Source organism: Rutidosis leptorrhynchoides, chromosome 1, assembly GCF_046630445.1.
Source record: "Rutidosis leptorrhynchoides isolate AG116_Rl617_1_P2 chromosome 1, CSIRO_AGI_Rlap_v1, whole genome shotgun sequence".
NCBI classification, from domain to species: Eukaryota; Viridiplantae; Streptophyta; class Magnoliopsida; order Asterales; family Asteraceae; genus Rutidosis; species Rutidosis leptorrhynchoides.
In genome coordinates, this window is record NC_092333.1 from 503,158,864 (window position 1) to 503,735,579 (window position 576,716).

General features: G+C 33.2%; 4 protein-coding genes and 1 non-coding gene across 7 annotated transcripts; 3 read left to right on the plus strand and 2 right to left on the minus strand.

Moving 5' to 3' along the window:
• Positions 1-143,396: 143,396 nt before the first annotated feature.
• On the plus strand, positions 143,397-440,481 carry LOC139875996 (small ribosomal subunit protein eS24z-like). Of its 3 annotated transcripts, none has more exons than XM_071863300.1 (6): positions 143,397-143,517; positions 144,303-144,382; positions 144,464-144,505; positions 144,614-144,784; positions 144,981-145,067; positions 440,056-440,481. In XM_071863300.1, the coding sequence occupies exons 2-6, from the start codon at positions 144,308-144,310 to the stop codon at positions 440,089-440,091; spliced, it is 411 nt and encodes a 136-aa protein (XP_071719401.1). In that variant the 5' UTR covers positions 143,397-143,517; positions 144,303-144,307; the 3' UTR covers positions 440,092-440,481. The 3 variants fall into 3 exon arrangements, with proteins under 3 accessions (XP_071719401.1, XP_071719396.1, XP_071719405.1); XM_071863295.1 differs by lacking the exon at positions 440,056-440,481 and adding an exon at positions 145,175-145,458; XM_071863304.1 differs by lacking the exons at positions 143,397-143,517; positions 144,303-144,382; positions 144,464-144,505; positions 144,614-144,784; positions 144,981-145,067 and adding exons at positions 438,365-438,502; positions 439,169-439,248; positions 439,329-439,370; positions 439,483-439,653; positions 439,867-439,953.
• A 1,421-nt stretch (positions 440,482-441,902) lies between these two features.
• Positions 441,903-443,595, plus strand: LOC139875984 (small ribosomal subunit protein eS24z-like). The gene is made up of 6 exons (XM_071863284.1): positions 441,903-442,014; positions 442,540-442,619; positions 442,699-442,740; positions 442,843-443,013; positions 443,191-443,277; positions 443,387-443,595. Exons 2-6 carry the CDS (start codon positions 442,545-442,547, stop codon positions 443,420-443,422), a joined length of 411 nt encoding a protein of 136 aa, XP_071719385.1. The 5' UTR covers positions 441,903-442,014; positions 442,540-442,544; the 3' UTR covers positions 443,423-443,595.
• A 1,414-nt stretch (positions 443,596-445,009) lies between these two features.
• On the minus strand, positions 445,010-445,870 carry LOC139875989 (late embryogenesis abundant protein D-34-like). Its single transcript, XM_071863288.1, has 2 exons — positions 445,547-445,870; positions 445,010-445,459 (listed from the first exon to the last, which is right to left on the minus strand). Exons 1-2 carry the CDS (start codon positions 445,868-445,870, stop codon positions 445,010-445,012), a joined length of 774 nt encoding a protein of 257 aa, XP_071719389.1.
• A 534-nt stretch (positions 445,871-446,404) lies between these two features.
• LOC139841235 (uncharacterized mitochondrial protein AtMg00810-like) lies at positions 446,405-447,340 on the minus strand. The gene has a single exon (XM_071831464.1). It carries the CDS (start codon positions 447,338-447,340, stop codon positions 446,405-446,407), a length of 936 nt encoding a protein of 311 aa, XP_071687565.1.
• A 102,950-nt stretch (positions 447,341-550,290) lies between these two features.
• LOC139887037 (small nucleolar RNA R71) lies at positions 550,291-550,397 on the plus strand. Its single transcript, XR_011772889.1, has one exon. It is a non-coding gene; the product is annotated as a small nucleolar RNA R71 (small nucleolar RNA).
• Positions 550,398-576,716: the final 26,319 nt, after the last annotated feature.

The following is a 576,716-nucleotide window of genomic DNA, read 5'->3' on the forward strand; positions in this document are numbered from 1 at the left end:
CATTCTTCCAACCACCGATGTTTGAAAAGAAGAAGTGCTCATATAAGGAGTTTCTTAATTGTCAACTGATAAGGCTAAAAAGGAACATATATTTCATAGCAAAATCCCCCAAGAAAGACAAGATTTTAGTTGCAATTGTTCCATTTTCAAGTAATATTCGTTTATTTTAAATAAGTGCGAAGACAAAAGGCGAAAACGACGAATTGAAGACACAAAGGTCCAAAAAGCTCAAAAGTACAAGATACAATCAAAAAGGTTCAAATTATTGATGAGGAACGTCTAAAAATGACAAGAGTACAAGTTACAAAACGCAAAGTACAAAATATAAAATTGTACGCAAGGACGTTCGAAAATCCGGAACCGGGACCAGAGTCAACTCTCAACGCTCGACGCAACGGTGTAAAAATTACGAGTCAACTATGCACACGAATAAAATATAATATTTAAATAATTCATAATAAGAATAATATTAAATAATAAAAAGTTGTTAATTGAGCATAGTTCAGGGGTCATAAGTGAAAATTCAATTTCTAAATTCGCCTATAAAAGGCTTTGTAATCGTAATGTAAAAACACACCTTTTTCTATCTTTTTCTTATTTATCAATATCAATTATCAATATCTATATTCTATATCTCTATCATAATGTTAACTTAATAAGATATAACAATAATCTTAATTTTAATTTTAAATTATGATAATAATAAGATTTATGATAGAGATCGTTTGAGTGTGTAAGTCGAAATTCTGTCCGTGTAACGCTACGCTATTTTTAATCATTGTAAGTTATGTTCAACCTTTTTACATTAATGTATCGTAACTAAGTTATTATTATGCTTATTTGAGCCGAAGTAATCGTGATGTTGGGCTAAAATATTAAGAAGGGGTTATTGAACTTTGGACCATAATTAAGGTTTGGGCAAAAGACCGACACTTGTGGAAATTGAACTATTGACTATTAATAGATGGGGGGTATTGTCTAATTGAGTGACAACTCATTGGAGTCTGTCGAACCTATCTTCAAATTAATTAACCTAATAATTAATAATGATTATGGTTGTCCTATTTAGTGATGTTCATATGGAATCTGTTATAATCATTTAATTAATCAATTGGGTTGGGTAATTGATTATTCATTCTGATCAAGTGGATGAATTAATATTCATAAACTAATTAAAACAGGGGTGGATTACATACAGTGATAACTGGTGTAATTGTTGACAGAAGTGATAACTGTGTCACAGTTTAAATCCTTAATCAGTTGGAATATTTGACTTCGGGTATAAGGGTAATTTGACGAGGATACTCGCACTTTATTTTTATGACCGATGGACTATTATGGACAAAAACCAGATAGACGTATCAAATAAACCAGGACAAAGGACAATTAACCCATGGTAATAAATTAAAATCAACACGTCAAACATCATGATTACGGAAGTTTAAATAAGCATAATTCTTTTATTATATTTCTCATCGTATCTTTATTTACTGTCATTTTATTACTCGCAATTTTATTTACTGTCATTTTATTTATTGTCATTATTTTACGCACTTTAATTATCGTCATTTATCTTTACGCTTAAAATATAGAATCGACAAACCGGTCATTAAACGGTAAAACCCCCCTTTTATAATAATATTACTACTTATATAATTATATATATTTTGTATAAATATAGTTAAAAATATAGTAAGTATCACCAGCTCCCTGTAGAACGAACCGGACTTACTAAAAACTACACTACTCTACGATTAGGTACACTGCCTATAGTGTTGTAGCAAGGTTTAGGTATATCCCATCCGTAAATTAATAAAACTTGTGTCATATTTTGTAGTATTTTGTATTAAAAATAATACTATTTCGTACCCTCACGCTACATCATCAAGTTTTTGGCGCCGCTGCCGGGGAGCGCTAAAACGCTATATTTTTAATTATAATAATATTGAAATAAAATATAATAATATAATAATATTGAAATAGAATATAATAATATAATAATATTTTAGAATATATTTTGAATCGTAAAAGTTTTAAAAAGTCGTATTTATTAAATACTTCAGGGGTATATTATGTAAATTGTAATTAATAATTTCTATCATGTCGCTTTCATGTGAATAGTAAATTAATTAATTTCTTTTCATTTACTATTCATAAATAGTAAATGAATTAAAAAAAAAGTTTTGAAAAAAAATAATAATTATAAAAAAAGTATTAATTTGTAAAAAAAAATCATTTTTAAAAAAAAAAAAAAAAAAAATTGTAAAAAAAAAACGTTTTTTTTAGAAAAAAAAATTCGTTTTTAAAAAAAAAAAAAACGTAAAAAAAAAACAAAAATTATTAAAAAAAAATATATATTTTTTAAGATTTTGTCTATAAAAAAAAAAAATTTTTTTTTTTAGTTTTATTACCTTTAGATTTTTAGACTATAGTCGCAACATTTAGTATTAAGTTTAGTTTTGCCATAGTTATTTTTACTTCTAGAATTTTTAGGCTTTGCCGTAAAATCCCTTAAGTGCTTATTCCTTAGATTAAGTTTTAGGTGCTTTAGAATTTTACGACGCCGTATTTCGCACTACTTTCTTATTTTTATTTTTCGACGCCTATTTTTCGACCTTTTTATTTTTCGACCTTTTTCGACGCGCAATCTTTTTCTTTCTTATTTCTCGCCATTCTAGTTTTTAGGACTTAGATTTTTTTCTACTTCTTCTCTAAATTTCTTAAAATTACGAAAATTTATTTTAAGTGGTTAAATTGATAGACATCAAAATTTTCTGGTTCGTAGTAATAGTTGGATTTGTACGTGGACCGGGTTATTGGAGCCAAACAGTACTCAATTATATTGAGACCAAACGAATCCTGCCCCTCTGCTGCATCTTTTGGCTATTCGAAACGTGGGCAAAATCAGAAAAGTCTATTGATTGGACAACTTATATAAGTTTTTCTTATTTTTATAACTAATAGGATATTCTGTGAATGCACCGAGCAAAACGTTCACCACCTTTCATACGTTCACCACCTGTAACTCGATCAAGACATCTAGCAAATATTGTCGCCGTTGATTTTTCTTTAGAATCGTCATCTAGTCGAACAAGAACTCCAACTCAAATTTCCGATAATCCATCTTTTGAACCCGACTTCACAATTAAGAACCCGGAGCATATTCAAGGACAATTCCAAGATCCTGAACCACTAATTATTCCTCCTGAGCCACAAACCATTAAATCAGAATCCTCTAGTGATTCGTATTCAACAAATTCAATTATGGAAGTAACGGAACCTCTAAGTATGGAAGATCGAATGAGAGCCACACGCACGGGCCAAGGTCACGCCATTATTAAGCCAGAAGTTAATGCGCCAGATTATGAAATCAAAGGACAAATTCTACACATGGTAACTAACCAATGCCAATTCAGTGGTGCACCGAATGAAGATCCTAACGAACACCTTCGTACGTTTAAAAGAATTTGTACACTATTCAAAATCCGAGAAGTGGAAGATGAGCAGATCTATCTCATGTTGTTTCCCTGGACTTTAAAGGGAGAAGCCAAAGATTGGTTAGAATCGTTACCTGAAGGGGCGATTGACACATGGGATGTTTTAGTTGAAAAATTTCTTAAACAATTCTTTCCGGCATCCAAAGCCGTGAGACTTCAAGGAGAAATTGTTACGTTCGCGCAAAAGCCAAATGAAACTCTATATGAGGCGTGGACAAGATTTGGAAAGTTGTTGAGAGGATGTCCTCAACACGGTTTAGACACTTATCAAATAGTACAAATATTCTACCAAGGTGTCAACGTTGCTACACGAAAAGACATCGACATAACAGCTGGTGGTTCCATTATGAAGAAAACCGCAACTGAAGCTTACAAAATTATTGATAACACAGCCTCCCACTCTCATGAGTGGCATCAAGAAAAAGATATTTTTCGTTCATCTAAAGCGGCTAGAGCCGATTCTAGCCATGACTTTGATTCCGTTTCCGCAAAAATAGATGCTTTCGAAAGACGAATGGAAAAGATGAATAAAGATATTCACGCAATACGAATCAGTTGTGAGCAATGCGGTGGACCACACTTAATGAAAGACTGTCACATTGAACAAACGATGGAACAACGTGAGAATGTTGTCTACATGAACCAAAGGCTGGAAAATAGTTATCAGAATAATTATCAACCGCCAAGGCCAAACTTCAATCGAAATCAAAACATTCTTTACAATCCAAAAGGACCCGACAATAACTCGTATAACCAACAAGGTCCGAATAACCAACCAACTCAAAACAACACTTTCAATCAACAAAGACCTGGCTTGTATAAACCACCACAACAAACCGACGAGAAGAAGTCAAATCTGGAAGAAGTGGTATTTAAGCTAGTTGAATCTCAAACACAATTTATTGAAACTCAAACCCAAACGAATGAGAGGTTTGAGCAGTCATTTAGAACTCAACAAGCTTCCATTTTGAATCTAGAAAAACAAGTAGGTACTCTTGTTAGATTAATGAGTGAAAGGGAACAAGGAAAGCTACCGAGTAATAATGAAGTAAATCCTCGGAATGAAAATGTTAACATGATATCAACAAATTCTGAAAAACCAATACCAGAAGATGGGAAAGTTTTAGATGTAAGTAACAATGAAGAAGTTACACCACCACCACCACCCGAGTATGTAAAGCCAGTGGTGGCACCATACAGACCACCCATCCCGTTTCCAAGAAAAGGAGTTGAGTATGAGCAAGTAATAGGTAATAAAGTTTGTGATACCTCTGGAAAGAAGAAGAAGAAGAATAAAAAAGTGCAAGAAACAAAAACAGTAGAAGTAAACCCGGTGAAGACAGTTCCACCAAATCCTCCACCTAGGGTAGGTGATCCGGGTGAATTTATTGTTCCTTGTCTACTTAGTGACTGTGTCATGTATGATGCACTAGCAGATTTAGGTTCAAGTGTGAGTGTTATGCCTCTTTCATTATATAAGAGATTAGGTGTAGGTGAGTTAACTCCAACGGATATGAGTGTTCGACTCCTTGATCAAACCATTAAGCACCCAGTTGGAATTGCTGACAACCTACCCGTTCAAGTAGGTAATTTAACCTTTCTAGTCGAATTCATTGTCATTGACATAGAAGAGGACTCAAACGTTCCTCTAATTTTAGGTCGACCATTCTTAGCGTCCACCGGGGCGTTATTTGATGTAAGAAAGGGTAGAATGACACTTAGTAATGATGAGAAATCGATCACCTTTATGATTCGAAAGTCTAAATATCCACAAACCAAAACCGTTGAACCGACAAAAACGATTGGTAAGAACCATGTTGTTTTACCAACTCCAATGGTAATGCTTAACAATAATAGAACGCCTAAGTGTGGGGAAAATGAAGTAACACCTAATGATGACTTGATAATAAAGAACCCCATAGTTGATACGAAATTAAATAACCCCGTTATTAACAGTTCAATGAAGAAACTTTTTAAACGGGTTATTGATGCTAAAAGTAAGGGAAACTTTAGGTTATATAACCGGTTAGTATCCAATCTGTCGCCTAAAGAAAAGGCGAAGCTAGTTGAATTTGTGGATATTACGGAAAAAGCTGGTCACTGGCTTAAAGCAAAAGTCACAGATATGCAAGTTGATTATGGTCCAAGAGAAATTGACGATGAAGTTAATCACAATTTCGACACCACATCTACCTAACTGTGAGGAGATTCAAATATTCTAAAAAGAAAATGCTGTTTGGAGTTAGTTGTTCTGTTCTCGTGTAGTTCCGAGAATGGAATTCGATTGGTCTTTTCCGCTAGCAGACACTAAAGAACTAGTTTTCTCCCCCCATTCTGATTTTTTTTTGTTTTTTAGGTTTTATATGAAATTAATATGTTTTCTTTTTAAGTTTTGTGTGAATTTAAAAACAAAAATTTACTTTATTTCATTAAGTTGAAAAAAAATGATTTCTAAAATTCTTCGTGAGTTGAAGACTAGGCCGTTGAGCCGAAATTACTTTACCCGAGGGCGGGGTGAAAAATTTTTTCATCATTATTTTTAATTTTATTGATTTAAAGTATGCCAAAAAAAAATATATTTGATTTTATAAATTTTTGAACGTGGGGTAATATACCCAACTTTAAAAATATGTATATATGTTCGTATTTTATCATGTAAACAACAGGGTAAAACAACGCACTTTCAAAGACTAACATTAAGTTCAGCAAAAGGTACTGATTTTGACGACAAGATGCAAAACAACAAATGTGATATAATAAATGAAGGAATGAACGATGAGGCGCGCCATCTATCATTCGACGAGCTTTGTAATTACAAACTGGGTATTTTTAATCACTTTTCTACACTAATCACCCTCATGAATTAATAATTATAGTCTGATTTCATGCAAATGAGGGCATTGCATGATCTCAAGTGTGGGGAAGGGTTATAAATTCTCTCGGGTTTATACTTGGCTTATTTTCTAAATATTATGAAAATTTTAAAATTTTTTAACTAAATGAATTCAAAATCATGTTTATACATATTTATGAAAGATAAAACTAGGTGTTAATGCCGAAATTATCGTTACCTCGGAAAGGACATAAATTGAGAAACAACCTAAAATGCTTGAATTCATTTAAAATGGAATAAAGGAGAATAAAAAGGCAAAGAAAGAAACTAAGTGTGGGGAGAATGTACCAAGTTATTCAATTAAAAATTATCTATCACATATCTTTGTACAAGATTATTGCAGGTACTTTTGTTTTGGATGAGACTAATCAGTTTTACCCGGTTTACTGTAATATATTTGAAAGAAAGATGGATCTACACGATGAATCAATTCCATCATTAAAAGGAAGTAAAGTCTTCCGAAAAAGACACGCGCTTCTTGATTTAGGTCAAGAAGTTGTCGTCCAGACCAGCTGTAGGTTGACGAAAAATCTAGAAAAGTCATCTCTAAAATCAGCAGGAAATCCACGGACCTCAGCATCAAACAGGGTCGCCAAGTGGTCAGATTTATCCTAACCATGAGAAGGATTTATCTCGTACAATGGGGAGGCACCGTGCAAATTAGCTTGATAAGACTAATGAATCAGATCCCCAGAAAGGATAATCTCCTTAAAGATTAAAAATCAGCTTTTAAGACTGATATTACTCAATTCTTGAGATTGACCTTAAAGATTGAGAATTCAAACTCATGGAATTCAATGATATCTAAACTCGAGCTTGAACTAGAAAATATTTTGATCAAAAATACAAACCGATTTGTTTTCTGAAAACCCATTTTCAATGCGTTCATTACCATTGAACGTAAAATCCTAGGAATTCACCTGGAATTCATTAGGTCACCTGAACCAAATCGGGTGTCAACCGTAAGAACGGTGGTTGCATAGCATGGTCGGAGACAGGACCTTGTGCCAGACCGAAAAATCATAGGATGATCTTTACTATCGCTCCTACCAAGGATAGTTCTAGCATCCGACACGTTAAAAGACCATAATCATCTGCATGTCACGGGACATTGCCTTAACAGTTTCTTGTTCATCGCTTTCCTTTACAACCGGACGGTAGTTTACCGAAAGATAATATACGGAACAAGTAAACTGGATGTGTACTTTCCGATACCGGGATAGCAGTGGATTACACGAACCTAAAAGTTTTAGCCAAAATATTGATCCACAAATATATTTTGCAACACCGATGATGGATCAAATCAGAAAACTTGTCTAGGGTAAAATCTAGCTTGAATTTTCAAAAGATCAAATGTTTTCATAAAGATCCAATTTCCTTAAAGGATCTAAATTTTTATAGTTATGTGGGACTGTAAACCGCCTTTCAAATGTGCACATATTCTAAATTTTTAAAATTGGATCTTTACTAAAATTGGGTAATTACTAGAATTTAACCCCTTCCCACACTTAAGATCTTGCAATGCCCTCATTTGCAAGAAATCAGAAACAATTTAAATTATTGAGGGTTATTAGCGTAGAAAAATGATTAAATTTTACCAAAGTTTCAAACATATTGTCGTTTGATTGTTGAATGATAAATGGTGCACGTCATTTGTTCATTCCGTCTTGTTGTTATTTCACATATATTTTGCATCTTGTCGTCAAAATTACTTGCTTTTGCTGAACTTAATGCCAGTCTTTGAAAACGCGTTGTTTTATCCTGTTTTGTGCATAACATAAAATACATGCAATACAAATATAATCATACATGCAATTTGAAATGGAACTTTGGCATCTCACTTTCAAATTATAAGAAAAATATTAGTACACAATAATAATAGAAATATCAAACATTACATAAATGTAACTAAAATGTTAAGTGTTTAAAATAATAAAAATATAAATTACCAACTTATCTCTACTGATCAGGAGGTGGGTTAGGAGGATAATTAGGATAGGGATCCCAATTCATGTTCAGATCAGGGTTCCATGGCTGTTGATAGGTGAAGTGGTATGCTGCGTCATAATCATATATGTCATAGGGTGGTCTCATTTCTGGCTGGTGTGCAGGATAGAATGCGGGTCGGGTCGGATAATAAATCTCATTAGGCTGCAGCCGGCTTATGATTTGGCGCTGATGATAATCCCATCGGTGATGCTCTCGTTGCCGGGAATGCTCGTAATCATTCCGGCGTTGCCACGCCTCGTACTGCATATGCCTATCATCGTTCGTCATGTATTCTTCCTCCATACGAACGCCTAAATCAAGAGCAGTCTCCCGAACAACTCCTATAATGTTGTTCGCCTCTTCCATTTCGTCATCCGAACCTCTTTCTACCTGTCGCTGAGGTCCCTCGTATCGATATACCCGACCACGTCTCATCAATAATACCCTTGCACCGTGATAAAGGTTTGAACTTATAGTTTCACCTTCGTCCTCTATTTCGTTCATTGGACCCCCTTGGTGCTTATCCACACCTAAATACTCTCCAATGAGAGTAATGAAAATACCACCACCTATAATACTCCCTGATTTCATCCCCGAAACTACATTAGCGAGATAATAACCAACACAATAGGGAATGTTAACGAAACTCCTCGGGTCTCTAATACACTTGAGGTAGAACAAATCGTTTACGGTCAATTTCTCCTTATTCTTACCCCTTTGTGTAATTGTGTTTGCTAAGAATCTATGAATCACCCGGAGTTCAGCTCTATCTATATCTAAGTATGTATGATTTCCACTGGCGTGAAATTCATTAAAGTGGGACATACGCCTCCAGACGACGTTAATATCAAATTCCCTATCTATCCTTTCTCCTTGGGCAATCAGGCTATTACAGTCGGGGCTCAAAAGTTCAGCAGGGGTGTAAATCTGTAAGGCCCTGGCTAAATCTATCATGGACATTCTGTACATGCGTCCACCTAACAGAAATCTAATAAAGCTTCTATCATCTATCCTCCTAACATCACTGTTTAACTTAATAGTACTAAGTAATTCTATACACCATTCCCTATATATGGTTCTACGAATGGAAAATAGGCGCATCCAATCGTTAAACTGAGAATTACCATACCTTTGCACCAATAATTCCCGAATCGGTTCGGCAAGGTCAACTGTTTCCAAAGGTACCCAGTCAATTGCCCTTGGCATTTCAACAACCTTAAAGTAGAGAATGTGCATGTTCTTTTGATAATCTGGATACTCTATCCAACATCGATCAAATCTCAGATTTGGGTGTAACTGATCTTCATTAATGTCTAAGCTCAGAATCATTTGATGTGGAGCGAATTGACGAAACTGATTCATGAATAATTGATCTTGATCGTGATATGGAATATGTTGATCCTCATGTTGTTCTTCTTCTTGTTGCATATGTTGTTCTTGTTCATAAAACATTTCCGGTTCGGGCTCTGGTTGTCTGGACGATGATGCACCGTCCGTATCTGTATTTCTCTGCAAAACACATTAAACACAAAATTTGTGCATCCAAATATGCATTAGTGTTAGCAAAATAATAACTTGAAACAATTATGATGACATGTTCAATTCATAACACATTTTATACACATTTTCTTAACAATAACAATTCTACACTTTTACATACGAAAATGTGTACAATGTTTTATCACATTTAAACTCTTAAACATGTCAACAATAATCATTATAGCAATTAAACACTTGTTACATGGCATTCAAATCAAACTAGTGCTCATTTTCATATTTTTGTCAAGTCTACACTTTGTCAAATAAGCATATACGAAAAATGTACATCAAGTTCATAAGCATTTATCTCAAATAACATGCCAAAATAATCACTACTAGCAATGAAACAAGTTTCAAATGGCCTTTATATCAAATTATCCAAGTTCATGAATTTTTAGACTTAAAAAGTCCACTTTAATTCTCAAAAACATGTTTAGGCTCAAAGTTTGGATCAATTAACTACCTAAACATGTTACACTACTTAATTTAGCAACAATTCATGACAAAAATCGGCCATAACTTGTTTATATCAAAAAGCCCCAAATTGCTCAAGAACACAAACCCTAGATTCCTAAAAATTTGAAGTTTTTAGCTTCAATTCATGTTAAATAGCTTCAATCTAGGATATACATGCATAATATAACAACAATTTAGCTCTAATTACACCTAAAATTAACAAAATCAAAATATAAAATTTCTAGCTCAAGAACACAAAAAATTCGAATTTAAAGAGATTAGGGGTGAAATCTTTACCATGTTCCTGAAGGGGTTGAGACTACTGAATCTAGGCATGATTGTTGTGAAGTTTTGCAAGAAATTTGGTGAGAAATGATGAAATTTTGAGAGAGATTGAGAGAGTTTTCGTGTTTGTGTATGTGTGTTGTGAGAAAACATAAGTCGACTGGAAATTTTGTACCAGGCCTGTTTTCAGTGGCCATGCGAGTCGCATGGTATAACCCTTTCCCTCATGCGAGTCGCATGGGGGAAGATTCCAGGATTTTTTTTTTTTTTTTTTTTAAACCTTAAACTTTTAAAACATAAATTAAATAAAATTTTAAAAATTTTGTTTCCTTTAGGACGAGGTCGTTTCGGGACGATGCCCTAGTCCGTCCCTCGACAAAATTTTAAAATTTTGTCATTTTCAAGCGATTGTTTTAAAAGCTTAGATTTTTGGATTTTTTAATTTTAATTTCTTTTTTTTTTTTTTTTGGTATACTTTAAATCAATAAGCTTAAAAATAATGATAATAAAAATTCTCGTCCCGCCATCGGGTAAAGCAATTTCGGTTCAAAGACCTAGTCTTCAACTTACGACGAATTTTAAAAATCATATTTTTAACTTAATGAGATAGAGTAAATTTTTTTTTTAAATTCACACAATTTAAATATAAAATTCAAAATTAATATTAAAAAAAATCACACCAAACTTAAAATTTGAAATGCATAAAATTAAAAATTCATATTTTAAAAATTCACACCAGACTTAATTTAAAAATTCATATTATAAATTCACACCAAACTTATATTAAAAATTCATATTATAAATTCACACCAAACTTATATTAATTTTTCAAATATTTACAATTTTAAATATATTATTTTTACAAAGTTTACAATATTAATTTAACATTTATATTAATTTTAAAAACATGGTAAAAATAAAATTAAAAATCTTTTTGGCTTTTTATCCCACTTTAATCAATCAAATATTATCAAAAATATGCGCCCCTCTTTTCGGTAAAGTAATTTCGGTTCCAAGACCTAATTTGACTCATGACGAATTTTTGAAATATTTTGGGTTGATTGATTAAAGATATTTATACCTTAAGAATAAACGTTAAATTTCGCAGTGATGTAATAAATTTTTGAATGATATCAATAATTTCGGTCGCCAAACCTAATTTTATTCAATACCAATTTAATACTTTTTAGCGAACAAATTAGCGTTTATTATCAAAAGGTTAAAAATAAAAAAAAAAATAAAAACTGTACAGACATACCTGTGAAATAGATTTCTTAGTTATATGATCTATTCCATTCATAAGATAGTCGGTTTAATTGGTTTTCCATGGCTACATAGGCGTAACCTCGAGCATTCAGTGTCTTTTCTTCTAAACATATGAACGGTCCGTCTCTGCATAAAGTAACAAATTCGGTATTTGAATAGGTTTGATTATTTGAACATTTACCTCCATGTGACCATTTTCCGCATTTGTGACATCTTTCTAGGTGTCGTGCTCTTCTTTTTGCTGCGGATTTTGATTTTCCTTTACCAAATTGTAACTTATTATCTTCGCATCTGGATTCTTTTCTAACTCCGTCCATTCTTTCTCTGATTACTGATACTATTTCACTCGGGAGTATATCATTATTTCTTTTAGTGATTAAAGCGTGTAGCATTAGACCATGGTTTAGTTCACAGGCAGTCTTCATTTTGTAAAAACCTAAAAAAAATAAAAATTCAGAATGGGGGGAGAAGACTAGTTCTTTAGGGTCTGCTAGGGAAAGACCATTCGGGTTCCATTTTCAAGAACTACACGAAAACAAAAAATCTAACTCTAACAGAAATACATATTATCCTTTAAAGACTTGATTCTCCCCACACTTAGTTAGCTGTGGTGTCGAAATTGTGATTAACTTCGTTGTCGACTTCCATCGGACCATGTATGTAATGTTTAACTCTGTGACCATTAACTTTAAATTCCATCCCATTTGAATTTATTAATTCTATCATTCCGTATGGGAAAACTCTTTTGACTATGAATGGTCCAGACCATCTTGATTTCAATTTTCCAGGAAATAGCTTGAATCGTAAACTAATATACAATACTTGATGTTATGCGAGGTGTATATAAAATAGTTTATATTTTACCAGGAAAAACTATTAAATACGATACAATTTTACACAAGATATTTATTTATTTATAGAATGGATATACTTAAACCTTGCTACAACACTTATAGGCAGTGTACCTAATCGTAAAGTAGTGTAGTTTTTAGTAAGTCCGGTTCGTTCCACAGGGAAATCTTTAAACAAAGCTCAACGCTATATTAATTTACTTTTATAAAAATATAAACATATATATAAGTAATATTATTATTATAAAGGGGGTTTTTACCGTTTAATGACCGGTTTGTCGATTTTAAAACTTTAGTCGCAGTTAAAACCAAATGTAAAATATTAAAAATAAATACAAGACTTAAATTAAAGCGTAAAGTAAATAACAATAATGAAATTGCGAATAATAAAAGTGCGATAAAATAAACTTGCGATAATTAAAGAGTACGATAATTAAAAGTGCGATAAAATAAATTAACAATAAAAATGCGATAATTAGAAGTGCAATTAAATATAAAATAAAGGAAATTAAATATGAAATAAAAGAATTATGCTTATTTAAACTTCCGTAATCATGATGTTTGACGTGTTGATTTTAGTTTTATGCCCATGGGTTAATTGTCCTTTGTCCTGGATTATTTAATCTGTCCGTCTGGTTTTTGTCCATAACAGTCCATCAGTCATAAATATAAAGTGCGAGTGTCCTCGTCAAATTATTCTTATACCCGAAGTTAAATATTCCAACTAATTGGGGATTCGAATTGTAACAAGGTTTTAATACTTTGTTTAATGAATACACCAGGTTATTGACTGCGTGTAAACCAAGGTTTTACTACTTTGTTAACAATTACACCAATTACCCTTGAATGTAATTTCACCCCTGTTTTAATTATTCTAGTGGCTATTAATCCATTCCCGTGTCCGGTTAAATGAACGATTATTCGTACATATAAATACCCCGCCCATCGTGTCCGATTGAGTGTATATGGTAATTTATAGGGACGCCCAATTGTAAATCTTTATATTAACATTAACAAGCTTTCATTTAGTTAAACAAATATAAAGCCCATTAATAGCCCATAGTCTAATTTCCACAAGTGTCGTTCTTTTGTCCAAACCCCAATTATGGTACAAAGCCCAATTACCCAATTTTAGTAATTAGCCCAACATCATGATTACTTCGTTTTAAATAAGCATAATAATAACTTAGCTACAAGACATTAATATAAAAAGGTTGAACATAACTTACAATGATTAAAAATAGCGTAGCGTTACACAGACAGAATTTTGACTTACACCCTTACAACATTCGCTAACATACCCTTATTATTAGAATTAAAATTAAAATTAAAATATAAATTATATATATATATATATATATATATATATATATATATATAAATTTTACGTATGATAAGAGAAGAAAAAGATATATTTTTTTGTGTGTTTAAAACTCGGCAGAAAACTGGCTTTATATAGGACCTGACCAGCATTTTCACTCCATGCGACTCGCATGGATTTTGTGCCTCTGGCCATGCGAGTCGCATGGCCACCCTGGATCCAGCCAAATTGCTTTGTTTTCTTCTTGCCGACGTAATATAATAATAATATATAATATATAATTATATATAATTATATATATATTATATTATATTCTTGTGCATAGTAGACTAGATATTTTTGGTCCGTTGCGTCGGGCGTTTCTTCTAGGCTCAGGTCCCGGTTCCGGATTTTCGGACGTCTTCGCGTATTATTTTAAATCGCGTACTTTGCGTCTTGTAACTTGTACTCTTGTTATTTTGAGACGTTCCTCATCAATAATTTGAACCTTTTTGATTGAATCTTGTACTTTTTAGCTTTTTGGACCTTTCCGTCTTCAATTTGTCGAATCTGCCTTTTATCTTCACTTTTTAATATTTAAACGAATAGTGCTTGTAAATCGAACAATATCAACTAAAATCTTGTCTTTCTTGGGAAATAATGCTGTAAAATATGTGTTCATTTTTAGCCTTATCAATATTCCCACACTTAAGCGTTGCTTGTCCTCAAGCAATATAGTCTTGAATCACTTCTTTATTCTTCACACTTTGTACATAAGTGACTTCAATACAGCGGTATAAACAATGATAGTAACGATGTGGTTTAAAGGTGGGTGTGTCTTTTATAGTTGCCTCGGGTTTAGGTCAACGACACTTGCAATCAAATAGCCGATTTACTTTCGGTTTCCAAAGCAAAGTGCACATTTGAAAGGTGGTTTACAGTCCCACATGACTATAAAAATTTAGATCCTTAAGGAAATTGGATCTTTATAAAAACATTTGATCTTTTGAAAATTCAAGCTAGATTTTACCCTAGATAAGTTTTCTGATTTAATCCACCATCGGTGTTGCAAAATATATTTGTGGATCAATAATTTGGCTAAAACTTTTAGGTTCGTGTAATCCACTGCTATCCCGGTATCGGAAAGCACACATCCACTTTACTTGTTCCGTATATTACCTTTCGGTAAACTACCGTCCGGTTGTAAAGGAAAGCAATGAACAAGAAACTGTTAAGGCAATGTCCTATGACATGCAGATGATTATGGTCTTATTAAACGTGTCGGATGCTAGAACTATCCTTGGTAGGAGCGATAGTAAAGATCATCCTATGATTTTTCGGTCTGGCACAAGGTCCTGTCTCCGACCATGCTATGCAACCACCCTTCTTACGGTTGACACCCGATTTAGTTCAGGTGACCTAATGAATTCCAGGTGAATTCCTAGGATTTTACGTTCAATGGTAATGAACGCATTGAAAATGGATTTTCAGAAAACAAATCGTTTTGTAGTTTTGATCAAAATATTTTCTCGTTCAAGCTCGAGTTTAGATATCATTGAATTCCATGAGTTTGATTTCTCAATCTTTAAGGTCAATCTCAAGGATTGAGTAATATCAGGCTTAAAAGCTGATTTTTAATCTTTAAGGAGATTATCCTTTCTGGGGATCTGATTCATTAGTCTTATCCAGCTAATTTGCACGGTGCCTCCCCATTGTACGAGATAAATCCTTCTCATGGTTAGGATAAATCTGACCACTTGGCGACCCTGTTTAATGCTGAGGTCCGTGGATTTCCTGCTGATTTTAGTGATGACTTTTCTAGATTTTTCGTCAACCTACAGCTGGTCTGGACGACAACTTCATGACCTAAATCAAGAAGCGCGTGTCTTTTTCGGAAGACTTTACTTCCTTTTAATGATGGAATTGATTCATCGTGTAGATCCATCTCTTCTTTTCTTTTATCGGGTAAAACAGTTTAGTTTAGTCCAAAGCAAAAGTATTTTCAGTTATTTGTTACAGATATATGTGACATATGTTTAAAATAACTTGGTAAATTTTCCCACACTTGGCTTTTATTTTCCTTTTTATCGTCCTCTATTCCATTTTAAATGAATTTTAACATTTTAGTTTGTTTCTCAATTTATGTCCTTTCCGAGGTAACAATAATTTCGGTGTTAAAACCTAGTTTTATCATTCATAAATATGTATAAACATGATTTGAATTCATTTAATTGAAAATTTTGAAAAATTTTACTAGAATTGGGTAGTTAGTATATAAGACTAGGGCTGTTCCTTGTTATCGGAGAGCACTAGATTCTAACACAACTACTGCGTTACTAGCATTTTTAATGGTAACCAAGTGTTTAAATCAAAAAAAAAATTTTTTTTTTTTTAAAAATCCGAAAGAATTTAACCCCTTCCCACACTTAAGATCTTGCAATGCCCTCATTTGCAAGAAATCAGAAACAATTTAAATTATTGAGGGTTATTAGCGTAGAAAAATGATTAAATTTTACCAAAGTTTCAAACATATTGTCGTTTGATTGTTGAATGATAAATGGTGCACGTCATTTGTTCATTCCGTCTTGTTGTTATTTCACATATATTTTGCATCCGAAATTTGGTGTTCTTGAGCTATTTTTTTCCCAATTTGATTTTGATGCTTTTTAGTGTAATTAGACTTAAATTATTTATGTATTATGCATGTATAACCTAGATTGATGCTGTTTAACATGATTAGAAGCCTTAAACTTCAAATTTTGAGTAATCTAGGGTTTGTGTTCTTGAGCAATTTGGGGCTTTTTGATATAAACAGGTTATGGCCGATTTTTGTCATGAATTGTTGCTAAATTGAGTAGTGTAACATGTCTAGGTAGTTAAATGATCCAAACTTTGAGCCTAAACATGATTTTGAGAATTAAAGTGGACTTTTTCAAGTCTAAAATTCATGAACTTGATTTTTGAAAGATAATGCCATTTGAGACTTGTTTAATTGCTAGTAATGATTATTTTGACATGTTATTTGAGTTGAATGCTTATGAACTTGGCGAAAATTTTCGTATATGCTTATTTGAAAAAGTGTAGATTTGATAAAAATGTGAAAATAAGCTTAAGTTTGATATAAATTGATAATGTCATTGTAATTATTTTGATTTATGATTTTGTTGACACTAATGCATATTTAGATGCACAAAAATTGTGTTTGATGTGTTTTGCAGAATGAAAGGGGTGAATCTTCATCCCAAGCCCGCAATGCTCCTGCTGAGAATTTGGAACAACAGGAGGTGGATAACTACTACAAGCAGGATGTACCTCATCCAGTCATGACCTTTTCCGATATGCACTTGGAAGAGTTGCACCCGAACCTGAGATTTGACAGACTTTGGATAGATTATCCAAAATATCAAAGGGGTTTGCATACTCTTCATTCTAAGGTTGTTGAGGTACCGAGGGTCATAGAATGGGGACCCTTAGAAGCTGTAGAATTGGCCGGGCCAATTAGGGAATTACTTGTACAGAGGTATGGTAATTCTTCTTTTAATGACTGGATATGTTTATTCACCATACGTAGACCTGTATATAAAGTATGGTGTGAAGAATTGTTATGTAGTATAGAGTTGAATGATCGGGTAGCTAGTTTAACCGATCGTTCTTTTATTAGATTTTTGTTAGGCGGTTCGATGCGCCACATGTCTTTACTGGACATGGCTCAGGCTTTACGTATATATACGCCTGAGGAGTTAGCGTCTGCCGATTGTAGAGGATTGATACTAAACGGTAGAAAGATAGATGAGAATTTTGATACACACGGTGTGTGGAGTCAAATGACAAGCCATCACCGTTTCAAAGGGGGAAATTACTCTTATTTGGATATAGATAGAGCCGAATTAAGAGTGATACATAGGTTTTTAGCTAATTCGATTACACAAAGGGGTAAAAACAAAGAAAAGGTAAATGAACAAGATTTGTTTTACCATATGTGTATTCGAGACCCACAAAGCGCTGTAAGTATACCATATTGTGTGGGTTATTATTTATCAGCTATGGTTCGGGGGATGCGACCACATAGCATAATAGGAGGTGGTATTTTTATTACTTTGATTGGTGAATATCTCGGTGTGGATATAAGTCGGGGGGGATTATTACTAGAAGAGCCGGAACCCCGCGATACTATAGGTTTAAATGTATACCATGGTGCGAAAGTTTTGAAGAGGCGAAATAACGTCGCAGTACGATACCATGGTAGACATCCACAGGTGGAGAGAAACCAGCAGCAAGGTAATGTAGGAGGGGGGAATGAGATGCAAGAAATGCATAGGTTTATAGCTTCTCAGGAATACGAAAATGCTAGACAGAGAGCATTTGAAGATTGGCAAGTTCATCAGAACCAGATCATAGCTCATTGCCAACATATAGGTAGAAACTATATTCCTACACCGAAACCCATCTTCCCTCCTTGGTCTATAGAGATGCAGCCACCATATCCTATGTATGACCCTGCCGAAGCATTCTATAGCACTTATGGTTATGCCTGGAACCCCTATTGGTACCAATATCATCCTTAGTTTACTTATTATTATTTTTTTTATTTTGTAATTTGTAATTATTGATACATTTAATATTTTTGTTAATATTGTAATCATTTTTATAATTATCTAACTTTTATTCTTAGATTTTAATAATTTTTGAATGTGGGGTAATATACCAAACTTCAAAAATATGTATATATGTTTGCAGTTTATCTTATGTACACAACAGGGTAAAACAACGTATTTTCAAAGACTGGCATTAAGTTCAGCAAAAGCAACTAATTTTGACGACAAGATGCAAAATATATGTGAAATAACAACAAGACGGAATGAACAAATGATGTGCACCATTTATCATTCAGCAAACAAACGCCAATATATTTGGAAACTTTGGTAAAAATTTAATCATTTTCACACAAATCACCCTCAATAATTTAAATTGTTACTGATTTCTTGCAAATGAGGGCATTGCAAGATCTTAAGTGTGGGAAGGGGTTAAATTCTTTCGGATTTTAAAATTTTTTACTTTATACACTTGGTTACCATTAAAAATACTAGTAAAGCAGTAGTTGTATTAGAATCTAGTGCTCTCTGATAATAAAGAACAACCCTAGTCTTATATACTGACTACCCAATTCTAGTAAAATTTTTCAAAATTTTCAATTAAATGAATTCAAAATCATGTTTATACATATTTATGAACGATAAAACTAGGTTTTAACACCGAAATTATTGTTACCTCGGAAAGGACATAAATTAAGAAACAAACTAAAATGTTAAAATTCATTTAAAATGGAATAGAGGACGATAAAAAGGAAAATAAAAGCCAAGTGTGGGAAAATTTACCAAGTTATCTTAAACATATGTCACATATATCTGTAACAAATAACTGAAAATACTTTTGCTTTGGACTAAACTAAACTGTTTTACCCGATGAAAGAAAAGAAGAGATGGATCTACACGATGAATCAATTCCATCATTAAAAGGAAGTAAAGTCTTCCGAAAAAGACACGCGCTTCTTGATTTAGGTCCTGAAGTTGTCGTCCAGACCAGCTGTAGGTTGACGAAAAATCTAGAAAAGTCATCACTAAAATCAGCAGGAAATCCACGGACCTCAGCATTAAACAGGGTCGCCAAGTGGTCAGATTTATCCTAACCATGAGAAGGATTTATCTCGTACAATGGGGGGGCACCATGCAAATTAGCTGGATAAGACTAATGAATCAGATCCCCAGAAAGGATAATCTCCTTAAAGATTAAAAAATCAGCTTTTAAGACTGATATTACTCAATCCTAGAGATTGACCTTAAAGATTGAGAATTACAAACTCATGGAATTCGATGATATCTAAACTCGAGCTTAAACGAGAAAATATTTTGATCAAAATTATAAACCGATTTGTTTTTTGAAAACCCTATTTTCAATGCGTTCATTACCATTGAACGTAAAATCCTAGGAATTCACCTGGAATTCATTAGGTCACCTGAACTAAATCGGGTGTCAACCGTAAGAACGGTGATTGCATAGTGGTCAAAGACAGGACCTTGTGCCATACCGAAAAATTATAAGGGTGAGCTTTACTATTGCTCCTACCAAGGATAGTAATTGCGTCCGACACGTTATAGACCATAATCAAAAGCATGTCACGGGACATTGCCTTAACAGTTGCTTGTTCAACGCTTTCCTTTCAACCGGACGGTAGTTTACCGAAAGGTAATATACGGGACAAGTAAACTGGACGTGTTGCTTTCCAAATACAAGGTTAGCAAGTGGGTGACACAAAACAGCAAGTTTTGAGCTAAAATTTTCAAATCTGAAACCCACCAAACCCACAAAAATATTTTGCAAACACCGGTAAAGGGTTATTCCGGAAAACTTATCTAGGGTAAAAACTAGATTTAATTTTCAAAAGATCAAATGTTTTCATAAAGATCCAATTTCCTTAATGGATCTAAATTTTTATAGTCATGTGGGACTGTAAACCATATCGTTACTACCATTGTTTATACTGCCGTATAGAAATCACTGATGTACAAAGTGTGAAGAATAAAGAAGTGATTCTAGTATTTCAAGACGATATTGCTTGAGGACAAGCAACGCTCAAGTGTGGGAATATTTGATAATGCTAAAAACGAACATATATTTCATAGCATTATTCCTCAAGAAAGACAAGCTTTTAGTTGCAATTGTTCTATTTACAAGAGATATTCGTTTAAATAATAAAAGGTGAAGACAAAAGACAGATTCGACGAATTGAAGACGCAAACGACCAAAAAGCTCAAAAGTACAAAAGACAATCAAAAAGGTTCCAATTATTGATAAGAAACGTCTCGAAATTACAAGAGTACAAGATTCAAAACGCAAAGTACAAAATATAAAATTGTACGCAAGGACGTTCGAAAATCCGGAACCGGGACCAGAGTCAACTCTTAACGCTCGACGCAACGGACTAAAAATTACAAGTTAACTATGTATATAAATATAATATAATATATAATTAATTATATTAATTATATATATATTATATTTATAAATAAAAAACTGTCGGCAGAGAAAAACTCCAAGGACTGAGCTGTAAAAGTAACCTCCGCGACTCGCGGAGTTTGAAGAGCATTTTGCCGCGAGTCGCGGAGCCCCAAATTTGAAAACTGCCTATAAAGACAACCGAATTCTGATCAAAAACCATCATCTTTTTCTTCCTCATTCATACGTAAAATTTATATTTATATTTATAATTTATATTTTAATTTTAATTATAATTCTAATAATAAGGGTATGTTAGCGAATATTGTAAGGGTGTAAGTCGAAATTCTGTCCGTGTAACGCTACGCTATTTTTAATCATTGTAAGTTATGTTCAACCTTTTTACATTAATGTCTCGTAGCTAAGTTATTATTATGCTTATTTAAAACAAAGTAATCATGATGTTGGGCTAATTACTAAAATTGGGTAATTGGGCTTTGTACCATAATTGGGGTTTGGACAAAAGAACGACACTTGTGGAAATTAGACTATGGGCTATTAATGGGCTTTATATTTGTTTAACTAAATGATAGTTTGTTAATGTTAATATAAAGATTTACAATTGGGCGTCCCTATAAATTACCATATACACTCGATCGGACACGATGGGCGGGGTATTTATATGTACGAATAATCGTTCATTTAACCGGACACGGGAATGGATTAATAGCCACTAGAATAATTAAAACAGGGGTGAAATTACATTCAAGGGTAATTGGTGTAATTGTTAACAAAGTAGTAAAACCTTGGTTTACACGCAGTCGATAACCTGGTGTATTCATTAAACAAAGTATTAAAACCTTGTTACAATTCGAATCCCCAATTAGTTGGAATATTTAACTTCGGGTATAAGAATAATTTGATGAGGACACTCGCACTTTATATTTATGACTGATGGACTGTTATGGACAAAAACCAGACGGACATATTAAATAATCCAGGACAAAGGACAATTAACCCATGGGCATAAAACTAAAATCAACACGTCAAACATCATGATTACGGAAGTTTAAATAAGCATAATTCTTTTATTTCATATTTAATTTCCTTTATTTTATATTTAATTGCACTTCTAATTATCGCACTTTTATTTATTGTTATTTAATCGCACTTTTAATTATCGTACTTTTTAATTATCGCAAGTTTATTTTATCGCACTTTTATTATTCGCAATTTCATTATCGTTATTTACTTTACGCTTTAATTTAAGTCTTGTATTTATTTTATATTTTACATTAGGTTTTAACTGCGACTAAAGTCTTAAAATCGACAAACCGGTCATTAAACGGTAAAAACCCCCCTTTATAATAATAATATTACTTATATATATGTTTGTATTTTTATAAAAGTAAACTAATATAGCGTTGAGCTTTGTTTAAAGATTTCCCTGTGGAACGAACCGGACTTACTAAAAACTACACTACTGTACGATTAGGTACACTGCCTATAAGTGTTGTAGCAAGGTTTAAGTATATCCATTCTATAAATAAATAAATATCTTGTGTAAAATTGTATCGTATTTAATAGTGTTTTCTGCTAATCTTGTCTTACGTATGATAACACCAAATTGTAATCTACCATTTGAACTAATGTGCGATGCAAGTGATTTTGCAATGGGAGCCGTTTTAGGACAAAGGATTGAAAAACGATTTCAACCTATATATTATGCTAGTAAGACATTACAAGGAGCACAAACGAACTATACAACTACTGAAAAAGAACTCCTTGCTATTGTCTTTGCTTTTGACAAATTTCGATCATATCTCGTTCTAGCAAAAACGGTGGTCTATACCGACCATTCTGCTCTTAGATACCTATTTTCAAAACAAGATGCTAAACCAAGATTAATCCGTTGGATCTTACTCTTACAAGAGTTTGATATTGAAATCCGAGATAAAAGAGGAGCAGAAAATCTCGCCGCTGATCATCTTTCTCGTCTTGAAAATCCCGAATTAGAAGTTCTAAATGAATCAGCCATACAAGACAACTTTCCTGATGAATATCTATTGAAGATAGATTATAAAGAAATCCCATGGTTTGCAGACTATGCAAACTACTTAGTTTGTGGATTCCTTGAAAAAGGATTATCGTACCAAAGACGAAAGAAATTCTTCAGTGATATAAAACACTATTTTTGGGAAGATCCACATTTGTTTAAAAGTTGTCCCGATGGAATAATACGCCGATGTGTATTTGGAGATGAAGCTAGTAAAATTTTAAACCATTGTCACACAGGACCAACAGGAGGGCATTATGGGCCTCAACTAACAGCAAGAAAAGTTTATGAAGCTGGATTCTATTGGCCTACAATTTACAAAGACGCACACCTTCTTTGCAAAATCCTGTGATGCATGTCAAAGGGCCGGAAAAATAAGTCAACGTGATGAAATGCCACAAAATGTCATCCAAGTATGTGAAGTATTTGACATTTGGGGTATTGACTTTATGGGTCCATTTCCAAAATCTAATAATAATCTATATATACTCGTAGCCATTGATTATGTATCTAAATGGGCGGAAGCACAAGCTCTCCCAACTAACGATGCACGAGTTGTAGTCAACTTTTTAAAACGTCTTTTTGCAAGGTTTGGAACACCGAAAGCTTTAATAAGTGATCGGGGTACTCATTTCTGTAATAATCAACTTGAGAAAGTTCTTAAAAGATATGGAGTAACTCATAAAATCTCCACCGCATATCATCCACAAACAAGTGGACAAGTTGAAAATACCAACCGAGCTTTAAAACGTATTCTAGAGAAAACCGTAGGATCAAATCCGAAGGAATGGTCCATTAAATTGGAGGATGCACTCTGGGCTTTTAGAACAGCCTATAAAACTCCAATTGGAACCACACCTTTTAGACTTGTTTATGGAAAAGCATGTCATCTTCCAGTAGAAATTGAACACAAAGCATTTTGGGCTTTGAAAACATGTAATCTTGATTTACATGAAGCCGGACGTCTACGATTAAGTCAACTAAATGAATTAGAAGAATTAAGACATGAAGCATACGATAATTCGTTAATCTATAAAGAAAGAACGAAGAAATGGCATGATAAAAGAATCAGAAGTTCAAAAGAATTTAAAGAAGGAGACAGAGTTCTTCTTTTCAATTCACGATTCAAGCTATTTCCTGGAAAATTGAAATCAAGATGGTCTGGACCATTCATAGTCAAAAGAGTTTTCCCATACGGAATGATAGAATTAATAAATTCAAATGGGATGGAATTTAAAGTTAAATGGTCACATAGTTAAACATTACATACATGGTCCGATGGAAGTCGACAACGAAGTTAATCACAATTTCGACACCACAGCTAACTAAGTGTGGGGAGAATCAAGTCTTTAAAGGATAATATGTATTTCTGTTAGAGTTAGATTGTCTGTTTTCGTGTAGTTCTCGAAAATGGAACCCGAATGGTCTTTCCCTAGCAGACCCTAAAGAACTAGTCTTCTCCCCCCATTCTGAATTTTTATTTTTTTTAGGTTTTTACAAAATGAAGACTGCCTGTGAACTAAACCATGGTCTAATGCTACACGCTTTAATCACTAAAAGAAATAATGATATACTCCCGAGTGAAATAGTATCAGTAATCAGAGAAAGAATGGACGGAGTTAGAAAAGAATCCAGATGCGAAGATAATAAGTTACAATTTGGTAAAGGAAAATCAAAATCCGCAGCAAAAAGAAGAGCACGACACCTAGAAAGATGTCACAAATGCGGAAAATGGTCACATGGAGGTAAATGTTCAAATAATCAAACCTATTCAAATACCGAATTTGTTACTTTATGCAGAGACGGACCGTTCATATGTTTAGAAGAAAAGACACTGAATGCTCGAGGTTACGCCTATGTAGCCATGGAAAACCAATTAAACCGACTATCTTATGAATGGAATAGATCATATAACTAAGAAATCTATTTCACAGGTATGTCTGTACAGTTTTTATTTTTATTTTTATTTTTAACCTTTTGATAATAAACGCTAATTTGTTCGCTAAAAAGTATTTAATTGGTATTGAATAAAATTAGGTTTGGCGACCGAAATTATTGATATCATTCAAAAATTTATTACATCACTGCGAAATTTAACGTTTATTCTTAAGGTATAAATATCTTTAATCAATCAACCCAAAATATTTCAAAAATTCGTCATGAGTCAAATTAGGTCTTGGAACCGAAATTACTTTACCGAAAAGAGGGGCGCATATTTTTGATAATATTTGATTGATTAAAGTGGGATAAAAAGCCAAAAAGATTTTTAATTTTATTTTTACCATGTTTTTAAAATTAATATAAATCTTAAATTAATATTGTAAACTTTGTAAAAACAATATATTTAAAATTGTAAATATTTGAAAAATTAATATAAGTTTGGTGTGAATTTATAATATGAATTTTTAATATAAGTTTGGTGTGAATTTATAATATGAATTTTTAAATTAAGTCTGGTGTGAATTTTTAAAATATGAATTTTTGATTTTATGCATTTCAAATTTTAAGTTTGGTGTGATTTTTTTTAATATTAATTTTGAATTTTATATTTAAATTGTGTGAATTTAAAAACAAAAATTTACTCTATCTCATTAAGTTAAAAATATGATTTTTAAAATTCGTCGTAAGTTGAAGACTAGGTCTTTGAACCAAAATTGCTTTACCCGATGGCGGGACGAGAATTTTTATTATCATTATTTTTAAGCTTATTGATTTAAAGTATGCCAAAAAAAAAAAAAAAAAAAAATTAAAAAATCCAAAAATCTAAGCTTTTAAAACAATCGCTTGAAAATGACAAAATTTTAAAATTTTGTCGAGGGACGGACTAGGGCATCGTCCCGAAACGACCTCGTCCTAAAGGAAACAAAATTTTTAAAATTTTATTTAATTTATGTTTTAAAAGTTTAAGGTTTAAAAAAAAAAAAAAAAAAAAAAAATCCTGGAATCTACCCCCATGCGACTCGCATGAGGGAAAGGGTTATACCATGCGACTCTTATGGCCACTGAAAACAGGCCTGGTACAAAATTTCCAGTCGACTTATGTTTTCTCACAACACACATACACAAACACGAAAACTCTCTCAATCTCTCTCAAAATTTCATCATTTCTCACCAAATTTCTTGCAAAACTTCACAACAATCATGCCTAGATTCAGTAGTCTCAACCCCTTCAGGAACATGGTAAAGATTTCACCCCTAATCTCTTTAAATTCGAATTTTTTGTGTTCTTGAGCTAGAAATTTTATATTTTGATTTTGTTAATTTTAGGTGTAATTAGAGCTAAATTGTTGTTATATTATGCATGTATATCCTAGATTGAAGCTATTTAACATGAATTGAAGCTAAAAACTTCAAATTTTTAGGAATCTAGGGTTTGTGTTCTTGAGCAATTTGGGGCTTTTTGATATAAACAAGTTATGGCCGATTTTTGTCATGAATTGTTGCTAAATTAAGTAGTGTAACATGTTTTTGAGAATTAAAGTGGACTTTTTAAGCCTAAAAATTCATGAACTTGGATAATTTGATATAAAGGCCATTTGAAACTTGTTTCATTGCTAGTAGTGATTATTTTGGCATGTTATTTGAGATAAATGCTTATGAACTTGATGTACATTTTTCGTATATGCTTATTTGACAAAGTGTAGACTTGACAAAAATATGAAAATGAGCACTAGTTTGATTTGAATGCCATGTAACAAGTGTTTAATTGCTATAATGATTATTGTTGACATGTTTAAGAGTTTAAATGTGATAAAACATTGTACACATTTTCGTATGTAAAAGTGTAGAATTGTTATTGTTAAGAAAATGTGTATAAAATGTGTTATGAATTGAACATGTCATCATAATTGTTTCAAGTTATTATTTTGCTAACACTAATGCATATTTGGATGCACAAATTTTGTGTTTAATGTGTTTTGCAGAGAAATACAGATACGGACGGTGCATCATCGTCCAGACAACCAGAGCCCGAACCGGAAATGTTTTATGAACAAGAACAACATATGCAACAAGAAGAAGAACAACATGAGGATCAACATATTCCATATCACGATCAAGATCAATTATTCATGAATCAGTTTCGTCAATTCGCTCCACATCAAATGATTCTGAGCTTAGACATTAATGAAGATCAGTTACACCCAAATCTGAGATTTGATCGATGTTGGATAGAGTATCCAGATTATCAAAAGAACATGCACATTCTCTACTTTAAGGTTGTTGAAATGCCAAGGGCAATTGACTGGGTACCTTTGGAAACAGTTGACCTTGCCGAACCGATTCGGGAATTATTGGTGCAAAGGTATGGTAATTCTCAGTTTAACGATTGGATGCGCCTATTTTCCATTCGTAGAACCATATATAGGGAATGGTGTATAGAATTACTTAGTACTATTAAGTTAAACAGTGATGTTAGGAGGATAGATGATAGAAGCTTTATTAGATTTCTGTTAGGTGGACGCATGTACAGAATGTCCATGATAGATTTAGCCAGGGCCTTACAGATTTACACCCCTGCTGAACTTTTGAGCCCCGACTGTAATAGCCTGATTGCCCACGGAGAAAGGATAGATAGGGAATTTGATATTAACGCCGTCTGGAGGCGTATGTCCCACTTTAATGAATTTCACGCCAGTGGAAATCATACATACTTAGATATAGATAGAGATGAACTCCGGGTGATTCATAGATTCTTAGCAAACAAAATTACACAAAGGGGTAAGAATAAGGAGAAATTGACCGTAAACGATTTGTTCTACCTCAAGTGTATTAGAGACCCGAGGAGTTTCGTTAACATTCCCTATTGTGTTGGTTATTATCTCGCTAATGTAGTTTCGGGGATGAAATCAGGGAGTATTATAGGTGGTGGTATTTTCATTACTCTCATTGAAGAGTATTTAGGTGTGGATAAGCACCAAGGGGGTCCAATGAACGAAATAGAGGACGAAGGTGAAACTATAAGTTCAAACCTTTATCACGGTGCAAGGGTATTATTGATGAGACGTGGTCGGGTATATCGATACGAGGGACCTCAGCGACAGGTAGAAAGAGGTTCGGATGACGAAATGGAAGAGGCGAACAACATTATAGGAGTTGTTCGGGAGACTGCTCTTGATTTAGGCGTTCGTATGGAGGAAGAATACATGACGAACGATGATAGGCATATGCAGTACGAGGCGTGGCAACGCCGGAATGATTACGAGCATTCCCGGCAACGAGAGCATCACCGATGGGATTATCATCAGCGCCAAATCATAAGCCGGCTGCAGCCTAATGAGATTTATTATCCGACCCGACCCGCATTCTATCCTGCACACCAGCCAGAAATGAGACCACCCTATGACATATATGATTATGACGCAGCATACCACTTCACCTATCAACAGCCATGGAACCCTGATCCGAACATGAATTGGGATCCCTATCCTAATTATCCTCCTAACCCACCTCCTGATCAGTAGAGATAAGTTGGTAATTTATATTTTTATTATTTTAAACACTTAACATTTTAATTACATTTATGCAATGTTTGATATTTCTATTATTATTGTGTACTAATATTTTTCTTATAATTTGAAAGTGGGATGCCAAAGTTCCATTTCAAATTGCATGTATGATTATATTTGTATTGCATGTATTTTATGTTATGCACAAAACAGGATAAAACAACGCGTTTTCAAAGACTGGCATTAAGTTCAGCAAAAGCAAGTAATTTTGACGACAAGATGCAAAATATATGTGAAATAACAACAAGACGGAATGAACAAATGACGTGCACCATTTATCATTCAACAATCAAACGACAATATGTTTGAAACTTTGGTAAAATTTAATCATTTTTCTACGCTAATAACCCTCAATAATTTAAATTGTTTCTGATTTCTTGCAAATGAGGGCATTGCAAGATCTTAAGTGTGGGAAGGGGTTAAATTCTTTCGGATTTTTTAAATTTTTTTTTTTTTTTTTTTTTGATTTAAACACTTGGTTACCATTAAAAATGCTAGTAACGCAGTAGTTGTGTTAGAATCTAGTGCTCTCCGATAACAAGGAACAACCCTAGTCTTATATACTAACTACCCAATTCTAGTAAAATTTTTCAAAATTTTCAATTAAATGAATTCAAATCATGTTTATACATATTTATGAACGATAAAACTAGGTTTTAACACCGAAATTATTGTTACCTCGGAAAGGACATAAATTGAGAAACAAACTAAAATGTTAAAATTCATTTAAAATGGAATAGAGGACGATAAAAAGGAAAATAAAAGCCAAGTGTGGGAAAATTTACCAAGTTATTTTAAACATATGTCACATATATCTGTAACAAATAACTGAAAATACTTTTGCTTTGGACTAAACTAAACTGTTTTACCCGATAAAAGAAAAGAAGAGATGGATCTACACGATGAATCAATTCCATCATTAAAAGGAAGTAAAGTCTTCCGAAAAAGACACGCGCTTCTTGATTTAGGTCATGAAGTTGTCGTCCAGACCCGCTGTAGGTTGACGAAAAATCTAGAAAAGTCATCACTAAAATCAGCAGGAAATCCACGGACCTCAGCATTAAACAGGGTCGCCAAGTGGTCAGATTTATCCTAACCATGAGAAGGATTTATCTCGTACAATGGGGAGGCACCGTGCAAATTAGCTGGATAAGACTAATGAATCAGATCCCCAGAAAGGATAATCTCCTTAAAGATTAAAAATCAGCTTTTAAGCCTGATATTACTCAATCCTTGAGATTGACCTTAAAGATTGAGAATTCAAACTCATGGAATTCAATGATATCTAAACTCGAGCTTGAACGAGAAAATATTTTGATCAAAACTACAAAACGATTTGTTTTCTGAAAATCCATTTTCAATGCGTTCATTACCATTGAACGTAAAATCCTAGGAATTCACCTGGAATTCATTAGGTCACCTGAACTAAATCGGGTGTCAACCGTAAGAACGGTGGTTGCATAGCATGGTCGGAGACAGGACCTTGTGCCAGACCGAAAAATCATAGGATGATCTTTACTATCGCTCCTACCAAGGATAGTTCTAGCATCCGACACGTTTAATAAGACCATAATCATCTGCATGTCATAGGACATTGCCTTAACAGTTTCTTGTTCATCGCTTTCCTTTACAACCGGACGGTAGTTTACCGAAAGGTAATATACGGAACAAGTAAAGTGGATGTGTGCTTTCCGATACCGGGATAGCAGTGGATTACACGAACCTAAAAGTTTTAGCCAAACTATTGATCCACAAATATATTTTGCAACACCGATGGTGGATTAAATCAGAAAACTTATCTAGGGTAAAATCTAGCTTGAATTTTCAAAAGATCAAATGTTTTTATAAAGATCCAATTTCCTTAAGGATCTAAATTTTTATAGTCATGTGGGACTGTAAACCACCTTTCAAATGTGCACTTTGCTTTGGAAACCGAAAGTAAATCGGCTATTTGATTGCAAGTGTCGTTGACCTAAACCCGAGGCAACTATAAAAGACACACCCACCTTTAAACCACATCGTTACTATCATTGTTTATACCGCTGTATTGAAGTCACTTATGTACAAAGTGTGAAGAATAAAGAAGTGATTCAAGACTATATTGCTTGAGGACAAGCAACGCTTAAGTGTGGGAATATTGATAAGGCTAAAAATGAACACATATTTTACAGCATTATTTCCCAAGAAAGACAAGATTTTAGTTGATATTGTTCGATTTACAAGCACTATTCGTTTAAATATTAAAAAGTGAAGATAAAAGGCAGATTCGACAAATTGAAGACGGAAAGGTCCAAAAAGCTAAAAAGTACAAGATTCAATCAAAAAGGTTCAAATTATTGATGAGGAACGTCTCAAAATAACAAGAGTACAAGTTACAAGACGCAAAGTACGCGATTTAAAATAATACGCGAAGACGTCCGAAAATCCGGAACCGGGACCTGAGCCTAGAAGAAACGCCCGACGCAACGGACCAAAAATATCTAGTCTACTATTCACAAGAATATAATATAATATATATATAATTATATATAATTATATATTATATATTATTATTATATTACGTCGGCAAGAAGAAAACAAAGCAATTTGGCTGGATCCAGGGTGGCCATGCGACTCGCATGGCCAGAGGCACAAAATCCATGCGAGTCGCATGGAGTGAAAATGCTGGTCAGGTCCTATATAAAGCCAGTTTTCTGCCGAGTTTTAAACACACACAAAAATATATCTTTTTCTTCTCTTATCATACGTAAAATTTATATATATATATATAATTTATATTTTAATTTTAATTTTAATTCTAATAATAAGGGTATGTTAGCGAATGTTGTAAGGGTGTAAGTCGAAATTCTGTCCATGTAACGCTACGCTATTTTTAATCATTGTAAGTTATGTTCAACCTTTTTATATTAATGTCTTGTAGCTAAGTTATTATTATGCTTATTTAAAACGAAGTAATCATGATGTTGGGCTAATTACTAAAATTGAGTAATTGGGCTTTGTACCATAATTGGGGTTTGGACAAAAGAACGACACTTGTGGAAATTAGACTATGGGCTATTAATGGGCTTTATATTTGTTTAACTAAATGAAAGCTTGTTAATGTTAATATAAAGATTTACAATTGGGCGTCCCTATAAATTACCATATACACTCAATCGGACACGATGGGCGGGGTATTTATATGTACGAATAATCGTTCATTTAACCGGACACGGGAATGGATTAATAGCCACTAGAATAATTAAAACAGGGGTGAAATTACATTCAAGGGTAATTGGTGTAATTGTTAACAAAGTAGTAAAACCTTGGTTTACACGCAGTCGATAACCTGGTGTATTCATTAAACAAAGTATTAAAACCTTGTTACAATTCAAATCCCCAATTAGTTGGAATATTTAACTTCGGGTATAAGAATAATTTGACGAGGACACTCGCACTTTATATTTATGACTGATGGACTGTTATGGACAAAAACCAGACGGACAGATTAAATAATCCAGGACAAAGGACAATTAACCCATGGGCATAAAACTAAAATCAACACGTCAAACATCATGATTACGGAAGTTTAAATAAGCATAATTCTTTTATTTCATATTTAATTTCCTTTATTTTATATTTAATTGCACTTCTAATTATCGCATTTTTATTGTTAATTTATTTTATCGCACTTTTAATTATCGTACTCTTTAATTATCGCAAGTTTATTTTATCGCACTTTTATTATTCGCAATTTCATTATTGTTATTTACTTTACGCTTTAATTTAAGTCTTGTATTTATTTTTAATATTTTACATTTGGTTTTAACTGCGACTAAAGTTTTAAAATCGACAAACCGGTCATTAAACGGTAAAAACCCCCTTTATAATAATAATATTACTTATATATATGTTTATATTTTTATAAAAGTAAATTAATATAGCGTTGAGCTTTGTTTAAAGATTTCCCTGTGGAACGAACCGGACTTACTAAAAACTACACTACTTTACGATTAGGTACACTGCCTATAAGTGTTGTAGCAAGGTTTAAGTATATCCATTCTATAAATAAATAAATATCTTGTGTAAAATTGTATCGTATTTAATAGTTTTTCCTAGTAAAATATAAACTATTTTATATACACCTCGCATAACATCAAATTGGAATCTACCGTTTTAAGTTTTGGATAAGGCTAAAAAGAAACATATATTTCATAGCAAAATCCCCCAAGAAAGACAAGATTTTAGTTGCAATTGTTCCATTTTCAAGTGATATTCGTTTATATTAAATAAGTGCGAAGACAAAAGGCGAAAACGACGAATTAAAGACACAAAGGTCCAAAAAGCTCAAATATACAAGATACAAATAAAAAGGTTCAAATTATTGATGAAGAACGTCTAAAAATGACAAGAGTACAAGTTGCGGAACGCAAAGTACACGATATAAAATAGTACGAAAGGACGTCCGAAAATCCGGAACCGGGACCCGAGCCAAGAAGAAACGCCCGACGCAATGGACCAAAAATATCTAGTCTACTATGCACATAAATATAATATAATATATAAATAATTATTAAAATTATTTATATTTTATATATATTTAATAAATATGTCGACGAAAAAGAAGACAAAAGATATGTGAACTGTCCAGCGTGGCCATGCGAGTCGCATGGCAAATAGGCATAAACCCATGCGAGTCGCATGGCAGTAAAAATCTGGCCAAATGCCTATAAAAAGGCAGTTTATGCACGAACTCAAACACATCTTTTTCTTTTCCTTCTCTGTAAACATATAACATAAATAAATAATTATAATTTTAATTATAATTTTAATAATTATGATTTAGTTTAGTATTGTAACAAATAATTTACGGGTTTTAAGTCAAGACTCTGCCCGTGTAATACTACGATATTAATACCCACTGTAAGTTATGTCTTTCCTTTTTAATTTAATGTCTCGTAGCTAAGTTATTATTATGCTTATTTAAAACGAAGTAATCATGATGTTGGGCTAATTACTAAAATTGGGTAATTGGGCTTTGTACCATAATTAAGGTTTGGGCAAAAGACCGACACTTGTGGAAATTGGACTATTGACTATTAATAGATGGGGGGTATTGTCTAATTGAGTGACAACTCATTGGAGTCTGTCGAACCTATCTTCAAATTAATTATCCTAATAATTAATAATGATTATGGTTGTCCTATTTAGTGACGTTCATATGGAATCTATTATAATCATTTAATTAATTATTCGGGTTGGGTAATTGATTATTCAAACTGATCAAGTGGGTAAATTAATATTCATATCTAATCAAAACAGGGGTAGATTACATACAGTGATAACTGGTGTAATTGTTGACAGAAGTGATAACTGCGTCACAGTTTAAATCCTTAATTAGTTGGAATATTTGACTTCGGGTATAAGGGTAATTTGACGAGGACACTCGCACTTTATATTTATGACCGATGGACTATTATGGACAAAAACCAGATAGACGTATCAAATAAACCAGGACAAAGGACAATTAACCCATGGTAATAAATTAAAATCAACACGTCAAACATCATGATTACGGAAGTTTAAATAAGTATAATTCTTTTATTGTATTTCTCATCGTATCTTTATTTACTGTCATTTTATTACTCGCAATTTTATTTACTGTCATTTTATTTATTGTCATTATTTTACGCACTTTAATTATCGTCATTTATCTTTGCGCTTAAAATATAGAATCGACAAACCGGTCATTAAACGGTAAAACCCCCCTTTTATAATAATATTACTACTTATATAATTATATATATTTTGTATAAATATAGTTGTTAAAAATATAGTAAGTATCACCAGCTCCCTGTGGAATGAACCGGACTTACTAAAAACTACACTACTCTACGATTAGGTACACTGCCTATAGTGTTGTAGCAAGGTTTAGGTATATCCCATCCGTAAATTAATAAAACTTGTGTCATATTTTGTAGTATTTCGCACTATAAATAATACTATTTTGTATACACCCCCTACGACATCAAGTTTTTGGCGCCGCTGCTGGGGAGCACTAAAACGCTATATTTTTAATTTATATTTGCAAAAAAAAAAAAAAAAAAAAAAAACGTAAAAAAAAAAAAAAAAAAAATTATAAAAAAATATATTTTTAAGATTTTGTCTATAAAAAAAAATTTTTTTTTTTAGTTTTATTACCTTTAGATTTTTAGACTATATTCGCAACTTTTAGTATTAAGTTTAGTTTTGCCATAGTTATTTTTACTTCTAGAATTTTTAGTTTTGCCGTAAAATCCCTTAAGTGCTTTTTCTTTAGACTAAGATTTAGGTGCCTTAAAATTTTGCGACGCCATTTTTCGTGCTATTTTCTTATTTCGTATTTTTCGACGCCTTTTACCTATGTATCAATTACAATTCCAATTAGTGATCTCCATTTGTAGCTTTAATTTTAAGATAGTGATCGTTATAAGGTTGGATTAACCGCGTGTTTACAAACCACTCTTCGTCTTTTTCATTTTTCGACACTTTTCGACGCGCAATCTTTTTCTCTCTTATTTCTCGCAATTCTAGTTTTTAGGACTTAGAATTTTTTCTACTTCTTCTCTAAATTTCTTAAAATTACGAAAATTTATTTTAAGTGGTTAAATTGATAGACATCAAAATTTTCTGGTTCGTAGTAATAGTTGGATTTGTACGTGGACCGGGTTATTGGAGCCAAACAGTCCTCAATTATATTGAGACCAAACGAATCCTGCCCCTCTGCTGCATCTTTTGGCTATTCGAAACGTGGGCAAAATCAGAAAAGTCTATTAATTGGATAACTTATTATAATTTTTCTTTCCTTTTTAAAAACTAATAGGATATTCAGTGAATGCATCGAGCAAAACGTTCACCACCTTTCATACGTTCACCACCTGTAACTCGATCAAGACATCTAGCAAATATTGTCGCCGTTGATTTTTCTTTAGAATCGTCATCCAGTCGAACAAGAACTCCAACTCAAATTTCCGATAATCCATCTTTTGAACCCGACTTCACAATTAAGAACTCGGAGCATATTCAAGGACAATTCCATGATCCTGAACCACTAATTATTCCTCCTGAACCACAAACCGTTAAATCAGAGTCCTCTAGTGATTCGTATTCAACAAATTCAATTATGGAAGTAACGGAACCTCTAAGTATGGAAGATCGAATGAGAGCCACACGCACGGGCCAAGGTCACGCCATTATTAAGCCAGAAGTTAATGCGCCAGATTATGAAATCAAAGGACAAATTCTACACATGGTAACTAACCAATGCCAATTCAGTGGTGCACCGAATGAAGATCCTAACGAACACCTTCGTACGTTTAAAAGAATTTGTACACTATTCAAAATCCGAGAAGTGGAAGATGAGCAGATCTATCTCATGTTGTTTCCCTGGACTTTAAAGGGAGAAGCCAAAGATTGGTTAGAATCGTTACCTGAAGGGGCGATTGACACATGGGATGTTTTAGTTGAAAAATTTCTTAAACAATTCTTTCCGGCATCTAAAGCCGTGAGACTTCAAGGAGAAATTGTTACGTTCGCGCAAAAGCCAAATGAAACATTATATGAGGCGTGGACAAGATTCGGAAGGATGTTGAGAGGATGTCCTCAACACGGTTTAGACACTTACCAAATAGTACAAATATTCTACCAAGGTGTCAACGTTGCTACACGAAAAGACATCGACATAACAGCTGGTGGTTCCATCATGAAGAAAACCGCAACTGAAGCTTACAAAATTATTGATAATACAGCCTCCCACTCGCATGAGTGGCACCAAGAAAAAGATATTTTTCGTTCATCTAAAGTGGCTAGAGCCGATTCTAGCCATGACTTTGATTCTGTTTCCGCAAAAATAGATGCTTTCGAAAGACGAATGGAAAAGATGAATAAAGATATTCACGCAATACGAATCAGTTGTGAGCAATGCGGTGGACCACACTTATTGAAAGATTGTCACATTGAACCAACGATGGAACAACGAGAGAATGTTTCCTATATGAACCAAAGGCCGGGAAATAATTATCAAAATAATTATCAACCGCCAAGGCTAAACTTAAATCGAAATCAAAACATTCTTTACAATCCAAAAGGACCCGAAAATAACTGGTATAACCAACAAGGTCCGAATAACCAACCGACTCAAAACAACACTTTCAATCAACAAAGACCTAGCTTGTATAAACCACCACAACAACCCGAAGAGAAAAAGCCAAATCTAGAAGAAATGATGGCAAAGCTGATTGAATCTCAAACACAATTCATTACATCTCAAACCCAAACGAACGAGAGATTTGATCAGTCATTAAGAACTCAACAAGCTTCCATTTTGAATCTAGAAAAACACGTAGGTACTCTTGCTAGCATGATGAGTGAGAGGGAACAAGGAAAGCTACCGAGTAATACTGAAGTAAATCCTCGGAATGAGAATGTTAATATGGTTTCAACTAATTCTGAAAAACCAGAACCAGAAGATGGGAAGGTTTTAGATGAGAGTAACAATGAAGAAGTTACACCACCACCACCCGAGTATGTAAAGCCAATGGTGGAACCATACAAACCACCCATCCCGTTTCCAAGAAAAGGAGTTGAGTATGAGCAAGTGATAGGTAATAAAGATTGTGATACCTCTGGAAAGAAGAAGAAGAAAAAGAATAAGAAAGTGCAAGAAACAAAAGCCGTAAATATAAACCCGGTGAAGACAGTTCCACCAAAACCTCCACCTAGGGTAGGTGATCCGGGTGAATTTATTGTTCCTTGTCTACTTAGTGATTGTGTCATGTATGATGCACTAGCAGATTTAGGTGCAAGTGTAAGTGTTATGCCTCTTTCCTTATATAAGAGATTAGGTGTAGGTAAGTTAAGTCCAACGGATATGAGTGTTCGACTCTTTGATCAAACCATTAAGCACCCAGTTGGAATTGCTGACAACCTACCCATTCAAGTAGGTAATTTAACCTTTCTAGTCGAATTCATTGTCATTGACATAGAAGAGGACCCAAACATTCCTCTAATTTTAGGTCGACCATTCTTTGCGTCCACCGGGGCGTTATTTGATGTAGGAAATGGAAGAATGACACTTAGTAGTGGTAACAAATCGATCACCTTTATGATTCGAAAGTCTAAATCTCCACCAACCAAAACCATTGAACCAGCAAAAACGATTGGTAACAACCATGTTGTTTTACCAACTCCAACGGTAGTGCTTAATAATAATGAAACGCCTAAGTGTGGGGAAAATGAAGTAACACCTAATGATGACATGATAACAAAGAACCCCGTTGTTGATACGAAATTAAATGATCTCGTTATTAATAGTTCAATGAAGAAACTTATTAAACGGATTCGCGATGCTAGAACCAAGGGGAACTTTAAGTTATGTAACCGGTTAGTATCCAATCTATCACCTAAAGAAAAGGAGAAACTAGTTGAAATTGTGGATATTACACAGGAATCCGACCAATGGCTTAAAGAAAAAGTCACGGATATGCAAGTTGATTATGGACCAAGAGAAATTAACGATGAAGTTAATCACAATTTTGACACCACGGCTACCTAAGTGTGGGGAGATTCAAATGTTCTAAAAAGAAAATGCTATCTAGAGTTAGTTGTTCTGTTCTCGTGTAGTTCCGAGAATGGAACCCGATTGGTCTTTTCCGCTAGCAGACACTAAAGAACTAGTTTCCTCCCTCCATTCTGAATTTTTTTTTTTATTTTGTAGGTTTTATATAAAAATTAATATGCTTTTTAAATTTAAGTTTTGTGTGATTTTAAAAACAAAATTTACTTTATTTCATTAAGTTAAAAAAAAAATTGATTTCTAAAATTCGTCGTGAGTTGAAGACTAGGTCATAGAGCCGAAATTGCTTTACCCGAGAGCGGGGCGAAAAATTTTGTTATCATTATTTTTAATTTTATTGATCTAAAGTATGCCAAAAAAATATATTATATTTTATAAATTTTTGAACGTGGGGAAATATACCCAACTTCAAAAATATGTATATATGTTTGTAGTTTATATCATGAACACAACAGGGTAAAACAACGCACTTTCAAAGACTGTCATTAAAGTTCAGCAAAAGGTACCAATTTTGACGACAAGACGCAAAATAACAAATGTTATATAACAAATGGAGGAATGAACGATGAGGCGCCATCAATCATTCGACGAGCTTTGTAATTACAAACTCGGTATTTTTAATCACTTTTCTACACTAATCACCCTCATGAATTTATAATTATAGTCTGATTTCATGCAAATGAGGGCATTGCATGATCTCAAGTGTGGGGAAGGGTTATAAATTCTCTCGGGTTTATACTTAGTTTAATTGCCAAATTTCATGAAAATTTGAAAAATTTTCAACTAAAATACTAGTAACGCAGTAGTTGTATTAGAATCTAGTGCTCTCTGATAACAAGGAACAGCCCTAGTCTTATATACTGACTACCCACTTCTAGTAAAATTTTTCAAAATTTTCAATTAAATGAAGTCAAAATCATGTTTATACATATTTATGAACGATGAAAACTAGGTGTTAATACCGAAATTATCGTTACCTCGAGGACATAAATTGAGAAACAACCCAAAACGCTTGAATTCATTTAAAAAGGAATAAAGAAGAATAAAAAGGCAAAGAAATAAACTAAGTGTGGGGAGAATGTACCAAGTTATTCAATTAAAAACTATCTATCACATGTTTCTGTAAAGTTATTGCAGGTGCTTTTGTTTTGGACTTAATTAACAGTTTTACCCGGTTTATTGTAATATATTTGAAAGAAAAGATGGATCTACACGATGAATCAATTCCATCATTAAAAGGAAGTAAAGTCTTCCGAAAAAGACACGCGCTTCTTGATTTAGGTCATGAAGTTGTTGTCCAGACCAGCTGTAGGTTGACGAAAAATCTAGAAAAGTCATCTCTAAAATCAGCAGGAAATCCACGGACCTCAGCATCAAACAGGGTCGCCATGTGGTCAGATTTATCCTAACCATGAGAAGGATTTATCTCGTACAATGGGGGGGCACCGTGCAAATTAGCTTGATAAGACTAATGAATCAGATCCCCAGAAAGGATAATCTCCTTAAAGATTAAAAATCAGCATTTAAGCCTGGTATTACTCAATCCTTGATATTGACCTTAAAGATTGAGAATTCAAACTCATGGAATTCAATGATATCTAAACTCGAGCTTGAACGAGAAAATATTTTGATCAAAAATACAAACCGATTTGTTTTCTAAAAACCCATTTTCAATGCGTTCATCACCATTGAACGTAAAATCCTAGGAATTCACCTGGAATTCATTAGGTCACCTGAACCAAATCGGGTGTCAACCGTAAGAACGGTGGTTGCATAGCATGGTCGGAGACAGGACCTTGTGCCAGACCGAAAAATCATAGGATGATCTTTACTATTGCTCCTACCAAGGATAGTACTAGCATCCGACACGTCAAAAGACCATAATCATCTGCATGTCATGGGACATTGCCTTAACAGTTTCTTGTTCATCGCTTTCCTTTACAACCGGACGGTAGTTTGCCGAAAGGTAATATACGGAACAAGTAAATTGGATGTGTGCTTTCCGATACAGGGATAGCAGTGGATTACACGAACCTAAATGTTTTTAGCCAAAATATTGATCCACAAATATATTTTGCAACACCGATGGTGGGTCAAATCAGAAAACTTGTCTAGGGTAAAATCTAGCTTGAATTTTTAAAAGATCAAATGTTTTCATAAAGATCCAATTTCCTAAAGGATCTACATTTTTATAGTCATGTGGGACTGTAAACCGCCTTTTAAATGTGCACTTTGCTTTGGAAACCGAAAGTAAATCGGCTATTTGATTGCAAGTGTCGTTGACCTAAACCCAAGGCAACTGTGGATGACACACCCACCTTTAACCATGGTTCTATTGTTAATATCATTGTTTATACCGCTCTATCAAAATCACTGATGTACAAAGTGTGAAGAATAAAGAAGTGATTTGTGTGATGTATTATATTATTTCAAGACTGTATTGCTTGAGGACAAGCAACGCTCAAGTGTGGGGATATTGATAAGGCTAAAAAGGAACATATATTTCATAGCAAAATCCCCCAAGAAAGACAAGATTTTAGTTGCAATTGTTCCATTTTCAAGTGATATTCGTTTATATTAAATAAGTGCGAAGACAAAAGGCAAAAACGATGAATTAAAGACACAAAGGTCCAAAAAGCTCAAATATACAAGATACAAATAAAAAGGTTCAAATTATTGATGAAGAACGTCTAAAAATGACAAGAGTACAAGTTGCGGAACGCAAAGTACACGATATAAAATAGTACGAAAGGACGTCCGAAAATCCGGAACCGGGACCCGAGCCAAGAAGAAACGCCCGACGCAATGGACCAAAAATATCTAGTCTACTATGCACATAAATATAATATAATATATAAATAATTATTAAAATTATTTATATTTTATATATATTTAATAAATATGTCAACGAACAAGAAGACAAAAGATATGTGAGCTGTCCAGCGTGGCCATGCGAGTCGCATGGCAAATAGGCATAAACCCATGCGAGTCGCATGGCAGTAAAAATCTGGCCAAATGCCTATAAAAAGGCAGTTTATGCACGAACTCAAACACATCTTTTTCTTTTCCTTCTCTGTAAACATATAACATAAATAAATAATTATAATTTTAATTATAATTTTAATAATTATGATTTAGTTTAGTATTGTAACAAATGATTTACGGGTTTTAAGTCAAGACTCTGCCCGTGTAATACTACGATATTAATACCCACTGTAAGTTATGTCTTTCCTTTTTAATTTAATGTCTCGTAGCTAAGTTATTATTATGCTTATTTAAAACGAAGTAATCATGATGTTGGGCTAATTACTAAAATTGGGTAATTGGGCTTTGTACCATATTAAGGTTTGGGCAAAAGACCGACACTTGTGGAAATTGGACTATTGACTATTAATAGATGGGGGGGTATTGTCTAATTGAGTGACAACTCATTGGAGTCTGTCGAACCTATCTTCAAATTAATTATCCTAATATTTAATAATGATTATGGTTGTCCTATTTAGTGACGTTCATATGGAATCTATTATAATCATTTAATTAATTATTCAGGTTGGGTAATTGATTATTCAAACTGATCAAGTGGGTAAATTAATATTCATATCTAATCAAAACAGGGGTAGATTACATACAGTGATAACTGGTGTAATTGTTGACAGAAGTGATAACTGCGTCATAGTTTAAATCCTTAATTAGTTGGAATATTTGACTTCGGGTATAAGGGTAATTTGACGAGGACACTCGCACTTTATATTTATGACCGATGGACTATTATGGACAAAAACCAGATAGACGTATCAAATAAACCAGGACAAAGGACAATTAACCCATGGTAATAAATTAAAATCAACACGTCAAACATCATGATTACGGAAGTTTAAATAAGTATAATTCTTTTATTGTATTTCTCATCGTATCTTTATTTACTGTCATTTTATTACTCGCAATTTTATTTACTGTCATTTTATTTATTGTCATTATTTTACGCACTTTAATTATCGTCATTTATCTTTGCGCTTAAAATATAGAATCGACAAACCGGTCATTAAACGGTAAAACCCCCCTTTTATAATAATATTACTACTTATATAATTATATATATTTTGTATAAATATAGTTGTTAAAAATATAGTAAGTATCACCAGCTCCCTGTGGAACGAACCGGACTTACTAAAAACTACACTACTCTACGATTAGGTACACTGCCTATAGTGTTGTAGCAAGGTTTAGGTATATCCCATCCGTAAATTAATAAAACTTGTGTCATATTTTGTAGTATTTCGCACTATAAATAATACTATTTTGTATACACCCCCTACGACATTTAAGTATATAAAATAGTTATTAATTTTAGCAGAAAACACTATTAAATACGATACAATTTTACACAAGATATTTATTTATTTATAGAATGGATATACTTAAACCTTGCTACAACACTTATAGGCAGTGTACCTAATCGTACAGTAGTGTAGTTTTTAGTAAGTCCGGTTCGTTCCACAGGGAAATCTTTAAACAAAGCTCAACGCTATATTAGTTTACTTTTATAAAAATACAAACATATATATAAGTAATATTATTATTATAAAGGGGGTTTTTACCGTTTAATGACCGGTTTGTCGATTTTAAGACTTTAGTCGCAGTTAAAACCTAATGTAAAATATAAAATAAATACAAGACTTAAATTAAAGCGTAAAGTAAATAACGATAATGAAATTGCGAATAATAAAAGTGCGATAAAATAAACTTGCGATAATTAAAAAGTACGATAATTAAAAGTGCGATTAAATAACAATAAATAAAAGTGCGATAATTAGAAGTGCAATTAAATATAAAATAAAGGAAATTAAATATGAAATAAAAGAATTATGCTTATTTAAACTTCCGTAATCATGATGTTTGACGTGTTGATTTTAGTTTTATGCCCATGGGTTAATTGTCCTTTGTCCTGGATTATTTAATATGTCCGCCTGGTTTTTGTCCATAACAGTCCATCAGTCATAAATATAAAGTGCGAGTGTCCTCATCAAATTATTCTTATACCCGAAGTTAAATATTCCAACTAATTGGGGATTCGAATTGTAACAAGGTTTTAATACTTTGTTTAATGAATACACCAGGTTATCGACTGCGTGTAAACCAAGGTTTTACTACTTTGTTAACAATTACACCAATTACCCTTGAATGTAATTTCACCCCTGTTTTAATTATTCTAGTGGCTATTAATCCATTCCCGTGTCCGGTTAAATGAACGATTATTCGTACATATAAATACCCCGCCCATCGTGTCCGATCGAGTGTATATGGTAATTTATAGGGACGCCCAATTGTAAATCTTTATATTAACATTAACAAACTATCATTTAGTTAAACAAATATAAAGCCCATTAATAGCCCATAGTCTAATTTCCACAAGTGTCGTTCTTTTGTCCAAACCCCAATTATGGTACAAAGCCCAATTACCCAATTTTAGTAATTAGCCCAACATCATGATTACTTTGTTTTAAATAAGCATAATAATAACTTAGCTACGAGACATTAATGTAAAAAGGTTGAACATAACTTACAATGATTAAAAATAGCGTAGCGTTACACGGACAGAATTTCGACTTACACCCTTACAATATTCGCTAACATACCCTTATTATTAGAATTATAATTAAAATTAAAATATAAATTATAAATATAAATATAAATTTTACGTATGAATGAGGAAGAAAAAGATGATGGTTTTTGATCAGAATTCGGTTGGCTTTATAGGCAGTTTTCAAATTTGGGGCTCCGCGACTCGCGGCAAAATGCTCTTCAAAACTCCGCGAGTCGCGGAGGTTACTTTTACAGCTCAGTCCTTGGAGTTTTTCTCTGCCGACGGTTTTTTATTTATAAATATAATATATATATAATTAATATAATTAATTATATATTATATTATATTTATATACATAGTTAACTTGTAATTTTTAGTCCGTTGCGTCGAGCGTTAAGAGTTGACTCTGGTCCCGGTTCCGGATTTTCGAACGTCCTTGCGTACAATTTTATATTTTGTACTTTGCGTTTTGAATCTTGTACTCTTGTAATTTCGAGACGTTTCTTATCAATAATTGGAACCTTTTTGATTGTCTTTTGTACTTTTGAGCTTTTTGGTCGTTTGCGTCTTCAATTCGTCGAATCTGTCTTTTGTCTTCACCTTTTATTATTTAAACGAATAGCTCTTGTAAATAGAACAATTGCAACTAAAAGCTTGTCTTTCTTGAGGAATAATGCTATGAAATATATGTTCGTTTTTAGCATTATCAAATATTCCCACACTTGAGCGTTGCTTGTCCTCAAGCAATATAGTCTTGAAATACTAGAATCACTTCTTTATTCTTCACACTTTGTACATCAGTGATTTCTATACGGCGGTATAAACAATGGTAGTAACGATATGGTTTACAGTCCCACATGACTATAAAAATTTAGATCCATTAAGGAAATTGGATCTTTATGAAAACATTTGATCTTTTGAAAATTAAATCTAGTTTTTACCCTAGATAAGTTTTCCGGAATAACCCTTTACCGGTGTTTGCAAAATATTTTTGTGGATTTGGTGGGTTTCAGATTTGAAAATTTTAGCTCAAAACTTGCGGTTTTGTGTCACCCACTTGCTAACCTTGTATTTGGAAAGCAACACGTCCAGTTTACTTGTCCCGTATATTACCTTTCGGTAAACTACCGTCCGGTTGAAAGGAAAGCGTTGAACAAGCAACTGTTAAGGCAATGTCCCGTGACATGCTTTTGATTATGGTCTATAACGTGTCGGACGCAATTACTATCCTTGGTAGGAGCAATAGTAAAGCTCACCCTTATAATTTTTCGGTATGGCACAAGGTCCTGTCTTTGACCACTATGCAACCACCGTTCTTACGGTTGACACCCGATTTAGTTCAGGTGACCTAATGAATTCCAGGTGAATTCCTAGGATTTTACGTTCAATGGTAATGAACGCATTGAAAATAGGGTTTTCAGAAAACAAATCGGTTTATAATTTTGATCAAAATACTTTCTCGTTTAAGCTCGAGTTTAGATATCATCGAATTCCATGAGTTTGTAATTCTCAATCTTTAAGGTCAATCTCTAGGATTGAGTAATATCAGTCTTAAAAGCTGATTTTTTAATCTTTAAGGAGATTATCCTTTCTGGGGATCTGATTCATTAGTCTTATCCAGCTAATTTGCATGGTGCCCCCCCATTGTACGAGATAAATCCTTCTCATGGTTAGGATAAATCTGACCACTTGGCGACCCTGTTTAATGCTGAGGTCCGTGGATTTCCTGCTGATTTTAGTGATGACTTTTCTAGATTTTTCGTCAACCTACAGCTGGTCTGGACGACAACTTCAGGACCTAAATCAAGAAGCGCGTGTCTTTTTCGGAAGACTTTACTTCCTTTTAATGATGGAATTGATTCATCGTGTAGATCCATCTCTTCTTTTCTTTCATCGGGTAAAACAGTTTAGTTTAGTCCAAAGCAAAAGTATTTTCAGTTATTTGTTACAGATATATGTGACATATGTTTAAGATAACTTGGTAAATTTTCCCACACTTGGCTTTTATTTTCCTTTTTATCGTCCTCTATTCCATTTTAAATGAATTTTAACATTTTAGTTTATTTCTTAATTTATGTCCTTTCCGAGGTAACAATAATTTCGGTGTTAAAACCTAGTTTTATCGTTCATAAATATGTATAAACATGATTTTGAATTCATTTAATTGAAAATTTTGAAAAAATTTACTAGAATTGGGTAGTCAGTATATAAGACTAGGGCTGTTCTTTATTATCAGAGAGCACTAGATTCTAATACAACTACTGCTTTACTAGTATTTTTAATGGTAACCAAGTGTATAAAGTAAAAAATTTTAAAATCCGAAAGAATTTAACCCCTTCCCACACTTAAGATCTTGCAATGCCCTCATTTGCAAGAAATCAGTAACAATTTAAATTATTGAGGGTGATTTGTGTGAAAATGATTAAATTTTTACCAAAGTTTCCAAATATATTGGCGTTTGTTTGCTGAATGATAAATGGTGCACATCATTTGTTCATTCCGTCTTGTTGTTATTTCACATATATTTTGCATCTTGTCGTCAAAATTAGTTGCTTTTGCTGAACTTAATGCCAGTCTTTGAAAATGCGTTGTTTTACCCTGTTGTGTACATAAGATAAACTGTAAACATATATACATATTTTTGAAGTTTGGTATATTACCCCACATTCAAAAATTATTAAAATCTAAGAATAAAAGTTAGATAATTATAAAAATGATTACAATATTAACAAAAATATTAAATGTATCAATAATTACAAATTACAAAATAAAAAAAATAATAATAAGTAAACTAAGGATGATATTGGTACCAATAGGGGTTCCAGGCATAACCATAAGTGCTATAGAATGCTTCGGCAGGGTCATACATAGGATATGGTGGCTGCATCTCTATAGACCAAGGAGGGAAGATGGGTTTCGGTGTAGGAATATAGTTTCTACCTATATGTTGGCAATGAGCTATGATCTGGTTCTGATGAACTTGCCAATTTTCAAATGCTCTCTGTCTAGCATTTTCGTATTCCTGAGAAGCTATAAACCTATGCATTTCTTGCATCTCATTCCTCCCTCCTACATTACCTTGCTGCTGGTTTCTCTCCACCTGTGGATGTCTACCATGGTATCGTACTGCGACGTTATTTCGCCTCTTCAAAACTTTCGCACCATGGTATACATTTAAACCTATAGTATCGCGGGGTTCCGGCTCTTCTAGTAATAATCCCCCCCGACTTATATCCACACCGAGATATTCACCAATCAAAGTAATAAAAATACCACCTCCTATTATGCTATGTGGTCGCATCCCCCGAACCATAGCTGATAAATAATAACCCACACAATATGGTATACTTACAGCGCTTTGTGGGTCTCGAATACACACATGGTAAAACAAATCTTGTTCATTTACCTTTTCTTTGTTTTTACCCCTTTGTGTAATCGAATTAGCTAAAAACCTATGTATCACTCTTAATTCGGCTCTATCTATATCCAAATAAGAGTAATTTCCCCCTTTGAAACGGTGATGGCTTGTCATTTGACTCCACACACCGTGTGTATCAAAATTCTCATCTATCTTTCTACCGTTTAGTATCAATCCTCTACAATCGGCAGACGCTAACTCCTCAGGCGTATATATACGTAAAGCCTGAGCCATGTCCAGTAAAGATATGTGGCGCATCGAACCGCCTAACAAAAATCTAATAAAAGAACGATCGGTTAAACTAGCTACTCGATCATTCAACTCTATACTACATAACAATTCTTCACACCATACTTTATATACAGGTCTACGTATGGTGAATAAACATATCCAGTCATTAAAAGAAGAATTACCATACCTCTGTACAAGTAATTCCCTAATTGGCCCGGCCAATTCTACAGCTTCTAAGGGTCCCCATTCTATGACCCTCGGTACCTCAACAACCTTAGAATGAAGAGTATGCAAACCCCTTTGATATTTTGGATAATCTATCCAAAGTCTGTCAAATCTTAGGTTCGGGTGCAACTCTTCCAAGTACATATCGGAAAAGGTCATGACTGGATGAGGTACATCCTGCTTGTAGTAGTTATCCACCTCCTGTTGTTCCAAATTCTCAGCAGGAGCATTGCGGGCTTGGGATGAAGATTCACCCCTTTCATTCTGCAAAACACATCAAACACAATTTTTGTGCATCCAAATATGCATTAGTGTCAACAAAATCATCAATCAAAATAATTACAATGACATTATCAATTTATATCAAACTTAAGCTTATTTTCACATTTTTATCAAATCTACACTTTTTCAAATAAGCATATACGAAAATTTTCGCCAAGTTCATAAGCATTCAACTCAAATAACATGTCAAAATAATCATTACTAGCAATTAAACAAGTCTCAAATGGCATTATCTTTCAAAAATCAAGTTCATGAATTTTAGACTTGAAAAAGTCCACTTTAATTCTCAAAATCATGTTTAGGCTCAAAGTTTGGATCATTTAACTACCTAGACATGTTACACTACTCAATTTAGCAACAATTCATGACAAAAATCGGCCATAACCTGTTTATATCAAAAAGCCCCAAATTGCTCAAGAACACAAACCCTAGATTACTCAAAATTTGAAGTTTAAGGCTTCTAATCATGTTAAACAGCATCAATCTAGGTTATACAAGCATAATACATAAACAATTTAAGTCTAATTACACTAAAAAGCATCAAAATCAAATTGGGAAAAAAATAGCTCAAGAACACCAAATTTCGGATTAAATGGTGTTTAGGTGTAGAAATTTACCGTTTTTCTTGAGTAATTCTTAGATAGCATTCTTCTCAACATGATTTTAGCAAAAAATTTGGTGATTAACGGTTAAAAATTGGGATTTTTGGGGGTGTTTTTCGGGTTTTTCGGGTGCAGAATTCGCTGTGTTTTTGTTGTTTTGGGGTTGGGACTGATCTGTTCTGCAGTTATATTTTTTTTCCGGTTTTTAGTCTCTCCGCGACTCGCGGAGATTTCCCTTTCAAACTCCGCGAGTCGCGGAGTTTGCTCTTTTTTTTTTTTTTTTTTTTTTTTATAATCTTTAACTTATAAAACAATTAAGTATCTAATTTTAAAATTTTGTTTCCCTTGTTATTTAGGACGAGGTCGTTTCGGATCGATGTCCTAGTCCGTCCTTCGACAAAATTTTAAAATTTGTCTTTTAGTAGCGATTGTTTTAAAAGCTAAGATTTTTGGGTTTTTTCAATATTTTTGGCATACTCTAATTCAATAAGATTAAAAATAATGATAATAAAAGTTCTCGTCCCTCCCTCGGGTAAAGCAATTTCGGTTCAAAGACCTAGTCTTCAACTTACGACGAATTTTAAAAATCATATTCTTAACTTAATGAGATAAAGTAAATTTTTGTTTTTAAATTCACACAACTTAAATATAAAATTCAAAATTAATATTAAAAATTCACACCAAACTTAAAATTTGAAATGCATAAAATTAAAAATTTATATTTTAAAAATTAAAAGTTCACACCAAACTTAATTTAAAAATTTATAAATTCATATCAAACTTATATTAATTTTTCAAATATTTACAATTTTAAATATATTGTTTTTACAGAGTTTACAATATTAATTTAAGATTTAAATATTAAGATTAAAAACATGGTAAAAATAAAATTAAAAATCTTTTTGTCTTTTTATCCCACTTTAATCAATCAAATATTATCAAAAATATGCGCCCCTCTTTTTGGTAAAGTAATTTCGGTTCCAAGACCTAATTTAACTCATGACGAATTTTTGAAATATTTTGGGTTGATTGATTAAAGATATTTATACTTTAAGAATAAACGTTAAATTTCGCAGTGATGTAATAAATTTTTGAATGATATCAATAATTTCGGTCGCCAAACCTAATTTTATTCAATACCAATTTAATACTTTTTAGCGAACAAATTAGCGTTTATTATCAAAAGGTTAAAAATAAAAATAAAAATAAAAACTGTACAGACATACCTGTGAAATAGATTTCTTAGTTATATGATCTATCCCATTCATAAGATAGTCGGTTTAATTAGTTTTCCATAGCTAAATAGGCGTAACCTCGAGCATTCAGTGTCTTTTCTTCTAAACATATGAACGGTCCGTCTCTGCATAAAGTAACAAATTCGGTATTTGAATAGGTTTGATTATTTGAACATTTACCTCCATGTGACCATTTTCCGCATTTGTGACATCGTTCTAGGTGTCGTGCTCTTCTTTTCGCTGCGGATTTTGATTTTCCTTTACCAAATTGTAACTTATTATCTTCGCATCTGGATTCTTTTCTAACTCCGTCCATTCTTTCTCTGATTACTGATACTATTTCACTCGGTAGTATGTCATTATTACGTTTAGTGATCAAAGCGTGTAGCATTAGACCATGGTTTAGTTCACAGGCAGTCTTCATTTCGTAAAAACCTAAAAAAAATAAAAATTCAGAATGGGGGGAGAAGACTAGTTCTTTAGGGTCTGCTAGGGAAAGACCATTCGGGTTCCATTTTCGAGAACTACACGAAAACAGACAATCTAACTCTAACAGAAATACATATTATCCTTTAAAGACTTGATTCTCCCCACACTTAGTTAGCTGTGGTGTCGAAATTGTGATTAACTTCGTTGTCGACTTCCATCGGACCATGTATGTAATGTTTAACTCTGTGACCATTAACTTTAAATTCAATCCCATTTGAATTTATTAATTCTATCGTTCCGTATGGGAAAACTCTTTTGACTATGAATGGTCCAGACCATCTTGATTTCAATTTTCCAGGAAATAGCTTGAATCGTGAATTGAAAAGAAGAACTCTGTCTCCTTCTTTAAATTCTTTTGAACTTTTGATTCTTTTATCATGCCATTTCTTCGTTCTTTCTTTATAGATTAACGAATTTTCGTATGCTTCATGTCTTAATTCTTCTAATTCATTTAGTTGACTTAATCGTAGACGTCCGGCTTCATGTAAATCAAGATTACATGTCTTCAAAGCCCAAAATGCTTTGTGTTCAATTTCTACTGGAAGATGACATGCTTTTCCATAAACAAGTCTAAAAGGTGTGGTTTCAATTGGAGTTTTGTAGGCTGTTCTAAAAGCCCAGAGTGCATCCTCCAATTTAATGGACCATTCCTTCGGATTTGATCCTACGGTTTTCTCTAGAATACGTTTTAAAGCTCGGTTGGTATTTTCAACTTGTCCACTTGTTTGTGGGTGATATGCGGTGGAGATTTTATGAGTTACTCCATATCTTTTAAGAACTTTCTCAAGTTGATTATTACAGAAATGAGTACCCCGATCACTTATTAAAGCTTTCGGTGTTCCAAACCTTGCAAAAAGACGTTTTAAAAAGTTGACTACAACTCGTGCATCGTTAGTTGGGAGAGCTTGTGCTTCCGCCCATTTAGATACATAATCAATGGCTACGAGTATATATAGATTATTATGAGATTTTGGAAATGGACCCATAAAGTCAATACCCCAAATGTCAAATACTTCACATACTTGGATGACATTTTGTGGCATTTCATCACGTTGACTTATTTTTTCGGCCCTTTGACATGCATCACAGGATTTGCAAAGAAGGTGTGCGTCTTTGTAAATTGTAGGCCAATAGAATCCAGCTTCATAAACTTTTCTTGCTGTTAGTTGAGGCCCATAATGCCCTCCTGTTGGTCCTGTGTGACAATGGTTTAATATTTTACTAGCTTCATCTCCAAATACACATCGGCGTATTATTCCATCGGGACAACTTTTAAACAGATGTGGATCTTCCCAGAAATAGTGTTTTATATCACTGAAGAATTTCTTTCGTCTTTGGTACGATAATCCTTTTTCAAGGAATCCACAAACTAAGTAGTTTGCATAGTCTGCAAACCATGGGATTTCTTTATAATCTATCTTCAATAGATATTCATCAGGAAAGTTGTCTTGTATGGCCGATTCATTTAGAACTTCTAATTCGGGATTTTCAAGACGAGAAAGATGATCAGCGGCGAGATTTTTTGCTCCTTTTTTATCTCGGATTTCAATATCAAACTCTTGTAAGAGTAAGATCCAACGGATTAATCTTGGTTTAGCATCTTGTTTTGAAAATAGGTATCTAAGAGCAGAATGGTCGGTATAGACCACCGTTTTTGCTAGAACGAGATATGATCGAAATTTGTCAAAAGCAAAGACAATAGCAAGGAGTTCTTTTTCAGTAGTTGTATAGTTCGTTTGTGCTCCTTGTAATGTCTTACTAGCATAATATATAGGTTGAAATCGTTTTTCAATCCTTTGTCCTAAAACGGCTCCCATTGCAAAATCACTTGCATCGCACATTAGTTCAAATGGTAGATTCCAATTTGGTGTTATCATGATTGGTGCATTAGTGAGTTTCTCTTTAAGAATATTAAAAGATTTGATACACTCATCTGAAAAGATGAATGGCGCATCCTTTTCTAGGAGTTTATTCATAGGAGTGGCAATTTTAGAAAAATCTTTTATGAAACGTCGGTAAAAACCGGCATGCCCTAGAAAACTCCTAACTCCTCTAACATTTGTGGGATGTGGAAGTTTAGCAATTACATCTACTTTAGCTCTATCCACTTCAATTCCTTTTTTTGAAATTTTATGTCCAAGAACGATGCCTTCTTTAACCATGAAATGGCATTTCTCCTAATTAAGTACTAGATTTGATTTTTCGCATCTAATTAGCATTCGTTCCAGATTAACTAGACATGATTTAAATGTATTACCGAAGACTGAAAAGTCATCCATGAATACTTCCATGCATTCTTCTATCATGTCGTGAAAAATCGCCATCATACACCTTTGAAAGGTTGCAGGGGCGTTACAAAGTCCAAATGGCATGCGTTTGTAAGCAAAAGTACCATAAGGGCACGTGAATGTGGTTTTCTCTTGATCTTCGGGTGCTATTGGAATTTGAAAATATCCGGAAAATCCATCTAGAAAACAATAGTAACTATTTCCTGCTAATCTTTCCAACATTTGATCTATGAAAGGTAAGGGAAAGTGATCTTTTCTGGTGGCGTCATTTAATTTTCTATAATCAATACATACACGCCATCCTGTTACAGTCCTAGTAGGAATAAGCTCATTTTTCTCATTTGTAATGACAGTCATGCCACCCTTCTTAGGTACGCATTGAACTGGGCTTACCCATGGACTATCAGAAATTGGATATATCAAACCTGCATCTAGCAGTTTAATAATCTCTTTCTTAACTACATCTTGCATATTAGGATTTAGTCTTCGTTGGCGTTGCACATACGTTTTATGACCTTCTTCCATAAGAATTTTATGTGTGCAATACGAAGGACTTATTCCTTTAATATCATGAATCTTCCATGCAATGGCTGGTTTATGAGCTTTCAACACAGAAATGAGTTGTGATTTCTCATTTTCAGTAAGAGAAGACGATATTATTACAGGTAATTCAGATTCACCATGTAAATAAGCGTATTCCAAATGGTTTGGAAGTGGCTTTAACTCTAATTTCGGAGGTTCTTCTATCGATGATTTATATCGATATCTGTCTTCTTCTTTTAGCATTTGAATTTCTTCTGTTGTTGGTTCATATCCATTAGCTATAAGTGTAGCTAACATTTCAGCTTCATCAATTGGTTCATTACCTTCTCCTAAAGAACATTCTCCTGTTCCTTGTAATTCTGGAAATTCTTCTAATAATTCTGCATGTGCATCTATAGTTTGAATATAATAACATGTATCATCTGCAGATTGTGGCTGTTGCATTGCTCTATCAACTGAAAAGGTAACACTCTCATCCTCTATACTTAGGGTCAGTTTCTTACCGAACACGTCTATCATTGCTTTAGCCGTGTTTAAGAATGGTCTTCCTAATATGAGAGGAACTTGAGAATCTTCTTCCATGTCCAAAACAACAAAATCTACTGGAAATACTAAAGTACCAACTTTAACTAGCATGTTCTCCATTATCCCTCTAGGATATTTTATTGATCTATCGGCTAGTTGTATGCTTATTCTGGTTGGTTTTAATTCTCCAAGGTCTAGTTTAGCGTATAGTGAATACGGCATTAGATTTATACTAGCACCTAAGTCTGCCAATGCTTCTATTGAACTAAGACTACCCAGAAAACATGGAATTGTGAAACTTCCTGGATCAGATAGTTTTTCTGGTATCTTATTCAACAGCACTGCTGAACAATTAGCATTCATAGTAACAGCCGAGAGTTCTTCCATTTTCTTTCTATTTGAGATTAGATCTTTCAAGAATTTAGCATATCTAGGCATTCCTGAAATCACATCAATGAAAGGAAGATTTACATTTATCTGTTTAAACATATCCAAAAATTTGGATTGCTCGGCTTCAAGTTTTTCTTTCTTCATTTTACTCGGGTAAGGAAGTGGTGGTTGGTATGGTTTAACATAAGGTTTATCCTTAACTGTGTTATTTTCATTAACCTTTTCAACTACCGGTTCTTTTTCCTTATCTTGATCAGGTTGTGGTTCTTGTGGAGTAGGAATAGTTTCATCAGAAGTTACAGCTATTTCAGGTGGTTTAAGTGTTGTACCACTTCTTGTGGTAATAGCTTTAGCTGTTTCATTCCGGGGGTTAGCATTTGTATCGCTTGGTAAACTTCCCGGTTTTCTTTCACCTATTAACCTTGCTAGGTTACTTACTTCTTGTTCCAGATTTTGAATAGAAGCTTGTTGATTTCTAAATGCTTGAGCATTTTGTTCATTAGTTTGTTTTTGAGATGTGAAAAACTGTGTTTGAGTTTCAACTAGCTTCGTCATCATATCTTCTAAATTCGGCTTTTTATCATCGGTTTGTTGTGGTGGTTTGTTTTGAAAATTCGGTCTTTGCTGATTGTAAGTATTATTGGATACTTGTTGATTGCTAGGACCTTGTTGGTTGTTGTATGGAATATTTCGGTTATAATTCTGGTTTTGATTGTAAATTGGTCTTGGCGGTTGATAATTATTCTGATAATTATTTCCAGGCCTTTGGTTTATGTATGAAATATTCTCTCTTTGTTCCATTGTTAATTCAATACTGAGACAATCTTTTGTCAAATGTGGTCCTCCACACTGCTCACAACTAATTCGTATTGAGTGAATATCTTTAGTCATCTTTTCCATTCGTCTCTCCACAGCATCTATCTTTGCGGAAATGGAATCTAAGTCATGGCTAGAATCGGCTCTAGCTGCTTTAGATGATCTAATGATATCTTTTTCTTGGTGCCACTCATGTGAGTGGGAAGCAGTATTATCAATAATTTTGTAAGCATCAGTTTCGGTTTTCTTCATAATAGAACCACCAGCTGCTATATCTATGTCTTTCCTTGTAGTGATGTCGCATCCTTGGTAGAATATTTGTACTATTTGACAGGTGTCTAAACCATGTTGCGGACATCCTCTTAACAACTTTCCATATCTTGTCCACACCTCATATAGAGTTTCATTTGGTTTCTGTGTGAACGTAACAATTTCTGCTTGAAGTCTTACGGCTTTAGATGCAGGAAAGAATTGTTTAAGAAATTTGTCAATTAAAACGTCCCATGTATCGATCGCCCCTTCAGGTAACGATTCCAACCAATCTTTGGCTTCTCCCTTTAAAGTCCAGGGAAATAACATGAGATATATCTGTTCATCCTCCACTTCTCGGATTTTAAATAGTGTGCAGATCCTATTAAAGGTACGTAGATGTTCATTTAGATCTTCCTTCGGCGCACCACTAAATTGGCATTGATTAGTCACCATGTGTAGAATTTGTCCTTTGATTTCATAATCTGGCGCATTAATGTCTGGATGAGTAATTGCGTGACCTTGGCCAGTGCGTTTAGCTCTCATTCGGTCTTCCATACTTAAAGGTTCCAGATTCTCCATAATTGAATTTGTTGAATCGGTATCACTAGATGATTCTGATTTAATGGTTCGTTCCTCAACAATCTCTGTTTGAATGATTGGTGGTTCCGGAGGAAAGTTTAATGGTTCAGGATCTACGAACCGTTCCTGAATATTCTCCGGATTCTCAATTGTGAGGTTGGGTTCAAAAAATGGATTATCGGAAATTTGAACTGAAGTACTTGGTCGACTGGATGACGATTCTAAAGAAAAATCAACGGCGGTTATATTTGCTAAATGTCTTGATCTAGTTACAGGTGGTGAACGTACAAAAGGTGGTGAACGTCTTGCTCGGTGCATTCACTGAATATCCTATTAGTTTTAAAAAGGAAAGAAAAATTATAATAAGTTATCCAATTAATAGACTTTTCTGATTTTGCCCACGTTTCGAATAGCCAAAAGATGCAGCAGAGGGGCAGGATTCGTTTGGTCTCAATATAATTGAGGACTGTTTGGCTCCAATAACCCGGTCCACGTACAAATCCAACTATTACTATGAACCAAAAAATTTTGATGTCTATTAATTTAACCACTTAAAATAAATTTTCGTAATTTTAAGAAATTTAGATAAGAAGTAGAAAAAATTCGAAGTCCTAAAAACTAGAATAGCGAGAAATAAGAGAGAAAAAGAGTTCGTCGAAAAAAAGTTGAAAAAGAAAAAAAAAATGGTTGAAAAATAAAAGGTGACGAAAAAATAAAAGAAACTTATAAAAACTTAAAAATACTTGACTAACCTAACCTTATTACTACAACTAACTTAAAATTATAATCGCAAATTGAAATTACTAATTGGAATGACAATTGGTACATAGTAAAAGGTGTCTAAAAATATTAAAGCTTAAAGGAAAAACTAAATCCCAAATGGAAATAACTTAAAAAGAAACTAAAACTTAAAAAGGCGTCGCAAAATTCTAAAGCACCTAAATCTTAGTCTAAAGAAAAAGCACTAAAGGAATTCTACGGCAAAGCCTAAAAATCTAGGAGTAAAAATAACTATAGCAAAAACTAAGTTTAAAATTAAATATGAGCTAAAAATACAAAAGTTATGCTACAACGATTAAAAAGGGAAAAAATATAAAAATATACAAAAAGTTGTAAAAAGTACAATTTTTATAAAAATATTATTTTTATATTATTTTTTTAATAAAACTACTAATTTTACAATTTAATAAAACTAATTAATACTAAATACATAAATTAAATAAAAAGTAAAAATAAAAATACAACTAATAATAATAATAATACATAATTAGGGTTTAATAATAATTAATTAATTAATACCCGTAATTAATGCTAAATTAGGGCTTTTTGTCGCCTGTCAGAAAGGCTCCGCGAGTCGCGGCATTTATTGCATCAAACCCCGCGAGTCGCGGGGTTTCAGAATTCAGCTGACAGGTTTGAATTTTTACGCGTTTTTCTTTATTTATTTTTTTTTTATTTTCTGTTTTCTGTTTTTAAATAAATAAAAGATTTTAAAATAAAACTTATATTTTTATAAACTAAAATAAAAATAAAGAAACTTATAAAACTTAAATACTTAACAAAATCTTAAAAATACTTATATTTTTGTTTTTCTTTTTATATTTTTGAATATTTAAAACGTATTTTTACAAAAACGAATTTTAATAAAAGTAACTAAAAATCTCTTTTTTTTTATATTAGCGTTGCGCTTCCGGCTTTTAAGATAGTCCCCGGCAGCGGCGCCAAAAATACTTGATGTTATGCGAGGTGTATATAAAATAGTTATTAATTTTAGCAGAAAACACTATTAAATACGATACAATTTTACACAAGATATTTATTTATTTATAGAATGGATATACTTAAACCTTGCTACAACACTTATAGGCAGTGTACCTAATCGTACAGTAGTGTAGTTTTTAGTAAGTCCGGTTCGTTCCACAGGGAAATCTTTAAACAAAGCTCAACGCTATATTAGTTTACTTTTATAAAAATACAAACATATATATAAGTAATATTATTATTATAAAGGGGGGTTTTTACCGTTTAATGACCGGTTTGTCGATTTTAAGACTTTAGTCGCAGTTAAAACCTAATGTAAAATATAAAATAAATACAAGACTTAAATTAAAGCGTAAAGTAAATAACGATAATGAAATTGCGAATAATAAAAGTGCGATAAAATAAACTTGCGATAATTAAAAAGTACGATAATTAAAAGTGCGATTAAATAACAATAAATAAAAGTGCGATAATTAGAAGTGCAATTAAATATAAAATAAAGGAAATTAAATATGAAATAAAAGAATTATGCTTATTTAAACTTCCGTAATCATGATGTTTGACGTGTTGATTTTAGTTTTATGCCCATGGGTTAATTGTCCTTTGTCCTGGATTATTTAATATGTCCGTCTGGTTTTTGTCCATAACAGTCCATCAGTCATAAATATAAAGTGCGAGTGTCCTCATCAAATTATTCTTATACCCGAAGTTAAATATTCCAACTAATTGGGGATTCGAATTGTAACAAGGTTTTAATACTTTGTTTAATGAATACACCAGGTTATCGACTGCGTGTAAACCAAGGTTTTACTACTTTGTTAACAATTACACCAATTACCCTTGAATGTAATTTCACCCCTGTTTTAATTATTCTAGTGGCTATTAATCCATTCCCGTGTCCGGTTAAATGAACGATTATTCGTACATATAAATACCCCGCCCATCGTGTCCGATCGAGTGTATATGGTAATTTATAGGGACGCCCAATTGTAAATCTTTATATTAACATTAACAAACTATCATTTAGTTAAACAAATATAAAGCCCATTAATAGCCCATAGTCTAATTTCCACAAGTGTCGTTCTTTTGTCCAAACCCCAATTATGGTACAAAGCCCAATTACCCAATTTTAGTAATTAGCCCAACATCATGATTACTTTGTTTTAAATAAGCATAATAATAACTTAGCTACGAGACATTAATGTAAAAAGGTTGAACATAACTTACAATGATTAAAAATAGCATAGCGTTACACGGACAGAATTTCGACTTACACCCTTACAATATTCGCTAACATACCCTTATTATTAGAATTATAATTAAAATTAAAATATAAATTATAAATATAAATATAAATTTTACGTATGAATGAGGAAGAAAAAGATGATGGTTTTTGATCAGAATTCGGTTGGCTTTATAGGCAGTTTTCAAATTTGGGGCTCCGCGACTCGCGGCAAAATGCTCTTCAAACTCCGCGAGTCGCGGAGGTTACTTTTACAGCTCAGTCCTTGGAGTTTTTCTCTGCCGACGGTTTTTTATTTATAAATATAATATATATATAATTAATATAATTAATTATATATTATATTATATTTATATACATAGTTAACTTGTAATTTTTAGTCCGTTGCGTCGAGCGTTAAGAGTTGACTCTGGTCCCGGTTCCGGATTTTCGAACGTCCTTGCGTACAATTTTATATTTTGTACTTTGCGTTTTGAATCTTGTACTCTTGTAATTTCGAGACGTTTCTTATCAATAATTGGAACCTTTTTGATTGTCTTTTGTACTTTTGAGCTTTTTGGTCGTTTGCGTCTTCAATTCGTCGAATCTGTCTTTTGTCTTCACCTTTTATTATTTAAACGAATATCTCTTGTAAATAGAACAATTGCAACTAAAAGCTTGTCTTTCTTGAGGAATAATGCTATAAAATATATGTTCGTTTTTAGCATTATCAAAAGGGTTATAAATTCTCTCGGGTTTATACTTGGCTTATTTTCTAAATATTATGAAAATTTTAAAATTTTTTAACTAAATGAATTCAAAATCATGTTTATACATATTTATGAACGATAAAACTAGGTGTTAATGCCGAAATTATCGTTACCTCGGAAAGGACATAAATTGAGAAACAACCTAAAATGCTTGAATTCATTTAAAATGGAATAAAGGAGAATAAAAAGGCAAAGAAATAAACTAAGTGTGGGGAGAATGTACCAAGTTATTCAATTAAAAATTATCTATCACATATCTTTGTACAAGATTATTGCAGGTACTTTTGTTTTGGATGATACTAATCAGTTTTACCCGGTTTACTGTAATATATTTGAAAGAAAGATGGATCTACACGATGAATCAATTCTATCATTAAAAGGAAGTAAAGTCTTCCGAAAAAGACACGCGCTTCTTGATTTAGGTCAAGAAGTTGTCGTCCAGACCAGCTGTAGGTTGACGAAAAATCTAGAAAAGTCATCTCTAAAATCAGCAGGAAATCCACGGACCTCAGCATCAAACAGGGTCGCCAAGTGGTCAGATTTATCCTAACCATGAGAAGGATTTATCTCGTACAATGGGGAGGCACCGTGCAAATTAGCTTGATAAGACTAATGAATCAGATCCCCAGAAAGGATAATCTCCTTAAAGATTAAAAATCAGCTTTTAAGACTGATATTACTCAATCCTAGAGATTGACCTTAAAGATTGAGAATTCAAACTCATGGAATTCAATGATATCTAAACTCGAGCTTGAACGAGAAAATATTTTGATCAAAAATACAAACCGATTTGTTTTCTGAAAACCCATTTTCAATGCGTTCATTACCATTGAACGTAAAATCCTAGGAATTCACCTGGAATTCATTAGGTCACCTGAACCAAATCGGGTGTCAACCGTAAGAACGGTGGTTGCATAGCATGGTCGGAGACAGGACCTTGTGCCAGACCAAAAAATCATAGGATGATCTTTACTATCGCTCCTACCAAGGATAGTTCTAGCATCCGACACGTTAAAAGACCATAATCATCTGCATGTCACGGGACATTGCCTTAACAGTTTCTTGTTCATCGCTTTCCTTTACAACCGGACGGTAGTTTACCGAAAGATAATATACGGAACAAGTAAACTGGATGTGTACTTTCCGATACCGGGATAGCAGTGGATTACACGAACCTAAAAGTTTTAGCCAAAATATTGATCCACAAATATATTTTGCAACACCGATGATGGATCAAATCAGAAAACTTGTCTAGGGTAAAATCTAGCTTGAATTTTCAAAAGATCAAATGTTTTCATAAAGATCCAATTTCCTTAAAGGATCTAAATTTTTATAGTCATGTGGGACTGTAAACCGCCTTTCAAATGTGCACTTTGCTTTGGAAACCGAAAGTAAATCGGCTATTTGATTGCAAGTGTCGTTGTCCTAAACCCAAGGCAACTGTGGATGACACACCCACCTTTAACCATATCGTTACTATCATTGTTTATACCGCTCTATCAAAATCACTGATGTACAAAGTGTGAAGAATAAAGAAGTAATTCGTGTGATGTATTATATTATTTCAAGACTGTATTGCTTGAGGACAAGCAACGCTCAAGTGTGGGGATATTGATAAGGCTAAAAAGGAACATATATTTCATAGCAAAATCCCCCAAGAAAGACAAGATTTTAGTTGCAATTGTTCCATTTTCAAGTAATATTCGTTTATTTTAAATAAGTGCGAAGACAAAAGGCGAAAACGATGAATTGAAGACACAAAGGTCCAAAAAGCTCAAAAGTACAAGATACAATCAAAAAGGTTCAAATTATTGATGAGGAACGTCTAAAAATGACAAGAGTACAAGTTACAAAACGCAAAGTACAAAATATAAAATTGTACGCAAGGACGTTCGAAAATCCGGAACCGGGACCAGAGTCAACTCTCAACGCTCGACGCAACGGTGTAAAAATTACGAGTCAACTATGCACAAGAATAAAATATAATATTTAAATAATTCATAATAAGAATAATATTAAATAATAAAAAGTTGTTAATTGAGCATACTTCAGGGGTCATAAGTGAAAATTCAATTTCTAAATTCGCCTATAAAAGGCTTTGTAATCGTAATGTAAAAACACACCTTTTTCTATCTTTTTCTTATTTATCAATATCAATTATCAATATCTATATTCTATATCTCTATCATAATGTTAACTTAATAAGATATAACAATAATCTTAGTTTTAATTTTAAATTATGATAATAATAAGATTTATGATAGAGATCGTTTGAGTGTGTAAGTCGAAATTCTGTCCGTGTAACGCTACGCTATTTTTAATCATTGTAAGTTATGTTCAACCTTTTTACATTAATGTATCGTAACTAAGTTATTATTATGCTTATTTGAGCCGAAGTAATCGTGATGTTGGGCTAAAATATTAAGAAGGGGTTATTGAACTTTGGACCATAATTAAGGTTTGGGCAAAAGACCGACACTTGTGGAAATTGAACTATTGACTATTAATAGATGGGGGGTATTGTCTAATTGAGTGACAACTCATTGGAGTCTGTCGAACCTATCTTCAAATTAATTAACCTAATAATTAATAATGATTATGGTTGTCCTATTTAGTGATGTTCATATGGAATCTGTTATAATCATTTAATTAATCAATTGGGTTGGGTAATTGATTATTCATTCTGATCAAGTGGATGAATTAATATTCATAAACTAATTAAAACAGGGGTGGATTACATACAGTGATAACTGGTGTAATTGTTGACAGAAGTGATAACTGCGTCACAGTTTAAATCCTTAATCAGTTGGAATATTTGACTTCGGGTATAAGGGTAATTTGACGAGGATACTCGCACTTTATTTTTATGACCGATGGACTATTATGGACAAAAACCAGATAGACGTATCAAATAAACCAGGACAAAGGACAATTAACCCATGGTAATAAATTAAAATCAACACGTCAAACATCATGATTACGGAAGTTTAAATAAGCATAATTCTTTTATTATATTTCTCATCGTATCTTTATTTACTGTCATTTTATTACTCGCAATTTTATTTACTGTCATTTTATTTATTGTCATTATTTTATGCACTTTAATTATCGTCATTTATCTTTACGCTTAAAATATAGAATCGACAAACCGGTCATTAAACGGTAAAACCCCCCTTTTATAATAATATTACTACTTATATAATTATATATATTTTGTATAAATATAGTTAAAAATATAGTAAGTATCACCAGCTCCCTGTGGAACGAACCGGACTTACTAAAAACTACACTACTCTACGATTAGGTACACTGCCTATAGTGTTGTAGCAAGGTTTAGGTATATCCCATCCGTAAATTAATAAAACTTGTGTCATATTTTGTAGTATTTTGTATTAAAAATAATACTATTTCGTACCCTCACGCTACATCATCATCAACCTTCAGAGTATACTGGTAAAACCGACCCGACTGAGACTCTAAATTGGCTCAGGGAAGTGGAAAGAGCATTAGATGCTTGTCAGTGTGAGCTAGAGTTGAGAGTGTTATATGCTAGTCGATTGGTCAAGGGACGAGCTATGGAGTGGTGGGACTCCATCACTGGTCATTTATCAAAGGAACAACTAAGTCAAGTGTCATGGGAGCAATTTCATGCCAAGGTTCGCGAGCAGTATTGTTCAGAATATGATTTGGAGAAATTGAAAACCGAGTTCTTGGGGATGAGAATGACTGATGATATGACGATTGATGATGTTATTTTGGACTTTACCTCTAAGTTAAGGTTTTGCCAACAGTGGGTACCGTATGAGAAAGATAAAATTTAGCATTTTATTAGAATTATTAAGCCGGAGTATCGGTCAATGGTTAGATTTGCTTCTTCTTTATTGCAAGCTTTTGAGATGGCCAAAGCGACAGAGGGTGATGTTAAAGCCGCAAGGAGTGCGGGAGTGGGGAGTGGTTCTTATGGGAAGAGGTCGGAAGGTCAATCTAGTTATCAGTCCAGTCCAAAATCAAGAAAGTCAACCGGGTCCAGTACGAGAGAAGTTTCGAGTACGAGTGGGTCGGGTTTTGTATAGAAAGAGTGGTGTAACTCGTGCAGATCTTACCATAGTGGACAGTGTTCTCCCAGTACGAAAAGGTGTCTAAGGTGTGGTATAGTGGGACATGATGTTCAACAATGTTCTTTCGGAAGCAATGTATGTTGGAATTGTCATAAAGAAGGTCATAGGTCAGCACAGTGTCCGGCAGCGGGTAGAGGTGGTTCCGGGGTAGGGTTCGGGGTACAATCGGCGTCTGTTGGTGGATCTACCACATCAGTAGGATAGAAAAGAAAAGGTGCTCCTACGGCTATAGCTAGAGCTTATCAGATGGTAGCAGATACTGATGTTGTATCAGAAGACTTAAATACTGGTATGTTCAGACTAACCTTGTTATTGCTTTTGATTTCAGGAATGTGTGTTTAGTATGTTATGTAGATGATATAATCTGTTTAGTGATAGGTGCTTTGAGGTAGTGTTAGCTGTAGTGATAGAGATGACTTGAATTTAGGTTTCTCGGATTTTCTTAACTGAAATGGAGACATGATCTATGATAATGTATTACGTCTGGCCAACGTTTGTACATTTTGGTAGATCATGCGGAAGTTTCAGTAAGTTAAAAAGAGAAGTAGGATAGTTGACTGCTTAAATTGTTGTTAATATGTGTTGCTTGATGAATAGTTGATGAGATTTTATTACCGTGACTTTTGACTTTGACCAGATTCCGAGGACGGAATCTCTTTAAGGAGGGTAGATTTGTAACACCCGATAATTGGGCCTAGATGAAACGATCATTTTGCCCTTGTGTGCGTTTATATTGTTATTTTATTAGTTGAATGTTTATAGTCATTTGACTATTTGGTTGAGACCAGTTCGTGACAAGGGTCACAGAACATGTTTGTTTATTTAATTTAGACTTCGTTTGGGTTACCAAATGATGTACGAAAGATATCAGATAACTGATAAATACCCGTGTGTTGCACAGTGTGGGAATTAACCTCACTTAAAAGACTAGTGGTGTGTTCTTTCTTCCATTTTCTAGACTTTTCCTCTCAACACACCGTACCTTCATCTTCATCTAATCAAAACCCTAATTCTTAATCTTTGATCTAGACCTCAAATTATTCATATCTTCTTGTTCTCTGTGATTTTGTGATCAATTTAAGGTAAGCATCTCTTTGATTCATGTCTTGATTCTTGCTTAAATTGGGTTTTTGTGTTCTTGAGTAAAAGTGTGATTTTCATGCTTGATTCTTCATCTTAAGTGTTTGTTGTGCTTAATTGATGCTAGAAATATGTTCTATATAGTTTATATGATATTTTGGGAGTGGTTTTGGTGTTAGATCTTGCAAAAATTGAGTTTTTGGGACAAAATGGCAAAAATCAGCGAGTTGAAATGTTCTAACAGCTCCCACACTTCTGGCAGGTCAACTGTACATGTGACCACACATTTGAGGCTCAACCACGTGGTTGAGGACTCACTCGCATGAGTGAGGTCTCGTCCGCGCGAGTGACCACTGGTCAGTTTTTGGTAAAATTGAAAAGGCTGTAACTTTCCAACCGTAACTCCGTTTTTGATGAATAAACTATCGTTGGACTCATCTTGAAGTTTACTTTACAATGATAAGGTTTTAAAAAGCTAGATCAAACTTTATTTTGGTCAGAATAAGGGATTTTGTTGTGTATGTCTTGTTTTGTACTCGTTTAGGGTCGTTATTGATTGAGTTTATGTTGTAGACTTATAATATGATGAATATATGATAATATGACCTAGTTTATAGTATTTATCAATTATATTATTGATTAGAACACTATACTGACTTTGTTTATGATGTTTCTAGGTGATCAGGAGAAGTGAAGACTCAGAAATATAAGACCTCTGAGTTCTTCTTGTGCTGGTTTTTGGTGAGTGGGTTAATCTAGCCGTTAAGGCATATAGTGACATGACCTAGACCGTTGACCTAGTTGCTATGCTTCGAACCTTTGTTGTTGTGTGATGTGGACTATGACCTCGCGCGTTTATTGGACCGACCTTGCTTCTGATCAGGTCGGGAGAGATCAACCTTGCTTCTGATCAGGTTGGGCTCATTGATGTTGTATGATTAATATAAGTCAGAATCACACGTTCGTCGCGTGTGGAAGATTATACTAGTGATACAGAGTTATGAGTTTTTGGTAGACTCTAGACTGATCAACTGGGGTCGTTGGCCCGGCCAGGCCGCCGAGTCTCTCAATGAGTTGCTTCGAATTACCCAGCTTTTTGCTTCTGATTGACCATTGCTTGTAGTCATCACGGTTGCTTTGGATTGACCGTTACTGTAGATGATTTTGTTGGACTTTGGATTTAGTTGATTGTTGGTTATTGTATGATATTGTATTTGTATTGCTATGTTTCTGCATGATTCTAGTGGATATGTGATTAACTGTCTGATTAACTTGATGATGCATGTTCTAGTGATTGTACCTGTGTGATTTAGCTGTTAGATTAGTCCATTCACTTAGCTTTGTGCTAACCCCTCCACCTTTCCCCTTGCAGGTTATAGGTCTTTTGCTTTTGTGGACATGGGAGAAGATGGGCGTGTTGGGTTGTGTTCGACAAGTCTAGAACTCTGATGTTGTTTATATGAAATCGGATATTAACGTAACACCGGCTTTTGATAAAAATGTACTTATGTATGAAGTATAATAATTATGTTTATGTTTGTACGTAAGGGCACGTTTTGTAAGTATGACTTCCGCTGTGTTATTTAAAAAAAAATACGGTGTTTCATATATCAACACCCGTATTTTCAATATCGTGACAATAACTCGGGAACCTCTAAACCACCAGGTTTTTCTAAACCAATGTGGAAAACGACGGCTCGTATTAGAGGAACATCATATATCCCTTGAAAATTAGGAAAAAGAACCAAGTCCGAAGAAGAAGAAACCAGTGATTCAGATTAGAGGGGTGTGAGCATGTTGTGTAATAAATGTATTGTAATGTGCTTGTACTTTTATGTTCTATGTAAAAATTGCTTGTATTGTTTGTTATTACGAATCTAATCCTTGTCTATTTTACAGTATAAAAACAAAATGGACGTTAAGGGTAGACAACCGAATATTTTAGAAGACCTACCAGAGGATATGATTGAGGAAATCTTGTCTAGAGTCGGTCAGAATTCATCAGCACATTTAGTTATGGCGAAATTAACTTGTCAAACATTTGAAAGACTTTCCAGAAATGCCTTAGTTTATAAAAGGCTTTCCTTTGATAGGTGGGGTATATCACATTGGGGAGACTTTAAGTTACGCCATGTTTTCTTTAAAGCATTAAATGCGGGGAACCCAAATGCAATTTTACGCTACGAGTTAAGAACCTATTTTGACTCAACATATCCCAACATAGGATTTTGTGAATTAGAAAGAGTTTCTAACATGCAACATAAAGAAGCATGTTATGCTTACGAGTTAGTGATGTTCGCTTCTTACCAAAGTGAGAAAAAGAACATCGGATTGCAGCTTTTAAATAAAACTTTCCCACAAGTGACGGATTCAGTAGTTGGGGTGAGAAACAAGGTTTTTAGATTATTACGGGGCTGTTGGACATTACGAAACCCTCTTCCTTTTGACGGCATTACAACATGCTGCCTAGCCAATGGTCATAACGGTTATTTTCCACAAGACCAAGGATGGGAAGTCGTCTTAGTAAAACCAGAGTGCATGACTTGTTTCTGGACTTATGAATTACGTGTCTTTATTTCCTTTGCTGAACCACTTGCGTATTAACTAGATTTATCTTCAAAACTGTCATGTATCATAGTGTACTATATTTCATGCTATATGTAATATAGCGAAGTTGTAAGTTTGAAGAATATTTGTATGTGATATATTATTATAATCAGTTTTTCATATGGAATTGTAGTAGTTGAATTGTATATTAGCTACTAAGTATGAACTTAACGGGTAGGTAGTACCCGAATTTAAACTTATAAAACGCTAATATGAAGAAAAAGCTTTTATAAATGAGTTCATATTATGCTACGAGATACTATTGACTACTCTTAATATTCTGTATGATTAACTTGTTTCATTTGACTATTTTGAAGGAAATGGCACCGACTACTCGACACACCTTGAATATGAGCGAAGAGGAATTTCGTGCCTTTCTTGCTTCAAACATAGCCGCAGTACAGGCCGCGCTACATACCAACAATAACTCTGAATCTAGCAATACAGCTAACGGCGCAAGAAATCGTGTAGGATGCTCCTACAAGGAATTCACTGCCTGCAAACCTTCAGAATATTATGGGACCGAAGGACCAATCGGATTGAAACGGTGGACCGAGAAAGTTGAATCGGTGTTTGCCATAAGTAAGTGTGCTGAAGGAGACAAAGTGAAGTACGCTACGCATACCTTTACAGGTATTGCATTAACATGGTGGAATACCTATCTAGAGCAAGTGGGACAAGATGCTGCTTACGCGCTACTGTAGTTAGCATTCAAGCACTTGATGAACGAGAAGTACCGTCCCAGAACCGAGGTTAATAAGCTCAAGTCAGAACTTAGAGGGTTACGAACACATGAATTCGATATTACTTCGTACGAAAGATGATTCACAGAATTGTGCCTATTGTGTCCGAGAGCGTTCAAAGATGAGGAAGAGAAGATCGACGCGTTTGTGAAAGGGTTACCGGAGAGAATCCAAGAAGATATAAGTTCACACGAGCCTGCCTCCATACAAAAGGCATGTAGAATGGCTCACAAACTAGTGAACCAGATTGAGGGAAGAATTAAAGAACAGGCGGCCAAAGAGGCTAACGTGAAGCTAGTCAAAAGAAAGTGGGAGGAAAACGGTGATAAGAGTCACTAATACAACAACTATCCCAACAATCGCATCATCAATCACAAATACAACAAATGGCACAACAACAACAACAACAACAACAACAACAATAACTACAACAATCATCCCAACAACAATAACAACCGCAACAACAACAACAATCAGAAGCAGCTATGCCAAAGGTGTGAAAAGTATCACTCGGGGTTCTGTACCAAATTTTGCAACAAGTGTAAAAGAAAAGGTTGCTATGCTGTTCTAGCACACGTCGAAAAAATACAAACTGAAGAAAAGAGCATCAATGGTGTTCCCGTCGTAAAAGAATTTCCCGATGTATTTTCGAAAGAATTACCGGGACTACCTCCACATCGATCTGTTGAATTTCAAATAGATCTTGTACCAGGAGCTGCACCAATAGCTCGTGCTCCTTACAGACTCGCACCCAGTGAGATGAAAGAACTGCAAAGCCAACTGCAAGAACTATTAGAACGTGGTTTCATTCGACCAAGCACATCACCATGGGGAGCTCCTGTTTTGTTTGTCAAGAAGAAGGATGGTACATTTAGGTTGTGTATTGACTACAGAGAGTTGAATAAACTTACCATCAAAAACTGTTATCCACTGCCGAGAATTGACGACTTATTTGATCAACTACAAGGCTCGTCGGTTTATTCGAAAATCGATTTACGTTCTGGATATCATCAAATGCGAGTAAAGGAGGATGATATTCCAAAAACTGCTTTTAGGACGCGTTATGGTCATTACGAGTTTATGGTTATGCCGTTTGGATTGACTAACACACCAGCTGTGTTCATGGACCTTATGAACCAAGTGTGTGGGCCATATCTTTACAAGTTTGTCATTGTTTTCATCGATGACATAATTATTTACTTAAAGAATGATCAAGAGCACGAAGAACATTTGAGAAAAGTGCTAGAAGTATTGAGGAAAGAAAAACTGTATGCTAAGTTTTCAAAGTGTGCATTTTGGTTGCAAGAAGTTCAATTCCTCGGTCACATAGTGAACAAAGAAGGTATTCAGGTGGACTCGGCAAAGATCGAAATCGTTGAAAAGTGGGAAACCCCAAAAACTCCGAAGCATATACGTCAATTTTTAGGATTGGCTGGTTACTACAGAAGATTCATCCAAGATTTCTCCAAAATAGCAAAACCCTTGACTGCATTAACGCATAAAGGGAAGAAATTTGAATAGAAGGATGAACAAGAGAAGGCGTTTCAGTTATTGAAGAAAAAGCTAACTACGACACCTATATTGTCATTGCCTGAAGGGAATGATGATTTTGTGATTTATTGTGACGCATCAAAGCAAAGTCTCAGTTGTGTATTAATGCAACGAACGAAGGTGATTGCTTATGCGTCTAGACAATTGAAGATTCACGAGCAAAATTATACGACTCACGATTTAGAATTGGGTGCTGTTGTTTTGCATTAAAGACTTGGAGGCATTATTTATATGGGGTCAAAAGTATTATATATACCGACCACAAAATTCTCCAACATATATTTAATCAGAAGCAACTGAATATGAGACAACGCAGGTGGATTGAACTGTTGAATGATTATGATTTTGAGATTCGATACCACCCGCGGAAGGCGAATGTGGTAGCTGACGCTTTGAGTAGAAAGGACAGAGAACCTATACGGGTAAAAGTTATGAATATAATTATTCGTACTAACCTTACTACTCAAATAAAGGAGGCGCAACAGGGGGTTGTAAAAGAAGGAAAGTTGAAGAATGAGATACCCAAAGGATCAGAGAAACATCTTAATATTCGGGAAGACGGAACCCGATATAGGGCTGATAGAATTTGGGTACCAAGGTTTGGAGATGTGAGAGAAATGGTACTTAAGGAAGCAAATAAAACCAGATATTCAATACATCCTGGAGCGGGGAAGATGTATAAAGATCTCAAGAAACACTTTTGGTGGCCGGGTATGAAAGACGATATTGCTAAATATGTAGGAGAATGTTTGATGTGTTCTAAGGTCAAAGCTGAACATCAGAAACCATCAGGTCTACTACAACAACCTGAAATCCCGAGATGGAAATGTGAAAACATTACCATGGATTTCATTACTAAATTGTCAAGGACTATAAGTGGTTATGATACTATTTGGGTAATAGTTGATCGTCTCACCAAGTCAGCACACTTCCTGCCAATGAGAGAAGATGACAAAATGGAGAAGTTGGCGCGATTGTATTTGAAGGAGGTTGTCTCCAGACATGGAATACCCGTCTCTATTATCTCTGATAGGGATGGTAGATTTGTTTCAAGGTTCTGGCAGACGTTGCAACAAGCATTGGGGACTCGTCTAGACATGAGTACTGCCTATCATCCACAAACTGATGGGCAGAGCAAAAGGATGATACAAACGCTTGAAGACATGCTACGAGCATGTGTTATTGATTTCGGAAACAGTTGGGATCGACACCTACCATTAGCAGAATTTTCCTACAACAACAGTTATCATTCTAGTATTGAGATGGCGCCATTTGAGGCACTTTATGGTACAAAGTGCAGGTCTCCAATTTGTTGGAATGAAGTGGGGGATAGACAGATTACGGGTCCGGAGATAATACAAGAAACTACCGAGAAAATCATCCAAATTCAACAACGATTGAAAACCGCCCAGAGTCGACAAAAGAGCTACGCGGACAGTAAAAGAAAAGATATAGAGTTTGAAATTGGAGAAATGGTCATGCTTAAGGTTTCACCTTGGAAAGGCGTTGTTCGATTTGGTAAACGGGGAAAACTAAATCCAAGGTACATTGGACCATTCAAGATTATAGATCGTGTCGGACCAGTAGCTTACCAACTAGAGCTACCTCAACAACTCGCGGCTGTACATAACACTTTCCATATCTCGAATTTGAAGAAATGTTTTGCTAAAGAAGATCTCACTATTCTGTTGAACGAAATCCAAATCAATGAAAAACTTCAGTTCATTGAAGAACCCGTCGAAATAATGGATCGTGAGGTTAAGAGACTTAAGCAAAACAAGATACCGATTGTTAAGGTTCGTGGAATGCTCGTAGAAGACCCGAGTTCACCTGGGAGCATGAAGATCAGATGAAGAAGAAATACCCGCATCTATTTCCAGAAGATTCGTCAACACCTTCAACAGCTTAAAATTTCGGGACGAAATTTATTTAACGGGTAGGTACTGTAGTGACCCGAACTTTTCCATGTTTATATATATTAATTGAGATTGATATTTACATGACTAAATGTTTCCAACGTGTTAAGCAATCAAACTTGTTAAGACTTGATTAAATGAAATAAGTTTCATATAGACAATTGATCACCCAAGTTGACCGGCGATTCACGAACGTTACAAATTTGTAAAAAACTACATGTTGTGGTATATATAGACATATATATATGGTTGACATGAGATTATGATGAGTAAGTATCTCACTAAGTATATTAACAATGTGTGATATACATAAGAAATGAGATTACTAAGTTAAGAAACTCGAAATGATATATATAACGATTATCGTTATGATAACGTCTACTAAATACATATGTATCATATTAAGATATTGATACACTATATTTAACATGATAAAATGATATTTAAATATATCATTAAGTGTGTTAATAATGAACTACATATGTAAAAACAAGACTACTAACTCAAGAATTACGAAACGAGACTTATATGTAACGATTATCATTGTAACGATATTTTAATGTATATATCATATTAAGAGATATTCATACATCATAATATCATGATAATATAATAATTTAACATCTCATTTGATATAATAAACATTGGGTTAACAACATTAATTGAGATCGTTAACTTAAAGGTTTCAAAACAACACTTACATGTAACGACTAACGAAGACTTAACGACTCCATTAGAATGTATATACATGTTGTTTTTTGATATGTATTCTTACACTTTTGAAAGACTTCAAGACACATATCAAAGTACTTCTACTTAACAAAAATGCTTACAATTACATCCTCGTTCAGTTTCATCAACAATTCTACTCGTATGCACCCGTATTCGTACTCGTACAATACACAGCTTTTAGATGTATGTACTATTGGTATATACACTCCAATTATCAGTTCTTAGCAGCCCATGTGAGTCACCTAACACATGTGGGAACCATCATTTGGAAACTAGCATGAAATATCTCATAAAATTACAAAAATATTAGTAATCATTCATGACTTATTTACATGAAAATAAAATTATATATCCTTTATATCTAATCCATATACCAACGACCAAAAACACCTATAAACACTTTAATTCTTCAATTTTATTCATCTAATTGATCTCTCTCAAGTTCCATCGTCAAGTTCTAAGTGTTCTTCATAAATTTCATAAGTACAGTTTCATAAAAATCAAGAATACTTCCAAGTTTGCAAGTCTACTTCCAAGCTTTCTAATCCATTTCAAGTAATCATCTAAGATCAAGGAACCTTTGTTATTTACAGTAGGTTATCTTTCTAATTCAAGGTAATATTCATATTCAAACTTTGATTCAATTTCTACAACTATAACAATCTTATTTCGAGTGAAAATCTTACTTGAACTGTTTTCGTGTCATGATTCAGCTTCAAGAACTTTCAAGCCATTCAAGGATCCTTTGAAGCTAGATCCATTTTTATCATTTCCAGTAGTTTTATCCAGAAAACTTGAGGTAGTAATGATGTTCATAACATCATTCGATTCATACATATAAAGCTATCTTATTCGAAGGTTTAAACTTGTAATCACTAGAACATAGTTTAGTTAATTCTAAACTTGTTCGCAAACAAAAGTTAATCCTTATAACTTGACTTTTAAAATCAACTAAACACATGTTCTATATCTATATGATATGCTAACTTAATGATTTAAAACCTGGAAACACGATGAACACCATAAAATCAGATATACGCCGTCATTGTGAAACCGGGGGCTGTTTTGGTTTGGATAATTAAAAACTATGATAAACTTTGATTTAAAATTTGTTCTTATGGGAAAATGATTTTTCATATGAACATGAAACTATATCCAAAAATCAAGGTTAAACTCAAAGTAGAAGTATGTTTTCTAAAATGGTCATCTAGACGTCGTTCTTTCGACTGAAATGACTACCTTTACAAAAACGACTTGTAACTTATATTTCTGACTATAAACCTATACTTTTTCTGTTTAGATTCATAAAATAGAGTTCAATATGAAACCATAGCAATTTGATTCACTCAAAACGGATTTAAAATGAAGAAGTTATGGGTAAAACAAGATTGGATATTTTTGATCTTTTTAGCTACGGGAAATGTTTAACAAATCTATACAAATCATATCCTAGCTAACTTATATTGTATTATACATGTATTCTAATATATTATGTAATCTTGGGATACCATAGACACGTATGCAAATGTTTTGACATATCATATCGACCCATGTATATATATATTATTTGGAACAACCATAGACACTCTATATGCAGTAATGTTGGAGTTAGCTATACAGGGTTGAGGTTGATTCAAAAAATATATATACTTTGAGTTGTGATCTAGCCTAAGACGTGTATACACTGGGTCGTGGATTGATTCAAGATAATATATATCAATTTATTTCTGTACATCTAACTGTGGACAATTAGTTGTAGGTTATTAACGAGGACAGCTGACTTAATACACTCAAATCTTTAAAACATAATAAAAATGGTTGTAATTATATTTTGATCATACTTTGATATATATGTACATATTTGTATAGGTTCGTGAATCGATCCGTGGCCAAGTCTTATTTCCGAGGAAGGAAATATCTGTGAAAGTGAGTTATAGTCCCACTTTTAAAATCTAATATTTTTGGGATGAGAATACATGCAGGTTTTATAAATGATTTACAAAATAGACACAAGTACGTGAAACTACATTCTATGGTTGAATTATCGAAATCGAATATGCCCCTTTTTATTAAGTCTGGTAATCTAAGAATTAGGGAACAGACACCCTAATTGACGTGAATCCTAAAGATAGATCTATTGGGCCTAACAAACCCCATCCAAAGTACCGAATGCTTTAGTACTTCGAAATTTATATCATATCCGAAGGGTGTCCCGGAATGATGGGGATATTCTTATATATGCATGATGTTATGCGAGGCATATATGAAATAGCTTATATTTTACTAGGAAATACTATTAAATATGATACAATTTTACACAAGATATTTATTTATTTATAGAATGGATATACCTAAACCTTGCTACAACACTTATAGGCAGTGTACCTAATCGTACAGTAGTGTAGTTTTTAGTAAGTCCGGTTCGTTCCACAGGGAAATCTTTAAACAAAGCTTAACGCTATATTAGTTTAAATTATAAAAATACAAATATATATAAGTAATATTATTATTATTATAAAAGGGGGTTTTTACCGTTTAATGACCGGTTTGTCGATTTTAAAACTTTAGTCGCAGTTAAAACCTAATGTAAAATATTAAATAAATAAAAGACTTAATTTAAAGCGTAAAGTAAATAACGATAATGAAATTGCGATAAATAAAAGTGCGATAAAATAAAATTACGATAATTAAAGAGTACGAAAATTAAAAGTGCAATTAAATACAATGACAATAAATTAAAAGTGCAATTAAATACAATGACAATAAATAAAAGTGCAATAATTAGAAGTGCAATTAAATATGAAAATAAAGGAATTATGCTTATTTAAACTTCCATAATCATGATGTTTGACGTGTTGATTTTAGTTTATTCCCATGGGTTAATTGTCCTTTGTCCTGGATTATTTAATATGTCCGTCTAGTTTTTGTCCATAACAGTCCATCAGTCATAAATATAAAGTGCGAGTGTCCTCGTCAAATTATCCTTATACCCGAAGTCAAATATTCCAACTAATTGGGGACTTAAACTGTAACAAGGTTTTAATACTTTGTTTAATAATTACACCAGGATATCGACTGCGTGTAACCCAAGGTTTTAATACTTTGTTATCAATTATGCCAAGTGTCCTTATACATAATTTCACCCCAGTTTTAATAATTCCATAGACTATTAATCCATTCCCGTGTCCGATTAAATGAACGATTATTCGTACATATAAATATCCCACCCATCGTGTCCGATCGAGTGTATATGGTTATTTATAGGGACGTCCAATTGTAAATCTTTATATTAAAATTAACAAACTATCATTTAGTTAAACAAATATAAAGTCCATTAATAGCCCATAGTCTAATTTCCACAAGTGTCGTTCTTTTGTCCAAACCCCAATTATGGTATAAAGCCCAATTACCCAAATTTAAATATTTTTAGTTCAACATCATGATTACTTCGGCTTAAATAAGCATAATAATAATTTAGCTACGAGACATTAATGTAAAAAGGTTGAACATAACTTACAATGATTAAAAATAGCGTAGTGTTACACGGACAGAACTTCGACTTCAAAACCCGTAAAATAACTTTTACATAACCCAAACTAATCTAATATAAAACTACCATATACTATATAATATATATATATATATATATATATATATATATATATATATATATATATATATATATATATATATATATATATATATATATATATATATATTATATATATTTATTATATATTACAGAGGGATATTGATATATATATATTTTTTTCTGGCCAAAACTCGTTGCCTTTTATAGATGTGGTCTGATCCTGAGGCTCATACGATCACATGAGTTCTCAGTGTTAATCTCATGCGATCGCATGGCCAGCCTAGCCATGCCCAATTGCTTTGTTTGCTAGCTTGTCGACGTTATATTTAATTAAATATAGAATAAATAAATAATTTATATAATTATTTAAATATTATATTATATTCTTGTGCATAGTAGACTCATAATTTTTGGTCCGTTGCGTCGGGCGTTGATAGTTGGCTCAGGTCCCGGTTCTGGATTTTCGAACGTCCTTTCGTATAATTTAATATCTTGTACTTTGCGTTCCGAAACTTGTACTCTTGTCATTTTTAGACTTTTCTTATCAATAATTTGAACCACTTGGATGATATCTTGTACATTTGAGCTTTTTGGACGTTTGCTTCTTCAAATCTTCGTTTTCGCCTTTTGTCTTTGCACTTATTTATTTAAACGAATATTACTTGAAAATAGAACAGTTGCAACTGAAAACTTTACATATTGGAAGGATATTGATACTAAATATATGTTTATTTGGAGCACTATCAAATATCCCCACACTTGAACGTTGCTTGTCCTCAAGCAATACAGAACTTGTAATAATACATCACACGAATCACTTCTTTATTCTTCACACTTTGTACATCAGTGATTTCTATACGGCGGTATGAACAATGGTAGTAACGATGTGGTTTTCAATCCCACATGACTATAAAAATTTAGATCCTTAAGGAAATTGGATCTTTATGAAAACATTTGATCTTTTGAAAATTCATTCTAGCTTTTACCCAAGATAAGTTTTCCAGAATAACCCTTCACCGATGTTTGCAAATTGTTTTTGTGGGTTTGGTGGGTTTCAGATTTGAAAATTTTAGCTCAAAACTTGCGGTTTTGTGTCACCCACTTGCTAACCTTGTATTAGGAAAGCAACACGTCCAGTATACTTGCTCCGTATATTACCTTTCGGTAAACTACCATCCGATTGTAAAGGAAAGTGTTGAACAAGCAACTGTTAAGGCGATGTCTAATGACATGCTTTTAATTATGGTCTATAACGTGTCAGATGCAATTACTATCCTTGGTAGGAGCAATAGTAAAGCTCACCCTATAGTTTTTCGGTCTGGCACAAGGTCCTGTCTTTGACCATGCTATGCAACCACCGTTCTTACGGTTGACACCCGATTTGGTTCAGGTGACCTAATGAATTCTAGATGAATTCCTAGGATTTTACGTTCAATGGTAATGAACGCATTAAAAATGGGTTTTCAGAAAACAAATCGGTTTTAATTTGATCAAAATATTTTCTTGTTCAAGCTCGAGTTTAGATATCATTGAATTCCATGAGTTTGTAATTCTCAATTTTTAAAGTCCATCTCAAGGATTGAGTAATATCAGGCTTAAATGCTGATTTTTAATCTTTAAGGAGATTATCCTTTCTGGAGGTCTGATTCATTAGTCTTATCAAGCTAATTTGCACGGCGCCCTCCCCATTTTACGAGACAGATCCTCTCATGGTTAGGATAAGTCTGACCACTTGGCGACCCTGTTTGATGCTGAGGTCCGTGGATTTCCTGCTGATTTTAGAGATGACTTTTCTAGATTTTTCGTCAACCTACAGCTGGTCTGGACGACAACTTCTTGACCTAAATCAAGAAGCGCGTGTCTTTTTCGAAAGACTTTACTTCCTTTTAATGATGGAATTGATTCATCGTGTAGATCCATCTTTTCTTTCAAATATATTACAGTAAATCGGGTAAAACTGATTAAAATCGTCCAAAACAAAAGTACCTGCAATAACTTTACAGAAACATGTGATAGATAGTTTTTAATCGAATAACTTGGTACATTCTCCCCACACTTAGTTTCTTTCTTTGCCTTTTTATTCTCCTTTATTCCATTTTAAATGAATTCAATCGTTTTAGGGTGTTTCTCAATTTATGTCCTTTCCGAGGTAACGATAATTTCGGTATTTTCACCTAGTTTTATCGTTCATAAATATGTATAAACATGATTTTGAATTCATTTAGTTGAAATTTTTAAAATTTTCATAAAATTTAGAAAATAAGCCAAGTATAAACCCGAAAGAATTTATAACCCTTCCCCACACTTGAGATCATGCAATGCCCTCATTTGCATGAAATCAGACTATAATTATAAATTCACGAGGGTGATTAGTGTAGAAAAGTGATTAAAAATACCGAGTTTGCAATTACTAAGGTCGTCGAATGATAGATGGCGCGCCTCATCGTTCATTCCTTTTTGTTTTATCACACATGTTTTTCTTAAAAAACGGTTGCTTTTTTGAACTGTTTGCTAATCTTTAAAAATGCGTCTTTTACCCTAATTTATTATGCATGTTTATTAACGAGTTATGCACTAACCCGAACCCCGAATTTAATGTTAAGTGGGGTTAGACTTCCCCATACTTAGCTGACGACATGTGAAGTCGGTAGAATAAGTTCCACGAATTAAAATAGTGAGCCAGTTATTTACATCTCGGGTGGTATAAAATATATCAATGGGTTTAAAGTTTAGACCCACCCAATCGTCACTACTTAATTCTTTTTTAAGTGTAGCTTTTAGTAAATGGATATGTCTCTTTTCTGGTTCTTGGTCAAATGGATCGATATACACCGACATACATATTTCTATAGGGTGGATAATTCCTAACATTTCCTTCCGTTTATTCTCGGGATCAAAGTTTTCACCTCTATTACCCAATTGGGTGAAATTCAAGGTGTCAATATCTATTACAGCTTGTAGTTCATCTTTGGTAGATGACTCGTCTATTGAGAATATTGGGTTGGAAGGTTGTGGAATGGTGAATTTCGGGATCAAAGCAAATTCTTCTTCATTAATCGGTCCCACCACTTTGGTCTCGGGGGTAAAATTTTCAACGTTATCGTTTTTCCAAGAGTACCAATTTGTTACCCTTACTTCTTCTTCTTCATCCATTGATGGATCGTTGATTTCGTCAGTAGAGGCTAATGTGTCGATATGTTGTGAAATTGGTAAAGCTGAATAAAAAGTATCATCGGGATAACTGGTGATTTCGGAGCTCTCGAATTCATCAAAATTCGATGATATGAGATTTTCTTGCACAATACTCCTCAGATCAACAGGTGTGTAATCTGATAGAGTTTCAGCTTGCCGATTTACAAACTCTCTCATTTGTTCATTTTGAGCATCGAGTTCTTCGAGTTTGATTTTCATATTGTCTAAAAGATTTTCAGACACATAATTTTTCTCGCCTTCTGGTTGTTGAGTTTGGATATATTCTTGGGAATAATCCCAATTTGAATTGTATTCTTCATAATCGTTCCATTCAGGTTCCGTGAGTGCATAATTTTCCATAGGAATGTAATAATAACATTCCCATGTTGAGTGATAATCTCCACAGATTTCACAACCAGTTATTGTTTCGTCATTCGTGATCCAAGATTGACCGAACGAATTCTCATCAACATCCGTTTGAGAGTATTGATTAAATTGATTTCGGATGTCATAAAGAGTTTCCAAAATATTCTCGAGATTTTCCATAATGCACTTATTACCAAATTTTAGCTACAATGTGGTGCATTTACTTAATTATCCTATTAGTTATAAAAATAAAAATTATATAAGTTATCAAATTAATAAACTTTTCTGCTTTTGCCCACGTTTTGAATAGCCAATAGATGCAGCAGGGAGCCAGAACCCTTTAAATCGGAAGCTCACAACTCAGCCACTAACAAATCCAACTATTACTACGAAGTAGAAAATTTGGATGTCTATCAATTTAACCGCTTAAAATAATTTTTCGTTTTTAAAATTTTAGAGAAGAAATAGAAAATTCTATGTCCTAAAAACTAGATCGTCGAGAAATAAGAAAGAAAAAGAGCGCGTCGAAAAAGGTCGAAAAATAAAAATGTCGAAAAATAATAGGCGTCGAAAAATAAAAATAAGAAACTAGCGCGTCGAAACTTAAAAAGGAACTAAAAACTAAGAATTAAAAGTTGCGTCTAAAAATATTAAAGCTTAAAAGAAAAACTATATCTCAAATGGCAATAACTTAAGAAGGTACCAAAATATAAAAACGGCATCGCAAAATTCTAAAGCACCAAAATCTTAGTCTAAAGAAAAAGCACTTAAGGGATTTTACGGAAAAGCCTAAAAATCTAGAAATAAAAATAACTACGGCAAAAACTATATCTTAAAACTAAATACGAGCGAAAAATACAAAAATTACGCTAAAACAAATAAAAAGGTACAAAATATAAAAATAATCTTAAAGTTGTAAAAAGTACAATTTTTATAAAAATACTATTTTTATATTATTTATTTTATAAAAGTGTTAAATTTATAATTTAATAAAACTAAATAAACTAAATATACAAATTAAATAAAAACTAAATTAACTAATTAAATAAATAAAACCTATTTAGGGTTTAAATAATAATAATAATAATAAACTCCGTAATTAATGTTGTTTTAGGGTTTCCTGTGGCGTGTCAGAGACACTCATGCGATCGCATGAGAATTTGCCTTCGGGCTCATGCGATCGCATGAGTTAGGGTTACGAGCCCTACAACACTTATAGGCAGTGTACCTAATCGTACAGTAGTGTAGTTTTTAGTAAGTCCGGTTTGTTCCACAGGGAAATCTTTAAACAAAGCTTAACGCTATATTAGTTTAAATTATAAAAATACAAATATATATATAAGTAATATTATTATTATAAAAGGGGGTTTTTACCGTTTAATAACCGGTTTGTTGATTTTAAAACTTTAGTCGCAGTTAAAACCTAATGTAAAATATTAAATAAATAAAAGACTTAATTTAAAGCGTAAAGTAAATAACGATAATGAAATTGCGATAAATAAAAGTGCGATAAAATAAAATTACGATAATTAAAGAGTACGAAAATTAAAAGTGCAATTAAATACAATGATAATAGATTAAAAGTGCAATTAAATAAAATGACGATAAATAAAAGTGCAATAATTAGAAGTGCAATTAAATATGAAAATAAAGGAATTATGCTTATTTAAACTTCCATAATCATGATGTTTGAAGTGTTGATTTTAGTTTATTCCCATGGGTTAATTGTCCTTTGTCCTGGATTATTTAATATGTCCGTCTGGTTTTTGTCCATAACAGTCCATCAGTCATAAATATAAAGTGCGAGTGTCCTCGTCAAATTATCCTTATACCCGAAGTCAAATATTCCAACTAATTGGGGACTTAAATTGTAACAAGGTTTTAATACTTTGTTTAATAATTACACCAGGATATCGACTGCGTATAACCCAAGGTTTTAATACTTTGTTATCAATTATGCCAAGTGTCCTTGTACATAATTTCACCCCTGTTTTAATAATTCCATAGACTATTAATCCATTCCCGTGTCCGGTTAAATGAACGATTATTCGTACATATAAATATCCCGCCCATCGTGTCCGATCGAGTGTATATGGTTATTTATAGGGACGTCCAATTGTAAATCTTTATATTAAAATTAACAAACTATCATTTAGTTAAACAAATATAAAGCCCATTAATAGCCCATAGTCTAATTTCCACAAGTGTCGTTCTTTTGTCCAAACCCCAATTATGGTATAAAGCCCAATTACCCAAATTTAAATATTTTTAGTCCAACATCATGATTACTTCAGCTTAAATAAGCATAATAATAATTTAGCTACAAGACATTAATATAAAAAGGTTGAATATAACTTACAATGATTAAAAATAGCGTAGTGTTACATGGACAGAACTTCGACTTCAAAACCCGTAAAATAACTTTTACATAACCCAAACTAATCTAATATAAAACTACCCTATACTATATATATATATATATATATATATATATATATATATATATTATATTACAGAGGGATATTGATATATATATATATATATTTTTCTGGCCAAAACTCGTTGCCTTTTATAGATGTGGTCTGATCCTGAGGCTCATACGATTGCATGAGTTCTCAGTGTTAATCTCATGTGATCGCATGGCCAGCCTGGCCATGCCCAATTGCTTTGTTTGCTAGCTTGTCGACGTTATATTTAATTAAATATATAATAAATAAATAATTTATATAATTATTTAAATATTATATTATATTCTTGTGCATAGTAGACTCATAATTTTTGGTCCGTTGCGTCGGGCGTTGATAGTTGGCTCAGGTCCCGGTTCCGGATTTTCGAACGTCCTTTCGTATAATTTAATATCTTGTACTTTGCGTTCTGAAACTTGTACTCTTGTCATTTTTAGACGTTTCTTATCAATAATTTGAACTACTTGGATGATATCTTGTACATTTGAGCTTTTTGGATGTTTGTTTCTTCAAATCTTCGTTTTCACCTTTTGTCTTTGCACTTATTTATTTTAACGAATATTACTTGAAAATAGAACAGTTGCAACTGAAAACTTTACATATTGGAAGGATATTGATACTAAATATATGTTTATTTGGAGCACTATCAATGTATCTTGTTAATGTCGGTTACAGGTATTCACCATATGAATGATTTTTATCTCTATGTATGGGATGTGTATTGAAATATGAAATCTTGTGGTCTATTGTTATGATTTGATATATATAGGTTAAACTTATAACTCACCAACATTTTTGTTGACGTTTTAAGCATGTTTATTCTCAGGTGATTATTAAGAGCTTCCGCTGTTGCATACTAAAATAAGGACAAGATTTGGAGTCCATGCTTGTATGATATTATGTAAAAACTGCATTCAAGAAACTTATTTTTGATGTAAAATATTCTTATTGTAAACCATTATGTAATGGTCGTGTGTAAACGGTATATTTTAGATTATCATTAGTTGATAATCTACGTAATATTTTTTAAACCTTTGTAGATAAAATAAAGGTTATGGTTGTTTTAAAAATGAATGCAGTCTTTGAAAAACGTCTCATATAGAGGTCAAAACCTCGCAACGAAATCAATTAATATGGAACGTTTATAATCAATATGAACGGGACATTTCATATGAGTCACCTCAGAGATCATCACAAGGAGGTTCAAAACCACAAGCTCAGAGGAAGCCATCCGATTTCATGAAGGATGCAAGGGCTGCTGTTACCTCACCTAAACCTGCAACAACAACACCTCAGGTCACGTCAGATGAATATAAGACTCCGCAAAATATGTTGATGTCTTTGGTCACGAAAATAACCAATCTAGAGAATCAAGCTACTGAGGAGAAGAAGATCAGTAATGCTAAGATTAATTCGTTGGTGGAAGAGAACAAGAGGTTATCTGATAGACTGGACTGTCAGAAGGAAAGAACAGATAAATTGAAGAAGAAGTTTTCGGTGATTAAGAGTGAGAATAGGGAGAATATGAAGAAGTTGAATGAAAGAATCGAACAGCTTACCACGGGTAAAACCAAGTTGATAACGGAGAAAGGAGAAGAGTATTCTTCTGATTTGGGAGAAGGTGATGAAAGAGATGAAGAAGAAGATGCTGAAACTGGAGGACCCTCTTTTGAGATACCGTTAGTGATACCTATTCGAAGCTTTAATGAATACGGTGAGGTCTTTACTGCTGAATATTATATGAATTATTCAAATGTTTTTAATGATGCAGAAAAGGAGGACGTTCCACCAAGTGATTTTCCATTGGAACAGCTTGCTTCTCTGGCATATGACAGTGAAAATGATACAGAGAATGCAGAGTCAGTTGAAGCTGAATGCAAGGCTCCACAAGAAGAGCTAGCTGATGAAATCCCTCCCGAATCAATCCAAAATATCAACTTAAGCGATTTCGATAATTTGTTTGCTGATGAGAAGAGTGAGGATTCTGTTGGTAAGGAAAGTGTTAAAGAGGATGTGATTATTGAATCCGAGGATGAATTTGTAACAGAATCTGATGATGAAGAAGACCAAAAAGAAGAAGTTGAGATTGTTATGCCTTCGCTTGCACCATACTCAAATCCGTCACTCGATACTTTAAGTGACTTCTTCAATTTGAGTAGTGATGTGAAAAGAAAGAACTTAGAAGATTTGGAAAAGGCGAGGAAGGTATACAAAGAACAAGTGAAAGATGTTGATGTTTTAATTGAAATAAACAAGAAGATCTGTCATGAGAAACTGCTCGTGGAGAAAAGAAGAAAAGAAACTGAGTTGAAAAAGAAGAGACTCCGAGCCGAACAAACCAAGGCCGAGGGATGGAATGAAATTATTAAGTCTCAGGCCCGTGACAATGTGGTATGCACCAGCCAAACAGATAATCCTCAACCCCTTAAATGATCTATTGAATGTCCCATTCATAGCTGTGAAGCTGAATTGGTAGAGCAACGTTGAATATTTCTTGGGGACATCCAACACCAACTTTCTCTGATGATTATCAATTATGATAGGGGATACCCTCAACCGACTGTTGAGTTCCTCAACAACTATCATTTCATACAGTTTCGGAGATAATTAGGTGATTACCTTCAAACGCTACAGATCGTCCATGACTTCTGAATCTTAGATGATCATTATTCTTATTATGATTGTCTAATGCCAGGAATTCATAAGTCACATCTATCAGTACATCACACAATAGATAGACATAAACGTTCAAATCAGTCATTACTAATCAAATATATCAATTCTCAGTACAGTAAATTCTTCATCTCCAATATATCAATCAAAACAAGCTCATTTTCGGATTTTTCAATTTTTTAAGATTATCTGGTGAGGCATTTTTCACTTTTTAGGTATTTTCTGCTGATAACATATACTCCCCCTAAAATGCTGAAATACAAAATCTTTTTATGTTTTAGCATTTTAACCAAACAGAAAATATCTACAAACTAGCATGCAATCATGAAAGAAATTATGTAAAGAAATGCAGACAGGAAGCAAAAATATGCAATACAGATAATTAACAACCAAAAATCTACATGTCATGTATCCTACATGCAAAGTCTAAAAGCTTGACTAACCCTCACACACAACATCTGTAATTACTTTGTCTCTATCAATAATGCCATTCATCTCTAGTAGGAGTAAGAACCTAGGTTTATCAAAAGCCTTAGTGAATAGGTCAGCCCTTTGGTCCTTAGTACCTATTCTCTTAACCTCAATAATCTTTTTCTCATGGCAATCCCTAAGTAAATGATATTTAACACCTATGTGTTTAGTCTTAGAATGTTGCACAGGATTCTTAGTAATTGCTATAGCAGCAGTATTATCAATATAAAGAGGAGAGAAAGAGATTCTTAGCCCGTAATCGCGAAGTTGTTGTTGGATCTAAAAAACTTGCGAACAACAACTAGCAGCAGCTATATATTCAGCTTCATACATGGAAAGAGCAAATGCAGTTTGTTTCTTGCATTGCCAGGTCACCAGCCTTTCACCTAGAAATTGACATCCTCCTGATGTAGACTTGTTGTTGATTTTGCAACCAGCATAATCTGAATCGCTATAAGCTACAAGATCAAACTTCTCATCGTTCGAATACCAGATGCCGAGATTTGACGAATGCAACAGATAACGTAGAATTCTTTTGGCAGCTGTAAGATGAACTGTATTCGGATTAACTTGACAACGAGCACACAGACATGTTGCGAACATAATATCCGGCCTAGACGCAGTGAGATACATGAGCGATCCGATGATTGCTCGATAGTATGTAGGGTCAACAGGCTCCCCTTCACAATCTAACGAAATACCATGATTAACAGCTAGCGAAGTTGACACAGGACGTTCTTGAGTTATACCGAAACATTCGAGTATATCATTTACATACTTTGCTTGATGAAGAAAAATACCATTACTAGTCTGTTCAACTTGTAAACCAAGAAAGTAGTGTAAGATACCCAATTTACTCATTTCGAACTCATCCTTCATCACTTGTTCGAACTCATCAACGAGTTCCTGCTTAGTAGCACCGAAGATAATATCGTCAACATAAATCTGGACTAAAATAATGTCATCATCTTGAACTTTTGTGAACAGAGTACAGTCTACCGTGCCCATTTGATATCCTTTTTCAATTAGATAACTCGATAACCGTCCGTACCAAGCTCTAGGAGCTTGATGTAAACCATAAAGGGCTCGACGTAATCGGTAAACTTTGTCAGGATGAAGATGATCTTCAAAACCCAGAGGTTGACTGACATATACTCTTTCATTTAGCTTGCCATAAAGAAATGCACTCTTAACATCCATTTGATAAACTTTAAACTTCATAAAAGACGCGAAAGTCAAGAAATGCGAATCGCTTCCAATCTGGCAACAGGAGCAAAAACTTCATCGTAATCAAATTCAGGATCTTGCTGATAACCTTTAGCAACTAATCTTGCTTTATTATGGGTAACATTGCCATCTTCATCGAATTTGCACTTCCAAAACCATTTGAGGTCGATTACTTTCGCACCATGCGGCTTAGTAACTAACTTCCAAATATCTAGATGATGGAATTGCTGAATCTCTTCTTGCATAGCCATCACCCAATCAACATGCTTTAAAGCTTCTTTTGTTGTCTTTGGCTCTATTCTAGAAATATGACATGTGTACTCGTAATATGCAGCAGCGGCTGTCATATAAAAATCAACTTGACCATCAAACTGAACTTGTCTTCTTATTCTAACACATCATTCTGATCTCCAATAATGTTCTCTCTAGGATGAGCTGCTGTATTTCTGGGAACTGGGTGTGCGGGAACATGTATTTCTCGATGTAGATTCGTGGTATCTCCATCTTCAGGATTATCAGAATTTTCACTCAAAATATCAGATCCGCAGGTATCGTACACTCGATCAACATCTTTATCTGAATCTTGTGCTGGTTCAACGACAGTAGGTAATGGAGTTGAAGTAGGGGCAGACACTTCTGGTTCATTTTGCAAATCAAACAGCATTTGTAACTCTACTTCACTCTCTGTTGGATCTGGAGCAAGATTAAATGAATCTATCAGCTCATCGTAGTTAAAAATCCAAGGATGACTCTTCGGAACACTTTTCATATGATTCCTCTGGACATCAACTTCAGACCATTCTTCAACACATCTCGTCTCATTGTTGAAAACTCGCTTGTTAGGAGAACTGTAACCGAGAAATACTCCAGTAACCACTTTTGAATCAAACTTACTTCCTGGTTTTCTTTTCAAAATGGTGCACGGCGCACCAAATGGTTCTAGATGCTTCAATGATGGTTTTCTCCCATGTAATAACTCATAGCAAGTCTTGAATAATCATCAGTTACCACCAGACAATACTTACTTCCATCAACGCTTTCAAAACGGATTGGACCAAAAAGATCCATGTGCAATAACTCAAGTGGAGCAGAGATTGGATTATACTTCACCAACTTGTGTGCTTTGTTGCTCTGCTTACCCTTTTTACAAGGAACACATGTGCCTGGAATCTGAAATGAACGAAGATCAACACCTTCTACAAGATTGTTGTGAACCAGATGGTTCATCTTCCTAAAACTTAAATGACCCATGCGTTTGTGCCATGTAATAGAATCTTGTTCAGTCGCTTTAGAAACAAAAGCTTAATGATGTTCAGCAGTTAAAGTAGCGACATTCATATCTAGTATGTATAAATCAGCTTGTCTAGGAGCCTTCATCAAAATCATTTCTGGAGGAATCACAAACTCTAATTTCAAAATGTAGCTGAATTCGTCATCAAATGCTACTTTGAAGGATTTTTCACAGATTTGTGAAACCGACAACAAATTTTTTGCAAGCTCTTGACAGTAGTTTAATTTGTTGAAACTAACTTTATCATTCTTCAATAAACCTTGAGCTGAAATGTGACCTCCTTTATCTCCAGCAAATGCAACATAACCTCCCTTAATTGGGTGTACATCCGAGAGAAGAGATATATGTCCAGTCATATGTCTCGAAGTGCCGTTATCCACTATCCAGGTGTTGTTTGCAGGTAGCCTGGTTCCCTGCATATCACATTAAAAGAATCAATTGATAATGGGAACCCATACCCGGACGGTAGTAGGTTGTCCATTAACACCCATAGCTTGAACTTCCATCCATTTCCCATTTGAGTCAGGTGGAACCTCATCGTCTGAAACCATAACTTAGACAGTTTAGAAGAAGCAACATTGCTCTTCTGGTTTTTCACATTTTTCTCATCTTCAGAGCGATTCACTCGTGGTCTGGTACGGGAAAAGTATTTCCTACGACTAGCTTTTTGCGAAGGTGATCGTGCCTTAGATTCATAGGATTTACCTCAATCACTTGATTCGGCAACTCTTGCCTCGGTATCCTTCTTAGTAACCTTAATCTTCACAGGGGAAATTGACCTGTTGAAGTTCTTTCTCTCATAGTCTCCATAGACAACATTTGTCGTATGTCTTCTAGTACGAACTTCATCACGAACAGGTGAACCTGTTCTGTGAGCATGATGTGATCGGTGATCATCATATGTGAGGTCAATCTTATGTCTTGGTGTTCTATACCTTGTAGGACAGTTAGCAGCAATGTGTCCAAACACACCACAACTAAAGCATTGTCGAACTTCTCTATATCCTCTAGATTTATATTGATTATTAGAGTTAGAGGAAGAGGGATCTTGTGTTTTTGCAAACACAGGAGAATCGTTTGATCTCTTTCTAGGAACAGGTTTAGATACAGGTTTAGGTGTAACTGGTGGAACCACTATATTAGCAAACTTTGGATTTTTCATAATCCGAATTGGCTCATCAGGTGTTATCACCTTCCTTTTCTCCGACTTATCTCCTAGACCAGTTTTCTTATCTTCCTCATGGTCTAACGATCCTTCAGTGGTATCATCAGAAGGTGCATTCTTAGTTGAGCTACAATTTTTGTTCTTCTCAACATAGTCCTCATAACTAGGTGGAATACAGTCTTTTGGTCGTCCATTAACAACATTTGCATTAACAAATTTGTTCTGAAACGGTGGAGCTACGGCCTTTAATCCAATACCCTTTCCCTTGGTGTCATTTAATTCCACCATTAATGCATTCCATTGTGACGCACTTGCCCAACATTTCATCTTAATTGACATAGCTTCTAAATCAGCTTTAACACATTCATTTTCTTTCTTCAATTCGTTTATTATGTCAACACGTTTAACTAAAGCTTGATTTATATCAAAGTTATAACATTTAAGATCGTGAAGTTGTTTTTTATAAACTTTGATTTGCTCTTTCAACTCATTTTCAACCTTAGTGGTCACATGGTCAGCATGCCATTTTTCTTTCATCTCCGCATATGCCTTAGTTAAATTATCTATTGTTACCTTAGATTCAGCACATTTAACACATTCAATAATAGTAGATGGATCAGAAGATACCTGTTGAGCATTATTTGATGAGGAAGTCTCAGCCATAAATGCAAAGAAATCTGTCTTCTTCCCATTATCGAGCTCATCTTCTGATTCTGACGAGTCTGTAAGAAACTCTGAAGTATCAGCATCTTTACCCAAATGAATCTCTTCAAGTCTATCCCAGATATCCTTAGCTCTTATCAAACCGGAAACCTTTTCAAGATCACTAGCTGATAAGCACATCTTCAATAAGTCTACTGCTTGCTTGTTCAATGCTTCAAAATCAGTTTGATCTACCCCAGTATGAGCAGCTTCATCTTCAATCTCTAAGTCTGACTTCTTGTCTGAATCATCAATTTCTGAATTCACACTCTCGATATCTGAACCTTCACCCAAAATAACTAACATCTCCAATCCAACAGCAATCATTCTACCCCATTCGTCTAATTCCATATCAGCATCAACCAATGTTTCTTCACTATGATCTGCTTCTAGACTGTCTTCAAACACTGAGGTATTACCATACTTATCCTTCCAACTATTGAAGTAGTAGTCCTCTGATGATGTCGGTGAAACACTTCCAGATTCAGGTGTACGAGGAACCGAATCACGTGCCTTTTTGAATTTGCTCTCAACTTGCTTATGAACCTTCTCTCTTCGAATGGTTCTTGACAATTCTTCAGCTCTTTCAGCACGAGCAGTCAGCTTCTCAATTATGTTTTGACTAGTGACATAGTCTTCTTCTACTTCGGTGATCTTTGCCATGTTGGCTTTAGGTTGCTGGTCAGCCACATTTAACTTCATAGACCAATTATCATCGTCTCCATGAATAACAACCAAAGCTTTGTTCGGACTTTTAGCTGCATCAGCTTCATTTACTTTATCAGTAATGTAGATCTCACGTTTAGTTGAATGACTCTGAGAAGTATAATTCTGATTCTTGAACGGATTACGATTACCCTGCTTCTTTTGTTTTGTACACTGCCTTGAAAAATGACCTAATTCTCCACAGTTGAAGCAAGTAACAGTATTCATATCAAAATCTAGTTTTGTATCCTTGGTCAGACTGATCAGTTTCCCAGTTTGCTCTTCATAATCTCTAGCACGTCTCACAAGATTTGCCATACCCCACATAATATCCATCTTCTCGGCTTCGTTCTTATCAAGTTGATGATAATCTTTAGTTGTTAGATGAATATTACCTATGCGACCATCAAGATAACTATCATAAGAATTAACAAGGCTTGACAGCAAAGCTATATCTTCACTAATCTTTTCTTTCCCAGCTTTCCTCATGTTTTCGATCTTAAGTGCAGAAAGGACATCTGATGCAGTCGGTGTAGATGACTCAGTAGTATTCGAAGTAGGCTGTGATTGATTGTTGAGTGAACATGGTGAAACTGTTGGTGGATACGAAGTTTGTTGAATAGGTGCACTGCTAGCATTCAAACCATACATATTCTGATTGTTCGTAGCAAAAGCTATTTAAAATGGTGCATGAGCCGACTTAGGCGGTGTGTAACCATTAGGACAGTACATTTTGGTGTCTTGAACTTGTTTAGACCTCTTGACTTTGTTTAACAACTCTAGTTCTTCTTCCTGAAGTCTTGCGATAAACGAGTTCACTGTAGCAGTAGCTAATTCTCCACTAGTATTCATAGTTAATACAAAACCATTCCATTCTAATGGTAATGCTCCAGCTAGACATGTCACTTTGTCTTTCTCTTCAATAGTTACATCATGCTTATGTATTTCAGCTAGCAAATGACGAAATCTTTCAACCAATTCTGTAATAGACTCTCCAACTTCCCAGTGAAAACGATCAAACTTAGCTTTCAACTCTAAACCTTTTCTAGTTCTGTAAGATGAATTTCCTTTATTGAAAGTACGAAGTGCTTCCCATATCTTGAATGAATTATCATGACATAGAAATTGATGGAAAATCGGACCATCAAGAGCACTCGTCAAATTACAGTACATCTTTTTCTCCAAGTTATACTCCTCACGTTCTTCAGAAGGCATGTTGTGTAATGTATACAACTCATTCGTAACTGGTGAACGTGGACATTGAAATTCGGTTTCAATGTACTTCCAAAGCTTCGTGTCTTGACCATCAGACCAAATCTTAAACCTCGACTTCCAAATAGAATAATTATCCATATTCAGTAACCTCGGACATTTCGTACCACTTCCTGATTCACTCTCAGCAAGGAGTAATCGTTGAGTCATATTTGTAATGCTCTGAACTAATGGTGCGGCCAACGCGTAATCATTTGAATTAAACATCTTGAAAACTTTACCAAAGGGTAAACCGTGCGGTTCAGGTTATCAATTGTACGTGTGATAGTATCAACCGTACGTGTGAAAGTATCAACCGTACGTGTCACAGACTCAAGCGTACGTGTTACTACTTAACCAATAAAACCGAACACTAAGTAACAACCGTGCGCATGACAATCACCCGTGTGATTACTCGTACTTGTCACAATTAACCATTTGATCACTCGTGTGATCAGACTGTAGTCACTTAACCTCAAAAGGTTATGCTAACCCGTGCGTGTGAGTTCACGAGTGATGATCAATCATGTGGTCAACCGTGCGTGTGATCAAAAATTTTGACCCACTCGTGTGAGCTGCTGTTCAGCTCAAATCACCCAAAAACCCTAAAATTGATGTTAAACCTCAATTTCTTCGTCCAAAAGCTGGATTAGCACTAAACAAACATAAACACACTCTCTAATTACAATTACACACGTAAAAATGATTCCTTTTTAATTAAAATCACTTTTATCTCAAAAACCCAAATAATAAACCCTATTAATTGTAGTGACCCGAACTTTTTCATGTTTATATATATTAATTGAGATTGATATTTACATGATTAAATGTTTCCAACATGTTAAGCAATCAAATTTGTTAAGACTTGATTAATTGAAATATGTTTCATATAGACAATTGACCACCCAAGTTAACCGGTGATTCACGAACGTTAAAACTTGTAAAAACTATATGATGACATATATATGGATATATATATATATATAGTTAACATGATACTATTATAAGTAAACATATCATTAAGTATATTAACAATGAACTACATATGTAAAAACAAGACTACTAACTTAATGATTTTTAAACGAGACATATATGTAACGATTATCGTTGTAAAGACATTTAATGTATATATATCATATTAAGAGATATTCATACATGATAATATCATGATAATATAATAATTTAAAATCTCATTTGATATTATAAACATTGGGTTAACAACATTTAACAAGATCGTTAACCTAAAGGTTTCAAAACAACACTTACATGTAACGACTAACGATGACTTAACGACTCAGTTAAAATGTATATACATGTAGTGTTTTAATATGTATTTATACACTTTTGAAAGACTTCAATACACTTATCAAAATACTTCTACTTAACAAAAATGCTTACAATTACATCCTCGTTCAGTTTCATCAACAATTCTACTCGTATGCACCCGTATTCGTACTCGTACAATACACAGCTTTTAGATGTATGTACTATTGGTATATACACTCCAATGATCAGCTCTTAGCAGCCCATGTGAGTCACCTAACACATGTGGGAACCATCATTTGGCAACTAGCATGAAATATCTCATAAAATTACAAAAATATGAGTAATCATTCATGACTTATTTACATGAAAACAAAATTACATATCCTTTATATCTAATCCATACACCAACGACCAAAAACACCTACAAACACTTTCATTCTTCAATTTTCTTCATCTAATTGATCTCTCTCAAGTTCTATCTTCAAGTTCTAAGTGTTCTTCATATATTCTACAAGTTCTAGTTACATAAAATCAAGAATACTTTCAAGTTTGCTAGCTCACTTCCAATCTTGTAAGGTGATCATCCAACCTCAAGAAATCTTTGTTTCTTACAGTAGTTTATCATTCTAATACAAGGTAATAATCATATTCAAACTTTGGTTCAATTTCTATAACTATAACAATCTTATTTCAAGTGATGATCTTACTTGAACTTGTTTTCGTGTCATGATTCTGCTTCAAGAACTTCGAGCCATCCAAGGATCTGTTGAAGCTAGATCCATTTTTTTCTTTTCCAGTAAGTTTATCCAAGGAACTTAAGGTAGTAATGATGTTCATAACATCATTCGATTCATACATATAAAGCTATCTTATTCGAAGGTTTAAACTTGTAATCACTAGAACATAGTTTAGTTAATTCTAAACTTGTTCGCAAACAAAAGTTAATCCTTCTAACTTGACTTTTAAAATCAACTAAACACATGTTCTATATCTATATGATATGCTAACTTAATGATTTAAAACCTGGAGACACGAAAAACACCGTAAAATCGGATTTACGTCGTCGTAGTAACACCGCGGGCTGTTTTGGGTTAGTTAATTAAAAACTATGATAAACTTTGATTTAAAAGTTGTTATTCTGAGAAAATGATTTTTATTATGAACATGAAACTATATCCAAAAATTATGGTTAAACTCAAAGTGGAAGTATGTTTTCTAAAATGGTCATCTAGACGTCGTTCTTTCGACTGAAATGACTACCTTTACAAAAACGACTTGTAACTTATTTTTCCGACTATAAACCTATACATTTTCTATTTAGATTCATAAAATAGAGTTCAATATGAAACCATAGCAATTTGATTCACTCAAAACGGATTTAAAATGAAGGAGTTATGGGTAAAACAAGATTGGATAATTTTTCTCATTTTAGCTACGTGAAAATTGGTAACAAATCTATTCCAACCATAACTTAATCAACTTGTATTGTATATTATGTAATCTTGAGATACCATAGACACGTATGCAATGTTTCAACCTATCATGTCGATACATCTATATATATTTCGGAACAACCATAGACACTCTATATGTGAATGTTGGAGTTAGCTATACAGGGTTGAGGTTGATTCCAAAATATATATAGTTTGAGTTGTGATCAATACTGAGATACGTATACACTGGGTCGTGGATTGATTCAAGATAATATTTATCGATTTATTTCTGTACATCTAACTGTGGACAACTGGTTGTAGGTTACTAACGAGGACAGCTGACTTAATAAACTTAAAACATCAAAATATATTAAAAGTGTTGTAAATATATTTTGAACATACTTTGATATATATGTATATATTGTTATAGGTTCGTGAATCAACAGTGGCCAAGTCTTACTTCTCGACGAAATAAAAATCTGTGAAAGTGAGTTATAGTCCCACTTTTAAAATCTAATATTTTGGGATGAGAATACATGCAGGTTTTATAAATGATTTACAAAATAGACACAAGTCCGTGAAACTACATTCTATGGTTGAATTATCGAAATCGAATATGCCCCTTTTTATTAAGTCTGGTAATCTAAGAATTAGGGAACAGACACCCTAATTGACGCGAATCCTAAAGATAGATCTATCGGGCCCAACAAGCCCCATCCAAAGTACCGGATGCTTTAGTACTTCGAAATTTATATCATATCCGAAGGGTGTCCCGGAATGATGGGGATATTCTTATATATGCATCTTGTTAATGTCGGTTACCAGGTGTTCACCATATGAATAATTTTTATCTCTATGTATGGGATGTGTATTGAAATATGAAATCTTGTGGTCTATTATTATGATTTGATATATATAGGTTAAACCTATAACTCACCAACATTTTTGTTGACGTTTTAAGCATGTTTATTCTCAGGTGATTATTAAGAGCTTCCGCTGTCGCATACTTAAATAAGGACGAGATTTGGAGTCCATGCTTGTATGATATTGTGTAAAAACTGCATTCAAGAAACTTATTTTGTTGTAACATATTTGTATTGTAAACCATTATGTAATGGTCGTGTGTAAACAGGATATTTTAGATTATCATTATTTGATAATCTACGTAAAGCTTTTTAAAACCTTTATCTATGAAATAAAGGTTATGGTTTGTTTTAAAAATGAATGCAGTCTTTGAAAAACGTCTCATATAGAGGTCAAAACCTCGCAACGAAATTAATTAATATGGAACGTTTTTAATCAATAAGAACGGGACATTTCAGTTGGTATCAGAGCGTTGGTCTTAGAGAACCAGAATTTTGCATTAGTGTGTCTTATAGAGTTTGTTAGGATGCATTAGTGAGTCTGGACTTCGACCGTGTTTACTTGAAAAATGATTGCTTAACAAATTTTGTTGGAAACTATATATTTTTAACATGTGAATATTATGTGATATATTAATCTCTTAACGCGTTTGATATTATGTGATAGATGTCTACCTCTAGAACAAGTCCCATTGACTCACCTAATAATAATGAAGAGTCAAATGTAAATTGGAATGATTCGTGGAATGATTCACAAGTTCCCGAAGAGGAACCGGAAGAAGAGTCGGAACCGGAAGAAGAATCGGAACCGGATGAAGAAATAGAACCGGTGGGGGAAATAATAAAATGGTTAAGTAAAAGAAAATCCTCAACCAACCGACCAAGGTTAATTATGGTCAATGGTGTTTCCGCCAAGGAAGCAAAATATTGGGAGGATTACCAATTCTCCGATGAATCGGATTCCGACGAGAATTCCGATGATGTTATAGAAATTACCCCAACTGAATTTAAAAAGGCAAAAGAAAATAATAAGGGAAAGGGCATAAAAATAAAGAAATCTAATTCCAACCCCGATGAACTTTATATGTATCGTCAACCCCCGAAGTCCTTAAGTTGTAATAATGACCCGGGAACCTCTAAACCACCAGGTTTTTCTAAACCAATGTGGATAACGACGGCTCGTATTAGGGGAACATCATATATCCCTAGAAACTTGGCAAAACGAACCAAAACCGAAGAAGAAGAAACAAGCGAGTCGGAATAAGATAGTTGTATTCGTGTGGTGTAATATATGTAATATAGTGTGCTTATGCTTTATGATATATGTAAAAATTGCTTGTATTAATAAGTATTTTTTTTTATGAATCTAACTCTTGTCTATTTTACAGTATAAAAACACAAAATGGATAGACAACCCAATATTTTAAGAGACCTACCCGGAGACATGATTGATGAAATCTTGTCTAGAGTCGGTCAGAATTCTTCGGCACAACTATTTAAGGCGAGATCAGTTTGTAAGACATTCGAAGAACGTTCCAAGAATGGCTTGGTTTATAAAAGGCTTTCGTTCGAAAGATGGGGGATATCACATTGGGAAATCCATAAGTTACGATGTGTTTACTTTGACGCATATATTGCGGGGAACCCAAATGCTATTTTACGCAATGGGTTAAGAAATTATTTTGACTCAATATATCCGAATATTGGACTTCGTGATTTAGAAAAAGCGGCTAACATGCAACATAAAGAAGCATGTTATGCTTACGGATTAGTAATGTTCGCTTCTCACCAAAGTGAGAACAAGAACATCGGCCTACAACTATTAAACAAAACGTTCCCACAAGTGACGGAGTCGGTAATTGGGGTAAGAAATGAGGTTTTTAGATTGTTACGAGACTGTTGGACATTACGTAACCCTCGTCCCTTTGACGACGTTACAACACGCTGTCTTATCAACGGCCATAACGGTTATGTTCCACAAGACCAAGGATGGAAAGTAATCCTAGTAAAACCAGAATGCATGACTTGTTTCTGGACGTATGAATTACGTGTCTTTATTGCCTTTGCTGAACGACTTGTGTACTAGCTAGAATTATCTTCACAACCATCTTGTATCAAATTTATTGTGTGCTATATTTCATGCTATATGTAAAATAAGCGGTATTGTAAGTTTGTAAAATATTGTGTAAAAGTTTGAACGTGAAATATTATTATAATCAGTTTTTCATATAGAATTGTAGTAGTTGAATTGTATATTAGCTACTAAGTATGAACTTAACGGGTAGGTACTACCCGAATTTAAACTTATAAAACGCTAATATGAAGAAAAAGCTTTTATAAATGAGTTCATATTATGCTACGAAATACTATTAACTACTCTTAATATTCTGTATGATTAACTTGTTCCATTTGACTATTTTGAAGGAAATGGCACCGACTACTCGACACACCGTGAATATGAATGAAGAGGAATTCCGTACTTTTCTAGCTTCAAACATAGCCGCAGTACAGGCTGCACTACATACCAACAATAACCTTGGATCTAGCAGTACAGGAAATCGTGTAGGATGCACCTACAAAGAATTCACTGCCTGCAAACCTTTGGAATTCGATGGAACCGAAGGACCGATCGGATTGAAACGGTGGACCGAGAAGGTCGAATCGGTGTTTGCCATAAGTAAGTGTACTGAAGAGGACAAAGTGAAGTATGCTACGCATACCTTCACAGGTTCTGCGTTAACATGGTGGAATACCTATCTAGAGCAAGTGGGACAAGACGATGCGTACGCACTACCGTGGTCAGTATTCAAGCACTTGATGAACGAGAAGTACCGTCCCAGAACTGAGGTCAATAAGCTCAAGACAGAACTTAGAGGGTTACGAACCCAAGGATTTGATATTACCACGTACGAAAGACGATTCACAGAATTGTGCCTATTGTGTCCGGGAGCATTCGAAGATGAGGAAGAGAAGATCGACGCGTTTGTGAAAGGATTACCGGAAAGAATCCAAGAAGATATAAGTTCACACGAGCCCGCCTCCATACAACGGGCATGTAGAATGGCTCACAAACTAGTGAACCAGATTGAAGAAAGAATTAAAGAACAGACTGCTGAAGAGGCCAATGTGAAGCAAGTCAAAAGAAAGTGGGAGGAAAACGGTGATAAGAATCACCAATACAACAACAACAGCAATTACAACAATAATCGCAACAATTATCCCAACAATCGCAACATCAATCGCAACTACAACAAACGGCCCAACAACAACAACAACAACAACAATAACAACAACAACAACAGCAACTACAACAATCATCCCAACAACAATAATAACCGCAACAACAACAACAACAACAATCAGAAGCAGCTATGCCAAAGGTGTGAAAAGTATCACTCGGGGTTCTGCACCAAATTTTGCAACAAGTGTAAAAGAAATGGTCATAGCGCGGCGAAGTGTGAGGTCTACGGACCAGGGGTTAATAGAACGAAAGGAACAAATGGTGTCGGAACGAGTAATGGCGGAGCAAGTAGTGTCGGAGCAAGTTATGCCAATGTAGTTTGTTATAAATGTGGAAAACCGGGCCACATTATTAGAAATTTCCCGAACCAGGAGAACACGAATGGACAAGGCTGCGGAAGAGTTTTCAATATTAATGCGGCAGAGGCACAGGAAGACCCGGAGCTTGTTACGGGTACGTTTCTTATTGACAATAAATCTGCTTACGTTTTATTTGATTCGGGTGCGGATAGAAGCTATATGAGTAGAGATTTTTGTGCTAAATTAAGTTGTCCATTGACGCCTTTGGATAGTAAATTTTTACTCGAATTAGCAAATGGTAAATTAATTTCAGCAGATAATATATGTCGGAATCGAGAAATTAAACTGGTTAGCGAAACATTTAAGATTGATTTGATACCAGTAGAGTTAAGGAGTTTTGATGTGATAATCGGTATGGACTGGTTGAAAGAAGTGAAAGCAGAGATCGTTTGTTACAAAAATGCAATTCGCATTATACGAGAAAAAGGAAAACCCTTAATGGTGTACGGAGAAAAGGGCAACACGAAGCTACATCTTATTAGTAATTTGAAGGCACAAAAACTAATAAGAAAAGGTTGCTATGCTGTTCTAGCACACGTCGAGAAAGTACAAACTGAAGAAAAGAGCATCAATGATGTTCCCATTGCAAAAGAATTTCCCGATGTATTTCCGAAAGAATTACCGGAATTACCCCCACATCGATCCGTTGAATTTCAAATAGATCTTGTACCAGGAGCTGCACCAATAGCTCGTGCTCCTTACAGACTCGCACCCAGCGAGATGAAAGAACTGCAAAGCCAATTACAAGAACTTTTAGAGCGTGGTTTCATTCGACCAAACACATCACCGTGGGGAGCTCCTGTTTTGTTTGTCAAGAAGAAAGATGGTACATTCAGGTTGTGTATCGACTACCGAGAGTTGAACAAACTTACCATCAAGAACCGCTACCCACTACCGAGAATCGACGACTTATTTGATCAACTGCAAGGCTCGTCTGTTTATTCAAAGATTGACTTACGTTCCGGGTATCATCAAATGCGGGTGAAAGAAGATGATATTCCAAAGACTGCTTTCAGAACACGTTACGGTCATTATGAGTTTATGGTCATGCCGTTTGGTTTAACTAATGCACCAGCTGTGTTCATGGACCTTATGAACCGAGTGTGTGGACCATACCTTGACAAGTTTGTCATTGTTTTCATTGATGACATACTTATTTACTCAAAGAATGACCAAGAACACGGTGAACATTTGAGAAAGGTGTTAGAAGTATTGAGGAAGGAAGAATTGTACGCTAAGTTTTCAAAGTGTGCATTTTGGTTGGAAGAAGTTCAATTCCTCGGTCACATAGTGAACAAAGAAGGTATTAAGGTGGATCCGGCAAAGATAGAAACTGTTGAAAAGTGGGAAACCCCGAAAACTCCGAAATACATACGCCAGTTTTTAGGACTAGCTGGTTACTACAGAAGGTTCATCCAAGACTTTTCCAGAATAGCAAAACCCTTGACTGCATTAACGCATAAAGGGAAGAAATTTGAATGGAATGATGAACAAGAGAAAGCGTTTCAGTTATTGAAGAAAAAGCTAACTACGGCACCTATATTGTCATTGCCTGAAGGGAATGATGATTTTGTGATTTATTGTGACGCATCAAAGCAAGGTCTCGGTTGTGTATTAATGCAACGAACGAAGGTGATTGCTTATGCGTCTAGACAATTGAAGATTCACGAACAAAATTATACGACGCATGATTTGGAATTAGGCGCGGTTGTTTTTGCATTAAAGACTTGGAGGCACTACTTATATGGGGTCAAAAGTATTATATATACCAACCACAAAAGTCTTCAACACATATTTAATCAAAAACAACTGAATATGAGGCAGCGTAGGTGGATTGAATTGTTGAATGATTACGACTTTGAGATTCGTTACCACCCGGGAAAGGCAAATGTGGTAGCCGATGCCTTGAGTAGGAAGGACAGAGAACCCATTCGAGTAAAATCTATGAATATAATGATTCATAATAACCTTACTACTCAAATAAAGGAGGCGCAACAAGGAGTTTTAAAAGAAGGAAATTTAAAGGATGAAATACCCAAAGGATCAGAGCAGCATCTTAATATTCGGGAAGACGGAATCCGGTATAGGGCTGAAAGGATTTGGGTACCAAAATTTGGAGATATGAGAGAAATGGTACTTAGAGAAGCTCATAAAACCAGATACTCAATACATCCTGGAACGGGGAAGATGTACAAGGATCTCAAGAAACATTTTTGGTGGCCGGGTATGAAAGCTGATGTTGCTAAATACGTAGGAGAATGTTTGACGTGTTCTAAGGTCAAAGCTGAGCATCAGAAACCATCAGGTCTACTTCAACAACCCGAAATCCCAGAATGGAAATGGGAAAACATTACCATGGATTTCATCACTAAATTGCCAAGGACTGCAAGTGGTTTTGATACTATTTGGGTAATAGTTGATCGTCTCACCAAATCAGCACACTTCCTGCCAATAAGAGAAGATGACAAGACGGAGAAGTTAGCACGACTGTATTTGAAGGAAGTCGTCTCCAGACATGGAATACCAATCTCTATTATCTCTGATAGGGATGGTAGATTTATTTCAAGATTCTGGCAGACATTACAGCAAGCATTAGGAACTCGTCTAGACATGAGTATTGACTATCATCCTCAAACTGATGGGCAGAGCGAAAGGACGATACAAACGCTTGAAGACATGCTACGAGCATGTGTTATTGATTTCGGAAACAGTTAGGATCGACATCTACCGTTAGAAGAATTTTCCTACAACAACAGCTACCATTCAAGCATTGAGATGGCGCCGTTTGAAGCACTTTATGGTAGAAAGTGCAGGTCTCCGATTTGTTGGAGTGAAGTGGGGGATAGACAGATTACGGGTCCGAAGATTATGCAAGAAACTACCCAGAAGATCATCCAAATTCAACAACGGTTGAAAACCGCCCAAAGTCGACAAAAGAGCTACGCTGACATTAAAAGAAAATATATAGAATTTGAAATTGGAGAGATGATCATGCTTAAAGTTGCACCTTGGAAAGGCGTTGTTCGATTTGGTAAACGAGGGAAATTAAATCCAAGGTATATTGGACCATTCAAGATTATTGATCGTGTCGGACCAGTAGCTTACCGACTTGAGTTACCTCAACAACTCGCGGCTGTACATAACACTTTCCACGTCTCGAATTTGAAGAAATGTTTTGCTAAAGAAGATCTCACTATTCCGTTAGATGAAATCCAAATCAACGAAAAACTCCAATTCATCGAAGAACCCGTCGAAATAATGGATCGTGAGGTTAAAAGACTTAAGCAAAACAAGATACCAATTGTTAAGGTTCGATGGAATGCTCGTAGAGGACCCGAGTTCACCTGGAAGCGTGAAGATCAGATGAAGAAGAAATACCCGCATCTATTTCTAGAAGATTCGTCAACACCTTCAATAGCTTAAAATTTCGGGACGAAATTTATTTAACGGGTAGGTACTGTAGTGACCCGAACTTTTCCATGTTTATATATATTAATTGAGATTGATATTTACATGATTAAATGTTTCCAACATGTTAAGCAATCAAATTTGTTAAGACTTGATTAATTGAAATATGTTTCATATAGACAATTGACCACCCAAGTTAACTGATGATTCACGAACGTTAAAACTTGTAAAAACTATATGATGACATATATATGGATATATATATATATATATATATATATATATATATATATATATATATATATATATATATATATATATATATATATATATATATATATATATATATATATATATATATATCCATATATATATATATATATATATATATAGTTAACATGATACTATGATAAGTAAACATATCATTAAGTATATTAACAATGAACTACATATGTAAAAACAAGACTACTAACTTAATGATTTTTAAACGAGACATATATGTAACGATTATCGTTGTAAAGACATTTAATGTATATATATCATATTAAGAGATATTCATACATGATAATATCATGATAATATAATAATTTAAAATCTCATTTGATATTATAAACATTGGGTTAACAACATTTAACAAGATCGTTAACCTAAAGGTTTCAAAACAACACTTACATGTAACGACTAACGATGACTTAACGACTCAGTTAAAATGTATATACATGTAGTGTTTTAATATGTATTTATACACTTTTGAAAGACTTCAATACACTTATCAAAATACATCTACTTAACAAAAATGCTTACAATTACATCCTCGTTCAGTTTCATCAACAATTCTACTCGTATGCACCCGTATTCGTACTCGTACAATACACAGCTTTTAGATGTATGTACTATTGGTATATACACTCCAATGATCAGCTCTTAGCAGCCCATGTGAGTCACCTAACACATGTGGGAATCATCATTTGGCAATTAGCATGAAATATCTCATAAAATTACAAAAATATGAGTAATCATTCATGACTTATTTACATGAAAACAAAATTACATATCCTTTATATCTTATCCATACACCAACGACCAAAAACACCTACAAACACTTTCATTCTTCAATTTTCTTCATCTAATTGATCTCTCTCAAGTTCTATCTTCAAGTTCTAAGTGTTCTTCATATATTCTACAAGTTCTAGTTACATAAAATCAAGAATACTTTCAAGTTTGCTAGCTCACTTCCAATCTTGTAAGGTGATCATCCAACCTCAAGAAATCTTTGTTTCTTACAGTAGGTTATCATTCTAATACAAGGTAATAATCATATTCAAACTTTGGTTCAATTTCTATAACTATAACAATCTTATTTCAAGTGATGATCTTACTTGAACTTGTTTTCGTGTCATGATTCTGCTTCAAGAACTTCGAGCCATCCAAGGATCCGTTGAAGCTAGATCCATTTTTCACTTTTCCAGTAGGTTTATCCAAGGAACTTAAGGTATAATGATGTTCATAACATCATTCGATTCATACATATAAAGCTATCTTATTCGAAGGTTTAAACTTGTAATCACTAGAACATAGTTTAGTTAATTCTAAACTTGTTCGCAAACAAAAGTTAATCCTTCTAACTTGACTTTTAAAATCAACTAAACACATGTTCTATATCTATATGATATGCTAACTTAGTGATTTAAAACCTGGAGACACGAAAAACACCGTAAAACCGGATTTACGCCGTCGTAGTAACACCGCGGGCTGTTTTGGGTTAGTTAATTAAAAACTATGATAAACTTTGATTTAAAAGTTGTTATTCTGAGAAAATGATTTTTATTATGAACATCAAACTATATCCAAAAATTATGGTTAAACTCAAAGTGGAAGTATGTTTTCTAAAATGGTCATCTAGACGTCGTTCTTTCGACTGAAATGACTACCTTTACAAAAATGACTTGTAACTTATTTTTCCGACTATAAACCTATACTTTTTCTATTTAGATTCATAAAATAGAGTTCAATATGAAACCATAGCAATTTGATTCACTCAAAACGGATTTAAAATGAAGGAGTTATGGGTAAAACAAGATTGGATAATTTTTCTCATTTTAGCTACGTGAAAATTGGTAACAAATCTATTCCAACCATAACTTAATCAACTTGTATTGTATATTATGTAATCTTGAGATACCATAGACACGTATACAATGTTTCGACCTATCATGTCGACACATCTATATATATTTCGGAACAACCATAGACACTCTATATGTGAATGTTGGAGTTAGCTATACAGGGTTGAGGTTGATTCCAAAATATATATAGTTTGAGTTGTGATCAATACTGAGATACGTATACACTGGGTCGTGGATTGATTCAAGATAATATTTATCGATTTATTTCTGTACATCTAACTGTGGACAACTAGTTGTAGGTTACTAACGAGGACAGCTGACTTAATAAACTTAAAACATCAAAATATATTAAAAGTGTTGTAAATATATTTTGAACATACTTTGATATATATGTATATATTGTTATAGGTTCGTGAATCAACAGTGGCCAAGTCTTACTTCTCGACGAAGTAAAAATCTGTGAAAGTGAGTTATAGTCCCACTTTTAAAATCTAATATTTTGGGATGAGAATACATGCAGGTTTTATAAATGATTTACAAAATAGACACAAGTACGTGAAACTACATTCTATGGTTGAATTATCGAAATCGAATATGCCCCTTTTTATTAAGTCTGGTAATCTAAGAATTAGGGAACAGACACCCTATTTGACGAGAATCCTAAAGATAGATCTATCGGACCCAACAAGCCCCATCCAAAGTACCGGATGCTTTAGTACTTCGAAATTTATATCATATCCGAAGGGTGTCCCGGAATGATGGGGATATTCTTATATATGCATCTTGTTAATGTCGGTTACCAGGTGTTCACCATATGAATGACTTTTATCTCTATGTATGGGATGTGTATTGAAATATGAAATCTTGTGGTCTATTATTATGATTTGATATATATAGGTTAAACCTATAACTCACCAACATTTTGGTTGACGTTTTAAGCATGTTTATTCTCAGGTGATTATTAAGAGCTTCCGCTGTCGCATACTTAAATAAGGACGAGATTTGGAGTCCATGCTTGTATGATATTGTGTAAAAACTGCATTCAAGAAACTTATTTTGTTGTAACATATTTGTATTGTAAACCATTATGTAATGGTCGTGTGTAAACAGGATATTTTAGATTATCATTATTTGATAATCTACGCAAAGCTTTTTAAAACCTTTATCTATGAAATAAAGGTTATGGTTTGTTTTAAAAATGAATGCAGTCTTTGAAAAATGTCTCATATAGAGGTCAAAACTTCGCAACGAAATCAATTAATATGGAACGTTTTTAATCAATAAGAACGGGACATTTCATTAATCACCGAAAATCACTTGATGATGTTGAAATCACAACCAACGCTCTGATACCAATGATGAAACATGACTAGAAACTTCGAGATCAATAGGTTTAATTCACACAAAGGCGGAATTAGTGAATCAAACCAATCAAAGTGAATATGGGTAGCTTTTTGGGATTAAATTAGTCAAACCACAACAAGGATTGTGATTAGATTAATGCCTAGAGCTATTATTCACTACCAGGAGTGATTTAGGTTGAGAGAGAATCGGATCAGGTGAACCAGATCAAAGTGATTGTGTGTGAGAGAGGCTTAACCTAAAATGAAGAACATAAGACTTTATATACCCCTGCTGTTGACTCACCCGTACGAGTCATCCATCACACGTACGAGTTGGCTTCATCAGCCGTACGGGTGATCACTCACTCGTGTCTTCTCACTCGGGTTATAATTATGACTTAGCTCAGCATCAACCGTGCGTATGAGCCTGTCAGCCGTACGAGTGATGCTTCACTCATACGTCTGACTAAGTCTAACATAGTCAAACATCCATATCGCGTTCCTGCAGTACCTATTAACCACATACAAACACAGATAGGATAATAACGAGCGATCATGGTATCACATAAACTGAAGTACTAATCACAAACATAGGCAAGATGTCTAGGGACTTACAGAACATGCATCAACAAGGATGAATGGGATCATCACAGAAACCACTCGTGTGTTGCCGTATGGATTGCACCTCAATAAAGTGTTTGAATATCTGGGTGTCAAAAGTGATGACTTTCGTCAACCCATTCATGTCATATTCAGAGGACCAAAAACTTCAAAAGTAACCACACATAAATTAAAAAGAACAACCGATGAAGCAGGAACCAGTGGAGAAGAAACCATGATTCCTGATAATGAAGATGAAGAGGCTGATGAACAAGTTCTAGAGTTAAGGATGATGGAAAAGATGGATAAAATCTACCAGAAACAAATCCAAAGCCTCAAAAAGGAATCAAAGATGTGAAGATGATGAAGCAGGTGATGTGGAAGATTACATGCAGGACAAGTGATACGGAGGATGACAACTCGAGTACGTCGACCTAGAAATCTTTAAAATAACTTGAGTATTTTGTGGAATGTGTAAAACTATTATGCTGTGACTCTATAGTTGAATGTAGACATGATGCTTTTGAATATTGTAATGTCTTAATCTGTTTGAAACAGCTTGGCCAAAGAAAAATAAGATGTCAACAACTTAAAAATGTGTTGCAGACAAAATGCGGTCGCAATCATGGCTAACCATAGTCTTGATCGCAGATTGACTGCAATCAATTTAAGCTCCATTAAATACATACCAATAGGAAACCAATATCACTATTTTACAAACAATATCCAAATGCAATCAAATTTAATTTCAACTTCAAATTTCTTGAACAAAACAATTACTCAAAATGGATAGAAAGCCTTTACTCAAGACTTCTTAAATTGAGAGATCTCAAAGAACATCTTGCATCTCAAAGCAATGAGCTCTTCAAAACCCTTTCTCTTTTCAAACTCCAAGCATCACTCAAACCTCAAAATGTCAAAAGTTCTCAACCAACTCCCATGTGATGAAAAGAAGAACCCTCGAGATGACTCAAGACACATCCAAGAAGAACATGAAGTGTTCTATGATTATCCTACTCTTCAAAGAGAGTTCGACAAAATTGGATGGGAATCGTTTCTCTCACTCAAAACCTACACATTTCCTTCGCTTGTCAAGCAATTATACTCAAAGTTTGAATTTACCTCTGACCGAAAGGTAAAATTCACTCTGCTTGATCAAGACCATGTGATGATACTTAAGAGATTCGGCTACATCCTTAGAGTGCCAACAAAAGGAGCTGAAGTAAAACTATGTATTTTCTATCAAAAAGGTGTTTTTGACAGCGACATTCGACCAGAGTATGGGACATACATAACGATCATAAGTCACAACATCTTCTTCAGAAAAGAAGGTGATGATCAAGTTTCCATGACTGAACTTGGACTCATGTGGTGCCTAACCAAGTCCATACCAGTAAATCTTGCCTACATAATGGCTACAAGGATGCAGGACCTTAAACAAGATCTCATGCAACCTTTTCCCTACGGTCGTTGTTTGACACTCTTGTTCAAACATCTCAACGTGTTGACTTCTACATCGTATTCTGAGAATAAGTGTATCATCACTCAAGCATGACTCCATTGAGTGTGGTTTACAAGCATCTTCGGCTATGTGACTTATTGTATTATCCATGCATATTTTCATGTATGCATATCTATGTTTCGTGTTTGCTATGAATAAAATGTGTGCTTGTTATGTTTTAATAAATATTTTCCATCGTGCACAATTTAAGGGGGAACTTTGCTCTAAGGTCGAGCATAGTTCTAGGGGGAGCTAACCTTTTTGCTTCGATAAAAGAGGGAGAAATAGGGATACAAGTGATTGTTAACACTTGCGTATTTATAGAAAAATGTCCCTCATCACTTGTATGTTTGTCATCATCAAAAAGGGGGAGAATGTTGGTTGAATGTTGGTTAATGGACTAACCGACAAAGTTAAGTATGATGCTTAACCAAAGAATATGTTTTGATGATGATACGTACACATACATAAGTGATGATCGATATCTTAAAATAAAACACGCAAGGTCACTAATCCATACTTGATCTTGCAAATGACCAATTCAAACAAAACTTAAAGAATGAAAATAAAGATCAGCAAAGTACACGGTCAAAGTACGATCAACCACATACCCAGCCGTAGAAGCCAGGTTGAATTGCAACCCAGTTTTGTGAAAACAAGTTGCACGGTCGCCACCACGGTCAACCGCAGTGCGACCGCAGATTTCTCTGTCACCATTTTTGACCAAATTTAGTTTGACTAATTCCCGACATCTATAATTCACGAAACCTTTTTCAACACGCTTAGAATAGATGTCATTTCCATACTCAATTGAGTCTTGGTCATAGAAACACTAATCTTGGTTAATTACGATTAATTACATCTTAATGACAAATTAACCATGATTAGGCATAACACATAAGTGTTAATCAATAACTTGTGATCTTAAAATCTGTCTAGATATCCTTAGGATGATCACCAAGTACCAACACACTTAAGCTAATATCACTAGAATATTAATTACAAGTAAAGATGACTTAGTGACTAATTAAGGTTAAATGAAGAACAATGCTTTCAAGAGTAACTAGTAAAGACTTGTAATCCTAAAATACACTAAGATACATTTAGGATGGTCACCAAGTCCCAACTAGAGATTGCTCTTCCCTTGTGTATGTGTTGGACATTAATGTGTGCTTACACATTAATCATGCAATATGTTATATTGCAAGTAAGCTTGCTAAAAGCTTAAACTATGGTGTTGTGCAAATATTTATGTGATTGATTTTAGAATAACTATCTCTAGCTATGTGTGAGTATTACATTCTACTTGCTAATATGTTTAATACTCATCAATTTGCCAACTTGATTAATATACTTGCTCTGTGTTTACTAGTTAGAATCCTAGGATTCAAGTAACTAGTCTACTCCAATGAATTAAGTATAAAATGGTTCACAAAGGAATAATGGTCAATTATCTATTTGGTCTTGTCTAAGTAACACATTGTGTTTACTTGTTTAAATATGACTTAACATTGATGTCTTTACATACTTAATGCTTATTTTAGAAAGACATCATTCAATTAATCTCTACTTAATCTTAAAATGAACATGACTTATGATTAATTGAAACTAGAAAGTTAATGACATGTTGACTAGTCTTTAGGATTGAACCAAATGCATTAATGTGGCTAACCAAGTCTTGACCAAACTGAGATTACCCAAAATATCAATCAAGACACTTCTCCAAGAATGTTGGGTTTACCACTTTTGGAGTTGTTGGTTAAGATTCCAATCATAATATTCAAAGGTTAATCACTTTGTTTTGATGATGACACACAAGAGATAAGTGATTAATCATATGTAGGACGACATGGGTTCATAAGCCTAAACTATCTCTAGCAAAAGACCAATACATAAGTAATTATCTTGGTAAAAATGTTACGCGGCTGCACTACGGTCAAATGTGACACTGACCGTGTATGTCCTGTACCAACGAATTCAAGTTTTTCTAAAACTATCAACCTACGGCTAACCTCACGGACGACCGTAGCTCGACCGCAGTTTTCTCTGTTACCAAAATCATTCACTTTAAGTTAGACCACTTTGAGGAATCTATAATTTGCAAAACCTTTTTAAACATACTTATAATAGTTGCTTCTTTTGATCTCAAAATAGTTTTGAACCAAAAGATGTTAATTTTTACTAATCACACCTAATGACATCTTAATGACATTTTAAGCTTGATTTAGACTAAAACACTTGAGTGTTTTATCTCTTTATCCTAATACATAGTGTCATTTAAAACATACTAATAATGGTCATTAAAGTCCCAATTAAAGAGTTGCTCTCCCATTAGTTCTATGTATCATTATTTGTTTGAGAATGCAATTAGTTCAAGTCTAGTCAAATTGTAACAAGAATCATTATGTTCAAACTAGACTCAAACTAGTTCATTTGAGTTGTAACAATGTTCCAAAGAGCAATATACCTCCATTAGCAAGATGACAAGCAATTAAGAAAGGTTGATGAAGTGTTTGGAAGATAATGGTTTGTCAAGAGACAAAATTCTGCAATTGCCTCTTTAAGTAATCAATGACAAATGGTCAAAGCTTGAAGACTTTCTTCTTTTATGGACATGTCAGCCTCCATGCTTATGTCCAAAACAAAAGGGGTAATAGGGATGATTTCAGAGATAATTGGCCTTTAGTTGCAGCTATTCAATAAGGGAAAATGATAGTTTTCAAAGAACAAAAATGGCTATATGAATCAGATGCCAGAGGTACAGGTCGAACCACGGTCGACCGTGCAGTGAGCCGTGTAGCTTCCAGGTAGATTTCTCTTTCCTATAAAAGCCAAGCCTTGAAGTCTTTGAAGACTCACCTCTTGCACTCATATTTTTCACATACTTACTGATATCATTCTTATAATTAATTTGTAATCTTTTAAAATGATTCTATCAAGAGTACTTGTAAGTTTAAGTTGTAAGTTTACTTGTAAACTATCTTAAAGGGATCTAGAAGGTAGTTGTGTTTTTCACTAGGATAGTGCATTAGGAGCTTGTGGTAAGAGCTATAGGTGTTTGTGAAGTCTTCAAAGGGATGTAAGAGTTCACAAGTTGCGGCTTATCGAAGTACTAGTGTTGTATCCGGACACTCCACCGAGTTTGGAGTAGCATAGTGAAGAAAAATCTCAATTCGTAGAATTGAGGAGTGGATTAAGGAAGATTAGTTAACATCTTCCCGAACCACTATAAATCGTTGTGTTTGTTCTCTCTTCCCTTATCTTTTGATTATAATTTTATATATATTCATATTGTTAGTATTATTAGAGAACAAATATTTCAAGTCACACTATATCAAGTTCAAGTTCAACAAAACGTAAAGAAATTTTTGAAAAATCGACTAAGTAACTATTCACTCCCCTCTAGTTACTTACAATTGGTATCAGAGCGGTTGCTCTAAACATTTTGTCAAAAATTACTAATCTAAAATTAAGGCTAATTTTTACAAATCCAAGAGTTTAAGATCATGGAACAAAAATTTGAGAACTTGAACTATAGTGAGGGATGCTCCATGCAAAGACCTCCATTTCTTGAGAGTGAAGGATTTTGTTATTGGAAGCATCGATTTGAAATGTATGTCCGCTCCAAAGACATAGACTATTGGAACATAATTACTAAAGGTGATTATGTTCCTTTTAAGCTTAGTGATGATAAAAAATCTAAAATCTTTATACCCGAGGAAGAGTGGACCAAGGAACATAAAATAGAAGTAGGCAAAAACTATGAAGCAAAAATGACCATTTTTAATGCTTTGCCTAGGAAAGAATACGAGAGGGTTTTTATGATGGGTAGTGCTAAAGAAATTTGGGATAGTATCATGGTTACTCATCATGGAAACTCACAAGTCATAGAAAATAAAGTAGAATTGCTTATAACAAAATATGAACAATTTGCTATTGAAGATTATGAGAAAATAGATAGTGCTTATACTAGATTTAACAATATTTGTTCAAGTTTGAAAGCTCTAGGTACAATCTATACGGATAAGCAATATGTTCAAAAGTTCTTGAGAGCTCTACCATCAAGATGGAGACCAAAAGTGACGGCTATTGACGAATCAAAGAATGCGGAAAAGTTAACTCTAGATGAACTCATTGAAAATCTCAAAGTACATGAGGTCATACTAGACAAAGATGATGAAGTAGAAAAGGCCAAGAGAGAAAAGAACAAGTCAATCGCTCTAAAGGAAGATTCATGATGAATATGACATCGATGATGACGATGACGATATTCTAAATGACGATGAACAACTTGCATTCATTGTTCGATCATTCAAGAAATTTTATCGAAGGCCGGGAAACCATGTTCATCCTCCAATGGAACAAAAGAAAATGTCATTCGATCCCAAGAAAAAGTTTGTACGAAAATGCTTCGGGTGCGGTGATCCAAACCACTTGATAAGTGAATGTCCTAAGAGAAAGAATGAAAAGGCGTTTCTTGGATGTGCATGGGATGATGAAGAAAATGACACACAAGAAGAAGGAAAGGAATCGTGTCTCATGGCCATTGATATTCCAAGTAATGACGAAAAGACATCGCAAGTCGGAAAAACCGACGATGGGGTACTTTCAAATTCTTTTGATTTTAGTTTTGACAACTTTACTAAATTATGTGTCTTGAGTAGTAAAGTAAGTAATAAAAATACAAGTCTAAAGGAAGAAAATAGCATGCTTAGGTTAGAAATCTTACAACTTAAAGAAAGAATATCTAACTCACAAGAATGTCTTACATGTGATGACTTAAAACATGAAAATCTTATTTTAAACAAAACTAACAAACTACTTGAAAACGAAATTAAGTTTTCAAAATTTAATGGAAGTAGTAAAGTGTTAGAAAACATTTTAAGTATTCAAAAACCAACAAGTAACAAACAAGGGCTAAGATATAAGGAAAGTACTTTTGAGGTAAATACATCCAAACATAAGCCGATGATATTTGTTAAACCCAAATTAGTGGAAATACCAAAACCTAAGGCTTCCATAAATAATCAAGTTAAAACAAGTAGAAAAGAAGTTAAGACACTTGTGAAAAATCCTTCAAGAAGAATAATCAATCAAAACTTTGGAAGAAGAAAGGTCGAAACTAAAAGGAACAAGAATGTTAATATTGTGAAAAGATGGGTTAAAGTAGGAATCTTTAGTGCTAATCATCCCAGACCCAACAAACACTGGGTACCAAAATTATTGATTGATTAAATATAGGTTTGTCTCAATGGTGTTGTACAAAGTGAAGAATGGATAATTGATAGTGGATGTACAACACACATGACGGGCAACAAAGAGTTCTTCACAAAGTATACGAAGCACAATGGAGGTGAAGTAATCTTTGGTGGCGATGTAAAAGAAAAAATCGTCGGTAAAGGTAACATTACTAATCAAAAGATTACACTTGATAATGTGTTACACATTAAAAATCTAAGTTTTAACTTGCTAAGTGTAGGAAGAATATGTGATAAAGGATATAACATGACATTTACCAAAACTTCCTCACACATAATAAAAGATGGTAAAAATGTCATAAATGGAATTAGAAAGAAAGGTCTTTATACATGCAAATTAGATGATTTCAAATATGTAGATATTTGTCTCACATCTATACATGATACTACTACCTTGTGGCATAGGATACTAGGGCATGCTAATATGAAACTAATTCATAACATATTCTCAAAAGACATAGTTAGAGACTTGCTTAAATTGAAATATGAAAGTCACTTTTGTGATGCATGCAAAGTAGGAAAACAAGTTCATGCATGTCATAAGCCTAAGAACTTTATTTCTACTAAAAGATGTCTAGAACTCTTACACATGGATTTATTTGTGCCATCGGCCATTCAAAGTTATGGAGAAAATTTTTATACTTTAGTAATAGTAGATGATTTCTCAAGATATACATGGACACTATTTCTAAAGCATAAGAATAAAGCGTGTGAAAGATTTATAATTTTTGCAACTAAGATACAAAATTTGCTTGGTTGTACTATAGTAACAATAAGAACGGATCATTGTAGAGAATTTGATAATGATGCTCAATTTGGAGCCTTTTGTGATCTAAATGGTATCTCCCATAATTTCTCGGCTCTTCGCACACCTCAATCTAATGGGGTTGTTGAAAGAAAAAACCGAACTCTTCAAGAAATGAGTCGAACAATGCTAAATGAACAATCTATACCTCAAAAGTTTTAGAGTGAAGCCGTTGCCACCTCCACTTACATTCAAAATAGAGTCTTAATTAGACCGTCAATGGATAAAACACCCTATGAAGTCTTAAATGGTAGAATACCAACCGTAAGTCATCTTAGAGTATTCGGGTGCAAATGTTTTATCTTAAACAAAAAGGAATATCTTACAAAGTTTGAACCTAAAGCTTATGAAGGAGTGTTCTTAGGATATTCGTTAGAAAGTAAGGCATATAGGGTTCTAAACAAATACACTAATGTCATAGAAAAATCCCTAGATGTCACATTTGATGAAACTCCTCCACCACCTAAGACTAAACCTTTAGAGGATGATGATGTGATAGAACAAGATGCTATATAAATAATGCCAACTCAAATCGAGTCCAATGACATAAATGAGGAAGGATCTCATTTAAAACCAAGTAAGGATAACTTAGTATCCTCAATTGATCTTAAACATGTTAAGGATCATCTCATAGATCAAGTCATAGGAGACATCAATACTAGAACCACTAGGTCACAAGCATTCAACCTAATTGCCAACTATGCTTTTATCTTCCAAATAGAACCCAAAAATATTAAGGAAGCCCTATTAGATGAAAGTTGGGTAGAAGCTATGCAAGAGGAATTAAATCAATTCTAAAGGAGTGATTTATGGGATTTGGTTCCTTTACCTAGTGAGAGCAATATCATAGGTACAAAATGGGTCTATAGAAACAAACAAGATGAAGATGGCAATGTAGTTAGAAATAAAGCTAGACTAGTTGCACAAGGATATAGCCAACAAGAGGGAATTGATTATGATGAAACATTTGCTCCCGTCGCTAGGCTAGAGTCAATAAGAATACTTCTTGCATATGCATGTGCCAATAACTTCAAACTCTATCAAATGGATGTCAAAAGTGCTTTTTTAAATGGTGTCATAAATGAAGAAGTTTATGTATCACAACCTCCGGGGTTTGAAGATTTCGAAAAGCCTTATCATGTTTTTAAACTTAAAAAGGCTCTCTATGGACTTAAACAAGCCCCTAGAGCATGGTATGAAAGACTTAGAACCTTCTTGATAAATAATGGGTATGAAATGGGAAAAATTGATAATACACTCTTAATCAAAAGGCATGAAAAGGATTTAGTCATAGTTCAAATATATGTTGATGATATTATATTTGGATCTACTAACAAATCTCTTAGCAATGAGTTTTCTAAGTTAATGCATGATGAGTTTGAAATGAGCATGATGGGCGAACTCAAGTTCTTTCTCGGACTACAAATCAAGCAACTAGAAGATGGAACATTCATCAATCAACAAAAGTACAATCATGAAATGATCAAAAAATTTGGAATGGAGAACTCAAAACCAATGGCAACTCCGATGGCAACAAATGTAAAACTCACTTTGGAAGGGGAAGGAGAACCGTTCGATAGTACAAAGTATATGGGAATGATTGGATCCCTTTTATACTTAACGGCAATTCGGCCCGATATCATGTTTAGTGTGTGCTTGTGTGCAAGATTTCAAGAAAATCCAAAGACATCACACGTTGAGGCCGTCAAAAGAATCTTTAGATACTTAAAAGGGACAATGCATCTTGGGTTATGGTAACCAAAGTTCACCGGAGTTGATATTATGTGCTTTGTGGATTTCGATCAAGGAGGATCAATGATTGATAGAAAAAGCACAAGTGGAGTATGCGCATTCGTGGGTCTTTGCTTAACATCATGGTTCTCAAAGAAGCAAACGTCTGTTGCATTGTCTACCACCGAAGCCGAATATGTGGCTATGGGAAGAGCATGCGCGCAAGTGTTATGGATGAAGCAAACCTTCCTTGATTACGGTATCATCTCATCTGAAATACCCATATGTTGTGATAACAAAAGTGCTATAGACTTATCGAATAATAAAATATTACACTCTAGGACTAAACACATAGACATTAGGCACCATTTCCTTCGTGACCACGTCCAAAAAGAATCTGCAAAAAACATAGCTGACATATTCACTAAGCCCCTTAAAAAGGAAACCTTTAACTTGCTTAGGAATGGGTTGGGAATGATGGAACATAATCCGTAAAATCCTATCCTGATCACGCACGGTCGAATCACGGTCGACCGTGTTGAGAGCCGCCTGATGTCTGACGAACTTCTTTGTCTTTTATGTAACTCCTTTAATATCCAAACAACTTTTTCACCAACCACATCTCTTCTTTAAACCCCAACCACTAGATTTTCAGATTTACTTTTGTCCTACCTTAAAGTACTTTTCAAAAAGTGGTCCATATTCTTTCAATTCTCTTTAAGGTAAGCATCCAAAATCTTACTTTCAATTTTACTAAATTGATTATATTTTAGTCTTTTCAAAACTAATAGGAACACTTGTTTCTTGCATGATTTTCTTAAAATATATGAGTAAAATTGTTTTAGAAGGCCTTTCTTATCAAATGAGTCATAATAGTGATTTCTTGCATAAAAAACTCATATATGTTTTAAATATTTGAACTCACTCATGCACACACATATATGTTTGAACAAATCATTATGATACTTGTAAATCTCATGACTAGTATCTACTCTTGGCAAACATAAAGAAAAACGATGAAACTTGTCTAAATTTTCAAAAGAAAAATAGTACAATTTAATTTCAAATTCATAGTTTTCAAAATGAGTCTAGATAAGGACTAATCTACACATGTTTAGCATATAGTTTTTCAAACTTATAAAATTGATTATTTTACTAAAATTGTGACTTTTCTAGGAAATGACCAACACGAGAAATCAACGTATTACGAACAATAGGCAACACATGGAGACTAGAACACTTCATGAGGATCGTGTTGTTCATCATAACGAATTTCCCGAACTATCTCAACTTTTCACCAATAACAATTGCTTCTCGTTCCTTGGGCTTGACAAAACCATTTATCCAACGTTAATTAGGGAATTCTACGCTAATCTTGATGTTTCAAATCCCGACCAAGTTGCATTTCGACTTTTCGATACACCTTACACTTGGTCTTTTGAACAATTCGCGTCCGTTATGGCCATTCCTTCCAATGGACGTTCCTTCTATACTCCTTCAACCGATCTAAGATCACTTAACCCTACATTTCCGTTGCAACCCATCTTAGATCTCATCACCACTCCGGGAGTGCAACGAAACTTCAACCAACGGCTTCGCATTCGAGATGACGAAATCCGTCATGATCTTCAACTCATTCTAAATATCATTCGGAACAATGTCTATTGTCAGGAACCTACCGCTACTCACATTTCCGAAACCGAAGTTATTGTCATGTGGTCTCTTCTTACTCATGAACCCATAAATCTAGCTTATCTCACTACTCAAAGAATTTGTGATGACCCAAAAATTTCCGATCAAATTTAAACTTTAATCTTTATATGTTTCCGACACGATAAGCAAAATCTGTAATGGTGAGTCTCGAAAGTTTTGAAATCTATATTCATGTAATCAAATTACCATTTGACTATGCTCAACGATTCACGAACAGTAATGGGTAGATAGATATGGTATAATAAATGGTAATATATTTTATTTAATTACAAGATGAATATATAATTGTTATATTAACATTATTATCATTATCATTATTGTTAATATTAATACGTGTATTTTCAATATTAAACAATTATAAAAATAAAGTATATATGTATCTATAACATTGTGATGTATGAGTGATGATATTATTGATACTATTATTATCATTAATAATACCAATATTATTATAACCAATAAGATTATTATTATTATTATTATTTATGTTATTAATAACATTACTAGTAATTAAAATTATCATTATTGTTAGTATTAATATTAATATATTATTATTTATCCTTTATTATTATTAAATTTTGTTAATATTATTATTAATATTATTATTAGTATTATTAATATTAATAGTATTAATATTAATATGATTACACTAGATAATTAAATAAAAATAGGAATTAGATATATATATATATAAATACAGAAATATAATCAATATATATATATACAATTATATAAATACATACATATACATATATAAAATACAGAGATACAATTAAATATATATGGATGCTGTATATACGTACATAAATACATATAATTAGGTAATCTATTTCCAATCCTTGTTGAACTATGCTGTAAAGCGATTTTTGGCTACCAACTGGTTCCACGAATTTAATTAAGTGATGTTAACAAACAAATTCGTACAAATCAACTTCAAAGCATTGGAACCAGTCCAAATTCTGTTATCAATCCACTTCTCCTTTTTATTTTTTTTTTATTATTCTTGTACCTGCTAAAATAAAATGTGTCGACATCCTCACATTATATAGTAAACGATTCTCAATTTCAGTTGATTAACTCTTTATTCTTCACCATCCTCACCAAACATTATCACCTACGATCACCATAGTAAGCCACCACCTTGACGTCACCATTTACTTTTGTATTTCTGTTTTTGGCCAAAACTCAAAACCACGCAAAACATCCAAGTACCTTTTGGTTATTGCCCTTTATATGATTAACAATCCAACACCCTATTTTTTCCGATTACTATGCAACACCACCAGGAAAATCCAAACTCACCACCATGAACTCACTTGCTCATTCTTCTTGAACCCAAACTCACTTTCACGAGCTTCACTGGCCACCAAGCAAACGTATATGTACAACTTATTGTTACCACTATTTTAGGTAACAAACTAACTTTGATCTCTATCTAAAATTCATGATATATGGGATAATTGCACAAAGTCAAAAGATCTCCAAATGATAAATATGATATACTTTATATACATATATTCGTTAATAGAAACCCATTTGCTAGTTTACGGTCCAAGATAAACAACCCGACACTTGTGATTATTACGGCTAATGTGTTGATCATAATCTCAACCTTACAACTGTGCACCATCATCATCAGCCACTTTCACCATAACCAAAACTCGCCAACTTCACCTTCACCATAACCCCCGTCGACACCGGGTATCACCATCTCTTAACCGCCACCATGGTACCACCATAACCACCATTGACGTTCATTGCTACTCGCTACTGCTATGTTTTATTTGGCCTATAATAAACACGAAACCCACTCATGCTTGCTAATGTTGACAACCAAAACCACCACAACTAAAACAACCAAAAACACACCACCTTTGTGAACCCAAAACACCCTAATCACCACTCCATCATACGTATTATTTTCTGGTTCTTTCAGATTCACTGAACACAAACCCAACTACTACTTACGTGTCGGTTTCTATTTTGTTTCTCAAGACCACCACCGTAAATCTTCAACCTTGCTACTCCTGCTATCGTATTTAAACATTATTAAACCACCTTCATCATAGACGTTCACCATCAAACCCACTGCTATTATTCTATTTCATTCGAAGAGCTGCAACTTCAGTATTTCTGTTTCCATTCAAGTGACCCAAACACCACCACCTTTACTCCTTCATTCTCTCGCTCACTTATAACTTCTGTTTACGGTCACTACAACAAGACTACTGCTGTACCTACTATGATTAAACTATATTCTTTTCGAGCAAAATATCACGATGATATGGATAGTATGGGTTCAATTTAGGGAATTGTCAACATAGATATATATAGGGACTTTATATACACATGATATAAAAAAAAAAATTATCCAAGTGGAGGGTGATGAGACTTTATGGCAGACCAAGGGAATATTGAAATGATATCTAATTACACTGGTATATACGTAAAGCATAGGATAAAGGGGTGGCGGCTCTATTTCGGTTTCTACCTAAATCAGAACCGTATCATTATAAATTTTTTCTCTAGCGGGCCATTTAAATTTTATTGGGGTTGTGACATGTTGTATGGGCTGCCGTGTTTTTTTTAGTATGTTGGGCCGAACCCCTTTTGTATGGTTGGGCTGAAAAGAGGATAATAGAAATGGAAAAAGAAAATGGGTTATAAGAATTAGTTCGGGTATAAAGAACAGAAATGAAATCATAGAACAATGGTTAGGGGTATTGTTGCTCAAACAAGAGGTCGCAGGTTCTATCCTAGTGCCTGGTGACTTTTTTTTTCATTTTTATTTTTGAAAATAAGAGGAAGGAATTAGGAAACAGAAGTGTTACATATTATGGGTATTAAGCATAAACGAAACAAATGGAGCATCGGGTAAAGGAGTTTTTGGGTTAGCGGACGTCGCGGGTTCAAACCCGGACTTGAGCATTTTCTTTTTAGGGCTACTTCATTGAGGTAGTTTACATATTACACATTATTATTATTATTATTATTATTATTATTATTATTATTATTATTATTATTATTATTATTATTATTATTATTATTATTATTATTTGAATTATGATTATTATCATTTTATTATTACTATTATCATTATTATTATAACAATTATTATTATTATAAAATAAAACAACTTTTTATTTATTATTATCAATTATACTTTATCATATAATTATTAGTTACATAAAACTATATTTAACATAACTATCTTAATAATTTTCATAATAAATATTAATTATTTATTCAAGGTACATAAAATAAATATAATTAATTAAATTATTAATGAAACACAGGTTTTAAATAACAATTAAATTACTAATAATATATACTTGTTCGATTACCATTATATGTGTTAATATATATATATATATATATATATATATATATATATATATATATATATATATATATATATATATATATATATATATATATATATATATATATATATATAAATGATATAGGTTCGTGAATCAAAGGCCAACCCTACACTTGTTAAATGACGTTATATGTATTTTTACTACAAAATACAGTATGGTGAGTTTCATTTGATTCCCTTTTACTCTTTACATTTTTAGGGCTGAGAATACATGCAAATGTTTTATTAACTGTTTTACAATAATTATATGTGTGAGTTTCATTTGCCCTTTTTACTCATTACATTTTTGGGCTGAGAATACATGCAAATGCTTTATTAACTGTTTTACAATATTTATATGTGTGAGTTTCATTTGAATCCCTTTTACTCTTTACATTTTTGGGACTGAGAATACATGCAAATGCTTTATTAACTGTTTTACAATACTTATATGCGTGAGTTTCATTATTCCCTTTTTAAATGCTTTTGCAATATATATTTTTGGGACTGAGAATACATGCGCTGTTTTTATAAATGTTTTACGAAATAGACACAAGTAATCGAAATTACGTTCTATGGTTGAATTATCGAAATCGAATATGCCCCTTTTTATTAAGTCTGGTAATCTAAGAATTAGGGAACAGACACCCTAATTGACGCGAACTCTAAAGATAGATCTATCGGGCCCAACAAGCCCCATCCAAAGTACCGAATGCTTTAGTACTTCGAAATTTATATCATGTCCGAAGGAGGATCCCGGAATGATGGGGATATTCTTATATGTATATTGTGAATGTCGGTTACCAGGTGTTCAATCCATATGAATGATTATTTTGTCTCTATGTATGGGACGTATGTTTATGAGAAATGGAAATATGAAATCTTGTGGTCTATTAAAAGTTATGAAATGATTATTTATGATAAACTAATGAACTCACCAACCTTTTGGTTGACACTTGAAAGCATGTTTATTCTCAGGTACGAAAGAAATCTTCCGCTGTGCATTTGCTCATCTTAGAGATATTACTTGGAGTCATTAATGACATATTTCAAAAGACGTTGCATTCGAGTCATTGAGTACATTAAGATTATTATTAAGTCCATTAAAGTAATATATAATACGAAGTGGTATGCATGTTGTCAACTTTCGATGAAATGAAAGATTGTCTTTTCAAAAACGAATGCAATATTTGTAAAATGTATCATATAGAGGTCCAGTACCTCGCGATGTAATCAACTGTTGTGAATCGTTTATAATCGATATGGACTTCGTCCGAATCAATTAGGACGGGTCCTTTCAGAATTGGTTACCTTCGAGAACTAGGAACACGCGCACTTCCGTATTCAAACAATCTTAATCGACTTTTCTGATTTGTTGATGCCATCAATGCCTCTCATATCCTTCAACCTGTGTCAACAATTCCTCTTACCTATTGGGTAGCTCATCCGGTAATTATTCTTTCTTCCGACAATGAAAGCTCAACAATCTCCGATGCGTTTAGCACCAACGGCATTTATCCTTAAGAACAATTAATGTTGGTTAAGAATAATTTTAAGGGCGGGTAGATACAACACTTGTCCTAAGATTGAAATTTGTTAGGTATTAATTATTGTAATGCACTTGCTACGCTTATTATGTTTGTTACTCTTTATGTTTAATATTGGTTCGAGGGGGAGCCATTCTATTGATAAACAGGAACAATTGATAAGTGTGTACAATTTAAGGGGGAGCATTACTCTAGGGCGCGCTTAGTTCCAAGTGGAACTAACCTTTTTGCTTCGACAAAAGGGGGAGAATGTAACAACCCGCCTTTTTCCGTTTACTTTCTGTTTAATTATTTTAAAGGCTGTTATTTAATTATAACATCTCTCGTTTACTCTACGTATTTAAGGTAATTCGTTTGGTTAATTCACGCACCCGCTTTTAAACTCGAGGGACTAAAGTCGCCAAAGGGTCAAACTAGTGACTAGGTCAACTAGTCAAACCCTCTCCTCCTCCACTCATTCTTTCACCTCCACTTTAATACTTCCATCTTTTTGCTCTCAACTCCTAATTCAAAGATTCATCATCCATTTTCGATCTAGCAAGTGTCCTTTAAAGCAAATTACATATTTGGAATCCTTGCATCTTCCTCTTCAATTCCATACCAACTTCATCTCTTTTGGGTAACTTTCTAAAAACTTTAGATTCCTTGTTCTTGATGTTTTTGAATTATAAACGTGTTAATTAGTGTCTATGGCTCAAGTTTAACATGAATATGTGAATTATTTGCTCGATCTTGTTATTTTGAGTAACTAGCATCAACTTGAAAATGTGTGTGTTTAATCTTGAGTTTTGGTTGATTAAATATTTTTGTTATGTTAAAGTTCATATATTAAATGTGTTACTAGCATCATTAGCTTCAATTTGATGTGTACGTTGACTTGGAAAACTTCATGAACATAATTGTTAAATTTATGATTTTGAGTTAGGGTTTGATAGGAGTAGAATGAACTTTTGATGCATTGAATGCCATGAGGTGTTATTGGTGAGTATTTAGTTGTATTGTATGCGTAATTACCTACGAAACGGCGTATTATATGTGTGTATTTAATTCCCGAATCATCAATATGCATTTATGAACTTGAAGCATTTATGATGAACATTAAATGAACATTTAACTTGGATTTGATTATTGTAAATGATGTTTTTGGTTAATGAAATGTGTTTAGTTGTGTTCCTCATTAAATTAACTTTCCAACGATATAAGATACGTGTTTTGAATGTTTACGGTTCGTTATTTGTGAATTGGTGAAATTAAATTCGAGACTTGAACATTTGGAAACAGCCAGGAACCAGCTCACGCCAAATGGCACAGCGCGGCCACCATTTGGCGCGGCGCGGCAATTGCCGCGTTTGGGGGCTGTTCAACTTTCCTTTTCACATTAAATTCTAACTATGCTACGCATCTCCGATTAACATGTAACTTATTCTAACATGCTCACATATGATAAATTAGCTCAGAAAAATTGTCCAAGACCCGACCCGAATGTGTTGACTTTTTCATTAACTTTGACTTGACCAAAGTTGACTTTTATCCAAACTTAACCAATACTTTGTTTAATCGTTATAACCTCTCTCTTGTACTTGTATCTTGCATGAAACTTGATAACGTGATTCACATGCTATATAATCGAGTCGTAACGAGCCATAGGACTAATTGAACAACTTTGACCGACTTCATACTTTACCGATATTGATACGACCTATTGTTTAGGGCAAGAATATCATACGTTCTTGCACACGTTTACTTTGTGAAGTACCTATAGACTCGTGCACTCGAGGTGAGATCATAGTCCCATTCTTTTCAACAACTTTTATTCTTTAAATCATGGGATGAGAAACATATACGTTTTATACTTTTATACTTTGAACACAAGTACAGAAACAAACATTCCACATGCGAGTTAGAACAAAAAGCCTCAATTCAATTATCATTAGTTACACTTGTAGGGTGTAAACGTGAATTTATGTTGTGTGGATCCATACGGGCTTGACGCGCCCTCATTCGGACGGTTCGCTATCTTTAGCGGATGAAATATATTTTCAGGTATAGTGTAGGTTCTAACACTATGATAACAGGGTTCGTAAAACAGTTAAGTCTTGATAATTGGGTGCTCGCGAACGTACAACAACTTTGGAATGCAAACAATTTGGATAATCAACTTTATGTTATATCTTGTGGTTCAATACAATATACTTACTAAACCTATGATTTCACCAACGTTTTTCGTTGACAGTTTCTATATGTTTTCACAGGTCCTTGAACGCTAAGTGATTCATGCTTCCGTACACTAGTTTGATACTTGCTTGGATGTCGAGTATACATGCATGCATGGAGCGTGTTTTGACTTTACTTTAAACTGTGTCGCATAGGTTTCATTTGTACTTTAAACGTTGTAATGTAACTAGTTGTTAAACTACTTTGTAAACTTTAAAACATCTTTACATTTGAAATGAATGGACATATTTTGGTCAAACTTGGTTTTAAAGACTTATGACCACGTTACGGGACCTAAGTTGAAGGCGCCGTCAATGACGATTTTGTCGGGTCATCACATGTGGTATCAGAGCGTTGGTTGTAGGGATTTAGAGTTTATTGGTGTCAACCCCAAGTCATAGGGTACATTAGTGAGTCTAGACTACAACTGCATATAGACTTGAAGTAGGACTTACTTGACTACTTGTGCATTTATACTTTAACTCTTCTAATCGTATCTAACTCCTATTTCATCTTAATCTCACATTGTTTAATTTGATTGACACGCCGTCTTGACCTTATGAGGTAATATCGAATGCACATATGAATTAGGGGAATATAATTGCCGGGATTATATTACGGTGACTCATATGGACGTTCCGACATTATAACATAAAGAATTGAGGGCAGGTCAAGGGAAATTTTCTCTCTATCTTTATTCCATATCACGATTAGTATTATTGAGAATACTAATCAACGATATTCTTGTGTCTTGAAGGAACTCGCCGAGGTCAACGCAATACTCCTCCCGAAACTCCCGAACAAGCTCTTCAACGAATGATAGCCACCGCCGTAGATGCGGCCATGGCCGGTCACTCCTCCAACAACAATAACAACAACCACAATAACAACAATAACAACCATGGAGCCGGTAATTCAAATGAGGGATGCTCCTACAAGAACTTCATGGGGTGCAAACCTCACACTTTCGATGGAACCGGGGGACCGGTTGCTCTCACCCGATGGTTTGAGCAAACGGAAGCCATTTTTAGCATAAGCGGTTGCCGGGACCAAGACAAGGTCAAGTATTCCACTCACACTTTCGCCGGTATCGCTCTCACTTGGTGGAACACGTTTGTGCAATCGGTGGGTACCGATGAAGCCCACGCTTTTTCTTGGGCCGATTTAAGGGAAAAGATGATCACCGAATACTTCCCACTTGAAGAGACTCGAAGGCTCGAAAATGAGCTAAGAAGTTTAAAAGCGGTCTGAAATGACCTCAAAGCTTATAATCAATGGTTTGCCGAGCTAGCCTTAATGTGTCCGGCCCTCGTGACTCCTGAGTCCCTAAGGGTTGAACTCTACATGGATGGCCTCCCTAAGAGCATTAAACACGGGGTAATGTCATCCAAACCCGCTAACCTACAAGAAGCTTTAAAGATGGCCCGCCAATTAATAGAAATGGTGGATGAAATTGAAATACCGGTACCAAAGGCCGAGGATAAATCGGGTGGCAACAAAAGAAAGTGGGAAGCCCCTCAATCAAGAAACTACAACAACAACTTCACCAAGAAGCCCTTCACTTCCGACGGCAAGAAAGGTTATGCCAGAAATCAACCATTTTGCAACAAGTGCCACAAACATCATTATGGTTAATGTGGCAAGCCATTTTGCAACAAGTGTCAAAGAAGTGGCCATGTGGCCAATGAGTGTAGAAATACCGCCCCCGTCACTAAAAAGGGGCCCAATTCACCAAAAACGGGTGTTTGTTATGAATGTGGCCAACCGGGTCATTATAAGAACGCATGCCCAAAGAAGAAAGCTAACCCCAATGCACACGGCTGAGCTTACAACATTAATACCAAGGAGGCCCGAGATGACAATGAACAAGTCACGGGTACATTTCTTTTCAACAACTCTTATGTTTCTTGCTTATTCGATTCAGGTGCCGATAAGAGCTTTGTATCCAAGACCATGACTCATTGTTTTTGCACTCTACCACTCCCACTAGATACTACTTATACCATTAAAGTGGCCAACGGGAAATTATTGAGTGCTGACAAATTTTATCGGGGGTGTACGTTAAACCTATTAGGTAAAGAGTTTGAAATTGACTTGATACCTATAGAACTAGGGAGCTTCGATGTAATAATTGGTATGGATTGGTTAGCCAAAATGAAATCTCACATCCTTTGTGATCTTAAAGCAATTCAAATTCCTATCGAGAATGGTGAACCCTTGATTTTCTATGGCGATAAGAGTTGCACCGGACTCAATCTCGTCTCGTGCCTTAAAGTTGAAAAATTACTTCGTAAAGGTTATTTCGCGATCCTAGCCCACATTAAGAAAGTCGAGACCGATGAGAAGCATATCAATGATGTGCCAATGGTTAGTGGCTTTTCTGATGTATTTCCTGACGAATTGTCGGGTCTCCCACCTCATCGACCGATTGAATTCGAAATCGATCTTATTCCGGGAGCCGCACCCGTAGCACGTGCTCCGTATAGACTTGCTCCATCTGAAATGCAAGAATTACAAAGTCAAGTCCAAGAACTACTTGACCGTGGTTTTATTCGACCTAGCCATTCACCATGGGGTGCTCCAATTTTATTTGTAAAGAAGAAAGATGGATCCCTACGAATGTGCATCAATTATCGTGAACTAAATAAATTGACGGTTAAGAGCCGGTATCCTCTTCCACACATCGATGACCTCTTTGATCAACTACAAGGGTCTTGTGTATATTCAAAAATCGATCTCCGCTCGGGTTATCATCAACTAAGGGTTAAGGGGGAAGATGTCTCCAAAACCGCTTTTCGGACTCGTTATGGTAGTTATGAGTTTCTTGTAATGCCATTCAGATTAACTAATGCACCGGCGGTGTTCATGGACCTTATCAACCGCGTGTGCAAACCGTATCTTGACAAATTCGTTATTGTAGCGACCCGACAAAATCGCCATTAACGGTGCCGTCTACTTAGGTCCCGTTACGTGGTCATAAGTCTTTAAAATGACGTTTGACCAAAATATGTCGCATTCATTTCAAATGTAAAGATGTTTCAAGTTTACAAAAGTAGTTCAACGACTAGTTACATTACAACGTTTAATGTACAAATGAAATCTATGCGACACGATTTAAAAGTAAGTCAAAAGATACTCCATGTATGCATATATACTCGACATCCAAGCAAATATCAAAAATAGTGAGCGGAAGCATGTAACAGCTATTGTTCAAGGACCTGAGAAAAACATAGAAATCTGTCAAAGAAAACGTTGGTGAAATCATAGGTTTAAGTAAGTAAGTGAGTAAGTACAAATGAACCACAGGATTTATAACGTTGAAATAATAGTAAACCATTCTAAAATTTGTTATCACGAGCACCCAATTATCAAGGCTTAACTTTCCACGAACCCCATACACATAGTGTTAGAAACTACACTGTTTTTCGAAAATATATTTCATCCAGATAACGGTAGCGAACCGTCCGAATGAGGGTTTGTCAAACCCATATGGCCATACAACATAAGTTCTCGCTTACATCCAGCAAGTGTAACTAATGATAATCGAATTGAGGATTTTTGTTCTAACTCGTACGTAGAATGTTTGTTTTCGTACTTGTGTTCACTTTGTAAAACGAAACGTTTATGTTTTCTCATCCCAAATGTAAGTCTAAAAGAGTAAAAGTTGGACTATGATCTCACCTTGAGTGCACAAAGGTAAAAGTACTTCACAAGTAAATGTGTGCAAGAACGGATGCTTGTCTTGACCTAAACAAGTAGGTTGTATTAATAACGGTAAACATGGTCGGTCAAAGTTGTTCAATTAGTCCTATGGCTCGTTACGACTCGATTATATAGCATGTGAATCAAATTGTCAAGTTTCATGCAAGAATCAAGTATAGAAGAAAATTAGAACGGTTTAAACAAGTATTGGTTAAGTTTGACAAAAGTCAACTTTGGTCAAGTCAAAGTCAATGAAAAAGTCAACACGTTCGGGTCGGGTCCCGAACTAATTTTCTAAGCTAATTAATCATATATAAGCATGTTAGAACAAGTTACATGTCAATCGGAGGTGCGTAGCATAGTTAGAATTTTTGGTGTAAAAGTAAAGTTGATCAGTCCCTGGCCACGCCTAATGTCGCGCCGCGACCAAGGAGCGCCGCGCCGCGGCAATCAACGTGAACTGGTGCCTAGTCAGTTTCAATTGTCCAAGTCTCAACCAAACTTCAATTAAGCACAAATCGCAAACCGTAAACACTTAAAATGCATATCATACATCGTTGAAAAGGTAATTTAACGAGGAATGCAACTAAACACATTTTATCAACCAAAATCATCATTTACAAAAATCAATTCCAAGTTAAAAGTTCATTAAATGTTCACCATAAATGCTTTCAAGTTCATAAATGCATATTGATGATTCGGGAATTAAATGCACACATATCATACGCCGTTTCGTAGGCAATTACGCATACAATACAACTAGACACTCACAAATAACATTGCAAGGCATTCAATACATCAAAAGTTCATTTTACTTCTATCAAACCCTAACTCAAAATCATAAACTTAACAATTATGTTTATGAAGCTTTTCCATGCCAACCTACACACCAAATTGAAGCTAGTGATGCTTGTAACACATTTAATACATGCACTTTTAACATCTAATAACATTTAAGCAACCAAATCACAAGATCAAACACACCAAACTTCAAGTTCATGCTAGTTACTTAAAATGACAAGGTCGAGCATATAAATCATATATTCATGTTAGACTTGAGCCATAGACACTAATTAACACTTTTATAAGTTAAAAACATCAAGAACAAAGAATTTAGTATTTTTAGAAGGTTACCCAAACGAGATGAAGTTGGTATGGAATCGAAGAGGAAGTTGCAAGGATTCCAAATATGTAATTTGTTTTGAAGAACGCTTGCTATATCGGATTTAGATGATGAATTTATGTTGAGTGAGTTGAGAGAAAATGGAAGTATCAAAGATGAAAAAGGGAGGTGAATTAGTGAGTGGAGGTGAAAGGTTTGACTAGTTGACCTAGTCAAATCTTTGGTCTCTTGGCAAGTTTAGTCCCTCAAGTTTAAAAGCAGGTGCGCGAATTACCTAAACGAAATATTTTAAAACGCGTATTAACGGAAGATGTTATAACTATATAACGGACTTTAAAAATAAATAGACGGAAAGTAAATGAAAAAGGCAGGATGTTACAGTTGTTGTATTCATAGACGATATCTTAATCTACTCAAAAAGCGAAGAGGAACATGAACAACACCTCCGACTCGTGCTTGAACTCTTGAGACAAGAACGACTCTATGCCAAATTCTCCAAGTGCGAATTTTGGTTAAAGGAAGTTCAATTTCTTGGTCATATTGTAAGCGATCAAGGTATTAAAGTCGATCCTGTAAAAATCGAAGCCATTAGTAAATGGAAACCCCCACTACTCCTACTCACATTCGTCAATTCTTAGGCCTCGCCGGGTATTATCGTAGATTCATCGAAGATTTCTCGTTGGTTCCTCGTCCTCTAACCGCGTTAACTCACAAGGGAAAGAAATTCGTATGGGCAACCGAACAAGAGTCCACATTTCAAATCTTGAATAAAAAGTTAACCACCACTCCTATCTTATCGCTTCCCGAAGGCAATGATGATTTTGTTCTATATTGCGATGCCTCAAAACATGGTTTTGGGTGTGTGTTGATGCAACAAAAGAAGGTTATTGCTTATGCCTCCCGACAATTAAAAATCCACGAACGAAACTACACGACACATGATCTCGAACTTGGAGCCGTTTTGTTTGCACTCAAAATTTGGAGACACTATCTTTATGGAACCAAAAGTACCATCTTCACTGACCACAAAAGCCTCCAACCCATCTTCGATCAAAAACAAGTAAACATGAGACAACGGCGGTGGATTAAAACTTTGAACGATTACGATTGTGAGCTTCTTTATCATCTCGGGAAGGCAAATGTAGTAGCCAATGCCTTGAGCCGAAAAGAAAGAATGGTGCCTCTTCGTGCCCGAGCCCTAAACATCACCATCCACACCAATCTCAATAGCCAAATCCGGGTAGCCCAAGATGAGGCTCTCAAAGATGAAAATATTTCACACGAACACTTGAACGTTCTCGTCTCTCGATTCGAAGTTATGGAGACCAGACTCCGATATTTCACCGGAAGAATTTGGGTGCCTAGTTATGGGGACTTACGAAGCCTTATTCTAGACGAAGCCCGTAAGTCAAGGTACTCGATTCATCCCGGTGCCGGTAAAATGTACCACGATCTCAAAGAACAATATTGGTGGCCGAACATTAAAAGGGACGTCGCTACTTATGTTGGAAAGTGCCTAACTTGCTCCAAAGTCAAAGCCGAACTTCAAAGGCCGTCCGGGTAACTTCAACAACCCGAAATCTCGCAATGGAAGTGGGAAAGAATAAAGATGGACTTTATCACAAAACTACCTAAAACGGCGAGCGGTTATGATACCATTTGGGTTATTATTGACCGTCTCACCAAATCCGCCCACTTCCTAGCCATGAAAGAAACCGACAAAATGGAAAAACTTGCACAACTTTACATAAAAGAGATTGTATCCCGTCACGGTGTACCCTTATCGATTATTTCTGACCGAGATGCCCGTTTCGCTTCTAGATTTTGGGGTGCCTTGCAAGAAGCCTTGGGAACGCGTTTGGACATGAGTACCGCATACCATCCACAAACCGACGGGCAAAGTGAACGCACGATTCAAACTTTGGAAGATATGTTACGAGTTTGTGTTATCGATTTCAGAAAAGCTTGGGAAAGGCATTTGCCTCTAGCTGAATTCTCTTACAACAATAGTTATCACGCGAGTATTAACGCCGCACCTTTCGAAGCATTATATGGCCGCAAATGTTGTTCTCCTATTTGTTGGGCCGAAGTAGGTGACAAGCAAATCACTGGACCCGAACTCATTCATAAAACAACCGAGAAGATCGTTCAAATCCGAGATAGGCTCAGGACAGCCCGTAGTCGTCAAAAGAGCTATGCCGACATTAGACGAAAAGATCTCAAGTTCCAAGTGGGTGATCGTGTAATATTAAAAGTCGCACCTTAGAAATGTGTAATCTGTTTCGGGAAACGTGGAAAGCTAAATCCGCAGTATATTGGTCCTTTTGAAATCTTGGAGCGTATTGGACCCGTTGCTTATCGGTTAGATCTTCCGACTCAATTGAGCTCCGTTCATCCTACTTTCCATGTATCAAACTTGAAGAAGTGCCTTCCTGAACCCGAACTTGTCATCCCTCTCGAGGAGCTTACCATCGATGACAAACTACATTTCGTGGAAGAACCGGTTGAAATTGTGGACCACTCCGTCAAGACGCTAAAACAAAGCAAAATCCCGATTGTCAAAGTTCATTGGAATGCCAAAAGGGGACCCGAGTTTACTTGGGAAAGACAAGATCAAATGCAAAGAAAGTATCCTCACTTATTCGTTGAGTTGGCAACGCAAGATCCCAAGGAGGAAGCAACGCCACTACATCTACCTAAATTTCGGGACGAAATTTTTTTTAAGGAGTGGGTAATGTAACAACCCGCCTTATTCCGTTTACTTTCTATTTAATTATTTTAAAGGCCATTATTTAATTATAACATCTCTCGTTTACTCTACGTATTTAAGGTAATTCGTTTGGTTAATTCACGCAACCGCTTTTAAACTCGAGGGACTAAAGTTGCCAAAGGGTCAAACTAGTGACTAGGTCAACTAGTCAAACCTCTCCTCCTTCACTCATTCATTCACCTCCACTTTAATACTTCCATCTTTTTGCTCTCAACTCCTAAATCAAAGATTCATCATCCATTTTCGATCTAGCAAGTGTCCTTCAAAACAAAGTACATATTTGGAATCCTTGCATCTTCCTCTTCAATTCCATACCAACTTCATCTCTTTTGGGTAAATTTCTAAAAACTCTAGATTCCTTGTTCTTGATGTTTTTGAATTATAAAAGTGTTAATTAGTGTCTATTGCTCAAGTCTAACATGAATATGTGAATTATTTGCTCGATCTTGTTATTTTGAGTAACTAGCATCAACTTGAAAATGGGTGTGTTTAATCTTGAGTTTTGGTTTATTAAATGTTGTTGTTACGTTAAAGTTCATGTATTAAATGTGTTACTAGCATCATTAGCTTCAATTTGATGTGTAGGTTGACTTGGAAAACTTCATGAACATAATTGTTAAATTTATGATTTTGAGTTAGGGTTTGATAGGAGTAGAATGAACTTTTGATTCATTGAATGCCATGAGGTGTTATTGGTGAGTATTTAGTTGTATTGTATGCGTAATTACCTACGAAATAGCGTATTATATGTGTGCATTTAATTCCCGAATCATCAATATGCATTTATGAACTTGAAGCATTTATGATGAACATTAAATGAACATTCAACTTGGATTTGATTATTGTAAATGATGTTTTTGGTTAATGAAATGTGTTTAGTTGTGTTCCTCGTTAAATTACCTTTCCAACAATATAAGATACGTGTTTTGAATGTTTACGGTTCGTTATTTGTGAATTGGTGAAATTAAATTCGAGACTTGAACATTTAGAAACAACCAGGAACCAGCTCACGCCAAATGGCGCGGCGCAGCCACCAATTGGCGCGGCGCGGCAATTGCCGCATTTGGGGGCTGTTCAACTTTCCTTTTTCACATTAAATTCTACCTATGCTACGCACCTCCGATTAACATGTAACTTGTTCTAACATGCTCACATATGATAAATTAGCTCAAAAAACTTGTTCGAGACCTGACCCGAACGTGTTGACTTTTTCGTTGACTTTTGACTTGACCAAAGTTGACTTTTATCCAAACTTAACCAATACTTTGTTTAATCGTTATAACCTCTCTCTTGTACTTATATCTTGCATGAAACTTGATAACGTGATTCACATGCTATATAATCTAGTCGTAACGAGCCATAGGACTAATTGAACAACTTTGACCGACTTCATACTTTACCGATATTGATACGACCTATTGTTTAGGTCAAGACTATCATACGTTCTTGCACACGTTTACTTTGTGAAGTACCTATATACTCGTGTACTCGAGGTGAGATCATAGTCCCATTCTTTTCAACAACTTTTATTCTTTAAATCATGGGATGAGAAACATATACGTTTTATACTTTTATGCTTTGAACACAAGTACAGAAACAAACATTCCACATGCGAGTTAGAACAAAAAGCCTCAATTCAATTATCATTAGTTACACTTGTAGGGTGTAAACGTGAACTTATGTTGTGTGGATCCATACGGGCTTGACGCGCCCTCATTCGGACGGTTCGCTACCGTTAGCGGATGAAATATATTTTCGGGTATAGTGTAGGTTCTAACACTATGATAACGGGGTTCGTAAAACAGTTAAGTCTTGATATTTATGTGCTCGCGAACGTACAACAACTTTGGAATGCAAACGATTTGGATAATCAACTTTATGTTAAATCTTGTGGTTCAATACAATATACTTACTAAACCTATGATTTCACCAACATTTTTCGTTGACAGTTTCTATATGTTTTCTCAGGTCCTTGAACGCTAAGTGATTCATGCTTCCGCACACTATTTTGATACTTGCTTGGATGTCGAGTATACATGTATGCATGGAGCGTCTTTTGACTTTACTTTATACTGTGTCACATAGGTTTCATTTGTACTTTAAATGTTGTAATGTAACTAGTTGTTAAACTACTTTGTAAACTTTAAAACATCTTTACATTTGAAATGAATGCGACATATTTTGGTCAAACTTGGTTTTAAAGACTTATGACCACGTTACAGGACCTAAGTTGATGGAGCCGTCAATGACGATTTTGTCGGGTCGTCAAAGAGAAAGTGTATGGTAAGTGATGTTAACACTTATGTCGGCTTACATAGTTAACACTTACTCATATGTTTGTCATCATCAAAAAAGGGGAGAATGTTGGTTAAGATTCCAATCATAATATTCAAACGTTAATCACTTTATTTTGATGATGACACACAAGAGATAAGTGATTAATCATATGTAGGATGACATGGGTTCATAAGCCTAAACTATCTCTAGCAAAAGACCAATACATAAGTAATTATCTTGGTAAAAATGTTACGCGGCTGCACTACGGTCGACCGTGACACTGGCCGTGTATGTCCTGTACCAACGAATTCAAGTTTTTCTAAAACTATCAATCTACGGCTAACCTCACGGACGACCGTAGCTCGACCGCAGTTTTCTCTGTTACCAAAATCATCCACTTTAAGTTAGACCACTTTGAGGCATCTATAATTTGCAAAACCTTTTTAAACATACTTATAATAGTTGCTCTTTTTGATCTCAAAAGAGTTTTGAACCAAAAGATGTTAATTTTTACTAATCACACCTAATGACATCTTAATGACATTTTAAGCTTGATTTAGACTAAAACACTTGAGTGTTTTATCTCTTTATCCTAATACACAGTGTCATTTAAAACATACTAATAATGGTCATTAAAGTCCCAATTAAAGAGTTGCTCACCCATTAGTTCTATGTATCATTATTTGTTTGAGAATGCAATTAGTTCAAGTCTAGTCAAATTGTAACAAGAATCATTATGTTCAAACTAGACTCAAACTAGTTTATTTGAGTTGTAACAATGTTCCAAAGAGCAATATACATCCATTAGCAAGATGACAAGCAATTGAGAAATGTTGATGAAGTGTTTGGAAGATAATGGTTTGTCAAGAGAAAAAATTCTGCAATTGCCTCTTTAAGTAATCAATGACAAATGGTCAAAGCTTGAAGACTTTCTTCTTTTATGGACATGTCAACCTCCATGCTTATGTCCAAAACAAAAGGGGTAATAGGGATGATTTCAGAGATAATTGGCCTTTAGTTGCAGCTATTCAATAAGGGAAAATGACAGTTTTGAAAGGACAAAAACGGCCATATGAATCAGATGTTAGAGGTACACGGTCGAACCACAGTCGACCGTGCAGTGAGCCGTGTAGCTTCCAGGTAGATTTCTCTTTCCTATAAAAGCAAATCCTTGAAGCATTTGAAGACTCACCTCTTGCGCTCATATTTTTCACATACTTACTGATATCATTCTTATAATTAAATTGTAATCTTTTAGAGTGATTCTAGCAAGAGTACTTGTAAGCTTAAGTTGTAAGTTTACTTGTAAACTATCTTCTTAAAGGGATCTAGAAGGTAGTTGTATTTTTCACTAGGATAGTGCATTAGGAGCTTGTGGTAAGAGTTATAGGTGTTTGTGAAGTCTTCAAAGAGACGTAAGAGTTCTCAAGTTACATCTTATCGAAGTACTAGTGTTGTATCCGGACACTCCACCGAGTTTGGAGTATCATAGTGAAGAAAAATCTCAATTCGTAGAATTGAGGAGTGGATTAAGGAAGATTAGTTAACATCTTCCCGTACCACTATAAATCGTTGTGTTTGTTCTCTCTTCCCTTATCTTTTGATTATAATTTTATATATATATTCATATTGTTAGTATTATTAGAGAACAAACATTTCAAGTCACACTATATCAAGTTCAAGTTCAACAAAACGTAAAGAAATTTTTGAAAAATTGACTAAGTAACTATTCACCCCCCTCTAGTTACTTACAGGAGTGTTATGTCATTTTCACTCAATAAGACCAAATCCCACACATTTAATGCATATAGTACTTGTATAGGATGTTGGGTTTCTTTTGTAGGTGCTAGATGGAGTAAAGGTTCCAAAATGTGATGTTCAAATCTGAGTCAAACAGTTATACAACGGATACATAATTTGGACTGAAGCACGCACGGTCGAACTACGGCCGACCGTGTTGGCAACCGTATGACAACGGCTATTTTTTGAATCTCACTATAAAAGGCAAGCACTGAATAGCATTTGAAGCTGACCCTCTTGCATATTTCAAAGGCTTATTTCCAGAGATCACAAGTGCTTTAATTACTACTCAAATGTGATCAAGCAAGAGAAGATTCTATGATCTTATAGATATAGAATTTGGTTGTTGTAAACTTACTAATCAAAATCATTTATCTTGTGAGTTTACTTGATGTGATGTATGTCCTAGTATTGTCTTAGGATCATCATTGCAAAGTGTATAAGTCTTGTAACTTCAATTAGTAGAAGCATAGGCTAGCTTAGTGATCTACTTCCTTAAAGGGACTTAGGAAGTTGATTAATCTTATTTGGAGATTAATACTTGTCCAAGGTGAAGACAAGTTGATCTAGGTTGGAGTTGATCTTTCAAAGGGATAGAAAGATTAGGTTTGTTGTCTACCAAAGAAGTTGAAGACTTGTAAATCGGATCTCCACAGGGTTTGGAGAAAAGTGCTTAGTGAAGCAAGAAATCCCGATTAGTGTAATCGGGGAGTGGATTAAGGTAGATTAGTTAACATGCACCTAAACCATTATAAATCCTTGTGTTTATGTTCTTTACATTACTTTGATTATCATTTTGAACATATACACCACACACATCAAGTTTGAGTTGAATTGGTTGATCATAGTTAATCAAATTTGGTGATCAATCGAAAAAGTGTTAAAAACGTATCAAGTAACTATTCATCCCCCTCTAGTTACTTACAAAGTCCTTTAGATCAAGAACAATAAGCACCCAGTGATTGGCATCTTCCAACAGTGTTGGGAATAGGACCTACCATTTACAATTAAAGATATAAGTGTAAAGTATATATATATATATATATATATATATATATATATATATATATATATATATATAAAGTAAATGTATATGTTTATGTATATGTAAATTGTATACGTATATGTATAAAGTTTACTAACCTTCTGACACTTCGACCAATGTGGGAAAGGGAGTCTCGTACCGTAGGCATAACATGTGATATCGGGATTGGTGTAATCTGGGTCAACTTTTATACCCAACTTAAAAACCCGCATCCACTTAATCATGTCCGCCGGCATGATCACACATCTTTGACGATTCATTAGCGGCTGAAAATCCATATCATCTCAACGGTAGCTCCACCACAACAACAAAGATGCCCAACCATTAATATTATGCAATTAACAAATAGTTAGTCAATATTATTATACACATTTAAATTTACGATATTAAGAATAAGTTTATAAAAACTTACAAAGTTATCTAGCCATCCGCGTTCAAATTTACTTGTCAGTGATGAATATAAATTCGTTGTATAGGCCCCGAACAAACACTGAAAGGCACTCGACATTTGGATCCATCATCTTTTCCGGTGTCGTAGGGTCTTCCAGATTCCTTTCATCCGCATATATGGTGGGAGGCCCGGGATAGATTAATCCAGATTCATGAATTAAATCGTCAACGATTTCTAGAATAAAAGTATCAACAACTACCGGAACCCTCAATCTCCTATTCCACTGTTGTTTTATCGGCATTTCTTTTTCTGGTATGTCAAGCTTTTTACCACCCTTTTTCATCATCTGTGACGGTGTAACGTAAGGAGACATCCTAGCCCTTGCAACCCCACGGTCCCCTTTCTTTTCCTCTGAATTACCGGTGAAGCAACCTTCACACTAGTGTATGGAGACATACTTACCTTCCTCTGAATTACCGGTGATTGAAAATCTTTCTTAGTTGTTTGAACTTCTATATCTGACACCTATCCACCAATGAAATCACCATCATTCTGTCAAAAAAATAAAATACAGTTTAAGTAACAGAGTATCCTGCATGTAGTCGACCTTCATTCTAGTCGTCTAGAGTGTAATTTGACTATAGTCGACCCCAAAAGTGGTCGATTATAGTGTATTATTGCAACAGTCGACCCATTGTATGGTCGACTAATCCACTTACAAACTGCACAAATTTATATCACCATCACCATACAGTTTATACTTATAACTTATAAACTAGAGGAATTATAAAATAAGAAATTACATGCACTTGTTGGTGTTGTTGTTATTGTTGAAGCTTATGTACCATACCATAGATATTTAAAATACTTGTCCGATGCTTGGTTCTAGAATGATGTAAACCCTCCACTACCTTTAGTGTTTCACGTGTAACATGGATGTCTGCCTCAATCCGATTGTTTATCACCTTCTTCTCCTTGGCATGTTTCTTTTCCTGATCATCTAATCTCTTTGACAGTTTCTCTATCATATTCGTCAACTCCTTCTTCGACTTATCATCAATTGTCTTTGGACCATCACTTTTCTTCATCGAGACTTTAGCATCGGGGTTCTTGAAATAATTCAAACTAGCCACTCACTCTGAGTTGCATCAACTCAACATACTCATTCCAGCCCATGATTTTCTTCTTCCGTTTCCAATGGATTCCACGAGGGATGCCATCACTAACTGGCTTGAAAGCGTATGCTTCTATTCGGTGTTTGTATGCCTCCCATATCCACATCTTCAAATAAATGAAGATTTCGGTTAAACGTGAAACATGTTATTTGATTAACATTTATAAGTACAGATTAATATCTTAAATGCCCAAGTGAAGCCGCTCAAATAGTATGTCGTCACCCCCTTCTGGTTTTTGTCTGCTGCATGTCTTTATAAGGTACCAACACGCGATGCAAGTGATTATAAAGTTTGGTCCATATGAACAAACCCCACGGATACTTGTTCATAAACTCAAAGTCCTCTAATAAAAGAAGTATATCATTGTTTACACCATCCCGCAACTGCTTGCCAAGGAAGCATAAGTTAATTATCAACTCAATCGCGACTAGGACCTTATCCTTGTCATTTTCTTTCAACTCATCTTTAAAAAAACCGTCGTGAAATTCTGAAAGATAGTGGGGACCACTATGTCGTTTACTAAAACACGAGATGAAACCGATAGATCAAAATCAGACCTCTCTTGACCTATCCAATCTACAAATGATGTAACCGAACCAAACCGCATCCCGGTAACCAAGCAAAACTCACGTCGACCGCACCTAATGACATGATCTCGAGTAGCTCAAAACCATAGCTCTTCTGGCTCCTCACATATTTCGCGTCCGTTGATTGTAAATTTTTTTGGACGGTCAATCTGATTCATTAATAAGCAATGTATGTATCCTGGATCATTGTCATCACACTTTATATCTAACCAATGACCAAAACACGTTTCTCTGAAAATCTTTGTCTGAGCCGGAGTGAGTTTGTTTTTAATTTCACGAATAAGAGACATCTTGCTTCGGATAGTGACCTTCGCCTCGAACCAAACCTGTAAACAAACAATGTATATGTCATTATGCGATTAACACAAGATTCGAGTATACATATGCATATAGAATCTATACATATACATATATGTTGATATACCTACATATAGAGAATATACATACATATGCAGTTACATATAGATACATATACATATACATATACATTTAACTATACATACATATAGATAAAAAAAAATACATATAAGTAACAGAATATCCTGCATATAGTTGACCTTGATTCTGGTCGACTATAGTTTAATTCTACTATAGTCGACCCCAAAAGTGGTCGACTATAGTGTATTATTGTGACAGTCGACCCCTTGTATGGTCGAATACCCCACTATCATTCTGCACTAATTTATTCCACCATCACCATACAGTTTATACTTAAAACTTATACACCATAGGAATTATAAAATACATATGTATGGATACATATACATATACATTTAACTATACATACATATAAATACATATACATATACATTTAAATATACAACATCATATATATACATATACATATACACACAGTTACATCCATACACACAGATACATATACATTTACATATACATACATATACATATATACACATATACATACAGTTACATATACACAAATATACAGTAGACGATCGAATTAGGGTTTACCTCCACATCTGTCATCTTTGGCAGTAGACGATCGAATTGGGGTTTATCTTTGAATTAGGTTTTATCTTTGAAATCGATATGTGATAAGAAGAAGCTAATGATCGAATTGAGTGTATCTGCAATAAATCAGGGTTCATGGTTCGTATCTAGGGCTTGTGGGACGAAAATTTGTAATTTGAAATGTGAAACTTGCTATTTCAGTGCTTAATATGTATACTCGACCAACATTAATGTCGCCCGTGTAATTTTCGGTCGAATACAGTGGTCGACCTACCTAACATGGTAGTCGACCAACACCTCTATAAACTATGGGCGACCACATTGAAAAATGTAGAGGTCGACCATACAATATGATAGTCGACCGCAATGCTAGTCGACCTAATGGTGTAAAAAGACAATTTAAAAAAAATGTATTTTAGACGAAAACTTAAAAAGAAAAAAGTGTATTTTGGCGAATTTCTCTTAATTTAACCACAAATTGAAAGCTAAAGTAATATATTAAAAAAAAAAAATGAGGAATTCTAGGTTTACAAATAAAAATTTATAAAAGAAGTTACAAAGTGACATATTTGTATTATATAGGTTAATTTTATTTTATTCAGCTCTCCAATCTCTCTCTCTTTTTTATCTATTGGTAACACGTCATTTTTTAAGAAACTGTTTGTAAAACTTTTGTAAGCATAGTATTTCTCGAAAAAAATATTGGTGGTTTCTTTATTCAATATTATCATTATGTATAAGTCAAACTATCATAAAAAGGACCGTTATCTCTATACCAAACTATCATAAAGTACGAATTTCTTGTTTAAAACCCAAATTACTTGCATTTGTGATTGTGTTGAAGAAGGAACATATATTGTTTCTTGTAACATCACTAAGTGACATACCAACTACTAATATTATTTGGTCAATTGACAGTTAGTGTATTGAAGGTGTTATCATTTACATTTTGACACTGACTTGATACCAAAATATTAGCCTTCTTACATACTCCGTATTACTTTCACAATAAATAATCATGAATTATCAAGGAACGAGTTAAAGCTTTAAATGGGTTGGCTTCAATCTCTCTTATACCCCTTCAAGACCCTATGGAATCGAATTCAGTTCACTCATACTCGCCATAGAAAACGTACGTATTTGATCATTTCTTGAAGTCCAAAATCTACACGAGGTATGATGATGTTACATTTTTGAATTAATTTTGTTTTTTTTTTTTTTTTTTTTTTTGTAGGTAAAGGATTGTATATGTTGTATGAGGACGTGAAGTGTTGCTCGTGTGAAGATGTGCAAATGTTATGGTCAATGTTGGTTGGACCGGATTTTGCGATCTAAAATAGTTGTATTTATTATATACGAGTATGATAGGAATGTCTATGACGAACCAATCAACTTTACTTGTAAACACTGGGTGCATTTGTGTCGATCTTTTGTGAGTGTATGCGCATGATAGAGACTCATTGCGTTACTTGTATATATTTGTTTCGTAAGATATATATATCTAAAAAAGAGTGTATTTGTATGTAATTACAATAATTAAATAGTTCTTGTATATTTACTTTATACAAGTTTCTATTCTATAAGATGTAATGATTTACCATAGAAGCTTGACTTGAGCGGTACGAGGTGAGATACAACTTGGGTAGTGTTAACACATGTTCGATTCTCACTCCAAACAATGTATATCCATTCTTTGATGGTATTGGAAACATCAAAGCGATTTGAGAAGACCTTCGGGGTTTTTCGCAACCTTCGATGGTACTACCAACATCGTCGCGAATTGAGTTTTTTCCTAAGCATGTGTGGGTGACAAACATGGGCGGACCTATGTAGGGGCAGAGGGGTCGCCCGCCCCCAGTGAAATTGCAATTTTAGTGCAAATATTTTTGGTTTTCTGATTTTGCCCCCGGTGAAATTTTTTTATGCCCCAAATCATTCATATTTTGTCCCAAAATCTTCGTATTTTGTCTAAAAAATTTCAAATTTTGCTCAAAAAACTCTATATTTTGCCCCAAAGCCTCCATGTTTTGACAAAAAAAATCCCTACATTTTAAAAAAAAAAATTCGCTCCCGGTGAAAAAAATTCCGAGTCTGCCACCGTGATAAATAAAAACATTCGACGTGATCGCCGTTTAAAAAAAAAGATAGTGATGTCTATTTTCCACTATACTATTGATCTAATTATAATTTCTATTTCTATATATTTATATAAAATAGAGTTTAAAAAAACATGAAATGTCATTATCACCTTAATTGTAGCTAATTGTGACAAGTGAAAAATTCACATATCTCTTCCATAATTATCGAAAAATTAAGGAGCTAAATAATATTTATTAATTTAAAATTATTACTTAAATGGAATTAATTAATAATACCGTATATTTTTTCGGCGAAAATAAGAATATATATATATATATATATATATATATATATATATATATATATATATATATATATATATATATATATATATATAGAACCATAAACAAAATCGAGAAATCATTCATTAAAATAACAACCGTATATAAATTGAATAGAGTTTAAGCTTTAATTCATTCCTTTTATAAAGCTTAAAAAAATCAAAAATGCTTGGAAAAATCAAAATCAACTTCATCCTTTTTAACAAACGAATGTACCCCATTTATCTAATTGTTGTCAACACATATCCTTCTTATCTAATTATTGTTTAACAAAATAGGTGATATATGTATATGTTCAGCACTCATCCTTCTTATCTAATTGTTTTTACGTTGTATCTTGTATAGAGGTGATTTTAAGACGTCATTTAAGATAGTAACGCTACAATAAATAAGGTAATTCATAGTGATATTAACCAAAATGCAAAATATGTTTCTTTTTTTCTTTGAATTTCTAAGGGCACATAATGTGCATATTATGGTCCTGTACGCCTAAAATGTGGTATTTGAAAACATGCTTACACTCTTTTATTATAAGTGGAGTTTTATAGTGTCTAAAATCACAAAAAAAAAATACTGTTTGGGATCATAGTAGACGATAACTGAAGGAATATATATAACAATAGCAAAAAAAATGTCAATTTTAACCCATTACCATTTCAAAGACTAACTGATATGACATATTGAAAATAGAATATTTATCCAAATTATGTATACTTCAAACTATTGGTTCAATATATGCCCAACTTTAAACGCTATCACAAACATAATCTAAAAATGAACATCAAATGTCGTAAAAGAACTGACTCATTTGAAACGGTTTTTGAGTAGCCGTGCAACGCACGGGCTCAAAACCTAGTAGTTGTCTACTATTGATCTAATTATTATAATTTAGTTGTCTAAAATTGATCTATGGTCTTAGGCTATAAATAATTTTTTGAGGTCTATTTTATACTCTGTTTAATTTGAATTTTTAATTTTTTTAACTGTAACATTAACCAAATAAATCACGTGCTTTGTTATTATGACTACAAATGGGCCAGCCCACTAAATTCTGTAAACATAACAAATTGCCCAACCCACTAATAAAAAAGTTAAAAGACATATTGATATCTCTCTATGTGCAAATTTGATTTTAGGGTTTCTAACTAACTACCGACTACGAAAGCAGCAATAGCCGTCGTCAGTTGGAGTAACTGATCTCAGGTATTCGTGAACTCCATTTCATTTTGATTCTAATTGCAAAAATTTGTTCTTAAATCAACGCCTATTGATTCACTTTGGGGCGAATTGTTTGTTATCACCCCAAATAGCTGAAAATTTAATGATTTCGACGAAATTAAATCTAAACATTTTTGCTAACTTATCAAATTAGATTTGAGAAGTTTACTAGGTATATGTTAATTCGTTGAATATTATTATCAATATAGTTTAGTTAATTTGTATCCATCAGATCATACACTTTTTGATTCATTTGCTAGTCTTTTGTAATCGTATTATTGAGTTTAGTTTAAATATCAGTAGCTATAGCTGTATGATTTATATTATTATAACTGCTTATATTTGTTCTTATAGGCTGCTAAATATCTTGTAGAATTTGAGTGTAGTTTAAATATCAGTAGCTATAGGTAAGCTATTTAATTAAATTAAACTATTTAAGTTTCTCTTACATCATTTTTAAGTGATATGTTATAGTTGTTTTTTGCATTTTGTGATGTAGCTTTATAGCTAATTTTAATTGTTATTATTATAATAATTGCTTATTGCTTATGCGTATATTTGTTCTTATAGGCTGCTAAATGTTATATCCCAATAAGTTAGTCGTAGTTATATCCTGTAGGAATAATGTTTAGTTTCCAAAAGTCTTAACTGTTTAAGTGTTTATTTTTATATGCTTATCAAGAAGTCACTAGAGCAATGTCTGTGTGTTTTTTTGACATGATTATTAATGAATGATTGATTTTCTCATGTATCGTTTTGTCATTGTGTAGAAAAAATGGCGGACACTAAGGCAGTGACGATTCGTACCAGGAAGTTTATGACAAACAGGCTTCTATCTAGGAAACAATTTGTGAGTTGTGTGTAAATGTTGTTGCATTTATCTCTAATGTTATGAGTCGGTTTATTGTGCTTACTTTTTTTGTTGATGTAGGTTATTGATGTGCTTCATCCAGGCAGGGCGAATGTCTCTAAGGTACAGATCTTCTTGTTATCTTTTTTAAGCTATCTATGTATGTGTCTTTTTTTTTGTATGTGTTTCTGCAAGTTAAAGGCTGATTTGAGTGTTTATATTATGTTAAAGGCCGAATTGAAGGAAAAGTTGGCCAAGATGTATGAGGTGAAAGATCCAAATGCCATATTTGTGTTCAAGTTCAGGACTCATTTTGGTGGTGGCAAATCAACTGGTTTTGGTTTGATATATGATTCTGTTGAGAATGCGAAAAAGTTTGAGCCAAAATATAGACTTGTCAGGGTAAAATTCTCTACACATATTTCGTATTAGTATTTGTTTTTACTAAAAGGTTTACTTTTTTCGAATACCTATTCCTTCTATTTTATATGTGACTTTTGAGATAAACGATTCGAGGAATATAATATTCTTATTTGGTTATATCTATGGCATATACTTTTTGTGTTTATATTTCTAACATTCTTATCACATTTTGTAGAATGGACTTGATACTAAGGTTGAGAAGTCAAGGAAGCAATTGAAGGAAAGAAAGAACAGAGCAAAGAAGATTCGGGGTGTAAAAAAGGTCAGTACTTAACATTATACTCCTACTTTATATTGAAGTCATTATTTTATTGAAAGATTGTTTTTTGTGTGAATGGATCATATAAACGATAAATATTGATTTTGCAGACCAAGGCTTGGGATGCTGCCAAGAAGAAGAAGTGATCCATGAAACTGAATGTGCTTATTTGCTTACGTCGAGTATTTTGTTATCTTGGTGCAATGTATTTTTGATTGCTAATTATAAACGTTTGTTTTGGGTAGTTGTTTCTTTCGAGAGAATGGTAATTTAGATAAATGAGAATTTGACTTTTATGTTCCTGTGTGCTTGATGTGTATTGCCCTTTTAATTTGCAAACTGGGATATATTTTTATTGCCTTCAGTTCTTTGTGACTGATACGTTTCTTTTTCATATTGGTTTTAACTGCGTAGATGAACGAACCTGTATTGTTTCTTGTAGTATCACTGATAATTACTAATAATAGATTTTTTTTTAATGACAACTCTCAATAAGAAAATTTATGCAAAACGTAGTTATACAACTTGTCACTTAAGACTTAAGAGCAGTTATTTTTCAATAGTGTAGTTATTTTCAATCTATAAGACCATACCCAATGGGGGTCGTGCTAGGTCGCTCTCAAACCCGCCCTCAGAGAGGTCCGATAGCATTGTACCGCTTGCGATCGCCCTTAATTGCCCAAGTGCATTTCTATGAACAAATTTCTTATCCACGCATAACTCAGAATGAAACTTATCTCCATTTTCAATATTCAAACGACTTTATAGTCTGGCTTTTTTCTTTATATTTTTTTCCCAACTCTTCAATATATACACTCCTATACCCTTTTAATTTATATCATATTTATTTTATCAGTATCACTCTATAAATCTCAACTTTACATAAACCATATACAAAACACAAACCACATCCAACTTCTCAACTCAAAATCAAAACACACACTTCACTCACTCACAAATGTTGACCCTTCCGCCGATCATTGTCTCATTTGACGTGTATTACGGAAGTGAATTCCGTAATGAAAATAAAGTTTACGATTATACGCGTGCTTCGAAAGCTTTTTTCAAAGAAATTGACGTTCGCGACTTTGGTTTACAGGAGTTGTTAGCATTTTGAAATAAAATGTACCGTTCGAACACACGGACAAGTATTATGAAGATGACTATGTTTCGGAATTTTCCGCTACGTACCTTCGCACCGACGAACAATGGTACGGTTATAAAATAAATCGTCGATCTGCGTTCAAATCGAATCTCTCTTTATTTAGTTTTGAAAGATGAAGAAAGTTTGGGTTGGCGTTACGTCGACGAAAATGCCGAAAATGGAGAATAACGAGAAGATTTACCCGCTAGGCTTTTTTATGATATTGATAGGCCGTTATTATATGTATTCTGACTAATATAACACCCGCTTTTATGGCCTAGAATTTATTAGTATCTCTAAATTATTTTATTATTATATAATTTGAATATGATATTTAAGTAATGGTTAATTGCTAAAAAAAATTAATAAATAATTAGATGAGTAGTATGTATATGTATCATCAATATGTACATATATCAAAAGTTAGATGAATCATATTTCTTGTTAGCTAAGATTCAATATGATTTTGACATATGCCAAGTCTATCATCTAGATTGCATGACTAAGCTACCAAAATGACAAGTGTCATACTTGCTTGTTAAGAGTTAGTGTCATCTCGACACATATTAATTCTAGTATGTAGACTAATGACAAGCACCTCACAAAATTTACTATAAATAGTATGGAGTCCTTAGTAGAAAACTCACACTAACATTCTACTTGCTCCCAATAATCTGTGACAACTCGGAAATTTCCGACCAAATTTAAACTTCATCTTTATATTATTCCGACATGATAAGCAGAGTTTATTAAGTTAAATCTCAAGAATTTTAAACTATGTTCATACATTCATTTAACCTCGAACAAATTCTGACGATTCACGAACCATTAATTAATTGGATATGAATATGTATATATAGGTATATGCATGTATTATAACTTGAGAATATTAACAAAGTATTAAACATATAATACTTTACATGAACGTATTTGTTTCAATATGTTTATCGATGAAATTAGAAGATAATATCAAATGATTGATTTATCAGATACATTGTTTGATTGCGAGTCTCTGTTGAGAGCTCCACTTTGATTTAAGAAACATTTCCTTTTTAACGGTATTCGGAATAAATGGTGAAGTCATTTACAAGTAAGAACAAATGTGTCAATTGACGTGGGTTAGACAAAAGTTAGTGGAGAACTAGTTTTCATAATGTTCGACTGATCTATTTTTCAAATATATGAAAATGGTTTCAAAAACTGAGTTATTGTAATCTATTATAAAGGTAAATTGATTATATAGAATTAGAAGAAATCAATTAAAGCTTTATATTATAAATTTATATATATAGTGTTTCAAAAACATAAACGTGTTACGACATAATATTTCTATTACTTAAACGATTTTAAATGAACTTTGAAATATAATTAGTTTTGAAAAACTAAACGTTATATTATTAAATAGATATTTCAATTATATGTTAAGATGTACAAAAATTATATTTTTAAACAAGAATATATATATATATATATATATATATATATATATATATATATATATATATATATACTTTACAATGCGTTAATGGATAATATAAAACGTCTCGATATTATTAAACGTATTTTGATAAACAACGAGACAATGATCTATAGAAGCAAATGACCAAAACACTCAAAATGCATAAGTTACATTTCGTGTAATATGGTTTACTAATGATTTAAGTATATATTTTGATAAGGGTACGAGTCACTAAACGTAAAGTGCTAGTTTTCTAAGCGTACGAAATAACGTTCGAGAAACTGGAACTGAGACTTAAGTCGAGTCACAACGTACGAGTCTTTGGGACTAAGATTACAATTTAACTACGCACGTAAATATAATATAATATATAACTAATTATATAAATTAAAAATAGTATATATATATAATATTATAAAACGGTAGCCGCCCATGTTTTAAATGGAAGTGAGCTGGAAAGAGCAGCCATGCGATCGCATGGCCTTTGCTCCCCTAACCCATGCGATCACATGGTGTGGGTAGGTGGGATACATCTCTTTAAATATCGAATTCTGGTTCAGTATAGTTCATAATTCACTCATCTCTCTATATTACTCGTATCTAATTATTATTATTATTATTATTATTATTATTATTATTATTATTATTATTATTATTATTATTATTATTATTATTATTATTATTATTATTATTATTATTATTATTCTTAGAAGTATTAAGTATTGTTATTATTAGTATTTATACATAAAATACTACGACGAGGTTATGAGCGAACGATTTCAAAACGGGTTTTATGAGCGAGATAGAGCTAAGGAAATTATGGGATATAGCTATGGAGGTGATGGGTAATGTTCGTAGGGTTTGCTCGTGAGGTCAACCTAGTGTTTATCGTCTCCGTTGCGTCTACGTACTTTCTGCAATATTGAATCTCAATATTGATACGTGAGCACTCATAACTTAACTTTTATATATTATTAGTGTATCCCTGACTAGTGCTCGAGTAAATAGGATTATGCATGCTTGTACGTTTGATATTATCGTTAGATAGTTTATGTTGAATCCTGAATTAGATACATATGCTACTAAGATAGGGTATATGATATGCATGTCGTTGGAAAGCTAGCGAAAAATTAAGAACTTTTCATTTAAAACTCGAATGGTTTCGATGAACAGATTAGAAGTTATAGTCAACTGAATTTTTGTATTATTGTTGAAATGATTATTATTACTATCGTCGTTATTATCGTTGTTATTATTATTATTATTATCTAATAATTATTAGTATTATTATTAATATTATCATTATTAATATATGTATTATTATTTAAAAATTGTTATTATTATTATTAATGTTACTATCATTAAAAATTATTATTAATATTATCATCATTATTATTATAATTACTAGTATTATTATTATTATAATACTTATTAGTATCATTATTTTTAAAACTAATATTAGTATTATCTAATTATTATGATTGCGATTATTATCATTATTATGAATGCGATATAAAAGAGTACAAAAAGCTATTAAACGAATCAATTAGGAAATAATGGGTATAGGTATCATGTTAAAATAATAACATTGTTAGTTATTAACTTAGATAAAAATATCATTTTCATTATTTTAATCATTATTATTAATATTAAAATTTTTATTAATATTAAAACTATCATTTTTACTAAAGTTATTATTAATAGAAATATCATTGTTATTATAAAATATCATTATCATTTTAATATTATTATTAATAAAAATTATCAATTTATCATAATTAATATCATTTTTAGTAAATATAAATACTGTTATTTTTATTAGTAGAATAATAATTATTATTATTACAAAATAATACAACTTTTAATTATTATTGTTAATATCAATATTATTTTATAAATATGTAATACAAAGATATTTTACTACATGTAATATAATTACATTAACAATACCTATCATTATATTTTTATGATAATAAATGAACTTTATAAATTTTGTTACTTAAGATATATAAAAGTATATTTTTATCAGATATATATTTTAATATAAAATTTTTTATGACTTTTATTATTTACTCTAATAAAATCTGTTAAATATATTAAATATATAAAACGACTATATTTAAGTTATAATCATGTATAGGTTTTGGAAGTCATTTTGGTCAAGTTAATTTTTGTTGACTTTTGCATATTAGTCTCGAGCATTAGGATCGTGGTACACTATGACTTGACCTAAATTGTTAGACAAATTTTGACCAACATATAAATATATATAACTAATATAGGTTCGTGAATCCGAGGCCAACCTTGCACTTGTTCAATGCCATCATATGTTTAATTACTATGAAATACAATATTGTGAGTTCATTTGATTCCCTTTTACTCTTTACATTTTTGGGACTGAGAATACATGCGCTGTTTTTATAACTGTTTTTATTAAATGCTTTGGAGATATATTTTTGAAATGAGAATACATGAACTGTTTTTATAAATGATTGACGAAATAGACACAAATTTCAAAACTACATTCTATGATAGAATTATTTGGATTCAGAGGTTCGATTTCTATAAAGATTGTATTATCGACCATCGGTGAGATGATTTTGCATTGCACGACGCATTAGCTACCGAAATGGTTCGATTTAGTAGTTAGTAACGGTGAGATGATTTTGCATTGCACTACGCATTAGCTACCGTTTTAGCTACCCTCGGTGAGATGATTTTGCATTGCACGACGCATTAGCTACCTTTGTAAAATTATTTGGCTCAATTTAGTAGTTAGTAACGGTGAGATGATTTTGCATTGCACTACGCATTAGCTACCGTTTTAACTACCCTCGGTGAGATGATTTTGCATTGCACGACGCATTAGCTACCGTTGTAAAATTATTTACGGTGAGATGATTTTGCATTGCACGACGCATTAGCTACCGTTATTGAAATTATATTGTGTTAACTACCACAATGAGATGATTTTGCATTGCACGACGCATTAGCTACCGTTGGTGAGTTGTTTTGAAAGGTTTCAATGTTTTTCATATGAATGATTTTATAGCAGGAATAGACCTGCACAGATTGTTTTCTAAATATGAGTATCTTGTGGTCTATTATATAAATGGGAAATGATTGATTTTGATAAACTAATGAACTCACCAACCTTTTGGTTGACACTTTATAGCATGTTTATTCTCAGGTATTAAAGAAATCTTCCGCTGTGCATTAGCTCATTTTAAGGATATTACTTGGAGTCATTCATGGCATATTTCGAAAGACGTTGCTTTCGAGTCGTTGAGTTTATCAAGACTATTATTAAGTCAATTATAGTTGGATGCGTTATGAAATGGTATGCATGTCGTCAACTTTCGATGTAAAGAAAGTTTATCTTTTAAAAACGAATGCAATGTTTGTAAAATGTATCATATAGAGGTCAAATACCTCGCGATGTATATCAACTTGTCGGTTTAATTTCATTATTAAGTAATACAAAGACTTAGTCAAATGTATTGAGGACGTTACTCCTGATAGGCCTACCCCCAATAATTAAGCATGCATTCAACGAGCAATTAAAAATATCACTGTAGGGACTTAGTCGGACATAGCCGGGTATAGCATAGTTTAGTAGTTTGGTACTTGTGTCTAAGTTGTAAAATGTAAAAACAGCATGTGTCTCACCCCAATAAAAGTAATTAAGTTTGCTAGCAATAAAGAGTGGGGCTATGAATTCACCTTAGTAAGTTGAGAGAGAGATTTATTCCTCGGAATAGAAAGTTGGATGAGTGAGCAGAAAAGTCAACCTATTGACATTTAAGAGTAGTAAGTGTTTTTGCCCAAGTTAATTAGATATTTAAGTATGATAGTGTTGTAAGTATAGTTCGTTTTACTAAGTTTCATTTCCTAGTAAGTTTCTATTTTTAGAAAGTTTACACTTTTAGTAGATTTCTTATCTTAGTAAGTTTCTATAACTAGAAAGTTTCTACTTTAAGAGTGTTTTCCATTTTAGGATACTTGCCGTATTAGATAAGCTTCCAATCACCCCTTTCCCTTCGAATGGCCATTTCAGTTCTAGGGGCTTGAGCTATAGGATCCTTTAAATCGGAAATCCAAACCCTTCCGCCTAGAGTTTCGTAGAAACCATTCGTCAAGAAAGTTTGAAGATCTATACATCTCTAATACATATCCCAAAATGTTTTTATGTGTTATAATATAAGTAGTAGGTTATAGGTGTTATTAATAGTAATAGTGTATACATGTTAATTAAAAGTATAAGTAGTATTAGGGTTTCATTAATTAGGGTTAGTAAATTAAAGTAGTATTTTAATGATTAGGGTTTAGGGTTTTGAGGATCTAAATAATATGAATGTTAAGATCATGCACGAATATGATTATGAATATAAACATGAATTGAAAGAAAGATTTAAAAGTTTTAAGATTTTGGATCATACCTTGTTAATGATGATGAAGATTAACAAGAAACAAGAAGAAAACTTGGTGATGAAGATCAAATAACCCAAACAATGAAGAACACGCTTGAAAATCTTGATAAACACGAAGAACAAGCTTGAAGATCCGAATACCACAAGAGAGGGAGAGGGAGAGATTGTTTTTGAGAGAGGATTTTGGTGTGATTTGTGAATGAGACTAGGAGTCTAGGGGTGTTTATATAGTGCAAGTATTAGAGTGTTAGTCAACATAAGGATGTTCTAATTAATGATTTTATTTTATTTTATAATTTTTAGTCAACAATAGGTGGTACTAGTTATATATATATATATATATATATATATATATATATATATATATATATATATATATATATATATATATATATATATATATAATATTTTATATATATATATATTTTTATTTTATTTTTTTAGTCAACATAAGGATGTAATTGTTTAAGATTCTTTAGTCTCATTATTATTATTATTATTATTATTATTATTATTATTATTATTATTATTATTATTATTATTATTATTATTATTATTATTATTATTATTATTATTATTATTATTGTTATTATTTTTACATTTACTACATGATAAATATTATTTTCTTTTTACTAATTAATGACTTGTATATATATTTTTTTATTTAGTTCTCAATTGTTTATATATATATATATATATATATATATATATATATATATATATATATATATATATATATATATATATATATATATATATATATAAAATATTTTATATATATTTTATTTTATTTTTTTAGTCAACATAAGGATGTAATTGTTTAAGATTCTTTAGTCTCATTATTATTATTATTATTATTATTATTATTATTATTATTATTATTATTATTATTATTATTATTATTATTTTTACATTTACTACATGATAAATATTATTTTCTTTTTACTAATTCATGACTTGTATATATTTTTTTTATTTAGTTCCCAATTGTTTTATTATTTATATAAATGTCACTTTTTATTTATTACTTATAGGTTATTAGTTATAATATTACATAAATGCATAAATTTTAATTAGCAGTGAGTGTCGACTAACAGTTTATTATTTTCATCTTTTATTAACTTGTCAATTATTGCACAAAGTTAATTAATATGTTTTATAACTCTTAACACTTAACAATTGTTGATTAAAGTTTAAGCATTAAGTTTTAATTATATTGTTTGGGCATTTAATATTGGAAAAATATAGAATGGAAAATGAGGGTCGTTATAGTACCTCTCCGTTATTAGAAACTTCGTCCCGAAGTTTTAAGTAGATTTCTCGTTTGCATCAGCAGTTGAGAAGAGATGGGGGTATTTTCGTATTGTTTAGTCTTCGCGTTCCCATGTATGTTAGGGGCTTCTACGCGAATCCCAACGGACTTTAACAATAGAGTTTGATTTTTACGTTCCCGGGTACGGTCGGGGCCAATGAGTGTTAACAATAAGTATATTATTTTGTTTACATGTTTGATCTCATGATCCTTAACCTTAATAGGTCGTTTACAAGTGCATTAAATGCGGAGAATTTTCCAAGGAATAACAAGAGTGTTGTTTGACTAGTTTTTCTTTAAAAGGAAAGATGATGCTATAACAGCATGAAATGTATTATTGAGCTCGTTAAGATCTTGAGTGTTTATGCCGCAATAGTAGGGCAGATAAAATAGAGTAGAGTACGTAATGATTTCAGTTACGTAGTTTGATGTATGGCTGGTGTTTGTTAGAGATAGTACCAGCTTCAAGTTTTGAAAGGTAACCATAATACCTTTAGTTTTCAAGAGATGTCTAATAGACAAATGAGATGTTAGTTGAGAGTTCGTTGATCTCAGGATAATACGAGCGATTAAATTTAAGACATCGTTCAGTATACATGAGAACTTGTCTTTAGAAATAGTTTCAGAATGTAGCTTTAAGATTTATGATTTCAGTTTCATGTCGAATCATAGATTAAAACTTGACTAGAATAACATCTAGTTGCAAACCAAAAAGGAAGAAATGTTTAGAGTATCTTCATAAATGTCTAAGGTAACTCCTTCAGAGTAAGAAAAGTGTTTTCGCACAAATGGTGAGTCGGTCTATTATTTACTTATGAGTTTAAATGTGGATGAGAATAAATGTGAATCATTGATTATAAGGTATTGTTTCTACCATGAAGGAACCTTTGCTTCCTTGTTCAAAAGATCGTAGTATTGATGTTTACGAGAGCGTCGTGGTTTGGCCGTGAAATACCGGAAGTAGAAACTTCTTAACGAATAACATAGTAAGGAAGAGATGATGTACGTAAAGAGGTAAGTCTCGTTCTTGCACGGAGAATGGGAATAAAGGTCATCCAAACATATTGGAGAGCAATACGAAAGTTTTAATAATAAACCAAAGTAATTTTTGAAAAGTTGCGACATTTGTTATAACAATATAAACGAAGCGGAGCTATTGGTAAAACTTGAGTTATGTACAACACGTACTATTTTATTTGAAAACATTTGAACAATACGAAAAAAAAGAGTTGTTTAAAAGAATGTTTAATTTAATGAAACAAAGGTAAATTGCTAAAAATGCGAAAGTGTTTATATAATTAGTGAAAGTAATTTTAGAGGAGGTGACGAAATGATGGTCATAGTACAACTATGGTTACGTAAAATTTTGTAAAGTAATTTCGATTTAATCAAAGTAGAAATTTGTATAAGTGAAAGTATAATTTGATATGTACTAGTCAAAGTACGTAAAGTTAAGTTTAAGGTTTTATAAATCACATAAGTGAAAAATCATTTTTTATAAATTTCAAGATAGTTTGAAAATAAAGACTCGTGTAAGAAATCTTTGGAAAACAGGATACTTGTATTTAAGAGTTTATTTGTTTGAGAAAAATTGATTGAAGATTTTAAAATTCCGGAGGATAATTGTGTAATAATTGTTTCAAGGTAGTGAAAACTAATGGATCGACTTTTATCAGGGCATGAGTCCTTGGACTCGAAATGTTAACATTAAAGTTAGAAGGATGATAATGTGATTATAATCAAATGAGTAAATCCTTCGGATTTAGAGTTATGTATGAAAGAACTTCAAATAAGATTTGCAACTTTGAATCGTTCGAATGATAGTGAGAGTTCAAGAACTCGGCATGAATAATCTGGCAGTCGCATAGACAAGTATAAATAAATGCTAAAGCAGTGGCTTTCAACTACGTAATGATTATCGGAATTCAGCCTTAATTGGTCTGAGAGGAGGATACGTTAAAGTATGATGGAATCATTTCAATTGTTACAGCAGTTTTTCAGAGGAGTTTAGCTCAAGCCACAACTTAAGATAGTGTATTTCACCTCTGGTTTTCGAGTTGACAATGATCGATTATTGTTTGAGTATGGCACCATTACTTGCATGGTGCCAAGTAGTCTATTATAAGTATATGTATGAGTACAGAAATTTCTTGACTATGATAGTTAAAACGATACATGTATGGAGGTTCCATTCTTCAGAAGATTATGCATATGAGATATTTATCATCTCGACATAGATAATGTAATGGTGTTTGTAATATCGACGTTGGAGGGTTCAAATGACATAGGTTTTTGAAAGTCATATGAGAATTTACACCGAGAGTGTAATAACAAGTGATGATTATGTATCAATGATCAGGAGATATCCATTTAGGATGAATGAATTTCAATATTCGATTGTCTACAACTTTTTATGGTACATGAAAGTTTGTTAAATGAGTATGAGATAGATATATAGTTTGATTAGAATGAGTTCTTCGTATCTACTAAATATCAAGATGATCATTTTTCACTTTTCATGCCCTTGCATTTGGGTTTTTGAACAGATAGCTTGAGAGTTTTTCTTTGATTCACTTTCTATTCCATACGTCATGATATTGGAATATCTCTATGAATTACCGGAATATAATCACGTTGGCCACCGTCATTATATTTCACTAATTCATATTTCCTTTCCAAGATCACTCCATAAGGTCAGGATATGTGATCAATGATGACTTCTAATATAGTGTGTTAAGGACAGCAGTAATCTTAGCGGGATCGACAACATGTCGGTTTTAAGCCAAAACTTGCACTTTGGAAAAGTTTGCGTAGAGTTGTTCTTTCTCTCAAGAATGAGTTTGTAAATGTTGCTCACGTCCTTTCTCACTCTTGGAGCAGTTCGAAATGCCATCCGTGAAAATAGTTACTAACTTATGGTTGGCTAGTTTTAAGTTGCAGTCTTTATAGACTTGGTTAACCTTCATATCTTTGATAGTTATGGAAGTTGTGGAAGACGTAGTCAGATGAGGAAATTATAAAACATCGTGGTAAGATTTGGTGTAGTTGGACGAACCATGATTCTTCACTACATAAGGGTGTATAGAAGTTTGATAAATCCGATAGGATAAAGATGAATATGATATAAATGAAACACTTTATATTATTAAGAATGAGGCATTAAATAAGCCTTTTTAATACACGATTCGGATATAGAAATGGTTTAAGTCATAGCCTTTACATAGATGAGAAATTGGAATAGGATAAACTAGGAAATATTAGGATTGAAGTAGTCTTCATATTTCTTCTTCTCGTCCTCAACCTTCTTCATAAACTTCTCAACTTTCTCATTCTTCGCCTTTTGTTTCTCATGCAGGAACTCGAGGCGGTTTTCCTCCATCTTCAATCTAAAGTTAACATCTTCTCTTAGGTAGGCAAGAGATTTCTTCCCCCATCGGGCATTTCTATTACCTTCATACTTCACCAACTTTATCTCCTTCTTTAGCTCAACATTTTCCTCCATGAGCTTCCTGATCGCTAGGTCTTTTTCCTTCATTTGAACATCGATCCTTACAATATGAAGAATTAGGCCATCGGTAGTTTTTCGCAGATTCATGATCTCGTACTTGGCATCAACTTCTTCGTAGGAAGGAGATCGGGATCTTTTCTTTGACGGGCCATCTTCTTTAAAATCAGCAGAGCGTTTCCCTTTACTTTCCATTCTTGGAGTCGGGTAGTATTCGGGAGAATTAGGTAAAGTATCCGGACTATAGTTTGGTGAGGGAGGACCACCAAAGCCATAAGGTGGACTTTGGACTGGTCTTGCAGTTGAAGGATATTCATCATCTTCTTCGATAGCAGGTTTGAAGTGAGTCATTACTTCAGATGGTTTGAAAAGAATTGTCTTGTCATTTTTATTAACGCTTGACATCCCATCATTAGGAAAGAGACTTTGATTAGCATTTTAAGCCAAGATTATCAAGGCAAGGTTGTTAAGATTATAAGGCAATCCTAAGTGCTTTAAAGTCTAAGGCAGGAAAGGTTATAGTTTTCTAGATTGCTAAGGCACCCTAGCTAGCAAGTAAGGCACACATAAAGATGCAATCCTGGTTCTCTATAACAGCTTAGTTTGCTATGATACCACTCTGTAACGTCCTCCAGATAGGGTCTAGAAGAAACATCACTAATATCAAATAAACCAACATATTATAATATACGAGAACAATACTACATGATAAAATCAAACTTTATTGAGAGTACGCAGCGGAAAATGAAATGTTGTTACAAGAATTGAAATTACAATAAAGTAAATGTTTCAAATGCAAGAATAGTAAATGCGATATCTCTTGTTCCTAAGTCCAAGTAGCATCACATAAGCAGTAAGTAAGTAAGCTTGAATCAATCAGCACCTGAGACAAACATGCTAAAGTGTCAACCACAAAAAGGTTGAGTGAAATCATAGGTTTAATAAAAGTAGTTATCGTTGTTTTTAGATCACAAGATTTAGTTTATAAAGTTGATCTCCCGCAGGATCAAAAAGTTATGCCAATGCGTGATATTTAGACTAAACGTTCAAGTTTGTCCCAAAGACAAGTTGTAGTTTATACTTATCAGTTTAATTTCATTATTAAGTAATACAAAGACTTAGTCAAATGTATTGGGGACGTTACTCCCGATAGACCTACCCCCAATAATTAAGCATGCATTCAACGAGCAATTAAAAATATCACTGTAGGGACTTAGTCGGACATAGCCGGGTATAGTATAGTTTAGTAGTTTGGTACTTGTGTCTAAGTTGTAAAATGTAAAAACAGCATGTGTCTCATCTCAATAAAAGTAAGTAAGTTTGCTAGCAATAAGGAGTGGGTCTATGAATTCACCTTAATAAGTAGAGAGAGAGAGATTTATTCCTCAGAATAGAAAGTTGGATGAGTGAGCAGAAAAGTCAACCTATTGACCTTTAAGAGTAGTAAGTGTTTTTGCCCAAGTTAAGTAGATATTTAAGTATGATAGTGTTGTAAGTATAGTTCGTTTTACTAAGTTTCCTTTCCTAGTAAGTTTCTATTTTTAGAAAGTTTCCACTTTTAGTAGATTTCTTATCTTAGGAAGTTTCTATAACTTATAAGTTTCTACTTTAAGAGTAATTTCCATTTTAGGATACTTGCCGTATTAGACAAGCTTCCAATCACCCTTTTCCCTTCGAATGGCCATTTCAGGTCTAGGGGCTTGAGTTATAGGATCCTTTAAATCAGAAATCCAAACCCTTCCGCCTAGAGTTTCGTAGAAACCATTCGTCAAGAAAGTTCGAAGATATATACATATCTAATACATAACCCAAAATGTTTTTATGTGTTATAATATAAGTAGTAGGTTATAAGTGTTAGTAATAGTAATAGTGTATACATGTTAATTAATAGTATAAGTAGTATTAGGGTTTCATTAATTAGGATTAGTTAATTAAAGTAGTATTTTAATGATTAGGGTTTAGGGTTTTGAGGATCTAAATAATATGAATGTTAAGATCATGCACGAATATGATTATGAATATAAACATGAATTGAAAGAAAGATTTAAAAGTTTTAAGATTTTGGATCATACCTTGTTAATGATGATGAAGATTAACAAGAAACAAGAAGAAAACTTGGTGATGAAGATCAAATAACCCAAATAATGAAGAACACGCTTGAAAATCTTGATGAACACGAAGAACAAGCTTGAAGATCCGAATACCACAAGAGAGGGAGAGGGAGAGATTGTTTTTGAGAGAGGATTTTGGTGTGATTTGTGAATGAGAAACTAGGAGTCTAGGGGTGTTTATATAGTGCAAGTATTAGAGTGTTAGTCAACATAAGGATGTTCTAATTAATGATTTTATTTTATTTTATAATTTTTAGTCAACAATAGGTGGTACTAGTTATATATATATATATATATATATATATATATATATATATATATATATATATATATATATATATATATATATATATTATTTTATTTTTTTAGTCAACATAAGGATGTAATTGTTTAAGATTCTTTAGTCTCATTATTATTATTATTATTATTATTATTATTATTATTATTATTATTATTATTATTATTATTATTATTGTTATTCTTATTATTATTATTATTATTATTATTATTATTATTATTATTATTATTATTATTATTATTATTATTATTATTATTATTATTATTATTATTATTATTATTCTTATTCTTATTCTTATTCTTATTATTCTTATTATTATTATTATTATTATTATTATTATTATTATTATTATTATTATTATTATTATTATTATTATTATTATTATTATTATTATTATTTTTATATTTACTACATGATAAGTATTATTTTCTTTTTACTAATTCATGACTTGTATATATATATTTTTTATTTAGTTCCCAATTGTTTTATTATTTATATAAATGTCACTTTTTATTTATTACTTATAGGTTATTAGTTATAATATTACATAAATGCATAAATTTTAATTAGCAGTGAGTGTCGACTAACAGTTTATTATTTTCATCTTTTGTTAACTTGTCAATTATTGCACAAAGTTAATTAATATGTTTTATAACTCTTAACACTTAACAATTGTTGATTAAAGTTTAATCATTAAGTTTTAATTATATTGTTTGGGCATTTAATATTGGAAAAATATAGAATGGAAAAATGAGGGTCGTTATATCACATCATAAAGGAAACTGTTTTAGTTTCTAAACATCTGAAACCTCTGAGTGTAAAGTATGAATGTTTTTAAAGTAATGTTGGGAACTGAAGCATGAGTTAGTAAAATATAATGACACTTGATCAACGTGATTATATTAAAGTAAGTCATGCTGAGTTTCTAAATGGAACGTGATGATTCATTGACCACATCGTCATCATGTGCCATGTTACATAACTCTTACATTCTACAAACACATTAAGAACATATCTTCTTGATAGTTCTATTTTTCCAGATATTCTAGTAATTTGACAAGTTAAGACCGTGTCATTACAATTTCCTTCTTAGAACATTAGTTATGTTCATTTCGAAATTCATATCCACGTATTCTGGACCATTATTCGCTTGATTTAAAGTCGGGAAGATAAAACAAAAGCAAGAAGCTTCAAAATATCAATGAGAGTATAAATCACAGTAAATTGGAGAGAGTATTAATTGTGGATGTCAATGATTATGGAAAGAGAGAAGCAGAGACATCGAAATATAAGGGAAGATATAAAACTCAACAACCACCCAGAAGTTATAAACCGTATATATCGATGCATATAGCAATATAAAGACAAGGGAGGACTAAAAACACTATAAAACCAAGAGTATAGTAGAAGTGAATAGATTCTTCCATTGGAAGATGAAAAAGAAGAATGGTAGATATAAAAGTTAGGAGTATATCAAGAATTAGAACTGGATGAAGCATATTGACGAATGCTTTAAAGTATGAATTAAAGGATAAAGAATAGAAGGTGTGAATTGTAAGGAAACGAAGGGGGTGGATTTATAGTAAAATATCCGACATAGCAATCAAAACAGATGATCGCATTTAAAATGGGTCCTAATTTCCTTGATTATCGATGAATCAAATCTTATTACGAAGATTTTCTCCAAATCCCTTGAACTCTGGAAATCAATCTTGTCTATGTCAAAAGATATGACGAACCTACACTTACTCATTTCACTCTTTTGTGATAACTCCACTCGTACGCTTCACTTAAGCAAATTGTTTTATCCATATTACTCGCTGGTGATAAAACTCCAATTTTCAGCTCGTATGCGTCATGAAAACATATTTATTGTCAGCCATGACCATTCCAATCAAATTTCGGGACAAAATTTCTTTAACGGGTAGGTACTGTGACAACCCGGAAATTTCCGACCAAATTTAAACTTCATCTTTATATTATTCAGACACGATAAGAAAAGTTTGTTAAGTTAAATCTCAAGAATTTTAAACTATGTTCATACATTCATTTAACCTCGGCCAAATTCTGACGATTCACGAACCATTAATTAATTGGATATGAATATGTATATATAGGTATATGCATGTATTATAACTTGAGAATATTAACAAAGTATTAAACGTATAATACTTTACATGAACGTATTTGTTTCAATATGTTTATCAATGGAATTAGACGATAATATTAAATGATTGATTTATCAGATACATTATATGATTGCGAGTCTCTGTTGAGAGATCCACTTTGATTTAAGAAACCTTTCCTTTTTAACGGTATTCGGAATAAATGGTAAAGTCATTTACAAGTAAGAACAAATGTGTCAATTGACGTGGGTTAGACAAAAGTTAGTGGAGAACTGGTTTTCATAATGTTCGACTGATCTATTTTCAAATATATGAAAATGATTTCAAAAACTGAGTTATTGTAATATATTATAAAGGTAAATTGATTATATAGAATTAGAAGAAATCAATTAAAGCTTTATATTATAAATTTATATATATAGTGTTTCAAAAACGTAAACGTGTTACGACATAATATTTCTATTACTTAAACGATTTTAAAATGAACTTTGAAATATAATTAGTTTTGAAAAACTAAACGTTATATTATTAAATAGATATTTCAATTATATATAAAGATGTACAAAAATTATATTTTTAAACAAGAATATATATATATATATATATATATATATATATATATATACACTTTACAATGCGTTAATGGATAATATAAAACGTCTCGATATTATTAAACGTATTTTGATAAACAACGAGACAATGATTTATAGAAGCAAATGACAAAAACACTCAAAATGCATAAGTTACATTTCGTGTAATATGGTTTACTAATGATTTAAGTATATATTTTGATAAGGGTACGAGTCACTAAACATAAAGTGCTAGTTTTCTAAGCGTACGAAATAGCGTTCGAGAAACTGGAACTGAGACTTAAGTCGAGTCACAACGTAAGAGCAGCCATGCGATCGCATGGCCTTTGCTCCCCTAACCCATGCGATCGCATGGTGTGGGTAGGTGGGATACATCTCTTTAAATATCGAATTCTGGTTCAGTGTAGTTCATAATTCACTCATCTCTCTATATTACTCGTATCTAATTATTATTATTATTATTATTATTATTATTATTATTATTATTATTATTATTATTATTATTATTATTATTATTATTATTATTATTAGAAATATTAAGTATTGTTATTATTAGTATTTATACATAAAATACTACGACGAGGTTATGAGCGAATGATTTCAAAATGGGTTTTATGAGCGAGATAGAGCTAAGGAAATTATGGGTTATAGCTATGGAGGTGATGGGTAATGTTCATAGGGTTTACTCATGAGGTCAACCTAGTGTTTATCGTCTCCGTTGCGTCTATGTACTTCCTGCAATATTGAATCTCAATATTGATACGTGAGAACTCATAACTTAACTTTTATATATTATTAGTGTATCCCTGACTAGTGCTCGAGTATATAGGATTATGCATGCTTGTACGTTTGATATTATCGTTAGATAGTTTATGTTGAATCCTGAATTAGATACATATGCTACTGAGATAGGGTATATGATATGCATGTCGTTGGAAAGCTAGTGAAAAATTAAGAACTTTTCATTTAGAAATCGAATGGTTTCGATGAACAGATTAGAAGTTATATTCAACTGAATTTTTGTATTATTGTTGAAATGATTATTATTACTATCGTCGTTATTATCGCCGTTATTATTATTATTATCTAATAATTATTAGTATTATTATTAATATTATCATTATTAATATATGTATCATTATTTAAAAATCATTATTATTATTATTATTATTATTATTATTATTATTATTAATGTTACTATCATCAAAAATTATTATTAATATTATCATCGTTATTATTATTATTACTAGTATTATTATTATAATACTTATTAGTATCATTATTTTTAAAACTAATATTAGTATTATCTAATTATTATGATTGTGATTATTATCATTATTATGAATGCGATATAAAAGAGTACTAAAAGCTATTAAACGAATCAATTAGGAAATAATGGGTATAGGTATCATGATAAAATAAAAACATTGTAAGTTATTAACTTAGATAAAAATATCATTTTGATTATTTTTATCATTATTATTAATATTAAAAGTTTTATTAATATTAAAACTATCATTTTTACTAAAGTTATTATTAATAGAAATATCATTGTTATTATAAAATATCATTATCATTTTAATATTATTATTAATAAAAATTATCATTTTATCATAATTAATATCATTTTTAGTAAATATAAATACTGTTATTTTTATTAGTAGAATAATAATAATTATTATTACAAAATAATACAACTTTTAATTATTATTGTTAATATCAATATTATTTTATAAATATGTAATACAAAGATATTTTACTACATGTAATATAATTACATTAACAATACCTATCATTATATTTTTATGATAATAAATGAACTTTATAAATTTTATTACTTAAGATATATAAAAGTATATTTTTATCAGATATATATTTTAATATAAATTTTTTATGACTTTTATTATTTACTCTAATAAAATCTGTTAAATATATTAAATATATAAAACGACTATATTTAAGTTATAATCATGTATAGGTTTTGGAAGTCATTTTGGTCAAGTTGACTTTTGTTGACTTTTGCATATTAGTCTCGAGCATTAGAATCGTGGTACACTATGACTTGACCTAAATTGTTAGACAAATTTTAACCAACATATAAATATATATAATTAATATAGGTTCGTGAATCCGAGGCCAACCTTGCACTTGTTCAATGCCATCATATGCTTAATTACTATGAAATACAATATTGTGAGTTCATTTGATTCCCTTTTACTCTTTACATTTTTGGGACTGAGAATACATGCGCTGTTTTTAAAACTGTTTTTATTAAATGATTTTGAGATATATTTTTGAACTGAGAATACATGAACTGTTTTTATAAATGATTGACGAAATAGATACAAATATTCAAAACTACAATCTATGATAGAATTATTTGGATTCAGAGGTTCGATTTCTATAAAGATTGTATTATCGACCATCGGTGAGATGATTTTGCATTGCACGACGCATTAGCTACCGAAATGGTTCGATTTAGTAGTTAGTAATGGTGAGATGATTTTGCATTGCACTACGCATTAGCTACCGTTTTAGCTACCCTCAGTGAGATGATTTTGCATTGCACGACGCATTAGCTACCGTTGTAAAATTATTTGGTTCAATTTAGTAGTTAGTAACGGTGAGATGATTTTGCATTGCACTACGCATTAGCTACCGTTTTAACTACCCTCGGTGAGATGATTTTGCATTGCAAGACGCATTAGCTACCGTTGTAAAATTATTTACGATGAGATGATTTTGCATTGCGCGACGCATTAGCTACCGTTATTGAAATTATATTGTATTAACTATGACGGTGAGATGATTTTGCATTGCACGACGCATTAGCTACCGTTGGTGAGTTGTTTTGAAAGGTTCTGGTGTTCTTCATATGAATGATTTTATAGCAGGAATACACCTGCACAGATTGTTTTCTAAATATGAGTATCTTGTGATCTATTATATAAATGGGAAATGATTGATTTTGATAAACTAATGAACTCACCAACCTTTTGGTTGACACTTTAAAGCATGTTTATTCTCTGGTATTAAAGAAATCTTCCACTGTGCATTAGCTCATTTTAAGGATATTACTTGGAGTCATTCATGGCATATTTCGAAAGACGTTGCATTCGAGTCATTGAGTTTATCAAGACTATTATTAAGTGAATTATAGTTGGATGTGTTATGATATGGTATGCATGCCGTCAACTTTCGATGTAAAGAAAGTTTATCTTTTAAAAACGAATGCAATGTTTGTAAAATGTATCATATAGAGGTCAAATACCTTGCGATGTAATCAACTATTGTGAATCGTTTATAATGTATATGAACGGGTCCTTTCATAATCTACTATCAAGTTGACTTTCATCCAACCTCTTTTTGTAATTATTATTATTATTATTATTATGCATTTCTTATTTATCTATATTTATTATTAATATTTACTTTTAGTATTCTTTATTAATATATGACATGTGATATGAGATATGATAATAAACTTGTAAATAATTATAATATGACTATCTACATGTTAATACACGTCGAATAAATTACATCATTGTTATAACTATAACTATGATCATAATACTATACAAGGGTTAAAATAATGTTTAGGCACTATTTAATAATTTGTATGAGCTAAACATGTTAAAATAATTTTGGTTGATTCTTTTAGATACTTAGGATCAATGCTACACAAATCGGGAAGGATAGATGAGAATGTGTCTTACCATATATGGGTAGGATGGTTGAAGTGGAGAGCTGCGAAAGGGGTTTTGTGCGACAAGAAGATACCCCTTAAATTGAAGGGAAAATTCTTCAAGGTAGTGATTAGACCGTCCATGTTGTACGGATCGGAGTGTTGGCCAATGATGAAGGCCCAAGAGAGGAGGATGGAAGTGGCAGAAATGTGGATGCTTAGGTGGATGTGTGGTAAGACAATGTTAGACATGATACCTAATGGGATTTTTAGGGAGAACTTAAAAGTTGAGAATATCGTCAACAAGATGAGAGAAGGACGACTTAGATGGTTTGGTCATGTAAAAGGCGGCCACCCACAGCACCCATCAGGAGAGTGGAAGCTCTCACGGTTGGTGGCGTAAGGAGAAGAGGTAGACCTACACGTAGGTTGGAGGATAGACTGAAGCTTGACATGAAGGAGCTTTTATTGACTAAGGACATGACTTCTGATAGAATTTTGTGGAGGAGTAGAATTAGGATTGATGACTAGGTTGTATATATTTTTTATTTTGTATTCTTATTTATTTATTTTTTAGTTTTATATATTTCTATCGTATGCCTTTTTTGCCTACTTGCTTTTTTGCTTCATATATGTTTGTATTACCATTTTTTTTTTCACATACTATACTTATACTTATTGTAGCATATCTTAACATATTTTGTGCATTACATTATACTTATTTACATGCCTTAGTGCACTATACCGGTACATGTTTTGCATTACATTATATCGCATTAAATTACACGTATTTACATGTTACATGTCTTTATGCTTACATAGTATACTTACATGTTTTATACTGCATATTATACCTACATGCTTCACACCTACATGTTTACATACACATATTATACATACATGGTTGTTATACTTGCATATTTGACACTTACATATTTCACCTATATGTTCTATTACTTTACTTTGTTACATGCTATATTTATCTTTACATTTTCCATGGTAAGGTTTCTATTTTATATACTGTACTTGCATTTAGTTACTTCACTTAACGGATTTCATGGTTCTTATGGCCAGAGGTCCTTAAGAAGCAGCCTCTCTGCCCTCTAGTATAAGGAGGGACGACTTCTTCTACCCGCGGACCGATAGGTACCCGTAGGTGGAGGAATGACTTCCCTTTTACTCTAGGGTAGAGGAAAGACTGTCTACATCTAACCTCCCTCATACTCCACTTTAGTGGAATTGGGTATTGTTGTTGTTGTTGTTGTTGTTATTGTTTCATTAGTGCTATATGTTTAATTGATGTCATTATTTATTGGGATTCTGGCTAACTTGGAAGTATCTTATTTCCAGGTGACAAAGGGAAGGAGAAGACTCAGTAATATAAGATCTCTGAGTTCTGGCTTTGAGATATCAGGTGAGTGGGACTATCCTTACGGATGTTGTTAATTAGTAACATGCGTAGTTACTAGTCATCGCCATGAACCACGGGATTAGACCGATTACCATAAGTGATTATATTACTGTTATATACTATAACAACCCTCACATTTCCATACTTGAATTGACTAATTTGACTATAGGGTTGTTATCCATACGTAATATATAATTAAATTCGACGTTGATTAAATATTTATTTTTAGTCGACAAGTTTTGTTAACTAAAGTTTATATATATTATGTAAAATAACTTTAGTTAATATTAATGTTAATGAGTACTATATATATATAACTATATGTAACATAATTATTAATTAAATGATAAGTTATTTTAATTAGTATTTATATTTATATTTATATTTGTAGCTAATTAAAAAAAAGTAAGATTTTTTTAATACAATTTAAGCCCAAGAAATTTGACTAATACTTTTCTTGATTTTTTTCAAAAACAATCTTATCAAAAACATTTTCCACATTTTTTTTTTCATTTTTGTCAAAATTGGCATCCTTGAAATTTTTATTTTATTATTTTTTTTTCCTTTTTCACCTACCATTTTTACCTATAAATACCAACCTAAAACTCATATATTTTTCACACAACCCCTAAATCTTTCTCTCCAAATTTTGAAGAAATTTGAGGTACTTTCTTTTCCTTCTTTTTATTTCATTTTTTTCTTTCAGTTTACATAAAATAATATATAAATCGGATTAAATAGTTATAAATTATTAAAATTAGTAAAAATAATTTTTACAGATTCTATTAATCACATATAAGTTATTAAAGTCGAAATATTAATTTATATGTTGTGCTATATATTTATTTTTTATTTTTGTTTCGGTTAGTATATATATACTATAAATCAATAAAAATTAGTATATGTACTTAAAAACTAGAAAAACTATTTTCATAACTTTAAATTAATATAAAAAGAATATTAGAATTGAAATCAAAATTTATTTACTATTTTATATATATTTTCTATATTTTAATCAAAACCGCTATACACATATAGATAAAATAGATATAAATGATATAAAATATTAAGATCAGTAAGAATTGTATAAAAATTAGTTGGAACTGTTAAGGAACACGTGAAAATGATTTTTAGAATTTTTGGAATATCATTTATAATTAATTACGAATTACTTATTAATTAAACACAAAAACTATGTAAAATTCGTAATAAAATATTAAACTGAACCAAAAATATTTATAAATTTTTTTCTGAAATTATTACACTAGTATAAGTATGTTAAAATTATAAAAATAATTACTTGGGTCAAATTGGTAATTATTATATAATTAAACTCTATTATTATGTAATTTGAAGGTAAATTAAGAATAAATATAAAATAATAAAAAATATTTTTTTAATATTTTTTCTACAGGTTATCAAACTCATAGAAACTTATAAAAATTATAAAAATAATTGTTTGGATTTATTTAGTAATTATGTAGAATTAAAGTTATTTTGTGAATAAAATAAGGGTAAAAACAAAAATAAATACAAAAATATAATAAAAACGTTTTCTTAAAATTTTCTACTAATCTATATGATTAACTAAGACTATAAAAATTATGTATATAATTTTTAGATATTTAATTAATTATTTAGACATTTTTGGATAATGTTCGATTAATAAAACACTATTATTTTTGAAGTAATTTAGGTATTTATTTAAAGGTAATTATATTTAATATATATAAGACATACTAAGGTATAATAACTAAATATTAAATAATATTTAGGTTATGTTATCATTATTAAGTACCTTAATAATTCGTTGTGTGTATACACCTATAACACGAAGGTTATAATTAAAGATAGCGTACAAAGACTACAAACATCACCGTTACTTGTGGCCTAAGGTGATCCTTGTTACCATTATGGGACGCTTATGGATCTCGAATGCCAAGACTTAGATTCTAGTCAAGAGATCCTGGGCCGCTCGGTAACAATAGATCATTCGAGTGACTTGCATGTTAGCAATGAAGTTTGGGCGAGATTGTACAACGTCTTTGTTGAGGATTATGACCCAAACATTCTTAAACTAGAAGCTTACTATAAGTGGAAGCTTTCCATAAATAGTAGGTTTCCAAAAATAGAAACTTTTGAGAAATAGGAACTTTTCTCTCGAAAACCGTCACTGTTAATATAGTTGCTATATTAATAAACAAACTTTATGTCTGTTAGACATTAACTAATCAAAGATTATATCTCTAGATTAAGATCTCCGATCACTTACTCCGTTCATTCTTCTTTGTGTGGAATAACTTAGTTGCTACTAAGGTGAACTTCATAGCCCCACTTTTTACTGTTTCATAACTGTTTTTATAACTTTTGGGGTGAGACACATGCTTGCTTTATAACTGTTTTACGCTTAGACACAAGTACTAAATTGTTAACTATGCTGCCATGCTTTGATTCATGATAAATCCCTACCGTAATATCGTCAATTGCTACGTTTAAATGCAAACTTAATTATTGTGAGTAGGCCTACTGAGAGTAATGTCTCTAACCATTCAATCGTTGGTCTTTGGTTACATAATAATGATTTCACGACACTGACAGTACAGGGTGTCATAGGGTAAACTTGTTTAGTAACGATATTACAAACTGCAGCAACACTTTTAGATTGATATATCTATATTGATCAACTTTAAACTAAATCTTGTGGTCTAAAACTTTGGATATTATTTATAAACCTGTGAATTTCACTCAACCTTTTTGGTTGACACATTAAGCATGTTTTGTCTCAAGTGATGATTGAGCTAGCTGTTTGCAACTTTGTGATGATAGATTTGATGCTTGCATGGAGTCCACATCACATATTATATTTTAGTTCATGAACATTTATTTTACATTTCAATAATAATGTAAACATTTATTACTGCTTCCGCTGTTTTATTAACAAAGGTTTTATTTAAAAAGTCTCATATAGAGTTTTTCTCGTTTATACAACTGTGTTATGATATGATTGGTCACAATTACCCCTGGTCCATTTTGGGGGTGTGACAGATTGGTATCAGAGTAGGTTTGTTATAGAGAATTAGGATTGCATTTTATGTGTGTCTTATGTGCTAGTTAGGGTACCTTAGCAATCTTTAGGACTATAACCTTTCATGCCTTAGTATTAAGTGCTTTTCCCTTATATCTTACCTCGTGCTTTTATGTCATCCTTAGAATCATTCTAGTTCTCTTTCCTTCTTTCTTTTAGGATGTCTAACCATAATCCGATCATCATCTCTGACTCCGAAACTGAAGGATCAGTCAAACGTAATCCGATCATCATCTCTGATTCTGAAACTGAAAGATCAGGCAACTCACCAATTTACGCACCTGCTACTCAACTTGCATCACCAGTTTATGTTCCTACTACACCGCCTGCATCACCAGTCTATATTCCCGCTACTCCACCATATTCACCACCTACTGGAGAATCCCAAATTGATGCTGACTATGATGGGGATGATGATGAAGAAGAAATCATGGAGGAAATTATTGAAGAAGAAGAATCTGAACCCGAGAAGGAGTCTGAGCCCACTGTTATCTTAGCTCCCTCTCAGAAGAGGAAGGAACCTGAGACACCTATTGTTGAAACCCCTAGTCCCTCCAAGAGACTTAAACACAACTAACTTAGTTATATAAAAAAAAAAAAAATCAAGTGTTTTTCATATAAAGGCTTTGCCTACTCATCATTTTCCGTGTAATAAGGATAATTTATCCATTCGTTATTAATAAAAGTCAAGTGTTTGTTTTTTAAAAATCTTGTCTTATCTCACCATATCTATATGTGTGTGTTGTGTGATTATTATGAATCATAATTGCAAACTTATATTTATAGCACCATAACTCTTCAATTAATACTTTATTTATGTATTGAAGAAAATGACTAGTGGTGCACAAACAAACGACAACAACACTACTCCCAACATCACTCTCTCTGCCGAGCAATTTCAGATACTTTTAGCTGCCGCCCAGGACAACCACAGCAATGGCAACAACGGTCAACAGAATCTCCCCAAAACGTGTTCATACAAGGATTTCTCAAACTGCAAACCTCCAAGCTATAAAGGAACTGAGGGACCGGTTGAACTAACCCGGTGGTTCGAAAAACTTGATTCTATTTTCAGGATGTACAATTGTGCCGATGTTGATCACGTTAAGTTTGCTACAGGATAATTATCTGGCAGTGCACTGACTTGGTGGACTGCATACTCTCAAACTGTGGAACTTGATGCTACAAATGCCATCCCATGGACTGACCTAAAAAGAATGATGATGGACAAGTATTGTTCGAGAAATCAGGTCGAAAAAATGGAAAGTGAGTTCTGGGAACTCAAGGTGAAGGGTACTGACATTGAGGCTTATACCAATTGTTTCTTAGAGTTGGCTACATTGTGCCCCGACATGGTACCTACGGAATACAAGAAGATTGAACGTTATGTTGAAGGTCTGCCTGATGAGATTCAGGGTAATGTGATAGCTGCTGGTAAGGAGACCGTCGATGGTGTGATATTGATGGCTCAAAATTTGGTAATGGCAAAAAGAAGGAAGCTCGCCACTAATAAGCAAACCAAAGTAAAAGCTGCTGATAATAAAAGGAAGTTTGAGCCTGCTCAGAGTTCGGGTCAGGGTTCAAACAAAAGGGTTAGTGATGCTACAAAAAGTGGTTATATTGGAACAAAGCCGTTATGTAATTGCTGTGATAAGCATCATCATGGGAGGTGCACTGTTGAGTGCAGTAGGTGTAAGAAGATTGGCCATTTAGCCAAGAACTGTAAGGTTGTACTGCCTGCAACCAACACTCCAGCTGCAAAGACTAATCCAACCGTGCCTACTTGTTACGGTTGTGGGGAATTTGGGCATTTCAGAAACCAGTGCCCTAAGAACAAGACTGCAACAGCGGGTAATGCTAAGGGTAGAGCATTTGTCATGACTACCGAAGAGGCCCGTGAAGAAGATGAAGTTATAACGGGTACGTGTAGTGACTCGAACTTTTCCATGTTTATATATATTAATTGAGATTGATATTTACATGATTAAATGTTTCCAACATGTTAAGCAATCAAACTTGTTAAGACTTGATTAATTGAAATATGTTTCATATAGACAATTGACCACCCAAGTTGACCGGCGATTCACGAACGTTAAAACTTGTAAAAATGACATGACGATATATATATGGATATAAATATGGTTAACATAAGATTATGATAAGTAAGTATCTCCATAAGTATATTAACAATGAGTTATATACATATAAACAAGACTACTAACTTAAGGATTTCGAAACGAGACATATATGTAACGATTATCGTTGTAACGACATTTATGAAGGTTTTTTGTATGCCCGAGAGACATATTAAATTAATGTGGCTAATATGTTTTGATCCAAGTCGGGTCATACCCAATAACAAGCTTACCGACACCTTATTCGTATTTGATCTTAACGATTGGATCATTGATTAAATACGCGACACTTGAATTTTAAGGAAAAGGTTTCTTAAATAATATTACTTGATATGTTTATATATAAGTTATGGAACAACTTATATAACAAGGATTTAATTATTTATAGGTTAAATAATTGATTAAGTTATGATACATTTTATAAAATTGGTTTTATAAAATATACATAACAAATAATATATATACAAGTTTATAAAATGTATTTTATGAAATCAAGTTTTATAAAAACTGATTTTATAAAATCAGTTTTTTTTATAAAAGTATATTATATTATGGCAATGTGAGTGGCATGGGAGTTAGAATAAACATGCATTTGTTTAATACTTGCTACCCATGCTTAACTAAGACCAAGGGGACTTAGTATTCTACACACACATGCATTCAAACATATCAAAAGAGCTAGAAAACTGCACAAAATTCTGTTGGAGCTGAGCTGAAAACCGTGGCCTTTTATTGCCAAAAGGGAAGTCTTAATTTGGTTTTTACAAGCTCATTTCTAGTGTCATTTAAATCCTAACTAATTACAAAGGTGTTGGGGTTATTGCTTGTGGGTATTTCAAGCTTGAGGCTTCAAGTAAGAAGCTTGTTCATCATCATCTTCTTCATCATCTTGTAGTAACCCTCAACTAGCTTGAGGAGGTAAAACTCTAAACCCACTTTGGTTTGTAAGTATATTTCATGACATGATCTATTATTGGGATTTAATTTTAATTGGTTAAAGTAAACAAGTTTCAAATCGGGTTACATGCTTCCGCTTTAATATAAATCTTAATATGATTTTAGTGTTTATGAACTTGTTAAATCCCAACAATGGTATCTAGAGCCAAAGTCTTGTTAATATGCTTCTTATTTTTGGCTAGTAAACTCATTTATTTTACAATCTACCAACATGCATGAAAGTAGAATGTAAAAATCATGAGTTTTGGTGGGTTTGTTGGTTTGGCCGAATTTTTGGACCCCAAAAGTGGGTTTGGGACTTCAAGTTTGACCAAGATTTGATGTTATGTTATTGTTCACAATCGAGCCTAGACCGTGTGGTTGAATGTTTGAATGATTTGGTTATTATTCATGGTTGTAATATTCATTCATTTGGTTTGTATTAATTTGTAATAATTTTGTAATTTTGGTGTGTAATAAGTTGTAAGTAATCTTGTAATTTTTCATGTAATTTATTCTATTTGTTTGTAAAAATAGAATAGGTTGTTATTTCATTTTCTAGAAAAATTGTATTAGGATATAATTTTGTAAAAAGAAAATGAAGATTCAAGATGAAGATTACAAGATGGAGCTTTGAAGATTACAAGATTAAGTGGGAGATTTTATTTAAAAATCTCTTGCTTTCTTTTGTTAACCCTTACCGGTGACATTTGTTTTTTGGCTAAACAAATGCCCACCAAAATGGCTCCCGATTGTGAACATATTTTGTTATGCATGTTTGTGTATGTTTGTATGATTGGTTGCTACAAGATTATCACATGTTAACAACGTGCTTAATACATTATAAATGGTTATAATAAAACATAACATAACGACACTAATAATTGGTTATTAGACCTAAATAAAATGGTTTATTTAAAAAGTATTAAATTGGTTCATGACTAGTAATTGGTTTTACTAAAAAGGACATGAAAATGGGTTTTTCAAAATTTACTACACACCAAATGCATGTTGGTGTATAGCATTTTGTTTTCTAAAACTAGAATGTAGAAAACTTAAATCCCTTTAACTAAAACAAGGTAAACAAGTTAAACGCCATCCTTTTGTGAAAACACTTAGACATATTAAGAAACTCTTGACGGGATAAAGGTAACCTAACCGTCATGAGCGGACTAATATGAATAAGGTAAATTTTGCACACTAGTGGGATAAAGGTCACCTAACCACTTGTTTGTTAAATTTACATGTCTACACAAGTAGAACGACTTGATTTGGGAATCATGAACTTAGGGTCACCGAAGCATGAGGAACAAATAGGCGTTGATGGGATTAATATGCCATGCAAAAGGATTGCATGATCCCATAACTTAGAAGTTGCAAAAGGATTGCAATTGTCATTATGACTACCTAGCTAAATCAAATGACGGGATAAAGGTCACCTAACCGAAATTTGATTTACCGTTGGATTCTAATATTTAATAAAACAAATTAAAAGGGTATTGTTTATTGAATTTAAAATCGATACTTAAAAGGACTTTATTGAATTTTGTAGATGGCCGCTAATAACAACAACAACATGCAAAACGCACCACTTAACATGAACAACCTATCATTAAGGTCTCTCTTAGAGAAAAACAAACTCAACTATACAAACTTTATGGATTGGTTCCGCAATCTTCGGATTGTCCTCAAACAAGAGGATAAAGCGTATGTACTTGAGGACCCCATTCCTGATCAACCGGATGAGAATGATGTGGAGGCAATGGCCTCTTATGATAAGTATTGCCACGACTCCCTTCAAGTCTCATGCCTAATGCTTGGGACTATGATTCCCGAACTCCAAAAGGATTTCGAGCATCATAGTGCATACGACATGATAACGCAATTGAAGGAGATGTTCCTTCAACAAGCGCGTGTCGAGCGTTTCGAGACCGTTCGGGCGCGACATGCTTGTCGTATGGACGATACCCAATCGGTTTCATCTTATGTGCTTAAGATGAAGAGCTTTATTGATCGTGCTAACCGCCTTAACCTAAACATATCAAATGAGTTAGCCACCGATCTTATCCTTAACTCCCTATCAAAAGGGTTTGATCAATTTGTAATTAATTACAATATGAATGGGATGGATAAGAGCATAGGTGAGCTTCACGGTATGCTTAGAACGGCGGAAACTAGCATGGGTACAAGGACTTTACCCGTGTTAGCAATCGATCAAGGTGGGTCCGAAGGTAACACCTCTAAGCCAAAGGTGGCTAAGAGAAAAGGACCCGCCTATCAAGGCAAAGGGAAGGGGAAGATGGTTACTCCAACCATCAACAAGGCTAAGAAGCAAAAGGTAGCCGAGAAGGCAAACCCCAAAGAAGACCCATGTTTCGGTTGCGGTGAGATGGGTCATTGGAAACGAAACTGTCCGGTCTATCTTAAGGAGTTGAAGGACAAGAGGGATGCGGGGCAAACCTCAGGTAATATATATATGGTATATATTGAGCTTAATATTACTTCTTCTAATACATGGGTATTAGACACGGGATGTGGAACTCATATTTGCAATTCTTTGCAGGGGTTCAAAAGAAGTGATCATAAGGCGGGAACATCAAGTCTCTATATGGGCAATGGTGCAAAGGTGCATGTTAAAGCTCAAGGAGATTTTGTTTTGAAGCTTCCAAGCGGATTGGATGTGATGACCCGAAAAATTTCGACTAATTTAAACCAATTCTCTTTATGATTTAATATTATGTAAATATACATATATGTATATATATATATATATATATATATATATATATATATATATATATATATATATATATATATATTATAAGATGTACAAGTAAAAACGAAGTAAAACATTAATTGCTACAGTAAAAATGACTTTGCTACAGTAAAACACTATTTGCTACAGTGAAACCGTATTTTGCTACAGTGCTACAGTGAAAACGACTTTGCTACAGTGATTTGCTACAGTAAACACTATTTGCTACAGTAAAACACTATTTGCTACAGTAAACACTATTTGCTACAGTAAAATACTATTTGATGTCGACGAACTAGCAAACAAAAACAGAAAAGGCGGCCATGCGATCGCATGGCAAAAACACTGAAAACTCATGCGATCGCATGAGCTACAGTAAATCGAAAAGTAATATAAATACGCAGTTTGTTCGACGAACTCTATCACATTAATCTCAATATTTATATTTATATTATAATTATAATTTTAAATTTAAGTTTAATAATAATAAGGTATATACGAGGGTGTTTTTAATTCGGGTTTCAAACCGCTTTAAGCTAAGGAAATATTAGGTATTATTCGGGGTATTGTTCTTGAATCCAAGGCCAACCATACAGTCGTCTACCATCATTACGTCTACGCAATTTGCCTACAATATTGAATCGCAATATTGAACTGTGAGTTATAGATCCCTTTTTAAATACTTTAAATATTTTTGGGCTGAGAATACATGCAATTTATTTTAAACGCGATAAGACACAAGTACATACTAAATTCTACACTGAGTTAAACCGGAAATCCCTTAGCTTTGGTAACTAGTAGCTGCCAGTACATAGGATATGGACTGGTGGGCGCGAATAATTGTATATGGATCCATAGGGCTTGACATCCCCGTCCGAGCTAGAGCGCTAGCCTTTTAACGGACGTATGTTATTTGAGTTTAAGACACGTTGGTTTGCGTGTATTAAAACGAATGGGGTAATTATCACTATAGCGTTAAGTTTAGTTACCAGGGTGCTCTGTTACGTAGAATCTATTGATAAACTTTTGATGAAATCTTGTGGTCTATCTTTATATATGTTTATGACTCGAGCAATTAAACAAATAACTCACCAACATTCGTGTTGACTTTTTAGCATGTTTCATTCTCAGGTCCTTAGAATGCTTCCGCTGTGATGTGCTTGTTGCCTGCATGGAGTCTCTCATGCTTTGTACAAAGTTTATTGCATTCAAAATAAAACTGCGTTGTGTAATAAATAATTGGACTGTGATGTCAACCTGTAAATTAAAGACTTATGTATTTCGGGGTTTTGCTTATACCTAAGCACTCGCCCACATGTTTATAACTTTCTATGTTTAGAAAGTCACTTATTTTAATGAATGCAATATTTTATCAAAACGTATCATATAGAGGTCAAAACCTCACTGTGGAATCAATGATTAACGTGCCGCGTCAATAGCGATTTTGACGGGTCGTTACAGTTGGTATCCGAGCTTGAGGTCATAGGGAACCAGAAATTACATTAGTGTGTTTAACTGGTAATTGTTAGGATGCATTAGTGAGTCTGGACTATGACCATATCTGTTTTTACTGATTTTTGCTTATTATTTGGTCAAAAACATTATATGTGATATATTTATATGCTAACGTAATTGTTGTTTCAATTATGTGATAGATGACTTCCTCCAATCCTATCATTTTGTACGACTCGGAATCGGACACTGAATCTATTCTATCCACAACTGAAAAGGGCGTTCCAATACCTATTAAAGAAGAAATTGTGTTAGCCGGGGAATCTCAACTCCCGGTAAACCCAGAGGAGGTTCCAGCTCCACCCAGCTTTAGTTTTCCGGAGCCACAGTATCGTTGGCATGGACCCATGATCCCTGGAGTAAACGAGGATCGCCCATTTCTAAACAAATATGGACATTGGTCCAGATATACCGCCGACGGGCGGGTTGTGCCGATTACGCCTGGCAGATTTCGGTTCATGACCACCGGTACATATTCTTGCAGTTCGTCATCATATTCTCCTACACATGACTCAGACAGTTCGTCATCAGACGAGATCAGTAAGGAGGAGGATTTCGCTAATGAAATAAAAGAGATCACTAAGGAGAAATTCCAACTTGCTATAGATAATAAAAACAACCACAATAATAAAATGTCCTTAATTATTAAAAAAGAACAGGACCATTCGATCCGTAACCACCCTTATTGTATTAAACCCACTGAGGCAACGGGTACCTCAAAACCCCACCAAAAATAAAATACACTGCCAGAATGTCTGTCGGACCATGTGCACACAAACAATTGGCAGAGAGAACCAAATGGGAAGAAGTTTCTGATAGTTCTGAATGAACGACCTCGCAACCATAAATCTTCCATGCGCTATTTTATTGCTTATGTGTGCTACTCTATCTTGTTATGTAGAATAATCATATGTAAAATATCGGTATTGTATGGTATTGTATTATTTTGGTTTATTAATAATAAATGCATGGAATGATTATTTGTATTATTAATACTTATTATTATTATTACATAATAACGTAGTAACTCGCTATAATTTTTCATAGTGGAATATTATTAGGATTTTAGTAGTTAATTCCTAGTACTAGCTATTATGTATAAACTTAACGGGTAGGTAATACCCTAGAAATAATTATAAAATGCTAATAAGAAGAAAATGCTTTTATAATAATCGGTTCATATTATTAATATGCTACGATTAACTATTGACAACTCATTTTACCTATAATATTCTATATGATTAAATTATATCTGCTGTGTTTATTGAAGAAACATGTCTCAAATGTCGGATGCTGAGTTTGAGCAACTAGTCGAGAAACGTGTGAATGAAAGAATTGCTGCAGCTGAGGCAGCAAAAGCAACAGCCGAAGCAGCAGCCAAAGCAGCAGCCGTAAACACAAACTCACGAAACGGATGCTCATACAAAACTTTTCAAGGATGCAAACCACAGACGTTTAGTGGAACTGAGGGACCAGTCGGTCTAACCCGATGGTTTGAAAAGATGGAGTCCGTTTTCAAAATCAGTAATTGTGCGAACGAAGACAAGTCAAAGTATGCTTCGTGCACGTTGCAAGATGGTGCACTTACTTGGTGGAACAATTATGCTAAAGCAGAAGGAATAGATACGGCATATGATATCTCTTGGGAAGAACTGAAAAAGATGCTAATCGAGGAGTACTGTCCTCGAAACGAGATCAGAAAAATGGAATCTGAGTTACGTAATCTGAAGGTTATCGGCGCGAATCTCAATAACTATGAAAAGCATTTCATGGAACTAGCCTTGTTGTGTCCCGAATTGGTGCCAAATGAGAAACGAAAGATAGAAATGTATATTGACGGTTTATCGATCAATATCAAAGGAAATGTTACATCGTCCAAACCGAATACGATGCAGGAAGCCATGACAATGGCACACCAACTCATGGACCAGATCACAGAGAGTTCGATTAAGGCACCAATTACCGAAGTCAAGACAACTGAAGGAAAGAGGAAATGGGAAGACTATAAGGGCAAAAGTACTCACCTGAAGAAACAAGAAACTTTTAAAGGTAAACAAGATGGGGCAACTGCAAGTCCTAACTATAAGGGACCTCATCCGTTCTGCAAAAGGTGTTACACACATCATGCAGGATATTGCCAAGTGGTCTGTGATAAGTGCAACAAGAAAGGACATGTGGCGAAAGATTGTTATGCCACCGTTTCTGAAGTAAAGACAAAATTGACCGATGTCAAGAAATGTTATGGATGCGGGAAGTCTGGTTACTTTATAAATCAATGCCCTGATAAGGAGAAGAACAAAGAACCCGCACGTGGGAGGGCATTTAATGTTAGTGCCAGTAAAGCACGTGAGGATCCTAATCTTGTCACGGGTACGTTTACCGTTAATAATCAACTAGCTTCTATTATGTTTGATACGGGTGCTGATAGAAGTTATATGTGTAAAGACTTTAGTTTTAAACTAAAATGTGCATCATTACCTCTAGACGATAAATATACTATTGAATTAGCTAATGGTAAACTGATAAAAGCCGATAAAATTTGCCATGGTTGCTAAATGAATCTCGCTGGTGAAACCTTCAAAATCGATTTGATACCTGTAGAACTAGGAAGTTTTGACGTAATCGTTGGCATGGACTGGATGTCCAAAACAAGAGCGGAAGTTGTTTGCGCTGAGAAAGCAATCCGCATCCCTCGTAAGGATGAAACGTCATTAATGATTTATGGGGAGAAGAGCAACTCAAAACTGAACTTTATCAGCTGCATGAAGGCCCAGAAACTTATAAGAAAAGGTTGTTATGCTATTCTGGCACACGTAAAGAAGATCGATACTGAAGAAAGAAGCATTGATGACATGCCGGTTGTAAGAGAATATCCCGGAGTATTTCCAAAAGAATTACCGGGGCTACCTCCACTCAGATGTGTAGAATTCCAGATTGATCTCATACCAGGAGCTGCACCTGTAGCCCGATCTCCATATAGACTTGCACCTTCAGAAATGCAAGAATTACAAGACCAGTTGCAAGAATTATCGGACCGTGGATTTATTCGTCCTAGTTTTTCACCTTGGGGTGCTCCTATTCTGTTCGTCAAGAAGAAGGATGGATCTATGAGAATGTGCATAGATTACCGAGAATTAAATAAATTAACGATCAAGAATCGGTACCCATTACCGAGGATTGATGATTTGTTTGATCAATTGCAAGGATCAAGTGTTTATTCTAAGATTGATCTACGCTCCGGATATCATCAGCTGAGAGTGAAGGAAGAAGATGTTCCTAAAACAGCGTTCAGAACCCGTTACGGTCACTATGAATTTTTAGTCATGCCTTTTGGATTGACTAATGCTCCAGCAGTATTCATGGATCTAATGAATCCCATCTGTAGGCCGTATTTAGACAAATTTGTCATTGTTTTTATCGACGACATATTGATTTACTCGAAGAACAAGGAAGAACATGAGCAACACTTAAGACTGGTACTAGAGATACTCAAGAAAGAAGAATTGTACGCAAAATTTTCGAAGTGTGATTTCTGGTTACAAGAAGTACAATTTTTGGGCCATGTTGTCAGTAAACATGGAATTAAAGTTGACCCCGCCAAGATCGAAGCCATTAGTAAATGGGAAACCCCGAAGACTCCAACACAAATCCGCCAATTTTTAGGTCTTGCTGGTTACTACCGAAGATTCATTCAAGATTTCTCTAGAATCGCCAAACCCTTAACTGCATTGACTCAAAAGGGAAAGAAGTATGATTGGTCCACGGAACAGGAATCCTCATTCCAGTTATTAAAGAAGAAGTTAACGTCTGCACCCATTTTGTCATTACCAGAAGGAAATGATGATTTCGTGATCTATTGTGACGCTTCGCGCCAAGGTTTAGGATGTGTATTAATGCAACGCACAAAAGTTATCGCATATGCCTCACGACAACTAAAAATTCATGAAAAGAACTATACGACACACGATTTGGAACTTGGAGCTGTAGTTTTTGCACTCAAAATATGGAGACACTATCTATATGGCACCAAGTGTACAGTGTACACCGACCATAAGAGTCTTCAGCATATTTTTGATCAAAAACAACTCAATATGAGACAACGTCGCTGGGTAGAGTTGTTAAACGATTACGATTGTGAAATCCGTTACCACCCCGGAAAGGCTAATGTTGTAGCTGATGCCCTAAGTCGAAAAGAAAGAGTAAAACCTCTTAGGGTCCGAGCTTTGAATATTACAATTCGTACTGATCTCACAAAGCAAATTCAAGCAGCACAGTTAGAGGCTTTAAAAGAAGAAAACGAAAAAGGCGAAATAAGCAAAGGGTTAGAAAAACAACTTGAAGAAAAAGCCGATGGAACCCTGTATTTTGCTGGTAGGATATGGGTACCAAAACATGGTAACCTAAGGCAACTAGTACTGGATGAAGCACACAAAACGAGGTACTCAATTCACCCAGGAAACGGAAAAATGTACCACGATCTCAAGAAGTTTTATTGGTGGCCTAATATGAAAACAGAAATTGCTACTTATGTAAGCAAATGTTTAACGTGTGCAAAGGTCAAAGCTGAGCACCAAAAGCCGTCAGGATTACTGCAACAACCAGAAATTCCGTAGTGGAAATGGGAAAGAATAACCATGGATTTCATTACGAAATTGCCAAGGACTGCAAGTAGTCATGATACTATTTGGGTGATAGTTGATCGTCTAACTAAATCAGCTCACTTTCTACCAATAAAGGAGACAGACAGTATGGAGAAATTAGCACGCCTATATTTGAAGGAAGTAGTTTCCAAGCATGGTGTACCCATCTCTATCATATCTGATCGTGACACCCGATTCACATCACGTTTCTGGCAGTCATTACAAAAAGCATTGGGAACTCGATTAGATATGAGCACCGCTTATCACCCACAGACAGATGGTCAAAGTGAAAGAACAATACAAACATTGGAAGACATGTTACGGGCATGCGTGATTGACTTTGGAACCAGTTGGGATCGACACTTACCGTTGGCAGAATTTTCATACAATAACAGCTATCATACGAGCATCAACGCATCGCCATTTGAAGCACTTTACGGTAGAAAGTGCAGATCTCCTATCTGTTGGAGTGAAGTAGGAGAAAGACAACTTACTGGACCAGAAATTATTCACGAAACCACCGAAAAGATCATTCAAATACAACAGCGATTGAAAACGGCCATGAGTCGCCAAAAGAGTTATGCTGATGTAAGAAGAAAACCGCTAGAATTTCAAGTGGGCGACAAAGTCATGTTGAAAGTGTCACCCTGGAAAGGCGTTGTACGATTCGGTAAACGAGGAAAGCTAAGTCCTAGGTACGTAGGACCCTTTGAAATCACCGAAAGAATTGGAGCAGTTGCTTATCGATTAAGGCTACCACAAGAACTTAGTAGTGTTCACGACACATTTCACGTGTCAAATTTGAAGAAATGTTTAGCTGAAGAGGATGTCGTAATTCCTCTTGACGAAATACGAATCAATGATAAACTCCATTTTATCGAAGAACCTGTTGAAATCATGGACAGTGAGGTCAAACAATTAAAACAAAGCAAAATACCGATAGTTAGGGTTCGTTGGAACGCAAGACGAGGACCCGAGTTTACTTGGGAACGTGAAGATCAAATGAAGCAAAAGTATCCACATTTGTTCACTGATATCGCTCATGAAACAGGTACTACTCAAAATTTCGGGACGAAATTTTCTTTAACGGGGAGGTACTGTGATGACCCGAAAAATTTCGACTAATTTAAACCAATTCTCTTTATGATTTAATATTATGTAAATATACATATATGTATGTATATATATATATATATATATATATATATTATAAGATGTACAAGTAAAAACGAAGTAAAACATTAATTGCTACAGTAAAAATGACTTTGCTACAGTAAAACACTATTTGCTACAGTGAAACCGTATTTTGCTACAGTGCTACAGTGAAAACGACTTGCTACAGTAAACACTATTTGCTACAGTAAAACACTATTTGCTACAGTAAAACACTATTTGCTACAGTAAACACTATTTGCTACAGTAAAATACTATTTGATGTCGACGAACTAGCAAACAAAAACAGAAAAGGCGGCCATGCGATCGCATGGCAAAAACACTGAAAACTCATGCGATCGCATGAGCTACAGTAAATCGAAAAGTAATATAAATACGCAGTTTGTTCGACGAACTCTATCACATTAATCTCAATATTTATATTTATATTATAATTATAATTTTAAATTTAAGTTTAATAATAATAAGGTATATACGAGGGTGTTTTTAATTCGGGTTTCAAACCGCTTTAAGCTAAGGAAATATTAGGTATTATTCGGGGTATTGTTCTTGAATCCAAGGCCAACCATACAGTCATCTACCATCATTACGTCTACGCAATTTGCCTACAATATTGAATCGCAATATTGAACTGTGAGTTATAGATCCCTTTTTAAATACTTTAAATATTTTTGGGCTGAGAATACATGCAATTTATTTTAAACGCGATAAGACACAAGTACATACTAAATTCTACACTGAGTTAAACCGGAAATCCCTTAGCTTTGGTAACTAGTAGCTGCCAGTACATAGGATATGGACTGGTGGGCGCGAATAATTGTATATGGATCCATAGGGCTTGACATCCCCGTCCGAGCTAGAGCGCTAGCCTTTTAACGGACGTATGTTATTTGAGTTTAAGACACGTTGGTTTGCGTGTATTAAAACGAATGGGGTAATTATCACTATAGCGTTAAGTTTAGTTACCAGGGTGCTCTGTTACGTAGAATCTATTGATAAACTTTTGATGAAATCTTGTGGTCTATCTTTATATATGTTTATGACTCGAGCAATTAAACAAATAACTCACCAACATTCGTGTTGACTTTTTAGCATGTTTCATTCTCAGGTCCTTAGAATGCTTCCGCTGTGATGTGCTTGTTGCCTGCATGGAGTCTCTCATGCTTTGTACAAAGTTTATTGCATTCAAAATAAAACTGCGTTGTGTAATAAATAATTGGACTGTGATGTCAACCTGTAAATTAAAGACTTATGTATTTCGGGGTTTTGCTTATACCTAAGCACTCGCCCACATGTTTATAACTTTCTATGTTTAGAAAGTCACTTATTTTAATGAATGCAATATTTTATCAAAACGTATCATATAGAGGTCAAAACCTCACTGTGGAATCAATGATTAACGTGCCGCGTCAATAGCGATTTTGATGGGTCGTTACATTGGAACTTATTTTAGAAAATGTTTTGTATGCTCCGGATTTGTGTAGAAACATTATTTCTATTTCTCGCTTAAAACAATGTGGTTACATTGTTAATTTTATTGATGATGATATTCATGTTTCTAAAGATAATGTATTCTATTTCAAGGCTTCGCCTTCAAATGGAATTTATGAATTGGTTCATGATGACGCATCATCGAGCTCTATATACCATACTAGCACCAAGAAACTCAAAAGGGATTTGAGTGATTCCTATTTATGGCATTGTCGCCTTGGTCACATAAACAAGAACCGAATGCATACACTTCAAAAGAATGGACTTTTGAAATCAAATGAGATGGACTCGTTTGATGTATGTGAATCTTGTTTACAAGGCAAGATGAATAAAGCACCTTTCAAAGGGACCTATGAAAGGGCTAAGGACTTATTGGGATTAATACATTCGGATGTATGTGGACCCTTTAAGCCCATAGCTAGGAATGGTGAAAGATACTTCGTTACTTTCATTGATGACTTCAGTCGTTTTGGATATGTCTACTTGTAAAGACATAAGGACGAAACTTTTGAAGCATTCAAAGAATATCAAAGCGAAGTACAAAATCAACTCAATAAGACAATCAAGGTACTTCGTACCGATAGAGGAGGTGAATACCTAAGCGATGCTTTCCAAGATCATCTTAGAAGTTGTGGGATTATCTCGCAACTTACTCCACCCGGGACACCACAACTTAATGGTGTGTCCGAAAGGAGGAACCGAACCCTAATGGATATGGTTCGATCTATGATGGCTAGAAGTTCGTTACCTCTATCATTTTGGGGTTATTGTCTATGCTCTGCGGCTCGTATTTTAAATATGGCCCCAACCAAGAAAGTGGAACGAACACCTCATGAGATGTGGTTTGGAAAACCTCCATCTCTATCATACTTAAAGGTTTGGGGATGTGAAGCTTATCCTAAGTGTTACGTCCCTAATAAGTTGAATGCTCGATCCACAAAGTGTATCTTCATAGGATATCCCAAGGATGATATGGGATACTATTTCTATGATCCAACCGAGCAAAATGTATTTGTTGCTCGAAAGGCTGAATTCCTTGAAACTAAGTTCCTAATGGAAGAAAATAGTGAAAGGAAGATAGATCTTGAAGAGGTTCAAGATCAAGTAGATGATACACAATTGGTTGACACTAGCACTCAACATGAAAATGTTGAGAATGATCAAATGGATGATCAAAATACACGAGACGTTCGCAGATCTGGTAGGATTAGTAATCCTCCTGAGAGATATGGGTTTCTCATGGATGGTTGCTATGTGGTTGATTTGGATGGACCAACAAACTACCAAGATGCTTTATCAAGGACTGATAAAGATAAATGGCAGGAAGCCATGAACGCTGAGATGCAATCCATGTATGACAACCAAGTTTGGGAACTTGTTGCACAACCTGCAGGCTCGAGGCTAGTTGATTGTAAATGGCTTTTCAAAATGAAAACCGACATACATGGGAACTTGGATACATATAAAGCTAGACTTGTAGCAAAAGGTTTCACTCAAACTCAAGGGGTTGACTATGATGAAACTTTTTCGCCTGTGGCAATGCTAAAGTCTATTAGGATATTACTTGCCATTGCTGCTCATTATGATTATGAAATATGGCAAATGGATGTCAAGACCGCTTTCCTAAATGGACATCTTGAGGAAGATATCTATATGGTTCAGCCTGAAGGTTTTGTTGATCCGAAATATCCTAAAAAGGTATGCAAGTTAAAGAAGTCAATCTACGGATTGAAACAAGCATCTAGAATGTGGAATCATCGTTTTAATGAGGAGGCCAAGAAGTTTGGCTTCATTAAAAATGGTGATGAAGCTTGTGTATACAAGAAAGCTAGTGGGAGCACTATCATGTTCCTTGTACTATATGTGGATGATATATTGTTATTTGGAGATGATATTCCGGCAATGCAAGGAGTTAAAACTTGGCTAAGTGAATGTTTCTCCATTAAGGATCTTGGAGAAGCACAATACGTTTTGGGGATTGGGATCTACAGGAATAGATCCAAGAAACTGATAGGTTTGAATCAAAGTGCATACATTGAAAAAATCTTGAAAAGGTTCAAGATGGAGAACTCTAAGAAAGGTTTGGTACCTATTCAAAGAGGAACGCTCCTTAGTTCATCTCAGTGCCCCACCACGAAAGATGAACAGGAGAGAATGAAGAAAGTCCCATATGCATCTGCTATTGGGTCAATCATGTATGCAATGATATGCATGAGACCGGATGTGTCATGCGCTCTAAGCCTGACAAGTAGATACCAGAATAACCCAGGCAACAGTCATTGGATTGTCAAAAGTATATTGAAATACCTTAGGAGAACTAAGGATATGTTTCTAATATATGGGTCTGGTGAGGAGGAACTCGCTGTAAAAGGTTACGTGGACGTGAGTTTCCAAACTGATCGAGATGATTCTCGATCACAGTCCGGTTATGTCTTCACATTAAATGGTGGTGCGGTCTCTTGGAAGAGTTCAAAACAGGATGTTGTTGCATTATCCACTACAGAGTCTGAGTACATTGCCGCCTCATTGGCAGCTCAGGAAGCTGCATGGATGAAGAAATTCATCGACGACTTAGGAGTAGTCCCTTCCATTCAGGACCCTCTTGAGATCTTTTGTGACAACGAGGGTGCGATTGCTCAAATCAAAGAACCTCGTGCTCATCAAAAGACCCATCACATTGAGCGGAGATTCAACTACATAAGGGATGAAGTTGAAAAGGGAAAGATATGTATTCACAAAGTTCACACAGATCTTAATATAGCGGATCCTCTCACGAAGCTCTTACATGGATCAAAACATGCCGGACATGTTTGTGCATTAGGGCTTCGATATTCTAGTGATTGGTCATGATCTGTTTTAAGTATTGTAAAGGAACGAAATTGTTCAAACTCATTAATATAATTATGGTATTAATTTATTTTGAGTTATGTTCCTATTTTGCATATTTTATCCATGAATAAGTAATTATTCTAAATTCCGTAGTCGATCACATTTGTGGGAGCAAATGTGAGGTTTAGACTATTATGAACTTGGATTGGTATACATTCACGGGATGAATGTGGGGCAAGGTTGCAACCAAGGTTCATAGATATTTGTTGGATACAAATATTGGAAGACCCGCTCTCAAGATTTACTAAATGGAGCCTTTGTGGTTGATCACATGTAGTCTTGAGTAAAGGCGAATATCATTGTATCCTCTGACCTGAGATACATATTGGGTTCAGATATTTACCAAGTATTGTGCCTTGATTTGTTCCTTCGCTATTCTGAAATATGGTAGTTCATAAGGAAGAGCTCAGGTATAATACAAGGTATATATTTAGGACGTGTGTAGTCAAGATGGAATTTGTCCCTCTTATTCGTTGAGAGTCAGATGTCTAAGGCCTGATAAAGTTAAATCTAGAAGAGAGTGATCACTCTGTGTCTCTTGGATTTAACATGACATCTAGGACGAAAGGATATAATGAAAAGATTCACCTATTCATATTCGAGATGGGAACTCGAAAGGGATGATGTTATTGAATGGCACAAAGTCATAACATATTGGGGGTGATGGACGGTCGTTAGGTGGTATCCGTCACTTGCATTAATTTCTTATGTTTCTCGTGCAAGTGGGAGATTGAAGGTTTTTCGTATGCCCGAGAGACATATTAAATTAATGTGGCTAATATGTTTTGATCCAAGTCGGGTCATACCCAATAACAAGCTTACCGACACCTTATTCGTATTTGATCTTAACGATTGGATCATTGATTAAATACGCGACACTTGAATTTTAAGGAAAAGGTTTCTTAAATAATATTACTTGATATGTTTATATATAAGTTATGGAACAACTTATATAACAAGGATTTAATTATTTATAGGTTAAATAATTGATTAAGTTATGATACATTTTATAAAATTGGTTTTATAAAATATACATAACAAATAATATATATACAAGTTTATAAAATGTATTTTATGAAATCAAGTTTTATAAAAACTGATTTTATAAAATCAGTTTTTTTTTATAAAAGTATATTATATTATGGCAATGTGAGTGGCATGGGAGTTAGAATAAGCATGCATTTGTTTAATACTTGCTACCCATGCTTAACTAAGACCAAGGGGACTTAGTATTCTACACACACATGCATTCAAACATATCAAAAGAGCTAGAAAACTACACAAAATTCTGTTGGAGCTGAGCTGAAAACCGTGGCCTTTTATTGCCAAAAGGGAAGTCTTAATTTGGTTTTTACAAGCTCATTTCTAGTGTCATTTAAATCCTAACTAATTACAAAGGTGTTGGGGTTATTGCTTGTGGGTATTTCAAGCTTGAGGCTTCAAGTAAGAAGCTTGTTCATCATCATCTTCTTCATCATCTTGTAGTAACCCTCAACTAGCTTGAGGAGGTAAAACTCTAAACCCACTTTGGTTTGTAAGTATATTTCATGACATGATCTATTATTGGGATTTAATTTTAATTGGTTAAAGTAAACAAGTTTCAAATCGGGTTACATGCTTCCGCTTTAATATAAATCTTAATATGATTTTAGTGTTTATGAACTTGTTAAATCCCAAGAATTTAAATGTATATATATCATATTAAGATATATTAATATATCATAATATCATGATAATATAATAATTTAACATCTCATTAGATATAATAAACAATGGGTTAACAACATTAATTGAGATCGTTAACTTAAAGGTTTCAAAACAACACTTACATGTAACGACTAACGATGACTTAACGACTCAGTTAAAATGTATATACATGTAGTGTATTTAGATGTATTAAAATACTTTTGGAAGACTTCAAGACATATATCAAAACACTCATACTTAACGAAAATGGTTACAGTTACTTTCCCATTCTTTTCTTTCATCGAGAATTCTAGTCGTATTCTTACCCGTATTATACACAGCTTCAAAACGTACTTACTATGGGTATATACCAATAGGAACTAGCATGGGATTCCACTCTTGACTATGTCATGTATGACTAATCAATTTTAACTTCTACCATGAGCTAGTCAACTAACTAGAACTCCTTTTAACCCCACTCACCATTCACCAATTACCACTCATCATTCACTCCATTTCACTTCCAATTCTCTTTCTAATTCTCTCTCAACACACACACACACACACACACACACTATTATGAACGTATTTTTCCAGTAGTTAATCATCATCTTCATCAAAAATCACTTCAAGAATCAAGCTATAATCATCATAGGAAGAACACTTCAAGAACACTTCAAAAATCCCTTCAAGTTTACTAATTTACTTCCAAGCTTTCTAATCCATTCCAAGTAATCATCTAAGATCAAGAAACCTTTGTTATATACAGTAGGTTATCTTTCTTATTCAAGGTAATATTCATATTCAAACTTTGATTCAATTTCTATAACTATAAACTATCTTAATTCGAGTAAAAATCTTACTTGAACTTGTTTTTGTGTCATGATCCTACTTCAAGAACTTTCAAGCCATCCAAGATCCTTTGAAGCTAGATCATTTCTTGTCACTTCCAGTAGGTTTACCTACTAAACTTTAGGTAGTAATGATGTTCATAACATCATTCGATTCATATATATAAAACTATCTTATTCGAAGGTTTAAACTCGTAATCACTAGAACATAGTTTAGTTAATTCTAAACTTGTTCGCAAACAAAAGTTAATCCTTCTAACTTGACTTTTAAAATTAACTAAACACATGTTCTATATCTATATGATATGCTAACTTAATGATTTAAAACCCGGAAACACGAAAAACACCGTAAAACCGGATTTACGCCGTCGTAGTAACACCGCGGGCTGTTTTGGGTTAGTTAATTAAAAACTATGATAAACTTTGATTTAAAAGTTGTTATTCTGAGAAAATGAATTTTATTATGAACATGAAACTATATCCAAAAATTATGGTTAAACTCAAAGTGGAAGTATGTTTTCTAAAATGGTCATCTAGACGTCGTTCTTTCGACTGAAATGACTACCTTTACAAAAACGACTTGTAACTTATTTTTCCGACTATAAACCTATACTTTTTATGTTTAGATTCATAAAATAGAGTTCAATATGAAATCATAGCAATTTGATTCACTCAAAACGGATTTAAAATGAAGAAGTTATGGGTAAAACAAGATTGGATAATTTTTCTCATTTTAGCTACGTGAAAATTGGTAACAAATCTATTCCAACCATAACTTAATCAACTTGTATTGTATATTATGTAATCTTGAGATACCATAGACACGTATACAATGTTTCGATCTATCATGTCGACACATCTATATATATTTCGGAACAACCATAGACACTCTATATGTGAATGTTGGAGTTAGCTATACAGGGTTGAGGTTGATTCCAAAATATGTATAGTTTGAGTTGTGATCAATACCGAGATACGTATACACTGGGTCGTGGATTGATTCAAGATAATATTTTTCGATTTATTTTTGTATATCTAACTGTGGACAACTAGTTGTAGGTTACTAACGAGGACAGCTGACTTAATAAACTTAAAACATCAAAATATATTAAAAGTGTTGTAAATATATTTTGAACATACTTTGATATATATGTATATATTGTTATAGGTTCGTGAATCAACCAGTGGCCAAGTCTTACTTCCCGACGAAGTAAAAATCTGTGAAAGTGAGTTATAGTTCCACTTTTAAAATCTAATATTTTTGGGATGAGAATACATGCAGGTTTTATAAATGATTTACAAAATAGACACAAGTACGTGAAACTACATTCTATGGTTGAATTATCGAAATCGAATATGCCCTTTTTTATTAAGTCTGGTAATCTAAGAATTAGGGAACAGACACCCTAATTGACGCGAATCCTAAAGATAGATCTATTGGGCCTAACAAACCCCATCCAAAGTACCGGATGCTTTAGTACTTCGAAATTTATATCATATCCGAAGGGTGTCCCGGAATGATGGGGATATTCTTATATATGCATCTTGTTAATGTTGGTTACCAGGTGTTCACCATATGAATGATTTTTATCTCTATGTATGGGATGTGTATTGAAATATGAAATCTTGTGGTCTATTGTTACGATTTGATATATATAGGTTAAACCTATAACTCACCAACATTTTTGTTGACGTTTAAAGCATGTTTATTCTCAGGTGAATATTAAGAGCTTCCCCTGTTGCATACTAAAATAAGGACAAGATTTGGAGTCCATGTTTGTATGATATTGTGTAAAAACTGCATTCAAGAAACTGATTTCGATGTAACATATTTTTATTGTAAACCATTATGTAATGGTCGTGTGTAAACAGGATATTTTAGATTATCATTATTTGATAATCTACGTAAAGGTTTTTAAACCTTTATTTATGAAATAAAGGTTATGGTTTGTTTTAAAATGAATGCAGTCTTTGAAAAACGTCTCATATAGAGGTCAAAACCTCGCAACGAAATCAATTAATATGGAACGTTTTTAATCAATAAGAACGGGACATTTCAGTACGTTCCTTGTTAACAATTGCTATGCTACTGTTTTATTCAATTCCGGTGCTAATAGAAGTTATGTGTCTACTAAATTTTGTTCCTTATTCACTGAAAAACCACAAGCCTTAGAAATCAAGCGCCTTGTAGAAGTAACAAACGGTAAGGTTATGAAAGTAGACAACATTTATAAAAATTGTGATCTGATTCTAGTCGACAAAAACTTTAAGATCAACTTACTGCCAGTCGAATTAGGAAGCTTTGATGTAGTCGTAGGGATGGATTGGCTAACCCCGTTGAGAGCTGCAATCATGTGTTATGATAAAACCATTAATATTCCTCTTGAGAATGGTGAAACCCTAATCATACAAGGAGAAAAGAGTGGTTCTAAACTTAATATCATCTCTTGTATAAAAACCCGTAAATACCTGATGAAGGGGTATCAAGCCATCTTAGCTAATGTTAAGAAAGTCGAACTGGAAGAGAAACGAATTGAAGATGTTACAGTGGTTAGAGAATTTCCTGATGTTTTTCCTGAAGAACTCCCTGGTCTCCCACCTCAAAGACAAGTCAAATTTCAAATCGATCTAACTCCAGGTGCTGCACCTATTACAAAGGCACCATATCGACTAGCTCCATCCGAAATGAAAGAATTATCCATCCAACTACAAGAACTCTTAGGGAAAGGATTCATTCGTCCTAGCTCATCTCCATGGGGAGCACCTGTTCTTTTTGTTAAGAAGAAAGATGGCACGTTGAGAATGTGTATTGATTACCGAGAACTCAACAAGTTAACTATCAAGAACCGTTATCCACTTCTGCGTATTGATGACCTATTTGACCAACTGCAAGGGTCAAGTATCTATTCGAAGATTGATCTTAGGTCAGGGTATCATCAGTTGAGAGTCAAGGAAACTGATGTTCCCAAGACTGCCTTCTAAACTCGTTACGGACATTACAAATTTCTTGTTATGCCTTTTGGTTTAACAAACGCACCTGCTGTATTCATGGATCTTATGAACCGTGTATGCAAACCTTATCTTGACAAATTCGTGATTGTTTTCATCGATGATATCTTAATCTATTCCAAGAACGAGCAAGAGCATGAGCGACATTTACGTTTGATCTTAGAGTTGCTAAAGAATGAACAACTGTATGCCAAGTTCTCCAAGTGTGAATTCTAGTTACGAACAGTTCAATTTCTCGGACATGTGGTTAATAGTGAAGGAATACATGTCGATCCAGCAAAAATCACTGCTATTCAGAACTGGGAAGTGCCTAAGAATGCGAAGCATATTCACCAATTTTTGGGACTTGCTGGTTATTACCGAAGTTCTATCAAAGGATTTTCTATCTGGTGAAACCTCTTACTAAGTCTACTCACAAAGGGAAGAAGTTTGAATGGTCTGAAGAACAAGAATCTGCGATTAAAATTTTAAAGGAGAAATTGACCACAACCCCGATTCTATCTTTACCTGAAGGAAACGAGGATTTCACAGTTTATTGTGATGCCTCGAATCAAGGTTTCGGTTGTGTATTGATGCAACATCAAAAAGTTATTGCATACCCTTCTAGACAACTTAAGAAACATGAGAAGAATTATACCACACATGACCTGGAGTTAGGAGCTGTGGTATTTGCTTTGAAGATATGGAGACATTACCTTTACGGAATTAAATTCACGGTGTTTACCGATCATAAAAGTCTTCAACATATCTTCGATCAGAAACAACTAAACATGAGGCAACGGTGATGGGTTGAACTACTAAACGACTATGATTGTGAGCTTAAGTACCATCCCGGTAAGGGAAATGTTGTTGCCAATGCTCTTAGTCGAAAGGAACGTAATAAACTTATTCGAGTCCGAGCTTTGAACATGGTTATTCAGACTAATCTTACAACTCGAATCCGCGAAGCACAACTTGAAGCATTGAAAGAAGAAAATGTCCAACTCGAGGGACTAAAAGGTCTTGAAAAGCAACTTGAACTCAAGGGAAACGGAACACTGTATTTTAATAACCGAATCTGGGTCCCAACCTTTGGAAATCTTCGAGAACTAGTCTTGGATGAAGCACATAAGACTAGGTATTCTATTCACCCAGGCTCTAGTAAAATGTATCATGATGTGAAAGAGTTTTATTGGTGGCCTAATCTGAAATCTGATATTGCTGAATATGTGAGCAAGTGTCTTACTTGTTTGAAAGTTAAGGCCAGGCATCAAAAGCCGTCCGATTTACTTCAACAGCCAGATATTCCATAGTGGAAGTGAGAATGTATCACTATGGACTTTATTACTAAATTGCCCAAGACTTCTAGTGGCAATGATACTATTTGGGTCATAGTGGATCGATTTACTAAATTTGCACACTTTTTACCGATCAAGGAAATCGATAAGATGGAGAAATTGTCACAACTTTACATCAAAGAGATTGTCTCACGACATGGAGTCCCTATTTCTATCATTTCTGATCGCGATAGTCGATTCACTTCTAGATTCTGAAAAACTTTACAATCTGCTCTTGGAACTCAACTCGACATGAGTACCGCGTATCATCCGAAAAATGATGGCTAAACTGAACGAACCATTCAAACATTTGAAGATATGCTTCGTGCTTATGTTATTGACTTCGGCATAGGTTGGGACAGACATCTGCCCTTGACTGAATTCTCTTACAACAACAGTTACCACTCAAGTATTAAGGTTGCACCTCTTGAAGCCTTATACGAACGGAAATATAGATCACCCCTATGTTGGGATGAACTATAGGACAGACAGTTAACTGGTCCTGAAATCATACATGAAACTACCGAAAAGATCGTACAGATTAAGAAACGATTGGAAACTTCTCGTAGCAGATAGAAGAGCTACGCTGATAAACGTCGAAAGGATTTGGAATTCCAAGTTGGTGATAAAAGTCATGTTGAAAGTATCCCCTTGGAAAGGCGTCATTCGTTTAGGTAAACGAAGCAAACTAAGTCCGCATTTTGTTGGACCTTTCAAGATTACTGAGAGAATTGGTCCCGTGGCGTATCGATTAGAACTACCTGCTGAGCTTAGTAGTGTACACGACGTATTTCACATTTCGAACCTGAAAAAGTGTCTTGCTGATGACACACTTGTTATTCCTTTGGATGATCTCCGCATTGATGATAAAATGCACTTCATCGAAGAACCTATAGAAGTTATGGATCATGAGATTAAACGCTTGAAACAAAGCAACATTTCCATTGTAAAGATCCGTTGGAATTCACGACGTGGCCCCGAGTATACCTGAGAACGTGAAGACCAAATGAAACGAAAATATCCCCACCTCTTCTCAACCGCCGATGCATCCGAGAAGTCTACTTGAAACTTCGGGATGAAGTTTTCTTTAACGGGGAGGTACTATAACAACCCTCACATTTCCATACTTAAATTGACTAATTTGCCTATAGGGTTGTTATCCATACGTAATATATAATTAAATTCGACGTTGATTAAATATTTATTTTTAGTCGACACGTTTTGTTAACTAAAGTTTATATATATTATGTAAAATAACTTTAGTTAATATTAATGTTAATGAGTACTATATATATAACTATATGTAAAATAATTATTAATTAAATGATAAGTTATTTTAATTAGTATTTATATTTATATTTGTAGCTAATAAAAAAAAGTAAGATTTTTTTAATACAATTCAAGCCCATGAAATTTGACTAATACTTTTCTTGATTTTTTTTCAAAAATAATCTTATCAAAAACATTTTCCACATTTTTTTCAATTTTGTCAAAATTGGCATCCTTGAATTTTTTTTATTTTTTTTTCACCAACCATTTTTACCTATAAATACCAACCTAAAACTCATATATTTTTCACACAACCCCTAAATCTTTCTCTCCAAATTTTGAAGAAATTTAAGGTACTTTCTTTTCCTTCTTTTTATTTCATTTTTTCTTTCGGTTTACATAAAATAATGTATAAATCAGATTAAATAGTTATAGATCATTAAAATTAGTAAAAATACTTTTTACAGATTCTATTAATCACATATAAGTTATTAAAGTCGAAATATTAATTTATATGTTGTGCTATATATTTATTTTTTATTTTTGTTTCGGTTAGTATATATATACTATAAATCAATAAAAATTAGTATATGTACTTAACAACTGGAAAAAATATTTTCATAACTTTAAATTAACATAAAAAGAATATTAGAATTGAAATCAAAATTTATTTACTATTTTATATATATTTTCTATATTTTAATCAAAATCGCTATATATATAGATAAAATAGATATAAATGATATAAAATAATAAGATCAGTAAGGATTGTATAAAAATTAGTTGAAACTGTTAAGGAACATGTGAAAATGATTTTTAAAATTTTTGGAATATTATTTATATTTAATTACGAATTACTTATTAATTAAAGACAAAATTATGTAAAATTTGTAATAAAATATTAAACTGGACCAAAAATATTTATAAATTTTTTTCCTGAGATTATTACACTAGTATAAGACTTCGAAAATTATAAAAATAATTACTTGGGTCGAATTGGTAATTATTATATAATTAAACTCTATTATGTAATTCAAAGGTAAATTAAGAATAAATATAAAATAATAAAAAAATATTTTTTTAATATTTTTTCTACAGGTTATCAGACTGATAGAAACTTATAAAAATTATAAAAATAATTTTTTGGGTTTATTTAGTAATTATGTAGAATTAAACTTATTTTGTGAATAAAATAAGGGTAAAAACAAAAATAAATACAAAAATATAATAAAAACATTTTCTTAAATTTTTCTACTAATCTATATGATTAACTAAGACTATAAAAATTATTTATATAATTTTTAGATATTTAATTAATTATTTAGACATTTTTGGATAATGTTCGATTAATAAAACACAATTATTTTTGAAGTAATTTAGGTATTTATTTAAAGGTAATTATATTTAATATATATAAGATATACTAAGGTATAATAACTAAATATTAAATAATATTTAGGTTATGTTATCATTATTAAGTACATTAATAATTCGTTGTGTGTATACACCTATAACGCGAAGGTTATAATTAAAGATAGCGTACAAAGACTACAAACATCACCACTACTTGTGGCCTAGGGTGATCCTTGTTACCATTATGGGACGCTTATGAATCTCGAATGCCAAGACTTAGATTTTGGTCAAGAGATCCTGGGCCGCTCGGTAACAATAGATCATTCGAGTGACTTGCATATTAGCAATGAAGTTTGGGCGAGATTGTACAATGTCTTTGTTGAGGATTATAACCCGAACATTCTTAAACTAGAAGCTTACTATAAGTGGAAGCTTTCCATAAATAGTAGGTTTCCAAAAATAGAAACTTTTGAGAAATAGAAACTTTTCTCGAAAACCGTCACTGTTAATATAGTTGCTATATTAATAAACAAACTTTATGTCTGTTAGACATTAGCTAATCAAAGATTATATCTCTAGGTTAAGATCTCCGATCACTTACTCCATTCATTCTTCTTTGCGTGGAATAACTTACTTGCTACTAAGTTGAACTTCATAGCCCCACTTTTTACTGTTTCATAACTGTTTTTATAACTTTTGGGGTGAGATACATGCTTGCTTTATAACTGTTTTACGCTTAGACATAAGTACTAAATTGTTAACTATGCTTCCATGCTTTGATTCATGATAAATCCCTACCGTAATATCATCAATTGCTACGTTTAAATGCAAACTTAATTATTGTGAGTAGGCCTATTGAGAGTAACGACTCTAACTATTCAACCGTTGGTCTTTGGTTACATAATAATGATTCCACGACACTGACAGTACAAGATGTCATAGGGTAAACTTGTTTAGTAGCGATATTACAAACTGCAGCAACACTTTTAGATTGATATATCTATATTGATGAACTTTAAACTAAATCTTGTGGTCTAAAACTTTGGATATTATTTATAAACCTGTGAATTTCACTCAACCTTTTTGGTTGACACTTTAAGCATGTTTTGTCTCAGGTGATGATTGAGCTAGCTGTTTGCAACTTTGTGATGATAGATTTGATGCTTGCATGAAGACCACATCGCATATTATATTTTAGTTCATAAATATTTATTTTACATTTTAATAATAATGTAAACATTTATTACTGCTTCCGCTATTTTATTAACAAAGGTTTTATTTTAAGAGTCGTTCTCGTTTATACAACTGTGTTATGATATTATTGGTCACAATTACCCCTGGTCCATTTTTGGGGTGTGACATATACTCTGTGAATATGGTTAAGTGGTTATATGTGCACAAGTGATCACCTTTGACCGGGTAGGTGGAAGAGGTCAACCTTGACCGGGTAGGTTGGGTTCGGTTGCTACTATCTATGTAGTATAGTTCAAATGATGCGTTCGTTGCGTCAAGAGGACTATGCGAGAGAGTCAGTAGCAGGGACTATCGGTAAGTCCTAGCCCGATCAGCTAGTAGTTGAGGACCCCGTACAGGTCACCGGTCCTCTTGAGATACGTGATGTATGTGTTTAGATTAATGCTGGGCTTGAGACTATTTAGTGATATCTGTCTGGATATCTCATTCACTTAGCTTCGTGCTAATCCCCCACATCTTCTCCCCTGTAGGTTTGGTGCTTTTATGCTCAGGACAGGAGAAGTCGTTTGTGGGCTAGTGATGTTTGACACGCTTACACTCTGATGTTTTGTAATAAAAATAATATTGTTGTATGTTTTAAGTAACACTGGAATAAACGTATGTTGTATAATATTAATACGTTTTGTAATAAAATATGTAGGTTTGCTTTTCGCTATGTTTAAAAAAAAAGTACGGTGTTACAAGTTGGTATCAGAGCTTAAGTTTGGCAGCATGTACATTTTAATGAATGTCATGTTCCCAAATCTAGACTTAAGTTGTGTCAAACATACAAGTGGGGGAAGGGCTTAGTGAATGAGCTAAATATGCTTGTTAATATTGTGGTAGTTGATAGGCACTAACGAATTATTAACTAAGCTTTTGTGAGATGTTGTGATCAGACATATATGGCTGACTAAAATGCCCTTGAGAATGCCCCTACGACTCCCAGAATATTCAGAGCACCATCTACGGAACATGATACCAGGGAAGATCAACATGAATACATTTATCAGTTGCAAAGTGAGTTACAAGATTTGAGGGAAGAACAACGACAGTCACAATCAGTTCAAACTAATGTTGCTCCAACGATATGCATTCTGTCTGCACCTCTAGGTTTCCCAACACCGCAGTACATGTCTGCATCCTTGGGAAATGTGCCACCATAAACACAACCACAAGTTCAAACGCAACCATCATTCCAGTTTCAACCACAGTTCAATTACCCGAACCAAACCCCTGTGATGTACCCGAGTCAATTTCCGATGTTTCAACAACCACGATTCGAGCCTCAGAAAAAGTGTAGCTTCAAGAAGTTTATGGATTGTAAACCACCGGAGTATTCAGGAAGTGTTAATCCTACCGTGACTTTAAATTGGTTGAGAGAAGTTGACCGCGCATTAGATGCATGTCAGTGTGAGCTTATAACGATCCGTTCCTAATCCATTCGGACAACGTCCATATCGATTACAAACGAATTATAATAGTTGATAACATCGCGAGGTATTTGACCTCTATATGATACATTTTACAAACGTTGCATTTATTCTTAAAAAGACAATCTACCATTACATCAAAATTGACATGTTCGTCTAACATTTCCCAAAATTCAAATAACTAAATTTTAGCTCTTAATGATCTTCAATGACTCGAATGCAACGTTCTTGTATCATGACTTAAATGGTCCCAACTAGTATCCTTTATATGAGCTAATGCACAGCGGAAGACTTAATTCGTACCTGAGAATAAACATGCTTAAAAGTGTCAACCAAAAGGTTGGTGAGTTCATAAGTTTATCGCAACAACAGTTATCAAAAGTTTCAATAGACCACAAGATTTCATAGTTATAAATATCTGTACACTCGCAAGTGTATAAAAGCATTCTAAGTGGTTGAGCACTTGGTAACCATACTTAACATTTAATCACGTCGCATATTCCCTTTAATATATATAATCTTACTACACTGTACCAAAGTGTAGTCGCTTTAACGAAGTACTGTGCAACCGTTGAATACTGGTCGTCCAGTCCGGTTGGGGTTGTCAGGCCCGATAGATCTATCAACAGGATTCGCGTTTACAATACAGCTGTAAATATTAGTTACCAAGCTACAGGGAAGTATGCAAGTGGTACAACTCAACGTAGAATGTATTTTAAGTACTTGTGTCTATTTCGTAAACATTTATAAAAGCATCGCATGTATTCTCAGTCCCAAAAATATATATTGCAAAAGCAATTAAAAAGGGAGCAAATGAAACTCACCAATTGTATTTTGTAGTAAAAATACATATAACATCATTGATAACTTATAAGGTTGGCCTTCGATTCACGAACCTAATTAATTATATAATTTTATATCGATTAATATCTAAATAACGATTAAAGTCAATTTCTAGTGTACCAATCCTAATGCTCGAGACTAATTTGTAAAAGTTAACAGAAATTCATTTGACTCAAAATGGACTCCAAAAATTTATACCTGAATAAATATAGTCATTTTATATTTTAAATATTTAACAAAATTTATTTATAGTAAATAACAATACTTGTTAATAAATAATATTTTATATACAAAAATATATCAAATTGATGAATTAATATTTTATAATAATAATATTTCCTTAAAATGATAATTTTATTAATAAATTGATAATTTTCATAATAATAATTTAATAACAATAACAAAAATGATAAATTTATAATTTTGTTGATTATAATAGTTAAAGTAATATTTTGACAATTTTTGACAAAATTATTAATTGTTTTTAAAATAATATTTTTAATAAAGATAATAATTAATAGTTTTAATAATAATAATAATTAAAATAATAATTTTACATTTGTTGTAAAAATATTAGTTACTAAAAATTTTAATAACCTCGATGGTAGTGTTTATAATAATAACAACAATTTTAACAACGACGTAACATAAAAATATTCATTTTTAATAATTTGTACGAAAGTTCAATTGGCTATAACTTCAAATCTGTCCGTCGAATTCATTCGACATCTAAATGAAAAGTTTATAGTTTTTCGCCACCTTTCCAAAAACATATTATTCATATACCTTATTTCAATCACAAGAGTAACTAATTCAGATTCTATCCTAAAAATATATTTTAACAAAAAAAAATTGATATAAAAATATACACGATCCTAATTTCTCGAGCACTAGTCAAGGATACACTAAAAGTAAATAAAAGTTAAGTTTAGAGTGCTCACGTATCAATATTGAGATTCAATATTGCAGGATATTATTTAGACACAACGGAGATGATAAACACTAGTTTGTCTCACGAGCAAAACCCCCGATCCATACCCATAACTTCCACAGCTATGACCCATAATCTTCTTAATATTATCCCACTCATGAAATTAGTTTTGGAACACTTGGGCGGAACCCCATCATAGGATTTTTGTATAAATTTTAGAAATAACACTGATAATTTCCCTCAAAAATAATACTAATACTAGTAATATGAATATTGATACTAATAATCTTAGTAATCTTGATTAGTAATAATAATAATATTTTTAATTTATTTATTTATGTGAGTATACGGAGTAATAAATATATGTGTGTGTGTTGGTGTTTGATGAAAAATGAAAAAAAAAATGAAACGTACAAGCCTTTTTAAAGAAATTTTCGTACCTACCCACTTTATTTTGGCAAAACATTACACGATTCGTGTAGATGGGTACACGATTCGTGTAAGGTATAGTCACAAAAGTTGTAGATTTTTGAGTTACGGTCGTTTGGACACCAAGATCACCCTTTTTCGAGTCCGAATGAATTAGTTATGATTTTTCTCGTGCAAGTGCGCAGGTTTAGTGATTTCCAAAGTTTTAACTTAAAATCATGTGATGAAATGTTGTAGTCTTTTGGTGCTTATTAAAAATCTTTATTTTATTAAAATGACTCGTTAATAATTTGACAAAGACAGTTTCAGATATTTATAAAATTTATATTATCTTTTACACTTGTCGATAATTATAGTAATCTTATATCGAAACCTGATATTACATATCTAATATCTTGTTAACGTTATCAGTTAATAAATATATATCATACATACACATAATGTTCGTGAATCGTCAGGCTTGGTCAAAGGTAACTAATCATTCCAATATAGATTTCAGACTTTCTAAACTCAACATTAGGGTTTTTGCTTATCGTGTCGGAAACATATAGAGATTAGAGTTTAAATTTGGTCGGAAATTTCCGGGTCGTTACAGTACCCACCCGTTAAAGAAATTTCGTCCCGAAATTTGTTAGAGGTCGTTATGGATAACAATAGGAATGCTTTCATGACGAATATGTAGTGATAACAAAGTTTTATCATTATTAGATATAGATAAAACATTTCGATTATGTGAAGCGTACTAGCGAAGCTAAAAGGGAGTGAAATGAGTAAATATAGAATTGTTGTAACCGATGACATGATTATGATTGATTTCCGGAATTTAAGGGTTTCGAGAAAAATCTTATGTAATAAGATTTGGCTTTGCGGCGATCAGGATCTTCTTTGATTTAACGCAGCAATCTGTTTTGATTTCTTTGTCGAACATCTCACTATAAATTTACCTCCTTCTTTTCCTTACTGCCCACACCTTCTATTCTTTCTCTTTAGTTTCTACTTTAAGACATTCACTAAAAATGCTCCATCCCATTCTAATCCTTGTTATATTTCTAACTTTCATATCTTTCATTCTTCTTTTTCATCTATCACCAGAAGAATCTATTTTCTTTTATCCTTTCCTTGAAATTATAATGTCTTTAATTCTCCCGTGCCTTTACGTTGCCATACGTATTGATATGCACGGTTTGTAGTTTCAAGGTTGTGGTTAGGTTTTATATCTTCCCGTCCTCGAACCAAGCGAATAATGATCCGAATTTCGTAGGTATGAGATTCAGAATGAACATAGATATTGCTCTTAGAAAGAAATGGTAATGGTATGATTTTGATTAGTAAAAATTACCAGAATATTTTGGGAAATTAGAACTATCAGGGTGATACGTTCTAATATGTTTGAAGATTGTATAGAATGTAAGAGCCGCGTAACATGGCACATGAGGATGGTACTGTGAATCATCACATTTCGTTAAAAACTTATCATAACTTAATGTAATATAATGAAGTTGATCAAGTTTCATTATATTATACTAATTTATGCATCAGTTCTCAACACTGCTTCAGAACATTCTTATTTTAACCTGAAGGTTTCAGAATTTAGAAACTAACACAGTTTCTTTTACGTTGTAACGTAGATATTACGGAGGAATGAATGATTTCAAATAAGGATAGCTTCGAAAACATCTTCAGAAATATTGAGGATATTTATAATGAATGATATGATAATGTTTTAGAATTTCTAATGTCGAAGGATGATGATGAAGATTGACCCGTAAGGGTTTAGATTCGGAAGCAAGGTGTTTGCTATGGAATTGTCATGATTCTTTTATGTACAAGTTTTGTCCTTGTAATTTGTTCAGAGTCTCCTTCACGATTTGCTCAATCCGGTTTTCAGTACCAAATTTTCTATCGAGCATTCCTAACACTTCCTCTTTTTATCATCAAGTTTTGGTCATTATGACTGTCTTACAACATGTTGCTTCGTCGGTATTTCAAGAACTACTTCATAGTTCAAGACGTTCTTCAGAAACTTCACATTCGGGGTATGAAGTTCTTAGAGATAATATCATAAGTATAGATGAAGAAATTCTGCAAGATTTTCAAAATACGACTTGCGGATTCCGTCCTAGGAATGTCAAGCTGCTGGTACATCTGCTGATAACGTTGTGAATTATAAAAGATTCTTCGGTGGTAACGGCGAAAGAACAAGGTATAGATTTCGAGATTATAGTAGGAGTAGTCTTACTGAGAAGCCGAAGTGGAGCTGTGACAGAATTAGCTTCTTGAAAAGGAATTGTAGGGTTGTTTTGCTAATGAATGACGGAGGATTCAACACAGTATGTGTTAAACTTATGAATTTGGTTTCGAGAGTTTTTCGGCGTATAAATCTTTGCTTCGGTAGACGAGGCGCGGCGGTTTCGACTTCTCGATCGAAATGTTTTCAAGAATCATGAAAGGATTTGAATACGAATTGTAATCGTCAAGATACGAATGAGGTTTGAGATAAAATCAAGTGGCAAACTTGAAGAATTGTTTAGTTTCATATGTTATATTCTATATTTTAATTCATTTTACTTGTCCATAGTTAGCAGTCTGTTAGTTCGATTGTCCAATAATACAATAGTTAAATAATATATATATATTATAATATTCGAATTAAATAATACATATCGTGACCCGTGTACCGGTCTCGGTATTGATCACAACTCAAACTATATATATAGATGGGTCGATATGATAAATCGAAACCTTGTATACGTGTCCCGTTATATAAAGTGCGTAAAATAAATAAATGTATATCATGACCCATGCACCGGTGTTGTCTCAGAATTAATCCGACGTGTTGCGTACATGTGTCCCGACAGTAGTACAGTGCGGAAATTAAAATTGCGGGAATGTAAATTGCGGAAATGTAAATTGCGAGAATGTAAATTGCGAGAATATAAATTGCGATAAATTAAATGTTAATCAGTTAGCTGGGAACAGTTAGCCGGAACAGTTAGCGTGAAATCCTTAATAGATTTTCAATTAGTTAAATCGTGTGTTTCTAACAATTTTAATATATCCAATGTTTTCTTCATTATGCCACTTGTTGGATTCTGATAAGTCAAAATCCGAATATGAAATGAGAATGGTTATTCTGGGATGAGCGGATACGAATACCGGTGGTTGCGAGTAAAATAATAGATGACCGTTGAATCAGATTCAAAGAATGTACAGTGTACTTATTAATGTGAATTCTAAATATTCCTCGGGTGCTACCCACCCGTTAAAATATTTTCATCATTAACAGTTTGTACGAAAGAAATTTTTAATTACAATCTTTATGAAAATATACTTGCATATATATTTTCATCGGATGTAATTATGGATTTAATGAGTAAAGAAAATATTATACTCATTTGATTTACTGTTGGCACTTGATTTCATGATCTCTGAACATTAGAGATTACGTAGTTGTCATGTTAAACGGAAGTAAATGAGGTAGGACGTAAGGCGAAGGTAATCGATGTCGAACGAAAATTTAGTAGATGGAACGATACGTAGAACGGTGACTATACTCATGGTATAGTTTATGACGTTGAGGTTTATGACGCGACTGTGGCTGCTGCTGGTGTTTGTAACCGTCACACCATATTTTCCATTGCTGTCACACAAACGCGAAGTTTATTAACTTATACTTGTACACCGGATTGATTGGCGATTGAAGCGAGCGGATGTATAAAATTCGGAATATGAGATGGTATATAATTATGATGAGATATCCGTAAAAAGGAGAAAAGAAATGGTTTCTCGAACAGGTTCGTCGGTAAGTGTTTCAGGTTTATCGCCAAAAGAGTAATTTAGTGGATGGAAAGGTTCTTCAATGTGAAATGATTTCCGGATGTCGTATGATATTCTAACTATATAGAATATCTATATATATTACCAAAGATTTCGTAGTCTTCAAAGAAATTTACGGCGTGTATCAGGCAAATCTAGGATGCGCTAAGATATGAATTTCGTCTATACACTATCGATGCACTAAATGCAGTAAGACGTGTCTAGGCTTAAGAATGCTAAGCAGGCAATTCCCTAAAGATGATAAGCAGATGATTTCCGACTAATGTGATAAGCAAAACTTTTTGACAAGCAGACACGGTCAAAGTCCAGTCTCACTAATGTATCCTAACAACCACCAGTTAGACACACTAATGGGTGACCTGGTTCGCTAAGACCAACGCTCTGATACCACCTATAACGATCCGTTCCTAATCCATTCGGACAACGTCCATATCGATTACAAACGAATTATAATAGTTGATAACATCGCGAGGTATTTGACCTCTATATGATACATTTTACAAACGTTGCATTTATTCTTAAAAAGACAATCTACCATTACATCAAAATTGACATGTTCGTCTAACATTTCCCAAAATTCAAATAACTAAATTTTAGCTCTTAATGATCTTCAATGACTCGAATGCAACGTTCTTGTATCATGACTTAAATGGTCCCAACTAGTATCCTTTATATGAGCTAATGCACAGCGGAAGACTTAATTCGTACCTGAGAATAAACATGCTTAAAAGTGTCAACCAAAAGGTTGGTGAGTTCATAAGTTTATCGCAACAACAGTTATCAAAAGTTTCAATAGACCACAAGATTTCATAGTTATAAATATCTGTACACTCGCAAGTGTATAAAAGCATTCTAAGTGGTTGAGCACTTGGTAACCATACTTAACATTTAATCACGTCGCATATTCCCTTTAATATATATAATCTTACTACACTGTACCAAAGTGTAGTCGCTTTAACGAAGTACTGTGCAACCGTTGAATACTGGTCGTCCAGTCCGGTTGGGGTTGTCAGGCCCGATAGATCTATCAACAGGATTCGCGTTTACAATACAGCTGTAAATATTAGTTACCAAGCTACAGGGAAGTATGCAAGTGGTACAACTCAACGTAGAATGTATTTTAAGTACTTGTGTCTATTTCGTAAACATTTATAAAAGCATCGCATGTATTCTCAGTCCCAAAAATATATATTGCAAAAGCAATTAAAAAGGGAGCAAATGAAACTCACCAATTGTATTTTGTAGTAAAAATACATATAACATCATTGATAACTTATAAGGTTGGCCTTCGATTCACGAACCTAATTAATTATATAATTTTATATCGATTAATATCTAAATAACGATTAAAGTCAATTTCTAGTGTACCAATCCTAATGCTCGAGACTAATTTGTAAAAGTTAACAGAAATTCATTTGACTCAAAATGGACTCCAAAAATTTATACCTGAATAAATATAGTCATTTTATATTTTAAATATTTAACAAAATTTATTTATAGTAAATAACAATACTTGTTAATAAATAATATTTTATATACAAAAATATATCAAATTGATGAATTAATATTTTATAATAATAATATTTCCTTAAAATGATAATTTTATTAATAAATTGATAATTTTCATAATAATAATTTAATATCAATAACAAAAATGATAAATTTATAATTTTGTTGATTATAATAGTTAAAGTAATATTTTGACAATTTTTGACAAAATTATTAATTGTTTTTAAAATAATATTTTTAATAAAGATAATAATTAATAGTTTTAATAATAATAATAATTAAAATAATAATTTTACATTTGTTGTAAAAATATTAGTTACTAAAAATTTTAATAACCTCGATGGTAGTGTTTATAATAATAACAACAATTTTAACAACGACGTAACATAAAAATATTCATTTTTAATAATTTGTACGAAAGTTCAATTGGCTATAACTTCAAATCTGTCCGTCGAATTCATTCGACATCTAAATGAAAAGTTTATAGTTTTTCGCCACCTTTCCAAAAACATATTATTCATATACCTTATTTCAATCACAAGAGTAACTAATTCAGATTCTATCCTAAAAATATATTTTAACAAAAAAAAATTGATATAAAAATATACACGATCCTAATTTCTCGAGCACTAGTCAAGGATACACTAAAAGTAAATAAAAGTTAAGTTTAGAGTGCTCACGTATCAATATTGAGATTCAATATTGCAGGATATTATTTAGACACAACGGAGATGATAAACACTAGTTTGTCTCACGAGCAAAACCCCCGATCCATACCCATAACTTCCACAGCTATGACCCATAATCTTCTTAATATTATCCCACTCATGAAATTAGTTTTGGAACACTTGGGCGGAACCCCATCATAGGATTTTTGTATAAATATTTAGAAATAACACTGATAATTTCCCTCAAAAATAATACTAATACTAGTAATATGAATATTGATACTAATAATCTTAGTAATCTTGATTAGTAATAATAATAATATTTTTAATTTATTTATTTATGTGAGTATACGGAGTAATAAATATATGTGTGTGTGTTGGTGTTTGATGAAAAATGAAAAAAAAAAATGAAACGTACAAGCCTTTTTAAAGAAATTTTCGTACCTACCCACTTTATTTTGGCAAAACATTACACGATTCGTGTAGATGGGTACACGATTCGTGTAAGGTATAGTCACAAAAGTTGTAGATTTTTGAGTTACGGTCGTTTGGACACCAAGATCACCCTTTTTCGAGTCCGAATGAATTAGTTATGATTTTTCTCGTGCAAGTGCGCAGGTTTAGTGATTTCCAAAGTTTTAACTTAAAATCATGTGATGAAATGTTGTAGTCTTTTGGTGCTTATTAAAAATCTTTATTTTATTAAAATGACTCGTTAATAATTTGACAAAGACAGTTTCAGATATTTATAAAATTTATATTATCTTTTACACTTGTCGATAATTATAGTAATCTTATATCGAAACCTGATATTACATATCTAATATCTTGTTAACGTTATCAGTTAATAAATATATATCATACATACACATAATGTTCGTGAATCGTCAGGCTTGGTCAAAGGTAACTAATCATTCCAATATAGATTTCAGACTTTCTAAACTCAACATTAGGGTTTTTGCTTATCGTGTCGGAAACATATAGAGATTAGAGTTTAAATTTGGTCGGAAATTTCCGGGTCGTTACAGAGCTGAAACTGAGAGTTCTCTATGCGAGTCGATTGTTTAAAGACCGGGCGATGGTATGGTGAGATTCCATTACTACCCACATACCCAAGGAGCAGATAAGTCAGATCAACTGGGAACATATTTACAACAAGGTTTGTGAGCAGTATTATACATCTTTTGAACTTGGGAGAATTAGGAAGGAATTTATGGATTTAGAGATGACTGATCAAATGAGTGTGGATAACATTATCGAGCAATTTAATGATAAACTCAGGTTCGTACATCAGTAGGTCCCTGATGAATAATCTCAGATCCAACATTTTGTGGATATTCTGCAACCAGAGTACAGAACGATGGCCAGATCGGCAACAACGTTATCTCAGGCCTTTGTGATGGCCAAAACCGCTGAAAGTGATGTGAAGGCTGGGGTTAGTCGACGAAGGGAGAAATTGAATCAACAGAAACAACCAGCAACAAGCCAGTCTAGCTTTAGATCAAAGAAGATGACTGGGTACAATCAGAAAGGGAAATCCACTAGAAGTGGATATGTGTCTAATCAGAAAAATTGGTGTGGTGAGTGCAGATCTTCACATACCAGGCAATGTTCAATACTGACAAAATGATGTCTCCGTTGTGGAGTAATAGGGCATGATGCCAAAACTTGTTCGTTCAGAAACAATGTGTGTTGGAACTGTCATAAAGAAGGTCACCGATCTGCACAGTGACCTTCTGCAAGAAGATCATATTCTGGGGCAGGGTCAGGGGTAAGGGAAGTGTCGGCCGGAGGATCATATGCTTCCACAGTGGGACAAAAAAGAAAGAATCCGCCAGTTCCTGAGGGTCGAGCCTTTGAAATGTCAGTAGATGCTGCTACTGCTACTGACGATGTAATCATGGGTATGTTCTTAATAAACTTTATACCAGCTCGTGTGCTATTTGATTCTGGAGCGAACCGCTCCTTCATGTCTGTTACATTATGTGATAAGTTGAAATTACCTGTTGAATCGATTTCTACTCCTTTAAGAGTAGAAGTGGCTGATGGTAAGACGGTTCCAGTCACAACATCAGTGTCTGAAGCTACCATTGACATAGATGGTTGTCTCTTTCCTATGACTTGTTTGGTGATGGCTATAGCTAGTTTTGATGTAGTATTAGGCATGGATTGGTTAAGTTACAATAGGGCTAGTATTAAGTGCCATAAGAAGATAATATCTTTTCCTTTAACCGATGGGACACGTGTTGTGGCCCGTGGGGAACGCGATGGGTTTAGTTATCCCTTAATTTCGATAATGAAAGCTAAGAAAGCTCTAGCCAAAGGGTGCAAATCTTTTCTGGCCTATGTCATTGACGCAAAGAAAGATAAGAAAACGGTGTCCGATATTCCAGTAGTTTCCGAATATCCGGAAGTGTTTCCAGATGAACTACCAGGGTTACCTCCAATTAGAGAAGTCGAGTATAAAATTGATCTAGTGTCGGGAGCCACTCCTGTTGCTAAAAATCCATATAGATTAGCTCCTTCTGAAATTTGTGAGATAATGTCTCAAATCTAGGAGTTGTTGGATCGAGGTTTCATTCATCCAAGTTCTTCTCCATGGGGTGCACCAGTGTTATTTGTGAAAAAGAAAGATGGAACACTCCGAATGTGTATTGATTATAGAGAACTGAATAAGAGGACTGTGAAAAATAAATATCCTCTTCCCAGAAACGATGATTTATTTGATCAACTCCAGGGAGCTTCGTTCTTTTCTAAAATCGACCAGCGCTCAGGGTATCATCAAGTTCGTGTTGCTGAATCCGATATCCCTAAGACAGCTTTTCGTACGCGTTACGGTTACTATGAATTTTTGATTATGCCGTTTGAGTTAACGAATGTGCCGGCAATTTTCATGAATTTAATGAATCGAGTATGTCGACCATTCCTTGATAAGTTTGTGATCGTGTTTATCGATGATATCTTAATCTACTCTAAGACAGAAGTCGATCACGCATCACATTTGCGTCAAGTATTGGATTTGCTGAAACGTGAAAAGCTCTATGCGAAATTTTCAAAATGTGAATTTTGGTTGAGAGAAGTGCAATTTTTGGGTCATATTATCTGCAAAGATGGTATTAAAGTAAATCCAGCAAAGATTGAAGCTGTAATGAACTGGAAATCCCCTAAGACTCCTACCGAGATTAAGAGTTTTTGGGATTGGCTGGTTATTATCGTCGTTTTATAAAGGATTTTTCTAAAACCGCTGGTCCTTTGACAAAACTGACGAGGAAAGATGTGGCATTTTGGTGGAACAGTGAACAAGAGGCAGCTTTTCAAACCTTGAAACAGTTAGTGTGTCAGGCTCCTGTGTTGACTTTACCTGAGGGGTCTGAGGATTTTATCGTGTGTTATGATGCTTTGTTTGCAGGGTTGGGTTGTGTGTTAATGCAACGAGATCGGGTGATTGCTTATGCTTCCCGACAGTTGAAAACACATGAAAAGAACTATCCTGCACATGTCATACCCCGTCCAAAATCTTCATGAACGAATACAATAACATCTGGTACCATTGCGATGAACGGACCTCTATATGCCATGAATGACTCCTAGTAATGTCTCTTAAATGAGCAAATGCACAGCGGAAGATTTCTTTCATACCTGAGAATAAACATGCTTTAAAGTGTCAACCAAAAGGTTGGTGAGTTCATTAGTTTATCATAATCCGTCAATTCCATATTTTTAATAGACCACAAGATTTAATTCCATTTCTCATAAACATCATCTCGTATCAGGCATTTCGCACGGCATAGAGATAAAAGTCATAACGTCCAACTAATTCAATAATAATCCACAGAACTTCTGTCTGTATAATAATTCATTCGAGAAATGTTTTGCTTGTGTCTATCTCGTCAAACATTTATAAAAGCATTTCATGCATTCGCAGTTCAAAAATATATTTCAAAAGCATTTAATAAAGCAGTTGTAAAAATAGCACATGTATTCTCAGTCCCAAAAATATAAAGAGTAAAAGGGAGCAAATGAACTCACAATACGATATTTTGTAGTAAAAATATGCATACGATGGAACTGAACAATGCAAGGTAGACCTCGGATTCACGAACCTATATCATTTATATATATATTAACACATATATTTGTAATCGAACAATATATTTATTATTAGTGATATATTTGTTATTTTAATGATGTATGAGTTCCATTAATAACTTAATTATATTTATTTTATATATCTTACTTATTATAAAAATAATAATAGAGTTAGGTTATATATGTTAGATATATTTTTATGTAACTAATATTTATTTGGTTAAAATAATACTGATAAATGAAAAGTCGTAATATCTTTATAATGATATCAATAGTTATAATAATAATAATAATAATAATAATAATAATAATAATAATAATAATAATAATAATAATAATAATAATAATAATAATAATAATAATAATAATACTTATTAAAAGAATAATGATAATAATATTAATGATTCTATTAATGATACTAATAATAATTTTAATAGTAAAGGTAGTCTTATTAAAAATGATAATTTTAAAAATCATAATTTATTTTAATACATTTAATAATAGGAATGATAATAATAATAGTAATAATAATAATGACTATATTAATAATAATAATAATAATAATAATAGTGATAATAATAGGACTACCTTAAGAGAAAAGCTTCCTAAAACATATAAAACTGCCTCAACCCGGGCTCGAACTTAAGACCTCTCGTTTACACACTACACCTCTAAACCATCCAAGCTAAACTATTTGTCTTGAATATAATCAAACTTATATTTACTTAACTCGTTAGGAATCTGCTTCATATTCTTTTTCTTCATCAACTAATTCGATCCATATATGTTTCGTCCCATCAGACTTAATCACTTCACAGCCCTACTAGGGAGTCTAGTCCTCGGCCCAACGCGTCAATTCACATATGGCCTAACAGTATAACTCTTGGCCCAATTTTGAAAGTGATTCAAGTAGGAAAAAAAAACAAAAAGGGAAACCGGTGGCCAGGCTCGAACCCCCACCCATTCGCAAACACAACACCCTTCTTAACCATACCTCCGTTTCTATTCATCTGTTTAATATCATTCCCATATTTATTTATTCCGTATTTGTTTCTGTTTCTTCTTCTTCTTCTCCAAATACACTCGTCAACCAAAATCATTATCATAATCATTATCTCAACTAATCTCCTTCTTGTCTCATACCACCTTAGAAATATTTATACTACCTTAAAATCCCCGCCTCATCTTGTTTTGGTTCGTGACCATCCAAAATTTATAAAACCAATTCTCTTTTTTTTTTATAGCTTATAAATATGTTTTGAGTGGAGGTTAGTGGACTACTAGTAACTATAGAATATATGTAAACTCCACTTGTATCAACTTTTTGTTTAACTTCAACATACTACACGATCATCTTGCATCTTCATTAACTTTATACTTCACTTTGGCATCATTTAATTGCTTTATTAATTCAAGTGGCTTGGAAACTGTCGGACATAAATAAAAAGAGATAAGCATGCACTAGTAATAGCAATATGATGTGTGATCTTTAACTTATGGCTATTCACATATATATAAGAACCGAGAAAAAAAATAGCATTAAAAGGTGGTGGTGAGTTGCGAGTTTTCGAACAAACAGGAAACATAAAATAACTGGTAAGTTCGCGAGTAACATTCTTTTATTGATGGTTTCAGGGTGGTTTCAAGGTTGAAAAAAAAACGAGCAGAATAATGACAGGAAGTAGCAGTAAATCATGGGATCCGAGGATTGGTTTTTGGGTTTTGAACTCGACAGAAACAGGTGAAATAAAAAGGCGATAGTAGTAATAATACATGAGAGAGATGATGGTTCAATTAGAGAGAAATATAGAGAAAGAGAGAGGTGACTCACGGTGGTTGATGGTTTACAAGGTGGCGAGGATGGCTCATGGTGAAAATTGTAGTCGTGAGGTGGTTTCGGTTCATCAAGAAGAAAATAAAAAGGTATGTATATATATCTATTATGTATGTGTGTGTATATATATATCTTTCTAGAGAAAAAGCTTGAGAGTGAGAGTGAATTGGTGGCGAATGTGTTGATGAATTTTTTTCTCTTCGTTTATAATTGCAAGTAATATATCTAGGGATATAAACAAAGGTAGATAGTGATAGATATGGACGGCTAACAGAAAGTGGATTCATCATGGAGATGGTTGATTGATTTGTAGCAAATGAAGACGTCGATAGAAATATTCGATCTGGAAGAAGTTGAAGAGAAATAATAAAAGCAGATTGGATTTGTACAATTGATATTGATATCTAACAAACTGGAGACAGAAACAAATTTGGTTACAGTGTCGATGGGGATAGGAAACTGAATCGTACTCCTTTTTGTTTTCATTGTGAGTTGATATCGATTGTTATTTTGTGATATTGTCGACAGATTTATCAATCAGGAGCAGAAGAAGAAGTTAAAGAAAAATGGAAAGGGATGGGGACTAGAAACAGATTCTTGTTATTTTGTGTGAATTGAGATCAACTGATGTACGTTTGCAGACAGGAAGAATCACTCATGAAAATTAAAAGAAATTTGGAGAACGACGTTAAACAGATTCGTACAACTTGAAGACTTTCAACAATTTTAGACAAGAATCATCAATAATAAAGTTGATGTTGAGTCCCAACAGATTTTGTATATATCTGTAATATATTATATCTCTGTATTTATTTTTTTGTATTTATATTATATATCTGTATATATATTTCTTATAATTAATCTTAACAATTAATAAATATATTAATAATACTTATACTCTTAATATTATAAAGAATGATAATAAAAATTAAAAAAAAAGATAGTTTTTAGTAATTATGTTATTAAATGTTAATTTTATTACTAATAATAATCATAATGATAATTAAGATCATAATGTTATTACTAATTAATAACATTAGTAATAATAATAATATAATCAATTAAATGTATTATATTTCATATCTATTATGTAATATATAGAAAATAATAAAATTAATAATATTGATTTTAATATTAATATTACTATTGATAATAATAATGAAAGTAATGATAATCATATTTAAAATTGTATATTACAATTTATTACTATTTACCAATTATATAATATATTAAATTTTTAATATTTATTACATATATATATTACAACATATAATATTACAAATTATAAATTCCAATTACCATGTATATATATATATACACACACACATATCTATTTACAATTAATTGTTCGTGAATCGTCGGGAACAGTCGAAGGTCAAGTGTATACATGAACACAGTTCAAAGTTTTTGAGACTTCACTATTATAGTCTTTGTTTATCGTGTCGGAATCATATAAATATCAAGTTTAAATTTGGTCAGAAATTTTCGGGTCGTCACAGCACATGACCTAGAATTGGCTGTAGTTGTGTTTGCGTTGAAACTATGGAGACACCATCTCTTTGGTACGCATTTGATAATGCTAAAAACGAACACATATTTCATAGCATTATCCTTCAAGAAAGACAAGCTTTTAGTTGCAATTGTTCTATTTACAAGTGATATTCGTTTAAATAATAAAAGGTGAAGACAAAAGACAGATTCGACGATTTGAAGATGCAAATGACCAAAACGCTAAAAAGGTCAAAGTACAATCCAAGTGGTTCAATTTATTGATAAGAAACGTCTCAAAATTACAAGAGTACAAGCCGCAAAACGCAAAGTACAAAATATTAAATCGTACGAAAGGACGTTCGAAAATCTGGAACCGGGACATGAACCAACTATCAACGCGCGATGTAACGGAGCTGAAAGTACAAGTCAACTATGCACAAGAATATAATATAATATATATATAATTATTTAAAATTATATATATTATATTATATATTATATTTAAACGAGCAGCCCACGTTTTTATTGCTTGGTGACCAGTGAATGGCGGCCATGCGATCGCATGGCCAACATGAAGAAATCTCATGCGATCGCATGAGCCCAGGAGTCAGGCCACATCTATAAATTGATGCGTTTTTCGGACGAAATAAACACACCTTTTTCTAATCTCTTACTCTCTCAATATATTTATATTCATATTATAATTTTAATATTAAAGTTTAATAATAATAAGGTTATGTTAGCGAATGTTTTAAGTTTGTAAGTCGAAACTCTGTCCGTGTAACGCTACGCTATTAATAATCATTGTAAGTTATGTTCAACCTTTTTAAATTAAAGTCTCGTAGCTAAATTATTATTATGCTTATTTAAGCCGAAGTAATCGTGATGTTGGGCTAAATATTAAAGACGGGGTTATTGGGCTTTATACCATAATTGGGGTTTGGACAAAAGACCGACACTTGTGGAAATTGGACTATGGGCTATTAATGGGCTTTATATTTGTTTAATTGAATGATAGTTCGTTAATTTAATATAGAGATTTAAAATTTGACGTATCTATAAATAACCATATACACTCGATCGGACACGATGGGCGGGATATTTATAAATACTAATAATCATTCATTTAACCGGACACGAGAATGGATTAATAGTCAATGGACTCATTAAAATAGGGGTGGATTACGTACAAGGACACTTGGCGTAATTGTTAACAAAGTATTAAAACCTTGGGTTACACGCAGTCGATATCCTGGTGTAATGATTAAACAAAGTATTAAGACCTTGTTACAGTTGAAGTCCCCAATTAGTTGGAATATTTGACTTCGGATATAAGGATAATTTGACGAGGACACTCGCACTTTATATTAATGATTGATGGACTGTTATGGAAAAAAACCAGATGGACATATCGAATAATCCAGGACAAAGGACAATTAACCCATGGTAATAAATTAAAATCAACACGTCAAACATCATGATTACGGAAGTTTAAATAAGCATAATTCCTTTATTTCATATTTCATCGTACTTTTATTTACTGTCATTTTATTTATTGCACTTTTAATTATCGCACTTTTATTTATCGTCATTTACTTTACGCTTTAAATTAAGTCATTTGTATATTTAATATTTTACATTAGGTTTTAATTGCGACTTAAGACATAAAATTGACAAACCGGTCATTAAACGGTAAAAACCCCCTTTTTATAATAATAATAATAATACTACTTATATATATATATATATATATATATATATATATATATATATATATATATATATATATATATATATATATATATACATATATATATATATACAAATATAGTTTAAAAATATAGCGTTAAACTTGGCTAGCTCCCTGCGGAACGAACCGAACTTACTAAAAATTACACTACTTTACGATTAGGTACACTGCCTATAAGTGTTGTAGCAAGGATTAGGTATATCCAATCTATAAATAAATAAATAACTTGTGTAAAATTGTATCGTATTTAATAGTATTTCGCAATAAAAATATAACTATTTCGTATACACCTCGCATAACATCAAGTATTTTTGGCGCCGCTGCCGGGGAACTCAACAACGCCGAAAGCGAAATGCTATAAAAAATATATTTAGTTTTTAATCTATTTTTGTAAAAATATAAGAAGTTTTAAACATAAAAATTCAAAAATATAAAAAAAAATATATTTCTATCTATTTAAGTGTTTAAATAAAAAGAAAATATATTTTTTATATAAAATATAAAAGTATTTTTTTTAGTTCTTAAAAATATAAAGTTTATAAATATAACTTATAATAATAAGAAAATCAAAGTAAAAAAAATCAAAGTAAAAAAAATCAAAGTAAAAAGTAAATATATATATATATATACACACACATAAAACTGTAAACGGGCCGTACTGTAGCAGCCAAAGATCTGAGCTGGATCCAGAAGCCATGCGATCGCATGGCGCGTATGCATAAAACTCATACGACCGCATGAGGGTTGCTGACAGGACTGATACCTGGTACGTACGGATTAGGGTTAATAATTATTATTATTAATTAATTACCTAATTAGGGTTTTATATAATAATAATTAGTTTTAGTTTTATTTAATTTGTATTTTTAAGTTATAATTAGTTTTATTAAATATATAAACTTAATACTATTATAAAATAATAATATAAAAATAATATTTTTATAAAAATAAGTAATTTTATCAGTTTTGTATCTTTTTATTATTTAGTACGTAATTGTATATTTATCGTTCGTAACTAGTTTTAAACTTAGTTTTTACTGTAGTTTATTTTTTATTTCTAGAATTCTAAGATTTGCCGTAAAATCGCTTAAGTACTTTTTCTTTAGACTAAGATTTAGGTGCTTTAAAATATTACGACGTCACTTATCGCTTTAATATTTTATAAATTTTAGTGCTTTTTAAGTTATTGCCGTTTTGGATATAGAATTCCTTTTAAGCTTTAATACATTTAGATGCAACTTTTAATATTTAGTTTTTAGACTTTTGAGTTTCGACGTTTTACTTTCTTATTATTATTTTTCTACCTTTTATTTTTCTACCTTTTATTTTTCGACGCACTCTTTTTCTTTCTTATTTCTCGACGCTCTAGTTTTTAGGACATAGATTTTTTTTTCAAAATTTCGACGAAAAATTATTTTAAGCGGTTAAATTGATAGACATCCAAAATTTTCTGGTTCGTAGTAATAGTTGGATTTGTTAGTGGCGAGTTGTGGGCTTTCGATTTAAAGGGTCCTGGTTACCTGCTGCATCTATTGGCTATTCGAAACGTGGGCAAAATTAGAAAAGTCTATTAATTTGATAGCTTATATAATTTTTATCTTTTATAACTAATAGGACATTCAGTGAATGCACTGAGCAAAACGTTCACCGCCTATCATACGTTCACCGCCTGTAACTCGATCAAGACATCTAGCCAACATTGTCGCCGTTGATTTTCTTTAGAATCGGCATCTAGTTGACCAAGTACTCCAATTCAAATTTCCGATAATTCATTTTTTGAACCCGACCTCTCAATTGAGAATCCGGAGGATATTCAGGGACAATTCAGAGATCCCGAACCACTAATCATTCCTCATGAACCACAAATCACTCATCCAGAGATTGTCGAGGAAGAAACCATTAAATCAGAATCCTCTAGTGATTCAGATTCAATAATTTCAATCATGGAGAATCTGGAACCTCTAAGTATGGAAGATCGAATGAGGGCTAAACGCACTGGCCAAGGTCTTGCAATTACTCAACCAGACATTAATGCGCCAGATTATGAAATCAAAGGACAAATCCTACACATGGTAACTAATCAATGCCAATTTAGTGGTGTGCCGAAGGAAGATCCAAACGAACATCTTCGAACTTTTAATAGGATCTGTAATCTATTCAAAATTATAGAAGTTGAGGATGAACAGATCTATCTCATGTTATTTCCGTGGACTTTAAAGGGAGAAGCTAAAGATTGGTTAGAATCGTTACCTGAAGGGGCTATTGATACATGAGATGTTTTAGTTGAAAAATTTCTTAAACAATTCTTTCCGGCATCTAAAGCCGTGAGACTTCAAGGAGAAATTGTTACGTTCACACAAAAGCCAAATGAAACTCTATATGAGGCGTGGACAAGATTTGGAAAGTTGTTGAGAAGATGTCCTCAACATGGTTTAGACACTTATCAAATAGTACAAATATTCTACCAAGGATGCGATATCACTACAAGAAAATACATCGACATAGCAGCTGGTGGTTCCATTATGAAGAAAACCGCAACTGAACCTTACAAAATTATTGATAACACTGCTTCCCACTCACATGAGTGGCATCAAGAAAAAGACATCGTTAGATCATCTAAAGCGGCTAGAGCCTATTCTAGCCATGACTTTGATTCCATTTCTGCAAAGATAGATGCTTTCGAGAGACGAATGGAAAAGATGACTAAAGATATTCACGCAATACGAATTAGTTGTGAACAGTGTGGAGGACCACATTTGACAAAAGATTGTCTCAGTATTGAACAAACAATGGAACAAAGAGAGAATGTTTCATACATGAACCAAAGGCCTGGAAATAATTATCAGAATAATTATCAACCGCCAAGACTAAACTACAATCAGAATTATAACCAAAATGTTCCATACAACAACCAATAAGGTCCTAGCAATCAACAAGTATCCAATAATACTTACAATCAGCAAAGACCTATTTTTCCAAATAAACCACCACAAACCGATGATAAAAAGCCAAATTTAGAAGACATGATGTCGAAGCTAGTTGAATCTCAAACTCAGTTTTTCACACCTCAGAAACAAACCAATGAACAAAATGCTCAAGCATTTAGAAATTAACAAGCTTCAATCCAAAATCTGGAACAAGAAGTAAGTAACCTAGCCAGGTTGATAGGTGAAAGAAAATCGGGAAGTCTACCTAGTGATACAAATGCTAACCCCCGAAATGAAACAGCTAAAGTCATTACCACGATAAGTGGTATTACACTTAAAACACCTGAAATACCTGAAATTTCTAATGACTCTATTCCTACTCCACAAGAACCACAATCTGAGCAAGAAAAGGAAAAAGAACCGGTAGTTGAAAAGGTTAATGAAGATAACACAATTAAAGCTAAACCTTATGTTAAACCATACCAACCACCACTTCCTTACCCGAGTAAAATGAGAAAAGAAAGACTTGAAGCCGAGCAATCCAAATTCTTGGATATGTTTAAACAAATAAATGTCAATCTTCCTTTCATTGATGTGATTTCAGGAATGCCAAGATATGCTAAATTCCTGAAAGATCTAATCACAAATAGAAAGAAAATGGAAGAACTTTCGGCTGTTACTATGAATGCTAATTGTTCTGCAGTGCTATTGAATAAGCTACCAGAAAAACTCTCAGATCCAAGAAGTTTCACAATTCCATATTTTCTGGGTAGTCTAAGTTCAATAGAAGCATTGGCAGACTTAGGTGCTAGCATAAATTTAATGCCGTATTCACTATACGCTAAACTAGACCTCGGAGTATTGAAACCAACATGAATAAGCATACAACTAGCCGATCGATCAGTAAAATATCCTAGAGGGATAATGGAGAACATATTAGTTAAAGTTGGTACTTTAGTATTTTCAGTAGATTTTGTTATTCTGGACATGGAAGAAGATTCTCGAGTTCCTCTCATATTAGGAAGACCATTCTTAAACACGGCTAAAGCAATAATAGATGTGTTCAGTAAGAAACTGACCCTAAGTATAGAGGACGAGAGTGTTACCTTTTCTATTGATAGAGCCATGCAACAACCACAATCTGCAGATGATACATGTTATTATATTCAAACTATAGATTCACATACAGAATTGTTAGACGAATTTCCAGAATTACAAGGAACATGAGAATGTTCTTTAGGAGAAGGAACTGAACCAATTGATGAAGCTGAAATGTTAGCCGCACTCATGGATAATGAATACGAACCAACAACAGAAGAACTTCAAATGCTAAAAGAAGAAGACAGATATCGATACAAATCATCGATAGAAGAACCACCAATATTAGAATTAAAGCCACTTCCAAACCATTTGGAATACGCTTATTTACATGGTGAATCTGAATTACCTGTAATAATATCATCTTCTCTTACGGAAAATGTGACGACCCTGTCCTTATCCTCCTGGACAAAGTCTTCAACATTTGGTTCCATTGCGATGATCGACTCCAAGTAATGTTTTTAGTATGAGCTAATGCACAGCGGAAGACTTAATTCGTACCTGAGAATAAACATGCTTTAAAATGTCAACATAAAGTTGGTGAGATATATAGGTTTTGTTGCTAGCAGCGTTATAACTATGGACCACAAGATTTCATATACATACATAATACACTCGCAAGTGTATGTAAAAGTAGTTGAGCACTTGGTAACCATACTTAACATTTAAATCATCGCAGCATATTCTTAAATAATCGCTACACCGTACCAAGTGTAGTATACAGAAACGAAGTACTGTGCAACCGTTGAAAACTGGTCGTCCAGCCCGGTTGGAGTTGTCAGGCCCGATAGATCTATCAACAGGATTCGCGTTTACGTTCCTCATGTAAATATTAGCTACCAAGTATAAAGAAATATGCCATGGTACAACTCAACATAGAATTTATTTTTGATCACTTGTGTCCATAACGTAAATCATAAAAATGCATATATTCTCATCCCAAAATGTTTAGAGTTTAAAAGGGACTATATACTCACCATACTGTATTTTGTAGTAAAAATACATATAACATCATTGATCAAGTGTAAGGTTGGCCTTGGATTCATGAACCTATATCATTTATATATATTAACACATATAGTTAACATGTAATAATAATCAAACTAGTTTATATATTATTTATCTAGTTTAATATATATTTGTTATTTCAAAAGTTATATATTTATTTCATATAGTTATACACATGGTTGTAGTAATACATATATATCTATATACTTATATTGTTAAATTAAGATTTTATATAAATATTTATGTGAAAATTGTTATTATGTTTGTAGTAATATTATTACTGTAATAATAATAATATTAATGATAATAAAAATAATGTAAGTAAGGTTATATATAAAAATCATGTTAATGAAAATAATAATAATGATAGTAATAATTTTAATAAAAATGAAAATTTTAATGTTAATGATAATAACAATATTAATAAAAGTAATATTAATAATAATGATAATACTAATTAAAATGATAATAATTTTAATAATAATACTAATACTATCATTTAATAATAATAATAATTATATGTTAATATTGAAATTAATGATTTTAGTAACCTTAATAATAATACTAATAATAATAATAATAATAATAATAATAATAATAATAATAATAATAGTAATAATAATAATAATAATAATAATAATAATAATAATAATAAAATTTAAAAAAATGCATACCCTTTTGATAGCTTTTTCTAAAAGAAATGACTTGAACGGAACTCGAACCCACGACCTCTCATTCTCCTAACATTCAATCAGACCGCTCCTCTATCTTATTCTTTCTTGATTATATTTACGGGTTAATTCATATTAACCATTTTCATTTCAGTTTGAAACTATCATCATCATACCTATCTAGTTTCATATCCTGGTTCAATTTCATTTCGGTCCAATATTTTATTCTCAGCCCCTTCCAATAATTTGACCCAAGTTTACTTAAATAAAGCAGGAGCTATAGCAGTAGCTGTGATTCGATCCAAGAAAGAAGAGAATAGATCCAAACATCACCAACACGTTACTATCATTATCGTTAATCATCATCATCTTTTATTAATCAATTCTATTACTATAATCTTTAATCATAACAGATTCATAAACGGCATCAAATAATGTAAAAAAAATTTGAGTGGGTGAAGTGGGGTTATATGCTTAGTAGATGTCGGCCATGGTCTTATAAGTTGTCCCACCATTTTTTTCATCAAGTAGTAAAAAGAACGTAATATAATGCCAAATAAAATTCATTACGTGGCCCTCCAAAAACTAATTTGGTTTCCTATTACCGTTTCATCATCATTATTTTCATTACTAGAAACAGAAATTAGTTCGTAGTAACAGTAAATGGGTTGCACAAACTGCATTGGGTTTCGATAATGGTGGCGGTTTGGGTTGTGGTGATTGTTGAAGAAGGATAAACAGGGAAGTGATGGTAAGATGATGGTGTTCTTTGGTTTTAAATAGGAAAACAGAAGCAAAGTAGCGATGGTTGAAACCGGACAGAAGTAGTAGCAATGAGTATTGATGGTTACATGGTTGTGATAAGGTGGTGAGAGCTCGTGTGGGTGGCGGTTTGCAAAGTGATGATGGTGGTGGGTGGTTTCGATCAAAAAGAGAAAACAGATGGAAGATATAAGCGTAGTATTGTTTTGTTTATGGATTTGGTGGTTATGGTTGTCTAACATGGTGGGTGAGGGTTTTGGTGATACATAATAGTAGTAGAAATTTATAGTGGTTCATGGTTGCGTTTATTAAGCAAGTATAAGAGTAGATGTTCGTATCAATATTCATCGAAGAGGATCGAGCAGGTGGTTTTGCAAGTGGGTGTTGGAGTATTTAGTTTAGTTGTGGTTCCCAAATAGAACGTAAACACAAATTGAACTAGCTTGTAGGGTGATGGTTTTGTGTTGGTGATGAGCGGGTTTAGGGTGATTTTGAGATGATCTTGGTTAGTTAAAACCCGAAGCCAAAACAGTAGCATGGCAGGATGCAAAGAGTATTCGGGTTTGGTGAGAATCATCGAAGGTTGTGGTGATCATAAAAGTGATGGTGATCATAGAAACATAAGGGAAAAATAGTAATTAGGAAATTTATAAATGGGTGTCGTGGTTTTTAGTTCTTGCATAAGTATATATATATATATTTAATATGTTTATGTTTTAATATATTAATAGGACATGTACATTAATATGGGTTGGTAATTCCTTAATTCAAACGTGTATAAATAATTAAATAATAAACTCAACAGCTACTTCTTTAAAATTATGTGCCGACACCTCAATTTGGTAGTGTATCGTGTTCCATTGATAATTAGTGGCGGATAAAAGTTCTTGAAAAAAAATCCCAAATTTTTAGAGTAATTATATTTATTTATTTTAATCATTAATGTAAATAAAATCGGTCATTTAACTGTTTTCAACTAATAAGTATATATTATATATACAAATCAATATACACATAAATGTTCGTGAATCGTCAGGCATGGTCAAAGGGTAACTGATTATCCAAATTTCAAACTTTCTAGACTCAACATTACAGATTTTTGCTTATCGTGTCGGGAACATATATAGATTAAGGTTTAAATTTAGTCGGAAATTTCCGGGTCGTTACAGAAAATGAAAAATCTCAACTCATTTCTGTGCTAAAAGCTCATAAACCAGCTATTGCATGGAAGATTCATGACATTAAAGGTATAAGTCATTCGTATTGCACACATAAAATCCTTATGGAAGAAGGTTATAAAACGTATGTGCAATGCCAACGAAGACTAAATCCTAATATGCAAGATGTTGTTAAGAAAGAAATTATTAAACTGCTAGATGCAGGTTTAATTTATCCAATCTCTGATAGTCCATGTGTAAGCCCATTTCAATGCGTACCTAAGAAGGGTGGCATGACTGTCATCACAAACAAACAAAAATGAGCTTATTCCTACTAGGACTGTAACGGGATGGCATGTTTGTATTGATTATAGAAAATTAAATGACGCCACCAGAAAAGATTACTTTCCCTTACCTTTCATTGATCAAATGTTGGAAAAGTTAGCCGAAAACAGTTACTGTTGTTTTCTTGACGGTTTCTCCGGATACTTTCAAATTCCAATCGCACCCGAGGACCAAGAGAAAACCACATTCACGTGCCCTTATGGTAATTTTGCTTACAAACGCATACCATTTGGACTTTGCAACGCCCCTGCAACCTTTCAAAGGTGCATGATGGTGATTTTTCATGACATGATAGAAGAATGCATGGAAGTTTTCATGGATGACTTTTCCGTCTTCGGTAATACTTTTGAATCATGTCTAGTTAATCTTGAACGAATGCTTATTAGATGCGAGCAATCAAATCTAGTTCTTAATTGGGAGAAATGCCATTTCATGGTTAAAGAAGGCATCGTTCTTGGTCATAAAATTTCAAAGGAAGGAATTGAAGTGGATAGAGCTAAAGTAGATGTAATTGCTAAACTTCCACATCCCACCAATGTTAGAGGAGTTAGGAGTTTTCTAGGGCATGCCAGTTTTTACCGACGTTTCATAAAAGATTTTTCTAAAATTGCCACTCCTATGAATAAACTCCTAGAAAAGGATGCTCCATTCATCTTTTCGGATGAATGCATCAAATTTTTTAATATTCTTAAAGAAAAACTCACTAATGCGCCGATCATGATAACTCCAAATTAGAATCTACCATTTGAATTTATGTGCGATGCAAGTGATTTTGCAATGGGAGCCGTTTTAGGACAAAGGATTGAAAAACGATTTCAACCTATCTATTACGCTAGTAAGACGTTACAAGGAGCACACACGAATTACATAACTACTGAAAAAGAACTCATTGCTATTGTCTTTGCTTTTGACAAATTTCGTTCATATCTCGTTCTAGCAAAAACGGTGGTCTATACTGACCATTCTGCTCTTAGATACCTATTTTCGAAACAAGATGCCAAACCACGATTAATCCGTTGGATCTTACTCTAAAAGAGTTCGATATTGAGATCCGAGATAAAAAGGGAGCAGAAAATCTCGTCGCTGATCATCTTTCTCATCTTGAAAATCCCGAATTAGAAGTTCTAAATGAATCGGCTATACAAGACAACTTTCCTGATGAATATCTATTGAAAATAGATTATAGTGAAATTCCATGGTTTGCAGACTATGCAAACTATTTAGTATGTGGATTCCTTGAAAAAAGATTGTCGTACCAAAAACGAAAGAAATTCTTTAGTGATATAAAACACTATTTTTTGGAAGATCCACATTTTTTTAAAAGTTGTCCCGATGGAATAATACGCCGATGCGTATTCGGGGATGAAGCTAGTCAAATCTTAAATCATTGTCACACAGGACCAACAGGAGGGCATTATGGGCCTCAACTCACAGCAAGAAAAGTTTACGACGCTGGATTCTATTGGCCGACAATTTTCAAAGACGCACACCTTCTTTGTAAATCCTGTGATGCTTATCAAAGGGCCGGAAAAATAAGTCAACGCGATGAAATGCCACAAAATGTCATTCAAGTATGTGAAGTATTTGAAGTTTGGGGTATTGACTTTATGGGTCCATTTCCAAAATCTCGTAATAATCTCTATATTATTGTTGCCATTGATTATGTATCTAAATGGGCGGAAGGACAAGCTCTCCCAACTAACGATGCACGAGTTGTAGTCAACTTCTTAAAACATCTTTTTGCTAGGTTTGGAACACCGAAAGCTTTAATAAGTGATCGGGGTACTCATTTCTGTAATAATCAACTTGATAAAGGTCTCAAAAGATATGGAGTAACTTGTAAAATCTCAAACGCTTATCATCCACAAACAAGTGGACAAGTTAAAAATACCAACCGAGCATTAAAACGTATTCTAGAGAAAATAGTAGGATCAAATCCGAAGGAATGGTCCATGAAATTGGAGGATGCACTCTGAGCTTTTAGAACAGCCTACAAAACTCCAATTTGAACCACACCTTTTAAACTTGTTTATGGAAAATCATGTCACCTTCCAGTAGAAATTGAGCATAAAGCATTTTGGGCTTTGAAGACATGTAATCTTGATTTGCATGAAGCCAGACGTCTACGATTAAGTCATTTAAACGAATTAGAAGAGTTAAGACATGAAGCATATGAAAATTCGTTAATCTATAAGGAAAGAATAAAGAAATGGCATGATAAAAGAATCAGAAGTTCAAAAGAATTTAAGGAAGGAGACAGAGTTCTTCTTTTCAATTCACGATTCAAGTTATTTCCTGGAAAATTGAAATCAAGATGGTCTGGACCATTTATAGTCAAAAGAGTTTTCCCGTACGGAATAGTAGAATTAATAAATTCAAATGGGGTTGAATTTAAAGTTAATGATCACAGAGTTAAACATTACATAGATAATCCAATGGAAGTTGAAAATGAAGTTAATCACAATTTCGACACCACAGCTAACTAAGTGTGGGAAGATTCGAATCTTTTAAGGGTAATATGTATTTCTGTTAGAGTTAGATATTCTGTTTTCGTGTAATTTCCAAGAATGGAATCCGAATGGTCTTTCCCTAGCAGACCCTAAAGAACTAGTCTTCTCCCCCCATTCTGAATATTTATTTCTTTTAGGTTTTACGAGATGAAGAATTCCTTTGATTTGAACCATGGTCTACTACTACACGCTATGATTACTAAACGTAATAATAACACTTTCTCGAGTAAACTGGTATCATTCATAAGAGGCAAAATGGACGAAGTGAGGAAAGAACTCAGGAAGAATCATCATAAGACACATTTTGGTAAAGGAAAATCAAAATCCGCAACAAAAAGAAGAGCACGACACCTTGAAAGATGTCATAAATGCGGAAAATGGTCACACGAAGGTAAATGTTCAAACAATCAAACATATTCAAATACCGAATTTGTTACTCTATGCAGAGAAGGACCGTTCATATGTTTAGAAGAAAAGTTATTGAAGAATCGAGGTTTCGCTTATGTAGCTATGGAAAACCAAATCACACGACTCTCCTATGAGTCGACTAAAGAAGGTCTCTAAGAATTCTATCTCACAGGTAAGTATGTACAGTTTTTATTTGTTTTTATTTATTGCTTTTAACCTTTTGATAATAAACGTTGAATCGTTCGCTATAAAGTATTAAATTGATATTCAATAAAATTAGGTATGCGAAACAGAAATTATTGATATCATATAAAAATTTATTACATCACTGCGAAATTTACCGTTTATTCTTAAGGTATAAATATCTTTAATCAATCAATCCAAAATATTTCAAAAATTCGTCAGGAGTAAAACTAGGTAATATAGCCGAAATTACTTTACCCAAAAGAGGGGCGTATATTTTTGATAATATTTGATTGATTAAAGTGGGATAAAAGACCAAAAAGATTTTTAATTTTTATTTTTACCTTGTTTTTAAAATTAATATATAAATATTAAATTATTATTGTAAATTTTTAAAACTATTATATAATTATAATATTTTAAATGAAAGTTTGTAAAATTAATGTATATAAATATTAATAATATTTATATGAAATTTTATGCATTTTAAATTTAAGTTTGGTGTGAATTTAAATACAAAAATGTACTTTACTTCATCAAGTTAAAAATTGATTTATAAAATTCGTCGTGAGTTAAAGACTAGGTCGATGAACCAAAATTGCTATACCCAAGGGCGGGACGAGAAATCTTGTTATCATTGTTTTAATTTTATTGATTTAAAGTATGCCAAAAACATTAAAAAAAAACCCAAAAATCTTTGCTTTTAAAACAGCGCTTTAAAATGACAAATTTTAAAATTTTGTCGAGAGACGAACTAAGTCGACGTACCGAAACGCCTCATTCTTAAAAGAAACAAAATTTTAATTAATTTAATTTTTGTTTTATTAGTCAAAGGTTTTTAAAAAAAAAAAAATAGGACCCATGCGATCGCATGGGGTTTACCCTTGTGAGCCATGCGATCGCATGGCACTGGATATCTGGACAGATTGTTAAGTTCCAGCGAGCTGTTCTGTCTCCCACACAAAACACACACATATACACGAGCAAAACCACAAAAACACCCCTAAAATCTTCACTTTTCAATCAAAATTCACCAAATTTCTTGCAATAATCTGCTATAGTCATGCCTATATTCAGATAGGGAGGCAGGAAGGTAAAGATTTCACCCCTAAAACTCTTTAAATTCGAATTTTAGTGTTCTTGAGCTAATTTTTACCTAATTTGATTTTGTTAATTTCTAGTGTAATTAGAGTTAAATTGTTAGTATGTTATGCATGTATAACCTAGATTGATGCTATTTGTCATGATTTGAAGCCTTAAACTTCAAAAATTTTTGAAATCTAGGATTTGTATTCTTGAGCAATTTGGGGCTTTTTGATATCAATAGGTTATGGCCGATTTCTGTCATGAATTATTGCTAAATTAAGTAGTGTAACATATTTAGGTAGCTAAATGATCCAAACATTGATCCTAAACATGATTTTTGAGAATTAAAGTAGAATTTTTAAGTATAAAATTCATGAACTTGATTAATTTGATATAAATATCACTTGAAACTTGTTTAATTGCTAGTAATGATTATTTTGACATGTTATTTGAGATAAAAGCTTATGAACTTTGTAAACATTTTCATATATGATTATTTGAAAATGTGTAGAATTGATAAAAATATGAAAATGAGTATAAGTTTAATATGGATTAAACATGTTATTGTAATTGTTTTTATTTGTATTTTGCTAACACTAATGCATATTTGGATGCAAAAATTTTGTGTTTAATGTGTTTTGCAGAGAAATACAAATACAAACGGTGCATCATCGTCTAGGCAACCTGATCCGGAACCACAGCCAGAGATGCAATATCACGAACCGGAACAACAACCTGAACAACAACATTATGATCAACACGTGTCATACTATGAACCAGAACCACAATTTTTTATTACCTACATAGTATTTCCCGTTCACCATATAATAGAACACCCAACAATTCATGTAGAACAGTTGCATCCCAATTTAAGATTTGATAGAAGTTGGAGAGATTATCCGACGTACCAAAGTAACAAATTTAAGCTTTGGACCAAAAATGTAGAAGTACCAAGGGTAATAGATTGGGAGCCTTTGGAAAGGGTCCACCTAGCTAACCCAGTTAGGCAGCATCTAATCCAAAGGTATGACAGCTCTTCTTTTTCTGATTGGGAACTTTTATTTACCACTCGTAGGCATGTATATAAAGAGTGGTGTGTTGAGCTAATGTGTACTATAGCTTTTAATAAGGATGTAGATAGGTTAGACGATAAGAGTTTTCTTAGATTTTTACTTGGCCGTAGGATGTACAGGATGTCCATGCTGGACATGACCAGGGCTTTACAGATTTACACTCCTGCTGAATTACTATCACCTGATTGTACAAATTTGATTTATCATGGTGAGAGGGTGGATAGAAATTTTGACGCTAACGCCATCTGGAGGCGTATGTCTAATTTTAATGTGTTTACGCGGGGAGGAAGACACTCCTATTTAGATATTAATAAAGCCGAGTTTCGTATAATACACAGATTCTTAGCAAACTCGATTACACAAAGAGGTAACAACAAGGAGAAAATGACCCTACACAATTTATTTTACCTTAAGTGCATTCGAGACACAAGAGGCTTTGTTAATATCCCCTACTGTGTTGGTTTTTATCTGACCAAAATGGTGGAAGGTATACAGGACGGGGGAATAATAGGAGGAGGTATTTTTTTTACTCTCATTGGAGAGTATTTAGGTGTAGATAGGGAAAAAGGGGGTCCAATGATGGTGGTTAGGGAACAGGACGAGACTTTAGGTTTGCAAATCTATCAAGGTGAAAATGTATTGACTAGGAGACGCAATCAGGTAATACCATATCAGGGCCGCCATCCACATGTAGAGAGGGGTTCGGATAAGGAGATGGAGAAAGCGGATGACATTAGGGATGTCATTAGGGATAGTGCTACTGACGTTTTCCAGCGTATAGATGAGGTAGAAATGACTAACGAGGCTAGGCATTGTCGGTATGAGCAGTGGCAAGCCGCGAATGAGTATGAGACTTCCAGGCGATGCCAACACGATAGCTGGCAAGTTCATCAGCACCAAATCATGAGCCAGCTATCATATCAGGTACCAAATAACTACATTCCGACTCGGCCTGCTTACTATCCACCACATCAGCCTGACATGCAACCATCTTATGACCTGTACGACCCCAATCAAGCCTACTAGGACACCTATCACCAACCATGGAGCCCGAATGACGATATGAATTGGAATCCCTATCCAAATCAAGAGTGTTCCATTGGTGATTTCTTATCTTTTATTATTTTTATCTATTTATGTTAAACACTTATGTAATACCCCGTCAGAATCCACTAACGGAATATTAATTCCTGGTCCCACAATTTAGCAGTCACGCCCTCTATATGAGACGTTTCCAAAAAGTATTCGTATTAATCATGAAAACAAGTCATTTATTTAAGAAAATGTAACTGGAAACATTTGACATCAATGACTAAAGTATATGAACCCAAAACATCAGAGAAAACTGTTTAAATGCGAATATTTGTTCTTGAAATAAAAATAGAAATCATGCTGGACGCCGTCCAGTTCTAGCAGCAAACAGCACATAACTTCAAATAAAGCGGAAGCACTAGCTCTATGTACCTGAAACATGCAAAACGTCAATGGAAAACGTTGAGTGAATCTACAGGTTTATTAAATCATTTCGTAAGTTAGGCCACAAGATTTTCTTGGAAAACATCATAGGAAAAGTATACATTATCATGAGCACTTGATTATAAAAATTTAACCTTTGCGTAGGCTGAGCCCATGTCTTTCGTTTACCCTATACTGGCGATATACCGGTCAAGTGTACGTGTAACAACTACATAAGCACATGTTTAACGTTGCGGTGAGGTTTGTCAAACCTAACGGTACCGTCCCTATAAGTCGAGCTTACAAAGTAACTAATATAATCAAGCTAAGGGATTTTTGATCTGAACTCATATGTATATTCTTTAGTAAGTTACTTGTGCCAAACACGTAAAACATTTGTAAAAAGCATGCATCTCATCCCTGTAAAAACATAGTAGGGACTGTAGACTCACCTTAGCAAAAGCACTCGTAAAGATCTTAGCAAACTGTACTGTAGTCGAACACTCTCGACTGAACAACGCAACCTAAATAAGTAAATCATCTTAAGTATACACTAATAGGTCAAACTTAGTCAACCCATATTGTACGTAAAGTCCTAGTGCTCAGACTGACCCAACAAACATGTAAAAGTCAACTAATCCAAGCAAGTCAACGAAAGTCAACCAAAGTCAAACCAAAAGTCAACTCGGTAAAATAGGTCAACTAAAGTCAAACATCTCAGTAAGTCATTCAAACATAGTCAACGAATCATACTTAAGTCATATAACATGTTATCGCTCGTAATTTAGTAAACCGCATTTTCCACATCTTAAAGTAAACCTTCGAACTGCTTTAGCCAATTCGTACAGATTTGCAAAATATTACAGACTCATCAGTTTTTGACCATTAATCGAACATATCATTGGACGAGCATTTATCGCATGGCAAATCACGTTCTCGTAAGTTTGCATACAAATGAAACATGTCAAGGAACATCTAAAGTAACATATTCCAGAAGCTCAAAGTCTAAAACAATACCTAGTTCATTCTAGCAATTTTTATGTAAACTTAAAAACAGATTCAGCATACTTTACGAACCAAAACTTCGTTTAATCATATCGGAAGCATTACATAACCTTTTAATGCAAATCTTTAGTCTAAATTGCATAAATTTTCACAAAGAATACAGTAGCACAACTTTAATAAGCTAAAACACAAAGCATGCAACTCAGAAAATTCGGATTTCATGCAAAACCCTAACGTAAACTTCGATTACGCATATCTTGAGCATACGATAACGAAATCACGCAAAATCGGAGTCTAAAATTAATAACTTTTCGATATCTTTCTAATTAAACATATTACAAAGTCAGATCTCATATCAATTTAATCAGATAATCAATAAACAAATTCGTTTTTCAATCATACAACGTTAATTTCGCAATCAATCAACAATTAGCAATACTAGACACCATTAATTGAGCACTAGACTCTAATACACCATGTAATTGATCAAAAAACTGAATTAATGAAATTAGAGTTTACAATTATACCTTTCTAGCACAATCAATGCATAATACTAGATGTAGAACGATGTAACGAACAACTTTGATGCACAAAACTTTATCTAATTTTGAAGTTTGATGATGGTGGTGGTGGTATGGATGTCGACGGCCAAAGGGACAAGGGGAAAGCCAAAAAGTCAACTAGCACAAATAAGGGGAATGAGGGTTTCTAGTTACTTGCTAAATATATATAGTTAGGGCCTTTTAATTAATAAGCTAATGACCCAAATAACCAAACTAGTCCACTAAGGGGTTCCATGGGGGGTTTCGGCCGAATGGCCCACTAGGGGTGTTCCTGGGCTCATTTTGCTTACTTACTTGTATGCGCGTGGTTCGTTTCGAGTGCCGTTAACCGTACCGGTCTCCGGAACGTTAACTAGTCGTTGAAACGCAATCACCGAGTTTAATTCATTAAATAAATAATAAATTAAAAATAATTTTCTTAAAGTCAATAATTATCGAAAATAATTATTGTGTCGTTTTTCTGAGTTCCGTAAACTGAAAAGTCTTCTAGACGATAAACTTAATCGTAACGTTTTCTAGTTCTTTCGCTATCCGAAATAAATCGCAAATTAATATAACATATTAATTCAAACATTTCTCTATTAAGTATGTATTTAATTTAATTAAACACACAAGTCTAAGTAACCACCGTTAAATACTTAACGGACAACTAACGACAGTAAACGGAAAAAGTCGGGTTGTTACATTACCCACCTGTTATAAAAAATTTCGTCCCGAAATTTTAGTCGTCATCCGCCGTAGTCGTCTCCTCGGGAAATAGTTACGGATACTTAAGTCTCATCTGGTCTTCACGCTCCCACGTGAATTCTGGTCCTCTTCGGGCATTCCATCTAACCTTAACCAATGGAATTCTGCTTTGCTTTAGTTGCTTAATCTCGCGATCCATAATCTCAGCAGGTTCTACAATGAAATTAAGCTTAGGATCTACTTGCACTTCATGTAATGTAATCACTAAACTTTCATCTGATAAGCATCTCTTCAAATTGGAAACATGAAAAGTATCGTGAACCTCGCTAAGTTCCTGCGGTAGTTTCAATCTATACGCTACCGGTCCAATTCGTTCGGTAATTTCAAACGGTCCAATATACCTCGGACTTAACTTTCCTCTTTTTCTAAAGCGCACTACACCCTTCCAGTGTGACACTTTAAGCATAACCTTGTCTCCAACCTAAAAATCCAAATCTTTCCTTTTAAGATCTGCATAGCTCTTTTGACGATCTCGTACTATTTTTATTCTTTCTCGAATCTGCACGATTTTCTCAGTCGTTTCATGTACAATATTCGGATCAGTTAACTGACTATCTCCTAACTCAGTCCAACATAAAGGCAGTCTACACTTTCTGCCATACAGTGCTTAAAAAGGCGCTGCCTTTCTACTCGCATGATAACTATTGTTATAGGAAAACTCTACTAACGGCAGATGTCTATCCCATCCAATTTCGAAGTCAATCACAAAAGCTCTTAACATGTCCTCTAGTGTTTGAATCGTTCTCTTACTTTGCCCATCAGTGTGAGGATGGTAGGCAGTACTCATGTCTAAACGAGTTCCCATGGCTTCTTGCAAAGCTTGCCAAAATCTGGACGTAAATCTACTGTCTCTGTCAGAAATAATGGATAGCGGCACTCCATGTCATGAAGCTACTTCCTTTATGTAAATCTGTGCCAACCTCTCCATCTTATCCGTTTCCTTAATTGGTAGAAAATGAGCAGACTTTGTAAGACGATCCACGATAACCCATATCGTGTCATAACCTCCTAGCATTTTAGGCAACTTAGTGATAAAGTCTATCATAATATTCTCCCACTTCCATTGGGGAATCTCTGGTTGTGTCAGTAGTCCTGACGGCTTCTGATGCTCTGCCTTAACTTTAGCACAAGTCAAGCACTTACCAACATAAGTAGCGATTTCAGCTTTCATATTAGGCCACCAATACAGTGCCTTAAGATCTTGGTACATCTTGTCGGATCCAGGATGAATAGAATACCTGGTCTTGTGTGCCTCTTCTAGCACTAGTTCCCTTAATCCTCCAAATTTCGGTACCCATATTTTGTCGATAAAATACCGGGTTCCATCATCTCGAGTAACAAACTTCTTATCAATTCCTCGAAGTGATTTGGTAGCAACATTCTCTTCTTTCATCGCTTCTAGCTGTGCGTCACGTATCTGGGAAGTAAGGTTCCTTCGAATAGTCAAGTTCAATGCTCTAACTCGAATAGGCTTAATTCTCTCCTTCCTACTCAAAGCATCTGCCACTACATTAGCCTTACCAGGATGATAGCTAATGTCGCAGTCGTAATCGTTTAACAACTCAATCCAACATCTCTGTCTCATATTAAGCTGTTTCTGATCGAAAATATGTTGCAAACTCTTGTGATCCGTGAATACAGTGAACTTCGTACCATACAAATAGTGTCTCCACATCTTCAATGCAGAAACTACAGCACCAAGTTCTAGATCATGAGTCGTATAATTCAATTCGTGTATCTTCAATTGTCGGGATGCATATGCAATCACTTTCGTACGTTGCATTAACACACAACCATAACCTTGCCATGAAGCATCGCAGTAAACTACGAAATCCTCGGTTCCTTCGGGTAAAGAAAAAATCGGCGCAGTCGTTAACTTCTCCTTTAACAACTGAAATGCAGTCTCATGCAATTCTGTCCACTCATACTTCTTACCCTTGTGAGTCAAAGCTGTTAACGGTCGGGCAATAGTAGAAAATCCCTCAATGAATCTCCTATAGTAACCAGCAAGACCTAAAAATTGTCGTATCTGAGTTGGCGACTTAGGAGTCTCCCATTTCTTCACTGTCTCTTTCTTTGCAGGATCAACTTGAATACCATTGACACCTACAATATGACCCAAGAATTGCACTTCTCGCAACCAAAAGTCACATTTTGAAAACTTCACGTATAACTGCTCCTTCCTGAGCATCTCTAATAACAAACGGAGATATTGTTCATGTTCTTTCTCACTTTTAGAATATACCAATATATCATCGATAAATACTATAACAAACTTGTCTAGATATGGCTTACACACACAGTTTATGAGATCCATGAACACAGCCGGTGCGTTCGTCAATCCAAACGGCATTACTGTAAATTCATGATGACCATAGCGTGTCCTAAATGTTGTCTTCGATATATCTGATTCCTTCACTCTCATTTGATGATAACATGACCTTAGATCGATCTTAGAATAACATGCTGATCCTTGAAATTGATCAAACAAGTCATCAATCCTCGGCAACGGATATCTATTCTTGATAGTCAACTTATTCAACTCTCTATAATCAATACAAAGTCTCATAGATCTATCCTTCTTCTTCACAAATAGTACTGGAGCTTCTCACGGTGATGAGCTCGGTCGAATGAATCCTTTATCTAAAAGCTCTTGCAGTTGACTAGAGAATTCTTGTAATTCGGGTGGTGCAAGTCTATACGGCGCACGCGCTACTGGTGCCGCTCCGGGAACCAAATCAATCTGGAACTCTACATCTCTAGGCGGAGGTAATCCGGGTAACTCATCTGGAAAAACATTGGGAAATTCTCTAACAATGGCCACATCTTCGAGTTTCTTGCCTTCAGATTCAGTTTTACTCACATGAACTAACATAGCAAGACAACCCTTCCTCATGTGTTTTTGCACTTTCAAACAATTAATAAAATGTAACGGTGTATTGCTTCACTCTCCATACACCATTAAACATTCACCTTCAACAACAGGAATACGAATCACTTTCTGATGACAGACAATGTCGGCTCTATTCTCGACTAACCAATCCATTCCAACCACAAGGTCGAAACTTCCTAGCTTAATAGGTATCACATCTATCTTAAATGACATTCCAGCCAAAGTCAAAGTACAATCACGGTATACCTTATCCGCACTCATTAGATTACCATTCCCTAGTTCTATCGAATATGAATTTTCTAATGACGATACAGCATTTTTAAGATTATGGCAAAAATCTCTAGACACAAAGCTTCTATCAGCTCCGGAATCGAAAAGTACATAAACATGTTGATTATCGAGAAGAAATGTACCCGTGACTAGCTTAGGATCATCACGAGCTTCACTGGAGTTAATGTTGAAAGCCCTTCCTCTTGTAGGTTCATTAGTCTTACTAGCAGTTGGGCAATCCTTTCGGAAATGACCTTCTTTTCTGCACCCATAACACATATTCGTACCAGTCTTACACTCGGCAGCCAAATGTCCATTCCTCTTACACTTATCACACTTTTTCAAACAATCCCCCGGATGATGCCTATTACACTTAGCACACAATAGGAACTTTCCCTTATAACCAGAATTAGCATTTGAGATTGCAGCATTACTCTTAGCAGTATCTTGTTTCTTAAAGGGCCGCTGATTGTAATTCTTCCCTGAGTTATTGTTATTATTCCATTTCCTCTTGTTATCATGAGTTTTAGTCTCATTTGAGGTAGGAGTCTTTCCTTGCTGTTCGGCCTGATCGATTAACTCACTAGCCATCTCAACAGCTTCTTGTATAGTTCTCAACTTTAAAGTAGTTACACCACTTTGAATCTTCTCGGTTAAATCGTTCGCATAAAGAGTGATCTTACGGCGTTCAGGAGTAACCATATGTGGACACATAAGAGCAAGTTCAAAGAATCTCTTATTGTAACTAGTCAAATCAGTACCCACTAGTTTAAGTTTTTGGAGTTCTCGCTCCATCTTAACAGTTTCGGAGTAGGGACAATACTCTGCGATCATTCGTCGTTTCAAATCCTCCCATGAGGTCTCAAATGCTTGATCCATACCTACTGAGTTTGCATAGGTATTCCACCATGTCAACGCACCATCAGATAGCTTACTAGACGCAAATTTCGTTTTATCTATCTCTCTACAACCACTGATACAGAAAACTGACTCAAGCTTCTCAAACCAACGAGTCAAACCAACTGGACCTTCGGTGCCATTAAACGAGTGTAGCTCACAACTCAAGAAAGTCTTGTACGTACAACCTACTTGTCCATTGTTTTGAGCATTAGTCGTATCTTGATTTCGCTGATTTGTAGCGTTCACATTGTTACTATTAGTTCCGTTTCGGAGTTCTGCCACAGCTTCGGTTATTCCTTCAGAAATCCACCGACAAACATCAGATTGGGAAACTGGCTTGGGCGGCATTATCTTTCTGGTCAAGATAACACATTCGGTTAGTGTCAATGAAATCGACATATAAAATATACTAGCAACGGAAGTAACTAATATTAAATCGTAGTGATTCTAGTAGCACTAGTGATATATAATAGCGATACATAACGTTTAGTAGTAGCAGTAGTAAGAACAATGTACACTAGTAACATTATCACTAACACAAATTGCCGTTAGTAAACCAACACTTAAAGAAATAAACTTCTTGTTCCAAAATTCATGCATAACCAGTAAAAGTAACATATTCCTCATGTCATAAGTAAAACCACATAAGCAAAGCCACAACTAATAATGTATGTGTGAACATCATATAATAAACAGTAATAATCAAATAATGTTTGATTGCGTGGAACAATCTAGTCGAGCAATCTCTATTTGCATTTCTGGAGTTCCTTCAACAAGTACTCGACCATTTTCTCCAAATTTTCAACTCGCACGGTGAGATCATTTGGGTTGTTGTCATTAGTAGCAGCAGTTGAGGTACTAGGCTTAGGAGTAGACGTAGAAGCATCATAGGGATGAAAACAGTGACACATCTCAAGTGACTGATTATCATAACAAAAACTCTTATAAAATGGGTTATTACGCTGAGCAGGTCCTTTCGGTATCCTACGGTGGCCTCTCGGTCCATAGGGGTTAACATAATCGGGTTTAACAAAAGGTGTTTGGGGTAAATCGGGTACATCAGGTTCGGATTCGGATTCGGGTTCCGATTCTTCTCCGAAATCCTCTGCAGGTTCCTTCCTTTAGGCTCATTCTCATGCTCGGTCTCCATCTCGGGTTCCGATTCGGTATCATCCACAAACTCGAGTATCATGTTTCCTTGCGCTTGCACGGTTTCCTCGGATTTCGTGTCAGAGTCGGTAAGAATGATAGGATTAGAAGAAGTCATCTAGCACTCAAAGAAAACACAAAGTTAGTCACTTAGTAATCATATCATATTAGATACCAAGTAATCATAGCAATTTCATCTATTAGGGTTCATGCAACTTAACGGGTCTACGATTACAGTCTAGACGCACTAGTTGTCCTAACGTTCGACTCTCTAATGCAGCCTAGTCCTAGGTAATCGATCTGCTCTGATACCAAATGTAATACCCCGTCAGAATCCACTAACGGAATATTAACTCCTGGTCTCACAGTTTAACGGTCACGCCCTCTATATGAGACGTTTCTAAAAAGTATTCGCATTAATCATGAAAACAAGTCATTTATTTAAGAAAATGTAACTGGAAACATTTGACATCAATGACTAAAGTATATGAACCCAAAACATCAGAGAAAATTGTTTAAATGCGAATATTTGTTCTTGAAATAAAAATAGAAATCATGCTGGACGCCGTCCAGTTCTAGCAGCAAACAGCACATAACTTCAAATAAAGCGAAAGCACTAGCTCTATGTACCTGAGATGAAACATGCAAAATGTCAACGAAAAACATTGAGTGAATCTACAGGTTTAGTAAATCATTTCGTAAGTTAGGCCACAAGATTTTCTTAGAAAACATCATAGGAAAAGTATACATTATCATGAGCACTTGATTATAAAACTTTAACCTTTGCGTAGGCCGAGCCCACGTCTTTCGTTTACCCTATACTGGTGATACACCGATCAAGTGTATGTGTAACAACTACATAAGCACCTGTTTAACGTTGCGGTGAGGTTTGTCAAACCTAACGGTACCGTCCCTATAAGTCGAGCTTACAAAGTAACTAATATAATCAAGCTAAGGGATTTTTGATCTGAACTCATATGTATATTCTTTAGTAAGTTACTTGTGCCAAACACGTAAAACATTTGTAAAAAATATGCATCTCATCCCTGTAAAAACATAGTAGGGACTGTAGACTCACCTTAGCAAAGGCACTCGTAAAGATCTTAGCAAACTGTACTGTAGTCGAACACTCTCGACTGAACAACGCAACCTAAATAAGTAAATTATCTTAAGTATACACTAATAGGTCAAACTTAGTCAACCCATAGTGTACGTAAAGTCCTAGTGCTCAGACTGACCCAACAAACATGTAAAAGTCAACTAATCCAAGCAAGTCAACCAAAGTCAAACCAAAAGTCAACTTGGTCAAATAGGTCAACTAAAGTCAAACATCTCAGTAAGTCATGCAAACATAGTCAACGAATCATACTTAAGTCATATAACATGTTATCGCTCGTAATTTAGTAAACCGCATTTTTCACATCTTAAAGTAAACCTTCGAAAATCATACGTCGTAAAGAAATACACTCATAGCGCATAGCACATAATTCATAAAATTATGATCAACTCCAGATCTTAACTAGACTTAAAATCGATTCCAAAAATTCCAACCAGTTCCTCATATGATAAATAAAAATCCAATATCAGAAAGGCTCAATTTCAGGTTCATTACAGAAAATTCTGCTCGCGCGTCAGTTTTTAAACATTTTTCATAAAATATAGAAAATAGATTTTAATGAACAGCCAACTGGTGTCATCTCAAGACATCTCAAAATTTAAGTGATAAAATAATCAGAAGCATTTCTTTAGTTAATTTGTAAAGATTTGCAAAACATTACAGACTCATCAGTTTCTAACCATTAATCGAACATATCATTTGAATGAGCATTTATCTCATGGCAAATCACGTTCTCGCAAGTTCACATACAAATGAAACATGTCAAGGAACATCTAAAGTAACATATTCCAGAATTTAAAAGTCTAAAACAATACCTAGTTCATTCTAGAAATTTTTATGTAAACTTAAAAACAGATTCAGCATACTTTACGAACCAAAACTTCGTTTAATCATATCGGAAGCATTACATAACCTTTTAACGCAAATATTTAGTCTAAATTGCATAAATTTTCACAAAGAATACAGTAGCACAACTTTCATAAGCTAAAACACAAAGATGCAACTCAGAAAATTCGGATTTCATGCAAAACCCTAACGTAAACTTCGATTACTCATATCTTGAGCATACGATAATGAAATCACGCAAAATCGGAATCTAAAATTAATAACTTTTTGATATCTTTCTAATTAAACATATTACAAAGTCAGATCTCATATCAATTTAATCAGATCATCAATAAACAAATTCGTTTTTCAATCATACAACGTTAATTTCGCAATTAATCAACAATTAGCAATACTAGACACCATTAATTGAGCACTAGACTCTAATACACCATGTAATTGATCAAAAAACTGAATTAATGAAATTAGGGTTTACAATTATACCTTTCTAGCACAATCAATGCACAATACTAGATGTAGAACGATGTAACGAGCAACTTTGATGCACAAAACTTTATCTAATTTTGAAGTTTGATGATGGTGGTGGTGGTATGGATGTAGACGGCCAAAGGGACATGGGGAAAGCCAAAAAGTCGACTAGCACAAATAAGGGGAATGAGGGTTTCTAGTTACTTGCTAAATATATATAGTTAGGGCCTTTTAATTAATAAGCTAATGACCCAAATAACCAAACTAGTCCACTAAGGGGTTCCATGGGGGGGTTTCAGCCGAATGGCCCACTAGGGGTGTTCCTGGGCTCGTTTTGCTTACTTACTTGTACGCACGTGGTTCGTTTCGAGTGTCGTTAACCGTACCGGTCTCCGGAACGTTAACTAGTCGTTGAAATGCAATCATCGAGTTTAATTCATTAAATAAATAATAAATTAAAAGTAATTTTCTTAAAGTCAATAATTATCGAAAATAATTATTGTGTCGTTTTTCTGAGTTCCGTAAACTGAAAAGTCTTCTAGACGATAAATTTAATCGTAACGTTTTCTAGTTCTTTCGCTATCCAAAATAAATCGTAAATTAATATAACATATTAATTCAAACATTTCTCTATTAAGTATGTATTTAATTTAATTAAACACACAAGTCTAAGTAACCACCGTTAAATACTTAACGGACAACTAACGACAGTAAACGGAAAAAGTCGGGTTGTTACAACTTAACATTTTGATACTTTTATGTAATGTTTAATATTTTTATTATTGTATACTAATATTTCATTTTTATAATTTGAAAGTGGGATATTAAGTCCCATTTCAAATTACCATGCATGTTTATATTTGTATTGTATGTATTTTATCTCATGTACACAACAGGGTAAAACAGCGCATTCTCAAAGACTGGCATTAAGTTCAGCAAAAGCAACTAATTTTGACAACAAGTTGCAAAATAAATGTGAAATAACAACTGCAGGAATGAAAAAACGATGTGCACCATTTATCATTCAAACAAACAACAATATGTTTGGAAACTTTTGTGATGACCCGGAAATTTTTGACCAAATTTAAACTTAATCTTTAACGTTTCCGACACGATAAGCAAAGTCTGTAAAGTTGAATCTCAAAATTTTTGAACTATTCAATTACCTTTCGATTGTTCTCAACGATTCGCGAACAATTATAGGTAAATAGATACATATATATACCATAACTTGAAAACGTAACAAAGTGTTGAGTATATGATATTGTGCATTAAACTTATTGGTTTGATTATCTGATAGATATATTTAGATACAGAGTTAAAAGATTATGCCAAACGATTGAATTAAAAGATAATTATTGAGTCCCTTAAGGATTATGATATTATTACGGGTCTCTGTTGTAAGGTCCACGTTGATTTGGGAAATCATTCATTCTTAACGGTATTCGGAATAAATGGTAAAGTGTTTGTTTAAATAACGTAATTTGGACACATACAATAATAAGGAATATCAACTGTTGGAATTAGATATATGAATAACTTGCGATATGTATTTTAAAACGTGTTTATTAATATCGAAAATATATATTTAACAATACGATAAAATATAATATTAACTTGGTCATAAAAACGAATTGTTATTATATATATATATATATATATATATATATATATATATATATATATATATATATATATATATATATATATATATTAACAAATAGCGAGACGATGATTTATAGAAGTAAATGATCAAAATACTCGAAAGTTTAAGATATACTTTGAGTGGTATATTTAGGGATAATTTAAGGCTATATTTTGACAAAGGTACGTGACACGAAATGTAAAATACAAGATTTCTCAGCGTACGAAAGGACATTTGAAAAACCGGAACAGGGACATAAGTCGAGTGATGATGTATGACTTATCGGAACAAAAATTACAAATCAACTATGCATGTGAATTTAATATAATATATAATTAATTATATAAATTAAATATATTATATATATTATATAAAATTATGTCGACAAACAAAAAGTTAAAAGTTTGTGAGCTGGATCAGAGGGCCATGCGATCGCATGGCCTTGAAGCACAAATCTCATGCGATCGCATGAGGTGCTTTTTCAGAAATGGTACTATAAATTCAATTGTTTTGCTCGAACATCACACACACTTACACAGATATAGATATATACTCCGTAATATTTATATTATTTATATTATTTATATTATTATTATTATTATTATTATTATTATTATTATTATTATTATTATAATTATTATAATTATTATTATTAAAGATTAATATTAATATTAATCTTATAATTATCAGTAGTATTAATATTATTTTTATTAGTATTATACATAAAATACTATGACGAGGTCATGTTCAAACGATTTCAAAAATGATTTTCGAGTGAATTAAAGCTAAGGAAATTATGGGTTATTGCCAAGGAGGTTATGTGTAATGTTCGGGGGTATAATTGTGAATCAAACTTAGTGTTTATCATCTCCGTTACATCTACGTACTTTTCTACAATATTGAATCTCAATATTAATACGTAAGCATTTATATTTTATATTTTATAAATTAATAGTGTATACATACTAGTGCTCGAGTGTATATATTTATACATGCTTGTATGCTAAATTTCGTCGTTAAACAGTTTATAATAAATCACTAATTAAATACATATATTACGGGTAAAAGGTATATGATATACATGTTTTCAGAAAGCTGGCGAAAAATTAATAACTTTTCATTTAGATATCGAATAGTTTCGAGGAACGAATCAAAAGATATGGTCAACTGAATTATAATTGACATTAATTGGAATTGCTTTTTGAATATACAATTAATACTTAAACAACTTATTTACGAGATAGATAAAATGGATTTTTGAATATTACCAACCGAGTAAATGAATCCTTATATAAGGTACGTCTCGTTTGTTGAACTATTGTCAAAATTGACTTTTTGAAACAACTTTGAATAACTTTTGTATGTCAATTTCGAGCATTAGGATTGTGATACACTATGACCTGACCTAGCTTGATAGACATTTATTGACCAACATATGTTCTCTAGATTGAGATCTATGGTTATTTGATATACCGAGTTTCGGTCACATTACGATGAACAACTTTATGTGCTGCTAAGGTGAGTTTCATTTGCTCCCTTTTTAATTGTTTTTGCAATCTATATTTTTGGGCTGAGAATACATGCACATTATTTTAAACGCAATGGATACAAGTACATACTAAATTCTACACCGAGTTTGAACCGAAAATCCCTTAGCTTTGGTAACTAGTAACTGCCAGTTATAAGAACTGGTAGGCGCGAGTAGTTATATATGGATCCATAGGGCTTGATATCCCCGTCCGAGCTAGAGCACTAGCCTTTTAACGGACGTATGCTATTTGAGAAGCATACACGTTGGTTTGCGTGTATTATTAAGATGATTATACAAAGGGTACAAATTATATATACGTTAAGTTTAGTTACCAGGGTGCTCAATTTCGTAGAATATTTTGATAAACGTTTCTGGATGAAACAACTGAAATCTTGTGATCCATCTTTATATACAGATTATGAGAAACATACAAACTATGAACTCACCAACTTTTGTGTTGACACTTGTTAGCATGTTTATTCTCAGGTTCCCTAGAAGTCTTCCGCTGTTTACTTATATGATAGACAAGCTATGTGCATGGAGTCTTATATGGCATATTTTTTAAGAAAACGTTGCATTCACCAATTCATCATCATGTACCTTATTTTGACTGCATTGTCAACGGAAGTACTATTGTAAACTATTATATACGGTGATTGTCTATATGTAGAAATCATCAGATGTCAAAAACCTTTAATTTAAATATTCATTTATGGTGTGCCTTTTCAAAAAAAATGCAATGTTTACAAAACGTATCATATAGAGGTCAAATACCTCGCAATGAAATCAATGAATGACGTGTTCGTCCATATGGATTTGGAGCGATCGTCACAGTTGGTATCAGAGCGTTGGTCCTAGCGAACCAGGTCTTGCATGAGTGTGTCTAACTGATAGTTGTTAAGATGCATTAGTAAGTCTGGACTTCGACTGTGTCTGCATGTCAAAAGTTTTGCTTATCATTTCTTATCGGAAATTACCTATCTATCATCTTAAGTCTAAACGCGTCTTATTGCATTGATTGCATAGATAGTGTATAGACCAAATTTCATATCTTAGCATATCTATTACTGTCAACTTTACCTGACAGCTTTCGAAATTTTTTTTTTAATTTGCGGGATCCCTTGTACTATATATTGGTATTCTATGTAATTAGAATATCATCCGATACCCAAAAATCATTTCATACCAAAAATCCTTTATCTAATCGTGTAAGATGAATCCCGTATCTAGTTCAAATTCCTTAAACTCCAACAGCTATTCCGATATGGATATTCACCTGAATTCCGAAGACAGTGTAACCGAAATGGATCAACCAATTAGCCATCATCTATTCTGGATGAATTGGGGATAGGTTCGTAGTCTACTTAATTATTGGAGACAAGAAGAAGGTGATCCATTCCATCCACCACATTGCCCTCTTGGCGAAGAACCTGAAGCACTTACCGGCGAACCTGTTCGTAATATCATTTTCTCTCTCATCTCCAGAATATCTCGTCATGATCATATACTCTCTCAAATTCTGGATCTTATTCATCCGCTCGTCCGAACTGCCAATCATCCCGGTGTAGTAGAAGAAGTTAACGAGCTTCGTGCTCGGGTAGTGGCTTTGGAGAATATGGTGCAATGGTTACAAACACCAGCAGCATCACCGGCATCAACAGTACCACCGACAACAACACCAACAATACCATTACCACTACCAACAACATCCGCATCGCAAACCTCAATTTTACAATCTGTTCCACGAGCATCAATGTCATACGCACCGTAGTTACCAAGAAATACCAGCAACAATAACCGATGAAGTATTAACTCATTTCCCCTGAAGAAATTTTATGTATATTTAATATATATGAATTTTTAAATCAAAATAAATATTTTCCTACTAAGCTATTACGTGTGAATCTTAACTGGTAGGTACTACTCGGTTAGTTCATATTACTAATATGCAATGATGTACATCCTTCCTTAACAACTTAACCATTGTTAACTACAATCTCCGTTTCAACTCCATGAATTCCATTTCATAATAAACCAAGTGTATTAATCAATTACATAATTGATTTTACATTTTCAATTTCAATATACTCGAAACTTTTCAGAAAACATCATCTGTGCCTTGTAAGCTTCACAAAAATTCAACGAACACCAACATCCTTCACCGAGGAATATCAATAAGAATAAATAATGAAGTATCGATTACATTAGCGAAATACTCCGCAAAGATTATGTAATCTTTAATGTTTTAGAGATTAATCATTTCTATGTCAAGCCGAAAATTAAATGAGCTTAATATGATATTAACTCATTAAATCTGTGTTACATCTGAAGAAAATATACATACATATATTTTCATAAAGACGGTAATAAAAATTCTTTTGTACAAAGTATTAATTGTGAAATCTTTAACGGGTAGGTAATACCCGGAAAATATATAAGTTCGCAATTAATATGTTACACTGTACATTCTTCAATTTTGATTCAAAAATTATTAACTATGCTCACAGCGATATACATGTGACAACCCGGAAATTTCCAACCAAATTTAAACTTTAATCTTTATATGTTTTCGACACGATAAGCAATATTTGTTAAGTTAAATTGCAAGAATTTTAAACTATGTTCATACATTCATTCAACCTCGACCATGTTCCAACGATTCACGAACCATTAAACGAATATGATTATATATGTATATGTGTATATATATTATAACTTGAAACGTAAACAAAATATTAGATTAAATACTTTATATGATTGTATCTGTTTCAAAATATTTATCAATGGAATTAGAAGATAAGATCAAATGATTGAATTATCAGATATATTGAATTATGATTACAAGTCTCTGTTAAAAGGCCCACGTTGATTTGAGAAATCTTTCCGTTTTAACAATATTCGGAAAATGATAAAGTGATTTATAAATAAGAACAAATTGTCAATCATTGAGAACTAGACAAAGGATAGTGGAAGATTGAATCTCATAAAGACTCGTTTGATCTATTTAGTTTCAAACGTACAAAAACGTTTTCAGTTTAAAAAGAACTTTATTATTAAAACGTATATAACTTTTATAAATATCTAGAACCACTTTTGACAACTCATTACTTAACTAGTATGATAAAGATAACGATATTTATATTTTATTTTATTAAATATATATAACGATTTAAATTAATATTATATATATTTATACGCGTATTATACGTACATAGTTTTATACTTTTACTATACTTAAACTTTACATTTACTTTATTTTTACTTTACTTTAACTTTAATAATTCACTTTAATAATTCATACTTTAATAATTTACTTTAATAATTCATACTTTAATAATTCACTTTAATAATTCATACTTTAATAATTCACTTTAATAATTCATACTTTAATAATTCACTTTAATAATTCATACTTTAATAATTCACTTTAATAATTCAAAAATCTATTATAAATAGAATTCAATAGGTTTCATTATTTCATAGAAACTTGAAAATATTTTTCTCTAAACTCTCTCAATCGATTTACATATATATATTTACTCCGTATTATTTCAAGATATTATTAGTATACATAAAATATTACGACGGAGTGCTGTTCGAGTGATTTCGAAATTATTTTTCGAGTAGGATAGGATTAAGGAAATTATGGGTTATAGCTATGGAGGTGATTGAGTATGGTTCATGGGTATGCTCGTGAGGTCAATATAGTGTTTATCATTTCCGTTGCATCTACGTACCTTTCCTGCAATATTGAATCTCAATATTGATACGTGAGTACTCATAATTTAACTTTTACATACTATTAGTGTATCCCTGACTAGTGCTCGAGTATTTAGGATTATGCATGCTTGTACTTTTGATATTACCCTTAGACAGGTTAGGTTGGATCTTGAATTAGTTACACTTGCGGTTAAGATAAGGTATAAGATATGCATGTCCTTGGAAAGCTAGCGAAAAATTAAGAACTTTTCCTTTAGATATCGAATGGTTTCGATGAACGGATTAGAAGTTATAATCAATTGAATTTTCGATATTTTATTAAAAATGATTATTATTATCGTCGTTTTTATCGTCGTTCTAGTTTTATCTTATTATTATCATTATTATTATCTTTATCAATAAAAGGGATTTATCATTAAAAATTGTTATTTTTTTTTATTATTACTATCGTTATTATCGTTAAAGTTATAATTAGTATTATTATTATTATTATCCAATTATTATTATTATTATTATTATTATTATTATTATTATCATTATTAATATATATATCATTATTTAAAAATGGATATTGTCATTGTTATTATTATTATTACTATATTATCATTAAGATAATTATTATTATTATCGTTAAAAATGTTATAGTAACTATCATTAATAATATTAGTGTAATTAAAACAAATATTTGTAACACCTAATTATTTTGATTACTATTATTATCATTATTATGAACACGATATAAAAGACGATTAAAAGCTATTAAACGAAACGATTAGGAAATAATGAGTAAGAGTATCATGATGAAATTAAAATATTATAAGATATTGATTTAGATAAAATTATCGTTCTTATTATTTTTATCATTACTATTATTATTAAAAATATCATTAGTATTAAAACTATCATTTTAACAAAAATTATCATTTTAATAGAAATGCCATTGTTACTATAAAATATCATTATTATTATTATTATTATTTTAAATAGAATTATTATTTTAAAGATAATATTAAAAATTATTATAAATATTAAAGTTATCATAATTAGAATTATCGTTTTATCATAATGTCATCTTAGTAATTATAAATATTGATATTTTTATAATAATTATTATTATTACAAAATAATACAACTTTTACTTACTATCATTATAGATATTATTTTATCAAATAAATATGTGATACAAACATATTTTACTACGTGTAATAACTTACTTTAATAATACCTATCATATTATCTTTATGATATTAAATGAACCCTATAAATTTTATTACTTAATATATATAAAAGTATATTATATTATATAAATTTAATATAAAATTTTATTTATTAATAAATAAATTATATTATTTACTCTAATAAATCTTTTAAAAATATTTAAAAATATAAAACGACGATATTTAAACTATATATTAATCATGTATAGATTTTTGGAAATTATTTTGAGTCAAATTTACTTTTGTTGACTTTTGCATATTAGTCTCGAGCATTAGGATTGTGGTACACTATGACTTGGCCTAATTTGTTAGACAAATATTGACCAACACATAATTATATATAATTAATTTAGGTTCGTGAATCCGAGGCCAACCTTGCACTTGTTCAATGACGTTATATGTATTTTTACTACGAAATACAGTATGGTGAGTTTCATTTGCCTTTTTACCCTTTATATTTTTGGGACTGAGAATACATGCGCTTTTATAAATGTTTGACGAAATAGACACAAGTAATTGAAACTACATTCTATGGTTGAAGTATCAAAATTGAATATGCCCCTTTTTATTAAAGTCTGGTAATCTAAGAATTAGGGAACAGACACCCTAATTGACGCGAATCCTAAAGATAGATCTATTGGGCCTAACAAACCCCATCCAAAGTACCGGATGCTTTAGTACTTCGAAATTTATATCATGTCCGAAGGAGGATCCCAGAATGATAGGGGATATTCTTATATGTATCTAGTTAATGTCGGTTACCAGGTGTTCACCATATGAATGATTATTTTTGTCTCTATGCATGGGACGTATATTTATGAGAACTGGAAATGAAATTCTTGTGGTCTATTAAAATGATGAAAATAAATGATTATGATAAACTAATGAACTCACCAACCTTTTGGTTGACACTTTAAAGCATGTTTATTCTCAGGTGTTAAAGAAATCTTCCGCTGTGCATTTGCTCATTTTAAAGATATTACTTGGAGTCTTTCATAGCATATTTCGAAGAACGTTGCATTCGAGTCATTGAGTTCATCAAAGATTATTATTAAATCAATTTATAGTTGGATAGTGGATATTATGAAATGGTATGCATGCCTGTCAATTTTCGATGTAAAGAAAGATTGTCTTTTAAAAACGAATGCAATGTTTGTAAAATGTATCATATAAAGGTCAAATACCTCGTAATGTAATCAACTATTGTGAATCGTTTATAATGTATGTGAACGGGTCCTTTCATTTGGTATCAGAGCGGTGGTCTTAGCGAACCAGGTCTGCATTAATGTGTCTAACTGATAAGTCGATAGGATGCATTAGTGAGTCTGGACTTCGACCGTGTCTGCATGTCAAAAGTTTTGCTTATCATTTTGTGTCAAAAATTAACTACTTATCATCCTCAGGAAATTACCTGCTTATCATTTTTAGTCTAAGACACGTCTTGCTGCATTGATTGCATGAATAGTGTATAGACAAAAATTCATATCTTAGCATATCTGCTAAATCATATCTTATCGTATCTGTTACTTTAAACTTTGCCTGACATATCCCGCAAAGTCCTCCGTAATCTACGAAATCTTTTGATCTATATATATATATATATATTCTATGTAATTAGAATACCATCCGTTAGCCAAAATCATTTCATATCGAAAAAAAAAAATCCTTTATCCAATCGTACGAAATGGAATTCGTCATCAGTTCAAGTCACTCAGATTCCGAAATGGAATCCCATTCAAGCTCCGAAAGCAGTTTGACCGGAATAGATCAACCAATCAGTCATCACCTATTTTGGATGAATTGGGGATGGGTTCGTAGCCTCCTCAATCATTAGAGACAAGAAGAAGGTGATCCCTTCCATCCACCACATTGCCCTCTTAATGAAGAACCTAAAGCACTTACCGGCGAACCTGTCTGAAATACCATGTTCTCGCTCATTTCCAGAGTATCTCGTCACGATTATATATTACATCAAATTTTAGATTTTATTTATCCGCTCGTCCGAACCTACAATCACCCCGGTGTAATAGAAGAAGTCAACGAGCTTCGCGCTCGGGTAGTGGCTTTGGAGAATAAGGAGCAGAGATTACAAATACCAGCAGCAGCATCAGCAGCATAACCAGTACCACCATCATCAACGCCAACAGTACCATTACCACCTCCAACCACAACGGCGTCTTAAACCTCAACTTCACAATCTGTCCCACGAGCATCAACGTCATACGCACCATAGATACCAAGGAGTACCAACAACAATAACTGACGAAGTATTAATTCATAACTTCATTGGAGAAACATTCCGCGGCGATTATGTAATCTCTAAAGTCTTAGAGATTATCTAATCTAGCCCTAACCATAAATCATTTAAGCGAACCAAAATGATAGAAGGAAGAGTAAAAACCCTGACAAAAATGGTGTGTGATTAACAAGCTAAACTTGCTTTACCAACAGTATCAACAGTACCGTTAGCGTTACCAGCATCGTCAGTACAGTCAACATCCGAATCAACAACACCGATAAGATTACAAACTCCGTCAGTTCAAGAATCACTGTGGACATCATTACGAATCAATAACGTGTATATTGTATCAACGAGTTATGAAGAATTAACTCATTCCCTCTGAAGAAATTATATGTATATTATATATATATATATATATATATATATATATTTTGAAATAAATCTTTCCGTGCTAAGCTATTGTGTGTGAATCTTAACTACTCGGTTAATTCATATTACAAATATGCAATAATGTACGTCCTTCGGCCGCAACTTGACCAGCGTTAACTACAATCTCTGTCGCAATTCAACAAATTCCAATTCATAATAAATCAAGTATATATTTGATTTTACACTTTCATCATCGATGTACCCGAAACTTTTCAGATAACATCATTCGTACTTTGCGAAATTCACAAGAATTACACGAACCGAACATCATACGTCAACAAATAACGAAGTATTGATTCATAATTTCAATGTCATTAAAGAAATACTGCGTAAAAGTTATGTACTTTTTAAAGCCTTTAGGGATTATTCAATTCTGGTTTCAACCGTAAATCAAATGAGTTTAATTTAAAATTAACTCATTAAATCTATGTTACATCTGAAGAAAATATACATATATATATTTTCGTAAAGACTGTAATAAAATTCTTTTGTATAAAATATTAATTGTGAATTTTTTTTAACGGGTAGGTAATACCCGAGAGATATATAAATTCACAAATAATATGTTACATTCTTCGAATCTGATTCAACAAATCATCCATTATACTCCCTACTTTCACAACAATATACATTCTTTTATAGAAATCAAAACAACCATACTTATTCAAAATTTAATTACATATTCTGATTTTGAAATCTCAAATTCAACTCGAGATATGACCAAAATCATCACTCTTAGATCCTTACATCTTTCACAAGCTATATTTTGACTTCAAAATTGTATTAGAACATCAAATGTATGTTAACGATTACAATCTGTGTTCAAACCCTTTGAAAATTTCCGAAGACACTTCGAATGATGAGCAATCGAGATGATGATCCAACCACATGTTACCCACAGTTATGTACCTGAAAAACTCTTGAAACCAAAGTAAAAGTTTAAACAACGTATCCGCGTCAGATTCTTTGGCATTTATTAGCAAAAATAACTTTGCGACTCCTATTCAAAGTAGCCAGTTTTGTCACAGCTCCAGCAAGTCAACTTCGACTTTTCAGTCTGACTAACCTTATTATAACCTTGAGATATACACTATCGTTACCAGGGAATCTTTTATATTCCACCACATTATTAGCAGATGTACCAACAACTTCATTACCCTTTGAATTTAGCCTCTCCAAAAAGTCATTATAATTATTTATTGAAACCCCATCATTTACTCATTTGCATCTTGTAATGAGAATTACCATACGAATCATTGAGAATTAGCAATCAGTATTTTGAAATCTCGCAGCATGTCTACGCCAACAGTTATATGTATATATAACGTCTATCTTCTGGACTTAATTTGAATGTGAAGTTTCTGAAAAACACTCCGAACTACGAATTGGTTCTCCGAAAATGGAAAAAAAATACTGATGAAGCAGCAAAAACTATAAACGACTTAAACGGTAAAAGCTGAATGATAATGATGAAGTGTGCTGGCAAAGCGCAGAAAAAGAGAAGTTTTAGAACTAGAAAACGGATTGAGCAAAGTAGGAAGGAGGCTGTGGACAAATTACAAAGACTGAACCTGACTTCAAAGAATCCAAATGATTCAGTACCTGCTGAAGTCATTAACGAATACCTTGCTCCTGACTCTAAACCCCTGCGGACAATATTCTTCATCATCCTCTGATATTAGAAATTCTAAAATATCATCATATCTTTCAGTATAAATATCCTCCATATTTCTGAAGATATTTTCTTAATTTTTCTTATTTGAAATCATTTACCTCTTCGCGCTATTTGTATTACATCATAAAAGAAACTATTTTAGTTTCAAAATTCTGAAACATTCAAGTTTAAAATAGGAATATTTTGAAGTAATGTTGGGAACTGAAGCATGAATTAGTATAATATAATGACACTTGATCAACGTGATTATATTACAGTAAGTCATGCTGAGTTTCTAAATGGAACGTGATGATTCACAGATCATAACATCATCATGTGCCATGTTATACGACTCTTGTATTCTATTTAACCTCTAAAATATCAAGAAAATATTTCTTGATGATTCAGCCTTTTCCAAGGTATTCTAGTAATTTGACAAGTCAAGATCGTGCCATCACAATTTCTTTCCTAGAACATTAATAATGTTCATTCCGAAATTCATATATGTGAATTCTGGACCATTACAAGCGGTGCTTAATCGCAAGAAGAAGAAACGAAAGGACAAAACTCCGAAATAGAAATTGGGGTATAAATTGCAGCAAATAAAAGAGAGCATTAACTGTGAATGATAATGATTATAGAAGACAGAAGCAGATACTTTGAAATATAAGGGAACATATAAATCCCAACGACAAACCAGAAATTATAAACCATATATATCGATGCATATAGCAATATAAAGACACGGGAGAACTAGAAACACTATAAACCTAAGAGTATAGTAGAAGTAAATAGATTCTTCCGGCGGTAGATGAAAAAGAAGAATGACCGATATGAAAGTTAGAAGTATATCGAGAATCAGAACTGGATGGAGCATATTGATGAATACTTTAAAATATGAGTTGAGGGGGAAAGAATAGAAGGTGATGAAACATGACTAGGAACTTAGAAATCAACAGATTTAACTCACACAATGGCAGAATAAGTGAATCAAACCCTCTAGTAAATAGGTTAAGTTTTTTTTGATTAATTTAGTCAAACCACAACTAAATCAAGTGTGATTAGATCAACACCTAGAGCTATTATTCACCACCTGGGTGATTTGGACTGAGAGAGAATCGGAGGAGCTCACTTGATCTGAGTGTGTGTAACAAATGAGAGGCTTAACCTAAAATGAAGAACATAAGACTTTATATACCTCTGCTGTTGAATCACCTATACGATTCATTCATCACACGTACGAGTTGGCTTCATCAGTCGTACGGGTGATTACTCACTCGTGTCTTCTCATTTAGGTTGTAATTGTGACTTAGCTCAGCATCAACCGTGCGTATGAGCCTGTCAGCTGTACTAGTGAGGCTTCACTCGTACGTCTGACTAAGTCTAACATAGTTAAACATCTAAATCTCATTCCTGCAGTTCCTGTAACCATATACAAACACGGATAGGATAATAACGAGCAATCATGGTGGCCTGTAAACTGTTGTACCTGCAATGGACGCGGGTAGATGTCTAGGAACTTGCATAAAATGCATCAACAGAAGGTGTGAGTTGTAAGGAAACAAAGGAGGTGAATTTATAAGAAAATCTCCTACAGAACAATTAAAATGGACGATCGCATTTAAAGCGGATCCTAATTCTCTTGATTACCGGAGAGTCAAATCTTATTAAGAAGATTTTCTTCAAATCCCTTGAAATCTGGGAATCAATCATATCTACGTCAAATGATAAGATGAATCTACACTTACTCATTTCACTCTTCTATGTTAGCTTCATTCGTACTCTTCATATAAATGGATTGTTTATCCAAATTATTCGCTGATGATAAAACTCTAATTTTCAGCCCGTATGCATCATGAAAACATACTTATTATCATTCACGACCTTTCCACTCAAATTTCGGGACGAAATTTCTTTAACGGGTAGGTACTGTGACAACCCGGAAATTTCCAACCAAATTTAAACTTTAATCTTTATATGTTTTCGACACGATAAGTAATATTTGTTAAGTTAAATTGCAAGAATTTTAAACTATGTTCATACATTCATTCAACCTCGACCATGTTCCAACGATTCACGAACCATTAAACGAATATGATTATATATGTATATGTGTATATATATTATAACTTGAAACGTAAACAAAATATTAGATTAAATACTTTATATGATTGTATCTGTTTCAAAATATTTATCAATGGAATTAGAAGATAAGATCAAATGATTGAATTATCAGATATATTGAATTATGATTACAAGTCTCTGTTAAAAGGCCCACGTTGATTTGAGAAATCTTTCCGTTTTAACAATATTCGGAAAATGGTAAAGTGATTTATAAATAAGAACAAATTGTCAATCATTGAGAACTAGACAAAGGATAGTGGAAGATTGAATCTCATAAAGACTCGATTGATCTATTTAGTTTCAAACGTACAAAAACGTTTTCAGTTTAAAAAGAACTTTATTATTAAAACGTATATAACTTTTATAAATATCTAGAACCACTTTTGACAACTCGTTACTTAACTAGTATGATAAAGATAACGATATTTATATTTTATTTTATTAAATATATATAACGATTTAAATTAATATTATATATATTTATACGTACATAGTTTTATACTTTTACTATACTTAAACTTTACATTTACTTTATTTTTACTTTACTTTAACTTTAGTAATTCACTTTAATAATTCATACTTTAATAATTCACTTTAATAATTCATACTTTAATAATTCACTTTAATAATTCATACTTTAATAATTCACTTTAATAATTCATACTTTAATAATTCACTTTAATAATTCATACTTTAATAATTCACTTTAATAATTCAAAAATCTATTATAAATAGAATTCAATAGGTTTCATTATTTCATAGAAACTTGAAAATATTTTTCTCTAAACTCTCTCAATCGATTTACATATATATATATTTACTCCGTATTATTTCAAGATATTATTAGTATACATAAAATATTACGACGGAGTGCTGTTCGAGTGATTTCGAAATTGTTTTTCGAGTAGGATAGGATTAAGGAAATTATGGGTTATAGCTATGGAGGTGATTGAGTATGGTTCATGGGTATGCTCGTGAGGTCAATATAGTGTTTATCATTTCCGTTGCATCTACGTACCTTTCCTGCAATATTGAATCTCAATATTGATACGTGAGTACTCATAATTTAACTTTTACATACTAATAGTGTATCCCTGACTAGTGCTCGAGTATTTAGGATTACGCATGCTTGTACTTTTGATATTACCCTTAGACAGGTTAGGTTGGATCTTGAATTAGTTACACTTGCGGTTAAGATAAGGTATAAGATATGCATGTCCTTGGAAAGCTAGCGAAAAATTAAGAACTTTTCCTTTAGATATCGAATGGTTTCGATGAACGGATTAGAAGTTATAATCAATTGAATTTTCGATATTTTTATTAAAAATGATTATTATTATCGTCGTTTTTATCGTCGTTCTAGTTTTATCTTATTATTATCATTATTATTATCTTTATCAATAAAAGGGATTTATCATTAAAAATTGTTATTTTTTTTATTATTACTATCTTTATTATCGTTAAAGTTATAATTAGTATTATTATTATTATTACCCAATTATTATTATTATTATTATTATTATTAGTATTATTATTATTATTATCATTATTAATATATATATATCATTATTTAAAAATGGATATTGTCATTGTTATTATTATTATTACTATATTATCATTAAGATAATTATTATTATTATCGTTAAAAATGTTATAGTAACTATCATTATTAATATTAGTGTAATTAAAACAAATATTTGTAACACCTAATTATTTTAATTACTATTATTATCATTATTATGAACACGATATAAAAGACGATTAAAAGCTATTAAACGAAACGATTAGGAAATAATGAGTAAGAGTATCATGATGAAATTAAAATATTATAAGATATTGATTTAGATAAAATTATCGTTCTTATTATTTTTATCATTACTATTATTATTAAAAATATCATTAGTATTAAAACTATCATTTTAACAAAAATTATCATTTTAATAGAAATGTCATTGTTACTATAAAATATCATTATTATTATTATTATTTTAAATAGAATTATTATTTTAAAGATAATATTAAAAATTATCGTAAATATTAAAGTTATCATAATTAGAATTATCGTTTTATCATAATGTCATCTTAGTAATTATAAATATTGATATTTTTATAATAATTATTATTATTACAAAATAATACAACTTTTACTTACTATCATTATCGATATTATTTTATCAAATAAATATGTGATACAAACATATTTTACTACGTGTAATAACTTACTTTAATAATACCTATCATATTATCTTTATGATATTAAATGAACCCTATAAATTTTATTACTTAATATATATAAAAGTATATTATATTATATAAATTTAATATAAAATTTTATTTATTAATAAATAAATTATATTATTTACTCTAATAAATCTTTTAAAAATATTTAAAAATATAAAACGACGATATTTAAACTATATATTAATCATGTATAGATTTTTGGAAATTATTTTGAGTCAAATTTACTTTTGTTGACTTTTGCATATTAGTCTCGAGCATTAGGATTGTGGTACACTATGACTTGGCCTAATTTGTTAGACAAATATTGACCAACACATAATTATATATAATTAATTTAGGTTCGTGAATCCGAGGCCAACCTTGCACTTGTTCAATGACGTTATATGTATTTTTACTACGAAATACAGTATGGTGAGTTTCATTTGCCTTTTTACCCTTTATATTTTTGGGACTGAGAATACATGCGCTTTTATAAATGTTTGACGAAATAGACACAAGTAATTGAAACTACATTCTATGGTTGAAGTATCAAAATTGAATATGCCCCTTTTTATTAAAGTCTGGTAATCTAAGAATTAGGGAACATACACCCTAATTGACGCGAATCCTAAAGATAGATCTATTGGGCCTAACAAACCCCATCCAAAGTACCGGATGCTTTAGTACTTCGAAATTTATATCATGTCCGAAGGAGGATCCCAGAATGATAGGGGATATTCTTATATGTATCTAGTTAATGTCGGTTACCAGGTGTTCACCATATGAATGATTATTTTTGTCTCTATGCATGGGACGTATATTTATGAGAACTGGAAATGAAATTCTTGTGGTCTATTAAAATGATGAAAATAAATGATTATGATAAACTAATGAACTCACCAACCTTTTGGTTGACACTTTAAAGCATGTTTATTCTCAGGTGTTAAAGAAATCTTCCGCTGTGCATTTGCTCATTTTAAAGATATTACTTGGAGTCTTTCATAGCATATTTCGAAGAACGTTGCATTCGAGTCATTGAGTTCATCAAAGATTATTATTAAATCAATTTATAGTTGGATAGTGGATATTATGAAATGGTATGCATGCCTGTCAATTTTTGATGTAAAGAAAGATTGTCTTTTAAAAACGAATGCAATGTTTGTAAAATGTATCATATAAAGGTCAAATACCTTGTAATGTAATCAACTATTGTGAATCGTTTATAATGTATATGAACGGGTCCTTTCAATACAATCATTTCCATACAAATTCAATTACATATTATGATATTGACAGAGCAGAATCCAAGTCAAGATTTAACAAGTGACATCATTTTTAGATCTCTATAACTTTCAATGCTATACTTTGACTTCAAAACGGTGAAAGATCCTTTAGCATTGTTATTACCGAAAATAATCTTGCAATTTTTTTTCAAAGTATCCAGTTTTATCACACTTCCAACTAGTCAACTTCAACTTTTCAGATTAAGCCTTATTGTAACCTTGATATATACGTTTTTTTACCGGGAAACCTTTCATGTTCCGCCACATTAGCAGTAAATTTACCAAACAACTTTATTAATCCTTGACCTTTCGAAAAATTCTTATACTCATTGAAACTCTATCATGTACTCATCCACATCTTGTAACAATAATTTCCATACCAACCACCGGGAATTAGCAATCAGTATTTTGAATCTCGCAGCATTTTCTACGACAACAGTTATATATATATAACATCTATCTTCTAGACTTACATACTTCGAATGTGAAGTTTCTGAAAAACACCCCGAACTGCGAAACTAGTCCTCCGAATTTTGGAAAAAAAATGCTGATAAAGCAGCAAAAACTGTAAACGACTTTAACAGTCGAAAGTTTGATGATAAAGAATAGTGTGGTGGTAAAGCTGAAAAAAATAGAAGGTTTGGAACTGGAAAACGGATTGAGCAGACCATGAAGGAGGCTGTGGACAAATCACAAAGACGAAATCTACCTACAAAGAATACAAATGATTCAGTGTCTGCTGAAACCATTAGTAAGAACCTTACTTCTTATTCTAAACCTTCATAGACAGATTTTCCGCATCATCCTCTGATATTAGAAATTCTAAGATATCATCGTATCTTCTATTATAAATATCCTCCATATTTCTGAAGATATTTTCATAACTATTCTTATATGGAATCATTTATCTCTTTACGCTATCGGTGTTATATCATAAAAGAAACTATTTTAGTTTCTAATTTCTGAAAATTTCGAAAAATGGATGTTTTTAAAGTAGTGTTGGGAATTGAAGCATGAGTTAGTATAATATAATGACACTTGATCAACGTGATTATATTACAGTAAGTCATGCTGAGTTTCTAATGGAACGTGATAAAGGTTTACAGATCATACCCTCATCATGAATCATGTTACATAACTCTTTCATTCTATTTAACCTCTAAACATATCAAGAAAATATTTTTTTTGATGATTCGGTCTTTTTCGAGGTATTCTGGTAATTTGACAAGTCAGATTGTGCCATTACCGTTTCTTTCTTAGAACATTAATTATGTTCATTTCAAAATCCATACCTACGAATTTTGAACCATTATTCGCTTGACTTAAAGTCGGGAAGAGAAAATGAAAGCATGAAGCTCCGAAATATAATGGAAAATATAAAGCCCGAAAACAGTCCCGAAATTACAAACCGTGTATATCAATGCGTATAGCAATATAAAGACACGGGAGAATGTAAAACAATATAACCCCAAGGTAATAGTAGAAGAAAATAACCTCCTCTGGTGGCAGATGAAAAAGAAGAATGAATGATATGATAGCCAAGAAAATATCAAGAATCAGAACTGGATGAAGCATTTTCACAAATCTTTTGTAAGTATGAAATAAGAAAGAAGATTATAGGAGTGGTGAAAATAAATGAAACGAAAGAGGATAATTTATAGCAAAATATCAGACATAGCAATCGAGGCAGATTACGCATTTAATCAAAGAAAATCCTAATTTCCTTAAATTCCGAAGAATCAAATCTTATTTAAATTATGAAGATTTTCTATTCCTTAAATTCCGGAAATCAATCGTTACTACATCAAGAGATAAGACGAATCTCTATTCTCCATTTCACTCTATTATGATAACTTCTCTCATACGCTTCGAGTAATCAGATTGTTTTATCCGTATTATTCAATGGTGATAAAATTCTATTTACCAACTCATATTAGTCTTGAAAACATTTTTATTGTCAGCCATGACGACCTCACTCAAATTTCGGGACGAAATTTCTTTAACGGGTAGGTACTGTGATGACCCGGAAATTGTTGACCAAATTTAAACTTAATCTTTAACATTTCTGACACGATAAGCAAAGTCTGTAAAGTTAAATATCAAAATTTTTGAACTATTCAATTACCTTTCGATTGTTCTCAACGATTCGCGAACAATTATAGGTAAATAGATACATATATATACCATAACTTGAAAACGTAACAAAGTGTTGAGTATATGATACTGTGCATTAAACTTATTGGTTTGATTATCTGATTGATATATTTAGATACAGAGTTAAAAGATTATGCCAAACGATTGAATTAAAAGATAATTATTGAGTCACTTAAGGATTATGATATTATTACGGGTCTCTGTTGTAAGGTCCACGTTGATTTGGGAAATCATTCATTCTTAAAGGTATTCGGAATAAACGGTAAAGTGTTTGTTTAAATAACGTAATTTGCACACATACAATAATAAGGAATATCAACTGTTGGAATTAGATATATGAATAACTTGCGATATGTATTTTAAAACGTGTTTATTAATATCGAAAATATATATTTAACAATATGATAAAATATAATATTAACTTGGTCATAAAAACGAATTGTTATTATATATATTAACAAATAGTGAGACGATGATTTATAGAAGTAAATGATCAAAATACTCGAAAGTTTAAGATATACTTTGAGTGGTATAGTTTAGGGATAATTTAAGGCTATATTTTGACAAAGGTACGTGACACGAAATGTAAATACAAGTTTTCTCAGCGTACGAAAGGACATTTGAAAAACCGGAACCGGGACATAAGTCGAGTGATGATGTACGACTTATCGGGAAAAAAATTACAAGTCAACTATGCATGTGAATTTAATATAATATATAATTAATTATATAAATTAAATATATTATATATATTATATAAAATTATGTCGACAAACAAAAAGTTAAAAGTTTGTGAGCTGGATCAGAGGGCCATGCGATCGCATGGCCTTGAAGCACAATTCCCATGCGATCGCATGAGGTGCTTTTTCAGAAAACGTACTATAAATTCAATTGTTTTGTTCGAACATCACACACACTTACACAGATATAGATATATACTCCGTAATATTTATATTATTTATATTATTATTATTATTATTATTATTATTATTATTATTATTATTATTATTATTATTATTATTATTATTATTATTAATATTATTAATATTATTATTATAATTATTATAATTATTATTATTAAAGATTAATATTAATATTAATATTAATCTTATTATTATCAGTAGTATTAATATTATTTTTATTAGTATTATACATAAAATACTATGACGAGGTCATGTTCAAACGATTTTAAAAATGATTTTCGAGTGAATTAAAGCTAAGGAAATTATGGGTTATTGCCAAGGAGGTTATGGGTAATGTTCGGGGGTATAATTGTGAATCAAACTTAGTGTTTATCATCTCCGTTACGTCTACGTACTTTTCTACAATATTGAATCTCAATATTAATACGTAAGCATTTATATTTTATATTTTATAAATTAATAGTGTATACATACTAGTGCTCGAGTGTATATATTTATACATGCTTGTATGCTAAATTTCGTCGTTAAACAGTTTATAATAAATCACGAATTAAATACATATATTACGGGTAAAAGGTATATGATATACATGTTTTCAGAAAGCTGGCGAAAAATCAATAAATTTTCGTTTAGATATCGAATAGTTTCGAGGAACGAATCAAAAGATATGGTCAACTGAATTATAATTGACATTAATTGGAATTGCTTTTTGAATCTGCAATTAATACTTAAACAACTTGTTTACGAGATTGATAAAATGGATTTTTGAATATTACCAACCGAGTAAATGTATCCTTATATAATGTACGTCTCGTTTGTTGAACTATTGTCAAAATTGACTTTTTGAAACAACTTTGAATAACTTTTGTATGTCAATTTCGAGCATTAGGATTGTGATACACTATGACCTGACCTAGCTTGATAGACATTTATTGACCAACATATGTTCTCTAGGTTGAGATCTACGATTATTTGATATACCGAGTTTCGGTCACATTACGATGAACAACTTTATGTGCTGCTAAGGTGAGTTTCATTTGCTCCATTTTTAATTGCTTTTGCAATCTGTATTTTTGGGCTGAGAATACATGCACTTTATTTTAAACGCAATGGATACAAGTACATACTAAATTCTACAACGAGTTTGAACCGAAAATTCCTTAGCTTTGGTAACTAGTAACTGCCAGTTATAAGAACTGGTGGGCGCGAGTAGTTATATATGGATCCATAGGGCTTGATATCCCCGTCGAGCTAGAGCACTAGCCTTTTAACGGACGTATGCTATTTGAGAAGTGTACACGTTGGTTTGCGTGTATTATTAAGATGATTATACAAAGGGTACAAATTATATATACGTTAAGTTTAGTTACCAGGGTGCTCAATTTTGTAGAATATTTTGATAAACGTTTCTGGATGAAACAACTGAAATCTTGTGATCCATCTTTATATACAGATTATGCGAAACATACAAACTATGAACTCACCAACCTTTGTGTTGACACTTGTTAGCATGTTTATTCTCAGGTTCCCTAGAAGTCTTCCGCTGTTTGCTTATATGATAGACAAGCTATGTGCATGGAGTCTTATATGACATATTTTTCAAGAAAACGTTGCATTCACCAATTCATCATCATGTACCTTATTTTGACTGCATTGTCAACGGAAGTAATATTGTAAACTATTATATACGGTGATTGTCTATATGTAGAAATCATCAGATGTCGAAAACCTTTGATTTAAATATTCATTTATGGTGTGCCTTTTTAAAAAAAATGCAATGTTTACAAAACGTATCATATAGAGGTCAAATACCTCGCAATGAAATCAATGAATGACGTGTTCGTCCATATGGATTTGGAGCGATCGTCACAACTTTGGTAAAATTTAATCATTTTTCTACGCTAATCACCCTCAATAATTTAAATTTTTACTGATTTCTTGCAAATGAGGGCATTGCAAGATCTTAAATGTGGGAAGGGGTTAAATTCTTTCGGGTTTTAAAATTTTAATTTAAACACTTGGTTACCATTAAAAATACTAGTAACGCAGTAGTTGTATTAGAATCTAGTGCCCTCTGATAATAAAGAACAGCCCTAGTCTTATATACTGACAACCCAATTCTAGTAAAAATTTTAAAAAAATTTCAAATAAATGAATTCAAAATCATGTTTATACATATTTATGAACGATAAAACTAGGTGTTAATACCGAAATTTTCATTACCTCGTAAAGGACATAACTTGAGAAACAACCCAAAATGTTAAAATTCATTTAAAATGGAATAGAGGAGAATAAAAAGGCAAAGAAAGAAAAATAAAAGCCAAGTGTGGGAAAATTTTACCAAGTTATTTAGAACATATATTACATATTTTTTTTGTACAAATAATTAAAGATACTTTTGTTTTGGACAATATTAATCAGTTTTACCCAGTTTATTGTAATATAAATAGAATTTATAAGGAAGTACAGTCTTCCGAGAAAAAGACACGCGCTTCTTGATTTAGGTCAGGAAGTTATCGTCCAGACCAGTTGTAGAGTCTACGAAAAACCTTGAAAAGTTTTCTCAAAAATCAGCTGGAAATCCACGGACCTCAGCATCAAACATGGTCGCCAAGTGGTCAGACTTATCCTAACCATGAGAGGATCTGTCTCGTACAATGGGGGGCACCGTGAAAATTAGCTTATAAGACTAATGAATCAGATCCCCAGAAAGGATAATCTCCTTAAAGATCAAAAATCAGCTTTTAAGACTGATATTACTCAAGTCCTTGAGATTGACTTTTAAAGATTGAGAATTCAAACTCATGGAATTCGATGATATCTAAACTCGAACTTGAACGATAAAATATTTTGATCAAATTACAAACCGATTTGTTTTCTGAAAACCCATTTTCAATGCGATCATTACCATTGAACGTAAAATCCTAGGAATTCACCTGGAATTCATTAGGTCACCTGAACCAAATCGGGTGTCAACAGTAAGAACAGTGGTTGCATAGCATGGTCGAAGACAGGACCTTATGCCAGACCGAAAAACTATAGGGTGATCTTTACTATTGCTCCTACAGAGGATAGTAATTACATCCGACACGATATAGACCATAATCAAAAGCATGTCATTAGACATTGTCTTAACAGTTGCTTGTTCAAACGCTTTCCTTTACAACCGGACGGTAGTTTACCGAAAGGTAATATACGGAGCAAGTATACTGGACGTGTTGCTTCCCTAATACAAGGTTAGCAAGTGGGTGACACAAAACCATAAGTTTTGAGCTAAAATTTTCAAATCTGAAACCCACAAAACCCATAAAAATAATTTGCAAACACCGGTGAAGGGTTATTTCGGAAAACTTATCTAGGGTAAAAGCTAGATTGAATTTTCAAAAAGATCAAATGTTTTCATAAAGATCCAATTTTGATAAAGGATCTAAATTTTTATAGTCATGTGGGACTGTAAACCACATCGTTACTATCATTGTTTATACCGCCATATAGAAATCACTGATGTACAAAGTGTGAAGAATAAAGAATTGATTCAAGTATGTTTTTATTCAAAGTTCTATATTGCTTGAGGACAAGCAACGCTCAAGTGTGGATATATTTGATAATGCTAAAAACGAACACATATTTCATAGCATTATCCTTCAAGAAAGACAAGATTTTAGTTGCAATTGTTCTATTTACAAGTGATATTCATTTAAATAATAAAAGGTGAAGACAAAAGATAGATTTGACGATTTGAAGACGCAAATGACTAAAACGCTAAAAAGTACAAAGTACAATCCAAGTGGTTCAATTTATTGATAAGAAACGTCTCAAAATTACAAGAGTACAAGCCGCAAAATGCAAAGTACAAAATATTAAATCGTACGAAAGGACGTTCGAAAATCCGAAACCTGGACATGAACCAACTATCAACGCGCGACGCAACGGAGCTGAAAGTACAAGTCAACTATACACAAGAATATAATATAATATATATATAATTATATAAAATTATATATATTATATTATATATTATATTTAAACGAGCAGCCCACGTTTTTATTGCTTTGTGACCAGTGAATGGCGGCCATGCGATCGCATGGCCAGCATGAAGAAATCTCATGCGATCGCATGAGCCCAGGAGTCAGGCCACATCTATAAATTGAAGCGTTTTTCTGACGAAATAAACACACCTTTTTCTAATCTCTTACTCTCTCAATATATTTATATTCATATTATAATTTTAATATTAAAGTTTAATAATAATAAGGTTATGTTAGCGAATGTTTTAAGTTTGTATGTTGAAACTCTGTCCGTGTAATGCTGCGCTATTAATACTCATTGTAAGTTATGTTCAACCTTTTTAAATTAATGTCTCGTAGCTAAATTATTATTATGCTTATTTAAGCCGAAGTAATCGTGATGTTGGGCTAAATATTAAAGACGGGGTTATTGGGTTTTGTACCATAATTGGGGTTTGGACAAAAGACCGACACTTGTGGAAATTGGACTATGAGCTATTAATGGGCTTTATATTTGTTTAACTGAATGATAGTTCATTAATTTAATATAGAGATTTACAATTTGACGTATCTATAAATAACCATATACACTCAATCGGACACGATGGGCGGGATATTTATAAATACTAATAATCGTTCATTTAACCGGATACGGGATTGGATTAATAGTCAATTGACTCATTAAAACAGGGGTGGATTACGTACAAGGACACTTGGCGTAATTGTTAACAAAGTATTAAAACCTTGGGTTACACGCAGTCGATATCCTGGTGTAATTATTAAACAAAGTATTAAGGCCTTGTTACAGTTTAAGTCCTCAATTAGTTGGAATATTTGACTTCGGATATAAGGATAATTTGACGAGGACACTCGCACTTTATATTTATGACTGATGGACTGTTATGGACAAAAACCAGATGGACATATTGAATAATCCAGGACAAAGGACAATTAACCCATGGTAATAAATTAAAATCAACACGTCAAACATCATGATTACGGAAGTTTAAATAAGCATAATTCCTTTATTTCATATTTCATCGTACTTTTATTTACTGTCATTTTATTTATTGCACTTTTAATTATCGCACTTTTATTTATCGTCATTTACTTTACGCTTTAAATTAATTCATTTGTATATTTAATATTTTACATTAGGTTTTAATTGCGACTTAAGACATAAAATCAACAAACCGGTCATTAAACGGTAAAAACCCCCTTTTTATAATAATAATAATACTACTTATATATATATATATATATATATATATATATATATATATATATATATATATATATATACAAATATAGTTTAAAAATATAGCGTTAAACTTGGCTAGCTCCCTGCGGAACGAACCGGACTTACTAAAAACTACACTACTTTACGATTAGGTACACTGCCTATAAGTGTTGTAGCAAGGTTTAGGTATATCCACTCTATAAATAAATAAATAACTTGTGTAAAATCGTATCGTATTTAATAGTATTTCGCAATAAAAATATAACTATTTGGTATACACCTCTCATAACATCAGCATTGTGTAATCTGCACCGATCACAATGTGACGACCCAGAAATTTTCGACCAAATTTAAACTTAACCTTTATATGATTTCAAAATGATAAGCAAAATCTGTTAAACCGAGTCTCAAAATTTTTGAAAAGTTTACATGGATTCTGTTAACCTCCGACTATTCCCGACGATTCACGAACGAGTGTGTGTAAATATATATGTAAATAAAAAATATATATATGTAAATATAAATAAAGGTGTATATATTAATTGGAGTTAATATAATACTATTTTAATCATTTGAATTAAACATATATACAAAATAAATAAGATGTTATTCTGCACACAATTAATATGTATGTTGTAATATACATAAAATATATAAATATTAAATATTCCAACATGTTACTATATAATATAAGTATTACATAATTAATAATATGTAATGTTATTATAATAAAATAAATCACAAGTTAATATATAGTTATTATATTACTTTCATTATTATTATTAATGTTAGAATTAAAGATAATATCTATATTATCAATATTATTATTTCTAATATAAAGTGTGTGTATATATATATATATATGAAATTTAATATGTATAAGTTGTTATAATATTAATGTTATTAATATTATATATATATATATATATATATATATATATATATATGAAATTTAATATGTATAAGTTGTTATAATATTAATGTTATTAATATTATTATTATTATTAATAATAGTAATATTATTATAACTAATATTATTATTAGTATTATTATTATTACCATTTTTATTATTATTATTTTATTAAATGTACTAAGATTATTATTTTTGTTATTATTATTATTAGGATTTTTTTTCTTTATATTTTCAGTATTATTATTAATGATATTATTATTATTATTATTATTCCTTACTATAATTTACATATAAAAATTACATACAGATACATTCAGTTGAACGTACCTATTTACTTTATATTCTTTTTCCAATTGATTGTCAGTTCATGTACTTCCTATCTATTGCTTTACTTTATGAAAGTTTTGATAACTCATCCGTGATCTATGAATTACTGTATGAAAGCAACAATTAACAAACCTTTATAATTCATTCTTGAATTTTTGAATCTAACATTATAGATACTATGTTTAATTGTCAATTCCACTTGAATTATGTAACCTATTACTGTTTCCTTTTGATTATTATATATCTACCACATACTCTATATAGTATATATAAATATATGCATAGACACATCTTTTCAACTTTCTGTATGTTTTCGTTTAACAAACCAAGAACCAAAACCAACATTTCTTCACTAACATATATAATATACATATAGATAATATGCATGCACACAAACGAAACTCTTTTCTTACTTTTGGTTCTTGACTTCTACAACTACCAACCATCTATCTCTATTATTACTACAACAAACCCACTTTCCTACTTCTTGTTCTCTTTCAATCAATAAACCACTTTCCTACTTCTTGTTCCCTTTCAATCAATAAAGCATCAATACATAAAGCAACAATTAAAGGTACGGAGTAATTTATATAATTATAGATGCATGCATTAAGAAGCATAAACCCACTCCTTTAATTCATATCACCTTATCCCTCTTTCTTTCTTCTCCATGGCAACTTTCATCATCATAGTTGTTAACTATTCGTTGTTATACTTTTATGTTTTCGATCACCCTATAATCGACACCACACCTCCCTTAAAACCGCCACCATTAAGCCACCACCTTCTCTCATTTGTCCAGCCATCGAAGACCACCATCACAATACACCATCATCCATCATCTCCTGCACCTGCTTGATCCATTATTTTCCTATCAACAAAAGCACCACAACAAATTGTGAAATGCTGCTACTCCTCTCTCCTTCTTCTACTACTGTTTTGGCCATCACAAAACACCACCATGAACACACCTAAAACTACTACTGCTGCTAAATGTTTTCCTGTATCAATCACCTGCACAAACCCATCAAAACCTTTTTTACAAAAGAGCAAGATCAAGAAAACCCAACAGTGTAACCTCACTTATCACTACAAAATAATCCTGATATAGTTGCTACATCAATCATTCAATTATACATATAAATCCTCAGCTGCTGCTGCTATACGAAAAATAAAACAGATAAGAAGAGAGGAACAAATATTCATTATTTAACAAATTTTGTTTGTAAGTTCTATTCAATTTCATCATAAATTCAAACTCTATATCACTCAAGTTTTTGTGATCGAATTCATGAACTATAACAATAACATCACAATCGCAAATCATCAGAAAGTAGAAACAGAAATTAATCCGAGTTCATCTTCGTGGAATATTCAAGCCTTTCGATCAAATTTTCAATTCATGAACTATAAGGTATTCCTGGAAAAATTGATTAATTATGAGTGATTCTAAACACTTTTCAAGAAGAAATTTATACCTTATACGCTTTGGATTTCAGTTTTTGAATTTCAATTTCATCATTCACCGTCGCCTTTGTTCTTAATAAATTTAGAGTTGTTGTTGTTCTTGACCTTGATTTCCTTCACAAAATTTCTTAAGCTTAGGTCTAGGAAACGAACCTAATTGATCTGGTGACATGATTTTAGGGAAGATGATCTTGGAGAAATTGGGGATCGAATGAATTAGGGAAAGGAATGGAGCCGAGAGTCAACTGGATGTTTTAAAAAGGCCATCGAATGGTTTTATGGGCTTCCAATTTATCAGGCCTTAATTAAAGTAGAGGCTTCTTAGTGGACTTCTCTTATCGGGTCATTTAAAAATGTTATAGGATTTACTAGTGGACCATGAACTCGTGTTGTTTAAGTAGGCCGTGACCCAACCCGGTTTTTACTGTTGGACATATAAGGAAACGAAGATGATACGTATTTGATGATGATGAAATGAAAATGAAATGTTACTGTATGATTAAATAGATGCACACTTCATAATTATGTTTCTATTGGTAATTTAAAATGCAAATAAAAATGTTAACGAATGATGATAAGTGAGTTTTAAGTGAAGAAGAAGAAGGAAACAGAAATTTTGGGTTATATAGAATTATGTTGAGAATTAAAAACAGAAATGGAAGAGATGGAGTAATGGTTTAGGGTGTGTTGGTTTGAACAAGAGGTCACGGGTTCGAGCCCGGGCCGGGGCATTTGTCTTTTTAAAGCTTGTTTCATTAAGGTAGCACTTTTATTATTTTTGTTATTATTATTATTATTATTATTATTATTATTATTATTATTATTATTATTATTATTATTATTATTATTATTATTATTATTACCAATATTAGAAATAAGATTATTAGTATAATTAATATTATTATCATTATTATTATTATTAAAATATATAGTATTATTATTAATATGACTATTAAAATTTCTATTAGAATCATTATTTTTATTAAAAGTACCATTATTATTTAAAATATTATTTTTATGAAAACTAACATTTTTATCTTATCATTAATATCTTTTCATTAAAATTATTATTATTACTAACATTATTTTTATTATTAAGTATTATTATCAAAACTATTAATAACAATATCATTACTAAATCTAATTACTTTTAGTATTATTATTATTATCATAAAAAGATACAAATTTTTATTTTATTATTATTATTAATATTATTTTACCAAATAAATAGCTGTATAAGAATATATTTAAAACATATCGCATAACAACCTTAATATTTTCATAATAAATACTAATTATTTACCTAAAGTATATAAAATAAATATAGTTAATATAGTTACCAATGAAACATACAAGTTACTGAAATAGCAATTAATAATAATATCTAAACTTGTTCGATTACAAGTATATGCTTTAATAAATATATGAATAGTATAGGTTCGTGAATCCGAGGCCAACCTTGCACTTGTTCAATGATGTTATATGTATTTTTACGACAAAATACAGTATGGTGAGTTTCATTACTCCCTTTTTAAATGTTTTTGCAATATATATTTTTGGGACTGAGAATACATGTGCTTTATAAATATTTTACGAAATAGACACAAGTAATCGAAACTACATTATATGGTTGAATGATCGAAGCCGAATATGCCCCTTTTGCTTGGTAGCCTAAGAATTAGTAAACCGATCTACTAATTGACGCGAATCCTAAAGATAGATCTATTGGGCCTAACAAACCCCATCCAAAGTACCGGATGCTTTAGTACTTCGAATTCGTTTTTATCATGTCCGATGGATGTCCCAGAATGATAGGGGATATTCTTATATGCATCTTGTTAATGTCGGTTACCAGGTGTTCAATCCATATGAATGATATTTTTATCTCTATGCATGGGACGTATATTTATGAGAAATGGAAATGAAAATCTTGTGGTCTATTAAAATGATGAAAATGATCGATTATGATAAACTAATGAACTCACCAACCTTTTGGTTGACACTTTAAAGCATGTTTATTCTCAGGTATGAAAGAAATCTTCCACTGTGCATTTGCTCATTTCAGAGATATTACTTGGAGTCATTCATGACATATTTCAAAAGACGTTGCATTCGAGTCACCGAGTTCATCAAGATTAGTACTAAGTCAATTATAGTTGGATATGTTATGAAATGATATGCATGTCATCAACTTTCGATGTAAATGAAAGTTTATCTTTTAAAAAAAACGAATGCAATGTTTGTATAATGTATCATATAGAGGTCAGGTACCTCGCGATGTAATCAACAATTATGAATCGTTTATAATCGATATGAACGGGGAATTTCACACAAGAGTTTGCAATACATCTTTTCACAGAAAGAATTGAACATGCGTCAGATAAGGTGGCAAGAGTTGATCAAGGATTATGATTGCGAGATTTGTTACCATCCTGGTAAGGCGAATGTTATCGCTGATGCTTTGAGTTGTAAGGGGTCCGTTGACACTGTTAAATTCATGCGAATTGAGATTGTCTTGGATTTGATTGATCGGCTAAAAATCTCGCAACTTGAAGCATTAAAAGATGAAAATTTAAAATCTGAATTGATGGTGAAACAAAAAGAGGGTTTGACTAATGATTCTCGAGAACTAAATGAAATGTCCCGTTCATATTAATTATAAACGTTCCATATTAATTGATTTCGTTGCGAGGTTTTGACCTCTATATGAGACGTTTTTCAAAGACTGCATTCATTTTTAAAACAACTATAACCTTTATTTTATCAATAAAGGTTTTAAAAACATTACGTAGATTATCAAATAATGATAATCTAAAATATACTGTTTACACACGACCATTACATAATGGTTTACAATAGAAATATATTACATCGACATATGTTTCTTGAATGCAGTTTTTACACAATATCATAGAAACATGGACTCCAAATCTTGTCCTTATTTTAGTATGCAATAGCGGAAGCTCTTAGTATTCACCTGAGAATAAACATGCTTTAAACGTCAACAAAAATGTTGGTGAGTTATAGGTTTAACCTATATATATCAAATCGTAACAATAGACCACAAGATTTCATATTTCAATACACATCCCATACATAGAGATAAAAATTCATTCATATGGTGAACACCTGGTAACCGACATTAACAAGATGCATATATATGAATATCCCCATCATTCCGGGACACCCTTCGGATATGATATAAATTTCGAAGTACTAAAGCATCCGGTACTTTGGATGGTGTTTGTTAGGCCCAATAGATCTATCTTTAGGATTCGCGTCAATTAGGGTGTCTGTTCCCTAATTCTTAGATTACCAGACTTAATAAAAAGGGGCATATTCAATTTCGATAATTCAACCATAGAATGTAGTTTCACGTACTTGTGTCTATTTTGTAAATCATTTATAAAACCTGCATGTATTCTCATCCCAAAAATATTAGATTTTAAAAGTGGGACTATAACTCACTTTCACAGATTTTTACTTCGTCGGGAAGTAAGACTTGGCCACTGGTTGATTCACGAACCTATAACAATATATACATATATATCAAAGTATGTTCAAAATATATTTACAACACTTTCAATACATTTTGATGTTTTAAGTTTATTAAGTCAGCTGTCCTCGTTAGTAACCTACAACTAGTTGTCCACAGTTAGATGTACAGAAATAAATCGATAAATATTATCTTGAATCAATCCACGACCCAGTGTATACGTATCTCAGTATTGATCACAACTCAAACTATATATATATTTTGGAATCAACCTCAACCCTGTATAGCTAACTCCAACATTCACATATAGAGTGTCTATGGTTGTTCCGCAATATATATATATATATATATATATATATATATATATATATATATATATATATATATATATATATATATATATATATATATATATATATATATATATATATATATATATATATATATATATATATATATATATATATATATATATATAGATGGGTCGACATGATAGGTCGAAACATTGTATACGTGTCAATGGTATCTCAAGATTACATAATATACAATATAAGTTGATTAGGTTATGGTTGGAATAGATTTATTACTAACTTTCACGTAGGTAAAATGAGTAGTTTTTATCAATCTTGTTTTACTCGCCATTTCTTCGTTTCTAATCCGTTTTGAGTGATTCCAGTGGCCACGGTTTCGTATTGAACTTAACTTTATGAATCTAAACAGAAAAAGTATAAGTTTATAGACGAAAATATAAGTTACAAGTCATTTTTGAAATAGGTAGTCATTTCCGTCGAAAGAACGACATCTTGATGACCATTTTGAAAAACATACTTTCACTTTGAGTTTAACCATGATTTTTGGACAAAGTTTCATGTTCATAAGAAAAATCATTTTTCCAGAAGTATAACTTTTAAATCAAAGTTCTTCTTAGCTTTTAATTATCCCAACCAAAACAGCCCCCGGTTTTACTACGACGGCGTATATCCAGTTTTATGGTGTTTATCGTGTTTCCGTGTTTTAAATCATTAAGTTAGCATATCATATAGATATAGAATATGTGTTTAGTTGATTTTAAAAGTCTAGTTAGAAGGATTAACTTTATTTGCGAACAAGTTTAGAATTAACTAAACTATGTTCTAGTGATTACAAGTTTATAACGTTGAATAAGACAGCTTTTTATGTATGAATCGAATGATGTTATGAACATCATTACTACCTCAAGTTCCTTGGATAAACCTACTGGAAATGAGAAAAATGGATCTAGCTTCATAGGATCCTTGGATGGCTTGAAAGTTCTTGAAGCAGAATCATGACACGAAAACAATTTCAAGTAAGATTTCCACTCGAAATAAGATTGTTATAGTTATAGAAATTGAATTAAAGTTTGAATATGATTATTACCTTGTATTAGAAAGATAACCTACTGTAAGTAACAAAGGTTTCTTGATCTTGGATGATTACTTGGAATGGATTTAGAAAACTTGGAAGTAAACTTGCAATCTTGGAAGTATTCTTGATTTTATGAAACTAGAACTTTTGGAATTTATGAAGAATACTTAGAACTTGAAGATAGAACTTGAGAGAGATCAATTAGATGAAGAAAATTTAAGAATGAAAGTTTTTGTAGGTTTTTTTGATCGTTGGTGTATGGATTAGATATAAAGGATATGTAATTTTGTTTTCATGTAAATAAGTCATGAATGATTACTCATATTTTTGTAATTTTATGAGATATTTCATGCTAGTTGCCAAATGATGGTTCCCACATGTGTTAGGTGACTCACATGGGCTACTAAGAGCTAATCATTGGAGTGTATATACCAATAGTACATACATCTAAAAGCTGTGTATTCTACGAGTACAAATACGGGTGCATACGAGTAGAATTGTTGATGAAACTGAACGAGGATGTAATTGTAAGAATTTTTGTTAAGTAGAAGTATTTTGATAAGTGTCTTGAAGTCTTTAAAAAGTGTATGAATACATATTAAAACACTACATGTATATACATTTTAACTGAGTCGTTAAGTCATCGTTAGTCGTTACATGTAAGTGTTGTTTTGAAACCTTTAGGTTAACGATCTTCTTAAATGTTGTTAACCCAATGTTTATAATATCAAAAGAGATTTTAAATTATTATATTATCATGATATTATGATGTACGAATATCTCTTAATATGATATATATATATACATTAAATGTCGTTACAACGATAATCGTTACATATATGTCTCGTTTCAAAATCATTAAGTTAGTAGTCTTGTTTTTTTTACATATGTAGTTCATTGTTAATATACTTAATGATATGTTTACTTATCATAATATCATGTTAACTATATATATAACCATATATATGTCATCATATAGTTTTTACAAGTTTTAACGTTCGTGAATCACCGGTCAACTTGGGTGGTCAATTGTCTATATGAAACCTATTTCAATTAATCAAGTCTTAACAAGTTTGATTGCTTAACATGTTGGAAACACCTAATCATGTAAAATAACAATTTCATTTATATATATATAAAAATGGAAAAGTTCGGGTCACTACAGTACCTATCCGTTAAATAAATTTCGTCCCGAAATTTTAAGCAGCTGGAGGTGTTGACATATCTTCTGAAAATAAATGCGGGTATTTCTTCTTCATCTGATCTTCTCGTTCCCAGGTGAACTCGGGTCCTCTACGAGCATTCCATCAAACCTTAACAATTGGTATCTTGTTTTGCTTAAGTCTTTTAACCTCACGATCCATTATTTCGACGGGTTCTTCGATGAATTGAAGTTTTTCGTTGATTTGGATTTCATCTAACGGAATAGTGAGATCTTCTTTAGAAAAACATTTCTTCAAATTCGAGACGTGGAAAGTGTTATGTATAGCCGCGAGTTGTTGAGGTAACTCAATTTGGTAAGCTACTGGTCCGACACGATCAATAATCTTGAATGGTCCAATATACCTTGGATTTAATTTCCCTCGTTTACCAAATCGAATAACGCCTTTCCAAGGTGCAACTTTAAGCATGACCATCTCTCCAATTTCAAATTCTATATCTTTTCTTTTAATGTCAGCGTAGCTCTTTTGTCGACTTTGGGCGGTTTTCAACCGTTGTTGAATTTGGATGATCTTCTCGGTAGTTTCTTGTATTATCTCCGGACCCGTAATCTGTCTATCCCCCACTTCACTCCAACAAATCGGAGACCTGCACTTTCTACCATAAAGTGCTTCAAACGGCGCCATCTCAATGCTTGAATGGTAGCTGTTGTTGTAGGAAAATTCTGCTAACGGTAGATGTCGATCCCAACTGTTTCCGAAATCAATAACACATGCTCGTAGCATGTCTTCAAGCGTTTGTATCATCCTTTCGCTCTGCCCATTAGTTTGTGGATGATAGGCAGTACTCATGTCTAGACAAGTTCCTAATGCTTGCTGTAATGTCTGCCAGAATCTTGAAATAAATCTGCCATCCCTATCAGAGATAATAGAGATTGGTATTCCATGTCTGGAGACGACTTCCTTCAAATACAGTCGTGCTAACTTCTCCATCTTGTCATCTTCTCTTATTGGCAGGAAGTGTGCTGATTTGGTGAGACGATCAACTATTACCCAAATAGTATCAAAACCACTTGCAGTCCTTGGCAATTTAGTGATGAAATCCATTGTAATGTTTTCCCATTTCCATTCCGGGATTTCGGGTTGTTGAAGTAGACCTGATGGTTTCTGATGCTCAGTTTTGACCTTAGAACACGTCAAACATTCTCTTACGTATTTAGCAACATCGGCTTTCATACCCGGCCACCAAAAATGTTTCTTGAGATCCTTGTATATCTTCCCCGTTCCAGGATGTATTGAGTATCTGGTTTTATGAGCTTCTCTAAGTACCATTTCTCTCATATCTCCAAATTTTGGTACCCAAATTCTTTCAACCCTATACCGGGTTCCGTCTTCTCGAATATTAAGATGCTTCTCCGATCCTTTGGGTATTTCATCCTTTAAATTTCCCTCTTTTAAAACTCCTTGTTGCGCCTCCTTTATTTGAGTAGTAAGGTTAGTGTGAATCATTATATTCATAGATTTTACTCGAATGGGTTCTCTGTCCTTTCTGCTCAAGGCGTCGGCTACCACATTTACCTTCCCTGGGTGGTAACGAATCTCAAAGTCGTAATCATTCAACAATTCAATCCACCTACGCTGCCTCACATTCAGTTGTTTCTGATTAAATATGTGTTGAAGACTTTTGTGGTCGGTATATATAATACTTTTGACCCCATATAAGTAGTGCCTCCAAGTCTTTAATGCAAAAACATCCGTGCCTTATTCCAAATCATGCGTCGTATAATTTTGTTCATGAATCTTCAATTGTCTAGACGCATAAGCAATCACCTTCGTTTGTTGCATTAATACACAACCGAGACCTTACTTTGATGCATCACAATAAATCACAAAATCATCATTCCCTTCAGGCAATGACAATATAGGTGCCGTAGTTAGCTTTTACTTCAATAACTGGAACGCTTTCTCTTGTTCATCCTTCTATTCAAATTTCTTCCCTTTATGCGTTAATGCAGTCAAGGGTTTTGCTATTCTGGAAAAGTCTTGGATGAACCTTCTGTAGTAACCAGCTAGTCCTAAAAACTGGCGTATGTGTTTCGGAGTTTTCGGGATTTCCCACTTTTCAACAGTTTCTATCTTTGCCGGATCCACCTTAATACCTTCTTTGTTCACTATGTGACCGAGGAATTGAACTTCTTCCAACTAAAATGCACACTTTGAAAACTTAGCGTACAATTCTTCCTTCCTCAATACTTCTAACACCTTTCTCAAATGTTCACCGTGTTCTTGGTCATTCTTTGAGTAAATAAGTATGTCATCAATGAAAACAATGACAAACTTGTCAAGGTATGGTCCACACACTCGATTCATAAGGTCCATGAACACAGCTGGTGCATTAGTTAAACTAAACGGCATGACCATAAACTCGTAATGATCGTAACGTGTTCTGAAAGCAGTATTTGGAATATCATCTTCTTTCACCCGCATTTGATGATACCCGGAACGTAAGTCAATCTTTGAATAAACAGACGAGCCTTGTAGTTGATCAAATAAGTCGTCGATTCTCGGTAGTGGGTAGCGGTTCTTGATGGTAAGTTTGTTCAAATCTCGGTAGTCGATACACAACCTGAATGTACCATCTTTCTTCTTGACAAACAAAACAGGAGCTCCCCACGGTGATGTGCTTGGTCGAATGAAACCACGCTCTAAAAGTTATTGTAATTGGCTTTGCAGTTCTTTCATCTCGCTGGGTGCGAGTCTGTAAGGAGCACGAGCTATTGGTGCAGCTCCTGGTACAATATCTATTTGAAATTCAATGGATCGATGTGGGGTAATCCCGGTAATTCTTTCGGAAATACATCAGGAAATTCATTTGTGACGGGAACATCATTGATGCTCTTTTCTTCAGTTTGTACTTTCTCGACGTGTGCTAGAACAGCATAGCAACCTTTTCTTATTAGTTTTTGTGCCTTCAAATTACTAATAAGATGTAGCTTCGTGTTGCCCTTTTCTCCGTACACCATTAAGGGTTTTCCTTTTTCTCGTATAATGCGAATTACATTTTTGTAACAAACGATCTCTGCTTTCACTTCTTTCAACCAGTCCATACCGATTATCACATCAAAACTCCCTAACTCTACTGGTATCAAGTCAATCTTAAATGTTTCGCTAACCAGTTTAATTTCTCGATTCCGACATATATTACCTGCTGAAATTAATTTACCATTTGCTAATTCGAGTAAAAATTTACTATCCAAAGGCGTCAATGGACAACTTAATTTAGCACAAAAATCTCTACTCATATAGCTTCTATCCGCACCCGAATCAAATAAAACGTAAGCAGGTTTATTGTCAATAAGAAACGTACCCGTAACAAGCTCCGGGTCATCCTGTGCCTCTGTCGCATTAATATTGAAAACTCTTCCACGGCCTTGTCCATTCGTGTTCTCCTGGTTCGGGCAATTTCTAATAATGTGGCCCGGTTTTTCACATTTATAACAAACTACATTGGCATAACTTGCTCCGACACTACTTGCTCCGCCATTACTCGTTCCGACACCATTTGTTCCTTTCGTTCTGTTAACCCCTGGTCCGTAGACCTCACACTTCGCCGCGCTATGACCATTTCTTTTACACTTGTTGCAAAATTTGGTGCAGAACCCCGAGTGATACTTTTCACACCTTTGGCATAGCTGCTTCTGATTGTTGTTGTTGTTGTGGTTATTATTGTTGTTGGGATGATTGTTGTAGTTGCTGTTGTTGTTGTTGATGTTGTTGTTGTTATTGGGCCGTTTGTTGTAGTTGCGATTGATGTTGCGATTGTTGGGATAGTTGTTGCGATTATTGTTGTAATTGCTGTTGTTGTTGTATTGGTGATTCTTATCACCGTTTTCCTCCAACTTTCTTTTGACTTGCTTCACATTGGCCTCTTCAGCAGTCTGTTCTTTAATTCTTTCTTCAATCTGGTTCACTAGTTTGTGAGCCATTCTACATGCCTGTTGTATGGAGGCGGGCTCGTGTGAATTTATATCTTCTTGGATTCTTTCCGGTAATCCTTTCACAAACGCATCGATCTTCTCTTCCTCATCTTCGAACGCTCCCGGACACAATAGGCACAATTATGTGAATCGTCTTTCGTACGTGGTAATATCAAATCCTTGGGTTCGTAACCCTCTAAGTTCTCTCTTGAGCTTATTGACCTCGGTTCTGGGACGATACTTCTCGTTCATCAAGTGCTTGAATGCTGACCACGGTAGTGCGTAAGCATCATCTTATCCCACTTGCTCTAGATAGGTATTCCACCATGTTAACGCAGAACCTGTGAAGGTATGCGTAGCGTACTTCACTTTGTCCTCTTCAGTACACTTACTTATGGCAAACACCGATTCGACCTTCTCGGTCCACTGTTTCAATCCGATCGGTCCTTCGGTTCCATCAAATTCCAAAGGTTTGCAGGCAGTGAATTCTTTGTAGGTACATCCTACACGATTTCCTGTACTGCTGGATCCAAGGTTATTGTTGGTATGTAGCGCAGCCTGTACTGTGGCTATGTTTGAAGCAAGAAAGGCCCGAAATTCCTCTTCGCTCATATTCAAGGTGTGTCGAGTAGTCGGTGCCATTTCCTTCAAATAGTCAAATGAAACAAGTTAATCATACAGAATATTAAGAGTAGTCAATAGTATCTCGTAGCATAATATGAACTCATTTATAAAAGCTTTTTCTTCATATTAGCGTTTTATAAGTTTAAATTCGGGTAGTACCTACCCGTTAAGTTCATACTTAGTAGCTAATATATACAATTCAACTACTACAATTCTATATGAAAAACTGATTATAATAATATTTCGCGTTCAAACTTTTTCACAATATTTTACAAACTTACAATACCGCTTATTTTACATATAACATGAAATATAGCACACAATAACTTTGATACAAGATAGTTGTGAAGATAATTCTAGCTAGTACACAAGTCGTTCAGCAAAGGCAATAAAGACACGTAATTCATACGTCCAGAAACAAGTCATGCATTCTGGTTTTACTAGGACTACTTCCCATCCTTGGTCTTGTGGAACATAACAGTTATGGCCGTTGATAAGACAGCGTGTTGTAACATGGTCAAAGGAACGAGGGTTATGTAATGTCCAACAGTCCCGTAACAATCTAAAAACCTCATTTCTTACCCCAATTACCGACTCCGTCACTTGTGAGAACGTTTTGTTTAATAGTTGTAGCCCGATGTTCTTGTTCTCACTTTGGTGAGAAGCGAACATTACTAACCCGTAAGTATAACATGCTTCTTTATGTTGCATTTTAGCCGCTTTTCTAAATCACGAAGTCCTATATTCGGATATATTGAGTCAAAATAATTTCTTAACCCGTTGCGTAAAATAGCATTTGGGTTCCCCGCAATATATGCGTCAAAGTAAACACATCGTAACTTATGGATTTCCCAATGTGATATCCCCCATCTTTCGAACGAAAGCCTTTTATAAACCAAGGCATTCTTGGAACGTTCTTCGAATGTCTTACAAACTGATCTCGCCTTAAATAGTTGTGCCGAGGAATTCTGACCGACTCTAGACAAGATTTCATCAATCATGTCTCCGGGTAGGTCTCTTAAAATATTGGGTTGTCTATCTATTTTGTATTTTTATACTGTAAAATAGACAAGAGTTAGATTCATAAAAAAATACTTATTAATACAAGCAATTTTTACATATATCATAAAGCATAAGCACACTATATTATATATATTACACCACACGAATACAACTATCTTATTTCGACTCGCTCGTTTCTTCTTCTTCGGTTTTGGTTCGTTTTGCCAAGTTTCTAGGGATATATGATGTTCCCCTAATACGAGCCGTCGTTTTCCACATTGGTTTAGAAAAATCTGGTGGTTTAGAGGTTCCCGGGTTATTGTCACAACTTAAGAAATACGGGTGTTGACGATTCATTGGAGAATTAGTAATCCTCCCAATACTTTGCTTCCTTGGCGGAAACACCATTGACCATAATTAACTTTGGTCGGTTGGTTGAAAATTTTCTTCTACTTAATTGTTTTATTATTTCCCCCACTGGTTCTATTTCTTCTTCCGGTTCCGATTCTTCTTCAGGTTCCGATTCTTCTTCTGGTTCCGACTCTTCTTCCGGTTCCTCTTCGAAAACTTGTGAATCAGTCCACGAATCATTCCAATTTACATTTGACTCTTCATTATTATTAGGTGAGTCAATGGGACTTGTTCTAGAGGTAGACATCTATCACATAATAACAAATGCGTTAAGAGATTAATATATCACATAATATTCACATGTTAAAAATATATAGTTTCCAACAAAATTTGTTAAGCAATCATTTTTCAAGTAAACACGGTCGAAGTCCAGACTCACTAATACATCCTAACAAACTCGATAAGACACACTAATGAAAAATTCTGGTTCTCTAAGACCAACGCTCAGATACCAACTGAAATGTCCCGTTCATATTGATTATAAACGTTCCATATTAATTGATTTCATTGCGAGGTTTTGACCTCTATATGAGACGTTTTTGAAAGACTGCATTCATTTTTAAAACAACCATAACCTTTATTTTATCAACAAAGGATTTAAAAACATTACGTAGATTATCAAATAATGATAATCTAAAATATACTGTTTACACATGACCATTACATAATGGTTTACAATAGAAATATATTACATCGACATATGTTTCTTGAATGCAGTTTTTACACAATATCATAGAAACATGGACTCCAAATCTTGTCCTTATTTTAGTATGCAACAGTGGAAGCTCTTAGTATTCACCTGAGAATAAACATGCTTTAAACGTCAACAAAAATGTTGGTGAGTTATAGGTTTAACCTATATATATCAAATCGTAACAATAGACCACAAGATTTCATATTTCAATACACATCCCATACATAGAGATAAAAATTCATTCATATGGTGAACACCTGGTAACCGACATTAACAAGATGCATATATATGAATATCCCCATCATTTCGGGACACCCTTCGGATATGATATAAATTTCGAAGTACTAAAGCATCCGGTACTTTGGATGGGGTTTGATAGGCCCAATAGATCTATCTTTAGGATTCGCGTCAATTAGGGTGTCTGTTCCCTAATTCTTAGATTACCAGACTTAATAAAAAGGGACATATTCTATTTCGATAATTCAACCATAGAATGTAGTTTCACGTACTTGTATCTATTTTGTAAATCATTTATAAAACCTGCATGTATTCTCATCCCAAAAATATTAGATTTTAAAAGTGGGACTATAACTCACTTTCATAGATTTTTACTTCGTCGGGAAGTAAGACTTGGCCACTGGTTGATTCACGAACCTATAACAATATATACATATATATCAAAGTATGTTCAAAATATATTTACAACACTTTTAATACATTTTGATGTTTTAAGTTTATTAAGTCAGTTGTCCTCGTTAGTAACCTACAACTAGTTGTCCACAGTTAGATGTACAGAAATAAATCGATAAATATTATCTTGAATCAATCCACGACCCAGTGTATACGTATCTCAGTATTGATCACAACTCAAACTATATATATATTTTGGAATCAACCTCAACCCTGTATAGCTAACTCCAACATTCACATATAGAGTGTCTATGGTTGTTCCGCAATATATATATATAGATGGGTCGACATGATAGGTCGAAACATTGTATACGTGTCAATGGTATCTCAAGATTACATAATATACAATATAAGTTGATTAGGTTATGGTTGGAATAGATTTATTACTAACTTTCATGTAGGTAAAATGAGTAGTTTTTATCAATCTTGTTTTACTCGCCATTTCTTCGTTTCTAATCCGTTCTGAGTGATTCCAGTGGCCACGGTTTTGTATTGAACTTAAATTTATGAATCTAAACAGAAAAAGTATAAGTTTATTGTCGAAAATAAAAGTTACAAGTCATTTTTGAAATAGGTAGTCATTTCCGTCGAAAGAACGACATTTTGATGACCATTTTGAAAAACATACTTTCACTTTGAGTTTAACCATGATTTTTGGATATAGTTTCATGTTCATAAAAAAATCATTTTTCCAGAAGTATAGCTTTTAAATCAAAGTTCTTCTTAACTTTTAATTATCCCAACCAAAACAGCCCCCGGTTTTACTACGACGGCGTATATCCAGTTTTATGGTATTTATCGTGTTTCTGGGTTTTAAATCATTAAGTTATCATATCATATAGATATAGAACATGTGTTTAGTTGATTTTAAAAGTCTAGTTAGAAGGATTAACTTTATTTGCAAACAAGTTTAGAATTAACTAAACTATGTTCTAGTGATTACAAGTTTATAACGTTGAATAAGACAGCTTTTTATGTATGAATTGAATGATGTTATGAACATCATTACTACCTCAAGTTCCTTGGATAAACCTAATGGAAATGAGAAAAATGGATCTAGCTTCAAAGGATCCTTGGATGGCTTGAAAGTTCTTGAAGCAGAATCATGACACGAAAACAATTTCAAGTAAGATTTCCACTCGAAATAAGATTGTTATAGTTATAGAAATTGAATTAAAGTTTGAATATGATTATTACCTTGTATTAGAAAGATAAACTACTGTAAGTAACAAAGGTTTCTTGATCTTGGATGATTACTTGGAATGGATTTAGAAAACTTGGAAGTAAACTTGCAATCTTGGAAGTATTCTTGATTTTATGAAACTAGAACTTTTGGAATTTATGAAGAACACTTAGAACTTGAAGATAGAACTTGAGAGAGATCAATTAGATGAAGAAAATTGAAGAATTAAAGTGTTTGTAGGTGTTTTTGGTCGTTGGTGTATGGATTAGATATAAAGGATATGTAATTTTGTTTTCATGTAAATAAGTCATGAATGATTACTCATATTTTTGTAATTTTATGAGATATTTCATGCTAGTTGCCAAATGATGGTTCCCACATGTGTTAGGTGACTCACATGGTCTGCTAAGAGCTGATCATTGGAGTGTATATACCAATAGTACATACATCTAAAAGTTGTGTATTGTACGAGTACAAATACGGGTGCATACGAGTAGAATTGTTGATGAAACTGAACGAGGATGTAATTGTAAGCATTTTTGTTAAGTAGAAGTATTTTGATAAGTGTATTGAAGTCTTTCAAAAGTTTATGAATACATATTAAAACACTACATGTATATACATTTTAACTGAGTCGTTAAGTCATCGTTAGTCGTTACATGTAAGTGTTGTTTTGAAACCTTTAGGTTAACGATCTTGTTAAATGTTGTTAACCCAATGTTTATAATATCAAAAGAGATTTTAAATTATTATATTATCATGATATTATGATGTACGAATATCTCTTAATATGATATATATACATTAAATGTCGTTACAACGATAATCGTTACATATATGTCTCGTTTCAAAATCATTAAGTTAGTAGTCTTATTTTTTTTACATATGTAGTTCATTGTTAATATACTTAATGATATGTTTACTTATCATAATATCATGTTAACTATATATATAACCATATATATGTCATCATATAGTTTTTACAAGTTTTAACGTTCGTGAATCACCGGTCAACTTGGGTGGTCAATTGTCTATATGAAACCTATTTCAATTAATCGAGTCTTAACAAGTTTGATTGCTTAACATGCTGGAAACACTTAATCATGTAAAATAACAATTTCATTTAATATACATATAAACATGGAAAATTTCGGGTCACTACACTAAAAACCTACCATGAAAGGGTTTGGGTACCAATGATTGGAGGTTTAAGGGATTTAATCCTAATAGAAGCTCATAAATCAAAGTTATCGATTCACCCTGGCAGCACAAAGAGGTATAATGATCATAAAAAGTTGTATTGGTGGCCCACGATGAAAACTAATATTGCTCATTTCGTAGAGACGTGTCAGATTTGTGCGCAAGTAAAAGCAGAACATCAGAAACCGTATGGGTCATTACGACAATTAGAAATTCCTGAATGGAAATGGGATCATATCACCATGGATTTTGCGATGAAGTTACCCCGAACACAGAAAGGGAACGATATGATCTGGGTAATAGTAGACCGACTAACCAAGAGCGCGCATTTCTTGGCCACTACGAAACAACTTCTTTGAGTAAATTGGCACAAATGTATCTGAATGAGATAGTGTCGTGTCTCCGGATACCTTTATCAATCGTGTCTGATCGAGATTCGAGATTTATTGTAGTGACCCGAACTTTTCCATGTTTATATATATTAATTGAGATTGATATTTACATGATTAAATGTTTCCAACATGTTAAGCAATCAAACTTGTTAAGACTTGATTAATTGAAATATGTTTCATATAGACAATTGACCACCCAAGTTGACCGGCGATTCACGAACGTTAAAACTTGTAAAAACGACATGACGATATATATATGGATATACATATGGTTAACATGAGATTATGATAAGTAAGTATCTCCATAAGTATATTAACAATGAGTTATATACATATAAACAAGACTACTAACTTAAGGATTTCGAAACAAGACATATATGAAACGATTATCGTTGTAACGACATTTAACTGTATATATATCATACTAAGATATATTATATATCATAATATCATGATAATATAATAATTTAACTTCTCATTAGATATAATAAACAATGGGTTAACAACATTAATTGAGATCGTTAACCTAAAGGTTTCAAAACAACACTTACATGTAACGACTAACGATGACTTAACGACTCAGTTAAAATGTATATACATGTAGTGTTTTAATATGTATTTATACACTTTTGAAAGACTTCAATACACTTATCAAAATACTTCTACTTAACAAAAATGCTTACAATTACATTCTCGTTCAGTTTCATCAACAATTCTACTCGTATGCACCCGTATTCGTACTCGTACAATACACAGCTTTTAGATGTATGTACTATTGGTATATACACTCCAATGATCAGCTCTTAGCAGCCCATGTGAGTCACCTAACACATGTGGGAACCATCATTTGGCAACTAGCATGAAATATCTCATAAGATTACAAAAATATGAGTAATCATTCATGACTTATTTACATGAAAACAAAATTACATATCCTTTATATCTAATCCATACACCAACGACCAAAAACACCTACAAACACTTTCATTCTTCAATTTTCTTCATCTAATTGAACTCTCTCAAGTTCTATCTTCAAGTTCTAAGTGTTCTTCATAAATTCCAAAAGTTCTAGTTTCATAAAATCAAGAATACTTTCAAGTTTGCTAGCTCACTTCCAATCTTGTAAGGTGATCATCCAACCTCAAGAAATCTTTGTTTCTTACAGTAGGTTATCATTCTAATACAAGGTAATAATCATATTCAAACTTTGGTTCAATTTCTATAACTATAACAATCTTATTTCAAGTGATGATCTTACTTGAACTTGTTTTCTTGTCATGATTTTGCTTCAAGAACTTTGAGCCATCCAAGGATCCATTGAAGCTAGATCCATTTTTCTCTTTTCCAGTAGGTTCATCCAAGGAACTTAAGGTAGTAATGATGTTCATAACATCATTCGATTCATACATATAAAGCTATCTAATTCGAAGGTTTAAACTAGTAATCACTAGAACATAGTTTAGTTAATTCTAAACTTGTTCGCAAACAAAAGTTAATCCTTCTAACTTGACTTTTAAAATCAACTAAACACATGTTCTATATCTATATGATATGCTAACTTAATGATTTAAAACCTGGAAACACGAAAAACACCATAAAACCGGATTTACGCCGTCGTAGTAACACCGCGGGCTGTTTTGGGTTAGTTAATTAAAAACTATGATAAACTTTGATTTAAAAGTTGTTATTCTGAGAAAATGATTTTTATTATGAACATGAAACTATATCCAAAAATTATGGTTAAACTCAAAGTGGAAGTATGTTTTCTAAAATGGTCATCTAGACGTCGTTCTTTCGACTGAAATGACTACCTTTACAAAAACGACTTGTAACTTATTTTTCCGACTAGAAACCTATACTTTTTTTTGTTTAGATTCATAAAATAGAGTTCAATATGAAACCATAGCAATTTGATTCACTCAAAACGGATTTAAAATGAAGAAGTTATGGGTAAAACAAGATTGGATAATTTTTCTCATTTTAGCTACGTGAAAATTGGTAACAAATCTATTCCAACCATAACTTAATCAACTTGTATTATATATTATGTAATCTTGAGATACCAAAGACACGTATACAATGTTTCGACCTATCATGTCGACACATCTATATATATTTCGGAACAACCATAGGCACTCTATATGTGAATGTTGGAGTTAGCTATACAGGGTTGAGGTTGATTCCAAAATATATATAGTTTGAGTTGTGATCAATACTGAGATACGTATACACTGGGTCGTGGATTGATTCAAGATAATATTTATCGATTTATTTCTGTACATCTAACTGTGGACAACTAGTTGTAGGTTACTAACGAGGACAGCTGACTTAATAAACTTAAAACATCAAAATATATTAAAAGTGTTGTAAATATATTTTGAACATACTTTGATATATATGTATATATTGTTATAGGTTCGTGAATCAACCAGTGGCCAAGTCTTACTTCCCGACGAAGTAAAAATCTGTGAAGGTGAGTTATAGTCCCACTTTTAAAATCTAATATTTTTGGGATGAGAATACATGCAGGTTTTATAAATGATTTACAAAATAGACACAAGTACGTGAAACTACATTCTATGGTTGAATTATCGAAATCGAATATGCCCCTTTTTATTAAGTCTGGTAATCTAAGAATTAGGGAACAGACACCCTAATTGACGCGAATCCTAAAGATAGATCTATTGGGCCTAACAAACCCCATCCAAAGTACCGGATGCTTTAGTACTTCGAAATTTATATCATATCCGAAGGGTGTCCCGGAATGATGGGGATATTCTTATATATGCATCTTGTTATTGTCGGTTACCAGGTGTTCACCATATGAATGATTTTTATCTCTATGTATGGGATGTGTATTGAAATATGAAATCTTGTGGTCTATTGTTACGATTTGATATATATAGGTTAAACCTATAACTCACCAACATTTTTGTTGACGTTTAAAGCATGTTTATTCTCAGGTGAATATTAAGAGCTTCCGCTGTTGCATACTAAAATAAGGACAAGATTTGGAGTCCATGTTTGTATGATATTGTGTAAAAACTGCATTCAAGAAACTGATTTCGATGTAACATATTTGTATTGTAAACCATTATGTAATGGTCGTGTGTAAACAGGATATTTTAGATTATCATTATTTGATAATCTACGTAAAGCTTTTTAAACCTTTATTTATGAAATAAAGGTTATGGTTTGTTTTAAAAATGAATGCAGTCTTTGAAAAACGTCTCATATAGAGGTCAAAACCTCGCAACGAAATCAATTAATATGGAACGTTTTTAATCAATAAGAACGGGACATTTCAGTTGGTATCAGAGCGTTGGTCTTAGAGAACCAGAAAATTTGCATTAGTGTGTCTTATCGAGTTTGTTAGGATGCATTAGTGAGTCTGGACTTCGACCGTGTTTTCTTTAAAAATGATTGCTTAACATTTTTGTTGGAAACTATATATTTTTAACATATGAATATTATGTGATATATTAATCTCTTAACGTGTTTGATATTATGTGATAGATGTCTACCTCTAGAACAAGTCCCATTGACTCACCTAATAATAATGAAGAGTCAAATGTAAATTGGAATGATTTGTGGACTGATTCACAAGTTCCCGAAGAGGAACCGGAAGAAGAGTCGGAACCGGAAGAAGAATCGGAACCGGATGAAGAAATAGAACCGGTGGGGGAAATAATAAAACGGTTAAGTAAAAGAAAATCCTCAACCAACCGACCAAAGTTAATTATGGTCAATGGTGTTTCCGCCAAGGAAGCAAAATATTGGGAGGATTACCAATTCTCCGATGAATCGGATTCCGACGAGAATTCCGATGATGTTATAGAAATTACCCCAACTGAATTTAAAAAGGCAAAAGAAAATAATAAGGGAAAGGGCATAAAAATAGAGACATCTAATTCCAACCCCGATGAACTTTATATGTATCGTCAACCCCCGAAGTCCTTAAGTTGTAACAATGACCCGGGAACCTCTAAACCACCAGGTTTTTCTAAACCAATGTGGACAACGACGGCTCGTATTAGGGGAACATCATATATCCCTAGAAACTTGGCAAAACGAACCAAAACCGAAGAAGAAGAAATGAGCGAGTCGGAATAAGATAGTTGTATTCGTGTGGTGTAATATATGGAATATAGTGTTCTTATGCTTTATGATATATGTAAAAAAATTGCTTGTATTAATAAGTATTTTTTTTATGAAACTAACTCTTGTCTATTTTACAGTTTAAAAACACAAAATGGATAGACAACCCAATATTTTAAGAGACCTACCCGGAGACATGATTGATGAAATCTTGTCTAGAGTCGGCCAGAATTCTTCGGCACAACTATTTAAGGCGAGATCAGTTTGTAAGACATTCGAAGAACGTTCCAAGAATGTCTTGGTTTATAAGAGACTTTCGTTTGAAAGATGGGGGATATCACATTGGGAAACCCATAAGTTACGATGTGTTTACTTTGACGCATATATTGCGGGGAACCCAAATGCTATTTTACGCAACGGGTTAAGAAATTATTTTGACTCAATATATCCGAATATTGGACTTCGTGATTTAGAAAAAGCGGCTAACATGCAACATAAAGAAGCATGTTATGCTTACGGATTAGTAATGTTCGCTTCTCACCAAAGTGAGAACAAGAACATCGGGCTACAACTATTAAACAAAACGTTTCCACAAGTGACGGAGTCGGTAATTGGGGTAAGAAATGAGGTTTTTAGATTATTACGGGACTGTTGGACATTACGTAACCCTCGTCCCTTTGATGACGTTACAACACGCTGTCTTATCAACGACCATAACGGTTATGTTGCACAAGACCAAGGATGGGAAGTAGTCCTAGTAAAACCAGAATGCATGACTTGTTTCTGGACGTATGAATTACGTGTCTTTATTGCCTTTGCTGAACGACTTGTGTACTAGCTAGAATTGTCTTCACAACTATCTTGTATCAAAGTTATTGTGTGCTATATTTCATGCTTTATGTAAAATAAGCGGTATTGTAAGTTTGTAAAATATTGTATAAAAGTTTGAACATATTATTATAATCAGTTTTTCATATAGAATTGTAGTAGTTGAATTGTATATTAGCTACTAAGTATGAACTTAACGGGTAGGTACTACCCGAATTTAAACTTATAAAACGCTAATATGAAGAAAAAGCTTTTATAAATGAGTTCATATTATGCTACGAAATACTATTAACTACTCTTAATATTCTGTATGATTAACTTGTTCCATTTAACTATTTTGAAGGAAATGGCACCGACTACTCGACACACCGTGAATATGAATGAAGAGGAATTCCGTACTTTTCTAGCTTCAAACATAGCCGCAGTACAGGCTGCGCTACATACCAACAATAACCTTGGATCTAGCAGTACAGGAAATCGTGTAGGATGCACCTACAAAGAATTCACTGCCTGCAAACCTTTGGAATTTGATGGAACTGAAGGACCGATCGGATTGAAACGGTGGACCGAGAAGGTTGAATCGGTGTTTGCCATAAGTAAGTGTACTGAAGAGGACAAAGTGAAGTACGCTACGCATACCTTCACATGTTCTGCGTTAACATGGTGGAATACCTATCTAGAGCAAGTGGGACAAGATGATGCGTACGCACTACCGTGGTCAGCATTCAAGCACTTGATGAACGAGAAGTACCGTCCCAGAACCGAGGTCAATAAGCTCAAGACAGAACTTAGAGGGTTACGAACCCAAGGATTTGATATTACCACGTACGAAAGACGATTCACAGAATTGTGCCTATTGTGTCCGGGAGCATTCGAAGATGAGGAAGAGAAGATCGACGCGTTTGTGAAAGGATTACCGGAAAGAATCCAAGAAGATATAAGTTCACACGAGCCCGCCTCCATACAACAGGCATGTAGAATGGCTCACAAACTAGTGAACCAGATTGAAGAAAGAATTAAAGAACAGACTGCTGAAGAGGCCAATGTGAAGCAAGTCAAAAGAAAGTGGGAGGAAAACGGTGATAAGAATCACCAATACTACAACAACAGCTACCATTCAAGCATTGAGATGGCGCCGTTTGAAGCACTTTATGGTAGAAAGTGCAGGTCTCCGATTTGTTGGAGTGAGGTGGGGGATAGACAGATTACGGGTCCGGAGATTATACAAGAAACTACCGAGAAGATCATCCAAATTCAACAACGGTTGAAAACCGCCCAAAGTCGACAAAAGAGCTACGCTGACATTAAAAGAAAAGATATAGAATTTGAAATTGGAGAGATGGTCATGCTTAAAGTTTCACCTTGGAAAGGCGTTGTTCGATTTGGTAAACGAGGGAAATTAAATCCAAGGTATATTGGACCATTCAAGATTATTGATCGTGTCGGACCAGTAGCTTACCGACTTGAGTTACCTCAACAACTCGCGGCTGTACATAACACTTTCCACGTCTCGAATTTGAAGAAATGTTTTGCTAAAGAAGATCTCACTATTCCGTTAGATGAAATCCAAATCAACGAAAAACTCCAATTCATCGAAGAACCCGTCGAAATAATGGATCGTGAGGTTAAAAGACTTAAGCAAAACAAGATACCAATTGTTAAGGTTCGATGGAATGCTCGTAGAGGACCCGAGTTCACCTGGGAGCGTGAAGATCAGATGAAGAAGAAATACCCGCATCTATTTCCAGAAGATTCGTCAACACCTTCAACAGCTTAAAATTTCGGGACGAAATTTATTTAACGGGTAGGTACTGTAGTGACCCGAACTTTTCCATGTTTATATATATTAATTGAGATTGATATTTACATGATTAAATGTTTCCAACATGTTAAGCAATCAAACTTGTTAAGACTTGATTAATTGAAATATGTTTCATATAGACAATTGACCACCCAAGTTGACCGGCGATTCACGAACGTTAAAACTTGTAAAAACGACATGACGATATATATATGGATATACATATGGTTAACATGAGATTATGATAAGTAAGTATCTCCATAAGTATATTAACAATGAGTTATATACATATAAACAAGACTACTAACTTAAGGATTTCGAAACAAGACATATATGAAACGATTATCGTTGTAACGACATTTAACTGTATATATATCATACTAAGATATATTATATATCATAATATCATGATAATATAATAATTTAACTTCTCATTAGATATAATAAACAATGGGTTAACAACATTAATTGAGATCGTTAACCTAAAGGTTTCAAAACAACACTTACATGTAACGACTAACGATGACTTAACGACTCAGTTAAAATGTATATACATGTAGTGTTTTAATATGTATTTATACACTTTTGAAAGACTTCAATACACTTATCAAAATACTTCTACTTAACAAAAATGCTTACAATTACATTCTCGTTCAGTTTCATCAACAATTCTACTCGTATGCACCCGTATTCGTACTCGTACAATACACAGCTTTTAGATGTATGTACTATTGGTATATACACTCCAATGATCAGCTCTTAGCAGCCCATGTGAGTCACCTAACACATGTGGGAACCATCATTTGGCAACTAGCATGAAATATCTCATAAGATTACAAAAATATGAGTAATCATTCATGACTTATTTACATGAAAACAAAATTACATATCCTTTATATCTAATCCATACACCAACGACCAAAAACACCTACAAACACTTTCATTCTTCAATTTTCTTCATCTAATTGAACTCTCTCAAGTTCTATCTTCAAGTTCTAAGTGTTCTTCATAAATTCCAAAAGTTCTAGTTTCATAAAATCAAGAATACTTTCAAGTTTGCTAGCTCACTTCCAATCTTGTAAGGTGATCATCCAACCTCAAGAAATCTTTGTTTCTTACAGTAGGTTATCATTCTAATACAAGGTAATAATCATATTCAAACTTTGGTTCAATTTCTATAACTATAACAATCTTATTTCAAGTGATGATCTTACTTGAACTTGTTTTCTTGTCATGATTTTGCTTCAAGAACTTTGAGCCATCCAAGGATCCATTGAAGCTAGATCCATTTTTCTCTTTTCCAGTAGGTTCATCCAAGGAACTTAAGGTAGTAATGATGTTCATAACATCATTCGATTCATACATATAAAGCTATCTAATTCGAAGGTTTAAACTAGTAATCACTAGAACATAGTTTAGTTAATTCTAAACTTGTTCGCAAACAAAAGTTAATCCTTCTAACTTGACTTTTAAAATCAACTAAACACATGTTCTATATCTATATGATATGCTAACTTAATGATTTAAAACCTGGAAACACGAAAAACACCATAAAACCGGATTTACGCCGTCGTAGTAACACCGCGGGCTGTTTTGGGTTAGTTAATTAAAAACTATGATAAACTTTGATTTAAAAGTTGTTATTCTGAGAAAATGATTTTTATTATGAACATGAAACTATATCCAAAAATTATGGTTAAACTCAAAGTGGAAGTATGTTTTCTAAAATGGTCATCTAGACGTCGTTCTTTCGACTGAAATGACTACCTTTACAAAAACGACTTGTAACTTATTTTTCCGACTAGAAACCTATACTTTTTTTTGTTTAGATTCATAAAATAGAGTTCAATATGAAACCATAGCAATTTGATTCACTCAAAACGGATTTAAAATGAAGAAGTTATGGGTAAAACAAGATTGGATAATTTTTCTCATTTTAGCTACGTGAAAATTGGTAACAAATCTATTCCAACCATAACTTAATCAACTTGTATTATATATTATGTAATCTTGAGATACCAAAGACACGTATACAATGTTTCGACCTATCATGTCGACACATCTATATATATTTCGGAACAACCATAGGCACTCTATATGTGAATGTTGGAGTTAGCTATACAGGGTTGAGGTTGATTCCAAAATATATATAGTTTGAGTTGTGATCAATACTGAGATACGTATACACTGGGTCGTGGATTGATTCAAGATAATATTTATCGATTTATTTCTGTACATCTAACTGTGGACAACTAGTTGTAGGTTACTAACGAGGACAGCTGACTTAATAAACTTAAAACATCAAAATATATTAAAAGTGTTGTAAATATATTTTGAACATACTTTGATATATATGTATATATTGTTATAGGTTCGTGAATCAACCAGTGGCCAAGTCTTACTTCCCGACGAAGTAAAAATCTGTGAAGGTGAGTTATAGTCCCACTTTTAAAATCTAATATTTTTGGGATGAGAATACATGCAGGTTTTATAAATGATTTACAAAATAGACACAAGTACGTGAAACTACATTCTATGGTTGAATTATCGAAATCGAATATGCCCCTTTTTATTAAGTCTGGTAATCTAAGAATTAGGGAACAGACACCCTAATTGACGCGAATCCTAAAGATAGATCTATTGGGCCTAACAAACCCCATCCAAAGTACCGGATGCTTTAGTACTTCGAAATTTATATCATATCCGAAGGGTGTCCCGGAATGATGGGGATATTCTTATATATGCATCTTGTTATTGTCGGTTACCAGGTGTTCACCATATGAATGATTTTTATCTCTATGTATGGGATGTGTATTGAAATATGAAATCTTGTGGTCTATTGTTACGATTTGATATATATAGGTTAAACCTATAACTCACCAACATTTTTGTTGACGTTTAAAGCATGTTTATTCTCAGGTGAATATTAAGAGCTTCCGCTGTTGCATACTAAAATAAGGACAAGATTTGGAGTCCATGTTTGTATGATATTGTGTAAAAACTGCATTCAAGAAACTGATTTCGATGTAACATATTTGTATTGTAAACCATTATGTAATGGTCGTGTGTAAACAGGATATTTTAGATTATCATTATTTGATAATCTACGTAAAGCTTTTTAAACCTTTATTTATGAAATAAAGGTTATGGTTTGTTTTAAAAATGAATGCAGTCTTTGAAAAACGTCTCATATAGAGGTCAAAACCTCGCAACGAAATCAATTAATATGGAACGTTTTTAATCAATAAGAACGGGACATTTCATTTATATCCAACTTTTGGAAGAGTTTACAGCAGAATCTGGGAACTCGTGTAAATCTAAGTACGGCATATCATCCTTAGACTGATGGTCAAAGTGAACGAACCATTCAAACACTTGAGGATATGTTACGAGCTTGTGTTTTGGAATATGGCGGCTCTTGGGATACTCATCTGCCATTAGTTGAATTTGCGTATAACAACTCTTATCATTCGAGTATCGGGATGCCACCTTATGAAATGTTATATGGTAGACGGTGTCGAACTCCAACATGTTGGTTAGAGGCAGGAGAAAAATAGTTTGCTAGACCGGAAATAGTTCAACAGACCGCTGAAAAAGTAGCAATTGCTCGGGAAAAGCTAAAAGCTGCAAGAGACAGGAAGAAAATGTATGCTGATTGATGTGTGCAGCGATGTATACGAAATACTTATATTTTTATTACAAAATACTATTAAATACGATACAATTTTACACAAGTTATTTATTTATTTATAGAATGGGATATACCTAAACCTTGCTACAACACTTATAGGAAGTTTACCTAATAGTAGAGTAGTGTAGTTTTTAGTAAATCCGGTTCGTTCCACAAGGATCTAGCTGAGTTTAACGCTATATTTTTATTAACTATATTTGTATATATATATATATATATATATATATATATATATATATATATATATATATATATATATATATATATATATATATATATATATATATATATATATATAAGTAGTATTATTATTGTTATAAAAGGGGGTTTTACCGTTTAACCGTTTAATGATCGGTTTGTCGATTTTAAGTCAAACGTAAATATAAATGACAAAAATTAAAGTGCGTAAAATAAATAACGATATTTAAATGACGATATATAAAATTGCGTTAAGAAATGAAATAAAATAATTATGCTTATATAAACTTCCGTAATCATGATGTTTGACGTTTTAATTTTAATTTATTACCCTGGGTTAATTGTCCTTTGTCCTAGATTTATTTGAAACCTATCTGGTTTTTGCCCATAATAGTTCATCGGTCATAATTATAAAATGCTCGTCAAATTAACCTTATACCCAAAGTCAAATATTCCAACTAATTGGGGACTTAAACTGTAACAACGTCTTAATACTTTGTTAATGATTATGCCAGGTTATCGACTGCGTGTAATCCAAGGTTTTAATACTTTGTTAATAATTACACCAATTACCCTTGAATGTAATCCACCCCTGTTTTAATGAGTCCATTGACTATTAATCCATCCTCGTGTCCTGTCAAATGAACAATTATTCCTATTTATAAATATCCCGCTCACCGTACCCAGTCAAGCATATGTGGTTATATATAAATACGTCAAATTATAAATCTCTATATTAAATTAACGAGATATCATTTAGTTAATATAAAGCCCATTAATAGCTCATAGTCCAATTTCCACAAGTATCGGTCTTTTGTCCAAACCCCAATTATGGTCTAAAGCCCAATAACCCCATCTTAATATTTAGTCCAACATCACGATTACTTCGGCTCAAATAAGCATAATAATAACTTAAGTACGATACATAATTGAAAAGGGAGAGTTTAACTTACAATGATTATTTATCGCGTAGCTTTACACGGACATAATTTCGACTTTAAAACCTGTAAAATAACCGTTACCTTACCCAAACTAACTAATATAAAACTAAACTATTATATATATATTAAACAGAGAGAGATTAAGTATGGATGGTGCAAGAGGTCGAGCAGAATGGTTCAGCTTTTATAGGCGAAATTTGAGTATGGTGTGCTCCGCGATCGCGATCATTTTAACCTTGGTATCTCCGCGATCGCGGGGGTCAAGTTTCCAGCTCATGCAATTTTGTTTCCTAGCCTTGCCGACATAATATTTATATATATAATATATATATATATATATATATATATATATATATATATATATATATATATAATTAATATAATTATATATATATTATATTATATTCTTGTGCATAGTTGACTTGTAATTTTAGATTCATTGTCTCATACGTTGATACTCGTTTATGTCTCGGTTCCATATTTTCGAACATCCTTTCGTACGCGTAGATATCTTGTAGCTTGCGTTCCGCGACTTGTACTCTTGTAATTTTTAGACGTTTCTTATCAATAAATGGAACCACTTGGATTGTATCTTGTACATTTGAGGTTTTTGATCATTTGCATCTTCAAATTGTTGTTTTCTTCTTTTGTCTTCGCACTTATTTATTTAAACGATTACAACATAAAAATAGAACAATTACAACTAAAAACTTTACATATTGGAAGGATATTGCGACTAAATATATGATCATTTGGAGCACTATAAAATATCCCCACACTTGAACGTTGCTTGTCCTCAAGCAATATAGAACTTGAATATAACTTTACTAGAATCACTTCTTTATTCTTCACACTTTATACATCAGTGATTTTGTAACATTGTGGTTTACAGTCTCACATGACTATAAAAATTTAGATCCTTTAGGAAATTGGATCTTTATGAAAACATTTGATCTTTTGAAAATTCATTCTAGTTTTTACCCTAGATAAGTTTTCCGGAATAACCCTTCACCGGTGTTTGTAAAATGTTTTTGTGGGTTTCAGATTTTAAAGCTCAAAACTTATGGTTTTATGTCACCCACTTGCTAATCCTTGTATTAGGAAAGCACACGTCCAGTATACTTGCTCCGTATATTACCTTTCGGTAAACTACCATCCGGTTGTAAAGGAAAGCGTTAAACAAGCAACTGTTAAGGCAATGTCTACTGACATGCTTTTGATTATGGTCCACAACATGTCGGATGCAATTACTATCCTTTGTAGGAGCAATACCAAAGATCACCCTATAATTTTTTTTCAGTCTGGCACAAGGTCCTGTCTTTGACCATGCTATGCAACCACTGTTTTTAAGGTTGACACCCGATTTGGTTCAGGTGACCTAATGAATTACGGTGAATTCTTAGGATTTTTGGTTCAATGGTAATGAACGCATTGAAAATAGGTTTTCAGAAAACAAATCGGTTTGTAATTTTGATCAAAATATTTTCTCGTTCAAGCTCGAGTTTAGATATCATCGAATTCCATGAGTTTGTAATTCTCAATCTTTAAAGTCAATCTCAAGGATTGAGTAATATCAGGCTTAAAAGTCAATCTTTAAGGAGATTATCCTTTCTGGAGGTCTGATTCATTAGTCTTATCAAGCTAATTTGCATGGCGCCCTCCCCATTTTACGAGACAGATCCTCTCATGGTTAGGATAAGTCTGACCACTTGGCGACCCTGTTTGATGCTGATGTCCGCGCATTTCCTGCTGATTTTAGAGATGACTTTTCTAAATTTTTCGTCAACCTACAGCTGGTCTGGACGACAACAACCTGACCTAAATCAAGAAGTGTGTGTCTTTTTCAGAAGACTTTACTTCCTTTTAATGATGGAATTGATTCATCGTGTAGATCCATCTTTCTTTCAAATATATTACAGTAAATCGGGTAAAATAGTTAATTTAGTCCAAAACAAAAGCACCTGCAATAACTTTATAGAAACATGTGATAGATAGTTTTTAATTTAATAACTTGGTACATTCTCCCCACACTTGGCTTTTATTTATTTCTTTCTTTGCATTTTTATTCTCCTCTTTTCCATTTAAATGAATTCAAACATTTTAGGTTGTTTCTCAATTTATGTCCTTTCCGAGGTAACAATAATTTCGGTATTATCACCTAGTTTTATCGTTCATAAATATGTATAAATATGATTTTGAATTCATTTAGTTGAAAATTTTTTAAATTTTCACAAAATTTGGCAAATAAACCAAGTGCAAACCCGAGAGAATTTATAACCCTTCCCCACACTTGAGATCATGCAATGCCCTCATTTGCATGAAATCAGACTATAATTATAAATTCATGAGGGTAATTAATGTAGAAAAGTGATTAAAAATATCTAGTTTGTAATTGCTAAGCTCGTCGAATGATAGATGACGTCTCATCGTTCATTACTTTCGTTATTTTATCACATATGTTTTTCTTTAAAAATGGTTGCTTTTCTGAACTGTTTGCTAATTTTTGAAAATGCATCTTTTACCCTTACTCATTGTGCATGTTCATTAACGAGTTATGCACTAACTCGAACCCCTAATTTAATGTTAAGTGGGGTTAGACTTCCCCACACTTAGCTGACGACATGTGAAGTCGGTAGAATAAGTTCCACGAATTAAAATAGTGAGCCAGTTATTTACATCTCGGGTGGTGTATAATATATCAATGATTTTAAAGTTTAGTCTCACCCGATCGTCACTACTTAATTCTTTTTCAAGTGTAGCTTTTAGCAAATGGATAAGTCTCTCTTCTAGTTCTTGGTCAAATGGATCGTTATACACCGACATACATACTTCTATAGGGTGGACAATTCCTAACATTTCCTTCCGTTCATTCTTGGGATCAAAGGTTTCACCTCTATTACCCAATTGGGTGAAATCCGAGGTGTCATTATCTATTACAGCTCGTAGTTCATCTTCGGTAGATGACTCGTTTATTGAGATTATTGGGTTGGAAGGTTGTGGAATTGTGAATTTCGGGATCGAAGCAAATTCTTCTTTATTAGCGGTCTTTATCGGTCCCACCACTTTGGTCTCATGGGTAAAGTTTTCATCGTCATCGTCTTCCCAAGAGTACCAATTTGTCACATGTATTTCTTCTTCATCCATTGATGGATCGAGGATTTTGTCGGTAGAGGTTAATGTGTCAATATGTTGTGAAATTGGTAAAACTGAATAAAAAGTATCATCAGGATAATTGGTGATTTCGGAGCTCTCGAATTCATCAAAATTCGATGACATGAGATTTTCTTGCACACGACTCCTCAGATCAACAGGTGTGTAGTATGATAGAGTTTCAACTTGCCTATTTGCAAACTCTCTAATCTGTTCATTTTGAGCGTCAAATTCTTCAAGTTTGATTTTCATATAATCTAATAACTTTTCAGACACATAATTTTCCTCGTCCTCTGGTTGTTGAGTTTGAATATATTCTTGGGAATAATCCCAATTTGAATCTTCATAATCGTTCCATTCAGGTTCCATGGGTACATAATTTTCTATAGGAACGTAATAATAACATTCCCATGTTGAGTGATAATCTCCACAGATTACACAACCAGTTATTGTTTCATCATTCGTGATCCAAGATTGACCGAACGAATTTTCATCAACACTCGTTTGAGAGTAATGATTCATTTGATTTTGCATGTCAGATAGAGTTTCCAAAATATTTTCGAGATTTTCCATAATACGCTTATTACTAAATTTTAGCTACAATGTGGTGCATTTACTAGTTATCATATTAGTTATAAAACTAAAAATTATATAAGTTATCAAATTAATAGACTTTTCTGCTTTTACCCACGTTTCGAATAGCCAATAGATGCAGCAGGTAGCCAGGACCCTTTAAATCGGAAGTCCACAACTCGCCGCTAACAAATCCAACTATTACTACGAGCCAGAAAATTGGTGTCTATTAATTCAATCGCTTGCAATAATTTTTCGTCGAAATTTTGAAATAAAAATCTATGTCCTAAAAACTAGAGCGTAGAAATGAAAAAGAAAAAGCACGTCGAAAAACAAGAAGAAGAAAAATAAACGTCAAAAAACAATTAAAACTTAGAAACTAAAATTCTACATTTGAAGCTTAGCGTCTAAAAACTTAAAACTAAAAGTTGCGACTAAAGTCTAAAAATTCTAAAGGCTTTTAAAATCTAATTCTAAGAAAATGACCTCAAAGGAGAATTACGGCAAAAATTACAAACTAAATATTTAAGCTTAATCTAAGGCAAAACTTAAAAACTAAACTTAAACTAAGGCAAAATGAAACTAAAACTATAATTACAAACTAAACGATAAAAAGATACAAATTCTAAAAAAATGATAAAAATAAAATTTTATATAAAAATATTAGTTTTATATTATTATTATATAAAAAATATTAATCTATATAATTAATAATAATAATAAAACTTAAGATTACAAATTGTATATTCAAACTAGAAATATAAATATGTTAATATTAATTAAGTAAACCCTAAATAAATTAAATAATAATAAACATAATTATAACCTACTCCGTATTAAAATGCGATCGTATGGGATCTGGTCTTTAGGGGTCATGCGGTCGCATGGCCATGTAGGTTCAGTTGGATGCAGGCTCAAATTTGGCAGGTTCAAAACTAGTTTTTTTTTACAATATAAAAGATAGATGATTTAATAAAAATAAATTTATATTCAAAAAATCTAAATAAAAATACTTTTTTAAAGACAATCTCTTAAATATATATGTGTGTGTATATATATATATATATATATATATATATATATATATATATATATATTATTTTTTAATTTTTTTTATATTTTTATTTTTTTAACACTTAATACAAAAACAATATATTTTTACAAAATAAGAAATTATATATTTTTACAAAAATATAGTTTACAAAAATATAGCGTTTTGCTTTGGCGTTCCCCGGCAGCGGCGCCAAAAATACTTGATGTGTGCAGCGGTGTATACGAAATACTTATATTTTTATTATGAAATACTGTTAAATACGATAAAATTTTACACAAGTTATTTATTTATTTATTTATAGAATGAGATATACCTAAACCTTGCTACAACACTTATAGGCAGTGTACCTAATCGTAGAGTAGTGTAGTTTTTAGTAAGTCCGGTTCGTTCCATAGGGATCTAGCTTAGTTTAACGCTATATTTTTATTAACTATATTTGTATATATATATATATATATATATATATATATATATATATATATATATATATATATATATATATATATATATATATATAAAAGTAGTATTATTATTGTTATAAAAGGGGGTTTTACCGTTTAATGACCGATTTGTCGATTTTAAGTCAAGCGTAAATATAAATGATGAAAATTAAAGTGCGTAAAATAAATAACGATATTTAAATGACGATATATAAAATTGCGTTAAAAATGAAATAAAATAATTATGCTTATATAAACTTCCGTAATCATGATGTTTGACGTTTTGATTTTAATTTATTACCCTGGGTTAATTGTCCTTTGCCCTAGATTTATTTGAATCCTATCTGGTTTTTGCCCATAATAGTTCATCGGTCATAATTATAAAATGCTCGTCAAATTTACCTTATACCCGAAGTCAAATATTCCAACGAATTGGGGACTGAAACTGTAACAAGGTCTTAATACTTTGTTAATGATTACGCCAGGTTATCGACTGCGTGAAATCCAAGGTTTTAATACTTTGTTAAAAATTACACCAATTACCCTTGAATGTAATCCACCCCTGTTTTAATGAGTCCATTGACTATTAATCCATCCCCGTGTCCGGTCAAATAAACAATTATTCGTATTTTTAAATATCCCGCTCACCGTACCCAGTCAAGCGTATGTGGTTATATATAAATACGTCAAATTATAAATCTCTATATTAAAATTAACGAGATATCATTTAGTTAATATAAAGCCCATTAATAGCCCATAGTCCAATTTCCACAACTGTCGGTCTTTTGTCCAAACCCCAATTATGGTCCAAAGCCCAATAACCCCATCTTAATATTTAGTCCAACATCACGATTAATTCGGCTCAAATAAGCATAATAATAACTTAAGTACGATACATAATTGAAAAGGGGGAGTTTAACTTACAATGATTATTTATCGCGTAGCTTTACACGGACAGAATTTTGACTTTAAAACCCGTAAAATAACCGTTACCTTACCCAAAATAAACTATATTATTTATATATATTTATATATTTATATATATATATATATATATATATATATATATATATATATATATATATATATATATATATATATATATATTAAACAGAGATAGATTGAGTATGGATGGTGCAAGAGGTCGAGCAGAATGGTTCAGCTTTTATAGGCAAAATTTGAGTGTGGTGTGCTCCGCGATCGCGATCATTTTAGCCTTGGTATCTCGGCGATCGCAGGGGTCAAGTTTCCAGCTCATGCAATTTTGTTTCCTAGCCTTGCCGACATAATATATATATATAATATATATAATTTATATAATTATATATATATTATATTATATTCTTGTGCATAGTTGACTTGTAATTTTAGGTCCATTGTCTCGTACGTTGATACTCGGTTTATGTCTCGATTCCAGATTTTCGAACGTCCTTTCGTACGCGTAGATATCTTGTACTTTGCGTTCCGCGACTTGTACTCTTGTAATTTTTAGACGTTTCTTATCAATAAATGGAACCACTTGGATTGTGTCTTGTACATTTGAGGTTTTTAATCATTTGCGTCTTCAAATCGTTGTTTTCTTCTTTTGTCTTCACACTTATTTATTTAAACGATTACAACATAAAAATAGAACAATTACAACTAAAAACTTTACATATTGGAAGGATATTGCGACTAAATATATGATCATTTGGAGCACTATCACTGATCCGCGTCGACGACCAGTAACTTTTCTTGTAAGTGAACTAGTGTATTTGAAAGTTTCACCATGGAAATGGGTAATTCCTTTTGGTAAACGTGGAAAGTTAGCACCTCGCTATTATCACACCCCCAGTAAGGAATAAAGTAAATGTTTAAATGCAATAGTAAAATATGCGATAATCTCTTGATCCTATGTCCAAGTAGCATCACATAAGCAGTAGATAAGTAAGCTTGAATCAAACAGCACCTGAGACAAAACATGCTAAAGTGTCAACCAAAAAGGTGGAGTGAAGTTCATAGGTTTAACAAAAGTTTGACCGTTGTTTTAGACCACAAGATTTAGTTTGTAAAGTTGATCTCCCGCAGGATCTAAAGTTATGCCAAAGCGTGATATTTAGACTAAACGTTCAAGTTTGCCCCATAACAAGTTGTGTCTGTCCTTGTCGGTTTTAATTTCATTATCAAGTAATACAAAGACTGAGTCAAATGTATCGGGGACGTTACTCCTGATAGGCTTACCCCCAATAATTAAGCATGCAGCAGCAATTAAAAATATCACTGTATCGACTTAGTCGGACTTAGTCGTACATAGCCGGGTATAGCATAGTTTAACAGTTTGGTACTTGTGTCTAAAGTGTAAAAAGTAAAAAACAGCATGTGTCTCACCCCAAGTAAAGTAAGTAAGTTTGCTAGCAGTAAAGAGGGGCTATGAATTCACCTTAGTAAGTATAGAGAGAGTTATTCCTCGGAATATAGAGTTGAATGAGTGAGCAGGAAAGTCAACCTATGACATTTAAGAGTAGTTAAGTATTTTGCCCATGTTTGAGTTTAAGTACGTGTTTATGTATAGTTTGTTTCACTAAGTTCCTATTCCTAGTAAGTTTCTATACTTAGAAAGTTTCTACCTAAAGAGTGTTTTCCATTTTAGGATACTTGTCGTATTAGTTCAGCTTCCAATCACCCCTTTCCCTTCGAATGGCCATTTGAGATCTAGGGGCTTGAACCATAGGACCCTTTAAATCGGAAGTCCAAACCCTCTGCCTAGAGTCTCGTAGAACCATTCGTCAAGAAAGTTTGAAGATCTATACATCTCTAATACATATCCCAAAACGTTCTTAAGTGTTATAATATAAGTAGTAGGTTATAGGTGCTAGTAATAGTAATAGTGTATACATGTTAATTAATAGTATAAGTAGTATTAGGGTTTCATTAATTAGAGTTAGTTATTTAAAGTAGTAATTAATTAACTAGGGATTAGTAATTAATGTCCTAGGGTTTCATAAATTAGGGTTTAGTAAATTAGGGTTTTATTTAATGTAATAATGATTAGGTAATGATTAGGGTTTAATAATTAAAGTGGTATTAATTAATTAGGGTTAGGTTTAATGAATTATGGTTTAATAATTAATTAGGTTTTTAATAAAACTAGGGTTTTAATTAAAGTAGTATAATTTAAATTAGGATTTAGGGTTTTAGTATATATATGTTGTGACGACCCGGAAATTTCCGACTAAATTTAAACTTTATCTTTATATTATTCTGACACGATAAACAATGTTTGTTAAGTTAAATCTCAAGGATTTTAAACTATGTTTATACATTCATTTAAACCTCGACCAAATTCCAATGATTCACGAACCATTAAATGAACATATATGAATATGTATGTATATGTGTATATGTTATAAATTGAAAATGTCAACAAAGTATTTAAAAGTATAATGCTTTATATGAACGTATTTGTTTCAATATGATTATCGATGAAATTAAAAAAAAATATATTAAATGATTGAATTATCAGAAACATTGAATTATGATTACAAGTCTCTGTTGAGAGGTCCACTATGATTTGAGAAATCTATTCCTCTTAACGATATTCGGAATAATTTGTAAAGCTATTTATAAATAAAAATAAAAAGTGTCATTTACGAAAGTTAGACAAAAGCTAGTGGAGAATTGGTTTCCATAATATTCTAATAATCTATTTTCAAACGTACAAAAACGTTTTCAGTTTAAAAAGAACTTTATTATTAAAACGTATATAACTTTTATAAATATCTAGAATCACTTTTGACAACTCATTACTTAACCAGTATAATAAATATAACGATATTTATATTTTATTTCATTAAATATATATAACAATTTAAATTAATATTATATATATTTATACGCGTATTATACATACATAGTTTTTATACTTTTACTATACTTTAACTTTACCTTTACTTTACTTTACTTTTACTTTACTTTAACTTTAATAATTCACTTTAATAATTCATACTTTAATAATTCACTTTAATAATTCATACTTTAATAATTCACTTTAATAATTCATACTTTAATAATTCACTTTAATAATTCACTTTAATAATTCATACTTTAATAATTCACTTTAATAATTCAAAAATCTATTATAAATAGAATTCAATAGGTTTCATTATTTCATAGAAACTTGAAAATATATTTCTCTAAACTCTCTCAATCGATTTATATATATATATATATATATATATATATATATATATATATATATATTTGCTCTGTATTATTTCAAGATATTATTAGTATACATAAAATATTACGACGGAGTGATGTCCGAGTGATTTCAAAATAGTTTTTTGAATGAGTCGAAGCTAAGGAAATTATGGGTTATAGCTATGGAGGTGATGGGTATGGTTCATGGGTATGCTCGTGAGGTCAATCTAGTGTTTATCATCTCCGTTGCGTCTACGTACTTTCCTGCAATATTGAATCTCAATATTGATACGTGAGCACTCATAACTTAACTTTTATATATCAATAGTATATCCCTGACTAGTGCTCGAGTATATAGAATTATGCATGCTTGTACATTCGATATTGTCCTTAGATAGGTTTGTTGAATCCTGAATTAGATACATATGCTACTGAGATAGGGTATATGATATGCATGTCATTGGAAAGCTAGCAAAAAATTAAAAACTTTTCATTTAGATATCGAATGGTTTCGATGAACGGATTTGAAGTTGTAGTCAACTGAATTTTAGTATTATTGTTAAAATGATTATTATTACTATCGTCGTTATTATAGAAATATCATTGTTATTATAAAATATCATTATTACTATTATGTTAGTATTATCATTTTATCATAATAACATTTTTAGTAAATATAAATAATGTTATTTTTTTATAGAATAATAATAATTATTATTACAAAATAATACAACTTTTACTTATTATTATTATGATCAATATTATTTTATCAAATAAATAGGGGATACAAATATATTTTTCACCATGCTTAATATAATTACATTAATAATACTTACCACTATAGTTTTAAGATATTAAGTGAACTTTATAAATTTTACTACTTAAGATATATAAAAGTATATTTTATCATATATAAACGTTAATATAAATTTTTATTAATAAATGACTTTTATTATTATAAAATCTAATAAATATATTTAAATATATAAAACGACTATAGTTAAGTTATATAATAAACACGTATAAATTTTAGAAGTCATTTTGGGTCAAGTTGACTTTTGTTGACTTTTGCATATTAGTCTCGAGCATTAGGATTGTGGTACACTATGACTTGACCAAAAATTGTTAGACAAATATTGACCAACATATAAATATATATAATTAATATAGGTTCGTGAATCCGAGGCCAACCTTGCACTTGTTAAATGACGTTATATGTATTTTTACTACGAAATACAGTATGGTGAGTTTCATTTGCTCCCGTTTTATATATATTTTTGGGCTGAGAATACATGCGCTGATTTATAAATGTTTTACGAAATAGGCACAAGTACTAAAACTAATTCTATGTGGGTTTAAATCAGAAATATACCCTTAGCTTGGTAACATTAAACTACTTGTCTATGTACGGTAGGCGCGAATTCTAAAGATAGATCTATTGGGCCTGTCAAACCCCATCCTGACTATGGGATGCTTTAGTACTTCGAGGTTATTTTAAACACACCTGATCTGGTGTACTTCAGAGGGTAAAACATGAACGTTAAGGCTTGTTACCGGGTGCCTACAATTTATAGAATACTCTTATACACTTGTGAGTGTACATATATTTATAAACGGAAATCTTGTGGTCTATTAATATATTGAAATGATTGTTATGATAAACCTATGAACTCACCAACCTTTTGGTTGACACTTTAAAGCATGTTTATTCTCAGGTATTAAAGAAATCTTCCGCTGTGCATTAGCTCATTTTAAGGATATTACTTGGAGTCATTCATGGTGTATTTTGAAAGACGTTGCATTCGAGTCATTGAGTTCATCAAGATTATTATTATGTCAATTATAGTTGGATGTATTATGAAATGGTGTGCATGCCGTCAACTTTCATTGTAAAGAAAGTTTGTCTTTTAAAAACGAATGCAATGTTTGTAAAATGTATCATATAGAGGTCAAAATACCTCGCGATGTAATCAACTATTGTGAATTGTTTATAATGTATATGAACGAGTCCTTTCAGTTGGTATCAGAGCGGTGGTCTTAGCGAACCAGGTCTTGCATTAGTGTGTCTAACTGATAGTTGTTAAGATGCATTAGTGAGTCTGGACTTCGACCGTGTCTGCATGTCAAAAGTTTTGCTTATCATTTTTAGTCGGAAATCATCTACTTACCATCCTTAGGAAATTATCTGCTTATCATTCTTAAGTCTAGACGCGTTTTCCTACATTTATTGCATACTAGTGTATAGACGAATTCTTATCTTAGCATATCTGTTACTGTGAACTTTGACTGACATCTTTCAAAGATTCCTCCGTAATTTATGGGATTTTGGTATTATATATACATATATAAATTATGTATTGAAGAATACCAAATCTAAATTCTACAATCTATATCATACCAAAAAATTCTTTCCCTGATCATACAAGATGGATCCCTCAACCAGTTCGAGTTCCTCGGATTCCAACAGCTATGCCGATATGGATTTCCACATGAGCTCCGAAAGCAGTGTGACCGGAATAGATCAACCAATTAGCCATCATCTATTCTGGATGAATTGGGGATGGGTTCGTAATCTACTTAACCATTGGAGACAAGAAGAAGGCGATCCCTTTCATCCACCACATTGCCCTCTTGGCAATGAACCTGAAGCACTTACCGGCGAACCTGTCCGAAACACCATTTTCTCTCTCATTTCCAGAGTATCTCGTCATAATTGTATACTACACCAAATTCTAGATCTTATTTATCCGCTCGTCCGAATCGACAATCACCCCGGTGTAATAGAAGAAGTCAACGAGCTTCGCGCTCGGGTAGTGGCTTTGGAGAATATGGTGCAAAGGTTACAAACACCAGCAGCAGCACCAGCAGCATAACCAGTACCACCATCAACAACATCAACAGTACCATTACCACCACCAACAACAACCGCATCGCAAACCTCAACTTCACAATCTATCCCACGAGCATCGACGTCATACGCCATGTAGATACCAAGGAATACCACAACGATGAAGTATTGATTCATAACTTCATTGGGGAAACATTCTACGGCGATTATGTAATTTCTAAAGTTTAGAAATTATCTATCTTAGCCTTAACCATAAATCAAATGAGTTTAATTTAATATTAACTCATTAAATCAATATTACATCTGAAGAAATATACACATATATATTTTCATAAAGACTGTAATAAAATTCTTTTGTACAAAATATTAATTGTGAAATTTTTTTTAACGGGTAGGTAATACCCGAGAGATATATAAATTCACAATTAATATGTTACATTCTTCGAATCTGATTCAGCAAATCATCCATTATACTCCCTACTTTCACAACAATATACATTCTTTTATAGAAATCAAAACAACCATACTCATTCAAAATCTAATTACATATTCTGATTTTGAAATCTCAGAATTCGATTCAAGATATAACCGAAATCATCACTCTTAGATTCCTACATCTTTCAAAGCTATACTTTGACTTCAAAACCGTGTTAGAACATCATATGTATATTAATGATTACAAACTGTGTTCAAACTCTCCGAAGTTTTCGAAGACACTTCAAACAATGAACAATCGAGATGATGATCCAACCACATATTACCCACATTTATGTACCTAAAAAGCTCTCGAAGCCAAAGTCATAGTTCGACGCGTATCCGTGTCAGACCCTTTGGCATTTATTAGCTAAAATGACTTTTCAATTCCTTTTCAAAGTAGACAGTTTTGTCACAGCTCCAGCAAGTCAACTTCGACTTTTCAGTCGGACTAGTCTTATTATAACCTCGATAGATACGTTGCCCTTTCGTCATCGTTACTGGGTACCTTTCATATCTCGCCACCTTAGCAATAAACTTACCAACAACTTCAATTATCTTTGACTTTTCGAAAAATCATTATATTTATTGAAATCACATCATTTACTCATTCGTATCTTGTAATGAGAATTGTCATATGAATCATCGAAAAACAGTAACCAGTATTTTGAAATCTCGCAGCATGTCTACGCCAACAGTTATATGTGTATGTAAAATGTCTATCTCCTAGACTTACATACTTTGAATGTGAAGTTCTGAAAAATATTTTGAACTGCAAACTAGTTCTTGAAATGCTGACGAAGCATCAAAAACTATAAACGATCTTAACAGTAAAAAGTTTGATGACAAAGAATAGTAAGGTGGAAAAGCTGAGAAAAAGAGAAGGTTTGGAACTGGAAAACGGATTGAACAGACTATGAAGGAGGTTGTGGACAAATCACAAAGACTAAATCTTCCTTCAAAGAATCTAAATGATTCAGTGCCTGCTAAAGTCATTAACGAATACCTTACTCTTTATTCTAAACCTTTACAGACAATTCTTCATCATCATCCATCAATATTAGAAATTCTAAGATATTATCATATCTTTCATTATAAATATCCGCGATATTTCTGAAGATATTTTCACAACTAATCTTATCTGAAGTCATTTATCTCTTTACGCTATCAGTGTTACATCATATAAGAAACTATTAGTTTCTATATTCTATAAACTTTCGAGTTTAAATTATGAATGTTTTGAAGTAGTGTTGGGAACTGAAGCATGAGTTAGTATAATATAATGACACTTGATCAACGTGATTATATTACAGTAAGTCATGCTGAGTTTCTAATGGGACATGACGATTCACAGACCATGCCGTCATCATGTTCCATGTTACACGACTCTTGTATTCTATTTAATCTCTAAAAATATCAAGAATATATTTTCTTGATGATTCGGTCTTTTCAGGGTATTCTGGTAAATTAACAAATCAAGATCGTGCCATTACCATTTCCTTCTTAGAACATTAACTATGTTCATTCTAAAATTCATATCTGCGAATACTGGACCATTACAAACGTTGCTTAATCGCAAGAAGAAGAAACGAAAGGACAAAACTCCAAAATAGAAATTGGAGTATAAATCGCAGCAAATAGAAGGGAGCATTAACTGTGGATGTCAATGATTATAGAAGACAAAATCAGGGGCTTTGAAATATAAGGGAAGATATAAAACCCAACAACCACCCAAAAATTATAAACCGTATATATCGATGCATATAGCAATATAAAGACACGGAAGAACTAAAAACACTATAAAACTGAGAGTATAGTAGAAGTAAATAGATTCTTCCAGAGGCAGATGAAAAAGAAGAACGACAGATATGAAAGTGAGGAGTATATCGAGAATCAGTACTGGATGAAGCATATTGACAAATACTTTAAAATATGAGTTGAGGGAGAAAGAATAGAAGGTGTGAGTTGTAAGGAAACGAAGGAGGTGGATTTATAGTGAAATACCCGACAGAGAAATCAAGATGGATTATCATATTAATTCGAAGAGAATCATAATCTCTTTAATCACCGAAGCATCAAATCCAACATAGATTACAAAGATTTTCTTTAAATTCGGAGATCAATTGTGATGACGTCAAAAGATATGACGAATCACTATAATCTTATTTCCTTCATTTACGATAACTTCCATCATACGCTTTGAGTAATCGAATTATTTTATCCATACTTCTTAGACATGATAAAACTTCATAATCGTCATAATAACATTCTCATTGTTAGCCATAACGACCTCTATCAAATTTCGGGGACGAAATTTCTTTAACGGGTAGGTACTGTGACGACCCAGAAATTTCCGACTAAATTTAAACTTTATCTTTATATTATTCTGACACGATAAACAATGTTTGTTAAGTTAAATCTCAAGGATTTTAAACTATGTTTATACATTCATTTAAACCTCGACCAAATTCCAATGATTCACGAACCATTAAATGAACATATATGAATATGTATGTATATGTGTATATGTTATAAATTGAAAATGTCAACAAAGTATTTAAAAGTATAATGCTTTATATGAACGTATTTGTTTCAATATGATTATCGATGAAATTAAAAAAAATATATTAAATGATTGAATTATCAGAAACATTGAATTATGATTACAAGTCTCTGTTGAGAGGTCCACTATGATTTGAGAAATCTATTCCTCTTAACGATATTCGGAATAATTTGTAAAGCTATTTATAAATAAAAATAAAAAGTGTCATTTACGAAAGTTAGACAAAAGCTAGTGGAGAATTGGTTTCCATAATATTCTAATAATCTATTTTCAAACGTACAAAAACGTTTTCAGTTTAAAAAGAACTTTATTATTAAAACGTATATAACTTTTATAAATATCTAGAATCACTTTTGACAACTCATTACTTAACCAGTATAATAAATATAACGATATTTATATTTTATTTCATTAAATATATATAACAATTTAAATTAATATTATATATATTTATACGCGTATTATACATACATAGTTTTTATACTTTTACTATACTTTAACTTTACCTTTACTTTACTTTTACTTTACTTTAACTTTAATAATTCACTTTAATAATTCATACTTTAATAATTCACTTTAATAATTCATACTTTAATAATTCACTTTAATTATTAATACTTTAATAATTCACTTTAATAATTCACTTTAATAATTCATACTTTAATAATTCACTTTAATAATTCAAAAATCTATTATAAATAGAATTCAATAGGTTTCATTATTTCATAGAAACTTGAAAATATATTTCTCTAAACTCTCTCAATCGATTTACATATATATATATATATATATATATATATATATATATATATATATATATATATATATATATATATATATATATATATATATATATATATATATTTGCTCTGTATTATTTCAAGATATTATTAGTATACATAAAATATTACAACGGAGTGATGTCCGAGTGATTTCAAAATAGTTTTTTGAATGAGTCGAAGCTAAGGAAATTATGGGTTATAGCTATGGAGGTGATGGGTATGGTTCATGGGTATGCTCGTGAGGTCAATCTAGTGTTTATCATCTCCGTTGCGTCTACGTACTTTCCTGCAATATTGAATCTCAATATTGATACGTGAGCACTCATAACTTAACTTTTATATATCAATAGTGTATCCCTGACTAGTGCTCGAGTATATAGAATTATGCATGCTTGTACATTCGATATTGTCCTTAGATAGGTTTGTTGAATCCTGAATTAGATACATATGCTACTGAGATAGGGTATATGATATGCATGTCATTGGAAAGCTAGCAAAAAATTAAAAACTTTTCATTTAGATATCGAATGATTTCGATGAACGGATTTGAAGTTATAGTCAACTGAATTTTAGTATTATTGTTAAAATGATTATTATTACTATCGTCGTTATTATAGAAATATCATTGTTATTATAAAATATCATTATTACTATTATGTTAGTATTATCATTTTATCATAATAACATTTTTAGTAAATATAAATAATGTTATTTTTTTATAGAATAATAATTATTATTATTACAAAATAATACAACTTTTACTTATTATTATTATGATCAATATTATTTTATCAAATAAATAGGGGATACAAATATATTTTTCAACATGCGTAATATAATTACATTAATAATACTTACCACTATAGTTTTAAGATATTAAGTGAACTTTATAAATTTTACTACTTAAGATATATAAAAGTATATTTTATCATATATAAACGTTAATATAAATTTTTATTAATAAATGACTTTTATTATTATAAAATCTAATAAATATATTTAAATATATAAAACGACTATAGTTAAGTTATATAATAAACACGTATAAATTTTAGAAGTCATTTTGGGTCAAGTTGACTTTTGTTGACTTTTGCATATTAGTCTCGAGCATTAGGATTGTGGTACACTATGACTTGACCAAAAATTGTTAGACAAATATTGACCAACATATAAATATATATAATTAATATAGGTTCGTGAATCCGAGGCCAACCTTGCACTTGTTAAATGACGTTATATGTATTTTTACTACGAAATACAGTATGGTGAGTTTCATTTGCTCCCTTTTTATATATATTTTTGGGCTGAGAATACATGCGCTGATTTATAAATGTTTTACGAAATAGGCACAAGTACTAAAACTAATTCTATGTGGGTTTAAATCAGAAATATACCCTTAGCTTGGTAACATTAAACTACTTGTCTATGTACGGTAGGCGCGAATTCTAAAGATAGATCTATTGGGCCTGACAAACCCCATCCTGACTATGGGATGCTTTAGTACTTCGAGGTTATTTTAAACACACCTGATCTGGTGTACTTCATAGGGTAAAACATGAACGTTAAGGCTTGTTACCGGGTGCCTACAATTTATAGAATACTCTTATACACTTGCGAGTGTACATATATTTATAAACAGAAATCTTGTGGTCTATTAATATATTGAAATGATTGTTATGATAAACCTATGAACTCACCAACCTTTTGGTTGACACTTTAAAGCATGTTTATTCTCAGGTATTAAAGAAATCTTCCGCTGTGCATTAGCTCATTTTAAGGATATTACTTGGAGTCATTCATGGTGTATTTTGAAAGACGTTGCATTCGAGTCATTGAGTTCATCAAGATTATTATTATGTCAATTATAGTTGGATGTATTATGAAATGGTGTGCATGCCGTCAACTTTCGTTGTAAAGAAAGTTTGTCTTTTAAAAATGAATGCAATGTTTGTAAAATGTATCATATAGAGGTCAAAATACCTCGCGATGTAATCAACTATTGTGAATCGTTTATAATGTATATGAACGAGTCCTTTCATATGTATATAATGTCGTGTATATGTATATATGTATATAAAAATTTATTTTTTACAAGTATATATGTATATGTGTCGATATATATGTATATGTATATATAGTTATTTTGTTTCCTTAATTAACCACAAACAAATCTTCTAAGTGTATCTATGGTTTTTAAAGATCAAAGTTTCTTCTCTTTTTTTTCTAGTCGACATTATACATACATATGTATATATCTATATTTTTTTTTTACATGTATAGATCTAGGTTTGTTCTTATGTTTATGTGTTTATGATTTTATGTGAATATAGATTAAAACAAAGATCAAAGAATTAAGAAAATAAATTAGGGTTTTATGTTATACCTTTGAAGATCTAAGAAGATTAACAAAGAAAAGAAGAACTTGATGAAGATAGAAGATCAAAGCCTTGAATATCTTGAAGAACACCTTGAAGATTCTTGAAGAACACGAAGAACGCGAAGAACACTTGAAGATTTCTTGGAAACCCTCATGGATTTCGATGGTGGTGGTGAATTTTCGGTTTTGGCCGAAAATTAGAGAGGGAGAGAGAGAGAGATTTGAGTGAGGGATTTGTTTATGATTTGGTTCATGGAATGGTTTAACTTAGGGGTCTATTTATAGGGAGGAATGGAGCATTCTAGAATTAGGTATTAATAAGGAATTACTTAGGGAACAAGTAAGCTTGGAGAAGGGGTTATGGTGGTGATTTGGGCCAAAAATTTGGAGGGGTAGAAGGGTAATTTTGCCCTTCCAAATCGGCTAGGGTTTTATGAGCTAGGGTTTTAATATTTTTACTTAAGTCCTTGTATTTTAATTTTGCTTAGTAACCCTTAATTATTCAAGTTTATTCATTTTAATTACACAAGTCTTTTTAGTTATTTATTTACTCACAAAAGTTTATTAACTTATTATTTTTATTAACTTGTCAATTAATGTACAAAGTTAATTATCGTATTTTATAATTCCTAATGCTTAACCTTTATCAATTAAAATTTAATTATTAAGTTTAATTGTTTTATTGGGCATTTAATAAGGAAAAGTATTGAATAGAAAAATGAGAAATATAGAATGGAAAAATGAGAGTCATTATAGTACCTCCCCGTTATTGAAAACTTCGTCCCGAAGTTTTTAGGTAGTTTCCTCATTTGCATCAGCAGTTGAGAAGAGATGGGGATATTTCCGTTTCATGTGGTCTTTGCGTTCCCAGGTATATTCGGGGCCTCTACGCGAATTCCACCGGACTTTAACAATAGGTATGTTGCTTTTACACGTTTGTTTGACTTCTCCTTCCATGATTTCTATAGGTTCTTCAACGAAGTGCATTTGCTCATTAATGCGAACATCATCCAGAGGAATAACGAGTGTGTCATCAGTAAGACACCGTTTAAGATTTGAGACATGAAACACATCATGTACTTGACTGAGTTCGGTTGGTAGTTCTAATCGATATGCCACAGGACCGACCCTTTCAGTGATTGTGAAAGGCCCTACATATCATGGACTGAGTTTACTTCGCTTACCGAAGTGAACAACACCTTTCTAAGGTGATACTTTCAACATGACTTTATCTCCAACTTGGTATTCGATGTCTTTTCATTTCTTATCGGCATAGCTCTTCTGTCGGCTACGGGCAGTTTCTAAATGTTGCTTAATCTGAACGATCTTTTCGGTAATTTCGTGGATAATTTCAGGACCAGTTAAATGTCTGTCCTCAAGTTCATCCCAACACAGAGAGGATCTACACTTCCGTCCATATAAAGCTTCAAAAGGTGCAGCTTTAATACTGGAGTGATAATTGTTATTATAAGAAAATTCAACCAAAGGTAGGTGTCTATCCCAACCTTTGCCAAAATCGATTGCACAATCACGTAGCATATCTTCCATGGTTTGAATAGTCCGTTCACTTTGACCAACAGTTTGAGGATGATAGGCTGTACTCATGTCGAGTTGAGTTCCAAGAGCAGATTGTAAAGTTTTCCAGAATCTAGAAACAAATCGACTGTCGCGATCAAAAATAATCGAGATAGGAACACCATGACATGAGACGATATCTTTAATATAAAGCTGTGCTAATCTCTCCATCTTGTCAGTTTCCTTGATTGGTATGAAATGTGAAGATTTAGTAAGACGATCAACTACGACCCAAATAGTATCATTACCGTTCGCAGTCTTCGGTAACTTAGTAACAAAGTCCATAGTGATACATTCCCACTTCCACTGCGGAATATCAGGTTGTGTCAACAGACCAGAAGGCTTTTGATGCTCGGCCTTGACCTTCAAACAAGTAAGACACTTACTAACATAAGTAGCAATGTCGGCTTTCATGTTAGGCCACCAGTAGAATTGCTTCACATCGTGATATATCTTACTGGAACCGGGATGAATATAATATCTAGTCTTATGAGCTTCATCCAAGACTAGTTCACGAAGATTACCGAAACGAGGAACCCAAATTCTGTTACCAAAATACCGTGTACCATTAGCTTTCACTTGAAGTTGGTTCTCAAAACCAATGGGTCCTTCACCTTCGATAAGTGTCGGTTTAATGGCTTCCAATTGAGCTTCACAGATTCGTGAGATAAGATTTGATTTGATTTTCAGGTTTAGAGCACGAACATGTTTAACATCGTCTTTCCGACTAAGGACATCGACAACTACATTCGCCTTGCCAGGATGATATTTCAGCTCACAGTGATAATCGTTCAATAACTCGAGCCATCGGCTTTGCCTCATGTTCAGCTGTTTTTGATCAAAGATGTGTCGAAGACTTTTATGATCAGTGTACACCGTAAAATGGGTACCATACAAATATTGTCTCCATATCTTTAATGCAAATACCACGGCACCTAACTCAAGGTCATGTATGGTATAGTTTTCTTCATGTTTCTTCAACTACCTAGATGCGTAGGCAATAACCTTTTCTCATTGCATTAAAACACAACCAAAGCCTGGCTTCAAAGCATCACAGTAAACAACAAAATCATCAGTACCTTTAGGTAAAGATAGAATCGGGGCTGTGGTCAATTTCTTCTTCAGAATCTTGAAAGCAGATTCTTGTTCTTCGGACCACTCAAATTTCTTCCCTTTTTGAGTTAGCTTTGTAAGAGGTTTAGCAATGAGAGAAAAATCTTTTATGAACCTTCGATAGTAACCGGCAAGTCCCAAAAACTGGCGAATATGTTTCGCAGTCTTTGGTATCTCCCAGTTCCGAATAGCAGCAATCTTAGCTGGATCGACATGTATTCCTTCTCTATCAACAACATGTCCAAGGAATTGTACGGTTTTGAGCCAAAACTAGCACTTAGAAAATTTAGCATAGAGTTGTTCCTTTCTTAAGAGTTCAAGAATCATACGCAAATGTTGCTCATGTTCTTTCTCACTCTTGGAATAGATCAAGATATCATCAATGAACACAATAACGAATTTATCGAGGTAAGGCTTGTAGACACGATTCATAAGATCCATGAATACAGCAGGAGAATTGGTTAAACCAAAAGGCATGACACAGAATTCATAATGTGCATATCGAGTACGAAAAGCAGTCTTAGGAATATCGGATTCCTTGACTTGGAGTTGGTGATAACCAGATCTCAAATCAATCTTTGAATAGACGCTTGACCCTTGAGGTTGGTTGAATAGATCATCAATACGCGGAAACGGATAACGGTTCTTGATAGTAAACTTGTTAAGTTCACGATATCTATACACATCCTTAACGTACCATCTTTCTTCTTAACAAATAGAATAGGAGCTCCCCATGGGGACGAGCTATGATGAATGAAACCTTTATCCAATAGTTCTTGGAGCTGGTTGGATAATTCCTTCATCTCGGAGGGTGCTAAACAATACGGTGCTTTAGCAATAGGAGCAGCACCAGGAGTTAAATCAATTTGAAATTCCACTTGTTGAGGAGGTGGAAGACCAGGAAGATCTTCGGGAAACACATCGGGAAAGTCTTTAACCACTGGTACATCTTCAATACGCTTCTCTTTCAATTCAATCATCTTAACGTGAGCTAGAATTGCTGGATAACCTTTCATAAGGTATTTGCGAGTTTTAATACAGAAGATAATGTTGAGATTGGAACCACTCTTTTCACCTTGGATGATGAGAGTCTCTCCATTTCCCAATGGAACATGAACAGTTTTATCGTAACACATGATGGCAGCATGTAATGGACGTAACCAATCCATTCCGACTACAACGTCAAAACTCCCGAGTTCGACCGGCAAAAGGTCTATCTTAAATTCCTTATCGGCTAAGATTAAGTTGCAGTTTTTATATATTTTATTGACTTGCATGATCTTTCGGTTGGCTATTTCTACTAATCGTTTAGTTTCTAAGGGTTGAGGCTTTTCAGTAAATAGGGTACAAAAATCACTAGACACATAACTTCAGTCGGCACCAGTATCGAATAAAATAGTTGCATAACAATTATTGACAAGATACGTACCCGTGATGACCTCATCCTCATCTCGGGCTTCAGCAGCAGTGATAGCAAATGCACGACCCTTTGCAGCAGTAGCATTAGCTCCAGTAGCGGGATTATCCTTCTTCTTAGGACAATTAGGACTAATGTGTCCCTTTTCTCCACATGTATAGCATGTTGGAGGAGCTTTGGCTGGAACAATAGCCTTATCCTTTGGAGGAGTCTTACACATCTTAGCAACGTGTCCCACTTTCTTACACAATGCACAAACCGCAGTACACTTCCCGAGGTGATGCCTCTCACAACGAATACAGAAGGGATAAGTACCCTTATAATTCGACCTTGTGTTATCCGCAGGCTTCTTATTATCATTCTGAGCCGAACCTTGAGATGGCTCAAACTTCCTCTTACCATCATTACCCTTGGTTTCAACCTGCTTATTGGCCGACGCTCTTCTTCTCTTGGCCAACATCAGATTTTGTGCCATAAGAATCACAGTATCCAGAGTAACCTTCTCGGCAGCTATAACATTCCCTTGAACATCCTCGGGAATACCTTATATATACCGCTCAATTGTTCTAGCTTCGGTAGGAAACATCTCAGGACATAGAGTAGAAAGTTCCAAATAACAATTGATGTAGTTCTCAATATCAGTACCCTTGACCTTGATTTCCCACAACTCAGCTTCAAGTTTCTGAACTTGACTCCTCGGGCAAAATTTGTTGACCATCATACTTTTGATTTCGTCCCATGGAATTGCATTAGCATTATCAATTCCTACCGACTTGGCATGCGCAGTCCACCAAGTCAAAGCATTACCACCCAATGAGCTAGTGGCATACTTTACTCGATCGTCATCACCACAATTGCAAATACGGAAAATAGATTCCATTTTCTCGAACCAATGGACTAGTTCGACAGCTTCCTCAGTTCCCTTAAATGCAGGAGGGTGATAGTTTGAAAAATCCTTGTAGGAACAAGGTTTCGGTTGAGGATTAACATTGTTAGCTTGGTTGTTGCCTTGTGCGGCAGTGAGTAGTTATTGGAATTGCTCAGTAGTCAAGACGATATTGTTAACAGTAGGTGCAGCTGGACGGACCATGATGTCGCTACATAAGTGAACATAAGTCGGATAAGTTAACAAATTATAAGGTTGAGCAATTACAAGTAGGAATAAGATAAAGTATTAATATCACATGATATAAATAAAACACTTTATTTTATTAAGGAACGAGGCATTAAATAAGCCTTATTACACGATTAGGAATTAGAAATAGTTTTAAGGCATACCCTTTACATAGATGGAAAAATAGGAAAGATAACTAAAGAATATTAAGATTGAAATAATCTTCATATCTCTTCTTCTCGTACTCGAACTGCTTCATCATTTTTTCCATGTTATCCTTTGCAAGTTTCTCTAGCCTTTCGGGTTGAGAGTCGAGAGACTCTTTGATAATTTCCTTCAAGATTTTGTTTTCTTTTTCTAGGTTGTTTAGACGCACTTCTACTCGAGCAACATGACGTCTACTAAACTCCCTATTCTTCTCACAGCTACTCTGAAGGTTGATGATATCAGTCTTCACCCTTACATGCTTCTCGTTATTACAGAATAATGGACTGGTAGCGGGTTTGGGTTGCTTTCTCTTTAGAATTGAGTTTTCAGATGATTCTTCAATTGGTTCTTCTTCAGGTTCGTAATTTGAGAAGTTGCTATCGTAGTTAGGGAGAGCTTGAAGAGCATCCCATTCGGGAGTACTCATCGGTTTATGCACTAATGAGTGAAAAGAGCCAGAGTCAGCAGAATCAGTAGGGCTTTCTCCTTCGCTTTCAGATCCTCGGGTTGGGTGAAATTCAGGATGAGCAGGTAGTGTATCTGGACTATAGTTTGGTGAAGCAGGACTGTAAGAAGGACTTCGAACAGGTCTTGATGTTTCAAAGTGTCCAACACCTACTTCGGTAGTAGGGTTGTGGTTTTTCTTGTTGGGCTTGTTAACGCTTGAGCTTGACATCTTATCATTAGGAAAGAGACTTTGATTAGAATCTTTTAGTCAAGTTTTGGAAAGCATAAATGTTAAGATTATAGGGCAATCCTAAGTGCTTTAAAGTCTATGGCAGGAAAGGTTATAGTTTCCTAGATTGCTAAGGCACCCTAGCTAGCAAATAAGGCACACACAAAAATGCAATCCTGGTTCTCTATAACAGCCTGTTTTGCTCTGATATCAATCTATCACACCCCAGTAAGGGCCTGGTCGAAATGTGACTTAATATCAAAATATACCAACATATTATAATAACGAGAACAATACTAAATGAGAAAATTAACTTTAATGAGTACGCAGCGGAAAATGAAATGTCGTTACAACGGAATAAAGTAAATGTTTAAATGCAATAGTAAAATATGCGATAATCTCTTGATCCTATGTTCAAGTAGCATCACATAAGCAGTAGATAAGTAAGCTTGAATCAAACAGCACCTGAGACAAAACATGCTAAAGTATCTGAAATGTCCCGTTCTTATTGATTAAAAATGTTCCATATTAATTGATTTCGTTGCGAGGTTTTGACCTCTATATGAGACGTTTTTCAAAGACTGCATTCATTTTAAAACAAACCATAACCTTTATTTCATCAATAAAGGTTTAAAAAGCTTTACGTAGATTATCAAATAATGATAATCTAAAATATCCTGTTTACACGCGACCTTTACATAATGGTTTACAATACAAATATGTTACAACGAAATAAGTTTCTTGAATGCAGTTTTTACACAATATCATACAAGCATGGACTCCAAATCTCGTCCTTATTTAAGTATGCGACAGCGGAAGCTCTTAATAATCACCTGAGAATAAACATGCTTAAAACGTCAACAAAAATGTTGGTGAGTTATAGGTTTAACCTATATATTATCAAATCATAATAATAGACCACAAAATTTCATATTTCAATACACATCCCATACATAGAGATAAAAATCATTCATATGGTGAACACCTGGTAACCGACATTAACAAGATGCATATTTAAGAATATCCCCATCATTCCGGGATCCTCCTTCGGACATGATATAAATTTCGAAGTACTAAAGCATCCGGTACTTTGGATGGGGCTTGTTGGGCCCGATAGATCTATCTTTAGGATTCGCGTCAATTAGGGTGTCTGTTCCCTAATTCTTAGATTACCAGACTTAATAAAAAGGGGCATATTCGATTTTGATAATTCAACCATAGAATGTAGTTTCACGTACTTGTGTCTATTTTGTAAATCATTTATAAAACCTGCATGTATTCTCATCCCAAAAATATTAGATTTTAAAAGTGGGACTATAACTCACTTTCACAGATTTTTTTACTTCGTCGGGAAGTAAGACTTGACCACTGGTTGATTCACGAACCTATAACAATATATACATATATATCAAAGTATGTTCAAAATATATTTACAACACTTTTAATATATTTTGATGTTTTAAGTTTATTAAGTCAGCTGTCCTCGTTAGTAACCTACAACTAGTTGTCCACAGTTAGATGTACAGAAATAAATCGATAAATATTATCTTGAATCAATCCATGACCCAGTGTATATGTATCTCAGTATTGATCACAACTCAAACTATATATATTTTGGAATCAACCTCAACCCTGTATAGCTAACTCCAACATTCACATATAGAGTGTCTATGGTTGTTCCGAAATATATATAGATGTGTCGACATGATAGGTTGAAATATTGTATACGTGTCTATGGTATCTCAAGATTACATAATATACAATACAAGTTGATTAAGTTATGGTTGGAATAGATTTGTTACCAATTTTCACGTAGCTAAAATGAGAAAAATTATCCAATCTTGTTTTACCCATAACTTCTTCATTTTAAATCTGTTTTGAGTGAATCAAATTGCTATGGTTTCATATTGAACTCTATTTTATGAATCTAAATAGAAAAAGTATAGGTTTATAGTTGGAAAAATAAGTTACAAGTCATTTTTTTAAAGTTAGTCATTTCAGTCGAAAGAACGACGTCTAGATGACCATTTTAGAAAACATACTTCTACTTTGAGTTTAACCATAATTTTTGGATATAGTTTCATATTCATAATAAAAATCATTTTCTCAGAATAACAACTTTTAAATCAAAGTTTATCATAGTTTTTAATTAACTAACCCAAAATAGCCCGCGGTGTTACTACGACGGCGTAAATCAGGTTTTACGGTGTTTTTCGTGTTTCCAGGTTTTAAATCATTAAGTTAGCATATCATATAGATATAGAACATGTGTTTAGTTGATTTTAAAAGTCAAGTTAGAAGGATTAACTTTTATTTGCGAACAAGTTTAGAATTAACTAAACTATGTTCTAGTGATTACAAGTTTAAACCTTCGAATAAGATAGCTTTATATGTATGAATCGAATGATGTTATGAACATCATTACTACCTCAAGTTCCTTGGATAAACCTACTGGAAATGAGAAAAATAGATCTAGCTTCAAAGGATCCTTGGATGGCTTGAAAGTTCTTGAAGCAGAATCATGACACGAAAACAATTTCAAGTAAGATTTCCACTCGAAATAAGATTGTTATAGTTATAGAAATTGAATTAAAGTTTGAATATGATTATTACCTTGTATTAGAAAGATAACCTACTGTAAGTAACAAAAGTTTCTTGATCTTGGATGATTACTTGGAATGGATTTAGAAAACTTGGAAGTAAACTTGCAATCTTGGAAATATTCTTGATTTTATGAAACTAGAACTTTTGGAATTTATGAAGAACACTTAGAACTTGAAGATAGAACTTGAGAGTGATCAATTAAATGAAGAAAATTGAAGAATGAAAGTGTTTGTAGGTGTTTTTGGTCGTTGGTGTATGGATTAGATATAAAGGATATGTAATTTTGTTTTCATGTAAATAAGTCATGAATGATTACTCATATTTTTGTAATTTTATGAGATATTTCATGCTAGTTGCCAAATTATGGTTCCAACATGTGTTAGGTGACTCACATGGGCTTCTAAGAGCTGATCATTGGAGTGTATATACCAATAGTACATACATCTAAAAGCTGTGTATTGTACGAGTACGAATACGGGTGCATACGAGTAGAATTGTTGATGAAACTGAACGAGGATGTAATTGTAAGCATTTTTGTTAAGTAGAAGTATTTTGATAAGTGTCTTGAAGTCTTTCAAAAGTGTATGAATACATATTAAAACACTACATGTATATACATTTTAACTGAGTTGTTAAGTCATCGTTAGTCGTTACATGTAAGTGTTGTTTTGAGACCTTTAGGTTAACGATCTTGTTAAATGTTGTTAACCCAAAGTTTATAATATCAAATGAGATTTTAAATTATTATATTATCATGATATTATGATATATTAATATATCTTAATATGATATATATACATTTAAATGTCGTTACAACGATAATCGTTACATATATGTCTCGTTTCGAAATCCTTAAGTTAGTAGTCTTGTTTTTACTTATGTAGTTCATTGTTAATACACTTAATGATATATTTAATTATCATATTATCATGTTATATATAATATAACAATGTATTAATATGCTTCATATATATTTAGTAAGACGTGGTTATAACGATAATCGTTATATGTATCGTTTCGAGTTTCATACGTCAATAGTCTCCTTTTTAAGTATATAACTTATTGTTACTATTTTTAATGAGATACTTGATGATCATTATATCATGTTGAACATATATATTTATTCATTTATGTATCATCATGTCATATACAACTTATAGCGTTCGTGAATCATTGGTCAAACTGGGTAATCAGACGTTTACAAAATTTCCGTTTCAATTAACCAAGTCTTAACAAGTTTGATTGCTTAACATGTTGGAAACATTTAATCATGTAAATATAGTTTTCATTAAACATATAATCATAGAAAGGTTCGGAAAAGTTCGGGTCACTACAGTACCTACCCGTTAAATAAATTTCGTCCCGAAATTTTAAGCGATTGGAGGTGTTGGCTCATCATCTGGAAATAAGTGCGGGTACTTCTTCTTCATCTGATCTTCTCATTCCCAGGTGAACTCGTGTAACGACCCGGATTTTTTCAATCGTTTTATACTTATGAGATTAATATTTACATAAATTAAACCTTACCAACATGATAAGCAATCCAAATTGTTGAGACTTGTGTTTTTGAAAAGAGTTTTACACAACGTTTGACTGTCCAATTTGACCGATGATATCACGAACTATATAACATACGATAATTATACGTTTGTGTATATATATGTATTTATATATATTTAACATGATCTAAGGATGGTTTAATATCTCATTGTGTACTAATGACAATGAGTTATAAGTATATTTTGAAACTACTAACTTAAGTTTTCAAAACGATAACTATACGTAACATTCTTTGATATATATACTTATAACCTATAATGCTTATACATGTATTGTATATATAATGTATTTAATCACTTTTTAAGGACTTAAATACATAAAACAATATAAGTATATTCACAAAAGATAGCTATATTTGAATTCTCATTCCGTTTCCTCAAGATTTCTATACGTATATCTAGGGTATATGTACCCGTATCATACCCAGCTTCTATATGTATTTACTATTGGTATATACACATCAAATCAATATCCTAATCAACATTATTACTGCCCTAGATATGAGGTAACTAGGATTTGTCAAGTAGCATGAATTATTAGTAAGAAAACAAAATTAGGAATCCTTTTCTTTCTTTATAAACTAAAAACGTTTTTATGAATGAACACCATTTTTTCACTCCATTTTCTCATACCTACACCCTCATTTCTCTCTCAAAATACTCCTAACTTCATACTTGATCATCTCCAAGCATTTTCCCCATCATTTAGCTTCAATTACAAGCCTTAAACACCATAAGAAAACTCTTTCAAGAACATATCAAAATAACCACCCATTTGAAGAAGTATACTTCCAACCTTTTGATCTAACTCCACCACTCTTTGATTCCAAGATTTTTCTTATCTCTTATAGTAACTTTGTCCAAGTAACTTGAGGTAGTAACCTTGTTCATAATCTTGTTCGATTCACAATTATATAGCTATCTTATTTTATGTTGTAAAATTTTAACAACAAGAACATAGTTTGAATGATTTCAAACTTGTTTGCAAACTAAATAGATCCTTCTAACTTAACTTTTAAAACACTTCAAGACCTGTAATATATCATAATGATATTCTAACTTAACAAGATATAACTTGGTTTTACAAAGAACACCTTAAAAACTGAATCTACGTCGTCGGAGTGCAACCGGGGGCTGTTTTGGGTTGGATAATTAAAAACCATCTTGAACTTTGAATTGGAAGTTCATGTTCTGGAAAAATGATATTTCTTATGAATATGTTAACACATAAAAATTTCATGGTTTAACTCAAAGTGTAAGTATTTTTAGAAAAATGATCATTAAATGTTGTTTTTATGATGGAAAATGATCACTTTCATAAGTTTTACCAAAGTTTGACCTATAACCTGTGATTTCGAATACAAACTAAGGTATTTTCAGTTCATATTCTTAAAATTTGACTCGATCCAAGGAAGTGGCAAGATGAACCAACAAAAACGGAGTTGTAATGAAGAAACTACGACTAAAACAAGATTGGGTATCCGAAGCTAGTTTAGCTACGAAAATATTTGGAGATAAAGTAAATTAATCATATCTTTTCTAATTAATATGATATTTTATATATAATTACTTATGATTTGATTTTATATATTTCAGGATCACCCGTAAACAACACGAGAAGATTAATCATAAGACCCCATGATTGTACGCAACACGTCATTTGACAACACGGTACTTTATGTACGCAACACGTCATTTGACAACATGGTACCATGGGTCGAGATTAATTCTGATCAATACGAATATGATGGGGTCTTTATTTATTTTATTGAGCAACTAATTGTGGACCACTAACATCGGACTGCTAACTACGGACTAAGAAAATATTAAAAGTATTATAAGTATATATATATATATATATATATATATATATATATATATATATATGTAACGATTACTTGAAAAGAAAATATGTTGATATATTATATATATATATATATGGTTAGGTTCGTGATATCTATCAGAGACCAAGTCGAGTTAAATACCTTCATGGCAAAAGTGAGTATATAGTCCCACTTTTAAACTCTAAATATTTCGGGATGAGAATACATGCATTTTATGATTTACGTTATGGACACAAGTGATAAAAAAAATATATTCTACGTTGAGTTGTACCACTGGCATACTTCCCTGTAGCTTGGTAACTACTATTTACATGTGGTATTGTAAACGCGAATCCTGTTGATAGATCTATCGGGCCTGACAACCCCAACCGGACTGGACGACCAGTATTCAACGGTTGCACAGTACTTCGTTTCGGTGACTACACTTGGTACAGTGTAGTGAGATTTCATAATAAAGGGAATATGCGACGTTGATTAAATGTTAAGTATGGTTATCAAGTGCTCAACCACTTAGAATATTTTTATTAAAACGTTTATTTATATGAAATCTTGTGGTCTATATTTATAACGCTGCTAGCATTAAACCTATATCTCACCAACTTTATGTTGACGTTTAAAGCATGTTTATTCTCAGGTTCCTAGAAGTCTTCCGCTGTTTGAATATATGTTAGAGAAACCATGTGCATGGAGTCATACATGTTTTATTCGAGGAAGCATTGCATTCTCAAAATCATCACCGTGTATTTATTTTGACTGCATTGTCAACGGAAGTATTCTTGTAAACTGTTATTTACGGTGATTGTCTATATGTAGAAATCATTAGATGTCGAAAACATTGAATTTTAAACATTCATTTATGGTATATCTTTTCAAAAGAATGCAATGTTTATAAAACGTATCATATAGAGGTCAAATGCCTCGCGATGTAATCATATGTTATTGTATTCGTCCCTATGGATTGGGTCGGTTCGTTTCATGTGGTATCAGAGCGGTGGTCTTAGCGAACCAGGTCTGCATTAGTGTGTCTAACTGATAAGTCGTTAGGTTGCATTAGTGAGTCTGGACTTCGACCGTGTCTGCATGTCAAAATTTTGCTTATCATTTTGTGTCGAAAATCATCTACTTATCATCTGTAGGAAATTACCTGCTTATCATCTTAAGTCTAAACGCGTCTTACTGCATTCATTGCATGAATGGTGTATAGACAAAATTCATATCTTAGCGTATTTGCTAATTCATATCTACGCGTATCTGTTACTGTAAACTTTGTCTGACATATTCCGTAAATTCCTCCGTAATCTATGAGATCTTTTGTTCTATATATGTGGATATTCTATATAATTAGAATACCACCCGATAGCCGAAAAATCATTTCATATCGAAAAATCCTTTATTCAATCATACGAAATGGAACTCGTCACTAGTTGAAGTCCCTCGGATTCCGATATGGAATACCACTCAAGCTCCGAAAGCAGTGTGACCGGAATGGATCAACCAATCAGTCATCATCTATTTTGGATGGATTGGGGATGGGTTCGTAGCCTCCTCAATCATTGGAGACAAGAAGAAGGTGATCCCTTCCATCCACCAAATTTCCCTCTTGACGATGAACCTGGAGCACTTACCGGCGAACCTGTTCGAGAAACCATTTTCTCTCTCATTTCCAGAGTATCTCGTCACGATTATATACTACATCAAATTCTAGATTTTATTTATCCGCTCGTCCGAACCGACAATCACCCCGGTGTAATAGAAGAAGTCAACGAGCTTCGCACTCGGGTAGTGGCTTTGGAGAATACGGTACGAAGGTTACAAACACCATCAGCAGCATCAGCAGCATAACCAGTACCGTCAATAACATCAACATCGCAAGCCTCAATACCCTAAGCACCAGCAGCATCACCAGCATCAACGTTATCACCATCATCAACATCAACAGGATCATTACCACCACCAACAATCACATCTGCATCACCCGCCTCAATATCACCATCCGTACCTTGGATATCAACGTCACACGCACCATAGATACCAAGAAGTACCAACAACAACAAACGATGAAGTATTGATTCATAACTTCATCGGAGAAACATTCTATGGTGATTATGTAATCTCTAAAGACATAGAGATTACCTATTTTTGCCTTAACCATAAATCAGATGAGTGGACAGAAATGATAAAAGGAAGAGTAGAAACCCCGACAAGAATGATGCGTAAGGTACAAGCTAGACTTGTTTTACCAACAGCATCAGCAGTACCCTTAGCCTCACCAACACAGTCAGTGCTGTCAACATCATTAGAATCGCCAGCAACTTTAACATCACAAGCTCCACCAGTTCAAGAATCACCGTGGACATCATCAATAACGCGTATATTGCATCAACGAGTTATGAAGTATTAACTCATTCTTCTGAAGAATTTATATAAATATTTTATATATATATGAATTCGAAAACCAAAATAAATCTTTTCGTACTAAGCTATTAAGTATGAATTGAAAAAGGGTAGATACTACTCGTTTAAATTCATACTACAAATATGCAATGATGTACGTCCTTCGTCAGCAACTTAATCATCGTTAACTACAATGCCTATTTCAATTCAATGAATTTCGTTTTATAATAAACCAAGTGTATTATTCAATAATATGTTTGATTTTACACTTTCATCTTCAATGTACTCGAAGCTTACTGGGAAACAACATTCATATCTTGCGAAGTTAGCAAGAGTTCAATGAGTATCAGCACGATTCACTAAGGAAATATATATAAGAATAAATAATGAAGTATTGATCCATAACTTCATTAATATTCTGTGAAGAATATGTGGTTCCTAATCGTTTTAGAGATTACTTATTCTAGCTCAAACCGAAAATCAAATGAGTCTAATATTATATTGACTTATTAAATTCATGATTACATATAAAGAAGATATATATGTACATATATTTTCATAAAGATTGTAATAAAATTCTCTGGTACAAAACATTACTTGTGAAAATTTTTTTTAACGGGTAGGTAATATCCGAGAGATATATAAATTCACAATTAATATGATTATATTCTTCGACTCTGATTCAACAATCATCAACTATACTCACTACCTTTACAATAATATACATTCTTTCATAGAAATCAAAACAACCATTCTCATCCAAATTTGATTACGACAAAACGAAATCCAAGTCAAGACTTAACAGAAGACATCACTCTTAGGACTCTTACATCTTTCAAAACTATACTTTTACTTCAAAACTATGCTAGAACATCATTCGATTCTTGGAACCCAGAAAAATATTTGTATCATTCAAAGTCCTAAAACATCATATATATATATTAACAATTACAATCTATGATCAAACCCTTCGAAATTCCTGAAGACACTTCAAATAATGGACAATCGAGATGATGATCCAACCACACATTACCCGCAGTCTTGCACCTGAAAAGCTCTCGAAACCAAGGAAATAATTTAACACGTATCCGCGTTAAATCTTTTAGCATTTATTAGCAAAAATAACTTTGCGATTCCTTTTCAAAATAGCAAATTTTGTCACAGTTTCAGCAAGTCAACCTCGACTTTCCATTCGAAGTAGCCTTATTATAACCTGTAATACATACGATTACCCTTTTGTTACCAGGGAACCTTTTATATTCCACGACATTATCAGCAGATGTACCAGCAACTCGTTACCCCTTTGGCGGAATCAACAACGTCTATCCACAAGAATTACATATTTCAAATGTGAAGTTTCTGAAAAATGCTCCAGTCTACGAATTAGTGCTATTAAGTTTTGGAAAAGACAGATAAAGTGGTACAGACAGTAGACAACAATTACGGTCAGAAGTTTGACAATAAAGAATAATAGATTGGAAAAGCTCGAACGAAAAATTTGGTACTAGAAAACGGATTGAGCAAAGTATAAAGGAGGTCGTGGACAAATCACAATGACGAAATCTACCTTCAAAGGATTCAAATGATTCAGTGTCTGCTGAAACCGTTAGTAAGAACCTTACTCCTTATTCTAAACCTTCACAGACAGATTTTCCGCGTCATTCCCTGATCTTAGATATTATAAGATATCATCGTATTTTTCATTATAAATATCTCCGATATTCCTGAAGATATATTCCCAACTATCCTCATCAAAAATCATTTATCTCTTCACAATATTTGCGTTACAACATAAAAGAAACTGTGTTAGTTTCTAAATTCTGAAAAATTCGAGTTTAAAATATGAATGTTTTGAAGTAGTGTTGGAAACTGAAGCATGAATTAGTATAATATAATGACACTTGATCAACGTGATTATATTACAATAATTCATGCTGAGTTTCTAAATGGAACATAATGATTCACAGATCATAACGTCATCATGTGCCATGTTACACAACTCTTACATTCTACCCAATCTCCAAACATATTAAGAACATATCTCCTTGATAATTCTATCTTTTCGAACATTCTGGTAACTTACCAAATCAAGATCGTGCAATTACTATTTCCTTCTTAGAACATTAACTATGTTTATTTCAAAATCCATACCTACGAATTCCGGACCATTATTCACTTGACTCGAAGTCGGCAAGAGGAAACAAAAGTATGGAACTGTTGAATATAAAAGAAAATATAAAGCTCGACAACAACAAATAAATTACAAACCGTGTATATCAATACGTATTGCAACGTAAAGGCACGGGAGAATTAACAATACTATAACCCCAAGGTAATAGTAGAAATAAATAAAATCCTCCGGAGGTAGATGAAAAAGAAGAATGACAGAGATGAAAGTTAAGAGTATATCCAGGATCAGTACTGGATGAAGCATAGTGATAAATGTTTTAAAGTATGAATTGAGGGAGGAAGAATAGAAGGTATGAGTTGTATGGAAATGAAGGGAGGTGGATTTATAGTAAAAGATCCGACAGAGCAATCAAAATAGATGATCGCATTTAAAGCGGATTCTAATTTCCTTGATTATCGAAGAATCAAATCTCATTATGAAGATTTTACTCCAAATCTCTTGAACTTGGAAATCAATCCTATCTACGTCAAAAGATATGACGAATCTATACCTACTCATTTCACCCTTTGGTGATAGCCTCACTCGTACTGTAGTGACCCGAACTAATCCATCCGGACGAAATCATCAACATTTGGTCCCATTGCGATGATCGACTCCAAGTAATGTCCTTAAAATGAGCTAATGCACAGCGGAAGACTTAATTCGTACCTGAGAATAAACATGCTTAAAAGTGTCAACCAAAAGGTTGGTGAGTTCATAGGTTTGATGCTAGCAGCGTTATATCTATGGACCACAAGATTTCATATACATACATAATACACTCGCAAGTGTATGGAAAAGTCGTTGAGCACTTGGTAACCATACTTAACATTTAAATCACAGCAGCATATTCTTAAATAATCCCTACACCGTACCAAGTGTAGTAACGAAACGAAGTACTGTGCAACCGTTAAAAACTGGTCGTCCAGCCCGGTTGGGGTTGTCAGGCCCGATAGATCTATCAACAGGATTCGCGTTTACGCTCCTCACGTAAATATTAGCTACCAAGTATAAAGAGATATGCCATGGTACAACTCAACGTAGAATTTATATTTTTGATCACTTGCGTCCATAACGTAAATCATTTATAAAAACAGCGCATGTATTCTCAGCCCAAAATATTTAGAGTTAAAAGGGAACTATATACTCACCTAATGTATTTTGTAGTAAAAATACATATAACATCATTGATCAAGTATAAGGTTGGCCTCGGATTCACGAACCTATATCATTTATATGTATATTAACACATATAGTAGTAATCGAACAAATTTAGATATTATTATTAATTGTTATTTTATTAACTTGCACGTTTTATTAATAACTAAATAAACTATATTTATTTTTATATTCATTAAATAGATAATTACTATAGTATATTTTTATATAACTAACTTTTATTCTAATAATGATACTAGTAGTAAAAATGATATTAATAATTTTAAATAAAAAAAATGATATCTTTAATGATACTGATAAAATGATAATTTTTAATACCAATAATATCAAAAATAATATTATCAATTAATAAAAATAATAATAATAATAATAATGGTAATAATAATAAATTTTAAAATGGAAAACTACCTTAAAAAGGAACTAAAAAAAAAGAATTTATTGTCCCAGCCTGGATTCGATCCTGGGTCCTCTTGTCACCCTCACATCCTCACAAACCATCCAAGCTATTCGGTCTTTCTGTTTTTATACTACCCAAATATTATTATAAGCCGTACTCCTGTATATCAACATCTCCTTCCATCGTCTATTTAATCTAATCATTAATCATTCCTGATTATCACCATTGGGTCACGGCCCAATAATCAAAACCATTCGGCCCAACTAAATTATATGCTATCTCGGCCCAACAATTGGTACTTAATCTCGGCCCAAATACAAAAGGAACCCAAATCCAATTTTAATAAAGGTCTCGTGAAATTAGCTGGAGGATTTTCCCTTTGTGGGATTAGGTAAATAAAAAAATACAAGTGGGATTAAAAGCAAACTTGTTTGTCTGTTTCTTTTTGTATTGGGTTCGATGGCAGGGAAAAAGGAATCAGCAACAACAATAACGCATCATCATCATCAACATCTATTGTCATCTTCATCGTTTAACATCATCACTGAAACATGATCCAACCGTCATAATCATCTCAGCCCATTACTCGTTCATTATCTTCAATTATTTATTATCATCACGTCACAAAATTCATCACCATCTTCGAATCAACATCAGTTTCGTGGTGTGTTAACAGGAAGCAGGAGCACAAGAGTTGCAGCCCGTTCGTGGGTTTTGTGGGGTATGATTTTGAAATCCAGAAAAACATAAAGGTAGTTGTAGGTGTTCAATTGTATAATTGTCGATGGTAGCGTGTGGCGGTTTTGTGTAATACAGCAACCGAAAAATAAAATTAGAGTTGATGATTATGGGTGGAAACGGAAAAATAAAAGAATGGTGTTGGTGTTCGAATGGTGGTGGTTTGGCCGGTTGGTCGACAGATGTGCAACAGAAGAACGAAAACAGAAGCGTGAAGCAATCATCGAGAATTTGGTTTGGTTAGTTTTGTTCGAGCTTAAACAGAAACATCTATGGATATTGTTGTTTGGGTGGTGTGAGATTAAGATGATGATATGGGTTATTGTGGGTTTGAATTTAAAATAGAAAAGAAGATGAATAGAACTGCAAGTGGGTTTAGATGACTCACGAAGGTATAAAGAAAATATAAACGCGACCGTTGATTCGTGTTACAGGTGTGGTTTGAGCTTTAAACAGAAATAGGAAGATGTACTCGTAAATAATAGGTGGTGGTTAGTGTGGTTTGTTGATGGATTTTTGTGTGGTTACTAAACGAAACAAGAAACAGGAAAGGTAGTAGTTTGGTTGATCAATATGGGTGATGAGTCTAAGTGATGATGGTTTTTGGTTTTTACAAAGAAGAGAGAAGAATAAACAGAAATCATTAAGTAGTAGAAGGTAGTTTTCGATGGTGTTGGAGATGAGGGTTCTCGGTTATATACATACACGAAGAAATAAACAGTAAATGATTTAGGGTTTTGGTGATTGATAAGTGGTGTAAGGTGGTGCTGTGTCATGGTGACCAAAGGTGGTTGACGAGTGGTTCACTAATCAAAAGAATTAGGTGGATTACAAAGAAGTAAAATAAGAGTGATATATGTGTTATTGAATATGTGTGGCTCAAGTACTACATCTATATATATAAAATTTATAATAATATAATATTAAAATATCTCAATTCAAATGGCAAGTTTTTCAAATGGCAATTTAAGAAAATCAGTGAGCAGCCGTGTAAATTGAATTCTTCTACCGACACTTTATCCCGAATAGCTATATTGTGTCCATTGCTAAACAGCCAACGCATGAAGTGTTCTAAAAAAAACTCCCAAATTTAAAATTAATTATTTCACCCATTAACTGTTTGAAACCTGATCAAAAAGGTTCAGAAAATATTTATTTTATGTATTTACAAGTAGTATTTATATACATATTTATTTCCAACAATTAACATATATATTATTTCAATTAATATTTCAAATCATTATATATATAAATATACATGTATCTATTTAGAAATAGTTGTTCGTGAATCGTCAGGCTTGGTCAAAGGGTAACTGATTATCCGAATATAGATTTCAAACTTTCTAGACTTAACATTAAGGTTTTTGCTTATCGTGTCGGAAACATATAGAGATTATGGTTTAAATTTGGTCGGAAATTTCAGGGTCGTTACACGTACTCTTCACAAAAATCAAATTGCTTTATCAATATTACTTGATGATAATAAAACTCTAATTTCCAAATCGTATACGTCATGAAAACATACTTATTGCCAGCCATGACCATCCCATTCAAATTTCGGGACGAAATTTATTTAACGGGTAGGTACTGTAACGACCCAGATTTTTTCAATCGTTTTATACTTATGAGATTAATATTTACATAAATTAAACCTTACCAACATGATAAGCAATCCAAATTGTTGAGACTTGTGTTTTTGAAAAGAGTTTTACACAACGTTTGACTGTCCAATTTGACCGATGATATCACGAACTATATAACATACGATAATTATACGTTTGTGTATATATATGTATTTATATATATTTAACATGATCTAAGGATGGTTTAATATCTCATTGTGTACTAATGACAATGAGTTATAAGTATATTTTGAAACTACTAACTTAAGTTTTCAAAACGATAACTATACGTAACATTCTTTGATATATATACTTATAACCTATAATGCTTATACATGTATTGTATATATAATGTATTTAATCACTTTTTAAGGACTTAAATACATAAAACAATATAAGTATATTCACAAAAGATAGCTATATTTGAATTCTCATTCCGTTTCCTCAAGATTTCTATACGTATATCTAGGGTATATGTACCCGTATCATACCCAGCTTCTATATGTATTTACTATTGGTATATACACATCAAATCAATATCCTAATCAACATTATTACTGCCCTAGATATGAGGTAACTAGGATTTGTCAAGTAGCATGAATTATTAGTAAGAAAACAAAATTAGGAATCCTTTTCTTTCTTTATAAACTAAAAACGTTTTTATGAATGAACACCATTTTTTCACTCCATTTTCTCATACCTACACCCTCATTTCTCTCTCAAAATACTCCTAACTTCATACTTGATCATCTCCAAGCATTTTCCCCATCATTTAGCTTCAATTACAAGCCTTAAACACCATAAGAAAACTCTTTCAAGAACATATCAAAATAACCACCCATTTGAAGAAGTATACTTCCAACCTTTTGATCTAACTCCACCACTCTTTGATTCCAAGATTTTTCTTATCTCTTACAGTAACTTTGTCCAAGTAACTTGAGGTAGTAACCTTGTTCATAATCTTGTTCGATTCATAATTATATAGCTATCTTATTTTATGTTGTAAAATTTTAACAACAAGAACATAGTTTGAATGATTTCAAACTTGTTTGCAAACTAAATAGATCCTTCTAACTTAACTTTTAAAACACTTCAAGACCTGTAATATATCATAATGATATTCTAACTTAACAAGATATAACTTGGTTTTACAAAGAACACCTTAAAAACTGAATCTACGTCGTCGGAGTGCAACCGGGGGCTGTTTTGGGTTGGATAATTAAAAACCATCTTGAACTTTGAATTGGAAGTTCATGTTCTGGAAAAATGATATTTCTTATGAATATGTTAACACATAAAAATTTCATGGTTTAACTCAAAGTGTAAGTATTTTTAGAAAAATGATCATTAAATGTTGTTTTTATGATGGAAAATGATCACTTTCATAAGTTTTACCAAAGTTTGACCTATAACCTGTGATTTCGAATACAAACTAAGGTATTTTCAGTTCATATTCTTAAAATTTGACTCGATCCAAGGAAGTGGCAAGTTGAACCAACAAAAACGGAGTTGTAATGAAGAAACTACGACTAAAACAAGATTGGGTATCCGAAGCTAGTTTAGCTACGAAAATATTTGGAGATAAAGTAAATTAATCATATCTTTTCTAATTAATATGATATTTTATATATAATTACTTATGATTTGATTTTATATATTTCAGGATCACCCGTAAACAATACGAGAAGATTAATCATAAGACCTCATGATTGTACGCAACACGTCATTTGACAACACGGTACTTTATGTACGTAACACGTCATTTGACAACATGGTACCATGGGTCGAGATTAATTCTGATCAATACGAATACGATGGGGTCTTTATTTATTTTATTGAGCAACTAATTGTGGACCACTAACATCGGACTGCTAACTACGGACTAAGAAAATATTAAAAGTATTATAAGTATATATATATATATATATATATATATATATATATATATATATATATATATATATATATATATATATATATATATATATATATATATATATATATATATATATATATATATATATATATATATATATATATATATATATATATATATATATATATGTAACGATTACTTGAAAAGAAAATATGTTGATATATTATATATATATGGTTAGGTTCGTGATATCTATCAGAGACCAAGTCGAGTTAAATACCTTCAACCCAAAAGTGAGTATATAGTCCCACTTTTAAACTCTAAATATTTCGGGATGAGAATACATGCATTTTATGATTTACGTTATGGACACAAGTGATAAAAAAAATATATTCTACGTTGAGTTGTACCACTGGCATACTTCCCTGTAGCTTGGTAACTACTATTTACATGTGGTATTGTAAACGCGAATCCTGTTGATAGATCTATCGGGCCTGACAACCCCAACCGGACTGGACGACCAGTATTCAACGGTTGCACAGTACTTCGTTTCGGTGACTACACTTGGTACAGTGTAGTGAGATTTCATAATAAAGGGAATATGCGACGTTGATTAAATGTTAAGTATGGTTATCAAGTGCTCAACCACTTAGAATATTTTTATTAAAACGTTTATTTATATGAAATCTTGTGGTCTATATTTATAACGCTGCTAGCATTAAACCTATATCTCACCAACTTTATGTTGACGTTTAAAGCATGTTTATTCTCAGGTTCCTAGAAGTCTTCCGCTGTTTGAATATATGTTAGAGAAACCATGTGCATGGAGTCATACATGTTTTATTCGAGGAAGCATTGCATTCACAAAATCATCACCGTGTATTTATTTTGACTGCATTGTCAACGGAAGTATTCTTGTAAACTGTTATTTACGGTGATTGTCTATATGTAGAAATCATCAGATGTCGAAAACATTGAATTTTAAACATTCATTTATGGTATATCTTTTCAAAAGAATGCAATGTTTATAAAACGTATCATATAGAGGTCAAATGCCTCGCGATGTAATCATATGTTATTGTATTCGTCCCTATGGATTGGGTCGGTTCGTTTCAACTCGGGTCCTCTACGAGCATTTCATCGAACCTTAACAATCGGCATCTTGTTTTGTTTAAGTCTCTTAACCTCACGATCCATTATTTCAACGGGTTCTTCAATGAATTGAAGTTTTTCATTGATTTGGATTTCGTCCAACGGAATAGTGAGATCTTATTTAGCAAAACATTTCTTCAAATTTGAGACGTGGAAAGTGTTATGTACAGCCGCGAGTTGTTGAGGTAACTCAAGTCAGTAAGCTACTGGTCTGACACGATCAATAATCTTGAATGGTCCAATATACCTTGGATTTAATTTCCCTCGTTTAACAAATCGAACAACACCTTTCCAAGGTGCAACCTTAAGCATGACCATCTCTCCAATTTCAAATTCTATATCTTTTCTTTTAATGTCGGCGTAGCTCTTTTGTCGACTTTGGGCGGTTTTCAACCGTTGTTGAATTTGGATGATCTTCTCAGTAGTTTCTTGTATTATCTTCGGACCCGTAATCTGTCTATCCCCCACTTCACTCTGACAAATCGGAGACCTGCACTTTCTACCATAAAGTGCTTCAAACGGAGCCATCTCAATGCTTGAATGGTAGCTATTGTTGTAGGAAAATTCTGCTAACGGTAGATGTCGATCCCAACTGTTTCCGAAATCAATAACACATGCTCGTAGCATGTCTTCAAGTGTTTGTATCGTCCTTTCGCTCTGCCCATCAGTTTGTAGATGATAGGCAGTACTCATGTCTAGACGAGTTCCTAATGCTTGCTGTAATGTCTGCCAGAATCTTTAAATAAATCTACCATCCCTATCAGAGATAATAGAGATTGGTATTCCATGTCTGAAGACGACTTCCTTCAAATACAGTCGTGCTAACTTCTCCATCTTGTCATCTTCTCTTATTGGCAGGAAGTGTGCTGATTTGGTGAGACGATCAACTATTACCCAAATAGTATCAAAACCACTTGCAGTCCTTGGCAATTTAGTGATGAAATCCATGGTAATGTTTTCCCATTTCCATTCTGGGATTTCGGGTTGTTGAAGTAGACCTGATGGTTTCTGATGCTCAGCTTTGACCTTAGAACACGTCAAACATTCTCCTACGTATTTATCAACATCGGCTTTCATACCCGGCCACCAAAAATGTTTCTTGAGATCCTTGTACATCTTCCCCGTTCCAGGATGTATTGAGTATCTGGTTTTATGAGCTTCTCTAAGTACCATTTCTCTCATATCTCCAAATTTTGGTACCCAAATCCTTTCAGCCCTATACCGAGTTCCGTCTTCCCGAATATTAAGATGCTTCTCCGATCCTTTGGGTATTTCATCCTTTAAATTTCCCTCTTTTAAAACTCCTTGTTGTGCCTCCTTTATTTGAGTAGTAAGGTTATTATGAATCATTATATTCATAGATTTTACTCGAATGGGTTCTCTGTCCTTCCTGCTCAAGGCATTGGCTACCACATTTGCCTTCCCCGGGTGGTAACGAATCTCAAAGTCGTAATCATTCAATAATTCAATCCACCTACGCTGCCTCATGTTCAGTTGTTTCTGATTAAATATGTGTTGAAGACTTTTGTGGTCGGTATATATAATACTTTTGACCCCATATAAGTAGTGCCTCCAAGTCTTTAATGCAAAAACAACCGCGCCTAATTCCAAATAATGCGTCGTATAATTTTGTTCGTGAATCTTCAATTGTCTAGACGCATAAGCAATCACCTTCGTTCGTTGCATTAATACACAACCGAGACCTTGCTTTGATGCATCACAATAAATCACAAAATCATCATTCCCTTCAGGCAATGACAATATAGGTGCCGTAGTTAGCTTTTTCTTCAATAACTGAAACGCTTTCTCTTGTTCATCATTCCATTCAAATTTCTTCCCTTTATGCGTTAATGCAGTCAAGGGTTTTGCTATTCTGGAAAAGTCTTGGATGAACCTTCTGTAGTAACCAGCTAGTCCTAAAAACTGGCGTATGTGTTTCGGAGTTTTCGGGGTTTCCCACTTTTTAGCAGTTTCTATCTTTGCCGGATCCACCTTAATACCTTCTTTGTTCACTATGTGACCGAGGAATTGAACTTCTTCCAACCAAAATGCACACTTTGGAAACTTAGCGTACAATTCTTCCTTCCTCAATACTTCTAACACCTTTCTCAAATGTTCACCGTGTTCTTGATCATTCTTTGAGTAAATAAGTATGTCATCAATGAAAACAATGACAAACTTGTCAAGGTATGGTCCACACACTCGGTTCATAAGGTCCATGAATACAGCTGGTGCATTAGTTAAACCAAACGACATGACCATAAACTCGTAATGACCGTAACGTGTTCTGAAAGCAGTCTTTGGAATATCATCTTCTTTCACCCGCATTTGATGATACCCGGAACGTAAGTCAATCTTTGAATAAACAGACGAGCCTTGTAGTTGATCAAATAAGTCGTCGATTCTCGGTAGTGGGTAGCGGTTCTTGATGGTAAGTTTGTTCAACTTTCGGTAGTCGATACACAACCTGAATGTACCATCTTTCTTCTTGACAAACAAAACAGGAGCTCCCCACGGTGATGTGCTTGGTTGAATGAAACCACGCTCTAAAAGTTCTTGTAATTGGCTTTGCAGTTCTTTCATCTCGCTGGGTGCGAGTCTGTAAGGAGCACGAGCTATTGGTGCAGCTCCTGGTACAAGATCTATTTGAAATTCAACGGATCGATGTGGGGGTAATCCCGGTAATTCTTTCGGAAATACATCGGGAAATTCTTTTGCAATGGGAACATCATTGATGCTCTTTTCTTCAGTTTGTACTTTCTCGACGTGTGCTAGAACAGCATAGCAACCTTTTCTTATTAGTTTTTGTGCCTTCAAATTACTAATAAGATGTAGCTTCGTGTTGCCCTTTTCTCCGTACACCATTAAGGGTTTTCCTTTTTCTCGTATAATGCGAATTGCATTTTTGTAACAAACGATCTCTGCTTTCACTTCTTTCAACCAGTCCATACTGATTATCACATCAAAACTCCCTAACTCTACTGGTATCAAATCAATCTTAAATGTTTCGCTAACCAGTTTAATTTCTCGATTTCGATATATATTATCTGCTGAAATTAATTTACCATTTGCTAATTCGAGTAAAAATTTACTATCCAAAGGTGTCAATGGACAACTTAATTTAGCACAAAAATCTCTACTCATATAGCTTCTATCCGCACCCGAATCAAATAAAACGTAAGCAGATTTATTGTCAATAAGAAACGTACCCGTAACAAGCTCCGGGTCTTCCTGTGCCTCTGCCGCATTAATATTGAAAACTCTTCCGCGGCCTTGTCCATTCGTGTTCTCCTGGTTTGAGCAATTTCTAATAATGTGGCCCGGTTTTCCACATTTATAACAAACTACATTGACATAATTTGCTCCGACACTACTTGCTCCGCCATTACTCGTTCCGACACCATTTGTTCCTTTCGTTCTATTAACCCCTGGTCCGTAGACCTCACACTTCGCCGCACTATGACCATTTCTTTTACACTTGTTGCAAAATTTGGTGCAGAACCCCGAGTGATACTTTTCACACCTTTGGCATAGCTGATTCTGATTGTTGTTGTTGTTGCGGTTATTATTGTTGTTGGGATGATTGTTGAAGTTGCTGTTGTTGTTGTTGTTGTTGTTGTTGTTGTTGTTGTTGTTGTTGTTGTTGTTGTTGTTGGGCCGTTTGTTGTAGTTGCGATTGATGTTGCGATTGTTGGGATAATTGTTGCGATTATTGTTGTAATTGCTGTTGTTGTTGTATTGGTGATTCTTATCACCGTTTTCCTCCCACTTTCTTTTGACTTGCTTCACATTGGCCTCTTCAGCAGTCTGTTCTTTAATTCTTTCTTCAATCTGGTTCACTAGTTTGTGAGCCATTCTACATGCCTGTTGTATGGAGGCAGGCTCCTGTGAACTTATATCTTCTTGGATTCTTTCCGGTAATCCTTTCACAAACGCGTCGATCTTCTCTTCCACATCTTCGAATGCTCCCGGACACAATAGGCACAATTCTGTGAATCGTCTTTCGTACGTGGTAATATCAAATCCTTGGGTTCGTAACCCTCTAAGTTCTGTCTTGAGCTTATTGACCTCGGTTCTGGGAGTATTTCTCGTTCATCAAGTGCTTGAATGCTGACCACGGTAGTGCGTACGCATCGTCTTGTCCCACTTGCTCTAGATAGGTATTCCACCATGTTAACGCAGAACCTGTGAAGGTATGCGTAGTGTACTTCACTTTGTCCTCTTCAGTACACTTACTTATGGCAAACACCGATTCGACCTTCTCGGTCCACCGTTTCAATCCGACCGGTCCTTCTGTTCCATCAAATTCCAAAGGTTTGCAGGTAGTGAATTCTTTGTAGGTGCATCCTACACGATTTCCTGTACTACTAGATCCAAGGTTATTGTTGGTATGTAGCGCAGCCTGTACTGCGGCTATGTTTGAAACTAGAAAAGTACGGAATTCCTCTTCATTCATATTCACGGTGTGTCGAGTAGTCGGTGCCATTTCCTTCAAAATAGTCAAATGGAACAAGTTAATCATACAGAATATTAAGAGTAGTTAATAGTATTTCGTAGCATAATATGAACTCATTTATAAAAGCTTTTTCTTCATACTAGCGTTTTATAAGTTTAAATTCGGGTAGTACCTACCCGTTAAGTTCATACTTAGTAGCTAATATACAATTCAACTACTACAATTCTATATGAAAAACTGATTATAATAATATTTCGCGTTCAAACTTTTACACAATATTTTACAAACTTACAATACCGCTTATTTTACATATAGCATGAAATATAGCACACAATAAATTTGATACAAGATGGTTGTGAAGATAATTCTAGCTAGTACACAAGTCGTTCAGCAAAGGCAATAAAGACACGTAATTCATACGTCCAGAAACAAGTCATGCATTCTGGTTTTACTAGGATTACTTCCCATCCTTGGTCTTGTGGAACATAACCGTTATGGCCGTTGATAAGACAGCGTGTTGTAACGTCGTCAAAGGGACGAGGGTTACGTAATGTCCAACAGTCCCGTAACAATCTAAAAACCTCATTTCTTACCCCAATTACCGACTCCGTCACTTGTGGGAATGTTTTGTTTAATAGTTGTAGCCCGATGTTCTTGTTCTCACTTTGGTGAGAAGTGAACATTACTAATCCGTAAGCATAACATGCTTCTTTATGTTACATGTTAGCCGCTTTTTCTAAATCACGAAGTCCAATATTCGGATATATTGAGTCAAAATAATTTCTTAACCCATTGCGTAAAATAGCATTTGGGTTCCCCGCAATATATGCGTCAAAGTAAACACATCGTAACTTATGGATTTCCCAATGTGATATCCCCCATCTTTCGAACGAAAGCCTTTTATAAACCAAGGCATTCTTGGAACGTTCTTCGAATGTCTTACAAACTAATCTCGCCTTAAATAGTTGTGCCGAAGAATTCTGACCGACTCTAGACAAGATTTCATCAATCATGTCTCCGGGTAGGTCTCTTAAAATATTGGGTTGTCTATCCATTTTGTGTTTTTATACTGTAAAATAGACAAGAGTTAGATTCATAAAAAAATACTTATTAATACAAGCAATTTTTACATATATCATAAAGTATAAGCACACTATATTACATATATTACACCACACGAATACAACTATCTTATTCCGACTCGCTTGTTTCTTCTTCTTCGGTTTTGGTTCGTTTTGCCAAGTTTCTAGGGATATATGATGTTCCCCTAATACGAGCCATCGTTTTCCACATTGGTTTAGAAAAACCTGGTGGTTTAGAGGTTCACGGGTCATTGTTACAACTTAAGGACTTCGGGGGTTGACGATACATATAAAGTTCATCGGGGTTGGAATTAGATTTCTCTATTTTTATGCCCTTTCCCTTATTATTTTCTTTTGCCTTTTTAAATTCAGTTGGGGTAATTTCTATAACATCATCGGAATTCTCGTCGGAATCCGATTCATCGGAGAATTGGTAATCCTCCCAATATTTTGCTTCCTTGGCGGAAACACCATTGACCATAATTAACCTTGGTCGGTTGGTTGAGGATTTTCTTTTACTTAACCATTTTATTATTTCCCCCACCGGTTCCGATTCTTCTTCCGGTTCCGATTCTTCTTCCGGTTCCGATTCTTCTTCCAGTTCCGACTCTTCTTTCGGTTCCTCTTCGGAATCAACCTCAACCCTGTATAGCTAACTCCAACATTCACATATAGAGTGTCTATGGTTGTTCCGAAATATATATAGATGTGTCGACATGATAGGTCGAAACATTGTATACGTGTCTATGGTATCTCAAGATTACATAATATACAATACAAGTTGATTAAGTTATGGTTGGAATAGATTTGTTACCAATTTTCACGTAGCTAAAATGAGAAAAATTATCCAATCTTGTTTTACCCATAACTTCTTCATTTTAAATCCGTTTTGAGTGAATCAAATTGCTATGGTTTCATATTGAACTCTATTTTATGAATCTGAACAGAAAAAGTATAGGTTTATAGTCGGAAAAATAAGTTACAAGTCGTTTTTGTAAAGGTAGTCATTTCAGTCGAAAGAACGACGTCTAGATGACCATTTTAGAAAACATACTTCCACTTTGAGTTTAACCATAATTTTTGGATATAGTTTCATGTTCATAATAAAAATCATTTTCTCAGAATAACAACTTTTAAATTAAAGTTTATCATAGTTTTTAATTAACTAACCCAAAACAGCCCGCGGTGTTACTACGATGGCGTAAATCCGGTTTTACGGTGTTTTTCGTGTCTCCAGGTTTTAAATCATTAAGTTAGCATATCATATAGATATAGAACATGTGTTTAGTTGATTTTAAAAGTCAAGTTAGAAGGATTAACTTTTGTTTGCGAACAAGTTTAGAATTAACTAAACTATGTTCTAGTGATTACAAGTTTAAACCTTCGAATAAGATAGCTTTATATGTATGAATCGAATGATGTTATGAACATCATTACTACCTTAATTCCTTGTATAAACCTACTGGAAAAGAGAAAAATGGATCTAGCTTCAACGGATCCTTGGATGGCTCGAAGTTCTTGAAGCAGAATCATGACACGAAAACAAGTTCAAGTAAGATCATCACTTGAAATAAGATTGTTATAGTTATAGAAATTGAACCAAAGTTTGAATATGATTATTACCTTGTATTAGAATGATAACCTACTTTAAGAAACAAAGATTTCTTGAGGTTGGATGATCACCTTACAAGATTGGAAGTGAGCTAGAAAACTTGAAAGTATTCTTGATTTTATGTAACTAGAACTTGTAGAATATATGAAGAACACTTAGAACTTGAAGATAGAACTTGAGAGAGATAAATTAGATGAAGAAAATTGAAGAATAAAAGTGTTTGTAGGTGTTTTTGGTCGTTGGTGTATGGATTAGATATAAAGGATATGTAATTTTGTTTTCATGTAAATAAGTCATGAATGATTACTCATATTTTTGTAATTTTATGAGATATTTCATGCTAGTTGCCAAATGATGGTTCCCACATGTGTTAGGTGACTCACATGGGCTGCTAAGAGCTGATCATTGGAGTGTATATACCAATAGTACATACATCTAAAAGCTGTGTATTGTACGAGTACGAATACGGGTGCATACGAGTAGAATTGTTGATGAAACTGAACGAGGATGTAATTTTAAGCATTTTTGTTAAGTAGAAGTATTTTGATAAGTGTATTGAAGTCTTTCAAAAGTGTATAAATACATATTAAAACACTACATGTATATACATTTTAACTGAGTCGTTAAGTCATCGTTAGTCGTTACATGTAAGTGTTGTTTTGAAACCTTTAGGTTAACGATCTTGTTAAATGTTGTTAACCCAATGTTTATAATATCAAATGAGATTTTAAATTATTATATTATCATGATATTATCATGTATGAATATCTCTTAATATGATATATATACATTAAAAGTCTTTACAACGATAATCGTTACATATATGTCTCGTTTAAAAATCATTAAGTTAGTAGTCTTGTTTTTACATATGTAGTTCATTGTTAATATACTTAATGATATGTTTACTTATCATAGTAACATGTTAACTATATATATATCCATATATATGTCATCATATAGTTTTTACAAGTTTTAACGTTCGTGAATCACCGGTCAACTTGGGTGGTCAATTGTCTATATGAAACATATTTCAATTAATCAAGTCTTAACAAGTTTGATTGCTTAACATGCTGGAAACATTTAATCATGTAAATATCAATCTCAATTAATATATATAAACATGGAAAAGTTCGGGTCACTACACGTATACACTGAGTCATGGATTGATTCAAAATAATAGATATCGATTTATTTCTGTACATCTAACTGTGGACAACTAGTTGTAGGTTACTAACGAGGACAGCTGACTTAATAAACTTAAAACAACAAAATGTATTAAAAGTGTTGTAAATATATTTTGAACATACTTTGATATATATGTACATATTTGTTATAGGTTCGTGAATCGACCAGTGGCCAAGTTTTACTTCCCGATGAAGTAGAAATCTGTGAAAGTGAGTTATAGTCCCACTTTTAAAATCTAATATTTTTGGGATGAGAATTCATGCAGGTTTTATAAATAATTTACAAAATAGACACAAGTACTTGAAACTACATTCTATGGTTGAATTATCGAAATCGAATATGCCCCTTTTTATTAAGTCTGGTAATCTAAGAATTAGGGAACAGACACCCTAATTGACGCGAATCCTAAAGATAGATCTATTGGGCCTAACAAACCCCATCCAAAGTACCGGATGCTTTAGTACTTCGAAATTTATATCATATCCGAAGGGTGTCCCGGAATGATGGGGATATTCTTATATATGCATCTTGTTAATGTCGGTTACCAGGTGTTCACCATATGAATGATTTTTATCTCTATGTATGGGATGTATATTGAAATATGAAATCTTGTGGTCTATTGTTACGATTTGATATATATAGGTTAAACCTATAACTCACCAACATTTTTGTTGATGTTTAAAGCATGTTTATTCTCAGGTTAATACTAAGAGCTTCCGCTGTTGCATACTAAAATAAGGACAAGATTTGGAGTCCATGTTTGTATGATATTGTGTAAAAACTGCATTCAAGAAACTGATTTCGATGTAACATATTTGTATTGTAAACCATTATGTAATGGTCGTGTGTAAACAGGATATTTTAGATTATCATTATTTGATAATCTACGTAAAGCTTTTTAAACCTTTATTTATGAAATAAAGGTTATGGTTCGCAACGAAATCAATTAATATGGAACGTTTTTAATCAATAAGAACGGGACATTTCAGTTGGTATCCGAGCGTTGGTCTTAGAGAACCAGAAAATTTGCATTAGTGTGTCTTATCGAGTTTGTTAGGATGTATTAGTGAGTCTGGACTTCGACCGTGTTTTCTTTAAAAATGATTGCTTAACATTTTTGTTGGAAACTATATATTATTAACATGTATATATTATGTGATATATTAATCTCTTAAGATATTTGATATTGTGTGATAGATGTGTACCTCTAGCACAAATCCCATTGACTCACCTAATAATAACGAAGAGTCGAATATATATTGGACTGATTCACAAGTTCCCGAAGAGGAACCGGAAGAAGAATCAGAACCGGAAGAAGAATCAGAACCGGAAGAAGAATCAGAACCGGAAGAGGAGGAACCGGAGGAGGAAATAGAACCGGTGGGGGAAATAATAAAACGGTTAAGTAAAAGAAAATCCTCAACCAACCAACCAAGGTTAATTATGGTCAATGGTGTTTCCGCCAAGGAAGCAAAATATTGGGAGGATTACCAATTCTCCGATGAATCGGATTCCGATGAGAATTCCGATGATGTTATAGAAATTACCCCAACTGAATTTAAAAAGGCAAAAGAAAATAATAAGGGAAAGGGCATAAAAATAGAGAAATCTAATTCCAACCCCGATGAACTTTATATGTATCGTCAACCCCCGAAGCCCTTAAGTTGTAACAATGACCCGGGAACCTCTAAACCACCAGGTTTTTCTAAACTGTTGTGGAAAATGACAGCTCGTATTAGGGGAACATCATATATCCTTAAAAACTTGGCAAATCGAACCAAAACCGAAGAAGAAGAAGAAACGAGCGAGTCGGAATAAGATGGTTGTATTCGTGTGGTGTAATATATGTAATATAGTGTGCTTATGCTTTATGATATATGTAAAAATTGCTTGTATTAATAAGTATTTTTTTATGAATCTAACTCTTGTCTATTTTACAGTATAAAAACACAAAATGGATAGACAACCCAATATTTTAAGAGACCTACCCGGAGACATGATTGATGAAATCTTGTCTAGAGTCGATCAGAATTCTTCGGCACAACTATTTACGGCGAAATCAGTTTGTAAGACATTCGAAGAACGTTCCAAGAATGTCTTGGTTTATAAGAGACTTTCGTTTGAAAGATGGGGGATATCACATTGGGAAACCCATAAGTTACGATGTGTTTACTTTGACGCATATATTGCGGGGAACCCAAGTGCTATTTTACGCAACGGGTTAAGAAATTATTTTGACTCAACGTATCCGAACATAGGACTTCATGATTTAGAAAAAGCGGCTAACATGCAACATAAAGAAGCATGTTATGCTTACGGGTTAGTAATGTTCGCTTCTCACCAAAGTGAGAACAAGAACATCGGGCTACAACTATTAAACAAAACATTTCCACAAGTAACAGACTCAGTAGTTGGGGTGAGAAACAAGGTTTTTAGGTTGTTACGAGACTATTGGTCATTACGTAACCTTCGTCCCTTTGACGACGTTACAACACGCTGTCTTATCAACGGCTATAACGGTTATGTTCCACAAGACCAAGGATGGGAAGTAGTCCTAGTAAAACCAGAATGCATGACTTGTTTCTGGACGTATGAATTACGTGTCTTTATTGCCTTTGCTGAACGACTTGTGTACTTGCTAGAATTATCTTCACAACTATCTTGTATCAAAGTTATTGTGTGCTATATTTCATGCTTTATGTAAAATAAGCGGTATTGTAAGTTTGTAAAATATTGTATAAAAGTTTGAACGCGAAATATTATTATAATCAGTTTTTCATATAGAATTGTAGTAGTTGAATTGTATATTAGCTACTAAGTATGAACTTAACGGGTAGGTACTACCCGAATTTAAACTTATAAAATGCTAATATGAAGAAAAAGCTTTTATAAATGAGTTCATATTATGCTACGAGATACTATTAACTACTCTTAATATTCTGTATGATTAACTTGTTCCATTTGACTATTTTGAAGGAAATGGCACCGACTACTCGACACACCGTGAATATGAATGAAGAGGAATTCCGTACTTTTCTAGCTTCAAACATAGCCGCAGTATAGGCTACGCTACATACCAATAATAACCTTGGATCTAGCAGTATAGGAAATCGTGTAGGATGCACCTACAAAGAATTCACTGCCTGCAAACCTTTGGAATTTGATGGAACCGAAGGACCGATCGGATTGAAACGGTGGACCGAGAAGGTTGAATCGGTGTTTGCCATAAGTAAGTGTACTGAAGAGGACAAAGTGAAGTACGCTACGCATACCTTCACAGGTTATGCGTTAACATGGTGGAATACCTATCTAGAGCAAGTGGGACAAGATGATGCTTACGCACTACCGTGGTCAGCATTCAAGCACTTGATGAACGAGAAGTACCGTCCCAGAACCGAGGTCAATAAGCTCAAGACAGAGCTTAGAGGGTGACGAACCCAAGGATTTGATATTACCACGTACGAAAGGCGATTCACAGAATTATGCCTATTGTGTCCGGGTGCGTTCGAAGATGAGGAAGAGAAGATCGACGCGTTTGTGAAAGGATTACCGGAAAGAATCCAAGAAGATATAAGCTCACACGAGCCCGCCTCCATACAACAGGCATGTAGAATGGCTCACAAACTAGTGAACCAGATTGAAGAAAGAATTAAAGAACAGACTGCTGAAGAGGCCAATGTGAAGCAAGTCAAAAGAAAGTGGGAGGAAAACGGTGATAAGAATCACCAATACAACAACAACAGCAATTACAACAATAATCGTAACAACTATCCCAACAATCGCAACATCAATCGCAACTACAATAAACGGCCCAACAACAACAACAACAACAACAACAACAACAACAACAACAACAGCAACTACAACAATCATCCCAACAACAATAATAATCGCAACAACAACAACAATCAGAAGCAGCTATGCTAAAGGTGTGAAAAGTATCACTCGGCGTTCTGCACCAAATTTTGCAACAAGTGTAAAAGAAATGGTCATAGCGTGGCAAAGTGTGAGGTCTACGGACCAGGGGTTAACAGAACAAAAGGAACAAATGGTGTCGGAATGAGTAATGGAGGAGCAAGTAGTGTCGGAGCAAGTTATGCCAATGTAGTTTGTTATAAATGTGGAAAATCGGGCCACATTATTAGAAATTGCCCGAACCAGGAGAACACGAATGGACAAGGCCGCGGAAGAGTTTTCAATATTAATGCGGCAGAGGCACAGGAAGACCCGGAGCTTGTTACGGGTACGTTTCTTATTGACAATAAATCTGCTTACGTTTTATTTGATTCAGGTGTGGATAGAAGCTATATGAGTAGAGATTTTTGTGCTAAATTAAGTTGTCCATTCACGCCTTTGGATAGTAAATTTTTACTCGAATTAGCAAATGGTAAATTAATTTCAGCAGATAATATATGTCGGAATCGAGAAATTAAACTGGTTAGCGAAACATTTAAGATTGACTTGATACCAGTAGAGTTAGGGAGTTTTGATGTGATAATCGGTATGGACTGGTTGAAAGAAGTGAAAGCAGAGATTGTTTGTTACAAAAATGCAATTCGCATTATACGAGAAAAAGGAAGACCCTTAATGGTGTACGGAGAAAAGGGCAACACGAAGCTACATCTTATTAGTAATTTAAAGGCACAAAAACTAATAAGAAAAGGTTGCTATGCTATTCTAGCACACGTCGAGAAAGTACAAATTGAAGAAAAGAGCATCAATGATGTTCCCGTCGCAAAAGAATTTCCCGATGTATTTTCGAAAAAATTACCGGGATTACCCCCACATCGATCCGTTAAATTTCAAATAGATCTTGTACCAGGAGCTGCACCAATAGCTCGTGCTCCTTACATACTCGCACCCAGCGAGATGAAAGAACTGCAAAGCCAATTACAAGAACTTTTAGAGCGTGGTTTCATTCGACCAAGCACATCACCGTGGGGAGCTCCTGTTTTGTTTGTCAAGAAGAAAGATGGTACATTCAGGTTGTGTATCGACTACGAGAGTTGAACAAACTTACCATCAAGAACCGCTACCCACTACCGAGAATCGATGACTTATTTGATCAACTACAAGGCTCGTCTGTTTATTCAAAGATTGACTTACGTTCCGGGTATCATCAAATGCGGGTGAAAGAAGATGATATTCCAAAGAGTGCTTTCAGAACACGTTACGATCATTACGAGTTTATGGTCATGCCGTTTGGTTTAACTAATGCACCAGCTGTGTTCATGGACCTTATGAACCGAGTGTGTGGACCATACCTTGACAAGTTTGTCATTGTTTTCATTGATGACGTACTTATTTACTCAAAGAATGACCAAGAACACGGTGAACATTTGAGAAAGGTGTTAGAAGTATTGAGGAAGGAAGAATTGTACGCTAAGTTTTCAAAGTGTGCATTTTGTTTGGAAGAAGTTCAATTCCTCGGTCACATAGTGAACAAAGAAGGTATTAATGTGGATCCAGCAAAGATAGAAACTGTTGAAAAGTGGGAAACCCCGAAAACTCCGAAACACATACGCCAGTTTTTAGGACTAGCTGGTTACTATAGAAGGTTCATCCAAGACTTTTCCAGAATAGCAAAACCCTTGACTGCATTAACGCATAAAGGGAAGAAATTTGAATGGAAGGATGAACAAGAGAAAGCGTTTCAGTTATTGAAGAAAAGGCTAACTACGGCTCCTATATTGTCATTGCCTGAAGGGAATGATGATTTTGTGATTTATTGTGACGCATCAAAGCAAGGTCTCGATTGTGTATTAATGCAACGAACGAAGGTGATTGCTTATGCGTCTAGACAATTGAAGATTCACGAACAAAATTATAGGACGCATGATTTGGAATTAGGCGCGATTGTTTTTGCATTAAAGAATTGGAGGCACTACTTATATGGGGTCAAAAGTATTATATATACCGACCACAAAAGTCTTCAGCACATATTTAATCAGAAACAACTGAATATGAGGCAGCGTAGGTGGATTGAACTGTTGAATGATTACGACTTTGAGATTCGTTACCACCCGGGGAAGGCAAATGTGGTAGCCGACGCCTTGAGCAGGAAGGACAGAGAACCCATTCGAGTAAAATCTATGAATATAATGATTCACAATAACCTTACTACTCAAATAAAGGAGGCGCAACAAGGAGTTTTAAAAGAGGGAAATTTAAAGGATGAAATACCCAAAGGATCGGAGAAGCATCTTAATATTCGGGAAGACGGAACCCGGTATAGGGCTGAAAGGATTTGGGTACCAAAATTTGGAGATATGAGAGAAATGGTACTTAGAGAAGCTCATAAAACCAGATACTCAATACATCCTGGAACGGGAAAGATGTACAAGGATCTCAAGAAACATTTTTGGTGGCCAGATATGAAAGCCGATGTTGCTAAATACGTAGGAGAATGTTTGACGTGTTCTAAGGTCAAGGCTGAGCATCTGAAACCATCAGGTCTACTTCAACAACCCGAAATCCCGGAATGGAAATGGGAAAACATTACCATGGATTTCATCACTAAATTGCCAAGGACTGCAAGTGGTTTTGATACTATTTGGGTAATAGTTGATCGTCTCACCAAATCAGCACACTTCCTACCAATAAGAGAAGATGACAAGATGGAGAAGTTAGCATGGCTGTATTTGAAGGAAGTCGTCTCCAGACATGGAATACCAATCTCTATTATCTCTGATAGGGATGGCAGATTTATTTAAAGATTCTGGCAGACATTACAGCAAGCATTAGGAACTCGTCTAGACATGAGTACTGCCTATCATCTACAAACTGATGGGCAGAGTGCAAGGACGATACAAACGCTTGAAGACATGCTACGAGCATGTGTTATTGATTTCGAAAACAGTTGGGATCGACATCTATCGTTAGCAGAATTTTCCTACAACAATAGCTACCATTCAAGCATTGAGATGGCTCCGTTTGAAGCACTTTATGGTAGAAAGTGCAGGTCTCCGATTTGTTGGAGTGAAGTGGGGGATAGACAGATTACGGGTCTGGAGATAATACAAGAAACTACCGAGAAGATCATCCAAATTTAACAACGGTTGAAAACCGCCCAAAGTCGACAAAACAGCTACGCTAACATTAAAAGAAAAGATATAGAATTTGAAATTGGAGAGATGGTCATGCTTAAAGTTGCACCTTGGAAAGGCGTTGTTCGATTTAGTAAACTAGGGAAATTAAATCCAAGGTATATTGGACCATTCAAGATTATTGATCGTGTCGGACCAGTAGCTTACCGACTTGAATTACCTCACCAACTCGTGGCTGTACATAACACTTTCCACGTCTCGAATTTGAAGAAATGTTTTGCTAAAGAAGATCTCACTATTCCATTAGATGAAATCCAAATCAACGAAAAACTTCAATTCATCGAAGAACCCGTCGAAATAATGGATCGTGAGGTTAAAAGACTTAAGCAAAACAAGATACCAATTGTTAAGGTTCGATGGAATGCTCGTAGAGGACCCGAGTTCACCTGGGAATGAGAAGATCAGATGAAGAAGAAATACCCGCATTTATTTCCAGAAGATACGTTAACACCTCCAACTGCTTAAAATTTCAGGACAAAATTTATTTAACGGGTAGTTACTGTAGTGACCCGAACTTTTCCATGTTTATATATATATTAAATGAAATTGTTATTTACATGATTAAGTGTTTCCAACATGTTAAGCAATCAAATTTGTTAAGACTTGATTAATTGAAATAGGTTTCATATAGACAATTGACCACCCAAGTTGACCGGCGATTCACGAACGTTAAAACTTGTAAAAACTATATGATGACATATATATGGATATATATATATAGTTAACATGATATTATGATAAGTAAACATATCATTAAGTATATTAACAATGAACTACATATGTAAAAACAAGACTACTAACTTAATGATTTTGAAACGAGACATATATGTAACAATTATCGTTGTAACGACATTTAATGTATATATATCATATCAAGATATATTAATACATCATGATATCATGATAATTTAATAATTTAACATCTCATTTAATTTAATAAACAATGGGTTAACAACATTTAACAAGATCGTTAACCTAAAGGTTTCAAAACAACACTTACATGTAATGACTAACGATGACTTAACGACTCAGTTAAAATGTATATACATGTAGTGTTTTAATATGTATTCACACTTTTGAAAGACTTCAAGGCACTTATCAAAATACTTCTACTTAACAAAAATGCTTACAATTACATCCTCGTTCAGTTTCTTCAACAATTCTACTCGTATGCACCCGTATTCGTACTCGTACAATACACAGCTTTTAGATGTATGTGCTATTGGTATATACACTCCAATGATCAGCTCTTAGCAGCCCATGTGAGTCACCTAACACATGTGGGAACCATCATTTGGCAACTAGCATGAAATATCTCATAAAATTACAAAAATATGAGTAATCATTCATGACTTATTTACATGAAAACAAAATTACATATCCTTTATATCTAATCCATACACCAACGACCAAAAACACCTACAAACACTTTCATTCTTAAATTTTCTTCATCTAATTGATCTCTCTCAAGTTCTATCTTCATGTTCTAAGTGTTCTTCATAAATTCCAAAAGTTCTAGTTTCATAAAATCAAGAATACTTCCAAGATTGCAAGTTTACTTCCAAGTTTTCTAAATCCATTCCAAGTAATCATCCAAGATCAAGAAACCTTTGTTACTTATAGTAGGTTATCTTTCTAATACAAGGTAATAATCATATTCAAACTTTAATTCAATTTTTATAACTATAACAATCTTATTTCGAGTGGAAATCTTACTTGAAATTGTTTTCGTGTCATGATTCTGCTTCAAGAACTTTCAACCCATCCAAGGATCCTTTGAAGCTAGATCTATTTTTCTCATTTCCAGTAGGTTTATCCAAGGAACTTGAGGTAGTAATGATGTTCATAACATCATTCGATTCATACATATAAAGCTATCTTATTCGAAGGTTTAAACTTGTAATCACTAGAACATAGTTTAGTTAATTCTAAACTTGTTCGCAAATAAAAGTTAATCCTTCTAACTTGACTTTTAAAATCAACTAAACACATTTTCTATATCTATATGATATGCTAACTTAATGATTTAAAACCTGGAAACACGAAAAACACCGTAAAATCGGATTTACGCTGTCGTAGTAACACCGCGGGCTGTTTTGGGTTAGTTAATTAAAAACTATGATAAACTTTGATTTAAAATTTGTTATTCTGGGAAAATGATTTTTATTATGAACATGAAACTATATCCAAAAATTATGGTTAAACTCAAAGTGGAAGTATGTTTTCTAAAATGGTCATCTAGACGTCGTTCTTTCGACTGAAATGACTACCTTTACAAAAACGACTTGTAACTTATTTTTCTGACTATAAACCTATACTTTTTCTGTTTAGATTCATAAAATATAGTTCAATATAAAACCATAGCAATTTGATTCACTCAAAACGGATTTAAAATGAAGAAGTTATGGGTAAAACAAGATTGGATAATTTTTCTCATTTTAGCTACGTGAAAATTGGTAACAAATCTATTCCAACCATAACTTAATCAACTTGTATTGTATATTATGTAATCTTGAGATACTATAGACACGTATACAATGTTTCGACCTATCATGTCGACACATCTATATATATTTCGGAACAACCATAGACACTATATATGTGAATGTTGGAGTTAGCTATACAGGGTTGAGGTTGATTCCAAAATATATATAGTTTGAGTTGTGATCAATACTGAGATACGTATACACTGGGTCGTGGATTGATTCAAGATAATATATATCGATTTATTTCTGTACATCTAACTGTAGACAACTAGTTGTAGGTTACTAACGAGGACAGCTGACTTAATAAACTTAAAACATCAAAATGTATTAAAAGTGTTGTAAATATATTTTGAACATACTTTGATATATATGTACATATTTGTTATAGGTTCGTGAATCGACCAGTGGCCAAGTCTTACTTCCCGACGAAGTAGAAATCTGTGAAAGTGAGTTATAGTCCCACTTTTAAAATCTAATATTTTTGGGATGAGAATACATGCAGGTTTTATAAATGATTTACAAAATAGACACAAGTACGTGAAACTACATTCTATGGTTGAATTATCGAAATTGAATATGCCCCTTTTTATTAAGTCTGGTAATCTAAGAATTAGGGAACAGACACACTAATTGACGTGAATCCTAATAATAGATCTATTGGGCCTAACAAACCCCATCCAAAGTACCGGATGCTTTAGTACTTCGAAATTTATATCATATCCGAAGGGTGTCCCGGAATGATGGGGATATTCTTATAAATGCATCTTGTTAATGTCGGTTACCAGGTGTTCACCATATGAATGATTTTTATCTCTATGTATGGGATGTATATTGAAATATGAAATCTTGTGGTCTATTGTTACGATTTGATATATATATAGGTTAAACCTATAACTCACCAACATTTTTGTGGACGTTTAAAGCATGTTTATTCTCAGGTGAATACTAAGAGCTTCCGTTGTTGCATACTAAAATAAGGACAAGATTTGGAGTCCATGTTTGTATGATATTGTGTAAAAACTGCATTCAAGAAACTGATTTCGATGTAACATATTTGTATTGTAAACCATTATGTAATGGTCGTGTGTAAACAGGATATTTTAGATTATCATTATTTGATAATCTACGTAAAGCTTTTTAAACCTTTATTTATGAAATAAAGGTTATGGTTTGTTTTAAAATGAATGCAGTCTTTGAAAAACATCTCATATAGAGGTCAAAACCTCGCAACGAAATCAATTAATATGGAACGTTTTTAATCAATAAGAACGGGACATTTCAGATACCTTCTTTGTTCACTATGTGACCGAGGAATTGAACTTCTTCCAACCAAAATGCACACTTTGAAAACTTAGCGTACAGTTTTTCTTTCCTCAATACTTCTAGCACTTTTCTCAAATGTTCTTCGTGCTCTTGATCATTCTTTGAGTAAATAAGTATGTCATCGATGAAAACAATGACAAACATGTCAAGAAATGGCCCACACACTCAGTTCATAAGGTCCATGAACACAGCTGGTACGTTAGTCAATCCAAACGGCATAACCATAAACTCGTAATGACCATAACGCGTCCTAAAAGCAGTTTTTGGAATATCATCCTCCTTTACTCGCATTTGATGATATCCAGAACGTAAATCGATCTTCGAATAAACCGACGAGCCTTGTAGTTGATCAAATAAGTCGTCAATTCTCAGCAGTGGATAACGGTTTTTGATGCTAAGTTTGTTCAACTCTCTATAGTCAATACACAACCTAAATGTAACATCTTCCTTCTTAACAAACAAAACAGGAGCTCCCCATGGTGATGTGATTGGTCGAATGAAACCATGTTCTAATACTTCTTGCAGTTGGCTTTGCAATTCTTTCATCTCGCTGGGTGCGAGTCTGTAAGGAGCACGAGCTATTGGTGCAGCTCCTGGTACAAGATCTATTTGAAATTCAACAGATCGATGTGGAGGTAGTCCCGGTAATTCTTTCGGAAATACATCGGGAAATTCTTTTGCGATAAAAACATCATTGATGCTCTTTTCTTCAGTTTGTACTTTCTTGACATGTGCTAGAACAGCATAGCAACCTTTTCTTATTAGTTTTTGTGCCTTCAAATTACTAATAAGATGTAGCTTCGTGTTGCCCTTTTCTCCGTACACCATTAAGGGTTCTCCTTCTTCTCATACAATGCGAATTGCATTTTTATAACATACGATCTCTGCTTTCACCTTCTTCAGCCAGTCCATGCCAACTATTACATCAAAACTCCCTAACTCTACTGGTATCAAATCAATCTTAAATATTTCGCTACCCAGTTTGATTTCTCGATTCCGGCATATATAATCTGCTGAAATTAATTTACCATTTGCTAATTTGAGTAAAAATTTACTATCCAATGGCGTCAATGGACAACTTAATTTAGCACAAAAATCTCTACTCATATAGCTTCTATCCGCACCCGAATCAAATAAAACGTAAGCAGATTTATTGTCAATAAGAAACGTACCCGTAACAAGCTCTGGGTCTTCCTGTGCCTATGCCGCATTAATATTGAAAACTCTTCCGCGGCCTTGTCCATTCGTGTTCTCCTGGTTCGGGCAATTTCTAATAATGTGGCCCGGTTTTCCACATTTATAACAAACTACATTGGCATAACTTGCTCCGACACTACTTGCTCCACCATTACTCGTTCTGACACCATTTGTTCCTTTCGTTCTGTTAACCCCTGGTCCGTAGACCTCACACTTGGCCGCGCTATGACCATTTCTTTTACACTTGTTGCAAAATTTGGTGCAAAACCCCGAGTGATACTTTTCACACCTTTGGCATAGCTGCTTCTGATTATTGTTGTTGTTGCGGTTGTTATTGTTGTTGGGATGATTATTGTAGTTGCTGTTGTTGTTGTTGTTGTTGTTGTTGTTATTGTTGTTGTTGTTGGGCCATTTGTTGTAGTTGCGATTGATGTTGCGATTGTTGGGATAATTGTTGCGATTATTATTGTAATTGCTGTTGTTGTTGTATTGGTGATTCTTATCACCGTTTTCCTCCCACTTTCTTTTGACTTGTTTCACATTGGCCTCTTCAGCCGTTTGTTCTTTAATTCTTTCCTCAATCTGGTTCACTAGTTTGTGAGCCATTCTACATGCCTGTTGTATGGAGGTGGGCTCGTGTGAACTTATATCTTCTTGGATTCTTTCCGGTAATCCTTTCACAAACGCGTCGATCTTCTCTTCCTCATCTTCGAACGCTCCTGGACACAATAGGCACAATTCTGTGAATCATCTTTCGTACGTGGTAATATCAAATCCTTGGGTTCGTAACCCTCTAAGTTCTGTCTTGAGCGTATTGACCTCGGTTCTGGGACGGTACTTCTCATTCATCAAGTGCTTGAATGCTGACCACGGTAGTGCATACACATCATCTTGTCCCACTTGCTCTAGATAGGTATTCCACCATGTTAACGCAGAACCTGTGAAGGTATGCGTAGCGTACTTCACTTTGTCCTCTTCAGTACACTTACTTATGGCAAACACCGATTCGACCTTCTCGGTCCACCATTTCAATCCGATCGGTCCTTCGGTTCCATCAAATTCCAAAGGTTTGCAGGCAGTGAATTCTTTGTAGGTGCATCCTACACGATTTCCTGTACTGCTAGATCCAAGGTTATTGTTGGTATGTAGCGCAGCCTGTACTGCGGCTATGTTTGAAGCTAGAAAAGTACGGAATTCCTCTTCATTCATATTCACGGTGTGTCGAGTAGTCGGTGCCATTTCCTTCAAAATAGTCAAATGGAACAAGTTAATCATACAGAATATTAAGAGTAGTTAATAGTATTTCGTAGCATAATATGAACTCATTTATAATAGCTTTTTCTTCATATTAGCATTTTATAAGTTTAAATTCGGGTAGTACCTACCCGTTAAGTTCATACTTAGTAGCTAATATACAATTCAACTACTACAATTCTATATGAAAAACTGATTATAATAATATTTCGCGTTCAAACTTTTATACAATATTTTACAAACTTACAATGCCGCTTATTTTACATAAAGCATGAAATATAGCACACAATAACTTTGATACAAGATAGTTGTGAAGATAATTCTAGCTAGTACACAAGTCGTTCAGCAAAGGCGATAAAGACACGTAATTCATACGTCCAGAAACAAGTCATGCATTCTGGTTTTACTAGGACTACTTCCCATCCTTGGTCTTGTGGAACATAACCGTTATGGCCATTGATAAGACAGCGTGTTGTAACTTCGTCAAAGGGACGAGGGTTACGTAATGTCCAACAGTCCCGTAACAATCTAAAAACCTCATTTCTTACCCCAATTACCGACTCCGTTACTTGTAGGAACGTTTTGTTTAATAGTTGTAGCCCGATGTTCTTGTTCTCACTTTAGTGAGAAGCGAACATTACTAAACCGTAATCATAGCATGCTTCTTTATGTTGCATGTTAGCCGCTTTTTCTAAATCATGAAGTCCTATATTCGGATACATTGCGTCAAAATAATTTCTTAAGCCGTTGCGTAAAATAGCATTTGGGTTCCCCGCAATATATGCGTCAAAGTAAACACATCGTAACTTATGGGTTTCCCAATGTGATATCCCCCATCTTTCAAACGAGAGTCTCTTATAAACCAAGACATTCTTGGAACGTTCTTCAAATGTCTTACAAACTGATTTCGCCTTAAATAGTTGTGCCGAGGAATTCTGACTGACTCTAGACAAGATTTCATCAATCATGTCTCCGGGTAGGTCTCTTAAAATATTGGGTTGTCTATCCATTTTGTGTTTTTAAACTGTAAAATAGACAAGAGTTAGATTCATAAAAAAAATTACTTATTAATACAAGCAATTTTTACATATATCATAAAGCATAAGCACACTATATTACATATATTACACCACACGAATACAACTATCTTATTCCAACTCGCTCGTTTCTTCTTCTTCGGTTTTGGTTCGTTTTGCCAAATTTCTAGGGATATATGATGTTCCCCTAATACGAGCCGTCGTTTTTCACATTGGTTTAGAAAAATCTGGTGGTTTAGAGGTTCCCGGGTCATTGTTACAACTTAAGAAATACGGGTGTTGACGATACATATAAAGTTCATCGGGTTTGGAATCAAATTTCTCTATTTTTATGCCCTTTCTCTTATTGTTCTCTTTTGCCTTATTAAATTGTGTTGGGGTAATTTCTATAACATCATCAGAATCCATGTCGGGATCCGATTCATCGGAGAATTGGTAATCCTCCCAATACTTTGCTTCCTTGGCGGAAACACCATTGACCATAATTAACTTTGGTCAGTTGGTTAAGGATTTTCTTCTACTTAACCATTTTATTATTTCCCCCACTGGTTCTATTTCTTATTTCGGTTCCGATTCTTCTTCCGGTTCCGATTCTTCTTCCGGTTCCGACTCTTCTTCCGGTTCCTCTTCGGGAACTTGTGAATCAGTCCACGAATCATTCCAATTTACATTTGACTCTTCATTATTATTAGGTGAGTCAATGGAACTTGTTCTAGAGGTAGACATCTATCACATAATATCAAACACGTTAAGAGATTAATATATCACATAATATTCACATGTTAAAAATATATAGTTTCCAACAAAATTTGTTAAGCAATCATTTTTCAAGTAAACACGGTCGAAGTCCAGACTCACTAATGCATCCTAACAAACTCGATAAGACACACTAATGCAAAATTCTGGTTCTCTAAGACCAACGCTCAGATACCAACTGAAATGTCCCGTTCTTATTGATTAAAAACGTTCCATATTAATTGATTTCGTTGCGAGGTTTTGACCTCTATATGAGACGTTTTTCAAAGACTGCATTCATTTTAAAACAAACCATAACCTTTATTTCATCAATAAAGGTTTAAAAAACTTTACGTAGATTATCAAATAATGATAATCTAAAATATCCTGTTTACACGCGACCATTACATAATGGTTTACAATACAAATATGTTACAACGAAATAAGTTTCTTGAATGCAGTTTTTACACAATATCATACAAGCATGGACTCCAAATCTCGTCCTTATTTAAGTATGCGACAGCAGAAGCTCTTAATAATCACCTGAGAATAAACATGCTTAAAACGTCAACAAAAATGTTGGTGAGTTATAGGTTTAACCTATATATTATCAAATCATAATAATAGACCACGAGATTTCATATTTCAATACACATCCCATACATAGAGATAAAAATCATTCATATGGTGAACACCTGGTAACCGACATTAACAAGATGCATATTTAAGAATATCCCCATCATTCCGGGATCCTCCTTCGGACATGATATAAATTTCGAAGTACCAAAGCATCCGGTACTTTGGATGGGGCTTGTTGGGCCCGATAGATCTATCTTTAGGATTCGCGTCAATTAGGGTGTCTGTTCCCTGATTCTTAGATTACCAGACTTAATAAAAAGGGGTATATTCAATTTTGATAATTCAACCATAGAATGTAGTTTCACGTACTTGTGTCTATTTTGTAAATCATTTATAAAACCTGCATGTATTCTCATCCCAAAAATATTAGATTTTAAAAGTGGGACTATAACTCACTTTCACAGATTTTTTTTCTTCGTCGGGAAGTAAGACTTGGCCACTGGTTGATTCACGAACCTATAACAATATATACATATATATCAAAGTATGTTCAAAATATATTTACAACACTTTTAATATATTTTGATGTTTTAAGTTTATTAAGTCAGCTGTCCTCGTTAGTAACCTACAACTAGTTGTCCACAGTTAGATGTACAGAAATAAATCGATAAATATTATCTTGAATCAATCCACGACCCAGTGTATACGTATCTCAGTATTGATCACAACTCAAACTATATATATTTTGGAATCAACCTCAACCCTGTATAGCTAACTCCAACATTCACATATAGAGTGTCTATGGTTGTTCCGAAATAAATATAGATGTGTCGACATGATAGGTCAAAACATTGTATACGTGTCTATGGTATCTCAAGATTACATAATATACAATACAAGTTGATTAAGTTATGGTTGGAATAGATTTGTTACCAATTTTCACGTAGCTAAAATGAGAAAAATTATCCAATCTTGTTTTACCCATAACTTCTTCATTTTAAATCCGTTTTGAGTGAATCAAATTGCTATGGTTTCATATTGAACTCTATTTTATGAATCTAAACAGAAAAATTATAGGTTTATAGTCGGAAAAATAAGTTACAAGTCATTTTTGTAAAGGTAGTCATTTCAGTCGAAAGAACGACGTCTAGATGACCATTTTAGAAAACATACTTCCACTTTGAGTTTAACCATAATTTTTGGATATAGTTTCATGTTCATAATAAAAATCATTTTCACAGAATAAAAACTTTTAAATCAAAGTTTATCATAGTTTTTAATTAACTAACCCAAAACAGCCCGCGGTGTTACTACGACGGCGTAATTCCGGTTTTACGGTGTTTTTCGTGTTTCCAGGTTTTAAATCATTAAGTTAGCATATCATATAGATATATAACATGTGTTTAGTTGATTTTAAAAGTCAAGTTATAAGGATTAACTTTTATTTGCGAACAAGTTTAGAATTAACTAAACTATGTTCTAGTAATTACAAGTTTAAACCTTCGAATAAGATAGCTTTATATGTATGAATCGAATGATGTTATGAACATCATTACTACCTCAAGTTCCTTGGATAAACCTACTGGAAATGAGAAAAATAGATCTAGCTTCAAAGGATCCTTGGATGGCTTGAAAGTTCTTGAAGCAGAATCATGACACGAAAACAATTTCAAGTAAGATTTCCACTCGAAATAAGATTGTTATAGTTATAGAAATTGAATTAAAGTTTGAATATGATTATTACCTTGTATTAGAAAGATAACCTACTGTAAGTAACAAAGGTTTCTTGATCTTGGATGATTACTTGGAATGGATTTAGAAAACTTGGAAGTAAACTTGCAATCTTGGAAGTATTCTTGATTTTATGAAACTAGAACTTTTGGAATTTATGAAGAATACTTAGAACTTGAAGATAGAACTTGAGAGAGATCAATTAAATGAATAAAATTGAAGAATTAAAGTGTTTGTAGGTATTTTTGGTCGTTGGTGTATGGATTAGATATAAAGGATATGTAATTTTGTTTTCATGTAAATAAGTCATGAATGATTACTCATATTTTTGTAATTTTATGAGATATTTCATGCTAGTTGCCAAATGATGGTTCCCACATATGTTAGGTGACTCACATGAGCTGCTAAGAGCTGATCATTGGAGTGTATATACCAATAGTACATACATCTAAAAGATGTGTATTGTACGAGTACGAATACGGGTGCATACAAGTAGAATTGTTGATGAAACTGAACTAGGATGTAATTGTAAGCATTTTTGTTAAGTAGAAGTATTTTGATAAGTGTCTTGAAGTCTTTAAAAAGTGTATGAATATATATTAAAACACTACATGTATATACATTTTAACTGAATCGTTAAGTCATCGTTAGTCGTTACATGTAAGTGTTGTTTTGAGACCTCTAGGTTAACGATCTTGTTAAATGTTGTTAACCCAAAGTTTATAATATCAAATGAGATTTTAAATTATTATATTATCATAATATTATGATATATTAATATATCTTAATATGATATATACATTTAAATGTCGTTACAACGATAATCGTTACATATATGTCTCGTTTCGAAATCCTTAAGTTAGTAGTCTTGTTTTTACTTATGTAGTTCATTGTTAATACACTTAATGATATATTTAATTATCATATTATCATGTTATATATATAATATAACAATGTATTAATATGCTTCATATATATTTAGTAAGACGTGGTTATAACGATAATCGTTATATGTATCGTTTCAAGTTTCATAAGTCAATATTCTCCTTTTTAAGTATATAACTTATTGTTACTATTTTTAATGAGATACTTGATGATCATTATATCATGTTGAACATATATATTTATTCATTTATGTATCATCATGTCATATACAACTTATAGCGTTCGTGAATCATTGGTCAAACTGGGTAATCAGACGTTTACAAAATTTCTGTTTCAATTAACCAAGTCTTAACAAGTTTGATTGCTTAACATGTTGGAAACATTTAATCATGTAAATATAGTTTTCATTAAACATATAATCATAGAAAGGTTCGGAAAAGTTCGGGTCACTACAGTGTCAACCAAAAAGGTTGAGTGAAGTTCATATGTTTAACAAAAGTTTGACCGTTGTTTTAGACCACAAGATTTAGTTTGTAAAGTTGATCTCCCGCAGGATCTAAAGTTATGCCAAAGCATGATATTTAGACTAAACGTTCAAGTTTGCCCCATGACAAGTTGTGTCTGTCCTTGTCGGTTTTAATTTCATTATCAAGTAATACAAAGACTGAGTCAAATGTATCGGGGACGTTACTCCCGATAGGCCTACCTCCAATAATTAAGCATGCAACAGCAATTAAAAATATCACTGTAGGGACTTAGTCGGACATAGCCGGGTATAGCATAGTTTAACAGTTTGGTACTTGTGTCTAAAGTGTAAAAAGTAAAAAACATCATGTGTCTCACCCCAAGTAAAGTAAGTAAGTTTGCTAGCAGTAAAGAGGGGCTATGAATTCACCTTAGTAAGTATAGAGAGAGTTATTCCTCAGAATATAGAGTTGAACGAGTGAGCAGGAAAGTCAACCTATGACATTTAAGAGTAGTTAAGTGTTTTGCCCATGTTTGAGTTTAAGTACGTGTTTATGTACAGTTTGTTTCACTAAGTTCCTATTCCTAGTAAGTTTTTATACTTAGAAAGTTTCTACCTAAAGAGTGTTTTCCATTTTAGGATACTTGTCGTATTAGTTCAGCTTCCAATCACCCCTTTCCCTTCGAATGGCCATTTGAGATCTAGGGGCTTGAACCATAGGACCCTTTAAATCGGAAGTCCAAACCCTCTGCCTAGAGTCTCGTAGAACCATTCGTCAAGAAAGTTCGAAGATCTATACATCTCTAATACATATCCCAAAACATTCTTAAGTGTTATAATATAAGTAGTAGGTTATAGGTGCTAGTAATAGTAATAGTGTATACATGTTAATTGATAGTGTAAGTAGTATTAGGGTTTCATTAATTAGAGTTAGTTATTTAAAGTAGTAATTAATTAACTAGGGTTTAGTAATTAATGTCCTAGGGTTTCATAAATTAGGGTTTAGTAAATTAGGGTTTTATTTAATGTAATAATGATTAGGTAATGATTAGGGTTTAATAATTAAAGTGGTATTAAATAATTAGGGTTAGGTTTAATGAATTAGGGTTTAATAATTAATTAGGTTTTTAATAAAACTAGGGTTTTAATTAAAGTAGTATAATTTAAATTAGGATTTAGGGTTTTAGTATATATATGTATATAATGTCGTGTATATGTATATATGTATATAAAAATTTATTTTTTACAAGTATATATGTATATGTGTCGATATATATGTATATGTATATATAGTTATTTTGTTTCCTTAATTAACCACAAACAAATCTTCTAATTGTATCTAGGGTTTTTAAAGATCAAAGTTTCTTTTTTTTTCTAGTCGACATTATACATACATATGTATATATCTATATTTTTTTTTACATGTATAGATCTAGGTTTGTTCTTATGTTTATGTGTTTATGATTTTATGTGAATATAGATTAAAACAAAGATCAAAGAATTAAGAAAATAAATTAGGGTTTTATGTTATACCTTTGAAGATCCAAGAAGATTAACAAAGAAAAGAAGAACTTGATGAAGATAGAAGATCAAAGCCTTGAATATCTTAAAGAACACCTTGAAGATTCTTGAAGAACACGAAGAACGCGAAGAACACTTGAAGATTTCTTGGAAACCATCAAGGATTTCGATGGTGGTGGTGGTGAATTTTCAGTTTTGGCCTAAAATTGGAGAGGGAGAGAGAGAGATTTGAGTGAGGGATTTGTTTATGATTTGGTACATGGAATGGTTTAACTTAGGGGTCTATTTATAGGGAGGAATGGAGCATTCTAGAATTAGGTTTTAATAAGGAATTACTTAGGGAACAAGTAGGCTTGGAGAAGGGGTTATGGTGGTGATTTGGGCCGAAAATTTGGAGGGGTAGAAGGGTAATTTTGCCCTTCCAAATTGGCTAGGGTTTTATGAACTAGGGTTTTAATATTTTCACTTATGTCCTTGTATTTTAATTTAGCTTAATAACCCTTAATAATTTAAGTTTATTCATTTTAATTACACAAGTCTTTTTAGTTATTTATTTACTCACAAAAGTTTATTAACTTATTATTTTTATTAACTTCTCAATTAATGTACAAAGTTAATTATCGTATTTTATAATTCCTAATGCTTAACCTTTATCGATTAAAGTTTAATTATTAAGTTTAATTGTTTTATTGGGCATTTAATAAGGAAAAGCATTGAATAGAAAAATGAGAAATATAGAATAGAAAAATGAGAGTCGTTATAGCTATATTGGGCCTTTTCGTATCAGGAAAGTGGTAAACGATCAAACTGTAGTGTTAGACCTCCCACCAGAATTGTCAGGTATTCATGATACCTTCAACGTTTGCTACCTTCGCAATTGCAAGGTAAACGACGAACGTCAAATTCTTCCTCTGTAAGATCTGAAGGTGGATATGAATAAAAAGTTAGTTGAGGAACCTGTTAAAATATTAGATAAAAAAGTCACCAAGCTTCGAAAGAAACAGATTCCTATGGTGTTGGTAGAATGGAAACATAGTTTAGGATCGAATTTAACCTGGAAAACAGTAGATATAATGAAGTCTAGATACCCTCACTTGTTCGACAATGACCAGATTCCGAGGACGGAATCTTCTTAAGGTGGGTAGATTTATAACACCCGCTTTTATGGCCTAGAATTTATTAGTATCTCTAAATTATTTTATTATTATATAATTTGAATATGATATTATTGCTAAAAAAAATTAATAAATAATTAGATGAGTAGTATGTATATGTATCATCAACATGTACATATATCAAAAGTTGATGAATCATATTTCTTGTTAGCTAAGATTCAATATGATTTTGACATATGCCAAGTCTATCATCTAGATTGCATGACTAAGCTACCAAAATGACAAGTGTCATTCTTGCTTGTTAAGAGTTAGTGTAATCTTGACACATATTAATTCTAGTATGTAGACTAATGACAAGCACCTCACAAAATTTACTATAAATAGTATGGAGTCCTTAGTAAAAAATTTACCATTATGGGACGCTTGTGGATCTCGAATGCCAAGACTTAGATTCTGGTCAAGAGATCCTGGGCCGATCGGTAACAATAGATCATTCGAGTGACTTGCATATTAGCAATGAAGTTTGGGCGAGATTGTACAACGTCTTTGTTGAGGATTATAACCCGAACATTCTTAAACTAGAAGCTTACTATAAGTGGAAACTTTCCATAAATAGTAGGTTTTCAAAAATAGAAACTTTTGAGAAATAGGAACTTTTCTCGAAAACCGTCACTATTAATATAGTTGCTATATTAATAAACAAACTTTATGTCTGTTAGACATTAACTAATCAAAGATTATATCTCTAGGTTAAGATCTCCGATCACTTACTCCGTTCATTCTTCTTTGCGTGGAATAACTTACTTTCTACTAAGTTGAACTTCATAGCCCCACTTTTTACTGTTTCATAACTGTTTTTATAACTTTTGGAGTGAGACTCATGCTTGCTTTATAAATGTTTTACGCTTAGACACAAGTACTAAATTGTTAACTCTGATGCCATGCTTTGATTCATGATAAATCCCTACCGTAATGTCATCAATTGCTACGTTTAAATGCAAACTTAATTATTGTGAGTAGGCCTATTGAGAGTAACGTCTCTAACCATTCGACCGTTGGTCTTTGGTTACATAATAATGATTCCACGACACTGACAGTACAAGATGTCATAGGGTAAACTTGTTTAGTAGCTATATTACAAACTGCAGGAACACTTTTAGATTGATATATCTATATTGATCAACTTTAAACTAAATCTTGTGGTCTAAAACTTTGGATATTATTTATAAACCTGTGAATTTCACTCAACCTTTTTGGTTGACACTTTAAGCATGTTTTGTCTCAGGTGATGATTGAGCTAGCTGTTTGCAACTTTGTGATAATAGATTTGATGCTTGCATGGAGTCCACATCGCATATTATATTTTAGTTCATAAACATTTATTTTACATTTTAATAATAATGTAAACATTTATTACTGCTTCCGCTGTTTTATTAACAAAGGTTTTATTTAAAAAGTCTCATATAGAGTCATTCTCGTTTATACAACTGTGTTATGATATGTGTGATGACCCAAAAATTTTGACTAAATTTAAAATTAATCTTTAACGTTTCCGACACGATAAGCAAAGCCTATGAAGTTGAATCTCAAAATTTTGAACTATTCAATTACCCTTCGGTTGTTCTCAACGATTCGCAAACCATTATATGTAAATAGATACATATATATACTATAACTTGAAAACGTAACAAAGTTTTAATTGCATGATACCGTACATTAAACTTATTGGTTTATATATCTATTTGAATATATATGATTTCAAGTTATTTAGTAAACGATAGTAACATTCGTTTATTGATTCAATTGATATTTAGATAAGTTAACTAAAGCATTTAAGATGAACCAGTTAAACACTAATTTGTTACAGTGTTTTCAAATTGCCACATTACTCAAAATGCTACAGTGTTTTCGAAAATCACTATTTGCTACAGTGAAATTGACTTTGCTACAGTGAATTGCTACAGTAAAATTTAATATAATAACCATAAACGATGAAGTAAAATTGCTACAGTAAAATTGCCACAAGTATCAACCTCATACGCACCGTAGGCACCGAAGAATACTAATAACCATAAACGATGAAGTATTAATTCATAACTTCATTGGAGAAATATCCTGCGACGATTATGTAATCTTTAATATAGAAGAGATTATTCGTTTCTAGTTCCAACCGAAAATCAAATGAGTTTAATAACTCATTAAATCTATATTACATCTGAAGGAAATATACATACATATATTTTCATAAAGATTGTAATTGAAAATCCTTTTGTACAAACTGTTAATGATGAGAATATTTTAATGGGTAGGTAATACCCTAGAAATATATAAATTCCACATTAATATGTTACACTATACATTCTTCAATTCTGATTCAGCAATCATTAACTATACTGCTCAAACCTATAGATATACGTATCTGTTCATCGCAGAATAACCATTTTCATTCAATTTCATATTCTAATTTCGATAGATCAGAATCCAAGTCAAGATTAAACGAAAAACATCACTCTTAGATTCCTACATCTTTCAAAACCATGCTTCGAAACCCATGCTTTGAATTCAGAACAGTACTAGAACATCATATGATTATATTTTGCGTTCAAACCCATCGAAATTCTTGGAAACACTTCAACTAATGAACAAACGAGAAGACAAACCAACTACATGATATCTACGAGAAGAAAGATTTGTACTTATAATCATATATCTGGAAAGCTCTCGAAACCTAAGTAAAACTTTAACACGTATCTGTGATAAATCCTTCGGCATTATTATTACTGAAAGTAACCTTGCAATTCCTTTTTAAAAGTATCCAGTATTATCACCCATTCAACTAGTCAACGACGACCTTTCAGACTTATAACTTTGGCATATACGTTTTTGTTACTGGGGAACCTTTTATGTTCCACCATATTAGCAGTAAATGTACCAGCGACTCCGTCACTCTGCTATTTGAAACTCTCCGGAAATCACTATATATACATTGAAACCCTATCATGTACTCATCCACATCTTGTAACAATAGTTGCCATTCCAACTATCAGGAATTTGCAATCAGTATTTTGAAATCTTGCAGCACGTCTACGCCAACAGTTATATGTGTACATATAACGTCTACCTCCTCGAATTACATACTTCGAATGTGAAGTTTCCGAAAAACACCCCAAACTACTAAACTAGTTCTCCGAATTTTGGAAAAATGTTGATGAAGCAGCAAAAACTGTAAACGACCTTAACAGTCAAAAGTTTGATGATAAAGAATAATATGGTGGTAAAGCTGAGAAAAAGAGAAGGTTTGAAACTGGAAAACGGATTGAGCAAAGTATGAAGGAGGGTTGTGGATAAATCACAAAGACTAAACCTGCCTTCAAAGAATCCAAATGATTCAGAGTCTGCTGAAATCATTAGCGAATACCTTGCTCCTTACTCTAAAACCTTTGCGGACAATATTCTTCATCATCATCTTATCTTAAATATTCTAAGATATCATCGTATCTCCCATTATAAATATCCTCCAAATTTCTGGAGATAATTTCATAATCATTCTTATCGAAAATCAATTTTCTCTTTACGATATCTGTGTTACACCATAAAAGAAACTATTTTAGTTTCTAAATTCTGAAACTTTCAAGTTTAAAATATAAATATTTTGAAGTAATGTTGGGAATTGAAGCATGAGTTAATATAATATAATGACACTTGATCAACGTGATTATATTACAGTAAGTCATGCTGAGTTTCTAATGGAACGTGATAAAGGTTCACATATCATACCCTCATCATGAACCATGTTACATAACTCTTTCATTCTATATAATCTTTAAAAATATCAAGAAAATATTTTCTTAATGATTCGGTCTTTTTCGAGGTATTCTGGTAATTTGACAAGTCAGATTGTGCTATTACCATTTCTTTCTTAGAACATTAGTTATGTTCATCTGAAACTTCATACCTACGAATTATGGACCATTATCCGCTTGACTTAAGGTCAGAAAGAGAAAACGAAAGCATGAAGCTCCGAAATATAATGGAGAATATAAAGCCCGATAACAACCCCGAAATTACAAATCGTGTATATCAATGCGTATAGCAATATAAAGACACGGGAGAATGAAAAACACTATAACCCCAAGGTAATAGTAGAAGAAAATAACTTCCTCTGGTGGCAGATGAAAAGGAAGAATGAAGGATACGATAGCCAGGAAAATATCAAGAATCAGAACTGGATTAAGCATTTTCACAATCTATTGGGATGTATGAAATAATAAAGAAGATTATAGGAGTGTTGAAAATAAATGAAATGGAAGAGGTCAATTTATAGCAAAATATCGGACGCAGCAATAGAGGCAGATTACGCATTTAATCAAAGAAAATCTTAATTTCCGCAAATTCCGAAAAATCAAATCTTATTTAAATTATGAAGATTTTCTATTCCTTAAAATCCGGAAATCAATCGTTACTAGATCAAGAGATAAGACGCATCTCTATTCTCCATTTCACTTGATTACGATAACTTCTCTCATACGCTTCGAGTAATTGGATTGTTGTATCTATATTATTCAACCGTGATAAAACTCTAGTTATCGACTCATATTCGTCATGAAAATATTTTTATTGTTAGCCATGACGACCTCACTCAAATTTCGAGACGAAATTTCTTTAACGGGTAGGTACTGTGATGACCCAAAAATTTTGACTAAATTTAAAATTAATCTTTAACGTTTCCGACACGATAAGCAAAGCCTATGAAGTTGAATCTCAAAATTTTGAACTATTCAATTACCCTTCGGTTGTTCTCAACGATTCGCAAACCATTATATGTAAATAGATACATATATATACTATAACTTGAAAACGTAACAAAGTTTTAATTGCATGATACCGTACATTAAACTTATTGGTTTATATATCTATTTGAATATATATGATTTCAAGTTATTTAGTAAACGATAGTAACATTCGTTTATTGATTCAATTGATATTTAGATAAGTTAACTAAAGCATTTAAGATGAACCAGTTAAACACTAATTTGTTACAGTGTTTTCAAATTGCCACATTACTCAAAATGCTACAGTGTTTTCGAAAATCACTATTTGCTACAGTGAAATTGACTTTGCTACAGTGAATTGCTACAGTAAAATTTAATATAATAACCATAAACGATGAAGTAAAATTGCTACAGTAAAATTGCCACAAGTATCAACCTCATACGCACCGTAGGCACCGAAGAATACTAATAACCATAAACGATGAAGTATTAATTCATAACTTCATTGGAGAAATATCCTGCGACGATTATGTAATCTTTAATATAGAAGAGATTATTCGTTTCTAGTTCCAACCGAAAATCAAATGAGTTTAATAACTCATTAAATCTATATTACATCTGAAGGAAATATACATACATATATTTTCATAAAGATTGTAATTGAAAATCCTTTTGTACAAACTGTTAATGATGAGAATATTTTAATGGGTAGGTAATACCCTAGAAATATATAAATTCCACATTAATATGTTACACTATACATTCTTCAATTCTGATTCAGCAATCATTAACTATACTGCTCAAACCTATAGATATACGTATCTGTTCATCGCAGAATAACCATTTTCATTCAATTTCATATTCTAATTTCGATAGATCAGAATCCAAGTCAAGATTAAACGAAAAACATCACTCTTAGATTCCTACATCTTTCAAAACCATGCTTCGAAACCCATGCTTTGAATTCAGAACAGTACTAGAACATCATATGATTATATTTTGCGTTCAAACCCATCGAAATTCTTGGAAACACTTCAACTAATGAACAAACGAGAAGACAAACCAACTACATGATATCTACGAGAAGAAAGATTTGTACTTATAATCATATATCTGGAAAGCTCTCGAAACCTAAGTAAAACTTTAACACGTATCTGTGATAAATCCTTCGGCATTATTATTACTGAAAGTAACCTTGCAATTCCTTTTTAAAAGTATCCAGTATTATCACCCATTCAACTAGTCAACGACGACCTTTCAGACTTATAACTTTGGCATATACGTTTTTGTTACTGGGGAACCTTTTATGTTCCACCATATTAGCAGTAAATGTACCAGCGACTCCGTCACTCTGCTATTTGAAACTCTCCGGAAATCACTATATATACATTGAAACCCTATCATGTACTCATCCACATCTTGTAACAATAGTTGCCATTCCAACTATCAGGAATTTGCAATCAGTATTTTGAAATCTTGCAGCACGTCTACGCCAACAGTTATATGTGTACATATAACGTCTACCTCCTCGAATTACATACTTCGAATGTGAAGTTTCCGAAAAACACCCCAAACTACTAAACTAGTTCTCCGAATTTTGGAAAAATGTTGATGAAGCAGCAAAAACTGTAAACGACCTTAACAGTCAAAAGTTTGATGATAAAGAATAATATGGTGGTAAAGCTGAGAAAAAGAGAAGGTTTGAAACTGGAAAACGGATTGAGCAAAGTATGAAGGAGGGTTGTGGATAAATCACAAAGACTAAACCTGCCTTCAAAGAATCCAAATGATTCAGAGTCTGCTGAAATCATTAGCGAATACCTTGCTCCTTACTCTAAAACCTTTGCGGACAATATTCTTCATCATCATCTTATCTTAAATATTCTAAGATATCATCGTATCTCCCATTATAAATATCCTCCAAATTTCTGGAGATAATTTCATAATCATTCTTATCGAAAATCAATTTTCTCTTTACGATATCTGTGTTACACCATAAAAGAAACTATTTTAGTTTCTAAATTCTGAAACTTTCAAGTTTAAAATATAAATATTTTGAAGTAATGTTGGGAATTGAAGCATGAGTTAATATAATATAATGACACTTGATCAACGTGATTATATTACAGTAAGTCATGCTGAGTTTCTAATGGAACGTGATAAAGGTTCACATATCATACCCTCATCATGAACCATGTTACATAACTCTTTCATTCTATATAATCTTTAAAAATATCAAGAAAATATTTTCTTAATGATTCGGTCTTTTTCGAGGTATTCTGGTAATTTGACAAGTCAGATTGTGCTATTACCATTTCTTTCTTAGAACATTAGTTATGTTCATCTGAAACTTCATACCTACGAATTATGGACCATTATCCGCTTGACTTAAGGTCAGAAAGAGAAAACGAAAGCATGAAGCTCCGAAATATAATGGAGAATATAAAGCCCGATAACAACCCCGAAATTACAAATCGTGTATATCAATGCGTATAGCAATATAAAGACACGGGAGAATGAAAAACACTATAACCCCAAGGTAATAGTAGAAGAAAATAACTTCCTCTGGTGGCAGATGAAAAGGAAGAATGAAGGATACGATAGCCAGGAAAATATCAAGAATCAGAACTGGATTAAGCATTTTCACAATCTATTGGGATGTATGAAATAATAAAGAAGATTATAGGAGTGTTGAAAATAAATGAAATGGAAGAGGTCAATTTATAGCAAAATATCGGACGCAGCAATAGAGGCAGATTACGCATTTAATCAAAGAAAATCTTAATTTCCGCAAATTCCGAAAAATCAAATCTTATTTAAATTATGAAGATTTTCTATTCCTTAAAATCCGGAAATCAATCGTTACTAGATCAAGAGATAAGACGCATCTCTATTCTCCATTTCACTTGATTACGATAACTTCTCTCATACGCTTCGAGTAATTGGATTGTTGTATCTATATTATTCAACCGTGATAAAACTCTAGTTATCGACTCATATTCGTCATGAAAATATTTTTATTGTTAGCCATGACGACCTCACTCAAATTTCGAGACGAAATTTCTTTAACGGGTAGGTACTGTGATGACCCAAAAATTTTGACTAAATTTAAAATTAATCTTTAACGTTTCCGACACGATAAGCAAAGCCTATGAAGTTGAATCTCAAAATTTTGAACTATTCAATTACCCTTCGGTTGTTCTCAACGATTCGCAAACCATTATATGTAAATAGATACATATATATACTATAACTTGAAAACGTAACAAAGTTTTAATTGCATGATACCGTACATTAAACTTATTGGTTTATATATCTATTTGAATATATATGATTTCAAGTTATTTAGTAAACGATAGTAACATTCGTTTATTGATTCAATTGATATTTAGATAAGTTAACTAAAGCATTTAAGATGAACCAGTTAAACACTAATTTGTTACAGTGTTTTCAAATTGCCACATTACTCAAAATGCTACAGTGTTTTCGAAAATCACTATTTGCTACAGTGAAATTGACTTTGCTACAGTGAATTGCTACAGTAAAATTTAATATAATAACCATAAACGATGAAGTAAAATTGCTACAGTAAAATTGCCACAAGTATCAACCTCATACGCACCGTAGGCACCGAAGAATACTAATAACCATAAACGATGAAGTATTAATTCATAACTTCATTGGAGAAATATCCTGCGACGATTATGTAATCTTTAATATAGAAGAGATTATTCGTTTCTAGTTCCAACCGAAAATCAAATGAGTTTAATAACTCATTAAATCTATATTACATCTGAAGGAAATATACATACATATATTTTCATAAAGATTGTAATTGAAAATCCTTTTGTACAAACTGTTAATGATGAGAATATTTTAATGGGTAGGTAATACCCTAGAAATATATAAATTCCACATTAATATGTTACACTATACATTCTTCAATTCTGATTCAGCAATCATTAACTATACTGCTCAAACCTATAGATATACGTATCTGTTCATCGCAGAATAACCATTTTCATTCAATTTCATATTCTAATTTCGATAGATCAGAATCCAAGTCAAGATTAAACGAAAAACATCACTCTTAGATTCCTACATCTTTCAAAACCATGCTTCGAAACCCATGCTTTGAATTCAGAACAGTACTAGAACATCATATGATTATATTTTGCGTTCAAACCCATCGAAATTCTTGGAAACACTTCAACTAATGAACAAACGAGAAGACAAACCAACTACATGATATCTACGAGAAGAAAGATTTGTACTTATAATCATATATCTGGAAAGCTCTCGAAACCTAAGTAAAACTTTAACACGTATCTGTGATAAATCCTTCGGCATTATTATTACTGAAAGTAACCTTGCAATTCCTTTTTAAAAGTATCCAGTATTATCACCCATTCAACTAGTCAACGACGACCTTTCAGACTTATAACTTTGGCATATACGTTTTTGTTACTGGGGAACCTTTTATGTTCCACCATATTAGCAGTAAATGTACCAGCGACTCCGTCACTCTGCTATTTGAAACTCTCCGGAAATCACTATATATACATTGAAACCCTATCATGTACTCATCCACATCTTGTAACAATAGTTGCCATTCCAACTATCAGGAATTTGCAATCAGTATTTTGAAATCTTGCAGCACGTCTACGCCAACAGTTATATGTGTACATATAACGTCTACCTCCTCGAATTACATACTTCGAATGTGAAGTTTCCGAAAAACACCCCAAACTACTAAACTAGTTCTCCGAATTTTGGAAAAATGTTGATGAAGCAGCAAAAACTGTAAACGACCTTAACAGTCAAAAGTTTGATGATAAAGAATAATATGGTGGTAAAGCTGAGAAAAAGAGAAGGTTTGAAACTGGAAAACGGATTGAGCAAAGTATGAAGGAGGGTTGTGGATAAATCACAAAGACTAAACCTGCCTTCAAAGAATCCAAATGATTCAGAGTCTGCTGAAATCATTAGCGAATACCTTGCTCCTTACTCTAAAACCTTTGCGGACAATATTCTTCATCATCATCTTATCTTAAATATTCTAAGATATCATCGTATCTCCCATTATAAATATCCTCCAAATTTCTGGAGATAATTTCATAATCATTCTTATCGAAAATCAATTTTCTCTTTACGATATCTGTGTTACACCATAAAAGAAACTATTTTAGTTTCTAAATTCTGAAACTTTCAAGTTTAAAATATAAATATTTTGAAGTAATGTTGGGAATTGAAGCATGAGTTAATATAATATAATGACACTTGATCAACGTGATTATATTACAGTAAGTCATGCTGAGTTTCTAATGGAACGTGATAAAGGTTCACATATCATACCCTCATCATGAACCATGTTACATAACTCTTTCATTCTATATAATCTTTAAAAATATCAAGAAAATATTTTCTTAATGATTCGGTCTTTTTCGAGGTATTCTGGTAATTTGACAAGTCAGATTGTGCTATTACCATTTCTTTCTTAGAACATTAGTTATGTTCATCTGAAACTTCATACCTACGAATTATGGACCATTATCCGCTTGACTTAAGGTCAGAAAGAGAAAACGAAAGCATGAAGCTCCGAAATATAATGGAGAATATAAAGCCCGATAACAACCCCGAAATTACAAATCGTGTATATCAATGCGTATAGCAATATAAAGACACGGGAGAATGAAAAACACTATAACCCCAAGGTAATAGTAGAAGAAAATAACTTCCTCTGGTGGCAGATGAAAAGGAAGAATGAAGGATACGATAGCCAGGAAAATATCAAGAATCAGAACTGGATTAAGCATTTTCACAATCTATTGGGATGTATGAAATAATAAAGAAGATTATAGGAGTGTTGAAAATAAATGAAATGGAAGAGGTCAATTTATAGCAAAATATCGGACGCAGCAATAGAGGCAGATTACGCATTTAATCAAAGAAAATCTTAATTTCCGCAAATTCCGAAAAATCAAATCTTATTTAAATTATGAAGATTTTCTATTCCTTAAAATCCGGAAATCAATCGTTACTAGATCAAGAGATAAGACGCATCTCTATTCTCCATTTCACTTGATTACGATAACTTCTCTCATACGCTTCGAGTAATTGGATTGTTGTATCTATATTATTCAACCGTGATAAAACTCTAGTTATCGACTCATATTCGTCATGAAAATATTTTTATTGTTAGCCATGACGACCTCACTCAAATTTCGAGACGAAATTTCTTTAACGGGTAGGTACTGTGATGACCCAAAAATTTTGACTAAATTTAAAATTAATCTTTAACGTTTCCGACACGATAAGCAAAGCCTATGAAGTTGAATCTCAAAATTTTGAACTATTCAATTACCCTTCGGTTGTTCTCAACGATTCGCAAACCATTATATGTAAATAGATACATATATATACTATAACTTGAAAACGTAACAAAGTTTTAATTGCATGATACCGTACATTAAACTTATTGGTTTATATATCTATTTGAATATATATGATTTCAAGTTATTTAGTAAACGATAGTAACATTCGTTTATTGATTCAATTGATATTTAGATAAGTTAACTAAAGCATTTAAGATGAACCAGTTAAACACTAATTTGTTACAGTGTTTTCAAATTGCCACATTACTCAAAATGCTACAGTGTTTTCGAAAATCACTATTTGCTACAGTGAAATTGACTTTGCTACAGTGAATTGCTACAGTAAAATTTGACTTTGCTACAGTAAAACGCTATTATAAAAATGTATTTTAACAAATAGCGAGACGATGATTTATAGAAGTAAATGACCAAAACACTCGAAAGTTTAAGATACACTTTGAGTGATATAATTAAGGGATAATTTAAGGCAATTGATAAGGCTAAAAAGGAACATATATTTCATAGCATTATCCCCCAAGAAAGACAGGATTTTAGTTGTAATTGTTCCATATTCAAGTAATATTCGTTTATATTTAATAAGTGCGAAGACAAAAGGCGAAAACGAAGAATTGAAGACGGAAAGGTCCAAAATGCTCAAATGTACAAGATACAATTAAAAAGGTTCAAATTATTGATGAAGAACGTCTAAAAATGACAAGAGTACAAGTTGCGGAACGCAAAGTACACGATATAAAATAGTACGCAAGGACGTCTGAAAATCCGGAACCGGGACCCGAGTCAAGAAGAAACGCCCGACGCAACGGACCAAAAATATCTAGTCTACTATGCACAAGAATAAAATATAATATATAAATAATTATATTAATTATTTATATATTTATATTTATTTTATATTATGTCGACAAGCTAGGAGCCAAAACAATGTGAGCTATCCCTGGTCCTCATGCGAGTCGCATGGCCAGAAGGCCATTTCCATGCGAGTCGCATGACTCCAGATTTCAGGCCACATCTATAAATTTCAGTGTTTTCGCTCGATTTAAATCACACACATACACAAATATATATATACTCCGTAATATTATTTATTATTTATTATTATTATTATTATTATTATTATTATTATTATTATTATTATTATTATTATTATTATTAAGATTATTATTAATCTTATTATTTTTTTATTATTATTAGTGTTATTATTTTTGCGATACAAAAATAATAATGTACAAAAAAAATATTACGACGGAGTGCTGTCCAAGTAATTTTCAAAACGAGTTTCCGTCCGAGCTAGAGCGCTAGCCTTTTAACGGACGTATGCTATTTGAGAAGCGTACACGTTGGTTTGCGTGTATTATTAAGATGATTATACAAAGGGTACAAATAATATAAGCATTAAAGTTTAGTTACCAGGGTGCTCAATTTTGTAGAACCGATTGATAAACGTTTCGGATGAAACAACTGAAATCTTGTGATCCACCTTTTATGTAAAACCTATTGATAAACATTTTGAATAAAACAACTGAACTTTTGTAATCCACATTGATATACGGATTATGTGTAATATTAAAACTATGAACTCACCAACCTTTGTGTTGACACTTGAAGCATGTTTATTCTCAGGATTCTAGAAGTCTTCCGCTGTTTGCTTATACGTGATACAAGATATGTGCTTAGAGTCATACATGCTATATACAAGAAACTTGCATTCACCAAACCATTACCATGTATCTTATTTTGACTGTATTGTCAACAGATGTATTATTGTAAACCATTTAAATGGTGATTGTCTATACGTAGGAATCATCAGATGTAAAAAAACCTGGAATTTATATATTCATTTATGAAATACCTTTTCAAACGAATGCAATGTTACAAAACGTATCACATAGAGGTCAAATACCTCGCAATGAAATCAATGAATGACGTGTTCGTCCATATGGATTTGGAGCGATCGTCACAATATGATTGGTCACAATTTCCCCTGGTCCATTTTGGGGGTGTAACATATACTCTGTGAATATGGTTAAGTGGTTATATGTGCACAAGTGATCACCTTCGACCGGGTAGGTGGAAGAGGTCAACCTTGACCGGGTAGGTTGGGTTCGGTTGCTACTATCTATGTAGTATAGTTCAAATGACGCGTTCGTTGCGTCAAGAGGACTATGCGAGAGAGTCAGTAGCAGGGACTATCGGTAAGCCCTAGCCCGATCAGCTAGTGGTTGAGGACCCTGTAATGACCCGAACTTTTCCATGTTTATATATATATTAAATGAAATTGTTATTTGCATGATTAAGTGTTTCCAACATGTTAAGCAATCAAACTTGTTAAGAATTGATTAATTGAAATAGGTTTCATATAGACAATTGACCACCCAAGTTGATCGGTGATTCACGAACATTAAAACTTGTAAAAACTATACGATGACATATATATGGTTATATATGTAGTTAACATTATTTTATTATAAGTATGTATCTCATTAGGTATTTTAACAATGAGTTATATACATAAAAATGAGACTATTAATTTAAGAAACTAGAAAACGATATATATAACGATTATCGTTATAACAACGTCTTACTAGGTACATATGAATCATATTAAGATATTGATACACTTGGTTAATTATGTTAAATGATAAGTAAATATATTATTAAGTGTATTAACAATGAAATACATATGTAAAAATAAGACTACTAACTTAATGATTTCGAAACGAGACATATATGTAACGATTATCGTTGTAACGACATTTAACTGTATATATATCATACTAAGATATATTATATATCATAATATCATGATAATATAACAATTTAACATCTCATTTGTTATAATAAACAATGGGTTAACAACATTCAACAAGATCGTTAACCTAAAGGTTTCAAAACAACGTTTACGTGTAACGACTAACGATGACTTAACAACTCAGTTAAAATGTATATACATGTAGTGTTTTAATATGTATTCATACACTTTTGAAAGACTTCAAGACACTTATCAAAATACTTCTACTTAACAAAAATTCTTACAATTACATCCTCGTTCAGTTTCATCAACAATTCTACTCGTATGCACCCGTATTCGTACTCGTACAATACACAGCTTTTAGATGTATGTACTATTGGTATATACACTCCAATGATCAGCTCTTAGCAGCCCATGTGAGTCACCTAACACATGTGGGAGCCATCATTTGGAAACTAGCATGAAATATCTCATAAAATTACAAAAATATGAGTAATCATTCATGACTTATTTACATGAAAACAAAATTACATATCCTTTATATCTAATCCATACACCAACGACCAAAAACACCTAAAAACACTTTCATTCTTCAATTTTATTCATCTAATTGATCTCTCTCAAGTTCTATCTTCAAGTTCCAAGTGTTCTTCATAAATTCCAAAAGTTCTAGTTTCATAAAATCAAGAATACTTCCAAGATTGCAAGTTTACTTCCACGTTTTCTAAATCCATTCCAAATAATCATCCAAGATCAAGAAACCTTTGTTACTTATAGTAGGTTATCTTTCTAATACAAGGTAATAATCATATTCAAACTTTAATTCAATTTCTATAACTATAACAATCTTATTTCGAGTGGAAATCTTACTTGAAATTGTTTTCGTGTCATGATTCTGCTTCAAGAACTTTCAAGCCATCCAAGGATCCTTTGAAGCTAGATCTATTTTTCTCATTTCCAGTAGGTTTATCCAAGGAACTTGAGGTAGTAATGATGTTCATAACATCATTCAATTCATACATATAAAGCTATCTTATTTGAAGGTTTAAACTTGTAATCACTAGAACATAGTTTAGTTAATTCTAAACTTGTTCGCAAATAAAAGTTAATCCTTCTAACTTGACTTTTAAAATCAACTAAACACATGTTCTATATCTATATGATATGCTAACTTAATGATTTAAAACATGGAAACACGAAAAACACCGTAAAACCGGATTTACGCCGTCGTAGTAACACCGCGGGCTGTTTTGGGTTAGTTAATTAAACACTATGATAAACTTTGATTTAAAATTTGTTATTCTGGGAAAATGATTTTTATTATGCACATGAAACTATATCCAAAAATTATGGTTAAACTCAAAGTGGAAGTATGTTTTCTAAAATGGTCATCTAGACGTCGTTCTTTCGACTGAAATGACTACCTTTACAAAAACGACTTGTAACTTATTTTTCTGACTATAAACCTATACTTATTCTGTTTAGATTCATAAAATAGAGTTCAATATGAAACTATAGCAATTTGATTCACTCAAAACGGATTTAAAATGAAGAAGTTATGGGTAAAACAAGATTGGATAATTTTTCTCATTTTAGCTACGTGAAAATTGGTAACAAATCTATTCCAACCATAACTTAATCAACTTGTATTGTATATTATGTAATCTTGAGATACCATAGACACGTATACAATGTTTTGACCTATCATGTCGACACATCTATATATATTTCGGAACAACCATAGACATTCTATATGTGAATGTTGGAGTTAGCTATACAGGGTTGAGATTGATTCCAAAATATATATAGTTTGAGTTGTGATCAATACTGAGATACGTATACACTGGGTCGTGGATTAATTCAAGATAATATTTATCGATTTATTTCTGTACATCTAACTGTGGACAACTAGTTGTAGGTTACTAACGAGGACAGCTGACTTAATAAACTTAAAACATCAAAATATATTAAAAGTGTTGTAAATATATTTTGAACATACTTTGATATATATGTATATATTGTTATAGGTTCGTGAATCAACCAGTGGCCAAGTCTTACTTCCCGATGAAGTAAAAATATGTGAAAGTGAGTTATAGTCTCACTTTTAAAATCTAATATTTTTGGGATGAGAATACATGCAGGTTTTATAAATGATTTACAAAATAGACACAAGTACGTGAAACTACATTCTATGGTTGAATTATCGAAATCGAATATGCCCCTTTTTATTAAGTCTGGTAATCTAAGAATTAGGGAACAGACACCCTAATTGACGCGAATCCTAAAGATAGATCTATTGGCCCTAACAAACCCCATCCAAAGTACCGGATGCTTTAGTACTTCGAAATTTATATCATATCCGAAGGGTGTCCCGGAATGATGGGGATATTCTTATATATGCATCTTGTTAATGTCGGTTACCAGGTGTTCACCATATGAATGATTTTTATCTCTATGTATGGGATGTGTATTGAAATATGAAATCTTGTGGTCTATTGTTACGATTTGATATATATAGGTTAAACCTATAACTCACCAACATTTTTGTTGACGTTTAAAGCATGTTTATTCTCAAGTGAATACTAAGAGCTTCCGCTATTGCATACTAAAATAAGGACAAGATTTGGAGTCCATGTTTGTATGATATTGTGTAAAAACTGCATTCAAGAAACTGATTTCGATGTAACATATTTGTATTGTAAACCATTATATAATGGTCGTGTGTAAACAGTATATTTTAGATTATCATTATTTGATAATCTACGTAAAGCTTTTTGAACCTTTATTTATGAAATAAAGGTTATGGTTTGTTTTAAAAATGAATGCAGTCTTTGAAAAACGTCTCATATAGAGGTCAAAACCTCGCAACGAAATCAATTAATATGGAACGTTTTTAATCAATAAGAACGGGACATTTCAGTTGGTATCCGAGCGTTGGTCTTAGAGAACCAGAAAATTTGCATTAGTGTGTATTATCGAGTTTGTTAGGATGCATTAGTGAGTCTGGACTTCGACCGTGTTTTCTTTAAAAATGATTGCTTAACATTTTTGTTGGAAACTATATATTATTAACATGTATATATTATGTGATATATTAATCTCTTAACATGTTTGATATTGTGTGATAGATGTCTACCTCTAGCACAAATCCCATTGACTCACCTAATAATAACGAAGAGTCGAATATATATTGGACTGATTCACAAGTTCCCGAAGAAGAACCGGAAGAAGAATCAGAACTGGAAGAAGAATCAGAACCGGAAGAGGAGGAACCGGAGGAGGAAATAGAACCGGTGGGGGAAATAATAAAACGGTTAAGTAAAAGAAAATCCTCAACCAACCGACCAAGGTTAATTATGGTCAATGGTGTTTCCGCCAAGGAAGCAAAATATTGGGAGGATTACCAATTCTCCGATGAATCGGATTCCGACGAGAATTTCGATGATGTTATAGAAATTACCCCAACTGAATTTAAAAAGGCAAAAGAAAATAATACGGGAAAGGGCATAAAAATAGAGAAATCTAATTCCAACCCCGATGAACTTTATATGTATCGTCAACCCCCGAAGCCCTTAAGTTGTAACAATGACCCGGGAACCTCTAAACCACCAGGTTTTTCTAAACCGTTGTGGAAAACGACAGCTCGTATTAGGGGAACATCATATATCCCTAGAAACTTGGCAAAATGAGCCAAAACTGAAGAAGAAGAAACGAGCGAGTCGGAATAAGATAGTTGTATTCGTGTGGTGTAATATATGTAATATAGTGTGCTTATGCTTTATGATATATGTAAAAATTGCTAGTATTAATAAGTATTTTTTTTTATGAATCTAACTCTTGTCTATTTTACTGTATAAAAACACAAAATGGATAGACAACCCAATATTTTAAGAGACCTACCCGGAGACATGATTGATGAAATCTTGTCTAGAGTCGGTCAGAATTCTTCGGCACAACTATTTACGGCGAAATCAGTTTGTAAGACATTCGAAGAACGTTCCAAGAATGTCTTGGTTTATAAGAGACTTTCGTTTGAAAGATGGGGGATATCACATTGGGAAACCCATAAGTTACGATGTGTTTACTTTGACGCATATATTGCGGAGAACCCAAATGCTATTTTACGCAACGGGTTAAGAAATTATTTTGACTCAATGTATCCGAATATAGGATTTCATGATTTAGAAAAAGCGGCTAACATGTAACATAAAGAAGCATGCTATGCTTACAGGTTAGTAATGTTCGCTTCTCACCAAAGTGATAAAAAGAACATCGGGCTACAACTATTAAACAAAATGTTCCCACAAGTGACGGAGTCGGTAATTAGGGTAAGAAATGAGGTTTTTAGGTTATTACGAGACTGTTGGTCATTACATAACCCTCGTCCCTTTGACGATGTTACAACACGCTGTCTTATCAACGGCCATAATGGTTATGTTCCACAAGACCAAGGATGGGAAGTAGTCCTAGTAAAACCAGAATGCATGACTTATTTCTGGACGTATGAATTACTTGTCTTTATTGCCTTTGCTGAACGACTTGTGTACTAGCTAGAATTATCTTCACAACTATCTTGTAACAAAGTTATTGTGTGCTATATTTCATGCTTTATGTAAAATAAGCGGTATTGTAAGTTTGTAAAATATTGTATAAAAGTTTGAACGCGAAATATTATTATAATCATTTTTTCATATAGAATTGTAGTAGTTGAATTGTATATTAGCTACTAAGTATGAACTTAACGGGTAGGTACTACCCGAATTTAAACTTATAAAACGCTAATATGAAGAAAAAGCTTTTATAAATGAGTTCATATTATGCTACGAAATACTATTAACTACTCTTAATATTCTGTATGATTAACTTGTTCCATTTGACTATTTTGAAAGAAATGGCACCAACTACTCGACACACCGTGAATATGAATGAAGAGGAATTCCGTACTTTTCTAGCTTCAAACATAGCCGCAGTACAGGCTGCGCAACATACCAACAATAACCGTAGATCTAGCAGTACAGGAAATCGTGTAGGATGCACCTACAAAGAATTCACTGCCTGCAAACCTTTGGAATTTGATGGAACCGAAGGGCCGATCGGATTGAAACGGTGGACCGAGAAGGTCGAATCGGTGTTTGCCATAAGTAAGTGTACTGAAGAGGACAAAGTGAAGTACGCTACGCATACCTTCACAGGTTCTGTGTTAACATGGTGGAATACCTATCTAGAGCAAGTGGGACAAGATGATGCGTACGCACTACCGTGGTCAGCATTCAAGCACTTAATGAATGAGAAGTACCGTCCCAGAACCGAGGTTAATAAGCTCAATACAGAACTTAGAGGGTTACGAACCCAAGGATTTGATATTACCACGTACGAGAGACGATTCACAGAATTGTGCCTATTGTGTCCGAGAGCGTTCGAAGATGAGGAAGAGAAGATCGACGTGTTTGTGAAAGGATTACCGGAAAGAATCCAAGAAGATATAAGTTCACACGAGCCTGCCTCCATACAACAGGCATGTAGAATGGCTCACAAACTAGTGAACCAGATTGAGGAAAGAATTAAAGAACAGACGGCTGAAGAGACTAATGTGAAGCAAGTCAAAAGAAAGTGGGAGGAAAACGGTGATATGAATCACCAATACAACAACAACAGCAATTACAATAATAATCGCAACAATTATCCCAACAATCGCAACTACAACAAATGGCCCAACAACAACAACAACAACAACAACAACAACAACAGCAACTACAACAATCATCCCAACAACAATAACAACCGCAACAACAACAACAATCAGAAGCAGCTATGCCAAAGGTGTGAAAAGTATCACTTGGGGTTCTGCACCAAATTTTGCAACAAGTGTAAAAGAAATGGTCATAGCGCGGCGAAGTGTGAGGTCTACGGACCAGGGGTTAACAGAACGAAAGGAACAAATGGTGTCGGAACGAGTAATGGCGGAGCAAGTAGTGTCGGAGCAAGTTATGACAATGTAGTTTGTTATAAATGTGAAAAACCGGGCCACATTATTAGAAATTGCCCGAACTAGGAGAACACGAATGGACAAGGCCGCGGAAGAGTTTTCAATATTAATGTCGCAGAGGCACAGGAAGACCCGGAGCTTGTTACGGGTACGTTTCTTATTGACAATAAATCTGCTTACGTTTTATTTGATTCGGGTGTGGATAGAAGCTATATGAGTAGAGATTTTTGTGCTAAATTAAGTTGTCCATTGACGCCGTTGGATAGTAAATTTTTACTCGAATTAGCAAACGGTAAATTAATTTCAGCAGATAATATATGCCAGAATCGAGAAATTAAACTGGGTAGCGAAATATTTAAGATTGATTTGATACCAGTAGAGTTAGGGAGTTTTGATGTAATAGTTGGCATGGACTGGCTGAAGAAGGTGAAAGCAGAGATCGTATGTTATAAAAATGCAATTCGCATTGTACAAGAAGAAGGAGAACCCTTAATGGTGTACGGAGAAAAGGGCAACATGAAGCTACATCTTATTAGTAATTTGAAGGCACAAAAACTAATAAGAAAAGGTTGCTATGCTGTTCTAGCACACGTCGAGAAAGTACAAACTGAAGAAAAGAGCGTCAATGATGTTCCCGTCGCAAAAGAATTTCCCGATGTATTTCCAAAAGAATTACCGGGACTACCTCCACATCTATCTGTTGAATTTCAAATAGATCTTGTACCAGGAGCTGCACCAATAGCTCGTGCTCCTTATAGACTCGCACCCAGCGAGATGAAAGAACTACAAAGCCAACTGCAAGAACTATTAGAACGTGGTTTCATTCGACCAAGCACTTCACCATGGGGAGCTCCTGTTTTGTTTGTCAAGAAGAAGGATGGTACATTTAGGTTGTGTATTGACTACAGAGAGTTGAACAAACTTACCATCAAAAACCGTTATCCACTGCCGAGAATTGACGACTTATTTGATCAACTACAAGGCTCGTCGGTTTATTCAAAGATCGATTTACGTTCTGGATATCATCAAATGCGAGTAAAGGAGGATGATATTCCAAAAACTGCTTTTAGGACGCGTTATGGTCATTACGAGTTTATGGTTATGCCTTTTGGATTGACTAACGCACCAGCTGTGTTCATGGACCTTATGAACCGAGTGTGTGGGCCCTATCTTGACAAGTTTGTCATTGTTTTCATAGATGACATACTTATTTACTCAAAGAATGATCAAGAGCACGAAGAACATTTGAGAAAAGTGCTAGAAGTATTGAGGAAAGAAAAACTGTATGCTAAGTTTTCAAAGTGTGCATTTTGGTTAGAAGAAGTTCAATTCCTCGGTCACATAGTGAACAAAGAAGGTATCCAGGTGGACCCAGCAAAGATCGAAACCGTTGAAAAGTGGGAAACCCCAAAAACTCCGCAGCATATACGTCAATTTTTAGGATTGGCTGGTTACTACAGAAGATTCATCCAAGATTTCTCCAAAATAGCAAAACCCTTGACTGCATTAACGCATAAAGGGAAGAAATTTGAATGGAAGGATGAACAAGAGAAGGCGTTTCAATTATTGAAGAAAAATCTAACTACGGCACCTATATTGTCATTGCCTGAAGGGAATGATGATTTTGTGATTTATTGTGACGCATCAAAGCAAGGTCTCGTTTGTGTTTTAATGCAACGGACAAAGGTGATTGCTTATGCGTCTAGACAATTGAAGATTCACGAGCAAAATTATACGACGCATGATTTGGAATTAGGCGCGGTTGTTTTTGCATTAAAGACTTGGAGGCACTACTTATATGGGGTCAAAAGTATTATATATACCGACCACAAAAGTCTTCAACACATATTTAATCAGAAACAACTGAATATGAGGCAGCGTAGGTGGATTGAATTGTTGAATGATTACGACTTTGAGATTCGTTACCACCCGGGGAAGGCAAATGTGGTAGCCGACGCCTTGAGCAGAAAGGACAGAGAACCTATTCGAGTAAAATCTATGAATATAATGATTCACACTAACCTTACTACTCAAATAAAGGAGGCGCAACAAGGAGTTTTAAAAGAGGGAAATTTAAAGGATGAAATACCCAAAGGATCAGAGAAGCATCTTAATATTCGGGAAGACGGAACCCGGTATAGGGCTGAAAGAATTTGGGTACCAAAATTTGGAGATATGAGAGAAATGGTACTTAGAGAAGCTCATAAAACCAGATACTCAATACATCCTGGAATGGGGAAGATGTACAAGGATCTTAACAAACATTTTTGGTGGCCAGGTATGAAAGCCGATATTGCTAAATATGTAGGAGAATGTTTGACGTGTTCTAAGGTCAAAGCTGAACATCAGAAACCATCAGGTCTACTACAACAACCTGAAATCCCAAAATAGAAATGGGAAAACATTACCATGGATTTCATTACTAAATTGCCAAGGACTACAAGTGGTTATGATACTATTTGGGTAATAGTTGATCGTCTCACCAAGTCAGCACACTTCTTGCCAATAAGAGAAGATGACAAGATGGAGAAGTTAGCACGACTGTATTTGAAGGAAGTCGTCTCCAGACATGGAATACCAATCTCTATTATCTCTGATAGGGATGGCAGATTTATTTCAAGATTCTGGCAGACATTACAGCAAGCATTGGGAACTCGTCTAGACATGAGTACTGCCTATCATCCACAAACTGATGGGCAGAGCGAAAGGACAATACAAACGCTTGAAGACATGATACAAGCTTGTGTTATTGATTTTGGAAACAGTTGGGATCGACATCTACCGTTAGCAGAATTTTCCTACAACAACTGCTACCATTCAAGCATTGAGATGGCGCCGTTTGAAGCACTTTATGGTAGAAAGTGCAGGTCTCCGATTTGTTGGAGTGAAGTGGGGGATAGACAGATTACGGGTCCGGAGATAATACAAGAAACTACCGAGAAAATCATCCAAATTCAACAAAGATTGAAAACCGCCCAGAGTCGACAAAAGAGCTACGCGGACAGTAAAAGAAAAGATATAGAGTTTGAAATTGGAGAAATGGTCATGCTTAAGGTTTCACCTTGGAAAGGCGTTGTTCGATTTGGTAAACGGGGGAAACTAAATCCAAGGTACATTGGACCATTCAAGATTATAGATCGTGTCGGACCAGTAGCTTACCAACTGGAGCTACCTCAACAACTCGCGGCTGTACATTACACTTTCCACGTCTCAAATTTGAAGAAATGTTTTGCTAAAGAAGATCTCACTATTCCGTTTGACAAAATCCAAATCAATGAAAAACTTCAATTCATTGAAGAACCCGTCGAAATAATGGATCGTGAGGTTAAGAGACTTAAACAAAACAAGATACCGATTGTTAAGGTTCGATGGAATGCTCGTAGAGGACCCGAGTTCACCTGGGAGCATGAAGATCAGATGAAGAAGAAATACCCGCATTTATTTCCAGAAGATACGTCAACACCTCCAACTGCTTAAAATTTCGGGACGAAATTTATTTAATGGCTAGGTACTGTAGTGACCCGAACTTTTCCATGTTTATATATATATTAAATGAAATTGTTATTTACATGATTAAGTGTTTCCAACATGTTAAGCAATCAAACTTATTAAGACTTGATTAATTGAAATAGGTTTCATATAGACAATTGACCACCCAAGTTGATCGGTGATTCACGAACGTTAAAACTTGTAAAAACTATACGATGAAATGTATATGGTTATATATATAGTTAACATGACTTTATTATAAGTATGTATCTCATTAGGTATTTTAACAATGAGTTATATACATAAAAATGAGGCTATTAATTTAAGAAACTCGAAAACGATATATATAACGATTATCGTTATAACAACGTCTTACTAGGTACATATGAATCATATTAAGATATTGATACACTTGGTTAATTATGTTAAATGATAAGTAAATATATTATTAAGTGTATTAACAATGAAATACATATGTAAAAATAAGACTACTAACTTAATGATTTCGAAACGAGACATATATGTAACGATTATCGTTGTAACGACATTTAACTGTATATATATCATACTAAGATATATTATATATCATAATATCATGATAGTATAACAATTTAACATCTCATGTGTTATAATAAACAATGGGTTAACAACATTCAACAAGATCGTTAACCTAAAGGTTTCAAAACAACGTTTACATGTAACGACTAACGATGACTTAACGACTCAGTTAAAATGTATATACATGTAGTGTTTTAATATGTATTCATACACTTTTGAAAGACTTCAAGACACTTATCAAAATACTACTACTTAACAAAAATGCTTACAATTACATCCTCGTTCAGTTTCATCAACAATTCTACTCGTATGCACCCGTATTCGTACTCGTACAATACACAGCTTTTAGATGTATGTACTATTGGTATATACACTCCAATGATCAGATCTTAGCAGCCCATGTGAGTCACCTAACACATTTGGGAGCCATCATTTGGCAACTAGCATGAAATATCTCATAAAATTACAAAAATATGAGTAATCATTCATGACTTATTTACATGAAAACAAAATTACATATCCTTTATATCTAATCCATACACCAACGACCAAAAACATCTACAAACACTTTCATTCTTCAATTTTATTCATCTAATTGATCTCTCTCAAGTTCTATCTTCAAGTTCCAAGTGTTCTTCATAAATTCCAAAAGTTCTAGTTTCATAAAATCAAGAATACTTCCAAGATTGCAAGTTTACTTCCAAGTTTTCTAAATCCATTCCAAATAATCATCCAAGATCAAGAAACCTTTGTTACTTACAGTAGGTTATCTTTCTAATACAAGGTAATAATCATATTCAAACTTTAATTCAATTTCTATAACTATAACAATCTTATTTCGAGTGGAAATCTTACTTGAAATTGTTTTCGTGTCATGATTCTGCTTCAAGAACTTTCAAGCCATCCAAGGATCCTTTGAAGCTAGATCTATTTTTCTCATTTCCAGTAGGTTTATCCAAGGAACTTGAGTTAGTAATGATGTTCATAACATCATTCGATTCATACATATAAAGCTATCTTATTCGAAGATTTAAACTTGTAATCACTAGAACATAGTTTAGTTAATTCTAAACTTGTTCGCAAATAAAAGTTAATCCTTCTAACTTGACTTTTAAAATCAACTAAACACATGTTCTATATCTATATGATATGCTAACTTAATGATTTAAAACATGGAAACACGAAAAACACCGTAAAACCGGATTTACGCCGTCGTAGTAACACCGCGGGCTGTTTTGGGTTAGTTAATTAAAAACTATGATAAACTTTGATTTAAAAGTTATTATTCTGGGAAAATGATTTTTATTATGAACATGAAACTATATCCAAAAATTATGGTTAAACTCAAAGTGGAAGTATGTTTTCTAAAATGGTCATCTAGACGTCGTTCTTTCGACTGAAATGACTACCTTTACAAAAACGACTTGTAACTTATTTTTCCGACTATAAACCTATACTTATTCTGTTTAGCTTCATAAAATATAGTTCAATATGAAACCATAGCAATTTGATTCACTCAAAACGGATTTAAAATGAAGAAGTTATGGGTAAAACAAGATTGGATAATTTTTCTCATTTTAGCTACGTGAAAATTGGTAACAAATCTATTCCAACCATAACTTAATCAACTTGTATTGTATATTATGTAATCTTGAGATACCATAGACACGTATACAATGTTTCGACCTATCATGTCGACACATCTATATATATTTCGTAACAACCATAGACACTCTATATGTGAATGTTGGAGTTAGCTATACAGGGTTGAGGTTGATTCCAAAATATATATAGTTTGAGTTGTGATCAATACTGAGATACGTATACACTGGATCGTGGATTGATTCAAGATAATATTTATCGATTTATTTCTGTACATCTAACTGTGGACAACTAGTTGTAGGTTACTAACGAGGACAGCTGACTTAATAAACTTAAAACATTAAAATATATTAAAAGTGTTGTAAATATATTTTGAACATACTTTGATATATATGTATATATTGTTATAGGTTCGTGAATCAACCAGTGGGCAAGTCTTACTTCCCGGCGAAGTAAAAATCTGTGAAAGTGAGTTATAGTCCCACTTTTAAAATCTAATATTTTTGAGATGAGAATACATGCAGATTTTATAAATGATTTAAAAAATAGACACAAGTACGTGAAACTACATTCTATGGTTGAATTATCGAAATCGAATATGCCCCTTTTTATTAAGTCTGGTAATCTAAGAATTAGGGAACAGACACCCTAATTGACGCGAATCCTAAAGATAGATCTATTGGGCCTAACAAACCCCATCCAAAGTACCGGATGCTTTAGTACTTCGAAATTTATATCATATCCGAAGGGTGTCCCGGAATGATGGAGATATTCTTATATATGCATCTTGTTAATGTCGGTTACCAGGTGTTCACCATATGAATGATTTTTATATCTATGTATGGGATGTGTATTGAAATGTGAAATCTTGTGGTCTATTGTTACGATTTGATATATATAGGTTAAACCTATAACTCACCAACATTTTTGTTGACGTTTAAAGCATGTTTATTTTCAGGTGAATACTAAGAGCTTCCGCTGTTGCATACTAAAATAAGGACAAGATTTGGAGTCCATGTTTGTATGATATTGTGTAAAAACTGCATTCAAGAAACTGATTTCGATGTAACATATTTGTATTGTAAACCATTATGTAATGGTCGTGTGTAAACAGGATATTTTAGATTATCATTATTTGATAATCTACGTAAAGCTTTTTGAACCTTTATTTATGAAATAAAGGTTATGGTTTGTTTTAAAAATGAATGCAGTCTTTGAAAAACGTCTCATATAGAGGTCAAAACCTCGCAACGAAATCAATTAATATGGAACGTTTTTAATCAATAAGAATGGGACATTTCAGACCCCGTACAGGTCGCCGGTCCTCTTGAGATACGTGATGTATGTGTTTAGATTGATGCTGGGCTTGAGACTATTTAGTGATATCTGTCTGGATATATCATTCATTTAGCTTCGTGCTAATCCCCCACATCTTCTCCCCTGTAGGTTTGGTGCTTTTATGCTCGGGACAGGAGAAGTCGTTTGTGGGCTAGTGATGTTTGACACGCTTACACTCTGATGTTTTGTAATAAAAATAATATTGTTGTATGTTTTAAGTAACACTGGAATAAACGTATGTTGTATAATATTAATACATTTTGTAATAAAATATGTTGGTTTGCTTTCTGCTCTGTTTTAAAAAAAAAGTACGGTGTTACAACTAAGATGACGCGTAGTTTAATAGTTTTTAATTTATGTTTAAGTTTATGTAGTTTTTAACTATATTTTTTATACAAAGAAACATGTAAAATAAAACCGTTGTTTAAAAAAATTATTACACGTATAATAATTATTATTTATTTGTTAGTTAATAATAATAATAATAATAATAATAATAATAATAATAATAATAATAATAATAATAATAATAATAATAATAAAATGTAAGGAAGGATGTCATCATTGGTAGCGTTTTGTTATGGGTATGTGATGGAAGGAAGTGGGGAGGACATGGAGGGAGAAAGTTGATGTTCTGATGTGGCAGTATGTCCTGGGCAGGAAAGATGTCATGGTTGGAAATTGTCTAAACAAAGGGTTAAAGCTACTAAATAGTCTTATACATTCATTTTTGTTCCAATGTATATACTCAGAAAAATACCAGTGTAGGTTATATACTTTCAAAAAGTATTCTAATGTAGGCTATTAGTGACCGGTTACCTGCTGAACTGGCAAAACTAATTATTTGACAATTTTTTTTTAAAATAATTACAAGAATTGTCCCTGTTTGCTCATTTTGTGTGTGTTGTCTCTGAGGCTATCGTACGTTAACAAGGTTCGTTAAGTCAAAACAACTTAACCTAAAAATCACCTTGTTGAATCAGATTAAGATGAATAGCAGCATGTCGATTTCCAGATTTGTAGATTCGTAATTCTCACATCTATTTTTGAAAACCAGTTTCATAGATCATCATCATCATCATTCCTATAACATATTAATAGAAATCATCATCATTGTAATGGATTTTGTATCCGAATTTGTATCATTTTTCATCTTCATCCCACAAGCTTTTTGTTCACATAATCACATATGGTCTTTTCAAAAAAGTATTCAGAATCGTTCTTCATCTTCTTCATTAATATTAACTCATAGGTTAGTTTATCTATCAACAAAATCGTTATTATAATCGTTCTTTAACTCATTCGCAGAAATGTGGAATGGGATTTCCATACCTGTCGATTCGAAATTGAAGTTTGTAAAATTATTTCAGCTCGGTTTTAATTTGGATTAGTATTCATGTGGAATGGGGTTTTAAAATTTGGGTTTTGTTTAAGGGAAGATGAAAATGAAATGAAGATGAGGAAAAAGGAAACATAAATATCATCGCATGCTTTTCACCTAGGTGTTTTAACAAAAAATATTAGCAACCTTGAAGCTGATCGAACAGATCATCAATTCTCGGAAAAGGGTAACGATTCTTAACCATAAGCTTGTTCACTTCACGATAATCAATGTACAAACGAAACGAACCATCTTTCTTCTTAACAAACAAAATAGGAGCTCCCCAAGGGGACGAACTGGGACGAATGAAATATAGTTGCAACAACGAAGGAAGAAATATATAGAGTAGTTACATCGGTGGCATAGATATATAAGGAAATTCTCTCAAGGGAGATAACGAGGATCATGGACTTCAAAGTGAATTTTCATTACATTTCCGAAAGGAAGACGTACGAAAGGTGTGATATTTCAACGAGAGTGAACTTCCTTGTATAATGAGCGAGGAAATCTCGGATTCATCCATATTCTTAAATTTATGTGCAGATGAAAAGAACGTGAATCATGGGTTTTAAAGAATGGCCGACTTCAGGTGAGATGAATCTCCAAAAATAATTTCATGCACCTCAAAGTATTGGATCATAGGATTGATGTTTTCGAGGGTGTTGCGGTTGACAGCGAATATTGAGAGTAGAAACTCCTCAAACGGTCTAGTGTAAAATATATCCATGATACTCACTAAAACAACAGTTGGGGTAGAAACCCACATAGCGCCTTTTCTACAATAGGGTGACCACCGAGTGTACCCCAGAAAATTGATTTATCGGTCCGCGTTTCGGCCATGTCCAAACATAAGAGGGAAAATTTTTATGAGCGCAAAGACTTCCCAACAAATTTTATAAAACCGGAATCCAAAGTGGTGTAAGAGTTTCTATCAACGAACTTAATGGTAAGTTTCATCCTTAAACGGAGAACAAGAAGAACCGTGATCCAAACACTCTATAGAGTAATGCGAAAATTTGATATTATCAATCAAAAGGGGTTTTGAAAAGCTTTATATGTTTGATGTGACAACATAAACGAAACGAAGTTCTTAGTAAATTTAGAAGTATGTACAACGTGTACCATTTTATATAAAACAAATTGACTTAGTCAACCAGCTTAATAATTGAGTGGTTTTTAATATAATTTTGAAGGTATGATTTAGTATATACTACGTACTAGCCGAAATAGGTAAGGGTAATTTATTCATTTGAATCCATACGTATATATATGATTTTATAAATTGTATACATGACAAAATATTTCATTACTTCTATTCACCCATAAATCTCGTGAGAACCGCCCAGTTAAACAAATATGTAAAACTCCCGATGATAACAGAGTATCTGTATTTCAGAGGTTACAAGTTGAAGTAAGATCGTGGAAGATCGAGTAAAGGACTTGAATCGCCGTGCGACATTTGACCAACAAATGTTACGGGGTCATGAAAACCAATGAGTTAAATGTTGTTTTGACTAATATCAGGACATAAGTCCTTGGGCCAAAACTGTTCCCGAGCGAAGCTGTTGCTAACAAGCGAGTTATGAAAGGGTGGAGCATGAGATAGATAATCTAGTTAAGACGAGCTCCTCGTATATCAACAAATAAGATAATGAATATTTTCCCTACCCATGTAATACATCGAAATTTCTAAATGAGTAGTGTAAAAATTTTCTTTGACTCGCTTTCTATTCCTCATGTCACAATATTGGGACTTCTTTATGAATTAACGTAATATAATCACGTTGGCCTGACGCCATTATATTTCACTAATTCATAGTTCCATTCCAATAGCACTACATGAGGTCAGGACACGCGATCAACCTCGAATTTCCACACAATTTCTCTAAAACAATTTCTTAAACAATGTGCTAAGGATAGCACAAGAGACAAAAACATCGAAAGTAATGAATAGGAGTAACGATGACATAAAAATGTCTCCGAAGTACCAAGAATCTCTAAAAGTCAAGAATGACGTTTTCCGGTTCAAAAACTAAAGCACATAGGCACGTAATATAACAAGAATGTTATATACCTAAACATAATAGCTAACATTGAAATGCCGAGCATTTAGAAGTCAAGAATGACATCTCGCGTAATATAACTCAAACGTTATATACATAACCATAATAGATGACATAGAAATGTCGAGAATTTCAGAAGTTAAGAATGACATTCCTCGATTTCACTACCCGAGGTGTTCTTATAAGGATAAGTTCGCATGAGTCAGAGAATACGTTTAAATCGGAATGGGAGTTCCTCCCGGATTCAGAACATAATAGAGATGTATGTATGATAACAATATACATACCAATACGATACAAATAGTCACATATAATAATATTTTATAGGCCGGGCTGTAGACTAGACTCACTAATGCACCCTATTGACTCGGGTAACGACATCAATGCAGCCTAATTCCCTACAACCAAGGCTCTGATACCAACTTTAACGACCCGTCAAAGTACACTTGACGACCATCGTTATCTTGGTCCCGCAGCTTGATCACAACTCTATATGAATTTAATAAATAATCTTGCATTCTTTATTTAAAAATGATTTCCTATAAAGGAAACCTACCAAAATATGTAAGTTTAGAGAAACCGTACATTATTACTTAACCAAAAGTTGACCAAAACAAAGTCAACAGCATCCACTATTAAATGTATCAAAATAGAATGCAAGTTAATGTTTAACAAAAGCTGCCATCATAAATATGCAGACTCTCTAAGCACAGCGGAAGCAATCTATCATGAACCTGAGAATAAAACATGCGAGTAACTGTCAACAAAAATGTTGAGTGAATTATAGGTTTAATATTGCAAACAATATTTAATTTAAACCATAAAAATTTATGTTTGAAAACATAAAAACTCCCTTTTGGACCACAAAATTATATGCTAGAAAACATATAAAAACATTATTCCATTTTCCGTGAGCCACCTGGTAACCACTTAACCATTTATTTACCCTTGCCAAACACAATAAATAATATACACCGAACAAGTGTATCTACAACAAATTACGAAGTACTAAACATTCTGATTATAAATTGCTAGCGCGACTAGCTCGAAATGGGGTTGTCAAACCCGATAGATCTATCCATAAGATTCGTGTTCACCAGTAGAAACCGGTGATTACAATTACCAGATTAGGGAATATTTTTGTTCGACTCACAATGAATAATTTAAATCAACTTCCACTTGTGTCTAAAATATAAAATAAATTGCATGTATTCTCATCCCAAAAGAGTTAAAGTAGAAAAATGGGACTATAACTCACCTTAATAGCAAATGAAGAAACCACACAAAAATGCGAACAGCAACAAAGTAAAGTGATCAGGAATGATCACAACGCCGACCTATAAATAAAGCAGGTCGATATAAATAACTAACTTAGGTCAAGTCTTAGTATGATAGCTATTGTACATGTTGCAAGTAGTCATAGAACAATACTCAACATGCATCGGTTTGATCGGAACAGCGTACGGACACACACTTTCTATTTTTAGAAAGTTTCTATTTTTAGCAGGTTTCCATTTTTGGAAAGTTTCCATTTTTGGAAAGTTTCTATTTTTGGAAAGTTTCTATTTTAGGAAAGTTTCTATTTTTGGAAATTTTCTATTTTAGGAAAGTTTTAAGTTAGGAAAGTTTCCTTATTTAGAAAGTCAACAAAAGTCAACTGAAAGTCAAAGTCAACCGGAAGTCAACTCAAAAGTCAACCTTGGTCAAACATAGTCAACGTTAATTTTAAAAGTGTAAGTTATAATAATAATGTAAGTTATAATGTTTATTAAAGTTAAATATGTCTAATTATGTCATAACATAAGTTTAATTAAATTAAAATGAATTATTAAAGTTAATATAAGTTTAAATGATATAATTAATATAACATAAGTATTTAATTAATTAATTAAATATTAGTCATAATATAAGTATTATTAATTAATAATAAATTTTAAATGATGTCATAAGTATTATTAATTAATAATGAATTATTAATCATATCATAAGTTTCTAATTATAATTATTAAATCATAAGTATTTAATAATTAAATTATAATTAAATAATAACTAAGCCTTATAATAATTAAATAATTAATTAATCTTTATTATAAGTCTTATAATAATAATCTTATAATATAAGTTTAATACTTATCATAAGTATTTTCCATTAATAATAAAAGTATTATTAATCATAAGTTTAATTAAAATGTTAATTAAATCATAAGTAATAATTAAATGATATAATAAATATATATCATAAGTCTTAAATTATAATAATTACTTTTTATATCATAAGTAATTAAATGATAATGAAATTCATTATTTATATCATAAGTTTAATAATTAGTCAAAGTTTTAAATCAAAAGTTCATCGGGTCGTATCCTGAGCCCCGGGTGTCGGTTTTCGGCGAGCCTTACATATATCTCCGCCTAAGAAAACCACCCGACACTTTGGTACACTCAAGAACACACCATGAACAGCCCACAGGTCGTGATATACATCCAATACACTACTTGGAACTTCAATTCAATCAAAAACGTGTTTTAGACGTAACGGGTGATTCGTGGCTCGGATTGAGATGACCCGAACCTGAAAGTTCGCCCCACCATCAGTACTAACACACTAACACACCCTAAAGTCACCAAATATGGTCACAAAGTCGGACCAAACCTGGTTCATACCAAGATCACATTTCAATCTTAACAAAATACCATTTTGATCATAATTAGGGTTCCGGGAATCGAAATGACATGAATCCGGAGCCTAAAATTAATGTCTTGATGAGAGGAACTCATTTATATACTTTATTTTATGATCAACATCAGTTATAATATCAGAAACACATGAAAAATCTGCTGTCCCAAAAATATCAAACCGAAAACATATGTTTACGAGTAATTCTACGCATACAATCAACATTACAATAACTAATAATCATCATACTAATAATATAAACAAAAAATACAGAAAAATAAATAAAAATTAAAAATCTAGGGTTATGGTTTATACCCTTATCAAGAATCAAATGATTGTAGTCGCGTAGAGAACGAAGAGATGAATTCGATTATACTAAAAGCCCCATGAATCAAGCTTGAATTTTTGGTGAATGATGGTGATGTTGAGGATGCAGGTGACGGCCAAGAAAAGGGAGGAGGAAGAGAGGATTTCACAAATTAAGGTTTAGGATGAAAATGAGAAGTAAAAGTGGTGTTTTGAACAAATGCATCACTAGTTACAAAATTTGGCAAAACCACCCCCTCCCTTGATATTTTTGGCCAAAAACAGAAGGGTGGGCCCAACTTGTGGGCCATATTGAAGTATGGACTAAAAGCTTTTAGCCCGAACCCCCGAACGAAACCCGAAACGCGAAAACGCTACTACGCGATTGATTTTTCGGGGAGATAACAAATACGCGACGAATAAAATATATAAACACTAATTTGGATTAGTATTCATGTGGAATGGGGTTTTAAAATTTGGGTTTTGTTTAAGGGAAGATGAAAATGAAATGAAGATGAGGAAAAAGGAAACATAAATATCATCGCATGCTTTGCACCTAGGTGTTTTAACAAAAAATATTAGCAACCTTGAAGCTGATCGAACAGATCATCAATTCTCGAAAAAGGGTAACGATTCTTAACCATAAGCTTGTTCACTTCACGATAATCAATGCACAAACGAAACGAACCATCTTTCTTCTTAACAAACAAAATAGGAGCTCCCCAAGGGGACGAACTGGGACGAATGAAATATAGTTGCAACAACGAAGGAAGAAATATATAGAGTAGTTACATCGGTGGCATAGATATATAAGGAAATTCTTTCAAGGGAGATAACGAGGATCATGGACTTCAAAGTGAATTTTCATTACATTTCCGAAAGGAAGACGTACGAAAGGTGTGATATTTCAACGAGAGTGAACTTCCTTGTATAATGAGCGAGGAAATCTTGGATTCATCCATATTCTTAAATTTATGTGCAGATGAAAAGAACGTGAATCATGGGTTATAAAGAATGGCCGACTTCAGGTGAGATGAATCTCCAAAAATAATTTCATGCACCTCAAAGTATTGGATCATAGGATTGATGTTTTCGAGGGTGTTGCGGTTGACAGCGAATATTGAGAGTAGAAACTCCTCAAACGGTCTAGTGTAAAATATATCCATGATACTCCTAAAACAACAGTTGGGGTAGAAACCCACATAGCGCCTTTTCTACAATAGGGTGACCACCGAGTGTACCCCAGAAAATTGATTTATCGGTCCGCGTTTCGGCCATGTCCAAACATAAGAGGGAAAATTTTTATGAGCGCAAAGACTTCCCAACAAATTTTATAAAACCGGAATCCAAAGTGGTGTAAGAGTTTCTATCAACGAACTTAATGGTAAGTTTAATCCCAAGAATGTTATATACCTAAACATAATAGCTGACATTGAAATGCCGAGCATTTAGAAGTCAAGAATGACATCTCGCGTAATATAACTCAAACGTTATATACATAACCATAATAGATGACATAGAAATGTCGAGAATTTCAGAAGTTAAGAATGACATTCCTCGATTTCACTACCCGAGGTGTTCTTATAAGGATAAGTTCGCATGAGTCAGAGAATACGTTTAAATCGGAATGGGAGTTCCTCCCGGATTCAGAACATAATAGAGATGTATGTATGATAACAATATACATACCAATACGATACAAATAGTCACATATAATAATATTTTATAGGCCGGGCTGTAGACTAGACTCACTAATGCACCCTATTGACTCAGGTAACGACATCAATGCAGCCTAATTCCCTACAACCAAGGCTCTGATACCAACTTTAACGACCCGTCAAAGTACACTTGACGACCATCGTTATCTTGGTCCCACAGCTTGATCACAACTCTATATGAATTTAATAAATAATCTTGCATTCTTTATTTAAAAATGATTTCCTATAAAGGAAACCTACCAAAATATGTAAGTTTAGAGAAACCGTACATTATTACTTAACCAAAAGTTGACCAAAACAAAGTCAACAGCATCCACTATTAAATGTATCAAAATAGAATGCAAGTTAATGTTTAACAAAAGCTGCCATCATAAATATGCAGACTCTCTAAGCACAGCGGAAGCAATCTATCATGAACCTGAGAATAAAACATGCGAGTAACTGTCAACAAAAATGTTGAGTGAATTATAGGTTTAATATTGCAAACAATATTTAATTTAAACCATAAAAATTTATGTTTGAAAACATAAAAACTCCCTTTTGGACCACAAAATTATATGCTAGAAAACATATAAAAACATTATTCCATTTTCCGTGAGCCACCTGGTAACCACTTAACCATTTATTTACCCTTGCCAAACACAATAAATAATATACACCGAACAAGTGTATCTACAACAAATTACGAAGTACTAAACATTCTGATTATAAATTGCTAGCGCGACTAGCTCGAAATGGGGTTGTCAAACCCGATAGATCTATCCATAAGATTCGTGTTCACCAGTAGAAACCGGTGATTACAATTACCAGATTAGGGAATATTTTTGTTCGACTCACAATGAATAATTTAAATCAACTTCCACTTGTGTCTAAAATATAAAATAAATTGCATGTATTCTCATCCCAAAAGAGTTAAAGTAGAAAAATGGGACTATAACTCACCTTAATAGCAAATGAAGAAACCACACAAAAATGCGAACAGCAACAAAGTAAAGTGATCAGGAATGATCACAACGCCGACCTATAAATAAAGCAGGTCGATATAAATAACTAACTTAGGTCAAGTCTTAGTATGATAGCTATTGTACATGTTGCAAGTAGTCATAGAACAATACTCAACATGCATCGGTTTGATCGGAACAGCGTACGGACACACACTTTCTATTTTTAGAAAGTTTCTATTTTTAGCAGGTTTCCATTTTTGGAAAGTTTCCATTTTTGGAAAGTTTCTATTTTTGGAAAGTTTCTATTTTAGGAAAGTTTCTATTTTTGGAAATTTTCTATTTTAGGAAAGTTTTAAGTTAGGAAAGTTTCCTTATTTAGAAAGTCAACAAAAGTCAACTGAAAGTCAAAGTCAACCGGAAGTCAACTCAAAAGTCAACCTTGGTCAAACATAGTCAACGTTAATTTTAAAAGTGTAAGTTATAATAATAATGTAAGTTATAATGTTTATTAAAGTTAAATATGTCTAATTATGTCATAACATAAGTTTAATTAAATTAAAATGAATTATTAAAGTTAATATAAGTTTAAATGATATAATTAATATAACATAAGTATTTAATTAATTAATTAAATATTAGTCATAATATAAGTATTATTAATTAATAATAAATTTTAAATGATGTCATAAGTATTATTAATTAATAATGAATTATTAATCATATCATAAGTTTCTAATTATAATTATTAAATCATAAGTATTTAATAATTAAATTATAATTAAATAATAACTAAGCCTTATAATAATTAAATAATTAATTAATCTTTATTATAAGTCTTATAATAATAATCTTATAATATAAGTTTAATACTTATCATAAGTATTTTCCATTAATAATAAAAGTGTTATTAATCATAAGTTTAATTAAAATGTTAATTAAATCATAAGTAATAATTAAATGATATAATAAATATATATCATAAGTCTTAAATTATAATAATTACTTTTTATATCATAAGTAATTAAATGATAATGAAATTCATTATTTATATCATAAGTTTAATAATTAGTCAAAGTTTTAAATCAAAAGTTCATCGGGTCGTATCCTGAGCCCCGGGTGTCGGTTTTCGGCAAGCCTTACATATATCTCCGCCTAAGAAAACCACCCGACACTTTGGTACACTCAATAACACACCATGAACAGCCCACAAGTCGTGATATACATCCAATACACTACTTGGAACTTCAATTCAATCAAAAACGTGTTTTAGACGTAACGGGTGATTCGTGGCTCGGATTGAGATGACCCGAACATGAAAGTTCGCCCCACCATCAGTACTAACACACTAACACAAGCTAAAGTCACCAAATATGGTCACAAAGTCGGACCAAACCTGGTTCATACCAAGATCACATTTCAATCTTAACAAAATACCATTTTGATCATAATTAGGGTTCCGGGAATCGAAACGACATGAATCCGGAGCCTAAAATTAATGTCTTGATGAGAGGAACTCATTTATATACTTTATTTTATGATCAACATCAGTTACAATATCAGAAACACACGAAAAATCTGCTGTCCCAAAAATATCAAACCGAAAACATATGTTTACGAGTAATTCTACGCATACAATCAACATTACAACAACTAATAATCATCATACTAATAATATAAACATAAAATACAGAAAAATAAATAAAAATTAAAAATTTAGGGTTAGGGTTTATACCCTAATCAAGAATCAAATGATGTAGTCGCGTAGAGAACGAGAGATGAATCCGATTATACTAAAAGCCCCATGAATCAAGCTTGAATTTTTGGTGAATGATGGTGATGTTGAGGATGCAGGTGATGGCCAAGAAAAGGGAGGAGGAAGAGAGGATTTCACAAATTAAGGTTTTGGTTGAAAATGAGAAGTAAAAGTGGTGTTTTGAACAAATGCATCACTAGTTTCAAAATTTGGCAAAACCACCCCCTCCCCTTGATATTTTCGGCCAAAAACAGAAGGGTGGGCCCAACTTGTGGGCCATATTGAAGTATGGACTAAAAGATTTTAGCCCGAACGCCCGAACGAAACCCGAAACGCGAAAATGCTACTACGCGATTGATTTTTCGGGGAGATAACAAATACGCGACGAATAAAATATATAAACACTAAATATGAACACATGACATTAAAATATCATATTTAAAATAATTAGGACTTAAAAATCCCAAAAGCTCGACCGTTGGTTTGAAAACCGAAAAGATTCGCCGGATAGAAATCCGCGACACGTAGAAACGTACAATTTAAGATATGAATACAAATATTCATATAACACATAATAATTAATATATTATTACAAAAATAATAATATAGGTCATAGAAATGACATGGCATGAATAACAGTTAACGGTCGTTAAATAATTAATGGTAAAAGATAACGAAAAATGTAGGGTCGTTACAATATCGAGTACGAAAAGCAGTCTTAGGAATATCGGATTCCTTGACTTGGAGTTGGTGATAACCAGATCTCAAATCAATATTTGAATAGACGCTTGACCCTTGAGGTTGGTTGAATAGATCATCAATACGCGGAAACGGATAACGGTTCTTGATAGTAAACTTGTTAAGTTCACGATAATCTATACACATCCTTAACGTACCATCTTTCTTCTTAACAAACAGAATAGGAGCTCCCCATGGGGACGAGCTATGATGAATGAAACCTTTATCCAATAGTTCTTGGAGCTGGTTGGATAATTCCTTCATCTCGGAGGGTGCTAAACGATACGGCGCTTTAGCAATAGGAGCAGCACCAGGAGTTAAATCAATTTGAAATTCCACTTGTCGAGGAGGTGGAAGACCAGGAAGATCTTCGGGAAACACATCGGGAAAGTCTTTAACCACTGGTACATCTTCAATACGCTTCTCTTTCGATTCAATCATCTTAATGTGAGCTAGAATTGCTGGATAACCTTTCATAAGGTATTTGCGAGTTTTAATACAGAAGATAATGTTGAGATTGGAACCACTCTTTTCACCTTGGATGATGAGAGTCTCTCCATTTCCCAATGGAACATGAACAGTTTTATCGTAACACATGATGGCAGCATGTAATGGACGTAACCAATCCATTCTGAATACAACGTCAAAACTCCCGAGTTCGACCGGCAAAAGGCCTATCTTAAATTCCTTATCGACTAAGACTAAGTTGCAGTTTTTATAGATTTTATTGACTTGCATGATCTTTCGGTTGGCTACTTCTACTAATCGTTTAGTTTCTAAGGGTTGAGGCTTTTCAGTAAATAGGGTACAAAAATCACTAGACACGTAACTTCGGTCGGCACCAGTATCGAATAAAATAGTTGCATAACAATTATTGACAAGATACGTACCCGTGATGACCTCATCCTCATCTCGGGCTTCAGCAGCAGTGATAGCAAACGCACGACCCTTTGCAGCAGTAGCATTAGCTCCAGTAGTGGGATTATCCTTCTTCTTAGGACAATTAGGACTAATGTGTCCCTTTTCTCCACATGTATAGCATGTTGGAGGAGCTTTGGCTGGAACAATAGCCTTATCCTTTGGAGGAGTCTTACACGTCTTAGCAACGTGTCCCATGTCATACCCCGTCCAAAATCTTCCTGAACGAATACAATAACATCTGGTACCATCACGATGAACTGACTTCTATATGCCATAAATGACTCCATGTAAGTGAGCAAATGCACAGCGGAAGGTTTCTTTCATACCTGAGAATAAACATGCTTTAAAGTGTCAACCAAAAGGTTGGTGAGTTCATAGGTTTATCATAAACAAAAAAAATTCATCATTTTGATAGACCACAAGATTTCATTTCCAATTCTCATAATATATACGTCCCATGCATAGAGACAAAATAATCATTCATATAGATTGAACACCTGGTAACCGACATTCACAATATGCATATAAGAATATCCCCATCATTCCGGGATCCTCCTTCGGACATGATATAAATTTCGAAGTACTAAAGCATCCGGTACTTTGGATGGGGCTTGTTGGGCCTGATAGATCTATCTTTAGAGTTCGCGTCAATTAGGGTGTCTGTTCCCTAATTCTTAGATTACCAGACTTAATAAAAAGGGGCATATTCGATTTCGATAATTCAACCATAGAATGTAGTTTCATTTACTCGTGTCTATTTTGTAAAACAGTTATAAAAGCAGCGCATGTATTCTCAGTCCCAAAAATATATATTGTAAAAGCATTTAAAAAGGGAGCAAATGAAACTCACGCATATAAATATTGTAAAACAGTTAATAAAGCATTTACATGTATTCTCAGCCCAAAAATGTAAAGAGTAAAAGGGATCAAATGAAACTCACGCATATAAATATTGTAAAACAGTTAATAAAGCATTTGCATGTATTCTCAGCCCAAAAACGTAAAGAGTAAAAAGGGCAAATGAAACTCACCATACTGTATTTTGTAGTAAAAATACATATGACGTCATTTAACAAGTGTAGGGTTGATCTCGGATTCACGAACCTATATCATTTATATATATTAACACATATATTTGTAATCGAACAAATTTATTATATCTTAAATTATATATTATATATATTTAATTTTATATGTATCTTTAAAAAAATGACTAATATTTATATAGTTATATTAATATTTATATATGATTAATATTATATTAAAAATACATCATTTGTTATATATAAATGTTTATATATAAAAAAATATGTTTATTATAAGTATAATTTTATATGCATAATATTTATTTGTTGTAAAAAAATAATAATAATGATAATAATTTTTAATAATAATAATTCTTATGTTCATAATAATAATAGTAATAATAATAATAATAAAAGTTCTACCTCAAAGAAGAAGTAGCCCTTAAAAAAATGCCCAAGTCCGGGTTTGAACCCGCGACGTCCCGTTAACCCAATAATATCCTTAACCATCGATCAGCTTATTGTTTTGCTGCTATTATTATTACCTTAATATATTTAACCCGTCTAACAGTCTTTTTAATAAAAACCCATTTAACATCATCCGTCATCTACCATCTTCATCATCTTGAATCGATATCTTATACATATACTCATCAATATCGTTCGTTTTCCACTTTTGTCACCATCATCATCATTAACTTATCTATCATCATCATCATCATATTCAAATCATCCTAATATCTATCATGGTTATCATAAACGAACATCATCATCATTCTTTCATAACTATGATCATAATCATGATCATCATTATTAACTTGTTATTACCAATCAACATGATATCATGATCTTCACTAATATTATCATGGTTAAAGTATCATTACCAACTCGTAACCCTAATCAACATCCTAATCTTATCATAATCATGATCATCTCATAATCATAATCTCACTCATCATCCTTACATAATCATGTATCAACTTCATCATCTTAACATCCCCTTTATCACTTTATGTATATAAATGATTCAACCAAATTCTCGGATCATCCTTATTCGAATCAATACTATCCCGTAACCATCATCATCAATTACTAAACGTTACCCATCATTATTATAAGCGTAATATTATATTTATCTATCATATATTCATATTTGTTCCACACCTCACTAGCTCGACCCCCTTTGTGGTTTTATCTCCCTCACGGCCCAACCATCAAGACAAAGCTTTCGGCCCAAAAATAATACTTGTGGCCCAATCAGAATGCTGTAACAAAACCCGATTTCCATTTCTTTATTATATTTTCAACTTTGCAACATAAACTAGTGGACTCTTTATATCAAGTGGGGTTATCTTACATTGTTATAGTCGGCCAGAAATAAAAAGAAAAAAAAAAGTAACACGCAAATCAAACTTTATCATAATTATTTAATATATCATGCCTCCTCAATTCTGTGATAAAAAAACAAACGTGTGACAGTGGTGGTTTTGGTTTTTACGGCCAAGACAGTGAACAGGCTGTATTGCAGCTGCAATAACTGTGAATGAACTCGAAAAAGGCACAAAAAAATAGGCTGTAATGAGGACTCGATTGTAACAGAAAAAGAAATAAATGATTGTAGCAAAATGGGTGATGGTTATGGGTTTGCTCGAATGGAAAAGGTGGTGTTTGAGTGGCTTTCAAACAGCAACAAAACAGTAGCAGTTGTGGTGTTGGTGGTTTGGTTGTTTGTAGCAAACGAAAGAAAAAAAAATCAAACGGGTGGCTTAGGTGGTGATCATGGAATGCATACCTTGTATATGTATATACATATAAAGAATGAGATGGTGTCTCGGTTCAAAACAGAAAGTATGCAGTAGTTACATATAGGTCGAATAATTCAGTTTTTGGGTTTAATATGAACTGGACCAGATTTGTTGCACGTTTCAATGGGGTGTTCATGGTTTTGTTTTCGGGTAGATATAATGAAACACAAGTAGTTTAAAGGGTGCTTGATGATGAAATTATTCGGGCGTGTATGTATATTGATCAGTAGTTGATGGTTGATTTTGAGTAGTAACCAACATGTAGGAGGTTTATGGGTTTCGACTATAGTAGATAAAAGCCATAGGTGGTTGTAGTTGTGAGAGTGGTGGCTAGTTGTTCTTGATGAGTATGGCCGATTGTGGGTTATCAATGGAGGAGAGAATGGTTCTGGGTTTTTGTATATGTGATTTTTGATGTAAGAGTATGAAGATAGAGTGATATATGTTTTGAAGAAAGAAGATATAACTTTCATGTAACTGTGTTTGTTCTCCAATCATCAATCATCTATAGTAAATTAATATAGAATATGTGGTGTGTGTATGAGGTTTGGTAATAAGCCAATGAACACAATTCAATCACGGCAATTTAGAATAGTAATATATAGTAATATTAATAATATAATAATAAATATAAATAATATATGATTCATAAACGTGCACTACGAACAGTTAAATTCAAAGTTTTGTTTTTAATCTACCGACAGTTTTATTAGGATATTATTTCGTACTCCGTTGATAAATTAGTGATGATTAAAAGTCTTCAAAAAATTCTTAAAGTTTTACAATAATTTTATTTATTTATTTTAGTCATTATGGTATAAAATTCGATCATAAATTATTAAATAAAAATTACATCAACTGTCCCTCTCATTTATGAGTGAAATATAAAAAGTGTTAAAACTTAACAAATAATTCCTAAATACCTTTTTAATAACCCTAAAATTTATAGAACTCATCTTCGTATCACCGTTTATTTTAAAGTTACATAAGTTTGAATTTAACTTGCTTAATATCAATCGAAACATCAAATGAGTATTACAATTATTTAATATTTATTTTTAATATACTTTATTTATATATAAAGCCATATTTTAAATAATAATTATTATAATATCCTATTTTTATTTTATTAATTTTTAATAATAACAACATATAATACTTCAAATTATATTTCGAATTATTATTTATATATACATACACACATATCTATTTACAAATAGTTGTTCGTGAATTGTCGAGAACGGTCGATGGTCAATTGAACAATTCAAAATTTTGAGACTGAACAATTCAAAATTTTGAGACTCAACCTAACAGACTTTGCTTATCATGTCGAAATCATATAAATATTAAGTTTAATTTTGATCGGAAATTTTTGGATCATCACAGTACCTACCCGTTAAAGAAATTTCGTCCCGAAATTTGGTTGAGGGGGTCATGGCTAACAATAAAAATGTTTTCATGATGAATGTGAGTTGATAAATAAAGTTTTATCATTATTAACTAATATAGATAAAACGATTCGATTATGTGGAGCGTACGATTGAAGCTGTCAGAACAGATTGAGATAGAGATTTAACTTTTGACGTAGTCACGGTGGATTTCCGAAATTCAAGGGATTTAAAGAAATCTTTGAAATCTGAATAAAATCAAATTCTTAGGGATTTAAAGAAATTAGGATCTCTATAATTAAATGCGGTAATCTGCCTCAATTACCCTGTCTGATATTTCCATTATAAATTAAACTCTTCTGTTCCATTATTCTCGCCATTCCTATACTTTCTTTCTTAGTTCGTATATCCAAAAGATTGTGAAAATGCTTAATTCTGTTCTAATCCTTGATATTTTTCTAATTATCACTTCTGTCATTCTTCTTTTCAATCTTCCACCAGAAAAATCTATTTACTTCTACTATTACCTTGGGGTTATAATGTTTTTCATTCTCCCGTGTCTTTATATCGCTATACGCATTGATATACACAGTTTGTAATTTCGGTGTTGTTGTTGGGCTTTATATTTTCTCTTATATTTAGAAGTTCCATGCTTTTGTTTTTCTCTTCCCGACTTCAGGTAAAGCAAGTAATGGTCCAGAGTTCGTAAGTATGGAGTTTCGAATGATTATAATGTTCTAAGCAGGAAAGAACGTGATAGCACGATTTGATTTTCAAATTTATCAACATCACGGAAGATAGAACCATCAAGAATATATTTTCTTGATATGTACAGAAGTTAAGTAGAATGAAAGAGTTATGTAACATGGCACATGATAATGGTATGATCTACTGTGAACCATCATCACGTTTCATTAGAAACTCAGCATGACTTACTGTAATATAATCATGTTGGCCGGGCGTCATTATATTATACTAACACATGCTTCAATTCCCAACACTTCTCCACAATTCATTCATAATTTATACTTAGATTTTTCAGAAGTTTCCAATATAATGGAATACAGAAAACACGAAGAGGTAGATAATTTCGAACAAGAATATTTATGAAAATATCATCAGAAATATCGAAGATATTTATGATGATATTTTGGAATTTCTAAGTTCGAAGGTTGATGAAGAAAAATTTTTTCGCAAGATTTTAACATGACTTCGGAGCAAGATATTCTCTAAAGATTTCATTGGATCCAGAATTACCTGGATTCTTTGAATATAGGGTTTGGTCCTTGTATTTGTCCTTGGTCTCCTTCATGGTTAGCTCAATTCATTTTTCAGTACCAAATTTTCCATCGAGCGTTCCTAACACTCCATTCTTTATCATCAAACTTTTGGCCATTTAGACCATCTACAATTTTGTTGTTTCCTCTGCATTTAATGCTACTATATCTGAATCGTCGGTTATCAATCCGAGGTGGTTTCAAGAGAATTGTGTTTTTAGATGATTAAACGCTAATGGTAATATGGTGGAATATAAAAGGTTCTCTGGTAACAATAAATGAGCACGCATATATATCAAGGTTATAATAAGGTTGTTTCGGACGAAAAGTCGAAGTTGATTTGCTGGAGCTGTGACAAAATTGGTTAATTTGGAGAGGGATTGTAAAGTGATTTTTCGGTAATAACAACGCCAGAGGAGCTAGCACTGATACGTGTTAAACCTTTACTCAGGTTCCAAGAGTTTTTCAGGTGCATAACTATATGCATAAATCTTTTCTTCCGTAGACGAAGTGCAGTTGGTTCATCCTCTCGATTGAGGTGTTTTCAAGAATCAGGAAAAGTTTGAACTCAGATTGGAATTGTCAAGATACAAACGAGGTTTAAGATGAAATCAAGTGGCAAACTTGAAGAAATGTTTAGTTTCATATGTTATAATCAATATTTTAATTTATTTTAATTGTCCAATGTTTTCTTCATTATGCCACTTGTTGGATTCTGATAAGTCAAAAGCCAAATATGAAATCGAATAAAAATGGTTATTATGTGGTGAACGGATTCGTATATCTGTGGGTGTAAGTAGGATAATAAATGACTGTTGAATAAGATTTGAAGAGTGTACAGTGTAACATATTAATGTGAAATCTAAATATTCCTCGGGTATTACCTACCCGTTAAAATATTTTTATCATTAACAGTTTGTACGAAAGAATTTTTAATCACAATCTTGATGACAATATATATACATATATATTTTCTCCAGATGTAGTTATGCATTTAATGAGTCAATATAATATTAGACTCATTTGATTTTCGATTTGAGCTAGAATAAGTAATCTCTAAAACTATTAGGAACCACATATTCTTCGCAGAATATTAATGAAGTTATGGATCAATACTTCATCGTTAATTACTGTTGGTACTCCTTGGTATCTATGGTGCGTATGATGTTGATGTTCGTGGGACAGATTGTGAAATTGAGGCTTGGGATGCGAATGTTGTTGTTGGTGGTACTGTTGATGCCGGTAATGTTGCTGAAGCTGGTACATTTTGCACCATAATTTCCCAGGCTACAACTCGAGCGCAAAGTTCGTTGACTTCTTTTATTATTCCGGGATGATTATCGGTCGAAATGAGCGGATGAATAAGGTTTAAAATTTTAGATAGAATATAATCATAGCGAGATATTCGGAAAATGAGGGTGAAAATGGTGTTTCTAATAGGTTCACCGGTAAGTGTTTCAGGTTCTTCGCCAAAAGGTGAATTTGGTTGGTGGAAGGATCGCCTTCTTCTTGTCTCCAATGATTGAATAGACTACGAACCCATCTCTAATTCATCCAGAATTGGTGATGACTGATTGGTTGATCCATTCCGGTTACACTGCTTTCGGAGCTCGAGTGAAAATCCATATCGGAATAGCTGTCGAAATCCGAGGAACTTGAACTGGTTGCAGAATTCATCTTGCACGGTTAGATAAAGGATTTTCGATATGAAATGATTTTCGGATATCGGATGATATTCTAATTACATAGAATACTTAATACCTATATATGGTACAGAGTATCCCGTAGATTACGGAGAGAATTAAGGAAACATGTCAGACAAGGTCTAATGTGATGGGATATGAATTTGTCTGTACACCATCTATGCAATAATTGCAATAAGACGTGTCGAGACTAAAAATGATAGGTAGAATTTTTTGACAAGGAATGGTAAGTAAAACTTTTGACATGCAGACCAGGTTCAAATCCAGACTTAGTAATATATCCTAACAACTACTAGGTCGAAGTCCAGACTCATTAATGCATCCTAACAACTACTAGTTAGACACACTAATGCAAGTCCTGGTTCGCTAAGACCACCGCTCTGATACCACATGTCATACCCCGTCCAAAATCTTCCTGAACAAATACAATAACATCTGGTACCATCGCGATGAACTGACTTCTATATGCCATAAACGACTCCATGTAAGTGAGCAAATGCACAGCGGAAGGTTTCTTTCATACCTGAGAATAAACATGCTTTAAAGTGTCAACTAAAAGGTTGGTGAGTTCATAGGTTTATCATAAACAAAAAAATTCATCATTTTGATAGACCACAAGATTTCATTTCCAATTCTCATAATATATACGTCCCATGCATAGAGACAAAATAATCATTCATATAGATTGAACACCTAGTAACCGACATTCACAATATGCATATAAGAATATTCCCATCATTCCGGGATCCTCCTTCGGACATGATATAAATTTCGAAGTACTAAAGCATCCGGTACTTTGGATGGGGCTTGTTGGGCCCGATAGATCTATCTTTAGAGTTCGCGTCAATTAGGGTGTCTGTTCCCTAATTCTTAGATTACCAGACTTAATAAAAAGGGGCATATTCGATTTCGATAATTCAACCATAGAATGTAGTTTCATTTACTCGTGTCTATTTCGTAAAACAGTTATAAAAGCAGCGCATGTATTCTCAGTCCCAAAAATATATTTTGCAAAAGCATTTAAAAAGGGAGCAAATGAAACTCACGCATATAAATATTGTAAAACAGTTAATAAAGCATTTGCATGTATTCTCAGCCTAAAAATGTAAAGAGTAAAAGGGATCAAATGAAACTCACGCATATAAATATTGTAAAACAGTTAATAAAGCATTTGCATGTATTCTCAGCCCAAAAACGTAAAGAGTAAAAAGGGCAAATGAAACTCACCATACTGTATTTTGTAGTAAAAATACATATGACGTCATTTAACAAGTGTAGGGTTGATCTCAGATTCACGAACCTATATCATTTATATATATTAACACATATATTTGTAATCGAACAAATTTATTATATCTTAAATTATATATTATATATATTTAATTTTATATGTATCTTTAAAAAAATGACTAATATTTATATAGTTATATTAATATTTATATATGATTAATATTATATTAAAAATACATCATTTGTTATATATAAATGTTTATATATAAAAAAATATGTTTATTATAAGTATAATTTTATATGCATAATATTTATTTGTTGTAAAAAAATAATAATAATGATAATAATTTTTAATAATAATAATTCTTATGTTCATAATAATAATAGTAATAATAATAATAAAAGTTCTACCTCAAAGAAGAAGTAGCCCTTAAAAAAATGCCCAAGTCCGGGTTTGAACCCGCGACGTCCCGTTAACCCAATAATATCCTTAACCATCGATCAGCTTATTGTTTTGCTGCTATTATTATTACCTTAATATATTTAACCCGTCTAACAGTCTTTTTAATAAAAACCCATTTAACATCATTCGTCATCTACCATCTTCATCATCTTGAATCGATATCTTATACATATACTCATCAATATCGTTCGTTTTCCACTTTTGTCACCATCATCATCATTAACTTATCTATCATCATCATCATCATATTCAAATCATCCTAATATCTATCATGGTTATCATAAACGAACATCATCATCATTCTTTCATAACTATGATCATAATCATGATCATCATTATTAACTTGTTATTACCAATCAACATGATATCATGATCTTCACTAATATTATCATGGTTAAAGTATCATTACCAACTCGTAACCCTAATCAACATCCTAATCTTATCATAATCATGATCATCTCATAATCATAATCTCACTCATCATCCTTACATAATCATGTATCAACTTCATCATCTTAACATCCCCTTTATCACTTTATGTATATAAATGATTCAACGAAATTCTCGGATCATCCTTATTCAAATCAATACTATCCCGTAACCATCATCATCAATTACTAAACCTTACCCATCATTATTATAAGCGTAATATTATATTTATCTATCATATATTCATATTTGTTCCACACCTCACTAGCTCGACCCCCTTTGTGGTTTTATCTCCCTCACGGCCCAACCATCAAGACAAAGCTTTCGGCCCAAAAATAAAACTTGTGGCCCAATCAGAATGCTGTAACAAAACCCGATTTCCATTTCTTTATTATATTTTCAACTTTGCAACATAAACTAGTGGACTCTTTATATCAAGTGGGGTTATCTTACATTGTTATAGTCGGCCAGAAATAAAAAGAAAAAAAAAGTAACACGCAAATCAAACTTTATCATAATTATTTAATATATCATGCCTCCTCAATTCTGTGATAAAAAAATAAACGTGTGACAGTGGTGGTTTTGGTTTTTACGGCCAAGACAGTGAACAGGCTGTATTGCAGCTGCAATAGCTGTGAATGAACTCGAAAAAGGCACAAAAAATAGGCTGTAATAAGGACTCGATTGTAACAGAAAAAGAAATAAATGATTGTAGCAAAATGGGTGATGGTTATAGGTTTGCTCGAATGGAAAAGGTGGTGTTTGAGTGGCTTTCAAACAGCAACAAAACAGTAGCAGTTGTGGTGTTGGTGGTTTGGTTGTTTGTAGCAAACGAAAGAAGAAAAAAAAATCAAACGGGTGGCTTAGGTGGTGATCATGGAATGCATACCTTGTATATGTATATACATATAAAGAATGAGATGGTGTCTCTGTTCAAAACAAAAAGTATGCAGTAGTTACATATGGGTCGAATAATTCGGTTTTTAGGTTTAATATGAACTGGACCAGATTTGTTGCACGTTTCAATGGGGTGTTCATGGTTTTGTTTTCGGGTAGATATAATGAAACACAAGTAGTTTAAAGGGTGCTTGATGATGAAATTATTCGGGCGTGTATGTATATTGACCAGTAGTTGATGGTTGATTTTGAGTAGTAACCAATATGTAGGAGGTTTATGGGTTTCGACTATAGTAGATAAAAGCCATAGGTGGTTGTAGTTGTGAGAGTGGTGGCTAGTTGTTCTTGATGTGTATGGCCGATTGTGGGTTATCAATGGAGGAGAGAATGGTTCTGGGTTTTTATATATGTGATTTTTGATGTAAGAGTATGAAGATAGAGTGATATATATTTTGAAGAAAGAAGATATAACTTTCATGTAACTGTGTTTGTTCTCCAATCATCAATCATCTATAGTGAATTAATATAGAATATGTGGTGTGTGTATGAGGTTTAGTAATAAGCCAATGAACACAATTCAATCACGGCAATTTAGAATAGTAATATATAGTAATATTAATAATATAATAATAAATATAAATAATATATGATTCATAAACGTGCACTACGAACAGTTAAATTCAAAGTTTTGTTTTTAATCTACCGACAGTTTTATTAGGATATTATTTCGTACTCCGTTGATAAATTAGTGATGATTAAAAGTCTTCGAAAAATTCTTAAAGTTTTACAATAATTTTATTTATTTATTTTAGTCATTATGGTATAAAATTCGATCATAAATTATTAAATAAAAATTACATCAACTGTCCCTCTCATTTATGAGTGAAATATAAAAAGTGTTAAAACTTAACAAATAATTCCTAAATACCTTTTTAATAACCCTAAAATTTATAGAACTCATCTTCGTATCACCGTTTATTTTAAAGTTACATAAGTTTGAATTTAACTTGCTTAATATCAATCAAAACATCAAACGAGTATTACAATCATTTAATATTTATTTTTAATATACTTTATTTATATATAAAGCCATATTTTAAATAATAATTATTATAATATCCTATTTTTATTTTATTAATTTTTAATAATAACAACATATAATACTTCAAATTATATTTCGAATTATTATTTATATATACATACACACATATCTATTTACAAATAGTTGTTCGTGAATTGTCGAGAACGGTCGATGGTCAATTGAACAATTCAAAATTTTGAGACTGAACAATTCAAAATTTTGAGACTCAACCTAACAGACTTTGCTTATCATGTCGAAATCATATAAATATTAAGTTTAATTTTGATCGGAAATTTTTGGGTCGTCACATCCCACTTTCTTACACAACGCACAAATCGCAGTACACTTCCCAGGGTGACGCCTCTCACAACGAATACAAAAGGGATAAGTACCCTTATAATTCGACCTTGTGTTATCCGCAGGCTTCTTATTATCATTCTGAGCCGAACCTTGAGATGGCTCAAACTTTTTCTTACCATCATTACCCTTGGTTTCAACCTGCTTATTGGCCGAGGCTCTTCTTCTCTTGGCCAACATCAGATTTTGTGCCATAAGAATCACAGTATCCAGAGTAACCTTCTCGGCAGCTATAACATTCCCTTGAACATCCTCGGGAAGACCTTCTATATACCGCTCAATTCTTCTAGCTTCGGTAGGAAACATCTCAGGACATAGAGTAGAAAGTTCCAAATAACAATTGATGTAGTTCTCAATATCAGTACCCTTGACCTTGAGTTCCCACAACTCAGCTTCAAGTTTCTGAACTTGACTCCTCGGGCAAAATTTGTTGACCATCATACTTTTGATTTCGTCCCATGGAATTGCATTAGCATTATCAATTCCTACGGACTTGGCATGCGCAGTCCACCAAGTCAAAGCATTACCACCCAATGAGCTAGTGGCATACTTTACTCGATCGTCATCACCACAATTGCAAATACGGAAAATAGATTCCATTTTCTTGAACCAATGGACTAGTTCGACAGCTTCCTCAGTTCCCTTAAATGCAGGAGGATGATAGTTTGAAAAATCCTTGTAGAAACAAGGTTTCGGTTGAGGATTAACATTGTTAGCTTGGTTGTTGCCTTGTGCGGCAGTGAGTAGTTATTGGAATTGCTCAGTAATCAAGACGATATTGTTAACAGTAGGTGCAGCTGGACGAACCATGATGTCGCAACATAAGTGAACATAAGTCGGATAAGTTAACAAATTATAGGGTTGAGCAATTACAAGTAGGAATAAGATAAAGTATTAATATCACATGATATAAATAAAACACTTTATTTTATTAAGGAACGAGGCATTAAATAAGCCTTATTACACGATTCGGAATTAGAAATAGTTTTAAGGCATACCCTTTACATAGATGGAAAAATAGGAAAGATAACTAAAGAATATTAAGATTGAAATAATCTTCATATCTCTTCTTCTCGTCCTCGAACTGCTTCAACATTTTTTCCATGTTATCCTTCACAAGTTTCTCTAGCCTTTCGGTTTGAGAGTCGAGAGACTCTTTGATAATTTCCTTCAAGATTTTGTTTTCTTTTTCTAGGTTGTTTAGACGCACTTCTACTCGAGCAACATGACGTCTACTAAACTCCCTATTCTTCTCACAGCTACTCTGAAGGTTGATGATATCAGTCTTCACCCTTACATGCTTCTCGTTATTACAGAATAATGGACTGGTAGCGGGTTCGGGTTGCTTTCTCTTTAGAATTGAGTTTTCAGATGATTCTTCAATTAGTTCTTCTTTAGGTTCTTATTTTGAGAAGTCGATGTTGTAGTTAGGGAGAGCTTGAAGAGCATTCCATTCGGGAGTACTCATCGGTTTATGCACCAATGAGTGAAAAGAGCCAGAGTCAGCAGAATCAGCAGGGCTTTCTCCTTCGCTTTCAGATCCTCGGGTTGGGTGAAATTCAGGATGAGCAGGTAGTGTATCTGGACTATAGTTTGGTGAAGCAGGACTGTAAGAAGGACTTCGAACAGGTCTTGATGTTTCAGAGTGTCCAACACCTACTTCGGTAGTAGGGTTGTGATTTGCCTTGTTGGGCTTGTTAACGCTTGAGCTTGACATCTTATCATTAGGAAAGAGACTTTGATTAGAATATTTTAGTCAAGTTTTGAAAAGCATAAATGTTAAGATTATAGGGTAATCCTAAGTGCTTTAAAGTCTATGGCAGGAAAGGTTACAGTTTCCTAGATTGCTATGGCACCCTAGCTAGCAAATAAGACACACACAAAAATGCAATCCTAGTTCTCTATAACAGCCTGTTTTGCTCTGATATCAATCTATCACACCCCCAGTAAGGGCCTGGGCGAAATGTGACTTAATATCAAAATATACCAACATATTATAATAACGAGAACAATACTAAATGAGAAAATTAACTTTAATGAGTACGCATCGGAAAATGAAATGTCGTTACAATGGAATAAAGTAAATGTTTAAATGCAATAGTAAAATATGCGATAATCTATTGATCCTATGTCCAAGTAGCATCACATAAGCAGTAGATAAGTAAGCTTGAATCAAACAGCACCTGAGACAAAACATGCTAAAGTGTCAACCAAAAAGGTTGAGTGAAGTTCATAGGTTTAACAAAAGTTTGACCGTTGTTTTAGACCACAAGATTTAGTTTGTAAAGTTGATCACCCGCAGGATCTAAAGTTATGCCAAAGCGTGATATTTAGACTAAATGTTCAAGTTTGCCCCATGATAAGTTGTGTCTGTCCTTGTCGGTTTTAATTTCATTATCAAGTAATACAAAGACTGAGTCAAATGTATCGGGGACGTTACTCCCGATAGGCCTACACCCAATAATTAAGCATGCAACAGCAATTAAAAATATCACTGTAGGGACTTAGTCGGACATAGCCGGGTATAGCAAAGTTTAACAGTTTGGTACTTGTGTCTAAAGTGTAAAAAGTAAAAAAACATCATGTGTCTCACCCCAAGTAAAGTAAGTAAGTTTGCTAGCAGTAAAGAGGGGCTATGAATTCACCTTAGTAAGTATAGAGAGAGTTATTCCTCGGAATATAGAGTTGAACGAGTGAGCAGGAAAGTCAACCTATGACATTTAAGAGTAGTTAAGTGTTTTGCCCATGTTTGAGTTTAAGTACGTGTTTATGTATAGTTTGTTTCACTAAGTTCCTATTCCTAGTAAGTTTCTATACTTAGAAAGTTTCTACCTAAAGAGTGTTTTCCATTTTAGGATACTTGTCGTATTAGTTCAGCTTCCAATCACCCCTTTCCCTTCGAATGGCCATTTGAGATCTAGGGGCTTGAACCATAGGACCCTTTAAATCGGAAGTCCAAACCCTCTGCCTAGAGTCTCGTAGAACCATTCGTCAAGAAAGTTCGAAGATCTATAGATCTCTAATACATATCCCAAAACATTCTTAAGTGTTATAATATAAGTAGTAGGTTATAGGTGCTAGTAATAGTAATAGTGTATACATGTTAATTGATAGTGTAAGTAGTATTAGGGTTTCATTAATTAGAGTTAGTTATTTAAAGTAGTAATTAATTAACTAGGGTTTAGTAATTAATGTCCTAGGGTTTCATAAATTAGGGTTTAGTAAATTAGGGTTTTATTTAATGTAATAATGATTAGGTAATGATTAGGGTTTAATAATTAAAGTGGTATTAAATAATTAGGGTTAGGTTTAATGAATTAGGGTTTAATAATTAATTAGGTTTTTAATAAAACTAGGGTTTTAATTAAAGTAGTATAATTTAAATTAGAATTTAGGGTTTTAGTATATATATGTATATAATGTCGTGTATATGTATATATGTATATAAAAATTTATTTTTTACAAGTATATATGTATATGTGTCGATATATATGTATATGTATATATAGTTATTTTGTTTCCTTAATTAACTACAAACAAATCTTCTAATTGTATCTAGAGTTTTTAAAGATCAAAGTTTCTTTTTTTTTTCTAGTCGACATTATACATACATATGTATATATCTATATTTTTTTTACATGTATAGATCTAGGTTTGTTCTTATGTTTATGTGTTTATGATTTTATGTGAATATAGATTAAAACAAAGATCAAAGAATTAAGAAAATAAATTAAGGTTTTATGTTATACCTTTGAAGATCCAAGAAGATTAACAAAGAAAAGAAGAACTTGATGAAGATAGAAGATCAAAGCCTTGAATATCTTAAAGAACACCTTGAAGATTCTTGAAGAACACGAAGAACGCGAAGAACACTTGAAGATTTCTTGGAAACCATCAAGGATTTCGATGGTGGTGGTGGTGAATTTTCAGTTTTGGCCGAAAATTGGAGAGGGAGAGAGAGAGAGATTTGAGTGAGGGATTTGTTTATGATTTAGTACATGGAATGGTTTAACTTAGGAGTCTATTTATAGGGAGGAATGGAGCATTCTAGAATTAGGTTTTAATAAGGAATTACTTAGGGAACAAGTAGGCTTGGAGAAGGGGTTATGGTGGTGATTTGGGCTGAAAATTTGGAGGGGTAGAAGGGTAATTTTGCCCTTCCAAATTGGCTAGGGTTTTATGAACTAGGGTTTTAATATTTTCACTTAAGTCCTTGTATTTTAATTTAGCTTAATAACCCTTAATTATTTAAGTTTATTCATTTTAATTACACAAGTCTTTTTAGTTATTTATTTACTCACAAAAGTTTATTAACTTATTATTTTTATTAACTTGTCAATTAATGTACAAAGTTAATTATCGTATTTTATAATTCCTAATGCTTAACCTTTATCGATTAAAGTTTAATTATTAAGTTTAATTGTTTTATTGGGCATTTAATAAGGAAAAGCATTGAATAGAAAAATGATAGTCGTTATAGCTATATTGGGCCTTTTCGTATCAGGAAAGTGGTAAACGATCAAACTGTAGTGTTAGACCTCCCACCAGAATTGTCAGGTATTCATGATACCTTCAACGTTTGCTACCTTCGCAATTGCAAGGTAAACGACGAACGTCAAATTCTTCCTCTGTAAGATCTGAAGGTGGATATGAATAAAAAGTTAGTTGAGGAACCTGTTAAAATATTAGATAAAAAAGTCACCAAGCTTCGAAAGAAACAGATTCCTATGGTGTTGGTAGAATGGAAACATAGTTTAGGATCGAATTTAACCTGGGAAACAGTAGATATAATGAAGTCTAGATACCCTCACTTGTTCGACAATGACCAGATTCCGAGGACGGAATCTTCTTAAGGTGGGTAGATTTATAACACCCGCTTTTATGGCCTAGAATTTATTAGTATCTCTAAATTATTTTATTATTATATAACTTGAATATGATATTATTGCTAAAAAAAATTAATAAATAATTAGATGAGTAGTATGTATATGTATCATCAACATGTACATATATCAAAAGTTGATGAATCATATTTCTTGTTAGCTAAGATTCAATATGATTTTGACATATGCCAAGTCTATCATCTAGATTGCATGACTAAGCTACCAAAATGACAAGTGTCATACTTGCTTGTTAAGAGTTAGTGTCATCTTGACACATATTAATTCTAGTATGTAGACTAATGACAAGCACCTCACAAAATTTACTATAAATAGTATGGAGTCCTTAGTAGAAAATTTACCATTATGGGACGCTTGTGGATCTCGAATGCCAAGACTTAGATTCTGGTCAAGAGATCTTGGGCCGATCGGTAACAATAGATCATTCGAGTGACTTGCATATTAGCAATGAAGTTTGGGCGAGATTGTACAACGTCTTTGTTGAGGATTATAACCCGAACATTCTTAAACTAGAAGCTTACTATAAGTGGAAGCTTTCCATAAATAGTAGGTTTTCAAAAATAGAAACTTTTGAGAAATAGGAACTTTTCTCGAAAATCGTCACTGTTAATATAGTTGCTATATTAATAAACAAACTTTATGTCTGTTAGACATTAACTAATCAAAGATTATATCTCTAGGTTAAGATCTCCGATCACTTACTCCGTTCATTCTTCTTTGCGTGGAATAACTTACTTGCTACTAAGTTGAACTTCATAGCCCCACTTTTTACTGTTTCATAACTGTTTTTATAACTTTTGGAGTGAGACTCATGCTTGCTTTATAACTATTTTACGCTTAGACACAAGTACTAAATTGTTAACTATGCTGCCATGCTTTGATTCATGATAAATCCCTACCGTAATGTCATCAATTGCTACGTTTAAATGCAAACTTAATTATTGTGAGTAGGCCTATTGAGAGTAACGTCTCTAACCATTCGACCGTTGGTCTTTGGTTACATAATAATGATTCCACGACACTGACAGTACAAGATGTCATAGGGTAAACTTGTTTAGTAGCGATATTACAAACTGCAGGAACACTTTTAGATTGATATATCTATATTGATCAACTTTAAACTAAATCGTGTGGTCTAAAACTTTGGATATTATTTAAAAACCTGTGAATTTCACTCAACCTTTTTGGTTGACACTTTAAGCATGTTTTGTCTCAGGTGATGATTGAGCTAGCTATTTGCAACTTTGTGATGATAGATTTGATGCTTGCATGGAGTCCACATCGCATATTATATTTTAGTTCATAAACATTTATTTTACATTTTAATAATAATGTAAACATTTATTACTGCTTCCGCTGTTTTATTAACAAAGGTTTTATTTAAAAAGTCTCATATAGAGTCGTTCTCGTTTATACAACTGTGTTATGATATGATTGGTCACAATTTCCCCTGGTCCATTTTGGGGGTGTGACATATACTCTGTGAATATGGTTAAGTGGTTATATGTGCACAAGTGATCACCTTCGACCGGGTAGGTGGAAGAGGTCAACCTTGACCGGGTAGGTTGGGTTCGGTTGCTACTATCTATGTAGTATAGTTCAAATGACGCGTTCGTTGCGTCAAGAGGACTATGCGAGAGAGTCAGTAGGAGGGACTATCGGTAAGCCCTAGCCCGATCAGCTAGTGGTTGAGGACCCCGTACAGGTCGCCGGTCCTCTTGAGATACGTGATGTATGTGTTTAGATTGATGCTGGGCTTGAGACTATTTAGTGATATCTGTCTGGATATCTCATTCATTTAGCTTCGTGCTAATCCCCCACATTTTCTCCCCTGTAGGTTTGGTGCTTTTATGCTCGGGACAGGAGAAGTCGTTTGTGGGCTAGTGATGTTTGACACGCTTACACTCTGATGTTTTGTAATAAAAATAATATTGTTGTATGTTTTAAGTAACACTGGAATAAACGTATGTTGTATAATATTAATACATTTTGTAATAAAATATGTTGGTTTGCTTTCTGCTCTGTTTTTTTTTTTAAAAAGTACGGTGTTACAACTAAGATGACGCGTAGTTTAATAGTTTTTAATTTATGTTTAAGTTTATGTAGCTTTTAACTATATTTTTTATACAAAGAAACATGTAAAATAAAACCGTTGTTTAAAAAAATTATTACACGTATAATAATTATTATTTATTTGTTAGTTAATAATAATAATAATAATAATAATAATAATAATAATAATAATAATAATAATAATAATAAAATGTAAGGAAGGATGTCATGATTGGTAGCGTTTTGTTATGGGTATGTGATGGAAGGAAGTAGGGAGGACATGGAGAGAGAAAGTTGATGTTCTGATGTGGCAGTATGTCCTGGGCAGGAAAGATGTCATGGTTGGGAATTGTCTAAACAAAGGGTTAAAGCTACTAAATAGTCTTATACATTCATTTTTGTTCCAATGTATATACTCAGAAAAATACCAGTGTAGGTTATATACTTTCAAAAAGTGTTCTAATGTAGGCTATTAGTGACCGGTTACCTGCTGAACTGGCAAAACTAATTATTTGACAATTTTTTTTTAAAATAATTACAAGAATTGTCCCTGTTTGCTCATTTTGTGTGTGTTGTCTCTGAGGCTATCGTACGTTAACAAGGTTCGTTAAGTCAAAACAACTTAACCTAAAAATCACCTTGTTGAATCAGATTAAGATGAATAGCAGCATGTCGATTTCCAGATTTGTAGATTCGTAATTCTCACATCTATTTTTGAAAACCAGTTTCATAGATCATCATCATCATCATTCCTATAACATATTAATAGAAATCATCATCATTGTAATGGATTTTGTATCCGGATTTGTATCGTTTTTCATCTTCATCCCACAAGCTTTTTGTTCACATAATCACATATGGTCTTTTCAAAAAAGTATTCAGAATCGTTCTTCATCTTCTTCATTAATATTAACTCGCAGGTTAGTTTATCTATCAACAAAATCGTTATTATAATCGTTCTTGAACTCATTCGCAGAAATGTGGAATGGGATTTCCATACCTGTCGATTCGAAATTGAAGTTTGTAAAATTATTTCAGCTCGGTTTTAATTTGGATCAGTATTCATGTGGAATGGGGTTTTAAAATTTGGGTTTTGTTTAGGGGAAGATGAAAATGAAATGAAGATGAGGAAAAAGGAAACATAAATATCATCGCATGCTTTGCACCTAGGTGTTTTAACAAAAAATATTAGCAACGTTAGCATGTATAACAAATACCTTATTTATCAGGTTAACAACTTAAGTTGGTTTACATTAACAACATTTTTCAAAGTATATAGCCTACAATAATATTATATAGCCTACATTGGAACAAAAATGAAAGTATAAAGTTATTTAGTACCTTTAACCCATAACAAAATATGTGTTTTCGATTTTGTTAAAGACATCCTTTACGGTGTCATTAGAATCGGATGTGAATTGCATTGGGGTCCCTCATGATGTTGATACGGGTCTACAGGATTTTGTCTCTCGTAAAAACTTAGATTATAGAAAATGAAAAGAAACATATTGATAGAAATTTGGGCTCTGAGGAGGTTAGTCATATTGAGTCCTTTGACGAGACTATGAAAGGACACGAGGGCGATAAAGTAAAGGTTATCCTTATCAACTCTTCTAATCACCGCAAGCCTGTGCCAAAATTGAAGAATATTTGAAAGAAAAGGGTGATTGAAGGGGCCGAAAAGGAACGGTTCAGCGAGTTCATGAAGGACATTTGAGCGGGTTTGATGTTGCGGTGGTGTTTCTTTCTTGTTTTAGCGAACTATTTCTTGTGTTCTTTACCTTTGTTGTTTATTTTGGTGTTGCTTTCATACTCTTATTGTTTTGTGTAATAAACTTGCGTAGTTGTTTTATTAGTTCAAACTCAGATGTTTTCTTTTTTGCCCGGTCGTAATACGGAGCTTTATTCTTTTGATTAAGTTTTTTTATTGTTATAAAATTGTTGATTTTTTTTTGGGAAGAAAATAACAAATATATTGGGATTATCACCAAAATGCCCTTTTTTGAAGCATGTTGACTGACAGCCCTTAAAAAAAAAGTTGACAATTTGTCCTCGCAAGGCGCAAGACTCCTTGCGTCCTTGCGACCTTGCGTCTTTGCGACCTTGCGACATTGCGACCTTGCGTCACTTCCAAACGCAACAAACAGCCTTGCGTCCTTGCGTATTGCGTCTTGCGACTTGCGCCTTTGCGTCTTGCGTCTTATCCCGATAAGATTTCCATGATTTCGTGGATAAGATTTTGTACGATTTTTGTACTATTACGGATAACTTTTTATTTCTTTCTTTGTTATTATACCTAGAACTACATATTACGAGCTCCATTTTCACTTCATTTCCTTCATTTCCACATAAATCATATAATTTCAAGCGTCATTAAGGTAACTTTCTTTGTTTTAAATAATGAGTTTTAGTGATAATGAAACCTTTGTTATTCATATATGTTGTGGTGGTTCTTTTCAATTTATTAATAACTTACCTATGTATTTGCCTCTAGATTGTTTTAGAACACGATTAAAACTCCCAGTTGCTCCCCAAAAACCAATTACTCGAAAAATATTGTTAAAAAATGTTCTTAGAAAAATTAATTTGCCACCTAATGCTCCTATTTCAATGAGATGTGTTGTCGATAATCTTGTTTTTGATATTACTGATGATTATGAAGACTTTCGTGATTTTCTACAACATGCAATATCAAATGCTCCTATTAATATTTACATTGTCGACAAAGTTACAATGCATCAACTCCCAGAAAACTTACAGTCAGTGCAAATCCTACCAATACACAATGTCCATCAAAACCTACCAACACACGATGTCCAACAAAACCTACCAACAAACGAGGAGAGTACAAACCTTCAGACATCCAATTTGGAAGAAACACGACCTGAAGTACCACCTCTAAACACATAAGAGTTTGATTTCTTCAACTATGGAGTTGAGAACGTATGTAAAATTAAAAAAATAGATCACCCTTTTGAATCAGTTGTCGCGTCTAGTGCTTCGGAGGAAGAAAATGACAGAGAAGATCAAGATGAAGATGAAGAAGAGGAAGAAAAAAGGATGTATTCTGGAATATGCCACTTTTATTGAGTGAGCATGACCAAGAGACTAATCTACGAGCCAAATAACAACCAGTTATAGAGTATCCGATTTGATTAAAGTTCGACAAACTTTTTTAAACAAGGATGATTTTGTAAACCATCTATACACAAAATGTCTTGAAGAAAACTTCCAAATTAAGCCTGTAAAGTCGGACAAATCTCGATTCACCGCTAAATGCATGTTGCCAAATTGTGAGTGGAAATGTAGTGCATACAAAATACACCACACTGACAACTTCATCATAAAGAAATTGCATGACGTACACACATGCTCATGTACCCAAATTATGAGAAATAATAAACATGCAACCAAAAAGGTGCTAGGAAGTATTCTGATGGAATCGTTCAAAGCCGCAAATCGAGACTATAACCCAAAAGATATACGTGATGATGTTGGCAACCGTTTTCGGGTGAGCATTTCTTACAATCAAGCATGGAGATCCAAGTGTCATGCAATAGAGATGCTCCGTGGCAGTATGAATGACTCGTTCAGAATGCTTCTCATTTATCTTTATAACATTAAGATTCATAACCCAGGAAGCATGACAAATGTGGTGACTGACAATGAAAATAGATTCGTGATGTGTTACATGTCTTTTGGCGCAGTTGTAAGTATCACTCATCCTAAAATTGTTTTATCTTAAACTAATAGCAATCTCATTTGATTTGTTTGCATGTAGATTCGATCATTTGTCCAAAATGTTCGCCCTATTATCATCGTTGATGGTGCACATTTGAAAGCTGGATACTTGGGTACAAATTTAGTCGCTGTTGCAATGGATGCCAATAACGGAATTTTGCCATTGGCTTATGGAATTGGTGAAGGCGAGACAAACGAGGTTTGGTCATGGTTTTTTGGCAATCTAAGAGATCATTTAGAAAGTTGTGGTATGAGTAATCGTGTGTCAGAGATTACCTTTATTTCTGATCGTGCTCCTTCAATAGCACATGGTATTTCAAATGTGTTTCCTGAAGCCTTTCACTCTTTTTGCGCACGTCATCTATTCATGAACATAAAAACGATGTCCAACAAATTCAAATATTTTGAATGGCACTATTGGAAAATGGTTAAGGCTTATCGTTTGTCAGATTTTCAAGATCATGTTAGTGTATTTCAAACGAAGATTAAAAGCGTCTCACAAGTATCTAAATGACGTTGGTTTAAACAAATGGTCCAGAAGTCATGTTGATCATGTTAGGTATGCATACCTTACTAGCAACAGTGTAGAGTCTATTAACGCTCTATCCAAACATGCTTGCAAACTACCAGTTTGCATGTTATTGGAATTTTTTCGCGCTTCTATACAGGATTGGTTTTACAAACATCACAACAAAGCAGTTAGTCTTACTTCAACGGTTACTCCATATGTTGAACGTAAATTAGGTAAGAGGACGAACAAATCAAGAAGATGGCAAGCATTTCCACCGATAAATAATCTAATAGAGGTGCGTGATGGAAGGAAAAACGGCCTCGTTAATCTAGAAGATAGAACATGTACATGTGGGCAATGGCAATTATCAGGCATACCTTGCGGACATGTATTGGCAGAAGCACGACTCTTCGGAGTGGAAGATGTTACATGTTATGTATCACATTGGTTCTTGTCTCAAACTTATATAAATACATATTCCGAAAACATCCTTCCTTTGCCCCATCGATCCGAATGGTCCGATCCAGGGCCCAAGACCTTGAAAATCGTAAACCCCCGAATTCAAAAGAAAAGAGCACCTGGACGCCCAAAAAGTACCGATCGGATTCCATCTCAAGGTGAAGAAACTGAAAAGAGAGTAAGAACATGTACTCGTTGCAAGCAAGCAGGTCATAACCGAACAACATGTAGCGCTTCTTATGACCTAACCGGTAAATCTACTTCTCAGAGGGTTAAAAAAACATCCTCAAAATCAAAGTCAAAGTCGAAAGAGAAAGTCGAACCTTCGCAAGCTTATCAGTCTCAATTTTTTCAAACGTACAATTTAGACCAGAATTAGGGGACCAGAATTAGTTAGTTCATGTTTTAGTTTGTTGTTTATCAGTCTCAGTTTGTTGTTTATCAGTCTCAGTTTGTTGTTTATATTTATCAGTCTCAGTTTGTTGTTTAAATTTGTGTTATGGATGGTTTTTGTTCAACATAAGGCGCAAGGACGCAAATCCACCACTTGCGTCGGACAACTTAACCAAACGCAAGACGCAAAGGTAGACCTATATACAGACGCAAGGACGCAAGAAAAACCTTGCGTATGTCATCAAACATACGCAAGCACGCAAACAATATCTTGCGTATGTCATTTAAGGAGACGCAAGGACGCAAACAAGACCTTGCGTCTGTCCCATCAAACATACGCAAGCACGCAAACAAAACCTTGCGTCTGACAAATAACCAAAAGCAAGGACGCAAAAAAAGCCTTGCGTCTGTCCCAGATTATTTACATTCAAAAATTACATGTTTTAACTAAAAACTGTATAATAATTACATCTACCAGTTAACTACTTAACAACCTTTGGGTCCTTTGGGTCCTCTGGTGGTGGTGGTTCCTGTGTATCAAAGCGTGCACGGAAGAATGTTCCTGCCATTCGAATTCTATAGTCCTTTACAGCCTTTTTAGGGTCTCCATCAATATGCTATAATCAGATCAAGTTGATTATGAATGTTATAAAGCAAAAACAAAACATGCCATAAGTTTATAATTATTAACAAACTTACTATGTTTTCCAAATAACCAGAAAATGCAATTCCCAGTAAACGTTTCCAAAACTCAGCATCAAGGAAGAGGAAAGTTTTATTTTGGAAAATGAACATGCAACACGTATCTTGCTTATTGAGGATCAGTGATTTCAAATCTTTTGCTGGCCCCACGTGCTTCCTTTGATCTCTCCATGCATTTGGTGGTGGTGGTCGCAAAGTTCCTTGATCGTTTATAAATTTATCAACCATGGACCAAATTTCCTCCTCACCAACCCAATCCTTTTCCTTCATTTTTCTCTTCCTTTCCTTTTTCTGTGTAAGTAAAAAAAATTAGTAATAAAGACGCAAAGACGAAAGAATTATCTTGCGTCCGTGTAATGCAGACGCAAATACGCAAGGTAGGTCATGCGTCCATCAGTGAAGTATACGCAACCACGCAAGGAAAATGTGTAATGCAGACGCAAGTACGCAAGGTAGGTCTTGCGTCCATCAGTGAAGTATACGCAACCACGCAAGGAAACTGTGTAATGCAGACGCAAATACGCAAGGTAGGTCTTGCATCCAACATTGAAGTATACGCAAAGACGCAAGGAGATCCTTGCGTCATACACTCACCTCATTATGGTCTGGTTATTTTTCTGCTTCACTAACCAATGGCAAATCACCAGTTTCTTTAGGCTTTTCAGTATCAACAGCTTGTTTATCAAGTGACAAATCACCATCTTGTGACACCAGAGCCACATTCTCATCTTGTTTATCAACAGCTTTTTCTGTAGGCTTTTCGGTATCCATTGGCAACGCATTCTCAGCTTCTTTAGTCACTTGATGAGAAACTTTCAGCGTTTTTACTCTCGATGCTACTTCGTCAGACAACTGTATAATATCTATAAGTCAGTAAACATACGCAAGGACGCAAGAATAGTCTTGCGTCTGTGTAATGCAGACGCAAACACGCAAGATATATCTTGCGTAACACAAAACGCAAAACGCAAGGTCATTTAAACATGATACGCAAGGATGCAAATAAAACCTTGCGCCTGGTGAATGTTAAAGACATACCTTCTCCAATGGTTTTCTGTAGCCCGGTGTTGTGAAAGGGGAGTTTAAACATGAGTGGGTCTTCTTTCTCTTTTCCCACGTCTAACAACCCTCGGAGATGTATCATTGACAGAGAAAGATCGAGGATCCACACATGCATCCTCGTTATCAACATACTATAATTAACAAAACGCAAAAAATAAGTAGAGATAATTAACAAAACGCAAGACGCAAGGTCGCAAACAGATCCTTGCGTCTGCGATAGCGTTAGGCGCAAGGACGCAAGGAAAACCTTGCGCCTATATTACAAGCAAGACACAAGGACGCAAACAACCTTGCACCTATTTACCTGATGGTGTTCCTGGTGTTCCTGTTCCATTAAACGTTTTTCATGATCATCAAGCTTCTTTTTACAATTAGCCAACTCCTTTTCTTGATCATCCACCCGCTTAGTCAACACATTAACCATACGCAATAATTCCTGCAAATTGTTGGCTTTTTGTGTTGGATGAGGGTCCGAGGTCTGCTCTGAATCCTCCTGCAATAATTCCTTCAAACTTCCACCCAACTCCTCATCAACTAGATTATCATCTTGCGTATTTTCCTCATCTTCAACAACCTCTCCTTGAAAGTAAGAGGAACTCTGGATCCACCATTGACAAGCTCTCTCTATCTCAGATGGCTGCAGAGAACGAAAAGGTCTTTTTTTCTTCGGACAATCATCCTGAAATGAATGCAAGCACGCAAAGTTTATTTTGCTTCCGGACGCAAGAACGCAAGTGTAAACTTACGACACACGCAAGGACGCAAGAATGATTCTTGTGCCTGAAACAAGTTAAACCTATGGACCACACGCAAGGACGCAAGCACATTCTTGCGTCCGACGCAAGGACGCAAGGTATATCTTGCGTCCTCTTGCGATACACAAAACTGATCAGATCAAACATAAACTGCTCTATATACACTATATAAAAAGCAATTGCATTCATTAACTAACCATTATATGTAAAAGCTTTAGGTAGTCAGACACTGTAAAGGTTTCAGCAGATGAACGCTTCCAAAATAATGCTCTTGGTACTCCATCCTTGTCAGTTTTGGTTGCAAAACTCTTAATGGTACGATGGTATGCCTCGAGGATCCAAATCTTAAATGCCCACATAAAACCAGCCAAAGTGTACGCCTTTCCACCCCCACTCTCTAATTGGCTTTCTCGAACCTCAAAACCTTCGCTAACCGCTGAGTAAGTAGCATCCCAAATACGAGACCCCCATGGGTACGCGTTCACCTTATTGAAATCTTCAACCAACCATAGAAACTGTTTACTAACAACATGTTGCCCCTGCTTCCCCATAAACGCTCTCTCTACGATCAAAATTATAGCTAGTCGAACGATATCATCGTCACTAACCTTGGGAACCTTTACATCACCTTGTTTTTTGATAAGGATGTTTTGTATATCACTAACCAAAATGTTGCTGGCATCGGCACGCTCTGGAAAACAACGCCGTCTAATGGGTGCGGTCTTAGATTCATAATTTCGAGGGATGTAATGTGCCATGTCCGTCCGGCTACCAAACAAAAATCCGGTGACTAAACAAAATTCACGCCGACCAAATCTAATCATAAAATTAGGAGAAAAATGAAACCATGTATCTTGTTGCTCTTTCGGGTACTTACTAGCATCCAATTTTGATGAACGCTCACATTTCTGTTGGAGCATGGCATGTACTAGTCCAGGATCATTACCCGTGTATGAAAGATCTAACCAGGGACCAAAGCATGTACTTCTAAATAGTTTTTCTTGTTGTACAGTCAACATTTTCTTGACCCGAGGAATCACGGTCAACATATTCTTCATGGTCAATTTACCTTCCACATAGCCCTATAAAAGTCAGAAGAACATCAGAAGAAAATCACACAGACGCAAGGACACAAGAAATAACTTGCGTATGGGTTTTTGAGACGCAAGGACGCAAGGTGTACCTTGCGTAACCTATACACGAGCCGCAAGGACGCAAGGTCTACCTTGCGTGCATATGCAAAGTTAAACTTATACCATACGCAAAGACGCAAATATCACCTTGCGTACAATGTGAGGCATACGCAAAGACGCAAGGATTGTCTTGCGTCTATATATCAACAGAGTTACACAACTTAAATCTAGCAAAAATACCTGGGTATCGTAAGCAATATCAATAATATACAAACAAAAACACAAAATACAAACACATTTCGTTGACACATTTTATCGAACAGTTGGCGTGCTAAAACTGTTTTAGCACATAAATATAAGAACTCGAAAGTAGATCGATGAATAATATAACATAGATCTAAGAAATCTAAACTGTTCTTGAGACATAGTGAGCGATGGTGGTGATTCGATGATGTTGGTGGCGTAGAAGCTCGCTTGTACTCGGAAAGATCGAAGATGGAAGGATGAAGATGACCTAGTAAGGATGAAGATGTGAGGAGGATGACGTGAGGATGATGATGATGATTTTGCGAGTGATTTGCGAGTGTTTGGGAGAACGTAAGCAAGCTTGATGACGATCTTGCGAGTGACGAGCGAAAGGGCGCCAGAGAGCAGTTTGCGTATGATTGTGGTTGTAAGGGAACAGTGAACGCAAAAGTTTCATTTAACTAGTTCTTTTAAGGAAACACGCAAGGTCGCAAGGTCGCAAAGACACAAGGTCGCAAGGACGCAAGGAGTCTTGCGCCTTGCGAGGGCAAATTGTCAACTTTTTTTTAAGGGCTGTCAGTCAACATGCTTAAAAAAAGGGCATTTTGGTGATAATCCCAAATATATTTGGTGCTTTTTTTTTGTTTTTTTTTTTTTTTTCTGACTACAAATAAGCCAGCCCACTAATAGCCCAACCCACTAACTTCCGTAACGAAACTAATAGCCCAACCCACTAATAAAAGAGCTGAAAGGCGTATTGATATGTCGTTCGAGAGAATCTGCAAATTTGATTTTAGGGTTTCTAACTAACTGCCGACTCGGAAAGCAGCAATAGCCGTCGTCAATTGAAGTAACTGATCTCAGGTGCGCATGAACACCATGTCATTTCGATTCTAATTGCATAAATCCGTTCGTAATTCGGCGTCTATTGTTGAAATATGTAGATCTTATATCAGTCATTGAGTTTAGTTTTAGTTTCAGTAGCTATTAACTTGAAACATGTAGATCTTATATTTAACTGCATGTATCTATTGTTGTTTTCTGCACCTTGATTTGTAGCTACATAGTAGATATTGTGATACTTATCCTTGTAGGCTGCCAGTGGCAGAATAGGATTTTTTTTTTTTTTTACCGGGGCCAGATTTTTTAAAGAACGTAGTAACTTTTTTTGGGCTGGAGGTTTTTGGCCAAAATATGAAAGTGTTTGGGGCAAAAGATAGAGACTTTTAGGAAAAAAAATTTTCATTGGGAGCAAAATCGAAAATCCAAAATTTTTTCACTAAAATTTATAAATCTACTAGGGCCAGGTGCCCCTACATATTTTCGCCCTTGTAGGCTGCTATCATTATTTTTATTTTAGATTATATCTTGATAAAGTTTTGTTGTTCCTAAAAATGTAACTTTTAAAGTTTTTATTTTCGTATGCCTATCAAAAAGTCAAAATAGCAATGTATATGTATTTTCAACATGATTTGCAATGAGCGATTGTGGATTTATCATGTATTTTTTTTTTTTTTTTTTCATTTGTAGAAAACATGGCGGACACTAAGGCAGTAACAATTCGTACCAGGAAGTTTATGACAAACAGGCTTCTATCCAGGAAACAATTTGTGAGTTTTGTGTAAATGCTGTTGCATTTATCTCTAATTTTGTGAGACGCTATCTCGTGCTTACAGTTTTATTGATGTAGGTTATTGATGTGCTTCACCCAGGCAGGGCAAATGTCTCTAAGGTACAGACCTTCTAGTTATATTTCCTAAGCTATATCTATGTATGTGTCCTTTTGTATTTGTGTGTGTATTGCAAGTTAAAGGCTGATCAGAGTTTTTTTTATCTTGTTAAAGGCCGAATTGAAAGAAAAATTGGCCAGGATGTATGAGGTGAAAGATCCAAATGCCATATTTGTATTCAAATTCAGGACTCATTTTGGTGGTGGCAAATCAACTGGTTTTGGTTTGATATATGATTCTGTTGAGAATGCGAAAAAGTTTGAGCCAAAATATAGACTTGTCAGGGTAACTCTCTACACTTCTTCTCGTATTAGTATTATTTTTTTTTTTTTTTTTTTTTTTTTACTAAAATGCTTACTGTTTTCGAATACATATTCATTCTATTTTATATGTGAATTTTGAGATAAACGATTTGAGGAATATAATTTTCCTATTTGGTTAATCATCTATGGCATATACTTGTGTTTATATATCTAACATTTTTATTACATTTTGCAGAATGGACTTGATACCAAGGTTGAGAAGTCAAGGAAGCAATTGAAGGAAAGAAAGAACAGAGCAAAGAAGATTCGAGGTGTAAAAAAGGTCAGTACTTAAACATTATATGTTAAATTGAAGGCATTATCTTATTGAAAGATTGCTTTATGAGTGAATGGATCTTATAAGAGATAATGATTGATTTTGCAGACCAAGGCTGGGGATGCTGCCAAGAAGAAGAAGTGATCCGTGAAACTGAATGTGCTTATTTTCTTAGGTCGACTATTTTGTTGTCTTGGTGCAATGTATGTTCGATTATTAATTATAAACTTTTGTTTCGGACATTCGGGCAGTTGTCTCTTTTGAGACAAATCTGCCCTTTTTAGAAATGGTAATTTAGATAAATGAGAGTTTGACCTTTATGTTGCTGTGTGGTTGATGTTTATTGGCGTCTTGATATGCAAATTTGGATAATTTCTTATTGCTGAAAGTTCTTTTATGTTTGTTTGGGTTTCACCATGGACCCGAGAGTCTTGTTTTCGGGTACCCATAATTTTGGTAATTCACTACCTGCTTTGTCTGGAATTAGCCTATAATAAGACCGTTGCTTTTGTGTTGGGTGTGTTTTTTGATTCATTAATACTGTCACATATATACATCACAAGATTAAGACCAATATTTCTTTTTTAGATTGGTCTCAAATTGTGTTGATGAAGAAACCTATATTGTTTCTTGTAACATCACTTACTGTGATACCAACTAATATTATTTGCTCAATTGACAGAAAGTGTATTAAAGGTGTTATTGTTTGCATTTTGACAAAGACTTCGTGCCAAAAAGAAGCCTTATTACTTTCACATTAAATAATCATGATAATAAATAATCAAAAAACCGAGTTGAAACTTTTAATGGGGGTGGCTTCAGTCACTCATGTAGGCATGTACTCCTAGACCCTATGGAATCAAATTCAGTTAACTCGTACTCGATATAGCAAATGTACGTATATGATCATTTCTTGAAGGTCCAAATTAATCTACACGACGTATGATGTTAAATTTCTTGATTGATATTTGGATTAGTTTTCGTTTTTGTTTTTTTGGCTACATATTAACCCACAATTTTATCCATGCCATGAAGTTCCACCCATGAGCCATGGCACATTTCGCACATCACGTTGGGGGTAAAAGGGATGAGGGGTTTTACCGTCCATGCCTCGTATGAGATTGGTACGGGTTTCCTCCTGGGCACGCAGTTGGGGGCGGGTATAACTGTGTTGGAGATGAATGTGTGGGTGGTTAAATTCCCACTGGGTGTTCAGGGGTGTTTCTAACAGCTGTCCAAAAAAAAAACGATAAGCTGGATAGAGTATGATGGTGAACAAATCAACTTTGAAATGGTAGGTGCATTTGTGTTGATCTTTTGTGTCCGTGCTCGCACAATAGAAACTCTTAACATTACTTGTAATATACTCAGTATTTAATTTGTAATTTTATATGTCTAAGAAGAGAGTGGAATTATATGTAATTAAAATGATAACGATATGAATATTTCTTGTATAATTATTGGGTATTGATACAAGCTTATATAAGATGTTATGATTTGCTGGATCATTTAAATTGTCACATTGCAAACACAACAATATCCAATTCCAACAGATCCTCAGTATTAGGATGTGAGATATAAACAATCATCTATCTACCCTAAAGTAAAAGGGAAGTCATTCTTTCACTCACTCACATATAAAGAAAACTGTTTTGTCACATTAAACATATCTAAATATTCTTTTAGTACAACCTAATTATCGAATAACTATTTAGACATTGATCTCTTATATTTAAAGGTCATGTAAACAATCTTAAGAAAATAGGAACTTTCTGAAGTATATTTTATAACTCAACTGTAACTGTAATCACTGAGTTTGCCTTAAAAAAAAAAAAAATTAAACTCTAATTACATAATATTTGTGTTTTATGTTTTTTTTTTTTTTTTTTTATTAGTACAAATGGGCCAGCCTACTAAATTTCGTAACTTAACTATTGGCCCAACCCACTAAAAGACGTATTGATATGTTTCAAGACATTTCGCAAATTTGATTCTAGGGTTTCTAGCTGACGAGTGCCGACTACGAAAGCAGCAATAGCCGTATTCATTTGGTGTAATTGATCTCAGGTATGCGTGAACTCCATGTTATTTCGATTCTAATTTCATAATTCTGTTCTTAATTCCGCGTCTATTGACTCATTTTCTGTTGAATTATCATTCGTTTTCGCCCAAAACACCTGGAAATTAAACTGCGACGGTATTCAATCTAATCAAGTTGTTAACTTATAAAAATATAAATTTGAGAGTTATCTTAAGTATGTGTTTGTTGTTTGAATGTTATCATTTGTATAGTTTATTACTTTTGTGTCTATCATATCATACGCTGTTAGTTGTATTAGCTTTATAGTTGATTTATTTATAGTCACTGTTGTTTTCTGCACATTTTTTTGTAGCTTTATAGTTGATGTTGTGAAATTTATTCTTAAAGGTTGATACAGTAATTTATTAATTTAAATTATATCCTGTAGAAGTTATGTGTTTCTAACAATATAACTGTTAAACTATTTATTTTCATATGCATATCAAGAAGTCAATAGAGCAATGTATGTGAACGACTGTGATTTTATCATGCTTTGTTTTGTCTTTTTGTAGAAAACATGGCGGACACCAAGGCAGTGACGATTCGTACTAGGAAGTTTATGACTAACAGGCTTCTATCCAGGAAACAATTTGTGAGTTTTGTATAAATGCAACTGCTTTTATTTCCAATTATGTTGTGGTTTTCTCGTGCTTACGGTTTTGTTGATTTAGGTTATTGACGTGCTTCATCCAGGTAGGGCAAATGTGTCCAAGGTGCATACATTTTTGTTATCTCCCAAGCTATCTATGTACGTATATTTTTTGTATGTGCATTGCAAGTTAAAGGCTGATTTGAGTTTTTATTTTTTGTTAAAGGCTGAATTGAAGGAAAAGTTGGCAAGGATGTACGAGGTGAAAGATCCAAATGCCATATTTGTGTTCAAATTCAGGACTCATTTTGGTGGTGGCAAATCAACTGGTTTTGGTTTGATATATGATTCTGTTGAGAATGCAAAAAAGTTTGAGCCAAAATATAGACTTGTCAGGGTAACTCTCTGCCCTCCATTTCGTATTAGTATTTGTGTTTATGTTTTTACTAAAAGGTTTCCTGTATTCAAATATGTGTTCATTAAATGAGGAATATAATTCTATTATTATGCGGTTAATTTTGATGGCATATGCTTATGGTGATAATTTTCCTAATATTCGTATGACATTTTGCAGAATGGACTTGATACTAAGGTTGAGAAGTCAAGGAAACAATTGAAGGAAAGGAAGAACAGAGCAAAGAAGATTCGGGGTGTAAAAAAGGTCAGTTCTTAACATTATATATGTTTTATTGAAGACATTATCTTCTATAAAGATTGTTTTATTATTATGAGTGAATGTATCTTATAAAAGATGATCAATGATTTTCCAGACCAAGGCTGGGGATGCAGCCAAGAAGAAGAAGTGAGCAGTGGAAGCGAAGGTGCTTATTTTCTTATGTCAGTTGTTATGTTGTCTTGGTGCTGTCTTTTGATCGTTAGTTTTAAACGTTTGTTTCACGCATTTGCCTCTTTTGAGACAGTCTGTTTTATGTTGTTGAAAATGTAATTTTGAGAAACAGAATCTAGAGTTTTGCCTTTATGTTACTGTGCCACAGAATCTTTTTGGTCTGCAAATTGGGATGATCTTTTTTTTTTCTGTCTCGTTTAATTTATGTTTTTTGTTGGTTAAGCCCCGTATACAGGAGCCGTGTTTGTGATATCGTTAATTTTACTACTTCACAGCTAGACTTGTGTCCTTGTTTGGATCTAGGCTATAATATGACTGATGCCTTTATGTTGGGCGTGCATGTATTGCCGGTGATTGTCTGAATCTTAGTATGTCCGTTTAAAACGACACGTGGTGCATGTTTTGTGTACCACGCCGTTCGAATGATACTATGTCCCACGTGGTGCATGTATTGCTGGTGTTTGGATGTCGAATCACTCGGCAAACCTAGTGTCTAGGCGTGTTATGCGTTTATCGTTCACACCACGACCATTGAATGAAGCCGCTATTTCAGCATTTATGAGATTTAAACTCTAGTTTGACTGACATCGCACTCTTTGAAGCGCGTAATATCAAACTTGGTAATTTAATCATGCGCATGGCTTCGCACCATAACGTGCAAACATACCTCAATGCCATCTCATTTCCACATATATCTGGTAAAATACGTCATTATTACACGTTGTTCCTTTACATCGTAAGCACATTGCTTAGTGGTGTAGACATTTAGTGACCATATCGTTTCCTAATTCATTTCAATCACTAATTGGCCAAGTGTATGAATACCCGAGATTCTTTCCTTGTTTACAAGTGGAGATCACGCTCGGTAGTTTTGGAAGTTGTTACAATTACTAACCTTCTAGAAGCTCCCTCCGTTACAAACTTTTTGGCTTCATTCATACGATCGACATTCTCTCATACAATCTTTACGTTATTGATCTCATAACTCATTCCAAGCTATCGAACTTAATCATTAGCTCATCGTCAATCGCTGATTAATCTCCCTCGATTCGATTGACATTACATCGATTAGCATTACTCACAACATCCGGAGAGTTAATGACATATCCACTTAAACATTTCTTTACATTACACTGTGGTAACTTTACACTCAATCAGCTTCACTCAACGGCCTAAGGCCTGGAGTTTCAACCAATCACATAGGTCAGTGTCTTAAACTTTTGGGTTGCTTCACACAAGATACATACTCAGTATAAGAGATTTTGGAAGTATGTTCGAGACTTCGAGTTGTTTTTTAGATGATGGCCCCAACTTAAAAAAATAAAATAAAAGATAAGTAAATAGATGCTCTCATTTATGCGAGCTTAACAACTAGCTACACACACCAATAAACAAACATATTAACTTCATACATAATCCTTACATGCATACATTGTCATCTACCATTAAGATCAACAAAAAGACAACATATATGATAATACACTATAACTAAACAAACATCTGATTAGTGTTACAGCTGATATGTACATGATTGGTTTGGTACAGTTCAGTTGCTCTCATTGAGCCTGGCCGCTGCAGCCATCGACGCAGCGACCCCACCCGGGTACGTACACAGCTCCGGTTGGTTCCTGATCTCCGCTCCAATCACACCTTCTGCATCTTCCCTCGTCACCACCTTATCACTCGGCAACATTGTACTCGCATCCACTAACACGTCTCCAAGTTTTGTTTTGTCCTCATCACGCAGAGTTCGTGCATTTTGCGCCGCTGCTGCCTGAGCTTTTGCTGCAACCCCACTCGGCATCACTTGCATACGACCTGTTGCACGGACCTCTGCAGCTTGTATTGCTGCCACGTCACTTTGTTCGATCGGTTTTTCACCGGCAGATATAGCGGCAGCCTCCAATGCTTCCCCAATTGTAACCTGATCGTCACCCATACTTCCCTCCGGTGCTGCAGTGGATAGCGGATCGGCGCGAATGTACTGTCCCACCACCTGTCAAAATATGAAGAGGTACAAGTTATTTTTGCAACACATGAACAGGTTATTCAGTTACTTAAACTGCCCTTAACATATTATTACCTGACCGCCAATTGATTCAGTTACGATATGATGACCGGCAACTTCAGCTTCAGAGACGGTGACTCCTTGATCTCCAGTGTCACTAGTGACGTCATGGTGGCCCACAACTCCACGGTTTTCGTTGACGGAAGCCGCAGACTGCATGACAGCCGCCGGTCCACCTTTTTGCGTTTTACCGAGAAGCAAGTTTTCAGCTGCTTGCATGGTTGCCGCATCTTGTGGGGTGATGGGTTTTTTACCTAAATCCCCGGAGACTTGAAAAACGTCGCCGTATTTGATGGAGGGTTCTTGATCTTTAGGTTTTTGTGGTTGTTCTTGACTCATTTTTGTTGGATCGATCAAAATATAATGAAGGTTTAAGGATGTGTATGAAGTGGGACTAGATTTTGTGTTGCTCGTATATGAGAAGGGGTTTTGTTTTTGGAAATTGTGCGGCATAGAGAGACGTTGACACGTGGAGATTGTGTGGTGTCTGCACTTGAAGTTGGATGATTGAGTAACACGTGTCAACAGACGTGGATTGTTTTGTGATTGCTTGCAAAAGCATAGGATGGTACTGGAAAATGTTTTGGTAAGACATTATTTAACACAGCTAAAGGAGCTGGCATAGGAGCATAACGGCACCCTGACGTAAAGAATTCAATAGGAATTTATTTTCTCCTTTTAATTTTTTTATATCAGGTTAAGTGAGATTACAAGGGAGCTATTTATACTAATACAAATATCAATTCTATTCTAATAACAATAGCTAATCGTAATAGAATTCTTATCTAATACTAATTGTAGAACGAAACTCTTTTAAGTGGATATGAGTCATATAATTATGCCCACATTTGATATGGACTTCAACCCTCCCCTTCAAGTTGGACTGTGAAGATTTCGAACACCCAACTTGTCACGCAAAAAACGAAACTGATATGTCCCGAGAGCTTTTGTGAATATGTCAGCTGGTTGCAGTTTTGACTTGATTTTGCAGGGTTTAATTTCGCCACTTGTAACACGTTCTCGAACAAAATAGCAGTCCATCTCTACATGTTTTGTTCGTTCATGGTAAACAGAATTTTCAGCTATATGTTTAGCGGCTTCATTGTCACACATCAATGGAGTTGCATAATCTTTCTTATAGTCGAAGTCTTCAAGAAGCCATCTAATCCACAATACCTCACAAACCGTAGTAGCCATGGCACGATATTCAGCTTCTGCGGATGAACGGGATACAATGCTTTGTTTCTTGGTTCTCCATGATACAGGTGCTCCTCCAAGACTTATATAATACCCAATGTTCGACCTCTTTGTTGTAGGGAAACTGAACCAACTTGCATCACAATATGCTATAAGATTTAAGTTTCCCGAGGACGGAAAAAATAATCCTCGCCCTGGTGTAGTTTTCAAATAACGAATCACACGGTGAACAACATCCATGTGAACTTGTCGAGGGCAATTAAGGAACTGACTTAATTGATTAACCGAGTAGGCTATATCTGGCCGAGGGACAGTAAGATAAAGAAGTCGTCCAACAAGCCGCCTGTATTTTGCTGCATCAACTTCTTTGCTATCATCATCCTTGGTTAAACACAGGTTTTGTTCCATTGGGAATTTACTCGGGCGACATCTTTGCATCCCGCAATCTTCCAATATGTCAAGTGTGTACTTCCTTTGGCTAATCACAAATCCTCCAGGAGAACGTGCAACCTCAATACCTATGAGGTATTTCAAAGGCCTTAAATCCTTAATGCTAAAGTTTTTATGTAGATGTATTTTAACTTCTTTTATGGTTTTTTCGTCATTCCCCATAATCAAAATGTCATCCACATGGATTAATGCGATCACATGAATCTTTCCATGTCTAAAGACAAACATCGAGTGATCTGCCTTAGATTGTTGGAATCCAATAACAAGTAGAGATTTCGTGAATTTTTGGTACCAATTTCTTGACGCTTGTTTTTACCCGTAAATAGATTTTTGTAACTTGCAAACCTTGTTACCATTGTTCCTGGTGAACCCTTGAAGAATTCTCATGTAAACCTCTTCTTTGAGGTCACCTTGCAGAAAAGCATTATTTACGTCCATTTGATGGACAATCTATTGTCTTTTGGCAGCCACGACCAACGCACAACGTACCATGACCAACTTTGCGACTGGGGCGAATGTTTCGTGAAAATCAATGCCTTCAATTTGTGTATACCCTTTCGCAACAAGGCGTGCTTTGTATCGTTCGATATCTCCATTTGGTTTATATTTCACTTTATACACCCACTTTGATTCAATTGCTTTCTTTCCTTGAGGCAGTTCCGTTATGATCCATGTTTGGTTGTCTTCTAATGCTTTTATCTCTTTCTTCATGGCTTCCCGCCATCCTTCATGTTCAACAGCCTGGTTATACGTTTTAGGCTCTTCTTGCGAAGAGATAGCAGCTAAGAAGGCACAATGATTTTTAGAAAATTTATTGTATGAGATAAAGTGAGAGATAGGATATACAGTTGTAGAATCAGAGATCGTTGAGTCTGTAGTTGTAACAGGTCGAGCATGGTCAAGGGAAGTGAGACGACCCGTCAAGTACCCTTAACGGCTCCGTCACTTGGTCCCACAACTTGATCATAACTCTAATTGAATTTAATAAATAACGTTGCATTCTTTATTTAAAAATGATTTCCTATAAAGGAAACCTACCAAAATATGTAAGTTTAGAAAAATCAACATAAGTACTTAACCAAAAGTTGACCAAAACAAAGCCAACAAACACCCATAATTTAATGTATCAAAACAGAATGCAAGTTAATTTTTATCAAAAGCTGCCAACATGCATGCAGACTCTCTAAGCACAGCGGAAGCCAAATAATCAAGTACATGAGAAAACATGCGAGTAAACTGTCAACAAAAATGTTGAGTGAATTATATGTTTAAATACCGTATAAACTTTAGACCACAAGATTTCAAATGTTAGGAAACATAAAAACATTATTCCATTAATCCATGAGTCACCTGGTAACCACTTAACCATCTCCATACCCTTACCAAACAACAATATACACTGAACATGTGTATCTTCAAAAATAACGAAGTATTAATACATTCCGATTATAAATTGCCAGCGCGACTAGCTCGAAATGGGGCTGTCAAGCCCGATAGATCTATCCATAGTAATCGCGTTCACCAGTAGAAACCAGTGATTACATGTAACACCGGCCATTTTTTTTTTTTTAAATACACAGCGGAAGACTTTATTAACAAACACAATATAAGTCACGTCATTACGTTTAAGTTTACACAACGGTGTTACGTTATCACAAAACATTATTTATACAAAAGTCCACATCAGAGTTGGGTTGTCAAACATGTCTTCTGCAATAGCACCCTTCCCGACTAGAAGTACCTAAACCTGCAAGGGGAGAATATGTGGGGGATTAGCGCACCGCTAAGTGAATGGAATCTATCTAACAGATATAGCTTAAGTCACACACAAGCTATATACTAACAACAACACATGCTAACTATCAACTAGCATACAATAAGACAATACGAGGATCGGCGGCTTGTACGAGCACACGACTCCTAGCTGATCGGACTTGAGTCTACCGATAGTCCCTGCTACTCAATTCACAGTATAGTTATCCAGATGCAGGGGATGCATCATTCACACTATACTCTACAATCAGTAGCCTATGGACCCAACCTCCCCTAGGCACGGTTGACCTCATACGGACTCTAACCTCTCCTAGGCACGGTCTTGAGTCCCCAGTCTCCCTAGGCCCGACTGGTGCCATTCACACAGTGTACACATAATTCACATACAACATCAGGCATACTATATTATTCTAACATGGCAATTTCTACACTATGCATGGTAAAAGAGTCAACCACAGTAGCATGATATGCTACTTAAACTCTATTCGGAGATAGACCCACTCACCAATTACCAGCAACTGCTCAGTTATTATTTCTGAGCTTCCTCCTTGTCCTTATAACCTGAGAACAACACAAACAAAGTTAATATACATATCCAATAAATAATATAATCATTTCATACGATTAACTAGGTCATAACACCATATATTCATAATTTTATGAGTCTACATCATGACTCCACTCAATAATGGCATACAGGTGCGTGCAAAACACGACATACACACTAAAACTCCTTTTCCGGCCCAAAAACAGTTTGATCTAGTTTCTTAAAAGTTCACCATTGAAAAGTATTCTTTATTACGATTCTAACAATAGTTTATTCATCAAAAACGGAGTTACGTTTTGAAAGTTACGCCCGTTTCAATTTCATAAAAATACTGTAGCAATAGTGACACTGTAGCAACTCGGTACTGTAGCAAATAGTGACACTGTAGCAACTCGGGTACTGTAGCAACTGGGTTTCAAAGCAGTTCGCTGTTTTTGCGATTTTTTTGCCCAAAACTCGATTTTTGAGTGTTTTTGATCCGTTTTTAAGCACATGGAAGCTACTAAACATATATACAACCTATTTCTAACATCAATTAAGCATAACAAACACCAAAAATGAAGATTCAAGCTTAAAATCACACTTTTTATTCAAGAACACAAAACCCATTTTGAGCAAGAATTAATACATGAATCTATGATACGCATACCTTATATTGATCACGAAATCACACGGAATATATCTCTAGCTTCAATTAATCCAAAGGCTCACAAAATCAAATTAGGGTTTATGTGTGTGTTTGTGTATGTGTTCGTGTATGTGTTTGATGAAATGAGAAATGGATAGAACTATCCAGATACATACACTTAAATGAGTTATAAACTCATACCCCATATCACACAGGTATTTACTAGTTATCTTATCTGATAACCTTTCGTATCTCCTTAGGCGGTCCTAACGGAGTCCAAATTAAATAAACCAACCTGTTCTGGGACCCTTGTCACAAACTGGTCACAACACAATTATAATAAAACACTAATAAAATAATTAAAATAAAAGCACTTAAGACTAAGCACAAACCCTAAGGGCAAAATAGGCAACTTACAACTAGCCCGGGTTTCAGTCTGTTACAAATCCACCCCCCTTAAGAAGATTCCGTCCTCGGAATCTGGTCTTGGTCAAACAAATGAGGGTAACGTTTTCTCATCAACTCTTCCGTTTCCCACGTAAGATTAGAACCCAAACTGTGTTTCCACTCAATCAACACCATCAGAATCTCTTTCTTTCTCAGCTTAGTCACCTTTTGGTCAACCAAACGGACCGGCTCTTCCACCAATTTCTTATTCAAATCGACCCTTAAATCTTCTAAAGGAAGAAGTTGTGTTTCATCGTCAACTTTACACTTACGAATATAACATACGTTGAATGTATTATGAATACCAGCTAACTCTGGCGGAAGATCTAACACCACAGTCTGATCATTCAACACTTCACTGATCAGAAACGGACCAATAAATCTCGGTGCTAACTTACCATGTTTACCGAATCTGATAACCCCTTTCCACGGCGAAACTTTCAGATACACTCGTTCACCCATATTAAAGGTTACCGGACGTCTACGCGGATCAGCATACATTTTCTGCCTATCTCCAGCGGCTTTCAACTTTTCTCTCGCAATTGCAACTTTTTCGGCTGTCATTTGAACAATTTCGGGACCTGCAAACTGTTTCTCCCCGGCTTCTAACCAACAAGTCGGAGTTCTGCAACGACGACCGTATAACATTTCATAGGGCGGCATCCCTATACTCGAATGATATAAATTATTATACGCAAATTCGACCAACGGCAAATGTGTATCCCACGAACCACCGTATTCTAACACACAAGCCCTTAACATATCCTCCAAAGTCTGTATCGTTCTTTCACTCTGACCGTCTGTCTGAGGATGATAAGCTGTACTTAAATTCACACGTGTACCCAAATTTTGTTGAAGTCTATTCCAAAAATTCGACACAAATCTGGAATCTCTGTCTGAAACGATCGATAATGGCACACCATGTCGACTAACTATCTCGTTTATATACAATTCGGCTAACTCACTTAACGAAGCTGTTTCACGAGTAGCAAGAAAATGTGCACTTTTAGTTAGGCGATCCACTATTACCCAAATCATATCATGTCTTTTCTGAGTTCGAGGTAATTTGGTCACAAAATCCATCGTTATATGTTCCCATTTCCACTCTGGAATCTGTAACTGACGTAACGAACCATAAGGTTTCTGATGTTCGACCTTCACTTGAGCACATATATGACACTTTTTGACATAACGGGCGATATCTGATTTCATTGTTGGCCACCAATACACTATTTTCAAATCATGATACATCTTATTACTACCCGGATGTACTGTCAATCTGGATTTGTGAGCTTCCGTCATGATTAAATCCCTCAAATCTCCAAGCTTAGGCACCCAAACACGATTGTTTAAGGTCTTTAGTCCACGTGAGTCATCAATTAAGTCCACTTTTCGTTTGGTCATTTGTTCAGATTTAATATATTCGTCCTCTAAAGCACATGCCTGAATGGTTTTTAAGCTGTTAATCAAATCTGAAGTTATATTCAAACGAAGAAATTTCACATTTTCACTTGACTTTTTACGACTTAGCGCATCTACAACCACATTTGCCTTACCCGGATGGTATTTAATTTCACAATCGTAATCTTTGATCAACTCTTGCCATCGTCTCTGACGCATATTCAATTCTTTCTGTTAGAAGATATACTGCTAACTCTTGTGATCTGTACATATAACACAATGGGTTCCATACAAATAGTGTCTCTACAGTTTCAAAGCAAACACTACTGCAGCCATTTCAAGATCATGCACTGGATAATTCTTCTCATGAACTTTCAACTGTCGCGAGGCGTAGGCGATTACTTTATCTCTTTGCATTAATACACAACCCAACCCAGCATATGATGCATCACAGTATACCACGAAGTTGTCTGAACCTTCTGGTAAAGCTAACACTGGTGCCTGACACAGTAGCTGTTTCAAAATCTGAAAAGCCTTTTCCTGTTCATCAGTCCATCGAAAGGCTACATCTTTACGAGTCAACTTAGTCAACGGACCCGCTATTTTTGAGAAATCCTTGATAAATCTGCGATAATAACCGGCTAATCCCAGAAAACTCTTAATCTCAGTCGGAGTCTTCGGAGAATTCCAATTCATTACCGCTTCTATCTTTGTCGGATCAACTTTTATACCTTCGGCACAAATCACATGACCTAAAAACTGCACTTCACGTAACCAAAATTCACACTTTGAAAATTTTGCAAATAGTTGTTCACATTTCAACATGTTCAAAACCTGTCTCAGATGTTCAGCATGTTCACTTTCGGTCTTTGAATACACTAGTATATCATCTATAAACACAATCACAAACTTATCTAAGAACGGGTGACACACTCTATTCATTAGATCCATGAAGATTGCTGGCGCATTCGTCAACCCAAACGGCATGACAAGAAATTCATAATGACCATACCTTGTTCTGAACGCTGTTTTCGGTATATCTGATTCAGCAACACGAACCTGATGATATCCGGATCGTAAGTCTATCTTAGAAAAGAATGAAGCACCCTGTAACTGATCGAACAAATCGTCTATTTGAGGTAACGGATACTTATTCTTCACTGTTCTTTTGTTCAATTCACGATAATCAATACACATACGCATTGACCCATCTTTCTTTTTAACAAACAATACCGGAGCACCCCACGGTGAAGAACTCGGTCGGATAAACCCACAATCTAATAGTTCTTGAATCTGTGACATCATTTCACGGATTTCAGACGGCGCTAATCGGTATGGAGCTTTTGCAACTGGAGTTGTTCCAGGAACCAATTCAATCTTATATTCAACTTCCCTTACCGGCGGCAGACCTGGTAGCTCATCTGGGAACACTTCAGGAAATTCTGATACTATCAGAATATCGGCCACTGTTTTCTTTTCTTTCTTCGCATCAATCACATATGCAAGAAATGATTCACAACCCTTTGCCATCGACTTTTTCGCTTTCATCATGGTTATCAACAGAAAATTATACCCTCCCCGCTCCCCTCGGGCCACAACACAGGTTCCATCGGTCAAACGAAAGGTAATTATTTTCCTATCACACTTAATATTTGCCCTAAGCGAGCTCAACCAATCCATTCCTAGAACTACATCAAAGCTAGGAATATGTAACACTAAACAAGTCACAGGGAAAGACTTGCCTTCGATCTCTATACAAACCCCAGTCACATAGGTTGTGACGGGTGTGGTCTTACCATCAGCTACTTCTACACTAACCGGCTTGGGTAACACAGTAGCTGGTAAATTCAACTTAGCACAGAAATCTAGGGACATAAAACACCTATTGGCACCACAATCAAACAATACGCGAGCAGGTATTGAGTTGATTAGAAACATACCGGTGATTACTTCGTCGGTTGCCACAACATTTTCCACCGACATCTGAAAAGCTCTAGCCTCTGCTGTTGGAGGGTTCTTCCTCTTCTGCCCACTCGAGGCAGTTGACCCTCCAGCTAATGCTGAACGCGCCCCTGACCCTGCCCCGGAACTACCACTCTTCGACGGACAACTAATTGCACGATGCCCTGGTTTGTGACAACTCCAACACACACTATTCGGATACGGGCATGCTGAAGACTCATGCCCAACAACACCACACTTTAAGCATCTTCTTGTAGCCTCAGAACACTGACCACTGTGAGAAAATTGACACGTGTGACACCAATTCCCTTTACCTGATCCAGATCCAGTACTACTCTGACCACTTTTACCCTTCGATTTAAACCCACTAGACTTCTTGAATTTAGATCCTGATTGACCAGATACTTGCCCACCTTGTTGTAGCACATTACCAAACATTCTGTTTCTAGCAGCCTGAAAATCACTTTCTACCATCTTAGCCATCACAACAGCTTGAGACAATGATGTTGCTGTTCTAACAAAAGTTCTGTACTCAGGCAGAATGATATTAACAAAATGCTGGATACGAGACGCTTCGTCTGGCACCCATTGTTGTACAAACCTCAGTTTATCCATAAACTTCTCTACTACCTCATCGATCGTCATTTGAGGTGTCATCTTCATTTCAAGAAACTCAGTCTTGATTCGGTTCATATCAAATGGATTACAATATTGTTCACACACCTTCCCATGAAACTGCTCCCATGTGATCATACTCACTTGCTCTTTTGGTATACTAGAAATCAAAGAATCCCACCAAATCATAGCATATGTTATCTTCAGCTCGGGTTCACACTGACACGCTTCAAATACCCTTTCAACTTCTCGCAACCAATTGAGAGTTACAGTCAGATCAGTACTTCCAGAGAACTCGGAGGGTTTGCAATCACGGAAGTTCTTATACGTACATCTTTTGGGTGGTTGCATGTAAGGTTGATGGACATTTGCATTTGGTATGGATTCATCATCATGGGATTTTGGTAAGTAAAGGTGTTTTGTGGTGGCATATAATATTGGTTAGGTATTTGATTCTGAAACTGGTTCTGGGGCACATTAGGTATCGTTTGGGATTGCGCGGTTGGGAATCCAGGTGGTGTATCATCATTTCCAGAATGCCTCTCCAATTCAAGCTCATTAATTTTGTCCTCGGCCTCTTTTAGCTTGCTTTCTAACTGAAGGATGTAACTACTCTGATTATCATCTGACTCAACACCTTCTTCTGGTGCTCTGAATGTTCCGGGGTTAGATGGGCCAGTTGCGTTTCTATCAGCCATACCTGTGCTACAAAACAGCTCACACAAAAGCTTAGTGGATAACAGTTAGTTCAATCACAACTAACACACGTATATCCTATTTTCACTTAGCCCCCACTCCCACAGACATGTTTGACTTGCCTCAGGGTTTGGGAACAAAATACGAGCACGTATTTGCTGCCAAACCATGCTCTGATACCAACTTGTAACACCGACCATTTTTTTTTTAAAATACACAGCGGAAGACTTTATTAACAAACACAATATAAGTCACGTCATTACGTTTAAGTTTACACAACGGTGTTACGTTATCACAAAACATTATTTATACAAAAGTCCACATCAGAGTTGGGTTGTCAAACATGTCTTCTGCAATAGCACCCTTCCCGACTAGCAGTACCTAAACCTGCAAGGGGAGAATATGTGGGGGATTAGCGCACCGCTAAGTGAATGGAATCTATCTAACAGATATAGCTTAAGTCACACACAAGCTATATACTAACAACAACACATGCTAACTATCAACTAGCATACAATAAGACAATACGAGGATCGGTGGCTTGTACGAGCACACGACTCCTAGCTGATCGGACTTGAGTCTACCGATAGTCCCTGCTACTCAATTCACAGTATAGTTATCCAGATGCAGTGGATGCATCATTCACACTATACTCTACAATCAGTAGCCTATGGACCCAACCTCCCCTAGGCACGGTTGACCTCATACGGACTCTAACCTCTCCTAGGCACGGTCTTGAGTCCCCAGTCTGAAAGGACCCGTCCTAATCCATCTGTACGAAGTCCATATCGATTACAAATGATTCACAATAGTTGATTACATCGCGAGGTACTTGACCTCTATATGATACATTTTACAAACATTGCATTCGTTTTTGAAAAGACAATCTTTCATTACATTGAAAGTTGACTGTATGCATACCATTTTATAATATATCTAACTATAATTGACTTAATAATAATCTTGATGAACTCAACGACTCGAATGCAACATCTTTTGAAATACATCATGAATGACTCCAAATAATATCTTTAAAATGTGTAATTGCACAGCGGAAGATTTCTTTCGTACCTGAGAATAAACATGCTTTAAAGTGTCAACCAAAAGGTTGGTGAGTTCATTAGTTTAACATAAATAATCATTTCATAAGTTTAATAGACCACAAGATTTCATATTTCCATTTCTCATAAACATACGTCCCATGCATAGAGACAAAAATATCATTCATATGGATTGAACACCTGGTAACCGACATTCACAATATGCATATAAGAATATCCCCATCATTCTGGGATCCTCCTTCGGACATGATATAAATTTCGAAGTACTAAAGCATCCGGTACTTTGGATGGGGCTTGTTGGGCCCGATAGATCTATCTTTAGAGTTCGCGTCAATTAGGGTTTCTGTTCCCTAATTCTTAGATTACCAGACTATATAGGGCATATTCGGTTTAATAATTCAACCATAGAATGTTGTTTCGATCACTTGTGTCTATTTCGTAAAGCATTTATAAAAATTGCGCATGTATTCTCAGCCCAAAAATATAAAGGGTAAAAAGGCAAATAAAACTCACCTAATGTATTTTGTAGTAAAAATACATATAACGATATTGAACAATGCAGAATTGGCCTTGGATTCACGAACCTATATCATTTGTATATTTATTAAGATACATTATTGTAATCGAACAAATATATATATATAAATTTATTAATTATGTCCTTTTTATATTAATATTATGTGTATGTTTCTTATATTCCTTTTGTTATATAAAAATATTAATTTTTATTATGTTATATGTATTAAGTATATATATATATATATCGTTTGTTTGTTAAAATATAGTAATTATAATAATACCATAATATTACTTGTAATGGAAAAAAATGATAATAATGATAATACTTAATGATACTAATAAAAATATTAAAGTTAATAATTTTGTTAATAATACTATTGACGATAGTTTTTAATTATAAATTTCATAATGATAATGTTAGCAGTTTTTAATAATATGAATAGTTTTGTAATAATATTGATGATAATGATATCAATAATTAGTAATTCACTTAGATCATAATTTTATTCATAGTTTTTAAATCTATATATTTGTATATATATTTATGAGAATTGGTTTTGGAAAAATCAATTCAACAGAAATAAAATAAAAAAAAATGTTGTAGAGTGCTCCTATTGCTGTTCGATAACATATGAAGAACATTAAATCAAACTCACCTTTTTAATACGTTTTAAGCCATGACACCTGAAAGGATTACGTTCCAAATCCATCCTATAAACTCTAGGAACTATCAATTTAACAGAAATCATAACAGAAATTTCAAATTCGTTCAAGAACATTTGTTTGACTTTTTAAGTTTAAAACTTTAACTTTTAAAATTCTCGATCAATATGGTGAATTGGATCTTAATATTTTGCAGAAAGATTTCTTATAAGATTCCTAACAAAACCCTATTTTTACAATTTGATAATATTTGCAGAATCAAGCTTGTAGTAAAAAGATGAAGGAACAGATGTAAGCGAGCAGAATAAGAAATAAAAAAAATATATCTGATTAAATCTGAATTTAGCAGCTGTTATATGATTTAGTGATAATGATGAAGGACGTTTTAGCCAAATTACGAGTCGATCGATTTATATGGTTGGAGGTTGTCGACTGGTTCATCACGAGCAGAACAGGGAGAAAAAAAAAACAGAAAAAGAAATAAAGAATTAAAACTGATGTTGATTTCCTACTAACTACTTGTACGCAGAATCCTATATATCTGAATTTATATATTATATTTAATATTAATAATAATTTATATTAATAATAATAATTCTGTTAATAATAATAATTAATAATAAAGATAATAATAATTTTTACTAAAAAAATAACAATAATAAAAAAAAATAATACATTAATAGAATAGAAAACATAATAACAATAATAATACACTAATAGAATAGAAAATATAAATAGATAAAAAAATCTTGTAAGTTGTTAATAAAAGAATTCCTCCCGTGTGAATCGTAAAAGCAAACATATACTCGTCTGTGAACCCGTGATCCTATTTTGGTTATTTCAAAAGTAACAGAAAATAAAAAGTGGATGTGGGAGATAGAGAGATTAGATAGGTAGATGATGGAAATTATTCGATAGCAAAAACAAAATCAGTTATATGTAATTTTCAATTGTAATAGTGAGCCATCATAATAGTCCGTACTTCATTGACATGTATAACTAATATGAATTTAGTGGAAAACAATCAAACAATCGTAAATATAATAATAATAATAATATCCATTGAGAAACAAAAACATGTAATCTGTGAAATGGTGGAATGTGAAAGTAACCGTTTAGCAACAGAAAAGAAAGACGATAATTGATAGAGGTGATGGGTTATTGGTTTAGTGTTAACACATGTGTATACACATTGGTGCAGATTATAAATACATTTTAATATCAGTTTTTATTATATAACTAAATATATTAAGTATATATATTTTCAATAAATAAATTTAATGTTTATTCTTATATTTTACAATTAATATTTATGTACATATATATATATATATATATATATATATATATAACTATTTACAATTAGTTGTTCGTGAATCGTCGGGTATAGTCAAAGGTTTAATACATCTATGTAAACAGTTAAAAGATTTTAAGGCTCAACATTCCAGACTTGATTATCGTGTCGAAATCAATAAGGATTAAGTTTAAATTTGGTCGAAAATTTTCGGGTCGTCACAGTACCTACCCGTTAAAGAAATTTCGTCCCGAAATTTGAGTGAGGTGGTCATGGCTAACAATAAAAATGTTTTCATGACAAATATGAGTTGATAAATGAGGTTTTATCATTATTGACTAATATAGATAAAACGATTCGATTAGTGAAGCGTACTAATGAAGCTGTCACAACAGATTGAGATAGAGATTTAACTTTTGACGTAGTCACGGTGGAATTTAGAAAATAAGGTGCGTCTTAACTTTTGACGTAGAGGGTTGAATTCCGGAATTCAAGGGATTTAAACAAAATCTTCGAAATCTAAAAGATTTGATTCTTTGGTGAATAAGGAAATTAGGATCTCTTTAATTAAATGCGGAGATCTGCCTTGATTTTTCTATCAAGTATTTCACTATAAATTAACTTCTTCCATTCTGTTACTTTTACCATTCCTATACCCAATTCCCAAATTCAAAAGTTTATGAAAATGCTAAATCCAGTTCTGATCCTTGTCCTTATCCTTACTATCACAACCATCATTCTCCTTTTCCAACTTCCACCAGAGGAATCTGCTTACTTCTACTTTTCCCTTGGGGTTATAATGTTTTTAATTCTCCCGTGTCTTTATGTTGCGATAAACATTGACATACACGGTTTGTAATTTCGGTGTTGTTGTTGGGCTTTATATTTTCCCCTATGTATTGGAGCTTCATACTTTTGTTTTCTCTTCCCAACTTTAAGTCAAGCGAAAAATGGTCCAGAATTCGTAGATATAGAGTTTCGAATGGTTATAATGTTCTAAGCAGGAAGGAACGTGATAGCACGTTTTGATTTTCAAATTTATCAACATCACTAAGGATAGAACTATCAAGAATATACTTTCTTGATATGTTCAGAAGTTAAGTAGAATGAAATAGTTATGTAACATGGCACATGATGACGTTATGATCTGTGAATCATCTTGTCCCATTAGAAACTCAGCATGACTTACTGTAATATAATCACGTTGATCAAGTGTCATTATATTATACTAATTCATGCATCAATTTCTTTACATTTCTCCAGAGTTCATTCATAAATTAAACTTAAATTTTACAGAAGTTTCCAATATAATGAAACACAGGAAGCACGAAGAGGTATATAATTTCGGATGAGAATATTTATGAAAATATCCTCAGAAATATCGAAGATATTTATGATGATATTTTGGAATTTCTAAGTTCGAAGGTTGATGACGAAAAATTTTCCGCAAGATTTTAACATGACTTCGGAGCAAGATATTCTCTAAAGATTTCATCAGACCCAGAATTACCTGGATTCTTTGAATATAGGGTTTGGTTCTTGTATTTGTCCTTGGTCTCCTTCATGGTTAGCTCAATCTGTTTTTCAGTACTAAATTTTCTATCGAGCGTTCCCAACACTCTCTTCTTTATCATCAAACTTTTGGCCGTTTAGACCATCTACAATTTTTCTGTTTCCTCAGCATTTAATGCTACGATATCTGGATCATCGGTTATCAATCCAAGGTGGTTTAAAGAGAATTGTGTTTTTAGATGATTAAACGCTGATGGTAATATGGTGGAATATAAAAGGTTTTCCGGTAACAATAAAAGAGCATGCATATATATCAAAGTTATAATAAGGTTGTTTCGAACGAAAAGTCGAAGTTGACTTGTTGGAGCCGTGACAAAATTAACTAATTTGAAAGGAATTACCAAGTTGTTTTAGGTAATAATAACACTAAAGGAATTAGCACAACTATGTGTTAAACGTTTACTCAGTTTCCGAGAATTTTTCAGATGCATCACTATATGCATCAATCTTTTCTCCCGTAGATGAAGTGCGGTTGATTCATCCTATCGATTGAGGTGTTTTCAAGAATCATGAAAGGTTTGAAAGCAGATTGTAATTATGATGATACGAATGGGGTTTAAAATGAAATCAAGTGGCAAACTTGAAGAATTGTTTAGTTTCATAGGTTATAATCAATATTTTAATTCATTTTAATTGTCCAGTGTTGGTAGTCCACAGTTGATAGTCCACAGTAACAGTCCAGTAATTCATATATAGTTTAATATATAATATTTGAATTAATTAATAAATATCGTGACCCGTGTACATGTCTCAGACTCGATCACAACTCAAAGTATATATATTATTTGAGAATCAACCTCAACCCTGTATAGAGAACTCGATCATTACTGCATATAGAGTGTCTATGGTGATTCCAAATAATACATATAGATGCGTCGATATGATATGTCAAAACCTTGTATACGTGTCCCGATATTTAAAGTGCGTAATGTAAATAACAGAAATTAAATGACGATAAATAAAATTGCGAGAATGTAAATTGCGATAAATAAACTGCGATAAATAAATTGCGATAATTAAATGGTAATACGGAATTAACAGTTAGCTAGGAACAGTTAGCTAGGATTTTGTTAGCGTGGATTCTTAATAGAATTTCATATTGTTAATTAATCTGTTTCTAATCAATTTTTATTGTGTCCATTATTTATTCATTATGCCACTTGTTGGATTCTGATAGGTCAAAATCCAAATATGTAATTGGATGAATATGGTTATTCTGTGGTGAACGGATTTGTATATCGGTGGATGTAAGTAGGATGGTATATGACTGTTGAAACAGATTCGAAGAACGTACAAGGTAACTTATTAATGTGAAATTTAAATAGTCCTCGGGTATTACCTACCCGTTAAAATATTTTCACCATTAACAGTTTGTACAAAAGAATTTTTAATTACAATCTTTATGAAAACATATATACATATATATTTTCTTCAGATGTATTCATGGATTTAATGAGTTAATATAATATTAAACTCATTTGCTTTTCGGTTGGAACTAGAATAAATAATCTTTAAAACTTTAGAGATTACATATTCGACATGTCGAACGAAGATCATACTCAAAGTACAGATGATGATATTGAAGCATGGATTGTTGATGGTACTGGTGCTGTTATTGATTGTACTGTTGGTGCCGGTGATGTTGCTGAAGCTGGTACATTTTGCACCATATTCTCCGAATTGATTATTCGAGCGTGAAGTTTGTTGACTTATTACTCCAGGATGATTGTTGGTCGGAACGAGCGGATGAATAAGGTTCAGAATTGTGGATAGAATATAATCTTGTCAAGTTACCCCAGAAATGAGACTGAAAATGGTGTCTCGAACAGGTTCGCCGGTAAACGCTTTAGGTTCATTGTCAAGAGGTGAATTCGGTTGGTGGAAGGGATTGCCTTCTGCGCGTTTCCATTAATTAAGTCGACTACGAACCCATCAGATGAATTGATAATGGCTGATTGGTTGATTCATGCCGATGACGCTATTTTCGGAGCTTAGATGAACATCTATGTCGGAATAGCTGTCGGAATAACTATCGGAATAGCTATCGGAATCTGAGGGACTCGAACTAGTTGAAGGATTCATCTCGTATGATCATATGAAGGATTTTCGATAAGAAATAGATTATAGGATGTAGATTAGTATCCTGCAATACATAATTTACATATGCATATATAATACTAAAATCCCATAAATTACGGAGGAATCTACTGAAGTTGTCAGGCAAAGTTACAGTAACAGATATGCTAAGATATGAAGTAGCAGATACGCTAAGATATGAATTTTGTCTATACACTATTCATGCAGTCAATGCAGTAAAACGTGTCTAGACTAGGAATGATAATCAAGTGATTTTCTAAGAATGATAATCAGGTAATTTTTGACACAAAATGATAAGCAAAACTTTTGACATGTAGACACGGTCGAAGTCCAGACTCACTAATGCATCCTAACGAATTATCAGTTAGACACACTAATGCAGACATGGTTCGCTAAGACCACCGCTCTGATACCAACTGAAAGGACCCGTCCTAATCCATCTGGACGAAGTCCATATTGATTACAAACGATTCACAATTGTTGATTACATCGCGAGGTACTTGACCTCTATATGATACATTTTACAAACATTGCATTTGTTTTTGAAAAGACAATCTTTCATTACATTGAAAGTTGACTGTATGCATACCATTTTATAATATATCTAACTATAATTGACTTAATAATAATCTTGATGAACTCAACGACTCGAATGCAACATCTTTTGAAATACGTCATGAATGACTCCAAATAATATCTTTAAAATGAGTAATTGCACAGCGGAAGATTTCTTTCGTACCTGAGAATAAACATGCTTTAAAGTGTCAACCAAAAGGTTGGTGAGTTCATTAGTTTAACATAAATAATCATTTCATAAGTTTAATAGACCACAAGATTTCATATTTCCATTTCTCATAAACATACATCCCATGCATAGAGATAAAAATATCATTCATATGGATTGAACACCTGGTAACCGACATTCACAATATGCATATAAGAATATCCCCATCATTCCGGGATCCTCCTTCGGACATGGTATAAATTTCGAAGTACTAAAGCATCCGGTACTTTGGATGGGGCTTGTTGGGCCCGATAGATCTATCTTTAGAGTTCACGTCAATTAGGGTTTCTGTTCCCTAATTCTTAGATTACCAGACTATATAGGGCATATTCGGTTTAATAATTCAACCATAGAATGTAGTTTCGATCACTTGTGTCTATTTCGTAAAGCATTTATAAAAATTGCGCATGTATTCTCAGCCCAAAAATATAAAGGGTAAAAAGGCAAATAAAACTCACCTAATGTATTTTGTAGTAAAAATACATATAACGATATTGAACAATGCAGAATTGGCCTTGGATTCACGAACCTATATCATTTGTATATTTATTAAGATACATTATTGTAATCGAACAAATATATATATATAAATTTATTAATTATGTCCTTTTTATATTAATATTATGTGTATGTTTCTTATATTCCTTTTGTTATATAAAAATATTAATTTTTATTATGTTATATGTATTAAGTATATATATATATATATATATATATATATATATATATATATATATATATATATATATATATATATATATATATATATATATATCGTTTGTTTGTTAAAATATAGTAATTATAATAATACCATAATATTACTTGTAATGGAAAAAAATGATAATAATGATAATACTTAATGATACTAATAAAAATATTAAAGTTAATAATTTTGTTAATAATACTATTGACGATAGTTTTTAATTATAAATTTCATAATGATAATGTTAGCAGTTTTTAATAATACGAATAGTTTTGTAATAATATTGATGATAATGATATCAATAATTAGTAATTCACTTAGATCATAATTTTATTCATAGTTTTTAAATCTATATATTTGTATATATATTTATGATCTTAATAATATTATCTTTAAAACTTTTATTATCATAGTTATGATACTTTTAATAACACTAATATGGATATTACTGATAATTTTAATGATAACCTTTATAAAATTGATAGTGATGATAATAAGTTTTACAATACTAATAATAATAAGAATAATAATATTGATAGTAATAATAATAATTGATCTTCATACTACTTAATAATAATAATAATACTAATAATAATAATATTATTACTTAATAATACTACTAATACTCATATTAACCATATTATTAACATTACTCATAATAATAATACTTCTAATACTAAATACAACAGTAATAATCAGAATAATAATAATAATATTAATAATAATAATAATAAAAATAATAATAATAACATAATAATAAAGTATTTGAAAGACTACCTAAATGAATTGAGCCTCAAAAAATAAACGACCATGATGGGTCTCGAACCTCAGACCTCTCGATAACTCGACAACGCCTCAAACCATTACGCTGCTGTGTCTTTTCTGATTTTATACAAACTTCCAATTTATTTAACCAGTTTCCCGTATTAATTCCTTTCTTCCTCATCTGGTAACTAGTCGATCATAATACTATCTTCATAAAACAAATTTCCAAATAAAGATTCAAGATTTGGAATTTAATTAAAACGAATTGGTTTTGGAAAAATCAATTCAACAGAAATAAAATAAAAAAAAATGTTGTAGAGTGCTCCTATTGCTGTTCGATAACATATGAAGAACATTAAATCAAACTCACCTTTTTAATACGTTTTAAGCCATGACACCTGAAAGGATTACGTTCCAAATCCATCCTATAAACTCTAGGAACTATCAATTTAACAGAAATCATAACAGAAATTTCAAATTCGTTCAAGAACATTTGTTTGACTTTTTAAGTTTAAAACTTTGACTTTTAAAATTCTCGATCAATATGGTGAATTGGATCTTAATATTTTGCAGAAAGATTTCTTATAAGATTCCTAACAAAACCCTATTTTTACAATTTGATAATATTTGCAGAATCAAGCTTGTAGTAAAAAGATGAAGGAACAGATGTAAGCGAGCAGAATAAGAAATAAAAAAAATATATCTGATTAAATCTGAATTTAGCAGCTGTTATATGATTTAGTGATAATGATGAAGGACGTTTTAGCCAAATTATGAGTCGATCGATTTATATGGTTGGAGGTTGTCGACTGGTTCATCACGAGCAGAACAGGGAGAAAAAAAACAAAAAAAGAAATAAAGAATTAAAACTGATGTTGATTTCCTACTAACTACTTGTACGCAGAATCCTATATATCTGAATTTATATATTATATTTAATATTAATAATAATTTATATTAATAATAATAATTCTGTTAATAATAATAATTAATAATAAAGATAATAATAATTTTTACTAAAAAAATAACAATAATAATACATTAATAGAATAGAAAACATAATAACAATAATAATACATTAATAGAATAGAAAATATAAATAGATAAAAAAATCTTGTAAGTTGTTAATAAAAGAATTCCTCCCGTGTGAATCGTAAAAGCAAACATATACTCGTCTGTGAACCCGTGATCCTATTTTGGTTATTTCAAAAGTAACAGAAAATAAAAAGTGGATGTGGGAGATAGAGAGATTAGATAGGTAGATGATGGAAATTATTCGATAGCAAAAAAAAATCAGTTATATGTAATTTTCAATTGTAATAGTGAGCCATCATAATAGTCCGTACTTCATTGACATGTATAACTAATATGAATTTAGTGGAAAACAATCAAACAATCGTAAATATAATAATAATAATAATATCCATTGAGAAACAAAAACATGTAATCTGTGAAATGGTGGAATGTGAAAGTAACCGTTTAGCAACAGGAAAGAAAGACGATAATTGATAGAGGCGATGGGTTGTTGGTTTAGTGTTAACACATGTGTATACACATTGGTGCAGATTATAAATACATTTTAATATCAGTTTTTATTATATAACTAAATATATTAAGTATATATATTTTCAATAAATAAATTTAATGTTTATTCTTATATTTTACAATTAATATTTATGTACATATATATATATATATATATATATATATATATATATATATATATATATATATATATATATATATATATATATATATATATATATATATATATATATATATATATATATATATATATATATATATATAACTATTTACAATTAGTTGTTCGTGAATCGTCGGGTATAGTCAAAGGTTTAATACATCTATGTAAACAGTTAAAAGATTTTAAGGCTCAACATTCCAGACTTGATTATCGTGTCGAAATCAATAAGGATTAAGTTTAAATTTGGTCGAAAATTTCCGGGTCGTCACACAGTCTCCCTAGGCCCGACTGGTGCCATTCACACAGTGTACACATAATTCACATACAACATCAGGCATACTATATTATTCTAACATGGTAATTTCTACACTATACATGGTAAAAGAGTCAACCACAGTAGCATGATATGCTACTTAAACTCTATCCGGAGATAGACCCACTCACCAATTACCAGCAACTGCTCAGTTATTATTTCTGAGCTTCCTCCTTGTCCTTATAACCTGAGAACAACACAAACAAAGTTAATATACATATCCAATAAATAATATAATCATTTCATATGATTAAGTAGGTCATAACACCATATATTCATAATTTTATGAGTCTACATCATGACTCCACTCAATAATGGCATACAGGTGCGTGCAAAACATGACATACACACTAAAACTCCTTTTCCGGCCCAAAAACAGTTTGATCTAGTTTCTTAAAAGTTCACCATTGAAAAGTATTCTTTATTACGATTCTAATGATAGTTTATTCATCAAAAACGGAGTTACATTTTGAAAGTTACGCCCGTTTCAATTTCATAAAAATAATGTAGCAAATAGTGACACTGTAGCAACTCGGTACTGTAGTAAATAGTGACACTGTAGCAACTCGGGTACTGTAGCAACTGGGTTTCGAAGCAGTTCGCTGTTTTTGCGATTTTTTCGCCCAAAACTCGATTTTTGAGTGTTTTTGATCCGTTTTTAAGCACATGGAAGCTACTGAACATATATACAACCTATTTCTAACATCAATTAAGCATAACAAACACCAAATATGAAGATTCAAGCTGAAAATCACACTTTTTATTCAAGAACACAAAACCCATTTTGAGCAAGAATTAATACATGAATCTATGATATGCATACCTTATATTGATCACGAAATCACAAGGAATATATCTCTAGCTTCAATTAATCCAAAGGCTCACAAAATCAAATTAGGGTTTATGTGTGTGTTTGTGTATGTGTTTGTGTATGTGTTTGATGAAATGAGAAATGGATAGAACTATCCAGATACATACACTTAAATGAGTTATAAACTCATACCCCATATCACACAGGTATTTACTAGTTATCTTATCTGATAACCTTTCGTATCTCCTTAGGCGGTCCTAACGGAGTCCAAATTAAATAAACCAACCTGTTCTAGGACCCTTGTCACAAACTGGTCACAACACAATTATAATAAAACACTAATAAAATAATTAAAATAAAAGCACTTAAGACTAAGCACAAACCCTAAGGGCAAAATAGGCAACTTACAACTAGCCTGGGTTTCAGTCTGTTACATTACAGTTACCAGACTAGGGAATATTTTCGTTCAACTCATAATGAATAATTTAAATTAATTTTCACTTGTGTCTAAATGTAAAACAAAAATTTGCATGTAATCTCATCCCAAAAATACTTTAAATAGTATGAAAAACGGGACTATAACTCACCTTAAAGCAAATGAAGCAATGAAACAAAAATGCGAACAGCAAAAGTAAGGTGATCAAGAATGACCACAACTCCGACCTAAAGATAAAGCAGGTAGATATAAATAACTAACTTAGGTCAAGTCTTAGTATGATAACCATAGTACTTGTTGTAGTAAAGCATAGAACATCACTCGGTATGATTCGGTATGATCAGGACAGCGTATAACACGTACTTTCTATTTTTAGCAAGTTTCCATTTTTGGAAAGTTTCTATTTTAGGAAACTTTCTGTTTTAGGAAGGTTCTATTTTTGGAAAATTTCCTTAATTAGAAAAGTCAACAAAAGTCAACGGAAGGTCAAAGTCAACTGAAAGTCAACTCAAAAGTCAACCTTGCTCAAACCTAGTCAACATTGAAATTTAAAGTGTAAATAATATTAATAATATAAGTTATAATATTATTTAAAGTAATATTTGTATAAACATGTCATATCATAAGTTTAATTGAATTAAATCGAATTATAAAGTTAACATAAGTTTAAATGATATAATTGATGTAACATAAGTATTTAATTAATTAATTAAATATTAATCATATCATAAGTATTATTAATTAATAATGAATTATTAATCATATCAAAAGTATCTTGAATTAATTATGAAATGTTACACATATCATAAGTATTCTAATATAATTATTAAACCATAAATATTTAATAATTAAATTGTATTATAATTAAATAATAACTAAGTCTTATAATAAATAAATAATTAATTAATCTTTATTATTAGTCCTGATATAATAATCTCATAACATAAGCCTTATACTTATCATAAGTATTTTCATTAATAATAAATGTATTATTAATCATAAGTTTAATTATAAGAATAATTAAATAATAATGTAATTATTAAATGATATAATAAATATATATCATAAGTATTAATTAAAAATAATTACTTTTATAACATAAGTAATCTAATTATAATGAAAATCATTATCTATACCCTAAGTTTCAATTTCATAACCATAAATTTAATTAAAAGTTCGTCGGGTCATAACTAGGGATGACAATGGATACCCGATCCAGCGGATATACATCCGATCCACTCGATTATTCGTGGATATGGACGATCTAAATGGATATGGATATGGATGTGGATGAAAAAATTTCATCCATGGATGAACCCGCTTTCACCCGAAATAACTAAATATATAAATTTATCACTCAAATTAGTATCATTTATGTAGTGATATTTCATTAATTATATTCATATTCATCTTTCTTTATATTTTCTCTAAAAATATAACTGTCTTCTTATATTTTGTTTTGTTTAAATTATATTCATATTCATCTTTCAAATGTGATTCCATGTAACTAAAAGTAAGCAACTTACATGTCGATATCTTTACACGTTTAATGGGTTATCTATTGAATATTTGTTATATAGATTAGTAAAATGTGACTTTCGGTCGCATAAACTATTAAAAATATTACTTTTGATCGTATATAGTGAACCGCCACTTATAATTGTTAAAAATAAAATAAATTTAAACGGATATGGATAATTATCCATTAACCCGCTTCACCCGACGGATATGGATATGGATGGATGAAAAGTAAAAAAAATAAATGGATATGGATACGGCCTCACCCGATCCATATCCGATCCATTGCCATCCCTAGTCATAACTTGAGCCTCGGGTGTCGGTTTTTGACGAGTCTTATATATATCTTCGTCCAACAAACCATCCCAACACCTTAGAACACTCAAGAACACCCAAAAATCAGTTCATGGGGTCGTGATGATCAGCCATGGACCAAACCATTCGTTAATTCGTTTCAATTCTTGTTTTAGTCATTCCGGGTGATCCGTGGCTCGGATTTTGATGACCCGAACATGAATGTTCATCCAATCATCAATCCTAACACATTAGTACACCGTAAAATCTCAGATTATGGCCACAAAATCGGACCAAACCTGGTTTCAAATGATTAACCATTTCAATTTCACAAAACAATGATTCTAGCATAGATTTTGATCCGTAACTCGAAACGAGACGAATCCAAAGCCTAAAATTATGTACTCAATCTGAGAAACACATTGAGACACTCAATTTAACCAAAAACATGAGCCAAAGTTATTGATTATAGCCAATAATATTTTGTCCAAAGTTTGATCAATCAAAAACATGCACAATCGAACATTTCTACGCATAATCACAACCATACAATAACATACAAGTACTAATACATCAACATACATAAGAAAATTAGTAAAATAAAGAGAAATTAAAAAACTAGGGTTAGGTTTCATATCTAAAACAAAAATCAAGAAGATGGAGAACCCGTATATGCAATTGATCTTTAGAGATGATGAATAATTGATATGTTGATGAATAAAATCGAAAATGATGATGATGGGTCTATAGAAGTCGTGTAAGGTGAGAGGAGAGGGAAGTGAGGGGAGTTGCTAGGGTTAGAAAATAGAATGTCGTCAAAATGAGGTGTAAAATCAAGTGTAAGTGAAATTTTGAGAAAATGGATGGGCTATGGGATTAGGTCAGCCGATTTTGGCCATTAGGGTGGCCCATAAAACTCAAAATATTATATGGATAAATTGCTTTTGGCCCGAAAGTCCGAACGAAGCCCTATTCGCGAAACCACTGTTACGCGATTAAAATTTCGAAAAGAAACACGCACACCGAAAAATAAAATATAAAAATACTTTATATACTCATATGTTATAAAAATATCATAATTAAAATAATTTGATTCAAAAATCTCAAAAGTCTAATCATTGGTTTGAAAACCGAAATGATTCGCCGGATAGAAATCCACGACACGTAGAAACATACAATTTTAAATACGAATACATATATTCATATAACACATATTAAGGAATATATTATTACTAAAATAATAATATAAGTCATAGAAATGACGTGACACGAATATCAATTAACAGACGTTAAATACTAACGGGAAAAAATAACGGAAAAAGTAGGGTCGTGACAGTACCTTCCCGTTACGGAAATTTCGTCCTGAAATTTAAGCAGGTGCAAGGGTTGACTCGACATTTGAGAAAAAATGCGGGTACTTCTTGTCATACCCCGTCCCAATCCATCTGGACGAAGTCATCAACATTTGACCCCATTGCGAGTTACTGTCCTAAGTATGCCATGAACGACTCCATGAAATATCATTAAAATGAGCAAATGCACAGCGGAAGATTTCTTTCATACCTGAGAATAAACATGCTTTCAAGTGTCAACCAAAAGGTTGGTGAGTTCATAGGTTTATCATAAAACAATAAAATTCATCATTTTGATAGACCACAAGATTTTAAATACAGTACACCTATCTCGTGTACGAAACCATTTTTCATAATGCTTAGCAGAGTAAGTTCGTATCCTTTTCTCCCCCGTAGGTTGCCTCGCGATTTTTAATAACCGTACACATATTTCGTGTACAAAAATAACATACAATAACCTGTGTATAAAATCATTCTCTCGATACATAACATTCACTTTACTTTCATTGCTTGGCTTGGTAACCGACCTTTACATATAATGCGCATCAATAAATCCCCAAAATAGAACATCTCGTCTGTATAATATATAAACTTCGAAGTACTAAACACCAGGGCCCACTAGCCCTTCCGTCTAGTGAACATTCTGGGTGGGGGTGTTAAACTCGGTAGCTACCTTTAGGATTCGCGTGAATTAGGGCCATACCCGATTCTAATTCTTAGGTTACCAAACAATAATAATCAGGGGCAAAATATTCACAATAATTAGTGGCAATTATCACGTCCAAACTAATTCAATAATAATCCACAGAACTTCTGTCTGCATAATAATTCATTCGAGGAATGTTTTGCTTGTGTCTATCTCGTCAAATATTTATAAAAGCATTTCATGTATTCGCAGTTCAAAATACATTTCAAAAGCATTTAATAAAACAGTTGTAAAAACAGCGTATGTATTCTCAGTCCCAAAAATGTAAAGAGTAAAAGGGAGCAAATGAAACTCACAATACTATATTTTGTACTAAAAATATGCATACGACGATACTGAACAATGCAAAGTTGGCCTCAGATTCATGAACCTATATCAGTTATATATATTAAAACGTATAATTATCATGTAATAATAATCAAACCAGTTTATATATATTAATATTTAATATATTACTTATTATAATGTATTTGTTATTTCAAATGTTATATATATCTATATATGCTTTTTTATATTAAAATAGTAAATTAGATATCTAGTATATATAAAATAAATATAGTTAATTAAGTTATTAATGAAACACATAAGTTACCAAAATAACAATTAATAAAAATATATAAGTTGGTTCAATTACAATTGTATGCGTTAACATATATATGAATAATATAGGTTCGTGAATCCAAGGCCAACCCTGCATTGTTCAATATAGTCATATGTATTTTTACTACATTATACATTAGGTGAGTTTCATTTGCTCCCCTTTTAAATGCTTTTGCAATATAAATTTTTGGGACTGAGAATACATGCGCTGCTTTTATAACTGTTTTACGAAATAGACACAAGTAATCAAAACTACATTTTATGGTTGAATTATTAAATCGAATATGCCTCTTTTTAGCTTGGTAGCCTAAGAATTAGGGAACTGGCCCCTAATTAACGCGAATCCTAAAGGTAGATCTACGGGAACTAACAACCCCCATTCTTGAATTTGGAATGCTTTAGTACTTCGAGTTTATCATGTCCGTTGGGTGTCCCGGAATGATGGGAATATTCTATATGCATCTTGTTAAGGTCGGTTACCAGGTGTTCACCATATGAATGATTTTTATCTCTATGAAGTTTGCGAAATGCCTGATACGAGATGTGTATTTATGGAATTAAAATCTTGTGGTCTATTAAAATTATGGAAATGATTGATTACGATAAACTAATGAACTCACTAACCTTTTGGTTGACACTTTAAAGCATGTGTATTCTCAGGTGTTAAAGAAATCTTCCGCTGTGCATTTGCTCATATTAGAGATATTACTTGGAGTCATTCATGGCATATTTCAAAAGACGTTGCATTTGAGTCGTCGAGTTCATCAATATTCTTATTTAGTCAATTATAGTTAGATAGTGGATATTATGAAATGGTATGCATGCCTATCAATTTTCGATGAAAAGAAAGTTTGTCTTTTAAAAACGAATGCAATGTTTGTGAAATGTATCATATAGAGGTCAAATACCTCGCGATGTAACCAACTATTGTGAATCGTTTGTAATCAATATGGACTTCGTCCAGATGGATTAGGACGGGTCATTTCACTTCTACCTCATCTGATCTTCACGTTCCCAAGTGAACTCAGGCCCGCGTCTAGCATTCCATCTAACTCGGACAATAGGAATCTTACTTTGCTTGAGTTTCTTAACCTCTCGATCCATAATCTCGACAGGTTCCTCAACAATATGGAGTTGGTTATCAACATGAAGTTCATCAAGAGGAATGGTTTCATCGGCCTCAACCAAACACTTCTTCAAATTAGATACATGAAAAACGTCATGAACAACGCTAAGCTCTTGTGGCAATTTCAAACGATAAGCCGCGGGTCCAATTCTCTCAGTAATCTCAAATGGTCCAACAAATCAAGGACTCAACTTTCCCTTCTTACCAAAATGTACCACACCTTTCCAAGGTGATACCTTCAACATGACACGATCACCAACTTGAAATTCTAACGATTTCCTTCTAACGTCGGCATAACTCTTTTTCGGACTCCTGGCGGTTCTCAACCTTTCTTTAATCTGTACGATCTTCTCAGTAGTCTCATGAATAATCTCTGGGCCTGTGAGTTGAGCATTCCCAACCTCATTCCAACTGATAGGAGACCTACACTTTCTACCTTACAGTGCCTCAAACGGTGCGGCTTTAATACTTGCATGATAGCTGTTATTATAAGAAAATTCAGCCAGTGGCAAATATCTATCCCAACCATTACCAAAATCAATAACACACGCTCGCAACATGTCCTCCAACGTTTGAATGGTCCTTTCACCCTGACCATCCGTCTGTGGATGATAAGCAGTGCTCATATCCAAATTTGTTCCCAAAGCTTCCTGTAGAGATTTCCAAAACCTCGATGTGAATCGACTGTCTCGGTCTGAAATAATAGATACAGGAACACCATGTCTGGAAACAATTTCTTCGAATACAAATGAGTAAGTTTCTCCATCGAATCTGTTTCCTTAATCGGCAAGAAATGAGCTGACTTTGTGAGTCGATCAACAATAACCCAAATGGTATCATAACCACCCACAACTCTCGGTAACTTCGTAATAAAATCCATGGCAATACCTTCCCACTTCCACTCGGGAATCTCAGGTTGTACTAAAAGTCCGGACGGTTGCTGATGTTCTTCTTTAACTTTAGCACAAGTCAAACACTTAGCCACATAAGTAGCCACATCAGCTTTCAAGTTAGGCCACCAATATAACTCCTTAAGATCATGATACATCTTCCCTGAACCAGGGTGAATAGAGTATCTAGACTTATGAGCTTCATCTAAAACAAGTTTTAGCAATTCACCAAATCTCGGAACCCAAAGGCGTCCCGCAAAATACCGAGTACCATCTGCCTTGTACCTCCAATTGTTTACTCAAGCCTTTCATATTTTTTCCGTTCACAACATTCTCCTCCTTCAAGGCTTCTTGTTGTGCCGCAAGAATCTGCCTTGCGAGGTTTGTTCGAATAGTCATATTCAAGGCTCGAAACCTACGAGCTTCAACTCTCTCTTTTTGACTCAAAGCATCAGCCACAACATTGGCTTTTCCAAGATGATACAAGAGTTCACAATCATAATCGTTCAACAATTCAACCCATCTTCGCTGTCTCATATTCAACTGTTTTTTATCAAAGATATGTTGAAGACTTTTGTGATCGGTGTACACTGTACATTTGACCCCATATAAGTAATGTCTCTAAATCTTGAGTGCGAACACAACATCTCCCAATTCTAAATAGTGTGTCGTATAATTCTGTTCATGAATTTTTAACTGGCGTGAGGCGTAAGCAATGACTTTCTTTTGTTGCATCAAAACACAACCAAAGCCCTGACACGAAATGTCACAATAGATAACAAAATCATCATTACCCTCAGGTAGTGATAATATTGGCGTAGAAGTTAACTTCTCTTTCAGAGTTTGGAAAGCAGACTCTTGTTCACTTTTCCACTCGTACTTCTTCCCCTTATGCATTAAAGCAGTTAGAGGTTTCACTACTCGTGAAAAATCTTGGATGAACCTTCTATAATAGTCTACCAAGCCTAGGAACTGACGAACATGAGTAGGAGTCTTCGGAGTTTCCCACTCTCAATTGCCTCAATCTTTGAAGGATCAACTTGAATTTCCTGTTTACTAACAACGTGCCCAAGGAATTGAACTTCTTTCAACCAGAACGCACACTTTGAAAACTTAGCATACAACTCTTCTTTTCTTAACAAATCAAGCACTAATCACAAATGCTCTTCGTGCTCTTCATCACTCTTGGAATAGATAAGAATATCATCGATGAAAACGAAAACGAACTTGTCCAGAAAAGGACTACACACACGGTTCATGAGGTCCATGAACACTGCAGGTGTGTCAGTCAATCCGAAAGGCATAACCAGAAATTCTTAGTGACCATAACAGGTTCGGAAAGCAGTTTTCGTAATATCAGTTTCTTTAACGCGCAATTGGTGATAGCCAGAACGGAGATCAATCTTAGAATAAACGGATGAACCTTGGAGCTGATCGAACAGATCATCAATTCTCGGAAGAGGATAACGATTCTTAACAGTAAGCTTGTTCAACTCGCGATAATCAATACACAATCGGAACGAACCATCTTTCTTCTTAACCAAAAAAATAGGAGCTTCCCAAGGGGACAAACTAGGACGAATGTGATATAGTTGCAACCAACGAAGGAAGAAATACTTGATGTTTTGCGAGGTGTATATAAAATAGTTATATTTTTACAATGAAATACTATTAAATATGATACAATTTTACACAAGTTATTTATTTACTTATCGAGTGGATATACCTAAACCTTGCTACAACACTTATAGGCAGTGTACCTAATCGTATAGTAGTGTAGTTTTTAGTAAGTCCGGTTCGTTCCACAGGGAGCTAGTCAAGTTTAACGCTATATTTTTAAAACTATATTTTATATATATATATATATATATATATATATATATATATATATATATATATATATATATATATATATATATAAGTAGTATTATTATTATAAAAGGGGGTTTTTACCGTTTAATGACCGGTTTGTCGATTTTAAAACTTTAGTCGCAGTTAAAACCTAATGTAAAATATTAAATAAATAAAAGACTTAATTTAAAGCGTAAAGTAAATGACGATAATTAAATTGCGATAAATAAAAATGCGATAAATAAAATTGCAATAATTAAAAGTGCAATTAAATATGAAAATAAAGGAATTATGCTTATTTAAACTTCCGTAATCATGATGTTTGACGTGTTGATTTTAGTTTATTACCATGGGTTAATTGTCCTTTGTCCTGGATTATTCAATATGTCAGTCTGGTTTTTGTCCATAACAGTCCATCAGTCATAAATATAAAGTGCGAGTGTCCTCGTCAAATTATCCTTATATCCAAAGTCAAATATTCCAACTAATTGGGAACTTAAAATATAATTACACCAATTTTCCTTGTATATAATTCACCCCTATTTTAATAAGTCCATTGACTATTAATCCATTCCCGTGTCCGGTTAAATGAACGATTATTAGTACTTATAAATATCCCGCCCATCGTGTCCGATCGAGTGTATGTTGGTTATTTATAGGTAAGTTCAATTGTAAATCTTTATATTAAATTAATGAATTATCATTCAGTTAAACAAATATAAAGCCCATTAATAGCCCATAGTCTAATTTCCACAAGTGTCGGTCTTTTGTCCAAACCCCAATTATGGTACAAAGCCCAATTACCCAATCTTAATATTTAGCCCAACATCACGATTACTTCGATTTAAATAAGCATAATATTAACTTAGCTACAAGACATTCATGAAAATAATATAAACATAACTTACAGTGGGTATTAATAGCGTAGTGGTACACGGACAAAGTTTCGACTTACAAAACCTTAAAACATTCGATTAACCCAACCTTATTATTATCACTAACTTAAAATTAAAATTACAAATTGAGATTACGACTTGGATTGATAATTGATACATATATTATGTATATAGAGTAAGAAATAGAAAAAGGTGTAAGAGGTATTGCAGTCGATGCTTGCTTTTATAGGCAAATGAAAGTACTGTGTTGAAGTTGAAATTTGGTGAAGTTGAATAAATCAACTTGTTCATTTCTGCACGTTCCGATGGCTATCTCAATTTGCAAATTGAGATATTATTATATATTATTATTATTATTATATTATTATTATTATTATGAATATGAATTATTTAAATATTATATTATATTCTTGTGCATAGTTGACTTGTACTTTCAGCTCCGTTGCGTCGAGCGTTGAAAGTTGGTTCATGTCTCGGTTTCGAATTTTCGAACGCCTTTTCGTATGCTTAGATATCTTGTACTTTACGTTTCGCGGCTTGTACTCTTGTCATTTTTAGACGTTATTTATCAATAAATTGAACCACTTGGAGTGTAACTTGTACGTTTGAGCATTTTGGACGTTCTCGTCTTTCAAATTTTCGCTTTCGTCTTTAAATCTTCATTTTTGAGCGATTTTCGTCTTTCGTCTTCGCACTTATTTATTTAAACTATTACAACTAAAAATAAGGAAATTACAATTAAAAATATTACATTTTGGAATGATATTGCGTCTAAATATATGATCATTTTAGGCAATATCAAATATCCCCACACTTGAACGTTGTTTGTCCTCAAGCAATACAGATCTTGAAATTAAATCACACTTCACTCGAATCACTTTTTTATTCTCACACTTTTTACATCAGTGATTTTGATACATCGGTATAAACAATGATAGTAACGATATGGTTTACAGTCCCACATGACTATGAAAATTTAGATCCTTTAAGGAAATTGGATCTTTATGAAAACATTTGATCTTTTGAAAATTCAAGCTAGATTTTACCATAGACAAGTTTTCCGGAATAACCCTTCACCGGTGTTTGCAAAATATTTTTGTGGGTTGTGTGGGTTTCAGATTTGAAAATTTTAGCTCAAAACTTGCGGTTTTGTGTCACCCACTTGCAAACCTTGTATTAGGAAAGCAACACGTCCAGTATACTTGCTCCGTATATTACCTTTTGGTAAACGACCGTCCGGTTGTAAAGGAAAGCGTTGAACAAGCAACTGTTAAGGCATTGTCCCATGACATGCTTTTAATTATGGTCTATAACGTGTCGGATGCAATTACTATCCTTTGTAGGAGCAATAGTAAAGATCACCCTATAGTTTTTCGGTCTGGCACAAGGTCCTGTCTTTGACCATGCTATACAACCACCGTTCTTACGATTGACACCCGATTTGGTTCGGGTGACCTAATGAATTCCAGGTGAATTCCTAGGATTTTACGTTCAATGGTAATGAACGCATTGAAAATGGGTTTTCAGAAAACAAACCAGTTTGTAATTTTGATCAAAATATTTTCTTGTTCAAGCTCGAGTTTAGATATCATCGAATTCCATGAGTTTGTAATTCTCATTCTTTAAAAGTCAATCTCAAGGATTGAGTAATATCAGGCTTAAAAGCTGATTTTTGATCTTTAAGGAGATTATCCTTTCTGGAGATCTGATTCATTAGTCTTATCAAGCTAATTTGCACGGCGCCCTCCCCATTTTACGAGACAAATCCTCTCATGGTTAGGATAAGTCTGACCACTTGGTGACCCTGTTTGATGCTGAGGTCCGTGGATTTCCAGCTGATTTTTGAGAAGACTTTTCAAGGTTTTTCGTAGACTCTACAACTGGTCTGGATGACAACTTCCTGACCTAAATCAAGAAGCGCATTTCTTTTTCGGAAGACTTTACTTCCTTTTAATGATGGAATTGATTCATCGTGTAGATCCATCTTTTCTTTTTTCTTTATTATAATATTACGGGTGAAACAATTAATTTAGTCCAAAACAAAAGCACCTGCAATAAACTTTACAGGAAACATGTGATAGATAGTTTTATTGAATAACTTGGTACATTCTCCCCACACTTAGTTTTTTTCTTTGCCTTTTTATTCTCCTTTATTCCATTTTAAATGAATTCAAGCGTTTTAGGGTGTTTCTCAATTTATGTCCTTTCCGAGGTAACGATAATTTCGGTATTAACACCTAGTTTTCATCGTTCATAAATATGTATAAACATGATTTTGAATTCATTTAGTTGAAATTTTTTCAAATTTTCACAAAATTTGGCAATTGAACCAAGTGTAAACCCGAGAGAATTTATAACCCTTCCCCACACTTGAGATCTTGCAATGGCCTCATTTGCAAGAAATCAGTAAAAATTTAAATTCATGAGGGTGATTAGTGTAGAAAAATGATTAAAAATACCGATTTTGCAAACCTATTGTTTTATATCACATTTGATATTTTACGTCTTGTCGTTAAAATTAGTAGCTTTTACTGAACATAATGCCAGTTTTTGAAAGTGTGCTATTTTACCCTGTTTTGTACATAATATAAAACACAAACAAATATATACATAATATTTTTTTTTATAAAACCTTTATTTATTAAAACAATTTAAATGAATAATTTTTAAAATTTTGTTTCCTTTTACTTTAGGTTGAGGTAGTTTCGGTACTTTTACCTAGTCCGTTGTAGTGCCCCGTCCTAATCCATCTGGACGAAGTCTTCAACAGTTGGTCCCATTGCGAGGTTCTGAACTCTATATGCCATAAACGACTCCATGTGATATGAGCAAATGCACAGCGGAAGATTTTTTTCATACCTGAGAATAAACATGCTTTAAAGTGTCAACCAAAAGGTTGGTGAGTTCATAAGTTTATCATAAAACAATAAAATTCATCATTTTGATAGACCACAAGATTTAAATGCTGCATGGTATAAATGGGCCCGAATCCTATACCCACATGTAATGTACATGTGATATCTTTTAAATACAGTACACCTTTCTCGTGTACGAAATCATCTTTCATAAATCTTAGTAACCGTACACATATCTCGTGCACAAAAATAACATACACATAACCTGTGTATAAATCATTCTCTCGATACATAACATTCACATCAATTGGTGTCAATTATCATGTCCACATAATTCAATGGTGGCAATTATCCTGTCCACATAATTCAATGGTGGCAATTATCATGTCCGCATAATTCAACGGTGGCAATTATCATGTCCACATAATTCAACAATAATCCGCAGAACTTCCATCTGCATAATAATTCATTCGAGGAATGTTTTGCTTGTGTCTATCTCGTCAACATTTATAAAAGCATTTCATGTATTCGCAGTTCAAAATATATTTCAAAAGCATTTAATAAAGCAGTTGTAAAAACAGCGCATGTATTCTCAGTCCCAAAAATATAAAGAGTAAAAGGGAGCAAATGAACTCACCTAATGTATTTTGTAGTAAAAATACATATGACGGCATTGAACAAGTATAGGGTTGGCCTCGGATTCACGAACCTATATTATTTATATATATTAACACACGTAATTGTAATCGAACAAATTTACATATATAATAATTTATTAGTTATATCATTTTTTATATTAGTAATCTATACGTTTTATATATTTATTTTATATATTCAAAATAGATAAAATATTAATTTTGTTATGTTATATGTATTTAATACACTTTTGTATATATATGTATATATATATTTTTTGTTTGTTAAAATTCAATTAATACTAAAATAATATTAGAAATGATAAAATAATAATAATGATAATAGAGTTAAAAATGATACTTTTAATATTAATGATAAAATGATAACTTTAATAAAAAAAATACTTTTAATAAAAATGATAATTTTAATAATAATGTATACTAATAATAATAATTCTAAATATAATGGTTTTACTAATAATAATAATAATGATACTAATATTTATATTAATAACTAAAATGATAATAATACTACTAATAATAATACTCATACTTATGATAATAATAATAATAATAATGAAAATAATAATAAAATTTATAATCTTAATAATCCTATTAATACTAATGATAATAATAATAATAATCAAAATTTTAATATTTTGTGTTAGTTAAATAATAATAATAATAATAATAATAATAATAATAATAATAATAATAATAATACTAATAATAATAAATATAATAATAATTAAAATAGTAATGAAACTACCTTTAAAGGAAACAAGCAAAAAAATAAAATAAATAAATAAACTGTTGTCGCCCGGGCTCGAACCCGTGACCTCTCATTCCACTAACAAACATACTCAACCATTGCTCTGTTTATTATTTTATGTTTTAATGAGCTCCTTAAATACATTTAACCCATGTAAATCCGCTGTCTTATGTTTTCTAATATTTCTAGCAGCAACATCATCATCAATCAACACCCTCGTCATTTTAACAGGTTCTAAGCCCAACTACTCAGCCCAATACTAGTTTGGCCTACACCAGAAAGTCTATGTTGGATCTCGGCCCAACTGATAATTCGAAGCCCAATAGAAACACGGCCCAACAGGCTCAAGTAATCACAACTGCACGGCTTTTATTGTAAAAAAATATTTGCACTCTGCTGGTTTCGAACCCACGACCTACTGTTGAACCCAAACACTCCAAACCATCAATCTGTTTTGTTATTTTTGAAATAACTCCTATCTTAATCTCTATAACCCAAAATTTCGATTTCTTTTAAGTAAATTAAATATCATAACCCTACCATCCACTAGCTTCTTGCCTTTAACAATTTGTTGGATCACTTTCGGTTTTGTTTACACTATTCAAAAGGCATCCCAATAATTATTGAGACAACTCACAATTATATATCAAGTGGGGTTTTATATGAAGAGGTTGTCGACCAAAATAAAAGAACACGCAAAAGCAGTAAATATTTCATCATTCTCTATTGTTTCATGTAGAAGCAAAGTTGTAGCAGTAAGAAGGTATAGTTGCAGATTTAATGGTGGTTGCTGTTTGAAAAAAAAAAAAAAAATAAAGCGATGGGTTTTTGTTTGGCTCAAATTCAGAAACAGAAAAAGAGTAACAGCAGTAGCTGCTGTATTTGCAGCTATTTAGGCTGCAGAAACACGTACATATCAGCGAGTCGAGTAGCAACCTGGTTCGAGAAAAATAAAGTAAAAAGGAAACAAAATGTAACGGCTTGTTTGGGGTGGTTAACAATGATGGTTCAAGAGGTGGTTTTGAGTGAAGGTGATCGATTAAACATAGTTATATATGCAGTAGTACAATAGTCGTGATTATATGAGAATTGTTGTTGTACATGGTAGTCGTGGTTGTGGTTTGTGGCGACTGACTGAAACAAAAACAAGTAGAGACAGATAGAAAACAAGCATATAACATTAGCTTGAGGGTTGTTGGGTGATGGTTATCATATGTAGGAGAGGAAGAAAGAGAGATAACGTGCAAGGTGGTGGTCTTCGGTGGTAGTGATTCTCGTGGTGGTGGTGGTGAAGGGTGACTTTTGAATAATGGACAACAAGAGTGTTCATGGTGTTTAGTGGTTTAAATAGAAACATAAAATGAATGAGCAAGGATGTTTGAGGTGATTTGTCCATGGTGGTGATTGATGTTCAAATAGGAAGATCAAGAAAAGAGTTTCGGGTTTTCGTTGAGTAACAACAAATCAAGTGAGTGATAGTGTCGGAGGTCGATGGTGATTCACGGTGATCGAATTGTGGTTCATAGGATCAAGTTGGTAGTGAAGGTGTACAGGGATATTGGTTTTATGGTGTTAGTACTCAAAAGAAACAAGAATAGAAAAAGTGATTGTAGGTGTGTGTGATTATCATCTACGTACCATATAAATATATAAATGATTAATTATCAATCATAATAATATAATAATAATAATAATCAAATAAGAAAATGTATAATTAAAAGTTTGCAGATATTTTAGAATTCAAATAGCACAGCCATCGGACTCTTGTCCTTTCTTCGGTCGACATCCCATCATATCGTGTCCATTGCTAAACAGTTAACGTACAAAAGTATTCCTAAAAATCCCAAACTTTTAGATTAAATATAATTAATTATTTCACTCATTACCTGTTTGAAATCTGATCAAAAAGTTTCAAAAATTATTTATTTTATGTTCCGATTTATATGTACGGAGTACGAATATTTAAACTTAAAAAGGTAAAAATACTTTTAACAAATCTAAAATCTTCGCAATCAATTTACACTCCAATTTTTATTTTAATCATTCATAAACATGTATTATATTTATATTAAAACTAACAAAATATCAACCGAGTGTCACTGACGATTACTAATTAGGCTCGAGATCAATTACTTTTAATATATTCTCTTTCTATATGCAAACAGTTTTAACTAGCAAGTTTCAACTACTAAAATAAATATATTATATATTTTTAAACAATTAGATTTAATATAATTTGATATATTTACAAGAAACATTTAGATATACATATATATATATATACACATATCTATATATTTATAATAGTAGTTTTCATTACATCGCATATTATTTTACATATTTATTTCCTAAAATTAAATCATATATTATATCAAATAATATTTCAAATTATTATTATATATAAATATATATGTATCTATTTACAAATAGTTGTTCGTGAATCGTCGGATATGGTCGAAGTCAATGAATATATGAAACAGTTCAAAGTTTTTGAGACTTAACATTATAGATTTTGCTTATCGTGTCGGAAACATATAAAGATTAAAGTTTAAATTTGATCGGAAATTTCCGGGTCATCACAGTACCTACCCGTTAAAGAAATTTCGTCCTCGAAATTTGATAGAGATCACCATGGATAACAATAAGAATGTTTTCATGACAAATATGAGTTGATAAATAGAGTTTTATCATCATTGAGTAATATGGATAAAACCATTTGATTTTGTGAAGAGTACGAGTGAAGCTATCACCAAAGAGTGAAATGAGTAGGTATAGATTTGTCATATCTTTTGACGTAGATAGGATTGATTTTCAAATTCAAGAGATTTGGAGAAAATCTTCGTAATAAGATTTGATTCTTCGGTAATCAATGGAATTAAGATCCGCTTTAAATGCGATCATCTATTTTGATTGCTCTGTCGGATATTTCACTATAAATCTACCCCCCTTCGTTTCCTTATTCTCACATCTTCTATTCTTTTAAAACATTCGTCAATATGCTCCATTCCGTTCTGATCCTTGATATCCTCCTAACTTTCATATCTATCGTTCTTCTTTTTCATCTACCACCGCAGGAATCTATTCACTTCTATTATACTCTTGGTTTTATAGTGTTTTTAGTGCTCCCATGTCTTTACGTTGCAATACTTATCGATATACACGGTTTGTAATTTGTGCCGTCGTTGTCGAGCTTTATATTTTCTTTTATATTCAAGAGTTTCATACTTTTGTCTCCTCTTCCCGACTTCAAGTCAAGCGAGTAATGATCCAGAATTTATAGATATGAATTTCGGAATGAACACATATAATGTTCTAAGAAGGAAATCGTAATGACACGATCTTGATTTGTCAAATTACAAGAATCACTTAGAATAGAACTATCAAAAATATACTTTCTTGATATGTTTAGAATTTAAGCAGAATGAAAGAGTTATGTAACATGGCACATGATGACGTTATAATCTGTGAATCATCATGTTCCATTTAGAAACTCAGCATGACTTACTGTAATATAATCACGTTGATCAAGTGTCATTATATTATACTAACTCATGCATCAATTTCCAACACTACTTCAAAAGCATTCATATTTTAAATTCGAAAGTTTACTGAATATAGAAACTAACAGTTTCTATATAATGTAACACTGATAGCACGAAGAGATTAATAATTTTAGATAAGAATAGTTATGAAAATTATTTTCAGAAATATGGAGGATATTTATAATGAAAGATACCATGATATCTTGGAATTTCTAATATTGAAGGATGGTGAAGAAAATTTGTCCGCAAGAGTTTGGAGTCAGAAGTAAGGTATTCGTTAAAGATTTCACCAGAAACAGAATCATCAGGATTCTTAATGTACAAGTTTAGTCCTTGTGATTTGTTCAGAGACTCCTTCGTAGTTTGCTCAATCAGTTTTTTTTTCAGTTTCAAACTTTTTCTGAGCTTTGCCAACATACAATTCTTTATCATCAACTTTTGGTTGTTGAGTTCGTTTACAGTTTTTGTTGCTTTATTCAACTTTTCAAAATTCAGAGCATTAATTCGCAGACTCTGTGTTTTTTTTCAGAATTTCAGAATGAAAGATCATAATTCTAAGAGATAAATGTTATACATATAAATGTTGATGTAGATATGCTGTGAGTTTTCAAAGTACTGATTGCTGATCCCGGTAATTGGTATGGCAGTTCTCATTACAAGATGTGGATGAGTATATGATAGGGTTTCAATGATTAAATATAATGATTTATCGGAGAGATTTAAACCAAGAAGCGACGAGGTTGCTGGTACATCTGCTGGTAATATGGTGGAATATAAAAGGTTCTCTGGTAACAATAAAGAGCATGCATATAAATCAAGGTTATAATAAGACTAGTACGGTTGAAAAGACGAAGTTGACTTGCTGGAGCTGTGACAAAACTGGCTATCTCGATCAGGAGTTGCAAAGTTATTTTCGGTAATAATAACACTAAAGGAATTAGCACGGCTATGTGTTAAACGTTTACTCAGGTTCCGAGTGTTTTTGATAATGCCAAAAATGAACACATATTTTATAGCATTATTCCCCAAGAAAGACAAGATTTTAGTTGGTATTGTTCGATTTACAAGCAATATTCGTTTAAATATTAAAAAGTGAAGACAAAAGGCAGATTCGACAAATTGAAGACAAAAAGGTCTAAAGAGCTAAAAAGTACAAGATACAACTAAAAAGGTTCAAAATATTGATGAGGAACGTCTCAAAATGACAAGAGTACAAGTTACAAGACGCAAAGTACGCGATTTAAAATAATACGCGAAGACGTCCGAAAATCCGGAACCGGGACCTGAGCCTAGAAGAAACGCCCGACGTAACGGACCAAAAATATCTACTCAACTATGCATATAAATATAATATAATATATAAATAATTATTAAAATTATTTATATATTTATATTATTTATTTATTATGTCGGCAAGCTAGAAAACAAATGATCCTGAGCTGGAAATCACGGCCATGCGAGTCGCATGGCCTAATGTCCAAACTCATGCGACTCGCATGAGTACCTTTTCCAGGCCACCTTCTATTTAAAGCGACTTCGTGATCCGTTTTTACTGACACCATAAAAATCTATTTCCTCTCTTCTCTCATATATACGATATATATATAATTTATATTTTAATTTTAATTTTAATTATAATTCTAATAATAAGGGTATGTTAGCGAATGTTGTAAGGGTGTAAGTCGAAATTTTGTCCGTGTAACGCTACGCTATTTTTAATCATTGTAAGTTATGTTCAACCTTTTTACATTAATGTCTCGTAGCTAAGTTATTATTATGCTTATTTAAAACGAAGTAATCATGATGTTGGGCTAATTACTAAAATTGGGTAATTGGGTTTTGTACCATAATTGGGGTTTGGACAAAAGAACGACACTTGTGGAAATTAGACTATGGGCTATTAATGGGCTTTATATTTGTTTAACTAAATGAAAGTTTGTTAATGTTAATATAAAGATTTACAATTGGGCGTCCCTATAAATTACCATATACACTCGATCGGACACGATGGGCGGGGTATTTATATGTACGCATAATCGTTCATTTAACCGGACACGGGAATGGATTAATAGCCACTAGAATAATTAAAACAGGGGTGAAATTACATTCAAGGGTAATTGGTGTAATTGTTAATAAAGTAGTAAAACCTTGGTTTACACGCAGTCGATAACCTGGTGTATTCATTAAACAAAGAATTAAAACCTTGTTACAATTCGAATCCCCAATTAGTTGGAATATTTAACTTCGGGTATAATAATAATTTGACGAGGACACTCGCACTTTATATTTATGACTGATGGACTGTTATGGACAAAAACCAGACGGACATATTAAATAATCCAGGACAAAGGACAATTAACCCATGGGCATAAAACTAAAATCAACACGTCAAACATCATGATTACGGAAGTTTAAATAAGCATAATTCTTTTATTTCATATTTAATTTCCTTTATTTTATATTTAATTGCACTTCTAATTATCGCACTTTTATTTATTGTTATTTAATCGCACTTTTAATTATCGTACTTTTATTATTCGCAATTTCATTATCGTTATTTACTTTACGCTTTAATTTAAGTCTTGTATTTATTTTATATTTTACATTAGCTTTTAACTGCGACTAAAGTCTTAAAATCGACAAACCGGTCATTAAACGGTAAAACCCCCCTTTATAATAATAATATTACTTATATATATATTTGTATTTTTATAAAAGTAAACTAATATAGCGTTGAGCTTTGTTTAAAGATTTCCCTGTGGAACGAACCGGACTTACTAAAAACTACACTACTATACGATTAGGTACACTGCCTATAAGTGTTGTAGCAAGGTTTAAGTATATCCATTCTATAAATAAATAAATATCTTGTGTAAAATTGTATCGTATTTAATAGTGTTTCCTTGTAAAAATTAATAGTATTTTATACCCCTCTGCTTTGACATCAAGTATTTTTGGCGCAGCTGCCGGGGATCACCGAAGCGAAACGTCAATATAAAAAAAAATATTTTTAAGTTTTAATTAGTTTTTGTTATATATATATTTTTGTTTAAAAATTATAAAAATTTAAAAAGATATAAAAATTAAAAAATCTTTTAAAACCGAAAAAAAAAAAGTATTTTAAATATATTTTTAAGTTTTTCTTTTATTTTTACAAAATTATAAAGTATTTTAAGTTTATTTTTAGTTTTTAAAATTAAGTTTTATTTTAATTATATATATATTTATCTTTTAAATATAAAATAGAAAAATATAAATAAATAATAAATATTACGTTTGAACCTGTCTTTGAACCCCCTGGTTTGAACCTGCAAGGCAGGTCATGCGAGTCGCATGACCCGTACCTTTGAACCATGCGAGTCGCATGGTGAGGTTTGACCAGGCCACATCCAAACCCTAATCACGCATTAATTACGGATTTTATTTTATTATTATTATCTAACCCTAATCTATTATCTATTATTATTATTATATTTAAGTTTTTAGTTTATTTTAATTAACTTAAAAACTAGTTTTATTATATATAATATTTAATACAAAAATATATAAAATATAAAAATAATATTTTTATAAAATCTAATATTTTTATAACTTTTTATTTACTTTTATATTTTGTATCTTTTTGTTGTTTTAGCGTAATTTTTTTTTTTGTATTTTCTTCGTTCGTACTTAGTTTTTAGTCTAGTTTCTTGCCGTAGTTTTTATTTTTACTTCTAGAATTTTTAGGATTGCCGTAAAATCCCTTAAGTGCTTATTCCTTAGACTAAGTTTTAGGTGCTTTAGAATTTTGCGACGCCATTTTTCGTGCTATTTTCTTATTTTTCGACGCCGTTTACTTATGTATCAATTACAATTCCAAGTAGTGATCTCCATTTGCAATTTTAATTTTAAGATAATAATCATTATAAGGATCGATTAGTTGTGTGTCTTAAGCCGCTCTTCGCCTTTTTCATTTTTCGACACTTTTCGAGGCGCAATCTATTTCTTCCTTATTTCTCGTCACTCTAGTTATAGGACATAGTATTTTATCTACTTCTTATCTAATATTTCTTAAACGGAAAGAAAAATTATCTAAGTGGTTAAATTAATAGACGTTGACATTTTTCTGGTTCGTAGTAATAGTTGGATTTGTACGTGGACCGGGTTATTGGAGCCAAACAGTCCTCAATTATATTGAGACCAAACGAATCCTGCCCCTCTGCTGCATCTTTTGGCTATTCGAAACGTGGGCAAAAATCAGAAAAGTCTATTAATTGGATAGCTTATATAAGTTTTTCTTATTATTTTTAAAACTAATAGGATATTCAGTGAATGCACCGAGCAAGACGTTCATCACCTTTTGTACGTTCACCACCTGTAACTAGATCAAGACATTTAGCAAATATAACCGCCGTTGATTTTTCTTTAGAATCGTCATCCAGTCGACCAAGAACTTCAGTTCAAATCTCCGATAATTCATTTTTTGAACCCAACCTCACAATTGAGAATCCAGAGAATATTCAGGAACGGTTCGTAGATCCTGAACCATTAAACTTTCCTCTGGAGCCACCAATCATTCAAACAGAGATTGTTGAGGAACGAACCATTAAATCAGAATCATCTAGTGATACCGATTCAACAAATTCAATTATGGAGAATCTGGAACCTTTAAGTATGGAAGACCGAATGAGAGCTAAACGCACTGGCCAAGGTCACGCAATTACTCATCCAGACATTAATGCGCCAGATTATGAAATCAAAGGACAAATTCTACACATGGTGACTAATCAATGCCAATTTAGTGGTGCGCCGAAGGAAGATCCAAATGAACATCTACGTACCTTTAATAGGATCTGCACACTATTTAAAATCCGAGAAGTGGAGGATGAACAGATATATCTCATGTTATTTCCCTGGACTTTAAAGGGAGAAGCCAAAGATTGGTTGGAATCGTTACCTGAAGGGGCGATCGATACATGGGATGTTTTAGTTGACAAATTTCTTAAACAATTCTTTCCTGCATCTAAAGCCGTAAGACTTCAAGCAGAAATTGTTACGTTCACACAGAAGCCAAATGAAACTCTATATGAGGCGTGGACTAGATATGGAAAGTTATTAAGAGGATGTCCGCAACATGGTTTAGACACCTGTCAAATAGTACAAATATTCTACCAAGGATGCGACATCACTACAAGGAAAGACATAGATATAGCAGCTGGTGGTTCTATTATGAAGAAAACCGAAACTGATGCTTACAAAATTATTGATAACACTGCTTCCCACTCACATGAGTGGCACCAAGAAAAAGACATCATTAGATCATCTAAAGCAGTTAGAGCCGATTCTAGCCATGACTTAGATTCCATTTCCGCAAAGATAGATGCTGTGGAGAGACGAATGGAAAAGATGACTAAGGATATTCACTCAATACGAATTAGTTGTGATCAGTGTGGAGGACCACATTTGACAAAAGATTGTCTCAGTATTGAATTAACAATGGAACAAAGAGAGAATATTTCATACATAAACCAAAGGCCTGGAAATAATTATCAGAATAATTATCAACCGCCAAGACCGATTTACAATCAAAACCAGAATTATAACAGAAATATTCCATACAACAACCAACAAGGTCCTAACAATCAACAAGTATCCAATAATACTTACAATCAGCAAAGACCTAATTTTCAAAACAAACCACCACAACAAACCGATGATAAAAAGCCGAATTTAGAAGATATGATGACGAAGCTAGTTGAAACTCAAACGCAGTTTTCACGTCTCAGAAACAAACTAATGAACAAAATGCTCAAGCATTTAGAAATCAACAAGCTTCTATTCAAAATCTGGAACAAGAAGTAAGTAACCTAGCAAGGTTAATAGGTGAAAGAAAACCGGGAAGTCTACCTAGTGATACAAATGCTAACCCCCGGAATGAAACAGCTAAAGCTATTACCACAAGAAGTGGTACAACACTTAAACCACCGAAAATACCTGTAACTTCTGATGAAACCATTCCTACTCCACAAGAACCACAACCTGAACAAGAAAAGGAAAAAGAACCGGTAGTTGAAAAGGTTAATGAAGATAACACAGTTATGGCTAAACCTTATGTTAAACCATACCAACCACCACTTCCTTACCCGAGTAAAATGAAGAAAGAGAAACTTGAAGCCGAGCAATCCAAATTCTTGGATATGTTTAAACAGATAAATGTAAATCTTCCTTTCATTGATGTGATTTCAGGAATGCCAAGATATGCTAAATTCTTGAAAGATCTAATCTCAAATAGAAAGAAAATGGAAGAACTCTCGGCTGTTACTATGAATGCTAATTGTTCAGCAGTGCTGTTGAATAAGATACCAGAAAAATTATCTGATCCAGGAAGTTTCACAATTCCATGTTTTCTGGGTAGTCTTAGTTCAATAGAAGCATTAGCAGATTTAGGTGCTAGTATAAATCTAATGCCGTATTCACTATACGCTAAACTAAACCTTGGAGAATTAAAACCAACCAGAATAAGCATACAACTAGCCGATAGATCAATAAAATATCCTAGAGGGATAATGGAGAACATGCTAGTTAAAGTTGGTAATTTAGTATTTCCAGTAGATTTTGTTGTTTTGGACATGGAAGAAGATTCTCAAGTTCCTCTCATATTAGGAAGACCATTCTTAAACACGGCTAAAGCAATGATAGACGTGTTCGGTAAGAAACTGACCCTAAGTATAGAGGATGAGAGTATTACCTTTTCAGTTGATAGAGCAATGCAACAACCACAATCTGCAGATGATACATGTTATTATATTCAAACTATAGATGCACATGCAGAATTATTAGAAGAATTTCCAGAATTACAAGGAACAGGAGAATGTTCTTTAGGAGAAGGTAATGAACCAATTGATGAAGCTGAAATGTTAGCTACACTTATAGCTAATGGATATGAACCAACAACAGAAGAAATTCAAACGCTAAAAGAAGAAGACAAATATCGATATAAATCATCGATAGAAGAACCTCTGAAATTAGAGTTAAAGCCACTTCCAAACCATTTGGAATACGCTTATTTACATGGTGAATCTGAATTACCTGTAATAATATCGTCTTCTCTTACTGAAAATGAGAAATCACAACTCATTTCTGTGTTGAAAGCTCATAAACCAGCCATTGCATGGAAGATTCATGATATTAAAGGAATAAGTCCTTCGTATTGCACACATAAAATCCTTATGGAAGAAGGTCATAAAACGTATGTGCAACGCCAACGAAGACTAAATCCTAATATGCAAGATGTAGTTAAGAAAGAGATTATTAAACTGCTAGATGCAGGTTTGATATATCCAATTTCTGATAGTCCATGGGTAAGCCCAGTTCAATGCGTACCTAAGAAGGGTGGCATGACTGTCATTACAAATGAGAAAAATGAGCTTATTCCTACTAGGACTGTAACAGGATGGCGTGTATGTATTGATTATAGAAAATTAAATGACGCCACCAGAAAAGATCACTTTCCCTTACCTTTCATAGATCAAATGTTGGAAAGATTAGCCGGAAATAGTTACTATTGTTTTCTAGATGGATTTTCCGGATATTTTCAAATTCCAATAGCACCCGAGGACCAAGAGAAAACCACATTCACGTGCCCTTATGGTACTTTTGCTTACAAACGCATGCCATTTGGACTTTGCAACGCCCCTGCAACCTTTCAAAGGTGTATGATGGCGATTTTTCACGACATGATAGAAGAATGCATGGAAGTTTTCATGGATGACTTTTCAGTCTTCGGTGATACATTTAAATCATGTCTAGTTAATCTGGAACGAATGCTAATTAGATGCGAACAATCAAATCTAGTACTTAATTGGGAGAAATGCCATTTCATGGTTAAAGAAGGCATCGTTCTTGGACATAAAATTTTAAAAGAAGGAATTGAAGTGGATAGAGCTAAAGTAGATGTAATTGCTAAACTTCCACATCCCACCAATGTTAGAGGAGTTAGGAGTTTTCTAGGGCATGCCGGTTTTTACCGACGTTTCATAAAAGATTTTTCTAAAATTGCCACTCCTATGAATAAACTCCTAGAAAAAGATGCTCCATTCATCTTTTCAGATGAATGTATCAAATCTTTTAATATTCTTAAAGAGAAACTCACTAATGCACCGATCATGATAACACCAAATTGGAATCTACCATTTGAACTAATGTGCGATGCAAGTGATTTTGCAATGGGAGCCGTTTTAGGACAAAGGATTGAAAAACGATTTCAACCTATATATTATGCTAGTAAGACATTACAAGGAGCACAAATGAACTATACAACTACTGAAAAAGAACTCCTTGCTATTGTCTTTGCTTTTGACAAATTCCGATCATATCTCGTTCTAGCAAAAACGGTGGTCTATACCGACCATTCTGCTCTTAGATACCTATTTTCAAAACAAGATGCTAAACCAAGATTAATCCGTTGGATCTTACTCTTACAAGAGTTTGATATTGAAATCCAAGATAAAAGAGGAGCAGAAAATCTCGCCGCTGATCATCTTTCTCGTCTTGAAAATCCCGAATTAGAAGTTCTAAATGAATCAGCCATACAAGACAACTTTCCTGATGAATATCTATTGAAGATAGATTATAAAGAAATCCCATGGTTTGCAGACTATGCAAACTACTTAGTTTGTGGATTCCTTGAAAAAGGATTATCGTACCAAAGACAAAAGAAATTCTTCAGTGATATAAAACACTATTTCTGGGAAGATCCACATTTGTTTAAAAGTTGTCCCGATGGAATAATACGCCGATGTGTATTTGGAGATGAAGCTAGTAAAATATTAAACCATTGTCACACAGGACCAACAGGAGGGCATTATGGGCCTCAACTAACAGCAAGAAAAGTTTATGAAGCTGGATTCTATTGGCCTACAATTTACAAAGACGCACACCTTCTTTGCAAATCCTGTGATGCATGTCAAAGGGCCAGAAAAATAAGTCAACGTGATGAAATGCCACAAAATGTCATCCAAGTATGTGAAGTATTTGACATTTGGGGTATTGACTTTATGGGTCCATTTCCAAAATCTCATAATAATCTATATATACTCGTAGCCATTGATTATATATCTAAATGGGCGGAAGCACAAGCTCTCCCAACTAACGATGCACGAGTTGTAGTCAACTTTTTAAAACGTCTTTTTGCAAGGTTTGGAACACCGAAAGCTTTAATAAGTGATCGGGGTACTCATTTCTGTAATAATCAACTTGAGAAAGTTCTTAAAAGATATGGAGTAACTCATAAAATCTCCACCGCATATCATCCACAAACAAGTGGACAAGTTGAAAATACCAACCGAGCTTTAAAACGTATTCTAGAGAAAATCGTAGGATCAAATCCGAAGGAATGGTCCATTAAATTGGAGGATGCACTCTGGGCTTTTAGAACAGCCTACAAAACTCCAATTGGAACCACACCTTTTAGACTTGTTTATGGAAAAGCATGTCATCTTCCAGTAGAAATTGAACACAAAGCATTTTGGGCTTTGAAGACATGTAATCTTGATTTACATGAAGCCGGACGTCTACGATTAAGTCAACTAAATGAATTAGAAGAATTAAGACATGAAGCATACGAAAATTCGTTAATCTATAAAGAAAGAACGAAGAAATGGCATGATAAAAGAATCAGAAGTTCAAAAGAATTTAAAGAAGGAGACAGAGTTCTTCTTTTCAATTCACGATTCAAGCTATTTCCTGGAAAATTGAAATCAAGATGGTCTGGACCATTCATAGTCAAAAGAGTTTTCCCATACGGAACGATAGAATTAATAAATTCAAATGGGATTGAATTTAAAGTTAATGGTCACAGAGTTAAACATTACATACATGGTCCGATGGAAGTCGACAACGAAGTTAATCACAATTTCGACACCACAGCTAACTAAGTGTGGGGAGAATCAAGTCTTTAAAGGATAATATGTATTTCTGTTAGAGTTAGATTGTCTGTTTTCGTGTAGTTCTCGAAAATGGAACACGTATGGTCTTTCCCTAGCAGACCCTAAAGAACTAGTCTTCTCCCCCCCATTCTGAATTTTTATTTTTTTTTATGTTTTTACGAAATGAAGACTGCCTGTGAACTAAACCATGGTCTAATGCTACACGCTTTGATCACTAAACGTAATAATGACATACTCCCGAGTGAAATAGTATCAGTAATCAGAGAAAGAATGGACGGAGTTAGAAAAGAATCCAGATGCGAAGAAAATAAGTTACAATTTGGTAAAGGAAAATCAAAATCCGCAGCGAAAAGAAGAGCACGACACCTAGAACGATGTCACAAATGCGGAAAATGGTCACATGGAGGTAAATGTTCAAATAATCAAACCTATTCAAATACCGAATTTGTTACTTTATGCAGAGACGGACCGTTCATATGTTTAGAAGAAAAGATACTGAATGCTCGAGGTTACGCCTATGTAGCCATGGAAAACCAATTAAACCGACTATCTTATGAATGGGATAGATCATATAACTAAGAAATCTATTTCACAGGTATGTCTGTACAGTTTTTATTTTTATTTTTATTTTTAACCTTTTGATAATAAACGCTAATTTGTTCGCTAAAAAGTATTAAATTGGTATTGAATAAAATTAGGTTTGGCGACCGAAATTATTGATATCATTCAAAAATTTATTACATCACTGCGAAATTTAACGTTTATTCTTAAGGTATAAATATCTTTAATCAATCAAACCAAAATATTTCAAAAATTCGTCATGAGTTAAATTAGGTCTTGGAACCGAAATTACTTTACCGAAAAGAGGGGCGCATATTTTTGATAATATTTGATTGATTAAAGTGGGATAAAAAGACAAAAAGATTTTTAAATTTATTTTTACCATGTTTTTAAAATTAATATTTAAATCTTAAATTAATATTGTAAACTTTGTAAAAATAATATATTTAAAATTGTAAATATTTGAAAAATTAATATAAGTTTGATATGAATTTATGAATTTTTAAATTAAGTTGGTGTGAATTTTTAAAATATAAATTTTTAATTTTATGCATTTCAAATTTTAAGTTTGGTGTGAATTTTTAATAATAATTTTGAATTTTATATTTAAGTTGTGTGAATTTAAAAAAAAAATTTACTTTATCTCATTAAGTTAAGAATATGATTTTTAAAATTCGTCGTAAGTTGAAGACTAGGTCTTTGAACCGAAATTGCTTTACCCGAGGGAGGGACGAGAACTTTTAAAATCATTATTTTTAATCTTATTGAATTAAAGTATGCCAAAAACATTGAAAAAACAAAAAAATCTTAGCTTTTAAAACAATCGCTACAAAAAGACAAATTTTAAAATTTTGTCGAGGGACGGACTAGGACATCGATCCGAAACGACCTCGTCCTAAATAACAAGGGAAACAAAATTTTAAAATTAAGTACTTAATTGTTTCAAAAGTTAATGATTATATATATAAAAAAAAAAAAAAAAAGCTCCGCGACTCGCGGAGTTTGGAGGGTAAATCCCCGCGACTCGCGGGAAGACCGGATTACAGAAAAAAAATAAGAGCTGCAAACTGATCAGTTTCATACTCCTCAACTCAAAAACAGCTGCGAAAATAACCCAAGAAAAACCCGAAAAACACCCCCAAAAATCCCAATTTTTAACCGTTAATCACCAAATTTTTTGCTAAAATCATGTTGAGAAGGATGCTATCTAAGAATTACTCAAGAAAAACGGTAAATTTCTACACCTAAACACCATTTAATTCGAAATTTGATGTTCTTGAGCAATTTATTTTCCAATTTGATTTTGATGCTTTTTAGTGTAATTAGGCTTAAATTGTTTATGTATTATGCTTGTATAACCTAGATTGATGCTGTTTAACATGATTAGAAGCCTTAAACTTCAAATTTTGAATAATCTAGGGTTTGTGTTCTTGAGCAATTTGGGGCTTTTTGATATAAACAGGTTATGGCCGATTTTTGTCATGAATTGTTGCTAAATTGAGTAGTGTAACATGTCTAGGTACTTAAATGATCCAAACTTTGAGCCTAAACATGATTTTGAGAATTAAAGTGGACTTTTTCAAGTCTAAAATTCATGAACTTGATTTTTGAAAGATAATGCCATTTGAGACTTGTTTAATTGCTAGTAATGATTATTTTGACATGTTATTTGAGTTGAATGCTTATGAACTTGGCGAACATTTTCGTATATGCTTATTTGAAAAAGTGTAGATTTGATAAAAATGTGAAAATGAGCTTAAGTTTGATATAAATTGATAATGTCATTATAATTATTTTGATTGATGATTTTGCTGACACTAATGCATATTTGGATGCACAAAAATTGTGTTTGATGTGTTTTGCAGAATGAAAGGGGTGAATCTTCATCCCAAGCCCGCAATGCTCCTGCTGAGAATTTGGAACAACAGGAGGTAGATAACTACTACAAGCAGGATATACCTCATCCAGTCATGACCTTTTCCGATATGCACTTGGAAGAGTTGCACCCGAACCTGAGATTTGACAGACTTTGGATAGATTATCCAAAATATCAACGGGGTTTGCATACTCTTCATTCTAAGGTTGTTGAGGTACCAAGGGTCATAGAATGGGGACCCTTAGAAGCTGTAGAATTGGCCAGGCCAATTAGGGAATTATTGGTGCAAAGGTATGGTAATTCTCAGTTTAACGATTGGATGCGCCTATTTTCCATTCGTAGAACCATATATAGGGAATGGTGTATAGAATTACTTAGTACTATTAAGTTAAACAGCGATGTTAGGAGGATAGATGATAGAAGCTTTATTAGATTTCTGTTAGGTGGACGCATGTACAGAATGTCCATGATAGATTTAGCCAGGGCCTTACAGATTTACACCCCTGCTGAACTTTTGAGCCCCGACTGTAATAGCCTGATTGCCCAAGGAGAAAGGGTAGATAGGGAATTTAATGTTAACACCGTCTGGAGGAGTATGTCCCATTTTAATGAGTTTCAAGCTGGTGGGGGACATACATACTTAGATATTGATAGAGCTGAACTCCGGGTGATACATCGATTCTTAGCAAACACAATTACACAAAGGGGTAAAAATAAGGAGAAATTGACTTTAAATGATTTATTCTACCTTAAGTGTATTAGAGACCCGAGGAGTTTCGTTAACATTCCCTATTGTGTAGGTTATTATCTATCTAATGTAGTTGGGGGGATGAAATCGGGGAGTATTATAGGTGGTGGTATTTTCATTACTCTCATTGGAGAGTATTTAGGTGTTGACAAGAACCGAGGGGGTCCAATGGTAGAAATAGAGGACGAAGGTGAAACTATAAGTTCACACGTCTATCAGGGTGCAAAGGTTTTATTGATGAGACGTAATCGGGTATATCGATACGAGGGACCTCAGCGACAGGTAGAAAGAGGTTCGGATGACGAAATGGAGGAGGCGAACAACATTATGGAAGTTGTTCGGGAGACTGCTCTTGATTTAGGCGTTCGTATGGAGGAAGAATACATGACGAACGATGATAGGCATATGCAGTACGAGGCGTGGCAACGCCGGAATGATTACGAGCATTCCCGGTAACGAGAGCATCACCGATGGGATTATCATCAGCGCCAAATCATAAGCCGGCTGCAGCCTAATGAGATTTATTATCCGACCCGGCCCGCATTCTATCCTGCACACCAGCCAGAAATGAGACCGCCCTATGACATATATGATTATGACGCAGCATACCAGTTCACCTATCAACAGCCATGGAACCCTGATCCGAACATGAATTGGGATCCCTATCCTAATTATCCTCCTAACCCACCTCCTGATCAGTAGAGATAAGTTGGTAATTTATATTTTTATTATTTTAAACACTTAACATTTTAATTACATTTATGTAATGTTTGATATTTCTATTATTATTATGTACTAATATTTTTCTTATAATTTGAAAGTGGGATGCCAAAGTTCCATTTCAAATTGCATGTATGATTATATTTGTATTGTATGTATTTTATGTTATGCACAAAACAGGATAAAACAACGCGTTTTCAAAGACTGGCATTAAGTTCAGCAAAAGCAAGTAATTTTGACGACAAGATGCAAAATATATGTGAAATAACAACAAGACGGAATGAACAAATGACGTGCACCATTTATCATTCAACAATCAAACGACAATATGTTTGAAACTTTGGTAAAATTTAATCATTTTTCTACGCTAATAACCCTCAATAATTTAAATTGTTTCTGATTTCTTGCAAATGAGGGCATTGCAAGATCTTAAGTGTGGGAAGGGGTTAAATTCTTTCGGATTTTTAAATTTTTTTTTTGATTTAAACACTTGGTTACCATTAAAAATGCTAGTAACGCAGTAGTTGTGTTAGAATCTAGTGCTCTCCGATAACAAGGAACAGCCCTAGTCTTATATACTAACTACCCAATTCTAGTAAATTTTTTCAAAATTTTCAATTAAATGAATTCAAATCATGTTTATACATATTTATGAACGATAAAACTAGGTTTTAACACCGAAATTATTGTTACCTCGGAAAGGACATAAATTGAGAAACAAACTAAAATGTTAAAATTCATTTAAAATGGAATAAAGGAGAATAAAAAGGCAAAGAAAGAAACTAAGTGTGGGGAGAATGTACCAAGTTATTCAATTAAAAACTATCTATCACATGTCTCTGTAAAGTTATTGCAGGTGCTTTTGTTTGGACTAAATTAACTGTTTTACCCGATTTACTGTAATATTTTTAAAAGAAAGATGGATCTACACGATGAATCAATTCCATCATTAAAAGGAAGTAAAATCTTCCGAAAAAGACACGCGCTTCTTGATTTAGGTCATGAAGTTGTCGTCCAGACCAGCTGTAGGTTGACGAAAAATCTAGAAAAGTCATCACTAAAATCGGCTGGAAATCCACGGACCTTAGCATCAAACAGGGTCGCCAAGTGGTCAGATTTATCCTAACCATGAGAAGGATTTATCTCGTACAATGGGGAGGCACCGTGCAAATTAGCTTGATAAGACTAATGAATCAGATCCCCAGAAAGGATAATCTCCTTAAAAGATTAAAAATCAGCTTTTAAGACTGATATTACTCAATCCTTGAGATTGACCTTAAAGATTGAGAATTCAAACTCATGGAATTCAATGATATCTAAACTCGAGCTTGAACGAGAAAATATTTTGATAAAAAATTACAAACCAATTTGTTTTCTGAAAATCCATTTTCAATGCGTTCATTACCATTGAACGTAAAATCCTAGGAATTCACCTGGAATTCATTAGGTCACCTGAACCAAATCGGGTGTCAACCGTAAGAACGGTGGTTGCATAGCATGGTCGAAGATAGGACCTTGTGCCAGACCGAAAAATCATAGGATGATCTTTACTATCGCTCCTACCAAGGATAGTTCTAGCATCCGACACGTTAAAAAGACCATAATCATCTGCATGTCACTGGACATTGCCTTAACAATTTCTTGTTCATCGCTTTCCTTTACAACCGGACGGTAGTTTACTGAAAGGTAATATACGAAACAAGTAAACTGGATGTGTGCTTTTCGATACCGGGATAGCAGTGGATTACACGAACCTAAAAAGTTTTAGCCAAAATATTGATCCACAAACATATTTTGCAACACCGATGATGGATCAAATCAGAAAACTTGTCTAAGGTAAAATCTAGCTTGAAAAGATCAAATGTTTTCATAAAGATCCAATTTCCTAAAGGATCTAAATTTTTATAGTCATGTGGGACTGTAAACCGCCTTTCAAATGTGCACTTTGCTTTGGAAACCGAAAGTAAATCGGCTATTTGATTGCCAGTGTCGTTGACCTAAACCCGAGGCAACCATAAAAAGACACACCCACCTTTAACCACATCGTTACTACCATTGTTTATACCGCTGTATTGAAGTCACTGATGTACAAAATGTGAAGAATAAAGAAGTGATTCAAGTGTTTCAAGACTATATTGCTTGAGGACAAGCAACGCTTAAGTGTGGGAATATTGATAATGCCAAAAATGAACACATATTTTATAGCATTATTCCCCAAGAAAGACAAGATTTTAGTTGGTATTGTTCGATTTACAAGCAATATTCGTTTAAATATTAAAAAGTGAAGACAAAAGGCAGATTCGACAAATTGAAGACAAAAAGGTCCAAAGAGCTAAAAAGTACAAGATACAACTAAAAAGGTTCAAAATATTGATGAGGAACGTCTCAAAATGACAAGAGTACAAGTTACAAGACGCAAAGTACGTGATTTAAAATAATACGCGAAGACGTTCGAAAATCCGGAACCGGGACCTGAGCCTAGAAGAAACGCCCGACGTAACGGACCAAAAATATCTACTCAACTATGCATATAAATATAATATAATATATAAATAATTATTAAAATTATTTATATATTTATATTATTTATTTATTATGTCGGCAAGCTAGAAAACAAATGATCCTGAGCTGGAAATCACGGCCATGCGAGTCGCATGGCCTAATGCCCAAACTCATGCAACTCGCATGAGTACCTTTTCCAGGCCACCTTCTATTTAAAGCGACTTCGTGATCCGTTTTTACTGACACCATAAAAATCTATTTTCTCTCTTCTCTCATATATACGATATATATATATAATTTATATTTTAATTTTAATTTTAATTATAATTCTAATAATAAGAGTATGTTAGCGAATGTTGTAAGGGTGTAAGTCGAAATTTTGTCCGTGTAACGCTACGCTATTTTTAATCATTGTAAGTTATGTTCAACCTTTTTACATTAATGTCTCGTAGCTAAGTTATTATTATGCTTATTTAAAACGAAGTAATCATGATGTTGGACTAATTACTAAAATTGGGTAATTGGGCTTTGTACCATAATTGGGGTTTGGACAAAAGAACGACACTTGTGGAAATTAGACTATGGGCTATTAATGGGCTTTATATTTGTTTAACTAAATGAAAGTTTGTTAATGTTAATATAAAGATTTACAATTGGGCGTCCCTATAAATTACCATATACACTCGATCGGACACGATGGGCGGGGTATTTATATGTACGCATAATCGTTCATTTAACCGGACACGGGAATGGATTAATAGCCACTAGAATAATTAAAACAGGGGTGAAATTACATTCAAGGGTAATTGGTGTAATTGTTAACAAAGTAGTAAAACCTTGGTTTACACGCAGTCGATAACCTGGTGTATTCATTAAACAATGAATTAAAACCTTGTTACAATTCGAATCCCCAATTAGTTGGAATATTTAACTTCGGGTATAATAATAATTTGACGAGGACACTCGCACTTTATATTTATGACTGATGGACTGTTATGGACAAAAACCAGACGGACATATTAAATAATCCAGGACAAAGGACAATTAACCCATGGGCATAAAACTAAAATCAACACGTCAAACATCATGATTACGGAAGTTTAAATAAGCATAATTCTTTTATTTCATATTTAATTTCCTTTATTTTATATTTAATTGCACTTCTAATTATCGCACTTTTATTTATTGTTATTTAATCGCACTTTTAATTATCGTACTTTTATTATTCGCAATTTCATTATCGTTATTTACTTTACGCTTTAATTTAAGTCTTGTATTTATTTTATATTTTACATTAGGTTTTAACTGCGACTAAAGTCTTAAAATCGACAAACCGGTCATTAAACGGTAAAGACCCCCCTTTATAATAATAATATTACTTATATATATATTTGTATTTTTATAAAAGTAAACTAATATAGCGTTGAGCTTTGTTTAAAGATTTCCCTGTGGAACGAACCGGACTTACTAAAAACTACACTACTATACGATTAGGTACACTGCCTATAAGTGTTGTAGCAAGGTTTAAGTATATCCATTCTATAAATAAATAAATATCTTGTGTAAAATTGTATCGTATTTAATAGTGTTTCCTTGTAAAAATTAATAGTATTTTATACCCCTCTGCTTTGACATCAGTTTTTCAGGTGCAACACTATTTGCATCAATATTTTCTTCCGTAAATGAAGTGCGGTTGGTTTATCCTCTAGATTGAGGTGTTTTCATGAATCATGAAAGGTTTGAACGCAAATTGGAATCATCAAGATACAAATGAGGTTTAAGATGAAATCAAGTGGCAAACTTGAAGAATTATTTAGTTTCATATATTATAATTAATATTTTAATTCATTTTAATTGTTCAATGTTATTAGTCCACAGTCGATAGTCCACAGTCGATAGTCCACAGTTGACAGTCCAATAATTCATATACAGTTTAATATATAATATTCGAATTAATTAATACGTATCGTGACCCGTGTACATGTCTCAAACTCGATCACAACTCAAAGTATATATATTATTATAGAATCAACCTCAACCCTGTATAGAGAACTCGATCATTACTGCATATAGAGTGTCTATGGTTATTCCAAATAATATATATATATATATATATATATATATATATATATATATATATATATATATATATATATATATATATATATATATATGCGTCGATATGATATGTCAAAACCTTGTATACGTGTCCCGATATTTAAAGTGCGTAAAAATAAATAACAGAAATTAAATGACGATAAATAAAATTGCGAGAATGTAAATTGCGGTAATTAAATTGCGATAAATAAAATGTAATCAGTTAGCTAGGAACAATTAGTTAGGAACAGTTAGCGTGGATTCTAAACAAAATTCCTCATAGTTAATTTGTTTGTTTCTAACAAATTTTATTTTGTCAAATGTTTTCTTCATTACGTCACTTGTTGGATTCTGATAAATCAAAATCCAAATATGAAATTGAATGAAAATGGTTATTTTGTGGTGATCGAATACATTTATCGGTGGATGTAAGTAGGATAGTAAATGAGTATTGAATCTGATTCAAAGAATGTACAGTGTAACTTATTAATGTAAAATCTAAATATTCCTCGAGTATTACCTACCCGTTAAAATATTTTCATCATTAACAGTTTGTACAAAAGAATTTTTAATTACAATCGTTATGAAAAAATATATATACATATATATTTTCTTCAGATGTAATCATGGATTTAATGAGTTAATATGATATTAAACTCATTTGATTTACGGTTACAACTAGAGTACATAATTTCTAAAACATTAGAAATTATATAATCGTCATGTAGAACGAAGATAACCGATGTAGAACGAAGATAACCGATGTAGAAGAACGATGATTTTGTTCGAGGTACAAAATGAGATGTTGAGGCGTGTGATGTGAAAACTTGGGTTGTTGGTGGTACTGGTGTTGCCGGTGCTGTTGTTGAAGCTGGTAGGTTTTGCACCACGTTTTCCAAATTGATTACTCGAGCGCGAAGTTCGTTAACTTCTTCCATTATTCCGGGATGATTGTCGGTTCGGACGAGCGGATGAATAAGATCTAAAATTTTAGATAGAATATAATCGTGGCGAGATACTCTGGAAATGAATATGAGAATGGTGTTTCGAATAGATTCGCCGGTAAGTGCTTCAGGTTCTTTGCCAAGAGTGCAGGCTGGTGGGTGGAAAGGATCGCCTTTTTCTCGTCTCCATCGGTTAAGTCGACTACAAACCCATCAGATGAATTAGGGATGGTTGATTGGTTGCTCCATTCCGGTTACACTACTTTCGGAGTTCGAGTGGAAATCCATATCGGAATAGCTGTCGGAATAACTATCGGAATAGCTATCAGAATCTGAGGGACTCGAACCGGTTGAGGAATTCATCTCGTACGATCAGATGGGGTATTTTTGATAAGAAATAGATTATAGGATGTAGATTAGTACTCTGCAATACATAATTTACATATGCATATAATACTAAAATCCCATAAGTTACGGAGGAATCTACAGAAGCTGTCAGGCAAAGATAACAATAACATATATGCTAAGATATGAATTAGCAGATATGCTAAGATACGAATTTTGTCTATACACTATTCATGCAATCATTGCAGTAAGATGTGTCTAGACTAAGAATGATAAGCAGGTAAATTCCTAAGGATGATAAACAGATGATTTCCGACAAAAATGATAAGCAAAACTTTTGACATGCAGACACGGTCGAAGTCCAGACTTACTAATGCATCCTAACGACTATCAGCTAGACACACTAATGAAAGACCTGGTTCACTAAGGCCACCGCTCTGATACCACCTGTAGTGCCCCGTCCTAATCTATCTGGATGAAGTCTTCAACAGTTGGTCCCATTGCGAGGTTCTGACCTCTATATGCCATAAATGACTCCATGTGATATGAGCAAATGCACAGCGGAAGATTTTTTTCATACCTGAGAATAAACATGCTTTAAAGTGTCAACCAAAAGGTTGGTGAGTTCATAAGTTTATCATAAAACAATAAAATTCATCATTTTGATAGACCACAAGATTTAAATGCTGCATGATACAAATGGGCCCGAATCCTATACCCACATGTAATGTACATGCGATATCTTTTAAATACAATACACCTTTCTCGTGTACGAAATCATCTTTCATAAACCTTAGTAACCGTACACATATCTCGTGCACAAAAATAACATACACATAACCTGTGCATAAATCATTCTCTCGATACATAACATTCACATCAATTGGTGACAATTATCATGTCCACATAATTCAATGGTGGCAATTATCTTGTCCACATAATTCAATGGTGGCAATTATCATGTCCACATAATTCAACGGTGGCAATTATCATGTCCACATAATTCAACAATAATCCGCAGAACTTCCGTCTGCATAATAATTTATTCGAGAAATGTTTTGCTTGTGTCTATCTCGTCAACATTTATAAAAGCATTTCATGTATTCGCAGTTCAAAATATATTTCAAAAGCATTTAATAAAGCAGTTGTAAAAACAGCGCATGTATTCTCAGTCCCAAAAATATAAAGAGTAAAAGGGAGCAAATGAACTCACCTAATGTATTTTGTAGTAAAAATACATATGACGACATTGAACAAGTATAGAGTTGGCCTCGGATTCACGAACCTATATTATTTATATATATTAACACACGTAATTGTAATCGAACAAATTTACATATATAAGAATTTATTAGTTATATCATTTTTATATTAGTAATCTATATGTTTTATATATTTATTTTATATATTTAAAATAGATAAAATATTAATTTTGTTATGTTATATGTATTTAATACACTTTTGTATATATATGTATATATATATTTTTTGTTTGTTAAAATTCAATTAATACTAAAATAATATTAGAAATGATAAAATAATAATAATGATAATAGAGTTAAAAATGATACTTTTAATATTAATGATAAAATGATAACTTTAATAAAAATAATACTTTTAATAAAAATGATAATTTTAATAATAATGTATACTAATAATAATAATTCTAAAAATAATGGTTTTACTAATAATAATAATAATGATACTAATATTTATATTAATAACTAAAATGATAATAATACTACTAATAATAATACTCATACTTATGATAATAATAATAATAATGAAAATAATAATAAAATTTATAATCTTAATAATCCTATTAATACTAATGATAATAATAATAATAATCAAAATTTTAATATTTTGTGTTAGTTAAATAATAATAATAATAATAATAATAATAATAATAATAATAATAATAATAATAATAATAATAAATATAATAATAATTAAAATAGTAATGAAACTACCTTTAAAGGAAATAAGCAAAAAAAAAATAAATAAACTGTTGTCGCCCGGGCTCGAACCCGTGACCTCTCATTCCACTAACAAACATACTCAACCATTGCTCTGTTTATTATTTTATGTTTTAATGAGCTCCTTAAATACATTTAACCCATGTAAATCCAATGTCTTATGTTTTCTAATATTTCTAGTAGCAACATCATCATCAATCAACACCCTCGTCATTTTAACAGGTTCTAAGCCCAATTACTCATCCCAATACTAGTTCGACCTACACCAGAAAGTCTATGTTGGATCTCGGCCCAACTGATAATTCGAAGCCCAATAGAAACACGGCCTAACAGGCTCAAGTAATCACAACTGCACGGCTTTTATTGTAAAAAAACATTTGCACTCTGCTGGTTTCGAACCCACGACCTACTGTTGAACCCAAACACTCCAAATCATCAATCTGTTTTGTTATTTTTGAAATAACTCCTATCTTAATCTCTATAACCCAAAATTTTGATTTCTTTTAAGTAAATTAAATATCATAACCCTACCATCCACTAGCTTCTTGCCTTGAACAATTTGTTGGATCACTTTCTGTTTTGTTTACACTATTCAAAAGGCATCCCAATAATTATTGAGACAGCTCACAATTATATATCAAGTGGGGTTTTATATGAAGAGGTTGTCGACCAAAATAAAAGAACACGCAAAAGCAGTAAATATTTCATCATTCTCTATTGTTTCATGTAGAAGCAAAGTTGTAGCAGTAAGAAGGTATAGTTGCAGATTTAATGGTGGTTGCTGTTTGAAAATAAAAAAAAATAAAGCGATGGGTTTTTGTTTGGCTCGAATTCAGAAACAGAAAAAGAGTAACAGTAGTAGCTGCTGTATTTGCAGCTATTTAGGCTGCAGAAACACGTACATATCAGCGAGTCGAGTAGTAGCCTGGTTCGAGAAAAATAAAGTAAAAAGGAAACAAAATGTAACGGCTTATTTGGGGTGGTTAACAATGATGGTTCAAGAGGTGGTTTTGAGTGAAGGTGATCGATTAAACATAGTTATATATGCAGTAGTACAATAGTCGTGATTATATGAGAATTGTTGTTGTACATGATAGTCGTGGTTGTGGTTTGTGGCGACCGACTGAAACAAAAACAAGTAGAGACAGATAGAAAACAAGCATATAACATTAGCTCGAGGGTTGTAGGGTGATGGTTATCATATGTAGGAGAGGAAGAAAGAGAGATAACGTGCAAGGTGGTGGTCTTCGGTGGTAGTGATTCTCGTGGTGGTGGTGAAGGGTGACTTTTGAATAATGGACAACAAGAGTGTTCATGGTGTTTAGTGGTTTAAATAGAAACATAAAATGAACGAGCTAGGATGTTTGAGGTGATTTGTCCATGGTGGTGATTGATGTTCAAATAGGAAGATCAAGAAAAGAGTTTCGGGTTTTTGTTGAGTAACAACAAATCAAGTGAGTGATAGTGTCGGAGGTCGATGGTGATTCACGGTGATCGAATTGTGGTTCGTAGGATCAAGTTGGTAGTGAAGGTGTACAGGGATATTGGTTTTGTGGTGTTAGTACACAAAAGAAACAAGAATAGAAAAGGTGATTGTAGGTGTGTGTGATTATCATCTACGTACCATATAAATATATATAAATATATCAATGATTAATAATCAATCATAATAATATAATAATAATAATAATCAAATAAGAAAACGTGTAATTAAAAGTTTGCAGATATTTTAGAATTCAAACAGCACAGCCATCAGACTCTTGTCCTTTCTTCTGTCGACATCCCATCATATCGTGTCCATTGCTAAACAGTTAACGTACAAAAGTGTTCCTAAAAATCCCAAACTTTTAGATTAAATATAATTAATTATTTCACTCATTACCTGTTTGAAACCTGATCAAAAAGTTTCAAAAATTATTTATTTTATGTTCCGATTTATATGTACGGAGTACGAATATTTAAACTTAAAAAGGTAAAAATACTTTTAACAAATCTAAAATCTTCGCAATCAATTTACACTCCAATTTTTATTTTAATCATTCATAAACATGTATTATATTTATATTAAAACTAACGAAACGTCAACCGAGTGTCACTGACGATTACTAATTAGGCTCGAGATCAATTACTTTTAATATATTCTCTTTCTATATGCAAACAGTTTTAACTAGCAAGTTTCAACTACTAAAATAAATATATTATATATTTTTAAACAATTAGATTTAATATAATTTGATATATTTACAAGAAACATTTAGATATACATATATATATATATATACATATCTATATATTTATAATAGTAGTTTTCATTACATCGCATATTATTTTACATATTTATTTCCTAAAATTAAATCATATATTATATCAAATAATATTTCAAATTATTATTATATATAAATATATATGTATCTATTTACAAATAGTTGTTCGTGAATCGTCGGATATGGTCGAAGTCAATGAATATATGAAACAGTTCAAAGTTTTCGAGACTCAACATTACAGATTTTGCTTATCGTGTCGGAAACATATAAAGATTGAAGTTTAAATTTGATCAGAAATTTCCGGGTCATCACAGTACCTACCCGTTAAAGAAATTTCGTCCTCAAAATTTGATAGAGATCGTCATGGATAACAATAAGAATGTTTTCATGACAAATATGAGTTGATAAATAGAGTTTTATCATCATTGAGTAATATGGATAAAATCATTTGATTTTGTGAAGAGTACGAGTGAAGCTATCACCAAAGAGTGAAATGAGTAGGTATAGATTTTTCATATCTTTTGACCTAGATAGGATTGATTTTCAAATTCAAGAGATTTGGAGAAAATCTTCGTAATAAGATTTGATTCTTCGGTAATCAATGGAATTAAGATCCGCTTTAAATGCGATCATCTGTTTTGATTACTCTGTCGGATATTTCACTATAAATCTACCCCCATTCGTTTCCTTATTCTCACATCTTCTATTCTTTTAAAACATTCGTCAATATGCTCCACATTTTTAACTTAATGAAATAAGTAAATTTTTATTTTTAAATTCACACCAAACTTAAATTTAAAATGCATAAAATTAAAAATTCATATTAATATAATTAAAATTTTTAATTTTACAAACTTATATTAAAAATATTAGTTTAAAATATTTACAAACTTAAATATATTGATTTTAAAAATTTACAATTTTAAAAACATGTAAGAATAAAATTAAAATTTTTTTTATCCCACTTTAATCAATCAAATATTATCAAAAATATACGCCCATCTTTTCGGTAAAGTAATTTCAGTTATATTACCTAGTTTTACTCATGACAAATTTTTGAAATATTTTTGGGTTGATGTAACACCCCGTTTTTCCTGTACGTATCGAAAGGTACATAATCATTTATACGTTTGAAACTCGCTAGTTTATGCGTAATTGTATAGATATATGTATATATATATATATATATATATATATATATATATATATATATATATATATATATATATATATATATATATATATATATATACTTGATAATGGGTGCGCATACAAGTTTATGCATGGGCCTTGATAACGTTAAGTCTTATGAGACTATTATTGAAGGTTAGGCGAATGTAGGAGGCGGGATTTAAGTGTACGAATTAAATAAAATCAAATTTTGTTTAAGGTTGTCGAAGTGTCCAGGTGACGGCCAATGCCGCACCGCGACAAACTGGGCCGCGCCGCGGCATATAAAGCAAATCCAGGTCAGAATGTGGGTTAAGAGAGGTTGTTTTTCCTTCGTAATGTCGCGCCGCGACATATAGCGCCGCGCCGCGGCATCTCTGCTTTTCTGACTCCGATGTTTACTCTATTTAAAAGGGTTTTAGGGGTAATTTGGTCTTTTCGCGTGTAGATCAGATTTGAGCATTTAATCACAACCACTTGTTCATTTAATGTAATTTCTTTTCTCTTTTCTTCCCAATTTCTCTCCCAAAACTTAAAACCCATTTGGATTAAAAGTGAGATTTGGAGTTGGAGAATTGTGAATCAAACCTTGAAGCAAGATTTAAAGTTGTTCCTTGTATCTCTAGCTACGCGTTGAGAGTCTCGGTAAGTTCTAACTCTAAGTTTTGAGTTTTAAATTGATTAATGACTAGGGTTTGGTTACTAGAGACTTGTATGACCCATTTGGGGGTAAAATGGTTGAAATTGGGTTATGTTGTTGTTATGGAACCCTAATAACCATAATCTAGGGTTTGGTTTAATGAAATGGAGTTTGTAGGTGTTAATGGTATTGTCAAGCATTAAACACTTGTTAAAATGTTGTTGAAATGGTAAATAGGTCATGTTTGACAAGTTTGGTAGTGAAAGTGTTAAATGGATCCAAAATGGGCTAGTTGACCTAGTTTAGGCGAAATGGGTATAAATTACGCTAAGTTTGGGTTAATTGAGGTTAGTAGACTTTAATGCACTAGCTTTAGTGGTTAAAGTCGGGTCTTGGCCATTTAAGGGCGGTATTGGTGTGATTGAGTCATTTAATGTGAATTGGGTCATTAAATGCTCAAGTAAGTGTAATGTGGTTAATTCCACTAGTTGGTGTATTGAATGTGTACTTAATGAATTAGGTACATTGTCTTGAAGTTCGGACGTGCATAATCATCATCCTTGTGTCAAGGTGAGTGGAATAAGTATACATGTACGTATATGATGTGTTTACTTGTAGAAATGGATATGTGTTGTCCAAGTTAGTGATATATGCGTTGTACGCTAACAGTTTTAAGAATGGATATATGTTGTTCAATTTAGTGATTATATGTGTTGTACACTAATGATTTATGAATGGATATGTGTTGTCCGATTTAGTGTTATATGCGTTGTACACTAACGATTTTATAAACGGATATGTGTTGTCCAAAGGTTAGTGATATATGTGTTGTGCACTAACGGTTGTTATGAACACCAATGGGAAATTAGAGTACCATTCCTTTTACGATTAGTTAACCATGGTTGTATGAATTGTGCATTAGCATACTTAAATATGAATTATATGCTTTTGTTATTGCTAGCTCAATGTGAATTGCGGTCATTGGTATATGCATAAGGTTTTGCATGGTTGTCGAATTGCTAGCTTGTGTACGGTGTTGTGTAAGTAGATATATTATATATGTGTATGTATAATTATTGCATTCACTAAGCATTAGCTTACTCCTCTCGTTGTTTATCTTTTTAGATGCAGGTGTGGACAAGGGCAAGGGGGTTATTGGGCACTAGGTGTCCTTGTTGATGTTGTGATGAAGCTTTTGGAACTTGACCTACATTTTGGGTAGTTTAGTCCCAAACCATGCTCAAGGGGTCGTTTGGATTATAAACTATCATTTGTAGTTGGTCAAACTTGTATCACATTCGTTAATGGCCTTTGTGCCTTTTTGTAAACATTAAACTCGTAGTATGTTTTAATGAAGCGTGTGGAATGGTTTACATATTTAATTGGCGCGTAAATGTGTTTCATTTTAAAAAAAAAAATTTATCGTACGAAGTACGGGTTGGGTTGTTTCAAGTGGTATCAGAGCATGGTCTAAGGGATTTAGGCGACTTGAGATAGGTGCTTAGACTTAGACTTTATTGTGTATGTGCTTTTATGCGGGACTTGTAGGACTTTGGGTCAATTCAGGAATTGTTAGTACTTTGGTTTATGTGAACTAACCTCGTACTAATTGAATTGTGTTGTGTTTAGCAATCATCAAGCGAGATGGACGTTGTACTAGCGAGTTAATGTGGCGTGTTCGCATAACAATGATTAGCTACCATTGTTACGTGTGAAATCGTGTCAAACAAGTAATGTACGACGATTGTTGAGTAAGATGGAGTAGTGTGGGGTATACATATATGCATACGTGTTATGTCCTTTTGTTTCGTTCGTTGTTTAATCTTTTCTGTTTTATAGAATGAAGATGAGAAACGGACACGACACCGAAAATGGGGGTACGAGTGAGGACGTTGAGTTCACGGCCAAAGTTGAGGCCATCTTTAAACGTTAAAAGGCGGAGTTCCTCGAGGATGTTAAGAAAATGTTTCTAGATATGATTGACGAGCAATTAGTCAATGTAGTCAAGGAGCAAGTGTAGGCCGTTCATCAAGAGGATAATGTGGGGAGATGGGACTTCTTTTATAAGAATTTTAAGGATTCTCAACCTCCCACCTTTGAAGGTGAACGAGACCCTCTCAAGAATGCCCGATGGATCTCCGATATGGAGGGGGCTTTCCGTACTTGTGAATATCCTCTTGATAAGAAGACAAGGTATGGTTGTAGCATGTTAAGGGGTGACGCCAAGCTATGGTGGGATGCGAAAATCTAAGTTTATGGTGAAGAACAATGCATGGATTTTACTTGGGATGAATTCAAGGTAGAGTTTTTCGATGAGTACCGAACTTCGACCGATCTAACTAGGCTTAAGGACGAGTTACGTTCCTTGAGGCAAGGGTCGATGGATTTGAACACCCTCAAATCCGTGTTTTTGTCCAAAACCCAATTTTTCCCGGAGTATGTCGGGAACGATAAGATGTTGAAGGAAGATTTTTATAGGATCCTGAATGATAATTATCAAGAGAAAATTAGTGTGAGCGTGGTGAAGAGCTTTGATGAATTGTTCAATATGGCGAAGGGTTTTGAAGCGCTTGTGTTGAGAAAGAATAGTTTTACTTTTGGAAAGAGGAAGTTTGAGAATTCGAGTCAATCGAGCTTTTCCAACAAAAGAAACAAGAAGGGCTCCTAAAATGTTAACAGTGTGAAGAAAGGTGGCTCCGGTGGTCATGTACCCACTTGCTATACTTGTGGGCAAAAAGGTCACATCTCTCGTGATTGCCACAACTCACCTTTCACACCCAAATTTACTTGTTTCAATTGTGGTAAAGAAGGGCACAAGAGGCCCGAGTGTCCCGAGTTGCGTAATGATAATGTTAAGCGGTTAGAAAAGGCGGCGGGTATAGCTAGAGGTCGAAATTATTTGATGACCAATGATGAAGCCAAACAATCGAACGAAGTTGTCTCAGGTACTTTCATGGTTAACTCTAATCCGGCAAGGATTCTATTTGATAGTGGTGCAAATTTGTCTTTTGTGTCACCTCGATTTGTACCTAAACTTAATAAGCTATTGGCTAAGTTAAGTCATCCGGTAGAAGTCGAAATTGTGGACGGCAAGACGGTGTTAGTGGTTGACGTATGTAAAAATTGTGATGTTGTGTTTGGTGCCGAAAACTTTAAAATTGATCTCATCCCTATGACTTTGGGTGATTTTGATATCGTTGTTGGTATGGATTGGCACGATCGAAATAGAGCCGATATCGCATGCCACAAAAAATCTATTCGAGTGAAGACCCCAAGTGGGGAAGAGTTAATTATTCACGGTGATAAGCGTAGGAGACTTGTGCCGATATGTACTTTTGCACGGGCACGTCATTTCTTGTTAGTGGTGGCATGGCTTTTCTTGCCCATGTTGTTGATATCGTGACGAGCCACCACCTATACGTGAAATTCCGGTGGTTAGTGAGTTCGAAGATGTTTTTCCGGATGAGTTACCGGGTGTTCCGGCGGAAAGACAAGTAGAATTTTGCATTGAGTTAGTTCCGGGAGCTACTCCCATTGCTAAAACTCCTTATCGTTTAGCGCCGACGGAAATGCAAGAGTTGTTAAATCAAACCCAAGAGTTGCTTGAAAAGGGTTTCATTCGACCGAGCTCCTCGCCATGGGGTGCTCCGATTTTGTTTGTGAAAAAGAAAGATGGAAGTATGCGGATGTGCATCGATTATAGGGAGTTGAATAAAGTGACGATCAAGAATCGTTATCCATTACCTCGGATTGACGATTTGTTTGACCAACTCCAAGGTGCAACGTATTTTTCTAAGATCGACTTACGGTCCGGCTATCATCAAGTACGGGTCCGTGAGGAAGACATAGAGAAAACGGCTTTTCGAACGCGTTATGGGCATTTTGAGTTTGTAGTTATGCCTTTTGGTCTTACGAATGCACCGGCAGCATTCATGGATCTTATGAACCGGGTGTGCCAACCAATGTTGGACAAGTCGGTAATTGTGTTCATCGACGACATACTTGTTTATTCTAAGAGTATGAAGGAACATGAGCACCATTTGCGTGAAGTGTTGAAGACATTGCGGAAGGAGAAGTTGTATGCCAAGTTCTCCAAATGTGAATTTTGGCTAAGGGAAGTTCAATTCCTTGGCCATATTGTGAATCAAGAAGGAATTCAAGTAGACCCGGGGAAGATAGAAACGGTGAAGAGTTGGGGACAATCGACTACGCCTACGGAAATCCGAAGCTTTCTCGGATTGGCCGGCTATTATCGTCGGTTCATCCAAGACTTTTCTAAGATTGCTTCTCCTTTGACTAAATTGACGAGGAAGAACGTAAGATTCAATTGGGAGAACGAGCAAGAAATTGCTTTTCAACTGTTAAAAGAGAAGTTGTGTCAAGCTCCGGTGTTAGTTTTGCCGGAAGGGGTGGAAGATATGACGGTTTATTGTGATGCGTCGTTAAATGGGCTCGGGTTTGTTCTAATGCAAAGAGGTAAAGTCATTGCTTACGCCTCTCGATAATTAAAGGAACACAAACCGAGATATCCGACTCATGATCTTGAATTGGCGGCGGTGGTTCATGCGTTGAAAATTTGGCGCCACTACTTGTATGGTGTCAAGTGTACGATTTATTCGGACCATAAGAGTTTGAAACATCTATTTACTCAACGAGATTTGAATTATCGTCAACGTAGGTGGATGGATGTGGTAAAGGATTATGATTGTGAGATACTTTACCATCCGGGAAAGGCGAACGTCGTCGCGGATGCGTTGAGTCGAAAGAGTCAACATCCGTCGATACGAGTAGGATCGTTACGCATGATTATTACTAACGATTTCCTTGTAAAGCTTGGTGAAATTCAAATAGAAGCGTATGTTCACAACAAGCATGAAGAGCGGATTGTGGGGCAGACGGAGTTCATTACTATGGGCTCGCGTGGTTTGTTGTCGTTTCAAGGAAGAGTGTGGGTACCTAAGATGGGTGGTAACCGACAAGTGCTACTTGATGAAGCACATAAGTCAAGGTACTCCATTCATCCGGTTGCAACAAAGATGTACTATGATTTGAAGAAAGATTATTGGTGGCCCGGTATGAAGCGTGATGTGGTTAAGTATGTTGAACAATGCGTCACGTGTTTGCAAGTTAAAGCCGAACACCAAAAGCCGTATGGTAAGTTACAACCCTTGGAAATCCCGAAATGGAAATGGGAGCACATCACCATGGACTTCATTACTAAGTTACTAAAGACGGCGAGAACCCAATGTGATACGATTTGGGTGATAGTTGATCGATTGACGAAAAGTGCTTTGTTTCTTCCCATTCGGGAAACGATATCATCGGAGACTTTATCCAAGTTGTTTATCAAGGAGGTGATATCGAGACATGGGGTTCCTATATCTATTGTTTCGGATCGAGATACTCGTTTTACGTCCCGGTTTTGGAACAAGTTTCATGAAGATATGGGTACTCAATTGAAAATGAGCACGGCGTATCATCCTCAAACGGACGGTCAAACTGAACGTACGAATCAAACTTTGGAAGGTATGTTACGAGCGTGCATTATTGATTTCGGTGGTAGTTGGGATGAGCATTTGCCTTTGGTGGAATTCTCGTACAATAATAGTTATCATACTAGTATCGGGATGCCGCCATATGAGATGCTTTATAGGCGTAGGTGTCGAACCCCGATTTGTTGGGGTGAAGTGGGACAAAAGGAAATCGGGAGTTCCGATTTGGTCTTGGAGACGAATAGTAAGATTGAAATGATTCGGGCTCGACTTAAAGCTGCACAATATAGACAAAAGTCTTATGCCGATAAAGGTAGGAGAACGATAGAGTTTCAAGAAGGTGACATGGTGATGCTTAAGGTTTCTCCATGGAAGGGTGTTATCCGGTTTCGGAAACGAGGAAAGTTAGCTCCTCGGTTTATTGGTCCTTTCAAGGATTTGGCACGTGTTGGTGAGGTTGCTTATCGACTAGAGTTACCCGAAGAACTTGCGGGAATTCATAACACATTTCATGTTTCCCATCTTCGTAAGTGTCTTGCGGATGACTCGACTTGGGTGCCTTTAGATGAGATTACGTTGAATAACAAGCTAGAGTATGCGGAAAAACCGGTTACAATCCTTGATGAGAAGGTTAAGATGTCGCGGAACAAGGAAGTTAGAACTTTCAAGGTGCAATGGCGATATCGAAGGGGTTCCGAGTTTACATGGGAATCCGAAGAGTTTATTTTGATTTATCTTCCTTCTTGTTATGCGGCTTGGATCGCGAGGACGCGCTCCGATTCAAGTGGGGGAGAGTTGTAACACCCCGTTTTTCCTGTACGTATCGAAAGGTACATAATCATTTATACGTTTGAAACTCACTAGTTTATGCGTAATTGTATAGATATATGTGTATATATATATATATATACTTGATAATGGGTGCGCATACAAGTTTATGCATGGGCCTTGATAGCGTTAAGTCTTATGAGACTATTATTGAAGGTTAGGCGAATGTAGGAGGCGGGATTTAAGTGTACGAATTAAATATAATCAAATTTTGTTTAAGGTTGTCGAAGTGTCCAGGTGACGGCCAATGCCGCGCCGCGACAAACTGGGCCGCGCCGCGGCATATAAAGCAAATCCAGGTCAGAATGTGGGTTAAGAGAGGTTGTTTTTCCTTCGTAATGTCGCGCCGTGACATATAGCGCCGCGCCGCGGCATCTCTGCTTTTCTGACTCCGATGTTTACTCTATTTAAAAGGGTTTTAGGGGTAATTTGGTCTTTTCGCTTGTAGATCAGATTTGAGCATTTAATCACAACCACTTGTTCATTTAATGTAATTTCTTTTCTCTTTTCTTCCCAATTTCTCTCCCAAAACTTAAAACCCATTTGGATTAAAAGTGAGATTTGGAGTTGGAGAATTGTGAATCAAAACTTGGAGCAAGATTTAAAGTTGTTCCTTGTATCTCTAGCTACACGTTGAGAGTCTCGGTAAGTTCTAACTCTAAGTTTTGAGTTTTAAATTGATTAATGACTAGGGTTTGGTTACTAGAGACTTGTATGACCCATTTGGGGGTAAAATGGGTGAAATTGGGTTATGTTGTTGTTATGGAACCCTAATAACCATAATCTAGGGTTTGGTTTAATGAAATGGAGTTTGTAGGTGTTAATGGTATTGTCAAGCATTAAACACTTGTTAAAATGTTGTTGAAATGGTAAATAGGTCATGTTTGACAAGTTTGGTAGTGAAAGTGTTAAATGGATCCAAAATGGGCTAGTTGACCTAGTTTGGGCAAAATGGGTATAAATTACCCTAAGTTTGGGTTAATTGAGGTTAGTAGACTTTAATGCACTAGCTTTAGTGGTTAAAGTCGGGTCTTGGCCATTTAAGGGCGGTATTGGTGTGATTGAGTCATTTAATGCGAATTGGGTCATTAAATGCTCAAGTAAGTGTAATGTGGTTAATTCCACTAGTTGGTGTATTGAATGTGTACTTAATGAATTAGGTACATTGTCTTGAAGTTCGGACGTGCATAATCATCATCCTTGTGTCAAGGTGAGTGGAATAAGTATACATGTACGTATATGATGTGTTTACTTGTAGAAATGGATATGTGTTGTCCAAGTTAGTGATATATGCGTTGTACGCTAACGGTTTTAAGAATGGATATATGTTGTCCAATTTAGTGATTATATGTGTTGTACACTAATGATTTATGAATGGATATGTGTTGTCCGATTTAGTGTTATAGGCGTTGTACACTAACGATTTTATAAACGGATATGTGTTGTCCAAGGGTTAGTGATATATGTGTTGTGCACTAACGGTTGTTATGAACACCAATGGGAAATTAGAGTACCATTCCTTTTACGATTGGTTAACCATGGTTGTATGAATTGTGCATTAGCATACTTAAATATGAACTATATGCTTTTGTTATTGCTAGCTCAATGTGAATTGCGGTCATTGGTATATGCATAAGGTTTTGCATGGTTGTCGAATTGCTAGCTTGTGTACGGTGTTGTGTAAGTGTTTGCAAGTAGATATATTATATATGTGTATGTATAATTATTGCATTCACTAAGCATTAGCTTACCTCTCTCATTGTTTATCTTTTTAGATGCAGGTGTGGACAAGGGCAAGGGGGTTATTGGGCACTAGGTGTCCTTGTTGATGTTGTGATGAAGCTTTTGGAAGTTGACCTACGTTTTGGGTAGTTTAGTCCCAAACCATGCTCAAGGGGTCGTTTAGATTATAAACTATCATCTGTAGTTAGTCAAACTTGTATCACATTCGTTAATGGCCTTTGTGCCTTTTTGTAAACATTAAACTCGTAGTATGTTTTAATGAAGCGTGTGGATAGGTTTACATATTTAATTGGTGCGTAAATGTGTATCATTTTAAAAAAAAAAAAAATTATCGTACGAAGTACGGGTTGGGTTGTTTCAGTTGATTGATTAAAGATATTTATACCTTATGAATAAACGGTAAATTTCGCAGTGATGTAATAAATTTTTGTATGATATCAATAATTTCGGTCGCAAAACCTAATTTTATTGAGTATCAATTTAATACTTTATAGCGAACAATTTAGTGTTTAATATCAAAAGGTTTAAAGCAAATAAAATAAAATAAAAATAAAAACTGTACATACGTACCTGTGAGATAGAATTCTCAGTGACCAGCTTTAGCCCACTCATAATATAGTTGGACTAATTGGTTTTCCATAGCTACATAGGCGTAACCTCGAGCATTCAACGATTTTTCTTCTAAACATATGAACGGTCCTTCTCTGCATAAAGTAACGAACTCGGTATTGGAATATGTCTGATTCGTCGAGCATTTTCCTTCGTGTGACCATTTTCCGCATTTGTGACATCTTTCAAGGTGTCGTGCTCTTCTTTACGCTGCGGATTTTGATTTTTCTTTACCAAAATGTAACTTATTATGATCGTTCCTGAGTTCTTTTCTTACTTCGTCCAATTTGGCTCTTATTACTGACACCGGATCACTCGGAAGGGTGTCATTATTACGTTTAGTAATCAAAGCGTGTAGCATTAGACCATGGTTTAGTTCACAGGAATTCTTCATCTCGTAAAACCTAAAAAAATAAAAATTCAGAATGGGGGGAGAAGAGTAGTTCTTTAGGGTCTGCTAGGGAAAGACCATTCGGATTCCATTCTCGAGAACTACACGAAAACAGAATATCTAACTCTAACAGAAATACATATTACCCTAAAAAGATTCGAAATTGTGGTTAACTTCGTTGTCAACTTCCATCGGACTATCAATGTAATGTTTAACTCTGTGACCATTAACCTTAAATTCAATCCCATTTGAATTTGTTAATTCTATTATTCCGTACGGGAAAACTCTTTTGACTATGAATGGTCCAGACCATCTTGATTTCAATTTTTCAGGAAATAGCTTGAATCTTGAATTAAAAAGAAGAACTATGTCTCCTTCTTTAAATTCTTTTGAACTTCTGATTCTTTTATCATGCCATTTCTTCGTTCTTTCTTTATAGATTAACGAATTTTCGTATGCTTTATGTCTTAATTCTTCTAATTTGTTTAATTGACTTAAACGTAGACGTCCGGTGATGTTTATGCGAGGTGTATATGAAATAGCTTATATTTTACTAGGAAATACTATTAAATACGATACAATTTTACACAAGATATTTATTTATTTATAGAATGGATATACTTAAACCTTGCTACAACACTTATAGGCAGTGTACCTAATCGTACAGTAGTGTAGTTTTTAGTAAGTCCGGTTCATTCCACAGGAAAAATCTTTAAACAAAGCTTAACGCTATATTAGTTTTATTTTATAAAAATATAAATATATATATATATAAGTAATATTATTATTATAAAGGGGGGTTTTTACCATTTAATGACCGGTTTGTCGATTTTAAAACTTTAGTCTCAGTTAAAACCAAAATTAAAAATAAATACAAGACTTAATGTAAAGTAAATAACGATAATGAAATTGTGATAAATAAAAGTGCGATAAAATAAACTTGCGATAATTAAAAAGTACGATAATTAAAAGTGCAATTAAATACAATAACAATAAATAAAAGTGCGATAATTAGAAGTGCAATTAAATATAAAATAAAGGAAATTAAATATGAAATAAAAGAATTATGCTTATTTAAACTTCCGTAATCATGATGTTTGACGTGTTGATTTTAGTTTTATGCCCATGGGTTAATTGTCCTTTGTCCTGGATTATTTAATATGTCCGTCTGGTTTTTGTCCATAACAGTCCATCAGTCATAAATATAAAGTGCAAGTGTCCTCGTCAAATTATCCTTATACCCGAAGTTAAATATTCCAACTAATTGGGGACTTAAATTGTAACAAGATTTTAATACTTTGTTTAATTATTACACCAGGTTATCGACTGCGTGTAACCCAAGGTTTTAATACTTTGTTAACAATTATGCCAAGTGTCCTTGTACATAATTTCACCCCTGTTTTAATAATTCTAGTGGCTATTAATCCATTCCCGTGTCCGGTTAAATGAACGATTATTCGTACATATAAATATCCCGCCCATCGTGTCCGATTGAGTGTATATGGTTATTTATAGGGACGTCCAATTGTAAATCTTTATATTAACATTAACAAATTATCATTTAGTTAAACAAATATAAAGCCCATTAATAGCCCATAGTCTAATTTCCATAAGTGTCGTTCTTTTGTCCAAACCCCAATTATGGTACAAAGCCCAATTACCCAATTTTAGTAATTAGTCCAACATCATGATTACTTCGTTTTAAATAAGCATAATAATAACTTAGCTACGAGATATTAAATTAAAAAGGTTGAACATAACTTACAATGATTAAAAATAGCGTAGCGTTACACGGACAGAATTTCGACTTACACCCTTACAACATTCGCTAACATACCATTATTATTAGAATTATAATTAAAATTAAAATATATATATATATATATATATATATATATATATATATATATATATATATATATATATATATATATATATATATATATATATATATATATATATATTACGTTTACATATAGAGAAAGAGAGATTTTATGGATATTTTTACGATCAGAATTCACTGGCTTTTATAGGAATTTTCGTCCAGGGGGACTCCGCGACTCGCACCCTTTTTGTTCTTCAAACTCCACGAGTCGCGGAGTTTGTAATTACAGCTCACCCAGCTTTGGCTCTTTGTTTACCGACGGTTTATTATATTATATAATATATAAATAATTATAAGAATTATTTAAATATTATATTATATTTATGTGCATAGTTGACTTGTAATTTTTAGTCCATTGCGTCGAGCGTTGAGAGTTGACTCTGGTCCCGGTTCCGGATTTTCGAACGTCCTTGCGTACAATTTAATATCTTGTACTTTGCGTTTTGAATCTTGTACTCTTGTAATTTTGAGACGTTTCTTATCAATAATTGGAACCTCTTTGATTGTATTTTGTACTTTTGAGCTTTTTGGTCATTTGTGTCTTCAATTCGTCGAATCTGTCTTTTGTCTTCACCTTTTATTATTTAAACGAATATTACTTGTAAATAGAACAATTGCAACTAAAAGCTTGTCTTTCTTGAGGAATAATGCTATGAAATATATGTTCGTTTTTAGCATTATCAAATATTCCCACACTTGATCGTTGCTTGTCCTCAAGCAATATAGTCTTGAAATACAAGAATCACTTCTTTATTCTTCACACTTTGTACATCAGTGATTTCTTTACGACGGTATAAACAATGGTAGTAACGATATGGTTTACAGTCCCACATGACTATAAAAATTTAGATCCATTAAGGAAATTGGATCTTTATGAAAATATTTGATCTTTTGAAAATTAAATCTAGCTTTTACCCTAGATAAGTTTTCCGGAATAACCCTTCATCGGTATTTGCAAATTATTTTTGTGGGTTTGGTGGGTTTCATATTTGAAAATTTTAGCTCAAAACTTGCGGTTTTGTGTCACCCACTTGCTAACCTTGTATTAGGAACGCAACACGTCCAGTATACTTGCTCCGAATATTACCTTTCGGTAAACTACCGTCCGGTTGTAAAGGAAAGCGTTGAACAAGCAACTGTTAAGGCAATGTCCCCTGACATGCTTTTAATTATGGTCTATAACGTGTCGGACGCAATTACTATCCTTTGTAGGAGCAATAGTAAAACTCACCCTTATAATTTGTCGGTCTGGCACAAGGTCCCGTCTTTGACCATGCTATGCAACCACCGTTCTTACGGTTGACACCCGATTTAGTTCAGGTGACCTAATGAATTCCAGGTGAATTCCTAAGATTTTACGTTCAATGGTAATGAACGCATTGAAAATAGGTTTTCAGAAAACAAATCGGTTTGTAATTTTGATCAAAATATTTTCTCGTTCAAGCTCGAGTTTAGATATCATTGAATTCCACGAGTTTGTAATTCTCAATCTTTAAGGTCAATCTCTAGGATTGAGTAATATCAGGCTTAAAAGCTAATTTTTAATCTTTTAAGGAGATTATCCTTTCTGGGGGTCTGATTCATTAGTCTTATCAAGCTAATTTGCACGGTGCCCCCCCATTGTACGAGATAAATCCTTCTCATGGTTAGGATAAATCTGACCACTTAGCGACCCTATTTTATGCTGAGGTCCGTGGATTTCCTGCTGATTTTAGTGATGACTTTTCTAGGTTTTTCGTCAACCTACAGCTGGTCTGGACGACAACTTCATGACCTAAATCAAGAAGCGCGTGTCTTTTTTGAAAGACTTTACTTCCTTTTAATGATGGAATTGATTCATCGTGTAGATCCATCTTTTCTTTTCTTTCATCGGGTAAAACAGTTTAGTTTAGTCCAAAGCAAAAGTATCTTCAATTATTTGTTACAGAAATATGTGACATATGTTTAAGATAACTTGGTAATTTTTCCCACACTTGGCTTTTATTTTCCTTTTTATTGTCCTCTATTCCATTTTAAATGAATTTTAACATTTTGGTTTGTTTCTCAATTTATGTCCTTTCTGAGGTAACAATAATTTCGGTGTTAACACCTAGTTTTATCGTTCATAAATATGTATAAACATGATTTTGAGTTCATTTAATTGAAAATTTTGAAAAATTTTACTAGAATTGGGTAGTCAGTATATAAGACTAGGCTTGTTATTTATTATCAGAGAGCACTAGATTCTAATACAACTACTACTTTACTAGTATTTCTAATGGTAACCAAGTGCATAAAGTAAAAATTTTAAAATCCGAAAGAATTTAACCCCTTCCCACACTTAAGATCTTGCAATGCCCTCATTTGCAAGAAATCAGTAACAATTTAAATTATTGAGGGTGATTAGCGTAGAAATGATTAAATTTTACCAAAGTTTCCAAACATATTGTTGTTTATGTTGAATGATAAATGGTGCACATCATTTGTTCATTCCGTCTTGTTGTTATTTCACATATATTTTGCATCTTGTCGTCAATTTAGTTGCTTTTGCTGAACTTAATGCCAGTCTTTGAAAATGCGTTGTTTTACCCTGTTGTGTACATAAGATAAACTGCAAACATATATACATATTTTTGAAGTTTGGTATATTACCCCACATTCAAAAATTATTAAAATCTAATAATAAAAGTTAGAAAATTATAAAAACTATTACAATATTAACATAAGTATTAAATGTATCAACGTTACAAATTATAAAATAAATAAAACTAAGTAAACTAGGGATGATACTGATACCAGTAGGGGTTCCATACATAACCATATGTGTTATAAAATGCTTCGGCTGGGTTATACGTAGGATACGGTGGTTGGATCTCTATAGACCAGGGAGGAAATACGGGCGATGGAGTAGGAATATAGTTTCTACCTACATGTTGGCAATGAGCTATGATTTGGTTTTGATGAACTTGCCAATCTTCAAATGCTCTATGTCTAGCATTTTCATACTCTTGTGAAGCTATAAACCTTTGCATTTCTGTCATTTCATTTCCCCCTCCCACATTACCTGGCTGTTGGTTTCTCTCAACCTGTGGATGTCTACCATTATATCGTACTATGGCGTTATTTCGCCTCTTCAAAACTTTAGCACCATGGTATACATTTAAACCAATTGTATCGTGGGGTTCTGGTTCTTCGATTAATAATCCCCCCGACTTATATCCACACCGAGATATTCAGCAATCAAAGTAATAAATATACCACCTCCTATTATACTGTGCGGTCTCATGCCCCTAACCATAGCTGATAAATAATAATCCACACAATAAGGTATACTTACAGCGCTTTGTGGGTCTCGAATACACATGTGGTAAAACAAATCCTGTTCATTTACCTTTTCCTTATTCTTACCTCGTTGTGTAATCGAATTAGCTAAAAACCTATAAATTACTCTTAACTCTGCTCTATCTATATCCAAATAAGAGTAATTTCCCCCTTTAAATCGGTGATGGCTAGTCATTTGACTCCATACACCATGCGTATCAAAATTTTCATCAATTTTCCTACCGTTCAATATTAATCCTCTACAATCGGCAGATGCTAACTCCTCAGGCGTATATATACGTAAGGCCTGAGCCATGTCTAGTAAAGACATGTGGCGCATCGAACCTCCTAACAAAAATCTAATAAAAGATCGATCGGTTAAACTAACTACCCGATCATTTATTTCTATACTACACAATAATTCTTCACACCATACTTTATATACAGGTCTACGCATGCTGAATAATCGTACCCAATCGTTAAAAGTAGAATTACCATACCTCTGTGTAAGTAATTCTCTAATTGGCCCGGCCAATTCTACAGCTTCTAATGGTGCCCATTCTATTACCCTAGGTACTTCAACAGCTTTAGAATGAAGAGTATGCAAACCCCTTTGGTATTTTGGATAATCTATCCAACGTCTGTCAAATCTCAAGTTCGGGTGCAAATCTTCCAAGTGCATATCTGAAAATGTCATAACTGGATGAGGTATATCTTGTTTATAATAGCTATCAACATCCTGTTGTTCCGCATTCTCAGGAGGAGCATTGCGAGCTTGGGATGAAGATTCACCCCTTTCAGTCTGCAAAACACATCAAACACAATTTTTGTGCATCCAAATATGCATTAGTGTCAGCAAAATCATCAATCAAAATAATTACAATGACATGTCCAATTTATATCAAACTTATGCTCATTTTCATATTTTTATCAAATCTACATTTTTTCAAATAAGCATATACGAAAATGTTCGCCAAGTTCATAAGCATTCAACTCAAATAACATTTCAAAATAATCATTACTAGCAATTAAACAAGTTTCAAATGGCATTATCTCTCAAAAATCAAATTCATGAATTTTAGACTTGAAAAAGTCCACTTTAATTCTCAAAATAATGTTTAGGCTCAAAGTTTCGATTATTTAACTACCTAAACATGTTACACTATTTAATTTAGCAATAATTCATGACAAAAATCGGCCATAACCTGTTTATATCAAAAAGCCCCAAATTGCTCAAGAACACAAACCCTAGATTACTCAAAATTTGAAGTTTAAGGCTTCTAATCATGTTAAATAGCATCAATCTAGGTTATACAAGCATAATACACAAGCAATTTAAGCATAATTATACTAAAAAACATCAAAATCGAATTGGGGAAAAAATTGCTCAAGAACACTAATTTTCGAATAAAATGGTGTTTAGGTGTAGAAATTTACCGTTTTTCTTGAGTAATTCCTTGATAGCATCCTTCTCAACATGATTTTAGTAAAAGATTTGATGATTTTCGGTGAAAAAATTCGATTTTGGGAGTATTTTTTCAGTATTTTTCGCAGTTTATGTGGGTGTGGGTGAGCAACTGATCTGTTTCTGGCCGTTTTATTTTTTTCTGGGTTTTTGGTCCTCCGCGAGTCGCGGCGTTTGGCAGTTTCAAATACCGCGAGTCGCGGTGTTTATTTTTTTTATTTTTTATTTTAAATAAAATCTTTAACTTATAAAATAAATGTAAAATAAATTTAAAATTTTGTTTTCCTTTGTTTTAGGACGAGGTCGTTTCGGAACGATGTCCTAGTCCGTCCTTCGACAAAATTTTAAAATTTGTCTATTTGTAGCGATTGTTTTAAAAGCTAAGATTTTTGGGTTTTTTAATATTTTTGGCATACTTTAATTCAATAAGATTAAAAATAATGATAATAAAAGTTCTCGTCCCTCCCTCGGGTAAAGCAATTTCGGTTCAAAGACCTAGTCTTCAACTTACGACTAATTTTAAAAATCATATTTTTAACTTAGCGAAATAAAGTAAATTTTTGTTTTTAAATTCACACCAAACTTAAATTAAAAATGCATAAAATTAAAAATTCATATTTTAAAAATTAAAAATCCATACCAAACTTAATTTAAAAATTCATATTATAAATTCACACCAAACTTAAATTAAAAATGCATACAATTAAAAATTCATATTTTAAAAATTAAAAATTCACACCAAACTTAATTTAAAAATTCATATTATAAATTCACACCAAACTTAAATTAAAAATTCATATTATAAATTCACACCAAACTTAAATTAAAAATGCATAAAATTAAAAATTCATATTTTAAAAATTAAAAATTCACACCAAACTTAATTTAAAAATTCATATTATAAATTCACACCAAACTTAAATTAAAAATTCATATTATAAATTCACACCAAACTTATATTATATTTTTGTTGTTATACATACAAACTTAAAAATATTAATTTTTCAAATATTTATAATTTTAAATATATTGATTTAAAAAGTTTACAATATTAAATTAATAACTATATATTAATTTTAAAAAAAAAAATATGGTAAAAATAAAATTAAAAATCTTTTTGGCTTTTATCCCACTTTAATCAATCAAATATTATCAAAAACATACGCCCCTCTTTTCGGTAAAGTAATTTCGGTTCCATGACCTAATTTAACTCATGACGAATTTTTGAAATATTTTGGGTTGATTGATGAAAGATATTTATACCTTAAGAATAAACGTTAAATTTCGCCGTGATGTAATAAATTTTTGAATGATATCAATAATTTCGGTCGCCAAACCTAATTTTATTCAATACTAATTTAATACTTTATAGCGAACAAATTAGCGTTTATTATCAAAAGTTTAAAAATAAAAATAAAAAAATAAAAACTGTACAGACTTACCTGTGAGATAGTATTCTTAGTGATACGATCTATCCCACTCATAAGATAGTCGGTTTAATTGGTTTTCCATAGCTACATAGGCGTAACCTCGAGCATTCAGTGTTTTTTCTTCTAAACATATGAACGGTCCATCTCTGCATAAAGTAACAAATTCGGTGTTTGAATAGGTTTGATTATTTGAACATTTACCTCCATGTGACCATTTTCCGCATTTGTGACATCTTTCTAGGCGTCGTGCTCTTCTTTTCGCTGCGGATTTTGATTTTCCTTTACCAAATTGTAACTTATTATCTTCGCATCTGGATTCTTTTCATACTCCGTCCAATCTTTCTCTGATTACTGATACTATTTCACTCGAAAGTGTGTCATTATTACGTTTAGTGATCAAAGCGTGTAGCATTAGACCATGGTTTAGTTCACAGGAAGTCTTCATTTCGTAAAAACCTAAAAAAATAAAAATTCAGAATGGGGGGAGAAGACTAGTTCTTTAGGGTCTGCTAGGGAAAGACCATTCGGGTTCCATTTTCGAGAACTACACGAAAACAGAAAATCTAACTCTAACAGAAATACATATTATCCTTTAAAAGACTTGATTCTCCCCACACTTAGTTAGCTGTGGTATCAAAATTGTGATTAACTTCATTGTCAACTTCCATTGGACTATCTATGTAATATTTAACTCTGTGACCATTAACCTTAAATTCAATCTCATTTGAATTTATTAATTCTATCATTCCGTATGGAAAAACTCTTTTGACTATGAATGGTCCAGACCATCTTGATTTCAATTTTCCAGGAAATAGCTTGAATCGTGAATTGAAAAGAAGAACTCTGTCTCCTTCTTTGAATTCTTTTGAACTTCTGATTCTTTTATCATGCCATTTCTTCGTTCTTTCCTTATAGATTAACGAATTTTCGTATGCTTCATGTCTTAATTCTTCTAATTCGTTTAGTTGACTTAACTGTAGACGTCCAGCTTCATGTAAATCAAGATTACATGTCTTCAAAGCCCAAAATGCTTTGTGTTCAATTTCTACTGGAAGATGACATGCTTTTCCATAAACAAGTCTAAAAGGTGTGGTTCCAATTGGAGTTTTGTAGGCTGTTCTAAAAGCCCAGAGTGCATCCTCCAATTTAATGGACCATTCCTTTGGATTTGATCCTACGGTTTTCTCTAGAATACGTTTTAAAGCTCGGTTGGTATTTTCAACTTGTCCACTTGTTTGTAGATGATATGCGGTGGAGATTTTATGAGTTACTCCATATCTTTTGAGAACTTTCTCAAGTTGATTGTTACAGAAATGAGTTCCCCGATCACTTATTAAAGCTTTCGGTGTTCCAAACCTTGCAAAAAGACGTTTTAAAAAGTTGACTACAACTCGTGCATCGTCAGTTGGGAGAGCTTGTGCTTCCGCCCATTTAGATACATAATCAATGGCAACGAGAATATAGAGATTATTATGAGATTTTGGAAATGGACCCATAAAGTCAATACCCCAAATGTCAAATACTTCACATACTTGAATGACATTTTATGGCATTTCATCACGTTGACTTATTTTTTCGGCCCTTTGACAAGCATCACAGGATTTACAAAGAAGGTGTGCGTCTTTGTAAATTGTAGGCCAATAGAATCCAGCATCATAAACCTTTCTTGCTGTTAGTTGAGGCCCATAGTGCCCTCCTGTTGGTCCTGTGTGACAATGGTTTAAAATTTTACTAGCTTCATCTCCGAATACGCATCAGCGTATTATTCCATCAGGACAATTTTTAAACAAATGTGGATCTTCCCAGAAATAGTGTTTTATATCACTGAAGAATTTCTTTCGTTTTTGGTATGACAATCCTTTTTCAAGGAATCCACATACTAAGTAGTTTGCATAGTCTGCAAACCATGGAATTTCATTATAATCTATCTTCAATAGATATTCATCAGGAAAGTTGTCTTGTATGGCCGATTCATTTAGAACTTCTAATTCGGGATTTTCAAGACGAGAAAGATGATCAGCGGCGAGATTTTCTGCTCCTCTTTTATCTCGGATTTCAATATCAAACTCTTGTAAGAGTAAGATCCAACGGATTAATCTTGGTTTAGCATCTTGTTTCGAAAATAGGTATCTAAGAGCAGAATGGTCGGTATAGACCACCGTTTTTGCTAAAACGAGATATGAACGAAATTTGTCAAAAGCAAAGACAATAGCAAGGAGTTCTTTTTTAGTAGTTGTGTAATTTGTTTGTGCTCCTTGTAACGTCTTACTAGCATAATATATAGGTTAAAATCTTTTTTCAATCCTTTGTCCTAAAACGGCTCCCATTGCAAAATCACTTGCATCGCACATAAGTTCAAACGGTAGATTCCAATTTGGTGTGATCATGATCGGCGCATTAGTGAGTTTCTCTTTAAGAATATTAAAAGATTTAATGCATTCATCTGAAAAGATGAACGGAGCATCCTTTTCTAGGAGTTTATTCATAGGAGTGGCAATTTTAGAAAAATCTTTTACGAAACGTCGGTAAAAACCGGCATGCCCTAGAAAACTCCTAACTCCTCTAACATTGGTGGGATGTGAAAGTTTAGCAATTACATCTACTTTAGCTCTATCCACTTCAATTCCTTCTTTTGAAATTTTATGACCAAGAACGATGCCTTCTTTAACCATGAAATGGCATTTCTCCCAATTAAGTACTAGATTTGATTGTTCGCATCTAATAAGCATTCGTTCCAGATTAGCTAGACATGTTTCAAATGTATCACCGAAGACTGAAAAGTCATCCATGAAAACTTCCATGCATTCTTCTATCATGTCGTGAAAAATCGCCATCATGCACCTTTGAAAGGTTGCAGGGGCGTTGCAAAGTCCAAATGGCATGCGTTTGTAAGCAAAAGTACCATAAGGGCATGTGAATGTGGTTTTCTCTTGGTCTTCGGGTGCTATTGGAATTTGAAAATATCCGGAAAAACCATCAAGAAAATAATAGTAACTGTTTCCGGCTAATCTTTCCAACATTTGATCAATAAAAGGTAAGGGGAAGTGATCTTTTCTGGTGGCGTCATTTAATTTTCTATAATCAATACATACACATGATAATGCTAAAAACGAACATATATTTCATAGCATTATTCCTCAAGAAAGACAAGCTTTTAGTTGCAATTGTTCTATTTACAAGTGATATTCGTTTAAATAATAAAAGGTGAAGACAAAAGACAGATTCGAGGAATTGAAGACGCAAACGACCAAAAAGCTCAAAAGAACAAAAGACAATCAAAGAGGTTCCAATTATTGATAAGAAACGTCTCGAAATCACAAGAGTACAAGATTCAAAACGCAAAGTATAAAATATAAAATTGTACGCAAGGACGTTCGAAAATCCGGAACCGGGACCAGAGTCAACTCTTAACGCTCGACGCAACGGACTAAAAATTACAAGTTAACTATGCATATAAATATAATATAATATATAATTAATTATATTAATTATATATATATTATATATATATTATAAACCGTCGGTAAACAAAGAGCCAAACTCCTCTGAGCTGTAAAAGTAACCTCCGCGACTCGCGGAGTTTGAAGAGGTTTTCACCGCGAGTCGCGGAGCCCCAAAATTCGACTTTTCCTATAAAAGCAACCGAATTCTGATCGCAATTCATAATCTTTTTTTTTCTTCTTATCATACGTAAACGATATATATATATATATAATTTATATTTTAATTTTAATTTTAATTCTAATAATAAGGGTATGTTAGCGAATGTTGTAAGGGTGTAAGTTGAAATTCTGTCCATCTAACGCTACGCTATTTTTAATCATTGTAAGTTATGTTTAACCTTTTTACATTAATGTCTCGTAGCTAAGTTATTATTATGCTTATTTAAAACGAAGTAATCATGATGTTGGGCTAATTACTAAAATTGGGTAATTGGGCTTTGTACCATAATTGGGGTTTGGACAAAAGAACGACACTTGTGGAAATTAGACTATGGGCTATTAATGGGCTTTATATTTGTTTAACTAAATGATAGTTTGTTAATGTTAATATAAAGATTTACAATTGGGCGTCCCTATAAATTACCATATACACTCAATCGGACACGATGGGCGGGGTATTTATATGTACGAATAATCGTTCATTTAACCGGACACGGGAATGGATTAATAGCCACTAGAATAATTAAAACAGGGGTGAAATTACATTCAAGGGTAATTGGTGTAATTGTTAACAAAGTAGTAAAACCTTGGTTTACACGCAGTCGATAACCTGGTGTATTCATTAAACAAAGTATTAAAACCTTCTTACAATTCGAATCCCCAATTAGTTGGAATATTTAACTTCGGGTATAAGAATAATTTGATGAGGACACTCGCACTTTATATTTATGACTGATGGACTGTTATGGACAAAAACCAGACGGACATATTAAATAATCCAGGACAAAGGACAATTAACCCATGGGCATAAAACTAAAATCAACACGTCGAACATCATGATTACGGAAGTTTAAATAAGCATAATTCTTTTATTTCATATTTAATTTCCTTTATTTTATATTTAATTGCACTTCTAATTATCGCACTTTTATTTATTGTTATTTAATCGCACTTTTAATTATCGTACTTTTTAATTATCGCAAGTTTATTTTATCGCACTTTTATTATTCGCAATTTCATTATCGTTATTTACTTTAAGTTTTAATTTAAGTCTTTTATTTATTTAATATTTTACATTAGGTTTTAACTGCGACTAAAGTTTTAAAATCGACAAACCGGTCATTAAACGGTAAAAACCCCCCTTTATAATAATAATATTAGTTATATATATGTTTGTATTTTTATAAAAGTAAACTAATATAGCGTTGAGCTTTGTTTAAAAAAGATTCCCTGTGGAACGAACCGGACTTACTAAAAACTACACTACTGTACGATTAGGTACACTGCCTATAAGTGTTGTAGCAAGGTTTAAGTATATCCATTCTCTAAATAAATAAATATCTTGTGTAAAATTGTATCGTATTTAATAGTTTTTCCTAGTAAAATATAAACTATTTCGTATACCTTAGCTTTGACATCAAGTATTTTTGGCGCCGCTGCCGGGGAACACTCTTAAACGCCGGAAGCGCAGCGCTAATATAAAAAAAAAAAAAGATTTTTTGTTTACTTTTATTAAAATTCGCTTTTGTAAAAATACGTTTTAAATATTCGAAAATATAAAAAGAAAAACAAAAATATAAGTATTTTTAAGATTTTGTTAAATATTTAAGTTTTATAAGTTTCTTTATTTTTATTTTAGTTTATAAAAATATAAGTTTTATTTTAATATCTTTTATTTATTTAAAAACAGAAAACAGAAAATAAAAAAAAAATAAAGAAAAAAACGCGTCGAATATTTAAACCTGTCAGCTGAATTCTGGAACCCCGCGACTCGCGGGGTTTGATGCAATAAATACCGCGACTCGCGGAGGGTACCTGACACACGAACAGAAACCCTAATCCTGCATTTATTACGGTAATTATTAATTAATTATTATTAAACCCTAATTATTATTATTATTATAATTAATTTTATTTTAACTTTTACTTTTTATTTAATTTATGTATTTAGTATTAATTAGTTTTATTAAATTGTAAAATTAGTAGTTTTATTAAATAAAAAAATATAAAAATAATATTTTTATAAAAATTGTACTTTTTACAACTTTTTATATATTTTTATATTTTGTCCCTTTTTAATCGTTGTAGCATAACTTTTGTATTTTTAGCTCATATTTAATTTTAAACTTAGTTTTTGCTATAGTTATTTTTACTCCTAGATTTTTAGGCTTTGCCGTAGAATTCCTTAAGTGCTTTTTCTTTAGACTAAGATTTAGGTGCTTTAGAATTTTGCGACGCCTTTTTAAGTTTTAGTTTCTTTTTAAGTTATTTCCATTTGGGATTTAGTTTTTCTTGTAAGCTTTAATATTTTTAGACACCTTTTACTATGTATCAATTATCATTCCAATTAGTAATTTCAATTTGCGATTATAATTTTAAGTTAGTTGTAGTAATAAGGTTAGGTTAGTTAAGTATTTTTAAGTTTTGATAAGTTTCTTTTATTTTTTTTCGTCATTTTTTTTCAACCATTTTTTTCTTTTTCTACCTTTTGCGACGAACTCTTTTTCTCTCTTATTTCTCGCCATTCTAGTTTTTAGGACTTAGAATTTTTTCTACTTCTTATCTAAATTTCTTAAAATTACGAAAATTTATTTTAAGTGGTTAAATTAATAGACATCAAAATTTTCTGGTTCGTAGTAATAGTTGGATTTGTACGTGGACCGGGTTATTGGAGCCAAACAGTCCTCAATTATATTGAGACCAAACGAATCCTGCCCCTCTGCTGCATCTTTTGGCTATTCGAAACGTGGGCAAAATCAGAAAAGTCTATTGATTGGATAACTTATTATAATTTTTCTTTCCTTTTTAAAAACTAATAAGATATTCAGTGAATGCACCGAGCAAGACGTTCATCACCTTTTGTACGTTCACCACCTGTAACTAGATCAAGACATTTAGCAAATATAACCACCGTTGATTTTTCTTTAGAATCGTCATCCAGTAGACCAAGTACTTCAGTTCAAATTTCCGATAATCCATTTTTTGAACCCGACCTCACAATTGAGAATCCGGAAAATATTCAGGAACGGTTCGTAGATCCTGAACCATTAAACTTTCCTCCGGAGCCACCAATCATTCAAACAGAGATTGTTGAGGAACGAACCATTAAATCAGAATCATCTAGTGATACCGATTCAACAAATTCAATTATGGAGAATCTGGAACCTTTAAGTATGGAAGACCGAATGAGAGCTAAACGCACTGGCCAAGGTCACGCAATTACTCATCCAGACATTAATGCACCAGATTATGAAATCAAAGGACAAATTCTACACATGGTGACTAATCAATGCCAATTTAGTGGTGCGCCTAAGGAAGATCCAAATGAACATCTACGTACCTTTAATAGGATCTGCACACTATTTAAAATCCGAGAAGTGGAGGATGAACAGATATATCTCATGTTATTTCCCTGGACTTTAAAGGGAGAAGCCAAAGATTGGTTGGAATCGTTACCTGAAGGGGCGATCGATACATGGGACGTTTTAGTTGACAAATTTCTTAAACAATTCTTTCCTGCATCTAAAGCCGTAAGACTTCAAGCAGAAATTGTTACGTTTACACAGAAACCAAATGAAACTCTATATGAGGCGTGGACAAGATATGGAAAGTTGTTAAGAGGATGTCCGCAACATGGTTTAGACACCTGTCAAATAGTACAAATATTCTACCAAGGATGCGACATCACTACAAGAAAAGACATAGATATAGCAGCTGGTGGTTCTATTATGAAGAAAACCGAAACTGATGCTTACAAAATTATTGATAACACTGCTTCCCACTCACATGAGTGGCACCAAGAAAAAGATATCGTTAGATCATCTAAAGCAGCTAGAGCCGATTCCAGCCATGACTTAGATTCCATTTCCGCAAAGATAGATGCTGTAGAGAGACGAATGGAAAAGATGACTAAAGATATTCACTCAATACGAATTAGTTGTGAGCAGTGTGGAGGACCACATTTGACAAAAGATTGTCTCAGTATTGAATTAACAATGGAACAAAGAGAGAATATTTCATACATAAACCAAAGGCCTGGAAATAATTATCAGAATAATTATCAACCGCCAAGACCAATTTACAATCAAAACCAGAATTATAACCGAAATATTCCATACAACAACCAACAAGGTCCTAGCAATCAACAAGTATCCAATAATACTTACAATCAGCAAAGACCTAATTTTCAAAACAAACCACCACAACAAACCGATGATAAAAAGCTAAATTTAGAAGATATGATGACGAAGCTAGTTGAAACTCAAACGCAGTTTTTCACATCTCAGAAACAAACCAATGAACAAAATGCTCAAGCATTTAGAAATCAACAAGCTTCTATTCAAAATCTGGAACAAGAAGTAAGTAACCTAGCAAGGTTAATAGGTGAAAGAAAACCGGGAAGTCTACCTAGTGATACAAATGCTAACCCCCGAAATGAAACAGCTAAAGCTATTACCACAAGAAGTGGTACAACACTTAAACCACCTGAAATACCTGTAACTTCTGATGAAGCCATTCCTACTCCACAAGAACCACAACCTGATCAAGATAAGGAAAAAGAACCGGTAGTTGAAAAGGTTAATGAAGATAACACAGTTAAGGATAAACCTTATGTTAAACCATACCAACCACCACTTCCTTACCCGAGTAAAATGAAGAAAGAGAAACTTGAAGCCGAGCAATCCAAATTCTTGGATATGTTTAAACAGATAAATGTAAATCTTCCTTTCATTGATGTGATTTCAGGAATGCCAAGATATGCTAAATTCTTGAAAGATCTAATCTCAAATAGAAAGAAAATGGAAGAACTCTCGGCTGTTACTATGAATGCTAATTGTTCAGCAGTGCTGTTGAATAAGATACCAGAAAAATTATCTGATCCAGGAAGTTTCAAAATTCCATGTTTTCTGGGTAGTCTTAGTTCAATAGAAGCATTGGCAGACTTAGGTGCTAGTATAAATCTAATGCCGTATTCACTATACACTAAACTAGACCTTGGAGAATTGAAACCAACCAAAATAAGCATACAACTAGCCGATAGATCAATAAAATATCCTAGAGGGATAATGGAGAACATGCTAGTTAAAGTTGGTACTTTAGTATTTCCAGTAGATTTTGTTGTTTTGGACATGGAAGAAGATTCTCAAGTTCCTCTCATATTAGAAAGACCATTCTTAAACACGGCTAAAGCAATGATAGACGTGTTCGGTAAGAAACTGACCCTAAGTATAGAGGATGAGAGTGTTACCTTTTCAGTTGATAGAGCAATGCAACAACCACAATCTGCAGATGATACATGTTATTATATTCAAACTATAGATGCACATGCAGAATTATTAGAAGAATTTCCAGAATTACAAGGAACAGGAGAATGTTCTTTAGGAGAAGGTAATGAACCAATTGATGAAGCTGAAATGTTAGCTACACTTATAGCTAATGGATATGAACCAACAACAGAAGAAATTCAAATGCTAAAAGAAGAAGACAGATATCGATATAAATCATCGATAGAAGAACCTCCGAAATTAGAGTTAAAGCCACTTCCAAACCATTTGGAATACGCTTATTTACATGGTGAATCTGAATTACCTATAATAATATCGTCTTCTCTTACTGAAAATGAGAAATCACAACTCATTTCTATGTTAAAAGCTCATAAACCAGCCATTGCATGGAAGATTCATGATATTAAAGGAATAAGTCCTTCGTATTGCACACATAAAATCCTTATGGAAGAAGGTCATAAAACGTATGTGCAACGCCAACGAAGACTAAATCCTAATATGCAAGATGTAGTTAAGAAAGAGATTATTAAACTGCTAGATGCAGGTTTGATATATCCAATTTCTGATAGTCCATGGGTAAGCCCAGTTCAATGCGTGCCTAAGAAGGGTGGCATGACTGTCATTACAAATGAGAAAAATGAGCTTATTCCTACTAGGACTGTAACAGGATGACGTGTATGTATTGATTATAGAAAATTAAATGACGCCACCTGAAAAGATCACTTTCCCTTACCTTTCATAGATAAAATGTTGGAAAGATTAGCCGGAAATAGTTACTATTGTTTTCTAGATGGATTTTCCGGATATTTTCAAATTCCAATAGCACCCGAGGACCAAGAGAAACCCACATTCACGTGCCCTTATGGTACTTTTGCTTACAAACGCATGCCATTTGGACTTTGCAACGCCCCTGCAACCTTTCAAAGGTGTATGATGGCGATTTTTCACGACATGATAGAAGAATGCATGGAAGTATTCATGGATGACTTTTCAGTCTTCGGTGATACATTTAAATCATGTCTAGTTAATCTGGAACGAATGCTAATTAGATGCGAAAAATCAAATCTAGTACTTAATTGGGAGAAATGCCATTTCATGGTTAAAGAAGGCATCGTTCTTGGACATAAAATTTCAAAAGAAGGAATTGAAGTGGATAGAGCTAAAGTAGATGTAATTGCTAAACTTCCACATCCCACCAATGTTAGAGGAGTTAGGAGATTTCTAGGGCATGCCGGTTTTTACCGACGTTTCATAAAAGATTTTTCTAAAATTGCCACTCCTATGAATAAACTCCTAGAAAAGGATGCGCCATTCATCTTTTCAGATGAGTGTATCAAATCTTTTAATATTCTTAAAGAGAAACTCACTAATGCACCGATCATGATAACACCAAATTGGAATCTACCATTTGAACTAATGTGCGATGCAAGTGATTTTGCAATGGGAGCCGTTTTAGGACAAAGGATTGAAAAACGATTTCAACCTATATATTATGCTAGTAAGACGTTACAAGGAGCACAAACGAACTATACAACTACTGAAAAAGAACTCCTTGCTATTGTCTTTGCTTTTGACAAATTTCGTTCATATCTCGTTCTAGCAAAAACGGTGGTCTATACCGACCATTCTGCTCTTAGATACCTATTTTCAAAACAAGATGCTAAACCAAGATTAATCCGTTGGATCTTACTCTTACAAGAGTTTGATATTGAAATCCGAGATAAAAGAGGAGTAGAAAATCTCGCCGCTGATCATCTTTCTCGTCTTGAAAATCCCGAATTAGAAGTTCTGAATGAATCGGCCATACAAGACAACTTTCCTGATGAATATCTATTGAAGATAGATTATAAAGAAATCCCATGGTTTGCAGACTATGCAAACTACTTAGTTTGTGAATTCCTTGAAAAAGGATTATCGTACCAAAGACGAAAGAAATTCTTCAGTGATATAAAACACTATTTCTGGGAAGATCCACATCTGTTTAAAAGTTGTCCCGATGGAATAATACGCCGATGTGTATTTGGAGATGAAGCTAGTAAAATTTTAAACCATTGTCACACAGGACCAACAGGAGGGCATTATGGGCCTCAACTAACAGCAAGAAAAGTTTATGAAGCTGGATTCTATTGGCCTACAATTTACAAAGACGCACACCTTCTTTGCAAATCCTGTGATGCATGTCAAAGGGCCGGAAAAATAAGTCAACGTGATGAAATGCCACAAAATGTCATCCAAGTATGTGAAGTATTTGACATTTGGGGTATTGACTTTATGGGTCCATTTCCAAAATCTCATAATAATCTATATATACTCGTAGCCATTGATTATGTATCTAAATGGGCGGAAGCACAAGCTCTCCCAACAAACGATGCACGAGTTGTAGTCAACTTTTTAAAACGTCTTTTTGCAAGGTTTGGAACACCGAAAGCTTTAATAAGTGATCGGGGTACTCATTTCTGTAATAATCAACTTGAGAAAGTTCTTAAAAGATATGGAGTAACTCATAAAATCTCCACCGCATATCATCCACAAACAAGTGGACAAGTTGAAAATACCAACCGAGCTTTAAAACGTATTCTAGAGAAAACCGTAGGATCAAATCCGAAAGAATGGTCCATTAAATTGGATGATGCACTCTGGGCTTTTAGAACAGCCTACAAAACTCCAATTGGAACCACACCTTTTAGACTTGTTTATGGAAAAGCATGTCATCTTCCAGTAGAAATTGAACACAAAGCATTTTGGGCTTTGAAGACATGTAATCTTGATTTACATGAAGCTGGACGTCTACGATTAAGTCAACTAAACGAATTAGAAGAATTAAGACATGAAGCATACGAAAATTCGTTAATCTATAAAGAAAGAACGAAGAAATGGCATGATAAAAGAATCAGAAGTTCAAAAGAATTTAAAGAAGGAGACAGAGTTCTTCTTTTCAATTCACGATTCAAGCTATTTCCTGGAAAATTGAAATCAAGATGGTCTGGACCATTCATAGTCAAAAGAGTTTTCCCATACGGAACGATAGAATTAATAAATTCAAATGAGATTGAATTTAAAGTTAATGGTCACAGAGTTAAACATTACATACATGGTCCGATGGAAGTCGACAACGAAGTTAATCACAATTTCGACACCACAGCTAACTAAGTGTGGGGAGAATCAAGTCTTTAAAGGATAATATGTATTTCTGTTAGAGTTAGATTGTCTGTTTTCGTGTAGTTCTCGAAAATGGAACCCGAATGGTCTTTCCCTAGCAGACCCTAAAGAACTAGTCTTCTCCCCCCATTCTGAATTTTTATTTTTTTTAGGTTTTTACAAAATGAAGACTGCCTGTGAGCTAAACCATGGTCTAATGCTACACGCTTTGATCACTAAACGTAATAATGACATACTACAGAGTGAAATAGTATCAGTAATCAGAGAAAGAATGGACGGAGTTAGAAAAGAATCCAGATGCGAAGATAATAAGTTACAATTTGGTAAAGGAAAATCAAAATCCGCAGCGAAAAGAAGAGCACGACACCTAGAAAGATGTCACAAATGCGGAAAATGGTCACATGGAGGTAAATGTTCAAATAATCAAACCTATTCAAATACCGAATTTGTTACTTTATGCAGAGACGGACCGTTCATATGTTTAGAAGAAAAGACACTGAATGCTCGAGGTTACGCCTATGTAGCCATGGAAAATCAATTAAACCGACTATCTTATGAATGGGATAGATCATATAACTAAGAAATCTATTCCACAGGTATGTCTGTACAGTTTTTATTTTTATTTTTATTTTTAACCTTTTGATAATAAACGCTAATTTGTTCGCTAAAAAGTATTAAATTGGTATTAAATAAAATTAGGTTTGGCGACCGAAATTATTGATATCATTCAAAAATTTATTACATCACTGCGAAATTTAACGTTTATTCTTAAGGTATAAATATCTTTAATCAATCAACACAAAATATTTCAAAAAGTCGTCATGAGTTAAATTAAGTCTTGGAACCGAAATTACTTTACCGAAAAGAGGGGCGCATATTTTTGATAATATTTGATTGATTAAAGTGGGATAAAAAGACAAAAAGATTTTTAATTTTATTTTTACCATGTTTTTTTAAAAAAAATTAATATTTGAACCCTTTATAAATATTGTAAACTTTGTAAAATCAATATTTTTAAAATTGTAAATATTTGAAAAAATTAATATAAGTTTGGTGTGAATTTATAATATGAATTTTTAAATTAATATTGGTGTGAACTTTTAATTTTTAAAATATGAATTTTTAATTTTATGCATTTCAAATTTTGAGTTTGGTGTGAATTTTTAATATTAATTTTGAATTTTATATTTAAGTTGTGTGAATTTAAAAACAAAAATTTACTTTATCTCATTAAGTTAAGAATATGATTTTTAAAATTCATCGTAAGTTGAAGACTAGGTCTTTGAACCGAAATTGCTTTACCCGAGGGAGGGACGAGAACTTTTAATATCATTATTTTTAATCTTATTGAATTAAAGTATGCCAAAAACATTGAAAAAACCCAAAAATCTTAGCTTTTAAAACAATCGCTACAAAAAGACAAATTTTAAAATTTTGTCGAAGGACGGACTAGGACATCGATCCGAAACGACCTCGTCCTAAATAACAAGGGAAACAAAATTTTAAAATTAATTACTTAATTGTTTTAATAAGTTAATGATTATAAAAAAAAAAAAAAAAATACCAAACTCCGCGAGTCGCGGAGTTTGGAGGGTTAATCCCCGCGACTCGCGGGAGAGTCGGATTACAGAAAAAAAAATAAAGAGCTGCAACAGCTCAGTTTCACACACCCAAAACAGAAAATAGCTGCGAAATACTCCGAAAATACCCGAGAAAAAACCCCCAAAATCACAATTTTTAACCGTTAATCACCAAATCTTTTGCTAAAATCATGTTGAGAAGGATGCTATCTAAGAATTACTCAAGAAAAACGGTAAATTTCTACACCTAAACACCATTTAATCCAAAATTTGGTGTTCTTGAGTCATTTTTTTCCCAATTTGATTTTGATGCTTTTTAGTGTAATTAAACTTAAATTGTTTATGTATTATGCTTGTATAACTTAGATTGATGCTGTTTAACATGATTAGAAGCCTTAAACTTCAAATTTTGAGTAATCTAGGGTTTGTGTTCTTGAGCAAATTTGGGGCTTTTTGATATAAACAGGTTATGGCCGATTTTTTTCATGAATTGTTTCTAAAATAAGTAGTGTAACATGTCTAGGTAGTTGAATGATCCAAACTTTGAGCCTAAACATGATTTTGAGAATTAAAGTGGACTTTTTCAAGTCTAAAATTCATGAACTTGATTTTTGAAAGATAATGCCATTTGAAACTTGTTTAATTGCTAGTAATGATTATTTTGACATGTTATTTGAGTTGAATGATTATGAACTTTGCGAACATTTTCGTATATGCTTATTTAAAAAAGTGTAGATTTGATGAAAATATGAAAATGAGCTTAAGTTTGATATAAATTGATAATGTCATTGTAATTATTTTGATTGATGATTTTGCTGAAACTAATGCATATTTGGATGCACAAAAATTGTGTTTGATGTGTTTTGCAGAATGAAAGGGGTGAATCTTCATCCTAAGCCCGCAATGCTCCTGCTGAGAATTTGGAACAACAGGAGGTGGATAACTACTACAAGCAGGATATACCTCATCCAGTCATGACCTTTTCCGATATGCACTTGGAAGAGTTGCACCCGAACCTGAGATTTGACAGACTTTGGATAGATTATCCAAAATATCAAAGGGGTTTGCATACTCTTCATTCTAAGGTTGTTGAGGTACCAAGGGTCATAGAATGGGGACCCTTAGAAGCTGTAGAATTGGCCGGGCCAATTAGGGAATTACTTGTACAGAGGTATGGTAATTCTTCTTTTAATGACTGGGTACATTTATTCACCATACGTAGACCTGTATATAAAGTATGGTGTGAAGAATTGTTATGTAGTATAGAGTTGAATGATCGGGTAGCTAGTTTAACCGATCGTTCTTTTATTAGATTTTTGTTAGGCGGTTCGATGCGCCACATGTCTTTACTGGACATGGCTCAGGCTTTACGTATATATACGCCTGAGGAGTTAGCATCTGCCGATTGTAGAGGATTGATACTAAACGGTAGAAAGATAGATGAAAATTTTGATACACACGGTGTGTGGAGTCAAATGACAAGCCATCACCGTTTCAAAGGGGGAAATTACTCTTATTTGGATATAGATAGAGCCGAATTAAGAGTGATACATAGGTTTTTAGCTAATTCGATTACACAAAGGGGTAAGAACAAGGAAAAAGTAAATGAACAGGATTTGTTTTACCATATGTGTATTCGAGACACACAAAGCGCTGTAAGTATACCATATTGTGTGGGTTATTATTTATCAGCTATGGTTCGGGGGATGCGACCGCATAGCATAATAGGAGGTGGTATTTTTATTACTTTGATTGGTGAATATCTCGGTGTGGATATAAGTCGGGGGGGATTATTAGTAGAAGAACCAGAACCCCGCGATACTATAGGTTTAAATGTATACCATGGTGCGAAAGTTTTGAAGAGGCGAAATAACGCCGCAGTACGATACCATGGTAGACATCCACAGGTGGAGAGAAACCAGCAGCAAGGTAATGTAGGAGGGGGGAATGAGATGCAAGAAATGCATAGGTTTATAGCTTCTCAGGAATACGAAAATGCTAGACAGAGAGCATTTGAAGATTGGCAAGTTCATCAGAACCAAATCATAGCTCATTGCCAACATATAGGTAGAAACTATATTCCTACACCGAAACCCATCTTCCCTCCCTGGTCTATAGAGATGCAGCCACCGTATCCTACGTATGACCCTGCTGAAGCATTCTATAGCACCTATGGTTATGCCTGGAACCCCTATTGGTACCAATATCATCCTTAGTATACTTATTATTTTTTTTATTTTTTATTTTGTAATTTGTAATTATTGATACGTTTAATACTTTTGTTAATATTGTAATCATTTTTATAATTGTCTAACTTTTATTCTTAGATTTTAATAATTTTTGAATGTGGGGTAATATACCAAACTTCAAAAATATGTATATATGTTTGCAGTTTATCTTATGTACACAACAGGGTAAAACAACGCATTTTCAAATACTGGCATTAAGTTCAGCAAAAGCAACTAATTTTGACGACAAGATGCAAAATATATGTGAAATAACAACAAGAAGGAATGAACAAATGATGTGCACCATTTATCATTCAGCAAACAAACGCCAATATATTTGGAAACTTTGGTAAAATTTAATCATTTTCACACAAATCACCCTCAATAATTTAAATTGTTACTGATTTCTTGCAAATGAGGGCATTGCAAGATCTTAAGTGTGGGAAGGGGTTAAATTCTTTCGAATTTTAAAATTTTTTACTTTATACACTTGGTTACCATTAAAAATACTAGTAAAGCAGTAGTTGTATTAGAATCTAGTGCTCTCTGATAAAAAAGAACAGCCCTAGTCTTATATACTGACTACCCAATTCTAGTAAAATTTTTCAAAATTTTCAATTAAATGAATTCAAAATCATGTTTATACATATTTATGAACGATAAAACTAGGTTTTAACACCGAAATTATTGTTACCTCGGAAAGGACATAAATTAAGAAACAAACTAAAATGTTAAAATTCATTTAAAATGGAATAGAGGACGATAAAAAGGAAAATAAAAGCCAAGTGTGGGAAAATTTACCAAGTTATCTTAAACATATGTCACATATATCTGTAACAAATAACTGAAAATACTTTTGCTTTGGACTAAACTAAACTGTTTTACCCGATGAAAGAAAAGAAGATATGGATCTACACGATGAATCAATTCCATCATTAAAAGGAAGTAAAGTCTTCCGAAAAAGACACGCGCTTCTTGATTTAGGTCATGAAGTTGTCGTCCAGACCAGCTGTAGGTTGACGAAAAATCTAGAAAAGTCATCACTAAAATCAGCAGGAAATCCACGGACCTCAGCATTAAACAGGGTCGCCAAGTGGTCAGATTTATCCTAACCATGAGAAGGATTTATCTCGTACAATGGGGGGCACCATGCAAATTAGCTGGATAAGACTAATGAATCAGATCCCCAGAAAGGATAATCTCCTTAAAGATTAAAAATCAGCTTTTAAGACTGATATTACTCAATCCTAGAGATTGACCTTAAAGATTGAGAATTCAAACTCATGGAATTCAATGATATCTAAACTCGAGCTTGAACGAGAAAATATTTTGATCAAAATTATAAACCGATTTGTTTTCTGAAAACCCATTTTCAATGCGTTCATTACCATTGAACGTAAAATCCTAGGAATTCACCTGGAATTCATTAGGTCACCTGAACCAAATCGGGTGTCAACCGTAAGAACGGTGGTTGCATAGCATGGTCAAAGACAGGACCTTGCGCCATACCGAAAAATTATAAGGGTGAGCTTTACTATTGCTCCTACCAAGGATAGTAATTGCGTCCGACACGTTATAGACCATAATTAAAAGCATGTCAGGGGACATTGCCTTAACAGTTGCTTGTTCAACGCTTTCCTTTACAACCGGACGGTAGTTTATCGAAAGGTAATATACGGGACAAGTAAACTGGACGTGTTGCTTTCCAAATACAAGGTTAGCAAGTGGGTGACACAAAACAGCAAGTTTTGAGCTAAAATTTTCAATTCTGAAACCCACCAAACCCACAAAAATATTTTGCAAACACCGGTAAAGGGTTATCCCGGAAAACTTATCTAGGGTAAAAACTAGATTTAATTTTCAAAAGATCAAATGTTTTCATAAAGATCCAATTTCCTTAATGGATCTAAATTTTTATAGTCATGTGGGACTGTAAACCATATCGTTACTACCATTGTTTATATCACCGTATAGAAATCACTGATGTACAAAGTGTGAAGAATAAAGAAGTGATTCTTGTATTTCAAGACGATATTGCTTGAGGACAAGCAACGTTCAAGTGTGGGAATATTTGATAATGCTAAAAACGAACATATATTTCATAGCATTATTCCTCAAGAAAGACAAGCTTTTAGTTGCAATTGTTCTATTTACAAGTGATATTCGTTTAAATAATAAAAGGTGAAGACAAAAGACAGATTCGACGAATTGAAGACGCAAACGACCAAAAAGCTCAAAAGAACAAAAGACAATCAAAGAGGTACCAATTATTGATAAGAAACGTCTCGAAATCACAAGAGTACAAGATTCAAAACGCAAAGTACAAAATATAAAATTGTACGCAAGGACGTTCGAAAATCCGGAACCGGGACCAGAGTCAACTCTTAACGCTCGACGCAACGGACTAAAAATTACAAGTTAACTATGCATATAAATATAATATAATATATAATTAATTATATTAATTATATATATATTATATATATATTATAAACCGTCGGTAAACAAAGAGCCAAACTCCTCTGAGCTGTAAAAGTAACCTCCGCGACTCGCGGAGTTTGAAGAGGTTTTCACCGCGAGTCGCGGAGCCCCAAAATTCGACTTTTCCTATAAAAGCAACCGAATTCTGATCGCAATTCATAATCTTTTTTTTTCTTCTTATCATACGTAAACGATATATATATATATATATATATATATATATATATATATATATATATATATATATATATATATATATATATATATATATATATATATATATATAATTTATATTTTAATTTTAATTTTAATTCTAATAATAAGGGTATGTTAGCGAATGTTGTAAGGGTGTAAGTCGAAATTCTGTCCGTGTAACGCTACGCTATTTTTAATCATTGTAAGTTATGTTCAACCTTTTTACATTAATGTCTCGTAGCTAAGTTATTATTATGCTTATTTAAAACGAAGTAATCATGATGTTGGGCTAATTACTAAAATTGGGTAATTGGGCTTTGTACCATAATTGGGGTTTGGACAAAAGAACGACACTTGTGGAAATTAGACTATGGGCTATTAATGGGCTTTATATTTGTTTAACTAAATGATAGTTTGTTAATGTTAATATAAAGATTTACAATTGGGCGTCCCTATAAATTACCATATACACTCAATCGGACACGATGGGCGGGGTATTTATATGTACGAATAATCGTTCATTTAACCGGACACGGGAATGGATTAATAGCCACTAGAATAATTAAAACAGGGGTGAAATTACATTCAAGGGTAATTGGTGTAATTGTTAACAAAGTAGTAAAACCTTGGTTTACACGCAGTCGATAACCTGGTGTATTCATTAAACAAAGTATTAAAACCTTGTTACAATTCGAATCCCCAATTAGTTGGAATATTTAACTTCGGGTATAAGAATAATTTGATGAGGACACTCGCACTTTATATTTATGACTGATGGACTGTTATGGACAAAAACCAGACGGACATATTAAATAATCCAGGACAAAGGACAATTAACCCATGGGCATAAAACTAAAATCAACACGTCGAACATCATGATTACGGAAGTTTAAATAAGCATAATTCTTTTATTTCATATTTAATTTCCTTTATTTTATATTTAATTGCACTTCTAATTATCGCACTTTTATTTATTGTTATTTAATCGCACTTTTAATTATCGTACTTTTTAATTATCGCAAGTTTATTTTATCGCACTTTTATTATTCGCAATTTCATTATCGTTATTTACTTTAAGTTTTAATTTAAGTCTTTTATTTATTTAATATTTTACATTAGGTTTTAACTGCGACTAAAGTTTTAAAATCGACAAACCGGTCATTAAACGGTAAAAACCCCCCTTTATAATAATAATATTAGTTATATATATGTTTGTATTTTTATAAAAGTAAACTAATATAGCGTTGAGCTTTGTTTAAAAAAGATTCCCTGTGGAACGAACCGGACTTACTAAAAACTACACTACTGTACGATTAGGTACACTGCCTATAAGTGTTGTAGCAAGGTTTAAGTATATCCATTCTCTAAATAAATAAATATCTTGTGTAAAATTGTATCGTATTTAATAGTTTTTCCTAGTAAAATATAAACTATTTCGTATACCTTAGCTTTGACATCAACACACCATCCTGTTACAGTCCTAGTAGGAATAAGCTCATTTTTGTCATTTGTAATGACAGTCATGCCACCCTTCTTAGGCACGCATTGAACTGGGCTTACCCATGGACTATCAGAAATTGGATAAATTAAACCTGCGTCTAGCAGTTTAATAATTTCTTTTTTAACTACATCTTACATATTAGGATTTAGTCTTCATTGACGTTGCACATACGTTTTATGACCTTCTTCCATAAGGATTTTATGTGTGCAATACGAAGGACTTATTCCTTTTATATCATGAATCTTCCATGCAATAGCTGGTTTATGAGCTTTCAACACAGAAATAAGTTGTGATTTCTCATTTTCAGTAAGAGAAGACGATATTATTATAGGTAATTCAGATTCACCATGTAAATAAGCGTATTCTAAATGGTTTGCAAGTGGCTTTAACTCTAGTGTCGGAGGTTCTTCTATCGATGATTTATATCGATATCTGTCTTCTTCTTTTAGCATTTGAATTTCTTCTGTTGTTGGTTCATATCCATTAGCTATTAGTGTAGCTAACATTTCAGCTTCATCAATTGGTTCAGTTCCTTCTCCTAAAGAACATTCTCCTGTTCCTTGTAATTCTGGAAATTCTTCTAACAATTCTGCATGTGAATCTATAGTTTGAATATAATAACATGTATCATCTGCAGATTGCGGTTGTTGCATTGCTCTATCAACTGAAAAGGTAACACTCTCATCCTCTATACTTAGGGTCAGTTTCTTACCAAACACGTCTATCATTGCTTTAGCCGTGTTTAAGAATGGTCTTCCTAATATGAGAGGAACTTGAGAATCTTCTTCCATGTCCAGAACAACAAAATCTACTGGAAATACTAAAGTACCAACTTTAACTAGCATGTTCTCCATTATCCCTCTAGGATATTTTATTGATCTATCGGCTAGTTGTATGCTTATTCTTGTTGGTTTCAATTCTCCAAGGTCTAGTTTAGCATATAGTGAATACGGCATTAAATTTATACTAGCACCTAAGTCTGCCAATGCTTCTATTGAACTAAGACTACCCAGAAAACATGGAATTGTGAAACTTCCTGGATCAGATAATTTTTCTGGTATCTTATTCAACAGCACTGCTGAACAATTAGCATTCATAGTAACGGCCGAGAGTTCTTTCATTTTCTTTCTATTTGTGATTAGATCTTTCAAGAATTTAGCATATCTAGGCATTCCTGAAATCACATCAATGAAAGGAAGATTTACATTTATCTGTTTAAACATATCCAAGAATTTGGATTACTCAGCTTCAAGTCTTTCTTTTTTCATTTTACTCGGATAAGGAAGTGGTGGTTGGTATGGTTTAACATAAGGTTTAGCCTTAACTGTGTTATCTTCATTAACCTTTTTAACTACCGGTTCTTTTTCCTTATCTTGTTCAGATTGTGGTTCTTGTGGAGTAGGAATAGCTTCATCAGAAATTACAGGTATTTCAGGTGGTTTAAGTGTTGTACCACTTCTTGTGGTAATGGCTTTAGCTGTTTCATTCCGGGGGTTTGCATTTGTATCACTAGGTAAACTTCCCGGTTTTCTTTCACCTATTAACCTTCCTAGGTTACTTACTTCTTGTTCCAAATTTTGAATAGAAGCTTGTTGATTTCTAAATGCTTGAGCATTTTGTTCTTTCGTTTGTTTCTGAGATGTGAAAAACTGCGTTTGAGTTTCAACTAGCTTCATCATCATATCTTCTAAATTCGTCTTTTTATCATCGGGTTGTGGTGGTTTGTTTTGAAAATTAGGTCTTTGCTGGTTGTAAGTATTATTGGATACTTGTTGATTGCTAGGACCTTGTTGGTTGTTGTATGGAATATTTCGGTTATAGTTCTGATTTTGATTGTAAATAGGTCTTGGCGGTTGATAATTATTCTGATAATTATTTCCAGGCCTTTGGTTTAGATATGAAACATTCTCTCTTTGTTCCATTGTTAGTTCAATACTGAGACAATCTTTTGTCAAATGTGGTCCTCCACACTGCTCACAACTAATTCGTATTGAGTGGATATCTTTAGTCATCTTTTCCATTCGTCTCTCGACAGCATCTATCTTTGCAGAAATGGAATCTAAGTCATGGCTAGAATCGGCTCTAGCTGCTTTAGATGATCTAACGATATCTTTTTCTTGGTGCCACTCATGTGAGTGGGAAGCAGTGTTATCAATAATTTTGTAAGCATCAGTTTCGGTTTTCTTCATAATAGAACCACCAGCTGCTATATCGATGTCTTTCCTTGTAGTGATGTAGCATCCTTGGTAGAATATTTGTACTATTTGACAGGTGTCTAAACCATGTTGCGGACATCCTCTTAATAACTTTTCAAATCTTGTCCACGCCTCATATAGAGTTTCATTTGGTTTCTGTGTAAACGTAACAATTTCTCCTTGAAGTCTTACGGCTTTAGATGCCGGAAAGAATTGTTTAAGAAATTTTTCAACTAAAACGTCCCATGTATCAATCGCCCCTTCAGGTAACGATTCCAACCAATCTTTGGCTTCTCCCTTTAAAGTCCAGGGAAATAACATGAGATATATCTGTTCATCTTCCACTTCTCGGATTTTAAATAGTGTGCAGATCCTATTAAAGGTACGAAGATGTTTATTTGGATCTTCCTTCGGCGCATCACTAAATTGGCATTGATTAATCACCATATGTAGAATTTGTCCTTTGATTTCATAATCTGGCGCATTAATGTCTGGATGAGTAATTTCGTGACCTTGGCCAGTGCGTTTAGCTCTCGTTCGGTCTTCCATACTTAAAGGTTCCAGATTCTCCATAATTGAATTTGTTGAATCGGAATCACTAGAGGATTCTGATTTAATGGTTCGTTCCTCAACAATCTCTGTTTGAATGATTGGTGGTTCCGGAGGAAAAATTAATGGTTCAGGATCTACGAATCGTCCCTGAATATTCTCCGGATTCTCAATTGTGAGGTCGGGTTCAAAAAATGGATTATCGGAAATTTGAACTGAAGTACTTGGTTGACTGGATGACGATTCTAAAGAAAAATCAACGACGGTAATATTAGCTAGATGTCTTGATCTAGTTACAGGTGGTGAACGTACAAAAGGTGGTGAACGTCTTGCTCGGTGCATTCACTGAATATCCTATTAGATTTTAAAAAGAAAGAAAAATTATAATAAGTTATCCAATCAATAGACTTTTCTAATTTTGCCCACGTTTCGAATAGCCAAAAGATGCAGCAGAGGGGCAGGATTCGTTTGGTCTCAATATAATTGAGGACTGTTTGGCTCCAATAACCCGGTCCACGTACAAATCCAACTATTACTACGAACCAGAAAATTTTGATGTCTATCAATTTAACCACTTAAAATAAACTTTCATAATTTTAAGAAATTTAGATAAGAAGTAGAGAAAATTCTATGTCCTAAAAACTAGAATGGCGAGAAATAAGAAAGAAAAAGAAAGTACGTCGAAAAAGGTCGAAAAAGAAAAAGACGTCGAAAAATAAGAAAGAGAAAGAAAAAAAAAATGACTTATAGAACTTAAAAACACTCGATTAACCCAACCTTATTACTACCACTAACTTAAAATTATAATCGCAAATTGAGATTACTAATTGGAATGATAATTGATACATAGGTAAAAGGCGTCTAAAAATTTTAAAGCTTACAGGAAAAACTATATCCCAAATGGCAATATCTTAAAAAGGTACTAAAACTTAAAAAGATGTCACAAAATTCTAAAGCACCTAAATCTTAGTCTAAAGAAAAAGCACTTAAGGAATTTTACGGCAAAGCCTAAAAATCTAGAAGTAAAAATAACTATGGCAAAAACTATGTTTAAAACTAAATATGAGCGAAAAACACAAATATTACGCAAAAACAATTAAAAAGGGACAAAATATAAAAATATACTAAAAGTTGTAAAAATTACAATTTTTATAAAAATATTATTTTTATATTATTTATTTTATAAAACTATTAATTTTAAATTTTAATTAAACTAATTTAACTAAAAATACAAAATAATAAATAAACTAAACTAAATTAATTAAAATAATTAAACCTAATTAGGGTTAAATTTAAATAATAAAAATAAAAACCCGTAATTAATGCCTGATTAGGGTTCTGTGTACCCGTGTCAGGGTTCCCCCGCAAGTCGCGGTTCCACCTGGCAAAAATCTCCGCGAGTCGCGGGGTTCGAGATTCCAGATGACAGGCTGTTTCAAATTCGACGCGTTTTTACGTAATTATATTTTTTTTAAATTATATTTTCTGTTTTAATAATTAAATAAAATATTTATAAAAACTAAATAAAAACTTATGTTTTAAAAACTAAAAAAAAAATAGAAATACTCTATAATTTTATAAAAATCTTAAAAATAGTTTTATATATATATATATATATATTTTTTTTTTCTTTGATTTTATGTTTTAAATAAAAACAAAATATTTAAATAAAACTTATATTTTTATAAAATAAAAATAAAGAAACTTTATAAAACTTAAATATTTCACAAACTCTTAAAAATATTTATATTTTTGTTTTCTTTTTATGTTTTCGAATATTTAAAACGTATTTTTACAAAAACGAATTTTTTTATATTAGTAAATTAAAATAAAAATCTTTTTGTTTTTTATATATATTTTAGCAGAAAATACTATTAAATACGATACAATTTTACACAAGATATTTATTTATTTATAGAATGGATATACTTAAACCTTGCTACAACACTTATAGGCAGTCTACCTAAACGTACAGTAGTGTAGTTTTTAGTAAGTCCGGTTCGTTCCACAGGGAAAATCTTTAAACAAAGCTTAACGCTATATTAGTTTTATTTTATAAAAATATAAATATATATATAAGTAATATTATTATTATAAAGGGGGGTTTTTACCGTTTAATGACCAGTTTGTCGATTTTAAAACTTTAGTCGCAGTTAAAACCAAAATTAAAAATAAATACAAGACTTAATGTAAAGTAAATAACGATAATGAAATTGTGATAAATAAAAGTGCGATAAAATAAACTTGCGATAATTAAAAAGTACGATAATTAAAAGTGCAATTAAATACAATAACAATAAATAAAAGTGCGATAATTAGAAGTGCAATTAAATATAAAATAAAGGAAATTAAATATGAAATAAAAGAATTATGCTTATTTAAACTTCCGTAATCATGATGTTTGACGTGTTGATTTTAGTTTTATGCCCATGGGTTAATTGTCCTTTGTCCTGGATTATTTAATATGTCCGTCTGGTTTTTGTCCATAACAGTCCATCAGTCATAAATATAAAGTGCGAGTGTCGTCGTCAAATTATCCTTATACCCGAAGTTAAATATTCCAACTAATTGGGGACTTAAACTGTAACAAGATTTTAATACTTTGTTTAATAATTACACCAGGTAATCGACTGCGTGTAACCCAAGGTTTTAATACTTTGTTAACAATTATGCCAAGTGTCCTTGTACATAATTTCACCCCTGTTTTAATAATTCTAGTGGCTATTAATCCATTCCCGTGTCCGGTTAAATGAACGATTATTCGTACATATAAATATCCCGCCCATCGTGTCCGATTGAGTGTATATGGTTATTTATAGGGACGTCCAATTGTAAATCTTTATATTAACATTAACAAATTATCATTTAGTTAAACAAATATAAAGCCCATTAATAGCCCATAGTCTAATTTCCACAAGTGTCGTTCTTTTGTCCAAACCCCAATTATGGTACAAAGCCCAATTACCCAATTTTAGTAATTAGTCCAACATCATGATTACTTCGTTTTAAATAAGCATAATAATAACTTAGCTACGAGACATTAAATTAAAAAGGTTGAACATAACTTACGATGATTAAAAATAGCGTAGCGTTACACGGACAGAATTTCGACTTACACCCTTACAACATTCGCTAACATACCCTTATTATTAGAATTAAAATTAAAATTAAAATTAAAATTAAAATTAAAATTAAAATTAAAATATATATATATATATATATATATATATATATATATATATATATATATATATATATATATATATATATATATATATATATATATATATATATATATATATATATATATATATATATTACGTTTACATATAGAGAAAGAGAGATTTTATGGATATTTTTACGATCAGAATTCGCTGGCTTTTATAGGAATTTTCGTCCAGGGGGACTCCGCGACTCGCGCCCTTTTTGCTCTTCAAACTCCGCGAGTCACGGAGTTTGTAATTACAGCTCACCCAGCTTTGGCTCTTTGTTTACCGACGGTTTATTATATTATATAATATATAAATAATTATAAGAATTATTTAAATATTATATTATATTTATGTGCATAGTTGACTTGTAATTTTTAGTCCATTGCGTCGAGCGTTGAGAGTTGACTCTGGTCCCGGTTCCGGATTTTCGAACGTCCTTGCGTACAATTTAATATCTTGTACTTTGCGTTTTGAATCTTGTACTCTTGTAATTTTGAGACGTTTCTTATCAATAATTGGAACCTCTTTGATTGTATTTTGTACTTTTGAGCTTTTTGGTCGTTTGCGTCTACAATTCGTCGAATCTGTCTTTTATCTTCATCTTTTATTATTTAAACGAATATTACTTGTAAATAGAACAATTGCAACTAAAAGCTTGTCTTTCTTGAGGAATAATGCCATGAAATATATGTTCGTTTTTAGCATTATCATCCGGCTTCATGTAAATCAAGATTACATGTCTTCAAAGCCCAAAATGCTTTATGTTCAATTTCTACTGGAAGATGACATGCTTTTCCGTAAACGAGTTTGAAAGGTGTGGTTCCAATTGGAGTTTTGTAGGCTGTTCTAAAAGCCCAGAGTGCATCCTCCAATTTCATGGACCATTCTTTCGGATTTGATCCTACGGTTTTCTCTAGAATACGTTTTAAAGCTCGGTTGGTATTTTCAACTTGTCCACTCGTTTGTGGATGATAAGCAGTGGAGATTTTATGAGTTACTCCATATCTTTTGAGAACTTTTTCAAGTTGATTATTACAAAAATGAGTACCCTGATCACTTATTAAAGCTTTCGGTGTTCCAAACCTAGCAAAAAGACGTTTTAAGAAGTTGACTCCAACTCGTGCATCGTTAGTTGGGAGAGCTTGTGCTTTCGCCCATTTAGATACATAATCAATGGCAACGAGAATATAGAGATTATTATGAGATTTTGGAAATGAGCCCATAAAGTCAATACCCCAAACGTCAAATACTTCACATACTTGAATGACATTTTGTGGCATTTCATCACGTTGACATATTTTTCCGGCCCTTTGACAAGCATAACAGAATTTTCAAAGAAGGTGTGCGCCTTTGAAAATTGTAGACCAATAGAATCCAGCATCGTAAACTTTTCTTGCTGTGAGTTGAGGCCCATAATGCCCTCATGTTGGTCCTGTGTGACAATGGTTTAAGATTTGACTGGCTTCATCCCCAAATACACATCGGCGTATTATTCCATCGGGATAACTTTTAAACAAATGTGGATCTTCCCAGAAATAGTGTTTTATATCACTAAAGAATTTCTTTCGTTTTTGGTACGATAATCCTTTTTCAAGGAATCCACATACTAAGTAGTTTGCATAGTCTACAAACCATGAAATTTCATTATAATTGATTTTCAAGAGATATTCATCAGGAAAGTTGTCTTGCATGGCCGATTCATTTAGAACTTCTAATTCGGGATTTTCAAGACGAGAAAGATGATCAGCGACGAGATTTTCTGCTCCCTTTTTGTCTCGGATTTCAATATCGAACTCTTGTAAGAGTAAGATCCAGCGGATTAATCGTGGTTTGGCATCTTGTTTTGAGAAAAGGTATTGATGTGGTAGCGGGGTGTATATAAAATAGCTATTAAATTTTAGTAGAAAATACTATTAAATACGATACAATTTTACACAAGATATTTATTTATTTATAGAATGGATATACTTAAACCTTGCTACAACACTTATAGGCAGTGTACCTAATCGTACAATAGTGTAGTTTTTAGTAAGTCCGGTTCGTTCCATAGGGAAAATCTTTAAACAAAGCTTAACGCTATATTAGTTTACTTTTATAAAAATACAAATATATATATAAGTAATATTATTATTATAAAGGGGGGTTTTTACCGTTTAATGACTGGTTTGTCGATTTTAAAACTTTAGTAGCAGTTAAAACTAAATGTAAAATAATAAATAAATACAAGACTTAATTTAAAGCGTAAAGTAAATAACGATAATGAAATTGCGAATAATAAAAGTGCGATAAAATAAACTTGCGATAATTAAAAAGTACGATAATTAAAAGTGCAATTAAATACAATAACAATAAAAATGCGATAATTAGAAGTGCAATTAAATATAAAATAAAGGAAATTAAATATGAAATAAAAGAATTATGCTTATTTAAACTTTCGTAATCATGATGTTTGACGTGTTGATTTTAGTTTTATGCCCATGGGTTAATTGTCCTTTGTCCTGGATTATTTAATATGTCCGTCTGGTTTTTGTCCATAACAGTCCATCAGTCATAAATATAAAGTGCGAGTATCCTCGTCAAATTATCCTTATACCCGAAGTTAAATATTCCAACTAATTGGGGACTTAAACTATAACAAGATTTTAATACTTTGTTTAATAATTACACCAGGATGTAGACTGAGTGTAACCCAAGGTTTTAATATTTTGTTATTAATTATGCCAAGTGTCCTTTTACATAATTTCACCCCTGTTTTAATTATTCTAGTGGCTATTAATCCATTCCCGTGTCTGGTTAAATGAACGATTATTCGTACATATAAATACCCCACCCATCGTGTCCGATTGAGTGTATATGGTAATTTATAGGGACGCCCAATTGTAAATCTTTATATTAACATTAACAAACTATCATTTAGTTAAACAAATATAAAGCCCATTAATAGCCCATAGTCTAATTTCCACAAGTGTCGTTCTTTTGTCCAAACCCCAATTATGGTACAAAGCTCAATTACCCAATTTTAGTAATTAGCCCAACATCATGATTACTTCGGATTAAATAAGCATAATAATAACTTAGCTACGAGACATTAAATTAAAAAGGTTGAACATAACTTACAATGATTAAAAATAGCGTAGCGTTACACAGACAGAATTTTGACTTACACCCTTACAATATTCGCTAACATACCCTTATTATTAGGATTAAAATTAAAATTAAAATTAAAATTAAAATATAAATATAAATATTTACGTATAGATATAGAGAGGATGGATATATATATGTTTTTTTTTGCGATCAGAATTCGTTTGCTTTTATAGGGAGTTTCAGAATTTGGGGCTCCACGACTCGCGGCCCTTTTTGCCTTCAAACTTCGCGAGTCGCGGAGTTTGTAAATACAGCTCACTCCATTTTGGCTCTTTGTTTACCGACGGTTTATTATATAAATATAATATATATATAATTTATATAATTAATTATATATTATATTATATTTATATACATAGTTAACTTGTAGTTTTTAGTCCGTTGCGTCGAGCGTTGAGAGTTGACTCTGGTCCCGGTTCCGGATTTTCGAATGTCCTTGCGTACAATTTAATATCTTGTACTTTGTGTTTTGAATCTTGTACTCTTGTAATTCCGAGACGTTTCTTATCAATAATTGGAACCTCTTTGATGGTCTTTTGTACTTTTGAGCTTTTTGGTCGTTTACGTCTTCAATTCGTCGAATCTGTCTTTTGTCTTCACCTTTTATTATTTAAACGAATATCACTTGTAAATAGAACAATTGCAACTAAAAGCTTGTCTTTCTTGAGGAATAATGCTATGAAATATATGTTCGTTTTTAGCATTATCAAATATTCCCACACTTAAGCGTTGCTTGTCCTCAAGCAATATCGTCTTAAAATACTAGAATCACTTCTTTATTCTTCACACTTTGTACATCAGTGATTTCTATACGGCGGTATAAACAATGGTAGTAACGATATGGTTTACAGTCCCACATGACTATAAAAATTTAGATCCATTAAGGAAATTGGATCTTTATGAAAACATTTGATCTTTTGAAAATTAAATCTAGTTTTTACCCTAGATAAGTTTTCCGGAATAACCCTTCACCGGTGTTTGCAAATTCTTTTTGTGGGTTTGGTGGGTTTCAGATTTGGAAATTTTAGCTCAAAACTTATGGTTTTGTGTCACCCACTCGCTGACCTTGTATTTGGAAAGCAACACGTCCAGTTTACTTGTCCCGTATATTACCTTTCGGTAAACTACCGTCCGGTTGTAAAGAAAAGCGTTGAACAAGCAACTGTTAAGGCAATGTCCCCTGACATGCTTTTAATTATGGTCTATAACGTGTCAGACGCAATTACTATCCTTGGTAGGAGCAATAGTAAAGCTCACCCTTATAATTTTTCGGTCTGGCACAAGGTCCTATCCTTGACCATGCTATGCAACCACCTTTCTTACGGTTGACACCCGATTTGGTTCAGGTAACCTAATGAATTCCAGGTGAATTTATAGGATTTTACGTTCAATGGTAATGAACGCATTGAAAATGGGTTTACAGAAAACAAATCGGTTTATAATTTGATCAAAATATTTTCTCGTTCAAGCTCGAGTTTAGATATCATTGAATTCCATGAGTTTGAATTCTCAATCTTTAAGGTCAATCTCAAGGATTGAGTAATATCAGTCTTAAAAGCTGATTTTTAATCTTTAAGGAGATTATCCTTTCTGGGGATCTGATTCATTAGTCTTATCCAGATAATTTGCATGGTGCCCCCCCATTGTACGAGATAAATCCTTCTCATGGTTAGGATAAATCTGACCACTTGGCGACCCTGTTTAATGCTGAGGTCCGTGGATTTCCTGCTGATTTTAGTGATGACTTTTCTAGATTTTTCGTCAACCTACAGCTGGTCTGGACGACAACTTCATGACCTAAATCAAGAAGCGCGTTTCTTTTTCGGAAGACTTTACTTCCTTTTAATGATGGAATTGATTCATCGTGTAGATCCATCTCTTCTTTTCTTTCATCGGGTAAAACAGTTTAGTTTAGTCCAAAGCAAAAGTATTTTCAGTTATTTGTACAAAAATATGTGACATATGTTTTGAATAACTTGGTAATTTTTCCCACACTTGGCTTTTATTTTCCTTTTTATTGTCCTCTATTCCATTTTAAATGAATTTTAACATTTTGGTTTGTTTCTCAATTTATGTCCTTTCTGAGGTAACAATAATTTCGGTGTTAAAACCTAGTTTTATCGTTCATAAATATGTATAAACATGATTTTGAGTTCATTTAATTGAAAATTTTGAAAAATTTTACTAGAATTGGGTAGTCAGTATATAAGACTAGGGCTGTTCTTTATTATCAGAGAGCACTAGATTCTAATACAACTACTGCTTTATTAGTATTTTTAATGGTAACCTAGTGTTTAAGATAAAAATTTTAAAATCCGAAAGAATTTAACCCCTTCCCACACTTAAGATCTTGCAATGCCCTCATTTGCAAGAAATCAGTAACAATTTAAATTATTGAGGGTGATTTGTGTGAAAATGATTAAATTTTACCAAAGTTTCCAATTATATTGGCGCTTGTTTGCTGAATGATAAATGGTGCACATCATTTGTTCATTCCGTCTTGTTGTTATTTCACATATATTTTGCATCTTGTCGTCAAAATTAGTTGCTTTTGCTGAACTTAATGTCAGTCTTTGAAAATGCATTGTTTTACCCTGTTGTGTACATAAGATAAACTGCAAACATATATACATATTTTTGAAGTTTGGTATATTACCCCACATTCAAAAATTATTAAAATCTAAGAATAAAAGTTAGAAAATTATAAAAACTATTACAATATTAAATAAGTATTAAACGTATCAACATTACAAATTACAAAATAAATAAAACTAAGTAGACTAGGGATGATACTGATACCAATAGGGGTTCCATGCATAACCATAGGTGCTATAGAATGCTTCGGCTGGGTTATACGTAGGATACGGTAGTTGCATCTCTATAGACCAGGGAGGGAATATGGGTTTTGGAGTAGGAATATAGTTTCTACCTATATGTTGGCAATGAGCTATGATTTGGTTTTGATGAACTTGCCAATCTTCAAATGCTCTCTGTCTAGCATTTTCGTACTCCTGTGAAGCTATAAACCTTTGCATTTCTTGCATTTCATTTCCCCCTCCTACATTACCTTGCTGCTGGTTTCTCTCAACCTGTGGATGTCTACCATGGTATTGTACTGCGGCGTTATTTCGCCTCTTCAAAACTTTCGCACCATGGTATATATTTAAACCTATAGTATCGCGGGGTTCTGGTTCATCGACTAATAATCCCCCCCGACTTATATCCACACCGAGATATTCAGCAATCAAAGTAATAAAAATACCACCTCCTATTATGCTATGCGGTCTCATCCCCCTAACCATAGCTGATAAATAATAACCCACACAATAAGGTATACTTACAGCGCTTTGTGAGTCTCGAATACACATATGGTAAAACAAATCCTGTTCATTTACCTTTTCCTTGTTCTTACCTCTTTGTGTAATCGAATTAGCTAAAAACCTATGAATTACTCTTAATTCAGCTCTATCTATATCCAAATAAGAGTAATTTCCCCCTTTGAATCGGTGATGGCTTGTCATTTGACTCCATACACCATGTGTATCAAAATTTTCATCTATCTTTCTACCATTTAGTATCAACCCTCTACAATCGGCAGATGCTAACTCCTCAGGCGTATATATACGTAAAGCCTGAGCCATGTCTAGTAAAGAAATGTGGCGCATCGAACCTCCTAACAAAAATCTAATAAAAGATCGATCGGTTAAACTAGCTACCCGATCATTTAATTCTATACTACACAACAATTCTTCACACCATACTTTATATACAGGTCTACGCATGGTGAATAAACGTACCCAGTCGTTAAAAGTAGAATTACCATACCTCTGTGCAAGTAATTCCCTAATTGGCCCGGCCAATTCTACAGCTTCTAATGGTCCCCATTCTATGACCCTAGGTACCTCAACAACTTTAGAATGAAGAGTATGCAAACCCCTTTGGTATTTTGGATAATCTATCCAAAGTCTGTCAAATCTCAGGTTCGGGTGCAAATCTTCCAAGTGCATATCAGAAAATGTCATGACTGGATGAGGTATATCTTGTTTGTAGAAGTTATCCACCTCCTGTTGTTCCGCATTCTCAGCAGGAGCATTGCGAGCTTGGGATGAAGATTCACCCCTTTCAGTCTGCAAAACACATCAAACACAATTTTTGTGCATCCAAATATGCATTAGTGTTAGCAAAATCATCAATCAAAATAATTACAATGACATGATCAATTTACATCAAACTTAAGCTCATTTTCATATTTTCATCAAATCTACACTTTTTCAAATAAGCATATACGAAAATGTTCGCCAAGTTCATAAGCATTCAACTCAAATAACATGTCAAAATAATCATTACTAGCAATTAAACAAGTTTCGCATGGCATTATCTCTCAAAAATCAAGTTCATGAATTTTAGACTTGAAAAAGTCCACTTTAATTCTCAAAATCATGTTTAGGCTCAAAGTTTGGATCATTTAACTACCTAAACATGTTACACTACTTAATTTAGCAAAAATTCATGACAAAAATCGGCCATAACCTGTTTATATCAAAAAGCCCCAAATTTGCTCAAGAACACAAACCCTAGATTACTCAAAATTTGAAGTTTAAGGCTTCTAATCATGTTAAATAGCATCAATCTAGGTTATACAAGCATAATACATAAGCAATTTAAGCATAATTACACTAAAAAGCATCAAAATCAAATTGGGGAAAAAAATTGCTCAAGAACACTAATTTTTGGATTAAATGGCGTTTAGGTGTAGAAATTTACCGTTTTTCTTGAGTAATTCCTTGATAGCATCCTTCTCAACATGATTTTAGTAAAAGATTTGATGATTAACGGTTAAAAATTGTGATTTTGAGGGTGTTTTTGCGGATTTTTTCGGCAATATTTTCGCAGTTTTTTTTCTGTGTTGTGGGTTGTGGACTGATCAGTTCTGCGTTTATATTTTTTTTCTGGATTTTAGGAACTCCGCGAGTCGCGGTATATTACCCTTCAAACTCCGCGACTCGCGGAGTTTTTTTTTTTTTTTTTTTTTATAACATCTTATACTAATTAAAACAATTAAGTAATTAATTTTAAAATTTTGTTTCCCTTGTTATTTAGGACGAGGTCGTTTCGGATCGATGTCCTAGTCCGTCCTTCGACAAAATTTTAAAATTTGTCTTTTTGTAGCGATTGTTTTAAAAGCTAAGATTTTTGGGTTTTTTAATGTTTTTGGCATACTTTAATTCAATAAGATTAAAAATAATGATAATAAATGTTCTCGTCCCTCCCTCGGGTAAAGCAATTTCGGTTCAAAGACCTAGTCTTCAACTCACGACGAATTTTAAAAATCATATTTTTAACTTAATGAGATAAAGTAAATTTTTGTTTTTAAATTCACACAACTTAAATATAAAATTCAAAATTAATATTAAAAATTCACACCAAACTTAAAATTTGAATTGCATAAAATTAAAAATTCATATTTTAAAAATTAAAAATTCACACCAAACTTAATTTAAAAATTCATATTATAAATTCACACCAAACTTATATTAATTTTTCAAATATTTACAATTTTAAAAATATTATTTTTACAAAGTTTACAATATTAATTTAAGATTTAAATATTAATTTTAAAAACATGGTAAAAATAAAATTAAAAATCTTTTTGGCTTTTTATCCCACTTTAATCAATCAAATATTATCAAAAATATGCGCCCCTCTTTTCGGTAAAGTAATTTCGGTTCCAAGACCTAATTTAACTCATGACGAATTTTTAAAATATTTTGGGTTGATTAATTAAAGATATTTATACCTTAAAAATAAACGTTAAATTTCGCAGTGATGTAATAAATTTTTGAATGATATCAATAATTTCGGTCGCCAAACCTAATTTTATTCAATACCAATTTAATACTTTATAGCGAACAAATTAGCGTTTATTATCAAAAGGTTAAAAATAAAAAAAAATTAAAAACTGTACAAACATACCTGTGAAATAGATTTCTTAGTTATATGATCTATCTCATTCATAAGATAGTCGGTTCAATTGGTTTTCCATGGCTACATAGGCGTAACCTCGAGCATTCAGTGTCTTTTCTTCTAAACATATGAACGGTCCGTCTCTGCATAAAGTAACAAATTCGGTATTTGAATAGGTTTGATTATTTGAAAATTTACCTCCATGTGACCATTTTTCGCATTTGTGACATCTTTCTAGGTGTCGTGCTCTTCTTTTCGCTGCGGATTTTGATTTTCCTTTACCAAATTGTAACTTATTATCTTCGCATCTGGATTCTTTTCTAACTCCGTCCAATCTTTCTCTGATTACTGATACTATTTCACTCGGTAGTGTGTCATTATTACGTTTAGTGATCAAAGCGTGTAGCATTAGACCATGGTTTAGTTCACAGGCAGTCTTCATTTTGTAAAAACCTAAAAAAATAAAAATTCAGAATGGGGGGAGAAGACTAGTTCTTTAGGGTCTGCTAGGGAAAGACCATTCGGGTTTCATTTTCGAAAACTACACGAAAACAGACAATCTAACTCTAACAGAAATACATATTATCCTTTAAAGACTTGATTCTCCCCACACTTAGTTAGCTGTGGTGTCGAAATTGTGATTAACTTCGTTGTCGACTTCCATCGGACTATCTATGTAGTGTTTAACTCTGTGACCATTAACTTTAAATTCAATCCCATTTGAATTTATTAATTCTATCGTTCCGTATGGGAAAACTCTTTTGACTATGAATGGTCCAGACCATCTTGATTTCAATTTTCCAGGAAATAGCTTGAATCGTGAATTGAAAAGAAGAACTCCGTCTCCTTCTTTAAATTCTTTTGAACTTCTGATTCTTTTATCATGCCATTTCTTCGTTCTTTCTTTATAGATTAATGAATTTTCGTATGCTTCATTTCTTAATTCTTCTAATTCGTTTAGTTGACTTAATCGTAGACGTCCGGCTTCATGTAAATCAAGATTACATGTCTTCAAAGCCCAAAATGCTTTGTGTTCAATTTCTACTGGAAGATGACATGCTTTTCCATAAACAAGTCTAAAAGGTGTGGTTCCAATTAGAGTTTTGTAGGCTGTTCTAAAAGCCCAGAGTGCATCCTCCAATTTAATGGACCATTCCTTCGGATTTGATCCTACGGTTTTCTCTAGAATACGTTTTAAAGCTCGGTTGGTATTTTCAACTTGTCCACTTGTTTGTGGATGATATGCGGTGGAGATTTTATGAGTTACTCCATATCTTTTAAGAACTTTCTCAAGTTGATTATTACAGAAATGAGTACCCCGATCACTTATTAAAGCTTTCGGTGTTCCAAACCTTGCAAAAAGACGTTTTAAAAAGTTGACTACAACTCGTGCATCGTTAGTTGGGAGAGCTTGTGCTTCCGCCCATTTAGATACATAATCAATGGCTACGAGAATATAGAGATTATTATGAGATTTTGGAAATGGACCCATAAATTCAATACCCCAAATGTCAATTACTTCACATACTTGGATGACATTTTGTGGCATTTCATCACGTTGACATATTTTTCCGGCCCTTTGACAAGCATCACAGGATTTGCAAAGAAGGTGTGCGTCTTTGTAAATTGTAGGCCAATAGAATCCAGCATCATAAACTTTTCTTGCTGTTAGTTGAGGCCCATAATGCCCTCCTGTTGGTCCTGTGTGACAATGGTTTAATATTTTACTGGCTTCATCTCCGAATACACATCGGCGTATTATTCCATCGGGACAACTTTTAAACAAATGTGGATCTTCCCAAAAATAGTGTTTTATATCACTGAAGAATTTCTTTCGTCTTTGGTACGATAATCCTTTTTCAAGGAATCCACAAACTAAGTAGTTTGCATAGTCGGCAAACCATGGAATTTCTTTATAATCTATCTTCAATAGATATTCATCAGGAAAGTTGTCTTGTATGGCCGATTCATTTAGAACTTCTAACTCAGGATTTTCAAGACGAGAAAGATGATCTGCGGCGAGATTTTCTGCTCCTCTTTTATCTCGGATTTCAATATCAAACTCTTGTAAGAGTAAGATCCAACGAATTAATCTTGGTTTAGCATCTTGTTTTGAAAATAGGTATCTAAGAGCAGAATGGTCGGTATAGACCACCGTTTTTGCTAGAACGAGATATGATCGAAATTTGTCAAAAGCAAAGACAATAGCAAGGAGTTCTTTTTCAGTAGTTGTATAGTTCGTTTGTGCTCCTTGTAACATCTTAGTTCTTTTTCAGTAGTTGTATAGTTCGTTTGTGCTCCTTGTAACATCTTACTAGCATAATATATAGGTTGAAATCGTTTTTCAATCTTTTGTCCTAAAACGGCTCCCATTGCAAAATCACTTGCATCGCACATTAGTTCAAATGGTAGATTCCAATTTGGTGTTATCATGATCGGCGCATTAGTTAGTTTCTCTTTAAGAATATCAAAAGATTTGATACACTCATCTGAAAAGATGAATGGAGCATCTTTTTCTAGGAGTTTATTCATAGGAGTGGCAATTTTAGAAAAATCTTTTATGAAACGTCGGTAAAAACCGGCATGCCCTAGAAAACTCCTAACTCCTCTAACATTGGTGGGATGTGGAAGTTTAGTGATTACATCTACTTTAGCTCTATCCACTTCAATTCCTTCTTTTGAAATTTTATGACCAAGAACGATGCCTTCTTTAACCATGAAATGGCATTTCTCCCAATTAAGTACTAGATTTGATTGTTCGCATCTAATAAGCATTCGTTCCAGATTAACTAGACATGATTCAAATGTATCACCGAAGACTGAAAAGTCATCCATGAAAACTTCCAAGCATTCTTCTATCATGTCGTGAAAAATCGCCATCATACACCTTTGAAAGGTTGCAGGGGCGTTGCAAAGTCCAAATGGCATGCGTTTGTAAGCAAAAGTACCATAAGGGCACGTGAATGTGGTTTTCTCTTGGTCCTCGGGTGCTATTGGAATTTGAAAATATCCGGAAAATCCATCTAGAAAACAATAGTAACTATTTCCGGCTAATCTTTCCAACATTTGATCTATGAAAGGTAAGGGAAAGTGATCTTTTCTGGTGGCGTCATTTAATTTTCTATAATCAATACACACACGCCATCCTGTTACAGTTCTAGTAGGAATAAGCTCATTTTTTTCATTTGTAATGACAGTCATGCCACCCTTCTTAGGCACGCATTAAACTGGGCTTACCCATGGACTATCAGAAATTGGATAAATTAAACCTGCATCTAGCAGTTTAATAATCTCTTTCTTAACTACATCTTGCATATTAGGATTTAGTCTTCGTTGGCGTTGCACATACGTTTTATGACCTTCTTCCATAAGGATTTTATGTGTGCAATACGAAGGACTTATTCCTTTAATATCATGAATCTTCCATGCAATGGCTGGTTTATGGGCTTTCAACACAGAAATGAGTTGTGATTTCTCATTTTCAGTAAGAGAAGACGATATTATTACAGGTAATTCAGATTCACCATGTAAATAAGCGTATTCCAAATGGTTTGGAAGTGGCTTTAACTCTAATTTCGGAGGTTCTTCTATCGATGATTTGTATCGATATCTGTCTTCTTCTTTTAGCATTTGAATTTCTTCTGTTGTTGGTTCATATCCATTAGCTATAAGTGTAGCTAACATTTCAGCTTCATCAATTGGTTCATTACCTTCTCCTAAAGAACATTCTCCTGTTCCTTGTAATTCTGGAAATTCTTCTAATAATTCTGCATGTGCATCTATAGTTTGAATATAATAACATGTATCATCTGCAGATTGTGGTTGTTGCATTGCTCTATCAACTAAAAAGGTAACACTCTCATCCTCTATACTTAGGGTCAATTTCTTACCGAACACGTCTATCATTGCTTTAGCCGTGTTTAAGAATGGTCTTCCTAATATGAGAGGAACTTGAGAATCTTCTTCCATGTCCAAAACAACAAAATCTACTGGAAATACTAAAGTACCAACTTTAACTAGCATGTTCTCCATTATCCCTCTAGGATATTTTATTGATCTATTGGCTAGTTGTATGCTTATTCTGGTTGGTTTCAATTCTCCAAGGTCTAGTTTAGCGTATAGTGAATACGGCATTAGATTTATACTAGCACCTAAGTCTGCCAATGCTTCTATTGAACTAAGACTACCCAGAAAACATGGAATTGTGAAACTTCCTGGATCAGATAGTTTTTCTGGTATTTTATTCAACAGCACTGCTGAACAATTAGCATTCATGGTAACAGCCGAGAGTTCTTCCATTTTCTTTCTATTTGAGATTAGATCTTTCAAGAATTTAGCATATCTAGGCATTCCTGAAATCACATCAATGAAAGGAAGATTTACATTTATCTGTTTAAACATATCCAAGAATTTGGATTTCTCGGCTTCAAGTTTCTCTTTCTTCATTTTACTCGGGTAAGGAAGTGGTGGTTGGTATGGTTTAACATAAGGTTTAGCCTTAACTGTGTTATCTTCATTAACCTTTTCAACTACCGGTTCTTTTTCCTTATCTTGATCAGGTTGTGGTTCTTGTAGAGTAGGAATAGCTTCATCAGAAGTTACAGGTATTTCAGGTGGTTTAAGCGTTGTACCACTTCTTGTGGTAATGGCTTTAGCTGTTTCATTCTGGGGGTTAGCATTTGTATCACTAGGTAGACTTCCCGGTTTTCTTTCACCTATTAACCTTGCTAGGTTACTTACTTCTTGTTCCAGATTTTGAATAGAAGCTTGTTGATTTCTAAATGCTTGAGCATTTTGTTCATTAGTTTGTTTCTGAGATGTGAAAAACTGCGTTTGAGTTTCAACTAGCTTCATCATCATATCTTCTAAATTCGGCTTTTTATCATCGGTTTGTTGTGGTGGTTTGTTTTGAAAATTAGGTCTTTGCTGATTGTAAGTATTATTGGATACTTGTTGATTGCTAGGACCTTGTTGGTTGTTGTATGGAATATTTCGGTTATAATTCTGGTTTTGATTGTAAATAGGTCTTGGCGGTTGATAATTATTCTGATAATTATTTCCAGGCCTTTGGTTTATGTATGAAATATTCTCTCTTTGTTCCATTGTTAATTCAATACTGAGACAATCTTTTGTCAAATATGGTCCTCCACACTGCTCACAACTAATCCGTATTGAGTGAATATCTTTAGTCATCTTTTCCATTCGTCTCTCGACAGCATCAATCTTTGCGGAAATGGAATCTAAGTCATGGCTAGAATCGGATCTAGCTGCTTTAGATGATCTAACGATATCTTTTTCTTGGTGCCACTCATGTGAGTGGGAAGCAGTGTTATCAATAATTTTGTAAGCATCAGTTTCGGTTTTCTTCATAATAGAACCACCAGCTGCTATATCTATGTCTTTCCTTGCAGTGATGTCGCATCCTTGGTAGAATATTTGTACTATTTGACAGGTGTCTAAACCATGTTGCGGACATCCTCTTAACAACTTTCCAAATCTAGTCCACGCCTCATATAGAGTTTCATTTGGCTTCTGTGTAAACGTAACAATTTCTGCTTGAAGTCTTACGGCTTTAGATGCCGGAAAGAATTGTTTAAGAAATTTTTCAACTAAAACGTCCCATGTATCAATTGCCCCTTCAGGTAACGATTCCAACCAATCTTTGGCTTCTCCCTTTAAAGTCCAGGGAAATAACATGAGATATATCTGTTCATCCTCAACTTCTCGGATTTTAAATAGTGTGCAGATCCTATTAAAGGTACGTAGATGTTCATTTGGATCTTCCTTCGGCGCACCACTAAATTGGCATTGATTAGTCACCATGTGTAGAATTTGTCCTTTGATTTCATAATCTGGCGCATTAATGTCTGGATGAGTAATTGCGTGACCTTGGCCAGTGCATTTAGCTCTCATTCGGTCTTCCATACTTAAAGGTTCCAGATTCTCCATAATTGAATTTGTTGAATCGGAATCACTAGAGGATTATGATTTAATGGTTCGTTCCTCAACAATCTCTGTTTGAATGATTGGTGGTTCCGGAGGAAAATTTAATGGTTCAGGATCTACGAATCGTTCCTGAATATTATCCGGATTCTCAATTGTGAGGTCGGGTTCAAAAAATGGATTATCGGAAATTTGAACTGAAGTACTTGGTCGACTGGATGACGATTCTAAAGAAAAATCAACGGCAGTAATATTTGCTAAATGTCTTGATCTAGTTACAGGTGGTGAACGTACAAAAGGTGGTGAACGTCTTGCTCGGTGCATTCACTGAATATCCTATTAGTTTTTAAAAGGAAAGAAAAATTATAATAAGTTATCCAATCAATAGACTTTTCTGATTTTGCCCACGTTTCGAATAGCCAAAAGATGCAGCAGAGGGGCAGGATTCGTTTGGTCTCAATATAATTGAGGACTGTTTGGCTCCAATAACCCGGTTCACGTACAAATCCAACTATTACTACGAATCAGAAAATTTTGATGTCTATCAATTTAACCACTTAAAATAAATTTTCGTAATTTTAAGAAATTTAGATAAGAAGTAGAATAAAAATCTATGTCCTAAAACTAGAATAGCGAGAAATAAGAAAGAAAAAGAGCGCGTCGGAAAAAGGTCGAAAAAGAAAAATGGTTGAAAAATAAAAGGTGACGGAAAAATAAAAGAAACTTATAAAACTTAAAAACACTTGACTAACCTAACCTTATTACTACAACTAACTTAAAATTATAATCGCAAATTGAGATTACTAATTGGAATGATAATTGATACATAGGTAAAAGTCGTCTAAAAATATTAAAGCTTACAGGAAAAACTATATCCCAAATGGAAATAACTTAAAAAGAAATAAAACTTAAAAAGGCGTCGCAAAATTCTAAAGTACCTAAATCTTAGTCTAAAGAAAAAGCACTTAAGGAATTCTACGGCAAAGCCTAAAAAACTAGAAGTAAAAATAACTATGGCAAAAACTAAGTTTAAAACTAAATATGAGCTAAAAATACAAATATTATGCTAAAACGATTAAAAAGGGACAAAATATAAAAATATACAAAAAGTTGTAAAAAGTTACAAATTTTTATAAAAATATTATTTTTATATTATTTTATAAAAGCATTAATTTTTATATATTAAAACTAATTATAATTAATTAAATTAAAACTTAAACTAAATTATAATAATAATTAAACTAATTAGGGTTAAAATAATAATAATAATTAATTACTCCTAATTAAATGCAGATTAGGGTTTCTGTCGGTGTCAGAGTGGCTCCGCGAGTTGCGGTATTCCAAGCAGCAAACCCCGCGAGTCGCGGGGTTCCAAAATTCAACTCTGGTACAGTTTTAAATTTGACGCGTTTTTTTTTCTGTTTTATATTTTCTATTTATATCAAAATATTTATATAATAAAAACCTATATTTAAAAACTTAAATAAAAATAGAACTACTTTATAATTTTAAAAATATCTTAAAAATAGATTTATATATATTAAATTTTTTTTTATATTAGCGTTGCGCTTCCGGCTTTTAAGATTATCCCCGGCAGCGGCGCCAAAAATACTTGATGTGGTAGCGGGGTGTATATAAAATAGCTATTAAATTTTAGCAGAAAATACTATTAAATACGATACAATTTTACACAAGATATTTATTTATTTATAGAATGGATATACTTAAACCTTGCTATAACACTTATAGGCAGTGTACCTAATCGTACAATAGTGTAGTTTTTAGTAAGTCCGGTTCGTTCCACAGGGAAAATCTTTAAACAAAGCTTAACGCTATATTAGTTTACTTTTATAAAAATACAAATATATATATAAGTAATATTATTATTATAAAGGGGGGTTTTTACCGTTTAATGACTGGTTTGTCGATTTTAAAACTTTAGTCGCAGTTAAAACCAAATGCAAAATAATAAATAAATACAAGACTTAATTTAAAGCGTAAAGTAAATAACGATAATGAAATTGCGAATAATAAAAGTGCAATAAAATAAACTTGCGATAATTAAAAAGTACGATAATTAAAAGTGCAATTAAATACAATAACAATAAAAATGCGATAATTAGAAGTGCAATTAAATATAAAATAAAGGAAATTAAATATGAAATAAAAGAATTATGCTTATTTAAACTTCCGTAATCATGATGTTTGACGTGTTGATTTTAGTTTTATGCCCATGGGTTAATTGTCCTTTGTCCTGGATTATTTAATATGTCCGTCTGGTTTTTGTCCATAACAGTCCATCAGTCATAAATATAAAGTGCGAGTATCCTCGTCAAATTATCCTTATACCCGAAGTTAAATATTCCAACTAATTGGAGACTTAAACTATAACAAGATTTTAATACTTTGTTTAATAATTACACCAGGATGTAGACTGAGTGTAACCCAAGGTTTTAATATTTTGTTATTAATTATGCCAAGTGTCCTTTTACATAATTTCACTCCTGTTTTAATTATTCTAGTGGCTATTAATCCATTCCCGTGTCCAGTTAAATGAACGATTATTCGTACATATAAATACCCCGTCCATCGTGTCTGATTGAGTGTATATGGTAATTTATAGGGACGCCCAATTGTAAATCTTTATATTAACATTAACAAACTATCATTTAGTTAAACAAATATAAAGCCCATTAATAGCCCATAGTCTAATTTCCACAAGTGTCGTTCTTTTGTCCAAACCCCAATTATGGTACAAAGCTCAATTACCCAATTTTAGTAATTAGCCCAACATCATGATTACTTCGGATTAAATAAGCATAATAATAACTTAGCTACGAGACATTAAATTAAAAAGGTTGAACATAACTTACAATGATTAAAAATAGCGTAGCGTTACACGGACAGAATTTCGACTTACACCCTTACAATATTCGCTAACATACCCTTATTATTAGGATTAAAATTAAAATTAAAATTAAAATATAAATATAAATATTTACGTATAGATATAGAGAGGATGGATATATATGTTTTTTTTTTGCGATCAGAATTTGTTTGCTTTTATAGGGAGTTTCAGAATTTGGGCCTCCGCGACTCGCGGCCCTTTTTGCCTTCAAACTCCACGAGTCGCGGAGTTTGTAAATACAGCTCACTCCATTTTGGCTCTTTGTTTACCGACGGTTTATTATATAAATATAATATATATATATATATATATATATATATATATATATATATATATATATATATATATATATATATATATATATATATATATATATATATATATATATATATATATATATATATATATATATATATAATTTATATAATTAATTATATATTATATTATATTATATTTATATACATAGTTAACTTGTAATTTTTAGTCCGTTGCGTCGAGCGTTGAGAGTTGACTCTGGTCCCGGTTCCAGATTTTCGAATGTCCTTGCGTACAATTTAATATCTTGTACTTTACGTTTTGAATCTTGTACTCTTGTAATTCCCAGACGTTTCTTATCAATAATTGGAACCTCTTTGATTGTCTTTTGTACTTTTGAGCTTTTTGGTCGTTTGCGTCTTCAATTCGTCGAATCTGTCTTTTGTCTTCACCTTTTATTATTTAAACGAATATCACTTGTAAATAGAACAATTGCAACTAAAAGCTTGTCTTTCTTGAGGAATAATGCTATGAAATATATGTTCGTTTTTAGCATTATCAGGTATCTAAGAGCAGAATGGTCAGTATAGACCACCGTTTTTGCTAGAACGAGATATGATCGGAATTTGTCAAAAGCAAAGACAATAGCAAGGAGTTCTTTTTCAGTAGTTGTATAGTTCGTTTGTGCTCCTTGTAACGTCTTACTAGCATAATATATAGGTTGAAATCGTTTTTCAATTCTTTGTCCTAAAACAGCTCCCATTGCAAAATCACTTGCATCGCACATGAGTTCAAATGGTAGATTCCAATTTGGAGTTATCATGATCGGCGCATTAGTGAGTTTTTCTTTAAGAATATTAAAAGATTTGATACATTCATCTGAAAAGATAAATGGAGCATCTTTTTCAAGGAGTTTGTTCATAGGAGTGGCAATTTTAGAAAAATCTTTTATGAAACGTCGGTAAAAACCGGCATGCCCTAGAAAACTCCTAACTCCTCTAACATTGGTGGGATGTGGAAGTTTAGCAATTACATCTACTTTAGCTCTATCTACTTCAATTCCTTCTTTTGAGATTTTATGACCAAGAACGATGCCTTCTTTAACCATGAAATGGCATTTCTCCCAATTAAGAACTAGATTTGATTGTTCGCATCTAATAAGCATTCGTTCAAGATTAACTAGACATGTTTCAAAAGTATCACCGAAGACTGAAAAGTCATCCATGAATATTTCCATACATTCTTCTAACATGTCATGAAAAATCGCCATCATGCACCTTTGAAAGGTTGCAGGGGTGTTGCAAAGTCCAAATGGCATGCGTTTGTAAGCAAAAGTACCATAAGGGCACGTGAACGTGGTTTTCTCTTGATCCTCGGGTGCGATTGGAATTTGAAAATATCCGGAGAAACCGTCAAGAAAACAATAGTAACTGTTTCCGGCTAATCTTTCCAACATTTGATCAATGAAAGGTAAGGGAAAGTGATCTTTTCTGGTGTCGTCATTTAATTTTCTATAATCAATACAAACACGCCATCCTGTTACAGTCCTAGTAGGAATAAGCTCATTTTTTTCATTTGTGATGACAGTCATGCCACCCTTCTTAGGTACACATTGAACTGGACTTACCCATGGACTATCAGAAATTGGATAAATTAAACCTGCATCTAGCAGTTTAATTATTTCTTTCTTAACAACATCTTGCATATTTGGATTTAGTCTTCGTTGGCATTGCACATAGGTTTTATGACCTTCTTCCATAAGGATTTTATGTGTGCAATACGAAGGACTTATGCCTTTAATGTCATGAATCTTCCATACAATAGCTGGTTTATGAGCTTTCAGCACAGAAATGAGTTGAGATTTTTCATTTTTCGTAAGAGAAGACGATATTATTACAGGTAATTCAGTTTCACCATGTAAATAAGCGTATTCCAAATGGTTTGGAAGTGGCTTTAACTCTAATATTGGTGGTTCTTCTATCGATGATTTGTATCGATATCTGTCTTATTCTTTTAGCATTTAAATTTCTTCTGTTGTTGGTTCATATCCATTAGCCAAGAGTGCGGCTAACATTTCAGCTTCATCAATTGGTTCAGTTCCTTCTCCTAAAGAACATTCTCCTGTTCCTTGTAATTCTGGAAATTCTTCTAACAATTCTGTATGTGAATCTATAGTTTGAATATAATAACATGTATCATCTGTAGATTGCGGTTGTTGCATGGCTCTATCAACAGAAAAGGTAACACTCTCGTCCTCTATACTTAGGGTCAGTTCATATCGAACACGTCTATTATTGCTTTAGCTGTGTTTAAGAATGGTCTTCCTAATATTAGAGGAACTCGAGAATCTTCTTCCATGTCCAGAATAACAAAATCTTCTGGAAATACTAAAGTACCAACTTTAACTAGCATGTTTTCCATTATCCCTCTAGGATATTTTACTGATCGATCGGCTAGTTGTATACTTATTCCTGTTGGTTTCAATTCTCCAAGCTCTAGTTTAGCGTATAGTGAATACGACATTAAATTTATACTAGCACCTAAGTCTGCCAATGCTTCTATTGAACTTAGACTACCCAGAAAACATGGAATTGTGAAACTTCCTGGATCTGATAATTTTTCTGGTATCTTATTCAACAGCACTGCAGAACAATTAGCATTCATAGTAACAGCCGAGAGTTCTTCCATTTTCTTTCTATTCATGATTAGATCTTTCAAGAATTTAGCATATCTAGGCATTCCTGAAATCACATCAATGAAAGGAAGATTGACATTTATTTGTTTAAACATATCCAAGAATTTAGATTGCTCGGCTTCAAGTCTTTCTTTTCTCATTTTACTCGGGTAAGGAAGCCGTGGTTGGTACTGTTTAACATAAGGTTTAGCCTTAACTGTGTTATCTTCATTAACCTTTTCAACTACCGGTTCTGTTTCCTTATCTTGCTCAGGTTGTGGTTCTTGTGGAGTAGGAATAGCTTCATCAGAAATTACAGGCATTTCAGGTGGTTTAAGTGTAATACCACTTCTTGTGGTAATGGCTTTAGCTGTTTCATTTCGGGGGTTAGCATTTGTATCACTAGGTAGACTTTTCGATTTTCTTTCACCTATCAACCTTGCTAGGTTGCTTACTTCTTGTTCCAGATTTTAAATAGAAGCTTGTTGATTTCTAAATGCTTGAGCATTTTGGTCATTGGTTTATTTCTGAGATGTGAAAAATTGAGTTTGAGATTCAACAAGCTTCGACATCATATCTTCAAAATTTGGCTTTTTATCATCGGTTTGTGGTGGTTTGTTTGAAAAAATAGGTCTTTGCTGATTGTAGGTATTGTTAGATACTTGTTGATTACTAGGACCTTGTTGGTTGTTATATGGAACATTTCGGTTATAATTCTGGTTTTGATTGTAGATTGGTCTTAGCAGTTGATAATTATTCTGATAATTATTTCCAGGCCTTTGGTTCATGTATGAAACATTCTCTCTGTTCCATTGTTTGTTCAATACTGAGACAATCTTTTGTCAAATATGGTCCTTCACACTGCTCACAACTAATTCGTATTGAGTGAATATCTTTAGTCATCCTTTCCATTTGTCTCTCGACAGCATCTATCTTTGCGGAAATGGAATCAAAGTCATGGCTAGAATCGGCTCTAGCTGCTTTAGATGATCTAGCGATATCTTTTTCTTGGTGCCACTCATGTGAGTGGGAAGCAGTGTTATCAATAATTTTGTAAGCGTCAGTTGCGATTTTCTTCATAATGGAACCACCAGCTGCTATATCGATGTCTTTGCTTGTAGTGATGTCGCATCCTTGGTAGAATATTTGTACTATTTGATAAGTGTCTAGACCATGTTGCGGGCATCCTCTTAACAACTTTCCAAATCTTGTCCACACTTCATATAAAGTTTTATTTGGCTTCTGCGTGAACGTAACAATTTCTCCTTGAAGTCTCACGGCTTTAGATGCAGAAAAGAATTGTTTAAGAAATTTTTCAACTAAAACGTCCCATGTATCAATCGCCCCTTCAGGTAACGATTCTAACCAATCTTTGGCTTCTCCCTTTAAAGTCCAGGGAAATAACATGAGATATATCTGTTCATCCTCCACTTCTCGGATTTTAAATAGTGTACAGATCCTATTAAAGGTACGAAGATGTTCGTTTAGATCTTCCTTCGGTGCACCTCTAAATTGGCATTGATTAGTTACCATGTGTAGGATTTATCCTTTGATTTCATAATCTGGTGCATTAATGTCAGGTTGAGTAATTGCGTGACCTTGGCCAGTGCGTTTAGCTCGCATTTGGTCTTCCATACTTAGAGGTTCCAGATTCTCCATAATTGAATTTGTTAAATCTGAATCACTAAAGGATTCTGATTTAATGGTTGGTTCCTCGACAATCTCTGTTTGAATGATTGGTGGTTCCGGAGGAAAGATTAATGGTTCAGGATCTCTGAATTGTCTCTGAATATCCTCCGGATTCTCAATTGTGAGGTCGGGTTCAAAAAATGGATTATCGGAAATTTGAATTGGAG

Bases quoted from the DNA above. Each gene is read 5' to 3' on its own strand.
- LOC139875996 (XM_071863300.1), top strand. From the start codon at position 144,308: ATGGCGGACACTAAGGCAGTGACGATTCGTACCAGGAAGTTTATGACA. The intron at 144,785-144,980 runs GTAAAATTCTCT...CACATTTTGTAG, and splicing joins CAAAATATAGACTTGTCAGG to AATGGACTTGATACTAAGGT. The intron at 145,068-440,055 runs GTCAGTACTTAA...TTGATTTTGCAG, and splicing joins AGATTCGGGGTGTAAAAAAG to ACCAAGGCTGGGGATGCTGC.
- LOC139875984 (XM_071863284.1), top strand. From the start codon at position 442,545: ATGGCGGACACCAAGGCAGTGACGATTCGTACTAGGAAGTTTATGACT. The intron at 442,620-442,698 runs GTGAGTTTTGTA...TTGTTGATTTAG, and splicing joins TTCTATCCAGGAAACAATTT to GTTATTGACGTGCTTCATCC. The intron at 443,014-443,190 runs GTAACTCTCTGC...GACATTTTGCAG, and splicing joins CAAAATATAGACTTGTCAGG to AATGGACTTGATACTAAGGT.
- LOC139875989 (XM_071863288.1), bottom strand. From the start codon at position 445,870: ATGAGTCAAGAACAACCACAAAAACCTAAAGATCAAGAACCCTCCATC. The intron at 445,460-445,546 runs GTAATAATATGT...ATATTTTGACAG, and splicing joins CTGAATCAATTGGCGGTCAG to GTGGTGGGACAGTACATTCG.
- LOC139841235 (XM_071831464.1), bottom strand. From the start codon at position 447,340: ATGGGGAATGACGAAAAAACCATAAAAGAAGTTAAAATACATCTACAT.